This window comes from Miscanthus floridulus, chromosome 19, assembly GCF_019320115.1.
Source record: "Miscanthus floridulus cultivar M001 chromosome 19, ASM1932011v1, whole genome shotgun sequence".
NCBI classification, from domain to species: Eukaryota; Viridiplantae; Streptophyta; class Magnoliopsida; order Poales; family Poaceae; genus Miscanthus; species Miscanthus floridulus.
The window spans coordinates 17,957,338-18,534,053 of NC_089598.1; the positions used below are offsets into that span (position 1 = coordinate 17,957,338).

General features: G+C 45.4%; 29 protein-coding genes, 2 long non-coding RNA genes, 1 other non-coding gene and 13 pseudogenes across 42 annotated transcripts; 24 read left to right on the forward strand and 21 right to left on the reverse strand.

The window, feature by feature from the left end:
* The window catches only part of LOC136525653 (uncharacterized), a 34,920-nt pseudogene extending 5,309 nt beyond the window's left edge, over positions 1 to 29,611 (reverse strand).
* A 9,702-nt stretch (positions 29,612 to 39,313) lies between these two features.
* LOC136527428 (nucleosome assembly protein 1;1) lies at positions 39,314 to 43,738 on the forward strand. The gene is made up of 12 exons (XM_066520158.1): positions 39,314 to 39,477; positions 39,570 to 39,613; positions 39,698 to 39,793; positions 41,711 to 41,803; positions 41,925 to 42,015; positions 42,090 to 42,151; positions 42,235 to 42,419; positions 42,524 to 42,701; positions 42,789 to 42,832; positions 42,946 to 43,147; positions 43,240 to 43,263; positions 43,372 to 43,738. Exons 1-12 carry the CDS (start codon positions 39,411 to 39,413, stop codon positions 43,429 to 43,431), a joined length of 1,146 nt encoding a protein of 381 aa, XP_066376255.1. The 5' UTR covers positions 39,314 to 39,410; the 3' UTR covers positions 43,432 to 43,738.
* Positions 43,739 to 47,365: 3,627 nt separating this feature from the next.
* On the reverse strand, positions 47,366 to 50,179 carry LOC136528776 (uncharacterized). The gene is made up of 4 exons (XM_066521763.1): positions 49,784 to 50,179; positions 48,676 to 49,120; positions 48,362 to 48,477; positions 47,366 to 47,974 (listed from the first exon to the last, which is right to left on the reverse strand). The coding sequence occupies exons 1-4, from the start codon at positions 50,124 to 50,126 to the stop codon at positions 47,538 to 47,540; spliced, it is 1,341 nt and encodes a 446-aa protein (XP_066377860.1). The 5' UTR covers positions 50,127 to 50,179; the 3' UTR covers positions 47,366 to 47,537.
* Positions 50,180 to 50,917: 738 nt separating this feature from the next.
* LOC136528511 (uncharacterized) lies at positions 50,918 to 54,073 on the forward strand. The gene is made up of 3 exons (XM_066521479.1): positions 50,918 to 51,124; positions 51,975 to 52,496; positions 53,735 to 54,073. Exons 1-3 carry the CDS (start codon positions 51,088 to 51,090, stop codon positions 53,770 to 53,772), a joined length of 597 nt encoding a protein of 198 aa, XP_066377576.1. The 5' UTR covers positions 50,918 to 51,087; the 3' UTR covers positions 53,773 to 54,073.
* A 353-nt stretch (positions 54,074 to 54,426) lies between these two features.
* LOC136528510 (cysteine synthase-like) lies at positions 54,427 to 57,032 on the forward strand. 2 transcript variants are annotated; one of them, XM_066521477.1, is made up of 8 exons: positions 54,427 to 54,585; positions 54,646 to 54,866; positions 55,035 to 55,162; positions 55,306 to 55,508; positions 55,660 to 55,785; positions 55,926 to 56,084; positions 56,256 to 56,449; positions 56,562 to 57,032. In XM_066521477.1, the coding sequence occupies exons 2-8, from the start codon at positions 54,753 to 54,755 to the stop codon at positions 56,685 to 56,687; spliced, it is 1,050 nt and encodes a 349-aa protein (XP_066377574.1). In that variant the 5' UTR covers positions 54,427 to 54,585; positions 54,646 to 54,752; the 3' UTR covers positions 56,688 to 57,032. The 2 variants fall into 2 exon arrangements, with proteins under 2 accessions (XP_066377574.1, XP_066377573.1); XM_066521476.1 differs by having other exon boundaries at positions 54,432 to 54,585; positions 54,638 to 54,866.
* Positions 57,033 to 58,865: 1,833 nt separating this feature from the next.
* Positions 58,866 to 61,905, forward strand: LOC136527593 (cysteine synthase-like; annotated as a pseudogene).
* A 2,183-nt stretch (positions 61,906 to 64,088) lies between these two features.
* Positions 64,089 to 66,360, reverse strand: LOC136529417 (transcription termination factor MTERF8, chloroplastic-like). The gene has a single exon (XM_066522489.1). It carries the CDS (start codon positions 65,766 to 65,768, stop codon positions 64,587 to 64,589), a length of 1,182 nt encoding a protein of 393 aa, XP_066378586.1. The 5' UTR covers positions 65,769 to 66,360; the 3' UTR covers positions 64,089 to 64,586.
* On the forward strand, positions 66,201 to 66,350 carry LOC136530241 (U4 spliceosomal RNA; annotated as a pseudogene).
* Positions 66,361 to 67,618: 1,258 nt separating the features above from the next.
* On the forward strand, positions 67,619 to 70,706 carry LOC136527575 (cysteine synthase-like). The gene is made up of 7 exons (XM_066520359.1): positions 67,619 to 67,859; positions 67,981 to 68,108; positions 68,541 to 68,743; positions 68,884 to 69,009; positions 69,386 to 69,544; positions 69,985 to 70,178; positions 70,268 to 70,706. Exons 1-7 carry the CDS (start codon positions 67,755 to 67,757, stop codon positions 70,391 to 70,393), a joined length of 1,041 nt encoding a protein of 346 aa, XP_066376456.1. The 5' UTR covers positions 67,619 to 67,754; the 3' UTR covers positions 70,394 to 70,706.
* Positions 70,707 to 78,151: 7,445 nt separating this feature from the next.
* Positions 78,152 to 81,036, forward strand: LOC136528460 (cysteine synthase-like). Of its 2 annotated transcripts, none has more exons than XM_066521419.1 (7): positions 78,152 to 78,348; positions 78,463 to 78,590; positions 78,697 to 78,899; positions 79,012 to 79,137; positions 79,377 to 79,535; positions 80,351 to 80,544; positions 80,765 to 81,036. In XM_066521419.1, exons 3-7 carry the CDS (start codon positions 78,698 to 78,700, stop codon positions 80,888 to 80,890), a joined length of 807 nt encoding a protein of 268 aa, XP_066377516.1. In that variant the 5' UTR covers positions 78,152 to 78,348; positions 78,463 to 78,590; position 78,697; the 3' UTR covers positions 80,891 to 81,036. The 2 variants fall into 2 exon arrangements, with proteins under 2 accessions (XP_066377516.1, XP_066377517.1); XM_066521420.1 differs by having other exon boundaries at positions 80,772 to 81,020.
* An 18,981-nt stretch (positions 81,037 to 100,017) lies between these two features.
* LOC136527301 (uncharacterized) lies at positions 100,018 to 100,489 on the forward strand. Its single transcript, XM_066519989.1, has 2 exons — positions 100,018 to 100,096; positions 100,251 to 100,489. Exons 1-2 carry the CDS (start codon positions 100,018 to 100,020, stop codon positions 100,487 to 100,489), a joined length of 318 nt encoding a protein of 105 aa, XP_066376086.1.
* An 8,955-nt stretch (positions 100,490 to 109,444) lies between these two features.
* LOC136529806 (uncharacterized) lies at positions 109,445 to 111,222 on the forward strand. The gene is made up of 2 exons (XM_066522870.1): positions 109,445 to 110,550; positions 110,656 to 111,222. Exons 1-2 carry the CDS (start codon positions 110,117 to 110,119, stop codon positions 110,870 to 110,872), a joined length of 651 nt encoding a protein of 216 aa, XP_066378967.1. The 5' UTR covers positions 109,445 to 110,116; the 3' UTR covers positions 110,873 to 111,222.
* A 234-nt stretch (positions 111,223 to 111,456) lies between these two features.
* LOC136528735 (uncharacterized) lies at positions 111,457 to 113,489 on the reverse strand. The gene is made up of 3 exons (XM_066521711.1): positions 113,043 to 113,489; positions 112,459 to 112,620; positions 111,457 to 112,046 (listed from the first exon to the last, which is right to left on the reverse strand). Exons 1-3 carry the CDS (start codon positions 113,391 to 113,393, stop codon positions 111,687 to 111,689), a joined length of 873 nt encoding a protein of 290 aa, XP_066377808.1. The 5' UTR covers positions 113,394 to 113,489; the 3' UTR covers positions 111,457 to 111,686.
* An 18,592-nt stretch (positions 113,490 to 132,081) lies between these two features.
* LOC136525654 (uncharacterized) lies at positions 132,082 to 133,769 on the forward strand. Its single transcript, XM_066518573.1, has 3 exons — positions 132,082 to 132,288; positions 132,601 to 133,248; positions 133,386 to 133,769. Exons 1-3 carry the CDS (start codon positions 132,082 to 132,084, stop codon positions 133,767 to 133,769), a joined length of 1,239 nt encoding a protein of 412 aa, XP_066374670.1.
* A 12,963-nt stretch (positions 133,770 to 146,732) lies between these two features.
* On the reverse strand, positions 146,733 to 147,564 carry LOC136525302 (uncharacterized). Its single transcript, XM_066518305.1, has one exon. It carries the CDS (start codon positions 147,476 to 147,478, stop codon positions 146,804 to 146,806), a length of 675 nt encoding a protein of 224 aa, XP_066374402.1. The 5' UTR covers positions 147,479 to 147,564; the 3' UTR covers positions 146,733 to 146,803.
* A 244-nt stretch (positions 147,565 to 147,808) lies between these two features.
* Positions 147,809 to 150,729, reverse strand: LOC136528812 (uncharacterized; annotated as a pseudogene).
* Positions 150,730 to 177,913: 27,184 nt separating this feature from the next.
* LOC136529473 (hydroxycinnamoyltransferase 2-like) lies at positions 177,914 to 179,664 on the forward strand. The gene has a single exon (XM_066522550.1). It carries the CDS (start codon positions 178,105 to 178,107, stop codon positions 179,488 to 179,490), a length of 1,386 nt encoding a protein of 461 aa, XP_066378647.1. The 5' UTR covers positions 177,914 to 178,104; the 3' UTR covers positions 179,491 to 179,664.
* Positions 179,665 to 211,236: 31,572 nt separating this feature from the next.
* LOC136528210 (exopolygalacturonase-like) lies at positions 211,237 to 480,806 on the reverse strand. The gene is made up of 4 exons (XM_066521140.1): positions 480,405 to 480,806; positions 480,126 to 480,284; positions 212,669 to 213,028; positions 211,237 to 211,431 (listed from the first exon to the last, which is right to left on the reverse strand). The coding sequence occupies exons 1-4, from the start codon at positions 480,708 to 480,710 to the stop codon at positions 211,237 to 211,239; spliced, it is 1,020 nt and encodes a 339-aa protein (XP_066377237.1). The 5' UTR covers positions 480,711 to 480,806.
* On the reverse strand, positions 229,947 to 230,906 carry LOC136528219 (ubiquitin). 2 transcript variants are annotated; one of them, XM_066521150.1, is made up of 2 exons: positions 230,769 to 230,906; positions 229,947 to 230,453 (listed from the first exon to the last, which is right to left on the reverse strand). In XM_066521150.1, the coding sequence occupies exon 2, from the start codon at positions 230,451 to 230,453 to the stop codon at positions 230,220 to 230,222; it is 234 nt and encodes a 77-aa protein (XP_066377247.1). In that variant the 5' UTR covers positions 230,769 to 230,906; the 3' UTR covers positions 229,947 to 230,219. The 2 variants fall into 2 exon arrangements, with proteins under 2 accessions (XP_066377247.1, XP_066377248.1); XM_066521151.1 differs by having other exon boundaries at positions 229,947 to 230,496; positions 230,769 to 230,860.
* Positions 241,872 to 243,922, reverse strand: LOC136528205 (coniferyl alcohol acyltransferase-like). Its single transcript, XM_066521137.1, has one exon. The coding sequence runs from the start codon at positions 243,872 to 243,874 to the stop codon at positions 242,231 to 242,233; it is 1,644 nt and encodes a 547-aa protein (XP_066377234.1). The 5' UTR covers positions 243,875 to 243,922; the 3' UTR covers positions 241,872 to 242,230.
* On the reverse strand, positions 245,193 to 250,149 carry LOC136528213 (uncharacterized; annotated as a pseudogene).
* LOC136528218 (uncharacterized) lies at positions 250,711 to 253,628 on the reverse strand. The gene is made up of 4 exons (XM_066521149.1): positions 253,374 to 253,628; positions 252,406 to 252,520; positions 252,142 to 252,310; positions 250,711 to 251,468 (listed from the first exon to the last, which is right to left on the reverse strand). Exons 2-4 carry the CDS (start codon positions 252,469 to 252,471, stop codon positions 251,272 to 251,274), a joined length of 432 nt encoding a protein of 143 aa, XP_066377246.1. The 5' UTR covers positions 252,472 to 252,520; positions 253,374 to 253,628; the 3' UTR covers positions 250,711 to 251,271.
* Positions 275,805 to 286,844, forward strand: LOC136528203 (uncharacterized). Of its 2 annotated transcripts, none has more exons than XR_010776999.1 (15): positions 275,805 to 276,770; positions 276,971 to 277,026; positions 277,822 to 277,880; positions 278,105 to 278,176; positions 278,387 to 278,470; positions 279,241 to 279,348; positions 279,549 to 279,611; positions 279,725 to 279,805; positions 282,153 to 282,218; positions 283,210 to 283,365; positions 283,543 to 283,620; positions 284,339 to 284,424; positions 284,522 to 284,560; positions 284,937 to 285,019; positions 285,337 to 285,351. XR_010776999.1 is itself a non-coding variant. In XM_066521135.1 (15 exons), exons 1-15 carry the CDS (start codon positions 275,974 to 275,976, stop codon positions 286,131 to 286,133), a joined length of 1,986 nt encoding a protein of 661 aa, XP_066377232.1. In that variant the 5' UTR covers positions 275,805 to 275,973; the 3' UTR covers positions 286,134 to 286,844. The 2 variants fall into 2 exon arrangements, 1 of the variants encoding a protein (XP_066377232.1); XM_066521135.1 differs by lacking the exon at positions 284,339 to 284,424 and adding an exon at positions 285,963 to 286,844 and having other exon boundaries at positions 285,337 to 285,409.
* On the reverse strand, positions 286,976 to 287,118 carry LOC136529993 (U4 spliceosomal RNA). Its single transcript, XR_010777505.1, has one exon. It is a non-coding gene; the product is annotated as a U4 spliceosomal RNA (small nuclear RNA).
* On the forward strand, positions 287,408 to 288,881 carry LOC136528206 (transcription termination factor MTEF1, chloroplastic-like; annotated as a pseudogene).
* Positions 289,118 to 291,501, reverse strand: LOC136528208 (cysteine synthase-like; annotated as a pseudogene).
* Positions 293,215 to 293,364, reverse strand: LOC136530253 (U4 spliceosomal RNA; annotated as a pseudogene).
* LOC136528204 (ATP-dependent 6-phosphofructokinase 7-like) lies at positions 293,860 to 298,350 on the reverse strand. The gene is made up of 14 exons (XM_066521136.1): positions 297,879 to 298,350; positions 297,397 to 297,443; positions 297,270 to 297,309; positions 297,096 to 297,158; positions 296,832 to 296,969; positions 296,558 to 296,716; positions 296,351 to 296,404; positions 296,142 to 296,210; positions 295,905 to 296,034; positions 295,254 to 295,294; positions 294,936 to 295,157; positions 294,730 to 294,775; positions 294,494 to 294,648; positions 293,860 to 294,365 (listed from the first exon to the last, which is right to left on the reverse strand). Exons 1-14 carry the CDS (start codon positions 298,152 to 298,154, stop codon positions 294,150 to 294,152), a joined length of 1,656 nt encoding a protein of 551 aa, XP_066377233.1. The 5' UTR covers positions 298,155 to 298,350; the 3' UTR covers positions 293,860 to 294,149.
* LOC136528214 (phosphatidylglycerophosphate phosphatase PTPMT2-like) lies at positions 319,432 to 322,422 on the forward strand. Of its 4 annotated transcripts, none has more exons than XM_066521145.1 (6): positions 319,432 to 319,811; positions 320,584 to 320,706; positions 320,888 to 320,981; positions 321,134 to 321,216; positions 321,386 to 321,475; positions 321,838 to 322,106. In XM_066521145.1, the coding sequence occupies exons 1-6, from the start codon at positions 319,647 to 319,649 to the stop codon at positions 321,961 to 321,963; spliced, it is 681 nt and encodes a 226-aa protein (XP_066377242.1). In that variant the 5' UTR covers positions 319,432 to 319,646; the 3' UTR covers positions 321,964 to 322,106. The 4 variants fall into 4 exon arrangements, 3 of the variants coding, with proteins under 3 accessions (XP_066377242.1, XP_066377239.1, XP_066377241.1); XM_066521142.1 differs by lacking the exon at positions 321,838 to 322,106 and adding an exon at positions 322,134 to 322,422 and having other exon boundaries at positions 319,434 to 319,811; XM_066521144.1 differs by lacking the exon at positions 321,838 to 322,106 and adding an exon at positions 322,115 to 322,400 and having other exon boundaries at positions 319,434 to 319,811.
* On the forward strand, positions 340,804 to 342,949 carry LOC136528221 (profilin-4-like). The gene is made up of 3 exons (XM_066521152.1): positions 340,804 to 341,035; positions 342,024 to 342,161; positions 342,533 to 342,949. The coding sequence occupies exons 1-3, from the start codon at positions 340,913 to 340,915 to the stop codon at positions 342,665 to 342,667; spliced, it is 396 nt and encodes a 131-aa protein (XP_066377249.1). The 5' UTR covers positions 340,804 to 340,912; the 3' UTR covers positions 342,668 to 342,949.
* LOC136528207 (B-box zinc finger protein 22-like) lies at positions 355,769 to 361,119 on the forward strand. The gene is made up of 3 exons (XM_066521138.1): positions 355,769 to 356,091; positions 359,247 to 359,852; positions 360,376 to 361,119. Exons 1-3 carry the CDS (start codon positions 355,894 to 355,896, stop codon positions 360,688 to 360,690), a joined length of 1,119 nt encoding a protein of 372 aa, XP_066377235.1. The 5' UTR covers positions 355,769 to 355,893; the 3' UTR covers positions 360,691 to 361,119.
* Positions 361,510 to 451,536, forward strand: LOC136528212 (ubiquinone biosynthesis O-methyltransferase, mitochondrial-like). 2 transcript variants are annotated; one of them, XR_010777002.1, is made up of 10 exons: positions 361,510 to 361,782; positions 362,272 to 362,361; positions 362,884 to 362,962; positions 364,407 to 364,484; positions 364,626 to 364,674; positions 365,041 to 365,090; positions 423,687 to 423,836; positions 424,518 to 424,598; positions 424,738 to 424,958; positions 451,383 to 451,536. XR_010777002.1 is itself a non-coding variant. In XM_066521141.1 (9 exons), the coding sequence occupies exons 1-9, from the start codon at positions 361,535 to 361,537 to the stop codon at positions 376,039 to 376,041; spliced, it is 969 nt and encodes a 322-aa protein (XP_066377238.1). In that variant the 5' UTR covers positions 361,510 to 361,534; the 3' UTR covers positions 376,042 to 376,286. The 2 variants fall into 2 exon arrangements, 1 of the variants encoding a protein (XP_066377238.1); XM_066521141.1 differs by lacking the exons at positions 423,687 to 423,836; positions 424,518 to 424,598; positions 424,738 to 424,958; positions 451,383 to 451,536 and adding exons at positions 374,864 to 375,013; positions 375,693 to 375,773; positions 375,898 to 376,286.
* LOC136528222 (dehydrin DHN4-like) lies at positions 377,934 to 385,987 on the forward strand (annotated as a pseudogene).
* LOC136528566 (uncharacterized) lies at positions 382,365 to 384,753 on the reverse strand (annotated as a pseudogene).
* On the forward strand, positions 386,755 to 388,357 carry LOC136528215 (serine/threonine-protein kinase D6PK-like). 2 transcript variants are annotated; one of them, XM_066521146.1, is made up of 2 exons: positions 386,755 to 387,127; positions 387,196 to 388,357. In XM_066521146.1, exons 1-2 carry the CDS (start codon positions 387,015 to 387,017, stop codon positions 387,704 to 387,706), a joined length of 624 nt encoding a protein of 207 aa, XP_066377243.1. In that variant the 5' UTR covers positions 386,755 to 387,014; the 3' UTR covers positions 387,707 to 388,357. The 2 variants fall into 2 exon arrangements, with proteins under 2 accessions (XP_066377243.1, XP_066377244.1); XM_066521147.1 differs by having other exon boundaries at positions 387,201 to 388,357.
* Positions 403,410 to 406,785, forward strand: LOC136528568 (uncharacterized; annotated as a pseudogene).
* On the forward strand, positions 453,457 to 454,921 carry LOC136528209 (dehydrin DHN4-like). The gene is made up of 2 exons (XM_066521139.1): positions 453,457 to 454,148; positions 454,274 to 454,921. The coding sequence occupies exons 1-2, from the start codon at positions 453,543 to 453,545 to the stop codon at positions 454,685 to 454,687; spliced, it is 1,020 nt and encodes a 339-aa protein (XP_066377236.1). The 5' UTR covers positions 453,457 to 453,542; the 3' UTR covers positions 454,688 to 454,921.
* Positions 477,116 to 480,041, reverse strand: LOC136528571 (uncharacterized; annotated as a pseudogene).
* A 6,821-nt stretch (positions 480,807 to 487,627) lies between the features above and the next one.
* LOC136528873 (uncharacterized) lies at positions 487,628 to 489,401 on the reverse strand. Its single transcript, XM_066521870.1, has one exon. The coding sequence runs from the start codon at positions 489,332 to 489,334 to the stop codon at positions 488,075 to 488,077; it is 1,260 nt and encodes a 419-aa protein (XP_066377967.1). The 5' UTR covers positions 489,335 to 489,401; the 3' UTR covers positions 487,628 to 488,074.
* A 2,177-nt stretch (positions 489,402 to 491,578) lies between these two features.
* On the reverse strand, positions 491,579 to 493,774 carry LOC136526910 (transcription elongation factor 1 homolog). Its single transcript, XM_066519483.1, has 5 exons — positions 493,664 to 493,774; positions 492,598 to 492,729; positions 492,432 to 492,502; positions 491,968 to 491,989; positions 491,579 to 491,872 (listed from the first exon to the last, which is right to left on the reverse strand). The coding sequence occupies exons 2-5, from the start codon at positions 492,708 to 492,710 to the stop codon at positions 491,809 to 491,811; spliced, it is 270 nt and encodes an 89-aa protein (XP_066375580.1). The 5' UTR covers positions 492,711 to 492,729; positions 493,664 to 493,774; the 3' UTR covers positions 491,579 to 491,808.
* A 13-nt stretch (positions 493,775 to 493,787) lies between these two features.
* On the forward strand, positions 493,788 to 496,219 carry LOC136526909 (pentatricopeptide repeat-containing protein At5g39710-like). Its single transcript, XM_066519482.1, has one exon. The coding sequence runs from the start codon at positions 493,938 to 493,940 to the stop codon at positions 496,035 to 496,037; it is 2,100 nt and encodes a 699-aa protein (XP_066375579.1). The 5' UTR covers positions 493,788 to 493,937; the 3' UTR covers positions 496,038 to 496,219.
* A 956-nt stretch (positions 496,220 to 497,175) lies between these two features.
* LOC136525655 (uncharacterized) lies at positions 497,176 to 512,900 on the reverse strand (annotated as a pseudogene).
* Positions 501,076 to 502,287, forward strand: LOC136526911 (uncharacterized). Its single transcript, XR_010776630.1, has 5 exons — positions 501,076 to 501,234; positions 501,313 to 501,510; positions 501,585 to 501,951; positions 502,038 to 502,166; positions 502,246 to 502,287. It is a non-coding gene; the product is annotated as an uncharacterized lncRNA (long non-coding RNA).
* Positions 502,550 to 503,804, forward strand: LOC136526912 (uncharacterized). Its single transcript, XR_010776631.1, has 3 exons — positions 502,550 to 502,816; positions 502,902 to 502,994; positions 503,081 to 503,804. It is a non-coding gene; the product is annotated as an uncharacterized lncRNA (long non-coding RNA).
* A 42-nt stretch (positions 512,901 to 512,942) lies between the features above and the next one.
* On the reverse strand, positions 512,943 to 515,095 carry LOC136528148 (uncharacterized). 2 transcript variants are annotated; one of them, XM_066521064.1, is made up of 6 exons: positions 514,408 to 515,094; positions 514,187 to 514,276; positions 513,943 to 514,092; positions 513,709 to 513,833; positions 513,389 to 513,518; positions 512,943 to 513,304 (listed from the first exon to the last, which is right to left on the reverse strand). In XM_066521064.1, the coding sequence occupies exons 1-6, from the start codon at positions 515,017 to 515,019 to the stop codon at positions 513,179 to 513,181; spliced, it is 1,233 nt and encodes a 410-aa protein (XP_066377161.1). In that variant the 5' UTR covers positions 515,020 to 515,094; the 3' UTR covers positions 512,943 to 513,178. The 2 variants fall into 2 exon arrangements, with proteins under 2 accessions (XP_066377161.1, XP_066377162.1); XM_066521065.1 differs by lacking the exon at positions 512,943 to 513,304 and having other exon boundaries at positions 513,479 to 513,614; positions 514,408 to 515,095.
* Positions 515,096 to 576,716: the final 61,621 nt, after the last annotated feature.

The following is a 576,716-nucleotide window of genomic DNA, read 5'->3' on the forward strand; positions in this document are numbered from 1 at the left end:
CCTGGGCTCTTCGACGACATGCTTAAGAAACCCTGCCCTTACCACCAGGGCCCGGTGAAGCATGCCCTCGAGGAGTGCACCATGCTCCAGCATTACTATGCCAAGCTCGGGCTCCTAGACAACGATGCCAAGGGGAGGGGGCACCGGCGATAGGGACGACGATAAGGACGACAGTTTCCCCGAGGTGCACAACGCATTCATGATCTTCGGCGGACCTTCAGTGTGCCTCATGGCATGCCAGCGGAAGAGGGAGCACCGGGAGGTCTTCTCGGTGAAGGTGGCCGCTCCCCAGTACCTCAACTGGTCTCAGGAGGCAATCACCTTTGACCAGGACGACCATCCCGATTATGTCCCAAATCCTAGGCAGTACCCACTTGTCGTCGACCCCATCATCGGCAACACCCGGCTCACTAAGGTATTGATGGACGGAGGCAGCGGCCTCAACATCCTCTACGCCAACACCCTAGAACTCCTGGAGCTCGACCAGTCGCAGCTCCGGGGTGGCGCCGCGTCTTTCCACGGCATTGTGCCGGGGAAACGCACGCGACCCCTTGGGCGCGTCGACCTGCCCGTCTGCTTCGGTACTCCCACCAACTACCACAAGGAGGTCCTCACCTTCAAGGTGGTTGGGTTCAAGGGAACTTACCAGTTACCATGCCATCCTAGGGCAGCCGTGCTATGCCAAGTTCATGGCGGTCCCCAACTACACGTACCTCAAGCTCAAGATGTCGGGCCCCAATGGTGTCATCACTATCGAGTCCACGTACGAGCATGCAAACGACTGCGACGTCGAGTGCATCGAGTACACCGAGGCTATCATAGAAGCTGAGACCCTCATCGTTAACCTCGACCAACTCGGTAGCAAGGCGCCTGACTCCAAGCATCGCGCTAGGACTTTTGAGCCCACGGAGGCCATCAAGCTTATCCCGGTCGACCCCACCTGCCACGATGATCAGACGCTGAGGATCAGCGCCATCCTCAACATCAAATAGGAAGCCATGCTCGTTGACTTTCTTCATGCGAATGCTGACATGTTCGCATGGAGTCCCTCGGACATGCCGGGCATACCGAGGGAGGTCGCCGAGCATGCCTTAGACATCCGGGCCGGCTCCAGACCGGTGAAGCAACGTCTATGCCGATTCGATGAGGAAAAGCGCAGGGCCATCGGTGAGGAGGTATAGAAGCTGTTGGTGGCTGGGTTCATCAAAGAAGTATCCCACCCGGAGTGGTTAACTAATCCCGTATTAGTTAAGAAGAAAAATAGGAAGTGGAGAATGTGTGTAGACTGCATCGGTCTAAACAAAGCATATCCAAAAGTCCCTTTCCCATTACCCCGAATCGACCAAATCATCGACTCCACTGCGGGATGTGAAACCCTAACCTTCCTTGATGCATATTCCGGTTACCATCAGATCAAGATGAAAGAGTCTGACTAGCTCGTGACTTCTTTCATCACACCATTTGGCATGAACTGTTATGTGACTATGCCGTTCGGCCTCAGAAATGCAGGAGCCACATACCAGTGGTGCATGACCCATGTCTTTAGTGAGCACATCGGGCGGACCGTTGAGGCCTACGTGGACGACATTGTGGTCAAGTCTAGGAAGACCAGTAATCTCGTCAGCGACTTGGGAGTAGCCTTCAGATGCCTCAGGGAAAAGGGCATCAAGCTTAACCCTAAAAAGTGTGTCTTCGGGGCCCCCCGAGGCATGCTTTTAGGATTCATAGTCTCGGAACGCGGCATCAAGGCCAACCCAGAGAAGGTCTCGATCGTGATCAACATGGGGCCGATTCGAGACCTCAAGGGAGTATAGAGGATTATGGGATGCCTTGCGGCCCTGAGCCGCTTCATCTCGCGCCTTGGCGAAAAAGGCTTGCCTCTGTATCACCTCTTGAGGAAATCAGAACGCTTTTCTTGGACCCTCGAGGCTGAAGAAGCCCTCGCCAAACTCAAGGCATTGCTCACCAATCCTCTCGTCCTGGTACCACCAGCCAAGGGTGAGGCTCTCTTGCTCTACGTCATTGCAACGACCCAAGTGGTCAGCGTGGCTATAGTAGTTGAAAGGCAGGAAGAGGGGCATGCTCTACCCATCCAATGACCTATTTACTTCATCAGCAAAGTACTCTTAGAGACCAAAACACGCTACCCCCACATCCAGAAACTAATCTACGCCGTAGTCTTGGCTCGACGCAAGCTGCGTCACTACTTCGAATCCCACTCGGTAACCGTGGTGTCGTCTTTCCCCCTAGGGGAGATAATCCATAACCGGGAGACCTTGGGTAGGATAGCCAAGTGGGCCATCAAACTCATGGGGGAGGCTCTATCCTTTGTGCCTCAGAAAGCAATCAAGTCTCAGGTCTTGGTCGATTTTGTGGCAGAGTGGATCGACATCCAATTGCCACCTGCCCAAGTCCAGGTGGAATGCTGGACCATATACTTCGATGGGTCCCTGATGAAGACCGGGGCGGGTGCAGGTCTACTCTTCATCTCACCCCTCGGAGTACACATGTGCTACATGATTCGGCTCCACTTCGCCGCCTCCAACAACGCAGCCAAGTATGAAGCCCTCGTCAATGGCTTCCAAATCACCGTCGAACTTGGAGTACGGCGTCTCGACGTACGGGGCGATTCGCAGCTCGTTGTCGATCAAGTGATGAAGGAGTCGAACTACCATGACCTCAAAATGGAGGCATACTACAAGCTGGTACATCGCCTTGAAGACAAGTTCGATGGTCTCGAACTCAACCACATCGCGTGCAAATTCAACGAGGTCGCGGACGAACTAGCAAAGATGGCGTCGGCGTGGGCTCCGGTTCCCCCAAACGTCTTCGTCAAAGACCTCCACAAACCTTCCATCGACTGTGCCTTGGCGATGGAGGAGGCCCCAGCGGTCGAGCCCCCTGCAGGGCTCGGGGCCCCCTCTGTCGCCGAGACTCCTTCGGCTGAGCCCGAGGTCATGGAAGTTAACACGGAGCCTCCCGAAGCCAACCAGGGCACGGACTGGCGAGTCCCGTTCCTTGATTGCCTCGTCCGAGGAGAGCTTCCCACTAATAGGACCGAAGCCTGGTGGCTTGCTCGGCGAGCCAAGACTTATGTTCTCAGTGACGGCGAATTATACAGGCGAAGCCCATCTGGCGTCCTCCAACGATGCATCACTACCGAGGCAGGTCGAGCCCTACTTTGGGACTTGCACGTGGGAGCCTGCGGGCACCATGCGGCACCTCGGACGCTCGTCGGAAATGCCTTCCACCAAGGGTTCTACTGGCCAATAGCGGTTGCTGATGCCACCAAGCTCGTACGCTCCTGCGAGGGGTGCCAGTACTACGCACGGCAGACGCACCTCCTGACTCAAGCCCTCCAAACCATCCCTATCACATGGTCGTTCGCCATGTGGGGGCTCGACATGGTTGGGCCTCTACAGAAGGCCCCCGAGGGCTACACCCATCTGCTGGTAGCAATCGATAAGTTGTCCAAGTGGATCGAGGCACATCCGATCAATCGAATCAAGTCCGAGCAAGCGGTGCTGTTATTCACCGATATCATCCACAGGTTCGGGGTTCCGAACACCATCATCACCGACAATGGGACACAATTCACCGGCCAAAAATTCCTGATGTTCTGTGATGACCACCACATCTGTGTGGCCTAGTTGGCCGTAGGACACCCTAGGACAAATGGCCAAGTAGAGCGTGCCAACGGCATGATCCTACAAGGCCTCAAACCAAGAATATACAACCAATTGAAGAAATTTGGCAAGAAATGGCTTGCCGAACTCCCTTCGGTCATCTGGAGTCTGAGGAACACCCCAAGCTGAGCCACGGGGTTCACACCGTTCTTCCTAGTCTACGGAGCCGAGGCCATCCACCCCACTGACTTGGAATATAGTTCTCCGAGGCTACAGACCTACAACGAGCAAAGTAACCGCACCACCCACGAAGACGCCCACGACCAACTGGAGGAAGCCCGAGATGTTGCGCTGCTACATTTGGCCAAGTATCAGCAAGCCCTGCGACGCTACCAAGCCCGGCGCATTCGAAGCTGAGACCTGAAGGTGGGCGACCTGGTGCTGAGCCTGAGGCAGAGCAACAAGGGCCGCCACAATCTCACCCCGTCGTGGGAAGGACCATACATCATCGCCCAAGTGCTGAAGCCCGGAACCAACAAGCTAGCCAACAAGAAGGGCAAAATCCTCACCAACACTTGGAACATAGAACATCTACGTCGCTTCTACCCTTAAATTTCCAAGCATTGTATACATTGTTTCTCGAAATACAATTAAGAAGCGTTCTTTAGTTGTCCTAATTTTTCGAGAAACCCCCTAGGCCCATCAAGGGCCTCAGCGATACGATAACTCCATTAGGGAGACTCGGCTCTGCCTTTGTAAAACCGAGCCTCCCTTAGGGGCTAGAAGGGGGGGACTCCCCCCTAACTCCCACGCACCATTTTTTAGTCATTTTTTGAAAAAAAAAACTACGCCAAACTCTCTATCACGCTCTGACAAGTCAATTGTAAAAGACCTAAGGACCGAAAGTCTGTCTCAGGGCCAAAAGGTCAGCCGAGTCGCGAGACGGCCTACGCCTCCGGGCTATGGCACTCCCTCACCACCTTTTCGCCCTAGGGACAGCTTAGGCTCCGAGGAAGTCGTTTGCAAGTGATATGCTTAGAAACAAGACAGAGGGTAGACGCTCGGAAATACAACAAAGAAAAACGATTAAGAAGCATAGACGCATAAGTATTTCAAAAAGGCCTCGATAGGCCACCAGCGTTATGATATGGTAATATAATCCCTAATTTATTTACATGGCCTCTTGGGCCCAGGTCAGGGCTCGGGGTCTCCAGCATCGGTGGACGGTGGGAGAGGGATCACCTCCTCTTCAAACAGCCTGGCCAGCGCCGTGCCGGGGCCCTCAGCTGCCTCCATCAGCTTTGCGACCTCCTCGTCGGCCTCCTCGTCATCCTCGGGCAAGACATAGCCATCGTGACCTCGGGCGTAGTGCGAGGAGATGACGGCCAGGGCACGCTTGACGCCCGCGTGTAGTGCCCCCTAGAGTCGCTCACGCACTTGGCCGCTCAACGCGACCAAGCGGCTCTTAAGGGAGCTACCTGACTAGGCCCTCTCAACCTCCAGGGCCTCGCATATGGTACAGGTGGCACTCTTCAGCGCGTTGTGCTCCCCGATCTCAGCCTCAAGTGTAACAACCCAAAAATCCACACACCAAAAATCACAACTACAAATTTTTGTTTTGACCCCATGCAATGTTGAGTGCCATGTGTAGGAGCCAACCCTAGGTATTGCATGTAAGTATAATCTAAGTAGTCATTTTCATAACCATATCATGACCCATGTCATATATGAGTGTTTAAATCCCCAACACGTAAAACCTTGCATGCATAATTATTATTGTAACATGTGATTTGGACTTTCATTGCTTATGTGATATGTGACTAACTTCTTTAATAATTGATAAACCTTCAAACAATTAATACTCAACTCAAAGGATAAAATAAAGAAAAGAGGGAGGCAGCAGCTTAGCCCAGCCGAAGCCTCGCCTGCCCTTCCACGTGCGTAGCCCATGAAGCCGGCCTAGCATCGCTGCCCACACGCGCACAGCCACTGACGAGCCAGGCCTGCTCATCAGCCATCACACGTCGCACACAGCCACATCATGCCAAGCGCCTGACGACCTGACCCCGCTTGTCAGCACAGTAGCGTCTTCTTCCCCTCGCCCACGCATTCTCCCCACGTGATCAGGAGCCGACCAGCGTGGCAGCGCATGGGCCTAGGGTCACGCACATTGCATGACCCTATTTCCCTTGCGCCGCGCCTACACTACCGCACGCAAACCGTCGGATGCGCCGCACGCATCACCACCGCCCGATCGTTGTCCGCCATTGGAACCCTTGGAGCTCGGCTATAAAAAGCCAACATCCATGAGACCTAACCCTCAGCCCATTCACCACCGCCGCTGGTGGCATAGCACCACACAGCGTTAAGCCGAGAGAGAGGGAGGAGGGAGAAGCAAGGTGGAGAAGGAAGCCGCTGTGGGGAGGACCTCGCTAGAGCGAGGAGCGCCGCCCCGATCAGCTACAGCGACGTAGCTGCTCGGCATGGCACTACATCACCTCATCATAGCCTCGCCTCGCCACCACACTGCCACCCTACTGCCATGAACCCAATGGTGAGCCATCTTGCTGAGACCACCTCCCTAGCCAAATGGAACGTGCACCGCCATGATAGAAACATGGCTGAAGCTTCGAGCTCTGGCCTAGCCCAACTGGTTACCGAGGGAGACTGCCATGGCCATGCTTGCTGAGACCAAGTATGTGCCATGCGTGCTACCATCAGCCAAAAGGAGGACCCTAGCCATGACGTTGTACATCGAAACAGGAGCACACATGCACGAGCATGCTCACCATGGCCGAGAGCACAACCATGGCGAGACCACCACGTCTTCTACGTCGCAGTAAAAAGCGATGTTGACACCCCGACTGGCACCGCCATGATGAGAGACACACCATGCCCATCTTAGCCAAGGAAGAAGCCCACTAGAGCCCTGCGTTGCCGCACCGCACCTCGTCGGAGCGCCACTGCCTCTGTTTTGCCCCCACCACCATGGTTGGAGCCACTAGGAGCACCAGGAGCTCCTTCAACACACCCACCATGGCCGTAGAAGCACTGTGGAGCCCACACGCTCCTCCAACTAGACTCTCGCTATCACTGTAGCCCTGTCCATACATACCGACGATCCCATGTCGCCGTTCACCGTGGCCGGGACTCTAGGAAGCCCCAGCCACCACCTTGACCCCACCGTTGCACTTGCCGAGGCTTGGCGATGCTTTTGCCTACCTTAATTGAACACCAATGCCATGGGTAAGGCTCGCTGGTGACCTCATCGCCGACGGAAGCCCTGTCGGGAAAGAGTAGGGGATTTTCCCCTCGTCGACCATGTCTCGAGCAGCTCCGCCAAGCACCGACCACGACCACGTTGACCACGTCCCGAGCAGCTCAGCCAAGCACTGACCATGACCACATCGACCATGTCCCGAGCAGGTCCATCGAGCACCGACCACGACCACGTCGACCACGTCCCGAGCAGCTCCGCCGAGCCCCGACCACGACTATGTCGTGCACGTGAACCAAACCCTGGGAAGGAGTAAGTGGACCAAGTCCTTCATAGACCGGCTCTACAGTCTATGGACCAACACAGGCGGGTTCACCATGAGCCATGCCTCGCCTGCGCCCGTGGACCATGGGCCGTTAGTGGCCTAGTAAGACGATGTGGCCGCACCAGCGCGCGCCACGTGGTGGGCCAAAGCCCAGCCCATATCTAGGCCCAACCAGCCTAGTTTCGAGGCCTGGCCTATATTGACCATTGACTGGTCAATGTTGATCGTTGACCAGGGCCACATGTCAGTGATCCAAGAGCCCCTGGTCCCACCTGTCAGTAGCTGATGACGTAGATGACGTCATGCTGGCGTCATGATGACGTCGACGGAACCCCACCTATCAGTACATAACCGAGACGATGACATCATGCTAATGTCGTACTGACTAATGTTAGCATGCCACATGGACCAGTCATAGCGTGACACGTGTCAGCCCTGAATTAATCAACCTTTATCATTTTCAGAAATGATTGAAACTTCGGAAATTCATAACTAATTCATGCGAACTCAGAAAAATACAAGACCAGGACTAAAATTCATCTAAAATCGAGCTCTACGCAATGAACCCATGTTTGAGTGCATTTGGCTCTTTTTGAATTTCCATTGCTTTTGTGCTATTCTATAGACGTCGCTAATGCGACTATAATACGATCATTTGTAGACTCAGAGGAGAACTAGACGGACGAGGACCGAGAGTACCGTGAGGAGTACGAAGATGACTTCACTGAAGGTGCCACATCCTACCCAATCTCATAGCACCTATTACGCTCAAGTTTGGTGATCTTATCTTCAAGCTGTTCTGAATGAATGCTACTTTTGATTCCACCAATACGGCGATGTAATAATTTATGTAATTCTGCACTTTATGTACTCTGATATTATCATTGTATGGATGTGGTATTCGACTGAAATTTAGGTAATATGATCTACAAACGGTCTTATTACACTTCAACTCTGTGGATTTCCCTTCATTGAAATCAGGTCACTTCAGTTGGTATCAGAGCCATACTTGACCATAGGACGAAACCCTCCGAAATGGACGATAGAATAGGACATGAACATCCCTTCTTTCGGTTATATACTGACCCTGCATTCACTTTGATGCAAGGCTTACCTATTATTGACCTGCTAACACCTGTTCCTTAAAACATGCAGATGGCACGAACGTCGACTGGCCGCCTCTAGGACCGCTACCTCTAGACCACGCCAAGCTTACCTTCGACCTACGTGAGCTTAGGGGTTTTACACCAACCCTCTTCTGAGTTCTCGTCATGTTAGGAGTCCCTGATGAGCTTATCAAGGTCACCTGCATCGGAAAGCCAGCTCAGGAAGGAGGAATCGAAGGACCGATTATCACCTCAGTCGAGTTTCTAGCTAGCACTACCTTACCTTCTGTCCTAGCTTTCACCGAGTTGACTATAGAGGACATAGTCGAGGAGGGACTATGAGCTATCTCACACAAGGCACTTCGTAGAGTGATAAGGGACCACTACGAGCACCTAAAGACGACAGAGTTCCGCCTACTTCCCTAAGCCCTCGACCTCAGCCTTACCCCTAGTGAGCAGAGTTTCATAGCCAGTAGGGTTATCTTTGCTGAGGAGGACAGATGCCTTCACATCTTAGCTATTCACCTACTAGAGCAGGATAGGTACGTGACCTAGCTGGAGCAGAGGAGACGTCAGGATCAGGCCCTTCTGTGGGAGTACTAGGAGCGAGACTCACATGGAGCACAGGAGCGAGCTAGTCTGTTTGAGGCAGTTGCCAAGCTATAGGACGAGCTCAACCGTCGTGAAGAAGTCCATAGAGCTGAGGTCGTTGACTTATAGGACAAAGCCGCTGACCTAGGCAACAGGAACTGCTATCTTGATAGCAAGGTCTTGGAGTTGCAGAGGGAGTTGGATGACAAGAAGGCCAAGTTCAATGCAGAGGAGATAAAGAGAGGTCCAAGGGGATTGATATACTAAAAATCCAATCCCGGAACAAGACCATGACTCAGGATCTAGAGGAGCTTAGGAAGAAGGCCGTTCGTAGCCAGGGTCACCTGATCAAGGCACTCAGGCAGAATGAGTACCTACAGGACAAGTGTGAGAGGACTTGGTAGGCTTAGCAAAAGTCTGATAAGAAGTGCCTCAGGAAGATGAAGGGTATGTGGGATCAGCTACCCAAGGAGATTCGTAGCAAGACGAAGCCTAGGATAGAGGAGTTTGAGTTAGCCCCGACTCACCTCAACCTAGATGCCTGCCCTACCCTACCTGGAGCCAAGCCTACTGAGGAGCTCGCTAAGGCCTTGAAGTACGTGTCCCGACTCCATAAGTCTGACGAGGAGATCGAGATCGAGAATAGTCATAGTCCAGCTGTGGTGTACGAGCTAGAGTAGATGACCTTGCGTGGTCATAAGTCATGTCAGTGGCTTCCATAAGTTGTACCCCATGATGTACCCCTTATGAGATGTAATATGAGTCACTATGCGTAGTACGATTCTCGTGAGTCTCTAAGTATAGCTACTGGAGATGATGCTATGTAATAAAACCCATGTAATGAATGTTTTGGATCTTATTGCATCTTATGAATCTTATTGCTTGTTTGTAATGAGTGTTGGATAGTATAAATGTTTTTCTTTAAAATTGTAAAAATCATGTAATCATACTGAATTATAAGCACTTATGGCACAAACACTAAAAATCCTATGATCCGTGTTACAGATGCCGAACCGCCGATCTGCTCGCCTAATAAACCGTGGACGTACGCCCACCCCCGAACTAGTCGAACCAAATGGGGGGTGTTGTGGCAACAACCGTGGCCGTGGCCATGGCTGTGGCCGTGGATGTGGAGGGATACCCTTCAACCTAGAGAATACCCCGCCGCTTGATGAGGAGAACATTCCGCCGCCACCACCACTGACCCTGGCAGAGGTGATGGCGCAATAGACCCAACTTCTTACAGCTCTTATTAACAGAGCAAACCGTCGCCAGGGAGGTCAACAGAATGACTTCCAAAGGAAGCTAGAAGGATTTCTGAAGCTAAGGCCACCTACCTATGATGGCACCGACCCTGACCCACTTGTATCTGATGACTAGCTCAAGGAGATGGAGAAGAAGCTTGACCTCACTACTTTCACCGACGATGAGTGTGTTGGAGCTGCCACACACCAACTCACAGGTGCAACATGCGCCTAGTGGGACAGTTTCAGTGATTCCCATGAGGACCCTGCCAATATCTCGTGGGACGAGTTCACCGAAGCATTCATTGAGTATCACATTCCCAAGGGCATTATGGAGGCCAAAGCCGAGGAGTTCCGCAACATCAAGATGGGAAAGGACAGGGTGACAGAGTACACCACCCGCTTCACCAACCTTCTACGCTATGCACCTTCCTATGTTGTGAACTCTGAGAAGGAGAAGTTGTACTATTACCGCAAGGGACTTAACCCGCACATCAAGTTGAAGTTTGGCAGTATTAAGAGTAACACGCTGCATGCTCTGGTGGATCGCTACATCTAGATTGAGAAGGACCGTGCTGAAGCTGGAGAGGAGTACAGGGAGAGGAAGCGTAAGCCTAAGGAGTCCTTCCATGGCTATGATCGCAAAAGGTTCCATAGAGATGCACCATCCAGGGAACGCTCTTGCCACAACAAGGATGACAACCGTGGATCGAGTAGGGGTAATGGAGGCTACACCACCAAATACTCCTGCCCTGCTCAAGATCGATACACCCGGGACTGATATGCTCAGGACCGCAACACTTAGGACCATTTCAACCATTCCCGCTCAGCAAATGAATGCTCAGCATAGAACTGCTCTACACTAGGCACTGGAAACTGGAAGGCACCCGTGCCAACCCCTACCGGTAGTGCGCCTTTCACCTGCTTCGCTTGTGGCCAACCGGGTCACAAAGCCACTGAGTGCCCTCAGAACTCAGCCGCTCAGATGTCTCAGTTCAAGGGATCTGCTACTCATGGACGTCTCAACCATCTGGACATCGAGGAAGCACAAGCTGCCCCTGACGTTGTGTATGGTATGTTTTTAGTTAATGGCAATACTGCATTAGTTCTATTTGACTCTGGAGCAACTTGTTCTTACATATCATCCAAATTTGCATGAGAGCATGACTTACCTATAACCCCACGTGGAAAGCCTATTATTACTAGTTCACCTTTAGGAGACCTAAAGTGCACCCACATCTATAAGGGAGTGAGTCTTACCATTGAAGGTCTTGTCTTTGACGCCGACCTAACCCTGTTACCTTCCACAAACCTAGATGTCATCTTAGGTATGGATTGGCTAACCATTCACTGAGGCATCATATCATGTTCACCTAGATACGTCTAAGTGACCCACCCATTGGGCCAAGTTATTAGATGTGAACCTCAGTCCGGAAAGTCCACTTCTATCCTATGTGCCCTTAAAGCCAGTTCAGAATCACAAAAAGATGAGAAAACAGTTCATGATGTGCTTGTGGTTAGAGACTATCCCGATGTATTCCCTGAAGAATTACCGGGTATGCCACTAGACCGTGATGTGGAGTTCATCATTGATCTCTTACAAGAAATAGGACCCATTGCCAAGAGACCCTATCGCATGTCAGTTGATGAACTGGCTGAGCTCAAGAAACAACTTGATGAGCTCATCTCGAAGGGATATATCAGACCTAGTGCTTCACCCTAGGGATCCCCCGTTCTGTTTGTTAAGAAGAAGGATGGTTCGATGAGAATGTGCATTGATTACCAGAACTTGAACGTAGTTACCATCAAGAACAAGTACCCCCTACCAACGATTGATGATTTGCTTGATCAGCTTCGAGGTGCCAAGTATTTCTCTAAGATTGATCTTAGATCTGGCTATCATCAGATGAAGATTTGAGAGAGTGACATCCCGAAGACAGCTTTTGTGACTAGATATGGGCAGTTTGAGTTCACTGTGGTGTCCTTTGGACTCACGAATGCTCCTGCATACTTCATGAATATGATGCATAAGGTTTTCATGAATGAACTAGATAAGTTCGTGGTAGCATTCATTGATGACATCCTTGTTTATTCACCCACCGCTGAAGAACACGAACATCATCTGAGAACTGTGCTTGAGAAACTAGCCCAACATCAGCTCTACGCAAAGTTTAGCAAATGCGAGTTTTGGCTATAGAAAGTTGCCTTCTTAGGCCATGTACTATCAATTGAAGGTGTTGCAATTGACCCAACCAAGATTGAAGCTATGAAAGAGTGGGATCAACCCTATAATGTGACAGAAATCAGAAGTTTCTTGGGATTGGCCGGATATTATCGTCGATTCATCAAAAACTTCTCCAAGATAGCTCGTCCAATGACCAACCTTCTGAAGAAGACTAATGAGTTTAAATGGATGCCCGAGTGTGAATAGAGCTTCTAGGAATTAAAACAGAAGCTTACCACAACTCATGTGCTAGCATTGCCTGATATTAGCAAAGATTTCATGGTCTATTGTGATGCATCCCATCAAGGACTTGGTTGTGTACTGATGCAAGATGGAAGAGTGATAGCATATGCGTCTCGACAGTTGAAAGAACACGAGAATCGTTACCCTACTCATGATCTTGAGTTAGCAGCAGTTGTGCATGCCTTGAAGATCTAGAGGCACTACTTGATAGGCAACAAGTGTGATATCTACAACGATCACAAGAGCTTGAAGTACTTTTTCACTCAAGAAGATTTGAATATGAGGCAACGCCGATAGCTAGAATTGATCAAGGACTATGACCTAGAAATTCACTACCATCCGGGAAAAGCTAATGTAGTTGCAGATGCTCTCAGTCGCAAGAGTTACTGTCACACTTTGATCACTGAATCCGTACCACCTGAGCTCAAGGAAGAGAATGAAGATTTCCAACTTGAGATACTACCACAAGGCTTGTTGAATGAGCTCCGCATATAGTATGATCTCATAGATCGCATCCGTCGAGCTCAGAAAAGTTGTGAAGAAATCGAATATCTCCATGGTCTGATGAAACTAGGCTATAAGACCAACCACTAGGAAGATGGACAAGGAACCATCTGGTTCAAGAACATAATCTATGTTCCATCTGACCCATTGCTACGAGAGGAAATTCTGTCAGAAGCTCACAATTCCAAGTAATGTATCCACCCTAGAGGTTCAAAGATGTATCAAGACTTGAAGAAACACTTTTAGTGGAAAGGCATGAAGACAGACATTGCGGGACATGTGGCACGGTGTGACACCTATAATAGAGTCAAGGCTAAACATCAAAGGCCTGCAGGATTGTTGAAGCCTCTTGACATTCCCAAGTGGAAATGGGAGAGCATATCCATGGATTTCATAGTTGGATTACCCCGTTCACAGAAAGGCAATGTTCCATCTGGGTGATTATTGATCGTTTGACCAAGATTGCTCACTTTGTACTAGTTAAGACCAAGACTGATGCCGAAAAGTTAGCAGATCTATATGTTGAGCATATTCTCAGACTGCATGGAGCTCCCTCTAGTATTGTATCTGATCATGGTCCTTAGTTTATGTCCCAATTCTGGGAAGCCCTGCACAAGTCCATTGGAACCAAACTTGATTTCAGTACCGCATATCACCCACAGACAGATGGACAGATAGAACGAGTAAATTAAATCTTAGAAGACATGCTTTGCGCTAGTGTACTGAATTATGGCTCTGATTGGGAGAAATACCTACCCTATGCAGAGTTCTCTTACAACAATAGCTACCAAGCCAGTATCAAGATGTCGCTATTTGAAGCTCTGTATGGCAGACCTTGTAAGACACCTTTGATGTGGTCTCAACCAGGGGAAAGATCGTTCATTAATTCCGCTAAGATCCAAGATGCAGAAGGAGTTGCTCAAGTGAAGGAGAATTTGAGGATTGCTCAAAGTCGATACAAGAGCTATGCTGACAAAAGAAGAATAGAACTTGAGTTCAATGTGGGAGACTTCGTCTATCTCAAGGTATCCCCGCTACGTGGAACTGTCAGATTCCATGTGAAAGAAAAGCTTGCCCCTAGATTTATTGGACCATATAAGATCCGTAAAAGGATTGGAAAGCTCGTCTACAAACTTGAGCTACAAGACAAATTGGTGGGTGTGCATCCTGTATTCTATGTATCACAGCTACGCAAGTGTTTGAGAGTGCCCGATGAAGTAGTTCCAACTGATACACTTGACATTCAAGACACTCTCGAGTATAAAGAACATCCTATCAGAATTCTAGGTAGAGACACCAAAAAGACCCGAAGCAAAACTATTCCTATGTGCAAGATCTAATGGAGCAATCACACTGAGAGAGAAGCAACATGGGAGAAAGAGTTTGACCTTCGGCTACAATATCCTTATCTCTTCGAAGAGCACGTTACGCTTTAATCTCGGGGATGAGATTCTATTAAGGGGGTAGGACTGTAACAACCCAAAAATCCACACACCAAAAATCACAACTACAAATTTTTGTTTTGACCCCATGCAATGCTGAGTGCCATGTGTAGGAGCCAACCCTAGGTATTGCATGTAAGTATAACCTAAGTAGTCATTTTCATAACCATATCATGACCCATGTCATATATGAGTGTTTAAATCCCCAACACGTAAAACCTTGCATGCATAATTATTATTGTAACATGTGATTTGGACTTTCATTGCTTATGTGATACGTGACTAACTTCTTTAATAATTGATAAACCTTCAAACAATTAATACTCAACTCAAAGGATAAAATAAAGAAAAGAGGGAGGCAGCAGCTCAGCCCAGCCAAAGCCTCGCCTGCCCTTCCACGCGCGTAGCCCACGAAGCCAGCCCAGCATCGCCGCCCGCACATGCACAGCCATTGACGAGCCAGGCCCGCTCATCAGCCATCACACGCCGCACGTAGCCACATCACGCCAAGCGCCTGACGACCCGACCCCGCTTGTTAGCACATTAGCGTCTTCTTCCCGTTGCCCACGCATTCTCCCCACACGACCGGGAGCCGACCAGCGTGGTAGGCGTGGGCCTGGGGTCACGCACATCGCATGACCCTATTTCCCTTGCGCCGTGCCTATGCTACCGCACGCAAACCATCGGATGCGCCGCATGCATCACCATCGCTCGATCGTCGTCAGCCATTGGAGCCCTTGGAGCTCGGCTATAAAAAGCCAACATTAGTGAGCCCTAACCCTCAGCCTATTCACCACCGCCATTGGTGGCACATCACCACATAGCGTCAAGCCGAGAGAGAGGGAGGAGGGAGAAGCAAGGTAGAGAAGGAAGCCGCTGCGGGGAGGACCTCGCCGGAGCCAGGAGCGCCGCCCCGATTAGCTACAACGACATAGCTACTCGGCATGGCACTGCATCACCTCATCACGGCCTCACCTCACCACCGCACTGCCACCCTACCACCACGAACCCTACGGTGAGCCATCTTGCTGAGACCACCTCTCTAGCCAAATGGAACATGCACCGCCACGATCGAAACATGGCGGAAGCTTTGAGCTCTGGCCTAGCCCAACTGGTTAGCTAGGGAGACCACCATGGCCACACTTGTCGAGACCCAAGACACGCCGTGCGCACTGCCATCAGCCAAAAGGAGGACCCTAGCCATGACGCTGTACATCGGAACAGGAGCACACATGCACGAGCACGCTCACCATGGCCGAGAGTACAACCATGGCGAGACCACCATGTCTTCTACGTCGTGGTAAAAAGCGACGTTGACACCCTGACTAGCACCGCCCTGACGAGAGACACACCGTGCCCATCTTAGCCAAGGAAGAAGCCCACCGGAGCCCTGTGTTGCCGCACCGCACCTCGTCGGAGCGCCACCACCTCTGTTTTGCCCCACCACTGTGGCCAGAGCCACTAGGAGCACCAGGAGCTCCTTCAACACACCCACCATGGTCGTAGAAGCACCATGGAGCCCACACACTCCTCCAACTAGACTCTCGCTACCACTGCAGCCTGTCCATGCATACCGATGAACCCACGCCGCCGTTCACCATGGCCATGACCCTAGGAAGCCCCAGCCGCCACCTTGACCCCACCGTTGCACTTGCCGAGGCTTGGCGATGCTTTTGCCTACCTTAATTGAACACCAGCGCCGTAGGTAAGGCTCGTCGGTGACCTCACCGCCGGCAGAAGCCCTGTCGGGAAAGAGTAGGGGATTTTCCCCTCATTGACCACGTCCCAAGCAGCTCTGCCGAGCACTGACCATGACCACATCAACCACGTCCCGAGCAGCTCAGCCGAGCACTGACCATGACCACGTCGACCACGTCCTGAGCAGGTCCGCCGAGCACCGACCTTGACCACGTCGACCACATCCCGAGCAGCTCCGCCGAGCCCCGACCACGACCACGTCGTGCACGTGAACCAAACCCTGGGAAGGAGTAAGTGGACCAAGTCCTTTATAGACCGGCTCTGCGGTCTATGGACCAATGCAGGTGGGTTCACCATGAGCCATGCCTCACCTGCGCCCGTGGACCATGGCCTGTTAGTGGCCCAGTAAGACGATGTGGCCGCACCAGCGCGCGCCACATGGCGGGCCAAAGCCCAGCCCGTATCTAGGCCCAACCGCCTAGTTTCGAGGCCCAGCCTATATTGACCATTGACCAGTCAACGTTGATCGTTGATCGGGGCCACATGTCAGTGATCCAAGAGCCCCTGTCCCACCTGCCAGTAGCTGATGACGTAGATGACATCATGCTGGCGTCATGATGATGTCGGCGGAACCCCACCTATCAGTACAGAACTAAGACGATGACATCATGCTGATGTCATACTCACTAATGTCAGCATGCCACGTGGACCAGTCACAGCGTGACACATGTCAGCCCTGAATTAATCAGCCTTTATCATTTTTAGAAATGATTGAAACTTTAGAAATTCATAACTAATTCATGCGAACTCAGAAAAATACAAGACCAGGACCAAAATTCATCTAAAATCAAGCTCTATGTAATGAACCCATATTTGAGTGCATTTGGTTCTTTTTGAATTTCCATTGCTTTTGTGCTATTCTATAGACATCGCTAACGCGACTATAATACGATCGTTTGTAGACTCGGAGGAGAACCAGACGAACAAGGACCGAGAGTACCGTGAGGAGTACGGAGACGACTTCACTGAAGGTGCCACATCCCACCCAATCTCATAGCACCTATTACGCATGGCTAATATAGAACTGCTATTGCTTTACTTACTGTTATATTCACACTATGATAGGACTTGCATGGTAGTATGCTTACTTGATGGCCTTTATCTTGATGCAACCTTACCTCTGCTTACCCTGCTATTAGGCTAGACACATGCTTGCTGCTATATTTCATTGCTTATTACTTCTACTACACTTGTACTACACTGATGCGTGGTGGAAACTGGAGATATCTGGACTATGGGGAGAGTGATGCTTGTGTGACTTGGGTGCGTGGAGGGTGAGGGTTGTGTTGACCAAGTTGGAGTATACGACGAGCCTAGGGCAAGTCTTGCCATGTGGTGCTACCTGGGCACCCCTAGAAATGGATACCTGTGCTGGGTAAATGGTATATGAGGTGGCCCTGGGTGTGAACCTATGATGGGGGGAGCCCGGGGTGGAGGTGCTGTGGTGGCACGATAAATGGAAACCCTGATGAAGACATTCTGGCTTGGTCATCCCTAAGGACTTACTAGTACTCAGATTCACCAGAAAGCCTTATGTACCACTCACCCTATATGGTGCAGGACGGCCGGACTACTTGGTAGGATATTGCCACTACTGCTAGGTTGATAGCGGACAGTGTAAGGAGGTATGGGGCATGGAGGATTTCCCCCACACCCTTCTGAGACTTCATGGAGACCTTGTGGACTCGGCTCATGACTCACAGTTTCAGCCACCCCAGACTAGACTTGGGGTGTACTAGGGCTGAATGGTAGAGTGGCATTATCCTAGGCTAGCAAGCGGCCGAAATTAGCCCAGTTGATGACGATCAGCGAGGAAGGCGGATATTGTGGTTATGTAAAACCTCTACAGAGTGTATGGTTGATCGATCGATACATATGCTGACTTGTCGGCTATGGACCTTTCCTAGGTTTCGCTTAAACTAGATAGTGAGATGAGTCCTTCTCTTCTTCCCCTAGGAGAGAGTGTCGGTCGTAGCCAGGGGCTATAGGCCATGAGACAGTGCCGAGAGGGAGTTGGCCTATCGACTGAGCGATGGTATGGTGATGATGTGGAGATGGTGGTATATCGATCCTAGGATCGAAACCTAGCTCTAGACAGAAATGGGGTGGAATGGGTGTGGGAGTGGTGTTCAAACTTGACCAACTATTATTATATACTTGATATGCTAAAACATAGGAAACCCTAGCCTTATAGGTTCTTTTTGATTATATCCAACTTGCATCCAATTTCCACAAAGCAATGCTCATAGGGTGGGAGTGGCCAGTACAAATCGTACTGATAAATTTTGGCACACAGGTTCTGCTGAGGAGTATAGCTCCGAGGAGTTTGACGGTTGAGGGGTTCATTCCTATGCTCGAGTTTGGCGATCTTATCTTCAAGCTGTTCTGAATGAATGCTACTTTTGATTCCGCCAATGCGGCGATGTAATAATTTATGTAATTTCGCACTTTATGTACTCTAATATTATCATTGTATAGATGTGGTATTCGACTGGAATTTGGGTAATATGATCTACAAACGGTCTTATTACACTTCGACTCTGTGGATTTCCCTTCGTGGAAATCAGGTCGCTTCATCAAGCACCGCCTACACCACGACAGAGGCCTCGGCTGCCCGGGTGACCTCCTTCTCCAACTCTGTGCCAAGAGGAAATGGAATGGGGTTGAGCGCAAAGGGAAACAAGCCAAATAGGGGCAGAAGCCTATGGGACTCACCCTCAGCCTTCTCCTCCCAGCGCTGGGCCTCGACCCGAGAGGCCTCGACTTTCTCCTTCCAGCGCTGGGCCTCGACTCGAGAGGCCTCGGCCTTCTCCTTATAGCCCTAGACTTCGACCCGAGAAGCCTCAGTCGCCATGGAAGCCTCTTTCTCTAGCTCTGCACCACGCTAGGGAGTTGGGAGTCGAACACAAGAAAAACAAATAAAATAAAGGGAACAGGACTCACCCTCGACCTTTCCCTTCTAGACCACAGCCTCAGTCTGGAAGGCCTCAGCCACCTCGAGGGCCTCTGCTAGGGAGCCTTTCATCAGCAGGTGCGCACCCTGCTCCACCCCTAGCTGCCCAGTGAGGGCCTTGGCAGAGGTCGTTGCTTCTTCAGCCCAAGACCAAAAGGTGTCCCGATCGTCGGCCACCCGGATCAGCTCCTCCTCCAGCTCCTTGACCTGCGCCGTCAAAGGGGCGACCTGCTCCTGAGCCATGGCCGCCTTGGCCTTCATATCGACACAGCGAAGGTGGAGGTCATCTACCTCCGCGCTCCACACCGACAGAAGCTCGTTGGCATCAGCAAGCAAGCCCTTCTGCCGCTGGAGCTGGTCCTAGACGTCCCTCTCCCATCGGAGGAACAATGACTTCCCGAGGGACTGGGTCTCGAGCTCCTAGATAGGCAAAACAGGGGTCATTCACTACGAGAAAACTCAGAAAAAGACAACACCACATGAGAAAAGAAGGCGCAAAACTAGGCGACCTCGGACAGATCGTCGACCACGACGGACAGCGCTGTCCGTAGTGACCGCTCCGCCAGCTAGCGGTATTGCTCGAAGGTGTCCTAGCACCCCCCTCGACCGCGTCCTCAAGGGCAAATAGAGGCTCCCCTTCAGGATCGTCCCGGCTCTACCACAAGACACGTGGGTGATCCCAACTGCAGGGCTCGGGCCGTACCCGCACAAGGGCTGAGCTTCCCTCACCCGAGGTCAGAGCTGGCTCCTTCATGGTGCCAGCCACCTCGACGTCGACCACCTCATTCGCCCGGGAAGTATCGTCGGAGGAGACTGAATGGACCTCTGCTTCCTAGGCGCTCTCCTGCAACGGCGGTGGGCCTTGGACCGGCGGCGGTATTGAGGCTTGTCCTGCCTCCACCTCCACTTCCTAGGCCGCTGGCTTTGCCGCGCTCACACCGGCTCCTGCCACCCTGGCCTCGGTGGTCCTGGGCACCTCGGCCTCTATCGCCTCAACCTCAGAAGTCCGGGGGGCCTCTGTCTCACCCTCGGTGGCCTCGACAACTGAGGGCGCCTCGGCCCCATCTGACTCGCGGGCCTCGGCCTCATGGGGCGTAGACATTTCCTCCCCCACTCGCTCCATGGCCGCCCTGGTAACCTCCCCCTGGGTGACCAGCTCCTTCGAGTCGACCTCACCGAGGCCCCGCCACGTTGTACAGCGGCCTATGCCTCCACCACCTGATGAGCGGTGGAGCCCATGCTCACCTTGAGCGACTTAAGCGGTGCCAGGGCAGGCACCTCCGCCTTACGCTTCCGGCTGAATGCAAAACACCCACTTGGTCAGCATACGACCATAAAGCAAGCGGGAAATGATGCGAACTCCATCGTAAAAACACTCACCTCGAGCAGGGGGGCAACCGCTTCGGCACTGCGACCTGCCTCTACAACAGCGGTGGCGGCGGTGGTGGCATGGCCCCCGTATCCGTTAGTGCCAGCCGGCCCTCGCTGGACTCCGACACCCCCTCGGTCCTCTACGGGGGCAGTTGTGTAGCCCCCGCCGCCACCTACTCCACCTTTGTTGTTGAGCCCACCGGGCTGACGGTGCATTTTCCCAACGCCCGCGCCTCAGGCATGTCGGCCTCGGCCCTAGGGCGGGTGATCACCGGCCTCGAGGCGTCTCCACCTCCTCCTGGAAGCGCCGAGCTGCTCGCCGACACCCCGAGCACTATCTCCCCAATGTTGGGGAGATGGTCCAGGGGACCTCGCCCCATCTTGCTCTCGTCATCTCCATCCGAAGCATCCATCGACAGTGACGGCGATGGGGATGCCTCTAACGGGAGACCGTCCTGCCTCTGCTACCGGTGGCGCTTCTCCAGTCTCTCGTGCACAAGGATCTTCCTCGTATGCTTTGCCTCCTTGACGTCCTTTCGCCTCTTATGCGCCTTGGCGTGTGCCCGGTTCACCGCCCGCCGCGCTGCGTCCTCCGGGGTGGTGGAGGCGCTGTGGCGGGGAGGCTCGCACGTCTCTCATCCCCTATAGGAACGGCGAACGCAAATAAAGAACCGGAAAATGGTAAGGGACGAGGAGGCCTCGGGGGCCGCAGCAGCATGTGACTTACTAAAGAAAGGTACCCCTACAATGGGCGCATCATGAACGGGGTCAGACCACCGATCTTCAGCCACCCCTCCATCGTCTCTCTCACCCGACGAAGAATCTCCTCGTCAGAGAGGATGGAGGCGGACATCCGGATACCCTTGATCAGCTCGTTTGGTCTCATCTTGAACAGGCACCGGCGCTGAGCCATCAGCGGCAGCACCCTCCGATGGTGGAAGGCCGCCACAACCACAGCGGTCGTGAGGCCATGGCCACGTAGCCTCTCCAGTCCCTCCAGGAGCGGCTGCAACTTGGGCTGATCCCCCTTCGGGACGCCATACTTCCACTTCTCCGGATAGCTCTCCACGATCCGCCCGGTGTAGGGGGGAAGTCCACCGTTGTCGTTGCAGAGGTAGAACCAGCTGGTGTACTAGCGGCGATTGGTTGACATGAGCTGGGCTAGGATGTAAGGCTGCTGACGGTCTTGGCACACTTAGAGAGTGCAGCCGCCGGCCCTCACCGCCTTCCTCATGCCCGTCATGCCCGTCGGCTTGGTGGTATGCCCCGCCCGGAAGAGGTGGAGCCATAGCTCCCAATGGGGGCAATCCCCAGATACCCCTCGCAGACGGCAATGAAGATGGCCGCCTACGCGACGGAGTTGGGGTTGAAGTTGTGGAGCTCCACGCCATAGTAGTGTGGGAGCGCCCGCATGAACCGGTCCGCCGGCAGGCTGAGACCGCGCTCGTGGAAGGACACGAAGCTCACAACATAGCCATCATGCAGCCTCAGCTCTAGCTCGCCCGATGGAGCAACCCACTCCGGCCTGTTGGGGTCGGTAACCGGATGGAGAAGGCCGTCGTCGACAAGCGACTGGAGCGTCTCCGCGGATACGTCGGACTGACCCCAAGCGTCCGCCTCAATGACGACAGTGCCAGCCTTGAGTGCGGTGGGGAAAGCAACTACGACCGTAAGCCTCTCTCTCTCTCTCTCTGCTTCGCCCTTCTCCTTTCTTCTCCCCGGGACTCTCTATTCCTAGCAACAGCCCGAGGGTGGCAAAGGCGAATGCAGGCAAGGTAAGGAGGGGAGGGGCGAGGCTTGTTGCGTATTTATGCGGGAAGGAGGCAAAACGGATGGGCGACAAAATCGGGGAAGTTTCCCTTAAATCTAATACAGTTAATCCAGATCCGATGTTACCGCCCATGTACCCACCTTTTCCTCATTAAATTGCGTGAACAGTTATGTTCCATCCGCTGACATGGCGTTGCGTTCGACCGCTGCAGTGGCAGGCGTCGTTCCGCCTCCCCGAGAAAATCGCCTCAAAAGGCGTGCCTACCGTTGTCAAACCGGTGGGGGGAGGAATATCCCCCACCTGATTCCTTTTAGACGAAGGAACTGGGCGCCAAGCCTGTTACGGTCTAGGGGTTCGAAGGCTAGGCCCCCAAGAGTTTTGATAGTCACCCCAGGGTAATAGAGTCAGGGACGACTATGGGCAAGCCCATACGAGGCCGAGACCCAAGCAAGCGAAACGCTTGGGATGCCCTAAGTCGTGTCTGAGACCAGCAGAGAGGTCTTCGAATAGGATCCCATCGTAGGGAGGCACCGAGCCACTAGGGCTCATCGAATGGCCCTGGCACCCACTAGAGAAACCCTCTGGTACTCTTGGAGTGTGTCTTTGGACTGCTAGCCAACCCCTATCGAATGGGGCATGGGCCTCCACTCGGACTTACCCGATAACAGCTCACCGAAAGTGCCATCGCTCGCGCCCATCGAGGGTAGCCTGGCATATTCCACCCCTCCTTCCGAACAAAAAGGATGCGTGAGGGCCGTACAAAAAGCTAGGGGAACCCCTAATGGCCCTCTCACTCCGTGCAGAGGCTAGGGGGCTCTTCCTGCAACCTTGCCGAGACCCAGCGACCCAGGCTCGCACTCGAGGGGACTCGGCAAATAACCCCTCCTTCTGAACGAAAAGGATGCGCAAGGGTCATACAAAAAGCTAGGGGAACTCCTGATGGCCCTCTCGCTCTGTGCAGAGGCTAGGGGGCTCTTCCTGCAACCTTGCCGAGACCCAGCGACCTAGGCTCGCACTCAAAGGGCCTCGGCAAACAACCCCTCCGTCCGAACAGAAAGGACGCGCGAGGGTCACACCAAAAGCCAGGGGAACCCCAGACGGCCCTCTCGCTCTGTGCAAAGGCTAGGGGGCTCTTCCTGCAACTTCACTGAGACCCAGCGACCTAGGCTCGCACTCAAGGGGGCTCAGCGAACAACCCCTCTGTCTGAACGAAAAGAATGCGCGAGGGTCGCACAAAAAGCTAGGAGAACCCCCGACCGCCTTCTCGCTCCATGCGGAGGCTCGGGGGCTCTTCCTGCACCTAGGACGAAGACAAGCGACCCGAGCTCGCGCTCAAAGGCCTAGAAAAATGCGAAAAAGGGCATCGAGCCCGTTATAGTCTAGGGTTCGATGGCTAGGCCCCCGAGGGTTTCGACAGCCGCCCCAGGACAGTAGAGTTAGGGACAACTATGGGCAAGCCCATGCATGGCCAAGGCCCGAGCAAACGATTGCTCGAGACGCCCTAAGTCGTGTCCGAGACCGGCATGGAGGTCTCTGAATGGGATCCCACCGTAGGGAGGCACCGAGCCACTGGGGCCCATCGAACGGCCCCGGCACCCACTAGAGAAGTCCTCTGGTACTCTTGGAGTGTGTCTCTAGACCGCTAGCCGACCCCTATCGAACAGGGCATAGGCCTCCACTTGGACTTACCCGATAATAGCTCACCGGAGGTGTCACTGCTCGCGCCCACCGAGGGTAGCATGACATCCTCCACCCCTCCTTTCGAACAAAAAGGATGCGTGAGGGCCGCACAAAAAGCCAGGGGAACCTCTGACGGCCCACTCGCTCCATGCAGAGGCTAGGGGGCTCTTCCTGCAACCTTGCCGAGGCTCAGCGACCCGAACTCGCACTCATGGGCTCAACAAATGCAATAAAACCCCTCTCACGACGTAAGAAAAGCCCCTGGAGGAATAAATCCACTCCTCTAGGGCCTCGGGGGCTACACCCGGTGGGTGCGCTCGCGCGCATCCAGCAAGGCCTCGAGTACGAAACACTATCCCGCCAGGAGCTGCTGCGAGCCGAGCCTCGTCAAAACCTCAAAGAGAGCGCTCACACTCTCCCTGAGGCTCGGAGGCTACTATCAGGTACTACTATAAGGGGTCCCCTAAGCAACAATCGAAAAACTCGCTTAGACCCCGTAAAAAATCAAAGCCAAGGGACAACTATTGGCTAAACCCCGGCCATGTCCGAGGCCACCTACTCTCCGTCTCGCTAGAGGCCTCGCACGAAAGGTCTCGGACGGCCTACCGAATTTCTGCCTCGCTCGAGGTCTCACGCGAAAGGCCTCGGCCGAGGATCCGATTCTCCATCTCGCCCGAGGCCCCGCGTGTACGGCCTCGGACGAGACACCGAATCTCCGTCCCGCTCGAAGCCGGCTCGGCAATAACTCCGTCGCCTCTACCTCGACCGATCTCCCCAACAGAGCATCACGACCAATTAATGCGACCAACCACTCCCGCGATATCAACCGAACGATAGCTCGACACAGCGGAGTGGCCGGCGAGATGCCAGTCACATCGAAGCCATGCCGTCCAGGACCGGATAGGGCAGGGGTTACCGGCTGTTGTGCTTAGCACTGTGCCCACGACTGACACCCATACCGTACTATGCTACCTAACCCCTGCTCCAGGAACAGCGTGGCGTGGGGAGTCCCAGGTTAATATAGCCTCAGAATCAGTATACAGGACCAATCACTCCCTCCACGCCTCGGCAGTCTACTTCAGGGTCTCGACAACCTTGGGATTCGCGCCCGTCGAGCCCCTCCACGACGGCTCGGCCTCGGCACCAACTAAGCCTTGGCTCTTCACGCGGTCAACACACAGCAACCAGCACGTCGCTTGCCAGGCCCTGCGTCAAGCCATCACTGGAGCTCCCACGTCGCGTAGGATCGGATGTGACCGGCGCGTTGCTCCAGTACTTCAAGGGCAGGACCACTCCATCAACCATGCCGCCACAATAACAGGCTACAGGGCTCGGATATGCCGCCTCTGTTCGCACGACGCCACGTAGCTAACACATGTATCATCCCTGTCCCCCCCCTTTTACTATAAAAGGGAGGGACCGGGGCCGTTTCTAGGGACGACCAGTTCAGGCTCACGAGCTCACAAGGTAGACAAACACACACTCAACACTTTGTAACGCGCACTCTTCCCCACTGCTGGAGATCAATATCTCAAGCAATCCACACCGCTCCACGCCGAGACCTGAGACCAGCCCCCTCTCTCACCCTGCTTGTAACCCCCTACTACAAGCACTTCGGTGCAAGGAATACAAGATCGATTTCTCAGACTGGATGTAGGGCACCTATTGCCTGAACTAATATAAACCTTGTCTCTTTGCATCACCATCCAAAATTAGTAGCACGCAGTACATTTTTACTAGTTGATCGAGGAACCGCCGGTCCGAAACACCGACACCAGGCAAATTATAATGATACGCCATTCCATCCTATTATACAATTCCTTTCTCAGGCAAAGCAAGGGTCTTCTAATTACCTCCTGGAGCATCGCTGAGAGATCATGCCTAATAATTGATGGATCAAGATGCCATAAAAGCAACCTACCACGGACAGAAGATATAACTAAATCAGTATACTCCATGCAGTGACAACAAAGATACACTTAAGCATAATTATAGAAAGCAGATGCTTAAAAGTCCATACAGTGACAACAAAGATACACTTAAGCATAATTAAGATGGTACTGCCTGTCAGTGTACTACAGATAAAAATAAAGTATAGTGGTTTGCTGGTGAGCAACAACACTACAGAGCAGGGGCGGAGACAGGGCCGGTGCTGATGTTCAATGATAATATTATTTTGGTAGCTCAGTGCAACTATTGTTGGATTGGTTTGACTTATAAGTCAAGTATTATTGGCTAGTTTGGTGTGAGAGAAAAATACTGTTCGTTGGCTGATAAGCCATAACTTATAAGCCAAATACGACCAAACGAACGGGCTATATATTATACATAGAATTGAATATGCGTTAATCATATATAAGACCTGCAGTGTACTTAGCACCCCTCTTGGTTAAGTTCTGGCTCCGCCCCCACTACAAAGATTATTATCCAGTAAGCACAAAATTGCACTCAAGATACCCCTTCGCACTTTACAAGCACTCCTCAAATTCCAAATGTAAGTTGTTTTAGAATCTGTGTTGGTCAAACACTCAAACTTCTTAAAATTCTCACCATCAATATATAAACAGCTATTAAGACTCAGAACACAAACTTGATATTACTACACTTCTCAATCCTCATTATAAATCCTTTCACAATTTGTAATTACTTTTTTCTAAAATAACATATTTTCACATAAATCATTAGTCAAAGTGTCAGATTAGAGACCATGGCAATGTCCTAAATGACTTACTTTGGAATCAGAGGGACTGTTTCCGATTCCTACTACATGTTTGCAGCAAAGAAATGGTGTACACTTAATAATAGCACATAAACTACAATACCAGCACATCTTTTACTTCCTTAAATCTTACTTTTATTAATAGCACACGATGATCCACAAGTAATTGCTGCAAGTATACTGCATACCTCAGTGGGATTGAGTGGTCACTAGGAAGGACATGATTGGAAGGATGGTTTATTAACTCCGCAGCAATCAGCAATTGTTCCCATATGAGATACTCTTTCTCTCTCTTCCTTGTAATACATGCCCTCGTTTAGTTCATCCAAACTCATGAAAAGTGCACTATGTAGAAATAAGATTTTCCGTTACATCAAACTTGCGGTACATGCATAAAGTACTAAATATAGACAAAATCAAAAACTAATTGCACAGTTTGCTTTAACTTTGCGAGACGAATCTTTTGAACCTAATTAGTCAATGTTTGGACAATAATTCACAAATACAAACTAAATGCTACAGTAGAGAATTTTCACTGTACAAAATGCCCAACTAAACAGCGCCATGGTAAAGGGAAAAGACACTGGTAGTGAGGGGATAGCACGACCGTTTTCGCAACAGCATACAACAGATTATAAGAATGCCTTCCATCTACATTGAAGAAATAAAAGTGTCAACATTAACAAAAAACAGATAATCAACCTACAGGGAGAAAATATCATTTATAAGCTGATCTCTCAACTGTTAAACTGCTCACAAGTACTCCTAAACATTATGAATGTCACATCATCTGGCCACAGCATTGATGAGCACTTCCTGTGACATTAGACATGCCTGATTGCAACGTGTGTCGGACGAGAGCCCTGTTAAATATATATATATATATATATATATACGGCCGTTCCACAGGCCAAAACCACTCAGCACTGCACCTAGCACCACGAAATACTAAATAATACTGAAACATGACTCCTTAACGATACTGAATTCTGTTCAGTATAGCAGTTTGGTGTAGAATATTATTCTACACCTAGATGTAGAATAGCGCGTGTATATATATATATATATAACTAGGGAGAGTATATTCAGTAGCCAGCTACAAAATAAGTTATTTTTTAGCCACCTCCATTTACGATAATTTTATATACTAATTTACGACAATGTCAATACATATTTACGATAGTTGGATTACTATAACACACGGAGATATTTACCATAACGTTATAGTAAACCACTTAGTAAGGAGTTACTGTAATATCGTAAATTAACATAGTAATTATCGTAACTCAACGTGGCTACCAAATAAATTATTTTGTAGCCAAAACCAGCAAGGAGAGAGCAGCGCTGGCGGGTGCCACCACCAGATATTCTAAAAATTAACAGCGACGGTGCTTTTGTACAAGAAACAATGAAGGGCGGTTGGGGATTTGTGGCCAGGGACCATCAAGGTGAAGCGGTCATAGCAGGAGCAGGCCGGATTGCAGCTGTACCGGACGTGCTGACTGCTGAAGCATCCGCTTGCGCCAAAGCCCTGCAGGCGGCAACAGACTTTGGTATTTCTCGGATTCAATTGGGAATGGATTCTTCGATCCTAAAGCAGGCTCTTCTCACGCCATCGTTGGACCTGGCGGCTAGCGGGATGTTGATTAGGGATATTCGGGATCTTCTTCATGAGCATTTTGTTCGTAACAATGATATCATTCTTATTCCTAGAACGTGTAACTTAGTAGCGCATGAGCTAACAAGGTTGGGGATGAGTTGGGACCGGGGCGATTCTTGCATCTAGACAAGCCCCCTCCTAGAATTTGTAAAAAGCTTGGTGGCTCGCGATTCTGTCGAGTCTTCGGTTTCAATAACAAGACCATAGTGCTAGGTTAGAAGTTTAAAAAAAGAGCTGCTAGTATACCTCTTTCAGGTATGTTTAGTTCGGCTCTGGTAGAGCCGTAGCCATGCCAAACAAGCCCTTCTCTCTTAAAAAATTACTTCTCCTTTTGTTCTCTCTTTAAAAAACAAGAGCTCCTCTAGGTTCTGATCTTTTGTTTGACAGAGATCTGAATTTTTGGTGTAATCACGTTGCTAGCGATTTGGGCAACATAGAGACCAATGCCCAATGGAAGTCTTTTTTCCAGTTCAAAAATTAAAAAGAAAAAGGATTGCCCAAGCTTTGTGCTCCATGCATCTGATGTTTGAACAGCACTGGCTCATCAAGTCATCATCAATTCATCATTACATAAGGAGCATGCCCAAAAAAACAAAGAGATACAACCAGTGGCACAGTAAAACTTACAATGTTCTACAGTTTGAGATACTTCAGTTATACAGATGCTGATGTAAATCACTAGGATTTTAGGCATGAAACTGCACAAGACCTTCAGGATCTTCCTATGCAAACAGCATATGGCAGGCGCATTGCACCCAGAATGTGGCACAGCAGAAATCAGGTTATTCATAGAATGTGACTAGCATTCAGCAACCGAAACTGTTGCACGGCACAAAATCATACTTAGGGGAAAACTCGATTGTCATTCTTATTCCCAAGATAAAAATACATGGAGCATGAAAAATTGCTCCCGTAACTTATTGACTATGGCATCCTTCTCTTTTGAACCTCTGGAGAGGCAATTTCATACTGCTCGACCAATCCATGGGTCATATCATTTTGTTTCTGCCTTTGAAGCGTCTTCTTTTCCGTCTTTTCCGGATATAGCAGCTGATGCTGCAGCTGTCACAGCTGCAGCTGCTGCACCAATCTTGACACCTCCTGCAGCTTTCATCGCCCCACCGATCTTCGCAAATGCTGCTACCCCACCAACTAGGGCAGCACGCAGAGCTACCATCGGTCTGACCTCCATGGTATATTCCTGAAGTAGTTAGAACATACATGAGCAATTTCAGCACAGTTTAACAGAAGCTTCACCCTTGTCAAATACATTCAAGGAAGCAAAATGTTAATATTTTCCCCAGCATTTCAGTGATAACTTACAGATGAAAGAGCAGTAAAGATCACAGGACCTACATTATTTTCACTGCCATTGTGTTATCTTTTAGCCATCGTGCCATTATCCAAACATTCAGAAACACCATTCTGTTATTTCATAGAGAACTACCTAATCTCTCAAGAGTCTTGTCGTGATTGTGGAGCTGAATTGAACAGATGGCTAGATACAGGCTAACCAAGGAACTGCTTGAATAGAATAAAATTGATTCCCATTTGTGCATAGATGATCTAACAGGCGCTTTGTGCAGAGGATTCAAGAATCGGAGGTCAGAGAAGCCTTGAAAAGGATGAAAGGGGGCAAAGCGATGGGCCCTGATAGTATCCCAATCAAGGTGTGGAGATGTCTCGGGGATATAGCTATAGTATGGCTAACCAAGATGTTCAACAATATCTTTCGATCGAACAAGATACCTGAAGAGTGGAGAAGAAGCATATTGGTACTAATCTACAAGAACAAGGGAGATATCCAAAGTTGTACTAATTATCAGGGAATTAAGTTGATAAGCCACACCATGAAGTTATGGGAGAGAGTCATCGAGCAGCGCCTGCGAGGAACGACGCAGATATCAACAAACCAATTTGGTTTCATGCCCGGAAGGTCAACCACAGAAACAATCTTCTTAATAAGACAGGTTATGGAGCGGTTTATAGAGCAGAAGAAGGACCACCACTTGGTTTTCATTGACTTGGAGAAGGCTTATGACAAAATACCAAGAAATATTACGTGGTGGTCATTGGACAAACATAAAGTCCCATCAAAGTATGTGACTCTCATCAAGGACATGTACAACAATGTTGTGACTAATATTCAAACAAACGATGGTAACACAGATTACTTCCCGATTAAAATTGGACTTCATCAAGGGTCAACCTTAAGCCCGTATCTCTTTGCCTTGGTAATGGATGAGGTTACCAACAACATACAAGGGGATATCCCTTGGTGTATGTTGTTCGCAGATGATGTAATGTTAGTGGACGAAAGACAGGAGGGAGTAAATAGGAAACTAGAGTTATGGCGGCAGACCCTTGAGTCTAAAGGTTTTAGATTGAGCAGAACTAAAACCGAATACATGAGATGCGACTTTGGCGGAGTTGTATAGGAGGAGGGAGATGTGAGTTTGGAAGGTCAAGTAGTGCCTAAGAAGGATACCTTTTGGTATCTGGGATCGATGCTACAGAGGGATGGAGATATTGATGTGGACGTTAGTCATAGAATCAAAGCAAGGTGGATCAGGTGGCGATAAGCTTCTGGCATTCTCTGTGACTAGAGGGTACCACAAAAGCTAAAAGGCAAGTTCTATAGAACGGCGATTAGACTGGCTATGTTGTATGGAGCAGAATGTTGGCCTACAAAGATTCAACATGTTTAACAACTGAGTATTGCAGAAATGCGTATGTGTGCGATGGATTTGCGGTCACACAAGAATGGACCGAGTTCGGAACGATGATATACGTGATCGCCTAGAGGTAGCACCAATTGAAAAAAAGCTTGTCCAACATCGGTTGAGGTAGTTTGGCCATGTCCAAATAAGACCTCCAGAGGCACCAGTGCATTGTGGAGTCCTAAACCAAGCTAATAATATGAGGAGAGGTAGAGGAAAACCAAAATTGACATAGAGGAGACAATAAAAAGATATTTGAAAGCTTGGGATATACCTAAAGATCTATGTTTGAATAGGAGTACTTGGAAAGCAGCTATTGAAGTGCCAGAACCGTGACTTGGGGCTCTTTGTGGGTTTCAACTCTAGCCTACCCCAACTTGCTTGGAACTAAAAGGCAATGTTGTTGTTGTTGTTGTTGTTGTGCATAGATGATCTAAGTCCTACCTTATCTTGCATTGTTATAGACCTGAATAATGTGAAATACACTGGGGAACTTAACACGAAAGAAGATACTAGCCGTTCATCCGTGCCATTAATAAATGAAGTACATAGGTAACTAAACTAGAGTAGAAGGCTTAGTCAGTTTTTGCTCAGGAGTCAGGGTTACTAACCAAACTACAACCTTACCTGTTCCCCTACATTCTTCTTTTCCTAGAGTACCAGGGCAAGGTACCCCAACAACATCTCACAAACTGAGATCAAAACAGTACGAAAAAAATCCTTGTAGGGGTAGAGAACTGCAAGCTGATCTGCCTCCAGCCAGGGGCGGACCCAGTAAAGAGCATGGATGCACACGCGTACACTCGATAATTTTTTGTTAAAAAAAATCGAAGCTACTATGTATACATTTGCTACTATATCAGATCCGATTGCAAATAGCCAAATAGCTTAGGTTAGGCTTTAGGTGCTCGGATTCGCACAGCGGTAAGGGAGGAGAAGGGAGCATACCTGGTGGGTGCTCGGTGCCGGGGAAGGGTCCGACGAAGAGCTGGACACCTGGCGTAGGGCGCCGGCGCCGGCGGTAGCCCAATCGTCGCCGAGAGAGAGCAAGCGGGGAGAACAGTCGGGGACTAGGGGGGCTGTTCGGCCGTAGGGGAGCGCACCCGCAGACACGGGCCTTGTGCTGGGGCATATGGGCCGTTCCTTTTCCAAACAGTTCTTTTGCAGTTTTTTCTTCTTTTTATTATCATTTCTTTAATTCTTCTTGATGCGTATTTCATATTTTTTTTCATTCACAGAACACTGCCGATAGTTAATGAGCATTGGTTTAAAATTATCAGAATTGCAATAGTATTTATTTGAACATTGCAAATAAGAAAAAGAAACCTTTTTTTTTGCTAGGGTGAAACTTTTTTTTCTTGGATAAAGCTTGAAACATGCTTCTGCTCAACATTTTTCTTGCAATAATTTTTTAGCTAGAAACATTTTCCTTGTGAATCCAGAACCATTTTCTTATGAACCTAGACCATTTTTTTTTTGTCATATGACCAATTGATTATGAATACGAGAGGTTGTTTCTCTTTAGGGGCCGTTTGGATCCCTTCATTTTGAAGGAATTGAAATCTACATAATGGATTAGGCTATTTGGCTTGAAATTTGACATTCCATAACATTCGTAAGCTCACAAATAAACATATCTCAAATTCATATGGTGGGAGATGGAAATGAATTCTATAGATCATTATGCGATAATTCTATTCTCCAACTTATAGCACACTCTTCAACTCACTTCCCTACAATAGAAATGCAACATATAAGTATGTCCCTTGTATACCTAGCAATAAATATACAAATATATTCTATATATAATTATATTAGCTTAATTAATCTATGCCTAAATTGTAATTATTAAAATGAATTCAATTCTAAGAATCCAAACGGGCCCTAAGAAAAACAACATTTTTTAGCTTCATTGGAAAATGTTCTTTGAGAAAGTAGAGTCTACATATATTTAAATGGGTATTATTTTATTAGTTTATATCTTTTATTGTAGGAAAATACAATGGAATCATAATTTTGTTTGGACACAATGACTTCTTATGTCTTGAGTTTTCTTTGGTCCATGCGATGACTTTAGTGATGACCTAGATTCCTCTTCTTACGGTCTTGTTTAGTTGCACTCTATTTACTTTAATCCACATGTATTGGAGTGGATTGTGATAAAAAATTAACTAATTTTTTTAATGATTTTGCCGTCTAAGAAGGAAGGCATTAGTATAGCTCTTGGGGTGTTACTTGTAATTGCATATTCGAGGTCTATCTTTTTCTATTAAAGACAATACTATTTTTTTAACTACTGCAAAATTAAAATTAATCCAATCGAAACTTAACGCAAAACTAAGACAAGATCCATGTTACATTTTTTTGGCTCATTATTTTATTTTTACTTCTGTGATTGTGTTTTTTAAAGTTAACTTGTCATATGCTATCTCGTTCTAAAGTGTATGCACCACCTTTGGTTTTTGTATACTTTGACCAAGTTTATAAAAATACACCAGCATCTATAGCATCAAATAAACGCACTTGAAAACCTATTTCATGTTGGATTCACAACTATTTTTGACGCTATGGATGTTGCAATTTTAAAAATTAATTAAAACTATATAAGTTTAACTTAAAACAAAACTAAAACACTTATTTTGGATTGATTGAGTACCAATTTTATGAGTACAACCATACCACAGATAGCTCTTCTAAGTGTTTTTAGCGAATTACAAATTTATCTAAACGAAATTTATCTCTTTTTAGTATTTTTTATAAAAAACTGCAAGGTTTAGGAGGATTTGCGCGCCCTTTTTCTCTTTTTCTTCAGATATAATCTATATCTAATAATAAAAAGGCAAAATTTCTCTCCACCTATTTTTTGTCCGGCCATCCCTTAACTAACTTTATGAACGTGGAAATCCGCCTATAGCCCTTCTATTTATATAACTAGGAATCCTAATCTAATTAGATCTCTCCGATTTGTGGTGAATAGGAATAGGAATCTTAATCAAATAGAAAAATTATAATAATATGAATAACTAGGAATCTTAATCCAATTAGATATTTCCAACTCCGAGTAACCGAAATAGAAATCTTAATCCAAATACAAAAATATAAGAATAGAAATTAGAAATCTAATCAAGAGTATTATTTTTTTCTGCCCTCCTATATCTTTTTATACGTTGGTTTTGTGCCTCCGTACAATCTGCATTTGCCGTTTCAAATTCTGGTTTGTCTTCTTATCCATACGTGTCTGTTTCAAATTCCTTCTTTGTTCTTCTATGTTGTTTCCGTTTCTATCTATGGAAGTCAGATTTCTTTCCACATGTTCCTCGGCTCGGTTAGTTTTTAGATAAAAAAAAATGACAACGTGTATAGTCATGTGCTCTCCTCTGTCCAACCAGCTTATACAGCCACAACGTTCCAAGGCACAAAAACTTACCGTGGAGATGCTAGGGGAAGAGGAATAAATTATTAGCACCGTAAAAAAGATTTATACTACGAATAATAAATCTATATCTATATCAAAATTTCACTCCATGCATCCTTTTCTTTAATCTTTTCTTAACTCAGTGAACGTGGAGTTCAGCTTGATACAAGTCCTTGAGATAACGCAGATAGTTAATTATCTATCCTAATCAAATAAATCTTTCTGATTTTCTAATAAATAATCATCAAATGTTTTTTTCATAGTGTTCATTTCTGAAAGTGCAATCAAACTCTAATTGTGGGTTTTGGTGATAATGACCACGCAATTAGAGAACTAATGAGATTTATCGAGATGGCAAGCAGAGAATTTTATATTCGAGCATGCTACACGAAACGGAAGAGCCACCAATTACAAATGTTGATGGCTTCAAACTCAAAGGAGGTTTAAATTCTTTTATATATTGAATTTGAGTATAGAAAAAGCCATACTATAAAGGGGGACACAATATTTAAGTTAACACGTGCTATCAAGTGCTCAAACATATACATGCATCCTTAGATTTACAATCAAGACAGCTTAAACTTCACTCTTAGCCTTATTGTCTTGACTGGTGCGACACTGTCACACTTAAGTCGCAGCATTGCCACGACTTAAGTAACCGTTGGGGCTTATGGGGTATTTATACCCATCCCCTTTCTCCCCAACGGCTATCTTCTTCCTCCTGCTCATTTCAGCACGTCCAAAACAGAAAAGGAGCGCTCTCTCTCTCCCTCCATTAGTGACCTTGAGTCATCAAGCAAATCCATTGATTTCCCCATCAATCATTGAGAGAAAATGGTCCAAAACTTAATTAGAGAGCAGCTCCATTGATTCCCCAACTCGAAAGGGCGCTTGGTTCACGTTTTAGCCGGCGGTTGTGTTTGTTACGCTTGGAGCTTGGCTCCTAGCCGACTAGAGTGTCGCTCATGGAACTTACCAACTTGTGTGACAGTCATGGGAGGTTTGTTATCATCTCTTGAAACTAGTATACTCACCCTTTATCTCAAGAGTTAAGTCTCTTGACTTGAGAACGGGAAAAGGTTGAAAAGCCCTAAGCCTTAGTGGCTAACCTCAACAACGTGGAGGTTGGCAAGCCTTGGTGGCGAGCCGAACCATGGGATAAATTATTGTGTCACTTGTGTTTGATTTACATTACATGCATTTTATATTGTTGATTGAGGTAATTTCTAAGGTTCTTAGTCGATCTACTTGTGTGTGGTGTTTCTATAACTTCTAGCTCTTGATCTGTTACTATCATACCTGCAGTAGGCTGAGAAATTTCTCTGATCTAAGTTTTCGTTCACTGATTTTGAACTGTGACTCAAAGTTATCTGCAGATGCGGTAGTGCCGCTGTTCTGGTCCGGCAGTACAGCAGTCCGGCAGTGCCGCCCTCCAGAGCGGCACTGCCGTAGGGTAAATTTGATAAAAGTTTAAGTGCTTGTTTTGATAGGTCTATTCACCTCCCCTCTAGGCCAATCAGAGATCCTACAATTTCTGTTTCCGCTCGTTCCATTGTTTGATCAGTCGTCATATGTTTTTTTTGTCTCTTTTAGTTTTTCCCTTTCCGGTTTCCTTTTTCACTTAATTTAGTTTTTTTATTGTCATCTGTCTTTTCTTTTCCTCTTTTTTACGTCTGTTTTTTTTGTTTTGTTATTTTTTCTTTTCATGTTTTCACCTTCTTTTTTCTCACAAAGTTTCTGTCTTCTTCGAGTTTTCTTTCCATAGTTTTGTATTTGTTTCAAGTGTACCTCTCATTTTGATTTCTTACCTGTGCTTTTATCTCTAATACTAAAATACTTGGTCGTATTTCTTTTTTAATGTGTATCTTTGTTTTGAACAAATATCTTCACCACTAATTTGTTGTTTCCATTGAATCTTTTGCTCTTGTTACATTCGTGTATCTGCTTCGTAACTAATGTTTTTATCATTAGTTTTGTCTTTGTGCGGACGCAGAGGTAACTTCATTCGGCTCCCTCTCTCAGGTCTTAACCTGTTGAAAGCTCTAGTTTGGTTTTGGTGAATTGATAAAACCCTAAGTGCTAACCTAGTTCATCAAGTGATCATGAGATAGATAGCACACTTCAAGTAGAGAAGCAAATGAAGATCATAACATGACAATGGTGATAGCATGGAGATGATCAAGGGCTTAAACTTGAAGAGAAGAAAGAGAAAAACAAAAAGCTCAAGGCAAAGGTATAACTTGTAGGAGCTATTTTGTTTTGGTGATCAAGACACTTAGAGAGTGTGATCACATTTAGGTTTGATAGCCGTACTATTAAGAGGGGTGAAACTCGTATCGGAATGCGGTTATCAAAGTGCCACTAGATGCTCTAACTTATTGCATATGCATTTAGGATCTAGTGGAGTGCTAACACCCTTGATAACATTTGTGAAAATATGCTAACTCATGTGCACAAGGTGTTTGCAGGGTTGAGATGGGTTTGGGTCCCTCTCTCCCTCCCGCCGAGCTTGCGAGACGGGATTCGGCGCTTTTAGGAAAATGAAATGTCTATTTTCTATTGCGCCGGATGCAAAATTCTTGGTGGTTGGCACATTTGAGCAAGGGTGAAGAAGTTAGAGTTGAAATGGAGTTGGTAGAAATGATGCTGGCGTCAGTCTACTGACCGGACGCTGGGTCACTCAGCGACCGGACGCTGAAAGGCTACGTCCGGTCGAGCTGTCAGACGGCACAGTAGGTAGGGTTGAGCACCGGACGCTGGTCTGCGTCCGATCAAGGTGGACCGGACGCGTCCGGTCGAAAAAACATGCCTCGGGGAGCTTACTGGAAACGACCGGACGCTGGGGCTTCAGCGTCCGGTCAGTTTTGACCGGAGAGTCCGGTCAGCTTCGTAGCCGTTGGAATCTGACGAACAGCGTTTGAAGGTGATGACACGTGGCGTCCATCGGGCGACCGGACGCTGAGGGACAGCGTCCGGTCAGTATGACCGGAGCGTCCGGTCAGAGCACGTTTTGCCCAGTGAAGGGGTATAACGACTCTATTTGATTGGGGCTCTATTTATAGCCCCATGGCCGGCTGTGGCTCATATCTTTAGCCATTTTCATCGACATAGCAACCTTGTGAGCTAAGCCAAAGCCCTCCCACTCATCTACATCATTGATTCATCATCATAGTGAGATTGGGAGTGATCCAAGTGCATTGCTTGAGTGATTACATCTAGAGGCACTTAGTGATCGTGGTTTGCTGCGGATTTTGCTTGTTACTCTTGGTGGTTGCCGCCACCTAGACGGCTTGGAGCAGCAAGGATCGTCGAGCGGAGGTGGTGATTGTCTCTGGCTCCGATCGTGGTGATTGTGAGGGGTTCTTGACCTTTCCCCGGCGGAGCGCCAAAATATACTCTAGTGGATTGCTCGTGGCTTGTGTGATCCTCGTCTTGTGTTGGTTGTGCGGCACCCTATTGAGGGTTTGGCATGTGAAGCCAATTAGCGCGTGAACCTCCAAGTGAGTGAATCGCCACAACGAGGACTAACTTGCCGGCAAGCAAGTGAACCTCGGTAAAAAATCATTGTGTTCATCATTGATTCCGAGGTGATTGGTCATCATTGTTATTCATCTTCGTGATTGATTGGTTCATTTATCTACACGGCGGTATAACCCTCTTGATCACTCTCTTTACTTTACCGCAAACTAGTTGACAAGCTCTTTAGTATAGCTAGTTGTGAGAGCTTGCATGCTTGGTTGGTGTGGCTCTTTAGTTAGCCTTTGAGAGCACACTAACATAGGGTAGTGTCATTGCTCTTGTGTGAATTAACACTATCTAAACTAGAATTGTGGTAGATGGCGTGCATTTTGAGTAGGCTAGCGCAACACTCGCTTTGCCTCATAATTGTCTAACTATTTGGTTAAGTGTTGTTGTAGAAATTTTTATTAGGCTATTCACCCCCCCTCTAGCCATTAGGACCTTTCACCTGTTCCACCTTGAGTCTCATTAGTGCGCAATGGATCGTCATATACCTATGACCCTATAAGAATGGTAGCCCTTAAGATCGAGGGCGTAGGAGAACGATAACGATGAGGCAAGGAAGAAGATACATCAAGCAAACTGAAATTATGAGACCAACTATTGGACAGACCGATAGTGGAGCAATCGATTGACCATCACGTGATTCTACTCCTCCTTGTCATGCTGACCTCCATCAACTATTGTGTCGTCTCGTACACTGATGGAATAATTAATCTCCCATGCATGCCGCTCCTCTCGATCATTAAGGGCACCATAAGAGTTGCACACTCGGTCAACCGTGCCCGTCTAGATCCACACGTACAAGGGTGTCGTGCCACCCCATCGCACCGTTGCACAATGCTAGCCTATGTCTTATCGGTGTTTGGCACATCGCCGTCCTAGGTTGCATGGCATAGCCTGATAACACTAGGTGCGCGTGCTGCCATGGCCTCTATGCCTACACATGGTTTCACTGTGCAGCTGCACTTGCCATCGATAACACAATAATTGTTTTCCGTTGCAAGGCACACGCATATTTGCTAGTAGTAATAAAGATTCCAAAATAGTCAAGGACATAACACAATTTGCATGTGAATTATTCTTATTCCCCTCAGGGTAAATTGGGTGGCATTGCTAGTTTCGCACACATCCAAGGTCTGAAACGAAAAACACACGAGCCTCTTGCCCGAGCCGCCTCCCACTCCCACTCCCACTCCCACCCTTCTTATACCCGGGAGACTAGGGTTTTAGTGGCCTCATTTCTCTCTCTTCTCCCGCCGCCCAGCTCCGCGCCCCTTCTCTCTCCTTGGCGGCGCCGCGGCGATCAAGAAGAATCCATTATGGGCGGCGCGAAGGAAACCCTTGATATGTCCGACCTCAACGCCTCCCTCCCCGCGGCCGCTGCAGGTAACCGCCCGCTCCGCCGACACCGTATCGCATACGCTCGCCCTTGAGTTCGCCCCTAATCGATCCGCGTTGTATTTGTGGTTTGCCTGTAGCCCTCAGCGCCGAGGACCGCGCCGGCCTCGTCAATGCCCTTAAGGTACGCCGATTTGGGATTTGGGTTATAGGCTTCTGTAATTTTCTTGCATGCCTTTTGTTCATGTGTTGTCTGATTCCGTTGCAGGATAAGCTGCAGAGCCTGGCGGGCCAGCACGCCGATGTGCTAGAGTCGCTTTCGCCCAATGTTAGGAAGCGTGTTGAGTTTTTGAGAGAGATCCAGGTTGACCAGACTGTTCCCTTCTTCGCTTTCCACTTCTATACAAATCTGATATGAACTCTTTGAGCTGACAACTACTTGTGAACATCATCTGAATGTGGTATCCCTTTTCAGGTTTAGCTTATTTTCTCTCATTGTCTTTTAGAATGAACTGATGATACACAATTCCCTTAGTTATAATGTTAGCCTGAGTGTTTGTCCCGGTTCTTTGAGGCTATGATGAAGGACTACAATTTGTTGATTTGATGGATTGACCAGACTGCCTTTTGTTGACCATAGGTGTAGTTATTAGACAACATCTGGATGATCTCTGAACCTGTAGGACATCTGTATTCAGTTGCTTCTTCTGCATTGTTCTGATTGATGATAAAACTACTGAACTGGCCTTTACTCCTGGGTCAGGAGAGCACATGTGATCAATTTTTAATAACTACAATAGTTAGAGATTTTAGCTGGTCCCATGGAGTTGGTTACGAATAAATCACATAAGATTATATGTAGAGTGGATCATTCCATTTGAATCAGTTAAGCCAAAATCCCTCTGGTGTATTGTGTATATTGTCGACTGTTAATAACATCCCACACACCACTCATTCCCATCAGTCGTCACTAAGTTCAAAGAAATGTTCAGTTGTTCAATCTTTGCATTTGTATTTACCTTGACCTTTAATATGATAAAATGCCTAAACTGGTGTCAGGTTTTGTTTGGTTTAGTAAGAAACCTATTACACAGTACCACTGTTATGTGGATAGAGGTGTGGGTGTCGATGTCTAATTCGAGTTCGTGTGTCTGATTTAGCAATTTTTCTTGGGACGTGCCAAATATACCACTTGTAATCTGACATGGGTGCCTGGGTAACAGTGTAACATGCGTTCATAATTTTGGGTGTTGATGTGTCAAGGAAGGATACATAATTTCTAGCAGAAGACAATCAAGGAGGACATGCACATGAAACATCATGTGACCTGAACTATGTTGTAGGCTGCCATTCAAATTGCAATACCAATGCATGGAAACACCTAGGCCTAATGCCGATCATGGGGATGAGGGGAACAAGGCTTGATATATTATTTTATATATATATATATATATATATATATATATATATATATATATATATATATATATATATATATATATATATATATATAAAACTACTGTTCTGTAGCTGGCCATAGAATAACTTATTCTGTAGCCACTTTGAGTTACGATAATTACTATATTAATTTACGAGATTATAGTAACTCCTTACTAAGTGGTTTACTATAACGTTATGGTAAATATTCCCATGTGTTATAGTAACCCAACTATCGTAAATATGCATTGACATTATGGTAAATTAGTATATAAAATTATGGTAAATAGAGGTGGCTACAGAATAACTTATTTTGTAGCCGGCTGTTGAATAGCCTCTCCCTATATATACATATATATATGTATGTATGTATATATATAGGTTTGCAAACAGTGAAGGCACATCATTCGTATTTTTCATCTTCTCTTAGATTTGTTTGTGCAATGAAGGAGTGATTCATTTCCATTGTATTCAGTGATATCCTATGCAAGACCTTTTATTTCCATTTTTGTTACATTATTGGGGAGCCAAATTTTGCAATGTAGTATATAAAATCTTCTATTTTCTTTATAACTTGAAAGCATTTCAGTGCAATGCCATTTTGTGTGCTTCCTTTTAACAACTAATTGTGATAACCTATCTAAACTATGTCAAAGGCCAGTTGCCGAGCCTTTTCCTTTCTTGGTTTCCAAGCATAAAATTTCTTGTTTGTTTCTTTTTCTGCCCTTGAAAGTGTGAAGCCTGCTTGGGGGCACAAACCCTTCTCACTCTGTTCCCTTAGCCTGCACTTACCATCATGATTGGAACTGAATTCTTTCAAACTTTTTTCTTGGTAATAATGTAGAGCCAACACGATGAGATTGAGGCCAAGTTTTTTGAAGAGCGAGCTGCACTTGAGGCAAAGTACCAGAAGCTTTATGAACCTTTGTACACAAAGGTACACTAGTTTTTTTCTTTCTGTTTATACTATTTCATCTATTTTTTGAAAACATCTAGTTTGTGGTGTGTCCTTTTTTGTGCAAATTGCTGGTGTCACCTGTTTTATTTTATTTCATCAGAGGTATGACATTGTAAATGGAGTAGTGGAGGTAGATGGTGTCAGTGATGAACCGACCGGTGAGAATGCTGCTGAGGGAAAAGAACCAGATGGTATAAAACTGAACTTGGAACTCTTGTTTAGTTCCCATTCTGAATGACTGATTTGTATTTAAACCATTTTTCAGCTAAAGGAGTTCCAGATTTTTGGCTTACTGCTATGAAAACAAACGAAGTTTTGTCTGAGGAGGTAAGTAATTTGACTGCCCTTCTTTCTGTGTTGTTTTCTTTCAATACATTGTTCTATGATACTGACAAGATTTCTGCTTAAAGATCCAAGAGCGTGATGAAGCCGCTTTGAAATATCTAAAAGATATCAAGTGGTCTAGAATCGAGGATCCTAAGGGTTTCAAGCTGGAGTTTTTCTTTGATACAAACCCATTCTTCAAGAATTCTGTCCTGACAAAAACTTACCACATGGTTGATGAAGATGACCCAATTTTGGAGAAAGCTATTGGGTTGGTGTTTTGTATTCTCTTTTTCCTCTGTAGGATGCTGTCGCTTTGTTCTTCTGTATCGCTGCATGTTTGTGCATGGCTTACTGAACACATTGTGTTTGCAGAACTGAAATCGAGTGGTATCCTGGGAAAAACGTAACACAGAAGATTCTAAAAAAGAAACCAAAGAAAGGTTCAAAGAATACGAAGCCTATTACTAAAACTGAGGACTGTGAGAGTTTCTTCAACTTTTTCAATCCCCCACAGGTCCCTGAAGATGATGAGGACATTGATGAAGACACTGTACGTCTAAGATCTGTTGTTGACTTTTTTTTTAGTTGTCACGTTTCGTATTGCTCCATAGTGAACTGCATTCAATGTTCTATGTAGGCTGATGAGCTGCAGGGTCAAATGGAGCATGATTATGACATCGGGTAAGTGCAGTTTGCTTCCATTTCCCAAGCAATTTTGAATCCATCGCCTGCTTATAGTATTCCTGTCTATTATATCGCTCATGTACTGATATATTACTGAAATTGGTTTTCAGGACCACCATAAGGGATAAAATTATCCCTCATGCTGTTTCCTGGTTTACTGGGGAGGCTGTGCAAGGTGAGGATTTTGCTGACTTGGGCGACGATGATGAGGATGATGATGAAGACGACGACGATGATGAGGATGAAGAAGAGGATGAGGACGAGGATGAGGAAGAGGACGAGGATGAGGAAGAAAGCAAGCCAGCAAGGAAGGTAGGTTTGCTTGACCTGCAATCTGTTTAAATATGGGAATTGAACCTTTCCTCTTGCTAATACATACATTTCATTTCTAATTGTCTGAACAGTCGGGATCCGGTCGCAAACATAAGGTACATGATCAGAAATTCTCACGCTGAACTGAATTGTCCCTATATACCTATTTTCTTATTTTCCAGGTATTGTACCAATGCACATATCTAACTAATGGTGTGTTACAGGTACCACAGAAGGTGTCGCAAGGAAATGCCGAACAACCAGCAGAGTGCAAGCAGCAGTAAACTGGCTGGTTGCCATTTCCGGCCTGTTGCTGTTGGTGTTTGGTTGATGCAGTATTTTCCATTGAGCTGCCTAGAGGTTATGTCGGTGGTTTTATGCGCAGGCCAGATGTTGATGTTGATATGGTTTTTATTAGGTGGTGAGGGTGTTGTCTGGAGCACTTTGTGCTGCGTTGGTGGATGGAATATTGGTTTGCTACTTGTCTGCTAGTGTCTTGGGGTTTCAGCTATGTGCAATCGGATGATATTATATGGTTGTGTAATTAACTTTGCTAGCGTGCTGGAGTCGAACATTTTGGATTATTTCAAATTGTGAGTTTGATGATGATTTTGACAGCACTTGTTAACTTGACGTTGATGACTCTATCTTGTCAACTTGGCGGTGAACGGTGACGAGGACAGAAGGAAGACACCAATTACGTGCCTTGCTTTCGAGCTGTGCATTATCCACATGGCTCTCGAGGGCTAAATCTGGACGTCTATGGAGGTGTATAGCTAATTTAATCATAGTGTGTAGAACTTCCATCTTCAGGAGTTTCGGACAATTGCAGTTGTTGTCAGCATCCAATGGCGTACGATGATTGGAGCATTATTATTCACATGGTTCTTTGAGGGCTAAATCTGGGCATCCATGGAGGTGTATAGCCAACTTAAGCATAGGGTGTAGAACTTCCACCTTGTGGAGTGTTGGACACTCTTGCGGTTGTCAGCATCCGATGCCATCGTCTTATTTTCAGCCATAATTGCAAGATTAATCAATTCATTGAAATCCTTGAAGTGAGGTCATAGACAACCTCTCTTGAAGCCTCAAGCTCAACCCGTTCTTGTTTCTAATGCACTCTTGAAGCCTCAAGTTCAATCCATTCTTGAATCTAATGCACTTGAACTGCCTCAAGCTCAACCCTTTTTTTGTATCTAATGCACTTGATCTTATCAGTGGACACGTCTAGTGGGGAGGGCATGGATCTTTTCTTTATTTTTTTTAGATTGCTATATCAAAAGCAAATGTGGTTATGTAGATATTGTACATGGTTGGTATTGGTGACTTCTGAATATAATATGATAATGCTCCTATCAGGACGCCCGTCCGTGACTACATCCAGACGCGGCTCCCCAGGAGCGGGCTCCAAACAAAAAACAAATCCCCATTCGGACGGACGCCTCCCACCGCTCACTCCAACACGCGCCGCTTGCCCTCGCTTCCTCCTCCCCATTCTTATCCCTTCCACGCTCGCGCCCTACCCCACCCCGACACGCGGCCATGGTGAAAGTGCATTTGCCCCCTATGTGGTTTTTGGTGTATTGATGGCATTCAAATTAGGGACTAATGAGATCTTAATGAGATATATTGCAGCTTTAGTCCCTTGAAAGTTTTAAAAGATTTGATCTAAGATAAAATGGTATCCCTCAGTTCTTCTAGTGCAAAAAGCGGACGAACCCAAAGCGCTTTCCAAAGCTTTTGTGTTTTGTTTTGGGTTTAAGCATGTCGTACTATAAAGAGGGATGTAAGTTTAGGTGGACTGAGGAAGATAGAGTGCTTAAGCATAAAAATAAAATCAAAAGAGAGACACAAAGTCACCTCACGAACACTAGTTTGTGGACTTTTGGTAGTCGGAAGTCCCGACGTTTGGTGCCGGAAGTCCCGGCGCTTGCCAACTTAGCCGCAGCCCACCTACGCACCTTTGCCCGACGGAAGTCCTGACGGGAGTCGGGAGTTCCGGGTGCCGGAAGTCCCGGCTCCCACCGGAAGTCCTGACGCTTTGGGACTTAGTTGCCTGGCTCGCTATGTCTGTCAGGAGTCCCGACGGAAGTCGGAAGTCCCGGTAATAGCCGAGAGTTCCGACGATATGCGAGCAAGCCCAGTGGACTGTCTGCGTGAACAGTGTTTTGCGTTGAGCCGGAAGTTCCAGCGATTTGTGTCGGAACTTCCGACTCAGATCTAAACGGTTGGATTTGCCTTTGAGTATAAATAGCTCTCTACTCTCTTCTAACCGGGACCACTTGTTCATTGCTGACCAACCTTCGTCCAAAATAGCTCCCAAGCATTCAAGGCTCCCCTCTCCTCTCCTCTTTGTTCCAATCTTCGATTGCCCTAGGGTTTTAAGTGAAAGGAGAGTGGATTGAGTGATAGAATCACTTTGACAAGCTTGAGCACTTGATTTCTTCATCAAGCCGGTTGGATTTATGTCTATTACTCTTGGGTTCTTGGAACCCTAGCCGGCTAGGCGTCGCCCAAGAGCTTCCATTTTGTGAAAGAGCCTTGAGAAGTTTGTATTACCCTCAATTTCTTAGTGAAAAGCTCAAGTAACATTTATGGTTGCTTTGAGAGAGGTAAGGAGGTGGAAGAGACTCCGACCTTTGTGGTCACCTCAACAACGAGGATGTAGGAGCTCCTTTGTGGAGTTGCTGAACCTTGGGATAAATTCTTGTGGCCCGCGTGCTTGTTGTTGTTGTAATTTGTGCTATCATATTTGTTCTTGTTGGCTTGTCTTCCTCCCCATCTCTCCTCTTAGGGTTTGGACTCGATCTACGAAGTGGTGAACTTCTGGCGTCAAAGGAGCAACCCCAACACTTCATCTTGCCACTAGGGAGTAGGGTTGTAAGATATCTTTCACTCAAAGTTCATTTTAGCACTTGTAGTGCTATTCTCGTAGGTCACGGAACTCCCCGCTGTTTGCGTTGGAACTTCCGGCTGCCGAAAGTTCTAGCCCAAACTGCCGGGACTTCCGACTATCATCGACATTTGACTTTGAGATTATGCAGAAATTAGATACGCCTATTCACCCCCTCCTCTAGGCATTATTTAGATGCTTTCACACGGCTACCTCCTTTGCCGGTGGCGGCGCCCTCACCCACCCCGGCGTGTGCGCTCCACCACCCTAGCGTCCTCCTCCTCCACCTCGGCGGCTCCTTCCCCCACCCCAGCAGCCTCCTCTCCCACCCCAGCGGCACCCCTCCCCTACCTCGGCATCCTCACCCACCGGGAGCGCCCAACGCCCGTGGATCCGGTAGCCCTCTCTCCCGCCCTGGCGAGATCCATGGAGCACGAGCGAGATCCATGGAGGTGGCTCGCGCGGTGTTGTAGGGGAGTGGATGGCTCTCCCCCACCCTAGCGCAGTGTGGTGCCCTCCCCACCGCTCCCGGCGACGCCCTCTCTCACCCTGGCGACCGAGCTCCCCCCACCCCACCCCACCCCACCCCACCGCAGCGGCCGGAATCGATCGGTCTAGCCTTCCCCTTTCCTATGTAGCATATGTATGTTTCAAGTATTTCAGGCGTTTCAGATGTATGTTGCATTTGTTTTCATATGGATGTTGCACATGTTGCAATTGTTTCAGAGGCATGTTGCAAGCGTTATTTCGAGTGTTTCAGATGTTTTAGAGGTATGTTTCATCTGTGTTTTTCGAATGCATATTGCAAGTGTGTTTATCTAGATGTTGCATATGTTTCACACATATGTTGCATGTATTTTATTTGCATATGATTGCAATGGGTTTCAAGTGTTTTTAGGTGAAGTGTTTCAGAAGCATGCTTCAAGTGTTTCAATTGTCTTCAGATGTATGTTGCAACTGTTGTATTTGAATGTCTCAAAAGTTTATTGGGTGTTGCATCTCTCCTCCCCACCTTCTGCTGCATCGTCTTAGTGTGTCCTCTTCTCAACGCCGACAGAGTATCCATACGACGCCACTGCTAGGTCCTTCCGAATCGGAGACGCCACATGCCCTTCCCCTCTTATCGCTCGGGCGACGCAGGCCCCACGTGTAGCACGAAACGGCGTGCAACACGCGGGTGTCCGTCCAGACATCCGGAGACCGGCACTACCGAATATAATATACACATCCGTACAAGAGCACACAAGTCATTGGTTGGCTATTATAATGTAGCGTAGGCACTAGAAGTACTCGTGATCATTCAGAACCAAATTTCACAGAAAAAAGTCTCCTTACCCAAGAAATACAACCCTCATAATAAATATCTGGAAGGTGATTTGGTAAACATTAATATTTGGAAGGTCACGCAAGAAATAGAGTAAGCATGGAAGTGCATGAGTGTTGTACAAAAGCCTATCAACAGTTAGCCAAAAAAAAAAAGCTCACCACGAAAAATCTTTAAACATCGTCTATGCTCAACATTAAACCTGATATCTGCACATATGCCATCTGAGTATAACCATTGAACACTGAGGCATCCAATCTTGCTAGACTGATTTTTCGAAACAAGCCGTAGCGACCATCTTCAATGATTGGGTCAACCGCACGTGCTGGGTCGTACCTTGTTTGATGTGTTAAGGATGGACCAGCAACAGGAGGAAGCTCCCAATACAAATCCATCACAGATTCCACGAGCCTACCGTTCTGAAAATGCTCTTTGTGCGAGATGGCCTTATTACTATGGTTGAAATTGTCTCGCATGTAACCTTTAACACCCCACCATGCATCATCCTTTCCACATAGATCATCTATCTCCACAGCCTTCTCCCAGAACTTCTTCCGTTTAAATCTTAATCTTGCCTCATCACTATCCCAAAAGCAGCTATGTCCACCACCTGGATGCAAGAGAATGTGGTGATTATATTTTGCAATTATGGTTCACTATCACTATGTTCTTTTAGAATAATACTATGCTTTTATCACAAGGAATCTTCAGGCTACAGAACATATCACAATATGTGCGCAAACAAATAGTACAGATTAATAAAAACCCTTTGCTCCATAACAGGTAATCTATGAATCTTAGATAGGTGAGCAAAGGGGAAACAAATACATTCCTCTATGGGCAATGTTGACAAATACATTCCTTGTCATTAACTAAAAGAAGATGCAGATCTGATGTATGATTGATCACAGATCTGTTGCACAGTGGATCTGTTGTACTATGGACATTTATTTAGAGTCTAAGCAGTCCACCGAGTCTAAGGTGACAAGCCACAAACCTCTGATGTATGATTGATCACAGATCTGCCTCAAGGAATAATGGTCACCTGTACCAGTATCATAGTTGTCCTCAAATATGAGATGCCTGAATCCAGCCTTTAGCGCTTGCTTTAACCTATGCATAATATGTTTTAAACAAAAGTATTAAAGCGAAAAAATTAATTGCTTGATTTCTCGTCACTTCCATGCTTAGGATTTGGTGACAAAAAAGAGCAGTAAGCAAACACTAAAAAACATGGGACATGGAATCAGAATTACAGTTTACCACGATCAAGATAAAAACAAACAGAAAAGTTTTATGAATAGATTTTACCTTTTCAACTCACTTTGATGGTCATCAAAGAAAACAAGCACCTTAGCGGGATCAGAAATGCCATGATTTCTCAATAGTTTTCCCCAATCAACGCTTCCAAAATCAACAAAATCCTTCCCAGCGAGGTAAGAGCAGTTTCCATCAACATATGCAGGTCCCTTCTTAAGATATTTCTCAGGGTGCCTGGGAGAGAGTGATATAATCCTAGTATTTGGCATGGCCTTTCGCAAAACCCAAGTAGAGTGCCCCTTGAAAGCACCACTCTCAATCATCAGATCCGGTTTAAGCCAGCGAGCCATAAACCAAAGCCCAAAACTGTGGTCAAAGCCCATTCCATACATATTATTCTTGATGGGGCGTGTCTCATATATTGGTACAAATTCTTCTAATCCATTAAGTAGGTCTTTAGACGTCCATTCCACAGTCTTCCCTGTTTTTGATCTGCCTTTTGTGATGGAGAAAAAGGATAAGATATTGGCATCCCATATAATGTAAGTTTAATGTATCAAATAAACTGACACTGAGGAAATTATGGGTGGCATCATCGAAAAAAAAAAACTCACTTCAGAATTCACAGCATGAACAACCTACTAGCATAAATAACTGTTCATTACAGCCAACAAGTCTGTTTCTAGAGGAATACCAAGTAAGTGCCAATAGTTATGGACTGACGTTTTGAAGAAAAATCAGTGGGTTATACGTAGCCAGTTGGCCCTTACAAATTATCAAACTGTGCTCTGTTCACTTGAACTTATCATAGTACAGTGTTTTTCTCTTAAAAAAAACAGCATCAGCCGACTTATCATCAGAAAAAAAAAAAATCGGCCGAGGTTTCAAACGATAGTACCAGACTACCAGGCAGCATTTCAGCTGAATCTATGGAATGACTAAGCGAATTACCTATACAGAAAAGTACTAAGAAACAGAACAATCAGACACTCAGACAGAAGGCAGATTAGTTTGGTATGTGAGGATTATTTTTTCCCCAGACGAATCGATTAGGTTGGCAAAGTACGAAGAAGAACCAGAGTGCTTGAACGAAGCAACCCGATCTCTCTCTCTGAAAGAAAGGAAGCAAGCAACAGGCAACAGCGGCGCGAGTGCTTACACCAGGGGACGCCGAGGGAGCCAAAGTCGGAGGCCGCGGCGGCGTCGGGGAGGGCGAGGGAGCGCGCATCGAGGCGCGGCGGCGCGCAGTCGATGCTGGGGCGGGCGCGGCCCCAAAGGAAGGCAGCGACGGCGACGGTGAGAAGGAGCAGCAGGGAGACGACCGCGCGATGGGAGGAGTGCAGGCGGGTGTAGGCGGCGGCGACGACGAAGCCGGGGTGCGCCTTCCGGGTCTTGGACTCGTCGCCGCCGTCCCCGCCACCGCCGGCGGCGGCGGCGGAGGCGGAGGCGGAGGAGCAAGACGTCGCGCCGGCCGCGCGGGCGGAGAGGCCAATGTCGTGCATGCCGACGGGACGGTGAGGAGACAGATCGGGGGGAAAGTTTCTCGGTGGTGAGAAAATTGCTAAAACAGGACTCCCAAACATGTGCCTTTGCTAAAATAGGACTCTTAACGTTGGCTTTGCTCAGATAGGACTCGAAACGTTGTCACTTTGTTATAATGACATTTTGACACTTTTAATCACATTTGTCATCTCAAATACATGTATTTTGCCTTGAGCTGACTATTTTGCCCTTAGGCCTTTAAAACACGTGTATAGGTGGGCTGCTGGCCGCTGCCTGGGCTGGATGGCCGGCCGCCTGGCCATGGCTTGGCTGGCCATGGCTTGGGCTGGCTGGCTGCCGCCTGGGCATGGCTGGCCGTGGCCTGGGCTTGCTGGCCGCTGCCTGTACAGTGTAGTACGTACTACATGTACAGTGTAGTACGGAACAAACAAGACTGCCTCGTATACGTACTGCATGCATGCATATGATTAGAATACCAGAAGGGCAATACAGTCAATATGAGAAAATACATGTATTTGAGTTTTGGAATATGATTAAAAGTTGTCAAAATGTCATTATAACAAAGTCACAACGTTTCGAGTCCTATTTTAGCAAAGCCAACGTTAGGAGTCCTATTTTAGCAAAGGCACATGTTTGGGAGTCCTATTTTAGTAATTTTCTCCTCGGTGGTGGACTGGTGGTGGAAGATTGGCCGGGCTCGAGTGCGCTGTAACTGTGCGCGAGTGGGAGTGGAAGAAAATTGGTTATCTCCACTCCTAAAAATTCCTAAAAGGCCGGTGAGGGTCTCGCGCCTCCTCCACTGGTTCGCACTCGCCGCCGCCGCCACCGCCACCGCCCGCTTCCGTATCTACCAAGCGAGGAAGCGGCGCGAGGAGCTGAGGAGAAGAACCCCTACGCGGCGTGCCTTGCACTTGGCTGTCGCCGCCTCTCAGTTTTGGCCAACGCCCGAACTAGGACGAGATGGGGGCCAGTTGTCTGTCAAGGTGGACGTGGACAGGTAGAGCTCTCTTTCTTTCGGATTCGTTCTCATGTTGTAAAATAATCTCTTGGTTATGAACTGGCATATATAAATTAACCACATGAGTTTGGATAACTGCTGAATGCTGATGTTATCTATCATGGCAAAAGAGCAATTGTGGATTAAAGGGAGGTTGGTCACTAGAATGAATTTGCTCAAAGTTTCAGACTTGCGGTAAACTAAAATACTTTGTTTAGGTAATGCCCTTGAGTCAACCATTCAACCTTCTGCGGGTAAACTAGAATGAATTTGCTCAAAGTTTCAGACTTGCAAAGGTGATGTCTTCTCCCTTCTTCTGAACTTTGCACTGGTTCATCAGGTTTGTTAAATGTTTGATAGCCTAGTCAATGTTTGGTCCGTTAATAAGTGATATGGGACAAGTATCTATTAAAACGTCCTATTCGCTTGAACTTATTAGCCTGCCTTATCAGCCATGGTACAATATTTTTCTCTCACAACAAAAACAGCATCAGCTGACTTATCAGACGCAAAAACCATCTGCCGAACAACTCAAAAAACTTGTTTGGTCAATACGTTGATTAAAGATTATGTACTACCATGCTTCTCCTACTTTAGGACGGGGAAGTGCCATGTGAAAAAACAACCACTTTGCAAGGGAGGCTGAAGTAGCAACACAGGGTGATGGAAACGAACTGCAGTTTCACATGTACAATTGCTTAATGTAAGCATGAGTCAAATAGCCACGCTCGCTAGTGGTGTTGAGTTTGACCTGGTTACTTTAAAAAAAGCTGAAAAAATATTTATTTATTTTTCTTGTTCACTGCAAAATTTTTACCTTCCTTTTAAAAAATATATTGTTGTTCCTTAGGCGATGAAAAAACAAAACGTGCGCTGCCTAAAAAAATTAAAAATAACGCAAACCTGCAAATCTTTGTGAACTGGGCCCCCAACATGCGGCCAACTGAACGCTGCGTCCCGATGGGCCGTTGTCACGTTCACGGCTGGGCCCGACTAACCGCACGGCTCGCCTCGCCGCCGGCACTCGGCAAGTCTGCGCAGACGACGACGAGAGGGGGCGAGATGGAGGCGGCGCTGCGCGGGATCAGGGCGAAGCTGACGGAGCACCGGGAGAAGGTGGTCAGCGCCCTGCTGCTGGGCTCGTTCGTGGTGCTGGGGTGGCGGTCGTCAGAGCAGCAGCGCGAGATCGAGGGCCTGTTGGCCAAGAAGCGCTCCCTCCGAGCCACCAACGCCTCCATGTCCGCCGCCATGTGGGCCTGGCGGGAGGAGCTCTTCTCCCTCGCCGCCGCGCCCTCGTCCCCAATCTCCCTGTCCCGGCTCCGCCACATCTACGGCGAGGAGGAGCCCGCACCGCCCGCGCCCAAGCTGCCAGGTGGGTACCCCCAGTGCTCGCCGCAGTGATCTGATTGGTGTGGTAGATAATTTGATACTGTATATTTTTTCTTGTAGAACATACTATTCCGGTAAAATTTCATGTTTGATTGGCATGGAAACGTATAGTAGTTACAATTCAGAACTTCATTTAGTTTGCAATCCCGTCCATACCGAATTGTTATACGATCTAGTAGGTTGAAATGCCACTAAGCTAGTGAGATTTTGCTGTTCTATAAGTGTGGAGATTATGCTCTGCACTTGACAGGCCAAGGTGCTTTGCTGCACTAGTATGATGCCATTCTCTATACTGTACTGAATTTACAATTTTCTGCGTGAAGAGTGTATGTAGGGACTTAACAACACATCATATAATGCCAAAATTCCGACCTGCAAATCAGTTTGTGGGTTGCACACTTGCTCTCTTGGAGCCATATGTGAGAGAATTGCTTATAAGTTACAGTTTTGCCATTTGCTTACCATCTTATCCATTTGAAGTTTCGTTTCCTGTCCAGTTAGCATATTTGGGTTCCATGATTCTGTTATAAAAAAAAAAAGCTTAGGCTATATTGTCACCCAGATTGAATGAGATTACATAAGAAGCACGAAATGCACATCAAGGGTTTATTGTAGCTGCAATTCTGCAAATGTACGGTTATGCTCTTTTCCTTGTTCATGTATTAGGCACCTTCATTCATATTGTACTAACAGTCTTATACTGGTTGGTTTTTTTAAAAAAGTCTAATATTGGTACTTAACAATGTGATGTGCAGAATGGATTTATTCTTTGTCAAAACTGAAATTATCATGCAGTCCATGTCTCAATGGTAGATGTTCTGGTTGTCCATGTTCTCTGTTTTATTTGCTCTGAGAGAAGAGAAGTAGCAACTTAATATGCATTGGAGGTGTGGAGTATGCATATTTGTTCTTTTGTTAGTAAGGTATTATAAATTCACAATTTGTCCATCAACCATTCCTTATCTGTATATGTTGGCATGGCTTTACCATAAGAGTCCCTTAACAAGTGTGCAGTGAGGTGATTTGATTATCCTTCTCAGCTTCTTGAACTAGAAATCTTTGGCTCGCAACATCACATGTGCATTTTCTTTCCAAAACAAAAGCGTCACATGTACATTGCTTGTGGCAAGTACTTGCGAAAATGAGCAGCTCACTAATTTTGCATCTGAATTTTGAATGCATCATGGCTGTAGTAAAATTGTTGGCCTTTTCAATATGCAGGATCAAATGCTGGGGAGGAATCGATCTCCATAGCCTGAACTTTTTCGCACCTTTCCAATCGAGTGTGCCGTGTATAGCATGGCCGGCTTCCTGAAGGCTAGGATGCTTTGTTAGATAATCATGAGTAGTTCTGCACTGGATTGCAAATAATTTTCATGGACCTAGCGTAAGGAACAAGTGGTGTGACTGGTGTCTCAGGTCTGGCTTTTCAAAGTTGTACTGTGGACTGACATAAAGGAACAGTCAGTACTGTGGACTGACATAATGGTGAGCTTAAGGCTCTAGATATTTTGTAATTCAAATTCAAATGCTGTGCTTCAACTTTCAAGCAAAGTCGACTGTCAATGGACAAAAGAAATAAACAACAAAACGTACACGATTTTAAATGAACGTGCCAGCCATGCAGGAAACGACGAAGCTGCAGGCATAACTGTGCTTGTCTGCAGATGTTGCATCCCCGCCTCGGAGTGCTTATGTTTTGCATCGTTTTAGCACAGAAAACCTCATAACCGGTGAACTTAGGCGCTCCATGCCTCCATATCCTGAGAATTTCCATGGAAATGCTAACTGTTTGAAGGCGACGTTTTGGATAGTTGAGACTTGAGAGCACATTGGATAGCAACATGCACTCATCCTGAATTAAAAAAATGCGCTCAGCCTGTGAAATACTTAGGGGTGGATGCAGACTTAGCCTGAAGGAGAGACTTCATCTTCAACCTTCAGCCTCCAGCCCCTCCTATCTTCTATGCATTCAAAAACGAAGCAGGGCTCACGGAGGGGCTTTAGGGCTTGCAGTGGGCAGGAGGAGCTCAGGCCCACCGCCCACCCGCTGGATCCATGCTCCTAACTAGGTAACACTACTTGTTTATTAGGTAATCGTACTTACTTTTGTATAAAGTATAGTCTTGCAGATGAAATAGAGTAGTGCTAGGAGTCAGTAGATCGAGATAGCTGAAGAGCAACACACTGTTCGCTCTTCCGTTTCACTGAGAAAGAACTAAAAGAGCAAGAAGAGAGCATGGAGGAAGGGGCAGGGAGGAGAGGGATCCCTTCGCTGCTGAAATCACCGGTGCCGGCTGAAACTGAAGCCGCTTCTCTGCAGCAGGAGCACATCGCCTCTGATATTACTCAGGTGAGGCCATCTAGTCTCTCTGTCCTGGGCTCCTGGCATCGGTTTCCACTTTTTTTCAGTTTATTTTCTTGCTTGTTTGCATTTTTTTTTGTGAAGATTTATTTCCATGTATTTTAGTGTTGGTTTGAACTGCCATATACATATGTATCAACCCCAGTTTCCCTGCAGCTTGTAGGATGGACGCCACTGATAGAACTGAAGAGAATAGCTGAGAAGGACAACGTCAACGCCCGGATTGTTGGCAAGCTGGAGTGCTACCAGCCCCTCTGCTCCGTCAAGGACCGCAGCGCTCTGAGGTATTATCTAGGGTTTGAACTCGTGTCATGTTGAAGCTACTCGCTGATGCAAACATTACTATCCAGTCTCTATCAGAAAGTAATCCATGTTATTTCATTGGTCCATTACCAATGGCCGGCACTGTGACTGATGTTCTTCACAGAATGATTGAAGATGCAGAGGAGAAAGGGCTGATCTCGCCTGGCATCACAACACTGGTTGAGCCGACGAGCGGCAATATGGGCATAGGTCTGGCGTACATTGCTTTGACCAGAGGTTACAGATTCGTTGCAGTCATGCCTGCCGAGTACTCACTTGACAAGCAGATCTTGCTGAGGTACCTGGGAGCCGATTTGGTGTTAACTGGTAAGGATTGCAGCTATGGAGCACATACTGTCATCTTGAGCCTTGAGACCAATGTCAAAAATGGAGTAGTGCATTTGATGCCTGTTTAGTTTTCGCATTTGCAGGACTGGCTTATATTACGAATTCTTATCCAATGCTATGCTGTTTTCAGATCCTACGCTTGGCTTTCAGGGACAACTTGACAAGGTGGAACAGCTCAAGAAAGAAATACCCAATGTGCATGTTCTTGACCAGTTTGCAAACGCAGCAAATCCTGAAGCACACTTTAAATGGACTGGTACCTATCTTTACAAAGGACCATCTAATCACATAAGAGTGATAAATGAACTTACCTATGAAACATTAGCAGCATTTTTTTTATCCGGATCAGAAAATGTCTTGTTGTATGATACATCACCTCTGTCCATTTGCACTTAGGACCTGAGATTTGGAAGGATACAGCAGGCAAAGTAGACATCTTTGTGGCCGGTTCAGGCACAGGAGGTACTGTTTCTGGTGTTGGCAAATACTTGAAGATGAAGAACCCAGCTGTGAAGGTCATTTGTGTTGAGCCTTCTGAGAGTCCAGTTATTTCAGGTAAACTGCTAGCCCTGCAATCATGTAAAGTTGTAAACATAAAATACCTCATCGAATCATAAAATGCTACAAGAAATAAAAAAGACTAAAAAAATCTAAATTGGTCACTTGCAATGATTTTGCTACACGAGTTAAATTGATTTGATAATAGCTTTGCTGATTTTGTTACAGGTGGCAAGCCTTCTAGGCATAAAATTCAGGGAGTCGGCCCAGGATTTGTGCCCAAGAACTTGGACACCTCAATCACTGATGAGATCATTACAGTAACTGCAGAAGATGCAATGGCAAACGCTAGGAGGTTGGCCAGGGAAGAGGGCCTACTAGTTGGCATATCATCTGGAGCAAATCTGGCAGCTTGCCTGAAGGTTAGCACTATCGCGAACTCTTTAATTTTTCTGACTGGATGTAGTTCCATGCATTCTTTCGTATCTTTGCTCACCTTACCTTATATTTTAAATAAATCAAATGCATTTTTAGGTGGCATCAAGACAAGAGAACAAAGGGAAGATGATTGTCACTGTGTTTCCTAGTGGTGGCGAGAGATACATGAACTCCGATCTCTTTGCAGCTATAAGAGAGGAATGCATCGCCATGACCTTCTGATCTTGACGCTTGTGCAGATCTGGTGATCTGTTATTCTCGGCATGTAATAAACTTTAGTATCATTGATCCATCCAATCCAACAAGTTGCTGAGGCGGGCGGGGTTCAAGATTTGGGACCTGCTGGCAGAAGATTGCTACGCATGTGCATTCCATTAACAGGAAAGACATGTTCTTGGCTAGGGACCTTTACAGCCTTTTGAGGATTGATGTAGTTGGTCGTGCTTGTTTGCTTCCTAGTTTCCATATTTCTTGGCCACGGAATTTCAGCAAAGAATTGTACCAGAAATTATAAACTGAGAGATGCAAATTTTCTATCTTGGATCTAAGTGTCATGTTTGAAAAAAATAACCACTTGGCCTCTGAATAAATACATTAACTCACCTCAGTTTACTTCATTTATTTGCCGGAATTGCAGTTTGCATCTTGTTTTGAGTTCTAGCAAAGCCAAGACGCACCTCCTTTAACAAAGTAGTCATAACCGATGGACAATTAACCAGGCCCGTGTTCCAAATGTGGACTGACTATTTCATTTGTCTCGTGCTGCGACTCACTGTCGACGAGCAACGGAGGAAAGCCCACTTCCGAGCCACCGTTGTACCTGTCACAGTGTCACCTCAGCTTAGTGTTTAGCACCACCTCGCTAATCTACACTCCACAACACCAGCTTAAATACTCGTCCAGACCGCCCATTCTCCCCGAGCTCACTAGCGAGAGCTGCCGTCTGGGCTTTTTTGGGCCTGTGGTGGTGTGCCTGTCTCTTCTGGGCTTTGGGGCGGCAGGAATGGCGGACCACCATTTTTATTATCCAGTAAGCTCTATTTCTTTTTTTCTTCCTATTTCTTTTTTTATCCAGTTAGCTCTATTGCTTCCTATTTATTTAACCTCTAATTTCTTACCAGGCTTGGGGGTGTTTGGTTCCATGGACTAAATTTTAGTCCATGTCATATCGGACGTTCGGATACTATTTAGGAGAATTAAATATGAGTTAATTATAAAGCTAATTATACAGATGGAGACTAATTTACGAGACGAATTTATTAAGCCTAATTAATTCGTCATTAACACATATTTACTGTAGCGCCACATTGTCAAATCATGGTCAATTAGGCTTAAAAAATTCGTCTCGCAAATTAGCCACAATCTGTGCAATTAGTTATTTTTTTCATTTATATTTAATACTCCATGCATGTGTCCAAACATCCGATAAGATAGGAACTAAAATTTTTCCTGCACGTAACCAAACACCCCCTTAGCTAACATGATAAGCCTTGTAAAAATAAGCATCAGTCAAAGGGTAGACAGGGTCATGTGCCTCAGTGGAAGTGCAGACACAAATATTTTGCGATCCCGCAAAGTAGTCTTCAGTACCTGCCTGTTTCTGCCAATGAGAAGAAGCCAAGCAACATGAGGGAAGCAAGCAGTAGCATTCATGTTGATGTTGGAGGAAGAGCAGAATGGGAATATTCCTTCTCTTCTCTAGTCAAGTGAAGGTGGTGTTGGGCTTGCAGCATGTAACTGTCTGTATCTGGTTTGGTTTATTAGTTAGTTAATAGTGTTTTTTTCTTCTACTAAATCAGTTAGTAGTATTTTTAGTCATGGGTTTATAAGCCAATCCTGCCGAAACGAACCGAGGCACACAATGACTGATGTCTCATTTAGTTTTCAGTTTGACCGATCTCTTTCGTGCACGTCATTTAGATCTTTGCTTCTTCAAATCTATCCAGACTGAGGCTAAACTAGTTGGACATAATAAGCTCATTTAATGCTTCATTTAGATCGTGCACGTAATTTGGCTAAACCAGTAGCTTCATTTAGATCGTGCACGTAATTTGGCTACGGTAGCATTTTCGTTTTTATTTAATAATTAGTATTCAATTATAAACTAATTAGGTTTAAAATGTTCGTCTCGCGATTTTTAATCAAACTGTACAATTAGTTTTTTTTTCCATCTATATTTAATGCTCTATACACGTATCGCAAGATTTAACGTGATGACTACTGTAGCACCTTTTAGAAAAACTTTTTGTTGTCATGGGTTAGAGTGGGGCTGCAGCTACAAGCCTACAACAAATATCTCCGAGCTGCAGGGTACAGTCGTCCCTGTCTGCCTACTCCCTCCTCCAGCTTCAGAGAAGCGAATCCAAGAAGCAGCAGGAGTGTCGACCTGGAGCAGCAGCCATGGATGGCGAGGAGGTTGGCAGGAGGGGTATTCCTTCTCTGCTGAAGCTATCTTCCTCCTCCATTGATGGTCTTCTGACATCACTCAGGTGAGATCTTCTATCCTCTCTTGTCATCCAATCTTTTTGGTTCTATGCTACTGGTGGAATAAGGTGAAATGAGAGAGTGATTGTTCTTGTGCAACAATTTCCTCAGCTCATAGGATGGACACCACTGATCGAACTGAAGCGAATCACCAGCAAGGCTGGGATTGATGCGCGGATCGTTGGCAAGATCGAGGCTTACCAGCCGCTTTGCTCCATCAAGGATCGCTCTGCTTTGAGGTACCATCTTTTCCATCCAGAGACCTGTATTTGTTTATGCTAATCCAAATAGTTTTTTTTCTCTCTCCCGAGAAAGGATGGCGAAAACTTTTCCATTGCGGTTGTGTTATTATTAGAAGATAATAAGATTCAGCTAACATCTGTGTTGACACTTCCTTGTTCCTTCTGTTTTCTTCTGAAGAATGACATAAGATGCACACCTGTGCTGACACTTACCTTCCATTTTTCTTCTGAAGAATGATAGAAGATGCAGAGGAGAGGGGATTGATTTCACCTGGAGTCACAACACTAGTCGAGCCGACGAGCGGTAACATGGGGTTAGGATTGGTTCTATTTGCTATTCAGAAGGGTTACAGGCTCATTGCAGTTATGCCAGCTAAATATTCGCTTGACAAGCAGATCTTGTTGAGATTCATGGGTGCTGAGCTGCACTTAACTGGTACGATTAGTTGAAGAAAGTTATGGCATCACCTTAATTGCTTTTTTTCAGTCATATTCCCTTGATTAAGGAATTTTATGGGTGACCTTCTTCCTTTGGGTGTAACGTATATGCAGATCCGGCCCTTGGTTTTCCGGGCATGTTTGACAAAGTTGAACAGCTCCGAAAACAACTGCCAAATGTACATGTTCTGAATCAAGTTACGAATAAAGCAAATTCTGAAGCCCACTTCAGATTGACCGGTATGGATAGAATATGTGTTCAAATCATGCTTATATCTCGGTAAACAGGAGTTAGCTGCTGTCCTTTTTATGTATGGATATAACAGGAGTTAGCTACCGTGGAATAGTATTTTTATGTATGCATTTATATGGAAGTCCTGTTTCTTGCTTCTAACACATGCTAATAGGGGTATAAATGGTACCGATATTTCTAGACCGACCGTCATGCTATGCTAGTGCAAATATCATTGTATCAGAAATTCAGAACCTGAATCCTTTGTGCAACATGTTACTCTTCAGGGCCCTGTTGCCGTCATAGTTTAGAAACCCACCAAAATCGTGGGCACTATTAGAATATTGTATTCTACTAGGGCAGTAACAATTATTGGTCAGGATTTGTATTACTAAACCAATTCTGCTGGTACTGTTGTAGCTTAATACTATGTTGTTACTACATGGTGTCATGACACCTTGCCTACTGTTTACAAACACAGGACCTGAGATCTGGAAGGACACAGCAGGCAAGGTGGACATATTTGTTGCCGGTTCAGGCACAGGAGGCACTGTTTCTGGTGTTGGAAAGTATCTGAAGATGCAAAATCCAGGCGTCAAGATCATCTGTGTTGAGCCTGCAGAAAGCCCAGTGATTTCAGGTAGTATTACACAAATGTAGAAACAGCAGTTAATTCAAAATAATCTTTTGGAAGCCTTGACTCTTGAGCAGTGTGGCTTAACAAAATACAATATTTGCTATAAGAATCACAAACTCTAAAACTGTATCTGCACATTGATAGCATTGGTATTCTTCAGGTGGCGCGCCTGGCAAGCATAAAATCCAGGGAGTAGGGCCAGGATTTATACCTGAAGTCCTGGACACCTCGGTCATCGACGAGACTGTCACCGTGACCACTGAGGAGGCCATGGTGAACGCGAGGAGGCTGGCCAAGGAAGAGGGCCTGCTTGTGGGCATTTCTTCCGGAGCAAACCTGGCAGCTTGCTTGAAGGTTCAGACACACATCCTAGCTAACTGACTCTTCTTCTCGCATTTCAATTCCCTGCCTGAAGGTTCATACAGTGATCCTTCGAGTGTTTCTTCAGGTCGCTTCGAGAGAGGAGAACAGGGGCAAGATGATCGTCACCGTATTCCCGAGTGGTGGCGAGAGATACATGAACTCCGACCTCTTTGCAGATGTACGAGAGGAGTGCATCGCCATGAAATTTTGATCTCCCCTTTATTTTGGAAGATAGCACTGCACTTTGGACTGAAAAACACTGAAAACCCAGGAATTGGGACTTTGGGAGCCATACTGTCAGCAGTCTCCACACAAACATATTTCTGGGACTTGGTACTCGTATCTTCGAGTAAATGACACTGTGGAGGCAAACAGGTTTTACAGCTTATCATACAATGAACGTATAGGAGTATTCTATAAAAATAACTCCTGTTATTTGAAAGTAATGGTAGGAGCTCTGTCCTTCAATTAAGGTAGGAAATAGAGGTTTTTATGTACAAATCGTCATTTCAGGACTCAGCCGGGAAAATGACGGAACACAACAAAACTCACTGAGGAGTTTCTAAGCCAGTCTATGTATGACCCTCTTTCTTAACATAATGTCTTCCCTCACTCTTGAAGCAGTCTGTAACGCCGTTTCCGACACATTATTGAAAATCCGTCTGTTCCGTTCCTTCCATATGTTCCAGAAAGTGTAGGTCGCCATTCTGTTAAAGCGCCTTCGCTCTTCCTTGGGTACCTTCTTTGCGGCCTCCTCCCACCAGTCGTGAATGTGCAAGGGGTCATGCTGTGGCTGTGGGAGATGTATATCAAAGTGCTCCCAGTCCAAGATTTGGTTCCACACTGCTTTGGCGTATGGGCATAGAAGTGATAGGTGCAGTCCAGTCTCCAAGGGTCCGTCACAGAGAACGCAGCGTTCCTTACGTGGCCATCCTCTTCTTTACAAGTTGTCTGCTGTTAGGATTTTGTCCTGAATGAGAATCCACACAAAGACTTTGCATTTATTTTTAGTGTGTGCCTTCCAAATTTGGTTGTTCCTGAACCTCCCATAGGTGCCGCTGAGCTGAATACGGTAAGCTGATCGAGTGGAATAGCAGCAGTTCGACGTCCATTTCCAAGTGATCGAGTCACGTACACCTGGGAGCAACATTTTGAATTCTGATCCATAGAGAGACGAACTCTTCTATATGGGTAGCAGTGGTGATCTTTCCCCTTAGTGAGTGTATCCGGTTATTGTTTTGAAGCTCCTGTTGTACCGTCTTGTTTTTTCTGGTGACTAGGAGGAACAAGTGTGGCGCCAAGTTTCTGGGTGCTAGTGCTACTCCCTCTAGCCAGCTGCTGTGCCAGAACCTGGCTTTTGCGCCATCTCCAATTGTGACCACGGTCAACAAGTCGAAGAGTAGCCGATTTGCATCATTACATGGGAGTTGGGAGCCCGCCCACGGCTTTGACTCGTCTACCCATTCTTGCCACAACCAATGAAGTCGGAGAGCTCTCCCGAATTTCTCCAGATCAGGCACCCTCAAGCCGCCCAGGTCTTTTGGTCGGGTCACCGTTGGCCAATTTACCAGGCAGTGGCTGCCATTTGCGTTCTCAACACCTTTCCAAAAGACAGATCTTTTGATTTTGTCTATTTTCTTTCTTGCCTAAGCCGCCAGAAGAAACACAGTGAGGTGATAAGTCGGCATGGAAAAAAGAACCGCCGAGCGTCAGGCGACCTGCTTTGTTGAGCCATCTCCCCTTCCAGGCGGGGGAGCCTCTGGCCAATGCGCCCAATCAGGGGCTGCACATGCACCTTTTGAATGGACCTGTATGGAGCTGGAGTCCCAGATAACGGCAGGGGAAGGCCCCTGGTTCCAGCAAAGGAGGAAAGCACCCTGTAGTCTTTGTCATTACACACATGCCATAGAAAATTAGGCATGCACTTGGCCCATCTCTTTTCCTGCTTCTGCACATAAGCTATGGAAAACATATCGAAGCCCGGACAGCAGCCGGACTTCAAACTTACAAGCAAATAAAGAATTCTCCACAGGCCTGGAATTTTAGAAGCAGCTCAAAACAGAAGGCATCCGGTGGTTACAACGGCCTTTTGTGATCATGCTTAGAAAACACATCAAGTTCTTGCGCACATCATGTGAAACCATAAACCCAGAATGCATAGTATGGCATATAAAAAGAGAAGTCGTATAAACAGTACCGTGCTACTTATCCATCATACACAGGCTATAAAAATCCAAATATGTTGAGAGAAATTCCTACTTCTCAAAATCACAAGATTAATCAAAATGCAAATAAACAAGTTCAAGCCTTCGATTTTAGAACATTTTGTTTCGTTATTTAATGGATTTATTTCCAGATAGAAATGTTCTCTATATATGACAAACCAATTTCTTTAATCCTAGGTGGCCAAGTTAAGATGCCAGCATAGAAGGGTGATTCTCTCTCTCTCTCTCTGTGTGCGGTGGGGGGTGGGGGGTGGGGGTGGGGGGGGGGGGGGGGGGGGGGGCATGCAAGAACAACAAATTAGTCCTCTGTGAAACCTTCTCCCTTACTATTTGCCATCGATTTTCAGTGTTTTATCTCATCCACTTAAGGCCAAACAGACAACCATCTTTGGTGCATGGGCAGAGCTCCATGGCACCAAAACATTCCTTAGAAATCAAGGATATTTTGTTGTCACTTGCAAGTTGCAACACTGGCATTACAAAATTGTCTCATACTGTAGAAAGTTTCTTCTCAGTAGCAATTTGGCCACTAACTGAAAGTACTAGTTTAGGTTCAGAGAAGTAATGTACAATGCAAACATCAGTACAAGTAAAAGTAAACAACTCAGCTAAAAACGAAACAGGGAAGTGCCAAACAAGTATCAGTGACTAGTGTATAGGTAAAACAATGGTTGAAATAGAACATCTTGGGCAAGCACGGTTAGAGAAAAGGGAAAGCTAATCCTGTCAAAGTTGAAAGTCCCAGTAATTAGGTAATTACAAGGACCTAGCAGAAGAACAACTATGTTAAGCACTTAAACTTCAGCCAAGTGTGAGGCAGAAGCGACTGACAAACATGTGCAGTGAGGCTTCAAAATAAGCCAAACTAAGGCTGGACAAAATACTCGCGGCTCGCCAACTCGCTTGACTCGTGGCCGGCTCAGCTCAGCTCGACTTGGCTCATTTTAACTTTTTCGCGAGTTGAGCTGGAAGTCTAGCTCGCTATTTTAACGAGCCAGCTCGCGAGCTGAAACGAGCTGAGGCCTATCAGCCCACGACCATGAATCCAGAAGATGATGATGCTGACCTAGAAGTGTACACATATTCTATTGGTATGTAATCCTTATTTTCAGCTGTTTCATATGAATTTTAATTTTATAATTGTTGTGGTACTTAAATGTTGATTTTATGAATTGTTTTCCAGGGAGAAGATGATGATGTTGACATTGAATTTGTGGCGAGCCAACTCGAGCTTGGTAACGAGCCGAGCCAAGCTACCCCTCTAGCTCGTAATATTAACAAGCCGAGCCGAGCCGAGCCGAACTGGCTCGATATCCAGCCCTAAAGCCAAACCAGTTCCTTCATAGATAACCAAAACATAACTTGAGCAATGCTAGTCAAACATCACTAGTGGTTCAATTGCAGGAACCAAGAACTGAGAAAGAGTGCACCATGAGTTGCAGTTCTACCATCTGCCTAGAAAATATAATGGATTTAAACATTTCATTCAAGATGTCATAATTAGACTCCAGAGGGCACAAGGGCAGCACGAGCTGTGACATAAGCATGTACTAGCCCAGAAACAGAGTCCTTGTGACGGTCTATGAACTTCAATCTGAATTTCTGCTCTCCAATTTGAGCTAATCTGCAAAAATTGCTATTCATCAATCCCTTTGCCCGCAGGATCTTCATGGCACAATATCGGGGCACTAGCCGCTTCTCTAGGCTGTATGTGAGCAGGGAAGGATTTTGCAGAATGTACTGCGGCTCCAGTCCAACCTCGTTGTTCAAGAACTGGATCTTGGGGAGAAGGCACTCATCAGATAGTCCTAGAATGCTTGGCGTCTTGGACACAGCAAAGGCAGCTTCGCTCTCAGAGCAACCAAGACTCCTCTTCAGAAACTCGAGCGTGGCAGCATTCTTCTCTTTGTTGGTACGGGACATCGCTGCTACCATGTGCTTGAACATGGGCGATCCGCGGGACACCCCAAGGTCTTCTGCGCGCAGCAGGAAATCCTTGACGCGCTCTGGTTGGAACCCAATCAGCCACGGGCAATAGGAACACATCTGGGCAATATCTCGAGACGTTAGACCGCACTGGCGAAACTGCGCGAAGTTAGGCTTGATCACCCTATCAAGGTCCAAGGTTAGGATGCTCTTGCTCCCCTTCATGACGGCTAGGACCGGCTCGAGCGAGCCGAAGGAGGAGATCAAGAACTCGAGGTTGGGACAGACGTCGCCGGAACGGAGCTTCCGGGAGCCGACCAAGAGGAAGCGTGAGATCTGCGGAGCGGACAGGCCGATGCGGTCACGGAGAGCGAGGAGGCGGGGCCCGATCTTGTTTACACAGGAGCGGAGGATCAGCGGGTCCGCGGCGACGACGGCGGCGATGTCGGCGCGGGAGACGCCGGCGCTGGAGAGCAGGGCGAGGACGGCGTCGGGGTTGGAGGCGGAGTTGAGGCGGGAGCTCCTAAGCTCCTCGAATGGTTTCCCGGCTTCTCTGGATGCCTCCTCGAGCGCTTGCTTGGACGCCTTGCGGGCTTGCGCTGGGCTGAGGCCGCAGGCGGCCACGAGGTAGTCCTCGAGGGAGAAGGGGGCGGCCGCGGAGGCGGAGAGGAGGCACGCGCGGTGGCGGTGGATGGGAGAGAGCAGCGGGGACGCGGCGCGGAGGTGAGGGAGGAGGTGGTTTCGGAGGTGCAGCATCGCGGCGGTGCAGCGGGCTAGCGCGGCGGCGCGGTGAGTCGGAGGTGCAGTACCGTACTACATACTGAAGGCTGAAGCCTTGGACGCTCGAGTGGGCTGGGCGGTGCCTACTGCCTATTGGTCCAGCAGCACGAGGGCCCTGCCCTTGCGACGGAGGTGCGAGGAAACGGGCCTCAAATAGAGGGAGAGCAGGAGAGAGAGACCCAGTGGAAACCGAGCGCATGTTTAGCCCGGCCCGTGGAGGAGAGCACGAGGCGTTGCGCGTGTGGCCCGTGACAATTCGAAAGGGCCCAGGTGGGAACAGAAAGCACCGTGCGTGGTGAGCAGTCGCGTTCCGCGGTATGGATCTTTTTGTCCCACCTCGGAAGAGGAGAGTCGGTGAGGCAGGGGGAAGCGAGTACAAGAAGCGGGGACGGGCGACCTGTAGAAACCATCTTTGCGCTTGGGGCAATGACGCAGCTTATGAGGTCATACCGAGGCGCGTCAATTGCTGGTTGAAAACTATTTCCAAACCCCCTCTTTGGCCCACTGGGCCACTGAGAATTTCTGGAAGGGCTCCTTCTCTTCGGAGAAGGGAAAGCCCTACGAATCAATTAAAGGTTTATTAGTAATCAAATAAAGGTTATGTGGTTAATTTCGGAATCAGGTGGATTGGATCGGTTGGCTATTGGCTGAGTTAATTTGTACTTAGTTGGGTCGGGTGACCTTGTTCAAATCTATTTGTAAATAAAATCTTGTTAATATTTTTTTATAAATCTGATTAAATTAAAAAATAACTTAAACCTAGAACGATGGGTTTTTAGAACGGAAGATGTACATCAAATATGGTACTAATCAGCAATGCAAGGTGATGACCTGGTTGATCATTTCGTCTTCGGTTTTGCTCAGCTTTTGGCTATTGTAGCACTTTCGTTTATATTTGGAAAAAATTGTCCAATTATGGACTATCTAGGCTTAAAAGATTCGTCTCGTCAATTACAGGCAAACTGTGCAAGAATTTTAAAAATTTTTGGTTTTTAGGTGGGACCTAAACAGGGCTTTGTCAGCTGATCCTTCCATCTCTTCTTCCGAGGTCTTCCGCCTTGGTTCCAGCGAAGTCAGAGCTCAGAAGTCGTCAGAACCCATCAAAACATGTGGCTGCGGCTGCCAAATGGACATCCTTTGGTTGAAACCTGACATTAAACAAGGCCTCGTTTAGATGCTGAAAAAATTTCAACCCGATGAATAGTACCACTTTCGTTTTATTTGACAAATATTGTCCAATCGTGGACCAACTAGGCTTAAAAGATTCATCTCGTGATTTCCAATTAAACTGTGTAATTAGTTATTTTTTTTACCTACATTTAATACTCCATACAAGCGGCTAAAAATTGATGTGATGGAAAGAGAGTGAAAAAACTTGGAATTTTGGTGGCATCTAAACAAGGCCCAATTATGCAGGCCGTCAGAACCCATCAATTATGCAGGCCTGCCAAATGGACATCCTTTACCAATCGCAATTCGCGGCCTTGTTTAGTTCCCTTCAAAGTTCCAAGTTTTTTCATTCTCTCTACCACATTAATTTTTGGACGCTTGTATAGAGTATTAAATGTAGGTAAAAAAAATAACTAATTGCATAGTTTAGTTGGAAATCACGATATGAATCTTTTAAGCTTAGTTGGTCCACGATTGAACAATATTTACCAAATAAGATGAAAGTGCTACTATTCATCGGTTTGAAATTTTCTTCAATCTAAACAAGGCCCGCAAACCTCCAATCCAGAAACATTTGCAAATTTATTAGACTGACATGGACACCGGTGGTCGTGGACTGGACCGTATTACTACAATTTACTTCGTAATAGCCTATAAAAAAAATCAGCAAGTGCAGCTGCTAAAAGAGTCTCCGCGGCTCGCAAGAGGCAATCTTCAGTCTTCAGTCTTCACTGACAGCACGCTGTGAGAGGCCAAGAAACGCTCGGTAGTTTGGACTTTGGAGCAGCATCAATGGCGGGAGAGGAGGCCGGGAGGAGGGGGATTCCCTCTCTCCTCAACCCGTCGTCCGCTTGCAGCGAAGGGCAGCAGGAGCACATCGCCTCTGATGTCACGCAGGTCGTCAGCCCCTCCCCCCCTCATGTTCTCTTCCTCCTCTCTCGCTCTCGTCTTCGTGCTTGCCTTTTGGTTTTGGGGGCGCCATGAGAGATTAACTGTTCGTGTGGGACGATTCCTTCAGCTCATCGGCTGGACACCTCTGATCGAGCTCAAGCGAATTGCCAGCAAGGAAGGGGTAGATGCCCGGATCGTCGGCAAGGTCGAGGCGTACCAGCCACTCTGCTCCGTCAAGGATCGCAGCGCTTTGAGGTCTGACATTTTTTTTCCTCCTCTTTTTTTTTTTCCTCAACTGGGGTTAGGGAGCTCAGATGGAACTCTGACCAGTTTTAGTTATCCTGTTTCTCCATCATCTGATTCGATTTTTAGCTGAGAAATAGCAAACTGGGAAGAGGGAACACAAAGTCAACTGGCAGGCAATCTCGTGTCTGTCCTGCACGTGTCTCCCAACTTCACACATGTATGGCCTGCATTTTTGCCATGTTCAGAAACACTAGACTATTTGATGGTCCTAGACTTTCTGGATCTAATGCTGTATCTAACTAATTGTTCCTCTGTTATATGATTGCACTAGCACACTTTCTAGATTTATGCTGTAGCCAACTAATTTTTTCCATATTGTTTCTCTGTTATATGATTGTACTACCACAGACTGCACAGTAACATTTCTATTTTCTTCTGAAGAATGATTGAAGATGCAGAGGAGAGGGGGTTGATTTCACCTGGTGTCACAACACTTGTCGAGCCGACAAGCGGCAACTTGGGGTTAGGATTAGTACTCATTGCTCTTCGCAAAGGTTACAGGTTCGTTGCAGTTATGCCAGGTCAATACTCGCTCGATAAGCAGATCCTGCTGAGATACATGGGTGCAGAGTTGTATTTAACAGGTGAGACAATTTCTACGATCGAAGCTACTGTAGCACCTTGTTTGACTTTTCATTTCGGATGCTACTTGCATGCTGCAGTGGCAGTGTAAATTCAGTGGAATTGTATGGGTGAACTACTCATCCATGAGTGTGACATGCAGATCCAGCCCTTGGATTCCCGGGCATAGATGCGAAGGTTGAGGAGCTCAAAAAAGAATTGCCCAATGTACATGTTCTTGATCAATTCAAGAACAAAGCAAATCCTGAAGCACATATTAGATGGACTGGTATGGTTACTGAATGAGTTTGGATACGCTGTTTTTATTTCAGTATACATTAGTTAGCTTACGGAGACGATTTTTCCCCCCCTGAAATCTATACTTTCTCGATGTTTCAACTTGCAAAATTATGCTATGCACTCTTTTAAATTCTTTCCTTCTCACATGACGACAATGCAAATCTCATAACCTGATTGCCTGCACCGTGTTTATTGACCCTGATGTCATCGATAGTTCAAAAACCAAAGGGTTGCACCGAACATCCTGTACACTTCAAGGGCTCTGTCCTATTTAATGTACTTTGTTGGAACTGGTGCAGGTGACAATGTCGTTTCTACATGCTATCATAATAAATTGCATGTTATTGGCGTGTACTGATATACAGGACCTGAGATTTGGAAGGACACTGCTGGCAAGGTGGACATATTTGTAGCTGGTTCGGGATCAGGAGGTACAGTATCTGGTGTTGGGAAGTATCTGAAGATGCAGAACCCCAGTATCAAGATCATCTGTGTTGAGCCTGCAGAGAGTCCAGTTGTTTCAGGTAGTACTAGTACACCATTCAGAACCATCAATTAGGTTAATATATGATCTTTGGAGTGAATGATCGTGGTACATATAGGAAGTTAGGGAGCCAGAAGAAAATGCACTATATTGAGTGCTTCTATGCTCCCAGAAAGTATTCCTAAGTAGCTAACATTTCTTTAGAGATACCTCAGTTTCCATTATAGTTGTCCCCTATTGATGGCCCATCAGTTTTCAGCAAGTCAAAAGCTCTAACCAATTATTAGGCACAGTGGAATTTCACTACATGAGTTTTAGTCAGGGATAAACATAGTTGTATGACCCATACTGTATATACTTCTAGAGCATAGAGTACTTTCTACTTTGTTTGGATGATCACAGAGCAATGTTTTCTGCACTGAACAATAGCAATCCATGTGCACATTGAATGATAATGACATAGTAAATTCTGTCCTTCAGGTGGCGAACCAGGCAAACACAAAATCCAGGGAATAGGACCAGGATTTCTACCTGAAGTACTGGACACCTCAGTTATTGATGAGGCTGTCACAGTGACCACTGATGAGGCGATGGTGCACGCTAGGAGGCTGGCCAGGGAAGAGGGCCTTCTTGTGGGCATATCATCTGGAGCGAACTTGGCTGCTTGCTTGAAGGTTTGCAACAATCCTAATAAAATCTCTTCCATTAATTGTTATTTCCCATTCTGAATTTTTTTAGTAAACCTTGAAATGGGCACCTTTAGGTCGCATCGAGAGAAGAAAACAAGGGGAAGATGATTGTCACCATGTTTCCAAGTGGGGGCGAGAGATACATGAACTCTGACCTGTTTGCCGCTGCTAGAGAGGAGTGTATTGCCATGACATTTTGATCTTGTTCAGTCGTTCAGAAGAGGGCTATGGGCTATTTTCCACGTAACGGTCGGCATGTGTTACATATAGCTGATATTCGGTCATACCACAATGAATTGTGTGCTTTTGCTACGGAATTTGTACTCAACGAATATGTATGAATTAACTAGAGAAATGGACAACAAACTAATGTGTTCTAGGATTATTTAAAAATTTAGTTTATCCTATAATTTGCTAAACATATGGCCAACACAAACTGCCTCCGAATTAGTATGATGCCTTTTTTATAAGAAAGAAAGAAAGGAACATGTGCGGTGTATCTTTATCTTCATATGGTATTTGTTTACTTTGTACATTTATATTTTTTCCCCGAAGGGGGAAGGGATTCTATTAAATCAAGAGATAACAATTATATGCATGTCCATCCAAGTCTCTGGACAATAAGAAAGATACAACAGAGTAAATTCAGAGGCCCCTAATGTCATTCTTCACCCCTAATTCCTGTTTGTAATGATTGCCTGGTTCGATATATCGAAACTCAGGGATGCACAGAAAAGGACCTTGGAAACACTCCAATTCATTTCCAGTTAATGTCATTAACAATTGGCTAGTTCTGATATATCGAGACTCAAGGATGCACATGCCCCGAACCTTGGAAACACAACATTATCCAACGCCATGGGAATGTCCCTTACGCATTTGACATTGAAAGTATGAAGATGTCCAAGAGGGTCGGCAAATTAGGCTAATGTAAAATTTTCTTGGAAATGAACCTATCACCTATCCAAATTCACCTATTGTGCCTAACAAGTGCTATATTCCTACTGCATAAGGTTTTACATCCTAAGTTCCAACCTTACTCTAACATGATAATTATAAGAATATAAAATGCACACAAGTAAATGAGGAAAGTAAAGAGGGTTAGAAGCACATATAATTTTTTTTTCAAGGTATCGAAGAGTCGACACTCCGCACTAGTTCTCGTTGGAGCACTCGCGCAAGGGTCTTACTTCCCCTTGATCGACGCATGGCCAAGTTCTCTCTATTGGTTGATCCTCAAGAATGGTGGATCACTGCAACCGTGTACATCTTCTTGGGCCTCTCGCAGACACCAATGAGAGATTACTAAGAGCCACACCACCTAGATGATACCGATCACCAAGAGTAACAAGCACAAACTCTCACATGACCAACCTAGCCTAGTGAGAAGAGTGGATGTACACTTGCTACTCTCTAAGTACTAATGGAGTCCTTAATATTCAATTAATACTTCCTACCCACTCTAATAGGCCAAATCACTCTCTTAAACTCAAGTATGTCTAACTCTCAGTACCTCCCCCTTGGGGTTGTCAGAGTTTGAGTCCCAAGGGACTCACTCTTTATTTGTGGCTTCGACCGCAGTGATCAAGGGGGAAAAACTCCCTCATCTGCCCCATATACAAAGCACAGGTCTATGGCCAGCTTATCTCATGGAGCTGCAGTGCCGCTGTGTATGGGTAGAGCAGAGATTCGAGGGTTTTCTCGATTTGCATGAGAAGATTTTCTTCTTAAGCCGGATAACCCAGGGCTGTCTAGCCACCGCGGATCGAGTTTTTTTTAAACTCAAGTATGTCTAACTAGCTACCCTAGCTTCCAAGACACCTAAAATGCATGAGGATGGAGTGTATATATATGTCAAGCACCCAAAACTAGCCCGAAAACCAATCACCGGTGATTTCATCTCCTCTCAGCCAGCACACGTCTCAGTTGCATCACTCCGGTGTCTACACCAGAACTATTTCTTGAACAGACGAAGAAAACCCTATCCAAACAATGTTCTATAGCTTTGGTGGTTTTTGCGGTGCCCAAACCGGAGATCTCTCATGCCTACAAAAATAGTGTAAACTCTTGCAATTCAACTCCATTGAGTTCGGCTTTGGGTTTCAATCATCTTTGGGCTCCATCTGAGGAACCTAGTGCTAGTTTTCACAAGTGTACATCACATGCACTCACTTAGGTCAAGCTACCCATTCATACCCCTCTTCATAGTATGAGTGTATGACCAAATGAGAGAATAAGAACCTAAACTGCTCTAAATGTTTCTTAATGTCAAAAAACACTTAGAACTAGCTCGCCCTTAGCCTTTAGACACATCCTTTGAAAACCGATCAAATTCATCATTAAGGGAATGAAAACCACAAGAGCCCAGTCAATATACATCATTATTTTGACCTCACTAAGAAATGGCATTGCAAAACACACGCTAGTCACAATGATTATATCGTCATTAATTGCCAAAACGAGTTAGGGGCCTAGATGTTTTTAATCTCCCCCTTAGGGCATCCGTAATGGTTAGAGCTAGTTATCGGCTCTAAGCCAACTTCTCCAATAGTGCTAACTTTTAGCACAAAATTTTTAACATAGATAGCCCCACATGACACTCTCACGTAACCTTGAAATATGTGCAAAAGCTTAGCTCTTGATCAAGAGCTAGCTTTTTTCTCTCTTCTATTAAAATATAAAAAAATACTTAGAGCTAGCTTAAGAGTCGATTGTTGGAGCGGCCCTTATCTCACTAATTGTCCTTATCTCACATGCTCTGACCAGTCATTCTCCTGCTTTGACGTCGTGCATCTAAACCTAAGGGCCTGAATATGGAGAAGTGATTCACCCCTAGCCAGGCTTTCATAAAATGACCTGTGTCTGTTTGGTTCTGTAAAGCCCTCCTAGCAAGGCCCAAGCTAGCCACCCAAGGACTGTTATCCATGCTTGCTGGAAACGCTCGCCCCCTCCGTTTCCAACAAGCCAGGCTTAGCCAGCGCTCCCATCACCTCACCTCCCCCTCACCGAGCTCGCCCCACGCACCTCCACCACCACCGCCCCCGCGCACCTCCACTGAGCTTGCGCCACCGCTCCTCCATAACCACCGTCCTGCCCGAGCTCGCCTCACCTCACCTCTGCCACCACCGGTCGTCGGGCGCCACCGCTCCTACACCACCACCGCCCAGCCTAAGCTCGTGCCGCCGCTCCTTCTCCACCACCTCCCCGCCCGAGCTCCCCTCACCTCACCTCCGCCACCACCGAGCACGAGGTCCGTGTCACGACGGCGGGAACTTGCAGCGATGGGCAAGGTGAGGGGCATGGTGCACTACAGCAGACGCGTGCTTTGCCGAGTGCAATTGCACTCGGCAAAGAAGGCTTTGCACTCGGCAAAGAGCTGTCGGCATATCCCTTCACGGCAAAGGCTTCTTTGCCGAGTGCTTTTTGTCGGGCACTCGGCAAAGCCTTTGCCGAGTGCCGAAAAAGCACTCGGCAAAGATTTACACTCGGCAAAATGAAAATGCGAAAAAACCAAAAAATAATAGTAAAATTTTTCAAATTTTTTTTTCGAGGGAGGCCGCCACCCGCCAGCGCCCGCCCATCTTTATCAAAGTCGGTGCATTTTTTGCGCTAAATTCGCGGCTAACGCGGCCGGCGGGCCGGCGAGATTCGAACTCACGACCTCTCCCTCGCGTGTCTGCTGCTCTACCACTGCACTACACTGTCACTTGTGTCTAGATTCCGTTATCTATCCTCATATATTATACTAAACCGAGAGTAAATTGCTTGTTTGAGGCCCTAAACGAATTCAAATCAAAAAGTGGTCAACTACAAAGTTTTATAACTTTTCGAGATCTACAATTTTCATTTAGGAAGTTTTTCCATCCGATGTCGTTTGAAAAATTCGAATTTCAAATTTGAGAGATTCAAACGTAGTTTTGCATGATAAGATGATTTCAAATCAAAAAGTTGTCAACTACATAGTTTCATAACTTTTGGAGATCTACAATTTTCGTTTAGGAAGTTTTTCCATCCGAAGTCTTTTGAAAAATTCAAATTTTAAAATTTTCAAATTCAAACGTCGTTTTTGCATGACAAGATGATTTCAAATCAAAATGTTGCCAACTACAAAATTTTATAACTTCTCAAGATCTACAAAGTTTATTTTGGTCATTTGTTTATCCGACATAGTGGTAGTAATATTGCTCACAAATCTTATATATATCTCTTCTACTTTCATGAAACTAATATGAGAGATGTAGATTTTATGAACAACGTTATTGTCGCTTTGTCAAATGAAGAAATGATCAAAATAAACTTTGTAGATCTTGAGAAGTTATAGACCTTTGTAGTTGAAAAGTTTTTCATTTGAATTCATTTAGGGCCTCAAAAATTGCTTTGAAAAACTGATTTGCCGAGGAAAAAAAATACACACGACAAAATGCCTTTTTGTCGAGTGCCAAAACAAAGGCACTCGGTAAAATATATATTTGCCGAGTGCCAGAAAAAGGCACTCGGCAAAGACGCATTTTGCCGTGTGCCGAAAAATAGCACTCGATAAAATACATATTTGTCGAGTGCCAGAAAAAAGGCACTCGGCAAAGACGTATTTTGCCGTGTACCGAAAAATAGCACTCGGCAAAATACATATTTGCCGAGTGAAAAAAAAGCACTCAGTAAAGACGCATTTTATCGAGTGTTTTTTTTTGTCGAGTGTATTTTATTTGGCACTCGATAAAGACCGTTTTTACCGAGTGTCCGGTAAAATATACTCGGCAAAGACTCCGACATTCGGCGAAGTGCCGGTTTTCGCTAGTGGCGTCAGGCGAGTTAGGACTACCGTCACCGGGCGGGATTTGGAGGAGACGATGCTTCACCAGCGGCCGGCCCTGCTAGCGGAGACGAGGCGAGAGATTCGCTGCCGAATCGGCTTCCTCCACCTCCCAATCGGACTTTCCCGCCGATGAATCGGCCTCCTCCTCCACCGAATAGGCGCCGAATCAGGCTTCCACCGCTGTCGAATCTTCCTTCCCCGCCACTACCAAAGCAGAGAAGATGGAGGTGAGCTAACCTTAGCAAAGAAGCGTCTGGCAACCAAATAAGATCTGGCCAAGCCAGCTTGTCTAGAACAGAGCAACCAAACAAGTGCTGGTTGCCTGGGTGATTTTGCTAGCCAGGCTTAGTAGAGAAAGTGAACCAAACACACCCAGGGCTTGTTTAGATCCGAAAATTTTGGCAAAATGGTACTGTAGCAGTTTTCGTTGTTATTTGGCAATTAGTGTCCAATCATAGTCTAATTAGGCTTAAAAGATTCGTCTCGTGGATTTCGTCTAAACTGTGTAATTAGTTTTATTTTTTATTTATATTTAATGCTTCATGCATGCGTCCAAAGATTCGATGTAACGAGGAATCTTGAAAAATTTTGTAAATTTTTTTGCATCTAAACTGGAGCCCATATGAACCAGGCTCCGAGGTGTGCAGAGTGAAATGAAACGTTAGTTTCCATAACAAATAATAAAACGTCATCTCGACATGGACACTGCCACACTGGTGGTGAACTTGACTGTATTTCTCTAATGTAGCATATTAAAAATTATTTTATTTGTTTCAAATAATGGCAATGCTCTCTATCGAGCGATCGGCCAGCCGAACGGGATGGACCCACCTATCCCCGCCTCGCGTCCCCACCCGCGCCTCGTGCCACGCGCTGCGCGCCACTCACGCCTCCCGCTCGGACTCGAGTTGTGCACAGCTGACGTCTGACCTCCGTGCTGTGGCATCGAGCTCTGTGCCGACGTCAAGCTCCGCGTCAACGAGCGCGGAGCATCCATTGGAGGGCAACAAGTAGGTGAGCACTTGTTGTAACCATATGTTTCATATGTTTCAGATGTATGTTGCATATGTTCATCTAGATATTGTAAAAGTAGGTCTGATGTTGCATATATTGCAATGACTATACACATATATTGCAAGTGTATGTTTAAATGTTTCAGCTGTTTCAAATGTATGTTACAAGTGTTTTATCTAGATGTTGCATATATTGCAATGGCTATACACGTATGTTGCAAGTGTATGTTTCAAATGTTTCAGCTCTTTCAAATGTATGTTGCAAGTGTTTTATCTGGATGTTGCATATGTTGCAATGCCTATACACAAATGTTGCAAACGTATATTATAAATGTTCATCTGTTTTGACGTATGTTGCAGCAAATGTTTTATGTTGCAAGTGTTTCATGAACAGTTGCGGCAAGGGGGCACAAGCAAAGATGGTCCCCTTGGGTGCAGCGGTTCCCGTGTGTACGCGGGAAGCAAAGTGAGCGTGACAACAGGCACGGAGCACAAAGCTGAATCCATGGACGTGGTTGCCGGCGCGGAGCACGAAGCTGTATCTATGGACAGTTAGCAGGCATGGAGCACGAGGTAAAGTGGAGCACAGAGCTACATCCATAAGCGGGCACATGGCATAAGACGACGAAGCGAAGCTACATCCCTAGTAAAGATGGCAACGGTTACATACCCGTTGGGTACGACTAACCCATACCTGTGCTCGCAAAGAAAAATCAGCCTGTTAGATTGGCTGGTTCGTATCGTTGCTGGTTCGTAAAGAAGTACTGCTGGCTGGTTTGTATGAGAGAAAAATACTATTCTAACTAAAAAATTTACGATTATTTACGATAAGCCATGCCCGTTAAAAAAACCGATACCCACGGGCAGTTACAAATGTGCGCCTCTACCCCCGAGCGGAGAACGGGTAACTCGCGTTGGCAGTCAAAATTGGTTCGCTCAGCATGGTGGGATTAATTTGCGCTAGCAGTTTGCTGTGGCTGCGTTGCTGTGGTAGAATAGTAGAGTGGTACATGGGCTAGCACGCATAGCCCACTAGCTGTTGTGTAGGTTGCAACTCATTTGCAAAATTCCAGACAAGAGAAGGTGCGGTTGGTTGTTCGTATTATTGCTGGATCGTGAAGAAGTATTATTGGTTGATTTATATGAGAAAAAAATATTATTTCAACTAAAAATTTACAATCGTTTATGACAAGCAACAGTCAAACCAACATGTTGAAAGTCTGTAAGCGTACTAGAGAAATCGAAAGAGCATTAAGGTGGTCACGTTCATTTATTATCTTTTCTATTTTATTTTTTTCTTTATAGTTTTTTTTACTTTTGAACTCTAAACAACTAAATAATAGTCTTCATTTCTTTTTCTATGGGCAGTATATATACCAAACAAAAGTAAAATATGTGCCAAGACGAAGGGTGAGTAAGGGTATTGTGGACTGATATGATATGCAGCCCGATCGGCTGGGGCTGGCTAGCTGGGCTAGCTGGCCAGCCCCCTCACATGGATACTATTCATATGAACCAGTCAGCAGTATTTCTGTCTCACATAAACAAACCAGCAATGATACGAACCAGCCAACCGAACAGGCTGATGGTTACTATGATGGATCAGATTTAAAAACCCATGGGTTTGCGGGTTTGGATGCTACGACCCCAGACCCGTGCCCATAAACTCGCTGGGTCTAGACTTTTGCCCATTAATAAACCCAAGAGTAGAAAAATTGGCCCATACTCTTACCCTAGTAAGGTAAAAACCCATTGGGTTTTGGGTACTCGTTGCCATGTTTGATCCATAGGTATCCTGAGGATATCATTATTGAAAATGAACGGGCAGCGAGCGCGGGCGTCTAGACGTCCGGGCGCTATAGTCTCTATCAAAATAACTCTACATCTCATTTTTTTACTAGTAAAAACCTTTTAAATTTGACCAACCATAGAACCAAAATTACTAATAATTTATGATACGTGACAAGCAGTCGGTTGAGACTTTTAGAGTGCACGTGCGGTTGAAACTCAGTTAAATTTATTAGAAAAAAAACTATATGTAGTTATTTTAGAACGCATGAGCGGTAAGCAGTCTTGGGTTCAGACTTCAGAGTGCACGTGCGGCTGGTAAAGACTCTTCTTGCGGCTCGCAAGAGGCAAGCTTCAGTCATCACTCATCAGTCTTCACTGACAGCACGCTGCGACTGCGAGAGTCCAAGAAACGCTGCTGCGTCCATGGCGGGAGTCGGGAGAGGAGGCCGAGAGGAGGGGGAATCCCTCTCTGCTCTATCCATCATCGTACGCTTGCAGCGAAGGGCAGCAGGAGTACATCGTCTCTGATGTCACGCAGGTCAGGCCCCTTGTGTTGTCGTCTTTGTTTTCTCTCTTTCGTCTTCCTGCTTGCCTTTTGGGCTTAATAAGGTGCCATGAGAGATTCACTGTTCGTGAGCCACGATTCCTTCAGCTCATTGGGTGGACACCTCTGATCGAGCTCAAGCGAATCACTGGCAAAGAAGGGGTAGATGCCCGGATCATCGGCAAGGTCGAGGCGTACTAGCCTCTCTGCTCTGTCAAGGATCGCTGCGCTTTGAGGTCTGACCTTTTTTCCTCTTTTTTCACAACTGGTTAGGGAATTCAGATGGAACTCTGACAAGTTTTAGCACAGACTGCACAGTAACATTTCTATTTTCTTCTGAAGAATGGTTGAAGATGCAGAGGAGAGGGGGTTGATTTCACCTGGTGTCACGACACTCGTCGAGCCGACAGGCGGTAACATGGGGTTGGCATTAGTCCTCATTGCTATTCGCAAGGGTTACAGGTTCGTTGCAGTTATGCCAGGTCAATACTCGCTCGATAAGCAGATCCTGTTGAGGTACATGGGTGCAGAGTTGTATTTAACAGGTAAGATAATTTCCAGGAAGCTACTGAAGCACCTTGTATTACAAGTGGCAGTGTAAATTCAGTGGAATTAATATTTGTATGGGCGAACTGCCCTTGAGTGTGACATATGCAGATCCAACCCTTGGGTTCCTGGGTGTAAATGCGAAGGTTGAGCAGCTCAAAAAAGAATTGCCCAATGTACATGTTCTTGATCAGTTCTCGAACAAAGCAAATACTGAAGCACATATTAGATGGACTGGTATGGTTACCGAATGAGTTTGGATATGATGTTTTTATTTCAGTACACATGAGTAAGCTTATGCAGACGTCAGACGAACTCATTTCTCCTGAAATTTATTACAGAGTAGTGATAGTTAGTAGTTTCTATCCTATTTAAATATACTTTGCTGGAACTGGTACAGGTGACAATGTTGTTTCTACTTCTACATGCTATCATAATACATTGCATGTTGTTGATGTGTACTGATTGATATACAGGGCCTGAGATTTGGAAGGACACTGCTGGCAAGGTGGACATATTTGTAGCTGCTTCAGGCACAGGAGGTACGGTATCTGGTGTTGGGAAGTATCTGAAGATGCAAAACCCCAGTATCAAGATCATCTGTGTTGAGCCTGCAGAGAGTCCAGTTGTTTCAGGTACTATACCATTCAGAAACATCAATTATCATCAATTAATCCAGTAGCTAACTAGGTTTCCTTCTTGGGAGATGTTTGAGGCTGCTCGCTTAGAACATCGACCGCGTGTAAGGTTTGAACTCTAATCCTCTTAATGAAAAACGGGTTGACACCCGGTCACGAAAAATTATCATCAATTAGGTTAGTATGATCTTTGGAACGAATGATCTTGGTATATATAGGAAGTTACGCAGAGAAAAAAGGTGTTATATTGACTGCTATGCGCTCAGGAAGTATTCCTTTAAGTAGCTAATGTTTCTTTAGAGATACTTCATTTTCCATTCCGGCCTGTTTGGATCCTTATAATTGAAATCCATTCCAAGAATCACAATTTCGCATGTGGAACGTACTTGTGTGCTATTGACATGGGGGACGATACTTGTGTGTTGCACTACTGCAGGCTGCTGGTGAGCGAGCCGAAGAGCATGTGGTACAAGTTGCAAAGCAGAAACAGAGCGTGGGGCTCGACAAAATTTATTTCTCTCTCAGCCTGTGAATTTAAGATGAGTCTAAACTTTGGAAAGTTGTGGAATGTCAAATTCCAAATCAAATAGTCTGGTCTGTGAACTAGTTTCCAATTCAGCAAATGAAAGGATCCAAAAATGCCGTTATAGTTCTTCTGTATTGATGGCCCATCAATTTTCCGGTTTAAAGTCAAATGCTCTATGCCTATTATCAGGCACAGTTGGACTAGCACAGAGCGACGTTTTCTGCACTGAACAATAACAATCCATTTCCACACTGAATGATAATGACATAGTATTGCTGTCCTTCAGGTGGTGAACCAGGCAAACACAAAATTCAGGGAATAGGACCAGGATTTGTACCTGAAGTACTGGACAGATCAGTTATCGATGAGGTTGTCACAGTGACAACTGAGGAGGCGATGGTGAACGCGAGGAGGTTGGCTAGGGAAGAGGGCCTTCTTGTGGGCATATCATCTGGAGCGAACTTGGCAGCTTGCTTGAAGGTTTACAACAATCCTAACTAATTTCTTCCATTAATTGTTACTCCCTCCATTCTAAATTAAAAGTCGTTTTGGATTTTCTAATACATAGCTTTTGCTATGTACTTAGCCTATGCCTAGATACATGGTAAAAGCAATATATAAAAAAAAAACAAAGCATCTTCAGAGGGAGTATTTCTATTCTGATTTTTTTTAGTAAACCTTGAAATGAATGTACCTTTAGGCTGCAGAGAGAGACGAAAATAAGGGGAAGATGATTGTCACCATGTTTCCAACCGGGGGCGAGAGATACATGAACTCTGACCTGTTTGCTGCTGTTAGAGAGGAGTGTATTGCCATGACATTTTGATCCTATATTCAGAAGAGGGCCGTGGGATATTTTCCATGTAACGGTCGGCATGTGTTGCATGTAGCTGATATTGGGTCATACCGCCATGAATTGCGTGATTTTGCTACAGAATTTATACTCAAGGAAAATGTATGAATTAACTGGACGAGAAATGGACAACGAACTAATGTGTCCCAGGATTAAAAATTTTAAAACTCTAGAAAATAGACAACGATCTAAGGAGTCCCATGATTATTTCAAAAGTTGGTTGATCGTATAATTTGCTAAACCAACACAAACTGCCTCCGAATTGTATGACGTTTTATTTTTTTTTAAAAAGGAAAGAAAAACAGATGTGCAGTTCGTGAATCTTTATCTTCATACGGTATTTATTCACTCTGTACATTTATAAATCTTTTTTTTGAAATGGAAGAGAACAATTATATGCTTGTTTACATCAAGTCTCTGGACAATAAAAAAGATACACTAGAGTAAATTTAGAGTTTTCTAATAATATTCTTCACCTCCAATCCATTTCTCCTCAGGATAAAACATTGGCAACAGCTAATAAGATCAAAATGAACGCCAAAATCTAGATTCATGACACCATAATTCTTGTTCTGTCTTTTTTTAATACTTATGTGTTCTAAAGTTCTAGTCCATGCAGAACACGGATCGATGACTAGTTAATTAACTACTCTCTTCATTCCAAATTATGGTCAGTTTGGCTTTGTTCTAAGTTAAACAACTTCTCTCTAACTTTAACTAAGTCTATAAAAAGGTGCCAACATTAGAACACCAAATTAATGTCTTGACAGTTCACTTACTGGTATTCTAGATGTCATTATATTTATATATTTCTATAGACTTGCATTGGTGGTATACTAGATGCTATTATATATTTCTATAGTCTCTTAGTTAATCACAACAGCGTGCGTTCCACCGTCTAGCGGTGCCTTGTGTTCGTGTTTACCCCATCGCTAATGGCATCTCGCCGTGATGTGATGTCGGACGTGTAAAACTCTCTAACTCCTTCTTAATGAAACACGTGCTAAGCACGTTCTGAAAAAAAATATTTCTATAAACCTTTGACTAAGTTTATAAAAAAGATGCCAACGTTGCAACACCAAATTAATGTCTTGAGAGTGCACTTACTGGTATTCTAGATGTCATTATATATTTCTATAAATTTGGGATATTCTTGATGTTATTATATATTTCTATAAGCTTAGTCGAAGATAGAGAAGTTTGACTTAAAACAAAGCTAAAGCCAAAGTAGCTTTATAATTTGGTAGAGAGCGAGTAATAAATACTTCTTAAGTGACGTGATTGAACCATAAACTCATAGGTTGGCCACGTATGGTCAGGCTATTGCTATATTGCACGGTATCATGCACATTAAACGAGTGTCGTATAGGATTTCGTTGGCCCCCATTATTTTGTAGAGTTAATAAAGAAAGAGACAAAAGTAAAGCTGTGTTTTGGTTTGGGTTTGATTTTCAAGACTTGAAAACCCTGTATAAGCTAGCTTTTAGCCCATTAGCGCAAGTACAATAACAGATTGTACGTGGGCTGAATGCCGAGGTGGAGAAAAAAAAAAGAGAGAGAAGCAGGGAAGCGATGCACAAGAACTAAGAAACTTTATGAGAGAAGAAAGTGGGCTATGTATTAATAGTAAAGAGGTAACTACTATATAGGTAGACTTGAGAGATAGGCTGTAAAGATCCATACAACCAGCAGCAGACTGTATTATTAGCTTTGCTCTTATCAAGGTGTCCTTAACGACCGACGATACAGTCAACTACTGAAATGGGAAAGTCATCAACTTGGTGAAGAGAAAAACGGGAGAAGGAAGACTCACCGTCAAAGAAAGAACCTCTTTCACTGCCGGTTAGCGATGACTAGCCACGTCACCGTCAATTGCAAAAACGGTGTTCAAACTAATAATCACCCATGGATCCTCGTATGAACTGACGATGATAATTGAATAAACAAAAAAACAGCTGATGTCCAAGCTAGTAAGCCTGCCACCACCCGCTGCCGCCGGATCTGAGAGAGGGGGGTTAAGGGACGTTGTGAGAGAGAGATCTGAGAGGGAGAGAGCTCCATCGCTGGGGTAGCGTGCGCCTGCGGACCTTTGCGTTGGGCCGCTGGTCGCACCATTGGGAGGGCACCTGAGGAGCTTCCAGTAGGGGTATCGCAGAGGGCGTCACAAGAGGGAGAGAGGGAGGAAGAGAGTAAATGGAAACATAGGAACGTAGAGAGGCAGGTCAATGCACTACTACAGGGGTATCGCAGAGGGCGTCACAAGAGGGAGAGAGGGAGGAAGAGAGTAAATGGAAACATAGGAACGTAGAGAGGCAGGTCAATGCACTACTACAGAGAACATCTTTAGAGACGGGTAAAATAGGTTTTAGGGGCGGTTTGCGCAACCGCTACAATGCCACTGATTGTAAAGATGGGGCGTCTCGAGCGACGGGCTTTTAACAGCCCCTGAAAATGCATTTATAGGGGCGGTTCTGTTAGGATATTCGCCTCTGAAAATGTATTTTCCATTAGGAGAACCTCAGAGGCGGCTCCAATACATGGAACCGCCCCTGAAAATGCATTACCAGGGGCGGCTACTGCAATGCAACCATCCCTAAAAATATTTTTTCAAGGACAGTTGTAACAATGCAACTGTCCCTGAAAATATATTTGTAGGGACGGTGTAATCAACCGCCTCTGAAAATCAGTTTCAAATTTTTGAATTTGAAATTTCCCGCCAAATTTGATATCGCGTTTTCCGACCAAATTTCATACCCGATTGCAAATGATTCAAATTAACTTCATAAATACACAGTAGTGCACTAGTTATACACACATGATCAACAAAGTATTTGTTATGTACAAATTACAAGTCTATATTAATTGTGCTCCTGCCCAAAGAATGAAAAGAAGGGATACAGTACAAATTACACCGTAAATCATTTACTAAAACATGTCATGAGCATCGTATTTATGTGTTAATGCATGTAATAGAGTGTGTAGATCAATTTCTGTAACTCAAAACGATCAACAGAAATGTGAAACGAAAGTTGATTTGATAGTCATGTTATATCACTTAGGGTTTAAAATCAATTTTTGTTAAGTAAAAATGCTATAGAACATGTATGTGATACTTAAATAAAGTTTGAAGTCCAAACTTTGTAGATGACAATGAAATACTTGTGGTCAAAAAATTATATTACTAGCTAATATTTTTCACTAGCCTGGAAATCGTAAATGGAAATTAAATTCAGCTCTAAAACTTAGAAATTTTAAGTCTGTCAAGTGCTAGACATTGCTATGTTTAGCAATTTATTATGAGAGATTGGGTTAAGGAGTAGGGTAGTATTATGGCTTCTTTTAGTAGCCTAATATACCCTCTAAGGTATAGCAAAAGTGGTTTGGGGATTGGATCAACGGTTTAGACGCCTCGAATGCTATAAAATCCGTGCATAACATGAACTCGGGCCATCTTCTTATGTTGGGCGCGGTCACCAGGCCATCCTGCCCCGACGTCACGACGTCGGTGCACCAGGCGCACGCGCACACGCGCATGTGGCCACATTGGCCGGTTGCTGCTGCCGCAGCCTGGCCGCGGTGGGCACACCGCTAGCCGCCAACCGCGAGCCGCCGCGCCCACCGCTCACCTGCACCTGGCCATCCTGCCACCGTGTCGCGCTGCTACCGCTGCCGTCGCACCACCTAGGCTTGGCCGAGGCCGGCCACAGCGAGCCGCTGGCCCTACGCCCTGCTGCTCTGCCTCGCACTACTGTTTTGGGTGCCGCCGTGGCCACACTATATTGTCATCGCGTCCGCACTGTCGGCACTACTCACGTCGCGACGCTGCCGCTACCGTTGTGTCGTCATCGTGTTCATGCTAATCCGCTGCACCTCTGCACTATTGTCAGCCTTGTGTGTGTCGCCTCTGCCATGCACACGTGGGCGAGCCGCCGTCGCCACGCCATTTATGGCACTACGGCGCGCGGGCCACGCCGGTCAGACGCGCGCGCGCATTGTCCGTAGCGCCGGCGCGTGGGCCTCCAGTGCTCGCCGCTCACGTCCCACCAAGGCGTGGATGAGCCGAGCCCACCTGCCGTGTTGTCTCTCTCTTTCCCTCTTTCTCCCTCTGTTTTCCATCGCCATCGCGTCATATCACGGTGAAGCCAGAGAGCGAGCACCTCTCATCAATTCCTCGTGCTCCGCCTTCAGGCACCCTCTCTAGCCGACCCCACCCCGCCTTGACTCGCATCATGCCGAGCTCAAATTTTGGAGCTTTGCCCACCGCCGTGCCGGTAAGGCCCGTCGTCGCCCGCGTCGTGGCTAGTCTCCACCACTTCATCCCACGCCAATTCCTCTGCACCACTAGCTAGCCTTGGCTCCCTCTTTGTCATGTGCACGCTAGTCGCAGCTCTAGTGCCGCCTCCTCGCCACTAACACGGCCGTGCCTTTGCGGTCCGCTGTTCACCTCGCAGCGCGCACGTGGCCAGCCTCGCTCGGGTCATCTCTGGCCGAGCCAGCTTCTCGGTAAGGTCACTGGTGAGTGGTCGTTGCTCACCCGCTACCCCTACCACCTTGTTGTTGTTGCGGCTCACCTGAATGCCATCGCCTTAGCCATAGGGTGCCCGCCATTGTGGAGATGTCCCTCTATGGCATCCTGGCTCGTGCAACCACCGCCCATCATCTCACGTCGAGCCCCAGGTGAGCATCGGCCTCGTAGATAGGTCAGCGGGGTCCCGTGTGTCCGGCGTAAGCGCCAGTGCCACCGCTCGCCACGCCGAAGCACGCGGGGATGGCCGAGGACCTTGCTGTTGTAAACAGGAGAAAGATCCGAGGCTTTTGTTGCAAAGTCGTTGTCTATAGAAATAATAACGTGGACTGCGGTTGTTTTACTCATAGTCTAGGGGCATTTTTTCAAGAGTGCCTTCACGCGCGGGCTTTCTTGCCGCGGGCCGCCTCCGCGCGTGGGCTGCACCTCACCTGTGGGCCGCTATGCGCTCGTGCGCGCATTGCGCCACATGGGCCCCGTTGGGCCAAATTGAGTTTATCTTTTTCGTGGAGAATAGAAATAACTTTTCATTTGAATTCTGAGCTAAAGTTTGGTAAATCATATAAAATCATGTATTTATTCAAAAATTATGAAACTAATTTTGTTAGTTCCTAAAATTGTGCTCTATCTGTTGGTATATTTAGTTCATATATATATATTTGTTGATACCAGGAACTATTAAATCATTTGAGAGTGCTTAATATTATTAGGTTAAATATTGTAGGAATTTTTGTGGTAATATGGTGATAGCTGTAGCTTTGAAAATTTTACAGTAGCTTCATGGTATTATTTTGTGCTCACTGTATTTTTTGTAGCTTTAGAATAGACTTAACATAAGGGTAGTTAAATGCTCTTTGTTTCAAATATATATTAAATCATTAGTAGAAATAAAGATATATCCTTCATTTGTAAAGTTAGGTGTTTGTTAGTTGAACCCAACACTTTACTTGATGAATATGATAGTTAGCTTAGTATCTTAGTCATTAGAGCTAGCTTAGTAGTTTACCATGTGTATTCTTAATTTAGGACCTGCTGTTGCTAAAATACTAAGTGTTGCATCATCATCGCATGCATGTAGAGAATGAGTTGGCGGAGATCATGACCATCGGAGACCATAAGTTCGAGGAGGTGATCGAGGAGTATGAGGAAGAGATCCTCGTGCAGGAGGAGCCACCACTGACTGACTGAGCTGACACCGCACCTACCCAAGGCAAGCCCCAGTGCATAACCCTTATTTTGAATGATCACTGGATATATATATATATATGTGATGTGCATTTATGTTACTGGATTTATATTGAAACTATATTCATAGATAACCTACCTATGAGACCTACTAGCTTAGGTTGAGTAGCTGCCATGCTTAGACTATCGGTAGCGTGAGTAACCTACCATTACTCACAATAGGTGATTATTATTATCACTATCATGGTAAAATGGTGAAAGGAAATGGAGATCAGGCAGGGATATGGTATGGGTATTGGTGGGTGTAATAGGTTGTGTTCCGCGGCCAATGGGGCATAGCTTGGTTACACTGTTTTTCCTATCCCTGTCGGTTAAGGACCGGCCGTTTCATTGGATTCTAGTCAAGTCACAGACTTATTATCCTGAGCACATGCTTGTTTATGGGAGCAGGGAAGACTCGTTGCTCTCTTGTCGTGGGTTTTAGCTCTTTCCGGACCAACTAATTGGAGGCGAGGATGGTGGAGGTCTAAGCACCACATTGAGTCTAGGACTCAGGTGTGGGGGCTTGGAGTACAAGTTTGGACGGGGACATGGACCCCTTGACAGGAGAGTGGTGGGTTGGTCCTACTTGTGCCTGGGGTACAAGCGGGGCATGTGTTTTGGGGTACCCAGGTGGGCTACATTGATTCGCGAATCGCCGTGTAATACGGTATGACTTGTCTACGATCTAGCACCGTAGTAAGAACTGGAAGATGAAAGGTGGTGAAATGGATCTGATTGCTCAACTCTTGCTTGAAAGTAGAATAGGTGCTTACATAGAATGGTTAGCTAATGAACTAATCATGACTGCTAATAAAACACATACATAAAGATTCACTACTAGTGTTGCTTTTTGCAAAAAGAAAACCCAACAAATCATAAAGCTTATCATATCCTTTGGAGTCGGGAAATTATTCCCACTAGTCGGGTAAGTCTTACGAGTATATTGTGTACTCAAGGTTTATTTACCCCTGTTGCAGGTGTAGCTTGAGGAGTAGCTGTTGAGTGGAGGATTCTTCTGGTGAGCACAGACGGATCCTTGTATCTTATCGTTAGAAGTTTATTTCAATTCTGCTGTTTAAATTCCACACTCTGAACTTGGTATTGTAATAATATATTTCTAAGAACTCTTGATGTATGAAATGGACTAAGTATTATAAACTCGTTCTCATTATTGGATCCTAGAGGAAAAACGTGAATTGTTCGAGTTCTTCCTTGGGGTGTGCTTGACGGAACCGTCCGATGTAGCTTGCTTTCTGGGTGTTTAGTGTCTAATGGAAGACAAGCGCCTCCGAAGGTGTGTTATTTCGGGCGGTTCTACCACAGGTGGTACCAGAGCCAATAATGACTTACGAGTTTCATAACTCTTTTCAAAACCTAAAATTTGACCAACAAAAGTTTTGCAAAAAGTAGGATGCGATAAAATTATGTAAATAAGTATAAGCCCTAGCAATATGGTCTATCTAGGATAGCAGCATTGGTTTTATCTAATCAAGTTTCTGCAGGTATACTAAATTACGTTGCGTAAGAATTGTTTAGCGTACGGAAAGTGAGTGTGCGACGTGCCAATTTTTTGTGTGAATGCCGCTATATTCTAGCTTGAGTGAACGGGTAGGCCGATGCATGCATCATGAAAAGAAAATCTTGCCTAAACTAAACTTCCCCCACATGTGTAAATGGATTAGTGAATCGATAGGATAACTTAAAAGAATGCCTTAATAAAACCTTATCATTTCTCTAAGTCTCTTGTTCCTAATCTGGGGGGTTATCCCTAATGGTTGGTTCGTATCTATTTATAGATGAACCTAAGGTCTGGTCGTGGGAGCACTAATGCCGAGGCGGACCGTGGTCTTGGTGAAGGCCAAGGTAAAATTGGTCGTGGCAATGAGAACGACAACGGGGAGAGCCATGAGGCCCCACTTCTGGCTCCTCCTCCTCCGCCACCACCACCTCTGATGACCCATGCAGAGATGATGGCAAAGATGCTGGCTGCTCGGCGCGAGTCAGCCCGTGCCTTGGAGATGCTAGACCAGGCGATTGGTGGCTTCGCCCGTGGGGGCCATGGAGGCAATGGCGGGAATGGAGGTGGTTCCCGTGGTCCCGAGGGGCCCTGTTCTTACTAGGATTTCTCAAAGATGCACCCACCCACGTTTACACCGACTGCTGAGCCTCTGGATGCAGAGCATTGGCTTCATATTCTGGAGTAGAAGTTTCAGCTGCTCACTGTGACTGAAGAACAGAAGGTGCGCTTTGCAACGCAGCAGCTGTTGGGTTTTGCCAGTGCATGGTGGGACACGTTCAATGCCATGCAGCCGGTGAATCACCGTGTGACTTGGGAGGAGTTTACCACCGCTTTCAGAGAGTACTACATTCATGCTGGTGTGCTGAATAGGAAGTTAACGGAGTTCCTAGACCTAAAGCAAGGAAGCATGTCTATGATGGATTATGTGAACAAGTTCAACCATCTGGCATAGTATGTTGGGACCCACGTCGATACTGATGAGAAGAAGAGAGACCATTTCTATCGTGGCCTCTCTTGCAGTCTGTAGAAGGAGCTGTACATAGGGAACTACTAGAGTTTTGGTGCTATGATGAATGCTGCTATTTCCATGGAGGGACTTTAGCATGACTCTCAGGCTGAGTGGAAGCACAAGCGGGTGATTACTGGGTCTTCTAGTCACCCCCCCGGCTTAGAAGGTACAGGTTGTCAGGCGGGTGCCCTATTAGTCTTTGGGTGGGCAGTCGTTCCGTCAGTCTTAGCAGACCTACCAGACACCTCCCACTCAGTACTATGCACCTACTTAGCAGGTGCAACCATAACCTCAAGGACAGCAGGTTCCTCCTCGTCAGGGGCAGGGGAACAAGCTGGGTGCTTATTTCAAGTGTGGCAAGGAGAGCCACTATGCTCTGGAGTGTCCATAGAACTAGCCTACGTAGTCTTCCTAGCCTTCAGCCAACTCCCGTCTGGTCAAGAGGATGATTATCAAGAAGAAGGTGTCTGTAAGCCGCTCTGGACAAGTCTACTTCACTAAGGCTGAGATCTTGTAGAATGAACCTATGATGGCTTGTATGTTTACCTTTGATTCCTACGTGTTGTTTGATTCTGGTGCATCACATTCATTCATGAGCATGGGGTTTGCATAGAGGCACAATATATCTCTTATGGCTATTCCTATTGCCTATAGAATCAGTACTCCGGGTGCTTGCTTTTGGGGTGCTTAATGTCTAGTGGAAGACAAGCACCTCCGAAGGTGTATTATTTCAGGCGGTTTTGCCACAAAGAAGTAGTACTATGACGGAGAGTATTAGAATGTGTAGTGGGTCATGAGTTCATGCAGGATCACGCTATGGGTGCATAAGATTGAGTCTATGGTCCATAATGCCATAGCGGTGTACGTGCTTGTACATATCATGCACGGAATGTTCGCCTCTAACATGAAGTCGTGTGCTAGTAACGACAAACTTGATAAGGTTACGGGGCACACCATAGTGCCTTGGGTGGTATTCCTATTTGTATAAGATCTATAGACACACAAATTGTACACTCTAGTGGCAGCGAGTGTCCCTTGGCTCTTGATATTTCATGTGCGAGACATAGGGCTGGCCGAACAACACTACTACAGTCTAGCCTTGTCATTTCTAAGGGTGACCGAACTGTCCTATCGTGGGCATGAAAAGTTAGGCAACTATTCATCGATCGTGGTTGGTTGGTCTATGGTTAAACTTGTTACTTTATACTATTAGGACCAAAACCAATACCTACACACTTTTTCTATGAATGTTTAGTGACCAAACACGCGAACACACAAAACTCTCGCCGCCCCATAATCAATGCAACTCTCGATTTATTAAAATGTCAAATGCTTTGAACTATGAGCAAACATACATGAAAGGCTACTAACATTTATGATGCAAGGTAGTTACCATCAATTTAATCATATGATATATGTTCATAATATATTTATTTAGAAACATAAATGTACAAGGTAGTTACCATTAAATGAATCACATAATATGTTTTCATAATAAATTTATTTGGAAACATAAACGGTTGATCAATCTTGAGAAATTTTGTCTAGCATGAATAGTAGCCAAGGTTTAGGTAGACAATACTTATATAGAAACAGGACTAGGGAGATGGGAAGCGTTTGACCATATAGTGGGCGTGATTTTGAAGAAGTAGTACTGTGACGGAGAGTATTGGAACGCATAGTGGGGAGGGAGTTCGTGTAGGATCATGCTATGGGTGCATAAGATTGAGTCTATGGTCCACAATGCCATAGCAGTGTACGTGCTTGTACATATCATGCACAGAATGTTCACCTCTAACATGAAGTCGTGTGCTAGTAACGACAAACTCGATAAGGTTGCGGGGCACACCATAGTGCCTTGGGTGGTATTCCTATTTGTATAAGATCTATAGACACACAATTTGTACACTCTAGTGGCAGCGAGTGTCCCTTGGCTCTTGATATTTCATGTGTGAGACATAGGGCTGGCCTGACAACACTACTGTAGTCTGGCCTTTTCATTTCTATGGTGGTCGGACTGTCCTATCGTGGGCATGAAAAGTTAGACTACTGCCCTGGTATTGTTCGGCCATCTTAAATACTTCATGGTCGGACTGTCCTACTATGGCAAAAAAGATTGTTAGGCACAAAACACGTTTGGTCATGAAGTCCAAAAAACCCTGCTGCAATCGTTCTCTCCGACCTGTGGAAACCAGAACGCAACATCGTAGAACCTGATGTCCATTATCTTCTTTGAGCTCAATCTCGTAAAGTCATGGAATCTAGGCCCTCTCTACTACTCACTCTGCTCACGTCTGCTCCTCTTTCTGCCACTTAAACCTCCTCCTTGAATTTTAGGGCCTCGACGACCGCTTGCATGCGGTGCGCACGAGTTCTGTGCAAACACAGATGTCTGGTGTTTCTTGTGGAACATGTCTATCCGTTGGATCTGCTCTTCAGTATACTCTTCCATCTTTACTCCCTCTGGGAAAACCTGATGGGTCTCCTCGCCCCTCCACGCTAGGCGGGACGATTATTTAGTCTCCCTCTTTGTAATCCTCAATGCACCACCACGACCTTAACCTCATCTTGCCTCTTGGGCCAACATAGCCATGGTGGCTTGTTCCTCTCTTTCTTGTTGCTTTTCTGTCCTACTCTTCTTCTTCTTTGGCTCAGCTTCAAGAGTCTTCTCCTTCCCCTTTCACGTCATCTGCACGAGTTCGGTGGGGAAAGCCATGAGACTAGGTTAAACAACTTAAAAAGCATACAAGCATTTCATCGAACATGTAGCATGCATGATCAGCGGGAGCGAAGGCATCACCTTTCCTTAGCTGATTTCCTGGCCCGCCATTGGAAGAAGAATGAGCGTGACACAGGGACGGCGACGGCGTGGCCGGGGTATCGGTGGTGCGACATGGAGACAGTGGCGCCGATCGGAGGCGGTCGTGTAGAACCACTGCGGGTCACGGGGACGGCGGCGCGGAGCGGTCTGGCTGCGAGCAACCGGGATGGCGAGCGTAACGGCGGTGGCGATGGCGAGCGCAATGGCGGCAACGATGGCAATGGCGATGGGTAGCGGCCATGAGTGCGGGGGTGATTAGGGCATGGGAGAAGAAAAACGGTTTGGCCCCTGTTTTAAATTTGGATGCACGTACTATTGTCCGGCTGCTCGAAAAAGACACTGGCCGGACCTTTAGAGCACCGTTGCTCAGAATAATTGTTCGGCCTGTGTGTTTTATTGCTGGCCAGACCGTCCCACGTCCAGTTTTAGCTAAAAAATTAAAAAAAGTTTGGCCCCCGTGGGGTTCAAACCTGAGGCGGTGGGTCCATAGAGTAGAGGCTTAACCGCTGTGCTAGGATAGTGAGTGCATTAGGATAGCTTTCTTTCTTTGTTTTATTCTTTGCTTGATGTAGTACTAAACAAAAAAATAAAAAGTTTGGCCCTCGTGGGTTCGAACCAGAGGCTACAGAGACACATAGTAGAGGCGTAACCGCTGCGCAAGGATAGAAAGTTTGATAGAATAGCTTCTTTTTTTCTTTATTTGCTGCAGTATTAAACAGTAAAATTAAAAATAAAAAAATTGGCCTACGTGGGGTTCGAACCTAGGGCTGCGTGGAGACAAAGTAGAGGCTTAACCGCTCGCTAGGATAGTATGTTCGATAGAATAGCTTTTTTCTTCTTTTAGTGTTTGGTTGTTGCGCTAGGATAGTAAGTTTGATATGATTTATTTTTTTATTTTAAGCTTTCATACGGAAATAGTAACTAGAGAAATCAGTACAATCCATAATAATTTATTAGTACAAACAATTACTGAAGTCACTATAACCCAATTGTTCAAGTACACAATAAAGTTCATGTAAACATAAGCAAATTACATATTTGGACAACGTCGCATCATGTAGATGTTGTAGTGCAGGCCATTAATTTCATATGCTAGACATCAGTGATGTAGAGCAGCGTATTTACTAGTGCACTCTCCCTTGCTTCACAAGATCGAGCACAAGGTCTACCAACGACTGTTAGCAAATGTCGTGGAGATGCTGATACCCTTGTCACAAGCACACGTTCTTGTAATCCATGTGTAGTGGCTGTTGGGCCAGCAAATTGCCACTCATAAGGACCCAATTGAGCCATTGCCCGGTATAGAATGGCTTCAAAGCTACAAGCTGTAAAGGTTAAGTCATACTCCTCAACCTATAAGTGTTGAAAAATGGATATAAGAACCATGCATATAGACATACCAATAAATTAATATAGGTATGAGCTATGGGATTCACTTAGAGCTTACCGCATCATATTGGTTTTGTTGAGCCAACGTTGCACAAAGACCTGCCACATCATGACAGACACCATCTTTCAAAGCTCTTTTCAGCATGGAGGAGAATGATGGAATCTTGTACCCGACATTCATAAGTGCCCTTAAACACATTTTTTCTACCATAACCGAGTAGGGTTGGGGCCTGCCCGTCTCCCTGATTTGTACACGGTGACCTAGGTCACCCCACCTAGGTTCGATAAAAAAAAGGCAATTCGACATTGCCAGGAACCCTGTATAGTAGGGAATGTCCAACATTGATCCCGTCAACACCAAACTTTGAGAGTGTCTCTTCATACCATTGGAGCGGTCGAATTGTCTATAATAAATTTAAGAATCACATATATTAGAAAAAAGATATATGCGTAGGTGTCTTTAAAACACATTATTTTACTAAAACCATGTTCCTTACTATGCTGGATATGGGTGCGCTGCATACGACAACATTGGATAGAATCCATCGTCATATATGAAGCCGAGATCCAGGGAGGCAATTGTCTGACCATCTCTTCGCCTAAATTTATGTTAACACAAAAATAATAACTTCCTCTATTCCACGATGGATTTACCGTTACCAATACATTATATTCTTGTGCTACTCCGGCCATCCCAAAATACAAAACATTTTTTTAAAAATACTATTTATTTTGTCCTAGACTGTGCATGTGCACGATTTGTCATGTGCTAGTTACACTATCGTACCCTATGCACGTGCATGATTTTGTCCAAGATGAATACACGAAATCAGTGAAATAATACTATTCATGTCTTAACTTGCTGGTAATAATCTAGATGAAGAAAGAGCAATCACTTACCAGATCAGGGAAAGGGAAAGAGGAGAGTCCACGTCGCCGGCGCTGCCTCCTTGACGCCGGCAAAGCGTCGCTCTCGGTGTCGACGAGATGGTCGGCAAAGCGTTGCTCTTGTCGGAAAGAGTAACCTCATGCACGTAGAGGGTAAAGAAGAGAAGTTACCCGGCGCGTGTAACGCGTGGGTAACTTCCTGTATTCATTAGAGACGGTTATGTAAAGATAACCGCCTCTAAAAATAACAATAGAGGCGGTTATTTAAAGGGGACCGCCCCTGAAAATGTTCACGTGCGAACATGGGCCAAACATTTTCAAAGGCGGTTTCTAAAATAATCACCACTGGAAATATTGTCCGGCCAATTCATATAGTCTGGCCTTTGTTTTTTTTTTTTGCTCTGGCCAGACTATCCTATTACTCCATTATTAAAATTTAAGTAACTGACTACTTTGTCCGACCTTTGTGTTTGAGTGGTGGCCGGACCGTCCCGTGGCTCTGATTTTTTTACCCTTCACGAGTAGAACTTTTGTGTTTTGTTTATTGACAAATGTTTATTGACATAAATGGAACCGCCCCTACCATAGTAATATTTTGTGTTTTGTTTATTGACAAATTCTTCCAAAGCACGAGCCAACAAAATAAAATATACTTATAAAATTATCAGTTCATCAATGTGGCACGTGGTCTTAATATTATTACAAATGTACTAGACATAAATGAATAATTAAGTTGTTACAACTCTGCCTGCCATATCAGTGCGTAAGTATGGAATGACATTTGATTTTTCCACCTGTGCTTCTACAAGCTTGATCTTGTTTGGTAGGTCAGTGAATAGTTGCATTTCATGGCATTGATTGTGCTCCTCCAAAACCTCTACGCCATCTACTCCTAGGATCCTCTATTTCCCAGATATAACAACATGCCTCTTTGGATTCTTGGGATCAGCATAATACAAGACCTGTGCCACATGATTAGCAGGCACCCACGTGTGATCCTTGTAATCTACATTGTCGAGGTTGACATGTGTGAGTCCAAATTTCTCGACCTCGATGCCACCTGGCTGTTTGACCCATTGGCACCGAAACATGGTGATCTATATATCTGGTCCATAGTCCAATTCCCATATGTCCTCTATGAAATCATAGTGTGTGTGAACTTCCCCAAATGCATCGACATTTTCAATATGACCCCTGCTGTTTTGAGGCATTGACTTGTGGTCCTTTGCTTTGGTGTAGAATGTGTATCCATTTACATCATACGCCTACCAAGATGTAACCTGGGACGATGGCCCCTGAGCCAACCTCCATAAGGTTTCTCCTTCTGATAATTCTTGTTCCCCAAGCCACTTGCCAAATAGACGTTTCTGCTCTTGAACGATCCATTGCTCCAAACGCCCTGGATTTTCTGCTCTTATAAGTGCAATGTGTTTCTCGATAAATGGCTCCATCACCGATAGGTATTGCAACACATAAATAGTGTGCTTCTTCCACCTGAGTGTATTCCTTGTCGATGAATGTTTTCCTACCCGTGTTGCCTTTCCCCGCCAACCTACCTTTATGGCGAGATATAGGCCAACCAAGTGCACGTCTATCCTCTTCCCGCAAGTAATCTTGACAAGCCTCAATGACTTCTTCAGTATAATATCTCTCTATCATGGATCCCTCAGGGTGAGCACGATTGTGTACATAGCGGTTTAGAATAGACATGAATTTCTTGTACGACCACATCTCATTCAAGTACATAGGCCCGAGCCACCTAACCTGGTCAACCATGTGCATCATGAGGTGCGACATTATATCAAAAAACAAAGGTGGGAAGTACTGCTCAATTTGACCCATAGTCTCTGCCATGAAATGCTTTAATTCACCAAATTCGTCCTCACGGATCTCCTTCCGCGCAATTTGGTTGAAAAAGTAGCACATCTGGGTGATGACCATCCTCACGTATACGGGCTTTATAGACCTCATAGCAATAGGAAGAAAACATGTCCACATCATATGGCATGAGCATTGAAACTGGTTAATGTTAGGTCTTTCATCGAGACTAGTCTCTTGATGTTGGAGGAGAAACCTATCGGCACTTTTAAGCCCCTTAGGCTCAGGCAGATTGCTCTTTTCTCATCATTTGTTAGGTTGTAGCTGGCTGTAGGAAGGTAGTGTCTTCCGTTCCCTGGTCTTCTAGGTGAAGCTCCAGTCTAGACTCCAAACGTACTAGGTCCTCCCATGACTTCAGTCCATCCTTTGTCTTCACTTTAATGTCCATCAATATCCCAATGACGCTCTCAAACACATTCTTTTTGATGTGCATGCCGTCGATGGAATGGCACATGGCCAAGTCCGGCTAGTAAGGCAGGTACTTGAAGAAGATTGACATCTTCTTGAACAGCACACCGTTAATCAGAGGCGTATCTCTCTTATTGATCTTTCCATCCTTTTTCTTTTTACCATAGGCGACTTTGATGTTCTTGACCATGTTATACATGTAATCGGAGGCATATCTCTCTGGCGCATGCCCTGACTCAACAGTGCTACTAATGAAGTATTTCAACATCCTCTTGCTTCGGTACCTATGTCCTTCCACTAAGAAGTGTCGATGACGCATGTACACTACCTTTTGGGATCCCTCCAGGAACTGAGCTGCAGTGTCAATCAAGCATTCCAAGCATCCCATGAATCCTTTGATCTGTCCTAAAAGGGAAAACTATCCTGGATAGTCAGTGATGGTAACCAAAATGATGGCTTTACATGTGAAGCTACTCTTCGCAAGCCCATCCCATATTTTCACTCCATGCTTCCATAGTGTCTCCATTTCTTGCATCAACGGCTCGAGAAAAATATCTATGTTGATTGCTAGTGATTTGGGCACTAAAATTATAATGGTCAGCAACAAATACTTCCTCTTCTGACACAACCATGGAGGGAGGTTGTAGATCAACAGGATAACTAGCCATGTGTTGTGTGTGCTGGTCCTATCACCAAAAGGATTCATTCCATCAATGCTCAAAGCGAACCTTATGTTTCTCGGATCTTCATGAAATTTTGGGTACTTGGCATCAAAGTCCTTCCACTGTTGTGCATCAGGTGGGTGACGTAGCACTTCATCGTCTTTCTTGCGTTCATCTGAAGCCCACAATCGCATGAGCTCTGAGTCCCTTGGGTTTGAGAACAAACGCCTCAAGCGATCAATCGGTGATAGATACCACATAACCAATGCAGGAATTCTTCTTTGGTTAGTATCATCTACTGCTAAGGTGCTATTTTCCTCTTCAATGTTCTGAGAAGCGTCATTTTTCTTTCCACCCTTCTTTCTCTTTTTCCTAGTGTTAGTACCCTCAGTGCAATCTTCATTTATTTTGTATCAACTAGCACCACAGTTTGGACAATTCGTTAGGTCTATGAATACCCCACAATAAAGGATACAATGATTTGGACACACATGTATTCATTCCACACCCATCGTCAGTGGACTGATAAGCTTCTTCGCTTGATACGTGTTGGTAGGGACAAAGTTTAGTTTAGGAAGCACAGTAGCCAACAGAGTCAATAGGTTATTGAAGCTCCTACCGGACCAGCCATACTTAGCCTTCAAGATCAGTATGTCTAGCACAAAACGTAGCAACGACCACATTTTCTCACAACCCTTTTCGTTCGGGTACAAACGTTCTTTCCTTGCCTTCCGCACCATCTCCAAGTTATCTAGCCCTTTTAATAGTAATTCTTGTTCTACGTGGCACAACATGTCGTCCAGAAAGTCTTCTTCTTCATCTTCTTCGTTGTCTTCACCATCATCCTCCCCACCACAGCCTTCTCCACCACCACAACCTTCGCTACCACCACTGCCTGCAACGTTATCTCCTGTACCATCATGCATCATGACAAGATGGGCATCGTCATCTTCCCTTACTTCTGATGCATTTGTACCTTTCATGTTGCCTGCTTCTGTACGTCTCTCACCATGATGATCCCAAATCTCGTAGTTCTCCATGAAAGTGTGATCTTATCGTATTTGGATCTCGGCATACTATACGGTTCCGACAGTCAAAATAGGGACAATATATATCCTTTGTCTGCTTCACCAAAACGTGCCTTTTAGCTGCTTCAATAAAACCATTCACATCTTGTATGTAGGAAGCTTCATGTCTTCGTTTCGTGTACATCCATGGCCTGTCCATATGTGCCCTTAAAAAATAAAAGGTATATTTGCATCAAGGTATTATTCGCATATAAATGTTAAAGCAATTGATGTCTATTTTTATACAAATATTATATTATTCTAGACCTAAAGCTTAAAAAATGATATAAAAAAGCTATGTACCAAAATGAAAAAGTAAATATAAAAATTAAATAGAGTTCGTGTGAGCCAAGTAAGTTGGGCAAAAATGAGTCTAAATTGCTAGGAAAAATAAAAAAAATCAAACATCATGCATGGCTCTCTCTAGATCTCTAAGGAAAAGAAATTAGTGAAATAAATGTATATGTAAAGTTTGAAAAGAGCTTAGGGATGCTAGAGTCTCACCTGTAAAATCCAACTCCTTTGTTCAAAGCTTCAAAGGACAAAACCTCCTCCCTTTATTTTTGCTATTTCTCGCCTCCAAATGAGCTCAACAATGGTGCTCAGCAGCACTGTCACAGGGAGAAAGATGGCTATTTACGTGGGCCATTTTGAGGGGCAGTTCACTAAAGAAAACCGCTCTGTTAATCATCTGTAGGGGGCGGTTCTCTTAAGGAACCATCTTTGAAAATATGTCTCTATTAGAGACGGTTTTGTAAAGAGGACCGCATCTAAAAATATATTTTCAGGGACGGTTCTCTTAACACAACCGCCTCTAAAAAATGACCTATTTTTAGAGCCGGTTTTCCTAATGGAGCCGCCTCTGAAAATGGATCTTCAGAGGCGGTCATGAAGCTACAGTGCTCCCCTACACGGAGGCGGCATGCTAGGTGAACCGTCTCTGATTGAAAAGAGAGACGTCGCACGTGGCCACATAGACTGGCCTCTCAGCCACCTCTATCCGTGTGCTCCACGAGCATCCGTTCACGTGGTCACGTAGACTGGCCTCTCAGCCACCCCGGGGAAGCACAACATACACAAGACGAGACACGCACACAGATGTGTCGGATTCGGTGCACAATTTTCATCATCAGCTCCTCTCCTTTATTGATGGTGAAAATGCTTTTCGCCGCCGTTTTGAAATAAGAATCGACGGTTTCACTGTCGGTTTTATTCAAGGTTTTAATTTATTAAAACCAATAATAAAAATAGTATTGGTGAAAATAGTTTCTGTAGTAGCGTAAGATGACACATTTGGTGAGTTGTACTAGTATCATGCATATTTGTATTTATAAGCATAGCAGCTCTGGAAGGAGTGACCTGATACAATGTACTCTATTGAATTGTACAGGTAAGTCAGGGCTGTTTGCTGCGTGTACCGTGTATAGTAATTGAATTTTACATGCAGTATCTCCTTCGATGGCAAAATTAATTCTGTGACCCCCGTGTGTGATCATGATTGAACTGTTCTTAGTTGCGTTAGAGCGGATACAGCATCTCCTTCCATATGTACAACTAGATCGTACGTGTAGTCTAGGCATGTGACTATATAAATAAACGCAACGCAAGCTATACGAAAGAGTCGTGCTACTACATACAATCAAACCTACGAAGAAGACGTCGATCCATAGCCGTGGTTGTCGTCGTCGCCGCCGTAGCGAACTGGCGATGGGCAGGTGCGGCGGCATGGCTTTGAACCTGATGGCAATCGTCCTGCTTGTTGCGCTCTTCGTATCGTCTGCTGAGTGTAAGTATACATCTACGCCTCCTCATCAAGCTGTTGTTTGAGTTTGAAAAGTCATGCCTTCTGGAACATGGTGGCAGAGATTTGTCTTTTTTAGAGGTTTGTCTTCGTTGTGATTGCTTGGTTGCTCATGTTGAGAGCTAGATGTTTGTCGCAGGTCGTCCTGAGCCACTCGACGACAAGGCGAGCAGCAGCAATGGCAATGCCATGGCGCTCAACTCCACGGCGGCGCCAGTCAATGGCGGCAGCGGTTCCGGCGACGTGAAGCTGGTGTGGTGCATCATGAGGAACTGTGTGTACGAAGGCAGTGGCAACGCCCCCTGCTTCTGCTGCGCGGCCATGAAGCCGAACGCGTGCTACGAAACGAGGGACCAGTACAACGGCAACTGCGTGTAGCCGCCGACGCCAGGCGATGGGAGATCGATCGATCCATCAGCCGTCTGCCGTCGTCGTCGAATGACTAAACAAACAACTGCGTGTTTTTTTTTTTTGTCTTGTCTTGATGAAGAACTGTGGTAATTGCATTGTTATATCTTCTCTGATGTACAAGCAGTACCCTTGCGTTGCGTTCAATCAAATAATATCATGTCGATGTTGCTTGGCAAAATCATCATCCACTAGTCTTTTGCTCGCTTGATGCATGCGCTGTCGTCTCCGGTGCCGCGTTTCCGCTGTCGTCAGTTGGACTCATTTGATATTCTATATGGGCATGTTTGATCTAACCAACTAAAATTTAGCTAGCTAAAATTTTAAAGCTAAACTTTAGCTAGCTAAAAGTTCTTTGAGTTAAACTTTAGCTGGGATGTTTGGGTCCTCCAGCTAATAAACTCAACTAAATTGGGTTTAACTGAGTTGAAGTAGCTAAACCCAGCTAAACTTTAGCCAGTCTTTTAGTTGGGCCTTTTTGAATCCCTAGCAGGTAAATTTAGCTAGCTAAAGTTTAGTTGGTGGATCCGAACATCGCCACCTATATGGTTTGTTTGGATCCACCCACTATATTATAGCCGGCTAAATTTAGTTGTTAGGGATCCAAATGGCTCAGCTAAAAGATTAGCTAAGTTTAGTTGTTTCAACCTAGCTATTAGCTAAAATTTAGCTGAGTCTATTGGCTTAAGGATGCAGTAGAACTTTTAGCTGGCTAAAGTTTAGCTTTGAAATTTGAGCTAGCAAAAAACTTTAGTTGAGTGGATCCAAACGGAGCCATAGATATCAATATACATACATTTCTATAAATTTGGTTAAAAATAGAGTTTGGCTTGAAACAAAAGCTAAACTTAAAATAGTTTATAATTTTATAATTTGGAATAGGCTGAGTAATAAATGCATCTTGAGTTACGTGGTTGAAACCATAACTCACTGCAAGGCTAATAAAATATTGTATGACCATCTCCAAGCCTATTTATATAATAGTTAGATTTGCTAAAAAATATATATAATAGTTAGATTTTCACTGTAAATATAACTTTCTTCTCTCACAAGATTTATTGGAGGTTGTAAACTTACAACTCGCCTTGGCTAGCTGTTCTCTCTGTTATTGTCTTTTTTTCACCTTAGCATAAAGCTTACTTACAGCTTGTTACTATACTTACGCTCATAGGCTGGTCACGTATGATGCCATGCACATTAGATGAGTGCTAAACTATATATGATTTCATTAGCCCTCATTGGTGTATAGAGTTAATTAATAAAGAGAAGAAATAAAGTTGTCTATCTCAATTTAGGCTTGATTTTCAAAGACTAGTAAACTATGTATAAACTTTTAGTCCGTTATCAAGGTGATGACTGACAAGTACCGACTCTCATCATGACATAGCGTGACTTCACGAAAGGCTAAACCCCTACCCAACTCGGACATGTCGTTCAGAGGGGCCACGACTCAGAAGGCTACCACCCACTGTTCGTGGGTTCAATTTCACGGCAGCGATCTAGTTGTTCGTTATGGATTGACCAGTATAATGTCAATGCTAACACCACGGTTTTATCGTGATGATCTACATAAAAACAATCATTGATTTTTTTTTCATAATTCAACTTTTACGCAATTGTATTTGAGCATGTTTACAATCCGAGGAACACTTTTTGCATAAGAAGGCATAGTAAAGTTATTTATCATATTAACCATCTAAGTTACATTCTGCCTAAGTCCTTAATCATGACTTGAAGATCTTTAGGGAAGCTGTCAAAACATTCGTTTGCACGGCTCTTCAAAATATCCGCCAAGAATTTCATCCTTAGTGAGTTGTATATAGAATTCTATAGTACCTCAGTTCACAAATAAAAGGAATTATGACATTTGTAGCACATGAATATTATTTAGTATTTTTTATATCAGTCAAGTTGCAGTGTTGCACACTAGCACTGATACATATTGATCTAGAATGAAAAAAATATTGTCGACATCTAATCCATTAGATGGTGGAAAAAAGAAGTGACTTCTGATATGAAAAAACTTGAGAAAGAAAAATGCTTCATATTTACGAAGATACTTTATTTGAACTCAATGTAATTTTTTTTGCATATTATCAGATTCTAGCACATGACTAAAACTGAAACTGAAACCGAAACCAGACAGAGCACATGTTTTCTAGTTTTTTTAGTAGTAACATAGTGTGTTAACTGCAGGCCAGGCTGCCAGGGTCAAGCCATCAAGCTCCTTTGGTTCGCTGCTAATTTTTTGCAACTTTTCACTCCCAGAGTTTTTAGAACAAATGCAGAGTATTTGTCACATTGGAAAATCGTTCATGATCAGAGTTCAGAGTCCCTATGATACTGATAGTAGACATTGTCAAGTACCTGCGATGACAATGAGATGTGGCCAGCTAGATCTTCTGCCGGCTAGCCCGTAGATGCAGCCTGGCCGCCCGAGTTTAGTGGCCTGCTGCGCGTTCGTCACGGCGTCGGGGTTATGGCCGGCCGGCCGGCAGTAGCGACGGGTAGCAGGGTTTCCTCACCACGTCCGGCAAACTAAGGCAATATAGCAATGAAAGCATGCCGTCGTTCAGACAGATGAAGGTTGAACGTTGTGCGACGACGCGGGGTCAGCGCTCTGAGTAGCAAGATGCTATTGCAAATTGCAGTGACTAAGATTCATGGCATATTTGAGAGATTTGCACTTATAATTAAGTACCTGGGCAATGTCGCCAACGGTCACATGGATCTCATTGTCGTTCAGACCCAGCTCACCAGGCACTGCCTCAAGCGTTAAATCGCAGTCGCGGCGGGTCACGGCGTGGGTCGCGGCGTGCGGCGTGTGAGGAGGGCGCGGGGGTGAGAAGCCTGGCATCCCACATCTAATCGTGGTCATCAGATTTGGTTTAGGTGTTTTATTAGCCCTTGATTTTAATGCAAATGAATTACTGTGTGCATTTTTCTAAGTGCACAATGGTTGGAGGCTCTCAGCGGGGGACTTTTTTCTGAGGGACCTAGTACAATTTTGATTGGTTCATGGATCTCACAGTCGTTTAGACCCAGCTCACCAGGCATTGCCTCGAGTGTTAAATCGCAGTCGCGGCGGGTCACGACGTGCGGTGTGCGAGGAGGGCGCTGGGGTGAGAAGCCTGGCATCCCACATCTAATCGTGGCCATATGATTTGGTTTAGGTGTTTTATTATCCCTTGATTTTAATGCAGATGAATTATTGTGTGCATTTTTCTGGGTGCACAATGGTTGGAGGCTCTAAGCAGAAGATTTTTTTCTAGGGGGACCTAGTACAATTTTGATTGGTTCATTATAGTAGAGATAAAAGTTACGGAACACAAACTTATGTACAGAAGTTATCTAACACAACTTGTGTGCATAAGTTATTCTATATAACATGTGTATATAAGTTATTACGATAAGTTAGTTTATACAACTTGGGTATATAAGTTATATAAGTTAATATATAAAAATTGCTACAAGAAAAAAGTTTCTCAAAACATATGTAAGTAGGGTCTAGTTTTATTCGTCTCGTCACGTAGAACACACCGGTGTAGATAGAATTAAAATTGGATACACCATTCAGAAGTTATATCAATTTAAAATAAATGTATTGTATTTTTTGAGTTCTCAACACAGCTGTGCGGGCATCGTTCGCTAAAACGGGAATCAATGAACGACCGCGGGATTGGATTCTGGCATCCGGTGCTCTCTCTCCTCTCGTGAACTTAGCGGATAGTACGCAACCGCACGCGGCGCCGGTGGGCTAGCGCAGCGGCGGGCGGCGAGCGCGGCAGCAAGCGCGCGGCACCGATGGGCGAGCACGCGAGCACGGTAGCGTGGACGAGCGCGGCATCAGCGGGCGAGCACGGCAGCGAGTACGCGAGCGCGCGGCACCGGTGGGCGAGCGTGGCCACGAGCGTCGGCAGGCGAGCACGGCAGCGAGCGCACGGGTGAGCGCGGCCGCGAGCACGACAGCGAGCACCGGTGGCCGCGAGCGCCGGCGGGCGAGCACGGCAGCGAGCGCACGGGCGAGCGCGGCAGCGAGCGCCGGCGGGTGATCACGGCTGCGAGCACCGGCGGGCGAGCATGGCAGCGAGCGCATGGGCGAGCGCGCGGCACCAGAGGGCGATCATGGCTGCACCGGCGGGCGGCGCAGCGGCTCCGGTAAGCGCATGCAGCAGCGAGTACGCGAGCACGCGGAGCCAGCGGACGAGCGCGGTGCCACAGACGAGCACACGCGGTACTGGCGGGCGAGTGGCGCGGGGCGGCCAGCGCGGCCGAGCGGGGCGGCGTAGAAACCGGTGGTTTCTCCCAGCGGTGATTTCATCATTTCTTTCTTCGGAAATGATTCCTCTAAATTTTCTAGATCACGGTGTGCGGCGTGCGAGGAGGGCGCGGGGGTGAGAAGCCTGACATCCCACATCTAATCGTAGTCATCGGATTTGGTTTGGATGTTTTATTAGCCCTTGATTTTAATGGAGATGAATTACTATGTGTATTTTTCTGGGTGCACAATGGTTGAAGGCTCTTAGCGGGGGACTTTTTTCTGGGGGGACCTAGTACAATTTTGATTGGTCCATTATAGTAGAGATATGTGAGTCTCCGGTGACTTATGCATTCAAACACAAGACAATTATCCTGATTTGGACCTCTAAGCCCTACGTCCAGTAATAATGTTTTGCGTGTTAGGAATGCTCAATCGTGGAGTTTACAATCGCGCGCTATAGGAGCCCATGCCCCACCTTATATACTGGAGGGTGATGGGAGTACAAGTCGTATGGCTTTAGGGAATTTCTAGGGTTTCGAGTCCCACTTCTTTGATCCATCACGACGCCAAGCACCGTCCTTCATCTTGTAGCCGGGGAGGGGAGGGGGCGACAATGTTCCAACTACTCCTGACATCCTCTGCCACCAGCTAGAGCTGAGTGTTGTCTGCTACTGTTATGCCTTCTCCGGTTCCAGCCTCCCTGTAGCATTCATCGCACCACATGAGTCCGGGTGCATGCAGAGCGAGACTGCCAAGCGGGTCCGGACTCCTCCAGAGAGATGAGCGTGGCGGCACGTGTTGTATCGTGTCATGCCCCATGCGTGACCCTATGGGAGTGGTTGAGACATCTCCACAAGGGAGAGGGGGCAGAGTCCCGACAGAGCCTAGCCCCCTGTGACTCTGCCCTCCTATCAGGTTTTGTGCACCTAACAAATTCTAGGGTAATATTCTCAGCATCGGTTGGGGACGGGAGCTTAGGCTATCCGCACCGCCCAAGTGCTAAATGGACCTGTAAAAGCACTATGGCCCACAAGTCAGGATGCCTTTACAGATCAGTAGTGGACCAGCGCTGCTCTCACTCGCCTGGTATAGCAGTCTCCAAATAAACTACCAATAGAAGTTGCCGCCGCCGTCTACGTCCTGTCCGGTGAGCAGCTCTTTGATTCCTTGTAGCAACGACTGGCCATGGCCTAGAAGCATCCGTCTGAGCTCTCATCTGCCCCATCTAGCAGCCCAAGTAGCCAGATTTGATCTCGGCATGGCCGCCTGCTAGGGTTCGTCGCCTGTTCCATCCACTCCATGGATACTCTGTAGTGTCCACCCCCGGCGGTCCTCTCCCTGTTCTCCTACGCTGACAGACCCTGTGCCACCTGGCGACTTCCTGTTTTCATGGCCATGGCAGGCTATTTTGGTTCTTCCATGTGTAGGACATGGGTGATGCACGAAGAGGAGGACAAAGATGATTTTCATTTGATTGATGATGATGAGTACTTGGAGGCAGTGCAATTATTGGAGCTCGAGAATGCTGGATCCTCTCGTCGTATCCGTCGCTCGGATGCTCCACCAAAGTAGATACGACAGAGGGATCATGCTTACGGGGATGCGAGGATCCGTGCTAACTACTTTGGTCCCAATCCTGTTTACTCAGCGTTCCAGTTCCGTCGACGGTGTGTTTGTAGAATCTGCTAGTCACGGATTACATTATTCATATATTTGCACCACATTGAGAGACCTTATCTTTATGTGCAGGTTTCAAATGCGCGCCCATGTGTTTGAGCGGCTTGTCGAAGCCATTGAAGCTGCAGACTCATACTTCAAGCAAAAGGAGGATGCCATTGGCCGTCCAGGGCGTCGTCAACCAGCTGGCAACAATGCTCCTTCACCATCACCCTGACTCTCTTTCAATACTACTGGTTCAACACTCTCCACTGTTGCAGCGACAGGCTGATTTTGAGCAGGTGTTGTAGGAGATGGTGGTGGATTTGGGAGCGGCATGAACCCTTGGTTCAGAGCTGCGGTCCATCCTCCCTGGTAATATGGGTACTATAGAGCATATGGTTGCAGCCCTGGGTTCCACCCTCTATAGAAGCCTTGCATTGGAAGACCCCCGTCGAAACCGGTAATGTCATCACCAACTTGATCAGAATTATTAGGATTCATCCTGCAAAAAAATGAAGTAAATGCTACAATGCCCCTGTAAACCATATGGTTAAGTACATCTATGGACTGGACAACATGTTTTCATTTTTGTTCTGTATTTCTGTCAGAGTTCAACAAGCTGAAATTATCTTTAGATCATGCTACCATCAGGTTTCATCAGGTAACATACTACGTGAAGATGCCACAACTAAGAATTAATATACTAGCTACTGCTGATACAGAAAGAAAATTAGGGAACTAGCTGCTGCAGGTAAATGTTACTGTTGTCCTACGCACAATGTAGTGAATTAGTGAATCAAACGAATTTGGTTACTGAAATGTATATTCAAGTAGAAGCATATTCTAAGAAATGTCTATCTATCCATATGACAGGTGTGCTGCAGGATGATTCTAAAAATTGTCTATCTATCCATATGTTTAGAAAGCCGTAGACCAACTGAAGTTACTGAATTGTATAACAACAGGAAGATCCAAATTTATTCAACTAGCTATTTCAAGAAACTAGCTACTGCTGAAACAGCCGAGAGCAACTGAGCTGGGGCAGAGCGACAGCGGTGCCGGGAGCGTGGTGACGGAGCCGGGCGGCCAGCGCGGCAGCGGTGCTGGGGCCGAGCGTGGTGGCGAAGGTGGCCGACAGCGGGGCTGCGTGGCGAGTGCAGCGGTGGGCAGCAGGGCGAGCGCGGCGGGGCCAGCAGGGCGGCCAGCGCGGCTAAGCGAGCGCCCGGAGGTTGGCCGCCGGCGGCGCCGCGTTGCGAGTGCGGCGGCAGGCCGGGGGGCCATTGTAGCGGCTGCGCAACGGAGGCAGGTCCGGCAGGGCGCGCGCGGCTGCTTGCAGCGAGGAGCGCGGCAGCTCACAACGGGACGGCGGGGCGACCGCGGCGAGGCCGGGGAAGCCACCGCGGCAGGTCGCAGCGGCGACAGCCGCCGAGCGCCTCCAGATCTACAGGGTGCTGACTGATGTACAGGACTACCTTCTCCGTCGATGGCGAATCGCCGAACGCGCCGTAGAGCTCTCCTCCGAGTCCGTCCGCGCCCGCCTCAACTCTCTCTGCCGCCGTTTCACAGCTCCAAACTTGGGTCGACGACGGGGTGGATGAGGCTTGTTGCCCACCTTTGCTGACCCGCCCCTACACTCCCCTCCCTCCCCAATGCCCTCGGATTTGAGGGAGACCGCCGGCTTCTCCAGGATGCCGTCGGGGAGCTCGCCGGACACTTCACAGCAATGGCGCGAGAGGAGCGTTGCTGGTGTGGTGGACGGGATAGCGTTCGTCTCCCACTGCACTAGGTTTGGAGATGCCCTGTAGCAAACGGAGGGATTGAGGATGAAATAGAGAGCAACGGTGCGGGCCTTTCCTCTGTATATTTCCAGTACAGGCTCGGTTCCAGGCGCGCGGTGCGGACAGCCTTAGCCTGGGTGAGGCCAAAGACGCCTGGTGCAGCCTTGGCTCAGCCACCGCCCCGGGTGGTCGGGGAATCGCCCTGGCCCGACCAAGCCCCGAGCCCCTGGGCGTGGGGCGCTTCAAACGGGGATTTGAGTCCTCTACCTGCCCTCCCTCCGAGCATCGAGATCTTTCCCGGAGCAGGTCCTTGAGGGCACGAGCGATAGCAATGGCAATGCCATGGCGCTCAACTCCACAGCGTCCATCAATGACGGCAGCGGTTCCTCTGTGAACTTGGTGTTTTGCATCATGACGAACTGTGTCCACATAGGCCGTGTAAATGCTCCCTGCTTCTGCTGCGCGGCCATGAAGCCCAAGCAGTGCTACGAAACGAGGGAAGAGTGCAGCTTCATACTACTTCGTGTAGCCGCCCATGGGAGATCTCGATTGATTGATCAGCCATCGTCAAATGAGTGCTAGCTCCGTTTGCTTCGCTGAAAAAACAAGTCGAAATACTGTTTCGACTGATTTGTTGTGAGAGAAAAACACTATTTTGGCTGAAAAAATAAGCTGAAAAAAACGAATTATAAGAGAAGCGAACAGGGCTACGAAGAACTGATGTGGTGGAGTGTGTAGCTATCCGTCAACAGATTTTATGTACTTAAATTTGTCAGATTTTGACCTAGTAGACAGTTGTAGCACAAATTCTAAAGCAGTATCAAACGTATAGAAATTTGATAGATTTAATAAAAAAAATATGTCAACTGATAAATAGCAAAAGTCTTATTATCTTATTAAATCCCATCCAAATAATATCATGTCGATCTTGTTTCGGAAATCATCATATCACGCGCTAGTTTCGCTTTCCCCTCGAAAAAAAAAAATATCACGCGCTGTTTTTATTTATTTTTGGATTGCTCGATGCATGATCTGTCGTCTTGGGGTCTGTCAGGCTAGTATTAAAGCTGACTGAAGCTGTTTTATCGTAAGAAAAAAATACTATATAGTTGATAAACTGAATGATAAGTTGAAGCTTTTTTTTTCTTACGACGAAGGCGTGTCGTGTTCCCGCTGTCGTCACGAGCCAAAACGAGGCACGCGCGACCTGTGCTGCATCTGCCTCGTCGTCGTCGCCACGCAGCCGCGCGCGCCTGTCGCCAGCCAACCACCTCCAGCGCCACTGCGCCCGTCGCAACAGCTGCCAGTTGACGCCACGCCGTCGCTGCCATATTAAGCTAGCGCGCCATGCTAATCTGGGCGACCCCGCGCACGCGCAGGACTTACCTCCCTCGCGCCTCGCCGTCGTATTTATTCGCTCTCGCAGGGCGGAGAGCCGAGCTGCCTTGCAAACAAACAAACCCACGTTCGAACGAGAGCCGTCGAATCCAGCAAGCCCCAGCGCAGCTCGTGTGACCGATTCCATTCGTGGTCCGTGCGCGTGCGCGCGTGCGCCACGCGGTTCAGACGTGCGGCGCGGCGCGGCGCTGGGAGCTGGCCGTCGTCTGATCGGAGATCTCATTTCGCCGCCCGATACTCGCTGGAGGCTGACGAGCGCCGCCGCCTCGCTAATTTGCCGCAGTGAGACAGCACCCCAGCCGTCCGAGACCGGTCGGACGGCTGTGCTGGTGTACCAAAAATAGCGAGCGTCCCATGCATGCCGCGCGCTGACGAGGCGTTCGCCCCGGCTCCGCTCCGCTCCACCAACCGAGGATTAGGCGTCGTCGTCGTCGTCGTCGCCCCGTGCCACAGGCGCCGCGCCGGTCGCGTCCAGATCGGTGACCGGCCGCGGCTGGTGCGATGGCGTTGCCCCTGCAGGACGTCGCCGCCCGCGCCGAGCTCCGCGGCAACGCGGCGCCGGCCTCGCCGCCGCCGACGCAGCTCATGGAATGGCTCTCGTCGTCGGACAGCAGCGGCGCCGAGGAGGCGGGCGACCCTGACAGGATCCCGGCGGCGGTGTTCGAGCGGGACCCGTCCGAGTCCAACAAGGACTGGAGCATGATGTCCACGGAGTCGGTGTTCGGCCTCCAGGTCGCGCCGTCCAGCGACTTCACCGGCTTCTTCCTCGCGCACCCGGAGCTCATGGACATCGCCACGCCGCCGCGCAGCAGCAGCGCTGCCGTCGTCCTCGACGCCGACGCCAAGGCCGCCCCTGTCATCTCGCCGCCCTTCGAGAGCATCCCGGAGCTCCCCGAGAGCGCCATGAAGGGAAACTACTCCTTCGCCTTCCCAAAGTACGCACACCACCATCTGCCATTTCGTTGCTTACAATACGTTCTTGTTGTTTATTAAAAGCTGGATCTTCTCGACCAACTGATGAACAAAATCTTATCACGAAGCTTTATAGAGGACAAGAGGAACTACTCCAAGAAGCAGTCTCACCGGGAACACCAGCCGGAGCCAGCAGCACCAACGGAGGCGGCCAAGGCCGCGCCAGCACCGGCGGAAGCTGAAGCCAAGGCGGAGGCGCAGCCGGAGACGAGGAGCAAACCGGAGGCAGCTCCGGTTCCGGGAGCAGGAAAGGGCGGATTGTTCTCATGCTTACCCTGCTGCTGATGAGCGAGCAAAATGCAGTGGGCAGCATGATGTCTCTGTAAATGACCACTTGGGCGCTATGTAAAATGGAGTGTTTTAGAGTGCGATGAAATGCAGGGGAGAAAGTGTAAGGGCAAAGGGTTTCCTGGTACAAAAATGGCGTTGGGGGCAGCAAAGGTTCTTGCAATGCAAGGAAGTATATATGTCGAATTCAGAATGGCTAACTTGCTATACTGGCGGTGCAAACGATCTTTTTATGTACTATGGAGAGACTGAACAATTCCAAGTCATTTTTCATGCTTCTGTAATGAATGCCCTCTACAATTCAGTTCTGAAAGTAGAGTTGTAATGATCCTTTTATGCATAATATAAGCAAGGGTATCTGTACCAGGACTCTAAAAGGCCATGGATGAGAGGGTACTTTGGGAACATGACCTGAATCTGAATGCAAACAACTAGGAAAATTACAGGAACCTCAGATGTACGATAAGTTTGGCAGAAATGGTTCCCCTAGCTAGCACAACATGAAATTCAGCAGAGTTCTCTCAGATGAGTTGAGCATAATATGACCTGCAGGGCGACTAAGAGTATGCAAACAAAGGAAATTTAAGTGCCAAAGATTTGAGCTCTTTGTATCATGTGCAACTACATGCTGAATACCCAGTCAAACAAGGGACAGCAACAAGAGGATGTCTCCTTGGACAATTACAGCATAGTACAGAGAATTCAGAGATGGAATCTCTATCACACAGAACAGGCATTCTGATCTAGTAGAACGGTAATGCCAACCACCTGCAAGTAACTTGATGTTTGCATACCATTCAACTAGAAGACCCTACTGCTGGCTGGAGACTGGCGTGCCATCTTCATTCTGTGCAGCTTCGATTGCCAGAGTTTTCTTAGCGACTTGTTTGGGAATATCAAGGTCATCTTGGATGCAACGTTGCAAAGGATGGGATAGAAGAATGCACATCTGACGAAAGAGAACGCGAGCAAGCCCTTGACCAGTCTCAAGAATGTACCCCTCATACTGGCTGACATGGTCAAGAGCATCAACCAAGGCATCATATACCATCTGTGGGCAGTTGTCAGCACTTGGCTTGTCGTGGAGATAGATTATGTCAAGGGTGAAATTCTTTGGCTTCACAGGCCACTGATGCTGTGGCTTCATAGAGGAACGACAGTAGATAAGTACCTGGAATGATTAGACTTGAAGCAGTCAAGACCCAAGATATCATAACTGAAGAAATGCAAAGTAAATAACTTCATGCCAAAACAGTGTGCCATTATTAAAAATAAAAATCATGAACATGTTGTCCACAGAAGGAAAGATAGTGATCCGAGGAAAATTAGCACCCCGACAATTCAGAGTGGTCCTGCATTTTACTATTTCCAGAGCACCATAATTAACAGAGGGAGCCATCTATGTTAAATTTACATCACACCTGCGATAACAATAGATAAATTATCAACAATGTTCTAACTTGTAAGTGACCACTTCTACTTGCTGTTCCAATTGGTTACCAGATACTAACATGGAATCAAATTTGCAGGCAGACATAATTTAAAAGCAATGCAAGCCTGAGTCCTAGTTACAAAAGGCTTACCACCCTGAGAAGCCGGCCTTGTGATTCTGCTTTTGTACCTTCCTGGTTAGCTGTCATGAAGAGCTGGGTGAGATCAGCCATTGCATATCTTGATTCTGAAGCAGACAAGGAATGGATTGCCTCCATTGCTGAACCAGCGTCACTACTGAAGCCCTTCTTCACCTTAAAATTCAAAGGGGACAAGTTATATTAACCAATATATTATCACATTCCAGAGATACAATAAGCATCTTGACCAATAACTCTCAGAGCAAACTACAGAGCAATAATACATGATGATTGGGGAAATTTGGGGGCGAATATCTCACTCAACTCCTAACTTAAACCCAACCTAAACAGAATCCCCTCTCGTAGATCCCCTTATATCTCGAACTGGGCGCTGAAACATTAATGGTTCCCCACATCACAGAATAAATCCTGATTTCTAGTATGACTGTATGAGACAGCAGGTAGTAACATTTCTGCACAAATAGGAATATTCGTTCCCTAAATTTCTCATCGAGAACTCGAGAAGTGCAAGGAACGCGAAACCCGACTAAATGTTGCCGAGAAATGAAGGGATCAGGTGAGGGGAACCGTGATACCATGGAGAACGCCTCGCCGAGGGAGCCGAAGGCGAAGCGGTGGTCGGGGCACATGGTGAGCTTGCTGTGGACAAAGAGCAGCAGGGCCTGCTTGATCGCGTCCATCCGCCTGACCGCGGTCCGGGGCCCCGCCGCCGGGGCACCCCCGGCGGCCCCCGCGGGCTGCGTCGGCTGCGGCGACGCGGTGGAGGTGGAGGTGGAGGTGGAGCCCGAGGACGCCGCGGCGGCGGCGGCGGACTTCATCTCCGCGCGCGCCTCGAGGTCGACGTCGACGCAGAAGAGGATGTCCTCCGCGGGGAGGCGGCCCGGCAGCAGCGAGTAGCGCGGCGCCGGCGCGGCGTCCGTCGCCATCGGGACAGCAGCGGGTGGGGGAATGGTGGGTTCGGTTTCGGTCAGGCAGGCGGTCTGGGAATGGTTGGGTTCCGTTCGTGGGTGCGGTCAGAATCAGTGAAACTCGCAAAGGCCCCCTTCGGCTACTCGCCTAGTACTCTACACACGCTACGCCCCTGCAGGGGGGGAGTGGGGGACAGGCCAACTGGCCAAAGATCGCAGAAAGCGATGGCTGCTAACGCCGCCTTATGTACTTTTACAGCACAGGAATAGTATTTTTATGTTACGGTAAATCAGTCGACAGTACTTTTAGTCATAGCTTATCAGCCAAACGAACAGAGCATAAACCAGAAAAGAAAAAAAAACGAACCCTTTGGATCCTAGAATTAAGTTCATTTTACTAATTATAATTAAGGCATAGATTAATTAAGCTTATAGTTATATGTGGAATATATTTGTATATTTATTGTTAGACATACTAGGGACATACTTATATCTGGCACTAGTCGGATAAGTCTTGCGAGTACATTATGTACTTAGGATTTATTTACCCCTGTTTAGGGATGAAAACGGATCGGATACGAACGGATATCACTCATATTATATTTGTTTTCATATTTCTGTTCGGATTCGGATTCGGACACGGATAGCGTTCGGATACATATACGAATACGGATTGACTCGGTTACGGATACGAATAATAAGTATCGAATACGGTATGAATCGGATTCGGAGAAGGTCGGATACAAATATCTATTCGGATATTGAGTAAAAGCAGCATATATATATATATATATATATATATATATATATATATATATATATATATATATCATACGTGCGCAAACCATTACACCACTCTATGAGTCCATAATCCATCTAGATTAAGCCGAAAGACTAAAGAGTAAAGCAACAAATAAGATAAAGATACAGATACATCATACATCAAACATCATACAAGCACCAATCTTCGCGGCATGAGTAGAAATAGCCAAGCTCATGGCTTCATAGGTCTCATGGAGTCATGGTCATGGATTCAAGATCTACAATCCTTATATAGGCCATTTTTTTCATTTGAGAAAGTTTGAACAAAATGTAGTCCAAATTTCACAAGTGTGTGATATAGTTTTAGAAAGTCTGTATGAGATTCAAGAATTTATGACTAGTGTTTGATAAAACTTTCTCAAATGGGAAAATGAGCTATGTAACAATTGTAGATCTTGCTGAGATGATCAAACTTGGTATTCAGAGTTTTTTCATCTGAGGTCATTTAGTGTCTCATTTGAGCAAGTTTGACCAAGTCAAATTTGGTCAAATGAAAAAACAACACTTTGACTCTAGTATTATAAACTCTAAATGACTTCAAATTGAAAAGTTTTGAATACCAAGTTTGTTCAACTCATCAAGATCTACAATTCTTGTTTTGGTCAACTTTCTATTTGAGATAGTTTGGACGGTTCAAATTTGTGATTTTTAAATTTCGATGCTTACAAACTAGTTTTCGGAACCCTAGATTGTCTCAAATTGAAAAGTTTTGAATACCAAGTTTGTTCAGCTCATCAAGATCTACAATCCTTATATAGGCTATTTTTTCATTTAAGAAAGTTTGAACAAAATGTAGTTCAAATTTTACAAGTGTGTGACATAGTTTCAGAAAGTCTATATGAGATTTAAGAATTTGTGACTAGTGTTTGATAAAACTTTCTCAAATGGAAAAATGAGCTATGTAATAATTGTATATCTTGCTGAGACGATCAAACTTGGTATTCAGAGTTTTTTCATCCGAGGTCATTTAGTGTCTCATTTGAGCAAGTTTGACCAAGTCAAATTTGGTCAAATGAAAAAACAACACTTTGACTCTAGTATTATGAACTCTAAATGACTTCAAATTGAAAAGTTTTGAATACCAAGTTTGTTCAACTCATCAAGATCTACAATTGTTGTTTTGGTCAACTTTCCATTTGAGAAAGTTTGGACGGTTCAAATTTGTGATTTTTAAATTTCAATGTTTACAAACTAGTTTTCGGAATCCTAGATTGTCTCAAATTGAAAAGTTTTGAATACCAAGTTTGTTCAGCTCATCAAGATCTACAATCCTTATATAGGCTATTTTTTCATTTGAGAAAGTTTGAACAAAATGTAGTTCAAATTTCACAAGTGTGTGACATAGTTTCAGAAAGTCTATATGAGATTCAAGAATTTATGACTAGTGTTTGATAAAACTTTCTCAAATGGGAAAATGAGCTATGTAACAATTGTATATCTTGCTGAGACGATCAAACTTGGTATTCAGAGTTTTTTCATCTGAGGTCATTTAGTGTCTTATTTGAGCAAGTTTGACCAAGTCAAATTTGGTCAAATGAAAAAACAACACTTTGACTCTAGTATTATGAACTCTAAATGACTTCAAATTGAAAAGTTTTAAATACCAAGTTTGTTCAACTCATCAAGATCTACAATTGTTGTTTTGGTCAACTTTCCATTTGAGATAGTTTGGACGGTTCAAATTTATGATTTTTAAATTTCAACATTTACAAACTAGTTTTCGGAACCCTAGATTGTCTCAAATTGAAAAGTTTTGAATACCAAATTTGTTCATCTCATCAAGATCTACAATCCTTATATAGGCCATTTTTTCATTTGAGAAAGTTTGAACAAAATATAGTTCAAATTTCACAAGTGTGTGATATAGTTTCAGAAAGTCTATGAGATTGTGACTAGTGTTTGATAAAACTTTCTCAAATGGGAAAATGAGCTATGTAACAATTGTAGATCTTGCTGAGATGATCAAACTTGGTATTCAGAGTTTTTTCATCTGAGGTCATTTAGTGTCTCATTTGAGCAAGTTTGACCAAGTCAAATTTGGTCAAATGAAAAAACAACACTTTGACTCTAGTATTATGAACTCTAAATGACTTTAAATTGAAAAGTTTTGAATACCAAGTTTGTTCAACTCATCAAGATCTACAATTGTTGTTTTGGTCAACTTTCCATTTGAGATAGTTTGGATGGTTCAAATTTGTGATTTTTAAATTTTGACGCCTATAAACTAGTTTTCCATTTGAGAAAGTTTGGACGGTTTAAATTTTGAAGCACTAAATGATTTCAAACGAAAAAGTTGTAAACAATAAAGTTTCATAACTTTTTGAGATCTACAATTTTTATTTTGATCATTTCTTCATCCAAGGTCGTTTGAATAATATCCGGATAATATCCGTTTTTAAATATCCGGATATATCCGATACTTAACCGGATTATCTGATATCCGCCGGATATCGATGATATTACATCCGTATTTGATATCCGCCTAAGATATCCGTTTTAGTATCCGTATCCGAAAAAAATTACGGATATCCGAGTAACTATCCAGATAAGTGTTCATATTTGTTCGGTCAAACGGACGGTCGAATAAATATCCGTACCGTTTTCATCCATACCCCTGTTGCAGGTACTGCTTGAGACATAGCCGTTGTGTGAAGGATTCTTCTGGTGGGCACAGACAGATCCTTGTTCATTATTGATAAATGTTTATTTTTATTCCGCTGTTTAATATTCCGCGCTCTGACTTTGAAAATGTAATAATGTATTTTTTAAAAACTCTGGATGTATGAAATGGATTAGGTATTATAACTCGTTCCCATTATTGAATCCTTGGAAAAAAATGTGGATCTTTCGGACTCTCTCTTGGGGTGTGCCCGACGGAACCGCTCGTTGTAGCTTGCTTTCAGGGTGCTTAGTGTCTGATGGAAGACGAGCACCTCCGTAAGTACGTTATTTCGGGCGATTCTGCCACACGGATTATGTATTCGCTTGTTTCGATGAAGGTCAATACCCGTATGAGTGCACTCTCTCGTGTCTCATAATACCGAAAGAATGGTCGGCCATAGATATAACCTACTGAACGACCACTGCCTCTGTTAGTAATCCTAATACAGTACTGACGTCCTTCTTTAGTGAGCTGGCCGAGGTTTCCATTACAGAAGTTCCAATCGTACCCGAGTTGCTTCGTAGCTTGGTCTAAAACGGCCCACAAGCCACATGCAGCATAGGTAAGGTCCTGGAGCGCAATCTGCATGTGGAGAAAAAGAAAAAAAAATAGAGAATACTATTACAATAATAAACAACAAATAACCATGACTCAGGTATAAGTGACCATTTTACCACATCCGCACGGTTGTAGCTCGCAAACCATTCGCTTGTTTGCGGAACGAGGATATCATCAGCATTCAAAGCAAGTGCCTTGAAGTGCGAGAAATCAGGCACATCATAGCAAACACGTCGAAGTGCCTCTAAACAGAAGCGTACGACACTGAATTGAGCACTTATCAAATCCGGGCTCTGTCTTCCTGTCTCGTGGATAAGGTTTCGATGATTTGCACCCCTCAAAGGGATGGAAAAACTGAGTTCACACGTTCATAGCCGACCACTTGCATTAGATGTCGTGTTCTCAATGATATCCGAGATAAAGAACCAGCTAAGTGCTGTTTGCAGCCAATCTATTAGGGATATAGTCTGCGACACACACACACACACACACACACACACACATATATATATATATATATATATATATATATATATATATGCAACAATGATATTAAACTAATTATACTTATTTGTTAGCATAAAAAAACAAAAGATGTTGGAAAATATTTCATACAATAGCTAGAATAGAGAATCGCGGAATGGCCACATTAGGAACGAATGGCTCATCACCAGGGTGGAAACCTGGTTCTTATGGTGGGGGAGGTCCGTTGTTCATACCACCTGATCGATAAAATACAAAAAAATATGAACATAAAATATATGCACAAAAAAATTTTCCAAGTAAAATGTAGCAACATAATTAAATATAGATCGAATGCAAGGAATAAGAATATATATAAATGAAGAATGCAAAGAAACATGAATATAAATATAGATCAAATGAATATAGATAGAATATTGGAGAAGACAACATATCAATACCAATGAAAAATGCAGGAGTTATGACCAAATCACGTAGAGAGAGTGGATTTCTTGAGAAGTGAGAGTAAAACATGAGAAATGAGACTGTGAGAGGTTCGTGGGTGGGTGAGATCAATGTATGTGGCCGGCGGTTTGTTTTATATAGGGGGTATGGACATCACTGTCGGTTTTCCCGACAGTGAAAGTGAATACCACTGTCGGTTTTTAAAGAGAACCGATAGTGAAAGTGTATATATGTAAAGAACCATCGGAAAGTTTTAACAGTGGGAGCACTGCTGGCCCGTGGAGGGAATATTCTTATCACTGTCGGTTTTGATAAAAAACCGACAGTGATAGGAGTCATTAGTGCCGGTTTTTAGAACGGGCAGTGATTCCATGTATCACCGTCGGTTTTTATGCAAAAACCAACAGTGATAGGCCTAGCAAAGCAGCTGCCGCTGTCGCAGGCGCTCAGCTTTTATTTTTTTTAAATCAGAGCCACTGCCGCGGGCTCTGGATAAAAAAATAAAAAAATTGTCCCGCTTGGGTTTCTAACCGAGGGAGCGAGAAAGAGGGATTAGTGGCTTAACCGCTGCGTTAAAAGAGGATTTACGTTAGAAAACGTTTTGCTATCATTTTTATAGTTTAAGTTGAGGTTCATTTAATTCTATAAAAATATAAAAAAATTTTGTCGCACCTAGGATTCGAAGCAAGGGCGCGGGCTTCACAGTAGCTGGCTTTTACCGCTGCGCTATGATAGGGAGTACGTAAAGGTAGGTTTTCTTTTTTTGTTTTATCCTCTGAATGAGAGTTAATTAATTCGAGGTCCAGATTATAGGGTCTTAACCGTTGCGCTAGCATTAGGGATTACATTAATTTAGATTATGTTGTTTCTTTTATCCGTTTAGTGCATGTAAATACATATAATCTATTGTAAAATAATATAAATATTTATGTCTCGATTATTTAATTTCATGATAATTAATTAATGGTCTATAATTATCAAATAATAATGTTTGTGAACATCTCAATATTTGATTACATAGTCAATTATTTAATTTTAGAGAAGCACACAAAATATAAATTTGATTACATAGTTGGTGAACAACGTTCGAATATTGATTACATAGTTAACAATAATCTAACTATCTTTAGGTGCATCAACAATGAGGGCCTCATTGTGATCAAGCCGTACGTAAGTTCATCACCCTCTTGAAGGATAGGTAGGGGTACGTTCGTCCTGAATAGAGGTATTTCCTGATAGCCCATGTAGTCTTCTTCGTCCGTCACTCCATCGATACCGACAATCTTTCTTTTCCCTTGTAGGACTACTTTTAGCATTCCTTTTGTCTTGTTATCCCTTGCATAGAAGACTTGCATAACATCTCTTGCAAGGACGAAGGGTCGTCTCTGTATACGGTCATAGTGAGATCAAAACGAAACTAATTAAGTAACAAAATCAAAGGAGTGGATGTTTGTTACTAACCTTAAAGCAAAAAGATCAAGCCATTCTTCAAAATCCAAGCGCTAGCTTCATGGTGAAGAGCAGCCGCAACGATGGAGAGAAAGGCCCAAACATGCACCTCTGTTCTCGGGATGGAAGAGATGATGAAGGAAAGGACGACTGCAGTCTTTTTGTGCTGTAGGCTTATCAACGTCGGTTCTTGAATAGAACCGACATCGGCTCTTGGCTTGAACCGGTAGTGATATGTGGCCATCAAGTCACTGCCGGTTAGAGACACAAACCAGCAGTGATAGTTGTCATCACTGTCGGTTCGATCATATCCCAAATCAATTTCTGGTTTTCAGAGCAAAGAACCGGCAATATTGCCGGTTCTCCTAATTTCGACAGTGACGAGGCCGGTAGAACAGTGGTCTTTGCATTGGATGCAAAACTAACTGTTTTCTCCATCACGTTCAACCCTCCCATGTTGGAAAACTAAAATCTGCCTCATACCATGTTTGCTTGCGGTCGTTCTAGAATTATATTTTGTTGGTGGCGTTATTATTTATACCGTTCATGCATTCTCTTTGATTTTAGAAATGGTTCTGGGCTGATTCGTGCTGCAGGATGCGCGGGATATATGCTGCTGCTAGCGCCCGGCGTACGCACCAACTCGGAGGGGCAGTGCCGCACGGACCGGTTAGGCCGGTGATACAGGCAAACCGGATATATGGTGCAGACGCGTCCCATGGCTTGACCCCCGATGGCAAAGCTAGCTCCGCCCCGAGCGCCACGCGTCCCATGGCTTGACCCCGATGGCCACGCGTCCCATGCGTGGAATATAAGAGGTAGAAGTTACAACAATAAATGTTCTACTATACGTTCAGCCTAAATTTAATATCCTCCAAATTATAGACAATACCATATGAACTGTTGTACACCTAAGTATTGAACATGCATATACATAGTTTTTTTATCATAGAATATATGTTTGTCCTATGAGACAACATAATTTTTTTAAGTGACAACAGAGAGCCCCAAAATATTAGACAGAAACTCTCATTTTACTATCTCTGCATCTGCTAAAAATTTAACTGAAGTTTAGTTAATCCATGGAATAATTTGAATCGTGCCTTTTGTACTGCCTCAACAATTCTTTTACCAAGCATGATTATTGTTTTCATGGATGATTATTGTTTTCTTCCATGCATGATTATTGTTTCCTTTCTTGCATGTGGCTTTAAGTGATCGATTCGTTTCCTTCAAAGCAGACGGGGATCGTAGGGATGGCAATTTCTTTTTCTATCGCGTGGGGTATCGCACGGCCGGAAGGGAGGAGCGACAAAAAAAAAGTCGCACCAAAAGAGGTTGGCCAATTTGAATTCTGTATTAATTCTCTTTCCTTTTGCTCGTTGCCATGTATGCCGGTGCATACAAACATGCAATATGTATATGGATAGCACAATAATTTTCTATTTTCTATTTTGCCGTGATTCCTCTATCACATGACAGGTAATATTCAATCAAGAAGAATGGCATGCGGGAGATGTCGTGGGATCGCAGGCATGGGCAGACGGACGAACCAAAACAAATGTCGCACCAAAAAATATCCACACTTTGTTCTTTTTAGTTGTAGGAGATTTATATTGTAAGGAAATGAGTTAAAGAGTGTGTTATAAGTTAGAGAATAGAATTATAGCATAGTGATATATAAAATCTATTTCCATCTCACACCCTATAAATTTGAGATAAGCTTATTTGTGAGCTTGAAAATATTATGGAATATCAAATTCTAAGCCAAATAGCCTAATTCATTATGTAGATTTCAATTCCTCTGAAACGAACGAACCCAAACGGCGATTTTGGATGAGAAAAATGCTGTAGTGTTTTCTTCAATGTTCGCTATATACACCGAGGTAAAAAAAACACTCCTTGCTGTTCACACGATGTTGTCGAATGGGCCCTTGCCCCTTCCCTGCCTATCGCTGGTGCCAGCATCGCAGACGATGTTGCAATAGAGGAACACATCGAGAGCGTGCTGGTGAAGGCCTGAAACAACTACTACAGCTGGTCCTAGAACGTCGTGACTCTTTGTGCGTCCACTCGCGTACGGTGGCGGTGACGGTGGCACAGCTGCAACATGTGGCACAGGTCACATACAAAGAAGACGATCGTTAGGATGGCCCGATGAAGACAATTACCACCACTTAGGACGAATCAATCACGAATAATAGCTCGCCCACTACTCTTGTTATTAGGGATGGAGAAGCGGGTTTAGCCGAAAACATATGCATATTTGCGGGTTCTTGGACAAACTCATTTGCATCTCTACCTGTTATACAAGAGCAAACGATTGGTCTTCATGCTGCTGGTCCCGCTCGACCACGACTACACCACCGACATTGTGTCGAAGGATGGCACTCTCACCGCACTCCAAGGACATGACAACCTACCACCTGCTACTGCGAAAAGTAAGATCCATGTGGTCATCTTCTTCCACAGCAATGGCTTCATCATCAGATCGGCTAGGTCCACCGTGTACCGCCACCGCCTTAACCTCCTCGTTGCTGCCTGCCGGACATCACCGTGGACTACCGCGGTACTGCCTCGTGCCAAAGCACCCCATCTCTGCCATGTATGAGGACTTCCTCACAACTCTCAAGTGGGTGTTGTCCCATGGCAGATCATGGTTCACCGCGCATGGCGACCCCTGCCCACGTGTTCCTCGTTGGCAGTAACACTTGAGAAATGTGACACCACCTCGCCATGTACTCTGACATCTAACACGCTAGGCTCAAGGGCATCGTGCTTATCCAACCGTGGTTTCTGGGGCAAAAAGCTCATCGATGGGGAGCCACGGAACCCCGTGAAGCAACAACAAAAGGGCTTGTGGGATTTAGTGTGCGGTGTGCCTGGGTGTGGTGGATGGTGTGGACCACCCATGAATAAACTGGATGGTGCAGTGCACGCAAGGGGCTGGAGAACTTGCTTGGCTCCACTCACCCACCAATGAGCGGCCGACCAAGGCCGGTGTTGTTCACAAACATGCACAGGGGGGCTAGTAAGAGGAGGATAAGGGGTGGAGGAGCCGCCGTAGGGAGGAGGTAACGATTGGGACGAAAAACATATGGGAATGGGTGGGAAAATCTCTTTGGTTTGTTCGTTTCTTTTATAATCCGTACTTTTTAGCTTGTTTTTTTAACTGAAACAATATTTTTCTCTCACAACAAATTAGCCGGACCAGTGTTTTGGCTTGTTTTTTCAGCGAAGCGAACATGACCTTTATGTCTATTTTTATATAAAACAATTTGGTGAAAACAGAGTCGAGTTCAGAAAATCCACGATTTGAAAACGGAATGAGGATATGCAAATGTACAAAAACAAACCAATATGACCAGAAATTCAACGGAATCGGAAGCCAGGAACTTAAAGCCAAAATACTTCATGTCTTTATATCCACAAATCACAATAACACGTCCGATAAAAAAAATCACAATCACACACAAAAAACTCAAAAGTTGCTTCCTCAAAACAAAAACTCAAAAGTTCAAAGGTTATACCTTTTTTCTCCTACAACTAAAAAGAACAAAGTGTTGCCATTTTTTGGTGCGACATTGGTTTTGGTTCGTCCGTCTGACCACGCCTGCGATCCCACGACATCTCCTTGATTGAATATTGCATGTCATGTGATAGAGGAATCACGGCAAAATATGAAGTAGAAAATTATTGTGCTATCCATATACACATTGCATGTTTGCATGCACCAGCATACATGGCAACGAGCAAAAGGAAAGAGAATTAACACAGAAGGAAAGAGAATTAAGACAAAAGGAACCTCTTTGCATTTCTGAGAACCTTGTCAAATCTGCCTATATTTAATTACTTCACCTCTTTGCATTTGTAAAAGGGGCAGCTTTTTCCTCCTTTCATTTGGTTTCACGCTCACGCGTTCCATCTGCCTTGGTCTCCTCCCTGCTCGTCGCTCCCCTTGCGATCGCGGCATCGCTCCCCTCCCCTCCCCTCCGTGACTTCCCGCTTGGCCGTGCTGCACGCCTTCGACCACCGTGAGGCGGCGCGGCGTCCACGGTGCTGGAGGGCCGGATCAGGGGCACCGTGGTGCTTGTGAAGAAGGCCACGCTCAGCTTGGGCCACTTCCAGACGTCGCTCCTCGATAGCATCCACCATATCCTCGGCCAGGACATCGGGCTCGCCTTCCAGCTCGTCAGCGCCACCAAAGCCAACCACCGTGAGGTGGCACGGCGTCCTGGTGCTGGAGGCAGCGCACGCGTCTGTGCGTGGCATCCTGGCGGCGCAGGTGGTCAACCAAGGTATGCCCACCCCTTCCCTGCTCTCCCTTATGTATGAAAAAGTGGTCACCTAAGTGGGGAATGTAACACGGGCAACATGTTCGACAAAATATGTCTCTATGCTAGCAAACTTGGTGGTTGTGTCCTCGTAGATGGACCTGTGTCGAGAAGGAGAAGGACATGCATCGAGAATTTTTAGCACATGTGATTTTTAGCAAGTAGTACCATAAAGGGTCTCCGGAGATTAATCAGCCCCATGCTGCATGTTCCATCTGATTGCACAATTACCCTCTGAATTTTAGCATGGAATATATACTCAAGGGGGGAATGAAGAAACTAAAAGTCGGTGTGGGATTCAAAATCAAACCTACTATGCTTTTATATAATATATCCATGTTGCTCTTTCTTTGCCATTTTTACACTGTAAAAATGCTAATTGTTTCTCCATAATATGAACTATTTTTGTACATCACTCATGGGATGCTCTTTGAGTTGAATGTAGATTGGACAATTGCGGAAAGAGTCTGATAAATAATCTAGACATCAGAATACATTTCATTGTTGTCAAAATTTATTTTGTTACGGGCTTCTTGGTTAAATCTGCTAAGGTTAGCATTTGTTCAAGTTGACTGTCATGAAGATATTTATAGTTTCCTGACAATCAATTTTCCATGCCTAGCTACGGGTTACAAGAACGCTAAGCCTGTAGGCATGTTTTGTTGTTTTATCAAACCAGCCTTTCTAATTGTCAGTTTTGCTAGAAAATTTATGGTCACCTAATATTAAAAAAATAGAAAATATGTAAATCTGACTACTTGTTGTAGAACGTTCTACTTGAAGTTTATTACTGTGTAAACCCACCCTCTAACCCTTCTCTATCAGGAATCTGAATGACAAAATGTGAGTTTACTCCTTCTTTTATTACTTGGTGTATGCCATCATGGGTATTCATCGATTCTCCAGTTTGGTTGTTGCGACAATTCATATCAATTTTAGATAGCTGCACTGTCAGGTTTAGTGTATGCTATCATGACTATCCATGCATTCTTCAGTTTGAGTGATGTGAAGATTCATCATATCTGCAACCAGCAATTCAGTGCACTTGGGAATTCTTGTGTTTTTCTTTTCCAATTAGCCACTCACAACTAGACCTGAGATGAAAAGATGCAAAAAATAATTCAGTTATTGTTAGGCTTTCATTTATCAAAAGATGTAAGGTGCTTGCTCGAGCTCCATGACCTAATGAACTGATGTTTTTTTAATCATCTTAGTACTGCTTGTTGCTTGTAGTATAATCCAGGGCAATATTTTAATATATGCAATTTGAGGAGTGTTGTTATCAAATTAGTCTCATGAGAAGAAAAAAATATTTTTTTTCTTACTTAAGATGGCTGATGAAGAAAGACAAACTCCCATATTTCGTGGAAGCCATGTGAAAACTCCTTGGAATAAATACACTTTAGCTTAGACGCTTATGAAATTCTTGATACAGTGAGTGTTTGTGTTTGTTAAGATCTTTTTGAATTTGAATCCATTGCTTTGCAAACCTACCTGTTGTCAGTCTTGTAGTAGCTCAGAACCTGCATGCTACCACTAATGGTTTTCACCTTATAAATGAAAATGCGCACCTCAAAAATAGAAGCATCGAACAGGAATTAACATATTTTTTTGCCATATGAATCAAGAGATCCAGCTCAGAAGGAAATGAACACGCACGAACCTAGAGGAACACACTGACATACTTGATAAGCAACTTTGTACTGATTGCCATAGAAAAAGACTTTCCCTTAACATATGTTTAGACGACCTACCTGCTTTTTTGTACTGAACATTTTTTTAAAGAATTGATTCATTGCGTGCACGGGCATATATCAGTTAAGGTGTTACATAATTAGCAATTAATATTAGGACCTAAAAACAATTGACCATTCAAGTAGTCAATAGGATCCTGAATGGGCACGATAGGAGGTGGTGCCCATTCAGGTAGTAAATAATTTTAGCATGTCTCTAATGGTACTTATTTTGTATCATGAATATCAGTATTTTCTAATACAAACTTAGTCAAAATACATTTTTAGACGGAGGGAGTATTTCACTCTTTCTAGCGTCAATGGAACCTTTTATCAACTCTCTCATGGACAAGTTTGATAATACGAATTTATTGGTTAATTTTATGTTCAGTGAAATCACAATGGAACATATGCAAAATAATAAAGGTCGTGCACCATTTGAAGACTTGACAAACATCATCAATGGAGGTAATTGTTTATACTCATATCCATAGACGCATTCACTTGTATTATTTATGGTAATTAAGTAAATATTTATCAACTTATTTTCAAACAGGCGACCATACAACATCAAGTTCACAAGCGCAAATAGATGACCGTGCACAGCATAAAAGAGAGAGAAAAAGCACGACATGCATCAATGACTCAAGAAGAAAGGGATGAAAAAAAATAAAAAACTTAGGAAAAAGTATCATCAGACAAAGGAAAACACGGATGCCACCAAGCTAAAAAGGGAAAGGGAAAAGGCACGATTGGCTTCAATGACTCAGGAAGAAAGAAATGAAAAAATAGAAAGCGTCGTGAACGATATCATCAGAAAAAGCACGTAAATCTGATTTTGCTTTTCTGAATTCAGTGTTGCCATTTTTAGTTTATTTAATATATAGTGAATGCCATGTGGTACCAGTTGGAGTTGATTCGACCACGGAAAGCACTGATGTCTATGAAGACATTGAAACAACTCATACAATCCCATAAAGATTGATAAAGATAACACATGTACCATTTTGGTTTTTTATCCTAAATACTAATTTTTTTTGTGTTTGTATGATGCCGAGGCCAAGGTTAATATCATGTTATTATATATATGTAGATGAATACTCTGATAAATGTATAGATCAAAGTGGCATGACTGATGCATCACCTGATCTAAACCCAGGTACATTGTTTTTTATTAATGTTATCTATTTGAGAAGAAAAAGTGTAGTGGGCAACCCAATTGTGGTTCATGACAATGTAATAATAAATTAATGTTCTTGCAATATGTGCCCTTCTGTATTTTATTTGAGACCGTACTTTTCTATTATATATAGGTGCTGTAAATGCATCTAGTTCCATTGGCAAGATTGTCACATGTCCAAAAAAGCATAAGCGTGAGCTAGATAGAGCACGAAGGTGAAGGGTCGAGATGGCGACTAGAGGGGGGGTGAATAGTCCTTTTTAAAACTTAATCATGTTGGCTTACCGAAACAAGTGCGGAATTATAACTATCGGTCTAGCCAAGACTATACCCATATATCTATGTTCTCTAGCACCTTCCAAAGATACTAATCAAGCAACAAAGGTGCCGGGCTAGCTAGAGCTCACCTAACCAATTCTAGGAGCAAGGTTACACAAACCTATGCCACTAGTACTTTAAACAACAAGGGAGCTCCTACACATGCTAGTAAGCAAAAGCACAAAGCTAACAAAACTCACTAGCAATGTTCAATAACAAGGCAACCAATGCCTAATTAGAGAGCGCAAATACTTAGCTACACAAACTAAGCAATGTGACTAACAAGGTTACACAAGCCAAATTAGCCACGCAAGGGAGCTACTTCTATGCTACACAAGCAAGAAGGTAATTAGCAAGCTACACAAGCTATCTAATTACAAGAGCAACTACACAAGCTTAATATGTATAAAAGTAATTGCAAGCTTGTGTAATGGGGATGCAAACCAACGGGAAGAACAAGGTTGACACGATGATTTTTCTCCCGAGGTTCACGTGTTTGCCAACACGCTAGTCCCTGTTGTGTCGACCGCTCACTTAATGGTTCGGCGGCTAATTAGCATCACCCGCTAAGCCCGCACGTCGGGCACCGCAAGAACCTACCCCTTGAGTGAGGGTAGCTCAATGACACGCTTTACTAGAGTTGCTCTTCGCGGCTCCTGCGGGGCGAGCACAATGCCCCTCACAAGCACTTCTCCGGAGCGCCGCACAAGCTTCTTGCGCGCTTCGACGGAGACCACCCCCAAGCCATCTAGGAGGTGGCAACCTCCAAGAGTAACAAGCACCACCGGCTTGCAACTCGATCACCTAGTGCCACTCAATGTAACCTCACGATGCAATCGCACTAGAATCGCTCACTCACACAATCGGATGATCGCTATCAAGTATGTGTGAGATGGAGGGCTCCTAAGCACTCTCAAGCATGGACACAAAGTCCCCCAAGGTGCTCAGCACCAGCCATGGCCGAAGGCCACTTCTATTTATAGCCCCAAGGGCTAAACTAGCCGTTACCCCTTCACTGGGCAACGGTCGGGCCGACCGGACGCTCCGGTCATGTTGACCAGACGCTGGACCTCAGCGTCCGGTCGCCCGCGGACGACCACGTGTCTCGATTCCAACGGTCACTTGACCTGACCGGATGCAGCAGCTTTAACTGACCGAACGCTGAACCCCCAGCGTCCGATCGTTTCTAGTAAGGTACCGACCTCGACCGGACGCGTCCGGTCACACTTGATCAGACGCAGCCAGCGCTCGGTCACACTCCAGCTTCTGCGTTATCGTACGTCAGCCTGACCGGACGCAGCCTGCCAGCGTCCGGTGCATTTAGATCCAGCATCCGGTCAGTTGACCGACGCCAGCATCTTCGCGATCAACTCGTTTTCACTTCTAACTTCTTCACCCTTGCTCCAATGAGCTAACCACCAAGAATTTGCATCCGGCGCAATAGAAAATAGGCATTCCATTTTCCCGAAAGCACCGAATCCCATCTCACCCCTGCAAACACCACCTCCTTTGTAAATGTGCCAACACCACCAAGTGTACACCACCATGTGTATGTGTGTTAGCATTTTCACAATCATTTCCCAAAGGATGTTAGCCACTCAACTTGCCACGCCACACGATCCTAGCGACAATGCAAAGTTAGATCACTCGAGTGGCATTAGATGACCGATATGCAAACAAGTTTGCCCCTCTTGATAGTACGGCCATCTATCCTAAACCTGGTCATAAACTTCTCTACACACCTATGACCGGTGAAATGAAATGCCCTAGGTTATACCTTTGCCTTGCGCATTCTATTCCATCTCCTTCAATGTCGATGCAACACATGCACCAACCTGATCAACAATGATATGATCCACTTCATATCATTACATGATCATATTGGTTCATCGATCTTGACTCTACTTGCTCTTCACCGTTGCCATCGTCCATCGGCGCCAAGTCTTGCTCAAGCTTCACCACCACGCGGTCCATCACTCCAAAGCCTTCGACTTGCCCTTCATGCTTGCAACCGGTCTATCAAGCCAAGTCTTGTCTTGATCTTCTCCACCTTGATCACATGACTCAATGTCATGTCTCATGTGCAATCAGCTCCTTCATCATCACATGTGTGAGCTTTGCAACATCTCCAAGCCATTTTCACCTCCATGGCATATGTTACTCACACACATGTACCTGTGGACTAATCACCTGTGTATCTCACATAAACACAATTAGTCCACCTAGGTTGTCACTCAATTACCAAAACCAAACAAGGACCTTTCAGAAGGGCTGCAATGTCTCCTGAACAAAAGGCGCTTTTAAATAAGAGACGACGTGACTTGTATGCATAGAAAAATGCTACAAGAAAACTACAAATGACTCCACAAGAGAAGGAGTTGAAATGAAAAGAGAGCAAGAAAAAATACAATAGGATGGTGAGAGAACACCGAGCAAACAATTTGCATCCAGACTCAATAGCCATGGAGAGCCTCACTTTAACCCTCAGTTTATTTTCCCTTCTTCACCTCAAACGCATGAAGCGCCTTCACACGAGATGGAAATACGCGAATTGAGGGGCATGCCTATTAACATCACGTCGACTGTAGTTCAAAATCTAGAAGTCCAGACCCCTGAAGTGGCTGCGACACAGACCATACATAGGCAACGAGTGACCACTGGAGAGAAATGCCCTTCTATCCCGTCACAATCGAGCTTTTGAAGCAAACATTGGAAGAAGTGCTAGAGGGTGTGCGGATGGAAAGTGCAATGATTCGAACGACCCAACTCAACCTAGTGTGGTTTACAATGGTAAATAGCCTTGATCAGTATATATTGTCGGTACTTTCACCTTCGCTCTTCTATTCTAAAAACTCATACCTTTTATTACTACAGGTGGTGTCACCTAGGAAACTCTAGTTCCACCACCTAATAACTACACAGGTACACAGACACAACCGTCTGTAGTTGACGGTACCTCTTCAATGCCTCCAAATGATGCACAAGCTCATACGCCAGACTCTATGGTCGAGGATGTTATTTTCTTTATTAAATTTATCCTTTTTTTGTTTTTTTGTATGCCATTATGTTTCTCTCATCATATATGTGGCCGTGTTGCATAGACTATGATGAGGATGTCATATTTGAGGACGAGGAAGAGGATGAGGCGTACTTTTTTGCCGGACAAGGTACATCATGTAATAGTCAAAACATTCTTTCAATGCGTAACACATCAACATTTTGTCAGAAGACGACGAGGAGGGAATCGACGTTGAGCACATTCTTGACATGGATGAGGAAGAGAACAGTGAGCCTAATGTCCTAGATCATACGATAGGGTTTACGCTAATGTCCCGTTAGAGTCACACATGCTACCATCGGTGTCGAACTGCGAGCACTGCAACACAAAGAAATTCGAGGGTGAACCGCCCAGATTCTATTATCGGGGTGGAAAGATTCATCTTTCAACTCCTGAGACACCACTAGAGCTCATGAGGTTGTGGTCAAGCTCAGACGCTGATGCTAGGCACTTTCGTGCAAACATCAGATATTTCAATGGCCACTTCTCTTTCACTTCTCTGTACTGCCACCTAGATCGTGTGACCACTAACATGCAAATCTGTGGTGTATACACATTCCGTGCCCATGGCCAGATTTACCATAACATACGATCATTTGGTAAAGAGGAAGGTGTCGAAAAGACACACCTCGAGCTTTATTTTTACGACGATGATCCATTCCTCGAGCATCGGATGAGCAAGTGCCGTGAGCAATGCACCTAAAAAGACAGAGAAGTTATAGAGCAATTGGTTAGTATCTTTAATGGGAATCCCTACTCTCAGCAGCTAAGGAGTATGGGACACGTTGAAAACCTCGAGGATTACCGGGTCGAGTTGAACCTTGACCAGTGGCTTGACTAGAGAACATATAACGTGCCATTAACATCAAAGGTGCCCGCCGTCTAGGTTGAGGGGAGTGAGCGTCATGGCCAATTCAAGCATAGTGTTCTCCTGCAAGGGAAGGATCGGTCTATACACGGCATCCACTCATATAATGCATGCTACGACCCATTGTCATACCCGGTGTTCTTTCCAATGGGTGAGCTCAGGTGGCACAACTGCATTCCAAAAGTGGGTGTGACTATGGTTCAAGTTGATCGAGCTCGAGCAATCCGCAAAAAGTCTACTGAGAATGGTGACAATGATGATGGAGGTAACTTGAACTCTTTTCAATAATGCAATATAAACTCTTTTCTGTTAACACATGATACTAATTCGAACAATGTCTCCCTGTAGAACCTATTTCAAATACATATGTCTCCGTGCACGACTACTACTGCTACAAGTTCTAGATGCGGCCAGGGATATTTAATCCAATACTCTAGGGCTAGCGTCTTTTCTAGATTGAGAGCTCATGTTTAGACTATATGAGGAACAATCAGGATACTTTGAGGGCTGACCTATACCAAGGCCTAGTGGACATCATGCATTCGGGTGAAGGATCTACTAAGAATGTCGGAAGGTGTACCATCATGTCTTCGTCATTCATCAGAGGACCCCGTGATATGAGGCGTTGATACATGGATGCAATGGCTCTGGTGCGAAAGTATGGTAAACCTGATATCTTCCTCACAATGATGTGCAACCCTAACTGGGATGAGATCAAGAATAAACTTTATCTAGGCCAGACACCATAGGACCGCCCAGATCTCGTCACACGGGTCTTTAGAGCAAAGTTTGAGGCGATGAGGAAAATGTTGATGGAGAAAGACATAATTGGGAAGGTGAAGGCCTACGTATATGTAGTGGAGTTCCAGAAGAGGGGCTTGCCACATGCACACTTCTTGCTGATAATGGAATGGAAGTACAAGCTCACATGTCTCGAGCAATATGACATGATTATCAGTGTAGAGCTACCAAACAAGAAGAAGTACCCTGAGCTCTACAAGATGGTGACGAAGCATATGATGCATGGTCCCTATGGGACGCTAAATCCATATTGTCCGTGCACGGTGGGCCGCGGGTCATGCAAGAACCATTACCTGCGCCCATTCTGTGAGGCAACGTCACAAGGAAAGGATTCGTACCCCATCTATCGGCGACGCAATGATGGCCACACGCTAAAAGTTTGAGGCCATTACCTAGACAATCAATGGGTCGTACCTTACAACCCTTGCCGGCTATGTACCTTCAACTACCATATCAATGTTTAGGCCTATGGGAGCATTAAATCAGTAAAGTATCTATTCAAATACATATACAAGGGACATGGTAGGGCATCGGTGGTGATGAGGGAGACCGACAAAGCAGACGAGAAAGGGAACATTGATGAGATCAAGCAGTATAGAGATGCCTGGTGGGTGATGCCTCTAGAAGCACTATGGAGGATATATGGCTTTGACTTGAGCAACAACCATCCACCAGTACAGCAGCTGCAGCTTCATCTACCTGAGATGCACATGGTGGCATTTCATAAACAGGATAAGGTCGAACGGATCGTTAATTGGCCAGGTGTAGAAGAGTCAATGCTGACAGCATACTTCGATGCAAACAGGCATCATGAGGAAGCCCGTGGAATCTTGTATCGGGACTTCCCAGAGCATTTTACCTGGCAGTCTGATGGTAAATTCTGGCAGAAAAAGAAAAACTCTGTTTTTCAAGTTGGAAGAGTCATCTCGGCTCATCCTGCTGAGGGAGAACGTTACTTTCTTCATGTTCTCTTGAACAATGTTACTGGTGCTACATCATACAAACATCTGAGGACAGTTGATGGCGTGCTACTACCTTCGTTCCGTGAAGCTACAGAAAGGAGGGGTCTAATCGAAGAAGATAATACACTGGATGAATGTCTAACTGAAGCTACTTTATTCCAGATGCCTTCATCTCTAGGGAGGCTATTTGCAATAATATTGGTATTCTGCGAGCCGCATGATGTGATGGGGTCATGGAAAAACACTACGATACAATGTCAGAGGACTACAGCCGCAATCATCCATCCCCGGATCTGGTGCAACAATTGGTTTTGATAGACATTAGAAACATGCTGTAGTCTATGGGGAAGGACATAAGGTCATTTCCTCTTCCAGATATTGATCACTCATACGACGATGCCAGCCATATTCCTCGTGAGATATTTGAGGAAGCTAGCGTCGAGCAGAATCCCGAAGATGTGCTATTGTGCGAGTCACTCAACGTCGAGCAAAGGTCTGCCTATGATAAGATAATGGGCGCTGTCTATAGCAAACAAGGTGGGTTGTTCTTTGTGGATGGACCTGGCAGGACGAGAAAGACATTTTTGTATAGGGCACTTCTCGCAAAACTACACAGCCAGGACAAGCTTGCCGTGGCTATAGCTACATCTAGAGTCACAGTAGCCATAAAGCTAGGCAGGAGGATAGCCCACTCGCGTTTCAAGATACCCCTCACTCTTTAAGAGGGTGGTTGCTGTAGCTTCACGAAACAGAGTGGTACTGCCAAGTTGCTGCAACAAGCAACTCTCATAATTTGGGATGAGGCATCTATGATAAAGAGGCAAAATGTGGAAGCACTAGACAACAGCCTACGGGATATAATGGGCCGGTCAAACATACTGTTTGGTGGAAAGACTATTGTCCTTGGTGGGGATTTTAGACAGGTCCTCCCTGTTGTGCGAAAAGGATCCAGAGCTCAAATAGTCGGTGCTTCTCTATGAAGGTCGTATCTTTGGGAATCCATGCGCCACCTAAAGCTTGTCCGCAACATCTGGGCTCAGAGTGACTCATGGTTTGCAGATTATCTATTGCGCATTTGAAAGTTCCTAATGGCTAGAGGGGGGTGAATAGCCTAATAAAAAAGTTCTACAACAACACTTAACAAAACGGTTAGATAATTATGAGGCGAAGCAAGTGTTGCGCTAGCCTACTCAAAATGCAAGCCACCTACCATAATTCTAGTTTAGATAGTATCTATTCACACAATAGCTATGACACTACTCTATGTTAGTGTGCTCTCAAAGGCTAACTAAAGAGCCACACCAACTAAGCAAGCAAGCTCTCACAACTAGCTACACTAAAGAGCTTGACAACTAGTTTGAGGGAACGTAAAGAGAGTGATCAAGAAGGTTATACCGCTGTGTAGATGAAGGAACCAATCAATCACAAGGATGAATAACAATGAAGACCAATCACCTCGGAATCAACGATGAACACAATGATTTTTACCGAGGTTCACTTGCTTGCCGGCAAGCTAGTCCTCGTTGTGACGATTCACTCACTTGGAGGTTCACGCGCTAATTGGCTTCACACGCCAAACCCTCAATAGGGTGCCGCACAACCAACACAAGATGAGGATCACACAAGCCACGAGCAATCCACTAGAGTACATTTTGGCTCTCCGCCGGGGAAAGGTCAAGAACCCCTCACAATCACCACAATCGGAGCCGAAGACAATCACTACCCTCCGCTCAATGCTCCTCGCTGCTCCAAGCTGTCTAGGTGGCGGCAACCAGTAAGAGTAACAAGTGAATCCCACAGTGAAACACAAACACCAAGTGCCTCTAGATGCAAACACTCAAGCAATGCACTTGGATTCTCTTCCAATCTCACAAAGATGATGAATCAATGATGGAGATGAGTGGGAGGGCTTTGGTTAAGCTCACAAGGTTGCTATATCAAAGAAAATGGCCAAAGGTATGAGCTTCAACTGGCCATGGGGCTTAAATAGAAGCCCCCACGAAATAGAGCCGTTGTACCCCTTCACTAGGCACAACGCGGGGTGACTGGACGCTCCGGTCCGATCGATCGGACGCTGGCCCTCAGCGTCCAGTCACGTGAGTCACACCACGTGTCCCCTGCTTCAAATACTGTTCATCAGATTTCAACGGTCATCAGTTGACCAGATGCAGTGCACAAACTGACCGAACGCTCAGCCTCTAGCGTTCGGTCGTTTTCAGTAAGGTTTTAGAAATGAATTTCTTTGACCGGACGCGTCCGGTCATGTTTGACCGGACCCTGCAAGCGTCCGGTCACTCAATGACTATTCTCCGCGTTGTCCGACAACAGGACCGGACCCTGGACCTCAGCGTTCGGTCAGTCCAAGATCCAGCGTTCGGTCGTTTGACCGACGCCAGCGTCTTCGCTACCACACTTGACCGGACGCGCCGGTCTCTCTGAGACCATCGTCCGGTCACTCAGTGACCAGCAAGACTAACTCCTTTTCACCTCTAATTTCTTCACCCTTGCTCAAATGTGCCAACCACCAAGTGTATCACCTTGTGCACATGTGTTAGCATATTTTCACAATCATTTTCAAGGGTGTTAGCATTCCACTAGATCCTAAATGCATATGCAATGAGTTAGAGCATCTAGTGGCACTTTAATAACCGCATTCCGATATGAGTTTCACCCCTCTTAATAGTATGGCTATCAAACCTAAATGTGATCACACTCTCTAAGTGTCTTGATCACCAAAACAAAATAGCTCCTACAATTTATACCTTTGCCTTGAGCTTTTTGTTTTTCTTTTTCTTCTCTCCAAGTCCAAGCACTTGATCATTATCATGGCATCTTCATTATCATGCTATGATCTTTATTTGCTTCACCACTTGGAGTGTGCTACCTATCTCATGATCACTTGATAAACTAGGTTAGCACTTTGGGTTTTATCAATTGACCAAAACCAAACTAGAGCTTTCAATCTCCTCCTTTTTGGTAATTGATGACAACCCTTTCACAAAGATATGAATTGAAATTCAATTGAATCCATATTGCTTGCCCAAGCATATTTACCATGTGTAAACGAATATGAACAAGTTTCATGAACCCCATATGGTAGCAATTGCTCTCCCTACATATGTGCTAAGAGTTTGGATTGTAGCTTGCACATATGCTTAGATCAGAAATATAGGAGACAATGTCTACCAAATGATGCTAAGGTATAAAAGATGGACCTTTGAAGCGTGATACCAATCGGAGTGCACCATTATACCATCCTTAGCACCATGGTTAGCTCTATACCACTTGGAAACATACTTTGAAAGGATACCACTTGTAACACTTATTTGGAAATGAAAGTTATCTAGTGATTTCATTTCATCATTCAATCTTACAACTAGCATACATCACACAAGCATGGATATTGAAATTTAAAACTTGTGCCATGCAAGCAAACATATAAAATGCACATTCAAATGCACCATACAAGTTCATGAGCTTGCTCCCCCTACTTGTGTGCTCAAAAATTTTAATTGATCCCTTTCCTTTATCATATTTCTCCCCCTTTCACTTGTATCTTTATTTCTCTCCCCTTTGTGTTGTCTTTTCACTATCTTTGTGCACTACTTCTCCCCATGTACTAATATCTTGGTTATTTCTCCCATTATTACTTATGTCTTTGTTTCATTCTTATATCTTTGTGCACTGTTTCTCCCCCTTTGTCATCAATGACCACAAAGGTTTTTTTTAAAAAATATAGATAGGTAGAGATTATCAATGTCAATCAATGGGGTGAGGATTATTTTCTCAAATTTGGTCCAATCTAGATCATTTGCCAAAGATATTTAACTTGGTTTGATCTAAGGACAAGCTTCTTCACACCTCCAACTAAGGGTTATCTTGTACCATGTTGAGTTAAACACTTAGAGCTCATTTTCTAGATTAAACACTAGGTTTACAAGCCCATAAACATGTCATATGCTACCACTAGATCAAGTCAAGCATAGAAGCAATAATGATACCATATAAACATCAAAATCATTTGATTTTCATGAATGAGCCTAATAAAATTGAACCACTTGAAAGGTCCTAATAAAATTTAAAGTGTGACTAGATGCGCTAAATATGTCCTTAGCAAGGATGTATGTCATGCCAATCATCTTTTACCTTGAATAGCTCGAAGGAGAGGCATGTCATATAAGTGGGGGTGCATCAACACATATTTGAGAAATCAAATATGTTCAACTCATTCCGTAGCTTGCAAAACCTTTTCTCATCCAATGGCTTGATGAATATATCGGCAAGTTGATCTTCGGTGCCTACACTCTCAATGCAAATGTTCCCCTTTTGTTGGTGATCTCTTATGAAATGGTGGCGGACATCAATGTGCTTTGTTCTTGCATGTTGAACTGGATTGTTGGTCAACTTGATTACACTCTCATTATCACATAGCAATGGCACTTTCTTGAACTTGATTCCAAAATCATTCAAAGTGGCCTTCATCCAAAGTACTTGTGCACAACAACTACCAGCGGATATGTATTCGGCTTCGGCGGTTGATAATGCAACACTATTTTGCTTCTTTGATGACCATGAAACAAGTGATCTTCCCAACAATTGACACGTGCCCAAGGTGCTCTTCCTTTCAACCTTGCATCCCGTATAATCCAAGTCGGAGTAACCAATTAGCTCAAACTTTGCTCCTTTGGGATACCATAAACCAACATTTGGTGTATGCTTCAAGTACCTTAATATTCTCTTTATAGCCTTCAAATGACTTTCTCTTGGTGAGGCTTGAAATCTTGCACACATGCATACACTAAACATGACATCCGGCCTTGATGCGGTCACATAGAGTAGGCTTCCAATCATAGACCGGTACAATTTTTGATCCACCATGTTTCCACTTGCATCACTATCCAAGTTGTCATTGGTTCCCATTGGTGTGCTAATGGCTTTACTATCAATCATTCTAAACTTCTTAATCATGTCCTTGATGTACTTGCCTTGACTTACAAATGTACCATTCTTTAATTGCTTGATTTGAAGACCAAAGAAGTAACTTAACTCTCCAATCATGGACATCTTAAACTCATTAGCCATCATCTTTCTAAACTCATCACAAAAGTCTTGATTGGTTGATCCAAATATGATGTCATCAACATAGATTTGCAACACAAATAAGTCTTTGCCAATCTTCTTGATGAAAAGAGTGGTGTCAACCTTGCCCATCATGAACCCTTTAGAGAGTAGAAAGTCCCTCAATCTCTCATACCATGCTCTAGGTGCTTGCTTCAAGCCATACAATGCCTTCTTCAACTTGTACACATGGTCGGGCTTCTTGTCATCTTCAAAACCGGGAGGTTGCTCAACATAAACTTCTTCATTGATGTAGCCATTGAGAAATGCACTCTTGACATCCATTTGATAGAGCTTGATGTTGTGGGCACAAACATAGGCTAGCAAGATTCTAATTGCTTCCAATCTAGCAACCGGGGTATATGTTTCTCCAAAGTTAAGACCTTCAACTTGTGTATAGCCTTATGCTACTAATCTTGCTTTGTTCCGTTACTACTATCTCATCTTGATCTTGCTTGTTTCTAAAGACCCATTTGGTTCTAATCACATTGTGTCTCTTTGGTCTCTCTACTAATTCCCATACTTGATTTCTTGTGAAGTTATTCAATTCTTCATGCATAACATTCACCCAATCAACATCCTTCAATGCTTCATCTATCTTCTTTGGTTCAATGGATGACACAAATGAGAAGTATTCACAAAATGAAGTCAATCTTGATCTTGTTTGTACACCTCTTGAAATATTACCAATGATAGTGTCCAATGGATGATCCCTTGCAACATTGGTTGGTTGGAGTATTGGAACTTGATTGCTTGCACTTGCTTGATCATTGGATTGAGATGATGTACTAGCCACTTGATCTTGTTCATTATCATGAGATCCACTTGTACTAGCTTGAGTTGTATCATCTTGCACATTTGAGTTGGAGAGCACTTGCACTTGATCATCTTCATCATCATTCACTTGCCTAGGCCTCAATTCACCAACATCCATGTTCTTCATGGCATTTGAAAGTTGAATGCCTCTAACATCTTCCAAGTTCTCATTCTCTACTTATGAACCCTTGGTTTCATCAAATTCAACATCATGAACTTCCTCAAGAGTACCACTATCCAAATTCCAAACTCTATATACTTTGCTTGTAGTGGAGTAACCAAGTAGGAATCCTTCATCACATTTCTTGTCAAACTTACCCAATCTAGTGCCTTTCTTCAAGATATAGCATTTGCAACCAAAGACCCGAAAATATGCAATGTTGGGCTTTCTACCATTCAAGAGCTCATATGGTGTCTTCTCTTTTAAAGGGTGACAATAGAGGCGGTTGTTACAATAGCAAGCCATGTTGATACCTTTGGCCCAAAAAGATTGACTCACATTGTACTCACTAAGCATAGACCTTGCCATATCAATGAGTGTTCTATTCTTCCTCTCAACAAGACCATTTGATTGAGGTATGTACTTGACCGAGAATTGATGTCTAATTCCAAATTCATCACATAACTCATCAATTCTAGTGTTCTTGAACTCACTGCCATTGTCACTTCTAACTCTCTTGATAGTTGTTTCAAACTCATTGTGAATGCCCTTGACAAATGATTTGAATGTTGCAAACACATCACTTTTGTCCACTAGAAAGAATACCCATGTGTATCTAGTGTAATCATCCACTATCACAAGGCTATATTTGTTACCACCAATGCTAGTATATTGAGTTGGCCCAAACAAATCCATATGCAATAACTCAAATGATTTACTAGTGCTCATCATGCTTTTCTCAGGATGGGTATTTCTAACTTGTTTGTCGGCTTGACAAGAGCTACAAAGCTTATCTTTCTCAAACACAACATCTTTCAAGCCTCTAACCAAGTCATGTTTAACCAATCTATTCAATTGTTTCATTCCAACATGACCAAGCCTTCTATGCCATAACCAACCCATGCTAGACTTAGTGAATAAGCATGTAGATAATCTAGCTTCACTAGCATTGAAATCAACCAAGTATAGATTCTCATATCTAAAGCCTTTGAAGATCAAGTTAGAGTCATCTACACTTATGATCTCTACATTATCTACCCCAAATATGCATTTGAATCCAAGATCACACAATTGAGCCACGGATAGCAAATTGAAGTTCAAGCTCTCTACTAGCAACACATTGGATATGCTCATGTCATTGGATATTGCAATCTTACCAAGTCCTTTGACATTGCCTTTGCCATTGTCACCAAATGTAATACTATCATAACCATCATTTCCATTGGTGTTGATTGAGTTAAACATTCTTGCATCACCGGTCATGTGTTGAGTGCACCCACTATCAAGAACCTAATGCCTTCCTCCGACTTTGTAATTGACCTACAAAAGAAGATCAAATCTTTTTAGGTACCCAAACTTGCTTGAGTCCTTGAAGGTTAGTTACTAAGCTCTTTGGTACCCAAATGGCTTTCCTTTTTAGCCCATTCATGGTTTACCAATGAACTTAGCCTTTACACCATTTGCACCCTTGGTAAGCATATATAAAGAATCAAGCTTAATGGAGGATACATTAACATTTTTGCTTTTGTTCTTGTATTCATGCTCTTTATGACTAACTTGCTTACAACTAGTGCAAAACCGACCATTGTTCTTCACAAAACTAGTCTTGTGAGGAGCAAAGGCCGCCTTGCCTTTTTTAGGGGTATAGCCCAATCCCTCTTTGTAGAGAGAAGCTCTTTGGCTACCCAAGCACATAAGCAAGCGGTCCTCACCACCATATGCCTTAGCCAAGGTGTGAGTGAGCTTATTGACCTTCTTCTTGAGGTTCTCATTCTCAACCATTAGTGAGGCACCACAAGTGAGACCGTCACTACTAGATGAGGTGGAGGTGAAAGTACTACAAGAAGGGTTAGTGGGAGCAATAATGATAGGCATAGATAGTGATTCATCAATTATATCACAAGTTAAACCTACATTGCAAGTTTCAACATGCTTTTTTTTATTTTGTTCATCAAGCAAAACCGACCATTGTTCTTCATAAAACTAGTCTTGTGAGGAGCAAAGGCTGCCTTACCTTTCTTGGGGGTGTAGCCCAATTCCTCTTTATAGAGAGAAGCTCGTTGGCTACCCAAGCACATAAGCAAGCGGTCCTCACCACCATAAGCCTTAGCTAAGGTGTGAGTGAGCTTGTTGACCTTCTTCTTGAGATTCTCATTCTCAACCATTAGTGAGGCATCACAAGTGAAACCATCACTACTAGATGAGGTAGAAGTGGAAGTGCTACAAGAAGAGTTAGTGGGAGCAACAATGATAAGCATAGATAGTGATTCATCAATTATGTCATAAGTTAAACCTACATTGTAAGTTTCAACATGCTTATTTTTATTTTGCTCATCAAGCAAAGAGGAATGAGCCTTTTTAAGCTTTTTGTGAGCTTTGCCAAGTTTCTCATTGGCTTCCTCTAGCCTTTCATGAGATGCATTGAGCTCATCAAAGGCTTGCTTAAGGGCTTTTAGTTCCTTACACAAGCTTTTGCATTCTCTTTTCTTGATGTCAAAGTGTTCTCTAGCATCTTCTAGCATGTCAAATAGTTCATCTTTAGTAGATTCATCATCATCACTATCACTATCATGGTTATTTTTGTTTTCATTTTCATCATCATGTTCTTCATCATTCTCATCATCACAAGATTGTACCTTAGTGGCCTTAGCCATGAAACATGATGAGGATTCAAAGAGAGAAGGCTTCTCATTGATAGCAATGCTTGCAAGAACCTTCTTCTTGGCGGTCTTGTTATCATCACTATCATCATCATCATCACTTGAGGAAGCATCACTATCCCAAGTGACTACATATGAACCACCCTTCTTTTTCTTGAATGCCATCTTGTCCTTTTTCTCTTTCTTTTCCTTCTTGTCCTTCTTGTTCTTCTTGTTGTCATCATTATTGTCGCTATTGTATGGGCATTGAGCAATAAGATGATCTTTGCTTCCACACTTGAAGCACCTTCTTGACTCTTCTTTATTCTTGGATGAAGACTTCTTTATTCTAGCACGGTAGCCCTTCTTCACCATGAACTTGCTAAATCTTTTCACAAAGAGGGCCATCTTCTCATCATCATCATCATCCCAAGATTCATCTTCTTCACTTGAAGTTTCTTGCTTAGCTTTGCCCTTGGATGATGTGGCCTTGAATGCCACACTCTTCTTCTTCTTCTTATCCTTTTTCTCATCTTTCTTCTCCTTCTTTTCTTCCTTCTCTTCTTCATCTCTATATGTATCATCGGTCATGATGTCTCCCAACACTTGGTTTGGTGATATGGTGTCCAAACCACTCCTTACTAGAATAGTGATCAATGTCCCAAATCTTGAAGGTAAGCATCTCAAGAACTTGTGGGAGAAGTCCTTGTCCTTCACCTCTTCTCCAAGTGCTTTGAGATCATTGATAAGCACTTGAAGCATATGAAACATCTCCGGCACACTCTCATCCTCCTTCATCTTGAAGCTTGCAAACTTCTCTTTAAGGATGTATGCCTTTGCACCCTTCACGGCTTGAGTGCCCTCAAATGATTCTTCCAATTTCTTCCAAGCCTCATGAGCTCTCTCAATGTTTTTGATTTGCTCAAATGTTCTTTCATCCAAAGCATCATGGATGGCACTAAGAGCAATGTCATTATTTTGGAGTAGCATCTCTTCAGCGGCGGTGGGAGCCTCTTCATCTTCTATCTCAATCTTTGTTTCTACCACCTTCCAAACCTTCCTATTGATTGACTTGATATAAGTTATTATCTTAGCCTTTCAATAGGGATAGTTGGAGCCATCAAATTGGGGTGGCTTATTTGTGTTGTTGATTTGAGCTATTTTTACACCGAAGTTTGTTAAGCCTCAAATCACGGTGACCTTGGCTTTGATACCACTTGAAAGGTTCTAATGGCTAGAGGGGGGGGTGAATAGCCTAATAAAAAAGTTCTACAACAACACTTAACAAAATGGTTAGACAATTATGAGGCGAAGCAAGTGTTGCGCTAGCCTACTCAAAATGCAAGCCACCTACCATAATTCTAGTTTAGATAGTATCTATTCACACAATAGCTATGACACTACTCTATGTTAGTGTGCTCTCAAAGGCTAACTAAAGAGCCACACCAACCAAGCAAGCAAGCTCTCACAACTAGCTACACTAAAGAGCTTGACAACTAGTTTGCGGTAACGTAAAGAGAGTGATCAAGAAGGTTATACCGCCGTGTAGATGAAGAAACCAATCAATCACAAGGATGAATAACAATGAAGACTAATCACCTCGGAATCAATGATGAACACAATGATTTTTACTGAGGTTCACTTGCTTGCCGGCAAGCTAGTCCTCGTTGTGGCGATTCACTCACATAGAGGTTCACGCGCTAATTGGCTTCACACGATCGGAGCCGAAGACAATCACCACCCTCCGCTCAATGCACCTTGCTGCTCCAAGCCGTCTAGGTGGCGGCAACCACCAAGAGTAACAAGTGAATCCCGCAGCGAAACACGAACACCAAGTGCCTCTAGATGCAAACACTCAAGCAATGCACTTGAATTGTCTCACAATCTCACAAAGATGATGAATCAATGATGGAGATGAGTGGAAGAGCTTTGGCTAAGCTCACAAGGTTGCTATGTCAATGAAAATGGCCAAAGGTATGAGCTTCAACCGGCCATGGGCTTAAATAGAAGCCCCCACGAAATAGAGCCGTTGTACCCCTTCACTGGGCACAACGCGGGGTGACCGGACGCTCCGGTCCGATCGATCGGACGCTGGCCCTCAGCGTCCGGTCACATGAGTCACGCCACGTGTCCCCTGCTTCAAATACTGTTCGTCAGATTTCAACGGTCATCAGTCGACCGGACGCAGCGCACAAACTGACCGGACGCTCAGCCTCTAGCGTTCGGTCGTTTTCAGTAAGGTTTCAGAAACGAATTTCTTCGACCGGACACGTCCGGTCATGTTTGACCGGACCCTGTAAGCGTCCGGTCACTTAGTGACTATTCTCTACGCTGTCCGACAACAGGACCGGACCCTGGACCTCAGCGTCCGGTCAGTCCAAGATCCAGCGTCCGGTCGTTTGACCGACTCCAGCGTCTTCGCTGCCACACTTGACCGGACGCGTCGGTCTCTCTGAGTTCAGCGTCCGGTCACTCAGTGACCAGCAAGACTAACTCCTTTTCACCTCATATTTCTTCACCCTTGCTCAAATGTGCCAACCACCAAGTGTATCACCTTGTGCACATGTGTTAGTATATTTTCACAATCATTTTCAAGGGTGTTAGCATTCCACTAGATCCTAAATGCATATGCAATGAGTTAGAGCATCTAGTGGCACTTTGATAACCGCATTCCGATACGAGTTTCACCTCTCTTAATAGTACAACTATCAAACCTAAATGTGATCACACTCTCTAAGTGTCTTGATCACCAAAACAAAATAGCTCCTACAATTTATACCTTTGCCTTGAGCTTTTTGTTTTTCTCTTTCTTCTTTCTAAGTCCAAGCACTTGATCATTATCATGGCATCTTCATTATCATACTATGATCTTTATTTGCTTCACCACTTGGAGTGTGCTACCTATCTCATGATCACTTGATAAACTAGGTTAGCACTTAGGGTTTCATCAATTCACCAAAACTAGTGGTGCGGGGGTTCCAAAGAAATACAATCGACGCTGAAATCGTGGTGGGGCAGCATGCTGGGAAGCGAATATTCCTTCCTCGAATACCGCTATGTCCGTCTGATGACGAGATGTTCCCGTTCCAGTTTAAGAGGAAACAGTTTCCTATCAGGCTGAGCTTTGCCATGACGGTCAACAAGTCACAGGGCCAAACTATCCCGAACGTGGGTATGTACCTACCTGCACTGGTGTTCTCTCACGGTCAGTTATACGTTGCGATGTCTAGAGCCACGTTAAGAACCAATATTAAGATCCTTGCCCTCCCGCCTGATGTGGAGGCACAAGAGGAGGAGGCTAAAAAGATAGAGAAGAAAAATGCTAAAAAGAATGCTGATGGAAAAAATTAAGAATGCGTCAAATACAAAAGATAAGGATAAGAAGACCCTAGTCGCGCTCTCTATGACTGTGTTAATTTCATGAACTTTACTTTTTGAATTAAATGTCACTTTGACGTCAGTATTTAATTTAACAATATTGCTATTTTATCGTGCGATCTGTGTGTTTTTAGTATAAAAGATTTAGTTGTTTTGTAATAACATACGGATACGCTACCTAGTATCTCTAGAAGAACAGGGGAAGAGAGAGACATGACCGAAATGATTCACAGACTCTAAGTTTCAATCAATGCCCTGTTTTGTTCGAAATAATCGGAGAGTACAGTGCTGCATATATTCTAGATCAGGCAGTGTTGTCAGGATCAGGGTGTTTGGTTCAGCTAGGAGCTCTTAAATTTAGTCCCATTTAGGCTTCGTTCGTTTCGCTGAAAAGCTATGACTGAAAGTACCGATTGCTGATTTGTTGTGAGAGAAAAATATTGTTTTTCATTGAAACAGTACGACTTATAAGACAAGCGAACATGACGTTAATCTCATTTAGTCACTTTTTACCAAACATTATGACTAAGTGGCTAACAACTCTAGAGTGACTAACCGTGTGTCCAGCGCAGAGGGGCCTCCAGGGTCAGGCTGCAGGCGCACTCGCCATATGTAGCTAGCTAGCACATATCACGTGCTCTTCCTTGCCAGTTATAGCACACAGAAATACTAGTGGTTGCGTGGTTGGTCATCCGCCATTCTCACTCTCACGGGTTTTATGGTCCTGCACGGTCGGCGACGCGTATTATTATCTGCCATGGCATTTGTTCATTTTTTTTCATCCAGCAGCTTCTAGTGTCGCACGTGAATAGTTTTTCGTCCGTCCGCATCTATTGGTACAATTCGAGTAGATCACACCGGACTAATTATCCAGCATGAAATAAATATGGACAATAGATAATCTCAGGAATCAATAGATAAGTACTATAGGAAAATGTGGACAAGTAAAAATAATATTCATGTGCAAGTGTAATTAGAGATTGCTCATAGGCTCAAAAAATAGAGATTGCTCATCTTCTCAATTGCATAACAGCAACCGTGTGTCATGTAAATGCTGCACAAATTGAGACTTCAGAGAAAATGGGGATTTGTAAATCTGTGTATTTATCAGGGCCCTTTATCAGTGCCTCCAAAGTTGAAGCGATGAGAATGACTACAAGTTGCATCACATCGTCAAAAACAGGGCCGGCATCTGGTCATCATCCTCTTCGATCGAACTCTTTTACCGTGCCAACAAATCTTTCTCAACCGTCCATTTCTGACTAATCTAACGGCACAGATGAGATAGGATCCTCTAGACCTCTACTACCTCCTACTCACCAATTATTAAGGAGTGCCTGGCAAAAAAAAAATATTAAGGAGTAATGTCATCGACGCGCCAAATTTTCCAAACTAAAACTGAATTCTGTTCCCCAAATTTTCGTTTTCAAATTTTATACAAAATTCCTTCGTTCCGAACGGCATCTTTTTCTCGATGATTGTCCATGCATCCAGACCACACAATTTCATCACAAAGATAAGACGACACAAGAAAATTATAGAGCAATTACATCTGAATCTGAATGCACTTCACATCACCCTAGCGTAGTAGCATCCCTCTCCCCTTTGACGCCTATACACACGTAGTACACGTACTCTCGGGCTGTCAAGAATCGGAGCCGTGCAAGGCGGGAGCGTCGTGCTGCTGCTGCGGCTGCTGGTACATGGCGAACGAGCTCGACCGCGACACGGGCCGGGAATAGCTCGATCGGCGGAAGCTGCCGGCGGCGATCTCGTCGGCGGGATCGACGGGGTCGCCGAACTCCGCCTCCCGCTCCCCGGGGATCCTGCACTTCTCCCCGAGGATGATGCCCTTCTTCCACAGCGTGTCCTCCGACTCCACCTTGTGATGGTGGTCCTTGTGCTCCCGCCTGCTCAGCCGCAGCTTGTCCGGGATGTTCATGCTCAGTTTCTTGCTCACGCTGATGGACAGCCGCCGCTTCGACGTCGACGACGGCAGCGCCACCGGGTCGATGGCGCCGTGCGTCGCCAGCTCCGGCGACAGCCTCACCACCGCCACCTCCTCCACCTCCCCGGCGCCAGCCTCCTGGCTGCCGCCGCCGCTGCCGCCGGAGACGGAGCCCGTCCCAGCCGGTTGGTCCGATGCGGCCGGGTCTGCATTGGTGGCCGGCTTTGGCTTGCGGCCGCACGCCGAGCACATGGACGACGTGAGCGCGACGGTGGCGGCCACGCACGCCACGAAGAAGGACAACGCGACGGCGTCGTGGCCCAAGAGCAGCTCGCCGTCCGCTGGCGGCGGCGGCGGCAGCCACCTTACCATTGTCACCGGCGGGATCCCGGCGACGGGAGAGAGTTATTTCTCTGCCCGGAAGAGGAATGAGGCAAGCTGCTCGTCGGAAGCTTCTATTCCCGCGGGGCGGGGAGAACCTTCCCGTTTCCAAATTGGAAACTGGAGAGGGGCCTCCAAATTGGAAACTGGAGAGGGGCCGGTTCGGCTTCAGGTTGTGTGGCTCTGGAATAATACTTCCCCCTGTTCTTAACTGGGACAAGCTAATTTTAGAGGACAAATGTTCTAGCACAAATTTGGGCAATGCCTGCCTGTGTAAACCTCCAGCAGCCCAGATAAACTTGACAGTAAAACACAGCTAGATTATGCGTAGCCAATAATCTAATTTACTGATGTAACAAGTTGTTTTGTTTTACAGAGTATCAGACACCAACAACCAATTGGGACTCTAATAGCCTGGTAAAACTATCATCAGAGTCCAGTTCTTCTCCTAGTGTACACCGAAAATAACAGAAAAAGAATTGCACACGTTTATGTAGCTAAACTCTCTAACAAAAGCTCTGGATGCGTTGCTGCAACTTTATCTTCTGAAAATCATCTAAAACTTTGCTCTAGGAGGATGTGGGACATGGGTGGAATTACTGAACTGATTCAACAATGCTGTGGTCTTCAGAGTTCAGTTTTGCTTTTGCTGGATTTGGTGGGCTTCTTTGCCCCTTTCCACCATTTCTTTACCACATTGGACACTTTGTTTACATGCCCTTTCAACTTTTTACTGGTATCCTTCAACTGTTGCACGACTTGCTGTTTCAAATCTTTCTTTTGAGAACCCTTGTCTTTCAGAGCTTTTCCCTGCACGAGTAGGTGCGATTAGTGTTTAACTTGGAATGGAAATCTTCACTCAAATCTTTTGAATCATTACCAAGTTCTTTGGGAAGTTGTCATCTTCGTCTTCATCATCCTCATCGTCGTCAGTCTTCAGTACCGAAGTTATTTTTCATCAGATCGTCCCTGGAGTACATCTTCATGCTTGGAGCTCCCGGCATACCCTGTCATCACCCATAAGTAGCATTTTTTAGTATATTGGATCCACTTGGATAAAGTTAAAACTGGCTGAAGTTAAAGTATCTACCTCCATTGATCTCAATATCTTTTCCATCTCAGCATCTTTTGATGGCTTCCTTGCAAATGGTTCCCCAGGGACTCGATCCTGTAAAATTCATAATGATGTCTCTGAATGAGATGTCGGTACTTATCTCGAGTTCTTGACACTCATGTCCTAAAGCCTCACAGGCTACTATACTTCTATCAGCTTGTAGCTATGTTTTACAAGTGAAACAGGCATGTAACAAGTATAGCTATAATGAAATTCAAAATCATGCAATGCCATACTTCAAAAGATAACATGCAATTCCTTTGTTAAGTCTTTGATTCTATCACTTCGTATCATAAAGTTCATAACTACTTTTGCTTTCTCAGTTGGGGGAAAAAGAGTCTTGCAACATAGTACCACAGTTTTTCACCAAAGCACTTCAACATATTAGTCAGAAAACAACTGAATTCACTGCAGACTACATAATAAATGTGATTCAGTTTCATTAGGTGCAGCTTGATAATATTATATATGAACACTTAACAGTGTATTGTCAAACTAAAACAGAGCTTGACACCAAAGCATCCTACTTGTGTCTTTATTAGGAAATCTAGCACCTAAAGCTCAAACTCAGACAAGGAAGGCTCCAAGGACTCACTTTTGGAACTGGTGGCGGGTCCTTGGCACACGCTTTCGAAAGATCTTTGCAGAGAAATTTCATCAGCTGATCAACTGAGGGGTTATTTTTGTAGACAAACTCAGCAACATCAGTATCAGCATATCCTATCACCTGCAATGAATTCGATTCAGAAAAATTCAACAAGACAATATTTAATAAAGATAGTGCTCTGCCTGCTCCTTAATGGTTAGTAATTAATGAAAAATCGGAAGGCAAACTATAACAAGCTTCATAAAAAAATAATACAGTTAAAAACAATATGGAACCACCTCTTGACATGCACGCTCAATGGTCTTGCATTCTGCATTGCAATGTCCTTCCTCATCTTGTTCAACAAGCTGCAAAACAAACCTATATATCAGTACTAGAATTGGATTATACAATTCCGTAAACCGAACAGTTAAACACAAAACTACATCAGTCAGAAACATGTAGAGCAGTTTTTTATATCTCACTGCCCAGAGCAAAAAAACTACTAGTTGGACATATAATTCCTGTCAGGTATAACTCCAGTACTCCACACCAAGGCAAACACAGTGAATAATGGGTTCTACAATGTCACACAGGGGGAAAACAAGGCAAGTATAAATATACTCACATAACTCCGCAAATATTATGGAAACATGCAGTAAACAACACCTTTCACATAAACAAGTTCACTCAAACTGCTGATTTTAAGAAATTCAGTCACACCTGAGTAACTTTAGCCTAGCCAAATGCCATAAAACATTGACGTAATTCCATTCGGACTGAGATTCCATACATGATACATGTTTGATCACTGCCAAGTAGATTCGCGATGGATTAATTAATCACTTGCACTTAACGATTATGAAAACAACTTATGTAATACGAGCTAATTGCGCATTTAAGACGAGCTGTTTTCATTAGATAATCACCCGAATTTTGAAGATTTAGAAAGCGTCAAGCATGAACAGGCATTGAATCCCGCCACACGAACCTCAATTAACAACAGAGCCAACATAGAGCGCCAAATTACCTCGAGCTTGTCGCCCTTCTCGACGATGTCGATCCGGAGCATCCAATCCGCCTCCTGCTTCTTCAGGTTGCAGACATTCTCCTGCGATCTCGATGATCTCGATCTCCGGCACCTGCACGCACCCCCAGTCACCAATTCATCAGCACACAACCGACCACCCACCCACCCACCTAGGCAGCCAGCCAACCGCCCGAATCGACCCCGAGCAGAGCAGAGCGGAGTACCTTCTTGGAGGGCGGGAGCGCCTGCTGCTTCTTGGCGACCTGCGCGGAGATCTCGCGCGCGATCCGCTCGCACACCTGGCACCGGATGTAGGGGATGTCCTCCCGCCTCGCGGCCGTCGCCGGCTTCTTCTGCCCCGCCGCAGCCGCAGCCGCGACGGGGTAAAGGAGGACGGCCGCGAGCGCGACGGCGACGAGCAAGGCGACGGCGCGTCTCGCCATGTCTCCCCTCACTGGTTGGGCTCGCTGCTGCTCTGCTCTTGCAGCAGCCGAACTTGAAGCGGGGGTGGTTGGTTCGGTTCGGTTCGGGCCGGCGCGCGTGCCTATGTGGCGTGGGGGTTCTGCGCCGTCCGTTCGTCCACGTCATGTGATCGGAGGGTGGACGGCGCGTTTGGGACGCACGGGCCAATGGGAGGAGACCAGGTGGGCCGCGTGACGTGGTTTGGTTCGTGAGCGTTCTGCGTTCTGGGTGACTTGGCCAGCTCTGGTTTCCACAGCGTCCAGAAGAGCCGTTTCGCGAATGAAATGGATGGACGACAAACAAGTTTTCGACGTACAGATATAGCACAGTTTTAAGCAAATTTGCATGAACATGCATGTCAGGGTAAGGAGGAACCACGTTTCCTCGTAAATGATCGTAAATTTCTAGCCTGTTCGCTTGCTCGTAAACTATCGTAAATTTTCAGCTGAGAATAGTATTTTTCTCTTATACTAAACCAGCCAGCAGTAAATAATCCACGATCGTTTACGGCCTCCCGAACAGAATTCTTCTTCTCCTCAAGTGCGCAACCAAGATGGCAAGATGCCTTTGATTTAACTGCGTCGTTCTTTCTGTGCTTAGAAGATGCGCCCATCAACAGCGATGATGCACATGTGGATGTGCGTGACTTCATCACACTTGAGATTGGTTGGTCTAGCGATTGTTCATCAACAGCGAGTCACGTGTGGATGTTTTTCTAGCTAGTGTATAAACTGTAGTATATGTACTCTATACAACACACTCACATCATCTCACACACGCACACCCTAGAAGCTACAACCTATACACCTTAAACGTCCTTCTGGATATCACCGAAGCCACACGAGCTTCGTAGACGACGGACACGTCGTAGTCCCATTGTAGCGCCACGCGAGTGTCCAGAACCTGCATATATTCAGGGAAAAAACCCCGGTGCCACACCCGGTTGATCCACAACTGGGATTCGAACGCGGATGGGTGGATGTTATTTCATCAAACTCGAGATTTGCTGGTATAGCATGGTCTAGAAAATACCCATAGGTCTGGATATACTTGCATGTGTTTAAAATGCTCATGTGTATCGTGTATATGAGCGTCATCAATCTCAAAATTTGATGGTCTGGGTATGTGTCCGTGTGTTTCACAGAAAGAAAGATGATAAACCGGAATCACTTTATGAGACCATTTTATTAGTAGACTATATTTTGATTCACAAGAAAATATATTCATTCAAAGTCATATAAATAAATATATACTTAAAAATTCTGAAATGTCTGTGGACGGATAACAACTTAAATTCAATCTATTTCAAATTGTTGTACTAAAAATAGTTATAACTAAAAAAATTCAATCTATAAATATATACAGAAAATGGAAGCAAAGAAAGGAAAGAGGATTAGTGTGAAACCACCCTCTGGCCCACTCGCGGGCGTTCTCTTGCAGGGGAACAAGATTTGAGGCCCCACTTAACTATTTGATCATTATCAGTATTTTTGGGTTTTATGAAAAAAAATGATAAAAATAACTTGATGCTTCCACTATATGTGAACCAATATTTTCTAGAAAAAACGTTCTATACACAATTTGGAAATGCGTGCTTGCTATAATAACGCGTGCTAGGGCAATATCTTGAATTCCTTCAGTATTGCAACTTATTCTGTGTTTGGTTAATAAATCATGAAAACTCTACCACCCCATCACGCCATACTAAGCTCTCAGCTTCAGATGACGTGCCTATGGCCAAACAATGCCAAGACCCCGCAGACACGTGGCGTGCGCCAATCTACGGAGGGGCCGGGAGGGCATTGACGGTTTCCAATTCCTAGAGCGGCACGTATCGTGTAGGGATACACCAACAGGAGCTGAATGACTGGGAGGCCTCCAATTTATCTTTGCCTGACTCATTTTCTAACACATCCTACTCCTAATCACAATGCCAACTAGTTTTTTATAATAAAATATTTTGTACACAATTTCTAAAGGCATGCATGTTTGCTTGCCTAATGCTATTGGTATTGTGGAGAACAAGTAGAAAATGGGCTACTTACCATTGACATATGTATCTCTCCTATATCAGTAGGCCTTCTCTTCCATCCTACTCATCTTTGAGCCACTCTTCCTTCTACCACCATCCTAAGCTACAATTGTCATATACAAAGTATTTTTATCTGACACCATATGAGAAAGATGATTTTTCTAAAGCGAAAAGCTTGGTACGTGGTTAATAAGCTTCTAAAATGTTATTTTATTATGAGTACCTTAACAATCTTAAAAGGAAAAACTCAAAACTAGAAAGTAGTAAATCTTATGGAGGGCAACAATTTTTATATAAATATCTTCATACGTGGTCGTATGAGGCCACTCTTCCTGCTACCGCCATCCTCATACCCCTCATGTTACATGCAAAGCTACATATAACAATAAAAATGTCTAGCTTCAAGAGACGTGCCAGCAGCCAAACAATGCGAAGACCTAGCAGACACGCGGCGTGCGCCAATTTATGGAGGGACCAGGAGGGTCCCCGACGGCTTCCAATTACTAGAGCGTGTCGCGTAGCGATACGCCAACAGGAGCTGAATCGATGGGAGGCCTCCAATTTATCATTGGCTAACTCATTTTCTAACACATTGTACTTCTAATCACAACACCAACTAGTTTTTTATAATAAAATGTTTTGTACATAATTTTTAAAGCCATGCATGTTTGCTTGCTAAATGTTATTAGTATTGTGGAGAACAAGTAGAAAATAGGCTACTTACCATTGACATCTGTATCTCTCCTATATGAGTAGGCCCCCTCTTCTATCCTACTCGTCTTGGAGCCACTCTTCCTTCTACCGCCATCCTAAGCTACAATTGGGATATACAAAGTATCTTTATTTCACACCATATGAGAAAGATGATTTTTCTAAAGCGAAAAGCTTGGTATGCAGTTAATAAGCTCCTAAAATATTATTTTACTTTGAGTATCTTAATAATCTCAAATCAAAAAACTCAAAACTAGAAAGTTGTAAATCCAATGGAGGGCAAGAATTTTTATGTAAAAATCTTCATACGTGGTCATATGTGGCCGCTCTTCCTGCTACCGCCATCCTTGTACCTCTCATGTTGCATGCATAGCTACTTAAAATAATAAAAATGTCCAGCTTCAGGTGATGTGCCTACAACCAACATTGCCAAGATCCAGCAAACACATGGCGTGCGCCAATCTGAGGAGGGACCGGGAGGGCATCGACGGCTTCCAATTCCTAGAGCGGCACGTGTCATGTAGGGATATGCCAACAGGAGCTAAATCGCTCGGAGGCCTCCAATTTATCTTTGCCTGACTAATTTTCTAACACATCGTACTCCTAATCACAATACCAACTAGTTTGTTATAATAAAATGTTTTATACACAATTTCTAAAGGCATGTATGTTTGCTTGCTTAATGCTATTGGTATCATGGAGAATAAGAAGAAAATGGGCTACTTACCATTGACATCTATATCTCTCCTATATGAGTAGGCCTCCTCTTCCATCCTACTCGTCTTCAAGCCACTCTTCCCGCTACCGCCACTCTGAGCTACAATTGTCATACACAAAGTATCTTTATCTGACACCATATGAGAAAGATGATTTTTCTAAAATGAAAAGCTTGGTACGTGGTTAATAAGCTCCCAAAATGTTATTTTACTTTGAGTATCTTAACAATCTCAAATGAAAAAAACTCAAAACTAGGAAGTATTAAATCTCATGGAGGGCAACCATTTTTATATAAAAAATCTTCATACGTGGTCGTACGAGGCCACTCTTCCTTCTACTGCTATCCTCATACCTCTCATGTTGCATGCAAAGCTACTTAAAACAATAAAAATGTCCAGCTTCAGGTGATGTGCCTACAGCCAAACAATGCCAAGACCCAGCAGACACGCGGCGTGCGCCAATCTGCGGAGGGATCGAAAGGGCCCCAATGGCTTCCAATTCCTAGAGTGACATGTGTCGCATAGGGATATGCCAACAGGAGCTGAATCGCTACGAGGCCTCCAATTTATCTTTGCCTGACTCATTTTCTAACATATCCTACTTCTAATCACAACGCCGAACTATTTTTTTTATAATAAAATGTTTTGTACACAATTTCTAAAGGCATGCATGTTTGCTTGCTAAATGCTATTGGTATTATGGAGAACAAGTGGTAAATGGGCTACTTAGCATTGACATCTGTATCTCTTCTATATGAGTAGGCCTCCTCTTCCATCCTATTCGTCTTCGAGCCAGTCTTCCTTCTACCGCCATCCTGAGCTACAATTGTCATATACAAAGTATCTTTATGTGACACCATATGAGAAAGATGATTTTTCTAAAGCGAAAAGCTTGGTACGCAGTTAATAAGCTCCTAAAATATTATTTTACTTTGAGTATCTTGATAATCTCAAATGAAATAACTCAAAACTAGAAAGTTGTAAATCTCATGGATGGCAAGAATTTTTATGTAAAAATCTTCATACATGGTCATATGAGGCTGCTCTTCCTGCTACCGCCATCCTGATTCCTCTCATGTTGCATGCAAAGCTACTTAAAACAATACAAATGTCCAGCTTCAGGTGACGTGCCTGCAGCCAAACAATGTCCAAGACCCAGCAAACACGCGGCGTGCGCCAATCTGGGGAGGGACCAGGAGGGCATCGACGGTTTCCAATTCCTAGAGCTGCACATGTTGTGTAGGGATACGCCAACAGGAACTAAATCGCTGGGAGGCCTCCTATTTATCTTTGCCTAACTCATTTTCTAACACATCCTACCTAATCACAACGTCAACTAGTTTTTTTATAATAAAATGTTTTGTACACAATTTCTAAAGGCATGCATGTTTGCTTGCTTAATGCTATTAGTATTGTGGAGAACAAGTAGAAAGTGGGCTGCTTACCATTGACATTTGTATCTCTCCTACATGAGTAGGCCTCCTCTTCGAGCCACTCTTCCTTCTACCGCCATTCTAAGCTACAGTTGTCATATAAAAATTATCTTTATCCGATACCATATGAGAAAGATGATTTTTCTAAAGCGAAAAGCGGTACGCAGTTAATAAGCTCCTAAAATATTATTTTACTTTGAGTACCTTAACAATCTTAAATGAAAAAACTCAACACTGGAAAGTTGTAAATCTCATGGAGGGTAAGAATTTTTATGTAAAAATCTTCATGTGTGGTCGTATGAGGCCGCTCTTCCTGCTACCGCCATCCTCATACCTCTCATGTTGCATGCAAAGCTACTTAAAATAATACAGATGTCCAGCTTCAGGTGACGTGCCTACAGCCAAACAATGCCAAGACCCAGCAGACACGTGGCGTGCGCCAATTTGCGGAGGGGTCGGAAGGGCATCGACAGCTTCCAATTCCTAGAGCGGCACGTGTCGTGTAGGGATACGCCAATAAGAGCTGAATCGCTGGGAGGCCTCTAATTTATCTTTGCCAGACTCATTTTCTAACAAACCCTACTCCTAATCACATACCAACTAGTTTTTTATAATAAAATGTTTTGTACACAATTTCTAAGGGCATGCATGTTTGCTTGCCTAATGCTATTGGTATTGTGGAGACCAAGTAGAAAATGGGCTACTTACCATTGACATTTGTATCTCTCCTATATGAGTAGGCCACCTCTTCCATCCTACTCGTCTTCGAGCTACTCTTCCTGCTACCACCATCCTGAGCTACAATTGTCATATACAAAGTATCTTTTTCTAACGCCATATGAGAAAGATGATTTTTCTAAAGCGAAAAGCTTGGTACGCGGTGAATAAGCTCCTAAAGTGTTTTTTACTTTGAGTATCTTAACAATCTAAAATGAAAAAACACAAAACTAGAAAGTAGTAAATCTCATCGGGGGCAACAATTTTTATATAAAAATTTTCATACTTGGTCATATGAGGCCACTCTTCCGGCTACCGCCATCCTTATACCTCTCATGTTACATGCAAAGCTACTTAAAACAATAAAAATGTCCAGCTTCAGGTGACATGCCTGCAGCCAAATAATGTCAAGACCCAGTAGACACAGCGTGCGCCAATCTACGGAGGGACCGGGAGGGCCCCGATGGCTTCCAATTCCTAGAGTGGTACGTGTCGCGTAGCGATGCGCCAACATGAGCTGAATCGCTGGGAAGCCTCCAATTTATCTTTGGCTGACTCATTTTCTAACACATCCTACTCCTAATCACAAAGCCAACTAGTTTTTTATAATAAAATGTTTTGTACATAATTTCTAAAGGCATGCATGTTTGCTTGTTAAATGCTATAGGTATTGTGGAGAACAAGTAGAAAATGGGCTACTTACCATTGACATATGTATCTCTCCTATATGAGTAGGTCTCCTCTTCCATCCTACTAGTCTTCGTGCCACTCTTCCTTCTACCGCCATCCTGAGCTATAATTGTCATATACAAAGTATCTTTATCTGACACCATATGAGAAAGATGATTTTTCTAAAGCGAAAAGCTTGGTACGCAGTTAATAAGCTCCTAAAATATTATTTTACTTTGAGTTGAAGTCACATGTGTTTGCTTGGGTTGAAGTCACATGGGGGCATGTTCATCCTATATCGAATATACCCCTCGTTTGTGGGACGTACACATGCGCTCAAACCAATCTAGAGGACTAAGCCAACATTTTGTGGCACTAGGCACTGTGGCAGAACCGCCTAATTTAATGCCTCACCGGAGTGCTTGTCTTCCATTAGACACTAAGCACTCAAGTGAGAACACTAGATTACTCGGTTTCGTCGGGCACACCCCAGGGGAGAACCTGAAAATCCACATTTTTGCCATCAAGATCACAAATGAGAGAATAAAGCTTACATCATTCATAACCATTTCTTACATCACTTTTAATACAACATCAGAGTATAATATTTATTAATATAACAGCGGAATGAAATCATATTTCAGAGTTATAAATAATTTAATTGAACAGCGGAATAGAAACATGTGAGCAGAGTTATAGCGGAAATAAATATCTATTCATGACATGTTGAGGGATTGATATATAACAACTATGACAAAAGATTATAAACTTTCATTTATAAAAATATTTGGTGAGAGTTATAAACAACAACTACGATCGCAGCGTAAAGGAAATCCTCTCTGAGCCCACCAGGATGACTCCACACCCAAAGGTCAGCTCAAGTCTCCACCTGTTTCCTGCAACAGGGGGAATAAAACCCTAAGTACTCAATTGTACTCAGCAAGACTTACCCGACAGGAGGAAAGAAAAGACTCCAAGGATATGCAAGGCTATCTGACTTGTGGGTTGCATTTGCAGAAAGCATTACTAAGCGTGCGTCCTTATATTTGATTTTTAATAATAGCCGCATTGGTTCATTAACTAATCATTCTATGTAAGCACCTGTGCTACTTTCAAGCAGGTGGTGAGCAATCAGATTTTCTTTGTCCATCTTCCATCTTTCATCTTTCAGTTCTTACTACGATGCTAAACCGTAGACAAGTCGTACCGGATCGCCCGGCGATTCGCGAATCAATGCCCCCAGTTGGGTACCCCGAAAACGCACACCCCGCTTGTACCCCATGCACAAGTAGGACCAACCCATCACTCTCCTATCCCAGATGTCCAGGTCCCCGTCCAAACTGGGACTCCAAGCCCCCGCCCCTGAGTCCCGGACTCAGTGCGGTGCAAGGACCTCCTCCACCAAAACAAAACCCTAACAGTCAGTCCGGAAAGAGCCGGATCCGCGACAAGAGAGCAACAAGTCTTCCAAGCGCCCATACACAAGTATGTGCTTGGGATAATAAGTCTGTGACCTGCCTAGAGTCATATGCAACGATCGGTCCTTAACCGACTAGACAGGGAAAAATAGTGTAACCAAGCTATGCCCCGTGTCCACGGTGACACAACTCCTTACACTCACCAATACCCAAACCATATCCCTGCCCGGTCACCATTTCCTTTCCACCATTTTCATATTTTCCGAGTGATAGTAATCCAATAATACATTTCCTATCTCTCGCGAGTGACAGGCAATCACTCGACTTCTACCGGAGTCCTATAGCATAGCATTCTACACGATCCTGTCATACTAGTAAGACTCATAGGATAAAGATATATATGCAAGTGGGTTTCATTCAACTCCTTAAAGCTTAATGCACAAATATAATTTAAACTGCAGAAAGTAGGGGTTATGCACCGGGGCTTGCCTGGGTAAGATATATTTAAAAGTTAGTATCTACATCCTCAGATCATCCGAATAGAAAACCCCTCGCATCCTCTCCTGGAGAGAATACCAATACACCATCTTCAGATTCTCAATCCTCCTTCAAATGATCCGTTGGTCCATCATCGTACCTATATGATATGCAATGCGATGCACATGCAAAGACATAATTAATCGGCTGCAATCGTGACTCGTAAAATACGACGTACGCCTCTCAAGCTAACGAGCTAGTTCTAACGACGACCGTACTTAGCTACGTATCCATGTTGTCGAACAAGGCATTATTTCCCAACAGTTGTTTTTTGTCGTACAAACCAACGTTGTTTCTTTCTTCCTTCTATCTGATTTACTATATTCGGATTAGGATCTCATTGTCTATCTAGCAACTAATTATTGCTAGAAATCTACTGTCGAATTTTCAGAGCTAATGCTATTACCATTTTATCCGGGAAATTCTTACAAGTTCATCTCTTACAATATTAAGCATTTTAAAATAATTATATAGCTCCCAAAAATGTTACCAAACTATGTGAACAAATATACTAACAGGTAGAGCCTGATTTTAAGAGACTAACAAAACTCGTTTGACATTTTTATGATTTTTCTATGATTTTCTACGAATTTTACAAGCTTACTTTATAAGCTAACTTATCAAATACTCTACAACTAAAGAAGGTCGTCCGTCATTAAACGACCCAGCTCAGCCTGGCCCAGCGAGCAAGCAGCCTAGGCGGCAGCACCAACCGACCCAGCGCAACCGGTGGCCCAGCAGTGCTGCCCGCGACCGGCCAGCGGGGCAGCGGCCCAATCAGCTGGCCGTGGCCCAGGCGAGGCGCATGCCGGCCAGAGGCCCAGGCGGCCAGCAGCAAAGGCGAGGCGGCCCAACGCCAGGCAGGCCACAGCCCAGCAAACCGGCCCACGCGGCCAGGAGGCCCGCGCGCGCCATCGTTTCACAGAAACAACCCTAGATTTCAATGAAATCAACCTATAGTCCTTTCCACTATTTCTCTCTTTCTCTAACAATTTCACCCAGCCCCCTGACTTCCTCCTAATTCGAGCGCACCAGTCCCCCGGCGACTCTAGGCGCGACGGAACGGCTCCGACTGGCACTGCCCCGCTGCGCCGGACAGCAAAGCGAGGCGCCAACTAAAGAAGCAGACCTAAGAGCACCGCGGAGCCAAGACGAGACCCTAGGTGTCGAATAGGCACCGAACGGTGACTTCTAAAGCTCTGACCACCGATGGACTACACGCTAGGGCGGCGCGACTGTTCCGACGTCCTACGTCCTCAGAGACGGCAACGAAACGATGTGAGAGCAGTAGGACCTTACCCCGGACACGGCTACGGTATCGGCTGGAGCGGAAACTGCCCGTGCTAGGATGTCCACGTGCACGGTGAAGGACGACGGCGCTCTGAGCGTGGCGCGGCCGTGTCAGCTCGTCACCGAGGAAGATTCTGACCAAACCAAGACGAGCATCAGCTAAACGAGGTTAAGGCGAGTTAGAAATCGCACTCAATCGAACTGCTACCGCTACTTTGAGCCTTACCCCCAAATTACAGAGCACGGCGGTGAACTGACAGACAGCGAGGGGAAACGCCAAATTGATGGCCAATGGTGCTCGGCTGAGGCTCAGTGCGGTAGGGCGCCTAGCTAGCCTCCCAAGCAATGCACCGGGGCGAGGAAAAGAGCTGCGAAACTCGCTGCCGCGTAGGAGGGAGGAGAAGACAACGTCATGGCACGGCACGGCCGAGGGAAGAGCACACAGCGAGCCGGGCAACTTAAAGCGAGCGGTCATGGTCGGTGGAGTGATGCGAGCACGTACACACATTGAAGTGGAGGACCGGTGCGACGCACTTGAACCGAAACGGCCAAGCCCGAACAGAGCTCACCACCGTCGGCTAGCAGGACGGGGTGGACAGGTAGGGCAGAGCAAGGAGTCATCCCGTCGCAACAGCGGCCGGGGCCATCGACACAGTCGCGATGACATTGGCGCACGCCCTAGGACAATGCACGGTCGGTGGAGCGAACAGCAAGGGCAAGCGCCACGCCGGCCACTCGACAGCGACTGCGGCGTCAGCTCGACCCCACGTGATACGGCGGACAGCGCACCGATGTGGGCTCACACGGCCAGGCAGCACGGCAGAGAGCGGCTGTGGCCAACTCATCCCGGCCCGGAGCCGGCACAGACGCGGGCACGGCATGGCACCACAAGGGGGCGGCAACTGTCCGAGGAGTGTCACGGCACTGTGTGTGCAACATGCACGGCAGCAGCAGTCGACGACGCGTGAGGCGTAGCAGGACAGGCCGCAGAACGCCACGAGGCAGCGGCAGCGGCTGGCCGACGAAAAACAGCAGCCCGCGACTGGCCGGCAAACGGCCAGCGGCAGGCACCGCGACCAGCCATAGCCAAGCCAGGTCGGCATCGGCAGGACCGCGCGGGTGAGCCAGGCACGACGACGCCGAGACCGCGCGCCGTGACCGCACCCACAGGCCAAACTGCCCGAGGCTGAGCTCGTGCACGAAATTTAAAGCACACGTGAAAACCCATCTAACTCATTTTGGGTTCAACCATCTAAACTACGCTCAAGAAGGTGCGTCGGGCTATCAACCAAAGCTAAAACATGGCACTATTCATTAATTAGATTTCACGGAATAAATTCATGAACTTAGTGTCGTCAAACAAGTTTTCTAAATCTTCGAGCTGGGTTCACATTTAATACGAGGACGCCAACCAGAACGATATAATAATAGCGGACTATATCGTTCTATTTATTAATAGATTTTATTTTATTTATAAAAGTTGTTTTTCAAGCTCAATCTAGTAGAATAAACCGTTCGTTAGAATAGTCGTCGGACATTCACACATATTCCTACGCACGGTGCAGTTTAACTTAAGCATTTAATTTGAGTCCGCGAAACTAAGACACACAAGATTCGCTTATCACTTCACGAATGTTTTAAATCAAAAATTCCGAGAACTCGTTACGAAAATTTTACTTAGCCCTAAATCGCGGCGCTAAATAAGCTCGTAACACCAGGGGTGTTACAGGCACCATGCATGCCACACATGGTTTTCTGTCATAGCTGCTCCTGTGTTTTTTTTCTCAAGTCGCCAGACCACACCCAGTTCATAAAAGCGAACCAAAATGCATATCTTATGGGCCTGTATGGAACTGCTCCACAAACACTATCGTTGAGCAACTCCACAAAAAATCTTTTGATACTGAATTTCTAAAGTTGAATCTTTGGGTACTATTAAACTCTGCTTCTTTCAATGGCCCAAATCCAATTTTATCATTTTAATTTGATATGGATTTAATAGAGCTTTGTCATATTATTACCAATATTAATTTAGATAAAATAAATTATAAAATAAAAAATCTATCATTACACATATCTTTTGATGGCTTTTGCTCTCCCTTGCAAAGCACGAGTATGTTTTGCTAGTATATAAGAAAACGAGAAATTTGTTTAATTTCCATATGAAAACCTTTAATTTATGCCAGCAATGAAACTTCCTCATCGATAATTGGGCACTCGTATATAAGTAAATAAACAAGTAAGCCTTTTCAGGTGTGGTTGTATTTCATATTTATAAAAGGGTAAGTCCATTTTTCACCATGTAATTTGCGCAATAGTCTGATTTTCAATCTTAAACTATAAAATTGAGTGACACACACCCTCAACTGTCCAAATCGGACAAATTTCATCCTTTGGCTGGTTTTAAAGGTGGTTTTCTATTTCCTAATTTTGTCACTAAAATTCATAATTAAAGTTTTGATAATTGGAAAATATTTGTTACCCGGTTTCATAGTTCAAGGTTAAAAATTAGACTACTATGAAATAGACTTAACCACATAAAATGCACAGTAAAGAAAGCAAAAGCTCACATTTACACAAACGCACCCACGCACACTTATCTGATGACACACACAGGTACACCTTATCCCTTTGAGACTTAACCGGAAAATATCATGATACAAGGAGAGGAACTCTATTTTTTGGTGTGAAGATGTGGGTGTTCTTTCCTTTGCCCAACTACAAGCCAATTGCATAATTTGGCATGTCCATAGTAACCAGTTTTTGCTATATAATGAAGTAGTGGAATACCAACTATAAGCATTATATAGCGAACTCTGCCAACTCTGACGAGGTTTACGAGTTGAACTTGGAGGTTAGGATGCAGGTTAGGGTTGACGTTCGGGTCATCAGAGTACGCTTCGAGGCAACACGAGACAGTTTTACTGTCCAAGGAGGTCAACTAGGCAGCTGCAAAGCTAGTGATTAAACGTGTAGAGTAGGGCCACTGTAAATAACCTCAACCTAGGGCGCATATCAATAGTTCATAAAAGCGAACCAAAATGCATAACTTAGTATATGGGTTTGTTGGGACTGCTCCACAAACTCCACCATAAAGCAACTCCACAAAAAACTGGAGTTCGTGAAACACCTCTTTATGTGTTCTCACAACTCCACGATTTTTAATAGAGCGGAGTTCATGGAGCTGCATCTATTTGGCTAAAAATCATGGAGCGAAAGAGTCCCAAATAGACTCTATATCCTAAGCATAATTATACAACAAACTGGGTAAGAAAAAACATAAAGGCAGCCAAATGCTCGCCATGGGAAATAGATTAAAAAACAAAAATGATTTCCGCGCACCTACTCCTGCCGAGATCCACCGGCACCGGGAGGGCCCCTCACATGCACCCGCTGCCATAGTCGCCTCCCACGGGTTTGCCACCGCAGGGGGGGGGGGGGCGTGGTGGCCACCACTAGAAAGCCTCGCACGGCCACCAAAGCCTCTCCGAGACGCTGCTTAAGTCGCCGCTGGTGCCGCCCCCACGCTAAGAGAGATGAGAGATCTAAGAGAGTTGAGAGAGACGGTTGAGAGTGAGAGAGCTAAGGAGCATCCAAACCCTAACTCACATATATATACCTAAACACAGGTAATGGGCCTCTTGGGCCTCAGGCCTTTTTTCTTATACGGGCATCTTAAGAGGTCCATATCCGAAATGGCCTCTATTGGCCTCTTAAGGAGGCCCATTTATGTTAATGTCTTATGTGAGACGAATTATTTTTTTAAGAGGCACATCTTTGTTGATGTCTTTTGAGAGATGGACTGTTTTTACAACCTCTATAAATCTATTTGGGAGACGAGCATTTTGCGACCGTCTCCATGAATAAAATGACCGCCTCCGAAATTCCTCAGATATTTTAGAAAATATGTAAATTTTATGACCGCCTCCGTTAATGATTGGGCAGTGTCTCGCGAAATCATTTATGTAGTAGTGACAAAATAAATACCTAATCAAATCTGATCTGTTTCCTCCTTGATTATGACATCTTCATCAGCATTAGCACGTGATCCTCAACCTACATATGGGCATTTCAAACAAATGAAGGGTGCAATATGAATATATATATATATATATATATATATATATATATATATATAATGAATAAAAATGACAATTGGTTCTTAACACTACTACAGGAATCAATTTGCGCAGCGTGGCCAAAATGCGCTCCGTGGCGGGCACCTCTTTTGCCCGCCACGGTTAACCGGTGGCCGGTCAACAAGGCCGGCCACCGAGGCGCTCGCTGCGGGAAATTGGTTTACCGCGGCGGGCCACCTTACCTGCCCGTCACAGGAAATAGTTATTTACCGCGACGAGCGGTATGAATCGCCCGCCGCGGTTAATACGATTTACCATGGCGGGCTCTTTAAACTGCCCGCCGCGGTAAATAGTTGATTTACCAAGGTGGGCGTTTTATCTTGCCCACCGCGGTAAAGTCTGTACAAATACACAGCACAAACCCTTCATCTTCTCCACGGGTCTTCCTCTCTCAAAACTCATGGGGGGAGGCTTTGCCCTAAAATTTGAGGAAACTTTTGATTTGAGTTGAAGGGCTTGGATTTGAGGGAGGAGGACATCATAAGAGGTTCATAAAGGCTCTCCCTCTCTCCTTCCATCCTCTCTCTCTATTTCCATCACCTAGAGTTCTCTCTAGATCTAGATCTAGATCTAGATCAATTTTAATGGAAAAAATGATGTCATGTATTTCTTTAACTTTAGATTCATCATAGATGCATGCTTCATCTTTCACATCGTCATTTCCTCTCTTTTTCATGATTTTGGACGTAAAAATCATCAATTTCTCCTAATTCTTCTTTATTTAATGTTGATTGTGACGGATAATGTTCGCAGATATGATGGATAGATCGGAATGGATGTACCGGATCGATAGAGTGAATGATCCGCGGTACCTCTTTGAATTAAGGAAGTTTATTGCGGCTGGTAAAGCTCACCGTGAGAGACTGAAGCGGATGACAACCATATGTCCATGTTCTCGTTGCAAGAACCTGAAAGCCCACCGAGACAGCGAGGTGCAAACTCATTTGATCATGTATGGTTTCGTCGAGGGCTACACAGTCTGGACATTTCACGGCGAAAGAGTTGGTGCGAGTGGCGGTGCATCTAGAGTGAGCTCTTCGACGCCGACGACGACAGCACCACCGGTGAATAAAGATCCTTCAGCAGCAGCTGCGCCAGCCGACAGTGACAACAGTTGTCGTGATTACATCACGGTGGATGATCTAATGCAAGACATGGCCGACGAAGCCGGCGATGGTGGTGATGGTCAGGATACTGTGAGCCAACCCGAGGATGTGCAGCTTGTTGAAGATCTAGTCAAACACTTCGATGAAGACGACGTTGTGTTGGGTTGCCCAAAGTGGTTGGAGAATTTCAGAGAGTTGAAGCAGGCGGCAGTTGATCCTCTCTATAAGGACGGCGGCGATTGTCCGAAGGAGTGCACGGCGCTCCATTTTAACCTCCATATGTTGATGTTGAAGGCTCGTCATGGTTGGTCTGACACTAGCTTCAATGAGTTGTTAAGCTACCTTGCCACCACGTACCCAACGGCTAACAAGGTGCCCGCCAATACTTATCGGGCCAAGAAGCTGATCCGGCCAGTGGCGATGAAGCTTACAAAGTTTGATGCATGCCCTAACCACTGCATCCTATATCGGGGCAATGAGTATGAGAATTTGACGAGTTGTCCGCACTGCGGCTTTAGTCGGTACAAGAAAAATGCTGGTTGTCGCGTGGATGCAGAAGACGAGGGAGGCTTGCGGGGTGGTCGGAAGAAGAACAAGAAGGGGGCAAAGAAGAGCAGTGCGGCCAAATAGATCTCGGCTCAGCAGGACGATGAAGAAGAGGGTTACACGCACAGAAAAAGTCCAGCACTAGTCGGTGTGGTACCTGCCCATGACCGATCGTCTACGTGCAATATTCGGGAACCCGGACGATGCCAAGCTCATGTCCTGGCATGCATCAGCTGACCGCCTGAAAGACGATGGCAAGCTATAGGCACCCATCCGATGGCAAGCAGTGGAAGGATTTCGACGAGGCCTACCCGGAGTTTGGCAAGGAGCCCAGGCATGTTAGGTTCGCGCTGAGTACCGACGGGATGAACCCGTTCGGTGAGCTTAGTAGCTCGCACAGCACTTGGCCCAGTCGTGCTCACCATGTACAACCTACCTCCCCATCTATGTCAGAAGCGTAGGTACCTTATGCTGACCATGCTTATCTCCGGACCGAAGCAGCCCGGCAACGATATAGATGTGTTCCTAGAGCCGTTCATGGAGGAAATGAAGATACTATTTGATGTTGGGGTCTAGATGGTGGATGCATCCCGCAAGGAGAAGTTCACACTAAAAGCAATCATCTTTGTCACCATCACCGATTACCCCGGTCTCTTCTCACTGTCGGGGCAGATCAAAGGGAAGACCGGCTACGTAATTTGCATCGACGAGACCTGCTACACTTACCTTAAGGGATCCAATAAGATGGTGTACACGAGGCACAGATGGTTCCTCGCCAAAAATCATAGGTATAGAAGAAGTATTATGAACAAATACTTTGACAATCAGGACGAGCCGCAGCGTGATCAAACGACGCAGACTAGTTGGGGGACAAAGGTGTATGAGATGGTCAAGGACATGGATCAGGTGGAGTTTGGAAAGAAGAAGAAGCCGCCTGAAGATGGGCCCAAGCAGACAAGGAAGCGAAAGCGGGACCAGACGGAGGAAGTCCCCGCCGCCATTCCTTTCAAGAAGAAGTCAATTTTCTTCAAGTACCTGTCGTATTGGAAAACACTGAATACACCCCATGCCATCGACTGCATGCACCTGGAGAAAAATGTCTTCGAAAGCACGATCGGTGTCCTGCTGGACATCAAGGGCAAGACAAAGGATGGTATCAAGTCACGGACGGATCTTGTCAATCTGGGCATCAGGCCGGACCTTCACCCGGGACCGCCTCAGAACGGTAAAGTCGATATCCCGGGTGCGGCCTGCAACCTAACGCAAGACGAGAGGACGGCTTTTCTTAAGTTACTTAGGGGTATCAAGGTGCCGACTGGTTTCTCTTCCAACATCAAGAGCCTGGTCTCCATGAAAGACCTCATAATGACCGGCTACAACTCACACGACTGCCACGTCATGCTGATGGTGTTCCTACCAATTGCGATTAGGGCTATCCGTCCAGAGTACGTGAAGATGGTCATCACACGGATGTCATACTTCTTTAACCGCATCACCCAGAAGGTCATTGATAAGGCTGAGCTGCCTGCCCTGAAGGAGTTCATCGCGGAGACCCTTTGCCAGCTCGAGATGTGCTTTCCACCATCTTACTTTGATATTATGCCACACCTAATGATGCATATGGTCGATCAGATCCATCAACTGGGCCCCGTGTATCTACACCAGATGTGGACGTACGAGCGGTTCATGTCCACCCTCAACAGATACGTCCATAACCGCGCTTACCCGGAGGGCTCTATGATCGAGGCATACACAACGGAGGAGGCCGTGAACTGGTGTATGAGGTACATAAGAGATGGGAGGGTGATTGGGCTGCCTGTCCATCACCACGAAGGCAAAACCTCAGGGATGGGGTGCACAGGCCGAAAAGTACGCACCGATGTGGCAAACCGAACGGTGCAAGAAGCTCATTACAGCATCCTTCATCAGTTAGTGAGCATGGAGAAATACATTGAAAAGCACCTGGAAGAGATCCGCGCCGCTAATGACGGGCAGCGCACGGAGGCATGGGTCTAGAACCATCACAAGAACAATTTCATAGAGTGGCTCAAAGAGCAACACATACCCCTTCAAGGATGCCTGATGAAGATACGGAGACCGTTAAGAGGCTTGTGTTAGGCCCATCCAGCCAAATCACCACGTGGCAAGGGTATGACGTCCAGGGCTACAGGTTCCACACGAAAGACAAGGACAAGAAGAGCTCGGCACAGAACTATGGTGTTCGATACGAGGGCGAAGAAGAGTCCACGGGCCAGAGGAGGCAATACTATGGGCAAGTCGAAGAAATATGGGAACTTGACTATGGCCAAAACCTACGCATAACCGTCTTCCGTTGCCAGTGGGTCAAACCGAATGCGGTTGCAGTGGACAGTTATGGGCTAACCACCGTGGACCTCAAAAGTATCGGCTACAAAGATGACCCGTGGGTACTAGCAACCAATGTCGCGCAAGTGGCCTACTATATATATGCAGAGGACCCAAAAAGGCATGTGGTTGTGTCCGGAAAGCAGCGGATTGTGGGAGCTGATGGGGTGCAGAGTCCCGAACAATACAACAACTACGCAGAGCTCGAGCTTTTTACCGATCATCCAAAGAAGATCAAGGCCGTCGAGGACCGATTCAACAAGTCCAGGATGATGCCGTGGGCCCGCCCCGACGGTGAGAAGAGGACGGTGAAAGCACCTACACCAAAATGATATATGTATCCCAGAAACATATATGTAACTTATTGTAGTGGACTCCATTCAAGACAAGTTGTAACTTATTATTAATATCATGGAACCATATGTATGCATCATATATTTTGTTGTGTTGTTTTTTTTCTTTTTCATATTATGTGATCTATGTTCAAACAAATGAAACAAGCTTGTATATATATATACTCCTCTATAGCTAACTACTCCTCCAACTACGACTCTACTACTACACTCTACTCCTCCAACTACTACTCTACTACTCCAACTATGTACTACTCTACTACTACTACTCCAAACTATACTACTATCTACTACTACTATACATACTCCTCTATAGCTAACTATCTAGTATATATACTGCTCTACCTAAGGGAAAAATAAGATTCCAGATTGAAAAAGGGTAAAATAAGATTTCAGATTGAAAAATATTAACCGTGACGGGCGTTCTAAGGAGCCCGCCGCGGTAAATATTAACCGTGACTGGGCGTTATAAGGAGCCCGCCGCGGTAAATATTAACCGTGACGGGCGTTCTAAGGAGCCCGCCGTGGTAAATATTAACCGTGATGGGCGTTATAAGGAGCCCGCCGCGGTAAATGATGGCTTATATATACTCCACCACCTCCCCCAAATCGGTTCAAAAACCACCGCGCCACTGCCAACGAAGGGCTGCCCAAAAACCACCACGCCGCCGCGCCATTGCCGCCGCCGTGCACCTCCATCGTCGCCCCTGCCCTTCGCGCCGTGGTGCCCTCGTCCTCCTTCCGTGCACACGCACCCGCGCCGTGGTGCCTTTGGATGTCGACGAGAACGCGGGCTGGAACCCTAGGCCCATCCTCCGCCGTCCGTCCCCGTCTCCCGTCCCCGTCTCCGTCCACAACCCCACGCCAGTGTACCTCCGTCCGCATCCCCACGCCGGTGTGCCATCCTCCCCCGTCTCCTGTCCCCGTCTCCGTCCGCCTCTCCGTCTCCGCAGTCATCCACGGCCCCGCACCGTCCTCTACGGCGGCCTAACCCTAGCGCCGCCAGCTCCGCAGCCGAGCCCCAAGGAGACCGCCCGGTAATATGCCAATTGCTCCCCTAATCCCTCCTATGGAGCAATGCCAACTATGGATGTTCTTCTCTGATTTTAGTTTTCCTGAGCAATGCCAACTATTGCTGCCTATGACGCAATTCTGTTTATTGAGCACTTGATGCCACTGCCTATGATGGCACATGTTGAGATGAATTTGGAAGAAAAAATACTAAATGCTGCCTAGGATGCGATTCTTATTAACTGAGCACTAGATATATATGATGCCACTGCCTATATGTCCTTTGCTGGATCTGCTCCTTTTAATTTGTACTACTCTTGAGTGGGTGCTCAGTTTAGACAGCAGGAAGGGAAGAGAAGGGGTTGGGTTTTTCCACTGCCTATGATTTGTACTACTGTTATCTCTGAATCTAGGAGGATACTTGCTACTACTACTGCTGTACTACACTCTACTTGCTGCTGTACTCCCATGTCCTATTTTGATTTTTTGTGGCACATATGCTTTGTTTGGTGTCTCCTATTGTGGGCTCTACTACTCTACTATCTGCTACTACTACTATTTTCTATACTGCTGGCTGCTACTACTAGCTGCTACTATACTCTACTACTACACCCTACTGCTACTACTATACTCTATCTGCTACTACACTCTACTATTTGATTTTGACTCCATCTATGTGGCATATATATGCAATGATGAACTTTTAAAACAAGAGCTGAGGCAGTGACTCTATCTTGATGGCCGAAGGACTTAGCGCTTTGGGGCCGAATTTTGAAACTATCTTGATGGCTTTTGTTTGGTATTTGCAATGATGATTCTTTTCACACTTCTAAGCTGAGGCAGTGGCATATGCAATGATGTGAACCCTTTTATGCTGAGGCAGCGGCGATGATGATCGAGTGCCCCCGCTAAACTAGGATGGCTTGTATACCAGATACAAGCAACCAGTTTAAAAGCGATGTGATGACAATGGGGCAAATCTGAGCCAACTACTACTACTTTACTACTCTAGTACTACTCTACTTTACTACTCTAGTACTACTCTACTTTACTACTCTATAACTGTGTCTATACAACTGAAATATGTATTCATTGTAGCTTTCCAATGGCGGAGGAACCGATAAGCGAATGGCGCGACCCTACCCCTAGTGCATCATCATCAACTAGCCTCGAGAGCCACGTGTCCGTGACCCCAAGGCCAACAAAGAAATGTCATACAGAGGACGAAGATGATCTGACCTACCAACCGAGGGACGACTGAAGTTGAAAGTGCGCGGTCTCCAAACCCTGAACAGATGCCAGTGGTGCCTCGAGAATTGAATTTCGAGGAGGAACAAGTCAGGGACAAAGAACCCCCCGCTCCATCTCCAACCACTTCAGGCAAGTCTAGGGGTCAGAGGACAAAGCTGAGAAGGGGGGAACACGGGAGGCACCGGAGGGAAATCCACGGCGAAGTCCATGTGATCCATGAGGTGGGACCAGAGGGAAACCCGTTGTCGCCACCCACGGTCCTTGCCAAGTTCAGCAACCAGGTGGCATGTATAGTCAAGGACAAGGTGGAGATCACTTGGGAGGACTGGAACAATGTCCCGATCGACTACAAGACACATATCTAGGGGTGAGGTGACGAGGAGCTTCCATTATCCCGAGGACGCCGATCTTGACAAGTGCAGGGAGTGGGTCATGCACGTGGCAGGAAGAGCCTTTAGAAACTTCAAGTCCATGCTGACCAGGTACTACCTGAAGCTAGGCAAGTCACCCTGTGTCAAATACACTATGGTGAAGGAACATCACTGGGAAGAGTTCTGCAAACAAAGAACAACAGAAGAAGCAAAGGCAAAGAGCGCCAAGTTCAGCGCACTCGCGAAGAAGAACCTGCACCCCCACCACTTGGGCATGACTGGGTTTGCTGGTAAGAGGCCCCAGTGGCGGGAGGAAGAAAGGGCTAGAGCTGCTGCCGGGCTTCCCGATCCGTACGACGGTGTAGACTTGAGGGCTAAGGACTTCATCTATGCCCGCAAGCCTAAAGAAGCTCAAGGAGGGCGCGAGCAAGTTCAATGAGCCCAAGTTTGAGGAGGTGGAGAGGGCTGTCATCAAGGCCGCTAAATCCAAGGATAGCTTCGAGGTTCGCAGGGGCCAGGACTTGCTGACCCTGACGCTGGGAACCCCTAAGCACCTGTGGCCACGTCCGTGGCATGTCATCGAAGATGAGCTGGAACTCAGTGGAGTCATGGCAATCCGATGCTGCCACATACCGGTCAAGGCAGAGGTACAAGGAGGGCATCTTTCAGAAGGGCTATGATCAAGGCATGGCCGAAATGATCAGCCGGTCCATAAAAGAAGCCTTCACGAGCAATGACCCTAGATAATGGTGTCGATGAGGTCACAGATGCTTCGCTAGGCTGGCGTGGCCATGCCTCAAGTTCCACAAGGGCAGACACAAGGGCAGCCACTGCCGATGATCGAGGATCGCCCAAGGCACCCCGTCGACGCCATCCGGGAACCCATGCGCATCCACCTCATGATCCCCGTTCGGCAGGGCGAAAAAGTTGACCGTGGGTGAGGGTTACATGCACCCCAAAGAAGATATCAAAGATTTCAACCAAGACCAGATCCCTGCCACCTATGCTGCCGTGATACTTACATGGTATATGACCGAATATGAAGAATTTGAAATGGAATATCCAAATGCAGAAGGGGTAACGATCCTTGCAGCTGCCTTGGGTTCCGAAGTCCTGTGGAACAAGGACGACATAGAGATCATTCTCTCGACGCTGACTTCTACGCAGATGGTGACACTAGCATCACAACCATCCATTGCCGGATCTTGTCCCCCCAATGATCCGGATCACGACGACGGCGATGACGAAGGCAATGGTGGGGATGACAAGGGAAGGAACTCACCCCGAGGCACAAGCCCTCACCCTTGTTCTCCTCCTCCAACAACAAGTCCACCTCCACCTCCCGGCAGTCCGTCTAAGGGCACGAGCAAAGCACCGGGAGGCACAAGCCCTCACCCTTGTTCTCCTCCTCCAACAACAAGTCCACCTCCACCTCCCGGTAGTCTGTCTAAGGGCACGAGCAAAGCATCGGGAGGCACAAGCCCTCACCCTCGTTCTCCTCCTCCAACAACAAGTCCATCTCCACCTCCCGGCAGTCCGTCTAAGGGCATGGGCAAAGGACCAGGAGGCACGGACGAACCGGGGGCAAAGACACCGCCTGCTGCCATTGCGAGCACAAGCCACTGTCCTCCACCGCCAGCGAAGACTAAAGGCGACCAAGGGCAGCTCACATACTCACTTGAGTTCAAAAGGTATGGTAGCGGCGAGCATAATTTGCTAATAACTTTTCTTTGCCATAATATGGTACTAACATTTCTATCCTAGGCTGAGATCACCCTTCCATCTATTTCCTGAATCAGATGACTGCCCCGGCAATTACGAGCATGGGAAGTTCATGATAACCAAGGCCCAACTCGTTGACGAGGAAAGGTGGGAGACAAGGAGGTTTCATCTCTGGTACATGGAAGCAGCAAAAGCTGGCCTGCATGGTTTTCTAGTCAAGGTTGTGGCGGAGTACTTCCACTTGCCCGGCAACGATGTAGAACTCCCCAGTGGACTTCCACGACATGTACAGACTACTGCGGGAACAAGACCTTGACATCGCCCAAGTCACCTTGTTCTCTATGTAAGTGCTGAATTGCGAGTTTCACATATCACCTGCCTTTGAATCGGTCAAGACTACTTATATATGCCACGATGGCTTGTCCTTGCAGGTTGATGGCCTATATATCCAAGGAACTAAAACTTGATGTTATCTATCTATCTCCAATGCATATTGCTCAAAGAATCATCATTGGTTACCACCTAGATGACAATCATCCAACCATGAAAGACTTGACCAAGCGACAGAGAGAGACGCATAGGAAGAAACTGATGGACAATGAGAAGTTGAACATTTCAAGATACATACTAGGAGCAATGAAGAAGATCAGGGGAAATGGGTGTATCCTAGCTGCCTACCACTTTGGGTAAGTCGAAGACATGCCTGTAGATATAAGTGGGTAGCTAGCTAGTATTATTATTTCTCGTCGTAACCTGTATTTTATTTCAATGGCGCAGCCAAGGCCTCGAGGGTCACTGGGTTGCATTTATCATCTACCCTCAGGATGGCAGGGCCTGCGTATTTGATTCGTTGACAGTGCCAAACTTAAAAGGGTACAAGGCCTTTGAAGATTGCCTCAGAGTGTAAGTAACTGAACTGTCTTCTCATATGCATTCTAATGCCCTGCCTAATACTAGTAAATTTCGTATAGCACTTATAAGGAGTACAGTGAAGGATCCTGAATGCTATGATCGAAGAACAGAGAAATTTAAGGCTAAGCATAAGAACCGCATCAAAATCAGACGCAACTTTCCGGTAAGTATTTGAAAGGTTTAATTGTGCTTTCCGTTCATATGCGTTCTAATGCCTATGTTGTAATACTTGCGTATCGATCATGCAGTGTGCCAAACAACCGGATAGGATCACAAACCTGTGGCTTCTACGCCTGTGAGTTCCTGAGGGTGTGCAAGCAGTATAGCAGCAGTTGGAGGGTGCTCAAGAATGAATTGAACTGGTCGAGAGACATGTAGAGCATCCAACATAGCTTCAAGCAGACAAAGGCGGACATATGTAAGTTTGTCTTAGACAAATGCGTGCTTGAAGGAGGCACGTTCTTCCATGAGAATAGCCCGCTAGCGATTTTACCAGGAGTACGAGAGGCTGAGGAAATGACCCACGATGATGCGTCCGCAGGATTACACCTTAGCGCATGTATAACGACTTTAATATGTAAATGTAATGAATTAACGATGAAAAGAACGACGAAATGAATGTATATATATGTATATTATCTCATGTGTAATGCCTGCATACTTTTTAAGTTTAATCTGTGAAATATGGATGTGATTTGGATTTGGATTTGAATTTATATGCATGCTGTATTTTATTTGAATTTATATGCCTGCTGTATTTTTTTAATTCAGGAAATAATTTACCGAGGCGGGCAAATAATAAAGCCCGCCACGGCTAATACACATAACCGCGGCGGGCCACAAATGTGTCCGCCGCGGTAAAATAATTTACCACGGTGGGCGGTGTAACGTGCCCATCGTGGTAAAAGTATATTTACCGCAGCGGGCACGTTACGCCGCCCGCCGTGGTAAATCGGTTAACCGCGGCGGGCAAAGCCGCCCACCGCGGTTAAGCCACGATTTACCGTGGCCTCTAGGCCGCGGTGGACGGCTTTGCCCGCCGCGGGAAACCCAAATCGTCCGCCTCCAGTAAAGTTTGTGTAGTAGTGTAATATACCACTTGCTCTGGTTAGAGTAAATAGAGGAAGCTTTTTCAATTGACTCTCCATTTCTTGAAAATGGTATAAAAACATCTTCATATTTAATGCTTGCAAAATGTCTCGCTCAATATACATACTACCCTATGATTCACCAATCAATCCCAATATTAATTATGAAGTCATTCTTGATTTTTTTTCATAGCTCAAAGGCTCTTTCTAACGTGATTTTTACAATGGGCAAAGTCAACACTAATACAATTAGCTAATAGACTAATTCCAAAATTAAAGTCAACACTAAGAACGTGATTTTCATAGCTAAAAGGCTCTTTCTACCCTCATCCTCGTGTGAAACTAAGCAATAGCCAACATACCAAATAGATGGGGAAGATGAATCATTTCTTTGTCACCATTTGGCTAAAGGGTGTGGCCACTGATGGGGAAGACTGAATTCATGGCCAACATACCAAATAGATGGGGAAGATGAATCATTTCTTTGTCACCATTTGGCTAAAGGGTGTGGCCACTGATGGGGAAGACTAAATTCATGGCGATACAGACATAGAGGCATCGTCTCAGCACCGAATCTGAAGCTCCCAACCTCATGTGCCCATGCGAATATAGTGGCGGAGGCACCGTCCACCACAGCGCCGCCTGAGTAGCAGAGTTCAGACTTCCCGTGGGGGCGCAGAGGCAGTGCAAAGTAGATATGGCAACGGGGCTATCCCCGTCGGGTTTTGACGGAATGTTTTGATCCCCGCGACTCAGAAATCTCTCGCTCCTCATCCCTGTCCCCAAACGGGGATATCAGCCCCGATGGGGACCCCATCCCCAATTAATCGCCGCAAGACAATATACAAAAAATATTTAACAAGGAAACTATAGCATAAATTGCTTAGCACTACCTACTACAACATAGCATAATTAGTACTACAGTCTACAACATGCCTACTATCTTGAATCCCTAGATCAAAAGCTACTGTAAATCCCTACCTACGACAACATGCCAACAATAAAAAGATGTAATGTAAATGTAGTAAGTACTAACCTATGCTTGTCGGTTGGAGCTGTCTTCAAGTAGGGGCGCTTCAGGCTAGATCCTTTGGACAGTGGTGGTTGGGGAACGAGCTTCGAGTCACCCGCAGCAACGATGGCTTTAGTGGATGATGCCGGTGGAGCTTTTTTCTTCTCAACCTTGGATCTAATAGTAAGTCGACTTGATCGACGTCCAGCAGTGGCGGCTAGCTTGGATCTGGTGGTTGGATGTCGAGCTTGAGCAGCAATAGCGTCCGACACCGGTGCGGCGGTGGCGGTCTTGTTTGGTTCCAGTGCATCGGTGGGGGGATCCATTGGTGTCGGAGCTAGATCCAGTGGTGGGACAGTCAGATGCTTTGGCATCCCTTGAGGAGGGACGGTCACATGGGGAATGGGGTTAGTAGTTAGTAAACGATGAGCTACTAGGAAAGATGAAGGAGCTGCAAGTTGGGATTAAGAACTAGAGGAGGAAGAAGGTCTTCACCGGCCATCTTCCATGCCGGCTATAGATCTTGACGGCGATGCCATGAGAGCGCTCTCTTGTAGGTTGCAATGAGTCTCTCTCCGCCTCGCAGTCTAGCTGGTGGTTTGGTCGCTCCTCGCACATGATTCACGAGTCGAATCAAGGGATAGGAAGACCGAGTGAGCGGTGGACGTGCCTATTCTGTCGCTCGGGTGACGACTGCCGCTCACTCGATCCTCCTTTCCCTAGTCTCGTTGGTGGTTGGTCGCTCCTCGCTCGCAATTCACAAGTTGCGTCAAGGGAAAGGAGGACCGGACGAGCGGCGACCGCATCTGTTCTGCCCCTCGGTGACGGTCGGGAGGTAGGAAGGAATTGAGGCTAGGGTTACCAGGAAAACTTTCCTTTTATACTTCACAGTTGGGCTTCGAATTGGGCCACTAAATTATTGGGCCTAGCCTTGTTTGCTAGTCATAACGAAACGGGGATCGAGGACGAGGACGAAGGGAACATTCCTAGACCTGCCTCACCCGGTGGGACCCCTTTTGGTCTGTTAAGCCTCCTGCAGGGATCAAAATTTTCTTATCCATGTCCTCTAATAGATGAAATCCCCACCGGGGATTGGGGCCCGTTTCCATCTCTAGTGCAGAGCTTGCAGTGGCCGGTGGCTTTGTGGTGTCGAGAACACCTGTGGGCCGGCTGCAAGCAACTACAGGTTTGCGACGGCAGGTGTGTCCATATGTGATGTAGGAATTGAGAGACGGAGTATAGGGCTTCTAACAGGCTAAGGCCCTAATAAGGATTATGCTTTGCGAGGCGGTTTGAGGGCAACTAGGACGGCATAAAACCCGATGAGGATTGTTTTCCATATTTTATTCTCCATGGAGGACTAAACCATCTCTATCATCATTCCCTAACAAAGAATTCCCCATGAGAAATTTGGGATGGGCAGTTGCTATCGCTGTCACCATAGCCACCCATTGAACCAGGGTAACTTTTTCCATTAAAATTCATGTTAAACTAATCTCATTCTCATCCTCTAAGGGCGTCCCAACGGTTTGTAAATAGCTAGTCTTGATGAGATTTTATTGGCCACGGAGGAGGGAGAACACCGTGCTAACGCCGGGGGACTTGGCGCACATACCGCTATGTATCCACCAACTGCTATTTGCGTCCGACCTAGGCCTGATTTAGAGTGAGGTTAGGAATCAGTATTGGGTACTGTAGTACTTTTATTTGTATTTGATAATTATTGTCTAATTATGACCTAACTAGGCTCAAAAGATTCGTCTCCTAATTTACAATCAAACTGTATAATTAGTTATTTTTTATCTATATTTAATACTCCATGTATGCGTTCAAAGATTTAATATGATAGAGAGAATGAAAAAACTTATAATCTAAACAAGGCCCTATAGCAAAAGTGCATCACACACACACCATATAGCTTCCAAGAGTTGCATGTGGTGTCAGCGCCAGGTCAGCATCGCACTTCGGTAGACAGATCCATCCCCGTCCAAGGTCCCCGACGCCACGCGCTCTTCCTGCTCGGCGAAATGGCGGTCAGGCACCTCCACCTCGAGATGGCCTCCCGGACGCTGGTCCGTGCCTCGCACCCGCCGCCGGGCTTCCCCTCCGTCCTCACCGTCTCCAACCTCGACCTCGTCCTCGGGCCGTTCCCCATCTTCCTCGTCTCAATCTACGCCGCCCCCGCCGCCGGCCTGGACGCGGTCCTCGCCACCGTGCGCGCCACCTTGCCGTCCTACCTCTCCCGCCTCTTCCCCTTCGCCGGCCGCGTCGTGCTCGACCCGGAGACCAAGATCCCCGAGGTCGCTTGCAACAACGCCGGCGCCGAGCTCGTCGTCGCCGACGCCGCGGTGCCGCTCGCGGCCGTTGACTTCTCGGAGGTCGACCAGTCGCTGGGGCTCATCCAGATACCCTTCGACGCGAGCCTCGCCTTGTCAGTGCAGCTGGTCCGGTTCGCGTGCGGCGGGTTCGCGCTGACGCTGGCCACGAGCCACCTCCTCGCGGACGGCCGGGCGTTCGCCTTCCTGCTGACCGCGCTCGCCGAGATGATCCGTGACGGCGGCCTCTCCCGCGAGCCCCTACTCGACCGGTCCCTGTTCAAGCCGCGGTCGCCGCCGCGGTACAGCGCGTTGCTGGACGCCGAGTTCGCCCGGTTCACGCCGCAGACGATGATCAACCCCCTCCTAACCGCGACCATCCTGCGGCGGCTGTACCGCATCGAAGCGGCCGACCTCGCGGTGTTGCAGGCCGCGGCGTCGTCTCCCGGCGGCGGGGGCCGCCGCGCGTCGCGGTTCGTGGCGCTGTGCGCGCACGTGTGGAAGCTCCTAGCGCGCGCCGTCGGCGACGCCAACCCGAGCTGCCGGATGGCGTGGATAGTCGACGGGCGGAAACAGGTGGAGCCGTGGGACGGCGCGCTGGACCGCTACATCGGGAACGTGGTGACGTACACGGCCCGCGAGGTCAGCGTGGCGGAGCTGCTGCGCGCGCCGCTCCACGAGGTGGCGGCCACGGTGCGCGAGGCCATCGCGGGGGTCATGACCGCGGCGCGGTTCCAGGAGCTGGCGGACTGGATGGAGGAGCGGAAGGCGGCGTTCAGGGACGGCGGCAAGTGGACGGAGGCGGTGAACCTGGGGCTCGGGAGCCCCGCGCTCATCATCTCCGGGCTGCTCCCGTTCGCCATCGACGGGGACCTCGGGTTCGGGAAGCCCAGCCTCGTGATGCCGTGGATACGCCACGGCCGGCTGGGGTCCGCGTCCGTGACGGTGGTGCCCAACCCCAGCGGCGACGGGTCGTGGTTCTTCGGCGCCACCAGGATGTGGCCGCGGCTCATGGAGGTGGTTGAATCCGACCCTTTGCTGAAGCCGGCAGCGAACCTGAGGATGGCGACGCCGACGGCGGCGGCTTCCCGTCTGTGACTGTGAGCTCGCGCTGCCAGAACTTAGAAGCCACAGCCAGCCCTACTTCTTCAGCTATGGAATAGTTGTTTTTCTCTAAAGACAAATCCGCTCTACAAATCAACCGTAGCAGTAATAAGTCCTATCGAACATAGCTTTAATATGTCGTAGAACTATATTCTAACTTTCATTTAACTTTGCATATATTTAGAATGATTATGACTAAAATTATATGTAAATAAATCATATATATAATTAATTTTAGGTAGCTATATTTATATATTTTATTAAAGTTCAGCATAGTACATGAAAATGTTCTATCCTATTCCTTCAAAAAAAAGGTTCTTTTCCTAGAGAGAGAAAAAAGAACGGAATGGACACCGGTAATATGATAGTGAGCACCCAACGCCCCTCGTGTCTTGCTCTTGACTTCTTAAATTTTTGCTTCTATGAATTCCTTTTGAAGTTTACAAACATAAACCTCCTTGAAGACTCAAATTTATTCTATATTTCTATGAATTCCTTTGGAAGCTTAAACTTCCAAGAAAGTCGAACTGTTTCCTTGGTTGGTTCCTTGAAAACTTTTTATGAATGATTTAAGATTTGAATGCGGCTTATGAATTGGCCGAATCAGATCCCACGCATCGTCCATCTCGATTGAATCGCAACATGACTAAAGAACAAATGAACAGATTAGGCTACCCATGAATTTCAGTTTTATTCGATGTAATTGTTCTTACCAAAGCTCAAATTTTAATTGAAAAAAATATGAAATATCTTTGTACCACAATGTCACGCGTTCCCCGACAATTTTCACCTAGTAGATCAGACAACCAACCTGATTGATACAGGTTGACAGACGGCAGGACAAAAATCATATCAGATTTGTGAGCGGCTGATAGTTTTTACGGTTATAAGTCGGCTGATGCCATTTTATTTTGAGAAAAAAAGTGTTGTATTATGGTTGATAAGTCAGATTAATAAGTTCAAGCGAATAAGGACCCTTCGGAACGTCGTATCTAGTCAAAGTTGGTGCCGCAGGCGTCCTCAATCAACCTGCTTGTTAGTTTTTTTTTAGAAACTCCTGCTTGCCAGTTGCCAGCTAAGATGGGGCCGAATTCTTTGGCGCGAGTCTTGCGGCGTGGGTGGGGTAGGCCCTTGTCTGTGTTAATTATTTCCGGCGCGAGGGATCCTGTGTGGGCGCGCGCTGTCGGCCGACGTGTTCTTAGCGTTCGATCAGCGGACCGTAACAGCCCCAAGATGGGGGGCCAGTTGGAGTGTTGGTCCGGCGCGATGCCCTCCTTGGCTCCTTGCAAAAAAATCTTCTTCGCCATTGCAATTGCCATTCTCCCCCATGAATCCAAAAGAGGGGTGTATGCATATGGGCCCTCCTCGAGCCCGGTTGCCGGCGAAGATCATCTGAGCCACGGAGGGATGCCCTCATGGCCTCATGGGCATGGCATAGAGCCATGGATGGTGTCTGAACTCTCGACTCAAGAGTGAGGACCGTGATGATGAGGGTCTTTTTTCGAGAGCGTGCTTGGCACGTGTTTTATTAAGAGAAGTTAGAAATGTGATACAAAGGACTCGCAAGTAATCCCTGGATTACCAACGAAATCCCACAGGCACACACAAATAGCAAGAAAAACATGAGGGGGGACCTCCACCACGAAACCCCAACCAACTGAGCCTGATACAAGAATACAACACAGTGGTAGCCAGTAGTGTAGTGGAACCGTAGAGTCGACGGAGCAAGCTTCCAGCAGCGTAGGAGGCAGAGATCCGCCCGGGGAAGTAGCAATCAACCTCGACGGCAAAGCATCCACCGAGGGCGCCAGTACGACAACAGCGGCCAAGCATCCGCTAGAGAAGAGACCATGGCGGCAAAGCATCCGCCAGAGACGACGAACATCAACGCGGCAAAGCATCGGCGGATGAGGGGCCATCACGCTCACAGCAGCCAAGCATCTGCCAGAGAGCGGAGACCGGGGCGACACCGGCGGCAAGGCAACCGCCCGAGCAACATGACGGCGAAGCATCCATCCAAGAGGGGCGATAGCGGCAAAGCATCCGCTACAGAGAAGCAATCGACTGCGGCAACACCAACCCACTACTGGACAAACCAAAGCAAAGAGTAGCATGAAGCACAAACAGGCACAGCACATCAAGGATGCACTCCGGCGGGAGGAGCGAGACAGCAGCAGAGGTGCTCCACTAGAGCCTTCAAGAAGGGAAAGACATCCGTAGAGATGTCAACGATGTTGGGAGAAGCGCACCTAGACTTTCGTCTAAAATCTGCCCCGTTGACGCAAGGAACAGAAACTGTGGCGACGCCTTTAAGAAGGAGGATCTGCATCTGTTGAACGGAGAGAACCTAGTTGGTAATAATTCCAAACCATAGCAAGTGGTGCAATTATGAAGAATAAGATAATTAGACATCACCATCATCCAATCTACTTTCTATCAATCAAACAATAGATATTCTAACTAGGATCAACATAGTCACTAGAACCGGTACAGCGACACGGACAACAACAAACGATCTCAAGCATCTACGTAGCGTCATAATCCATGACTTCGGTTCCTGTGGCTACCAAATTATGATTTGTTATAATTAATCCCTGCCTAGTGTAGATTAAAAAATGGAAATGATTAGGATAGAACGTACGCACTTCAGACGGTGCTTTTCATCGGACACATTAACTCGTTATCAGATTTAATCGTGTGGTTTCTCTATACAGGTCCACACACCAATTCACTCGCTCGTTCTCAATCACAAAGAGTCGCTCGCTGCGCCACTAAATCTCTATGTTGCCCACCGCTACACCTCCAAGGAGGAGCGCTCGACCGCTGGCCATGCCAAGCGCAGTGCACGACCGCCTTGAATCATGGTGCTCGATTGTTGGGCCTACAAGGCGCGGTGCACGGCTGCTCTCCCCGAGTCGAGCAGCCGCTGCCTCCCTACCACGTTGTGTCGCCGCCACCACCATGCCACGCTTCATCCCCCATGCGCGGTCCGCCTTCTCCACCGGAGCAACCCGCCGTGGCCTTCTCCATTGGGGCAGCGAGCCCCGCACCACCGCCGAGCTCTACACCGGTGAACTCCAAGCGCCGACGCGTCTCTGTTCTCAAGCAGCAAGGAAATGTTACGTTGAAAGCACATGTTGCAAACATATGGTTGAAGTGTTCTAGAGGTATGTTGCAACTATTTTATATCGGTGTTATAAAAGTAGATCGGGATGTTGCACATGTTGCAATGGCTATATATACACGTATGTTTGAAGTGTATGTTCCAAATGTTTCATCTGTTTTAGACGTATGTTGCAAGTATTTCATCTAGATGTTGCAAATTAGATTTGGATGTTTCATATACAAGTATGTTGCAAGCATATGTTTCAATGGATGTTGCATATATTTGCAATGGCTACACATGTGTTTTCCTAGTGTTTCAGACATATGTTGGAAGTGTTTCAGCTATTTTGGACGTATGTTGCAAGTGTTCTAGATGTTGTAAAAGTAGATCTGGTATTGCATATGTTGCAATGGGACCCACTTGTCATAGCCGCCTGCTGCAGCTGTTGGACAACGCCATGGGTCACCTTGCAAGCACCTGAGGCCAGCAGACGCATTTGCGACACGCATCCATAGGCGGGGCAGGTGACTGGGACCCACATGGGCGCAAGTGGTCCGAAAGCGAAACGGGCATAGGGGGGCATTCGTACGGGAACAGAGTGACACAGGGTGGTCCTGCCTGTGCAAGCGAAGCACGCATACTCATGGGGCATATAGCATGTGAAAAGGTCCTAATGGCTAGAGGGGGTGAATGGCCTATTAAAAAAATCTACAACAACACTAAGCCAAATGGTTAGACAAATATGAGGCGAAGAAAGTGTTGCGCTAGTCTACTAAAAATGCAAACCTCTTATCTACGATTTTAGTTGCTATAATCTCTATTTCACACAAAGGCTAAGTCACTACTCTCTAAGTTAGTGAGCTCTCAAAGACTAACTAAAGAGCCTCACTATCCAAACTAAGACACAAGCTAGCTTTCAAAATTAGTTACACTAAAGAACTTAACTACACTAGAAAGTAAATGCAAGAGAGGTAGGAGGGTTATACTGCCGTGGCAAGTGATCAATCACAATATATCAATAAACACCAAAGAAATCCTCGGAAACAAGATGACACAAGATTTTTCCTCCGAGGTTCACTTGCTTGCCGACAAGCTAGTCCCCGTTGTGGCGATTCATTCACTTGGAGGTTCACGTGCTAATAGGCATCACACGCCTAACCCGTAATTGGGTGCCGCACAACCAACACAAGATGTGATCACACAAGCCACACGCAATCTACTAGAGTTGCCTTTGGCACTCCATCGAGAAAGGCACAAGAACCCCTCACAAATCACCGTGACGTGGACAAGAACAACCACCAACTCTTGCCACAACTCCTCCGCTATTCCAAGCCATCTAGGCGTCAGCAAATGCCAAGAGTAACAAGAAAACCACAGCAAATTGATCCTCAAGTGTCACTAGATGCAATCACTCAAGCAAATGCACTTGGAATCACTCAATCTCACTTTGATTTGCACTATCAAGCAAGGAGATGAGTGGGAGGGTGTTTGCTCAGCTCAAAGGATGCTATCACATGTAAAAATGACCAAGAGAGTGAGCCAAGTACGCCTAGGTTCTATTTATTGAACCCAAAAAAGTTATAGTCGTTACGCCCTCAGGGAGGTCTAGACCTAGGTTTTGGACCATCTACGGTGAAGGTCTGGACCCCCAGATCATGCCACGTGTCCCCACGTTCAAGCGCGTCCGTTAGATCTCAACTGTCACTATTTACCATGTTGTCTGCATGGAACTAGACCATGGGACTGGATCCAGGTCCGAACCAGCGATGAAGCCAGTGGTGGGGTTGGGGGGCTCTAGCCCCCCTACCGATCCTAGGCACATGGAGCCCCCTAAGCCTTTCCTTAAAATTTTATGCATATATGTATTAGGTATAGGGTTTTCGGTGGCTCGAGTGGACTTAGGAACACAAGAATCACGCAGAGAAGATGCAACGGTTTATCCTGGTTCAGGCCAATTCGGTCCCTACGTCCAGCAGCTCAGAGTGTAAATGAAGAAAATTTGATACGGGGTTAGCTCGGTGTTAATCTTAAGTTTGCCTCGCCGTCGGTGGAGTCTCTCCCTCGTCGGAGAGGAAGGAGACGACGGGATGCGGTGGAGGAGGGGCTCTCAGCTCCCCTCTTCGGGTTGCCTTGCTCTCGGTGCAGAGCGGAGGTGGATAGAATGAAATGGAGTGTCTGGTGATTGAATTGGGATCCTCCCCCTTCCTAGGTCAAACCTTATCCCTTACATAACGAGATAGGTCGGGTACATGGTGGTTTGGGGTTCTAGTCTATAGTCTACGTGCGCCTATAGGGTCGAGATGGTGCCTAGAGGGGGGTGAATAGTCATTACTAAAACTTAATCACGTCGGCTAACTGAAACACGTGCGGAATTAAAACTATCGGTCTAGCCAAGACTATAACCCTCTATCTATGTTCTCTAGCACCATGCAAAGATCCTAATTAAGCAACAAAGGTGTCAGGCTAACTAGAGCTCACCTAACCAATTCTAGGAGCAAGGTCACACAAACATATGCCACTAGTATTTCAAGCAATGAGGGAGCTCCTACACATGCTAGTAAGCAAAAGCACAAAGCCAACTAAGCTCACTAGCAATGCTCAATAACAAGGCAATCAATGCCAAATTAGAGAGCGCAAATACTTAGCTACACAAACTAAGCAAAGTGACTAACAAGGTTACACAAACCAAATTAGCCACGTAAGGGAGCTACTTCTATGCTACACAAGCAAGAAGGTAACTAGTGAGCTACACAAGTTAACTAATTATAAGAGCAACTACACAAGCACAATGTATATCAAAGTAATCACAAGCTTGTGTAATAGGATTGCAAACCAACGGGAAGAACAAGGTTGACATGGTGATTTTCTCCTAAGGTTCACGTGCTTACCAATACGCTACGTCCCCGTTGTGTCAACCGCTCACTTGGTGGTTCGGCGGCTAATTGTCATCACCCACCAAGCTCGCACGTCAGGCACCACAAGAACCTACCCCGAAAGTGAGGGTAGCTCAATGACATGCTCAACTAGAGTTGCTCTTCGTAGCTCTCGCGGGGCGAGTACAATGCCCCTCACAAAGCTCTTCTCCGAAGCACCGCACAAGCTTCTTGCGGGCTTCGACGAAGACCACCACCAAGCCGTCTAGGAGGTGGCAACCTCCAAGAGTAACAAGCACCATCGGCTTGCAACTCGATCATCTAGTGCCACTCGATGCAATCTCACAATGCAACGCACTAGAATCACACTCACTCGCAATCGATTCGCACTCTTGCAAACACAAGTGAGTTAGAGGGCATCCAAGCACTCCTACACAAGCCACATAGGCATGAGGGTGCTCAGCAACCAGCCCAAGGCTAGCCACACACTCCTTTTATAGCCCCAAGGACTAAAATAGCCGTTACCCCTTCACTGGGCAAAACGCGCACTGACCGGACGCGTAGGTCGTAGAGTCCGGTCGCTAGGATGACGCCACGCGTCCCCTCCTTTCGAAGCCAACCGTTGGGCTTCAACGGCTAGCTCCCGCTGTGCGCATACTCTTGATCGGACGCGCCTAGGTCCAATGATCGGACGCGCCAAGGCCGAGTCCAGTTACCAACACATTTCTGCATAACTGACCGAACTCGTCTTTCTCCTACGACCGGACTCGACTCTCCCAGCGTTCGGTCACTTACAGAGAGGTTCCAGAGACGTTTTCAGCGATCAGACATGTACGGTCATCACTGACCGAACTCTCCATGTGTCCGGTCGCTTCTGGACATGCTAAAAACACTGACAGGACGCTGTGACCAGACTCGCAGGTGCTGACCGAACGCGCAGGTCGTAGAGTCCGGTCATAGACCTTTCAGCGCTAAAACGGCTATAACTCTTAGCTTCGAACTCTGATTTCGATGATCTTAGACATTTTGGAAAGCTTACTCAGAGGGCTACACATCCCACATGCATACTTGATCCAAATCACAATGGATCAAAATAGTATTCTAATCCAAGGACCATCCTATAGTTCAGAGTACACCAAAAAACATTTTTCTCTTCTCTAAGTTGATTTACATCAACTCTAACTTCTCCTTTGCAAATATGCCAATACCACCAAGTGTGCACCACTATGTGTATGTGTGTTAGCTTTTCACAAACATTTTCCAAAGGATTAGTCATTCAAGCCACGCCACTTGATCCTAGCAATGATGCAAAGTTAGATCACTCGAGTGGCACTAGATGACCGATATGCAAACAAGTTTGCCCCTCTTGATAGTACGGCCATCTATCCTAAACCCGATCATCAACTTCTCTACACACCTATGACCGGTGAAATGAAATGCCCTAGGTTATACATTTGCCTTGTGCATTCCATTCCATCTCCTCCAATATTGATGCAACACATGCACCAACACGATCAACAATGATATGATCCACTTCATAACATCACGTGATCATATTGGTTCATCGATCTTGACTTCACTTGTTTTTCACCATTGCCTTCGTCCATCTGTGCCAAGTCTTGCTTAAGCTTCACCGCCACGCGGTCCATCGCTCAAAAGCCTCCAACTTGCCCTTCATGCTTGCATCCAGTCCATCAAGCCAAGTCATGTCTTGATCTTCTCCTCCTTGATCACATGACTCAATGTCATGTCTCATTTGCAATGAGCTCCTTCATCATCACATGTGTGAGCTTTGCAACATCTCCAAGCCATTTTCACCTCCATGGCACATGTTGCTCACACATATGTACCCGTGGACTAATCACCTGTGTATCTCACATAAACACCATTAGTCCACCTAGGGTTGTCACTCAATTATCAAAACCAAACAAGGACCTTTCAATCTCTCCCCTTTTTAGTAATTGATGACAACTCTACAAAGATATGGAAATTAAGCTCTTTAGGATTCATGTTGCTTGCCCAAGCAAGTTTACCATGTGAAAATGATTTTGGACAAGTACCATAAACCCGAAATGATAGTATTTGCGCCCCCTACATATGTGCTAGAGTGTTTGGTTTGAAGTTCGCACATATGCATAGATTGAAAATGTGGGAGAGTAATCACTACCAATTGATGCTAAGGTGTATAGAGTAACCTTTAAAGTATGATACCAATCAGAGTTGCACCTTTAAGTTCATCTTTAGCACCATTGTTAGCTAGATATCACTTGGAAATCAAAGCACTAGATACCTCGTGAGATCAACATTAAAAGCAAGGTACTAGCATTACTTGAAAAGCATACCAAGTGTCTAGCTATCATCCTATGCATGCTAGTTATCAAATCATCATTCAAATTCTACAACTAGCATATACCACACAAGCATGCATATTTAATTTAAAAACTTATGCAATGCAAACAAGCACATGAATATGCACATATCAAATGCAATCAATCAAAGTTCATGAGCTTGCTCCCCCTACTTGTGTGCTTCTCTTGTCCAAGAATTTTGATCCATCTCTTTTTTTCAATGTTGCTCCCTCTTTGTCCATGTCCATGTCCAACCTCTACTTCTTTGTCTCAATCTATCCCAAAGTTTTCATATCTTATTTCTCCTCCTTGTACAATCTCAATCTCAAAGCTTTCATATCTTTGTACAATCTATATCTTTGTACTCTTCCCCTTTGTCATCAATTTCTATAAAAGGTGTGCTTCTCATTGATGCAAATGTATGCATTTTGGGTTGATGGTTGAGGCTTGAATCTTATATTTTTTTATGGACATCACTTAATTATTGGAATGACACCGCTTGTAGAAACCACTTGTAATTGTACCACTTGTATCTTGTGTAGGGCTTCTTGAGATACCACACATAGAATCTTTGATCTCTATATCAATTTGTGTGACACCTCCCCATATGTGATAGCATGGGTCATCCATTTGATACACTTGAGCTCTTGTAGGTGAGGGATGCATTCTTCATTTGATGATCACTTAAGGTTGAGGATCACTTGTGGAACCATCGTCTTACATGATTGATACCACGTGAAGATGTGATACCACTTGAAAGAATTTTCTAGTATGGAACCACTTGTTGGATTTATCAATAAAAACTATTTCTTGAACCATTGTTATCTTCATGAGTACCACTTATAGGATATCACTTGTAAGTTGATCTAGACATCACTTTGTGAATTCTTGATGAAATACTTGAGTCTAGATACCACTTGAAACAAACAAACTAGATATCCATTTGCATTGTTGTCTTGTGTTTGTACTCTTATCACTATCATGAGCTTCTAATGTTGACTTGAACTAAATTGATTTGCCTAAGCTTCCAAGTCCAGTTTGAACCAATGACAAGCTTCTTCATACCTCTTGCAAGGGTTATCTTGCCAATGTTGTACTTGTCACTTGTTAGCAATCCAAATTAAGTCAAGTAATTGGGTTCACTAGCTCATGAACAAATTCATATACTAACCACTAGATCAATTAATCATTCAAGCAATAGTGGTAGGCTATGAATTTAAACATTTCATTTGTTATGCATGATCCTATGAAGCATGTACTATATGCACTATTCGCATACTAGTAAGGGATGAAATGATCATGCACATTACAATGATACCTTTGCTATGTTAGAGTAGAGGATAGTCACATAGATTCCAATTCATTACTCCAATAGCAATGTGAAGTCCAATTATAAGCTTGGTGAAGATCAATAGATACCATTTTAAATTTCATTCTTCACTCATATGAAATGAATACCACTTATGATCAAGTGCACTTTCTTGTTGTGGTTGGCTTGCTTCATCTTTTAATCAATGCTTGCATGAGAGCATCAATATGAGAATACCACTTAAAATATCACGATTAGCTCTCTTTTTGGGTGTTGCTTGCTTTTCTTGATCAATCCTTTTGATTGCTTCAACTAAGCATCTCAAATGTCCCTTGGATCACCACTTCTATGTTAGCCTTCCAAGTACCACACTTGGTTTACCTACTCATAGGCGGCAAGCCCCTACACTAGGGAGAAGTGATCTCTCTTCAAAGAACCATTCTTGATACTCACTTGAAATAGCTTGATTGATTGATCAAAGTGATGGACTTAACTTGATGAGTAACCTTGATTCCTTCTTTAAGTTCTTTTCGTTCTACTTGTTTAAGTCCTTTTCTTTCTACAAAATGATCTCCAATCATATCTAGAACTTAAACTTCATCTTCAACTTGAGTTTGATCTTCATCTTGAGTACCAAAAATGTGCAAAGTACACTCCACAATCAAATGGCCTTGTATTCTTTATTTGTCATGCTTCTAGATCATCTTAAAACCAAACTTAGGTGCCTCAATTACTTATAAACAAGTTTCCAACTTGAGGACCTTTCAATCAAAGTGACTCTAGATCAATCCAACATTTATCACTTTTTAGCAGATTCTATACCCTTCAAAGAAATAAGCATATCTCCCAAAGTACAAATCCAAATACCACGAAATTTGGTAGAGATATGCTTCACTAAGTTATCTAGTAGATGTAAAAATTTGAGCATTGTTTGACTTCTAGATTGCTACTAGATTTCAATTCATTCACCACTGCTACATGCTAAAAACTGCTGCACTATAGCTAACAAGATCTACTCCAAAACCAAAGCATATCTTATCCAATTCTAATAAAATTTGTACAAAATCTTATACCTTAAGTCTAGAGCATGTACACCAATTTTTATGTCAATCCAATAAGTTTTGATCACTCAAACATGGCTAAGATCACAGCTCACTCAGATTTTTAATATAGGACAGATTTCAATCACTTGAGCTATACTTCTTCAAATATTAATCAAACTTGAAACTAACTTGTTTTAATACTTTCATAAGACATATATCCATTCAAACCACTTACTAAAAGTCATCTCATGAATTTATCCAACACAAATCAATCCAAACTTGATTACTAATCAATTATGCATTCAATCAACTTATAGCAAGCAACTTTGCATATTTGTCCAATTCAATCAACTCATATACACCCAAATGAAATGATCAACAAGAGATATACCTTGGTTAGCTCATGATCATCCAACTTGCAAGATTCAACACAATTATTTGCAAACCATCAAATATATTCAATGAATCACCAACAACTTGAATTATAGCACTTGTATGATGTAGCATATTTGGACTTTACTCAATTATCATGGCATTGGGTTTGGATGTGCACTAAACTTCATATCTTGACTCAACATATGATGATCAATATGAAATCAATTGAATCAAGTCTCCAATGCCGATGGTACCTACAATCAATCATCCACTTTTTGATGGTACCCAAACAATTTTGGGTCATCTCAAGTTAGGAGCAACATACTTAGGCATAGCCTTAGTATGAATAGCGGAATGTTTTGCAATTGCAACCAATGAGGTACCATTGCCATCCTTACTAAGCATAGAATTATCATCAATTGAAATAGGCTTAGGAGTGTTACCTAGGGGACATGAATGTGCCATGTGTCCCCTTTCCCGGCATGAGTAACACTTTCTCTTTGCTTGAGCCTTTTCTTCCTTGCTTATGTTGTGCTTCTCATTGCCTTGCTTTTCCTTGTTTGCTTGAGCCTTCTTCTCAAGCTTGTTTGGACAACCCGAAGCTAGGTGGCCCAATGTGTCACAACTATAGCATCTCATGTGAGCAATCTTCTCCATTTTCTCTTCTTTGTTCTTGCTCATTTGCTTTGCATCTTGATTCATTCTTGGACACATTGCTCTTTCTCTTGCTTTTCCACCCCTTCTAGTTTTCTTCTTCTTTATCATCAAATCACCACCATCTTCATGGTTGATCTTGATTTGCTCTTGGGTATCTTCTCTTGCTCAACTTGTGGCTTTGGTTGAGGCTCTTCTAGTTACTTCACCAATTGCTTGGTTGGGCATATTGAGGTAAGGTGACCCCAAGTGCGGTACTTGAAGCACTTCACATGCTTGAGCCTCTCTTCTTTTATCTTCTTGAGCTTCTCAATGTTAGGGCAACCATTTGCAAGGTGTCCCGCTTAATGACACCGGTAGCACATGGTATGAGAGAGCTTTCTTTGTTGTAGCTTCTTCATCTTTCTTTCTCTCTTTCTTTCACCCTTTGTCATTTTCTTCTTGAAACCAAGGCCACACTTGTCAAGATAGTTTCTTTGAGTCTTCAACATGTGCTCAAAGGTGACTTGAGAGTTGTAGCACCTCTCTAACTTGTTGCTCAAATTTTTCACTTCATTTTTTAGCTCATTGTTCTCCTTCAAAAGGTTAGTCTCATAAGACATAGAAGTAGAACAAGCATCTATTTATGAAGAACATGGCATTTCTAATAAATCATCATAAGAGGTGGATACATGCTTCTTGCCTACATCACAAGGGTTAGCAACAACATATGATTTATCATTTGATCCATGTGATGAGCTCTCATTATTTTTAAGTTTCTTTATAAACATTTTAATGAGAGAAGCATGTTGTTCTAATAGTTCATCATGAGATGCAAGAAGTGTTTCATGATTCAATTTTAGCTCATCATGTGAAGATTTAAAAGCATCAAGTAATTTCTTATGTTCTTCACAAGAGTTCTTTAGAAATGAGTTTTCATTTTCTAATTTCAATGTTTTAGCTTTCTCATTTTCTAAAGACATGGTTATGCTAGCAAGTCTACTAACAAGCTCATCATATGAATCAACATGATTAACCACATTAGCATTTGATACCTTGGTGTTACCTTATGACATGAAACAATATGGGGTAGTTGGAGAGCTTGTAGTAGCATCATCATCATGGCTTGAGCATGAACCAACATCATCAAGATCACCACCAAGTGTGCTTGAGGTAGAATCTTTATGTGCAACACTTGTGGCATCATCATCAACCTTGTCAAGTGAACTTGTAGTGGATTGATCATCATCATCATCAATTGACCATGAGGTGGAGTAATCTTCCACAATCACCAAATTGTGGTTATGCTCAACACACTCATGTGCCTCCACCTTGTGATCATCCTCCTTCTTGAATTTCCCATCATCACTTGTGGAGGAGTCACCATAGAAGGCTTGGAGTGCCATCCACAAATCATGAGCACTTTCCAAGTCCCACACATGTCTAAAAACATTATCATGTAAAGCACACGTTAGATAATAAAGAGCACGATGATCAAGTTGTAAGCAATCCTCTTGCGCTTAGGTTAGGTTGTCCTTATCCAAAGCATCATGAGACAAACCAACAACAATGATCCACCATGCCTTGGGACCCAATTCACAGAAATGATCAAGCATATGACGTTTCCACCGTGCATAGTGTGTGCCATCAAAAATGTGTGAGTCACAAACAACTTCTAGCCCAAAGTTTGCCATCCTCTCGGGTCGGTAAAGACCACAAATGATAGACCTAGATCCGATACCACTTGTAGGGTTGAGATGGCGACTAGAGGGGGTGAATAGTCATTACTAAAACTTAATCATGTCGGCTAACCAAAATATGTGCGGAATTAAAACTATCGATCTAGCCAAGACTACACCCATCTATCTATGTTCTCTAGCACCTTGCAAAGATCCTAATTAAGCAACAAAGGTGCCGGGCTAACTAGAGCTCACCTAACCAATTCTAGGAGCAAGGTCACACAAACCTATGCCACTAGTATTTCAAGCAATGAGGGAGCTCCTACACATGCTAGTAAGCAAAAGCACAAAGCCAACTAAGCTCACTAGCAATGCTCAATAACAAGGCAACCAATGCCAAATTAGAGAGCGTAAATACTTATCTACACAAACTAAGCAAAGTGACTAACAAGGTTACACAAAACAAATTAGCCACGCAAGGGAGCTACTTCTTTGCTACACAAGCAAGACGGTAACTAGTGAGCTACACAAGTTAACTAATTACAAGAGCAACTACACAAGCACAATGTATATCAAAGTAATCACAAGCTTGTGTAAGGGGATTGCAAACCAACGGGAAGAACAAGGTTCACACGGTGATTTTCTCCCGAGGTTCACGTGCTTGCCAACACGCTACGTCCCCGTTGTGTCGACCGCTCACTTGGTGGTTCGGCGGCTAATTGGCATCACCCACCAAGCTCACATGTCAGGCACCGCAAGAACCTACCCCAAAAGTGAGGGTAGCTCAATGACACGCTCAACTAGAGTTGCTCTTCGTAGCTCCTACGGGGCGAGCACAATGCCCCTCACAAAGCTCTTCTCTGGAGCACCGCACAAGCTTCTTGCGGGCTTCGACGGAGACCACCACCAAGCCATCTAGGAGGTGGCAACCTCTAAGAGTAACAAGCACCACTGGCTTGCAACTCAATCACATAGTGCCACTCGATGCAATCTCACAATGCAACGCACTAGAATCACACTCACTCGCAATCGATTCGTACTCTTGCAAGCACAAGTGAGTTAGAGGGCATCCAAGCACTCCTACACAAGCCACATAGGCGTGAGGGTGCTCAGCAACCAGCCCAAGGCCGGACACACACTCCTTTTATAGCCCCAAGGGCTAAAATAGTCGTTACCCCTTCACTGGGCAAAACACGCACTGACCGGACGCGCAGGTCTTAATGACTGAATGCGCAGGTCACAGAATCCGGTCGCTAGGATGACGCCATGCGTCCCCTCATTTCGAAGTTGACCGTTGGGCTTCAATGGCTACCTCCCACGTGCGCATACTCTTGACCGAATGAGCCTAGGTCGAACGACCTGACGCGCCAAGGCCGAGTCCGGTTACCAACACATTTCTACACAACTGACCGAACTCACCTTTCTCCTACGACCGGACTCGACTCTCTCAGCGTCCGGTCACTTACAAAGAGGTTCCAGAGACGTTTTTCAATGACCGGACGCGTCCGGTCATCACTGACCGGACTCTCCGTGTGTCTGGTCGCTTCTGGACACTCTAAAACACTGACCGGATGCTGTGACCGGACTCATAGGTGCTGACCGGACGCGCAGGTCACAGAGTCCAGCCATAGACCTTTTAGCGCTAAAACGGCTATAACTCTTAGCTCTGAACTCTGATTTCGATGATCTTGGACATTTTGGAAAGCTTACTCATAGGGCTACATATCCCACATGCATACTTGATCCAAATCACAATGGATCAAAATAGTATTCCAATCCAAGGACCATCCTATAGTTCGGAGTACAGAAAAAACTTTTTCTCTTCTCTAAGTTGATTTACAACAACTCTAACTTCTTCTCCTTTGCAAATGTGCCAATACCACCAAGTGTGCACCACTATGTGTATGTGTGTTAGCTTTTCACAAACATTTTTCAAAGGATTAGTCACTCAACTTGCCACGCTACTCGATCCTAGCGATGTTGCAAAGTTAGATCACTCGAGTGGCACTAGATGACCGATATGCAAACAAGTTTGCCCCTCTTGATAGTACGGCCATCTATCCTAAACCCGATCATCAACTTCTCTACACACCTATTACTGGTGAAATAAAATGCCCTAGGTTATACCTTTGCCTTGCGCATTCCATTCCATCTCCTCCAATGTCGATGCAACACATGCACCAACACGATCAGTAATGATATGATCCACTACATATCATCACGTGATCATATTGGTTCATCAATCTTGACTTCACTTGCTTTTCACCATTGTCTTCATCCATCGGTGCCAAGTCTTGCTTAAGCTTCACCACCACGTGGTCCATCGCTCCAAAGCCTCCAACTTGCCCTTCACGCTTGCAACCAGTCCATCAAGCTAAGTCATGTCTTGATGTTCTCCACCTTGATCACATGACTCAATGTCATGTCTCATTTGCAATGAGCTCCTTCATCATCACATGTGTGAGCTTTGCAACATCTCCAAGCTATTTTCACCTCCATGGCACATGTTGCTCACACACATGTACCCGTGGACTAATCACCTATGTATCTCACATAAACACCATTAGTCCACCTAGGGTTGTCACTCAATTACCAAAACCAAACAAGGACCTTTCAGCACCGAAGTCTAGGAGGGTCTTGCAGCGGTGCGCCATGGACTGTCGAGGTGTCTTAGAGCCAAAGAAGCATGGGCGTTGTCCGGCTGCTCTGTTCTAACACTCTGTGTGTTAGACGGTGTCGTCTTGAACTGGCCTCCCACGGGTGACACCTTCTAGAGTCATCTTGGTGGCAAAGGAGGTCAGCTCTAGGGGCTGACGTGCGGGCCCAAAAGCCCCTAAGCCCCCGAAGGTCGTGGGAAGCTTTTTCTTCTAGTGTCACGCCCCAGACATGACCCTATCAAATTAGTTGTTGGCTGGGGCACACCTAGGGAGCGATGCCAGGGAGCCCCCAGGCATTGGTAGCCCGGATCTTGTCTTCTTGTGCCCGAACCTTGGCTGGCATTGTTAGCTAGGCAAGAGCCAAGGGCCAGGCCCGAAGGTGCCATAGTCAGGAGCCCAAGGCTCGGGGAAGCTCCCGAGCCCTAGGCAGAAGCTGCGGTCGAGTCAGGCTCGGTCGGATCTCTTTGCCAGAGGGTGCACGTGAGCGTGCCCGATGGGCATAGCCCCCGAGCCCCCAAGTGATCTTGAAGGGGTCGAGCGGGTGGTTTCTTCATTCGGGAACCATTAGACCTAAGGCTTAACATACTTGTATGTTAGGATCTCATCAGGAGCCCCGATCCCTTCATGGCCTCACCTGGCGTGATGGCGATAGAGGGTTGAATTCGATCTTCTGGGGACTAAACCCTCCTTGGTGGGGATGGCTTTTGCTAGCAAGAGTGTTGTGCCCTGCTTGGAGCCTTCTTCTCTAGTGTGATGGATGGTTCTTGGCTATCGAGGCCAAGCGAAGATGGTGCTAATCCCTTCACAAGTCCATGTCACATGGGTCTTTAGCTTGAGCGAGAGCTTGGTAGACTCATCTGGGAGTCACCGACTATAGGCCCGGGGGCACCCTCTTTTCTAATTGGAGCATGCCATGGGTCGGGTGATCAAGAGCGCTAGGCACTGGCTCAGGGCCATCTGATCATCCAGAGCTCCAAGCCCTTCTGAGGGCTACGATAACAGGTCTTGATCCTCTCAAGCTAGCCTTATGGGGCCAAACCTCTGCAGCCATAGATCAGGGAAGCAGGAGTGCGCCAAGGCTCGAACGGAGGTCCTTGCTAGGCCCACCACTTAGCAGCTCCTGACCCAACTCTAAGGAGTTGGTTGGTTTTTTGGGCGATGTGCCACCGAGCACCCGTTGATCGGGGGGTCGGGCTGCTCCGTCTAGGGAGCCAATGTAGCCTTCGAGGCCATTGTGGGGCCTCCTTGCCAGTGGATGGAGTAGCTTCTAGGCATGTCCTATCCGCTGAAGTCTTGCGCAAGTGGTTGATGGCGTTTGGGGCATAGTGCCTGGTGGAGGAGTTAAGGCGTGCACCCCCGCGTCGTCCCATCTTGTCTAGGAGATGGGACATTAGGGCCACGTGGAGCAGATCTAGTGAAGGAGGAGCCGTGGCGCTTGGCGCGTGTGGATCCGGGCCATCCATGGCAGTAGGTGGGCCTAGGGGGAGGCTGATCTCCCCAAGTCCCACGAAGAGGAATGCGCGGAGTGGGCGGCGTGGGTGGAAAGTGGAGCGGGACTTGACTCGTTGTCAGTAGTTCCCTGACTCTGCCTTTACTGCGCGGCCGTCATCACACAACCACACTAAGGCATGCTGTGAGGATTGAAGGGACACCTAGCCGGTTCCCTAGGGTCCTTTCTAGCCGTTGATGGCTAATCGGAGGGCCTAGAGCCACTCACAGCAAACCGCCTTTGGCTATAAAGGGAGGCCCCTAGGGGATGCGGCGTCTTCAATCCCTTCCTCCGGCCCCCTCTCTTCTTCTTAGATCCATCTTCTTCGGTGGCGATGGTGGTGGCAATTAAGTGCGATGCTTCCCTCCGAGTGAGCTTGGTGTTGTCCATCGGGTGACTGCTTCATTGAGGGTTGAAGGACTCTAGCGGCAGGGAGCTGATGGCTTGGCATAGAGGCAGCTATAGAACCATGGCACTGGGCTGGAGACCAGGGCCTCCATTGCCACTGGAGGCCCGAGCGTCCGTGGTCTTACCCTAAGTTGCCAGTGCCAATGCCTCCCCAATGCCGAGGCTCATCAAGTCCCTCCCCCACTGCCCCTCCTTGAAAAAGGGGAAGGATCCCGGCGCCTCGGGCTGCCAGGGTCTTTCCATTTTTCAATGGATGAGTCAACGGCCTAGGGGCTCGGTGATCCTTCATGCCGGCGAGCTTGGTTGAGCGCCACCGGTCCTGAGCGGGGATCGACTCTCGAGCTCTAGTGAGGCAGGGTTGGCCCCGCCTTCACTATGACTATCTACGTGCCATGGAAGCTCGACCGAGGGGCCCTAATTGAGTGACCGTGGCCTTTGCTACCGTGGCGGTGGGTCGGTAGCAGTTTTTGCCACCGTATATTGTAATCGGGCCATTTCTAATCAATGAAATGAAATTACTTTCATGTGTAATCCCATTTTGCTCTTGAGTCATGCTTAGAGACTTGATACCTCATTAGGCTAGGCTGTTACGACGATGGCCTTATTGGCGAAGATCGCCATGCTCATGCTACTAGCAGGTAAGTCCGTGAGAACCCTAGGTTTATAGTCATTTCGTGCCTTGATCATGTCCCCTAGAGGGGAGATCCTCGACTTCCCAACCGAGCCACTCGTATAGTTCCCGAGCCCGTTTGTTGGCACTCGAGGGCTCACTGCCTCTCTCATTGGGTCACCACAAGTGGCTCAAGTCAGTACTCGGACAATGTTCGTCCAATGGTCGAGGCGCTCCTAGGCGTTGTGGCTATAGTCACGTGGCCTCGTCTCCTAAACATCCCTTGCACTTTTAGTTTCTTTGGGCGACCTTGAAGCCCGGTGGGCCAGCCTTGAACCCTTGGCGATGCCCCTTCTAGGAGGCCCTCGGACCAACATGCGGTGGGGTAGAATGATCCAATGAAGGATCAGGAGATAGGCAGATAGCTGTAAAGAAAACAGAATGGATACAAGAGAGGGGAAAGAGGACATAGCTGGTAATGCGATGGTTGGGGCTGCTCCATTAGCACCTTACTAATCTCTCGCCTGCTCCTCCCGCACCATCCGTCCCATTCTCTCCTCACTTAGGGGCCTTCTACAGTCGTCCTCCTTTAGAAAAGGTCAGCATGTGGTTAGCTCAGTCGATCCTCTGATGCCATCGAGCCTCCAATGGGGTCGCTCAAGTTAAAGGAGACAATGACTGAAACAAGTGAAGCATGAGGGTCGGGAGGATGGGATTTATCTTGGTTTTTGTTGTTGTAGAGGTAGGTCGACGAAGGAGGTCGGTAGGTGGGCCTTGGCTCGGGAGGCGTCACTTCTGGGTGGATGGCTCAGCGATGGCCTTCCCTCATGGGGAAAGGTTGGAACTCACCTCGATTGGGTCAGCCCCTTCTAGGGGGTCTAGCACCTAGATGGAGGGGCTAGCTGAGCCACCACTACCGCTAGAAGCCTTGGGTGCCTCGCCAATGCTTGGTCGATCGAGCACCGCATTGCCTTGGATGCTTCCTCTGCCAGTGCCCCTTCTGCGTCGTGGCCCGAGTCATTGGGAGCGCAGGGGGCGATGAGTGTGGCTACTTTGGCAACATAGTCTTGCTCACAGTAGTAGGCTTGCTCGAAGCTGCCCTCGACAGTGATGACCCCCTTTAGGCCGGGCATCTTGAGCTTTAGGTAGGTGTAGTTGGGTATGGCCATGAACCTAGTGAAGCACGGTCAACCAAGGAGGGCATGGTAGACACCGGGGAAGTCAATGACCTCAAAGGTGAGCGGCTCCTTGTGGAAGTTGTCCAGCTGGCTGAAGGTGACGTTGAGCAAGATGCGCCCGAGGGGCACAACTTCCTTCCCTAGCATAATCCCATAGAATGGTGCCTTGTTGGGGCACAGGCTGCTCTAAGGGATGCCCATCTTGTTGATGGTGCTGGCATAGAGTATGTTGAGGCCATTGCCCCTGTCCATCAGTACCTTGGTGAGGCACATGGTGCCCATGATTGGGTTGATCACGAGCAGGTAGCGCCCCGAATGGGGGATGTGATTAGGATGATCTTGTTGGTCAAAGGTGATGGCCGTTTGGGACCACTGGAGACATGTCGGGGCGACAAGCATGTGGATGGTGTTCACCTCCTGCTCAGTGATGCAGCACTGCCGGTGGGATTCACATGCCTGGGAGCCCCTGAAGATCATGAGGCAGCGCTCGACCTCGGAGAACTCATTGTCTTCCTCCTAGGAGCCATCTGCCAGGTCACTGGACTTCGGGGCAGGCTTTTGGGCCTTGCCCTGTTGGTTGAGGGTGCTATGGATGTAGCCCTTCATGGTAGCGTAGTTCTTGAGGAGATGCTTCACTTGCCCCCTGTGGAATGGGTAGGGTGACTCGAGCGCCTTCTCGAAGTGTTCTAAGCGTGCAGCGCGCCCTCGGGGCTGAGATCTAGAGGCGCGGTCAGCCGCAGTGACCATCTCTTCCCCATAGCACTTTCAGTCCTTGTTCTACCTATCATGACATCACTGGAATGAGGCAGGATCATTGGCGTTGTTGCCCCCACTGAGGTGGTTGGCGGCCTTAGCTTTCCTGCTAAAGTTGGCCTGGATAGCCTTCTCACCGGTGGCATACTGGGTGGTGACGTCTAGGAGCTGCCATGTCATGCGCGAGCTCTCGCTTCCAAGCGCGTGGACGAGCACCTCATAGGTCATGACACAGATGAAGGCATAGATCACGCTGGCATCGGTGATGTTTGGGAGCTCATTGCGCTTCAAGGAGAAGCGCTGAATGTACTCCTGGAGGGAGTTGTCGGTCCTCTGCCAACAGTTGCGGAGGTCCTAGGAGCTCCCCGGGTTGGGGTAGGTACCCTAGAAGTGGCCGATGAAGACCTAATGGAGATCGCCCTAGCAGCGGATGCTGCCAGGCTAGAGCTACTTGAGCCAAGCTCTGGTTGAGCTTGACAGAAGTAGAGGAAGGTATTGGATGGTGAAGTCATCGTCTGACCCCCCGGCCTTCATGGCGAGGCGGTAGTCCTCAAGCCAATGGTCTGGGTTGGTCTCGCTGTCATACTTGGAGATGTGCTTTGGTGGTAGGAAGCGCCTGGGGTAATGGGCCACCCGAATAACTACCCCAAACATCAGGGGCCAAAGTGATCTAGGGTGAGGCAGCCACCCTATTGCTTAAGGGTATGGGACTGCGCCTGAGTGTGGCATCTAGCCTCGATGGTGTCAAGGACATCGCGATCGTCGTCAATCTGGTGGCATGCAGGGGGACACCGAGGAGAATGCACCTTCGCTCCTACCGAGGCTTGGTGCCTCGGGTCCGTGGCTGGTCGAAGCTGTTGCCAGAGGTGTCACCACTACTCCTCACCGCCTATGGGCTATGAACTTTGGAGCGCCCCCCATTGGTAGTGGTCGTTGTCTGGGACAGCTGGGAGAGCACGGCATGGCACCGAGGGGCTAAACTCTTGGCCTGCTGCTCGAGGGCAATGCAGAGGAGCCACTTCACCTTGTTTAGCCGCTCGTTGGTCTTTGGTTCTAGAGTATCGAAGATGTCTTCCAGGCAGCAAGTGGTGGCCGCTATGTTGTACGCTGCGCATGGGAAGCAGAGGCCACTAGGAGCCCCCGTTTGGGCATCATCATCGTCACCGTGAGGGTGCGCAGTTTGGTGTCGTGCAAAGTCCTACCTTTGACGCTCGAGCTCTGCCTCAGCGGCCTCCAAATCCACCTACCGAGCATACAAGCGGTCCGCCTTCTCCTAAAGGTAGGCCACGTGGGTACGGGGACTAGTCTGGCGGCATGAGCCTAGGCGCCTCCCTAGGCTAAACCTCATTGTTGATGTGGTAGCACATGTGCGGAGGGTTGTTGTAGTCGATGTCATCAAAGTCATACTCTGGGCCGTTCCCCGAGAGAATCTTGAGGAAGGCACGGAGTGAGGGGACATCGGTCCCCACCGCACCGGAGAGGATGGTGCTCTGTGGTGCCTCGCAATAGCGAGGTGCTCTAGCTCTAACTGGAAGGACACCGCCACGTTCTGTATCCCAAAAGGTAGGTCCGGGAGGTAGTACCAAAAGCGATTAGGAGGCACGAGCACCTCACTAGTGGTGATCTGGTGGTAGACGTTGGCTAGCATGTAGAACATCTGGCGGTGCTCCAACATGGTGGGGTTTGGGCCTAGACTACGTTGGATCTGATGGGACAGAACCTCGAGATCCGCTCTCAAGAGTCCTAGCAAAGGAGGTGGCGCTGGGGGCATGATGCCCAAAGGCGTAGCCCCATGGTGTGGACAAAGCTCGCCGTAGCAGTCGGTGATGTAGGCTAGGCTCCCAAAGTTGAGGACCTAGCCCAGAGCGAAGGCGCCGGCCATGATGGAGAACTCATTGGGGAAGCGAACATCGCCATCTGGGGTGGCATCGCTTGCTCCAATGATGAGGCGGGTGGCTCCGGCAACTGTAGAGCTAGAATGGCACTTGACGCTGCCCCCTACCTAGTGCACCAGCTGTCGTGGGGTCAAAACCACGACAAGCATGTTGTTCGAGTTGGTGTTAGAGTACGAGGTCGTCGGTGGCTCAGGTGGACTTAAAAACACAAGAATCACACAGAGAACACGCAATGGTTTATCCTGTTTCAGGCCAATTTGGTCCCTACATCCAGCAGTTGATGATCCTTATACTCAAGAGCACCCAAAATCTAGGGGGTACAATGGAGTATAAAGGAAGAAGATTTGGTAGGGGTTAGCTTGGTGCTAATCCTAAGGTTGCCTCACCACCAGTGGAGTCTCTCCCTTGTCGGAAAGGAAGGAGACGATAGGATGCGGTGGAGGAGGGGCTCTCGATGCCCCTCTCTGGGTTGCCTTGCTCTTAGTGTAGAGCAAAGCCTGATGGAATAGAATGGAGTGTCTGGTGATCGAATTGAGACCTTCTAGAGTCTTCTTGGTGGTGAAGAAGGTTGGCTCTAGGGACTGACACGTAGGCCCGAAAGCCCTCGAGCCCCCGGAGGTCATGGGAAGCTTTGTCTTCTTGTGTCATGCCTCGGTCATGAGCCTGTCGGAGGAGCAGTTGGTAGGGGCATGCCTAGGGAACGGTGCCAGGGAGCCCCCGAGCATTGATAGCCCAGGCTTGTCTTTCTTGTGCCCAGACCTTGGCTGGCATTGTTAGCTAGGTAGGAGCCAAGGGCTAGGCTCGGAGGTGCCATAGATCGGGAGCCCAAGGCTCGGGGAAGCCCTCGAGCCCTAGGCAGAAGCTGTTGTCGAGTCAGGCTTGACCAGATCTCTTTGCCAAAGGGTGCGCATGAGCATGCCCAATGGACATAGCCCTCGAGCCCCCGAACGATCCTGAAGGGGTCGATCGGGTGGTCTTCTTTGTTCAGGAACCATTGGACCCGAGGCTTAACATACCTATATATTAGGATATCATCACCAGGTTCCCTACATTCTAGGAACTTGGCTGCTAAGGCCTTAGTCCTAGTATCGGAGAGCCAAACCCATGTGCCACCGGGTCGAAGGACCTTGACCAGGGTCCGAAGCCTGTTAGGCAGTGCCCGCTGCACTCTTATTGGCTGACCATCGCTTTCAAGCACTATCTTCAACAAGAATTTCTTGTAGAGCCAAGGGAATTGCTGGTTGAGCAATTGCTTTCTCACTGACACGCACTAACATGGCATGCAAACTTGTCCCCCTTACTATTCCTCACCAAGAATTTCTTGGTTAGAAAGGAGAATTGCATGTTGAGAGGTAGCACCACTATTTTCATTCTTTTAAATGCTATTTCTTCTCCTTTTTCTCCTCCTTAGCAAATGTGCTAACACCACCAAGTGTACACCACCATGTGCAAGTGTGTTAGCATTTTCATAAATATTTTTAAGGGTTAATTAGTTAGCTCACTAGGTCCTAATGCATATGCATAAATCACTTCACTTAGTGGCACTTGACAACCATTTTAACCGAGATTCTCCCCTCTTGATAGTATGGCTATCTATCCTAAACCCACTCACACCCATTAGGTGTCTTGAGTGGCAAAACAAAATGGCCTTATAAAATATACCTTTGCCTTAAGCCTATTTTGTTTATCTCTTTCTTCTTTTTCCAAATCTAGAGCATGATCATCATCATCACATGTCCACCATCACCATGGACATCATCTTGCTCCACCACTTGGATTGGACCATCCTATCTAGTCACACAATTAGATCCAAGGATTAGTCTAAATAGGTTTCATCAATTATCCAAAACCAAACTAGGGCTTTCGATCTCCCCCTTTTTGGTAATTGATGACAACCTCTATAAATATATGAATTAAAATCAATTTTGAATCCACGTAGCTTCCCAAGCATATTTACCATGTTTAAAGGATTTTGACAAGTTTCATGAACCCGAATTGGTAGCATTTGCTCCCCCTACATATATGCTAAGAGTTTGAATTGAATCCTTGCAATATGCATAGATAGAAAATGTGGGAAAGCAATGTCTACCAAATAATGCTAAGGTATAAGAGATGGACCTTTGAAGCGTGATACCAATCGGAGTGCACCAATATACCATCCTTAGCATCATTGTAGTTAGATACCACTTGCAAAACACAAACACTAGATACCCCATGAGATCATCACTATAAGCAAGGTTCTAGAATCACTTGTGAAAGCAAATGCAAGTCACATCTAACTATCACCCTATGCATGCTAGTTCTTCATTTCATCATTCAAACCTACAACAAGCATACACCACACAAACATGTATATTGAATTTTAAACTTGACAAATGCGAGCAAGCATATGTGAATGCACATTCAAGTTCATGAGCTTGCTCGCCCTACTTGTGTGCTTCAATTTTAATTGATCCCCTTCCTTTGTCATTTCTCTCTCTATGTCCAATTTTCTCCCCCTATCTCATTTATCCTATCTCATTTATCTTTGTTTCTCTCCCCCTTTGTCATCAATGATCACAAAGATGGGGAGAGGATTATTCTCCCAAATTTAGTTCAATCTAGAACACTTGTCAAAGATACTTAACTCGATTTGATCCAAGGACAAGCTTCTTCATACCTCGTTATTTCAAGGGTTATCTTGACCATGTTGAATTAAACACTTATAGTTCATTTCTAGATTAAACACTAGGATTGCAAGCCCACAAATATGTCATATGTTACCACTAGATCAAGTCAAGCATAGAAGTAATAGTGGTACCACACAAGCATCAAATTCATTTAATTTTCATGAATGAACCTATAAAACATGAGAAATGACTAGATGCACTAAAAAGTCCTTAGCAAAGAATGTATGCATGCCAACCAACTTTTACCTTGGATTGCTCGAAGGAGAGGCATGTCATATAAGTGGGGGTGCATCAACACATATTTAAGAAATCCAATACGTTTAATTCATTCCTTAGCTTGAAAAACATGTTCTCATCGAGTGGCTTGGTGAATATATCGGGAAGTTGATCTTCGATGCCCACACTCTTAATTGAAATGTCTCTCTTTTGTTGATGATCTCTTATGAAATAGTGGCGGGTATCAATGTGCTTTGTTTTTATATATTGAACTGGGTTGTTGACGAGCTTGATAGCACTCTCATTGTCATATAGCAATGGCACTTTCTTGCATTGACTCACAAATGTATCATTCTTCAATTTCTTGATTTGAAGACCAAGGAAATAACTAAGTTCACCGATCATGGACATCTCAAACTCATTAGTCATCATCTTACCAAACTCTTCACAAAAATCTTGATTGGTTGATCCAAATATGATGTCATCCACATAGATTTGCAACATAAATAAGTCCTTGCCAATCTTCTTGGTGAGAAGAGTGGTATCAACATTTCCCATAATGAACCTTTTAGAGAGTAGGAAGTTCCTCAACCTCTCATACCATGCTTTAGGTGCTTGCTTCAAACCATATAATGCTTTCTTCAACTTGTACACATGGTTGGGCTTCTTGTCGTCTTCAAAACCGGAAGGTTGCTCAATATATACTTCTTCATTGATGTAGCCATAGAGAAATGCACTCTTGACATCTATTTGATAGAGCTTGATATTATAGGCATAAGCATAGGCTAGCAAGATTCTAATTGCTTCCAATCTAGCAACCGGAGCATATGTTTCTCCAAAGTCAAGACCCTCTACTTGAGTGTAACCTTGTGTTACCAATCTTGCTTTGTTTCTTACTACTATCCCATCTTGATCTTGCTTGTTCCGAAAGATCCATTTGGTTCCAATCACATTGTGTTCTTTTGGTCTCTCAACTGACTCACATACTTGATTTCTAGTGAAGTTGTTCAATTCTTCATGCATGGCATTGACCCAATCAACATCCAACAATGCTTCATCTATCTTCTTTGGTTCAATGGATGATACAAATGAGAAGTGCTCATAAAATAAAGCCAATCTAGATCTTATTTATACACCTCTAGAGATATCTCCAATTATAATGTCAAATGGATGATCTCTTGGTTTCACACCACCAATTTTAAGTCAAATGCACCAGCTCTACTACAACTCCAGCAGGTGGTTGCGGCCACCCCAGGCGGCCGGCCGGACTCGTCGCCGACATTTGAAAGGAAAATTTCTTTATATCAAAGTAGAACCATATAGTTTTCTAGCTAAACATTTTTACAAAATAAAAATTATCTGAGCTCCTAAAAGCTTCTGGGGCTCACTCCAGCATGGAAGGCCCAGCAAGGCCCGTACGATTCGAAGACCTCACGCGGTCGTGCTCGTTAGAGCCGTGGGCGGCGAATCTGATTTTAGGGATCATCCGCGTCATTTTCCACCCATTTTGTGAATCTCGTTTACTTTAATTTTGAGTGCCTAGGGCTCATCGCCCATCGCGGTGGCGGCCTATGGACAGTAGTGTTGGGGGGGGGGGGGCGGGGAAGTACATTTATGTACGTATCCGACAAAGAAAAGTCGTCGTCCGATCAATCAAATTTAAAATGTTTCTTTTGCCTCACAGGTACTTCCTCCGTCCCGTACAAATTATTAAAATCGTCCAAAATAAAAAAAATACCTTGAATAAATATATTATGAAAAAATATATTTTATGATTATATTATGAAAAAATATATTTTATGATGTATCTATAATACCAATTTGATGGCATAGATATGTATTATTTCTTATAAACTTAATGAAATCCAAATAATTTGACTTAGAAATAGCTTTAAAAGTTGATTTAATTCGGTAGTGAGGGACTATTCTAAGAGTAAAATTTATTAGACTTGCACCGTGGTACATAGCTCTCGAATCTTGATTTAGGGGTATCTGAACTTGTACAACAGTACTGAGTTCCCAACTCTTTAATTTTGATTTTTGAGTCCCAAAACTTATATAGCGGCGTGACAATATATAGGGGGTCGTTTGGAAGAGCTCTAGCCTCATTTTTTCCCAAAGAAAATCACTCCCAACTAGCTAAATTCTCAAAATGCCAACTGATTCAGGTGGAGATTAGGAGAGAATCACTTCTCCATTTACACCGGGAGTTGGGAGCTTAAAAAAACTTTCACCCTGCTCCTCGTTATATTCTAGTGGGGATCAGCAGATAATCAATTCTCATCGATTCCCCACCCTGCTCCCTCCTAGGCCTTGTTCGCTTCTCTTATAATCCGTACTTTTCGGCTTATCTTTTCAGCCGGAACAGTGTTTCAGCTTATTTTTCTGTGAAGCGAACGGGGCCTAGGAATCCAATGGAATCACTCCATCGGATAATCAAGGAGCAGAGCTGAAGAATTAGTGAGCGAAGCTCTCCAAACGGGGCCATAATTAGCATGCTTGGCCTGTCTTAGTGAAGAGTTGCATTGGGTTGTTTTTAAAACTGCCATGTCATATAAAATAAAATGAAACTAGGATGAAACACCCACTCTCAATGCAAAGTTTCATTATATGGGTTCATGGATATTTAATTCTAAGACTCACGGAGAGTTGGTAATTGTGTTTTCATCCCTATAGAACTCATTTATTTTCTCTCTTCATTAAAACATTGCAATGTCATAAAAAATACATATGTGACAGACTATTTAATGTAAATAAAACTCTCATGAAATTCTCACTAACAGTGGCACACTATCAATACGTGGACTCAAATACCAAAATTAGCGGTGTCAAGTTTGGGGGTCGTGATGGTATCACCGTACAAGTTTTAGGACTTAAATACCAAAATTTGAGAGTTGAGAACCTAAATAACACTGTAATATAAGTTTAGATACCAATAAATCAAAATTTGAGAGTTAGAGACCCACACCATCGTGTAAGTTCAAGAACTGCCACTAAATTTTACTCGTAATTTATACTCCTGCGTTTAGTCCGCATCGACCGTCAAAACCATTTACTCCTCGGCCGGCCGCACTGATCGCTTCGTTTCCCCGGCCATGGTGGCGCACGCGCATCGCCTCGCGGCTCGCGCCTCGCCAATTTCTCCCGCATGACGCGCCGTGCCAAGTTCGCCCCAAAACCCTCGCGCCGCTTCCAAAATTCTCCAGCACGATCGATTTATTCAAATTTGCCCGCTGCCATTTCCATGCTCGCGCACACAAACCTCTTGCATGGCCCAATGCCAAGGGCCACAGCCATTTCTATATATGTCCTCAGATCCTCTCCTACCTGCACACAGTTCTTCCATCATCTATTCATTCACTGCAAGCACTGTTCTCCGACCAATGGCGCCAAGAGAATTCGACCTAAACCGTGTGCCAGCCGACTGGGACCTCAACGATGGCATCGATTCTGGATATGCCACTGGCGACCGGGATGCAACGGCACTTGAACTCGACTGCGACACGGTGCGGGATGATGGAGAACAAGGTAACTGCTGCTCCGTTTGATTTATTCTACCTATTCCGAATGCGTGTCTGGTTTTGGGGGGTTTTGAACGAAATGTCTGGTTTTAGTCGATTCGTGCCACTGACTTGTTTTCCTTGGGTGTCCCACCCCCCCTTTTTCGTGTCCTAGATGGAGATGGACTAGCAGTGCACAACCAGGGAGATGATGATTCTTGTGATGCTCCTTCAGGAGGATATACTGACCCGGTCGGAGGGCACGGTAAATTGAACACACATCTGTTTTTGGCACATTATGTTTTGACCAATCGGATTCCTGATTAGATGTTCATTGTTTGATTACAAGATGCAAGTAATCATGTAGTGATTGGGGCTTTGGAACATGGAGATGGAAACGGAGATGGAGGATCTGCTGGAGAGGAAGGTTAGTTCTCTGTGTTTCAATTTGTCGAACCAGAAACAGTACTATCATGATTTAGTGTACTCCTGGAGATGTTCAGCTTTCAGTTACTTCGATTTGTCGCCATGGAGTAACTTCAGATAGTTACTGATTTATGCTTTATGGAGCTATAGCTACTGATATCTTGTCGGGCTGAAATAGTACTTTCAGGATTCAGTGATGTGTATTTTCTAATAGCTACTGATATCTTGTCGTATTGAACAGTACTTTCAGGAGTTCTAATTTTGTGGTTTCCTATACTTGAAGGATCGAATGCTAAGAAGAGGAGGAGGTACTACTCAGACGATTTAAAGATCGCTATCTACCTGGAGTTGTTGGAGAAGACAGATCCACCAGTGCTGCGTCGTGGAGTTTCAAGTCAGGTCGCCCAAAAATTTGGTGTGCCTCTGAGAGTAGTGCAGTCTGTGTGGCGCAAGGGTCAGGATTATGGTAGTATAGATGGTGTTAAAAACAAGATGCATAAGAATTGTGGTCGCAAGAGAATAGAAATAGATTTTGAAGCCATCAAAGCTGTGCCTCTGAGTGAGCGCAAAACCTTTCAGAAACTTGCCAATGCGTTGGGTGTGAAGAAGAGCACACTTCATAGCCGTTTCAAGGAAGGGTATTTCGTCAGGACGCCAAAGACCCAAAGTTTGGTTATGTATTTAGTGTAGCTGCTGGTACTAGGATAGTAATGTGCCTGGATGGTCAGGAGGCAAATTTGGAGCTACTAGTACTAATAAAGTAATGTAGTAAACCCCTTACTACGGATCTTCATTGCCTCCCCCTGAGACTATAGCTAACGAGCACTTTTTGCTGCTTCATTGTGTCTTGTTCTTGGATTATATACTAGCAATTTCTGTTTCCAATTAGACAGTGTTAGATGCTAGTTGCGGTCCTATGTAAGTTCAGCACTTCTTATTTGAGTTCGACACAGGTCTAAGCACCTGGATTATGAACAAACTTGCGCGAATGCAACATCAATCCATGAAGGGACGTGGCACTTCTAATCCCTTATAACCGATAGATTGTTTTTCTGTCGATACGCCATGTAGTCTAGTCAGCAATATAATCAGCATAGTATTTAGATTTTGGTAGTTAACAAGATCGCTTATTGTCAGTTTTTGTTGTTAGCCCCTAAGCAGAATTACAGATGTAGCCGTAAATCTTTGAGAGTCTTTAGAGCAGGACGAAGTTTAGGTATAACGCAATGCTCTTAAATCACCTTTCTTGCCATGCCATTTCCCCATTTTGTCTCCATAGATCACCAATTCGTTACCACAAAAAATCTGGTAATCATTATCAAGAGGGCAGAACTAGCCCGGACGTCTGGACGGACCCCGCGCGTCCGAGCACCCACGCAAACGCCCGCTGCACGCATAGGTGGGGCCTGCCTGGGCCGCTCCCCCACGCTTCCCTTCTTCCCGCGTCCCTCCATGCCTGTTGCGCCGCTCCCCTCCATGCACGGCGCCCTAGCGGCTGCAGCAAGTGGCTCATATTGCAACATGCACAACACTCTCGATCTACTTTTGAAATATTCAGATGAAACAATTACAACATACGTACGAAATAGCTGAAACATTCGAAACATGCGTTTGAAACACATGAAAAACACTTTAAAAACAATTAAAGACATGCAACATCCAGATAAAACACTTGCAACATATGTGTGAAACATATGCAGACATCTAGATAAACACACTTGCAACATACGTCTGAAAAAACAGATGAAAAATTGGGAAATGCACTTGCAACATACGTGTACAATCATGGCAACATATGCAACATTCTGATCTACTTTTGCAACATACACATAAAACACTTGAAACATACCTACGAATATATCTGAAATAATTGAAACATGCGCTTGCAACATGGGGGAGCCCAGGGCTGAGCGATTCCAACCATCTGTGTCGGAACCAGCACCGCGCGCGAGCACCACCCATCGCTAGCAGCACCGAGCTTGGCTCGGGCGGGCGGGCGGCGCGCGTGATGGGCGGAAGCGAGCGGCACAGGATGGGTGCGCGGCGTTCGGACGGGAAGGCCATGACCGGAGAAGGCCGCCGCGTTGGAGAAGGCCAGCGGCGGACAGGCGGCGCGGTGGATGCGCCCACGGCGGTCGCATGCGTGCGGCAGTGGGGAAAGAAAATGTCAGCGTGTTTTTAATTTTTTAGAAAAACCGTGTCGTACTGAAGGTGGAGTGGGGAAGGACTGGCCGGGAAACAAGCCGTCTGGACCGAACACGCCTTCACGGATGGCCGTGTGTTCCAGCATTATCGGTTATCAGGAAACAGCAAAAAGAAACAACAAACTGGAAATGACAGACATCTAGATAAACACGGTCAAAGAATCAAAGCTCACTTCACAACGCATCGGAGCTAAGCTACCTTAGTCCTTAGGTACACCAGGTTGGAGAACACATTAACATATCGCAACAGAAAATCATATCGCACGCGCGCACGCGCTCACCGTCCCGCGCGCACATCGCTCGCGGCCAGCAGGCCACGCGCGAAAAAAAATCGTCGGCTGCCAGCTAGGTGCAGGGCTTGGGGAACTGTTAGCCGACGTACTTGGCCGTGGCGTTCTCGCACTTGGCCGACGTGCCGCCCTGCCCCATGTACGTGAGGTCCACGTCCTGCAGCACCAAGCCCTGGCACGGCACGCCGCACCGGAGCATCACCGCCACCGGCGTCGTCGTCGTGCCCTTGATGTTCTTGAACTGGATGTCCTGGAGCGTCACCCCGGACACGTAGGGGCTGTTTGGATTGAACCCTGGGAGTGAAGTGCCTCGCCTGTAGCCTGCCGGAGAGCTGCCTGCACCTTATTTGGTTGCAGCCCTGGTGACCTGCCTGTCCCAGGCATCGCCGCCAGGCTCAGGCGCATGAAAATGGTCGCCTGGCTGCCGCTGCTTCCTTGCCTGATTAGTTACCTTGCATTAGCTATTTAATTAAGGTATACGTGCACCTGTTGAACTCTGGATTCCTTTTTAGCTAGCTATATCAAGTATCCGTGACCAGTTAAGATGCAATGAAAAAAATCATCATATATTAATGGTACTTATTTTTCATCGAATTATGTAAATACTTTTATGTTAAATATATGTACAAGAGTCATTTAGTTAGATTTTTTTTCAATCTTACTAACTAAAAAAGATAAGGTAATCTATACCATACGTAGTGAGTCACAGTGTATACTAATCGTATGTACTAATAAAAATTAAAAATGTTGTATCGATACTGTGCACATTTTGTCACACAAAGATTAGTATGCAAAATACAATTATTTAATTTAATGTAAATAAATAAATATTTTACTGTTCATAACCATTATTTTTTCCAAATCCAGATTAAGATTTCTTATATTGATTACTTATTTTTTATTTATCCTCACATTATTTAATCAAAAGTATTAAAATCATATATTATACTAAAAGACATAATTTATCAATATATTTCCTATTTAATCTTATTAAACGTGATTATCTAATATTAAACACGGACAACAATAATTTACTAAATTATATATTTTGGTTAATCAGATTATGAAAATACATGTTAACTATACAAAGATAAATAAAAAACACATTAATTTAAGCATATTATAAATTAAAAAACTCACTTATCTGTTTTTATTTTGTCACCGTATGTTTATTTGTGTATATTTGAGGTATTATTAATTAAGAAAATGAATTAATTACCTCTCCAGCAGATAAGAAAACACATGATCTCTATTCATTAGCTTTCTCAGGCCAGGCATCTAACCAAACGAATAACTCTCAACTTGCCTGGCCAGGCAGATTCTCTCAGAATTCCAGGCAACTCTCAGGCAACACTTTTCTCCAGGCAAGTCATCCAGGCTTCCAACCAAACATGCCCGTACTGCATGCAATGCGCGCGAGCAACATTTTTTCACAAGCACATGAGATGTAGTCACCAATGGCGGCGACATGGCGCGCCACGACGTCGTACACGTATAGAGCATGCAGGTACCTTGTGCTCGCAGTTGTAGTAGGGGCAGTACATCTGGTCGATGATGATGGGGTTCCGGACGTCCTCCATGAGCAAGTTCTCGAAGAGCATGTGCGCGGCGCTGCTCTTGATGGGGGAGTTCTCCCACGTCTTGATGCGGACGTCGTTGTGGGTGCCGGTGAAGACGACGTCGCGGACGTGCACCCGCGTGACGTCGCCCTCGCCGGCGTACCGGCCGAGGCTGCCGACGCTCATGCCGTGGCCCGGGCCGCACCGGACGCGTGCCACGTCCACGCCGTCGTTTCCCTGGCCGATGGAGATGCAGTCGTCGCCCGTGCCGATGCGCGCGTCCGTGATGGACATCCCGGCGCTGCGCTCGATGTGGATGCCGTGTCCGTGTTGGGGCCGTCGGGCGGCGCGCTGATCCGGAGCCCGCTCATCCGGACGTTCTTCGCCTGCAGCAGCGCGATGTGGAAGAACTTGGGGTTCACCGACGTCACGTCGCGCACCGCCGTGTTCCGGCTGTTGACGACCCGCACGCTCTGTGCATGTATGCATGCATGACAGACGGTCGATGGCTTGTCAGTCGTCAGAGGCCCATGCATCTTTCGGAGACGGACAAGAAGAAGAAGCTAGTAGCTGCGTGCTTACGGTGGGCAGGACTTTGCAGTCCTTGCGGAAAGGGCACTCGTTGAAGGGCCAGGACGCGGCGCCCTGTCATCTCATATCTGCATATATAAAAATATAGTGTGAGGATATATAATTTATATATATACATGTAGCTTTATATATACACACTTTAATAGTAGAAAATAATCACACTTATAGACAATAGCAGCTAATGAGATTTTTGTCGAGAGAGTCCAGGTGGCATAGTTGGTGTAATTCTGAAAACTCGACATATATAACGTCATCTGCACGGAAGTAATGTTGGTTTCTAACTCTGACAGAAATAAAGGTCTCTCCCCGTTCACACACCGCCATGTATCACTTGTTTAGCAGGTACATTTGCGTACCCAGTTCACCTAAGGCCTCAAGGTTGTATAGACTCTTTCCATGTTCAAATTTTTTCCAAGAATCCACTTTCAGAGCAGATGGTCCTTTAGCGTGCACTTGGGCAAGGTCCAAACCGGTATCCTCGTAAAACCGAGTCAGGTCCTCAAAATCGACGTCCAGTACGTCTAAGTTTGAACCATATTCATTACGAATGACAAGAGGGGGGACTGATTATTACGATTGTTGTCCGAGTTGTGCAACACCTTTCCTTGCTCTAGTCTTTTTCTACTTCGCCTCAAATGACTTGGTGAGAGAGCGGTCATAGTCCGATTTTGGCAGGGTCTTTTGAGATTCCCGCTTTTTCTGGTCCACCTTCTTTCTTAGAAGATCTGGAGGTAGGTAGAAGTACGGTTTCTCCGGGTTCTCCCTCGCTTCTCGTTGCTTTCTTACTTTTTCGAAGAAACTGCTCACATCTTTTTGTACTGCATCATTTAATTCCTTTTCACTTTTCTCGTAAGTCAGTTTTTGGGGAATAACTGGATTAGAGGAGGCTTTCTTCTTTGCCGGCTGGTGAGCCAATGACTTCGTTTACGGGACGGACCTCTTAGGAGCTGGTTGCTTCTTGGTCACGAAGGGAGGCGGGGCAGCCGTTGGAGACCTCATTGGAGGTGGCGGCGGTGGCGGCGTTGCATAATCATTGCTCGGAGCACTATGATGATCTGGAGATTGAATAATTAGACTTAGGTTGGCGAAGGCCCTGCTGTGTGAGTACAAAAAAGAATAATTAGGTATAAGAAATATTGTTATTATTAATCATGCATGTCAATAGAAAATTAGTGAAAAAATTGTTTCGTTCACTTTTGTCCGCACCTATTGTCTGGTAGTTGAGGAAGCAGCGGTGGACTAGAGACCCCAGGAATAATGATGTAGCGCTTGTGCCATAGTATGAATGTCTTCTCTGCTTCTCCTAGAGTCTTCTCCCCATCACCTTCTGGAATGTTAAGAGCCAGATCACTAAAACCTTTGTTAACTCTATCCACTGAGATGCTAACATATCCAGGTGGTATTATTGTCCCATGAATTCTTGGTGTCTTGGTAGGATCTAGAGGAGAAAAAACATCGAGAGCCGCCATGATTGTGGCATTCTTTTTTGGAATATGTAGCTCACATGATGTAAACGGTGCAGTGATGTCATCCACGGGGAAACGTAGCATTGCGTCAACTTGATTTGGCAACTCCGTGGAAGCGCAGCTACTTTTCAACTGATCAGGGGGGCTAATATTAATGTTGATTCCTGGATCTGATGCCTGCCTTTGGGCACTCATTGCTATTTGTACTTGCTTTATGATTTCATCCTACATTCTAGCTTGCATGTCTTTTTCGCGCTCCTGTGCTTGAAGCAACGCCTCCCGTGACTCACGAACATATTCCTCCAACCTGCTGATCCACGCAGCATCCTCATCCTTCCTTCTCTGCCGGATTCTGTAGGTATCTCTGTTGTTAGGGAAACCATGCTTCTAAGAAATATTTCGTCCTAAACCTCTCGTTCGGCCACTGTGTTCAGCAGTCCCAATGGCATACGTCAGTTCATCCTTCTCTCTATTGGGCCTGAACGCACCAATAGCTTTAGCTTGTAGAGCATAAGAAAATCTTTGTGTTGCTCTTTCGAGTTTTGGGCCATGAACCAGCTTCTCGGTCTCTAGGTCCAATCTTCCCCCATGAGCGAAAAGCCAATTCTTCGCGCGTTTGGGCCAATTGAGTGATTCTGGTGTGATACCCTTGGCAAGAATGTTCGCTTCCATTTTTTCCCACCTGGGAATGGTAGTCGCGTAGCCACCTGATCCCATGCCATGGTGGTATACCTTCTGTCGGGCATTCTCTTGGTTCCTTCTCACCCATTCCTCACTCTCTTCCGATGTCTTGTACTGCACAAAATCATTCCAGTAGGGCCTCAACTTCGCGAGCGGGCCACTAGTATTGAAATTGGGCGTTAGGTTCTTCTTGACGTATTTCGTGTATAGGGATTTCTTCCAAGTCTAAAATTGTGTGGCCATCTTCTTCATAGACCACTTTTGAACTAGTTCCTTCAATTCATCATCGTTGATAGCATCATAATCATCCGCTTTGCAACGTGAAATGTTGAAGGATATCATCCCAAATTAAATTCTTATCAAGATCAGAGACAAAACTAACATGAGGCTCGTTGATCTTTTGCTTTCATTCACGGGCACTGATCGGAAGTCTGTCCCTTACAAGGCACCCACAATGTTGCACGAATTTCCTTGCATGTGGACCGAGTGGTTCGCCTGTCTCGATATTGAATTCCGATATTATGTAGCGCCCCTCCAATGACTTTTTTGGGCCTCAAATATTTTTGCTTTTCGCCGTTGTGGTCGTCGATCCAGAGGGCTACGTATAAAAAAGAATAAATAAATATCATGTGTACACATAATAGAAGATAGATATTCAAATATATATATATATATATATTATATTCATATATATATATAAATATATATATACCTCGCTAGTATTTTCTTGCACAATATTTTCTTGGTTATCTTCAAGAGCCAGGTATTGACTCCCGTCATCTACATCCTGCTGGTCACCATCGGCAAATTGAGTGCCGGTATTGATAATATCCATCATTTCTTCATCCATGTTGTCTCTCGGGCAGCCATCTAGCTTTTACACCACAAGATATATCTATAAAAAATAAAAACTATATCTATCAAATATCCATCAAATTCTAGCTCAAAAACATGTTTAAATAAATAATCATCCATACTAGTTGACCTTGGTTATGTGATCATCTCGGCGAGCATTTCTCCACCGAACGGCACCGTACTTGGCCACGGAAGAGCTCCGATTCTACGAGAAAGGGAACACGGTCTTTCACGACCGTTGCCGCTCTCCCTCGTAGAATCAAAGCTCCTCCTTGACGTCCATTACCGCTCGGCATAGAACATGCTAGCCGAGATGAACACGGTCCGCAAGTTCAACTAGTACGGATTTTCTACAATTTTCTAACAATTTTCTAAGTTTTTCATTTCATGGAAAAATTGATTCTAAAAAATAAAAGGCGTGATTTCTAAGTATTTCATTTCATGGAAAAATTAATTCTAAGTGACCTGCTCGACATCAACGAGCTCGCGGGCGTTTCATGGAAAAATTAATTCTAAGTGACCTGCTTGATAAAATTAAGAAAAAACACACACTCTCATGACCTCACACATCTTCTAAGATCACGTAAGCTTCCGTACTAGTTGACATTGCTTACGTGATCATCTCGGCGGGCATTTCTCCACCGGGCGGCACCGTACTTGGCCACGGAAGAGCTCCGATTCTATGAGGAAGGGAACACGGTCTTCCACGACCGTTGCCGCTCTCCCTCGTAGAATCAAAGCTCCTCCTTGACGTCCGTTACCGCTCGGCAGAGAACATGCTAGCCGAGATGAACACGGTCCACAAGTTCAACTAGTATGGATTTTCTACAATTTTCTAACTAGTCCACGCCAAGGAGGCGGAGGTATGCCCGCCCGAGTATGAGAACTACATGCCCTGCTGCTACAACATCACGAACGTCGTCGAACGTCTCGGATCTGGGGGCCAGCGTCGTCATAAGCTACCGCGCAAAAAGGAGGAAACGATGAGACACCGGGCCACGCCCGTGCTCCACTGAGCTCGATGGCTCAGCGCAAAATCGCATTACAAGATTGCCGGCACGAGGGCTCGGCACACGCATCCATCTGATTACAAAAGGTTGGAGCAATTAATCCATCATAAACGGATTATATATGGTGGCGGCGGTGGCTCACATCCAAGGTGTCAAACGTGAAGTCCAGCTCCTACAGCCAAAAAACATGTTAGAGACTTAGACTTTACTAAAAAACAGTAATAATCTGTTTCATTACAGGACTGGGAAGCTATCACTATTCCTACAATCAGAAAGAATATTCTAGTCACGGATCACATGCCGATGGTAAATATGGTTGCAGGAAAGCCCATCCATTCGAGCTTTACCTCTTAAGAGCAGTAAGTATGGTTAGGTGAAATCAAATATCGCCATGCTAAAGTAGCATACTAGCTAAATTGTTACCCTCAACCTCAAGTGGCATGGGTGATTGACCGGTAATAACAGTGGTACACGTCTTTGCCATTTAATTTGATCATCGACATGCACATGCAAATACATATTACATAGGGCCAGACACAAGCATAAATATCAGTATGAATTCATGGCCTCAGTTGCCCACATTCTAGCACCAAGGAGCCTAACATATAAATAGAAGTATGCACTAATTGCAAAGGCTACTAGCTAGCACCAAATTGAAGCGATACATTCATTGTGCAATGGCACTGAACGAGTTGGCCATACAATAGCAAGAGAGTGCAGAGGAAGAGGGAGACTGGGCCAAACCTGGAGAAGACGTGTCGTAATAGAGATGCTATGGCCTGCTGCTGATCTTGGAGAAGACTGCGTCTCGTAGATCTAACATAAGAACGAGGGCTTCAAAGTTCAAACATAGCACAGAGAGGAGGATGAAGAAGGGGATGAATTGGAGGAGATAGACACCTCGAAGAACCTTGAACCTCTTGGGGGCGAGGTGGGCCGGGGACAAGGACGACGCAAGGCGTGCGCTGGCCGGCCGGAGAAGAAGCGCGCGTGCGCGTGGGGCCGGTGATAGCGTGCGTGGGTGACGAGGCGAGGCTAGGGTGGTCGCCTAGGGGCGGTGGCGCTGCTGGATCGGATCGATCCGGTGGAGAAGATGAGGTGACGGAGAAGAAGGCTTGGCGGCTACTGGATCCGGTTGGAGAAGAAGGCGGCGGAGACAAAGAGGAAGAGAACTAAGGGAGAATGGCGTGGTTTATAAAGGGGGACATGTAGTCCCCGGTGATTGTTAGAACCGGGACTAAAGGTTCTTTAGTCCCGGGTGATGGTTAGAATTAGGACTAAAGGTCTAACCTTTAGTCCCGGGTGTAGCCACGGCCCGGGAGTAAAGGGGATTTTGGCGGGCCGCGAAAACGCAGCCCATCTTTAGTAGTCCCGGGTGATGGTTAGAACTGGGACTAAAGGTTCTTTAGTCCCGGGTGATTGTTAGAACCGGGACTAAAGGTCTGACCTGGTTGGTCCACCCGGGAGTAAAGGTGGGCTGCAGTTTGGCTTCCCGCTAGTTTGTAGAAGTTTTTCCTTTTTTATATATTTCTTTTATATAAATATGCAGAGAGTTGTTAATTGCCTAGTAAATAAAATATTAGCAAAAAAATACAAAAAGAATTCCGGGACCTAGTTTTGCATTATTGTACATAAGAAAAATCTGTAACCTAAACTCTTTTGTTTTATCGTATAAATATTTAACATAGTGTAAATAATAATCATAATTTTCACCATGCAAAAATGTACTACTTAATTAAAATCATTAAAATTATTGCTTTTCGATAGGAAATTAGTTTTCACATCTTATTGACGTTGATCATTTGTTTTTTCATCACACATTCTCCACAGGAAATCCACCGTCAAGCAAAAAATTCATTTAAATGGTAGAAAATATGAATACACGACAGAAATATGAATACACTATATATATCAAGCGGACACAGTAGTGAACTTCTTTTTAACATATATCCCTTGGTTATGATCACGCCGTAACCATGGAGTGTCCTCATCATTTAGTTGGATGCTTGGGTCTTTGTTCACTGTGATGGGTGGAATTCGGTCATCCTTTTTTATAATCTTCTGATATGTCTGACTTGTCTTCAATTCCGACGATGTTTCTTTTTCCTGAAAGAACTATGTGGCGCTTTGGCTCATTGATTGGGTCGTTGTTGTTTTTCCCTCTCTTCGGTTTTGTAGACATGTCCTTGACATAGAACACCTGATTCACATCCTTGGCAAGGACGAACGGTTCGTCTTTGTACCCAATATTGTTGAGGTCCACGGTTGTCATTCCATACTGGTTGTCGACTGCTACCCCGCCTCCAGTCGCCTTTACCCATTGGCACTTGAACTAAGGTACCTTAAAAGTAGGTGCATAGTTTAGTTCTCATATCTCCTCTATGCGGCCATAATATGTTTGCTTATTTCCATTAGGGTCGGTGGCATCTATGCGGACACCACTGTTTTGGTTGGTGCTCCTTTTATCTTGGGCTACTATATAAAATGTATTTCCATTTATCTCGTACTCTTTGTATGTGAGGATATGCCATGATGGCTGCCTAGCCAACAAATATAGTTGCTCATCAATACTCTCATCACCCTGATATTCTTTTCGCAACCAGTCGCTAAAAGTTTCCATGTGCTGACGCGTAATCCAAGCTTTAGACTTCCCTAGAAACTCGGATCAGAGAAACTCTTTATGTGTCTCAATATACGGATCCACCAAGGAGGAGTTTTGCAGAACTGTGTAGTGTGCTTTATTAAAATAATTGTCCTACATACCAATATATGTTTTCTTCCCTAGTGTCCCCTTTCCACTTAGTCTCCCCTCGTGTCGTAATTCAGGAACACCAATCGGGTCAAGGTCGGGAATAAAGTCAACACAAAACTCAATGACCTCCTCTGTTCCATAGCCCTTAGCGATGCTTCCTTCTGGCCGAGCATAGTTATGAACATATTTCTTTAGGACTCCCACGAACCTCTCAAAGGGGAACATGTTGTGCAGGAACATAGGACCGAGAATGCTAATCTCCTTGACCAGGTGACCTAAGAGGTGTGTCATGATATTAAAGAAGGAAGGAGAGAACACTAACTCAAAGCTGACAAGACATTGAACCACATCATTATGTAGTTTCGCTAGATCCATTAGATCGATTGCCTTCTAAGAAATTGCATTGAGGAATGCACATAGCTTCACGGTGGCTAGACGTACATTTGGAGGTAGAATTCCTCTTAATGCAACTGGAAGCAATTGCGTCATGAGCACATGGCAATCATGGGACTTTAAGTTTAGGAATTTCTTCTCTGGCACATTTATTATACCCTTTATATTTGAGAAGAATCCAGATGGTACCTTGATGCTTGCTAGGCATTCAAACATGCTTTCCTTCTCTTCTTTGCTAAGAGTGTAGCTGGCAGGACTTAAGTAATGGCATCCATCATCTATCTTCTCTGGATGTAGGTTGTCTCGTTCTTTCAAAAATCGCAGGTCCTGTCGTGCTTCAAGTGTGTCCTTAGGCTTCCCATACACACCCATGAAGCCTAGCAGGTTCACACAAAGATTCTTCGTCAGGTGCATCACGTTGATCGCGCTACGGACCTCTAGGACTTGCCAATAGGGTAGCTCCCAAAATATGGACTTCTTCTTCCACATGGGTGCGTGACCGTCGGCGTCGTTCGGAATAGGTTCGCTGCCATGTGCTTTTCCAAATACTACTTTCACATCCTTGACCATATTGAGTACATCCTCACCAGTTCGGTTGCCCGGCTTGGTCTGGTGGTCTGCCTTACCTTTAAAATGCTTGCCTTTCTTTCTTAGGGGGTGATTCGTAGGAAGAAATCGACGATGGCCAAGGTACATGACCTTTCAACATTTTTTCAAGAATATGCCTTTAATGTCATCGAAACAGTGTGTGCATGCATTATATCCCTTGTTTGATTGTCCTGAAATATTACTTAGAGCAGGCCAATCATTGATTGTTACGAACAACAATGCTCGCAGGTCAAAGTGCTCCTGTTTGTGCTTATCCCACACATGTACACCTGGTCTGTTCCACAAAAGTAGAAGTTCTTCAACTAGTGGCCTCAGGTACACATCGATGTCGTTGCCAGGTTGCCTTGGGCCTTGGATGAGCACTGGCATCATAATAAACTTATGCTTCATGCATAACCAAGGAGGAAGGTTGTAGATACATAGAGTAATAGGCCAAGTGCTATGACTACTGCTCTGCTCCCCGAAAGGATTCATACCATTCGTACTCAAAGCAAACCTTAAGTTTTTTGCGTCATTTGCAAACTCCGAGAATTCTCTATCGATTGCTCTCCACTGGGAACCATCAGCAGGGTGTCTCAACATATAGTCTACATTATGGTCTTCTTTGTGCCATCGCAATAACTTTGCATGGTCTTTGTTTCTAAACAGACGTTTCAAGTGTGGTATTATAGGAGCATACCACATAATCTTGGCAGGGATTTTCTTCGTGGGACATTCGCCCTCAACATCACCAGGGTCATCTCGCCTGATCTTATACCGTGATGCATGACATACCGGGCATGCATCTAACTTCCTATACTCCTCGCCACGGTAGAGGATGCAGTCATTAGGACATGCATGTATCTTCTGGATTTCTAATCCCAAAGGGCAGACTACCTATTTTGCTTTGTACGTAGTGACGGGCAATTCGTTATCCTTCGGAAGCATCTTCTTTTGGATTTTCAGTAACTCCCCAAATCCCTTGTCAGATACACCATTCTTTGCCTTCCATTGTAGTAATTCTAGTGTGGTACCTAACTTTTTCTATCCCGCATCACAAGTTGGGTATAGCAATTTCTTGTGATCCTCTAGCATGCGCTCGAACTTGATCTTCTCCTTTTCACTTTCGCATTCTCTTTGTGCGTCATGAATGGCCTGACCAAGATCATCAGTGGGCTCATCTTCTGCCACTACCTCTTCTTTAGCTTCCCCCATTGCAGTATCATTGAAGGCACCATATTCAGCAATAATGTCATCATTGTCCCATTGTTCTTCTTCACCTTCTTCCATTACAACCCCGGTTTCTTCATGCTTCGTTCAACAAATATAGTTTGGCATGAAACCCGACTTCAACAAGTGTGAATGAAGACTCCTTGAGCTAGCATATTCCTTCAAATTCTTACATATGGCACATGGGCAGCACATGAAACCATCGCGTTTGTTTGCCTCGACCACACGTAAGAAAGAATGCATGCCCTCAATGAACTCTTAGGAGCGGCGATCAGCATTGTACATCCAATGCCGGCTCATCTGCATTACATGACATACATACCATATTAAAACCTAGAACATAATTAGTTAATTATACGACATGCATGCCACCACACAAGGTATTAATTTATGAAAGTCTTGCTACAATGTAGACAATCCCAACTACCACTAAAAAACTAAAGCTAAAATGCACTTCAGCAGCATAAGGATTTCATGATCAATCCCAACTAAAACAGACAGATCATGCGTTTGTTCAACGTCTATGGGCTTCTTCCGTAGGATCACTGCCTCATCAGCCGCCGTAGCCGCCTGTGCAAGAGAGTTTTGCACGTGTTCAACATACTCTTCCTCCCAGTACCAGCCTGAACATCCAGTGCCATCCCACTGAAATTAAAACAAAAAATTAGAACTTTAATCACAATCATCATGAAAATAAGTATAAATTAACCATAATCATTAAATGTGACAAAATAACTCACATTGCGATCCGAACACTTGTAGAAGATACGGCCCTTGTTGGGACACTCCTTCCTCACCTGGTACTCCATCACAATCTTCTCCTCACACTTGCCGCATGCAACGAGAGGGAGGTCTGACCTCAGTCGCTTTGGAACTCGATGAGAGGCCGAGGACCCGAAAGCAGTTGACATCTACTCTCTATACTCATTTTTAATATAATATAAATTTCTCATTTTATAAACAAATAAAATTAAAAAATCTCTAAAATTCTCTATATCTCTAAACCATGAAGTGTGCTATGCATGCTAGAAATGAAAGCTGAATACTAGTTTTGAATAACTACTTTAACCTTCCTTCATCCAAATACGCAAACTTTAAAGTGATTTTGAGCTTAAATGGCTTACAAATAAAAAAATCCACCATAAAAAACCACATATATCTAGTCCACAAAATGAGATATGCTACTGATGAAACATGAGAGTATAAAGTTGGTAACCTTTAGAACCGAAGAATCGATGGAGGAATTAAAGAAATCTTGTGATTACCAGCGATGAGGAAGAAGAGAGGCTGGCGATGAAGCAAGAACACTGAGCTCGAAGTGGCTCGGGCTCGAGGAGGAAGAAGGGCTATATAGGGACCTTTAGTCCCGATTGGAGACAGAAACCGGGACTAAAGGTCCCTTTCTAGTCCCGGATGGAGCCTCTGGCCAGGAGTAGACTTTTACTTCCGGTTGGAGGGACCAACCGGGAGTAAAAGTTAACCTTTAGTCCTAGTTGGTAGCTCCAACCAGGACTAAAGGTCCCCTACAGCAAAAGCCTGCCGCAGTAGCCATTGGGCAGGGACCTTTAGTCCCGGTTGGAGCTACAAACCGGGACTAAAGGTCTCTCTAGTCCCGGGCGTGAAAAATACCGGGACTAAAGCCAAATTTTGAGCTGGATCAAAGGTCGTTTCTCTACTAGTGAGCATTGCATGAAATGACATTGTTCAGAGATCAGAGTCAGCAGGTCGAGGATGGATGCATGGAACATGGATCGAAGATGAAGAAAGCTAGTCCAAGTCCAATCCAACCTTGGTGTCGTCATCTACGCCGTTGCCCTTGGCCCTATAGTCCTTCATGTCTACGGTGATGGTGGCCACCCTGCCGGCAGACATGGACGCTAAGAGCGCGACCACGACAAGGAGCAGCAGCAGCCGCACCATCAGCCTATGCAGCTACGCCCTTCGCAGCTCCTTCCTCAACGCAATAGTGCGAAGCCTTTGCAGGCTATGCAGCAACAACGCGACGCGGACAAGCAAAAGGTCAGCGTAGGCAAGGTCAACGACCGCCGGCGGCCGTCCTCAGCCCCAGCATCTGCCACCACAAGCCCCGCATCGGCATTGTCATCGCCGGCGATCTCGACAACGCGGCTGTGATGGTGCTGGCCGCCCACGACGCATCGACGCGAAGGGTGAAGAAGTGGGAGAGGAAAGCCCGCAGGCTATGTGCGCGGCCCGAGGCTGGCCGGGACCGGGGATACACAGCTCACTACGTCAGAATAGTACTTCAGGTTCAAAATACCCCATCACTGTCGGATTTTAAACCGGCACAATCATACCGGCAATGATGAGGGTAAGCTATCACTGACGGTTCCTATAAACTGGCAGTGTTCTTCAATTTCACTGCCAGTTCTTTACACAACCGACAGAGTTCAGTTCCACCAACACTGCCGGTTCATAAGACCACCCGGTAGAGCTCATTTCTACCAACACTGTCGGTTTGTATTTGAACCGGCAGTGTTATCGTACGAATCACTGTCGGTTTGTGACAAGAACCGGCAGTGATGGCTAAGCCAACGTAGCCTAATCGGCAGTGATGTCATGTTCGTATTTTATTATTTTATAATTTATTTTAATTTATATTTTTTCGTGAAATCGGATTTCGCTTTATATATGCTACTTAGACGACAGGTCCATCAATATTAAACATTACAAATGTTACAGTTACAATTCAAATATTCTTATCAAGATCTCGATCCCTCAAAATAAAAAACAAATGTTCTCGGACTTCACAGATTGTGCAATGCTTCTCGAACTTCTTACAATAATCTGACGAGCCGCTCTAGGCCATACTGGTCCTTGAACTTCATGGATTGTGCAATGGAAAATACTCCATCTTTTTTCAATGTCTCAGCTAAGATGAATTTTGCCAGCTCCGATTGCAGCGCGACGATCTCCATGTCTAACAGTCTTTAATTTTGTGGTTATATTTCTTGCGCTGTCGTTCAAAAAAGATGATATCCAAAGAGAAATCAGTAAATCATTTTGTTGAATGATTAACAGACATAAATGAAATGGGGATTATACACACCAACTTATCGGCTTCTTTCGATTTCCCGCCGATGTAGCGAAGCATTGCCCATATTATATAAACCCCGCATTCATTGTTTCTCGCCGACTGTTTTAGGTACTTCTCCTCCATTTCGACAACCTTGAATGGGACCTGCATCCCACCGATATATTTTCTTTTCGGACACTGAGCAACATTAAAAGGAGAAACGTTAGAAAGTAGTATGTGTGATTAGAAAATAATATGTTATTAGGATCGCTTACTAATTCAGTACTGCCACCAGTGCATCTAGATGATGAAATGGTTTTTTTTCGAGTCCCATACCTCGATCAAATTTTTAGCAAGATTAACACAAATGAAGACGAAATGGTGGCTGCAATCACAGAATCCTAATTATCGAATAATCTGAACAAAAAAGCATAAAATTAAAAGCCGAGAACGCATACTCGTAGTTGTAGGCAAAAAGTATGTGGGTTTTGTTCTTCATCTTGAATTCGTCGAAAACAGCAATCAATCTATGTTTCAGGTCTTCCACGTCACATCCATGGAGGTCTAGACATGTCTTCTCATTGACTCGCAAGGAGTCCAAGAAGCCTATGTTATCCCATTTGCTTTTTAGAATACAAAATTTTGCTATACACCTATATAAAATCATGGGAATTGCTCAAAAGTTAACAATTTATGTTCCGAGAGAGTAGTTAATTATAATATCGTACGTGTAGGGTACTTACATAGTCCACAACGTCAACATTTGTGTATCGAGAGAGCGTTTCTGTTATAGCTGGAATAAGCACTCCCACTCGACATCGAATTTCTCTTCTTCAGGATAATTAAAAACATGTGGCGAACGGATAATAACCTCAAAATAAAAGTCCTCCGTCTCTATTGTTTGAGCCATGTAATATTCATGCAACTGGCGCATATATGTTGTCAAATTTTTATACTCGTGATCAGAAAACAAAAGATTGCCCCTTTCATACTTCATTGCCGGTGTTGCTATCCCTTGTACATCATAATAGATGGTCGTGGCCTCTTCCATGGTTAATTCGGGGTTGTCTTTGACGAACTTCTGTATCTTCCTTAAATCTTTATTGTGTATTTCATCGGCTCTTGTTGTAGCATACTGATTCTGTGTTTACCTTTTGAATTTGGACTTCAACAAAAACGAAGGCACTGAGGCACAGAGATTGAAGAAACTAATACAATCTTCCTTCGAGATATATGCTGTAAAAGACGCGGCTCAGCTCGGGGGTCCAAGTCGAACCGCCCCCGCTCGCCCACCTGCCCACGTACGTTGACGTTGCCCAAGCCGACGCGGGGTTGCCAAGGGCACCCGCTGGCGCGCTGTCGCCTGTGTGCCCCCCACAAAATCAAATCCCCTTCCGGTGCACCGCGATGGAATCTGACCCTTTGCTATCAAGCCGGCAGTGAAAGTGGTGCTGGCGAGTGGCGACATCGCCCAACACACATGCACGTGTTTCGTCAAGAGGGATGATAGAATTACAGGTCCATGACCAAGAGTGAGGAAGAATCCACAAGAGACGATAGTTGACGATTCCTGGCCATGATCAAGAGTTGAGTTTCCATCCTCAACATGACCCGCTGCACCACAGCCACTGCCCACTGCTCACTACTAGAAACAAGGCATTTGCCGAGTGCAAACTGCTTTGCCGAGTGTCAAAAATCGGGCACTCGGCAAAGACCTTCTTTCAAAATCTATATGAAAGTTAAAATCTTGGATATTGAAATTTGAAATTTAAAATTATCAAACAATCTTGGATATTGATATAGTCTATATGAAAGTTATAGTTCTCAATACGATCTACAACTTTATAGTTGAAAAGTTTTTTGTTTGAAGTCATTTAGTGTCCCAAATTTTAATTTTAAATTTCAATTTTCAAAATCTATAAACACACAATAATATTTTGGGACCATAAACAGTTTTAATTCAAAAAACTTTTCAACTACAAAGTCATAGATCGCGTCGAGGGCTTCAATTTTGATATAAAGTTTGTCTCCATTCGAGTTCATATGAAAAAGTTATGAATTATTTTTTGATATAAAGTTTTTAGATCACCTTGTTTTGACTCAGATGAGACTCAAAACTAAGTTTAGGGACCGGGGTGACACAACTAAACAAGTTTGAGGACCTAAATGGTCGATTTACAAGTTTAGGGACCCGGATGACATAGCCGAACAAGTTTAGGGACCGAGATGACACAGATGAACAAGTTTGATGACCTAAACGGTCGATTTGCGAGTTTAGGGACCGGGATGACACAGCGGTACAAGTTTAGGGACCGCTGGTGCACTTTACTCTCTTTTTTCATAATGCTGGGAGACGCTTCATTCATGGGCCGCGCGACGCTAGCCAAGACTCCCCGCTCCTCCATTTCTAAATGAAAAAATCCATTTGTCCATGTATTCGTTCATATCCACTCACGTACTCGTTCTTATCCGCTCACTTGCTCCTGTCCGCTCGCCTACCGCCTCCATCGCTCGGCTACTGGCCCAGCCCGGCGCAGCGCGTGACTACCTCCGCCCCTGCCAGGCCACTTTGGCGTGCCGTCACCTCCATCTCCCGCCGCGCCCCCATCTCCCACCGCGCCATGCCCGTCCTCCGCCGCGCGTAGGGTGTGCTGGCCCAGGGCGCTGAGTAGGTGCTCGCCGAGGGGTGCTCGCGCGCAATGCGTAGGTGTTCACCCAGGCCACCGAGCAGGTCCTTGCCCAAGGGCGCATCGACGAACTCCATGCGCCGCGGTGGCATTGAGCTCCGCAATTCTTGCAAGCAGCAAGGTGACATTGTGCGATGAAAACACTTGTTAAAGAGTATGTTTCAAGTGTTTCAGATGTTTCATCTGGATGTTGCAAGTGTTTCATATGGATATTGCAAAAGTAGATCGGGATGTTGCATACGTTACCATGGCTATACACATATGCTGTAAGTATGATTTTCAAATGTTTCAGCTGTTTTTCATCTAGATGTTGCATGTTTTTATCTGGATGTTGCATATGTTGCAGTGGCTATACACGTATGTTGTAAGCTTATGTTCTAAATATTTTATCCGTTTCAGACATGTGTTGCAAGTGTTTTAGGTGGATGTTGCATATGTTGTAGGATTATACACATATGTTGCAAATGTATGTTTCACCTTGTTTCAGTATGTTGCAACAGGTGCTGCTCCCCACGCGCTCTGACACGTGGGCAAGCACGCGCTGCACCACCAGGCGTGGTCCCCATGGTGGAGCATGTGGTCGGCTCAACACATGTGCATGTGCGTTGTGCGTGCTCCCTCCCTCTCTCTCGCACTGGGGCACGTGCGTTGTGCTTTCTCTCTCTCTCTCTCTTGCATTGGGTTAGTGAGCAGTGATCCCTCTCTCTCTCTCATGCAGCTAGGGTCTCTCTCGCATTGGGCACGCGCGTTGTGTTCCCTCTCTCTCGATGCAACTGGGCGGGCAGGAGAAGGTGTGGGGCGCAACAGCTAGAGAAGGCGTGGGGTGCAGCAACAGGAGAAGGCGCGTATTTCAAAAAAGCGGAGAAGGCACGTATTTCAAAAAAAGCAAGAGGAGGCGCGGGGGCCATGCACAAGCATCCGGACGCAGGTTCGTTCGGACGTTTGGGCACTAGCATAGCCGTTTTTTTTTGTTGTTTTCTATTCTACTTGTGCTCCGAATACAAGTGTACTTGCGCAGATGAATTCCTTTGGAAACTTATACTTGCCTGAATGTTGTTCTCCCTTCTATGTGATCTGAATACAAGTTTTTTTTTGTTCTCTCTTCTATTTGTGCTCTGAATAAGTGTACTTGCGCACATGAATTGCTTTGGAAACTTATACTTCCCTCAATGAATATCAATGAAAATATGTTTGGTTGGTGCCCTGAAATGGCAACATGGAATATTTGTGCTCTGAATAAGTGTACTTGAGGAAACTTATACTTCCCTAAATGAATATCAATGAAAGTGGAAATGAAAATATGTTTGGTTGTTGCCCTGAAATGGCAACCTGTGTATATGAAAATATGTTTGGTTGGTGCCCTCAAATGGCAACATTTGGAATTGGTTATCGCTCTTTACTAAAAAAATTGAAAAATTAATCTAAGAACTAATGAAATTCATTTGGATTAGCAATGGATTCAGCTTTATACTTTCTCAGTTCCAAATTATAAGTCGTTTTGACTTTTTTGATACATCCATTTTGCTATGAATCTAGATAAATAATATGTCTACATATATAGCAAAATAGATGAATCAAAAAAGTCAAAACGACTTATAATTTGGAACGGATGGAGTATTAAAAACTGCCACGGATCGCTGATGTTGCAGGTGCCTAACAAAACAAGCCGACTCGCTGGTGTGCCTAAACAACAAAACAAGGCACGACTCGCTGGTGCTTTTGTTCTAGGGGGGCTGCTGCTTTGGAACTGCTTTGGAAAGAAAGGTTCAATTGCAGGAGCCTAAACAAGCCACAACTCGCTAGTCTTATTGTTTAGTGGCTGCTGCTTTGGAAAGAAAGGTGTATGCAACTGTACGTTCAATGGTAGGACGCTCGCGGAAATGAAAAACGCAATGACAATCAGCAAAAAGGTAACATGGATCAGAAAATATACAGAAGAAAAATATGGCAAACCAGACTTAGCTTATTACTCCAAATTGTTACAGCAAAATAAGTGCTGCATAACGTGCTCAGAAACACAGCCACGAGCCCACGACCCCACATTCTGAAGAAGAAACGACCTAAGATAAAGTCTGGCAGGCCTCACACAGAACGAAGAAACAACCTAAGACCTAAGATAAGACTGAGGCCTCTCGTAACGAAGAAACGACCTAAGACGAAGACTGGCAGACGGCAGGACACTCAACCAGTTCCCATCGCGATCAGATCAGATCAGATCACTGACCACCACGGAGGCGGAGGACAAGGTGGAGGGTGGACTCCTTCTGGATGTTGTAGTCGGCCAAGGTGCGGCCATCCTCCAGCTGCTTGCCGGCGAAGATGAGGCGCTGCTGGTCCGGAGGGATGCCCTCCTTGTCCTGGATCTTAGCCTTGACATTGTCGATGGTGTCCGAGCTCTCAACCTCCAGAGTGATGCTCTTGCCGGTGAGGGTCTTAACGAAGATCTGCATCTGTTGAATCGAATTCAAAGAACCAAAGGGTCTTAACGAAGATCTGCATTTGTTGAATCGAATTCAAAGAACCAAATATTATTTGGCAATGCCAACGGATGGAAACTATAACGATCTACGAAAAGTATCATCGGCAATGAATCTGTTGAACTGAATTGAAAGAACCATATATTAATTGACAATGCCAACCGATTGAAAGTAGAACGATCTACGAAAAAGAATCATCAACTATCATATCACGATTCACAACCTCATTGGAAATAGTCCTAGAAATCAAACACGAAGAGATTAGAGATCGATCGACAACTCGCATACCTTGAATGAACGCGAAGAAGATGTCACAACTCGCGAGGAGAGAAACGAGATCGGAAACGTCGGGGGCTTGGATGGAGACACAAGGAGTGGCGACCCTGGATATTTATACTAGCTAGCGAACCCTAGCCAGGCCTTGGCGTGCGCGCCGTGGACTCGTTCAGTCGTTTGGGAGTTGGGACGGCGCCTAGGCATGCGGGATTCCGCGCGAGATCACCGGGATCGATTGCCCCTTCTGACCTCTTCGCCATTAAGAAACGAACGGGCCCAAACCCAAGGAGGCAGAAGGAGGCTGTGTAGTTGGGCCGATCCTGGGCCAGATCCAGCTTGGAAGGCCCCCCCGTACGAAGAAGACCTCACGCCCGTATAGAGACTAGATAGGCTAGAAGAGCCGTGGACGAATTTGATTTGACGAACATTTGCGTGGACGCCTTCGCCATTTTCCGTCCACTAGTATAATGCCCGTGCTAATGCAACGGATTTATCTTGGAGATGTACATGAAAACAATAAAAAAAAATTTAATACTTCAACTTTTACACGATAGTATAATGCTCGTGCTAACGCAACGGATTTATCTTAGAGACGCACATGAAAACAAAAAAAAAATTCATACTTCAACTTTTACACAATATCTTTGAGGATGTATACAATCCAGGAAACTAAGAAGTTATAGTAAAGTTTTTTCTCGTATAACCATTTAAGTTACATTCTGTCTAAGTCCTTAATCATGGCTCGAAGATCTTCAGGAAAGTTGTCAAAACATTCGTTTGCATGGCTCTTAAGAATGTCCCCCAAAAATTCCATCCTCAGTGAATTTGATAGCTGTACATAGTAGATATAATAAGTTAAGTTATTAATTTTGTATGTAGTGTACGGAATATAGTTAGAGAATATATGCTTACAGTGTTGATCGGTGGCAATCTTACACCATCCCATGACTTCATGAAATTGTATACAAAGAAGCCTCCTAATTTCTTGGAGATTAGCATTTGTTTAATTTATTGTACATAAATCAAATAACTATTTTGTGATAATAAGAAAGAAGAAACATATTATAGGTGATTACCAGTCTTTATGTTTTGGAACTTTTGTAACACATGCAGGGAATATTCGCTTCCAGTAATAAATATTACCGTCCCACTTAGAATTTATCAGTTTCATAGCGAGACTGAACCTTTTAGCGATAGTGTGAAATGTAGCTATACATGACATGATTTGATCAAAACCCTTGTAACAAACATCATCTGGGAGTGGACCCATAATGTGCACAGTTTTCTTTTGCATATCCATTATGAATAAAGTATATAGTCCATCTCAGTAATATGGCAGTAAAATCTAAAAACATAGACATTTAATATAAGTGTTTAAAAAAAGTATAATACATATAAATAAAATATAAAGGAGTACACTGAACATATCTTACATTGCTGCAATCTTTAATTTTGTATTCCATGTTAGGCCAGCACTCGAGCACTTTTGCCAGTTTCTTGTGGTCTAGATTGCCACAACATCGCAGATCTCGTCCAAACTGGGTTATGGACTGTTGATTTTACAAAATTTATAAGTATTTAATTAATTATAGAATTAAGAATTAGATGAACTTATAGAAAACTGGAGATCCATAAAGTGGTATTTTTGTTTTTGATTCTTCGTCAACAAGAATTTGTTCTGCGCAGCCATCCGAATTACTAAATTGAAGCAATCATGATCCATCTCTTTATTCTCATCTAAAATATCTCTAATGTTTCTTGCATTTAAAGAAATTGGACAGCCACTACTTTACTCTACCTGAAGGTAATACATATATATACAATATAAAGAAATTAGACAGCCACTAAAATATCCCCAGACGGAGAGACCGGCTGGGGGCATGGCCCCGCACTATGCCGTACGTCTACGTGTCTTTAGTATTTTTAAGAAAAAAATGTATACAATAGAAAGGACCAAGATATTCTTGCACAATATGAGATTTAAACATGGAATTAAGATGCCGTCTAAATCTGTTCTTCGTCAGTCGTGCCACTGGATCAGCATAAGAATGCATCTCGAGATAATATAAAGCCTTGACTTGATCTCTGCTCCCAGAGGGCTTTGCCGAAGCAGTCTCTCCGTCTAAGTAGTTCAGTTTATGCTGATGGATGCAAACCAGTACATAAATATATCACTGGGAAAAAAATATTTGGTCAACAAATCCATGGTCAACGTTTCAGTTGTACGGTTGCCCTCGTCGTAACAGCTCCTGACACCTGTCATTCATAAATCATATACCCATCAGTAAAACTCGCAAAGAGCAAGCAATGGCAGCGGCGATCCTGGTGCTGCAGGCCGAGCAGCATCCAGCAGGCGATCACTGAAAACTCAGATCACTAAAGTATCAAATAATGTGAAAAAACAGAATTAAACAATGAAAAATTCACCTCTCAGTTCCAGCTAAACAAGAGCCGGTATTAATGTATATCACTTTTGAATAGCACCATAACCCACTTGAAGACCTTCGAGTATCTCTGTCATATAGCCATACATGCTGCTCGTCACTGTCTCTCAAATCAAATATCATGAGATGAAGGGAACATAAAAGCATATAGGACATTACTTATCACCTTGTCACCATTGCAGGACATCTTTATACACTATATTTTTGGTGCACTTCCCTGTTGGATCTAATTCCTTGTTTGGTTTGGCCAATATTCTTGTTGTTTGCCTGGACACACCCCTCGACAAGGCAACATAGAGCTGCCCATGTGAGAACACTGGCTCTGGAAGATAGATCCCAACATGTGGGATGGTTTGCCCCTGAGCTTTATTTATTGTCATCGCAAAGCTCAAACGAATTGGGAATTGCTTCCTTTTCATCTTGAAAGGAAGTGAAATATCATCTGATGGAGACAGGGATTCTAGGTATGAACACCCTTTTCCCTTCATGTTGCCCACCAACTATTTCTGCATCAATTGCATTGTCTTGGGATGCTCTAACCATTAGTCTTGTTCCATTGCACAAGCCATTGTTAGGATCAAGATTACGGAGAAGGATCACAGGGTAGTTGGTTTTTATTTTGAGCTCATGTGGGGGGAGACCATTTGGAGTGATGGAGTTCAAGAAGTCAATAGGATAGTTATTCCTTGAGTCATCATCAACAGAGTCGAAGCTATGATAAACCTTTTCCTCACCTGGAAATTTGTCAATCATACTTGCATTTAGCTGATCCACATGTTCATTAGTGGTAGACAGGATGGCACGTTTGCTCATATAAGCTGATGATCTTGCATTTTTCTCAAGTGATGGGAAGACTTCTTGAATGAGCTTGTTTACCGATTCTTCGTTGTTAGTATACTCAATCAAAATATCATCTGGAAGACGGACATAATCATCTCCAATTGTCTCTTCAGTTCCATTCCCAATTCTAAGGAGGTAATCTGCAAACCATGGGTCAGACTGAGCCCTCATGTTTCGTGACAATCGTATCTTCCTTATTCTTTCCCACAAATAAGATCGTTGCAATGTAGCATCTGTTACCTGTGCTCTTGTCCCACGTGGTACCACAGGTAGCACCTGTCTAAAATCTCCACCAAATACCATAACCTTTCCCCCAAATGGCAAACAAGAATTCATAACATCCTAGAGGGACCTATCAAGACACTCCACTGCTAGCCGCTTTGTCATCGCTACTTCATCCCAGATAATCAAGGATACCGTACGTAGTAACTCTGCAGTGCCACTTTGCTTTGTGAAGGTGCATGTGGTATTGTTAGCAAGCTTAATTGGGATTTTGAACCTTGAGTGTGTTGTGCGTCCTCCAGGCAATATGGACGCCGCAATACCTGAAGTTGCAGTTGCAATGGCAATTAATCCCTCTGAGCGCACTCTACCAAGAAGTGTCTTATATAGGAATGTCTTTCCTGTTCCTCCTGGACCATCCACGAAAAACACTTGGCTCTTCTTATTCAGTACACAATTTAATATTTCATCAAATCCTTCTTGTTGTTCCTTGTTAAGAGAAGCATATATATCCAAATGTTCTTGGTCGACAGGCACATCCAGTTCCTCCCTAACCTCTTTCATAATGTCATTGTTAAATTCATCTGCTTGACACAAGAAAATGATAATGGAATAAGTAAATAAATATATGGAATAAGTAAATAATATATGAAATAGTTACTGTATTGACATCCAGATATTAAAGTATTACAATTATGTATTTTACCAGACAATAAAATATTTTTTAGAATAATATTAATGCTGAAAATATTACCCATATTATTTAGCTCAGGTAGATCATAATTCCTTATATCCTTTCCCATTGACTGAATTAAATCCCGAATGTCTCTGAGAACCATTTGTTCTACTGCTGTTGTGTTCGGATTGTTTCGGCTATAATCTTCGGAGAAAGATTCCTTGTGCTTGTCCCACAATCCGCGGATGTTGGTGGCCTCACAAAACACAAGAATAGTCGCAAATAACCGTCGCAGAGCTGCTGGCATCTGAAAAGTTGTTGCCTCACTCAAGCAGTCATCAATAGTCTGATCCCTTTCTATGAGTCCTCTCTTCTCGCATGTTTCTCTGAAAGTAGGGTACATGATTTCAGCAACTGTCCGTAAATTCTCAAATGAGGTTGCACCTCGTACATGATTTAGAAGTACTCTCAAGAAATATCTTTCTCCTTCAGCCGGGTGTGCATACACAATACGCCCCACCTGTCCCCTATGCTTTCTTCTTTACCATGCCTTCTTACCACTAATCCACCGGTAGTGTTCCGGGATCTCTCTATACAAGAATTTCATTGCATAACTATCTTCACGGTTCAACGTGAAGTATTCCGTGAGTGTCGTCATAGTTGCAGATGGTTTTTTACAACATCCTTGAGATTGGCTGTCTCCTCAATAATAACAGACTGCATATTAGGTAGATGACACTGGAGCTGCAAAACAGATGGACAAACTCCAAAAAGGTGGAAGCCAGAAATCCTATGTACAGCTTCCGAGGGTGATATGTATCTAGCATCCCTGTACTGATGGATCTCATTGATTACTCCAGCAGGATCAACAGAGTACGATGCACGGTCGTGGCCTTTGTGTACGTACTTAAACAAGTACTTACAAGCTTTGATGCTTGAGCAAGCTTCAACATTTATGTGGCAATTATATGTCATAAGCAGCCTAGGATTGTATGGAACCACCCACCTATTGTCCAACTCGGCACCTCTTACTTTCACATGACATCCATCATCCCTCCTCCTATACAAAGGATATGAATCTTTGCCTTGTTGTGTTGCTGCACAAAACTGTCTAGGATAGCGAAAGCGGCATTCTCCATTAACCATACAAGCACACTTTCTATTCAAGACCCCACATGGGCCATGCAGCATATGCTTGATGACCAGGCTATGCAACACAGGGTATTTATCCTTGTCTGGTAGCTCTGTAGAAATTACTTTGTCATAAGCATATGGGGTTGTTAAGTTACTACCTTTCTTCATAATTAGTAGGATGTGTTCATGTGGAAGCCCCCTCTTTTGGAATTCAGTGACATGGACATATGCTGCCACCTCTCCAAAATACTTTTTCTTGATCAATAAATCCATCAAGGATTGCAGCTTGGCCCTGTATACTCTTGAAACCAGCTCTGGCCTATCTTGTGGTTGTTGGCCAAGCTCAAGATTTTGAGTAATCTCCTCCTAGTACGGGTTGCAAGTCATGGTGATGAAGTAATCTGGTTTTCCAAAACGCTGGACTATAGCCATTGCATTAAGAAATCTTTGCATCATGTCACGATCGCCACCTGGGAAACTGCGGGGTAGCACTACTCTCTTGCCAACCTCTGAAGCCCTTGTCTCCCCGACAGAAATTACATCAACCAAACCCTACATAAAAATAGAAAATATAGAGCATGTATGTTTTTTTAGTTTTGAATTGTTGTGTCATATTATATTGCAAATAATAAAACATTGCATAACTCACCTGATATAGTTCCGCCCGTATGAGTTTCTGGTTATCAGGGTTAGAATACCAATCAAGCCTCATAGACTCGATCTTTATGTACATGTCAACAACCCATTGTTGGAAAAGTCGTCCTCCAAATAGCAATATGTTAAAAAGCCCCTCTCTAACTTGCATCAAATAACAATAGTACTCTCTTGCTGTCACAAATCTCCCAGATTGTCGTTCCTCCACCATGGTACTCATGTTTTCACCTTGTTGTACGTCCGTGTCATCCTCACCTTGCTCTATCTCTAACAAAAAAAATATATTAGTATGTACTCATGCGTTTTATTAAGGCATTGGAAATTAAATCATGTTCGGTACCTATTGGATCTGCTGCTTCTGTTGGATGAACCGAGGTGTGTCCTTCCTTATCAGTCACTGTATCATTGTACGGCATAAATTTATTCCAGCCAGTTTCCCCCTTAGGTTTAAATAATAGATATGCCAATGGATCATAACATCCATGATATGCTTTGATATAGCGCGGGCGATCCCCTCTGGCATACACAAGCACACTCCTATCAAAACATGTTTGGGGATCGTTGCCATCTGACCAGATAGCTGCGACCTGTGACGCCGTGGGTGCATTGTACCTTGTTTTCAGCAAAGGAACATATATTTAGTAGTACAAATAAATCAAATTTATCTCTACCCCTATAATACACCACTTCAAATTATCCTACAGCCATCAAACAAATCTCACATCTACAGTCACGACCTAAACTACGTCCACCTCATAAAACGCACACAAAAAAAAGATGACATTAAAAACGTGCGTACCAGATTAACTCTCATTCATTCTCTCTCCTTACTCGACCACATCCGATGGCCGATATTCTTTGGATCTCCCACCCCCGATCTCCCTACTTCACCGCTCCACCCCAGCGAAAATTGTGCATCATTATCTACCTGACTTGTGAATAACCTTTTTAACTCATCAGGCACTTGTGGAACATGTACTTTTATCTTTCCTTTTCTACAACAGAATCCAGGTGATTCATATTGAAATTTCATTGCTCCACAGTACAAGCAGTTAGGCACCTTTCTCAGAACATGGTGCCTATCAGGCAAATTTTGGTAGACATAATCGTAAGGCTTTTCATTGTTATTCAGATCAACACCATTAACACTGACACGATAGGACTCGAAGGCACCATCTGCTATGAAAGCAAGCATTGGCCGTTATTACACAACATTAATAAAATTTACCTTCACCAAAATTAATTTACACGAAAGCGCCACACAAAATAAATTTACCTTCACCAATGTACTGTCTGGTCTCTTCATCATCAAGAAGATCATCAATATCCAAAGCACGAGGTGCCTCCAGATGGTCCTCTGCATGATGTTTGGTCCAACAATTAGGTATATAACACATTGACTGAGTGTGGTATCAAAATAAAATAAAATAAACGTGCTTTTTTGTTGGAAAAAAAGAAAATGAACACACCTTCATCAGATTGATTGTTTATAGGCTCGAACAAGGCACCATCATATTCTATATCATTTTGTACTGTATGCAATGTTTCCTTTGCCAAGTCACCGGCTGACTGTGTCCTCATCTTTTTCTTGTAGTCCCTTTTTCTCTGCAACATGTTTTCCTTGTCGTGATCATTCATATTATTGTACCTCTCTCGTTTTGCGAGGGCCCTTTGCCTATTTGATCTGGTAACTGATCACCATTGGGTGGAAAACATTGTCATTGTCAAAGTTGCAACATGGATTGCAAAAATGAAAAAATACAAAGATGGTACCTGGAGTTGCCGTTGCATTGAACATATTGTGGCTTGTCAGGCTGTTGGGCACACAAGAAGTATGAGAGGTCGGTTGTCTTGTACGGACATAATTATAATTTTTATGTAGCCAATCCGTGTTGTTTTCCGGGCACACATTTTCCTTGTCCTCAGCATCTGATGCTTGGAGAATACCTGAACACACTCCATATGGTGCTTGTTGACCTATCATCATTCAAGGAGTAAGATCAACATTAAAAAAAACAAAGGAAGCATTATTAAAAAAAAATAAGCAATACCATGATCAGGCCCTATAGTATGCGTCGATGACTCTGTCCTCTTCAATACTCGTTGTTCCCAACGCCTTTTATTCCTCTCTTCTCTCTGCTTGTCAGTTTCGTTAGCCTTTATCCTTGCTCGGTATTCTCGTTGTTTTCTATTCCTCTCTTCCCTCTTCCGCTCAGCCTCATCCACAGGTGGTTGAACTGAAACTAAGAAGGCTATAAAAATATGAAAGTAACCCTGCCACAGCCCATGAAGCGCTCTTACCTGTGTTGTTGTTTGTTATGTCATCTAAAGTACTGTGATATGCTTTCTGGTTTGACATGGCCTTTTTTTTAATTAACCACAGTAGAATTCATGTAGATCCGTAGGAATCTGAAAGAAGCAAATATCAGGACGTTGCATTGCTATCTCTATCCAGCTACCACATCCGCATTGCCACCTTCTATATGCAGTTTCAAATATTATAGAATAAATATTTTTCTTAATTAATTAATCTGACATGGGATGACATTTGTGAGAGGAATCGACAGCTGACTGCAACGTGTGTTAGTTTCCTCAACAAGCAAGTACCTGGATGCTGAAGATGAGGGCCTACGCCCAGCCGAAGACGGAGATGATGCCGATGCTGCAGAATGTCTCCTCCGTCGGTGCGCCGCCGCGTCGTACCCATTCAACGAGGTTTAGGATTCAGGCGTCTTATAATTTGGGATCAAAATTTTTGAATAAGACGAGTGGTCACACTTGGGATCAAAATTAAAGGGAAACTAAATGATTACTAAATACATAAGCCATGTAAATTAAGTCAACCAAATCATGCTGCAGAGAGGTTCTAGCTAAACATGACAGAGACGGCAGCATCGAGAAAACTTCAGTCATGCCTAACCAATTGGCAAAAAATTATGTTCAAACACTTTCAGATCATTATGTCATTATGGCCATGATTTCATTGCATTCTGGTCATATACTCCAATGCAAGAATACCAAGGGATTTGACAATAAGATGTTTATCTACAGTAGACCGGTAGTGATGGTCATCTACCTTTTCAGCCTGTCTCTGCAAAGAGACAGCACTCTGCTCGCTAAGCGAACTGAAATTTAGAAAAGGAAAATGTATAATCAAATACTAAAACTGAACTCAGATATGTCATACTCCATCCGTTCCTTAATATAAGCCATATAGATTTCTAAAGAAAATTCCAAAATATAGGTACGTATCAGCTCCCACGCCGATTAGTTTGGAAACCTTCCCACCGTACATAGCACATGCCCCAACCAATCCCTTTGATTTAGGAAGTAATTTGATTGGGAGAGAAAAGATGGCCTGATTTTTCTTTTTTTTCCTCGGTCTCACATCCTTCCCCAAGCCGTGCGTTAATATTGGTGCTAAAAACTATATGGCTTATATTAAGGAACGGAGGGGGTATATAGATATAAACTGAAGCAAGAGTCTAACTTGTAGCTAGAGAGCCTACCATTATTATCTTTTCGTAGCTTACTGTAATTTACATGCTACCTTGTGGATGAGGACATGATTACTTTAGAAGAATCAACAAAAATAATACTTACAGAAGCAATCACGTATTTTAGTAGGGCTAGTACCCATTGAAGCAGAATATGTAAGGCACATTTATCAATATAAGTAAATAAATGGCAGTAAAAAAATAGATCACTAAAGCTGAGATATGTATGAACTTACAAAATCTGGTATTATTTTCTGAATGGTAGGTACAAAACGTACTGGAGGCAGAAGAGACATTATGAAAGAGGCATTCACACATATTCAGATCATCCACAGTAAAACCATCTAAAAAATAGATTAGAATTTCCCAAGCATCCATATCCGAAATCATGAGACCAATTCATTTGTGCAAACAGAAATTAACCGACGAAGACCTATCTCACCAACAAATTTGAATTTTGTTTGCTCGTCGTCTTCATAGATGTGGCTCATAACCTCATGGCCTCCTGCCTGTCACCAGGCATCGGATGAACGAAGCCTGTCACCAGGCATCGGATGAACGAACATCTCTGACACTTTCGCAGCAACCTCGGTGCACAGCCGCTTGAGATAGCACAGATACGATACAATAGAGAGATCGTGGCCAAAGGCAAGAGAAAGGGGACGAACCAGGAGTCGCCCCCGCTTTATCCGGAGGTGAAGGACGCGCCGAAGGACACCGGCAGCATGATCGACGGGCGCAGATCCTCCCCGCCTGGGAGACGAAGTTCTTGGTACAACCGGCGCCTCTTCTTCAACCCGCGGCGTCGTTCCCGGCCCTATACTCCTGGCTCCGTGCACCCAGCGTCCGCGTCGAGGGCTTTCCCGGCACTGCGTTCCAAGCGTCCTCCACACTCCGGCGGCCACGATCTCTGCCGCGGACGCTCGAGGGCGCGGACGCTGGGGTTGAGCGGTGAAGTAGGGAGATCGGGGGTGGGAGATCCAAAGAATATGGGTCGTCGGATGTGGTCGAGTAAGGAGAGAGAATGAATGAGAGTTAATCGGGTGCGCACGTTTTTAATGTCATCTTTTTTTATGTGTGTTTTGTGGGGTGGACGTAGTTTAGGTCGTGACTGTAGAGGTGGAATTTGTTTGGTGGCTGTAGGATAATTTGAAGTGGTGTATTATAGGGGTAGAGATTTCTTCCTGTGGTTTCCAGAACGCATTTATTTTAATTTGGACTGCAGAATCTGGTGTGTTTTACTTTTATGAGGTCCGCAGTGAGCATCACATCATGGGAACTGGCGAGCAGATTGTCCTTGTTTGGACTTTTGGAGGATCTTGTGTCTGCTCACCCTTTTTCAAAGAACCCATTGGCAGTTTTTAGGAAGTGTTCAAAATAGCACACGACGGATTGATCCTAGATTTGTTCCAAATCTAGACGTGCCAATATCCAACGTAGGTCTATAAAAAAATCATCTAGTACCTTTTTGCATAGGACTGGAATAATTAATACATTTAGCCTGTTCAGTGGTTAATTTTTGAGCTAATAAGTCCGGCTTGTGCTGGTTTGTTGTGAAAGAAAAATATTGGAGCATGACTAATAAGATCTGGCTAAAACCAACAAACGAACCCGCTGATTGACTCAAAAGAGAGAAGAGATCGATCGATAATCTACACCTAAGAACCAGTAAAAGAGTGGATCCAAACGTAGAATATGTGCTAGTCACTGGTAAAAATATTAGAAAAGTAAAAAAAAGTTGCTAGCAAAAGCTAGACCAATGTAAGATGATCGAAAAGAAAAGGTCCAAAATACTTCTTGGATCGTGTCGACAAAAATGGACAAAATTGCACCAGATCGATGCGAGAGGATACGACGCGCACACGAAACGCAGCCCGTCTCATACGCGGGCCCACAGGCGGCTGGGGCTGCTGTTCTGTCCGCCTGTGCCACGCCACGCCCACGCCCTGAGGGCTGAGGCCCACCGGCTCGCGCACACCAAACGCCGCCTCTCCGACTGGGAACGACTCACATGCGACTGGTAGTAGTATGCTGCATCATCACGTCGGCCGGATCAGGCGCGCCGAACCCGAGCCGCGCGGCGGTGGCCGGCTTGAGCACGGCGTCCGGGTCCGCGTCCACGGCGTCGGCAAGCCGCGGCCACAGCCTGGCGGTGATCAGCCACGACCCGTCCTCCAGCGGGCTCCGGGCCACCGTCATGGCCGCGGAACCCAGCCGCCCCGGGCGAATCCACGGTATCACCAGCCGCGGCCGCCCGAACCCGAAGTCCCCCTCCACGTGGAACGGCACGAACGACAAGACCACCAGCGCAGGGCTCCCCGTGCCCGTGCCCACCACCTCCGTCCACTTGCCGCCCTCCCGGAACACCCGCTTGTGCGCCTCCATCCAATCCACCAGCTCCTCGTACCGCTCCGACCGGAACACCTCCGCGATGGCGGCGCCCGCCATCGCCGCCACGTCGGCCAGCGGGGACGATGACACGGCCTCCACGTCCACCTCCCGCGACGCGTACGTCACCACGTTGCCGAGGTACCGCCGCACGGTGCCCGCGTCGTACCTGGCGGCGTCCAGGCGCCGCCTGCCGTCGACGAGCCACGCCATGCGGCAGCGCGTGTCGCCGAGCCCGCCTGCGGCCGCGGCGAGCAGCTTCCACACGTGCGCGGACAGCGACTCGAGCCGCGTGGCGCGGCGCGCGGGGGTGCTGGCCGCGGCGCCGAGCCGGTCCACGTCCGCGGCGGACACCACGTAGTTGCGGCGCACGAGGGTGGCCGTCAGGAGGCAGTTTGGGAGGCTCCCCGGCGCGTACCGCGTGAACTCGGCGTCCAGCGTCGGGCTGTACCGCGGCGGGTCCCGCGGCCGGAAGAGCGAGGCCCGCTCGTGGTGAGGCTCCCACGAGAGGCCGCCCGTGCGGAGCAGCTCCGCCCACGCGTTGGGCAGCGCCGTCAGGCCGTGGCCATCCACGAGCAGGTGGTTGGTGGCCCACGACATCGCGAACCCGCCGCACGCGAACCGGACCAGCTGCAGCGACAGCGCCAGGCCCTGCTGGAACGGCACCGCGATGCGGCCCAGCGAGCGATCGGCGTCGGCGAAGTCGACGTCCGCGAGCCTCACCCCAGCGTGCGCCACCACGAGCTCCGCGCCGGCGTTGTCGCAGGCGATCTCGGGCACGCCGGTGTCGGCGTTGGCGACGATGCGGCCGGCGAAGGGGAAGAAGCGGGAGAGGAACGCGGGCAAGGTGGCCCGTGCGGCCGCGGCCACGGCGGGGAAGCCCGCGGCCGGGGCGGGGTACACGGCGATGAGGTAGATGTGGAAGGAGCCGAGGATGAGGTCGAGGTTGGAGGGCTGGAGTACCGCGGGGAAGCCCCGCGGCGGATCGGACGCCCGCACCAGCGTCCGTGAGGAGACCGCGACGTCGACGCGCTCGGCCGGCATTCCGTCGGGCAGGAACGATGGCTGGGATCTCGGAGGAAGGGGAATGCGCTTCTGGCGGTGGATACACGAACGCACGACAGCGCACGCGCAGAAATGGTCGGGACCGAGAGCAATCGCTTGGACACTCGGAGGCTTTGAAGGAGATGGGTCCATGGGATCATAGGAAGCGTTTCGCACTTGGCAGTTTGGCGGGAGGCGGCGGAGAATGGAGAATACCATCCGTGCACGATGTGTATTGTACTGTGGGACTACAGAGTGCCACTGCCACGTTTCAGAGAAGACTTCGCACTTGTACCGCCGACCGCCGTACGCAGGGTGCTGACCAGTGAAGGGCAGAAAAAAAGGACCCTTCGGCCACATTGGTGTACAGTTCTGAGCATGACAGAAACCAGAGTTGGTCAACAACTGCCTTCTGCCAAGACCGTGCAAGCTTTTGACTTCTCTTGGTCAAAGGCAGAGATCTGAATTCTGATCCCACTTTGGATCCATGTGAAATTCGATTAAAGGTGCCGTAGAGATCGTGCCTGATCATAACACATTAACAGTTTCCAGACAGGGACGTCTCGCTACAGGTAAATATTTTACATTGGTATACAGGACAGTTAGCACCGTTCTCGATTCTAAAGCATTGGATAAATAAAGCAACTAAGCAAGCAGCTACACGCAGTTACATGCACACGGACGCCTACTGATTTGATGCCTTCAGGGAGCCAGGAGATCGCATGCCAATCCTTGCGATCCAACAGCATAATGCCATGTTTAATTTGGCTTGACTGATAAGCCATGACTAAAAGTACCGTTGACTGATTTGGTATAAAAGAAAAATAATATTTGTTGACGGATAAGTCAGGGCTTATAAGTCAAGCGCGACCAAGCGAACGGGCTGTTAGCTTTTCCTCATCTTGTACCTTGCGTACCTGTTGCTAGAGTTGAAGGAAACAAGGACATATAGCACGCCTCATGTCAAGTCGATGAAATAAATTGTACAGTACAGATAAGCCAGGAGTAATTCACAACAGTGACACATCAATGGCGACAGCAATTCTAGAAGCCTCAGTTGCACAGCTACCGGACATGATATATTGAGCCTAACGTACCCAAAATCAAACAATTGCGCTTCTCTTTGAAGCGAGGACCAAACATTTGGTTGCCAATTCATGGCAAATGCAAAACGATCTTCAAAACTCAAAAAGTGAACCCTGCGGAAATGGCAAACCAATACCAAAACCAATGTAATCCGAAACCCAAATGACAGACATTGACTAGTACTTGACCTCTGAAGGCCAGAAAAAGGACCCTTCGGCCACATCCGTGTACCGTGTGCGGTTCTGAACCTTTCGACAATACCGGGCGATCAGAAAACGAAAACATACTCGTAGTCAGGACGGAACCGGAGTTGATCACCAAGCGTCTTCTGACAAAGACCCTGTTCACTTGGGCTTGTTTGGCTTTTCGTACTTTTTCAGTCAACGAACGATATTTTTCTCTTACATTAAATCAGTCAACAGTACTTTCAGCCATGGCTTATCAATCAAACAAAACTAAGCGAACAGGGCGCTGGATTCTGATCCCATGTTGGATTCACGTGAAATTCTATTTTAAGGTGCCGTAGACATCATGCCTGATGATAGCAGTTTCCAAACAGGGACGTCCCGATACAGGTAAACATTTTACAATGGTATACAGGACAATTAGCACCGTTCTCGATTCTCACGCCTGGATGAATAAAGCAACCAAGCAAGCTGCATGCAGTTACATGTGCAGGTATGCCTACTGCTGATACCTTCAGGAAGACAGGAGATGACATGCCAATCCTTACGGTCCAGCAGCTTAGCTTTTCCTCATCTTTGACCTTGCGTACCTGTTGCTAGAGTTAAAGGAAACAAGGACATATAACGACGCCTCATGTCAACCCAATGAAATAAATTGTACAGTGCACTGTGATAAGCCAGGAGAATTTTTGACTGACACATCATGCAGAATGGCGGCAGCAATTCTAGCTGCCTCCATAGCATAGCTACCGGACATGACATTTTGAGCCTAACGTACCCAAAATCAAACAGCTGCGTTTCTCTTTGAAGCGAGGACCAAAACATTTGGTTACAATTTCATGGCAAATGCAAAACAATCTTCAAAACTCAAAAAGTGAACACCAGGGAAATGGCAAACCAATACCAAAACCAATGTAATCCAAAACCCAAATGACAGAATTAACTTGTACTACCTCCGTCCACAAAAGAATGCACATATAATTATACTCATTTTGACTAAATATATAGATAACGTATCTAAATTTTGACTAAATATATAGATAAAAATATTAATGTTTATGACACCAAATAAGTGTAGCATTAAAATATATCTAATCACAAATCTAATTATACTCATTTTGATATTATAAATATTGATATTTTTTATATATAGTTAGCCAAACTCAAGATACTTTAACATGATATTGTGCTATAATAGCATTCTTTTCTTGACAGAGGGATTACTACGAGATTCCGGAACCCAGAAGAGATAAATTAACTTGTACTATGAGATGCCTTTGGTACTCCTGGCTTTTCCAATAAAAAACTTACGGTAGAGCATTTGACATCCTTTTGATAGAGAAAAAAAGATACCTTATGCTACTGACACATATACAGCAAACAAACAGAAATATTGTAACAAAAGCAAGTAATTTTGAGGATACTCAATGTGCAACCCATCGCTATCAGAAGAAGCCAATACAGTGCCTTGGAGGCTGTTCATAGCAGCTGTAGACGATTCAATATCCTGCATATTGCAACCGCATGCCTCAGGCTCTCGGTAAAAATAAAAGGTAAAAAAAATGGTGAAATAATGAGGCGTCGCTAAGAAAAAAAAACACATCCCTTCTAGCCTTTTAAAAATATGATGCTTGTTTATTCATGCTAATAGAACCAGCATTTCGCATTGGCTTAAACTTACTAGGTGATCTTCAGAAACTTCACTAACTGGGAGTAACATGCAAGGAAAAAATGTGGATACATCCTTCATTTTTATTTTTTAGACCACAGAACAGCAGTAGATCAAGTCACTAACTACATTAATAAAGGTATAGGTAGGTATACCGTAAAATCAGCAAAAGCTACAGGCATTCCACCATGGCGACGCATTTTAAGGACATGAAACCCAGGTTCCCTGAAAATATAGAACAATGATCAGTTTCATTACTATGGGTCCACTTCACAAGCAAATTTGAAGAGTTCACGCATCATACTTGGATAAAACTTCATTTAGTTCGTCCTCTGTGCATGTGTGTCCCAAATTTGCAATAAAGAGAGTAGAGCAAGGTGGTATATCATTCGAAGATTTATCTCGTCCATCCTACACCAAACAGGCCATATTATATCAAGCTTTATACATGTCGAGCAAGCTTTAAATAAGAAACAAAAGAACTTGTAAAAAAATCCACCCACTAGTTTGATTGGTGGATAAGTCAGGATACTAGATGATTCTTCAGACAAGACATGCAAATATATCCACATTTCAAGAATAGTTTGACAAGGGTTCTCAGGTACTATAAAATTAGTAGCCGCTACAGGCACAAACGCATGTTGTTCAAGTAACAATAAAAAAGGGCGTACCCAGTGCAAAGAGCTCCCGCTCTGTAACAATCTAATGAAAAATTGACAGCTAATTACAACGTTTCATAGGCTTACAGTACTGTGTGCTGTTATTAGTTATTACAGCTATGATGTAGGTATAACTATGTGAAGTGAAACCATAACAATAAACTCACATTTGAGAGAGATTGCCCATTCTGCTTCTTGTGCCCTGGTTGATCACTGCCCATTAAAGGAAACATTATCAGTGATAAACCACTAAAAGACCCATGAAAAGTTGATAACACAAGAGAAGCAGCTTTGGTATTTTATTAAGATAAATACAAAGAAAGAGATCGTCTCCAACTATGTGTAATATGAAGTGCGTGTGAACCTCTGATCCGCAGGCAATTCATTCTTATCACTGGAATTTTCATTTTCTGTGCCCGATGGCTCATCTGATTCTCCATCACCTACACATTTGGTGCCAACAAAAATGTGCAGGTGAGGTTTAAGCTATGATTAATTATAGTGCCTTCGGAAATCCTAGACTGCATTTGTTTTATTAAAAGAGTGAGAAAGTTGCCGCCCCCTAATTTGGTGCTATGTCAATCTTAATTCAGTCCTATTTACAATGTGTAATCTATGTGAAAATTTTCATAATAAAAACGATGGACGAGGTTCCATCAAAGTCATCAACAACCTGAAATTTCAATATGACAAAGGAAAAGGTAAATACAAATCAGGTTTGAATTAGAATTTCCAGATAGTTCCAGCCTGGATTATATATCAATGGGCTAGCATTATATATTTTCCAAAGAGAGGCACACCTGAATTTCATTACCGTAAATAACAAAGTTACAGAGTTTTTAATCGCACCATTGCGATTGGATAGTTGTACATGAGCATTATTAAGATTTATCCATGCCCTAGTAACAAGATTAGAATGTTGCCACTGGATTAAGGGCTTGCACCACATAAGCGCCATTTCATGTAACCTCATTTAACAAAACCAAAAGTGATTCATAAAGATATCAAGTAATAATGCTGACCATTATCATCATTGCCTCCATCCTCATCTTCCCCCCATACTTCCTCATCACCTTCATCATCAACATTCTCATTATCAGCATTTCCTTCTGTTTTGTTAGCCCGTTTGTCAATAACTCGGTAGACTTCGCCACCTAATGAAAAACTACCATCAATGATTAGAGTCGACATAGTCGCTTGATAACATTAAATATATTTATATGGTGGCATGTTAACATTAAATGACGATCAAGGCAGGCAGGAAACTCTAATGATATTATGGAACTTTTTAATGGCATAGAAGACACCTCCACGAGGTCTGCGTGAAGTTGATTTAGCTAGCTCGATGTGCAAACAGTCACCAGTCTCCGGATCAAAAATTGTTCCCTGAAATGGATCAAAATATTAGATCAGTTACAATAGCACTCAAGCCTGAATAAATATAGCTACAAAGTAATAAGAGTTATGAATTTGTAGGCTAATTTCTGTCTACTAGCATACGTTAAACTTGTGCTTTACATGCTATAAATAAAATAAAAGTTTACATGTTGGTTAGGTTTGACAAGCATAGATATTCTTTTAGTTAGCATTTCTGATACTCCAATGTTGTTTTTTCGCTATGTGTAGCCAGAGCAATGTTTTCTCATAGAATTTGTATCGACTCGCTACACTACTGGTAAATGGCCAAGCAAAATCTGGACATGATTTTGGACAAACCTATGGACATCAAATCAAGCACATTGTATAAGCTCACTGACTACAGATATTGTTACACAAGATGTGGATTTAAATAATGAGCAACACAGCAATTGAATTGAAGGTGCTAGAGCCACACAATACTAAGACAGAATAATTCATTAGTAAGCTTAGGTGGCGAATATGATAACACAGTAGCTTCCAAGTTCCTCTGACCATGTAGCTGCGATCTGTGCAATGTTCCATTATTTGCATCTGGCAGGATGAATGGTAAAACTATCTAATTCTAATGAGTCAGTGACATGAACTAGAGTCCACAAAGCGCCATTGATGCCTCAGTATTGCTAAAATGCTAAATGCTGATGCTTCAGCTTAGTAGACTTCAATCCTCAAATTTCTACTCAGTTGGATCATGTGTCAGTTCACATAATGCAGAACAACGAAAACATAATTAGGTAAGATGGTTTGGTTTGATTCACAAGAGAATTCAGTTATTTATCCACATGACCACCCCGGGGCATGCTGTTGAGCAGATAGAAAATGCAGAAGGAATTAGATTATTACTGCCCCCTGTCTTTACAACACTGGTAACAAGGTTGAAGACAACCAACTTCATGGTTGACAGTTATGGAGCCAGATACACTACAGTACAGGTATACAGCATGATCATTTGGCTTACATTTAAGGAAGCCATTGCCGACAGGGCCGCCTCATGGGTGAAGAACGTCACAAAAGCAACCGCCTGGGGCATAAGAATCAGAAATCCAGTGAACATAACAATATCATTGCATCGTCGATGTACACATCCATACAGAGGCAGTATTTGCAGCAGTCTATCTTCTCTCCTCGCTATATCAATCCGGGTTGGGCTCACAGAAGAGACAGACAGATGGTGGCCTGGTGGGTTTAGCCTAGCGGAGTAGCACGGGGCAGGAGCCAAGGGCAAAGGCGATAGGCGGAGGGAGACAGACCTGGTTGTCGCGGCCGGTGTACTCGAGGAGGCAGTGGTCGAAAGCGGGGCGATGGGAGAAGAGGTTGTGGATCTCGCGGGGCTTCACGTCGTCGGGGAGCCCCGCGACGAAGAGCGTGAGCACGCCCTGCCGCTGCGAGTCCGGGTGCGGCGCATACACGTAGTAGGGGTCCGCCGCCGCCGCAGCCGGGGGGGAGGCAGTGGGAGAGGCTCATCTCGGCGCGCCGCGGAGGAGGAGACAGGCTCGGCTCGGTTCGGCATGGGCGGGGGCGGCGTGCGTGCTCCCTCTTCCTCTGCTCGATTAGTCGGTTCAGTGCTGCCGACCGCGACTGCTGCCTTCAGCACCACCGGACCGGTGCGTGTGTCGATTTGGCAACTCGCGCCACTGGGCTTTCGGAGGCGAAATTCTTGAGCCGAGCCAAATTGCAGGTGCGTCTCCAAACTCTCTGTTTATTCAGGGTGAGCCGAGCCAAATTACTCCATGTTCACTTCTCAGTCTTATACAACAAAACAGCCAGCCGCAAAAACCATCAGCCTATTCGGAACGCGGAAGAAATTGTTGTTTCTATGCTTTTTTTTTTGCGTGTGAAATTGAACTGATTTGTCTGAAATTCCTACATGATTCCTATGTAGGACATGTTTAGAACATATAAATTTCACATGGATCAGTTTAATTTCATATGAAGTTTTTAAGAACAGAAATTATTTCCCGCATTCCAAATAGGCATAAAATTCCAACGTTCTAACAAACCTATAATAGGATAAACCAAGTATTAGTGCTACTAGGTCCGAAGCATTTACGAGCGATAACATCGATTTCGCTTGCAGTCTTGCATTGAATCTGCTGGTAGCTTGAGATGGATTATTACAAACAGTACTGCGGAAGCACAGCACAGCATGTTCCATCTTTCAGAAACCAGAAGCCACAAGACCAAATGAAGGCTGGTGTCATCCATCTTTCAGAAATCAAAAGCCACGGACAATGAAGGCTGGTGGCATGGCACTGCTGGTCCTACGACAGAACATAGACCATTGGTCACCTGAACATTAATCCCCAACGAGGAACACCAGATCACTGGTCACGCGGGCATGCTCAAGCTCCTCGCAGGCAAAACATGCTAGAACAAAAGCTGCTTCCATGGAGTTGCTATTTGTGGCAACATTTTATGCACACAAAGTTCTACATCCCATTTACATCAAAAGAAGATTACAAGCGAGCAACACACTATTCAAGTTATCAGCTATGCACTGGTAGAACTTTCCAGCAGAGCAAGTCCAGGGTAATAATGTAGAAAAAGGGGGGAAAAAGTACAAGATACATGATAGGGTTTGAGGCCCTAGGTTTTCGAGTTTCACCGACCCAGAAGCGCAACACGGTCCTTCTGGATCACCTGAGCCAGGTTGTGATCAAACAGCTCACACCGAATCGGCATCTCCATCTCATAGAACGGATTCTTCAAAACAAAGTCCGTGTACAGCTCATAAATCACTTTCAGTAGCATTTCCATATTTGGAGCTCCAGTTTCGCATACAACGAAAAACTTTGTCCCTGAAGCAAGTGAAGCAATCAGAGCATATACTATACGTGAAACAGGCCAATTTGGGTGAGTTACTATTCGATGATTATAGACCACAATCTCAAACAACCAAAAGATAACAGCATAAGTTAACTCTAGAGATAAATCAATCTACCCCAAAGATATATTTCAGCTGCACAATGGTTCAAATGAAATTATCCATGGCTCCCCAACAAAAATTGTTTTGCAAATGGACTGTAACAGGTTTCAAAATCTCCATTTTCTACCATAAGCATTCAAGCCCTCACTTCCCCGAAAAAATCTCACATGCTACAGAATCTTGACATTCCTTAGTTAAAAACACTGCTACTTAGTGCCGCCATAATTCTGACTTCAGTGGCAAAGTAATAGTAGATAATGGAAGTATTCCCACGCATGTAATGGTCAGCACATAACCATATATGATTTGGTGCTATATGCAATATCAATGAGATCATCCTCTTTTTGCAGAAAAATTAGATCATCCTCTTGAGATGTAGAAGGGGGAAAGTAAAATTGTTCAAGTTTACGACCTACTGTATACTTAAATCAGAGCTTGTAAAACTTAAATTGATTCAGTAAGTGTACCCACACACACCAAGTATACATTAGCTCAGAACTATAGGATGCAGACCAGATCTATGAACTGTTAAGCCGTTTACATACCTGTGAGGGATTGAAAGCAATGGAGATCAAAGTTATGAGCTTGTAAGAGATCAATGCCAGTACAGCCAGGGGTAGGGGAGAGTTGCTGGGAGATAGCATGCATCGAATGCCAGAGACTTGCTAATCTTAGACTGTCATTGGTATCCATCCTCCCTGCTGAACCATAGTCCTGGAGATATGTGCAGGTTCTTCAGATGACATGGTTGACAGCTCGAGGTCTAGAATATCTCAATAAAGAAGAGAAAGGGGATCCCAGGAACATACCTTGTAGTATATAAGGCCGCCAGATTTGTTAATGATGAAAAGGTTATAGATAGCCGCTAATGCCATAGTCACCAAAGAAGGCGGAGTAGAGATAAAAGTAAATTTTCTGTATCAGCTGCAGAGAAACATACAGAGCCCTGTAAAATACTTGATAAATGTAACAGTAACAGACAACTAGTAAAGAACACTTCTTGTAGGTGTTTAAACAGTTCAACTTTTCTGAATTGATATTTTCTCGATCAGATTAAGATCTCTCTGATTTGGACTATAATACGATATGAACATCAAGCACTCAAAGTGTTAATTCAGTATCAGTGCCATTGTTCAAATTGCATAATATGCAGCAAATGCATACTTAATCCTCCAGTTCATGTCCAATGATCCGATTTAGTCATGAACCAGTAAATTAATGCACTTACAAACCAATATGGTTTCTTTTGTTTATAAAGAGCCTCGATCTGTCTAAGCAACATACTCCTAATAAGATGTATTCACAATATGCGTCACTGAATTTGTGAACACATTTTATTTTATTATCCTAAAGATAAAAGCATAAGCATATATTATATCTTCTCCTGTAACACTTGATTCATCTAACGAAGACTACATTCTGAGCTATAAGGATCTCGGATTATCTCACATGTTTAGGCTCTATGCAAGCTGTGAGGTACGACGGAGAGGTCTGGATCTAGGTTGATCTAGGTTCATATTTCGTTTTCCAAGAGACCAACACAGGGGCGGATTCAGCAGAAACATCCATCCGACACGCAGGAGCGGACCCAGGACATGGTGTACAACCCAACATTTTTTTTTTGGCAAAAATACGAAAAAATGTTTGTAGGCATATACATGAATACTACACTTGTAACTGGATCAGACCAGATCCGAATACAGATAGCTTGGGTTTGGGTGCTCCGTTTCGCACGGCAGGAACGGAAGACAGATGGTGATCTAGGCAACTGGCGTACCTGGTGAGTGCTCGTCGCCAGCGAAGAACCTGAAAATGGCGATCTATGCACCTGGCGTAGGTCTGGGCCGCCGCCACAGAGAGACAGAGCGCACGCGAGGGGCACGGGACAACCGAGAGAGAGAGGGAGAGGGAGTATGCCCGGGGTCAGGGCGCTGGGAGAGTGGGAGCACCGAGGCGGCTCGGCAGAGGAAAGAAGGAGCTGCCCGCGATCCGTTTCTCCTCCCTCCGTTCCGTCCGTGTTGCTCGTGAAAGGGCACTTAGGGAAGGGGCAAATGAGGGGAAAATCATTTTTCATTTTTGCCGAGTCCCAAACTCATCAAGTGTATTTTGGTGAGTGTCTTATTTCATAATAGCAATCCGTGAAGTCCTGTTGCGGATGGCAATTCAGCGAAGCACACTTTCTATAACGATAGAATTCCAATTTTCTACATGGGGCGGGGTGAATTTGGAGCAAGAGACAAACCGGGTCGCCGGCACGCCGCAGGGTCAGGTCTCAGGTCAGGAGCCAATACCACCGTAACATTTTCGTACCATTAGAAAAAACGTGAAAACATATAAAAAAATCTACAATTTAAAATGCCTTAGAGACTGAATACACAAGTTGTCGCAGAACCGACCAATTTATAAGGCTACAAGTACAATGGCAACCCACAAATGGTCGCACTGTCTTACTTGAACCCATATAAACCCGGTAGTCCGTCGAATACCACGACGGGTCTCGATAAACGATTTACAACAACCAAGATCGTACATGATTCAACATACATGTCACATATTACATAAAGTTCACAGATACATTTCAATCATCAGAGTGTAAAACAGAGTTATTACAAACCAAGTTTTATAGATAAAAGCGGAAGCAAATTAAGTTTGAAAGTATCATTTGCCAACATAATTTGATACAATGCCAACATACGATCACAATCCACAAAAGCATGTAGAAGGATTAAATAAGAAGTCTGTCCAAGGCTTACTCCTCATCCACAATGGGATAGAAGCAACTCTTGCAATAACCATGATACACAGTGCCATCTGCAACAATGAGAAATAAAACCCTAAGTACAAGAAGGTACTCAGCTAGACTTACCCGTCATAAACCAGAAATAAAATGACTCCAAGGATCATGCAAGGTTGTATAAGTGGATATAGTTTGACAACATTTTGCATAAAACGATTAACTCAGTTACACAATTATAATTCAGTTATCAAGTTAATTATAACTATCCATCTCTAAATTAGCAACTATCATGTGCCAAATATGTGGTATGTCATTTTAAGAGTATACAATAGTAACCATAGCAGGTATTATAATTCTATGTTTAACCGAACTATCATATTCCATAATACAATTACTGCGATGTTGGGGCTAGCTAAGTTTCTCACTATCCGGTAGAGACGGCGATTCGAATCGATTTTAACCAGTTGAAAATTTATTCCTAACACAAACCCGGATCTACCAGCCACGGTAGCCTTAGGTCACCTTTGGTACAACTCAAGTACACATTTCGCGGGTTCGCCCGGCGCCGCACAATCAAGGACACCAAATGTCAGGACGTTCAGGCCCAGCCTGCTCTTGGGTTCAGTCTGACTCCCCGCACATCCTTACTATCATCCAGAGTGCGCACTCTTACAGAGCGGGATCCGGCCTGAGTTGAGCTACTCGGTTTCACGGTCGGAACGAGTTATCCGGTCAGCTAAGTAATAGGCATGCGTTCAATCTTGTCAGAAGTGCCAACAACGATACGGTCCTAAATCTGCACAGACGAAATCACATGAGTCAACTTACCATAGACTCTGCCTAGCCTTGATTTACTTTTACCCTATGGTTCTTTTCCACGATAGCAAATATAACCAACCGTGCTTCGGTATCCACCTATATCTCGTAGGTGATAGGAAATCACCCGACTTTTACCGGTCTAAGCATATACTCGATCCTAGACCTATATAAGGTTAAAGGTAGTATTTCTGGACAAGAAATTTATATGCATCAAGTGGTTCCAATCAACACTTATAACCTAACGCATCACTCATAAAGGACTTGAGTAATATTTTATAAACTACTGTCTGGTGCTTGCCTTTTAGAAAGGAAGTTGGGCGATGGTTAGGGTACTTCGGAAGCTCTTTTGGGGTCTGCTCCTCGCCTTCGGGAGCTGCGGCTTGAGGAATCTCCTGCTGGTCCCCTTCTTCTCCTTCATTGAACTCCAGCAACGTTATCTCCTCCGTCGATCCTAGATGTATGAGTATGACATAAGATATAGCAATTGTATTCATGTTGACAAGTATAGCATGGTGATACATGATGAATGGATTCTTGTAAGCATTCTTAACAACATGGTGTTAAAGTAATAACAAGTGCATCATATTTTACTGAGTATGTGCATATCTATTCTTGATTATTTAATCAACTACTTCAACCATGTATTTACTATACCACAAAATAGTAGCTACTTGTTTTACTCATAACTAAAGTTTTACTTATCCAAATATGGTGATCTTAGACTTTCTGGAAAACTTATAAAATTATCTACAACTTTCTTTTAATACTCTCACTGTGATTCAAGAGTTATGTAGGACAAACAAATCATTCAATCAAATCTATCCAGAAAGTAAACCTTTCGAACAGCAAATTTGTAACAGCTAAGACTCAAAAACCCTAAGTCCTATGGCTGTGAAAATTTAACACAAGGTAGATTAGTAAGTTATCTATAACTTTGTTATTAACAAGTTTTACAGCAGAGACCATTATCCATATGAAATCATCCACACAATCACAACCATACATGCAGTTTTGTATTTGAAGGATAAAGCAATAATTAGTTATTTGTATACAATCAATGGCTTCTAAGCCTTACCATTGACATCAACAGTTACTATGCATCATAAAAATCATAGAAAACATCATGCTTAAACACAATCTAATTATTTAAATGCCTTTATTATTTTAATTAAATAATTAGGGTAAATAATAAATATATACTAAAGGTGCATCATAAATTCTCATAAATTTACAGTCGCTTACTAGTGCTACCAATAGACTACTGTAAAAGTTCCATGCCATTTTACCAAGTAAAACATCCTACGCAAAAATGACAAGGCATAAAGGCTTAAAATAATATAAAAAGGAAACCCTAGTGAAAAATGTCAAGCAATAAATTTTATATTTTTCTTAGCATCCATATGGTACTAGGACAACCTCCAATAAATTTCATGAGTATTGGATTCATAAATAATTTATAAAAATTCACACAAGGATCACCTAATTATAAAAGGAAAATTTATAACTAAAAATCTATTCATACACTGACCTTCAAATTTTTACCAGAGCTTGTTGTAGGGTCGAGATGGCGGACTAGAGAGGGAGTGAATAGTCCTTTCTAAAATTAATCACGTCGGCTAACCGAAACAAGTGCGGAATTAGAACTATCGGTCTAGCTAAGACTACACCCCTCTATCTATGTTCTCTAGCACCTTCCAAAGATACTAATTAAGCAACAAAGGTGTCGGACTAGCTAGAGCTCACCTAACCAATTCTAGGAGTAATATCACACAAACCTATGCGACTAGTAGTTTAAGCAACAAGGAAGCTCCTATACATACTAGTAAGTAAAAGCACAAAGCCAACTAAGGTCACTAGCAATGCTCAATAACAAGGTAACCAATGCCAAATTAAAGAGCGCAATTACTTAGCTACACAAACTAAGCAACGTGGCTAACAAAGTTACACAAACCAAATTAGCCACGCAAGAAAGTTATTTCTATGCTACATAAGCAAGAAGATAACTAGTAAGCTACACAAGCTAACTAGTTACAAGAGCAACTACACAAGCACAATGTATATGAAAGTAATTACAAGCTTGTGTAACGAGGATGCAAACTAATGGGAAGAACAAGGTTGACACGATGATTTTTCTCCCGAGATTCACGTGCTTACCAACACGCTACGTCCCCGTTGTATCGACCGCTCACTTGGTGGTTCGGCGGCAAATTGGCATCACCCGCCAAGCTCACACGTCGGGCACCGTAATAACCTACCCCGAAAGTGAGGGTAACTCAATGACACGCTCAACTAGAGTTGCTCTTCATGGCTCCCACGGGATGAGCATAATGCCCCTCACAAAGCTCTTCTCCGGAGCATCGCACAAGTTTCTTACGGGCTTCAATGGAGACCACTACCAAGCCATCTAGGAGGTGGCAACCTCCAAGAGTAACAAGCACCACCGGCTTGCAACTCGATCACCTAGTGCCACTCTATGCAACCTCATGATGCAATCGCACTAGAATTGCTCTCTCACACAATCGAATGATCACTATCAAGTATATATGAGATGAAGGGCTCCCAAGCACTACTACATAAGCCACCAAGGCTCTAGTGTGCTTAGCTTGTCTAAGCTCTCAGCCAAAGGCCGACCATGGCTTTAATTTATAACCCCACGAACAAATAGAGCCGTTACCCCTTCATTGGGCAAAAGTCGGGATGACCGGACGCTCTGGTCCGAGTGACCGAACGCTGGACCTCAGCGTTCAGTCGTGCAATGCATCCCACGTGTCCCCTTCTTCAAACACAGTTTGCCTGATCTCAACGGTCATCTATCGACCGGACGCTCTAGCTTGAACTGATCGGACGCACCAACCCCAGCGTCCGGTCGTTTCCAGTAAGGTACCAGACATGACCGGATGCGTTCGGTCGGTCATGATCGGACGCAGCACCAGCGTCCGGTCACTTCCAGCGTCTCTGCTCTACCTGCATCATCACACATCACCTTGACCGGACGCACCCTATCAGCGTTCGGTCACTTTCAGTGCCAGCGTCCGGTCAAAGACCGACGCCTGCCCGTTGACTGCCACTACTGACCGGACGCAGGAACCCAGCGTCCGGTCACTACGTGACCAGTGTCTGGTCCACTCTATGAGACCCTATCTTTTCGGAATAGGGCGCCGTTGGCGCCGTTGGCACCGTTGGACTATCCGCACTCTACGGGCGGACACTCCACCGGTGGAGTTTCAAACCCTTCCCACCTCCGTTCCATCACCGAGTTGATCCACATCAACTCCAACTTCATCTCCTTTATAAATGTGCCAACACCACCATGTGTATGCGTGTTAGCATTTTCACAATCATTTTTTAAAGGATTAGCCACTCAACTTGCCACGCCACTCAATCCTAGCGATGATGCAAAGTTAGATCACTCGAGTGGCACTTAGATGATCGATATGCAAACAAGTTTGCCCCTCTTGATAGTACGACCATCTATCCTAAACCCGGTCATCAACTTCTCTACACACCTATGATCGGTGAAATGAAATGCCCTAGGTTATACCTTTGCCTTGCGCATTCCATTCCGTCTCCTCCAATGTTGATGCAACACATGCATCATCATGATCAACAATGATATGATCCATTTCATATCATCATATGATCATATTGGTTCATCGATCTTGACTTCACTTGCTTTTTACCGTTGCCTTCGTTCATCGGCGCCAAGTCTTGATCAAGCTTCACTACCATGCAGTCCATTGCTCCAAAGCCTCCGACTTACCCTTTACGCTTGCAACCGATCCATCAAGCCAAGTCATGTCTTGATCTTCTCCACCTTGATCATATGACTCAATGTCATGTCTCATGTGCAATAAGCTCCTTCATCATCACATGTGTGAGCTTTACAACATCTCCAAGCCATTTTCACCTTCATGGCATATGTTGCTCACACACATGTGCCTGTGGACTAATTACCTGTGTATCTCACATAAACACAATTAGTCCACCTAGGTTGTCACTTAATTACTAAAACCACACAAGGACCTTTCACTTATACTTATCAAGAATAGCTCACCACATAAATTTCATAATTTTTGGAGCACAGAAACTCTAGATATAAATTAAACAAGTTTACATACATTTAAAAACACATTTCAAGTTTCATTTTAAATCTTCTAGAAACTCTACTACAAATGCTAATATCATATTTTTCATAAATACTACACTTCCTAAGGAACACTACAAAATTTGGTTCACAAATTTTGGATCTCTATAGCTCAACTTATCAATTTTCAAAGTTACACACACAAACAGGAACAAATGAACTAGCCTACTGCACTATAGTCACTGATAGGTGGGACCCGCTGTCAGTTGGCCCCATCTGTCAGTGAAATGAAACAGGGCAGCGGCACTGCTCAACACTTGCGCGGCCAGAGTTTGCCGACGGTGAGCTCACCGGCAACGGCAAGTGGACCTACATGTTCTACAGAGCAGTGCGCGTCGAATGACCTAGGTGGTGGCAGTGAAGGTGTGGCGGAGCATGCTCGTCGTCGGCCATGGCGGCACGGCGGCGCTGCTCTATGGTGCGCAACAGCATCACGGTGACCTAGTGATGCTATTTCAACTACATAAGCCTGACGAAAAGCTCCGATGAGCTCCGGCCACAGCGCGGTGGCGCGGAGGTGAGAACACGGCGGCGCGAGTCATCGTGTTCCATGCCGGCGAGACCACTAACGGTGGTAACACCATAACATGAGCTAACACCCATCCTAACCAAGCCCTAACACCAATAACCAGAAGAAAAGCGCGTGCAAGCCGAGCGGTGGCGAGTTCACCGTGGAGGCGGCCATGGCGGCCGAGATTTCCGACGAGAGGGGAAAAGGCGAATACGCCCTCACTGAAGCTCTATTGATGCAGCCAATACGTCAAGGCGGTGGAGGTGGACGTGGCGCAGCTATGGACGAGATGGAGATGGTGGTGGTGCGGTGGAGCGCACATGAGGCAACGACGGAGGCGATGCTGTGCTCAATGGTGAGGCTGCGCTACTGCGAATGGCGAAGGAGGAGGCAGAGAATTGAAAATGTGAGTGCGGGGATAGAGCAGCGAGTGCGGGGCGCGATATAGTGCGCTCTAGCTCGACACGGCCACGCTGGGCAGGACGCCGGCGACATACGGCCTCCACCGACTCCACGCAGCGTTCATGCCCTAGCGACGGTCGGCCACTGTTGGTCATCATCAGAGGTGAGTGATCCGGCCTGACAGCGTGAATTGACAGCGTTCGATCTCCTAAACCATGAGGAATTAGCGCCAACGATCTAAACCAAAATTGTAGCCCTATGTACCAGCTAGAATTCTTATTGAAGGATCAAGGGCTAATTCTAAATGGTTCATGAGTAAAATCATCTCAAAGTGGAGCCTGTCAAACTATCAGCGCAAGAAGACTTAGAAAAAATTTGCTAAGTGTTTAAAACAGTGGAAAGCTGATTTTTGTGAGCCCATTTCAAGCATGTTAGGAGCTAAACTAGTCTATGACTCAAAAATAAAAGTTGTTCCTCTTGTCAAATACTACAACTTTGCTTTAGTGACCACCTCCATGCAAGGTCTCTATCATATGGTTCAAACTTGGTCAAACACATTACATTCACAAGATGACTTATTCATGAACTATGACTTAGTGACCACTTTAGCCCTAACTATGAATACCAAAGTTGTTCATAATGATCTTCTAAATATGTTTAAGCTATTTGTAAGGTCACACAATCATTTCATGCATTGGTTACACATAGAGCTTCCCAGTTCAACACATAGCATCACTTAAGTACTTGATTAGACAAAATGATCTTCGTGAACATTGTTCCACTAGTCATCATAAGTGTAGTTAATATGCTTTAGTGACTCATATCCATCATTTACATGTATTCACTCATGATCACAGTGCTAAGCTCGTGGTCTTTCGGTACCACAAGTCGGTCCTCAAACCATAGTACACCCTTTTTATCTAATATGAAATGCTTGGTTTTTTGATCTTGCATCTTTCTCTTGATATGACTTATACCTACATCTGTCTACTGTAGCTCTATGATTTTGCTCTCAAGTGAACAATTGATAGTGATATTGTGCAGTACAACAGGATATAACAAATTGAATCCATCTTCCAATAATGCTTCCATAGTGTTGCAATGAGCTTTCTGGCTAAGTGCATCGGCTACAACATTGGCTTTCCCCGGATGGTAGTGCACTTCCAAATTGTAGTCCTTAATTAGCTCTAGCCATCTTTGCTATCTCATGTTCAGCTCTAGTTGGGTAAAGATATACTTGAGACTTTTGTGGTCAGTATATATATGGCATATATTGCCCAATAAATAATGTCTCCATATCTTTAATGCATGTACAACTGCTGCAAGTTCTAAATCATGTGTGGGGTAGTTGACTTCATGTTTTCTCAACTATCGAGAAGCATATGCAATAACTCTTCCTTCTTGCATGAGCACACACCCAAACCTATACCTAATGCATCACAAAAATACATCGAAAGGCTTCTCAATGTCGGGTTGTGCTAAAACAGGAGCTGTAGTTAACTGAGTCCCGAGGGTGTGAAAAACTGCTTCACATTCTAGTGTCCAATTGAACTTTTCATCTTTCTAAAGTAGTCTAGTCATGGGTTTAGCTATTTTGGAGAAATCCAGAATGAAACAACAATAATATCCTGCTAACCCTAGAAAACTCTAAACTTTATGAACCAAAGTCGGAGCCTTCCAATTCATGACCTCTTGTACTTTTGATGGGTCTATAGAGATTCCATCTCTCGATAAGATATGACTTAAGAAAGGTACTTTGCTCAACCAAAATTCACACTTACTAAATTTTGCATATAGCTTATGCTCCCTCAATCTGGATAGAACAATCCTCAAATGCTCTTCATGGTCTGCCTCATTTTCTGAATAAATCAATATATCATCGATAAACACGACCACGAACTTGTCAAGCTCGGGCATGAATACCGAATTCATTAGGTATATGAAGTAGGCAGGAGCATTCGTTAGTCCAAAAGACATAACCAAATACTCATATAAGCCGTACCTAGTGGAGAAAGCAGTCTTAGGTATATCCTCTGGCCTAATCTTTATCTGATGATAGCCTGATCTCAAGTCAATCTTGGAGAATACCTTTGCCTTTGCCAACTAATCGAACAAGATATCGATACGGGGCAACGGGTACTTGTTCTTGATGGTCACAGCATTGAGTGGTCTGTAATCTACACACATTCTCAGGGACTTGTCCTTCTTCTTTACAAACAATGTTGTACATCCCCATGGAGATGAACTAGGTTGAATGAGACCCTTGTCCAACAGATCCTATAACTAAATCTTAAGTTCTGCTAACTCATTTGGTGTCATCCTATAAGGTCTTCTTGAGATAGGTGATATACCTGGCACTACCTCAATCTTAAATTCCACATCCCTATCAAGTGGTAAACCTAGTAACTCCTCTAGAAATACATCCGAAAACTCACAAACCACAGGGATATCACAAAGGATAGTGGTTTGGATAGCACAAACTAAGTGTTGGAGTTTAAAATTTTGGGAGAGTGGTACTAGAAAAGCATCTCCTCCCTTGGGTTCTCTCAACATAATAGTACGAGTGCTAGTGTTAATGAGAACACCGTGATCCTTCATCCAATTCATGCCTAAGATTACACTTATGGATAACCTAGGCAATATTATCAAATCTGTTGTATACTCCCTCTCTAATATAGAGATGAGCACATTTCTGACTATCTTATTTGTAGAAATAGTAGCCCTAGCCAAACTTATATTATAATCACCCTTGCTTACTTCAATGATTTTCTGTTCATGTCTAGATGCAAATGCTTGACTCATAAATGAATGAGAAGCTCCCGAATCAAATAAAACAATAGCGGAATGCTTGTTGACAAGAAACATACCAGCCGTAACAACTTCTCTAGCAGACACTTCCTCAACAGCGGTATAGTGCACGTATCCCGAACGTGCCCTTGAGTTCGCCTGCCTCTGATTGTTCTGATTCTGATTAGCATTCTTCTTTGGGTGGGGGCATTCTTTGGTCCAATGACCCACTTGATTGCAGTTGTAGCAAGGTTGATTACTCCTAGGTCCTGTGGAGTTTCCTTGACCGTCATTTTCTTTAGGTAAGGCAATAGTGAATGCCTTACGAAACACTTTTTGAGGCCTGCTGTTCTGAGCTTTTGGTGGTGGAGGCCTAAACTTAGGTGCAGGTGAGTGGAACTATGGCCTAGCTATGATAGGAGCTCTAGACTATGAAGATCCAGAGGCACCTACCTCAAATGCCCTCTTGCGACCCTTAGCTATCGCATGCATGTTGTTATGATTTTCCTGGGTTAGAGCATCACTAATAAACTCGTTATAGGTGGTGCACTTGGAATTTACCATGATCTTCATCAGTTTTGTGCCAAGACCCCGCTTGAAGCACTCTATCTTCTCCTCGGTATCCACAAAACCTGGAGCATACCTGGACAAGTTATTGAACATATGCATATATTCTGTGAGGGTCTTTGTCCTTTGGGTGAGCCTCATAAATTCAGCCGCCTTCATGCGCATTAGGCATGGGGGAATGTGATGCCCCCGAAAAGACAACTTGAACTGCTCCCACGTTACTTGCGCGTTAGCAGGTAGAGAGGATAAGAAATGTGTCCACCAGATCCCTGCTGGTCCCTGCAACTGATGAGATGCATACTTAGCCTTCAGGTGCTCGGTGACTCTTAGCAGACGCAACTTCTGCTCAATGGTGTTGAGCCACTTGTCCACCTGTAGTGGTTCCTCTGCTACCTTGAAGATAGGAGGCTTTGTATCTAGAAATTCCTTGAAGATACTGTGCTAATTAGGCTCGGACCCTTGTTGTTGAGGGTGGGCACGAGCTGTGTTCTATGCAATGAGGCGTAGAGCTTCCTCCATTGTCCTTTGGCTTCCCAAGAATTGGGTAAAGAACTCCTGAGCAGACGGTGGTGGTGGTGGTAAGTCACCGTCGTTGCCATCATGGCTGCTACTAGCTCCTGCACGGGTGCGAGTCATCTGCGAAGTTGCAACAATAAGCGATCATTGGTTGATGTCAAAAGATTGCAGATGAATTTATAATCATGCCAAACTAAAATTACTGAAGACAATCTCAAATTCATACAATAAAAACAGAGGCATAATAATTCATGCTCGCAACATGACACCACAAATTTGATCACTTATCGGACTCATAGCACGTTAACATTCAAATCATGATCACTGATAAATCAACTAGAATTTGCATTAGCGTTTAACCAAACGTGCGATAGTCATGCAAATAACAATATTACATGATAGTCCAATCACCAACACCAAATTCAAACTACAGGTCCATTACATAACCAGCAATGATACATCAAGCATTTCTACTAAGTACTAGGCGATCTAATCCTCATCATGATCACTATCGAAGTCAGAGATAGGATCATCTCCTTCCTCAGGCTCCACTTCTTCCTCATCCTCGTCTTCATCTTCCTCCATATTAGGATCATCTTCTTCCCCATCAAGGATTGGGTTCAGCTGGTTGTTCAAATAGTGCACCTCATGCTGAAGGTTCATCACTTGAAGTTGAGCTTGTGCAAGCTGCTGACGTAAGCCCCTTTCAGCACGGTCCTACACATTACTCATGTCGTGGTGCCTATCTTGTTCTATCCTTACTATAGCGGCATGGTTTTCTGCTGCATCACGCTGGCGTCTAGCTGTGGACACCTCAGCACGGGCGGCCTCCAACTGCTCCCGTAATTCTACAAGCAATGCTTGATGCTCAGCCCTTGCTTCTTAGGCTGCTGCTCTTTGTTGATCCACTTGCTCCATTTGGGCATGGAGAGTGCCCAAAGCTGCGTAGGCTTAGTCAGATTCCCATCGGGCTTTACTTGCTGCTTTCTTATGCTTGCGCACATACTTCTTGAGCTTATGCTGTGCGGCTTTAGCTCTCATGAGCTTGTCCATGCAAGTGGTGTATGATTCCTGCCAGAAATCCCTGGTGTCCTGGCATGTACAAAACATCTTCATCACCGCAAACATGGCACTCATAGCGGGACTAGAGCTATTTGCCCACTCATCCCGATCTCGGATCAATGTATTTTGGTTGCGTTGTTCCCATATTGCTGTGGATGGATCCACCCAAGGAAACATACCCGCGACACTACTGGTAAATGCATCCCCATGCTGCAGATAGATCCGACTCAAAACCTCAAAGGCCACTACTTAGGCAGCCTCCCAAGGAGTTTTCTCTTCCGATTCCGCCTTCCACTCCTGCCAGAAGGGTGCCTGTGTGCAGGCTGGTATAGTTAGCCGCACCTCGTACCATGGCTGTCTCTCCAAGTACTCTTCATTCCAATGATAAAGGGGCGGTTCATGGTACCCCGCAAAGTGCAAAACTCTCCATAGTAGAGTAGGCGTTCCGAAAACCATCAGGAAATTCTCACATCCAACTGGTGCTGCCATCTGTACCATCAACATGTATAACTTTGTGAGATAAGGCCATAATGGATAAGAGTTATATAACCGAGTAAGAAATTTATAAGGGGAGGAACAATGTAATTATTTGAATGATAATTATTATGATGCATGCTCGTTCTGTATGTCCTCACAAACTTAGGAAAAATTATTTCTAACGACATATACGGTGGCATACATACGTTCTCTTATATACAGCGTAACTAGTCGAGCTACATGTTTCGTTGTTAGTGTACCTGCATAAAAGTTTCATTTCAGCCCATCCCATAATTAAATATGTAGAATATAATTCTAAATACTTCCATATATGTATACCCATACATATACTTTCGTATCAAAGCTACCCGATAACAGTTTATACCCTCAATTAAATACGCACCACATACACATGCGAGCATGCATACATAGTCATACCAAAGCTAACTCTCCTCGACCGCACATTCACATCTTGCGGTCATGCCACTCATCAACTTACCTTGACGTAGAGGCATTTGATCCATACATTACCATTCAAATGAATGGCATCCATACAATAGCACGCCATATGGACGACGAAATTAAAACCCCCAAGTTAGTACTTAAATAGCCACCTAATAGTCCTTAACTTGAGCATAAGAAAAGTGATCACTGGCACACTTTAGATTTCAAATACCTATTTATATAGCTATCAGTTGCTAGAAAGGGTTTTGGAAAACAAAAACTTTTGTTTTAAATACACATGTGACAATTAACGTTGAATCTTGCTCTGATACCAGCTGTCGTAGAACCGACCAATTTATACGGGTACAAGTACAATGGCAGCCCGCAAGCGATCGCACTGTCTTACTTGAATCCATATAAACCCAGTAGTCCATCGAGTACCACGATGGGTCTCGATAAACGATTTACAACAACCAAGATCGTACATGATTCAACATACATGTCATATATTACATAAAGTTCACAGATACATTTCCATCATCAGAGTGTGAAATAGAGTTATTACAAACCAAGTTTATAGTCTACCAGCCACGGTAGTCTTAGGTCACCTTTGGTACAACTCAAGTACACATTTCGTGGGTTCACCCAGCGCCGCACAATTAGGGACACCAAATGCTAGGACGTTCAGGCCCAGCTTGTCCTTGGGCTCAGTCTAGCTCCCCGCATATCCTTACTACCATCCAAAGTGCGCACTCTTATAAAGCGGGGCCCGGCCTGAGTTGAGCTACTCGGCTTCATGGTCAGAACGAGTTATCCGGTCAGCTAAGTGATAGGCATGCGTTCAATCTTGTTAGAAGTGCCAACAACGGTACGATCCTTAATCTGCACAGACGAAATCACATGAGTCAACCTACCATAGACTCCACCAGGCCTTGATTTACTTTTACCCCATAGTTCTTTTCCATGATAGCAAATATAGCCAACCGTGCTTTGGTATCCACCTATATCTCGTAGGTGATAGGAAATCACCCGACTTCTACCGGTCTAAGCATATACTCGATCTTGGACCTATATAGGGTTAAAGGTAGTATTTCTAGACAAGAAATTTATATGCATCAAGTGGTTCCAATTAACACTTATAACCTAATGCATCACTCATAAAGGACTTGAGTAATATTTTGTAAAATACTGGAAGACTTAGAATGCTCCGGGGCTTGCCTTTCAGAAAGGAAGTTGGGCGATGGTTAGGGCACTCCGAAAGCTCTTCGGGGGTCTGCTCCTCACCTTTGGGAGCTACGGCTTGAGGAATCTCCTATTGGTCCTCTTCCTCTCCTTCGTTGAACTCCAACAACATTATCTCCTCCATCGATCCTAGATGCATGAGTATGACATAAGATATGGCGACTGCATTCATGTTGACAAGTATAGCATGGTGATACATGATGAATGGATTCTTGTAAGTATTCTTAACAACATTGTCTTTAAGTAATAACAAGTGCATCACATTTTACTGAGTATGTGCATATCTCTTCTTAATTATTTAATCAACTACTTCAACAATGCATTTACTATACCGCAAAACAGTAGCTACTTGTTTTACTCATAACTGAAGTTTTACTTATCCAAATATGGTGATCTTGGACTTTATGAAAAGCTTATAAAATTATCTACAACTTTCTTTTAATACTTTCACTATGATTCAAGAGTTATGTAGGGCAAACAAATCATTCAATCAAATCTATCCAGAAAGTAAACCTTTCGGACAGCAAATTTGTAACAGCTAGGACTCAAAAACCCTAAGTCCTATGGCTGTGAAAAATTTAACACAAGGTAGATTAGTAAGTTATCTACAACTTTGTTATTAACAAGTTTTATAGCAGAGACCATTATCCATATGAAATCATCCACACAATCACAACTATACATGCAGTTTTGTATTTGAAGGATAAAGCGATAATTAGTTATTTGTATACAATCAATGGCTTCTAAGCCTTACCATTGACATCAACAGTTACTATGCATCATAAGAATCATAGAAAACATCATGCTTAAACACAATCTAATTATTTAAATGCCTTTATTATTTTAATTAAATAATTAGGGTAAATAATAAACATATACTAAAGGTGCATCATAAATTTTCAAAAATTTATAGTCGCTTACTAGTGCTACCAATAGACTACAGCAAAAGTTTCATGCCATTTTACCAAGTAAAACATCATATGCAAAAATGACAAGACATAAAGGCTTAAAATAACATAAATAGGAAACCCTAGTGAAAAGTGTCAAGCAACAGATTTTATATTTTTCTTAGCATTCATATGGTACTAGGACAACCTCCAATAAATTTTATAAGTATTGGATTCATAAATAATTTATAAAAATTCACACAAGGATCACCTAATTATAAAAGAAAAATTTATAACTAAAAATCTATTCATGCACTGACCCTCAAATTTTTACCAGAGCTTATTGTAGGGTCGAGATGGCGGACTAGAGGGGGGGGTGAATAGTCATTTCTAAAATTAATCATGTTGGCTAACTGAAACAAGTGCGGAATTAGAACTATCGGTCTAGCTAAGACTACACCCCTCTATCTATGTTCTCTAGCACCTTTCAAAGATACTAATTAAGCAATAAAGGTGCCGGGCTAGCTAGAGCTCACCTAACCAATTCTAGGAGCAATGTCACACAAACCTATGCCACTAGTAGTTTAAGCAATAAGGGAGCTCCTATACATGCTAGTAAGCAAAAGCACAAAGCCAACTAAGCTATTAGCAATGCTCAATAACAAGGCAACCAATGCCAAATTAAAGAGCACAATTACTTAGCTACACAAACTAAGCAATGCGACTAACAAGGTTACACAAACCAAATTAGCCACGCAAGGGAGTTACTTCTATGCTACATAAGCAAGAAGGTAACTAGTAAGCTACACAAGCTAACTAGTTATAAGAGCAACTACACAAGCACAATGTATATGAAAGTAATTATAAGCTTATGTAACGAGGATGCAAACCAACGGGAAGAACAAGGTTAACACGATGATTTTTCTCCCGAGGTTCACGTGCTTGCCAACACGCTACGTCCCCATTGTGTCGACCGCTCACTTGGTGGTTCGGTGGCTAATTGGCATCACCCGCCAAGCCCGTATGTCGGGCACCACAATAACCTACCCCGAAAGTGAGGGTAGCTCAATGACACGCTCAACTAGAGTTGCTCTTCGTGGCTCCCGCGGGACGAGCACAATGCTCCTCACAAAGCTCTTCTCCGGAGCACCGCACAAGCTTCTTGCGGGCTTCAACGGAGACCATCACCAAGCCGTCAGGAGATGGCAACCTCCAAGAGTAACAAGCACCACCGACTTGCAACTCGATCACCTAGTGCCACTCTATGCAACCTCACGATGCAATTGCACTAGAATCGCTCTCTCACACAATCGAATGATCATTATCAAGTATATATGAGATGGAGGGCTCCCAAGCACTACTATACAAGCCACCAAGGCTCTAGTGTGCTTAGCTTGTCTAAGCTCCCGGCCAAAGGCCGACCATGGCTTCTATTTATAACCCCACGAACAAATAGAGCCGTTATCCCTTCACTAGGCAAAAGTCGAGACAACCAGACGCTCTGATCCGAGTGATCGGACGCTGGACCTCAGTGTCCGGTCGTGCGATGCACGCCACGTGTCCCCTTCTTCAAACATAGTTCACTCGATCTCAATGGTAATCTGTTGACCGGAAGCTCTAGCTTGAATTGACCGGACACACCAACCCTAGCTACTTGTTTTACTCATAACTGAAGTTCTACTTATCCAAATACGGTGATCTTGGACTTTCTAGAAAGCTTATAAAATTATCTACAACTGTTTTTAATACTCTCATTGTGATTCAAGAGTTATGTAGGGCAAACAAATCATTCAATCAAATCTGTGCAGAAAGTAAACCTTTCGGACAGCAAATTTGTAACAGCTAGGACTCAAAAACCCTAAGTCCTATGGCTGTAAAAATTTAACACAAGGTAGATTAGTAAGTTATCTACAACTTTGTTATTAACAAGTTTTACAACAGAGACCATTATCCATATGAAATCATCCACACAATCACAACTATACATACAATTTTGTATTTAAAGGATAAAGCGATAATTAGTTATTTGTATACAATCAATGGCTTCTAAGCCTTACCATTGACATCAACAGTTACTATGCATCATAAGAATCATAGAAAACATCATGCTTAAACACAATCTAATTATTTAAATGCCTTTATTATTTTAATTAAATAATTAGGGTAAATAATTAACATATACTAAAGGTGCATCATAAATTCTAAAAAATTTACAGTGGCTTACTGGTGATACTAATAGACTATTGTAAAAGTTTCATGCCATTTTGCCAAGTAAAACATCCTATGCAAAAATGACAAGGCATAAAGGCTTAAAATAACATAAATAGGAAACTCTAGTGAAAAGTGTCAAGCAACAGATTTTATATTTTTCTTAGCATCCATATGGTACTAGGACAACCTCTAATAAATTTCATGAGTATTGGATTCATAAATAATTTATAAAAATTCACACAAGGATCACCTAATTATAAAAAGAAAATCTATAACTAAAAATCTATTCATGCACCGACCCTCAAATTTTTACCAGAGCTTATTCTTGTCAAGAACAGCTCACCACATAAATTTCATAATTTTTGGAGCACAGAAACTCTAGATATAAATTAAACATTTTTACATACATTTAAAAACACATTTCAAGTTTCATTTTAAATCTTCTAGAAACTCTACTACAAATGCTAATATCATATTTTTCATAAATACTACACTTCCGAAGGAACACTACAAAATTTGGTTCATAAATTTTGGATCTCTATAGCTTAACTTATCAATTTTCAAAGTTGCACACAAAAACAGGAACAAATAAACTAGCCTACTGCACTACAGTCGCTGATAGGCGGGATCCGCTGTCAGTCGACCCCATCTATCAGTGAAATGAAATAGGGCAGCGGCACTGATCAACACTTGCGCGGCCAGAGTTCGCCGACGGCGAGCTCACCGACGATGACAAGTGTACCTACATGTTCTACAGAGCAGTGCACGTTGAATGACCTAGGTGGTGGCAGTGAAGGTGTGGCGGAGCATGCTCGTGGCCGGCCATGGCGGCACGGCGGTGTGCAATAGCATCACAGTGACCTAGTGATGCTATTTCAACTACATAAGCCTAACGAAAAGCTCCGATGAGCTCCAGCCATGGCGCGGTGGCGCGGGTCGCCGTGTTCCGCGCCGGCGAGACCACTAATGGCGGTAACACCATAACATGAGCTAACACCCATCCTAACCAAGCCCTAACGCCAATAACCAGAAGAAAAGAGCGTGCGAGCCGAGCGGTGGCGAGTTCGCCGTGGAGGCGGCCACGGCGGCCGAGATTTCCAGCGAGAGGGGAAAAGGCGAATATGCCCTCACCAAAGCTCTATTGACGCAGCCAATACGTCAAGGCGGTGGAGGTGGACATGGCGTAGCTATGGGCGAGATGGAGACGGAGGCGATGCTGTGCTAGGCGACGAGGCTGCGCTGCTGCGAATGGCGAAGGAGGAGGCAGAGAATTGAAAATGTGAGCGCGGGGATGGAGCAGCGAGTGCGGGGCGCGATATAGTGTGCTCTGGCCTGACACGGCCGCGCTAGGCAGGACGCCAGCAACGCGTGGCCTCCATCGGCTCCACGCGGCGTTCATGCCCTGGCGATGGTCGGCCACTGTTGGTCATCATCAGAGGTGAGTGATTCGGCCTGACAGCGTTTGATCTCCTAAACCGTGAGGAATTAGTGCCAATGATCTAAACCAAAATTGTAGCCCTATGTACCAGCTAGAATTCTTATTTAAGGATGAAGGCCTAATTCTAAATGGTTAGTGAGTAAAATCATCTCAAAGTGGAGCCTATCAAACTGTCAGCGCAAGAAGACTTAGAAAAAATTTGCTAAGTGTTTAAAACAGTGGAAAACTGATTTTTGTGAGCCAATTTCAAACATGTTAGGAGCTAAACTAGTCTATGACCCAAAAAATAAAAGTTGTTCCTATTGTCAAATACTACAACTTTGCTTTAGTGACCACCTCCATGCAAGATCTCTATCATATGGTTCAAACTTGGTCAAACACATTACATTCACAAGATGACTTATTCATGAACTATGACTTAGTGACCACTTTAGCCCTAACTATGAATACCAAAGTTGTTCATAATGATCTTCTAAATATGTTTAAGCTATTTGTAAGGTCACACAATCATTTCATGCATTGGTTACACATAGAGCTTCCCAGTTCAACACATAGCATCACTTAAGTACTTAATTAGACAAAATGATCTTCATGAATATTGTTCCACTAGTCATCATAAGTGTAGCTAATATGCTTTAGTGACTCACATCCATCATTTACATGTATTCACTCATGATCATATGCATATATACAGGGAAACATAAAATAACAAGCAATGTTGCATATGTTTCAATCACATGTTTCAATTGTAAAAGCTCAAATATAAATGCTTAATGCTCATGCTCATGCAATGCAAGGCTAACACCTAGGGTGTTACACAAGTCAAGATGTTAATAAGCAAGACGTGCTTTTGTTCAACGATAATATCTTTCGTTTTATAGTGTTGTGATAAAAAAAAACTAAAATTTGTTTAAGCTAGGTAAAAAATAGATTTTTTTCAAAACTTGAGACCCTGTTACCGGTCAAAAATAATGATCCGAGCTCACCAAATACACTAGTCACCGCGGGTATATTTTTTTATATAGGGAGGTGTGTGACCTATGGTAGTTGATTTTGTGAAGAGTGCATCGTCTAGGCCGGACGAAAACCTAAGTAGAAGGTACCTTGACCTTGGGTATAAAGGTACACATGACAAATCCCCAAAGGGGTTTGGACACAAGGCCTGGGTGTACGATCGAACAGCTGAGCCATGAGATGTGGGCTAAGGATGGTGACAGAGTGGATTTGGATTGGGTGGGGTCTCTGGGCACCCAAAACTGAAACCCGAACTGAAAACCCGAATTTGTCCTAAACACCAATTCGGGTGGAAATCCATCCCTGCAACCTGAACTGAAAACGGCTAATGGTGCAGAAATAATCTATGGTGAATTATATAAGTGCAGAAGCAATCAGTTTCGGTGATGGATTTCCATTTCCCACCCGAATTGGCGTTCTGGGCGGATTCAATTTTTAGTTTGGATTTCGGATTTGATGCCCAGAGACTCCACCCGATCCGAATCCTCACTATTGTCGTCCTTAGTCGTGTAGTGATGCCCATGGCAAGAAAGTGAGAGCGCAATAGGGAGGTGAAAAGAGAGGAGGAGAGGAAAACAACCACCATCGTACTCTAGGTGTGCTTGATTTGGTTATTTGTGGTTAGACGGTAGAAGTGGCCAATGAGAGCCAGGTTACCGTGCCTACGTGCCTTCCAGATTTCGCTGTGGAGGTGAGGGCCGTGTTTGGTTCGGTTTGCGTCCACCATGTGGTGCAGTACACCATCCGTGGTGGAAGAGTTGCGATACCAAAAATTATGACTCGAGTTCAAACCTCGCGGTGTGTGAACCGAGGGGGTAAAGAAAATCGTTATGTGTTTGGTGTGATTGTCGCGTTCTGCCATCGAAAATCAACTTTTCAGCTGTTCCAAATGGGCCAAGGTTGTTGTAGTTTTGGAATCTCGCACTTGCAGACACGCATCACACCAGGCCCACAAGAGCGTCAACCTCTGTGGCTATCCTTGCAGCCCTGGTTAGGGCTTCCCCAGTGCACCGCTCTAACGTGCTGCCCCATCTTCCACGTCCTCAACAAGCTGACATGTCACGATCAATGGTGGGTCCCGCAGGTTGTCATAGACTCCTGCAGAAATGACTTGGTCTGACAGAAGAAGGCAGCACTCGAGGAGCGTGTTGGGGCAACGAAGCGGTTTCTAGGGAAAAATTTTAGCCCCTATCCCATCGGATGTTTGACATATGCATGAAGTATTAAATATAGATGAAAAAAATAACTAATTGCACAGATTGTGGCTAATTTGAGAGACGAATTTTTTAAGCCTAATTAGTCCATGATTTGACAATGTAGTGCTACAGTAAATATGCGCTAATGGTGGATTAATTAGGCTTAATAAATTCGTCTCGTAAATTAGTCTCCATCTATGTAATTAGTTTTATAATTAACTCATATTTAGTTCTCCTAAATAGCATCCGAACGTCCGATGTGACATGGACTAAAATTTAGTCTATGGAACCAAACACCCCTTGATCACCTCGCTGACGAAAAGTTGCATCCAAGGCAAGGAAGCAAATAGAGGATGATTGCTTGCATTGGGAGACTATCCTAACACTATTGTCCTCAACTCACGAATGTTTCTTACGTGGACTACACTTTTTTGAGATGGAAAAGATTTCCATTAATACATTCATCTAGACAAATCGCTAGACATTAGCAGGTTCATAGACTCAGGCAAATGGTCCTGCCACAGCATAGAAACACTTTTACAGTTTATAAACCCATAGCGGCTAATGTATGAGCAACTTCATTACAAGCCCGAGGGTAGTGAGAGCTGGTACACACATTAAAATCATATAATATTTTAGTTCTAATCTCTCTAAACATCATACCCAAAGGAGATCTATCAAAAAGCTGATTCTTAATAAAGTTGACCACCACCTGGGCATCCGTTTCCAGGATGATCGTCCTGTTCGCATGGCTTATAAGCCATACTTTTTCACCAAACGAAAAATATTTTTCTCTTACAATAAATCAGTCAATAATATTTTCAGCCATGACTTATCAGTCAAGCGAACATGACAGATGTTTTCCAATCCTACCCACTTTTTTCTAAGGCTACTGTTTCTGCTAGGCGTGCCCTCAATGGTGAGGGTGTCATGCCATCATCGTGTCGCAGTGTTTTCAAAAAATCTTTGGCAAGATTTTTGTGGTGTTTTTTTCACCGGCTTAATCAAAAGAGTCTGTCTACTACACAACCATGTGTTTTATGCAGTTTCAACACATGATTTTTTTTTGCATCATAGGATTAAGATCCAATAGCCTATACCATTCTTCTACCTCTAGCCTCCATAGATTACAGATCACACATCACAATTTTTTTTTTCTATGGAAGAATAAATCACAGATCCACTACCGCCACCAGCGACTCCCTGCTAACAACTACTACAAAATACTTGTATCAACAAGGTTCCACCACGCCCTCCAGCGCTCTTGGTTCGGCTCACAAGAACGTATCCCACCAGCCAATCATCAGGCTTAGCGCAAGGCCTACGAGGAGGGCGGCGGCGGTGGCGCCGCGCGGCGTCGCAGAGGCAGCCGCAGAGCCCGTGCTGGAGGTGCGCTCAAACTGTAGCGAGTCCACGGGTAGCGGCATGTTCTCCTGGTCGGGGCTGCACCGTGGCGGCGCGCCGCTGCCACCGGACTCCGTCGGGTGCGCGGTGTAGAGCATGGCGCGTAGCACGGCGGAGACTGTGGGGATGTAGGCCGTGTTATTCTTGGGAAAAAAATCCATGTATTTTTTTGCGCTAAAACACACGTGTGTTATATAGCATTTGTGTAAGCGAAATTCCTGCTAAACGAACACATACAAAATCAATAATCCATGATAAAAATGGTGAAAACGAGGGGTCTTTTTTTGGCGGAAGCTGAAGCCACAAAAACAAGCTCGTCGTGAACCCCACCCCAGTCCTGCCAAGAGGCCTTCAACCCGAGATACGAGCACACCACCCGTGCCGCACTCGGCCCACCTCCCGAGTTCGTCGCCGCTTTCCCCTCTCTTCCCGCGCCGGCACGCTTGCGTCGCGGCCCCCCATTCTCCTCCAAAACCCCGGCCAAAAACCCTTCGAAAGTTGAAACCCCGTTCGTCTTCCATGCCCCACCCGCACGCCGCGATGTTCCGCTCGCTCCTCCACCTCTCCCGCCGCCGCCTCCTCCCCACGAACCCTCGTCTCCCCCGCCCCCTGAACCCTCGTCTCCCCCGCTCCCCGCTCTCCGCCCGCCCGCGCTTCCTGTCCTCTTCAACCTCGCCCACACCCGGCGGCGCAGGATGGGCCACCTACGACCCGCTCACCGACAGCCTCAGCGCCTCCGCGGCGCTCCCTTCCGCCTCCGCCTCCGATTCCGAGGCCCCCGCTGTGTCGGATGCCTGGGGCGTCTACGACCCCGTCTCGGGCCGCATCGTCAAGCAGGGGTCCCCACCTCCTTCGTCGTCCACCACCGTGGAGGAGAAGGACGAGGAGAAGGATGAAGAGGAGGAGCAGGAGGACGAGGAGGGGGAAGAGACGGGAGAGCTCCAGGACGAGGAGGAGGCGGGCGTAAAGGAGAAGGGGAAGAAGCAGGCGAGCGCGCTCCGCGGGAACCACCAGGTCAAGTGGTCGTCGGTGGCGGCGGCGCGGAGGCCCGCGGGTAAGGGCGGCAAGGAGAGGAGCTCGTACGTGTGCAGCAACTGCGGGGAGGGCGATTCACAGTGGTGGGGCAAATGCCGCCACTGCAATGCGATTGGGACCGTGGACAAGTACGTCCCAGGGCCTGACGGCGGTGGTGCCGCTGTGGAGGGGTCGCACCACATCGGCCGATCGTGGATTCCTCAGAAGGCCAAGGAGATGGTGCCGCAGAGCCTTCAGGAGGTGAACAAGGGGGTCGACCAGGCACAGTGGCGCATACCCCTGTAAACATTTCTCACCCAGCTCAATATTTGTCATTATGAGAAAATTTTGAAGGCCGTATTCAGTGTCTCCTTATCTAATGCATCGGGGAAGCAATTGAATTATATTAGCTCCATTCAATTCAATTAATGGGCAACTCTTTGAGGAATTTCGTTCTTCTTTCGTTATGAGCTGATTGCATATGTATTTGTCTTCTTTGTAGGTGGGGGAGTTTCGGGATGGAGATCTCTCGAGTGCTTGGTGGTGGCATTGTTCCTGGTAAACCATCACTTAAATTTTATGGCACTGGTTGAACACAATCTTTACCTTCCAGCCCTTCAGGCATCAGGATCAGGGTTCATATTTGCAATAAACTTTTGGTTGCACTAAAGCTTTTATAATGCTGAGAGAAATAACGTTCCAGTAAATATGCTGCTGCTTAAGTGCCAATCCTTTTAGAATTTTATGCTTCTCCTATCTGAAATGGCACCAAATCAGGCTTACAATACTACATAGTGAATCTGTAGCAAACTATGTGCTGGTAAGTAACATATAATTTATAATTGCCTTGTGATTCCAGACTGTTTTAAATTGCTCTGAGTTAACTCAGGACTTAGCTGCACCTCAATAGTGTTACAAGTTATCTGCTCTACATGCCACACTTTTTCTGATTGTTCTTCTTGGCTTTGGCTTCTTTGCATTTCTTCTATGTGTTATTTGGCAAACCACCAAGCATAGGATTTTATGGATACCATAAGAAGCATTCCCTGTTGTGGTTACTAGTTTTGAGAAAGATAAATGTGGAGTTTATCTGGAGCCAAGCATACAGTAGGAATCATCCTAGCATCTGATCGTAGGCATACTTTCTTTTTTCCCTTTCCGATTGATTTTCTTTTCCTGTAAATCAAGTGTCAGCAACTAGCATGTTGTCTTGTGTTGTAATTTTCACATTGTGGACAGATGTAAAAACTTTCTGTAATAATGATGCACAGCTCTCCTGCGTATAATGACAACTGACATGTCATAAATATTTCTTTATCCGATGAATCAATCTATTCCATCAAACTTATGCAGGATCCTTGATTTTAGTCGGTGGGGATCCAGGTGTTGGCAAAAGTTCATTGATGTTACAGGTATAGGATAATACACATTTGGCTATCAGGTCATAGTTTGACCGGCTTATTTTCTTTGCACGTTCATTTGATCCACCTTATACCCTTCAATATATTTCTGATTGATTTCTTCCATTTTGAGTTATGCAGTTTCCTATAACATCGTAACTTAACTTTTGGAATGTAACAGATGTTTCTCTTGCTGGAGTCTGAAAAACGTGTTTTCCCATTTTCTGTACTTGCAGCTTGCTTCGAATATATTGGAGGATTTCAAGGCCAAGGAGTCTTCTCCTGTTGTATATGTGTCTGGTGAGGAGGTTAGTTATGACAGGCATTCCTTTATCGGACTTCACAATTTCTTAAATCCTTATGGTCTTATCCGATCTCTGTAACTTGCACGTCCTTATTTATGTTGTCTTATTCTCTGAAACTTCTTGGACGGATCTATATGATCTTTCATGTTTCTTCTGTCCAATGATTTGTAGAATCTTACAACACTCTTTGCTAACTTTGTAACTCTGCTCCAGAGTATTGAGCAAATTGGAAACAGGGCTGACCGGATGAGTATCACGTCTAGCAACTTGTACCTCTACTCTGGTACGGATATTGAGGTAGTTTTCTCAGTTGGCACTACTTGTGCATACTCCTAAATTTATTTGGATCATAGATCCATTTTTATGTAAGGTCAACATACTCTAGTCTTTATTACCCTTGGGAAACTCCTTGTAGTTTCATCAAATAAAGTTATTGTCACGTGATGCTCTGGAGTACCAAAAGCATGTAGGAAACTCGGTGTTCATCTCAAATCTCGTTTTTCACATATATGGGATTTCCTCACGACAGCTAATCAGCCTGTTCGTTTCGGCTTATTCGCTCGTATCTGGCTTATAATCCACAGCTTGAACAATGTTTTTCTCTCACACCAAACTAGCCAGCAGTACTTTCAGCCATGGCTTATAAAGTTATAAGCCAATTCAGCCGAAACGAACAGGTCGAATAAGACTACTGATAGGGTAGGTATTTTGTTCTGTGCTCATTTACTCAGATTTACCATTTAGGGTTCAACATGCATCAATATTACCCTTGTCTGTAATTTTTCTATAAATACCAATATTGTTCAAAATTCATATCAACAAAGCAAATTTAACAGTTTGAGAACCAAATAATTTGATGATTTTTTTACAATACTGATTATCTAATAAAACAGAGCAGTCTGCATGCGATCTAAAAAGTAGATTTAACAGATGATAATAACCCTGACTAAAAGTATTATAGGATCTCTTTTTATCAGTTCTTATTAAGATATTCCTCGGAAGAAACCTTAGGAGCCCCTCTGATTCTTACGTACAGTTTCTGGTCCTCTAAAATATTTGTTTCACAGGATATCTTGGACAAAATCCAACCACTCTCTCCAAAAGCTCTTATTATCGATTCAATTCAAACAGTTTATGTCAGATCATTTGCTGGAAGTGCTGGTAATTTGTCACAGGTGCTTCTATCAGTTCACCTAACCTAATATTTTCCTGATTATACTAGCATGCCAATATTATATGTCTTCCATTATTGACTGGTTATTTATATTAGCTTTATTTACTGTTATACTAGATCAGTTTCATTCCACTTTTTCCATGATAATGATAGATACTGTCATGACTGGTTGCAAATCTCTCTTACTTTTCTGGATAACAGGTTAAAGAATGCACCTCTGCCTTGTTACGATTTGCAAAGCTGACTAATATCCCTGTTTTCTTGGTAAGCTAAGCACCATGCAAGAAGTTTGCCATTATTTATGAAACAACTAGACAAATGTCTGCCTTTATTTCTACTCATTTGTTGCACCCTGTCTATTCTTCTTTACTTCTCAGATTGGACATGTTACGAAAACTGGTGATATTGCTGGTCCTCGCCTCTTAGAGCACATAGTGGATGTTGTTCTTTATATGGAGGTTGGTGAATTACTGCATCCAAATATTGTGCCGCACACAAAACAAATACTTGATTCTTCCTGGGAAAATTCTAAATGATTTTCAAAGGTCAAATATGATTTTTCTCCACTCCTCAGGCATCTTGTTCGATCGAAAGATATTGTTGAACATCTTGGTTAGCCATACTAGAGCTATATCGTGCTATAAGCGCTTGTGTCATGACAGGTGTGCAAACAACATAGAGAAGTACAAGGTGGCAAAGAAGACTACAAAACGAGCGGTGAGTGAGGCAAAGGGGCGGGCCTATGAGGATCTTTACCGACGTTTGAGTACGAAGGATGGAGAGAAGGACATTTATAGGATGGCTAGGGCTCGCGATAGGAAGACAAGGGACTTCAACCAAGTCAAGTGCATAAAGGATGAGAGGGAGCAGCTCTTGGTGAAGGAGGATGAGATCAGACATAGATGACAAGAGTATTTTGATAAATTGTTCAATGGCGAGAACGAGAACACCACCGTTCAGCTGGACGACTCGTTTGATGACACTAACAAGCGCTTTGTGCGGAGGATTCAAGAATCGGAGGTCAGAGAAGTTTTGAAAAGGATGAAAGGGGGCAAAGCGATGGGCCCTGATGGTATCCTAATCAAGGTGTGGAGATGTCTCGGGGATATAGCTATAGTATGGCTAACCAAAATGTTCAACAATATCTTTCGATCGAACAAGATGCCTGAGGAGTGGAGAAGAAGCATATTGGTACCAATCTACAAGAACAAGAGAGATATCCAAAGTTGTACTAATTATCGGGGAATTAAGTTGATGAGTCACACTATGAAGTTATGGGAGTGAGTCATCGAGCAAGCGCCTGCGAGGAACGACACAGATATCAACAAACCAATTTGGTTTCATGCCCGGAAGGTCAACCACAGATTGCCCCTTAATAAGACATATTATGGAGCGGTTTAGAGAGCAGAAGAAGGACCTCCACTTGGTTTTCATTGACTTAGAGAAGGCTTATGACAAGATACCAAGAAATGTTATGTGGTGGTCTTTGGATAAACATAAAGTCCCATCAAAGTACGTGACCCTCATCAAGGACATGTACAACAATGTTGTGACTAGTGTTCGAACAACCGATGGTAACACAGATTACTTCCCGATTAAAATTGGACTTCATCAAGGGCCAGCCTTAAGCCCGTATCTCTTTGCCTTGGTAATGGATAAGGTTACTAGGAACATACAAGGGGATATCCTTTGGTGTATGTTGTTCGCTGTTGATGTAGTGTTAGTGGACGAAAGCCAGGCGGAAGTAAATAGGAAACTAGAGTTATGGCGGCAGACCCTTGAGTCTAAAGGTTTTATATTGAGCAGAACTAAAACCGAATACATGAGATGCGACTTTGGCGGAGTTGTACAGGAGGAGGGAGATGTGAGTTTGGAAGGTCAAGTAGTGCCTAAGAAGGATATCTTTCGGTATCTGGGATCGATGCTACAGAGGGATGGAGATATTGATGCGAACGTTAGCCATAGAATAAAAGCAGGGTGGATCAAGTGGCGACAAGCTTCTGGCATTCTCTGTGACAAGAAGGTACCACAAAAGCTAAAAGGCAAGTTCTATAGAACAACGATTAGATCGGCTATGTTGTATGGAGCAGAATATTGGCCTACAAAGATTCGACATGTTCAACAACTGAGTGTTGCAGAAATGCGTATGTTGCGATGGATTTGCGGTCACATAAGAATGGACCGAGTTCGGAATGATGATTATACGTGATCGCCTAGAGGTAGCACCAATTGAAGAAAAACTTGTCCAACATCGGTTGAGGTGGTTTGGCCATGTCCAAAGGAGACCTCCCGAGGCACCAGTGCATTGTGGAGTCCTAAGCCAAGCTAATAATATGAGGAGAGGTAGAGGAAGACCGAAATTGACATGGAGGGAGGCAATAAAAAGAGATTTGAAAGCTTGGGATATACCTAGAGATCTATGTTTGAATAGAAGTACTTGGAAAACAGCTATTGAAGTGTCTGAACCGTGACTTGGGCTCTTGGTGGGTTTCAACTCTAGCCTACCCTAACTTGCTTGGGACTGAAAGGCTATGTTGTTGTTGTTGTATTTTCAAAGGTCAAATATGAACATTTCTTGAACTTTTCAAATGTTTTTTTATGTGTTGTTGTTCGTATCATAGAAGATATAATGATCTAGCTCATACAGGTAGTACTTGTTTGTACTTTGTAAACGTGTAAGATGATAACATGTGAAATGCTAAAATGATAGAGCTTTAAAATATGCTGCTTATTTCAAGTCTTATTTGCACAATTTCATGTATTCTAGATGTTAAACCTGACAAAAGCTTCTTGTTCTCATTTCAGGGAGAGAGGTGCTCATCCCATCGATTGTTGCGGTCAGTGAAGAACCGTTTTGGTTCAACCGATGAGGTACGCTCCTATGTCTTAAACTAAATTTGCTCCGTACACAAATATTAGTGCTGCAATACTGGATTAATCTGCAAAATGGGCACGACTCATGATTATGTTGGGCATAGACGCTATTTCCTGATTCATGTGAACTGACAAGACAATCCCTAGATGACACAATTCCGGCATTCATCTACTATAACTAATTTACCTGGTTATAATACTAATGTATTTGAACAAAGGCTAGTCCATCGGATTCACAGATTATTAGACGTTGCTGGAGCAAATGTAAGTCATTGACATTTTACATTCTATTGTTTTGAATTATCACATATTCAAACTTGTCTCTGTCCTTGGGCTTGAAACGAAGTTACAAACTTATGTACCAAACAAGCTTCTAGTGGAGGGCAATGGTGCACATGGATTAACGAGGTAACGGTAACGGACAACGATAATCCTATTCATGAATACAAGTTTCATGAGAAAAGAATCCCAATAATCATTAACTTTCCCCTTCTAATCTGACTTTCTGCCTTGCCCTAGCCCTTCCCTTTCCATTTACCCCAATAATCATGGTCTTCCATCATTTGCCTTCCCTTAATGTGCTGGCATTGTCCATCTAGAGCTCTGCCCTTCTCTTGCCAGATTGGGTGTTACCTTCTTCAGTCTCTTGTTCATGGACATCATCTTCATAAAATAAGACTCATACAAGTGTAGCATTGTCAATGAGGTAGTTGTTACTGGAGTGGGATCCTCTATTAGGAAAGCATAGTGTGTACTGCTGTGTAACTCCATAATTTTGGCTGTCTAATCAGAATCCCAGCTACAGCACCAACCAGTATGTGCTACAATTTATCTGTGTTGTAAACCTTACATTTGAGATATATTTACCTATCCTCTTTTTAATTTTATATCCCTGTTCATTTTTTTGTTCATACGACATCAAACTGTTCTTTTTGGAAGATATCAAAGAACCTGTATTCACTTGTTCTCTTTTCTCTTACTGTTCCAGCTTGGTGTATTTGAGATGGCCGAATTTGGTCTGCAAGCTGTTCTGAATCCAAGCCAGATGTTCTTAACTGAGCATGACTCTGATTCTGAAATTCTGGCTGGGCTTGCTGTAGCTGTTATTTTAGATGGATCTAGGACCTTTGCTCTTGAAGTTCAGGTACTTCAGTCTTCATATGGTTACTGGTATCTTATTGAAGTGGCTAAATTATTTTTCTTCCAATGTTTCACATTGTTTCTTTCTTACCATAGTACTATCATATACTTGAGCTATGAGTACCTACCTATAGTTTAAGTTTAAGGGACTTCTGTGAGGCGCAATTTCTTCCATTTGCAGGCATTGTGTGTTTCTGGTTCTCATCGTTCTGGACAAGTAGTTGGCATACCGTCAAGCAGGGCTGATGTCATAATCTCTGTAAGTGTCAATACATCCCAACCAATAAAGCACTGCACCTAGCATAAATGCCTTTTTTTGGTTAATTTTGGCATTAAAGCTGCATAAATAGCACCAGACTTGACTTTTGTATCCATCTCGTCATTTTGTCAGTCAAGTTCGCATTAGTTTGATCATGCTTGCCATAACCCTTTGCCATAGCACCTTAAGCTGAGTTACCAGATTAGATGTCATCTCATTTCAACAAGTCATCTGTGTTAGAATGAGTTTAGCTTATTATAAATGTGGACAGTTCTCTGATAAGTTTATCATATATTCATATGTATATTAGCCTTCTAGCAGAATTAGTTTTGCATGTTTTCTTGCGCATCTGCTGGAATAAGAGAAAAAGGAGGTTATGGTTTCCAGATGACAAGGATTAAACATGTGGGATGTGGTGTCTTTTTTGAAATTACAACCATTGACACAATCACACAAAGCACGCATGGGCAAGCAAATAGGACAGCCACTCTAAACTAAAGGTCGATCCTTCGCTTCCTTACTTCCCTCGGGGTCTGCATCCAGTAGGGTATGTGTATGTGGTCCTAAAAGACCTCTCTTGCCTCGCCTTAAATAAAGGGCTTCACTACCTCTTCTGAGGCCCCCCTTTCTGTACCTACTCCGCATGGTCTCGCTCCTTTCACTTCCTCTTAAACTGACGTCCATGTACTGGTACTTGCTTTGATTTTACATCGACCAGAGATAAATTCATGAGCTCAAGGAGAAGTACACACTTTTCACTGAGACATGCTCACACCAAGTTGCACAGCCAAAATTTGATCCCTGGTTAGAATCGTACACCCGTGAGCCACAATTCAACCGATTGACCAAGAGTTTCTTACCTAAACTTTGTGCAATGATATTTACTTTTCTTGTTTTGTAGGTTCTTATGAAGCAAGCAGGCCTACAACTTCAGGATACTGTAAGTTCATATATATAACTATTACTATGTCAGGTGATATATATTTCTTTACAGTGTGTTGGTGTTAATTCTGAGATACAAATATATAACTATCACTATGTCAGGCGATATATATTTCTTTACAGTGTGTTGGTGTTAATTCTGAGATGCAATCAGTTGGCTGCCACTACATGTAGGCTTATTACTTGCATCAATGTGGTCTGATGACTTAATTTACACTAACATTAGAGCAGGTGGTTTGTTGATGTCCTGACATGTTTGTTGCATTGACACACTCTTAATTTGCTAATTTTTGGTTTTTGGGACAATATAAACATACAGTAATGTTCTATTTTTCTTCTCATGTTCTTCTGGTGCTATTTCTTGTGCACTGCAGACTATTTTTTTGAATGTTGTGAGTGGCTTCAAGTTGACTGAGACTGCAGGAGATTTGGCCATAGCAGCTTCAATTTGCAGCAGGTAGTAATTTTGCGCTATATTTTAGATAGCTGTTAACGGTACAAGATTTAGTTCTACCTTGTATAGGTACCTAAGTCCCCCCCCCCCCCCCCCCCTATTTACTTTCTCATGGTATATTTGTACAGTCATTTGTGATTTTTGGGTTGTAGTTAGAATAACCAAAATTCACTGATAAAACTTCCTACTAAGCAGATTGGTGAAGCACAAAGTATGGTTCTATGGTTTCTTGTCATTCTTTTCTGTATAAAAGCAGTTGGGTGGGCCTGTTTTGGTATATCTTTTCCACTGTTCTAAGAAATCCTCTTTTCTTGTTTCAGTTTCTTGGAATTTCCTATCCCAAATGATGTTGCATTTATTGGAGAGGTCGGCCTCGGTGGTGAACTTAGAGCTGTAAGTCTTCTTCTGTTCATGTATATATGCTTTATCTGTAATCTGAGCTGACACTTGACAGGAAAAAGATTACATGTGTTAGTCAATAGGAATAGTGGAGATTAATGTTTGAATTCAGGGAAAAATATAATCACCTATATTATTCTAACAAGCCTACTCAAACGTCTTCTGTGCTGCTAAAAATTTTGGAAAAAATTACTGTCTAAACAAGTAAACACTGACTACAAACTATATCCCTGATTCCCCTACACTTATTCTGGAAGCTATATCCCCAGCCAATATATTCTCACTGGTGTGTTTATCCTGGTCCCAGAAAACTTAACTATAAACAGAGTGAAATGGTATGGATGTTTTCAAATGTTAAAAGTGCAAATTACGCCCTTAATAATAAATGTGCTCTCCTGGTCAGATAATTTATACGTTGAAATGATTTAAGTGGCATACGGAATGTTTTGTGAAAAAGAACTTTCAATATAAACATTAGAGTTCTATGGTCTATGGAGTTTGTTTTAACTAGTTGTAGTAACATTTCTTTCCATTTTCCTTTTTAAAGGTGCCAAGAATGGACAAGCGGGTGATGGCTATTGCAAAGCTGGGATACAAGAAGTGTGTCGTTCCCAAAACCTCCGAGAAGTTGCTCAGACCACTTGATCTTGACATCGAGATCTTGCCCTGCAGCAACCTGAAGCAGGTTATAAACACCGTGTTTACGACCCAAGGTTGATGTAGGCGTACAAGATGCCTGGTTCAGTAGGCACTTTGATTAGAGTATTGCTGTAGGTCAATGACTTGGCTAGTTGGATTGGTGTAGCATAGTGCGGTAGTGCCAGTTAGAAAGTGGATGGGGTTTCAGTCAGTGCTGGGCTTCCGTTGGGTTGGTGTAGCATAGTGCAGTAGTGCCAGTTAGAAAGTGGATGGTGTTCAGTGCTGGAATTTCAGTCGATTATGCTATTAAGCTTAAGACGGCCTTGGATTTGGCTTATCTTTTGCGGGAATCAGAAACTATCACGATGTATTGTGGCACACAATTCATAATTCCTTGGTATCTTTGGAGCCTGTTTGGAAGCATGGTTTTATATAAAAAACTAGCTGTAAACGAACATTTTACATGTTGAACTAGAAAGACTGTTTGGATGCCTTGTGAACCAACAAGTTTACCCCTGTACTAGACCGATTCAACCGGAATAAAAAAAAATCACCTATCTTGGAGCCAATAAAAATATGACAGACATCGGGCATCGTCTCCTATACAGACGCACTGTCGATCCCATATCTCCAGTTTATTTTCCTTAGGAGCACGATCTCTCCCTTGATCTCCTCTTTCCCTATGGCCGCTCTCGCTCATCTCCATTCCTTCTTCCTAGATCTCTCCCTGCTCATCAGATTGCTCATTTCCATTCCTTCGCAATGCTAATCCATTCCCTCATTTCGTTTGTAGCCTATAAAGATAACAAGGGGTGATGTTATTACTAATGTTTCGAAGCATGGAAACGACTTGTAGACCAGCTAACTTCATTCAGAGAACTTGGATTTTATATTTTATAACATTATATACTATTAATGTTTTATAATAGTATAAAATAAAAACTTTAATATGATTTGTAGGTCTTTCCCCTCTCCGAAGAGGAGCCCTTCCAGAAATTCTCAACTAGCAATTGACGCGCCTCGGTATGACCTCATAAGTGCGCCATTGCCCCAAGCGCAAAGATGGTTTATGTAGGTAGCCCGCCCCCGCTTCTTATACCTGCCTCCCACTGCCTCTCCGTTTTTATGGCATGTTTGGATGGTGGACAAAATACCTGGAAGAAAATATTACATGGGAGTTGCCTGAAAAGTTAGTGTTTTTTTTTTGTCCTGTTTGCTTTGTTGAAAAGCTAAACTGAAACTGGCTGAAAACACTGTTCTGGATGAATTGTTATGATAGAAAAATATAATTTCGACTGAAAAAAACAAGTCGAATATGAGGTAAGCCGAACGGGGCCATTGTATGTTTATAATAACAAAGTCCCACATATTTAATAATAGATTAACGGTGATAGATTATTTTTTCAAGTAAAAAAGATTGATTAATTTGTGTGCAGCCAGGCAACGAAAATCGAGCGCCTTACCCAGCGCCGACTCACCGCGCCGCCGCCCGAGCCCGCTGCACCGCCGCGATGCTGCACCTCCGAAACCACCTCCTCCCTCTGCTCCGCGCCGCGTCCCCGCTGCTCTCTCCCATCCACCACCACCGCGCGTGCCTCCTCTCCGCCTCCGCGGCCGCCCCCTTCTCCCTCGAGGACTACCTCGTGGCCGCCTGCGGCCTCAGCCCAACCCAAGCCCGCAAGGCGTCCAAGCAAGCGTTCCAAGAGGCATCCAGAGAAGCCGGGAAACCATTCGAGGAGCTTTGCTACTCCCACCTCCACACCGCATCCAATCCCGACGCCGTCCTCGCCCTGCTCTCCCGCGGCGGCCTCTCCCGCACCGACATCGCCGTCGTCGTCGCCGCGGACCCGCTGATCCTCCGCTCCTGTGTAAACAAGATCGGGCCCCGCCTCCTCGCTCTCCGTGACCGCATCGGCCTGTCCGCTCCGCATATCTCCCGCTTCCTCTTGGTTGGCTCCCGGGCGCTCCGTTCCGGCGACGTCTGTCCCAACCTCGAGTTCTTGATCTCCTCCTTCGGCTTGATCGAGCCGGTCCTAGCCGTCATGAAGGGGAACAAGAGCATCCTAGAAATGGACCTTGATAGGAGGATGAAACCTAACATCGCGCAGTTTCACCAGTGCGGTCTAAGCGTTTCTATTGCCCGTGGCTGATTGGGTTCCAACCAGAGCGCGTGAAGGGTTTACTGCTGCGCGTAGAAGACCTTGGGGTGTCCCGCCGATCGCCCAGAACCCATGTTCAAGCACATGGTACCAGTGATGGCCCGTACCAACAAAGAGAAGAATGCTGCCACGCTCGAGTTTCTGAAGAGGAGTCTTGGTTGCTCTGAGAGCGAAGCTGCCTTTGTTGTGTCCAAGATGCCAAGCATTCTAGGACTATCTGATGAGTCCCTTCTCCTCAAGATTCAGTTCTTGATCAACGAGGTTGGACTGGAGCTGCAGGACATTCTGCAAAGGCCGTCCCTGCTCACATACAGCCTGGAGAAGCGGCTAGTGCCCCGATATTGTGTCATGAAGATCCTGCTGGCGAAGGGACTGATGAATAGCAATTTTCGCACATTAGCCCAAGTTGGAGAGAAGAAATTCAGATTGAAGTTCATCGACCGTCACAAGGACTCTGTTTCTGGGCTAGCACATGCTTATGCCACAGCTCGTGCTGGCCTTGTGCCCTCTGGAGTCTAATCTAATTATGACATCTTGATATATTTAGATCCATTTTATTTTCTAGGCGGGTGGTAGAACTGCAGCTCACACTAATTAGCAAGTGTCCATAGTGCACTCTTTCTCAATTCTTGGTTCCTGCAATTGAACCACCAGTGATGTTTGACTTGCATTGCGCAAGTTATGTTTTGGTTATCTATGAAGGAACTGGTTTGACTTATTTTGGAGCCCTATTACACATGTTTGTCAGTCGCTTCTTCCTCACACATGGCTGAAGTTTCGTGCTTAACATAGTTGTTCATTGTTTGATAAGCTTTTTTTTTTGGCAAAGGTCATTGTTTGATAAGCTGTAAAGCTTGTTTACCCCCACAGTCATTTATTTGGAGATATGAGTACCAAGTCCCAGAAATATGTCTGTGTGGAGACTGCTGACAGTATCATGCTCTGTCTCACAAAATCACAACCCCTGTTTTTTCAGTGTTTTTCAGTCCAAACTGCTATCTTCCGGAAGAAAGAGAAAGATCAAAATGTCATGGCAATACACTCCTCTCGCATATCTGCAAAGAGGTCGGAGTTCATGTATCTCTCGCCACCACTCGGGAACACGGTGACAATCATCTTACCCTTGTTCTCTTCTCTCGAAGCGACCTGATGACGCACTTGAAGGATCACTGTATGAACCTTCAGGCAGGGAAATTGAAATGCGAGATGCCGAGATGAAGAGTCAGTTAGCTAGGATGTGTGTCTGAACCTTCAGGCAAGCTGCCAGGTTTGCTCCGGAAGAAATGCCCACAAGCAAGCCCTCTTCCTTGGCCAGCCTCCTCGCGTTCGCCATGGCCTCCTCGGTGGTCACGGTGACAGTCTCGTCGATGACCGAGGTGTCCAGGACTTCAGGTATAAATCCTGGCCCTACTCCCTGGATTTTATGCTTGCCAGGCGCGCCACCTGAAGAATACCAATGCTTATCAATGTGCAGATACAATTCTAGAGTTTGTGATTCTTATAGCAAATATTGTATTTTGTTAACCACACTGCTCAAGAGTCAAGGCTTCCAAACGATTATTTTGAATTAACTGTTGTTTCTACATTTGTGTAATACTACCTGAAATCACTGGGCTTTCTGCAGGCTCAACACAAATGATCTTGACGCCTGGCTTTTGCATCTTCAGATACTTTCCCACACCAGAAACAGTGCCACCTGTGCCTGAACCGGCCACAAATATGTCCACCTTGCCTGCTGTGTCCTTCTAGATCTCAGGTCCTGTGTTTGTAAACAGTAGGCAAGGTATTAGCTACAACAGTACCAGCAGAATTTGTTTAGTAATACAAATCTTGACCAGTAATTGTTACTGTTCTAGAATACAAAATTCTTGTAATGTCCACGATTTTGGTGGGTTTCTATAGTATGATGGCAACAGGGTCCTGTAGAGTAACATGTTGCACGAAGGATTCAGGTTCTGAATTTCTGATACAGCGATATTTGCACTAGCATAGTATGGCGGTCGGTCAGAAATGTCCGTACCATTACACCCCTATTAGCATGTGTTAGAAGCAAGAAACAAAATTTTCATAAATATAGTAAATGCATAAATGATACTCTCAGAAAAAAAAAGTATTCCACAGCAGCTAACTCCTGTTATTTCCATACATAAAAATGACAGCAGTTAGCTACTGTTTACCGAGATATAAGCATCATTTGAACACATTATTATATCCATACCGGTCAATCTAAAGTGGGCTTCAGAATTTGCTCTATTAGTAACTTGATTCAGAACATGTACATTTGGCAGTTGTTTTCGGAGCCGTTCAACTTTGTCAAACATGCCCGCAAAGCCAAGGGCCGGATCTGCACATACAGTACACCCAAAGGAAGAAGGCCACCCATAAAATTCCTTAATCAAGGAAATTTGACCGAAAAAAGCAATTAAGGTGACGCCGTAACTTTCTCAACTAATCATACCAGTTAAGTACAACTCAGCACCCATGAATCTCAGCAAGATCTGCTTGTCAAGCGAATATGTAGCTGGCATAACTGCAATGAGCCTGTAACCTTTCTGAATAGCAAAGAGGACCAATCCTAACCCCATGTTACCGCTTGTCGGCTCCACTAGTGTTGTGACTCCAGGTGAAATCAACCCCCTCTCCTCTGCATCTTCTATCATTCTTCAGAAGAAAAAATGGAAGGAAGTGTCAGCACAGGTGTGCATCTTGTGTCATTCTTCAGAAGAAAACATAAGGAACTGTAGCTCGAGTGCTCGACACAGACATATTCTGTCTGCAGAAGAAAAGAAGGGGAAAAGGAAAAGATGGTACCTCAGAACAGAGCGATCCTTGATGGAGCAAAGCGGCTGGTGAGCCTCCATCTTGCCAACGATCCGCGCATCAATCCCAGCCTTGCTGGTGATTCGCTTCAGCTCGATCAGTGGTGTCCACCCTATGAGCTGAAGAAATTGTTGCACAAGAACAATCAATCTCTCATTTCACCTTAATCCACCACTAGCAACAACAAGTCAGCAACAAACAGGAGCAGGAAGGAGATTTGAACCAAAAAGATTGGATGACAAGAGAGGGTAGAAGACCTCACCTGAGTGATGTCAGAAGCGATGTGCTCTTGTTCCCCAGCACCCACCACCATCGCTGGAGGAGGAAGATGGCTTCAGCAGAGAAGGAATACCCCTCCTCGCCATCCATGATCCATGGTTGATGCTCGACACTGCTGCTTCTTGGATTCTCTTCACTGGAGGAGGGAGTAGGCACACAGAGACGACTGTACCCTGCAGCTTGGGGATATTTGCTGTAGCTGCAGCCCCACTCTAACCCATGGCTACTAATCTTGTTTGGACAAATGGTTATGGTCCGCTGGTGTCCACGTCAAGAGCTACTTTGCTAACTGAACAAATGAATGCTAAAGAACAAATGTTGTTCAAAAACTGTAGAAACGCTAGACAAATGTGGTTCAGAAACACTAGAAAAGTTTAAGCTCGTCAGAGTTGTAGCTTGCACGATCGGTCAAACTGAAAAAAGTCATTGTGTGGATTAAAAAAAAAGTGATGGTCTGTTGTAGTGAGGCTCTGGGCTTGAATTGGGCTCATAATGTAGCGGCCTGTTATCCTCCAACCGTTGGAAGCGGGCCAGTGATCGCTGCTCTGTGAAGCCAGCCTCACGCCATTCCTGCCAACTTCAGGTTTGGAGAGGCCCAAAGCTTTCGCCAGAGCCCCCGCCAACCACTACCAAACTTGGGACGGGTAGGCCAGCGAAGGCACACCACAGACCCAAGCCCAGAGAAGCCAGCGCTAAGCATCCGCACCACTTAATGCCCCCACTTGGGTTAAAAGCTCTCGCTATGAGCTCGGCGAGAGTGGGTGGTCGGGACAAGTATTTAAGCTGGTGATGTGGAGTGTGGATTAGCGAGGTGGTGCTAAGCACTAAGCTGAGGTGACAGATAGAATAGTGGCTCGGAAGTGGGCTTCCGTTGGTCACTGGTCAGTGTGAGTCGCAGCAAGAGAAAAATGAAATTGAAATGGTCAGTCCACATTTGGAACATGGGCCTGGTTAATTGTCCATCAGTTATGACTACTTTGTTAAAGGAGGCTGGAGGTTTGTTACTACTTTGATGATTCTGCGTCCTAGCTTTGCTAGAACTCAAAACAAGATGCAAACAATTCAAGCAAATAAATGAAGTAGGCTGAGATGAACTAAAGTATTTATTCAGAGGCTAAGTGGTTATTTTTTTTCAAACGAGATACTTTATGATCCAAGGTAGAAAATTGGCTGCTCTCGGTTTATAGTTTGTGTTACAACTCTTTGCTGAATACATCAATCCTCAAAAAGGCTGTAAAGGTCCCTAGCCAAGAACACGTCTTTACTGATGGAATGCACATGCGTAGCAATCTTCTGCCTACTGCCAGCAGGTTCCATATCATGGAACCCCGCCCCCCTCAGCAACTTGTTGGATTGGATCAACGATACTAAACTTTATTACATGCCGAGCCATATATAACAGGTCACCGCTACAGATCTGAACAAGCGTCGAGATCAGAAGAAGGTCATGGTGATGCATTCCTCTCTTACAGCTGCAAAGAGATCGGAGTTCATGTATCTCTCGCCACCACTAGGAGCACACAGTGACGATCATCTTCCCTTTGTTCTCTTCTCTTGATGCCACCTAAAAATACATTTAGTTATTTAGAATGTAAGGTAAGGTGAGCAAAGATACGAAAGAAATGCATGGATCGAGTCAGAAGAATTAGAGTTCGCAATAGGCGCTAACTTTCAGGCAAGCTGACAGATTTGCTCCAGATGATATGCCAACTATGATAAAATTTCCTGGCCACCCTGAGCTATGCTAAAAATTTCAGCTTAGAGGATGACTAAGTATTGATTTACCCTATATTTGTGTTTATTTAATAGTTAATAAATATTTATATATTAATATTAAATATAATAATATAAGATAAATAGACAATATAAATTATAATTATAAACCTATTAATTGATTCGTAGGGCTTTCCCTTCTCCGAAGAGAAGGAGCCCTTCCAGAAATTCTCAGTGGCCCAGTGGGCCAAAGAGGGGGTTTGGAAATAGTTTTCAACCAGCAATTGACGCGCCTCGGTATGACCTCATAAGCTGCGTCATTGCCCCAAGCGCAAAGATGGTTTCTACAGGTCACCCGTCCCCGCCTCTTGTACCCGCCTCCCCGTGCCTCTCCGTCTCTCCACTTCCGATGTGGGACAAAACATCCCGCATAACGCGACTGCTGACCGCCCAAGGGGCTTTCTGTTCCCACCTGGGCCCTTTTTAGTTGTCAGGGGCCCACGCGCCTCGTGCTCTCCTCCACGGGCCGGGCTAAACGTGCGCTCAGTTTCCACTGGGTCCCTCTCTCTCTCAATTCGAGGCCCGTTTCGTCGCGACGTTCGTCGTAAGGACAGGGCCCTCGTGCTGCCACTGGCCCACTAGGCAGTAGGCACCGCCCAGCCCACTCGAGCGTCCAAGACTTCAGGGTTACCATCGGCCATCACACCGGACATCCCAACTTCCCAAGACCCATGTTTCATCGCACTGCATCTGACATGATCCTCCGACAAATAGTACGAGACGGTCACATTACCCAAACTACTCCAATACAGTTCTTAGATTTCTGTCACAAAATTCTAATAACTTCTTTGGGAATCTTTGAACTTATTATTAGTACAAAATTACAAAAGAAACTGCTTTCCGTAACTGAAAAATGGAATGTTCAGATAGTCAGCCATGTGCCAGCCAAACTATACATACGATATTTATTTAACTGAACACTCTACTAAACTAGATATGGATAATGTGGTCTTTTTTCAAGAAAAACTGGACAGGGAGCACTGAGCATGACCGGTTGCCATAGCTACTGAACTGAAACTGTCAAAAAAAAAGGGATGATCCGCACATATCAGCGGCAGTTGACCTCACTTGGTACCACCCAAGTTGGAAGCTGGTGGAACCTTCTCGTCTACCTTCCGATGGGAAGGCGAGCCATCTAAAAGTTGGGCTGTTCTTTCCTGTTCCTTCTTTGCCTCTTCGACGACTTTGTTGCAGAGGAAGCTTGGCTGGTTGGTCGACGAGAGCAGCCTTGCCCACATCCTGTCGGTTATCGAAACTCTGTTCTGCTTCTCTGTTATCCTCTGAAGTGAGTGATGCAAAACAATTAGTACGAAGGGCATTGATTGAAGCAGAATAATTAGCTCTCAGATGTAGATCGTGATGTTGAATGCAGTAAAAAGAATTTCATGTCCTACGGAGTGTGACTTACATAGAAGGGGATATAGCAATGCCGACCATTCACTTGACCAATGGTGAAACCAGTATATCCAGCCATGGCTCCATGAACCACGCTGTGAGCCAGCAGTGTGCAATAGACATTATCAGAAGCATTGCTAGGGATGGCACGTATCATGTACGTTGGATCTGCAGTAGAAGAACAGCATCTGAGATATGTGAAACTAGCAATTCTGGCCCTAAAATATGATACCAAAGAAAATCACTGACCTATGTACTTCAGATTAATGGTCATCTTGTTTTTCTTGAAATACTCCTGAATTCACAAATACAACATTGATTAAACAAGAACTTATATTGCAGATAAGAGTGAAACATAGGCATGCATAGAACATTAATAATGACATCAACTGATGCAAAACGGGGTCAGAAGTACACAGTAGATGGGACATGTAAGTAGAATATCAAAGTCTCACATTTATCTTCTGAGATAACCAAAGACCAACATCAAGAAGCAGCTCATTGCCTGAAGCATCTTTCCCAGTTGACTGCATTGTTTCAGCAATAAGTTTCTGTCCAGCACCCTCAGCAACAACAATAACCATATGACCATTGTCCTTCAAACGTTTTTCTATATATCTAAAAAGTCCACCTTCACCTTCCAGATAGAATGGTGATTCTGGGATCAAGCAACAATCCTGACAAAAAGGAAAATATTTTATCCATTTATTCTTGTTTGGAATCATGAAAATACACTTAAAATATTGTTGGCTCTATGGAGATGTCGGACATACCACGTCCCTGCTAGCCAGAGTAGCATAATGTGCGATAAAACCTGCATTAGTAAAAAAATGTCGCTACTCACTAGTCGAATTTATGGTAATGAACAAGTTGCTTGATCTTGAGATCAGTAAGGGACGCAAGGACAAGAACTTTTGGGATCTACTTCAAATTTGAACTAGATTTAAACAATTCGCCCCTTATCCAAAAGAAATCCAAGAAATATAGGCACATCGAGTTGATTATCTATCCATGTTATTTATATAGTTCTTGCATATACAAACAAGGAAATGAACTAAATACAGCCTAGAAGGAAGTGACCCACAACTAAATAAGCTCACATATGCCAGCTACTGCCATATTTCTACTCAAGAAAGAATGAAACATAACAAGCAAAAAAAAAAAAAGAGAATGAAACATAACAAGCAACATAGCATTTGTTCAAAGAGATTCAAAATGTGATTTAAATTTGCATGGACATTCACGAAACTAATGAAAACATAATGACATCTAAGATTTTCATAGAAGCAAGGGAGTTCGTCAAAGATTCCACTTGCAGAATAAGATATTAGCAGAGAAATACTCAAGAGTTAGTTAGTTGACACATACAATTGACAGGTACCATATACTACTAGCACAACATATTGGTCTCTCATAGAACTTACCACTGTGCCGGCCCATTAGCTTGACAAGACCTATACCATTCTCAGCACTTACAGCTTCCACATGAGCAGCATTTATTGCACGTTGAGCCTCCTCGACTGCTGTGTCGAAACCAAATGACTTATCAATTACCTGAAACATGGGTAACAGTGAGTTGGCGCATGTATCATGTGATCATGTCAAATGTCATCTTCCATTTTTCCACCAAAGTATCACTAAAATGTGGAGAAATGTATTACAGGGATGTCATTGTCAATAGTCTTTGGAATCCCAGCAACAGAAACTTTGAGACCGCGTCTTCTAACTTCCTGAAGAAGATTCAAGTAAAGAGTAACTTACAAACAAAATACACCAATACATGATTGACTGGCTATCAATTCACCATTAAAAAAAGCTATAATTCAAACGGATCTGAAAATACTTTCAGCGAATCGACAATTGTGCTTACTTCGAATATCACTCCAGCACCTCTTTGAGTACCATCACCACCAATTACATAGACCTGAACAAATAACCCGAGTTAAACCAATGTGCAAGTTTAAGTGTCTAACCTTGGTAAAAGAATCTTCATCATGCCAGGAAATTAAGATAAGTACAGAATGGTACATAAAAGAGAAAAAGATGAAGAGTAGAATTGTCATTTTGTTTTATTTACCTGATTTATGCCACGATCTTGGATACTGTCAACTATCTTCACGGTGTCATGGCCTCCTCGAGATGATCCAAGAATAGTTCCACCCCTTTTGTGAATATCATTTACACTCTTTGGAGTCAAGGTGATGGTGTTGCGAGCATAGAAGCCTCTGTACCCACCCTATGAGAGAAAAAAAGATGAGGACATCAAGTGAGTGCTTGAAGAATTCCTGTGGGAGAATGATTGATTGCATATACTTTATGTGGACTTCATGACATGATGTAATGTACTTTACCTGAATCCCAAGTATCTTGGTGACACCATACATGTCAGATAAGCCACATACAATTTCCCTAATCACAGTATTAAGTCCAGGGCACAATCCTCCACAAGTGACAATGCATGCATGGACCTCATCCGGTTCAAAATATACCTAACCAAGACAAGCACGAGGTTACAAAGAATGAAAGAAAGCTTACAAGGTTAGAAGTATTATATCCCCCTTATTCCTAGCTTTGTTATTAGCATACAAAATGTGAAAATCATAAGGTTCATATACCCTTTGGCGAGGTCCGGCACGACGGAAGTGGTTCCCTCTGGGGCCATCCTTGTGAACAACGATCTACATTGAAAAATAGTAGGCATCCAGGATTGATGTAAATACTTTGTAGAAGTGAAGTATTTCTTGACAGTAAAAAAATGCGAGTGGACAAGAAGTTCAGCAACAATTCACCTTCTGGCAGACGGTGTCATCTGGGTTTACAAAGTACTGCCTAAGGGGAGAAGAAATAGAGCAAGTTAGCTACAATGCAGAAAAAAGGAAGAATTTGAGCTAATCAAGCCAGCAACTTCAAGCTTACTTCACAACAGAGTATGCCGGGTTATCTTGTAATGGATTTGGGTAGGTCTGCAACATGGAACAAATTTTTTGTCATGATCACAACTCGGTTATGAGTATCTCTCAGATTCAACATTACATCCGTGCCCTCCATAACTAATGGCAAACCGCCTATATAAATGAATGGCCAAACTAGAAACGAGGAAAGAGTGAAAATGTAGGGTATGTGCTTCACTGATCACTTAAAATAGCGATTGCTGGAAAAAGGCACTGAATGTTTCAGTCACAAAAGGCCCACGAACTAAAAGCGTTACTAATAAATAACAATAGTCGCTGACAACTTTAACGATCTCGCAGACTCGCACCAATCATCGTCAGATTCCACTTTCAAGCACCACGATGACACGCAGCGGGCAACCTCGCCCTCGAGCAGCAGCGACCGATCAACCATTCACCGCGTCAAACACCAGATCGAACCCCCTCGCACGGATCGGCGGCACTCACCGGGAGATCGGGGAGGTAGTCCGACACGTGCGGCACGTCTTCCAAGACGTACCCGGCCTCACCGGACACCAGCTTGACCGCTGCAGCACCGTCCATCGCCTCTCCGCGCCGGTTCCGCTCCGGCTCCCACGCGCAGCCCCGCGGCGAGTCCCGACGATCGACCAGGTGGTGGTGCGTGTGGTCCCGCGGGCTCGGCACGGTGATGGGCACGGGCGCGCTGGCGATGGGCCTTGGATCAGGGGCCGAGTCAGCAGGCGACGCGGGCGGCGGCGCCATCGGGAGAGGAGGCAGATGCGGTGGAGAAATCCATTGTGACTGGCGTCCGGGTAGATTTAGGAGGGGAACGGTGACGGCGACGGCGGCGGACGGGGGCGCGTGGCGACGCGGTGTGACGGCGACCGGTGGAGGAGACAAACGAATGGGATGCCGGCGAGCGGGCGGAACGACGCGGCCTGTGGAGGAGTGGGGACGGAGACGGGACGGGAAGGGGAGGGATGCGCAGCCTGACACTTGGTGGTGGGGCCGGGCGTTTTCTTTCAGGTGCGGTGGGGCCGAGGCGTGAGATTCGTGCTCTCGATGTGCTGCTGTACGGTGTCACGTACTCATTCCGGCAAAAAAAAATATATAATTACGCCTTGTTTAAGCCCCGTTTAGATCAAAATTTTTTGAGATTTTGGCTACAGCAGCACTTTTGTTTGTATTTAGCAATTAATGTCTAATTATGGACTAATTAGGTTCAAAAGTTTTGTCTCATGATTTATCACCCAACTGTGCAATTAGTTTTTTTTTTCTACATTTAGTACTCCATGCATGTGCCGCAAGATTCGATGTGACGGATACTGCATAAAATTTTTTGGAATCTAAACGGGGCCTCAGTTCCTGTGACAGAACCGCCCAATTTATACAAGATCAAGTACGGTGGTCTCCGCTAACACATTGACACACCCATACTTTCACTCATATAAACCCGGTAGTCCGCCGAGTGTCCCGAAAGACCTCGGTAAATCAACATCACAACCAAGATCGCGTGATTAAGCAAATACACATCACATACGCAGAGTTGCAGCAGAAATAATGTTACAAATGAGTTCACAAATAATAGTATAAGTTTGAATTTCAATACCGATTATTGAAAACAATATAGCTTTCAAATGATTACATTAATATAAGTTCCAAATACATTGCTAGTATAAGTGACATCCTCAGACAAAAGCATATAGGTGAGAAGTAACTATAGAGTCACCGAGCCCACCGGCGGTTAGCCACCATCATCAACAGGTCGAGAACTTCACCTGCAACAAGGTGGGATAAACCCTGAGTACTCGAATGTACTCAGCCAGACTTACCCGTCGTAAAGCAGAAATAAAACGACACCAAGGATTATGCAAGGCTTTCTTTAGTGGGCTAGCTGACTCGTTTGCGAAAAGCATAAGCTATCATGAAGAAACCATTTTTAAATACTTTGCATCATCTTTATTATGACCTATCCATCTAGGTAAGCACCTGTACTATAGCAATCACTTGATTAACCAATAACATCCAGTTACCAATTTAGATTTAGCATATCACATACCATCCAAATAACCATCATTGTTCCATAATAATTACTACGATGCAGTAACTCGAGTCAAGTGCTCACTATCCAGGAGCGATGGCGATTCGAATCGATTCCTAACCAGCTGGTGATTTATTCCTTACACAAACCTCACTCACCCACTAAAGTGAGATATTGATCACCGAGTCAACTATCCAGGAATATCGAGTTTGCTAGGAACCACATGTACCCGGGGGCCGACCGACTGCACTTTGGTCTTATCATCTCGCCCCCGTGTCCTACCACAGCCTGCTCCGGCACAGTGCGCTGCGGGCAATCTACTCGGCCCGAATAATCTCCCAGCTTCGCGGTCGGAAGGTACTTTATCCGGCCAGCTAAATGTAAGGCATGCGTTCAACATAACTCGAGGGCCAACAACGATCGGTCCTTAATCGACACAGACGAAAACTAACAGCACCCTAGAACCCTGTCTGGTTGCCTCCAACTTTTTCCGTCCGGTCTCCAATTATCCATCACACATGGTTAATTCCAGGATATCATTCTTTCCATAGCTAAATTCTTCCAGTAACCACCTATAATGTAGGTGACCGGATATCACCGATCGCTACCGGTCTAAGCAAGGCTAAGCAGTTATTCGAATCCTGACCTAACAGGGTAATAAGGTAGTAAGGTAGGCAAGGATAGTAATAAATGCATCAACGGTTTCAATCAACTCCTACAACTTAATGCAACAATATATATAAACTCATATATATAGAAAGAATTGCTTTTATAAAGTAGAAGACTTAGAATGCTCCGGGGCTTGCCTGGGATCCGTCACAAGTCAGTTCAGTTAGCTTGCACCGTCCTGGTGACGTCTCGGGTCCTAGCATTCGCTTAGTCCTTCCATCTTCAGGATAGATCCTCCATACATCGTCTTCGGGTTCGGCTCCAACATCATAGTTCTTCACGTGGTTCATCTAGCGCACCTAGATGAGATGCAAGATGCGTGTGTATGAATGTGATGAATTGTAACACAAGATGCATCACATAAACATTCAAGACAAACACAAGATTATGCAAGACATAGACACCAATAGCTATTTAACTAACCTCACACCACTAACTATAGAGAGCAAGCTACTCACATCAACTCATATCAAGCAAACAAGTTATTCACAAAAATCACAGAGTCAAGGCTGCAACAGCAGCAGCTAATTTTACTCATAACAGGAGTTGTACTAATCCAAAAGACATGCAACAAGACAATCTGGAAAGCTTATGGAATTTTCTACAATTCATCTTTAATCATCTTATCATGATTCTCAAGTTAACTAAGTCAATTATATCCATTTACAGAAACTGGTCTACAGTTGACAGAAAGCAGCCATTTCTGAAACCCAACTTTAAACAACTGTAACTCTTAAACTACTTGGCCAAATGACACCAAATTTTAATAGAAGCTAGATACATGAATTATCTACAACTTTTGTATAAACTAAGTTTCACAACAAAGCACATTATCATGAAGAACTTTGCTAAGTTCCCAGATCTGTCCATAAACCACATCGGCAAGAAAATAATTATTAACTTATGTTGCAAATACATAATTGGGCAAAACCAACTTTACCAACATTTCACACATGACTAAAGAACACCAGAAAACCTAGTGTCCATGACCAAATAAATTCTTTTAATGCATTTCTTAATTTATTTTAGATAACAAGGTGACTTGATGAACATATACCAAAAGTATACAATAAATTCTACAAAAATTACAGTGGCTCACATATCCTCTCAATAGTCTACTGTACAAATTTTACTCCATTTGAATATGTATAGCAACCTCTATGAAAAGAACAAGTTGCTAAAGCAAGAATTCATGTGAGAGCGAGATAAACCAATAACTCACTCATACTTCACCCAATACTCATGAAATTTTTACCACACATCAACTATCACATGAGTAGCATGCCACAAAAATTTCACTTCATTTGGAGCCCTAGATCTACAGTTATGAAAAATAACAAATTCAACTAGCATTACAACCTTACTGCACAAATCTATTTTTACCACAAAATATTTAAACTAAAACATGCCATATTATAGATCTACTGCATAGACAATTTCACAAGGATTCCAAAAAGTCCTCATTTACTATTTTACGAATTTTCTACGATTTACTATGAATTTCCAAAGTTCCTGTAAAATAATTACAAATCAGTCCTTATGGCACTATTCATATGAGTCTATGACATTGCAGATAGGACCCTCTCTTTCTTCAAATTCTTGCGCGAGGTCCCTGGTCGGAAAACAGAGCAGAGGATGGCCGGACTCGCGGCTCCGGCCGGCCGTGGTCGTCGACAGCGGTGGTGGCGTGGCGGGGAGGACCAGGGGGGCCGCACGCATACGCTGGGCTGCCCAGCATGGCCCGACGCGGCCTGTGGTGGCGCGGCCACAGTAGCCAGCGGCGGCGACGGTAGCTTCTCTGACGGCGGGGAGCAACAGAGGCCAATGGCGCCGGTCTAGGAGGTCCAGAGGCGCGACGCGATGAGGAGAAGATGATGCCGTGCTTGGTTCGGACGGAGGAGGGATGGAGTGGAAGCAGTAGCAGCGGCAGCGAGCTCGGCGGCGACATTCATGGCGGCCGCACTCTGGCGCGCACGCGCCAGCACCAGAGAGCGAAGGAGGCGAATGGGGAGCGCAGAGGGAGGGAGCGGGAGTGGAGGGGGAGCCTCTGGCGCGCGTTATGGAGGAGCAGGGCACAAGGAGGCGCGCGGCACGCGGCAGAGAGCAGGGGCGCAGCTCGTGCATGGCTGCCACGCACGGGGCACGCGGCATGCGTTGGGGCATTTCCGCGAACAGCTGGCGGGCGACGGAGTGGACATGGTGGGAAGTCGATTTGGGCCGTCTCGGGTGCGAATTGGACTTTGGGCCTAAAATGAAGTTTGCTTCTTTCCTGACGCTCTGCATTTCTTATTTAAGGAGCCAAGTCATTAGAGCTCTGGATCAGTGGGTAATTAGGCTCCAAGTTAATAGTGTCAACGCATTGACGGCGATGAACAAAAGCCCAAATTGAGGGTCAAAACGAAGTCCAACAAGTGCCATCTTTATACATGCTCATCTCCATCATGTACACTCCAACTTTTATCTTTGGACCAAGTTGAGTTGCTTAATGAATTTTGGAGAACGCGGAATGCCAACGTCGTTGCTTAGCGAAACTGACTTAGAATAATTCTAAGTGTTGAAATCAGCAGCAGGTTCCAACTTCGAGCCTCTGTTTGACTTATTTCCAAGTTGATCTAGCTCTTAGGTCCAAAAACAAAGTTTGCTCTACATGATATGTACTACAACTTTCATTTAAGGTCCAACCTCAAAAATGGTATAGAACCTACTGTTCTACTTTGACCTAAAGTAGGATCACGATGAAGCTTAAATTAGCCTTTTTGATCCATTGGAGCATTTTCTTGGCATTTGCTCAACATGAACCTTTCATGACTTTTGTTGTAGAGTTCATCTAGAGTCATTTGGGCATGGTTGCAAGATTTGGTTGACATCTCATGTTCTCATTCACTTAATAGTGCAATTTAAGCACTTAGCAAAGTCATTCCAATAAGGATATAACTTATCATTTCATGTGACTTTTTGATTCCAAACTTCATGAAACTTTTCCATGGACCAATATAGATAGGGTATTGATGTGAGACTCATAAAGATATTCCAATAACACCACCCAAGCATATATCTTGAAAAGGGGTCTATAGGCGAGCAAAGGTGCAATATCCAAGTTTAGGTTGGGGCTCGTTTCTATAGGTTTGACATTGACATCTTCATCATCACTTAATATACCATGTTTTAGCTCAAACCCATTGCTTAACTGGTGGCAAACACCTAGGGTGTTATAGCCCTTCCCCCTTAAAAGAATCGCGTCCCGAGATTCAGGACGAAAGACTTTTATGGAAGAGAGACATACTACCAGTTTCCAATATCAGCCATAGCTTTAGGCTACCTAGCTTCAAGCATAAGAGAGGCTAATTTGGTCAAGACACTTTCTAATACTTGTCCTTTGTAGTAAGTTTTGTCTGAAGAATTTCCTTCGTTGGCCTTCATGAAGTATTGCTACTTTGGGAGGAATCCAAGATAGCAATGTCCTACGTACTTCGTCCTCGCTGTACGAAGAGTGATACAAACGTAGACTAAATACTTGTAGCATCTACTTCCCAAGTGGATATAGCACAGACCATATGGAATTTGCACTAGACCGTAGCCTATTGACGGATATTCCTTGCAACGGTGCTATATTTGTTCCCAAGGTTTGAAAAGCAGTTCTCTATCAAAGTGGCTTAAGCACAACTTCTCGCAAAGGATGTGATCATAAATGGGTAAACGTCCTTTAAGGATATGAGAAGCTAGTTAACCAATATCCAAACTGGTTGTAGCGGTGCAATCACTCAAATGCAACTGATGGAAGGCTACATAATGTTCCATGTGCGCAGTGCTCTTTCTTTGATAACAATATTGTATGGTCTGAGTCTGCTAAGTGAGTGGTAAACATAGTAGCTGACTCTATCGGCTCAACATTCTCGATGATCATTCCTTAGGGAGCCTTTGGATCCAGGTTGCAACAGGGATCTGGGTGGAATCTGATGCAACCTCTTGGGCAAAAACACATATAAGGTACCAAAGGCATGTCAGCATTGGAGAACCATTGACGTAGAAGGATGTTAGCAAAGCTTGGAGGACAACACAAGTTGTAAGTAATCACAAAACTAGGAACTAGTTCACTACCAAGCAGGTTGAGCACAATTTGCCTTCGTGGTGCAGTTGCACAGCAAGTTAGGTTGACTTGCATCGTAGCAAAACCAGCTTTCTTACTATATTTGTCGTCGAGGCTTTCATTCTAAGGCCTATCAATATCTCAAAAACCATAATCTAAAAATCTGCGTTTTGACACCCTTCCAATCTATTTTTGACTTGCAACGACACAAGTTGACTGGTAGAACACCTTGACTGCTCACGCATTGCTGATCTAAGAGGGCAAAGGCGAGGCACATAGGGGTGCAATTAGTCTTCTCAAGGGTATGGAGGGTTGTCTAACAGCAATACACCTACAAGTTGTAATTTCTTGGCAGGAATGACAAACACAACTGTCTAATGCAAATGATGATCACAGTCACAACGAAATTGCAGATTCTATACCCTTTTGTTTTCTATTCATATCTCACAAACTACTGCTCCAATATGCACAAATTTTTGGTGGACATGTAGATCCATGGGTCTTCTAACTACTCACCAAAAATCAACTCAAACGGACACCGTTTGACCATCCAAATAATTCCTCTACTAAAACTGTTGTGTTCTGAAATGGCAGCAACCGAGCCGACAAGGTATCTCTCAAATCCGATGTTTTACTCAGCCAATACTCAAACCAACTTAGGACACTGAAGGGTCCTAAGCAAAGAATGAGATCACCAAGTTTGGGGTCAATTCAACTTCGTTTGAGTCACTAATCGCCGGCTTGAAGATAACTGGTTTAGTGCCACAAAATCTAGACAGATTTCGTGTCCTCCCTTTTTTTTGCTCCACACGTTGAGGTGTGTGTTTGGCACTCTCTAATCTTTCTCATAGTAGCAGCAACTTTTCTCTAGCTAAGGATGGAGGCTATAGTCTTCCTACCATGCTTCTTAGGTAACAATTTCCGCCATTGATCTAGATACCAACTTGATGATGCACAAGCATTAGACTTGTGGCTGTTTTCATAGGGCACAAAACATTATTCCACATGTAGGGCATTTCTACATTGACAAGGAACCATTCCTATATATCCTTCGGCACTTCATCCAATAGAGTCCGGACACATGTGTAATTAGCACCTTGGGGCATAAAGATGCTAACTAAAATTAGGGACGTGCTTTCACTAGCTCCTACCTAGCCGATACAACGTCTTGTACTATATACGTGATTCAAAATGTCAATGGGTACCCGCGACCTGAAACCCGATGGGTTTTTACCCCATTAGGGCACGGGCATGGGTCAATGTTCATGCCCATGGGTTTGTTAATGGGAACTAAGTCATACCCATCGGGTTTGCGGGTACGGGTACGTTCCTAGTGTACCCATACCCGCAAACCCATGGGTTTATTTTACCCGACTCCAATGTGTAATGTAGCCCAAGTAATACGATTCAGCCCAGCCCAATAACAAGAAGTATAAATAGGATTGGAAATTTGGAACCCTAGATCACCTCACTCCTTCCCTTTTCCCACTACCGCACTCCACCAGGCGGCCGCCACCGCACAAGCGCGACCCGCGAGCCCATGACTCCAGACCGCGACGCACGCAGGCACGCCGCACGCAGCTGAGGCCGAGCGATGGAGCGGAGCGAGCGCTCCGCCAGGGGCTAGACGGCTTCCTCCAACCTCCATCGCCACTCCCTCCCCTCCGGCCATCCCCATCCCCAAGCAAAATCGCGACATCCCCAACTCCAATCCCTAGCCTAACGATGACGCTGCCTCCCCCAAGCTCCATGCCTCTACTAGTCAAGGAGCCTATAGAGTAGCTGCAAGTAGGCCATGGCGGTGACCACCGGCGGCGCCAACGACGATGGCCAGTGATGCTTCTTCCTCTTCTTCGTAACCTTATCGCAGACTTGTAGCTACTCTACAGCTCTAGCACCTACTGACCCCTCCTGCCATCGTCCTGAAGGGACGCCGTCGCCGACCCTTCGGCATCCACGGATCCGGAGGTCGAGAGCACCGTTGTGAACAAGGACGCCGGCAAAGGACCGACTACATCTCCACCGGGTGCTCCTGCACCCCTTCCTCTTCTGCTGCCTTCTGATTCCCAGCAGGCTGTCATCGTCGACCCCTCAGATCCACAGCGGGCGGTGCCAAATCGGCGCCTCGTCAAGCCTACAACGGTAGTAGGGAACCAACGCCCTGTCAAGACGATGACAACAGCGAACCGGTGCCCTGTCAAGCCTGCGGTCGCTGGATCGGCGAGGAAACCGCCTATTTCTCCTCCTACAACTGCTGTCGATCGCAATACTGTGCGTCCGCTGGGGTAAGGAATCATATTTTCGTTCTGCACATTCGTTTATTAGCACTCAGAGACTTGGCTAGTTAGTTTTAGGTTTGTTTAGCTAGGATCTATTTATTGCATCCTATGCACAGAATGGATTATTATTTTTAGGTTCTTGTAGAATAAAAATCACACTTTCATAGTTTTCTTAGCACTCTGTATTTTTATGTGAATGTATATGGGCTTATCATGTGAATGTATGGTTTTCTTAGCATTTTCGTCGATCTGATAATGTGAATGTATGTTTCATACAGTTTCAAAAAAATGTCTATTGCTAGTGGCAGTCAATCTCCACTGTCTCAAGCTTCACAAGCACCGTCAGAGTCACTTCCTCTGTCTGCATCCCCTCAACCTGAATCAGAAAATGAGTCAATGCTGGTAATGCCGGTAATTGATATAGATGATGATGACATGGAAGTAGAGGAGGAAGATGGTGTGGAAGCTGGTTCTAAGAGGAAGCTCACATCAGTTGTTTGGACAGAGTTCAAGAGAGTGAAGTTCAATGGCACAGTCCGGGCAAAATGCATATATTGCTTCAAGCAACTTTCTGCGACAAGTACAAATGGTACTAAGCACCTTCATGTTCATTTGAAGGGTTGTGTGCAAAGGAAGCTCAAGCTTAATGGGAAGATGATGGCCCAAGCATCTTTGAGATTTGGTAAAACAGATGTTGGCACAGTTTCAGTGGAGAACTACATATTTGATCAGGATGTAGCTAGAAAGGAACTTAGTGCAATGATAGTACTGCATGAGTACCCTTTGAGCATGGTTGATCATGTTGGCTTCTGGAGATTTGTAGGTGCACTTCAGCCCCTATTCAAAATGGGTACTAGGAACACAATAAGGTATATGGTTAGCTGCAATTTATTTTAGTTCATGTTAGCTGCAATTTATTTCACTTAATGTTGGCTGACCATGTTGGTTGTAATTTATTTCAGATCTGATATTGTGGCTCAATATGAGGTGGAGAGGAAAAAGGCCATTGAGTACATGGCTGGGATTGAATCCAGAGTGGCTGTAACTACTGACTTGTGGACCTCTGACAATCAAAAGAGAGGTTACATGGCTATCACTGCTCACTTCATTGATGAGTCATGGACCCTTAGAAATATCATCATGAGGTATGTTCACTTGTCATAGAACATAGATGAACCTATTGCTTCTCACTTGCCCTTGTATTTATCATCTATTTTTGTTGTTAACATGTAGGTTCATCTATGTTCCTGCACCTCACACTGCTAATGTAATTAATGAAGAATTGTATGAATCAATGGTTGCATGGAATCTTGATGAGAAGATATCTGCAGTGACTCTAGACAATTGCAGCACAAATGATGCGGTAATCCCTATCCTTGTGAGGAATCTTGGAAAACATAGATTGTTGAATGATGGTAAATTATTGCACATGCGTTGTTCTGCACATATTCTGAATTTGATTGTAAAAGATGGTTTAGATGTGCTGAAAGATGCAATTGAGAACATTCGTGATAGTGTAGCTTATTGGACAGCCACTCCCAAAAGGATAGAAAAGTTTGAGGAGATAGCCAAGTATGTTAAAGTTGATATGAGAACCAAGATACATCTTGATTGTAGGACTAGGTGGAACTCAACTTTTAACATGCTGTCTACTGCGCTGCCCTATAAGGCTGTTTTCACTAGAGCAAGCCGTGTAGACAGACAATATACTTCTTTGCCAAGTGATGAAGAGTGGAAATTTGCTGAGGATGTTGTGGAGAGGCTTAGGTTGTTCTATGATATCACTGTCTTATTTTCTGGAACTGATTATGTGACTGCCAATATTTACTTCATTGGAGTTGCAAAGATTAGAAAGCAAATTAGGCAGTGGTCATATTGTGGCAATCCATTAGTAGAAGCCATGTCGGCTAACATGATAGCTAAGTTTGACAAGTATTGGTCTGACATCCAAGGGCTAATGGGTATTGCAACCATTCTTGATCCTCGATTCAAGACTGTTGTGCTGCTGATTTGTTATGAGGACTTGCTTGGTGAGACAGGTAGTGCATGTGAGGAAAGGGTCATGCAGGTTAAGAACTTATTAGCTGAATTGATGTGTGAGTATCATGTGGGTGAAGATGTTGAGGGCAGTGAAGCAGCAACACCTTTGGGCAGCAATGATGATTTTTTATTTGACATTAGTGCACGCATTGCAAGTAGGAGGCCAGCAAGTATGGGGTTCAAGTCTGAGCTTGATCGCTACTTAGATGAAGAAATGGTGAATATGCACACAAAGAACTTCAATGTCTTGGACTGGTGGAAGGTTGCTGGAACTAGATATCCAACTCTGAGGAGAATTGCTAGGGATATATATGCTATCCCTATGACCACAGTTGCTTCTGAATCTGCTTTTAGTACTGGTGGTAGAGTGCTTAGTGAGCATCGTAGTAGGCTCACTACTAAAATGATAGAGGCTCTCATGTGCTCCCAGGATTGGCTTAGGAACAAGTATAAAGGTATATTCAACATGTGCTTTCAATATATTTAGCTTGCTGAATTTACTTCTGCAAATTCTCATTATTGGTTACAAACTAATCAACAATTTTCTGTAGTCGATGAGAAGAACAAGCAGCCTGCTACCTTTTGATCTTGTCTCCAAGATATCCAGGAGGGCCTTCAGGTAATGTGTAACACATACATAATTATTGTATTTTTCTTTTGATTAGATAATTGAGTAACTACTAACTAGGTTGTTATTTATGCCTTTGTAGGAGCTCTCTATTTGATATTGCTGTCCCAGATTGAAGCAAGAGCTAACTGGTGACCGATGACCTTTTGTGGAAGTCTGAACAAGGATCAATTGATTTCATGTGCCTCCTGTTGGTTGACGTTTGTTAATTGTGAACTTGTATGAACTTGTAATGTCCATGCAGCCCTACTGAGTGCTGCCTTTTGGTTTGGGAATATCTATGAACTTGTAATGTCCCATGCAGCCCTGCTGAGTGCTGCCTTTTGTATGGTCTTAACCTGCTGATCACTTAGGACCTTTTATGCAATTCCTGTGATATTCAGCTATTGAAATGAACTATAATTTCATGAATTATGTTGTATGCATGTGCAAATGTCTTGATACTATTTGTTGGTACTTCTGTTGCTGTTTATAATCAATGTGCATCTATGGTTCGCTGAAAGACTTTGCCTATTGTCTGTTGTCTGTTGAGGCATGAGGCCTGCATCTTCTCGGGCACGGGCAACCCGTGGGTACCCGTTACCCGCGCGGGCATGGGTATGGGCACAAATATGTACCCGTCAGCGGGCATGTGTTTTTTAGCGGGCGTATTTTTTCTTCGCGGGCACGGGTATGGGTTAGTTGTACCCAGCGGGTACGTACCCGTTGCCATCTGGATACGTGATTGTCAAAGATGGAATTGACTTGATAGCACATTTGGAGAAGAAGTAGCACTTGCATTGCGGGGCCAGGTTTGCTGTTTCCTTGATCAACATTGTTCTGTGAGATCTGGCCTTTATAGTTACCAAATAGTCGTTACCTAACTGAAGACTAACTTTCCTACTGGTAACAAATCAGTTGTCCCTCAACACTAAAAAGGTTCCAAATCTTCACTCTTGATAATAAAAATTTTGGTCGAAGCCTACAGATGGTCGCCATTGAAGTCAGCAGAAAGGGGTCACACCAAAGGAGGTCGATTCGTCTACGTCATCCTTATGCACCTAAAGATTGAGAACTTGGATAGGAATCTCATATATACCAGGTGACCTATTACAGCACATAATCTCCTGGTCCATTTATCATCCGACTGATAACTTGTTCAACCTTAAGTGTGGTGCACCTTTCTGATCCAATGAAAATGACATAAGTTGCTCACTAGATGATCGGCATCATTACAGGGACAGTCACGTCGAGTAGAGTCACTTGTCTACCCTCTTGCAGTCTGTTTAGGTTCCTATTAGTGACCTGCTCTTCAAAGGTTAACCGTTGGATGACTTCACAAGGGAGTCCTATTGCATCTAGTTCGACATATATATCTCTTGACATGATAAGGAGAGATAACTAAGGAAGAGCTCAAGTGAGAATAACATATCGGTGTAGTTCTGCAATGGATCATGACTAGAAACCTCGATACCAGCGCGTGCCGAGCAGCACAACCTTGTGTGCGCGTCCACAGGAGGCTCTCGGTTTCGTCGCGGCACCATAGATCGCTAATCGTGGCACCATTACTGAACATATAACCTACAAGAAATCTCACATGGCACAAATTGGGTTGCATAGGAGCAAGCACTATGCGAAGGAGGGATAGCAAACAAAGGTAGTCACAAGGTTAGGAGTCAACAAGCAGGGGATCCAAAAATCAAAACACAACGCAAGAGAGCATAGCTTAATTGCCAAAGACAACTGAGCAGGGGACTTCTTGCCGAATTTCCATATACGTCTTGTGTCCACCAAGTGATTACCAAAACTTGGACGTGGTTCTAGGATAGCGCTCTTCAACACTCGTATGCTTACCGAGGACAAAAGGGGTGATAACTATGGCACTAATTAGATAACAAGCATACATACCCACTACTTGGCTAAACTAGAGGACATTATAGGTTAAGCATGTAACCACAATTATTTCTAGCAAGGCTAAGCACACACTTTTCTCAAGCACTTCCTATTCAAGCAACATGGAACAAGGCATTCTTGTTTAACTCCACACAAGGAAGATAGTGCAATACATCGATCACAAGTTACTTAGTACTTAGAACAAAGGAAGGGAAGCATATTTATGCACAAGCACAATCATGATGCATGCTCGTCCTATTCGTCCTCACGAAATTGCCAGCCTAAGGTGGCAATCACGTTCTATGTCGGTGGCATAACACGTACTCTCTCGATATATAGCTAGTCGTCAGCTACATTCAATCTACACATTCGTGGTTAGCGTACCTGTTGGCAAATTCATTGTAGCCCATCCCCACAAGAGATAAATAAGCGTACAATGAAAACAGTAAACTAAGATACCCCCCATATACACATCCCCAGGTATATATACTTCGGTATCCATAGCTACCCGACAGATATACCCACAATTAAGTACCTTCATATATACATGTGTATAACATGTAAATATTCCAGTAACCACAGCTAACTCTCCCCTAAACCGATAGTTGGACGGTCATACTCTCACAACTCACACTTACCTGGGCGTAGAGGCAATTGATCCATACAGTATCATTCAAGCGAATGTCATCCATACAATAGCACGCCATATGGACGACGAAAGAAAAATTGTAATAAAGTACATCCCTCAAAGTTAGTACTTAGATAGCCACCTAATAGTCCTTAACTAGGCATAAAGGTAGATGTCGCTAGCATAGTTTTACAAATAAGTTTTGACAAATTTACCTGTAGCTAAAGTTTTAGTTAAAATAGACTTTTTAAAACCAAAACTTGGCTTTTAAAACTATGTACCTGACAGTATTATGCTTAACCTCGCTCTGATACCAGTTGTGATAGAACCACCCAATTTATACAAGATCAAGTACGGTTATCTCCGCTAACACATTGACACACCCATACTTTCACTCATATAAACCCGGTAGTCCGCCGAGTGTCCCGAAAGACCTCGGTAAATCAACATCACAACCAAGATCGCGTGATTAAGCAAATACACATCACATACGCAGAGTTGCAGTAGAAATAATGTTACAAATGGGTTCACAAATAATAGTACAAGTTTGGGTTTCAATACCGATTATTGAAAACAATATAGCTTTCAAATGATTACATTAATATAAGTTCCAAATACATTGCTAGCATAAGTGACATCCTCAGACAAAACCATATAGGTGAGAAGTAACTATAGAGTCACCGAGCCCACCGGCGGTTAGCTACCATCATCAACAGGTCGAGAACTTCACCTGTAACAAGGTGGGATAAACCCTGAGTACTCGAATGTACTCAGCCAGACTTACCCGTCGTAAACCAGAAATAAAATGACACCAAGGATTATGCAAGGCTTTCTTTAGTGGGCTAGCTAACTCGTTTGCGAAAAGCATAAGCTATCATGAAGAAACCATTTTTAAGTACTTTGCATCATCTTTATTATGACCTATCCATCTAGGTAAGCACCTGTACTATAGCAATCACTTGATTAACCAATAACATCCAGTTACCAATTTAGATTTAGCATATCCCATACCATTCAGATAACCATCATTGTTCCATAATAATTACTATGATGTAGTAACTCGAGTCAAGTGCTCACTATCCAGGAGCGATGTCGATTCGAATCGATTACTAACCAGCTGGTGATTTATTCCTTACACAAACCTCACTCACCCGCTAAAGTGAGATATTGATCATCGAGTCAACTATCCAGGAATCTTGAGTTTGCCAGGAACCACATATACCCAGGGGCCGACCGACTGCACTTTGGTCTTATCATCTCGCCCCCGTGTCCTACCACACCTGCTCCGACACAGTGCGCTGCGGGCAATCTACTCGGCCCGAATAATCTCCCAGCTTCGCGGTCGGAAGGTACTTTATCCGGCCAGCTAAATGTAAGGCATGCGTTCAACATGACTCGAGGGCCAACAACGGTCGGTCCTTAATCGACACAGACGGAAACTAACAGCACCCTAGAACCCTGTCTGGTTGCCTCCAACTTTTTCCGTCCGGTCTCCAATTATCCATCACACATGGTTAATTCTAGGATATCATTCTTTCCATAGCTAAATTCTTCTAGTAACCACCTATAATGTAGGTGACCGGATATCACCGATCGCTACCGGTCTAAGCAAGGCTAAGCAGTTATTCGATCCTGACCTAACAGGGTAACAAGGTAGTAAGGTAGGCAAGGATAGTAATAAATGCATCAACGGTTTCAATCAACTCCTACAACTTAATGCAACAATATATATAAACTCATATATATAGAAAGAATTGCTTTTATAAAGCAGGAGACTTAGAATACTCCGGGACTTGCCTGGGATCCGTCACAAGTCAGTTCAGTTAGCTTACACCGTCCTGGTGACGTCTCGGGTCCTAGCATTCGCTTAGTCCTTCCATCTTCAGGATAGATCCTCCATACATCGTCTTCGGGTTTGGCTCCAACATCATGTTCTTCACGTGGTTCATCTAGCGCACCTAGATGAGATGCAAGATGCGTGTGTATGAATGTGATGAATTGTAACACAAGATGCATCACATAAACATTCAAGACAAACACAAGATTATGCAAGACATCGACACCAATAGCTATTTAACTAACCTCACACCACTAACTATAGAGAGCAAGCTACTCACATCAATTCATATCAAGCAAACAAGTTATTCACAAAAATCACAGAGTCAAGGCTGCAAGAGCAGCAGCTAATTTTACTCATAACAGGAGTTGTACTAATCCAAAAGACATGCAACAAGACAATCTGGAAAGCTTATGGAATTTTCTACAATTCATCTTTAATCATCTTATCATGATTCTCAAGTTAACTAAGTCAATTATATCCATTTACAGAAACTGGTCTACAGTTGACAGAAAGCAGCCATTTCTGAAACCCAACTTTAAACAACTGTAACTCTTAAACTACTTGGCCAAATGACACCAAATTTTAATAGAAGCTAGATACATAAATTATCTACAACTTTTGTATAAACAAGTTTCACAACAAAGCACATTATCATGAAGAACTTTGCTAAGTTCCCAGATCTGTCCATAAACCAGATCGACAAGAAAATAATTATTAACTTATGTTGCAAATACATAATTGGGCAAAACCAACTTTACCAACATTTCACACATGACTAAAGAACACCATAAAACCTAGTGTCCATGACCAAATAAATTCTTTTAATGCATTTCTTAATTTATTTTAGATAACAAGGTGACTTAATGAACATATACCAACAGTATATAATAAATTCTACAAAAATTACAGTGGCTCACATATCCTCTCAATAGTCTACTGTATAAATTTTACTCCATTTGAATATGTATAGCAACCTCTATGAAAAGAACAAGTTGCTAAAGCAAGAATTCATGTGAGAGCGAGATAAACCAATAACTCACTCATACTTCACCCAATACTCATGAAATTTTTACCACACCTCAACTATCACATGAGTAGCATGCCATAAAAATTTCACTTCATTTGGAGCCCTAGATCTACAGTTATGAAAAATAACAAATTCAACTAGCATTACAACCTTACTGCACAAATCTATTTTTACCACAAAATATTTAAACTAAAACATGCCATATTATAGATCTACTACATAGACAATTTCACAAGGATTCCAAAAAGTCCTCATTTACTATTTTACGAATTTTCTACGATTTACTATGAATTTCCAAAGTTCCTGTAAAATAATTACAAACCAGTCCTTACGGCACTATTCATATGAGTCTATGACATTGCAGATAGGACCCTCCCTTTCTTCAAATTCTTGTGCGAGGTCCCTGGTCGGAAAACAGAGCAGAGGATGGCCGGACTCGCGGCTCCGGCCGACCGTGGTCGTCGACAGCGGCGGTGGCGTGGCAGGGAGGACCAGGGGGGCCGCACGCATACGCTGGGCTGCCCAGCATGGCCCGACGCGGCCTGTGGTGGCACGGCCACAGTAGCCGCGGCGGCGACGGCAGCTTCTCTGATGGCGGGGAGCAACAGAGGCCAATGGCGCCGGTCTAGGAGGTCCAGAGGCGCGGCGCGATGAGGAGAAGATGATGCCGCGCTTGGTTCAGACGGAGGAGGGATGGAGTGGAGGCAGTAGCAGCGGCAGCGAGCTCGGCGGCAACATTCATGGCGGCCGCGCTTTGGCACGCACGCGCCGGCACCAGAGAGCGAAGGAGGCGATGGGGAGCGCAGAGGGAGGGAGCGGGAGTGGAGGGGGAGCCTCTGGCGCGCGTTATGGAGGAGCAGGGCACAAGGAGGTGCGCGGCACGCGGCGGAGAGTAGGGGCGCAGCTCGCGCATGGCCGCCACGCACGGGGCACGCGGCATGCGTTGGGCCATTTCCGCGAACAGCTGGCGGGCGATGGAGTGGACATGGTGGGAAGCCGATTTGGGCCGTCTCGGGTGCGAATTGGACTTTGGGCCTAAAATGAAGTTTGCTTCTTTCCTGACGCTCTGCATTTCTTATTTAAGGAGCCAAGTCATTAGAGCTCTGGATCAGCGGGTAATTAGGCTCCAAGTTAATAGTGTCAACGCATTGACGGCGATGAACAAAAGCCCAAATTGAGGGTCAAAACGAAGTCCAACAAGTGCCATCTTTATACATGCTCATCTCCATCATGTACACTCCAACTTTTATCTTTGGACCAAGTTGAGTTGCTTAATGAATTTTGGAGAACGCGGAATGCCAACGTCATTGCTTAGCGAAACTGACTTAGAACAATTCTAAGTGTTGAAATCAGCAGCAGGTTCCAACTTCGAGCCTCTGTTTGACTTATTTCCAAGTTGATCTAGCTCTTGGTCCAAAAACAAAGTTTGCTCTACATGATATGTACTACAACTTTCATTTAAGGTCCAACCTCAAAAATGGTATAGAACCTACTGTTCTACTTTGACCAAAGTAGGATCACGATGAAGCTTAAATTAGCCTTTTTGATCCATTGGAGCATTTTCTTGGCATTTGCTCTACATAAACCTTTCATGACTTTTGTTGTAGAGTTCATCTAGAGTCATTTGGGCATGGTTGCAAGATTTGGTTGACATCTCATGTTCTCATTCACTTAATAGTGCAATTTAAGCACTTAGCAAAGTCATTCCAATAAGGATATAACTTATCATTTCATGTGACTTTTTGATTCCAAACTTCATGAAACTTTTCTATGGACCAATATAGATAGGTATTGATGTGAGACTCATAAAGATATTCCAATAACACCACCCAAGCATATATCTTGAAAAGGGGTCTATAGGCGAGCAAAGGTGTAATATCCAAGTTTAGGTTGGGGCTCATTTCTATAGGTTTGACATTGACATCTTCATCATCACTTAATATACCATGTTTTAGCTCAAACCCATTGCTTAACTGGTGGCAAACACCTAGGGTGTTACAGTACCACCCCAAATTCCCAAAAAGTGCTACAGTACCTGTCACATCGAATGCTTGCGGCCCGTGCATGGAGCATTAAATGTAGACGAAAAAAACTAATTGCACAGTTTGGTGGGAAATTGCGAGACGAACGTTTTGAGCCTAATTAGTCCATGATTGAACACTAATTGCCAAATAAAAATGAAAGTGCTACGGTAGCCCCAAATTCCAACTTCGTAAAACTAAACACGCGCTTAATTAAATCAATCTTAGGTTCGAATAAATTTATATAAAAATATTAATACTTATGTTTTTTAATTATATAGTATAACGTAGACACCCACAACACGCACGCACATTTACCTCTACGAGCACACGTACGCAAATCCTCCTCTATGAGCTCCGAATGACTGAGCTGACAGATCACGAGATTTATGAAGTCACCGTAGACGCCTCGTTGAAAACATAGCGCCGGCTAAATATAAAATTTTATTTATCTTTTCTTTTTTGCACTGGACGATTTACGACACGAAGATTTATTCAGCGGACACATTATCTTTCCCCTCGCATCTTGTAAGGCCCAGTTTAAATCCGAAATATTTGGCAAAATGAGCACTGTAGCGTTTTCGTTGTTATTTGGTAATTAGTGACCAATCATAGTCTAATTAGGCTTAAAAGATTCGTTTCGTGGATTTCGTCTAAACTGTGTAATTAGTTTTATTTTTTATTTATATTTAATACTTCGTGCATGTGTCCAAAGATTCGTGACGGAGAATCTTGAAAAATTTGACATTTTGGGTGGTAACTAAACAGGCCCTAATTGAACACCCGTATTCCAACTTTATCCTCAAGGCATCAAGAAAACAAAGAAAGATGGAAAACATTAAAGTCCCTTACATTGAGCCACAAGGCACGCCTATACAGGGTTGTAGATCTATTGTGATCATAATAATTAGCTAAAATAATATAACTGTAATCCAAATAACCTAGACTAGAGTGGATTTTATTGTAATGAAAACTGTATATTACAATAGTCCTATAATTCATGTGAGACTTGTTTTTTTGGTGATTATAGCCACACTTACTTTAAAATCGACAATAATATACCATAATAATCTAGAGATCTAAACACTGTAATTATTGAAATCTATAGTCCTAATTATGATAATCCTTGTATAATACATATTATAATAAATACACTCTAATATACTACTCCCTTTTATCACATCTGTAAGTCATTTTTCTTAACTTTAACTAGCAAATTTTTAAAATGAAAATAGTTTCATCTTTTTTTAGGAAAAAGTGTTACTCTACCTTTTAAGGAAGTAGTTTTCACAATGGATCTTGTAATGCCCATATATTGTGTTCTCATTCTCTATAAAATTTTAGACATTGAAGGTTAAAGTTATAAAAAAGAGAGACTAATGTGGATATGTTGTGTTCTCGTTCTCTATAAAATTTTAGACATGGTCAGAGTTATAAAAAAATATTTAGGACATATCTAGCTGAATTATCTTTTGTTTTAGAATCACACAGTATAATGTAGACGTCCACAACACGCACATATACTTATCCCTATGAACACACATATGCAAATCATATCCCTATGAGCACCTTCAAAGGACTGGGCCAGCAGATCTCGTCACCACAGGCGTCTTGCTGTCAACAGGGACGTCACTTATCACTGAAAGCATAGAGCCGTTAAGTCCTGGAATAATAATTTTAGAAAAATACGAGCACTCGTGCCAAGTCGAGGACTTAAACTCGAATGGACAGGTTCCACCACAAGGAACCTGACCAACTGATCATGATCAGTTCACTTGCTGAATTATCTTGTGATATATAATCAAGTAATGAATGTGATTTTTTATTTGGAATATGGAAAAAATTTGTTCCTATATTTTTTCTATGAAATTGAATTGAATTATGTAAAATTCTATTCATGCGCTGTCGTTCCGCTGCTAGAAGCAGAACTGGTCGAAGGTGCGAAGATGTGTATTATGTATAAGAGCAAGGCTAATAATATAGTTAGCTGCGGGCTATATGAAAACTTATAGCCAACCTATCAGTCCATTCGTATAATGGTTAGTCAGCTTACAGCCCACTTGTCTGTCCCACAGAATTTTTAAGTTCTTATGCATAAGCTGGCTATAAGCTTACAATCCGCTTCTCTTTTCTCTCATTTCCTCTCTCCTTCACGTAAACATTCAGTCTACTTACAACCCCTTATTATACTTGCTCTAATAATAAAACGACGAGGCTTTTATCTGTGTGTCATTGTAAAAGTTGGTAATTATCTATAAGCTATTGAAAAAGTTGAGTTTCTTATAGGTGTCACTGTTGTGAACTCTTTTGTCCTACAAACCACTTCTGTTAGATTTGACTCTAACGGTGTCAAACTGTGGTTGTGAAAAGTCCAAAATATCCTCTGGTCTGAGTATGCAATTTTTTTTTTGTATCTTAATGACCTCAAATGAAAAACTCAAAACGAGAAAATTGTAGATCTCACCAATATCTATAATTTTTTAATAAAAATTATCTTCATTTAATTCTGTAAAAAATATGATTTGATATTATTAATGTCTTGGAAAAATCATATTTTTTTGTACGGAATCAAATGAAGATAATTTTTATAAAAAATTGTAGATTCCGACGAAATCTATAACTTTCTAGTTTTGAGTTTTTTTTTCATTTGACATTATTAAAATGCTAAAAAAATTAATTGCATATTTAGACCTGAGGGTATTTTCGACTTTTTCGCACCCACAATTTGACACCGTTAGAGCCAAATCTCATAAAAGTGCCATGGAGGGCAAAAGAGTTCAGAGCAGTGACACCTGTGAGAACTTAAATTTTTTAATGACTTATGGGTAATTAACAAGTAAAAGCCTCTAAAACGATTCGTTTTCTGTTTTCACGCTGTTCCCAAATCCCAATCATTCCACTCACGTTCTGGCTTGATCACCCAATCCGGCAACTCCCTTTGCGTCAGAAAAAAAAATGTTTCAAAAAGAAAAAATCCAGGCAATTCCCCACTTCTCACACGACCTCCCAATTAAACGCTAAATCGCGCCAAATTTACTCTTGATCTCCCCCAAACCCGCCGCTATCTCTCATCCTGCTCTTGCAATTTCATCCAAAACTTGTCCCCGTCGGAAGCCATTGCCATGGCCGCGGAGGCGGGCAGCCGGCGCGGGGCGGCGGCGCGGAGGAAGACGAAGGAGGCGGCGGTGGGCGCCGCCGCGAGGGTTCTCTTCTACCCGACGCTGCTGTACAACGTGGTGCGGAGCAAGGTCCAAGCCGAGTTCCGGTGGTGGGACGAGGTCGATCAGGTTCGTTACTGGTTGTCTCCCCGCCCCCGCCCCCGCCCGCCGGGCTCCTCTCGAATACCCTCCTGAGCGAGAGATTAGGTTGAGGTTTTGAGTTGAGAATGGTAGGGTCACTAGTAAACTAGAGCTGCCTCTGTTGCTTAGGCCTCTGGGGATCTGATTCTAGAGGTGGATCGTTGTGCTCTGGACCACGTTGAAATGAAGCGATTGTTGCTGTAGATGTACAGTCTGCTGTACCTTTGCTGAGACTAGCCATGTGATTAAGAGGTAGAACTTGAAGGATGAACATGAGTACTTCATCACCTATAATACCACATTTTAGATGCAGATGCGGTAACACTTTGTTTCAGTACTAGAACATCTATCGAGAATAAGCTAGTCTCTCGTCTGGTCATCCCTGTTAGAATTTGGAGCTTCTTACATGTGTTTCATTAGGAATAGGTTTAACAATTTTAGTGCTAAGACATAAATTGAGTAACCTGTGAAGAACAGCCCATCGTGGATGAAATGCAGCATGATAGGCTTTCCAAATACTGCTGGCTTTGTTATTGTTCACTGCAAGCAATGCTATAGTTGCTATATGCATGAAGTTAGCTTTGTAGCCTGGGTTTTGTTGTGGCTTGCCTGGGCTTAGTGTTTACATGATGCTAGTGTTATGTAGTTATACTGTTGCCCTCGTGATTGAGCAGATATCAGATATTTGATATTTCTGTTTAACTACTCATAGCTACCTTTTAGCTAATGATACAAATGCAATTATTGACCTTTGTGCCAGTTCGTTTTGCTTGGAGCAGTTCCATTCCACAGAGATGTAACACGCTTGCAGAAGCTTGGGGTACATGGTGTGATAACCCTAAATGAACCATTTGAGACTTTGGTACCATCATCTATGTATAAGGCAAGTGGCTTGTAAGTTATTTTCCCTTTTCATGCTAAAAGGTTTATGTCGTTTTGCAGATCCTTAATCCTTCAAAGTTTCATTAAACCTTGCATATGCCACTGGGAACAGAACTGCTGATCCAATCTATTTTCATCAGAAATACCCTGTGACATAAATGCTCCTCTGCTGAAATTTACAGTCACGTGGGATTGATCACCTTGTTATTCCTACAAGAGATTATATGTTTGCTCCTTCACTTGCGGATATTAATCAAGCTATTGATTTCATTCATAGTAAGTGAGCCTCACATAATTGTTTATTAGTTGACCATCCTAAAGTCACTGATAGTTGTTGGTCAACTGCGATGCCGCTTCCTTTTCCTCAGCAACTTTCCTTCTATTTTAATATGAAGATTTTCAATGACATTTCAGCACTTATTGATTAGGAAATGCATCTTGTGGGAAAATAACATATATTCACTGCAAAGCTGGAAGGGGCCGGAGTACAACAATCGTCTTGTGCTATCTGGTAAATTTAATTATCTCTCTCTTAGTAAGAACTGTAACTTGTGAAAATCTGAGCTGAGAACTTCAGTTCATAATGAGAAAAAAATTATAGCATACTACCTGCTTGGAATCGGTTTCAACTTGTGTCTAGGGTAATCCATGTTATTATTGTGGTTCTTAATTTTCACCAGGTCAAATACAAGAATATGACACCTGCAGCAGCTTTCGAGCGTGTACGATCGAAAAGGGCTCGAGTGCTGTTGACACATTCGCAATGGAAGGTACTGAAAACACCCTGAGTCATTTCTTCCATCTTAAAACACCGTGACTCGCATTGGAATTTCTGATTTTTCACCCTGTCACCTCCTGTGATTTTCATGAATTTGGGAAGTTGGAAGAATTAGCCTCCTTTACATAATTTGTTTACGCTGATAGATGTTATGGTTTTGACCAATTGATCCTAACGGTATAGCTAACTAGGAAAGTATATGTTACATTTTAGCAACCTTTCCCTTTCTCATTAAGGAAATAATCCAGTTTGCACCAAATATTTCCAGAGCACCTATATCTAATTTTTTTAGTGGAAACAAAACGCTCTACTTGTGCTTCAAAGATCATGTAAACATGGCATTTGTATTTGCAGAGCAATGCATTAGGTGTTTGGATTGTGACATTCAGCTACTCTTTTCTGGTGATTGATGATGAACCAATTTATGTAGCTGGGACCAAATTGACACTTAATGGACCTAGATATATCCCATTTAATTAGAGCAAAAGTAACGCTGAGTTGTCGGCTTGTCGCTAGTGGATTCTGAATGTTTCTGGATGGTCCTGATAGCCTTGCAGTTCATTTCTTGATGTGGAAGAAGAGTTGAAGACAGTTTGAATAATTGCTCAATGAAAACCGTCATGTTTTCTAGGTGGCTTTGATTCTCGCAGGCGGTTCAAGAATTCAGCAAGAAGAACGCGGACCTTGCTGCTCCCACAAGCGATTCCGCAACAGCATCTCCAGCACGGGACGCGGTACGGGTAACAGTAGCCGATTTGAATGGTAATGATGCTCCAGAGTTTCTTAGAGGATGCCAGCTTGTCTAGCCACAAGACTACACCATTAAGGCCAATGATTAAGAGCAAGGCTAATAATACAGCCGGTTTGCTGGCTGTAAGGTTTCTTGCAGCCTTCTCTCAGCCCACTCATATAGTAGTTAGCTATTTACAGTTAATACATAGCCCACTTGTCTCTCTCACAGACTTTCTTGGTTCTTGTGCCCAAGCCGACTGTAAGCTTACAGCCCGCATCTCCTCTCTCTCCTCCCCTCTCTCCTCCACCTCAGCATTTAGTCGGCTTACAGCCTGCTATTATACTTGCTCTAAGATGCTGTCCTGCTTGTTTCCTTCTCGGATCTGATGAATGATCACTGGGCATCGGGTGTCCGAGGTGCATGCTGGTGGTAGCCCAAGTCTATCTGCGAAGTGGTGTGCAGATCTGTAAGGACGGCAGCAGCATACCTTTCCAAAAAGAAAACGGCACCAGCATTGGCATTAATAATATTTCTCGAGTCATATAATTGTCCATATTCATCCGATTTGCATGTATATACCTTCGTCATGTGAAATTCGTTGTTCGGACCTTTGATGAGAATGCATCTCTTGGATTGAATAGCATACCCGTACCTGAATGGCCTTGTGTGAATTGAATAAAATGCATGCTAGGCTGGGTTTATGAAAATTGGCACAATGAACCAGAGTGGTTGCAGCCAGCCAGCCAGGGCGAGCGAAAATCGAATTGGAAAATCACCAGTGGATGTTCTGATTATACTAGTTTTACCTAGCAGTGGTTGAAATATCTGATTCCGTTTAACGAGTCTCTTCTGGCAGGTGCTCCGAATATATATATATATATATTACCTAAGGCCAATTTGAATTGTCATTCACTTGGTTGGAGTGCCCCAGTTGTGCGGCTGCCAAGTTCAGCCACCTGTTGTTACCTCAAAAAAAAGTTCAGCCACCAGTTCAGATCACCTGATCCTGATCGGTTCTGAAGATAAAATAATACTCCTGCGTATTTGAATAGATGTGTGTTAGTCGTCTGATGCCATTTACAGAAAGGTCTGCAGAAGCAACCAAAATCCAAAATAGAAGTGACGCCTTTTGTCTTTGTATCTACTACCTTTCAGACGCCGTCAATTTCACATTGAGTTCTTTGATATCAGCTCCGTACTATCATCATGATGGTTTTCAGGGTGATATTGCTATTCTAATTTCCAAGTTTAACCTACTCCAGTAATGGACTTCTTAGTTCCCAAGAAAAATATTAGAGTTTTTAGAACTTTTTGTCGATGCTTCTATACGATAACAAACTGTTGAAGTCGTACCTAATTATCTTTCTTTTACCGTCACTCGATTAAAATTTGATGATAAGAATATTAAGTTTGATTTGAGCAGTCATAAAAACGAGGCACCCTTTTGCTCTCCGGTCTCTGCCGATGGGTTTTCCATTTTTGCTTAAGGCTTTCTCTCAATTACAGTTTGGAAAGGACGACGCGGTTATACAAGTACGGGTGAATGACCCGATCGCGAAAAGACAGTTATACAAGTGATGTAGCATCAGCGCCGACTGATGAATGCACCTGGAGCTGTTCATCTGAATCCACCTCACACCTCCTGTCCCATTACAATCTGATGAAACTACTTTTAGCTGAAGCTACCATGCTGAACCCCACCAACGGTAGCAATGACGTAGCATCGTGCTCATAGTTACTCCCTTCATTTTTAAATGGCACGGTGTTCAATAGTTTGTCCTAAATGTCATATATATTCGAAAATACAAAGTATTAGTTAACTGCCCTAAAAGATCACGCAAACAAGCTAATCAAGCTAAAATTAGTCCACTAGTTAGATATAAATAAATATATTAAGGAGGCGTGAGCAGAGTGAGATTGTCATTTTAACTATAACACGAGTGCCCTTCCTCAACAAAAAAAAAAGTAAAGAAACAAAAAATCTGAACATGTTTGTTTCGCTTTGTCTTACTTCGTCCATTGTCAATCTAGATCTTCCTTCTTCCATCCTCTCTCTTGGCCTGCAGCTAGCCTTCCTCTTGCCAATATTGCCTCCGATGTTAGCAAGGGTCACCCTTGTCTTCCCCTCCCCCCCCCCCCCCCCCCCCCTTCTCCCACGCAAACACAATCGTGTCTAACCATACCATGTGCTTCTTCTTTTTTTGGTTGTTGGTCATGGAACCTGAGCTCTACCGCCTATACCACCGCCCCTCCCGATCTAGTAGTAGCATTGTCTCCAGATCCACCACTCTACAGTTCTAGTCTCTACGTACCACCACCACCGCTAACAAAAACTGCAGGGTAAACACTTCACCACCAATCCTCTCTAATCGGCCTATACCACCACCTCGATAAGAAACGTCGCCGCTAACGCTTGTTTGGTCCACACATCATCACGACCATTGTTTCAGCAGCCACCTCCAGCTACCCGTTTCAAATTTGGCAACTATGAATTCCATCATCAAACCTCAACCTCTAACCCTAACTAGAGTTTGTTGGAGTTGGATTAAGGTTGCTGAGATAAAGAGGCGTTTGTTGGATTTGCTCCATCAGATTTTACGTCGTCTTTATTTCCTTTTTTTTTGTTTTCCTTGATATATGATACAAATGTGGTTTTCAAAGTTGGGGTTCTCGATCTACGCTAAAACTGAGAGGCCTCTCTAAACATTGCTTTTTATAAGATACTAGCAAACATATCCATGCATTGCTACTAAACCAATACATCATGAAGTCGGACACCCTATCGTTGTTGGATACGAGTTGTTATAACTTGTATGAGTTAGGTCGTGAGTTTGGATCATATATAAGACACGGAGGGCACGGAGACACTTTGTAAATAAAAGAATGACAAGAGTATTACTTCACTCTTTAACAAACATGGAGCTAGCATATAAGCAATGTTGTCATGTTACAGCATCGACTATCTACCTTGCCAAGCACATCCACTGTCTTCTACTGAGTATGACATCAGTAGGTCTGCCCTAGTGACAATAGTAGATAACAAAATTGCACTACCAATGAGTTACTTTGGGCCTCTATATCAATTAGCGTGAACATGTTGAAGCTCTCTTTGCCTTTGTCTTTTCTTCACAAGAACCGAGTCCAACTATCTCAATCGGCTTGCGCCGAGTGAACCACTTGCTTAATAATGTGGTTAAAGGCATCATTTTTTTCATGTTACTTCATATTCCTTTGTATTGCCTTTGATACCAGCTCTTACTTTTACTTAGCTTACTTATTGGATATTGAGATTAATTCTAGCTAGGAAATATACTTGTATGTTGCTACAGATGAAGGCAACATGGTGACGGGACACGCAGGATAGGAAACCTTGGTCTCTATATTTTGTCTAAATTGATGGCATAATTTTTATTATGGTACTATACCAATAGCCTGTTATACTATGGAATTAACTATAGCCCGCGTATGCAGGTGCGGATAACTCTGCCTGCTCACCTCCTTCCTCCCGCACGCGTCATCTTCTTTCTCCCTAAAAGGATCAAGATGCCTAAGACAGGGGTGAATTGGACTAATTCTAAATTCTTTGCAATAATTAAGCCCTGTACTTAGCCCGCTTCACCCCTTGTGCCTAGAATATGTTTCTATTGTTCTACCGCATAAAAGTTTTGCACCCTAGGTTCCAATCCTACTCTAGCATGGTAATTCTAGGAATGTAAAGACATAGAAATGAATTGCTCAAATGTAAATGCTCAAAGTAAAAAGAGGGAAAGGAACGCGGCGTTTTTTTCCGAGGTATCGGAGAGTCGCCACTCCCCACTAGTCCTCGTTGGAGCACCCGCGCAAGGGTGTAGCTCCCCCTTGATCCGCGCAAGGATTAAGTGCTCTCTATGGGCTGATTCTTTGACACTCCATCGCGGTGAATCGCTCACAACCGCTCACAACTTGACTTGGGTCATCCACAAGCTCCGCCGGATGATCACCAAACTCCCAATCACCACCGAGTCGTCTAGGTGATGGCGATCACCAAGAGTAACAAGCACAAACTCTCACTTGACCACGATAAGCCTAATGAAAAGGGTGGATGCACACTTGCTACTCTCTATGCACTAATAGGGTCCTTAATCTTGGATTCTCAAATCTCAATCACCTCACTAGACTCTTGCTCTCCCTTGCACTCCAAAGGTGTTTCTCAGCTGAACAAATAGGCAAGAGACCTCCGATGGACGAGTGGAGTAAGTATTTATACCCCTCATTCAAAACATAATGTTTGAAGGCTGAGTCAACACTCTGTGGGGTGACCGGACGCTCCGGTCAGTTATCCCCGCCACTGTGTTAGAAAGAGCCGTTAAGTTCTGACCGGACTCTGACCTGTGTCCGGTCAGCACTGACCGGACGCGTCCGGTCCAGAAAAACGCTCTCTGAAACCTTACTGATATTGACCGGACGCTGGCACCCAGAGTCCGATCACTTCACTGTTCAGCGTCCGGTCAGTTACCGAATTCTGACCAGCGTCCAGTCGTCACCGACCGGACACGTTCGGCTAGGAAACAGACTCTCTGGAACCTCTCTGAAGTTGACTGGATGCAGGTACCTAGCGTCCGATGCACTTTCACTCAGCATCCGGTTAGTACCAGATGACTTCAATTAATCAAATGAACTGACCGGACTCACCCTCCAGCGTCCGGTCACAACCAGACTAGCATCCGATCAGTTATTTGACCCTCCATTCACTTCCAACTCAAAATCCTATGTGAATGAAGTTTACTCTAATTGATCTTAAGGCTATTCCTAAGCTAGCTAGTGCTAGGTTTGACAAGTGTGCACCACACCTAACCCACTAGACTTACCTAGATCAAGCTACTAGTCCATACCCCCCTTAATAGTACAGCCAAAGGAAAAACAAAGTCCTAAACTACTCTAAGTGTCTCTCCAACACCAAATGACACTTAGAACTAGTCCGTCCTTAACTTTGTCGTCCATCCTTTGAAAGCCGAAACGATTTCCATCGACAGGGGCATGACAACCATGATTGCCCAATCAATTACCATTACCATGACCTAACTCAAATTGCCTCTGCAAAACACACGTTAGTTATAGTAATCTCGTGTCGTCATTAATCATCGAAACCCAACTAGGGGCCTAGATGCTTTCACTCCTACACCCCCACCTCCACACCCCGCTCGGCTTCAGCGATGCGCCGCCGCCGCCGCCACCCTTCACCACCGCCACGCTACCCTCAACCCTATGCTTCAGATCTGGCGAGAGTCCCCCGCTTGGACCCCTCCCTAGGCTCCGGCGGTGCGCCACCATCTCCATCATCGCCCTCCACCATCGCCACGCTAACCTCAACCCTATGCTTCGGTTCTGGCACGAGTGCCCCCGCCTCGACCCCCACCTAGGCTCTGGCGGCGTGCCGCCTCCGTCACCCTCCACCACCGCCATGCTAGCCTCAACCCTATGCTTTGGATCTGGAGCGAGTGCCCTCGCCTCGTCTCCCTCCTAAGCTCCATCGACGCACCACCGCGTTCGCGTCCGCCTCACTAATATTAGCATCTTCTTCTTCGGTCATCGCCCCCGCCGCCGGCACCGCCCAACTGAAAGCTCTAGTTTGGTTTTGGTGAATTGATGAAACCCTAAGTGCTAATCTAGTTTATCAAAGTGATTAAGAGATAGGTAGCACTACTCCAAGTGGTGAAGCAAATGAAGATCATGACGTGATGATGGTGATGCCATTGTGATGATCAAGTGCTTGGACTTAAAAAAGAAGAAAGAGAAAAACAAAAAGCTCAAGGCAAATGTGAAATTGATAGGAGTTTTTCGGTTTAAGTGATCGAGACACTTAGTGAGTGTGGTCACATTTAGTCGATAGCCGTACTATTAAGAGGGGTGAAACTCGTATCAAAATACGGTTATCAAAGTGCCACTAGATGCTCTAACTCATTGCATATGCATTTAGGATCTAGTGGAGTGCTAACACCCTTGAAAATGTTGGTGAAAATATGTGAACACACATGCATAAGGTGATATACTTGGTGGTTGGCACATTTGAGCAAGGGTAAAGAAGTTGGTGAAGTCATAGAGCTCACTGGAGCTAACTAGACGTAGGTCAGGATGCTAATCCTATGCGTTCGGTCAGTAGTGGATCAGTGGCGCGGTCTCGGTTTTGATGATCGAACTCTAGAGGCGTTGATTGACCGAACATGGCGAAGGTGAGTTTGGTCACTGCTGACGTATGCTGACGATGCTGGCTGTAGAGAAGGCGTGAAGGGACAGAGAAGACCGGACGCTGCTATGAGTCCGGTCATGGTGGATCAGACGCGTCTGGTCAAGAAAATGCCTCTGGAACCTTACTGGAAACGACCAGACTCTAGTGATAGTGTCCGGTCACTTTAAGCAGCGCGTCCGGTCACCACTTAATCACGAAAGATGCTGAGAATCGACCATTGAGATCGTGTGGTGGAGAATCAAAAGAGGAGACATGTGGCGAGCATCAGACGACCGGACGTAGGGGTCCAGCGTCCGATCAACCTGACCAGCGCGTTCGGTCAGCTCGTGTTTCGCTGGACAGAGGAGCCAACGGCTCTATTTCGTTGGGGGCTTTATTTAAGGCATGTGGCCAGCTCTAGCTCACTCTCTTGGCCATTTGCTTTGATATAGCAACCTTGTGAGCTTAGCCAAAGCCCTCTCACTCATCTCCATCATTGATTCTTCATCTTTGTGAGATTGAGAGTAAATCCAAGTGCATTGCTTGAGTGTTTGCATTTAGAGGCACTTGGTGTTTGTGTTTCACTGTGGGATTTGCTTGTTACTCTTGGTGGTTGCCGCCATCTAGACGGTTTGGAGCAGCAAGGATCGTTGAGCGGAGGTTGGTGATTGTCTCTGGCTCCGATCGTGGTGATTGTGAGGGGCTCTTGACCTTTTCCCGGTGGAGAGCCTAAAGATACTCTAGTGAATTACTCATGGCTTGTGTGATTCTTATCTTATGTTGGTTGTGCGGCACCCTATCGAGGGTTTAGCGTGTGATGCCAATTAGCGCGTGAACCTCCAAGTGATTGAATCGCCACAACGAGGACTAGCTTGCCGGCAAGCAAGTGAACCTCGGTAAAAATTTATTGTGTCATTATTTGATTCTTAGGTGATTGGTCTTCATTCGTATTCATTCTTGTGATTGATTGGTTTATTCTTCAACTTGGCGGTATAACCATCTTGCTCTCTCTTTACATTACCGCAAATTAGTTATTAAGCTCTTTAGTGTAGCTAGTCGTGAGAGCTTGTTAGTTTGGTTAGTGTGGCTCTTTAGTTAGCCTTTGAGAGCACACTAACTTAGTATAGTGACATAGCTATTGTATGGGTAGAGATTATATAAACTAGAATTATAGTAGATGGCTTGCATTTTAGTAGGCTAGCACAACACTCGCTTCGCCTTATATTTGTCTAATCGATTTGCTAAGTGTTGTTGTAGAAATTTTTAATAGGCTATTCATCCCCTCTAGCCATTGGGACCTTTCAAGTGGTATCAGAGCTGTGGTCACCATGATTTGAGGATTAACAACCTTCGATATAAAAAATGACTCAAATCAACAACACCAAAAAGCCACCTCAATTTGATGGCTCAAACTATCCCTATTGGAAGACTAAGATGACAACATATACCAAGTCAATCAATAGGAAAGTTTGGAAGATGGTGGAGACCAAGATTGAGATAGAGGATCTAGAGAACCCCATCGCCACCAAAGAAGTGCTTCTTCAAAACAATAACATTGCTCTTAGTGACATTCATGATGCTATTAATGAGAGAACATTTGAACAAATCAAGAACATTGAAATGGCTCATGAAGCATGAAAGAAGTTGGAGGAATCATTTGAGGACACTCAAGCCATGAAGGGTGCCAAGGCATATATCCTCAAGGAGAAGTTTGCTAGTTTCAAGATGGAGGATGAGAGTGTGCCGGAGATGTTTCATAGGTTACAAGTGCTTGTCAATGATCTCAAAGCACTTGGTGAGAAGGTGGAGGACAAGGACTTCTCCCATAAGTTCTTGAGATGCTAACCCTCAAGATTTGGCATATTGGTCACTATTCTAGTGAGGAGTGGTTTGGATACCATGACACCAAACCAAGTATTGGGAGATATAATAACCGATGATACATATAGAGATGATGATAAGAAAGAAGAAAAGAAGGAGAAGAAAGATGAGAAGAAGGATGAAAAGAAGAAGAGTGTGGCATTCAAGGCCACATCATCCAAGGGCAAGTCAAAGCAAGAATCATCAAGTGAAGATGAAGACTTGAGCTTTGATGAGATGGATGATGAGAAGATGGCTCTCTTTGTCAAGAGATTTGGTAAGTTCATGATGAAAAAGGGCTACCATGCTAGAAGAAAGAAGTCTTCATCCAAGAACAAGGAAGAATCAAGAAGGTACTTCAATTATGGAAGCAAGGACCATCTTGTTGCTCAATGCCCATACAATATCGACAATGATGATGACAATAAGAAGAACAAGAAGAAGGACAAGAAAGAAAAGAAAGAGAAGAATGACAAGATGATCTTTAAGAAGAAGAAGAAGGGTGGTTCATATGTGGTCATTTGGGATAGTGATGCTTCCTCAAGTGATGATGATGATAGTAATGATGACAAGACCACAAAAAAGAAGGCACTTGCAAGCATTGCTATCAATAGGAAGCCTTCTCTCTTCGACACTCCATCATGTTTATAGCTAAGGCCACTAAGGTACAAACTTGTGATGATGAAAGTGATGAAGAACATGATAATGAAAATAAAAATAAAAATAAAAGTGATAGTGATAATGATGAATCAATTAAGGATGAACTACTTGATATGCTAGATGAGGCTAAAGAACACTTCGACATCAAGAGAAGGGAATACAAAAGCTTGCATAAGGAACTAAAAGCCCTTAAGCAAGCCTTTGATGAGCTCAATGCATCTCATGAGAGGCTAGAGGAAGCCCATAAGAAGCTTGGCAAGGCCCACAAGAAGCTTGAAAAAGCTCATTCCTCTTTGCTTGATGAGCAAAATAAGAAGAAACATGTTGATACATGTAATGTAGGCTTAACTTGTGACTTAATTGATGAATTATTCTATAAGCCTATCATTGTTGCTCCCACTAACCCTTCTTGTAGCACTTTTACTTCTACCTCATCTAATAGTGATGGTTTCACTTGTGATGCCTCACTAATGGTTGAGAATGAGACCCTCAAGAAGAAGGTCAATGAGCTCACTCACACCTTGGCTAAGGCCTATGGTGGTGAGGACCGTTTACTTATGTGCTTGGGTAGCCAAAGAGCTTCTCTCTACAAAGAGAGATTGGGCTATACCCCCAAAAAAGACAAGGTGGTATTTGCTTCTCACAAGACTAGTTTTGTGAAGAACAATTGTCAGTTTTGCACTAGTTGTAAGTAAGTTGGTCATAAAGAGCATGAGTACAAGAACAAGAGCAAGAATGCTAATGTATCCTCAATTAAGATTAATTCTTTCTATGTGCTTACCAAGGGTACAAATGGTGTGAAAGCTAAGTCCATTGGTACACCATGGATGGGCTCAAAGAAGAAAGCCATTTGGGTGCCAAAGAGCTTGGTCACTAACCTTCAAGGACCCAAGCAAGTTTGGATACCTAAAAAGAATTGATCTTCCTTTATAGGTCAATTACAAAGCCGGAGGAAAGTATTGGGTTCTTGATAGTGGGTGCACTCAACACATGACCGGTGATACAAGAATGTTCAACTCAATCAACACTAATGGCAATGATGGTCATGATAGTATTACATTTGGTGACAATGGCAAAGGCAAGGTCAAGGGGCTTAGTAAGATTACAATATCCAATTATATGAGCATTTCCAATGTGTTGCTTGTTGAGGGCTTAAACTTCAATTTGCTATCTATGGCTCAATTATGTGATCTTGGATTCAAATGCAGATTTGGGCTAGATGATGTAGAGATCATAAGTGTAGATGGCTTTAACTTGATCTTCAAAGGCTTTAGGTATGAGAATCTATACTTAGTTGATTTCAATGCTAGTGAAGCTCAATTGACAACATGTTTGTTCATTAAGTCTAGTATGGGTTGGTTATGGCATAGAAGGCTTGGTCATGTTGGAATGAAACAATTGAATAGATTGGTTAAGTATGACTTGGTTAGAGGCTTGAAAGATGTTGTGTTTGAGAAGGATAAGCTTTGTAGCTCTTGTCAAGCCAGCAAACAAGTTGGAAACACCCATCCTAAGAAAAGCATGATGAGCACTAGTAAAATATTTGAATTATTGCATATGGATTTGTTTGGGCCAACACAATACACTAGCATTGGTGAAAATAAATATGGCTTTGTGATAGTGGATTATTATATTAGATACGCTTGGGTATTCTTCCTGGTGGATAAAAGTGATGTGTTTGCAACATTCAAATTATTTATCAAGAGCATTCACAATAAGTTTGAAACAACCATCAAGAGAGTTAGAAGTAACAATGGTAGTGAGTTCAAGAACACTAGAATTGATAAGTTATGTGATGAATTTGGAATTAGACATCAATTCTCGACCAAGTACACTCCACAATCAAATGGCCTTGTTGAGAGGAAGAATAGAACACTCATTGATATGGTAAGGTCTATGCTTAGTGAGTACAATGTGAGTCAATCTTTTTGGGCCGAATCTATCAACACAGCTTGCTATTGTAGCAACCGTCTCTATTGTCACCCATTAAAAGAGAAGATACCATATGAGGTCTTGAATGGTAGAAAGCCCAACATTGCATATTTTTTGGTCTTTGGTTGAAAATGCTATATCTTGAAGAAAGGCACTAGATTGATCAAGTTTGACAAGAAATGTGATGAATGATTCCTATTTGGTTATTCCACTACAAGCAAAGCATATAGAGTTTGAAATTTGGTTAGTGGTACTTTTGAGGAAGTTCATGATGTTGAATTTGATGAAACTAAGGGTTCCCAAAATGAGAATGAGAACTTGGAAGATGTTAGAGGCATTCAACTTTCAAATACCACAAAGAACATGAATGCTGATGTTGAGGCCTAGGCAAGTGAATGGTGATGAAGATGATCAAGTGCAAGTGCTCTCTAACTCAAATGTGTAAGATGATACAAATTAAATTAGTACAAATGGCTCTCATGATAATGAACAAAATCAAGTGGCTAGTACATTATCTCAACCCAATAATCAAGCAAGTGCAAGCGATCAAGTTTCAATACTCTAACCAACCAATATTGCAAGAGATCGTCCATTAGACACTATCATTGGTGATATTTCAAGAGATATGCAAACTAAATCAAGATTAGCTTTATTTTGTGAGCATTTCTTATTTGTGTCATCCATTGAACCAAAGAAGATAGATGAAGCATTGAAGGATGTTGATTGGGTGAATGTTATGCATGAAGAATTGAATAACTTCACAAGAAATCAAGTATGAGAATTAGTAGAGAGACCAAAGGGACACAATGTGATTGAAACCAAATGGGTTTTTAGAAACAAGCAAGATCAAGATAGGATAGTAGTAAGGAACAAAAAAATATTTGTAGCACAAGGATATACACAAGTTGAAGGTCTTGACTTTGAAGAAACATATGCTCTAATTGCTAGATTGGAAGCAATTATAATCTTACTAGCCTATGCTTGTGCCCACAACATCAAACTCTAATAAATAGATGTTAAGAGTGCATTTCTCAATGGTTACATCAATGAAGAAGTATATATTGAGCAACCTCCTGATTTTGAAGATGACAAGAAGCCCGACCATGTGTACAAGTTGAAGAAGGCGTTGTATGGCTTGAAGCAATCACCTAGAGCATGGTATGAGAGATTGAGGGACTTTCTACTCTCTAAAAGGTTCATGATGGGCAAGGTTGACACCACTTTTTTCACCAAAAAGATTGGTAAAAATTTATTTATGTTGCAAATCTATGTTGATGACATCATATTTGGATCAACCAATCAAGTCTTTTGTGAAGAGTTTGGAAAGATGATGGCTAATAAGTTTGAAATGTCCATGATTGGAGAGTTAAGTTACTTCCTTAGTCTTCAAATCAAGCAATTAAAAAATGGTATATTTATGAGTCAAGGTAAGTACATCAAAAACATGCTCAAGAAGTTTGGCATGAGTGATAGCAAAGCTATTAGTACACTAATGGGGACAAATGGCAACTTAGATAGTGATGTAAGTGGCAATATGGTGGATCAAAAATTATATCGGTCTATGATTGGAAGCCTACTCTATGTGACTGTATCAAGGCCGGATATCATGTTTAGTGTGTGCATGTGTGCAAGATTTTAAGCCTCACCAAGAGAAAGTCATTTGAAGGCTACAAAGAGAATATTGAGGTACTTGAAGCATATACAAAATGTTGATTTGTGGTATCCCAAAGGAGCAAAGTTTGAGCTAGTTGGTTACTCTGACTCGGATTATACAGGATGCAAGGTTGAAAGAAAGAGCACTTCAGGCACATGCCAATTATTAGGAAGACCACTTATTTCATGGTCATCAAAGAAGTAAAATAGTGTTGCATTATCAACTGCCGAAGCCGAATACATATCCGCCGGTAGTTGTTGTGCATAAATACTTTGGATGAAGGCCACCTTGAGTGACTTTGAAATCAAGTTCAAGAAAGTACTATTGATATGTGACAATGAGAGTGCAATCAAGTTAACCAATAATCCGGTTCAATATGCAAGAATAAAGCACATTGATGTCCGCCACCATTTCATAAGAGATCACCAATAAAAAGGGGACATTTGCATTGAGAGTATAGGCACCAAAGATCAACTTGCTGATATATTCACCAAGCCATTGGATGAGAAAAGATTTTGCAAGCTAAGGAATGAGTTGAACATATTGGATTTCTCAAATATGTGTTGATGCACCCCTCACTTATATGACATGCCTCTCCTTCGAGCAATCCAAGGTAAAAGTTGATTGACACGACATACATCCTTGCTAAGGATATGTTTAGTGCATCTAATCATCTTTCACATTAAATAGGCTCGTTCATGAAAATCAAATGATTTTGATGTTTGTATGATACCACTATTGCTTCTATGCTTAATTTGGTCTAGTGGTAGCATATGACATGTTTGTGGGCTTGTAAACCTAATGTTCGATCTAGAAAATGAGCTATAAGTGTTTAACTCAACATGGTATAAGATAACCCTTATTTGGAGGTGTGAAGAAGCTTGTCCTTGGATCAAATCGAGTTAAATAACTTTGGCAAATGTTCTAGATTGAACCAAATTTAGGAAATGGTCCTCACCCCATTGATTGACATTGATAATTTCAGTCTATCTACATTTTGAACCTTTGTGGTCATTGATGACAAAGGAGGAGAAATAGTGTACAAAGATAGTGAAAGACAACAAAGGGTGAGAGAAACAAAGATGTAAGTGATAGGGGGAGAATTTGACATAGGGGGAGAGATATGACAAATGAAGGGGATTAATTAAAATTTTGAGCGCACAAGTAGGGGGTGCGAGCTCATAAACTTGGTGGATGCATTTGAATGTGCATTTCATATGTTTGCTTGCATGGCACAAGTTTTAAATTTCAATATCCATGCTTATGTGGTATATGCTAGTTGTAGGATTGAATGATGAAATGAAAAACTAACATGCATAGGTTAAGAAACTAGACTTATGTTCATTTTATGGAAACTAGACCCTTACTTCTAATGTTGATCTCATGGGGTATTTTAGTTTTTGTGTATGTCTAATTACTAATGGTGCTAAGGATGGTATATTGGTGCACTCCGATTAGTATCATGCTTCAAAGGTCCATCTTTTATACCTTAGCATTATTTGGTAGACATTGTCTTCTATATTTCCTATCTAAGCATATGTGCAAGCTATAATCCAAACTCTTAGCACATATATAGGGGGAGCAATTGCTACCATTTAGGGTTCATGAAACTTGTCCATATCCTTTTACGCATGGTAAATATGCTTGGGCAAGCAACATGGATTCAATTAAATTTTTAATTCATATCTTTGTGTAAGGGTTGTGAAAGCTCTAGTTTGGTTTTGGTGAATTGATGAAACCCTACGTGCTAACCTAGTTTATCAAGTGATCATGAGATAGGTAGCACACTTCAAGTGGAGAAGCTAATGAAGATTATAGCATGGCAATGGTGATGGCATGGTGATGATCAAGGGCTTAAACTTGAATGGAAGAATGAGAAAAATAAAAAGCTCAAGGCAAAGGTATAAACCATAGGAGCTGTTTTGTTTTGGTGATCAAGACACTTAGAGAGTGTGATCACATTTAGGTTTGATAGCCGTACTATTAAGAGGGGTGAAACTCGTATTGGAATGCGGTTATCAAAGTGCCACTAGATGCTCTAACTCATTGCATATGCATTTAGGATCTAGTGAAATGCTAACACCCTTGAAAATGTTTGTGAAAATATGCTAACACATATGCACAAGGTGATACACTTGGTGGTTAGCACATTTGAGCAAGGGTGGAGAAGTTAGAAGTGAAAAGGAGTTTGTCGCGAAGACGCTGGCGTCGGTCAACTGACCAGACGCTGGGTCTGAAAGCACCGGACGCTGGCTGCTTACGTCCGATCAAACTGGTAAGATATCACAGTGCCTAGGGTTAACCACCGAACGCTGAACTGTGTCCGGTCGAGGTGGACCGGACGCGTCCGGTCGAAGAAATACGCCTCGAGGAGCTTACTGGAAACGACCAGATGCTGGGGCTTCAGCGTCCGGTCAGTTTTACCGGAGCATCCAGTCAGCTTCGTAGCCGTTGAAATCTAACGAATAGCGTTTGAAGCTGGTGACGCGTGGCGTCCATCGGGCGACCGGACGCTGAGGGCTAGCGTCCGGTTAGTCTGACCAGAGCATCTAGTCACCCCGTGTTGTGCCCAGTGAAGGGGAACAACGGCTCTATTTCGTGGGGGCTTCTATTTAAGCCCCATGGCCGGCTATGGCTCATATCTTTGGCCATTTTTATTGACATAGCAACCTTGTGAGCCTAGCCAAAGTCCTCTCACTCATCTTCATCACTGATTCATCATCATAGTGAGATTGGGAGTGATCCAAGTGCATTGCTTGAGTGATTGCATCTAGAGGCACTTGATGTTCGTGTTTCGCTGCGGATTTCGCTTGTTACTCTTGGTGGTTGCCACCACCTAGACGGCTTGGAGCAGCAAGGATCGTTGAGCGGAGGGTGGTGATTGTCTCCGGCTCCGATTGTGGTGATTGTGAGGGGTTCTTGACCTTTCCCCAGCGGAGTGCCAAAAGGTACTCTAGTGGATTGCTCGTGGCTTGTATGATCCTCATCTTATGTTGGTTGTGCGGCACCCTATTAAGGGTTTGGCGTGTGAAGCCAATTAGCGTGTGAACCTCCAAGTGAGTGAATCGCCACAACGAGGACTAGCTTGTCGGCAAGCAAGTGAACCTCGGTAAAAATCATTGTGTTCATCATTGATTCTGAGGTGATTGGTCTTCATTGTTATTCATCTTTGTGATTGATTGGTTCTTTCATCTACACGGCGGTATAACCCTCTTGATCACTCTCTTTACTTTACCGCAAACTAGTTGACAAGCTCTTTAGTGTAGCTAGTTGTGAGAGCTTGCATGCTTGGTTGGTGTGGCTCTTTAGTTAACTTTTGAGAGCACACTAACATAGGGTAGTGTCATAGCTCTTGTGTGAATTGACACTATCTAAACTAGAATTGTGGTAGGTGGCTTGCTTTTTGAGTAGGCTAGCACAACACTTGCTTCGCCTCATAATTGTCTAACCATTTGGTTAAGTGTTGTTGTAGAAATTTTTATTAGGCTATTCACCCCCCTCTAGCCATTAGGACCTTTCAGGTTGTCATTAATTACCAAAAAGGGGGAGATTGAAAGCTCTAGTTTTGTTTTGGTAAATTGATAAAACCCTAAGTGCTAACCTAGTTTATCAAAGTGATTAAGAGATATGTAGCACTACTCTAAGTGGTGAAGCAAATGAAGATCATGACGTGATGATGGTGATGCTATGGTGATGATCAAGTGCTTGGACTTGGAAAAGAAGAAAGAGAAAAACAAAAAGCTTAAGGCAAAGGTGAAATTGATAGGAGCTTTTTGGTTTAAATAATCGAGACACTTAGTGAGTGTGATCACATTTAGAATCGATAGCCGTACTATTAAGAGGGGTGAAACTCGTATCAAAATGCGGTTATCAAAGTGCCACTAGATGCTCTAACTCATTGCATATGCATTTAGGATCTAGTGGAGTGCTAACACCCTTGAAAATATTTGTGAAAATATACTAACACACGTGCACAAGGTGATATACTTGGTGGTTGGCACATTTGAGCAAGGGTAAAGAAGTTGGTGAAGTCGTAGAGCTCACTGGAGCTGACCGGACGTAGGTCAAGACGGTGATCCTGTGCGTCCGATCAGTAGTGGATCAGTGGCGTGGTCTCGGTTTTGATGACCGAACTCTAGAGGCGTTGATTGACCGGACGCGGCGAAGGTGACTCCGGTCACTGCTGACGTATGCTGACAATGGTGGTTGTAGAGAAGGCGTGAAGGGACAGAGAAGACCGGACGCTGCTGTGAGTCCGGTCATGGTGGACCGGACGTGTCCGGTCAAGAAAATGCCTCTCTGGAACCTTACTGGAAACGACCGTTGAGATCGCGTGGTGGAGATGCTGAGAAAATGTCCGGTCAAGAAAATGTGGCGAGCATCTGGAACCTTACTGGAACCTTACTAGAACCTTACTGGAAACGACCGTCAAGAAAATGTCCGGTCACTTTGAGCAGCGCGTCTGGTCACCACTTAATCGTGAAAGATGCTGAGAATCGACCGTTGAGATCGCGTGGTGGAGAATCCAAAGAGGAGACACGTGGCGAGCATCGGGCGACCAGACGCGGGGGTCCAGCGTCCAATCAACCTGACCGGCGCGTCCGGTCGACCCGTGTTTCGCTGGACAGAGGAGCCAATGGCTCTATTTCGTTGGGAGCTTTATTTAAGGCATGTGGCCGGTTGTAGCTCACTCTCTTGGTCATTTGCATTGACATAGCAACCTTGTGAGCTTAACCAAAGCCCTCCTACTCATCTCTATTATTGATTCTTCATCTTTGTGAGATTAGGAGTGAATCCAAGTGCATTGCTTGAGTGTTTGCATTTAGAGGCACTTGATGTTTGTGTTTCGCTGTGGGATTCGCTTGTTACTCTTGGTGGTTTGTCCATCTAGACGGCTTGGAAGCAGCAAGGATCGTTGAGCGGAGGTTGATGATTGTCTCCGGCTCCGATCATGGTGATTGTGAGGGGTTCTTGACCTTTCCCCGACGGAGAGTCAAAAGGTACTCTAGTGGATTGCTCGTGGCTTGTGTGATCCTCATCTTGTGTTGGTTGTGCGGCACCCTATCGAGAGTTTGGCGTGTGATGCGAATTAGCGCGTGAACTTTCAAGTGAGTGAATCGTCGTAACGAGGACTAGCTTGCCGGCAAGCAAGTGAACCTCGGTAAAAAGTCATTGTGTTATCATTTTATTCCGAGGTGATTGGTCTTCGTTCGTATTCATTCTTGCGATTGATTGGTTTATTTCTCGACTCGGCGGTATAACCATCTTGCTCTCTTTCTTTATATTACCGTAAATTAGTTGTCAAGCTCTTTAGTATAGCTAGTCGTGAGAGCTTGTTAGTTTGGTTAGCCTGGCTCTTTAGTTGGCCTTTGAGAGCGTACTAACTTAGTGTAGTGACATATCTATTGTGTGGATAGAGATTATATAAACTAGAATTGTGGTAGGTGGCTTGCATTTTTGTAGGCTAGCACAACACTCGCTTCGCCTTATATTTGTCTAACCGGTTTACTAAGTGTTATTGTAGAAATTTTTAATAGGCTATTCAGCCCCCTCTAGCCATTAGGACCTTTCACCAACCGACCTCTCCCACCGCCCACGGGCAGCACCCCCACCGCCCTGCCCTCCGCCGCTGTCTCAACCACCACCATCGTCGGTCCGGCCATCGTCCCTAGAAACTTCCTTCTAAGCCTGGAGAACATGGAAATCCCTGAAAACCCAAACCCTAACGTCGCGGTCTTCTTCTCCGGCGACGGTAGCAGGTGAGTTCCACCGTTCTTCCACTCAACCACACATCGGATGGCCCAAACCCCAAACATGGAGAACATCAGACAACCGAGAAGGTGTGCGTGCCGCACGACACGAGTGTGCACGCTCGTAAAAAGGCATTCCCGTTATACTATTTGTCTATTCCTACATGTTATTCATTTACATCTTAATAGCTAAGGCCCTGTTCGCTTGAACTTGTCAGCCTGACTTATCAGTCATGGTACAATGTTTTCTCTCACGATAAATCAACGAATAGTATTTTCAGCCTGACTTTTCAGCGAAAGAGTTTATAGCGACATCACTTACCGAAAACCCTAAATCCTCCTCTTCTTTTTAATAATAAATCCTATTCTATCTGTTCATATTCAAAGAATATTTAAATAAAACCAATAAATAGAAAAGAAAATTGAAAAAGAGAAGCGGAGGAAAAGTAGGGCTCCATTCCACGGCCTGTCGCCGCCAGGCTAGTCGCCCAAACCACGCAACCGATATATTCCCCAGCACCCCCAGTCCAGCCGTCCAACCGAGACACCGCGTGCGAACCAAGCAGACCCCCAGTAGAAGAAGCGAAGTCGTCGCCGGAGGAGGAGGAGGAGGAGGAGGAAGAGCGCGGAGCAAGATGTCGTGGCAGACGTACGTCGACGACCACCTGCTGTGCGAGATCGATGGCCAGCACCTCAGCGCCGCCGCCATCGTCGGCCACGACGGCAGCCCCTGGGCGCAGTCCGAGGGCTTCCCCCAGGTTATTCTTTCCCACCTCATATCTTCCCGCCCTACTTGCTTAGCCCTTTCCTGTGCTCCTGCGCTGATCTAGGCCCACGCGACTCTAGATCTGCCCCAGCCGCACGGCCCGGCCAGATCGGAGCGAGGGGAGGTCCGGATCTCGGTCGCTGAGCCGAGATTCGGATCTAAGGCCCCTCCCCTCGCCGCCGTGGTTGCTGCTGCTGCGGTTCTCTGGGCATTTGATGCGAGCATAGCTGACTTTAAGCTTGATGATCCGTGTACTGTGGATTTGCTAGTGGTGGATGGCCGGATCGGGCTGTTGGCGTCTGACGTGATCCGGTTGTTCGCTCGATTAGACTTACTTACCAGTGGGAATGAGCGTCCAGCAAGCCTAGTGCAATTTGATTTACATGTAAAATTGGAGTGGCTACTAGAGGCACACCAAAGGCTGAGCTGCATGTGTTTATGCCTATGTAGCGTCAGTTGTGCGATTGATCCAAAACACAGAATTTTAGTTTTTGTTTAATGATGATTTTCTGATACCCCTCCCTTTTTTTTGTGACTTATGCCCCTCCCTATGTGTGTGCGGCACTTGTTAAAGCAAAAGTAGCTTTCGGTTGGGATTTGGGAATTTGTATTCTGTGTCCCATGGTTGGTCACAGGCTCACAGCTTGTGGCCTGCATTGTTCCATGGGCCAAATGCCTAGCCAAGGAAAATAAATCATGTAATTTGGAAATACTCTACCGTATTCGGTAGTATACAGGCTTCACCTGGCCTTTTATTTCTCCATGGTGTTGTCATATATGGAGTACTTGGATGGTGTGATGCTTTGTACATTTGTTTGATGTTCTAGCAGAGATTTGAGTCTATGTTGTTATCCTTATAGGGTGTCATGGAGTGTCATCAAATGTTACATCCTTGTGTTCACAATATGATCCATCACCTTTTTCTCCTCGTTCTCTTATCCCTGTGTTCTCATGTTCATGTTTCGTGCTTCTTGTTGCAGTTAAAGCCTGAGGAGGTTGCTGGGATCATTAAGGACTTTGATGAACCTGGTACTCTTGCACCAACTGGTCTTTTTGTTGGAGGTACAAAGTACATGGTGATCCAAGGTGAACCTGGAGTTGTCATCCGAGGAAAGAAGGTACAGTGGGGAACAGATTGTCTGATAGAAGAAATGCTTTGATGCCTTTTCCGTATGCTTATGTTAATTTTACTGAAAAACAAACTCAAATCATATCTGTAGTACTATATTCTTGTTATGATATCTCATATGGATCAAGCCTGTATAGAATTATTAAGTAGGAGGAATACTGTATCTATGATGCCTGGATACATGGTCATGATCACTTTGGGTTAATAAATATGCCTGCTGAACTCTGTTAGTTTATTGCATCTGCAAGCTTTTGTAGCATATGACTAATACTTTTGTAGGAGGAATATTCTGTTAGTTTAACATGTGAAAACACTCTTGAACATGCCCCTTGATTTACCCTGTTTCCACATTCGTTACAGGGCACTGGAGGCATTACTATCAAGAAAACTGGCATGGCCTTGATTATTGGTATCTATGATGAGCCAATGACTCCGGGGCAATGCAATTTGGTGGTGGAGAGGCTCGGCGATTACCTGGTCGAACAGGGCTTCTAAGTTTGTCATATGCTATATTTTGGTCATTGGGCACTTGAGTTTGCACCTCATTTGGTTCTGTAATCTGTGGGCTTGTGCATGTACTTGCGTATTGCATGCAGTGAATAATTTAGCTTGAGTTTGTTGGTTGGTGACAGTGTTGGGAACGGATTTGAATTGGGGTTTATGCTTGGCATCGCCTCATATCAAACTCAGCCTGCTGTTTCACTGAGTAATGTACATTTTCCTGGTCGTGGTACTTGTGGACTCTGCTGCTTTATGGAAACGAGTGCATTTTACTGCTGTGCTTGGCCGCATTGTTGAATTATTCGTGTAGTTATTTTACATTTCTCATGGTACTGTTTTCGGTATGTTATCAGGTAGAAATATGTCATGAGTTAAATGAATCTTGACCTGCGCCCTACGCTAATATGGCATGCTACCCCATTTTTGGTGTATCAAGTAGAAAACTGAAGGCTAAAAAATGTTGAATGGAGCGCATAATTTCCCTTGGGGGAATTGGACGGGATAACAGAGGGAGAGACGGTGACACCACCGCTGCCGCGGCCTCCAGCCGGTCCCCCGTAGCCATCACGAGAACGATAATCCAGAGAGAATGTCATCTCGCCCCCACCAGTCAGCTTCGGGAAAGAAGAGGCTACCCTCCCTTCAATTGCGTGGCCCTATGCCAAGGAGTGCTATGCTAGAACATGCAACAGGGGGTTACTAGCGCATATTCCCACCAATGTTGCCATGGTAAATTCAAGCATTGCCGCCGACCATTGTTCAATTGCTCTCGCCATAGCTCCACCACCTCCCTAGCATCGCCATTGACCTTATTTTGTCCAAGACCATCTAGTGTAAGAGCCTTACGGACCAATCTCCGCGTTGATGGCTACCATTTCCATTGTGGCCGGCTCCGCTCCATCCATCTCCCTCCCTCTTCTCTATTACGTTAGTCTTTTTAGGTCCCTTAGATGCTCAAGGGTGCATGTTTTGTCCAATACCACTAGCCACCACGCTAGAACGTGACCGTGAGCCACATGCCCGCTCTTGCCGCGTTGCTCAACCTAATCACCCCTAGCACCGAGTCCGGTACACCTTAGTCAACTAGCACCTCTAGTAGTCCATGCGCTAGCGAATTAGTTGATTTCCACTGGAATGGATGGATTTGTTGTCGGTGACGACCGTGCGGGAAGAACCCCGCTGAATCACCATTGCCATCATCATGTTAGATCTACCCCCTCAATCCTCATCAAGACCTACTCAGACGTGTGCAAAACGTCAAGACAAAACTAATGATGTTGACTTCATCGTCGGCAATCTCGTCGTGACTAGAGATAGTTCCCGTGTTACTCTATTAAGTGGGTCTAGTTGACCTCAGGCTCTATTCATCTTTCTCTCTTCTCCGTGGATTTAGTAATTGTTGTTTGATTTCGAATCTCCTATTTATGAATTGTTTGTTAGTCTCTTATCAGAATATAAGAAATTAACGTGCCAACTTTTAAAAAACACGATCGTAAAACTATGATCGGCTGTGCTTTTCAGCACCGTTGCTGCAGCAGCAACCACATCCCTCATACTGTACAAAACAATCAGCCATAGCTCAAACAGCTGCTGCGAAGTGCAGCCGAGCAGGGATAAAATTTACAATCTAAAAGACTATAACAAGTTATGACTTATCCCTAAAAAAAAAGAATATCGTTTTCCTTCAAATCTACTAAATCCGTTCCAAACTAGTTTGTTTGATTTTTTTATCTCAAGTTAACCACTCGTCTTATTCAAAAATTTGTAGACGATTTGTACAGAAAAATGACACTCATTTAGATACTGAATTTCTACAGTAAAACACAGGAAGATAAATCGTTCAACAAGATTCCCCTCGCTCCCTGGATCCCAGCGCACCCGGTTAACTCCCCTCGCTCCCTCGATACCTGCCCGCTCGGCTCCCCATCAAGGATCCGCATGCCATGGGCAAGCCGTGAGTCCCCAATATGCGCCGCGCGCCTGCGCCTCCCTCCTCGCCCAATGCTCGGCCTCCCCGTCATCGATCCGGAGATGCTCCGTCTCCCCAATCAGGTCATTGATCCGGAGGTGCTCCGTCTCCCCAATCAGGATTCAGGAGCTGCTCATGCCCGGCCTCATCCGTTCTACTCTTCTCCCCGTGCACCACCCAAGCAGATCGACCTCCTTGGCTACCCGCACACCACCAACCCCACATCGCCGCCGCCGCCCACGTCTGCTCCCCGTGCCGTTGCTCCTCGACCTGCTCGTCCTCGCGCTCTGCATCCTGATCCTGCCCTTCGACTCCCTCAACGGCAGCGGTGGAGTGGGCCGCGGCCAGGTACGTGGTGCGGCGTCGAGCGGAGGAACCTCGGTTACCATGTAATTAAAGTTTCTAAAATATTTTAGGTCATGAAATTATAATGGTGCAAAACTCGATAAAGCTAATGATTTTATTTATATGATTACATTGATAGATGAACCAGAAATGGAGCCTATAGAGAAGAGCACTATTGATTTCACCAATACCCTTACTCCCAATGCTCATAAAACATGTGTGCAAAGTATGTTAAAAAGTAACTACTGTAGTGAGAGGTACATAAATATGACGCCCAACCAGAGGGAAGCAAAGCGTGAACGCCAAAGGTTGTATAATAGTAAGCCTAAGCGTAAGGAGGCAATGAAATTATCTCCCAAAATATTCAAAGAGGTGAGAAAGCACACCCTACACCCACAATCTATCGCCATGGAGAACCTGTTATATAATCCTAAGGTTGTGTGGCCCGCTGTGGACGCATCTGGGCCTCATGGATCCACGATGAGCCCCAATGACTGGGTTATCCCAAAGTACAGTGCAACACCTGCTCACATACCTATATCTGATGAAGAGGCCAATGACGACGGATGTGGTGATATAATGCATGCCCATATGACACATAGATCACATGTTCTATCTGGACAAAGACATGCATTGTTAACCTGTCGTAATACGATGTTGAGCGTCGCATCGGTTCGAACATGAGGGCATCTAATAATGATGGTGATTGTATCGCTGAAGATCAAGTGGACGTTAACATACCCTTTCCTCAATCAGTCGTGACCAACAACGGTAATTATTGAGACCTCATTATCCTATTTAGTTTACCTATATACCATTATGCCTAACCCAACTATGGTCGTTGTTCCATGGTTAACAGAAAGGATAGCACCCAACATTCAGCCAGCAGCAGCCACATCGACGGAACCACTATTTGATGACATTGGTAATTTGCACCATTTTCTAATATTCTATAGATTATTTGAACTCCTTTATTTGTTTTTTACCCATAGTTGTACTAACTCACATATCTTTGATTGATGGTCATAGATGATGATGAGGAGGATATATTTGAAGACGATGAGGAAGAGGAAGAGGAAGAGGGATACCTGTTTGCTGGGCAAGGTATTTGTGTGAAAATATCGAATAATAATCAAAGGTTCCACTTCTTTACCAAAACTATCATGGCTTGAATGTCATTTCAGATGAGGAAGATGATGACAATGTTCAAGACTATAACCTTAAGGAAGACATAACTTCTGTCCCTGAAGTATCAGACCGATACGAAAAGGTGTACAGTAACATGCCTGCAGATACTCATATGCTAAAGCCTATCGTTGATTGTCCTCTTTGTGGTGCGAAGAAGTTTAAACATGAACCCTTGGGTTCTGTTGCCGCGATGGAAAGGTCGAGCTTAATGCACCGGACATACCTGATGAGCTGATAAGGCTTTGGTCAAGTGCCGATGATGATGCTAGGCATTTTTGTAACAACATTAGGTTTTTCAATGGCCATTTCTCTTTCACTTCTCTATATTGTCGCCTTGATAGTGCTACTACAAGCATGAGAAATAGTGGCATATACACCTTTCGTGCACACGGTCAGATCTATCACAACATAAGGTCATTTGGGAGAGAAGATGGTAAGGAGCCAAGACATCACGGGCTTTACTTCTACGATGACGATCCAAGCCTTGAGCACCGCTATTGACGGTGTTGTGAAGAGCACTGCCAAAAAGACAAGGAAGTTATTCAGAGGATGTGGCCATCCTTCGTGACAACCCATACTTACAACATCTTAGGAGTGTGGGCCAGGCTGAACACCTCGAGGACTATCATGTCACACTGAACCTTGATAAGAGGCTGGACCAAAGAACATACAACGTGCCGTTGGCTTTAGAGGTGGTTGCTGTTTGGATCAAGGGAAGCGAACTCCTTGGTCAGTTCCAGAATAGTGTTGTCATGCATGGGAAAGATACAAGCAGACATGGCATCCGCTCGTATCATGGATGTTATGACGCTCTTTCATATCCTCTATTCTTCCCTAGGGGTGAGCTTGGGTAGCATATGGATATTCTGAAAAAAGGAGTAAGTGTGGAGGAAGTCATCGCGTACTATGCCCTTCGAAAGGCTCATAGTGGCTTAGAAGAAGAAATAGGTTTATTATTTTTCTTATTTATTTAATACTTCACATATGCCTCAATGGTTATTCTACAAACAACTCTAATTCATGGTTGTTTTTATGTAGACTCTCCGGGTAGACTATGCGTGTCTGTGCGTGACTACTACTGCTACAAATTTCAGATGCGGCCAGGAATATTTAATCCCATACTTTACGACAAGCGTTTGTTCCAGCAGTTTGCGGTTGACACATACATTAAGATTGAGAGTTCTCGATTGGATTATATATGCAACCATCAAGATGATATTAGGGCCGACCTCTACCAAGGATTGGTTGATAGCCTAAATGTCGGTGAACGTAGAGCAAAAGCTGTTGGAAAGCGGGTAGTGATGCCTTCATCATTTATTGGAGGCCCACGTGACATGAGACGTCAGTACATGGATGCCATGGCTCTTGTACAGAGGTTTGGTAAGTCAGACATCTTTCCTCACAATGACATGTAATCTGAACTGGGATGAGATCAGGCGTGAACTCTACCCTGGCCAGACACCATAGGATCGTCCGGATCTCATTGTTCGTGTCTTTAGAGCAAAACTGGAAGAGCTAAAGGATAGGTTACTGAAAAAGGTATACTTGGAAAGGTCTGGGCGTATGTGTATGTTGTGGAGTTTCAGAAGAGGGGTCTACCACATGCATATTTTTTTGCTAATCATGGAGAGAAAATACAAGATCACATGTCCAGAGCAGTATGATCTTCTCATCTCAGCTGAGCTCCCAAATAAGAAGTACCTAGACTTATACAAGTTGGTTACAAAGCATATGATGCATGGCCCGTGCGGAGTGCTTAATCGCAATTGCCCATGCACAAAGGGTCACGATTCCTGCAAGAATAGTTACCCTTGACCTTTCTGTGATGTCACAGTACAGGGAAAAGATTCGTACCCAGTTTATAGATGGCGTGAAGATGGGAAAAAAGAAAAGGTTCATGGATGCGAGCTTGATAACAGATGGGTCGTGCCTTATAACCCATATCTCTTGCTTCTATTCAACTGCCACATCAATGTTGAGGCATGTGGGAGCATCCAGGCAATCAAGTATACATTTATAAGGGTCATGATCGAGCCTCTATAGCTGTGAAAGAGGCTGACAAGGAGAACAACAAAGGAAACATCAATGAGATCAAGCAGTATAGAGGTGCTAGATGGGTAACCCCTCCAAAAGCCTTGTGGAGAATATACGGGTTTGATTTGAGTGAGAGGTCGCCTTCTGTGTTGTCCTTACAACTCCATCTTTCGGACATGCACATGGTGTCATTTCACCGTCGCGAGGGGGTTCAACGAGTGCTTGACCGTCCATGGGTTGAAAAGTCGATGCTTATAGCGTATTTTCAATAAGAGCAGTACATCTGAACATGGTCATGGTATATTGTATTGAGACTTTCCTTAGTACTATTTATGGAATCCATGGGCCAAAGATTGGATTAGAAGGAAACAAAAGAAATTAAGATAGACCGGAAGAATTGTCTCTGCTAATCGTGTCGAGGGGGAGCGTTACTATCTTAGAGTTCTTCTAAACCATGTGGCTGGTGCAACCTCTTTTGATGATCTAAGAACAGTTGTCGGTGTACTCCTACCAACCTTTGGTGAAGCTTCAGAAAGAAAGGGCCTAATCGAAGCGGACAACATGCTGGATGAGAGTCTTGCGGAGGCTACTGAGTGGATGATGCCATATGCGTTGTGAAGGCTCTTTGCAACAATGTTGGTATTTTGTGAGTCCAGCGATGTGTTTGCACTGTGGGAGAAACACAAGGTGGCAATTGAAGGGTTGAGATGGCGGACTAGAGGGGGGGGGGGTGAATAGTTCTTTCTAAAATTAATCGCGTTGGCTAACCGAAACAAGTACGGAATTATAACTATCGGTCTAGCCAAGACTATACCCCTCTATCTATGTTCTCTAGCACCTTCCAAAGATATTAATTAAGCAACAAAGGTGCCGGGCTAGCTAGAGCTCACCTAACCAATTCTAGAAGCAAGGTCACACAAACCTATGCCACTAGTACTTTAAGCAACAAGGGAGCTCCTACACATGCTAGTAAGCAAAAGCACAAAGCCACCTAAGCTCACTAGCAATGCTCAATAACAAGGCAACCAATGTCAAATTAGAGAGTGTAAATACTTAGCTACACAAACTAAGCAATGTGACTAACAAGGTTACACAAACCAAATTAGCCACGCAAGGGAGCCACTTCTATGCTACACAAGCAAGAAGATAACTAGTGAGCTACACAAGCTTAACTAAATACAAGAGCAGCTACACAAGCACAATGTATATGAAAGTAATTATAAGCTTGTGTAACGAGGATGCAAACCAATGTGAAGAACAAGGTTGACATGGTGATTTTTCTCCTGAGGTTCACGTGCTTGCCAACATGCTAGTCCCCGTTGTGTCGACCGCTCACTTGGTGGTTCGGCGGCTAATTGGCGTCACCCGTGAAAGCTCTAGTTTGGTTTTGGTGAATTGATGAAACCCTAAGTGCTAACCTAGTTTATCAAGTGATCATGAGATAGGTAGCACACTCCAAGTGATGAAGCAAATGAAGATCATAGCATGATGATGATGATACCATGATGATGATCAAGTGCTTGGACTTGGAAAAGAAGAAAGAGAAAAACAAAAAGCTCAAGGCAAAGGTATAAACCATAGGAGCTATTTTGTTTTGGTGATCAAGACACTTAGAGAGTGTGATCACATTTAGGATTGATAGCCGTACTATTAAGAGGGGTGAAACTCGTATCGGAATACGGTTATCAAAGTGCCACTAGATGCTCTACTCATTGCATATGCATTTAGGATCTAGTGGATTGCTAACACCTTTGAAAATGTTTGTGAAGATATGCTAACACTTGTGCACAAGGTGATACACTTGGTGGTGTTGGCACATTTACAAAGGAGGTGGTGTTTGCAGGGTTGAGATGGGTTTGGGTCTCGGCGCTTTCAGGAAAATGAATTGCCCATTTTCTATTGTGCCGGATGCAAATTCTTGTGGTTGGCACATTGGATCAAGGGTAAAGAAGATAGAGGAGAAAGGAATTCTATCTCACTGTTTAACAGTGACCGGACACTGAGTCCGAAACGACCGGACGCTAAAGTAGTGCGTCCGGTTAGGCTGTCGGTTGGCACAGTGCTTAGGGTTAAGCACCGGACGCTGGGCTGCGTCCGGTCGAGTTGACCGGACACGTCCGGTCATGCTCAGGAGCTTACTGTAAATGACCGGACGCAGGGGCTTCAGCGTCCGGTCAGTTCAAAGAAGTAGCGTCCGGTTGAGGCTGATGACCGTTGAGTCTGGACACGTGGCTGACATCGAGCGACCGGACGCTGAGGACCAGCGTTCAGTCAGAACGCGTTTTGCCCAGTGAAGGGGTATAACGGCTCTATTTGATTGGGGCTCTATTTATAGCCCCATGGCCGGCTCAAGCTCACTCTCTTGGCCATTTCTATTGACATAGCATACTTGTGAGCTTAGCCAAAGCCCTCCCACTCATCTAGATCATTGATTCATCATCATAGTGAGATTGGGAGTGAATCCAAGTGCATTGCTTGAGTGATTGCATCTAGAGGCACTTGGTGATTGTGTTTCACTGCGGATTTCGCTTGTTACTCTTGGTGGTTGCCGCCACCTAGATGGCTTGGAGCAGCAAGGATCGTTGAGTGGAGGAAGTGATTGTCTCCGACTCCGATCGTGGTGATTGTGAGGGGTTCTTGACCTTTTCCCGGCGGAACACCAAAAGGTACTCTAGTAAATTGCTTGTGGCTTGTGTGATCCTCATCTTGTGTTGGTTGTGTGGCACCCTATTGAGGGTTTGACGAGTGATGCCAATCAGCGCGTGAACCTCCAAGTGAGTGAATCGCCACAACGAGAACTAGCTTGTCGGCAAGTAAGTGAACCTCGGTAAAAATCATTGTGTTCATTATTTGATTTCGAGGTGATTGGTCTACATTGGTATTCATCATTGTGATTGATTGGTTCCTACCACTACACGGCGGTATAACTCTCTTGCTCACTCTTACATTACCGCAAACTAGTTATCAAGCTCTTTAGTGTAGTTAGTTGTGAGAGCTTGTTTGTTTGATTAGTGTTGCTCTTTAGTTAGTCTTTGAGAGCACACTAATTTAGCTAAGTGTCATAGCTATTGTGTGGATATACACTATTCGAAATAGAATTGTGGTAGGTGGCTTGCATTTTAGTAGGCTAACGCAACACTCGCTTCGCCGCATAATTGTCTAACATATTTTGTTAAGTGTTGTTGTAGAATTTTATTAGGCTATTCACCCCCCTCTAGCCATTAGGACCTTTCAACCCGCCAAGCTCGCACGTCGGGCACCGTAAGAACCTACCCCGAAAGTGAGGGTAGCTCAATGACACGCTCAACTAGAGTTGCTCTTCGCGGCTCCCGCGGGGCGAGCACAATGCCCCTCACAAAGCTCTTATCCGGAGCACCGCACAAGCTTCTTACGGGCTTCGACGGAGACCACCACCAAGCCATCTAGGAGGTGGCAACCTCCAAGAGTAACAAGCACCACCGGCTTGTAACTCAATCACCTAGTGCCACTCGATGCAACCTCACGATGCAATCGCACTAGAATCGCTCTCTCACATAATCAGATGATCACTATCAAGTATATGTGAGATGGAGGGCTCCCAAGCACTCACAAGCATAGACATAAAGTCCCTCGAGGTGCTCAGCTATAGCCATGGCCGAGGCCACTTTCTATTTATAGCCTCACGGGCTAAACTAACCGTTACCCCTTCACTGGGCAAAACTCGGGACGACCGAACGCTCCGGTCGTATTGACCGGACGCAGGACCTCAGCGTCCGGTCCACGGATGCACACCACGTGTTGTCTCCATTCAACCTCAGTCACTTGATCTCAATGGTCAAGTGATGACCGGACGCAGCTGCTTAAACTGACTGGACGCAGCAACCCCAGTGTCCGGTTGTTTTCAGTAAGGTACCAGTCGCGACCGGATGCGTCTGGTCGGTCACGATCGGACGTAGCACCAGCGTCCGGTCCTTCTCCACCTTCTCTACATCACCTACGTCACCGTACATCAGCCTGACCGGACGCACCCTGTCAGTGTCCGGTCACTTCTAGCGCCAGCGTCCGGTCGAAGACCGATGCTTGCACGCTCTTAGCCGCCACTGACCGAACGTAGGACCCTAGCGTCTGGTCACCACGTGACCAGCGTTTGATCCACTCTGTGAGACCCTATCTTCTCTGTATAGGGCACCGGTGGCACCGTCGGACTGTATGCACTCTACGGGCGGACACTCCGTCAGTGGAGTTTCAAACCCTTGCCTTCGTTCCTTCACCAAGTTGATCCACATCAACTCCAACTTCTTCTCCTTTGTAAATGTGCCAACACCATCAAGTGTACACCACCATGTGTATGTATGTTAGCATTTTCACAATCATTTTCCAAAGGATTAGCCACTTAACTTGCCACACCACTCAATCCTAGCAACGATGCAAAGTTAGATCACTCAAGTGGCACTTAGATGACTGATATGCAAACAAGTTTGCCCCTCTTGATAGTACGACCATCTATCCTAAACCTGGTCATCAACTTCTCTATACACATATGACCGGTGAAATGAAATGCCCTAGGTTATACCTTTGCCTTGCGCATTCCATTCCATCTCCTCCAATGTTGATGCAACACATGCACCAACATGATCAACAATGATATGATCCACTTCATATCATCACGTGATCTTGTTGGTTCATCAATCTTGACCTCACTTGCTTTTCACCGTTGCCTTCGTCCATCGGCGCCAAGTCTTGCTCAAGCTTCACCGCTACGCGGTCCATCGCTCCAAAGCCTCCGACTTGCCCTTCACGCTTGTAACCGGTCCATCAAGCCAAGTCTTGTCTTGATCTTCTCCACCTTGATCACATGACTCAATGTCATGTCTCATGTGCAATAAGCTCCTTCATCATCACATGTGTGAGCTTTGCAACATCTCCAAACTATTTTCACCTTCATGGCATATGTTGCTCACACACATGTACCTATGGACTAATCACCTGTGTATCTCATATAAACACAATTAGTCCACCTAGGTTGTCACTCAATTACCAAAACCACACAAGGACCTTTTAGCAATGTCGGAGGACTATAGGCGCAACAATCAATCCAACTTCATAGTGGAGCAGATGGTCCTCGTAGATATTCAAAAATTGTTACGATCAATGTAGAAGGATATAAAGATGTACCCACTTTCTGATATCGACGACACATATGATGCCTCTAGCGATATTCCTAGAGAGATTTTTGAAGAGGCTAGCATTGAGGTCAACGAGGATGATGTGGCTCTTTCAGACACCCTTAATCAGGAGCAGCGGGCTACGTACATTGAGATTATATCTGTAATTGATACCGAACATGGGGGTCTATTCTTTATGGATGGTCCTGACGACATCGGAAAGACTTATCTTTACAAAGCCCTTCTCGCTACTATACGCATCCAGAAAAAGATTACTGTGGCAACAACTATATCTCGGGTTGCGGCCTCAATAATGCCTGGTGGTAGAACCGCCCACTCATGTTTCAAGATTCCCCTCATCATTGATGGTGGGGCCTTCTGCAATTTTACAAAACAAAGTGGTACTGCCAAGCTACTTCGAGCATCATCTCTCATTATTTGGTATGAGGCTACTATGACAAAGAGACAGGTTGTCGAGGCACTAGACAACAACCTCCGTGATATAATGGACCGGCCTGAGCTGTTATTCGGGGGGAAGATCGTGGTGTTCGATGGAGATTTCAGACAAGTTCTTCCCGTTGTTCGTAGAGGGTCGAGGGCTCAGATAGTTGGTGCCTCGTTGCAAATGTCATACCTTTGGGATTCCATGAGACATCTCAAGTTGGAGCACAACATAAGGGCAAAGAGCGATCCGTGGTTTGCAGAGTACCTGCTACGCATCGGTGGAGGTTCTGGGGAGGCGAATGGTGATGTAAAATCTATCTTCCTCATGATATATGTGTACCATACACCGGGAAAGATAGTGATCTTGATACGCTAATTGATTGTATATTCCCTAGGCTAAATGCAAATATGTCAAACAAAGACTACATCACTTCTCGATCCATATTATCTACGCGAAATGACTGGGTTAATATGATTAACATGAAGATGATATGTTGCTTCCAAGGGGATAAGATGGTATACCATAGCTTTGACTATGCAATAGATGATCCACACAACTACTACCCTCAGGAATTCGTTAATACTTTGACACCCAATGGTCTACCACCACATGTGCTAAAGTTGAAGATTGGTTGCCCGATCATATTGCTCAGGAACATTGACCCTGCAAACGGACTTTGTAATGGTACCAGACTTATAATACGGGGATTCAAAAAAAAATACTATAGACGCAGAACTTATGTTGGGACAACATGCTGAAAAACGGGTTTTCTGCCTCGCATACCCTTATGCCCGTCTGACAATAAGATGTCCCTTTTTCAATTTAAGCGAAAAGCAGTTCCCTATTCGGCTCAACTTCGCAATGATCGTTAACAAGGCACAAGGGCAGACTATTCCTAACGTCGGGGTGTACTTACCGGAACCAGTGTTCTCACACGGCCAATTGTATGTAGCACTATCAAGAGCCACAACAAGATCGAACATTAGGATCTTGGCCGTGCTGGCTGCTGAGAAGGACGTGAACAAGGGGAGAAGGAAAAGGGGAAGGGGAAGGGGAAGAAGAAACTAGCAAATGGTATATTCACGAAAATATATTGTATATAAAGAGGTTCTAACTCCATAGAGATAATATCTACTATTGATACATATATTTTTTTTCAAGATAATCAACAATATTTTAGCTCTAAATATTAACAAATAGCTTATATGCAGGACACTTTCAACACAACTATGAGAACAGCAAGGGACTACTTAACTATTGGTGCTCAATATCCTTAGGATGTTGTTAAGAAAGCGTGGCACTTGCTTTGGCCGTGGATACACTAATTACTTCTCTTAGTTTCACCCAATGATCTTTATGCCTTTATGTACACCATATGGACGATCTATTTGAGTTATATTTTAATTGTCTATCCTTCGTAGAGACTTTTGTAATATTGATATCCCAAACATCACTCTCGCAATATTTTTTCTTAGCAGTACAACACACATTTATACATACAGTATGTTATTATGATATTATTTTTTCCATCGAAAACATTTACACAGTGAGTATAGAAGTAACAGCGAGGACTCATCGGTACTCGTCCAGCAAAAGGCAAAATTTGGCGCAAACCGGCATCTGCCCGGGTCGGCGGCCGCCGGAATGTGCCGACATCGCGCGGGACGCGGGCGCGGAGCACGTCCGCGGTCCGCACGCTCACTCCGCTGTCCAGCTGCCCTTGACGCCTCCGCCCGTCCCACGACCACGCCCGCCGAGCCGGCCCTCTGCTGTGCGCTTTGACCACCGCTTCGTCTGTCCCCAACCTGCCCCCGATCGTCCCCTCCCTTCTCGCCTACCGAAAGCAACCGCACCCCACCACGCGGATTAAACAAAGCGCGCACCTAATCAAAACACAACAGCGCATTGGCTCCTCGCAACCATATATCTCCCCTCTCGCTTTATAACCTTTATAGGAGCTCACACGGGCCGTGCGAGGGAGGGAGAGAGATAAGAGAAAGGGGGAGTCGGGAGCCGATCCAACCCCTCCCGCCGCGTCCCCTCGCCGCCGTCCTCGTCCCCTCCCTCTAAAACTCTAGCGGGGAGCCAGCCGGGGATGAAGATCCAGTGCAACGCGTGCGGGGCCGCGGAGGCGCGGGTGCTGTGCTGCGCGGACGAGGCCGCGCTCTGCGTAGCCTGCGACGAGGAGGTGCACGCCGCTAACAAGCTTGCCGGGAAGCACCAGCGGGTGCCGCTCCTGACCGCCGCCGCCGCCGCCGCGGCGCCGGCCGTGCCCAAGTGCGACATCTGCCAGGTCAGCCCCGACCACGAGCCCTCGTCTCTGCTGTCCCTCCCTCCCTCCATTCCTGTAGCTCGATTGGGTTGGGGGTTTGGAGAATTGGAGTTGTCGAGTAGTAGCTGCCACTGCCAGGCTGGGAATTCCGGTACTGATCGTCTGATCCCAAGCTAGCACCTAGCAGGGTAGGTCTCGCCTGATGATTTGGCTAGCGAAACATATAAGGCGGCTGAAGCAAAGCTGTTGTTGATGCTTCGGTCCCTAGCAAATTGCCTTACCTGGGCAGCTTCCCTTGGAATGCGGAGTCTGTTTCTAGAGCATTGGCGCAATTGCCATATCATACACTACGTTTTACTGATGATCTGACTGGGTAGTGAGTTCAATTTTAGCTCCCACAGGCTTTCCCTATCCCAGGGAAGGCATCATGATATGATCTGTCTCTGGTCCTCCAGGATATTGTAATTATGAAGAGACTGACTTGGATGTTGTACTGATGTGCCACTCCTGAGGACCCAAAGCATCATTTAGGGACCCCGTCTTTGGGGAAAAAATTTAAAGTGACCCATGATTATTTCACTAAACATTGCATTAAGACTAGTACTGCTGTGCTGAACATTTATACATGTAAAAAAGTGCCAAGTGTTTTTTTTTTTCTTATTTCAGTCAGCATACTCCAAGCTCATTCAGTACCAATTAGGTTTCATTTGTGGCTGTGCTGCTCATTAGTAACTTTTATTCACATTGTATTTCAAAGGGATAGGTTTTGCTGCAGTGTGCAGTGTCATAGATTGTTGAATTGTGGTGATATGGCTATGCTACAGCATGTTGCTTGTAGCTGGTGTGGTGAAGAAGCAGAAGAAAGGGGCTTTTGCAATTGATCTAGAGTTGGGCTTTAAGCTCCTGTCTCTGTTAATCTGACATTGGAAGATGTAAATTGTTGATTGAGAGAGTACTACAAATTATCTCTTGGGACATATTAGCACATACTCCCTCCAGTACGTTTTTGTTAGTCGTTAATGGGTTTTAGAAAATGTCCGTATTATTAGGCGTCTTGAGAAAAATTAAGTCTCGGACGGAAAACGAAGAGGCTGCACTTCCTCTGTATGCATTCATGCAAATAGCTGGATTAAAACTATTGGCGTTGAGAAAATGAAGGGGTATCAGCGGCCCATGCATCCGTGCAACCATTGGTGGGAGTAACTCCTCGTTTGCATGAGCGCAACCATCAACACCTCGTCTTGGTATTCGTTTTACTGGATGCTGCGCCTAAGAAACAGGACTGGAGGGAGTATTAGTTAGTTATATATTAAATGGATGAACAAGGCAATGGTGTGCTACTTTTGCTTCCTTGTGGTTCAATTAATGCTAAGGTGGGGTTGTGGTTTCAAAGATGAATATTATAGACTGCTGCTCTCATTTTTTTTGCTGATATGGTCATGTCCCAATAAAAACCACATATACCTTTATTTTGGATAAAATACGTGTTTTCAGAAAATACTCCAATACTTCAATTATTTATCGATCATTTTTATGCTCTAAAATTAGCACTTGTCAGTTTAAAACCAGCAGTAACAACAACAGTGCCCTTTATACCAAGCAAGTTGCGGTAGGATAGAGATGAAACACAAGATGAGCCACCAACAAGAAAAAATTTCTATAAATATAAAAGTATTGAAAGGCATTAATAATAGCAAGGAGAATAATTAATGTTTGCTAGAGTTGATCATGCTGTCCTGCGTGGACCCAGGTATGAGCATGCTTGCTTCACCATGCTGCCTGGGTTACTGACCATGTGCATGCACATGCGATCTCAGTTTGCATTTCCAGCCTTGCTTTGATGAAATAGATAAGCATTCAATCTAGTGTTCCCTGATATAGTGTGTACTAGAAATGGCCCAAGCCTCGAGGGTAGCTTTGTTAGACTACAGTGCAACTTTTACTGGAATGACACTTATGCTTAAAGGCCAATGGTGAAGATCATCCCAAATGCATGCACATAGAAGCTTTCTCTTCATTTGGTCATATATTCTTCAAATATGATTGCTTACCATTTTATGAAGGCCTGAAATATTAGAAAGTTACATAGTTAAATGTACTACAGGCTACATAAAATGGTACATTTAATTAGAGTGAATCCCAATAGGCTTTACATTGCACTTGCTCAAGTTCTCTTTTTTCACCAGCGCCGAAGAAATAGGTAATCTTCAAGACGAAAGACAAGATCTCTACACAATGCACGCACTAGCTCAAGCTCAAGCTTGTGTGCGTTGCATCCCACAGTCTGATGCACATGTTTACTTGCACAAGTTCATGAAAAGACGCATGTGCACTTGTAACTACCTTGGGGAAGCTAAACACCATGTGTTTTTCTCTAATTACAACACATTATATCCTGTCATTTTCTGTAGCCTTCACGTTTTCTGATTTTGAAAACCTGGTAAATGCGTCAACCATCATATTTGTAAATTTACTAATTCCAGTTCATGTATAGTGACGTCATTATTTTGTATCAACCTAAGTTGCGAGTACTGTATACATATAAATTTAGTTTCCTGGTGTGTTTCTGCAAGTTGCACTTGTTTGCTTCTGGTTGCTAGATGAGAACCCTTCTTTCTGCACTAAGGGCTGCTGTAGTGCTGTTGGGTACTTGGATGTGCCTTCTCTTTATACTCTACAGTGTTTTACCTATGAGGGTTGAATCACTGTATGGACGATGAGTGAACTATATTTTACATTTTGAGTTTGTTGAGCTATTGTCCGTGGACAAGCTGTATCTGGATGTGGCCAACTGGCTGCAGGGGCTCAGGCGGCTGGCACAAGGAGCAAACAAGCAACAACCTTATCCTGAGTTGCTATCATTATTTGTTAGTTAGCTACTAGATCCATTTGTTAGTTTTTATCTCCTTGCTGCTAGTACGTGGTTAGAAAGGAGGGCATGCGATCATTAGTTGGAACTTGGCAGACTAGAAGAATATCAATCTGTTACCCTAGTCCCCTTCTCCTACCCTTACCCTTGGCTGCCGGCTGTCAGTGAGGTCACGCTGCTGGGGTTCAGGGCCATCTAGACCAGTGTTTATCACACCGATATACTTAGCTACTGCGACACAATTTGTTTTGTATGTACTGTATTGATTCCTCCTGCAAGACATTTCTCATGTTTATCCTTACTGCAGGAGGCTTCTGGATACTTCTTCTGCCTAGAGGACCGTGCACTACTTTGTAGAGACTGTGATGTTGCTATACACACAGTGAATTCCTTTGTTTCAGTACACCAGAGATTCCTGCTAACTGGAGTTCAGGTGGGTCTTGATCCTGCTGATCCAGTTCCACCTATTGCTGAAAAGCATGTTAATGCCGCTGGTGGATCAGTAAACCAACCAGCGAAACATCTGCCAAGGAGAAGCCCGACAGTTCAATTTTCAGTTGAAGGCAGTGCTTCTGTTCCAAGCAAAAATGTAACAAATGGAGATTATTCAAGGCAGAATTCTGTTCCAACAGCCAGGGCAGAAGTGGTTGATTGGACTATGAACAATAGTACAATTCGGTCAGTAGAATCCCCGCTTAAGTACATGTCAGAGGAAAGTCCAACACTTCTGCAATCTAGCCAGACCACAACAGCCTTCTCCAACCAAATTAACGGCAATAGTGATGGGGCCTACCACTTGTCATTCTCAGGTGGTAATGTGACAGACAGTCTACCAGATTGGCCTGTGGAAGAGTTCTTCAGTAACTCAGAATATGGTCCAAACTTTGGCTTCTCCGAGCATGGTTCTTCTAAGGCAAGTTACCATATATACATTTTCCTTTTTTGCCTTTCTTTCTTCCATATTATTAATAGCCTACTAGCTTCTGTTCAACTTTCAGGTCTTTTAGACTGCCGATGAACATAGGCAGCATTTCTTGATATGGATGTTCTGGTTATTTCTTGCATTATTCATGGTTGCTTATGACCTTTTACTATGATGAAGATTCAGATTGTTGTTGTAAACATGTTTAAGAGCTTAAGAGTGACATTCTTTCTGGCATTTGCATGAAGAAAATTAATGCATAAGATTATTTAGGTTGAAAATTAATCTGATCTTTTCTTAACTAGCTGATGGTTAACTAGAGTTTCAGATTTGTGCTGTTGTAGTGCTAGGTTTAGTTGCTAGATTTGGTGACTGTTACTCTTTGCAATAGTCTAGGCTATGTGGATTGTGACATGATGATGATCAGGATTTCATTTTAGCGTGGCATCTGATTTGTTCATTCACTTGAAATACTTAAAAGGCAGACTATTGAATACCATTTCTCTCTTTACAGGGTGATAATGCTAAGCTGGGGAGTGCTGGTGGATCTCCACAGTGCCGTTTAGCCGAAGGCTCCGTTGCTGAGGAACTATTAGGGCAGGTGCCTGGATTGATCACAGATGAATATATGAGCCGAGCACCTGAGAATTCATGGACAGTGCCTGAGGTTCCCTCGCCACCAACAGCCTCGGGGCTCAATTGGCATGGGAATTTGTGTTTCCCTGCATATGACAGCACCATGTTTGTTCCTGAAATTACCTCCCTCCAGAACTCCCAAAATCAGTTCGCCATACCTTCCAGTTTGAAGCGCCGGAGAAGAGAGTATTGAGGTGACAATAAGATCACTAGACACGGGCTTGCTCGCTTCTGCTATACGACGCTGTTTGTGCTGCTGCTAGCTATTTGAAAATGTGTGAGCAAAGAACAGTATGCAACCACTTGCTGCGGCTGAGATCTGGTTGTGGCTGCTGCAGTGGTAGCTTCAGTGAAGCACTACCGAGCAGGTACACTACTGTCCAGTTTAGGCCATCTTGAGAAAGGTTTCTTGGTGGGCCAAATGATGGAAAAATGATATCCAGGACTGGGTGATCATTCAAACTTCAACTGAACTATCCAGTAGCCAGGTTTGAAGTGTGTTGTAATGCCTCAATGTTGTTCATTTTCCAAAGATCTGAGCTTCGCTAGTGAATTGTTTCGAGCTGTGCGGTGTCGAATTTGTGTATATACCGAAATAAAGAGGAGTACCCCAGTAAGATCATTCCCGAGTACATCGCACACTGGTGGTGGCGCACGAAGTTACTTCTGCAGTACCATCCTTGAACATTGCGAGAGTGGCTCCAGTTTTGCCATCTGATGTCTGGGTACCCTGACCGACTGCTGTTGTTTTGCTTTCGGATCATCGGTGAGGGCAGCTCGAATAGTTATACTTTCTCCGTTCCAAATTATAGGATGTTTTGGCTTTTCTAGTTATGCATTTGGATGTAAACTATGTTTAGATAGTAGTTAAAGTAATGTATTTAGAAAAAAACAAAACGTTTTATAACTTGCAAAGGAGAGAGTACCCGCTAGCTTTAAACCATGTGTCTTATATACCTTAACAAGAGCTAGTTTAAAAGGCTACATGTCTCCCCTCGTCCACCTCTCACCTCGCCGGGGTGCGGTAGCCGCGAACGATGCTCAGCCGCGCCTTCCTCTCCTCCGGCTCCCCACTCCACGGCAGGGCACGAATCCAAGCCCTGCTCCCCCAATGGAGCAGGTACGCCTCCGTGGCCTCCTCCTCGGTCCCGCAGCAGCCGCCGCCGCCGCCACCACCCCCTCCATCTCCGCCTCGAGGTCCGTCGAGGTCGGGCGGTGTCGGTCCCACTGTCTCGTCGCTGAACCCTGCAGAGGTCGCCAAGTTTGCCTCCATCGCCGAGACCTGGTGAGAAATGAGATCCCTCCTTCCTTTTGCCTAGGACGACGAGCTCCTGTGCTTTTTGGTAGATGTTTGGATGAAATTTTGAGCGTGTGTGAGCTTGGACGACGGCATGTTTAAGCGCGCGCGCGTATTTGAAGGATGGTGCTGAAACAGCCCCTGTAGCATGGGTGACAAAGTTTAACAGATTAGTTGGCCTACTGTTTCCGGTCGGATTTGAATAGAACCTCTACCATTCTTCATTTATTCACTGCCCTTGGCTGGGGGATGGATGTAGAAAATGATGCTATAACTAGTGTTGTTGGATCGCCACACATGTTTATGAATATCAGCATGTTGCTAGCTACTTTCAAGGAAGCACGCAGATTAGACTTGAATAACATAGGACTGTTCAGATAACACTGTAACTTATTCTGAATGCTAAAATTGGTAGTGAACTACAGTTGTCTCCTTGTTATACCTTATTGCTGACGGTGCTATTTCTGGAATAAACAGGTGGGATTCTAGTGGTCCATTCAAACCTTTGCATGTGATGAATCCAACCCGACTGTCTTTTATCCACTCCACTCTTTGTAGACATTTCAGGTACAGTTCTGCACCCCTTGAACTTATTCATTTTTGTTGATACCATAGTGAGCTGCCTGAAATATACATGAAATCTACTGCCAAGCTGTATTTGTAGCGGTACAAGAATAAATTAAAGGTTGAATGTTGAAGTTATTTCATTTATCCAGCCATTTAACACGTTCATTTTACCAATCATGAACAATGAACTCTAATGTACCTTTAATGGCGTATCTTACCATCTTAAAGCCAGAGTTAATAAATCATGCTGTTTGTGAATATCATCCCTTAAGGTGTTCCTGGTCTACATTGGCAGTGCCTTCCTGTAGAATCGATTTTTTGATTGAGCCAGTAAATTACTATGCTTTAGTAGACTAATCAAATCAGTAACAGTGTCCATAAATTTGTGTAGTACTCCATTTGCATGTATGTCTGGGTTCAAACTTCTTTGTTTGGACTGTAAGCTGACATGGCTTATGAAACAACACGTATTATTTGTTAAATTTTAGCTAACTGCATACTTGTGCATATTCGTTCATCCAGGAGGGATCCAAATTCATCTAAGCCACTTGAAGGTCTCAAAGTTATTGATGTTGGATGTGGAGGTGGCATTTTGTCAGAGGTAGAAAGTTTCTCTCTGTCATTATTTCTGTGAATCGCTATTGGCACTTATATAATATAGTAAAGGACCAACATTTTTTCAATAAAGGAACAAGTGCGTGGATGAAGGGCGGGCCTGGTGCAAGCGGTAGAGTCTTACCGCATGTGACTGGAAGGTCCTAGGTTCGAGTCGCGGTCTCCTCGCATTGCACATGCGAGGGTAAGGCTTGCCACTGACACCCTTCCCCAGATGCTGCACAGAGCGGGAGCTCTCTGCACTGGGTACGCCCTTTAACAAGTGCGTGGATCATTTGGCAACAGTTATATATTATAGAAACAGATACTGACATCTAGTAGTTGCCATTTTGTTTATCCAATTATTTTGAGTTTGTATTTTGTGCAATGCGCTCATATCTTTATACCACTTAAGGGATTGAGATGGTGGTGGACTGGTTGTGATAATAGGTTCTCCCCTTCACCTTGGTGGTCTTTTGTGGATTGATCTTGTGCATGCATGAACTTTGTTCCTTGGAGGATGTCTTTGGAGAATGGGGTTATTAGTGCACACATGTATTCATATGGCTTTATACTCCCTCTATTTCAAATTGTAAGTCGTTTTATTTTGTCCTAAGACAACTTGTCTTACTTTGGCCAAGTTTATTGAAAAATATATTAACATCTAAAATATCAAATAAATGCACTATCAAAATATATTTCATGATGTATCTAATGAATCTTGTTTGATGTTTGTGTATTTTTCTATAAACTTGGTCAAACCTACAAAAGTGTAGGACAAACCTAAAAGGACTTACAATTTGGAATGGACTGAGTAGTTATTTGTGGCTTATACAGTGTGAATTTCATATGTAATTTTCAGATTTAGATCAGCAGATAGATTTTAGCTTCAACATTGCTTGATGCAATCTATTGGATGGATAGGCAAGCTGGTTAAAAATTTAGGTTGAGGTCATTATCACATATATAATAATCTTTTAGCAGTGGGCATTTTGACTTATTTGAATTTTTTTAAACTAATGAAACTCCTAACAGCATTCATGTTACCTACCTGAGAGTAAGAGTCAATATTACTGATGCGGATTTCAATCATTTATCATCGTCACCATCTTGTTTTGTACCTACTCTTCAGAAAAAAGTGGTATGTAGACAACACGGAAAACGGTTCTTTATTTCCATTTTTCATTGGCTTTGTGACTTTGGATATGAAGCTCAACACCTGTGTTAGTTCAGCTCGGAACATTGCACATGCTATTACTAATTAATTTAATAGATTTTGCAAATATGGTACTGTAAGTAGTTGTTTGAAAGTGTCACATTATATCCTATTGTTGGTGTAATCCCTTTCGGGTGTTTTGAATGCAATTGTAGATTGTTAGAAGTGCTTCTTTGTGTGGTGATCAATCTGGAAAAGGGTAATAAAATAATTCTATCTTTCTGCCGGATTGCAGCCTCTTGCTCGAATGGGAGCTACGGTTACTGCAATTGATGCTGTTGACAAGAATATAAAGATTGCAAGTATTCATGCGGTATGTGCAAACTCTTGATCATGTAATTATTAGTTTAGATATGTTTGTTTGTCTCAAGAGTTATTTTGGGATCTTATAAGCACAATAATCCATAACTTCACTATTCTTCTAGTCAATGATTCTTCGTTCTTATCTTCTCAGGCATCTGACCCAACAACTGCTTCTATTGAGTATTGTTGTGCAACAGCTGGTACTACCCTCCCTCCCTGTACCTATTGTATTTCTGTTGAACAATGATAGAGGAGCTGCTGAGTTGACACTGGGAGTTTCTTTTTCCATTGACACCATACTTTGATGTAATCTTTTTTAAGGAATAAGGTCCTTAGTTCGCATATGTGGGTTAAGTTGTGCAGATTATTTGCTTTAAACTTTGCTAGTACTTAATGTGGTAACAGTCTTGATTAAGTATATGTAGGAACTAGTCATTGCACAATAGGAAGAACATTACCTTTTGAATTTTGACATGAGAATGAATTTGGATATCTAAGTTATTGATCCCTGATATTTCTTATGACTGTGACGGGAGGAAACTTATATTAGAATTATTTATATGCAGAGGAACTGGTAAAAGAGAAAAGGCTGTTTGATGCTGTAATTTCTCTTGAGGTATGCATACTTTTGGTTCCACTAGGTTCGTGCCCGTGCATTGCTACGGGACAACGAAATTTTATACTAAAAACACACGGATCGCACGATAAGATAACAATCATGTGAAATTAAATACCGACGTTAAAGTGACATTTAATCCAAAAAGCAAAGTTCGTGAAATTAACAGTCACGGAGAGCACGGCGTCACAGGCTCACAAACTTTACCGTATTTATATCGGCAGAAAGAAATCTCCGATATCCATTTCTTTCGTGCGCTAATAAATCCACGATAAGTTCCGCCGCATCTCCATACCATCCTGTACACAAGTTCGAGTATATATATAAAATATTAGTGTCTTTCACATGGGTAATACTACGTGTCTTGAAAAATCTCTCACAAAACATGAAAAATCTTTCACAAAACCTTAAAACAAAGTATGTTATACTCACCGTATAGTGCCCGCGCCGTCGACCTCGCTATACATAGGTGGGGCCAACGACGGGAACAAAATAATATTTGACCAACGGCCCAACGACGGCCAAAGTCAAGGTCTGTGGGATACAACCCGACACTTTACTACTGTAGCTCTAATTGCAATAAAATTTGAATGTTTCACTTCAAAGAAAATTGCTGAGTGTTCCACTTCAAACAAACACAGATTATGACACACACAACTCTAGAAAACCATTTTAAAAGATCCTTCGTATCATGCAGCAATAGAATAGCATAGCAAAAACTTACAACGATGAAAATCTTTCACTGTATTCTTTGAATTAGGAAAACAGGAACTTAAAAAAAAAACATGAATGTTATAAAACGTAGGTTTCCATGAGTATCAATCAAAATAAAAATAAAACATGAATTGTTAAATAGGCTGAGAGGCAATGTTTTGCTTATATGCATATTCATTTTCCTCGCAAAAAAAAAAAAATCATATTCATTTGCTTACAAAATCCAAATTTCCAGTGCTACTATTTGTTCATGCCTTCCAATGTTTGTTCACCCCCAACAACATTTGCAGATACATGAAGTCTAGAAATCTAAGTGTTTTGTAGCCTCACATAGCAGTCAATAAAGTTCAGGAGTGGGGCTCTGAAAAAAATGTTATCTAAACTCCCTCTTAATGAAAAACGTGCAATGGTACGGTCACGAAAAAAATATATATTCATAAATCAGTTTTGAAGCAAACCTGGTAAGCAAATTTGAAGCAACATGTGAAGAATGGTTTCATGTAATTATATCAATTTTGCCTATGTATGTGAGCGAATGGGCAAACTCTGAGTTCTTAAATATTTTTTAGTGCACCCGGTCATCTTTGTTAAGGACCGCTCAGTTAAGACAAGCAGGTACTCTAGCGCGCAGGAAATTGAGGGAAGAAATCAACGACCTTATGTTTAATCTCCATGAATTTAAAAGATGATGCCAACCCATAATTCAGTGATATATATACTGAAGAAAGCTATCTATAGATCTCAACCATATCATCTGCACTTCTGAAGTTCTAACCTGATTTATTTCTTTACTTGAACTCCAGATCATATTTCCTTTCTGCAAAGAGTTGGAGAACATAGCCATTAGTAGGATGGACTGTTAATATAACAAAACTTATAATAGGATGGACTGTTAATATAACAATCATCCCAGTATTAAAAAGTTGATAATCGACCTTTACAGGAAGGGGAAGGGAACAACAACACCAGGCAACAGACTTGAAAAACAAATCTGTAGAAAACAAATTTCATAATTGACTTTTGGTTCTTGCGCACAACTGCATACTGTGGATTGCTCTATCTGTAGAACAAATTTCAGAATTCACAGTATGGTGTTCGAGAAAAAAAAATCCACAGTATGCATTAACTACAAATTAATTTGTCTTCTATCGCAGTTCCATAAGGAAGGTGAAAGAGGAGAGGAAATTAATTAGGCGATTGGATGCCGGCTGATGTGTCCTTACATGGCTCGTCGAGGCAGGGGTTAATGCAAGATGCGAAGGGCATGATGGCCTAAATCTCCCTCATGATCTCCTTGTCGCCCTTCTCCTTGATAGCCCTGACGAACATCAGAAGAAGATGCAATCAAGCCATGACACATGCGGCACTGGCTACTTACCGATTGATTAGGGTCCTAGGAAGAGAGTGAAGAAGTGGGGATAAGAGTAAGGGCGGCCCACCCCTTCTCGATGACCTCAGCGTCTGTGATGATGTTGAAGTCCAGCGCTCTAGCACACCTCGCTGGTGGGTGGTGGCCTTGCTCATGATCACCAGCTTAACCCACTGCATCTTCCCGGCCTCCAGCCATTCTGCAACATTTAGTTTCAGACAAAAGATCTACAAGCTGTAGTATACAAATTTTATGGAAAGAAAAAACTACACAGCGGCAAGATATTCCACGTACTCGAAGCTACAGGAAGACAATACGTTTGGGATCTTAGATATGATCATATGAATCCCATTTTCAATAAAAGATTGATTTCACGACTTCCCACCAGCAGACCTCAATCGTACTATTAAATCAATAGTGGTGGTGTCGGGGACCTAATACCGGGGTACCCAATGAGGTGGAACTAATAACCATCAAATGTTGACGCTTCCGGTCAGACAAGAACGCTACTACACTTCTTGCCCGAACGACGGAAGATTGGTTCCGCCTCGCCCGACCCCCAAGGGCTAGACTCCGCCTCGCTAGACGGCTGAGGGCTGGCTCCGCCTCGCCCGATGTCCGAGGGCAGGCTCCGCCTCGCCCGACGTCCGAGGGCTGGCTCCGTCTTGCCCGACGTGTGAGGGCTGGCTCCGTCTCGCCCGACGACTGAGGGCAGGCTCTGCATCGCCCGACGGCTGAGGGCTGACTCCGCCTCATCCGACGTCTGCGTTCTGCCCCTTCATAATGACGAGCACAGGGTACGACAGAACATTCGAGTCAACCGCAGTACCGAGGACCATGCCCTGCACGTCTGCAGGAAGGTACCGTCAGGATACGACGGGACAGGCGCTTTAAGTCCTTTCCGACCTAACAGAGCCCGAACAGTGTTGTAGGCGTCGACTTTTGTCCTACAGTATTGTAGGCGTCGCCATCAGCCCTCGGACGTGGATACTAACAAAGGCATACGACAACTACTACAGTCTAAGAGAAAACTCACGTCATCAACAGTAACAGGCGAATAGTCACTTCCCCATCTACTCCCCGCAGAGTCATGGCTTGGCACCCTGACACACCGCACCGTCCGCCGGGGGAGGATGGGACGTGACCACTCGCTGAAACGAAGCCAGAGCCCGGCCATATCAGGATCAGCGAAGCATGCTATCCCTGGCGTGGTCTGCCATGACAGCAGGGCAGGCTCAAGGGAAAAGGAGGACTCGACGCCTTCGAAGGACTTTCTCTACCTTTGGGTTTTTTCCTTTTTCCCATCTGTAACCCCTGCTCCCCCCTTGGTCTATAAAAGGGAGGGCAGGACGCCCCACTAGAGGGACGAATCAATTCCACACACAACACACAGCCAAACAACAATCGAGTTCTTGGTATCCTTTCGATCTTTCCATCGGAGACTTAGGACCTGTCTCTTTCTCGTCCGTTTGTACCCCCTACTACGAACCTTTTTTGGTACTAATAACACGAGCAGCAGCAAACTGGACGTAGGGACATTCTGCCCGAACTAGTATAAACCCTGTGTCCTTTAGTACACCATCCGAGTCTAACGCGCAACAAATATAAATTTACTAGTTGGTGTTTGTTCGAAACACTGACAGTTGGTGCGCCAGGTATGGGCCTTTGCGCGTTCAAAATCAGGCCTCGGATGGCTAGCCACGCAATCAGCTGGGTCCCAGGCGCGCATGTGCGTTTCGGTGACCTAGACTTCATCGTCCCGGTGGGAGGAGAATTGGCGTTGGCCCACGCCGCCATCCAATCTCTCCCCTCCATCGGCTTCAACTACGGGAGGCTTGAGTGCCAGCCCGGCGTCTCCCTTAGACCCCAGCCGTCCAGGGTGGACCCGCTATCCCGAGGTCAGCATCAAGGGGTCAGAAATTCAAGTGAAAAGGAGGCACGGGAAAATAGAACTTACGAAGTCGATGAACCCCGGTTCCGGCCGCATTGGGGGATGCCCCAGCACCGGATACACGAAATCAAGGACAACGCCGGCGTTGTCCTTCGAAGGCTCCATCGCCTCCTTGATGCGCTACGCCACTTCGGAGGAGGGAGCGCTTCGTCGACAAGCGCCGTCCCTTCGAGCGACGCTCCGGGCCCCATCAGGTACAGGGGAAGCGCGCGGCTCATCAGTGGCGCCACCCTCCGCGTATGGTAGGTGCCGATGATCCCCGATCCCTTCACGCCCCTCTCCTTCAGAATTTGGAGGACGGCGAGATGGTCCTTGATCCTCTTCTTGTCTTTGTCCGGGACACTCAACTTCCACGACCTCGGGACCTCTTCGATGATGCGCCCGGAGAACGCCGGCAAGGGGGCGGCAACGTCGTCCTTGACGTAAAACCAATGCGAATGCCACCTCTTGTTGGAGGTCGACAGACGCATCGATGGGTATTCGTTCACCCGGTTGTTGCGGAGATGAATGCCGCGCATCCCATTGGCCCGACCCGCTTCTTCAAAAGGTTGACGGCGAAGAGATACTGCCACAGGTTGAAGTGAGGACTAATCCCCAGGAACCCCTCACACAGGGCGACGAACGCCGCAATGTGCTGGACCCCATTGGGAGTAAGGTGTTGCAACTCCACCTTACAGCCCACGAAGGAATTTGTGGGCAGGTATGGCGAATCCCCGCTCATGGAAGTGAGCGAAGGACACGACATACCCCTCGGGCGGCGACGGCTCGTCCCCATTACCGGGCAGCCGCCACTCCTCGGCGGCGGTTAGCGGGCAAAGGAGGCCACGGCGAACGAGGCCCTCTAGGCGCTGAGGGGTGATGTCAGATCTGCACCACGGCTCCATTGAACGATTGGGAGGGGGGTGGATGCGAGCTTGACGGCGGCTGCGATGCGGGTGTGGGAGGCTCAGGCGATTGGCGACGGAGGTTGCAGATGCAAAGGCGACGAGGCAAAGTACGGAACCCTGGGGGCGAACCCCTTGGTTTTATAGGGGTGACGGATGCGAGTAGAGCAACCGCCCGCCTAGGACTCCGAGCCTGCCACGATACATCACCACGTCACGTCGCGGGATATGCGCCCGCGATCCCTATCCTTTCCCACCAAAATCGCGCCGGAAGTTTCGCCTTCCCGAGCAGACCAGGACTCTTTTCCCACAGAGGAGATACGGGTCAAAAAGCTTTTCTCCGGCTCGACAGGGCCTAGGAGTTCAAAGGCTGACCCAACAGTCTCGACGGCCGTCCCAACGTGGGATGGGCCCACGAGCGGCCAGAACTCAGGCACACAAGCCTCAAGGGAGCCTGGATCCGCAATCAAGTCCCAACCGGGCTAACCCTGGACGAATCCCCGCGAACGAGATATCAGGGTTTCCTTTAAACTGCCCAATTGACAAAAACCAAATCATACAACCATACCCACGAAGGGTCCGAAATTACCCCCCGGGCGATCCTATCCGAATCACCCGGGGGCTCGAGGGCTACACCCTACGGGTGCGCTCGCGCGCAGCCTCTGACGAATCGATATACCCCCCGGGCGATTCTATCCGAATCACCGGGGGCTCAGAGGCTACACCCTACGGGTGCGCTCGCGTGCACCCTCTGGCAAATCGAAATACCCCCGGACGATTCTATCCGAATCACCCGGGGGCTCAGGGGCTACTGTCGGGGACCTAATACCGGGGTACCCAATGAGGTGGAACTAATAACCATCAAACGTTGACGCTTCCGGTTAGATAAGAACGCTACTACACTTTTTGCTCGAACGACGAAAGATTGGTTCCGCCTCGTCCGACCGCCAAGGGCTAGACTCCGCCTCACCCGACGGCTGAGGGCTAGCTCCGCCTCGCCCGACGTCCAAGGGCAGGCTCCGCCTCGCTCGACGGCTGAGGGCTGGCTCCGTCTTGCCCGACGACTGAGGGCAGGCTCCGCATCACCCGACGGCTGAGGGCGGGCTCCGCCTCCCCCAACGTCTGCGCTCTGCCCCTTCATAATGACGAGCACAGGGTACGATATGACATTCGAGTCAACCGCAGTACCGAGGAACATGCCCTGCACGCCTGCAGGAAGGTACCGTCAGGATACGACAGGACGGGCGCTTTAAGCCCTTTCCGACCTAACAGAGCCCGAACAATGTTGTAGACGTCGACTTTTGTCCTACAGTGTTAGGCGCCGCCATCAGCCCTCGGGCGTGGATACTAACACAGGCATACGACAACCACTACAGTCCAAAAGAGAACTCACGTCATCAACAGTAACATGCGAATAGTCACTTCCCCGTCTACTCCCCGCAGAGTCATGGCTCGGCACCCTGACACACCGCACCGTCCGCTGAGGGAGGATGGGACGTGACCACTCGTTGAAATGAAGCCAGAGCCCGGCCCTATCAGGATCAGCGGAGCATGCTATCCCTGGCGTGGTCTGCCATGACAGCAGGGCATGCTCAAGGGAAAAGGAGGACCCGACACCTTCGAAGGACCTTCTCTACCTTTGAGTTTTTTTCTCTTTCTCCTATCTGTAACCCATGCTCCCCCCTTGATCTATAAAAGGGAGGGTAGGACGCCCCACTAGAGGGACGAATCAATTCCACACACAACACATAGCCAAACAACAATCGAGCTCTTGGCATCCTTTTGATCTTTTCATCAGAGACTTGGGACCTGTCCCTCTCTCGACCGTTTGTACCCCCAACTAAGAACCTTTTTCGGTACTAATAACACGAGCAGCAGCAAACTGGACGTAGGGACATTCTGCCCGAACCAGTATAAACCTTGTGTCCTTTAGTACACCATCCGAGCCTAACGCGTAGCAAATATAAATTTACTGGTTGGTGTTTGTTCGAAACACCGACAGGTGGTCTCCCTGATAATATCTCCTTAGTTTGAGCAGTGATTCACCACGATAGTGGCCGATTGAGAACTGAGACTGAATCGCGACAGAACATAATGTGATTCAGGAAGAAAGGATAGGGCACGCTAGAAAAGAACCAGAGATTAGGATGAACCTTGGTGCTTGCGCGTGGTCTACACCGCTGACCGCTCCTCAGCATGCGCGCTACCACCGCCGCTCGGCCCTCGTGATGCCGTCGCCGCTCCCCACCCCTTGCGATGTCACCGCAGCAGCTAGCGCATTTTGCCTACAACGCTCCTAACTCGATGACGATGGCGACGGAGCCCCGCAGCGTGATGATGTCCTTGGACGCCGTCCGCGACATCACTTTGGTCTCCACTTCTCGCTCGGACGGATGGGATCGCAACCACAAATCGTAGGCGATTTTTGTTTCCTTCTTCATTCGCCGGGATAGTCGTCGTCGTGGGGTCCACTTCATGCTCCCTCGCGCAAGCTAGGGAAGCCGGGCAGGCGAGCGAGCGAGGGAGAAAAGAGAATTGTCGGTGATTGTGTGGGGCGCCGATGTTTCCTTTATTCTCACGGTGATTACCTCCAACTTCGCCAAAGGGCCTCTAGTCCAGTTGGTCAGAGTACCCCGGCGGCACTCCTCAGGTTCTGGGTTCGACTCCCCGTGGGAGCGGATTTCAGGCTGAGGTTAAAAAAATCCCCTCACCCGTCCCCAGGTACCAAAGCGTAGTGTTAGGCCCCGGCCCGGTTCTCACAGGGTTACGGTACCTCCTGCGTCAGGATGGGGCGAGGGTTTTCTCGATCTGTGTGAGAAGATCTTCTTCTTAAGGGCATAACCCGGGGGCCATCATTCCCCCGCAGGTCGAGTTTTTTTTTATTACCTCCAACTTCCATCTATTCTAACATGCGATTTTTGTTTCCTTCTTCATTTGCCTTGATTTGGCGTTTGCCTTCCATGCACGAGTGGGATTTTTTTTCTGCGTGATTAATTTTCTGCCTGCGGGGAGTGAATTTTGTCGCAAGGGATGGGCGTAGGAGCGAGGGGTGCGAGATCGCAGCAGGCAGGATGATGGACCCACGTTAGAATGTCGCACCAAAACGGTGTCCACTCTTTAGTCTTTTTAGTTATGAGAGATCTGTATTTATCCTCTCCTTCAAAATAGTATGGAGTAGCCTTTTGTTTTGAATAATACTGAAAAAGACCTTGGTGGTTCTGCACTTCATTGCTTGGAGCTTTCCATTTGTGCCATCCTTTTATCTGATTGAGCATAATTACCTATTATAAATTTTTTAGAGTTAAATGCATGAGCAACACTTGAATTTGTAATGGTGTGTCATTTAGGTCCACGAACTCTCAAATTGTATTTGTAGGTCCCTTATCTTGATTTTTGGTTCACCGTATGTCCATACCGTTTTGTCAGCAGTATTTTGCTTACGTGGCATGCCAACATGGCAGTCATTTTTACATTTAACTCCTCACATTCATTTTGCTTCTTCTTTCTATTTTTTATTCCACGATTGCACACAAAGGGCGTCGCCCCTCCCCACCCAACACGTGGTGGCGTGGCTAGGCCATACCCACGGTGGCTGTGCCGGCGACAGAGCTCACACGCCATGCGTGGATGGCGGCCGAGATCACGCCCGTGCAGCACTGGCGCCGCCACGGCCCTAGCGTTGTACAGTGGCATCATGAGTATAGAACAATGGCGTTGGACGCCACTGGAGGGACCTGTACCCGCCGCCTGTCGCGCCTGGCCCCTGGAGCCGATGCCTTGCCTGCGCCGCCCGCATCCATGGCCTCGACGGCTGCTGTGAGCTTGCGTTCCGCTGGCAGCCTTGCCCTTTCCGTATGGAGCTGCTCGTTCCCTCCTCGCTGGACGATGACAACATGGCCATGGCATGTACGTTCGTTCTCCTCGCCTCTCTTGCCTGCCGCTGCTCCTGCTGTGTGAACGCACCCATACTCAGTCCCCACGGATCACAGCGTGCCAGCGTGGCCCTCATGATCTCATCCATGGGTCGCAAGTTGTGGACGTGACAGCCGAGGTATTTTGGGTCTGAGCTTGGTGTTAGAGCTAAAGCTAATGGGGTGGGTGGGCAGCCGTGACCCATGGCTGGTGTATGAAATGGAATTATGGAAAGGATGAAGACGACGGTTTGGAAGAAAAGAGAGGGGCTATTTCCTAAGAGAAAAGTAAACCTGAGGGGTTAGATGTAAAAATGACTGCATGTTGGCATGCCACGTACGGAAAAAACTGCGGACAAAGCGACATGGACATGCGGTGAACCAAAAATCAAGATAAGGGACATACAAATGCATTTTGAGAATTCGTAGACCTAAGTGGTACACCCCTATAAGTTCGAGGATCGCTCATGCATTTAACTCAATTTTTTATCAGGTGGGGGGTTCAGGTTTGGTCTTTTGACCTCTCCTTTGTAGCCCCTTTTTTCTTCTTAATGAAATGACACGCAGCTCTCCTGCGTTGTTCGAGAAAAATAAGAAATATTAGATCATAGGGCGGCAATACTTTTGTGTGTGTTAGCCATAAGAGAAAATATGTTTATACTTGTATTAGTTCGGTCATAAGGTTAGATAAGACTAATTTATTTCACATACATCTGGATATTAGCACTGTGTGTACGTCAACATAACTCATCATGAGAGACTTTGTGAAATCTGAAACAGAATATCAGCATGCAAGCTTATTCCGAACAGTAGAATCTTTAGATCATGCGGCCACTGCCATTTTGTGTGTGTATGTGTTGGGGCGGGGGGTCATTTAGTTTGCAGCTTTGCGAACCAATGTAATTTGGATCTGGAATATGGATTGAACTTTGTATGTTTTACAGGTGATTGAGCATGTCGCTAATCCTTTGGAGTTCTGTGAATCCCTCTCGGCTTTAACAGTTCCTAATGGCGCCACTGTGGTTTCCACAATCAACCGGTCAATGAGAGCATATGCCACTGCAATAGTTGCTGTTGAGTATATCCTCAGATGGGTTAGTACCTAGCCTACTTTCATGTTTTGGCTTCATTTTGAGATCAATAAATTTAGTTGGGTAGTCCATTGTGTTGGAGAAATATGCTTGCTTAGTGATGTTTTTGACTCGAGTGGAACCTGTAGTCTGGACTCTGGCAGTTAATGCTTCTTATGAACTTGAGCTATAACAAATCAGTTTTTCAAATCTATTAAATATTCAGTATGTTGTAAAGGAAACATGGCAGTTCTATACTTCTATTCTTTCTAACATAAGATGTCACGGACTGCACATATAGAGTGCCCCTTGTTTTGTGTAGCTACCTGTTTCTGTAGGTTCGGTTGTCAGAGTCTGTTTTTAGACCCATAAACCAGTGGTTTACGCCCTTCAAAGTTGGTCTGGTTTGAGGACTGTTTCAAATCTGAAACTCTTTATTATGATCTAATGAAGAGAACTTGTGAACTAATGCAGTCATCATTCTAAAATCAAGGCCATGTCAGTTCAGGCTTCTTGAATTTCTGATTTTTTGTTGCCCAGGTTAGAATCCAGTAATGGTCCTAGACGGTTAAGATCTCCACTTCTCCAGAGAAACATTCAGTGCTATGATGTTCTACAGTTATACTGGCATAGTTTTTCTTGAGGTGGATTACTAATGCAGCTTAAGATTGATATCTCATTCTGAGCTTTTGTACTTGTGCAGCTTCCTAGAGGCACACATGAGTGGTCCAAATTGGTTACCCCTGAGGAGCTTGTCCTAATGCTGCAAAAGGCTCCTGTCTCCGTAAGTTTTCAATCACTGTAACAACAACAACAACGCCTTTTAGTCCCAACCAAGTTTTCAATCACTGTATCACACTGAATTTGATTGTAAGTTGTGTTGCTGATATCTTGACATCTACCCCCAGATCGAAGAGATGGCAGGGTTCGTTTACAATCCGTTGAGTGGAGAATGGTCCCTATCAGATGATATCAGTGTGAACTACATTGCTTTTGGCGTCAAGAAGAGCGAAGCATCATCGACAAATGGCAGAGAAGCAAGTTTATCATAGTTGAAGAAAAAGAACTGACCTTGAATTATTGGTGCATCATTTTCAGAGGACCAAATCATGTCACTGAAATCTTAATGCTAATAAGGATGCAACCAAGTAGCAAAAGAAAATTCCCTTGCCCTTTTTTGTTAGCCTCGGAACCTGGGGCTTGTGGAGCGATACTGCGTCGAAGCGCCATTGAGAAGTCAGGTTGACACACGACTACGAACAAGTAGAGCTAGCACTTTTTTTCTTTCTTTTTTTTTTGGGGGGGGGGGGGGGGGGGGGGGGGGGGGGGGTGTTTAATGTATCACAAGGATGATTCAGACAGTTTTTCTCAGTTTTGTGTCAATCACTGATGTTCTAAATAAAATATAACACTACACTACTGTACGTGAAAACGGAACACGTTTCTTGTCTGGAAATGTAACTATTTTAATACGAAAGGCGGCTGACTCTTTTGTTAAATGTTACTCCCTCTGTAAAAAAAATCTCGTTTACTGCAAAAAATAGCAGTTATTACCATTTTTAATTGAGTGCAAGCCTCTTTTAATCAGAATGGTAATGTTAGGCCTCGTTTAAATTCAGGGTGTAAAGTTTTGGGGTGTCACATCCGGTGTCACGTAGATGTGTCGTATAGGGTGTTCGGATACTAATAAAAAACAAATTATAGAATCCGTTAGTAATCCGTGAGACGAATTTATTAAGCCTAATTAATCCGTCATTAGCACATATGTTACTGTAGCATCATATTATCAAATCATGGACTAATTAAGCTTAAAAGATTCGTCTCGCAAATTAGTCGCAAAATGGTTATTTTTTAATCTATATTTAATATGTTATGCATGTTTCCAAACATTTGATGGGATATATGAAGTAAACATTAATAGGGGGAGGAACTAAACAAGACCTTATTAGGTTTCTGTCTTCACTATAATATTAATTGTTTTATAAGTAAATGCAAAGATAGTTGTTGCATACTCTCTCTATCCTCAAATAAATCAATTCCTAGAATTCAGTCTAATATTAATTGTTTTATAAGTAAATGCAAAGATAGTTGTTGCATACTATATTCTTCAAGACCATGTCGAGGTGACATTGTTGGCTCAGTGGTTCTCCCTGTCCACACTCCACAGATTGAAGAAACCAGTGTTTTTTTTATTTCCTTAAATTGACGAACCGATACTGCAGTGCTTTTCAACAATTATGCCTCTTTTTAAGTGTCCTCAAGCTGCATTTTGATTGATAAACAATAAATTTACCATAACAGGCAGAGAACTGCTCGTGGCTGATCTTAGTGACCATATCTTGCCTTTAAGCTTATTTATTATTGTCTCCGTCAACAGAAAGGCCTTGGTGATATTCTGCGCCCTGTTTAGGCTGGTTTGGCTTATAAGCCATGACTGAAAGTACTATTGGCTAGTTTGGTGTGAGAGAAAAATATTATTCGTTGACTGATAAGCCATGGCTTATAAGCCAAATACGACCAAACGAACATGCTGCTGATTAACGGCTCACTGGAAAGCAAAATTAGAAAACGCTGCATCTGACAAAACAAAATACTACTACAAGGATTTAAGATAATGACTTTGGTCCAGTTTGCTTATCTCCTCTTGCTGTCGGCGACAATTTATGCTCGCAACCGACACCGCCCAGGCGCTCATGCATGACGTACGTACGAACGCAGCCGCCCAGGCGCCCATGACAAAACAAAATAAAACAAAATACACGTACGTACGAACGCAGCCGCCCAGGCGGCCAGCCCACGCGTCCACTTGGCTGCCTACGCGACCGACACCAAACTCCCTGCATGCAGTGCCACGTAGCTGCGACGGCGTGTCGAACTCCGAAATCTAACACGTTGCACGCACGTATCGTCTATAAATAAACACATTTGGCCTCCTCCGTTTCATCCATCTCGAGCAGAGTAACACAAGTAGGCTCAGCAAAGCTAGCCCAAAGTTTAGAAGAAGCGATCAAGAGAACGATCTAGAGAGAGGAGAAAGTATATGGCGCACTACCAGCAGGGGAGGCGGCAGCAAGTCGACGAGTACGGCAACCTTGTACCTGTGAGCCATGGTGGTATTCAGGGCCAGCAGCAGGGTCAAGCCGGCGGGTACGGCGTCGCGGGCACCGGCAGCTACGACGCCGGGGGCTACGGCGGCGGCCAGCAGGCCGGGTACGGCCCCACTGGCACCGGCACGCATGACGCCGGGGACTATGGCGGCTCTGGCTATCCGGGTTACGGGGCTACCGGAACAGGCGTCCATGACGCCGGTGGCCCAGGAGGGTATGGAGCCACAGGTACCAAAGCTCACGGTACGCATGGCGGCGTGGCCGGATTCCAGGACGGCGGCGCCGTCGGGCACACTGGTGGTATGCATGGTGCAACAGACATGGGGACCCATGGTACTGGTACCGGTCATTGTGCCACCGGGGTTTTAGGCGGTGGAGGGCACACCGGCACCGGCATGATGCCCAGCCATGGCACGGGTCACGGCGCCACAGGCATAACTGGAACCGGCGGCGCGTCACCCCATGGAGCTGAGCACAAGACGGGCGGCATCCTACGCCGCTCCGGCAGCTCCAGCTCCAGCTCGGTGCGTTTAATTTCTTGCTTCATTATTGCTATATATTTTCACGCTCTTGCACTCCCACTATTTATTTTGTGTTCTCTCGATCGAGCTTTTTGACTAAACATGCACACGAGTAGATAAACGACTTTTGATCCACTTCGAAATTTGGCTTTAGTCTCGGTATTTTTTGCGCTCGGGACTAGAGAAACCTTTAGTCCCGGTTGGTAGCTCTAACCGGGACTAAAGGTCCCTGCCTAACGGCTGCTGCAGCATGCTTTTGCTGCACGGTTGGAGCTACCAACTGGGATTAAAGATTAACTTTTACTCTCGGTTGGTCCCTCCAACTGGGAGTAAAAGTCTACTCCCGGCTAGAGGCTCCGTCCGGGACTAGAAATCCACCTTTAGTCCCGGTTGGAAGGCCACCAGCGTCTTTATCTCTTCCTCTCTTCTCAGCCGCCAACAGCGCCCTCATCTCCCCACTCCAGCAGCACCCTCAGCTCTCTCTCTCTTCCTCCCCACGCTATCCACTCTCTTCTCCCCCACGCTAGCTCCCTCCCTTGGCGGTGCACCCCTCCCCTCCCCTGGCGGCGCTCCCCTCCCCTCCCCTGGCGGCGCACCCCTTCTCTCTATCTCTTTCCCACTCCTCCTGGCAGCACATGGCGGTGGCACCGCCCCTCCTCGGTGGCGGCTGGCGGCCCCAACATCCTTGGCGGCGACGGATCTGCCCCTCTACTCCTCGGTAGCGGCAAATCCCGCCTTCTCCTCCTCGATGGCGGCGAATCCTGCCTTCTCCTCCTCGGTGGTGGTGGATCCGGCCCCCTCCTCGGTGGCGGTGGATCCAGCCTTGTCCTCCTCCTCGGTGGCAGTGGTTCCGGCCTTCTCCTCCTCGGTGGCGGCGGCTCCGGCCTTCTCCTCCTCGGTGGCGGCGGATCCGCCCCCCTCCTCCTTGGCGGCGGTAGATCCGCCCCCTCCTCTTTCCCGACGGCGCTGGGGAGGCGGCTGGAGCTAGGGCGGCAGATCGACGGTGGCGGCGCGAGGCCCAGATCCGTGCAGCCCAGATCCAGGCCCGTGTGAGTTTTTTTTGTTTATTTTAATCGATTTACGGAGGAGGGCAAAGCAACTGCCTCCATTAATCACACTAGTAGAGAAACGACTTTTGATCCACTTTGAAATTTGTCTTTAGTTTGTACAAAATGTTTGAACATTATAAGCGTGTAGAATACGTATATTATTAGCAGCGTAGAATGCGTATTCAAAAACCAAAATGAATCATCAATTGAAAATAGAAATGAAAAAAAGAAAACCTTTAGTCCTGGTTGGTAATACCAACTGGGACTAAAGGGTCGGCCCACGTGGCCAGGCCAGGAGGCCTCTTTAGCCCCGGTGGACCTTTAGTCCCGGGCGAAAAACCGGGACTAAAGGAGGGGCCCTTTAGTTCTGGATTCGTGCTCCCGGTTGGAAAACCGAGACTGAAGGGGTTTCCCAACCGGGAGTACAGCTTGTTTCTATACTAGTGGCAAGAATCTTCTCGTGCAGTCATCATCTGAAGATGATGGCATCGGTGGGAGACTTTGGCATTTCACCCATCATGACAAATGGGTTTTGCAGTTTTATCATCCCTCAAAGTGGTTTCGCGATTTTGCCATTATAAAACGGATGCAACCCGCTGGAATACACTTTGTGTAGTTTTAATTCGTGAAAAAAAGAAGACGCTGGCTTCCATTCCTACCCCTGGCGCTGTTACTCTCGTTCCATCGGAACGGATCGAACAAAACGGATCGGCCCTCTCCTCCATCCCCAGCGCTGGCCTTCCCCACGCCGCTCCCTCCCCGTGCCGGCGCCGGCGCTGGCCTTCCCCACATCGCCCCCTCCCCTGCCAGCACCGCCCTACCACCACGCTGCTCCCCTCCTGTGCCGGCACTGGCCTTCTCTCACGCCGCCCCCTCCCCTACCGGCACCGCCCTGCCACCACGCCACTCCCCTCCCGTGTCGTTGCTGGCCTTCCCCCACGTCGCCTCCTCCCTTGCCGGCACAGGCCTGCCCCCACGCCTTCTCCTCCCCTGCTGGTGCAGGCTCACCCCCATGCCTCCCCCTCCACTACAGGCGCCAGCCAACACTGCTCCACTTCGGCGCCGCCCAAATGGATGGGAGCAGCAGTTCGACGGGGGCCATCCAGAGGGCTAGGAGTAGAGTCATCCTCCCTCTTGTCCACTGCGATAAATGCAAATGGCGCATTGTCAAGGCATTGATGGCAAAGACAGAGAAGAACTATGGGCGCATGTTCTACATCTGTTCAACTCGAACGGTTCTATGATGATGTCTTCATTTTGTTTGTAATTCATGTGTTGTATTGTTCAGTCAATTGAAATTTCTTTGCATTGGTGACAGATGGATGGTGGTGGATGTGACATTTGGAAGTGGGAGGAGGACTATGAGCAATGGCTGGTTGATAACAAGCATGTGCCACCCTCTTATCAGCCTGTTTTTCAGAGCACTAAGATGCCACAACCAGAAGAACAGACCAAGGGAGATGGTGGACAACTAGAGCAGTTCAAGTACCTGACAGGAATAGCTAGAGAGATTGTGTTCTTGCTGAAATGTTTGATATTAGTTTGTGCACTTGTACTAGTGACCAATTTGTATGGAATTGTTAAGAGTGGGTGATGAGTGTGCTTTCTATACTTGTAGAACTTGTGCGCTGAAATAAATGAATGGAAGTATTAGTGACTTGTATCATGTGTGCTGGAGATCTCTGTGTGCTGTGTCATGTGTGCTGTGTAGGAATCTAGGAACATCATCTAGAATGCTTTCCTATACTTTACATACCATGAGCTAAGTTTGATGGTGTAACCAGCTACAAAGTTCAGTCCACTATGTAACCTGGCCATTTGTCATTCTGTACATGTTTCCATTTGTCTGACATAACTGTATGGCATCTGTTACTACTCAAGAGCCCCTAAAATCTGCTAATCTAAAGCTGAGAAGATGCATTCATTCTGCTGATTGAGTCCATCATGTACAGGTCATTGTGGGTGGTATAGCAGCTGGCATCTAGGCTTACCAAAAGCACAGGCAAGGCAGTTGATTGAGTCCATGATTGAGTCCATCTAAGAACAGTATAGGAATGCTTTCCATGACTCAATCTAGAATGCTTTCAATGACTCCAACTCCACCAGCATGAGCATCAATAAGTGAGGTTCCAACAGGAGTACCATAGAAGTAGGCCTAACTCCTGGAATTTAAAGTTTACAACAGCAGCCACACTTTTGCATATTTTGGCAAACAGAACAAGCAGTCAACTTTATTTTTCTTCTGGAGGTTCATAGATGCAAATTCTGGATACATTGTCAAGTACAATACCACATACTTCAGTTCCACAAGACGACACAAGTTTCAAAGGTGAAATCAAAGTTCTGGAAACAGACTATATTGTCAAGTACAATACCACATACAACAGATTCTGAAAATAGACTACATTATGCAAATTCTGGAGGTTCAGCTCCTGGGTTGGCTGAGGACTTGTTTCTTCCTTGACATCAGCTTCTTTGCAATTGTCTTCTTCATTGTTTTTCCTTGGATCTTGCTGGGAGTACTTGTGTCTTCTCCCATCAGACTGTGCATTGGCTGAGGACTTGTTTCTTCCTCCATCAGAAGCGAAAGTTGTCTGACATTTGAAAAAAAGGAGGAGAATTAATGAAACAGAATATTGGACATATGAATGAATAACAAAATATTAGACACTTGTACCTTCGTGTCAACCTATTAGGACTATCCTGCAGCAGTGTTTCTCTTGTTCTGGTGGGACATGACTGGTGGGACTTGGCCACATTCATTGTGACTGGCGGGACTTGTGACTGGTGGGGCTTGGCCACATTCATTGTTAGGCTCCCCAGAAACATGCTTTTTTGCCCTCTTTGTAGGGACCTTATCATTTTTGCCATACTTAGTTGTATTCGGCCTAGCCTTCCTTTTTGGTGGTTTCTTAGTCCCATTAAGTCTGCACTTGTAACTAGTTTCTCCATGTCCCAATTCTCCACATCTCTTGCATTTCCTTTTTCCTCTAATCAGTTGCCTCTTACCTTTAGCAGCCTCACTGGCCTCCAATTCAGCATCTTTGTTAGCTTCATTTGTAGCCTCTTTGGCAACCTTCTTGGTTTTGCCAGCACTGCCTCCTTTCAAACAACCTTTAATTCTTAGTTTCCTGTACCTTCCAACACCTTTTTTATCAAGTGGTACCTCAACAGGAAAAGGAATATCAACTTTTGGCCACTGTGTCTTATCTGGAAGTGGTTCTATCAGCCTCTTATATACATTTTTGAACCTCTGCACAAGAGTAATAGTCATGAACGAAGTCCTCCAACTTTATATCAGCACTTTATTGGGCTGTTAGCAAGACCAAAGCATGCCGACAAGGCTTTCTAGTGTGCTGCCATTCAAGATAGGTACATTCATGCAAGGATGACTTGACAACATGTCTATTATGTATGCTGGTAGTGTCATGTACTTCTGCAGCAAAACAACCTGCCTTCACAACGGTCAGGTTTCCTAATTCCCTAGTCCTTGCTTTCAGTACAATTAGGATAGCAGGTAGGATGTTACCCTCAAGTTTCTCTGAAATCAACCTTCTCTTGTTCCATAATACCATTAACATTTCTCTAATTTTATCAGCAAGCTCAACTACAGGAAGATCCTTCTAATCTCTAATCCAGTTATTAAAAGACTCTGCAAGATTGTTGGTAACATAGTCGCACTTAATTTCTTGATTGAAAGCGCTTCTCATCCACAACAATTTGTGATGGTTATGAAGCCATTCCAATACTTCAGGGCAAGCAGTCACAATTTCATGGAAGAAATATTGGAAAACTTCAGGCCTATATGTCCTTGCTACAGGATACATTTTTGAAAAAATATCTCCACCAAATATTTTTATGAAATTCTGCATTAGATGCCTAAAGCATTCTCTATGCTCAGCATTAGGGAAGACATCTCTAACACCTTTCTCTAAACCTTTGCATGCATCAGTGCAAATAGCAAGTAGTGGTAGGTTTCCTATTGCTTTGTGTAGCTGAGTCATGAACCATGTCCAGTTATCTATTGTCTCCCCATCTATGAAACCAAAAGCAAGAGGGTACATCCAATTATGACCATCTATTGTAATAGCTGCAGCCAAATGTTCATTCCACCTACCATTAAGTGCAGTTGAGTCTACGCTCAGATAAGGCCTACAACCCTCTAAAAATCCTCAATGCAAGGACTTAATGCACAAAAAATCTATGGAAGTAAACCTTGCCATCTACCTCCTTTAAGTCAATTTCAATCATGCTACCTGGTGACCTCTTCAATACCTCTGCCCTCTAGCTGAACAACATTTGGAAGCTCTCCTCCCAGCTGCCAAATATTTCCCTCAAGGCAATATTCCTTCCCCTCGCCACTGTGTCATAGTGAATTTCACACTTGTGTTTCTCTTGTAGCTTCTTCTGCAATTCTTTAGAGCCCATGTTGGGAGTCTTCTTAAGGTGGTGAATAGCCTTTGATGCTACCCAGCCACTTGTTGGAGTGGTGGTCTTCCTCCTTGCACTCGAAGAGCATGTATGCCGAGAAATCAAACATGTGACCTGCAAAATACCAATGAATTAGATATTGACCGGCAACAAAAAAAATGTAGAAAAATGTTAGCCACTAGTTAAACACCTTAATGGTTGCCCCATCAGGTTGCCTCCTTCCAATAATATGCCACGGGCAACCTTCTGCATTGCAATCTCCAATGTACCATTGTGGCTCAGATTTCGCTATGTGCAGCTCGAACTCCTCATTTATTGCAAACTGCCTCATAGCCAATCTAAATTCTTTCATGTTTAGGGTACACAGTGCCAATGTCCATACAAGGATTGTTTGGGTCATAGACTAAGATTCTCTCCCCTGGCACATGATCATCAACAGGAATGGCAGCCCCAGCTGTGTCAATCTCCTCCTCAATAGTGGCATTCCTATTTTCAGGCCCGTTTTCCATCTCTGTAGAAGTCTGCTGCTCTTGAGATCGATGTTCATCATCCTCGGTTCTCAAACCCAACAGACGAAATAATCGATCCTCATCAATTATTTCTTGCCTGCCCTCACCCTCTTCATCATTTGTGTCAGCAATCTGCAGGTTGTCCCATTCAACACCTCCATAATATTCTATAGCCAATGCATTGCCACTAACATCACCACATCCATGGTCTACAGCCTTTGCATTGTGACCAACACGACAAGTGTCTGCTACAAACTCTAATCTAAGCTCAGGCTCCACATCGAGCCTGGATAAAGCGAATGCAAGAAATATAGTTAAATTTCTATTCGAACAACTCTATAAGCGTTTCGAACTACGTTCGTGGACTACAAATACAAGAGAGAGAGTGCATACCGAGGAATTAGATCACTCCAACTGCAATCCATGGGGGAGGCGCCAGCTTAGGGGACGCGCCGGTCTGGTGCGGCAACCTGGGCGCAGGCCTGGCGCACGGCCTAGGGCGGAGCTGAGGCTGGCCTGGGCTAGAGGCGACGCTTGGATGGCCTGGGGATGCGGCAGCGCTTGGATGGCTGGGAGGAGGCAGGAGGCGGCACCTGGATGGCCGGGCGGAGGCGGGACCTGGCACCTGGTCTGGCGTGGTGGCAGGGCGGTGCCGATAGGGGAGGGGGTGGCGTGGGGAAGGCCAGCGCCGACGTCGGCACGGGGAGGGAGCGGCGTGGGGAAGGCCGGCGCTGGGGATGGAGGAGAGGGCTGATCCGTTTTGTTCGATCCGTTCTGATGGAACGAGAGTAACAACGCCAGGGGTAGGAATGGAAGCGGCGTCTTCTTTTTTTCACGAATTAAAACTACACAAAGTGTATTCCAGCGGGTTGCATCCGTTTCATAATGACAAAATTGCGAAACTACTTTGAGAGATGGTAAAACTGCAAAACCCATTTCTCATGATGGGTGAAATGCCAAAGTCTCCATGGGTGGGCGCCGGAAGAAGGGTCTAGAGGAGAAGATCGAGGAGAAAATGCCCGGCGGCCACAGGGACAACCAGGGCCAGCGCGACAGCCACCGGAGCATACGGCGGCACAGGATACACTGGGGCTGGGCCGACAACCGGTACAGGAACCAACAGCGGTGGGACGTACGTGCCGACTACGACCGGAGGCACCCACGAGAAGAAGGGCGTGATGGAGAAGATCAAGGATAGAATCCCGGGTGGCCACAAGGACTACGACCAGCACCAGCACACCACCACGGGAACCGGCGGCGGCTGTGGTGGAACCACCGACACGTACGGGACGACGACGACTGAGGGGACGCATGAGAAGAAGGGCTTCATGGAGAAAATCAAGGAGAAGCTCCCCGGTCAGCACTAAATATAAGCAGCTCATCTGGCGCCCTGTCAAGTTCGTGGACTGCCAATAATAAGTATATAATATATACAGAATAAAGTAGTGAAGAATAAACGGCAGATACGTGTTGGTATATGTGTGTTTGTATTGTAACCACCTTAATAATCCTCTGTGTGTTCCATGTGACAAAGTAGTAGAAATATCGTTCCATGACAAGATGGAATAACATAAGTTACACAGTTATGCTTTCAAGTCAATGTTACTATCGTGGTCAATCTGACTATCATGGTTATGACACCTCCTTAAAAACATCTACTCTGTCCTAAGGATATAAACATCATCTTAGATCATCTCCAACGACATCACCTAAAATACAAGATCAATTCCATGTTTAGGTAGCGCCACAGGTAAAGGGTTATATTTTTTTTGTCTTATCCAGCAACAGGACCTAAAAGAAAACATTTTCTATAAATAAGTCTTCAGAAGAAAGGATATTCATATTTATGTTGTGCCTTGACCTAAAATTGGTCTCGTATATAGATATTCTGCATCCACAATCTATTTTGAATTTGATCTCTATACGGGACAGTTGGAAGCTTTCTGTCCTAATAAAATAATACAACTGCTCCGGTAGTTCTTTTTTTTTAATGGCACGAATTTCAAAGCAGATAATTAAAGAAATTAATTATTTTATATTATTTTACGTCTGGGTCCCGCCTGGGCCCAGCCCGTGCAAGGCCAGCCTGAGCCCAGCTCTTATCCAGATGGGAACTAACGTCTGTGGAAGTCTCCGTGAGACCGTGACTCCGTATTGACGCCGCCGTTTCACTCGTCGCCCTCGCTCGCTACTCCTCCCCCGATCCCATCTGTTCGTGGTTTGCGGCAAGGGCTACGGCGGCGCCGACGAGGCCGTTGAGGAAGAAGACGCCATGCCACCGGCCACCGCACCCCCATCGCCCCTACCGCGCCTCCTTCCCCCTCCGTCCGCGCCCCCACCGCACCACGCGCCACCGGCCGCCGCGGCGCAGGGCACACCGGCCGGGGGAGGCGGCCGTCCACGCCCCCATGGCCCCCACACGTCACCGGCCGGGGAGGCGCCCGCCCGCGCCCCGTCTGCGCTCTCATGGCCGCCCGCGCCCCGCCGCGCCACCGGCCGCGGGCGGCGCCCCCCATCTTAGGTTGCCATGTCTGTGCTCGCTATGTGTTCTTGATTCAAGCGTTGTAGTTTGATTTCTTCTTTTCTTAGGTCAGCCACTGATCAAAGGGGCGTGATTGTGTTCTTGAGGCCAACTGTTGGCACGCACGAGTACCTGGCGCCCGAGATCGTGTCCGGGGACGGGCACGGCAGCGCGGTGGACTGGTGGACGCTGGGCATCTTCGTCTTCGAGCTCCTGTACGGGGCCACGCCGTTCTGGGGCCACTACGACGAGGCCACGCTCGCCAACATCGTGGCGCGCACGCTCGAGTTCCCCCGGGACCGGGACCCGCCACCGCCGTGTCAGTGTCGCCGGCCACCAGGGACCTCGTCGCCGCGCTGCTCATCAAGGACCCCGCGCGTCGCCTCGGCCATCAAGCGGCACCCGTTCTTTGGCGGCGTCAACTGGGCGCTGCTCCGGTGCACTAAGCCCCCTACGTGCCGCCGTCGTTCAGCGTGCGTAACGGTAAGGCTGGCGGCGGCGGCAGTGGGAGCGTACTTGTCGGACGGCAGTTGTCCCTGTAATTCACTGATGCTGCAAGTCCTCGACTACTTCAAATAGATGATTTCAGAAACTAATCTTGTATAGTTCTATTGCTGCCAATCTCTACATAACCAAATCTGCACCATAGAAGCTGGTCTCTTATTGGGCCACGTCATCTGAAAAACCTCAACCGCTAGATCTTGATCGGACAGACTAACTAGCGTTTCTAGAGCTTTCCTCTGGAGCGCGCTGAAACGCCGCCTCCCGGTCCTCGCCGCACCCCGCATCCCGGCGTCCACCCTCCATTTGCCCCGCTGCGGGTGCCTTCCCGGCGCGGCCATGGCACGCCCGCGGTCAGGAGCGCGCGCCCAGGCACGCGCTCGCGGCATGTAGCCGGCGCGGCGCGGCCGGGCCCCAGGGCACGAAGGCCACTGCAAAGGCGGCGGCATGCTGCACTTGCACCTGAACTCAAGTCCAACTCCTACACGTTCCCATTCAAAGCAGTGTGGCGTTGTGTGTTTGTGACTAAAAGGTGACTGGTGTTCCTGAGGCATTGTTGTGGAAGTTCAAAGCCAGGGTAGGCGGACGATGTGCTTGTCAAATCATTCCTTGGCCTGGAAGGCTGAAACTCAAAATAAGATCACCCTCACCTGTTTATTGTTTTCTTAAGTGAATTCTCAGTACTGTCTTTTCATGTATTGGGCGGTTTTATGATAATAATGTTTGGCAGATTCTGATACATGGTACTAATATACTAACGTCACTAGGAATAGCAACTACTTTACCAAGCCCATTTTGACAGTATTTTTGCTCAAAACATAGACTTGTTATTGTTGGAATGATCTCCCAGCCACGCGCCCTGATCGGGGGCGCCCAACCCTACATGGTTGGTGGGTGTAACACCTCGGTGTTAAGCATGCATTAACATTTTGCAAATCATGAGCATAATCATTATTATGCATTCATAAGCATGACATGAAATATAGAATTGAAACATACTAATGAAACATGTATGTTGCATAGTTTTGTTTTAATAGATTGGATGCTATGTTTGTTTTGCCATGTGTGTACCTTGGTTGATCACTTAGACCACTTAGAAGTAATTAGGATGCAATTTGGAGCAAGGTGTATATTCAAAGTTTTCTCAAATTTTGCTTTTAAAAATAATTTTCTAAAATAGGGTTTTTGATTTAAATTAACTTTAAATCTATAGTTCAAAATCTAATTGGATTTTGGCCTTACTCTTTTTGGCAAAGTTGTAGAGTACATTTTTCTGAACAACTTTTATTTTGGGTCCAACTTTTGAAATTACTTTGAAGAGGTTTAAAAATTCATTTGAATGAATTTGGGGAAGAAAATAAAAAGGAAAGATCACATTTTCACTTAATAGGCCGCCGCCTCCCTTCTGGCCCGCAGCGCCCGTGTGCCCGCGCCTCCCGCGCGCCCGCACCTCCCGCTCGCCCGCACCCGCGCGCCTGCGTCCTGACCGCGGCAGACTCCCATTGCCGCGTGGTCGCCATGCACCGGCGACGGCGGCACCTGGCCGTCCCGGTGGCCCCCGCGCCCCACGCGCCCGCCTACACCTCCGCACGCGCGACTGACTCCCCTGCGCTCTCTCCCATTTTCCTCTCACGCGCCAGCAGCAGAGCACACGCACGCGCTCGCCTCCGCCACCGCCCGCACCAGCGCCTCGCTGGAGTTTGCCGTTCCGGCCGCTCTAGTTCGCCAGAGCTAGCTCCGTCTCGCCCAAAGCTCCGCCTCCACCTCGCGCACCCCGTGCTCGCCTCGGTAAGCCATGGGAAGCTTCCCTTCCTCGGGAATCCCTCGCCAGAGTAGTGGTCGAGCTCACTGGAGAGCTCCGCTCCGTGGACTCGCCCTCTCCGCTCCACCTCTCTCCCTATTTTCACGCGCTCAAGCACCGCCCTGACGCGGTGGAGCTCCCAAGCCCCTCCCCGCGCCTCATCTCGGCCGGAGATGGCCGACCGACGTTGAGCCGGGCCACCGCGCCGCCATGGATGCCGGTGAGCTTGCTCCCAAGCTCCACTAGCCACGATAGCTACACCAGTAGGTTCGCCTTGCGAAGGAGAGTGCGATAGAGTAGACCTCCTCGCCGGAGACCTCACCGGCGGCGAGGTTAGCCGTGGTCAGTGCCGCCCTTCTTCCTCTCCCACTGACAGGTGGGGTCCCGCTGACCCCCGGGCCTGTTTGTCAGCCCCTGTGTATGTACGCGCGTGTACAGATCCGGGTGGATCTAGCGTTTTTGAACCAGGATTTTTAGAAGGAATAAAAGAAACGATTTACAGATTTTGTTTAAATGCTTTGGAAATTCATAAATTGAAAATATTGCTCCCAATTTGATGAAACAAATTTCTATATGCTTCTTATTCTTAGATCTACAGTAGAAAAATATTGCATGTGGTTTTTGTGATACTTTTGTATAGGGTTTTATTTAATTCTTGTATTTGTTGTTATCTTAGAAAATGTCTAGTAAATAGAATAATTATCAGAAAAATATGGTTCTAGTTTTGTTAATCTCTTTTAGTGATGTACTTTGTAGGAAAAATATATGTCATGCATGTTCTATAGAGAAATATTGATGTGTAGTTCAAGTGCCTTTAATTGATGATTTTTTGTTATTTTGATAGAGAGCAAAAATTGTATAAAACATGTGTATGATAATTTTTGTGCAGTGATTGTTTACTGTGTAGAACATAGGAAAAATATTAAATCTGTTGTTTGATACTTTTCATAAAACAAAGTATTTTCATGCTCATATTTATGCCATAGCTTGTCATTTTTGTGTAGGCTATTTTACTTATCCAAATGCCATAAAAATTTTATGGTAGTCTACTTAGAGTAGTACTATGCTACTATAATTTTCTCAGATTTTTCTATGCTACCAAAATAGGTGTTGCTGTTCAAACCTAGTTTCAATTAGGGTTTAATTAACCTTTTTAATGCATGTTTAGTTAATAATGTTTGCTTTGGTGTATCTTTGAAGCATCTTAGCTTGCTGTGGTGACTTGGCATGTTAGTACAGTGGTTGTAGTAGTAGTATAGTAGTACATGTTCTTGGATGATGTTGGCTACCTTGTAGAAGAGCTTTACTTCTACTATGTCCAATAAAGTTAAACATGTTCATCTACATTCCATGCATCATGATCATTACATGTCATCTCTCTGATGCACCTATGCATGAGCACTTATACATCTGCATCATACAGGATCGCAGGAGGAGTTGCTAGTAGTAGTTCAGAAAGAACAGACCGGGACAGATCCACAAGAAATCTAGGCACAGGAGGTGCCAGAGGAAGAGGAGCAAGGAGAGGACTTGCCCAAGTGCGTGGATCATCAACCTAGTTCGTTCGAACGAGGCAAGCCCTAGAGCATTCTAAGTCTCCTACTTTATAAAAGCAATTATGTCTATATATGAGTTTATATATTGTTGCATTAAGTTGTAGGAGTTGATTGAAACCGTTGATGCATTTATTACTATCCTTGCCTACCTTATTACCTTTTTACCCTGTTAGGTCGGGATCAAATAACTGCTTAGCCTTGCTTAGACCGGTAGCAATCGGTGATTTCTGGTCACCTACATTTATAGGTGGTTACTTGAAGAATTTAGCTATGGAAAGGATGATATCCTGGAATTAACCATGTGTGATGGATAATTGGAGACCGGACGGAAAAGTTGGAGGCAACCAGACAGGGTTCTGGGGTGCTGTTAGTTTTCCATCTGTGTCAATTAAGGACCGATCGTTGCTCGTCCCTCTTGTCATGTTGATCGTATGACTCATATTTAGCTGGCCGAATAAAGTACCTTGCGACCGTGAAGCTAGTGACACTATTCGAGCCGGGATAAACTTGGATTGGCAGACTGGTGCTGAAAGGGGTATGACGGGGACACGAAGAGTGAGCCCAAGGTGCGTCCTGGCTGTCGGGCGGTCCTTGGGTAGTGCGGTCCATGACTGTTATCCCGCAGCTACTTGGAAAGTGTCATTAGTGATCTGTAGCTCACTTGATCGGTGAGTGTGGTTTGTGTGAGGAATAAATTACCAGCTGGTTAGGAATCGATTTGAATCGCCATCGCTCCTGGATAGTGAGCACTTGACTCGAGCTACATCATCGTAGTAATTATGATGGAACACTGATGGTTATCTAGATGGTATGGGATATGCTAAATCTAAGTTGGTAACTGGATATTATTGGTTAATCAAGTGATTGCTATAGTATAGGTGCTTACCTAGATGGATAGGTCATAATAAAGATGATGCCAAGTACTTAAAATGGTTTCTTCATGATAGCTTATGCTTTTCGCAAACGAGTCAGCTAGCCCGCTAAAGAAAGCCTTGCATAATCCTTAGTGTCGCTTTATTTTGGTTTAAGATGGGTAAGTCTAGCTGAGTACCTTCTCGTACTCAGGGCGTTGTTCCCATTGTTGTTGCAGATGGTCAAATGTACTATGGCTATTGCATTAACTGCCTGTACATGGCGATGGGCGACAACTAGGACCAAGGGCAATGGTCACTCCGTATTTCTCATCTGATACTTTTGTTGGAGATGACTACCTACTGGCACTGTATCTGAACTAAAAGTGTGTGTGTGGCTTTAAAACTATTTGCTTTCGCTATTTCAGTTTGAACTTGGGTTGTAATAACTTTATGTTCTAAACTCCGATGTATCCAACTGCCATTGCGAACTTTATGTAACATGTGACGGTGATTGCTAAACCTATACGATCTTGGTTTGTATGTCGATTGGTTTGAAATCCTTCATGGTTTCACGGACTACCGGGTTATATGGGCTTAAGTTTGCTAAATTATCTGCTTCGGCGGAAGATTTCCTTACTTAATCTCGTATAATTGGTCGATTCTGTTATAGCTAGTATCAGAGCAGGTTTAGCAGGTTACTGTTCCCATGAGTATTTAAAACCAAAATTTTGTTTAAAACTGAGTTTTAAAACTTAATAGTGTGCCAGTGGTCATATCCTGTATGCCCAGTTAAGGACTCTAGGTGGCTTATTTAAGTACTGACTTGGGGGTCTTTGCATCATATTTCTATTTCGTTGCTCATACGACGTGCTATTGTATGAGTGCCATTCACTTGAGTGGTAATGTATGGATCCATTGCCTCTACACCTCGGCAAGTGAGAGTTGTGAGAGCATGATCGGATACACTGCCGATCTAGGGAAGTGCTTATATGATGCCAGAATATTTACATGCCATACGCGTGTTTGTATGAAGGTATCCAATGTGTGGGGAATTCCGTCCTGTGGTGACGATGCCATCGATAGGACGATGGTTCGGGTAGTTGCTACCGTTGTACGCGTATCTGGGGATGCGTGTAGAGCGAGTAGATTACTTTACTGCTTTCGTGCATATTTTTCATACTGTCAGGGTTTGGGCTGAAGTGGATCTTTTGCAGGTACATAACAACGCTATCGTGTAGTACGTATTAGCTACGTTTATGAGAGACCATTGTATGCCACCGTCTATGCCGCTAGCAATTGTTATTTTTCCTAAGTTTGTGAGAACGTACAGAACGTGCATGCATCATGTTGTTACATATCATTCATGGCATTGTTCCTCCCCTTATAAGTTGATTATCTCATTTTGATAAAAATGACAACTTAACCTTGTTCTCACGTGGGTAATAAAAAAAATTTGCTACAGATGGCACGCACAAAGTAGACCGCTCGCAAGTCCACCGGAGGCAGAGCTCCCCGCCATCAGCTTGCTCCACGTACCCGTCAGCACCACACGTTTCTTGGAGAGTTTGGGATGCCTACACTCTTGTGGAGAGTGCTCAGCTATGTAGGCTATCGTGATGGAATGGAGCCTCGCTATTTCTGGACAAATGAGCAGTTGGGGGAAGGTCTCTTGGTTACTGTGGAGGCCGTTGTTCGTCCGTGAGGTGACAGTTCTGAGTGGACTGGTTGGCGTTATGAGTCAACTGGCAGGACCGCTGAAGAAGCAGCTAACAGGGCAGCCTTTGGGATACTGAGGGATATCATGGATTGTTTTCCTTAGGAGTTGGCAACCGCTATAGTTGGAGTCTTTCCGAGGGGCAACCCCTCCACTGACTCATGGCAGTAAGCAAGAGGAAGATCTTTGGAGATTGGTGTAGCAGAAGGACAGAATAGTGATAACCCTGCTATGAGTGCCATGTTCGTAGTGATGAAGGCTTTCGATGGAGTAGAAGGTAGCCTAAGACGTGTGTCTGGTGCTCTTGGTCAGGCCTGCGATGACCGACGTCAGCGTCAGAGGGATCACGGCGCTGAGATTGAGAGGCTCAATGCAGAGATGGCTTAGTTGACTCGTTAGAGGGATCAGGCGACCTAGAGGACTAGAGTCTATGAGGGAGACGTACGTGCACTGAGAGAGTAGGTTGAGCGTCTGACCACCGCCAACAGGAACGCTGAGCACATGTTGATCCATGTGCTCCACCAGAGGAATGAAGCCTGGTCTGTAGAAGATGTTCTAAGAGCTCGACAGGTTGAGCTGGAGCAGCAGCTGGCCAATGCAGAAGAGTACAACGACAACCTACATGAGGAGGTTCATCAGCTGAATAACCAGCTCCACCCTTATGTTCCTCCTAGAGCAGCAGAGATGGATCTAGATGAGGACGAGGATATCGAAGAGCCTGAGGCACCAGCTGATGATGACAACGATGATGTGGATGGTGACAATGTCGACATCTCCGACTTAGACAGCGACCACGATGAGTAGGCTAGTAGTTGTTGCGCTAGCTACTAGGGTTTCATTTGCGATGACCTTTTGCATGGTTGGCAAGTCTGGCATGTAATAATGAGTAGAAAGACTAAGACCTTGATGTAATGTTGGAAAATTTGGATGTGTTTGTGGTGATATCTGAATGTCAAAAGTCCAGTGTATTTATGCTGGCAATTTGGTTGTAATGGACGCGATGTGTGCGCTTAAGTAATCTAATTAGTGATGTTGTGTTAATTGGAATGACTTATTGTGCCCCTATTTTATTGTATGAATTTATTCTCTCTAGTGAATTCAGTACGGCATAACTTTTCATTCACTTGTAATTTCTACAACATCGCCTAATAATTACTATTGCTGAAATATGCAGATGCCGAACACTCGCCGTACCGTGTATGACGCTGCTGAGGTAGGTGGCAGTGCCACTGGGAATGAGAACCGTGATCCACCACCACCTCCTCCTCCACTGTACACCGCGGAATAGTTCTTCGCACAGTTCCTTGGAAGTCAACGCAACATGGAGGGCATGCAGCAGAACATGGAAGCTGCATTGCACCACATTGCTGACAACACTCACCGTGGGTTAAACCCAGGTGGACATGAAGCGAATCAGTATAGCAGTTTCAAGGACTTTATGGACACCAGACCACCAATTTTCAAAGAAGCGACAGAGCCATTGGATGTAGAAGAGTGGATAAACACTATGGAAGATAAGTTTCGTGTTCTAAGGATGATCGAAGTGTTGAAGACTGAGTAAGCAGCTCATCAGCTACAAGGCCCTGTAGGAATGTGGTGGAAGCACCACCGCACCACTTTTCCCCCAAATGCCCACATTACTTGGAGGGAATTCACTGAGGCTTTTCGTGGAGTTTACATTCCACCTGGTTTGACAGAAATGAAGTTTGGAGAATTTCTAGCACTGAATTAAGGCACCAATACTGTGACATAGTATCTACATGCATTCAACAATCTAAGTCACTATGCCTCTGACATGGTGAATACCGATGCCAAAAAGATCGCTAGTTTCAAGAGAGGTCTGAATCCCAAGATGATGAAGCACATGGGTACCAACACGAGAACTGGTTTCAATGACTTTGTTAGTGACTGCTTAAAGCAAGAAAAGAACAACACTGTATATGCTACATCCAAGACTCGCAAGAGGGCTTTTGAGTCAGGTTCGTCCCAGCCAAGGGCCCCGATGGCAAATTGTTCTGTGTATCGTCCGCCTTCCCCTGGTGCAAGGTTCAGGCCACCCTAGCGGAGGAATCAGAATGCCCAGCAACCTCAGAGGAATCAAAAGCCATTCAAGATGGTGGTGCCACAAGCCAAGACCGGACAAGGCAGTTCATCTAGAGCTGCTACTCAAGTAAGAGGACCATGTTTCAACTGCAATCAATCTGGGCACTTTGTGAAGTTTTGCCCATATCCCAAGAAGTAGCAGAATCAGTACCAAGCTCATGTGCACCACACCACCATTGATGACATCTCAGAAGGAGAGCCCATGACAGCCGGTATGTTTTCTATCAACAATCATCCTACAGTCGTTTTGTTTGATTCTGGATCATCTCATTCATTCATAAGTCAAGCATTTGCAAGAAAGTATGAGCAAAAGATAGTTGAATTGGAATGTGCTTATCGGATAAGTTCAGCTGGGGCTGATCTGTTAACTAATCAAATAATCCAGGGGGTAACCCTTAGTATAGCAGACATGCAGTATAAGCTTAACTTGATAGTTATGCCAGGGCTAGTTCTGGATGTGATTATGGGAATGAACTGGATGAATAAGATGGGAGTAGTAATTGATGTTGGAGAAAGAAGCATTTCTCTCAAGGAACCTGTTGGAGAAGGTACATTTCAAGTAACCTTACCTCAGAGAATAGATATGGCCAGTACAACTTGTGCAGTCCAAACTACTCTTCTAGCCAAGATTCTAGTAGTGTGCGAGTTTCCGGACGTGTTTCTAGATGAGTTACCCGGTCTTCCACTGGACAGAGATGTTGAGTTTGCCATTGAGTTAATCCCTGGAACACCACCGATCTCAAGGAGGCCTTATCGGATGCCTCCAAATGAATTAGCTGAGTTGAAGAAACAACTCCAAGATCTGTTGACTAAGGGTTTAATTCATCCAAGTTCATCGGAATGGGGATGTCCCGCACTGTTCGTGAAGAAGAAGAAGGATAACTCCTTACGGATGTACGTGGACTACCGGCCACTAAATGCGGTGACAATTAAAAACAAGTATCCTCTACCTCGGATTGATATCTTGTTTGATCAATTGTCAAAAGCCAAGGTGTTCTCCAAGATAGATTTGAGATCAGGGTACCATCAGATCAAGATTAGACCATAAGATATACCCAAGACCGCGTTCTCCACCAGATATGGTTTGTACGGGTATCTTGTCATATCCTTTGGTTTGACAAATGCTCCTGTATACTTTATGTATCTGATGAATTCGGTCTTTATACCAGAGTTGGATAAGTTTGTGATTGTGTTCATTGATGACATTCTAGTATACTCAGAGAACGAACAGGATCATGCAGAGCATCTAAGAATTGTCTTGACTAGACTCAGAGATCACCAGCTGTATGCTAAGTTTAGTAAATGTGAGTTCTGGCTGAAGGCAGTTCCTTTTCATGGTCATGTGTTATCTAAGAATGGAATCTCAGTGGATCCTAGTAAGGTACAAGAGGTTATGGATTGGAAGGCACCAAGCACAGTTCATGAGATTCGGAGTTTTCTTGGATTATCCGGTTACTATCGTCGTTTTATACCAGACTTCTCGAAGATTGCCAAGCCAATGACAAGTTTGCTACCGAAGGATCATAAGTTCGTTTGGACAGAGGAGTGTGAGGCAGCTTTCTGCACCTTGCAGAATTTGCTAACCACTGCTCCTGTTCTAGCGCAACCGGATATAGAGAAGTCGTTTGATGTGTTTTGCGAGGCATCAAAGAATGGTTTAGGATGTGTTCTGATGCAAGATGGAAGGGTCATTGCTTATGCCTCATGTTAGTTGAGGAAGCATGAGGTTAACTATCCTACGCATGATTTAGAGCTTGCGGCCGTTGTGCATGCTCTAAAGATTTGGAGACACTACTTGCTTGGGAATGTGTGCAATATCTTTATAGATCATAAGAGTCTCAAGTACATATTTACTTAGTCTGAGTTGAATATGCGACAAAGAAGATGGTTAGAGCTAATAAAGGATTATAATCTGAATGTGCACTATCATCCGGGAAAGGCAAATGTAGTAGCAGATGCCTTAAGTAGGAAGTCACATTCTCTTGCTATGCAACCGTTGTTTGAAGATGGGTTCAATTTGTTGCATCCTGCTGTGTTGCATAATATCCAGGTTAGTTGTACCTTGGAGAACAAGATCATTGAGGGTCAGAAAACAGATAAGGGAATATTCCATATCAAGGAGAAAATGAAGAAAGAACCGACCAAGCACTTTAGAGTGGATGAACAAGGAATGTTATGGTTTAAGGACCGTCTGGTTGTACCTAAAGATCGAGAGCTCAAGAACAAATTGATGGATGAAGCTCATCACTCTAAGTTGTCTATCCATCCTGGAAGTAGCAAAATGTACCAAGAATTGAGACCTCGTTATTGGTGGACGAAGATGAAGAAGGAGATTGCAGCGTTTGTTGCTTGTTGCGACATGTGTTGTAGAGTGAAAGCTCTTCATATGAGACCCACAGGAATGTTGCAACCTTTGTCAGTACTAGATTGGAAATGGGATGATATAAGTATGGATTTTATCACCGGTCTTCCCACCACACCAAAGGGGAATGATTCAATTTGGATGATTGTAGATCGCCTTACCAAATCAGCTCACTTTTTACCAGTCAAGAACGCTTTTCGACCCCCTCAGTATGCTGAGAAGTACATTACAGAGATTGTTCGATTACATGGTATACCAAAGACTATCGTGTCTGACCGTGGGTCACAGTTTACCGCTCATTTTTGGGAGCATCTTCATAAAGGTTTGGGTACTAGCTTGGTTCGTAGTACAGCTTACCACCCACAGACAGATGGGCAGACAGAGCGAGTTAATGCTGTTCTTGAAGATATGCTTAGAGCTTGTGTGTTATCGTCTAGGGGTTCATGGGAATCATAGTTACCTTTGGCAGAGTTCGCTTACAACAACAGTTACCAAGAGAGTATCAAGATGGCTCCATTTGAAGCATTGTATGGCAGGAAATGTAGGACACCATTGAATTGGGTTGAGCCTAGAGAGAGAAAGTTTTATGGAATCGATTTTGTTGATGAGGCTGAGAAAAAGGTCTGTATTATCCAACAAAACATGAAAGCGGCATAGTCACACCAGAAGAGTTATGCAGATAAGAGAAGGAGACCGCTAGAATTTCAAGTTGGTGACTATGCCTATTTGAAAGTTACCCCAATGAAGAAGAAACGGTTTGGAATTAAGAAGAAACTTGCTGCTAGGTTTGTAGGACCGTACAAGATCATAGAGAAGAAGGGTCCCGTGGCTTATAAGTTACAGTTACCAGAAGCGATGGGTTCGATCTTTCCAGTCTTCCATGTATCACAGTTGAAGACGTGCTTGCGTGTTCCGGAAGAGAGAATAGAACCTCAGGGCATTCGGATCAAATCAGACTTGGAATACCGTGAGCAACCGGTTCGAGTTTAGGACACTAAGGACCGAGTCACTCAGAATAAAGTGGTGAGAACATATAAGATACAGTGGAGTCATCACGATGATGGTGATGCGACGTGGGAAACAGGAGAATATCTGCAAAACGCTTATAAGGATTTTTATAACAAATGGTTCATAACTCAAAATCTCAAGATGAGATTCTTATAAGGGGGAGGGCTGTAACACCTCGGTGTTAAGCATGCATTAACATTTTGCAAATCATGAGCATAATCATTATTATGCATTCATAAGCATGACATGAAATATAGAATTGAAACATACTAATGAAACATGTATGTTGCATAGTTTTGTTTTAATAGATTGGATGCTATGTTTGTTTTGCCATGTGTGTACCTTGGTTGATCACTTAGACCACTTAGAAGTAATTAGGATGCAATTTGGAGCAAGGTGTATATTCAAAGTTTTCTCAAATTTTGCTTTTAAAAATAATCTTCTAAAATAGGGTTTTTGATTTAAATTAACTTTAAATCTATAGTTCAAAATCTAATTGGATTTTGGCCTTACTCTTTTTGGCAAAGTTGTAGAGTACATTTTTCTGAACAACTTTTATTTTGGGTCCAACTTTTGAAATTACTTTGAAGAGGTTTAAAAATTCATTTGAATGAATTTGGGGAAGAAAATAAAAAGGAAAGATCACATTTTCACTTAATAGGCCGCCGCCTCCCTTCTGGCCCGCTCGCGGATTCGGCCCGCAGTGCCCGCGCGCCCGTGCCTCCCGCTCGCCCATGCCCACGCGCCTACGTCCTGACCGTGGCAGACTCCCGCCGCCGCGTGGTCGCCATGCGCCGGCGACGGCAGCACCTGGCCGTCTCGGTGGCCCCCGCGCACCACGCGCTCGCCTACACCTCCGCACGCGCGACTGACTCCCCTGCGCTCTCTCCCATTTTCCTCTCACGCGCCAGCAGCAGAGCATGCGCACGCACTCACCTCTACCACCGCCTGCACCAGCGCCTCGCCGGAGTTAGCCATTCCGGCCACTCCAGTTCGCTAGAGCTAGCTCCGTCTCGCCCAAAGCTCCGCCTCCACCTCGCGCACCCCGTGCTCGCCTCGGTAAGCCATGGGAAGCTTCCCTTCCTCAGGAATCCCTCGCCAGAGTAGTGGTCGAGCTCACTAGAGAGCTCTGCTCCGTGGACTCCCCCTCTCCGCTCCACCTTTCTCCCTATTTTCATGCGCTCAAGCACCACCCTGACGCGGTGGAGCTCCCAAGCCCCTCCCCGCGCCTCATCTCGACCAGAGATGGCCGACCGACGTTGAGCCGGGCCACCGCGCCGCCATGGATGCCGGTGAGCTTGCTCCCGAGCTCCACTGGCCACGATAGCTGCACCAGTAGGCTCGCCTTGCGAAGGAGAGTGCGATAGAGTAGACCTCCTCGCCGGAGACCTCGCCGGCGGCGAGGTTAGCCGTGGTCAGCGCCGCCCTTCTTCCTCTCCCACTGACAGGTGGGGTTGCGCTGACCCCCAGGCCCGTTTGTCAGCCCCTGTGTGTGTACGCACGTGTACAGATCCGGGTGGATCTAGCGTTTTTGAACCAGGATTTTCAGAAGGAATAAAAGAAACGATTTACACATTTTGTTTAAATGCTTTAGAAATTCATAAATTGAAAAATATTGCTCCCAATTTGATGAAACAAATTTCTATATGCTTCTTATTCTTAGATCTATAGTAGAAAAATATTGCATGTGGTTTTTGTGATACTTTTGTATAGGGTTTTATTTAATTCTTGTATTTGCTGTTATCTTAGAAAATGTCTAGTAAATAGAACAATTATTAGAAAAATATGGTTCTAGTTTTGTTAATCTCCTTTAGTGATGTACTTTGTAGGAAAAATATATGTCATGCATGTTCTGTAGAGAAATATTGATGTGTAGTTCAAGTGCCTTTAATTGATGATTTTTTGTTATTTTGATAGAGAGCAAAAATTGTATAAAACATGTGTATGATAAGTTTTGCACAGTGATTGTTTACTGTGTAGAACATAGGAAAAATATTAAATCTGTTTTTTGATACTTTTCATAATACAAAGTATTTTCATGCTCATATTTATGCCATAGCTTGTCATTTTTGTGTAGGCTATTTTACTTATCCAAATGCCATGAAAATTTTATGGTTGTCTACTTAGAGTAGTACTATGCTACTGTAATTTTCTCAGATTTTTCTGTGCTACCAAAATAGGTGTTGCTATTCAAACCTAGTTTCAATTAGGGTTTAATTAACCTTTTTAATGCATGTTTAGTTAATAATGTTTGCTTTGGTGTATCTTTGAAGCATCTTAGCTTGCTGTGGTGACTTGGCATGTTAGTACAGTGGTTGTAGTAGTAGTATAGTAGTACATGTTCTTGGATGATGTTGGCTACCTTATAGAAGAGCTTTACTTCTACTATGTCCAATAAAGTTAAACATGTTCATCTACATTCCATGCATCATGATCATTACATGTCATCTCTCTGATGCACCTATGCATGAGCACTTATACATCTGCATCATACGGGATCGTAGGAGGAGTTGCTAGTAGCAGTCCAGGAAGAGCAGACCGGGACAGATCCACAAGAAATCCAGGCACAGGAGGTGCCAGAGGAAGAGGAGCAAGGAGAGGACTTGCCCGAGTGCGTGGATCATCAACCTAGTTCGTTCGAACAAGGCAAGCCCTGGAGCATTCTAAGTCTCCTACTTTATAAAAGCAATTCTATCTATATATGAGTTTATATATTGTTGCATTAAGTTGTAGGAGTTGATTGAAACCGTTGATGCATTTATTACTATCCTTGCCTACCTTATTACCTTTTTACCCTGTTAGGTCGGGATCAAATAACTGCTTAGCCTTGCTTAGACCAGTAGCGATCGATGATTTTTGGTCACCTACATTTATAGGTGGTTACTGGAAGAATTTAGCTATGGAAAGAATGATATCCTAGAATTAACCATGTGTGATGGATAATTGGAGACCGGACGGAAAAGTTGGAGGCAACCAGACAAGGTTCTGGGGTGCTATTAGTTTTCCGTCTGTGTGAATTAAGGACCAATCGTTGCTCGTCCCTCTTGTCATATTGAACGTATGCCTCACATTTAGCTGGTCGAATAAAGTACCTTTCGACCGCGAAGCTAGTGACACTATTCGAGCCGGGATAAACTCGGATTGGTAGACTGATGCTGAAGGGGGTATGACGGGGACGCGAAGAGTGAGCCCAAGGTGCGTCCTTGCTGTCGGGCGGTCCCTAGGTAGTGCGGTCCATGACTGTTATCCCGCGGCTACTTGGAAAGTGTCATTAGTGATCTGTAGCTCACTTGATCGGTGAGTGTGGTTTGTGTGAGGAATAAATCACCAGCTGGTTAGGAATCGATTCAAATCGCCATTGCTCCTGGATAGTGAGCACTTGACTCGAGCTACAACATTGTAGTAATTATGATGGAACACTGATGGTTATCTGGATGGTATGGGATATGCTAAATCTAAGTTGGTAAATGGATGTTATTGGTTAATCAAGTGATTGCTATAGTATAGGTGCTTACCTAGATGGATAGGTCATAATAAAGATGATGCCAAGTACTTAAAATGGTTTCTTCATGATAGCTTATGCTTTTCGTAAACGAGTCAGCTAGCCCGCTAAAGAAAGCCTTGCATAATCCTTAGTGTCGCTTTATTTTGGTTTAAGATGGGTAAGTCTAGCTGAGTACCTTCTCGTACTCAAGGCGTTGTTCCCATTGTTGTTGCAGATGGTCAAATGTACTACAGCTATTGCATTAACTGCCTGTACCCGGTGATGGGCGACAACTAGGACCAAGGGCAATGGTCACTCCATATCTCTCATCTGATGCTTTTGTTGGAGATGACTACCTACTGGCACTGTATCTGAACCAAAAATGTGTGTGTGGCTTTAAAACTATTTGCTTCCGCTATTTCAGTTTGAACTTGGGTTGTAATAACTTTATGTTCTAAACTCTGATGTATCCAACTGTCATTGCGAACTTTATGTAACATGTGATGGTGATTGCTAAACTTGTACGATCTTGGTTTGAAATCCTTCATGGTTTCACGAACTACCGGGTTATACGGGCTTGAGTTTGCTAAATTATCTGCTTCGGCGGAAGATTTCCTTACTTAATCTCGTATAATTGGTCGGTTCTGTTATAGTGGGCCCCCATCGCACTACGCTATATAAAGTGGTGAGGGCCGGCGGCTCATTGTACGAGGTTCACCGTGAGCCACTCCGCCCCACCAACAAACCCTAAGTCTGATCTAGTAAGGGTGCGCAGCCAGCGACGGGAAGACACCACCGTCATCACCGTCGGCCTCACTGCCCCCCACCACGTCGCCGGACTTCACCAACTCTTCTCCGACCATCGCTGCCCATGCACAGAACATCACCGACCGAACGAGATGGCTAGATCCTCCTCGACGGCGCCCTCCGATGGTCTGTACACTCCCATCCACTCTCCTCTCTCTATGACTCGGTAGTACGGTTCATTAGGTTTTCTACTTGTTCCTCCCAAATAAAAAGAACAACCTGACTAGATGCTACCCTAGGTGATCTCTGGAGGCTAACAATGGTATTAGACGCCTATCTAGTTCGTAGATCTGGATCGGGGAAAGAAAAGCAAATTGAACCCTAACCCTAGATCGGGTACGGGAAAAGTGGACACAGTTTCAACAAAGAACCCTAACCCTAGTAGTTCATCAGCCTAGGGTGTAGATCTAGGGTTTCTGAATCAAAGGCAAAGAAAACGAATGAAAAGAAAAAAGTGGAGTTTGAATTCGATTCAGATCTAATAGAACCAACCCTAACCCTAAAGATAGGGAGCCTACCTGGGCTTCCCTCACCGCCGGCGGCATCACCACCGTGCGGAAAGAGCAGAGATCCACACTGCACCTCGCACGCGCGGTCACGGCAATAGGGCACCACCATGCGGCCCCTCGATGGTGGTGTGCTTAGCCTCGGGCGAGCACGCACGCCGGCGAGAGGGCGCTGGGTGGAGCCCCTCTTCTTCTCCCTCGGCCACCATGGACGGCTGCTGCTGCGGCTGTTCTACGAGCGGCGCTGCGTGATGAGAGAGAAGGGGAGGGAGAGAATGAGATAGGGTTTCATGGGTGCGGCGGCCGGGGCATTTTTTGTTTCGCCCGACTCACGTGGACGACCGTCGGATCGCATTCGGCGGATGGCAAACACCTAGGCTAGATTTGGCCCAGGCGGGTGCACAGAATGTCGGCCCAGGCCCACGTTAAGGCCGCACAGGAACTGGGCCATGGGCGCAGCAGCGCAGGCCACGTTGGGTAAACTGGCTACGGGCCGCGCCAGGCATCGGGCCGAAATGGCCAAATAAATAGTAATTTTCTTATTTTCCAGAAAACAATTTGATGCATATTAGATGAATCTGAATTGCATTTTGATGCAAATCTCTGTATAATTTTGTCCAACGATAATTTTGTTCGGAGAAAAGTATAGTATTTTAAGAGTTTCTAGAAAATAGAATTAACAGATTTATTAAGTTTTCCGCTGCGCATTTAAAGTTGTTATGGACTTTTAATTAAATTCGAACCAACGTGAGAATTTGATTTTAAGAGCCAAGAAATGAATATGAGTTGATTATGATATTGTTATTTTCTGACCAACGTTGTTAATAGCAATATTATGATTTTAATGATTATGCATTATTTCTATTTCTACCCAACGGTGATGTAGATTTAATGTATAAAACAATTGTATGTTTTAATTTTAACCAACGTTGAAACTAATGCATGCAAATTGTTTTTTTATATTATGTTCTCACTTTAAAGAGAAATTGTGTTTTCAGGAGGATACTCCTTGATGGCTTATATCAAAGATATCCCAACTCTCAGAGGGGATAACTACATTGAATGGAAGAAAAAGATCGACCTAGCCTTCATTTTGGCTGAGGTTGACTGGGTAGTCACCACACCGTGTCCCAAAGAACCTGTGGCACCGGTGAGAGAGACTGATGAGACTGATGCTGCATGGCAGAACAGAGAGCGGGACTTTGCTCCCGTAAAGATGTCTTTTGACCTCGAGCATAGAAAGTGGGTCACAGCTAATAAGAAATGTTTGGCTATGATAAAGAATACAATTGAGCCTGCAATAGTGGGCTCAATTCCAGACTGGGACACGGTCATAGAGTACCTAGAAAGAATAAAGAGTCAGTTCACTGGCTCTTCAAAGACATATGCAACCCAGCTGATCAAGCAGCTGGTGACAGAAAGGTACTCTGGTGGCGGCAGTGGCATTAGAGAGCATATACTGAGAATGAGCAATTTGGCATCTAAGCTCAAACCAATGGATTTGGCACTCAAGGATGAGTTTCTTATTCATTTGATTTTTGCTTCTTTGCCTAAATAATTTGACACTTTTGTTGTTAATTACAACATACAGCCCGAGAAATAGGATCTAGAAAAGCTCATAGCCATGTGTGTGTAGGAGGAGGAAAGAATAAAAGTTTCACAGGGTGGTACTATCAACTACCTAAAAGATAATAAGAAAAAGAACTATAATAACAGCTCTTCCTCCAAGTCATCAGGAAAGGGTCCCATGCAACAGTCTCAGAACAAGCAATTCCCAGTGGATAAAGACCAGTGTCTCTATTGTAAGAAGACGGGACATTATAAGAAGAATTGTCTCGATTTCCTAAAGATGATTATGAAAAATAAAGGTGAGAACATTATTACGTTCGTAAATGAATCCTTGTATGTCAAGTTTTCAAAATCCACTTGGTGGATTGATTTAGGTGCAACTATTCATGTTGCTAATTCTTTATAGGGATTCTGTTCGATGAGAACTTTGCAAAGAAGCGAAAGTTTCATTAAAGTCACAAATGGAGTACAAGCAGATGTTGAGGCCGTTGGCGATCTTCCGCTAGAGCTTGCTGATGGCTTCATACTTTTTCTTAGAGATGTTCTTTATGTACCTTCTTTGCAAAGAAACTTAATTAGTGTTTCAAAGTTGGACCACGATGGTTATGATTGCCATTTTGGAAATGGCAAATGTTAGATATTGTTTAATAATAGATGTATTGGTCTTGCCTTCCGACAAGACAAGCTTTATTTGTTATCACTTCGTGAAAATGTGAATTCCATATGTGATGTGAATGAGAATGTATCCTCATCGAACAATGCAAACAGAAAACGAAAGAGAACTCCTTCAGAATTTGGAGGACGGCGAGATGGTCCTTGATCCTCTTCTTGTCTTTGTCCGGGACACCCCACTTCCACGACCCTGGAACCTCTTCGATGATGTGCTCGGAGAACACCAGCAAGGGGGTGGCAACGTCGTCCTTGACGGAAAACCAATGTGAAGGCCACCCCTTGTTGGAGGTCGATAGACGCATCGATGGGTATTCGTTCACCCGGTTGTTACGGAGATGAATACCGGCGCATCCTATCGGCACGCTCAGCTCTTGCTTCCTGACCCACTTCTTCAAAAGGTCGACGGCGAAGAGATACCACCACAGGTTGAAGTGGGGACTAATCCCTAGGAACCCCTCACACAGGGCGACGAACGTCGCAATATGCTAGACCCCATTGGGAGTAATGTGTTGCAACTCCACCTTGTAGTAATCCAACAGCCCACGAAGGAATTTGTGGGCAGGTATGGTGAATCCCCGCTCATGGAAGTGAGCGAAGGACACGACATATCCCTCGGGCAGTGACGACTCGTCCTCATTACCAGGCAGCCGCCACTCCTCGGTGGCGGTCAGCGGGCAAAGGAGGCCACGGCGAACAAGGCTCTCTAGGCGCTGAGGGGTGATGTCAGATTTGAACCATGGCTCCATTGAACGATTGGGATGGGGGTGGATGCGAGCTTGACAGCGGCTGCGATGCGGGTGTGGGAGGCTCAGGCGATTGGCGACTGTGGGGTATTAACCCCTATACCCTTACGGCTAGGCTTGGGTCGGCCCGGATCAGGGGGTCCGGTCCACCAGAAGACGACGCATGGCCCGGGCAACCTATTCGGAGTCCCGCGCAAGGAGTCAAGGCAGATTTGGAGATCAAGCAAGATCCTAGTCGGTTAGAATAGGAATCCTTATCTGGCCACCTATAGCAATTGTAACTGGCTAGGATTAGTTTCCAGATCTATAACCCTGCCCCTCGGACTATATAAGGTGGGCAGGGGACCCCTCTAAAAACATCTCTCATTGACATACAACAATACAATCAGACGCAGGATGTAGGTATTACGCCTTCACGGCGGCCGAACCTGGATAAAACCTCGTGTCTGTCTTGCATCACCATCTTGTTTGTGGCTTGCGCATCTATCTTCTGACAATCTACTACCTTGGGCATACCCCTAGGTAGACTGTCGACCATATTTTGTCGACAGTGGCGCGCCAGGTAGGGGGTGTGCGTACTGCTCTCCAAGCGAACAAGATGGTCATCATCTCCAGCTCCATGGCTACGCCGAACGGCCTCACGTTCACCGTCGGCCAGATCACCTGGACCACCAGCTCCAATGACTTCATCGCCATGACCACGGAGGAGGCGCGGATTCAATCTGTGTCGACCACTGCTTCACCTGCATCGGCTACAGCTCTGACCATGGTGGGTACAGCTCCGACCACGGTGGATCTGGCTCCAACCACGGTACATCTGGCTTTGACCACACTCGCACCATCTTCAGCCACGCCGATAACCCATCATCCGCTTCCTCGCTACAAAGGGAAGCAGATCGACAACACTGACCTGCTCGACTCCATCGATCCGGTCGGCACCAAACTTGCTGAAACCCTAGCTCTGGTAAGTTCAATTCAAAGTCAACCTAACGAGCAGGTAACCACTACCCACAACAGATCTACCTGACTAGCTCGGGCCAGTCATCCTACACGACTCGATACAGATCTTGTGGTCACATCTACTCCTGAAGGGTGCTCCGCTCATCGCCGGCCAGCCTCCACGACGGGTCTCTGGCTCTCCAAGTACGAAGCCTCGACGGAGAACTACTAGGCCCAGCCCTACGGCCTATGCAACTTCATCAACATGGTTCGGATTAAGGATTATCAAGAAGGATCCATCCACACAGTCCAAGAGGGTGGCTCCAGCTCCTCATCTGGCATTGCATCTAATGCCTCCGTCCACACCGAGCTCCAGCATCATGACGATGAAGGCGTTGAATACGATCTGGATATCCCAGACCACGCCCCGGGGTTCCCACAATTCCCGCCTTTCCCACCAAGGCGAGGGGACTTGATCAATGTTGTCAGTAATGATGAACCACCGGCAATTGGCGAAACAGAATAAGAAAGGATTGCATGCGAAGCACGCAATATTGACCGGTTTAATCGCCGACAAATCAAAGCCGAAGCAGAAGAGGAGGCACGACGCATAAGGGTCTAGCCACGTGACCTCAACAATGCCTTCGATAGGGTGGGGGACAAACAGGTCTTCAGGACTCCAAGCGCCAACGTAGCCGTCACTATGGCGACAATGCAACGGCTACCCAATACCCCAGAAACCCAGGCAGTTCGCGATGATATACAAGCTTATCTGACAGCTGCTATGGCTCAGACCGCAGAGATTGTAAATCAAGCCCGGGCTCCATCCGTCTCAGTCGAGTCAAGCCATAGCCGCTAGTACTCAAGTCGCTCATAGCCACTCAACCAATGTGGCTCGTGCAACGATGACCCCTCAGACAACCGTCAAGGCATAAATGGTGGCCATGATGGTGGTCGGGACGACAACCGCCGCAACTACCGGGACGACAACCACCGAGACAACCATGACAATCGCCGTGATATCCGCGGTCGCAGGGCTAATCAGGGTGGCATCTGGGATCGCCGTGATGGCAATAACGATCTCTGCCATTACCTCGGAGAACGCGATCTGCGCGATCGCATCAACCAGAGAGCCCACGATCGTGCATCCCACAAAAGTCATCACCGTATGGAATACGATACTACCCACGGCCCTCCGGGTATGAAGCAGTTTACTTCTCACCTTCGCCAAGTCATATGGCCCAAGAACTTCAAGCTCAAGAAGCTTCAGAAGTACGACGGCAAGGAGAACCCCGAATTATGGGTTATGCTCTATGAAACCGCGTGTAGATCAGCCATGGCTGACGAGCACGTCATGTCCAATTACTTCCCAGTCGCCGTCGGCCATGCAGGCCACCAATGGCTGGTCAGCTTGCCAGCAAACTACTTCTATTCTTGGTAGGAGCTCAAGCAAGCTTTCATCGACAACTTCATTGCAACTTGCGAGCAACCGGGGAACAAATATGATCTGCAATGGATTCGAGATCGGAAAGATGAGCCACTGTGCGAGTACGTCTGGCATTTCTCAGAGATGCGCATCAAGGTCCCGTCAATCTCTGACAACGAAGCAATCGAGGCTTTCATCTCTGGCCTTCGCTTCCACGACGCCCTATGGGACAAGCTCCTCCGCAAGAGACCTGAATCAGTCACAACGCTCCTGGCCACTGCTAAGAAATATGTGGACACCGACGATGCTAAGAAGATAATTATCGAAGAAGCAGTAAGGGTTCCACGCTCCGACCACCCCCACACCGCGACGACTACCGTGGCAACCATGGTCGGAACGACAATTTTGACCACCGCAACCAGCGCAACGACTCCCGCGACTACTGCGACCAACGTAATCAGCGGCGTAACCGCCGTGATGATTACAGGGGCAAGCGTGCTCGGGAAGACGATGGCGTGGTCAACACCGTTAAAAAAGGTGGCGGACGTCGTAACTACGAAGAAGACTATGCCAAAGCATTGAAAGGGCCCTACCAGCTCCATCCCAAGTCGAACCATACCATGGAGAATTGCCGCGTTCTCAAGTCTATCTACATGCGTCAACAGGCTCCGGATACATCCGATAAGACTAACGACGCAGGGGAACAACGCAACGAGGACAATGACGATGAAGACGCAGATCCCCGTCACAAGTATGCCAAGCCAACCGATCGCATGCACACCATCATGGGAGGCAAAGTGTCCATCGAGACCAAACGAGAATGCAAGCTGCTCGCCCGCACTTGCTTGAACATGGCCAACACCGACAACCTCGTCACCGATCCTCGGCTCCCTTCTTGGTCTCACCGTGAGATCTCCTTCAGCAGAAAGGACCAATGGGCCGCAATACCTAAGCCAGGACATTTTCCCCTAGTCCTCGATCCTTGTATCAACAAGGTTCAGTTTGACAGAGTGCTGATCGACGGTGGCAGCTCCATCGATATACTGTTCAAGAACAGTCTACCAGCCCTAAAGATAACCTAGGTGGATCTCAAGCCATATGAGGCATAGTTCTGGGGTGTTCTCCCTGGACAGAGCTCTACACCTCTCGGGCAGATCATGCTACCTGTGCAATTTGGGACCCCAAACCACTTTCGCACCGACTATGACAACTTCGTGGTCGCTGACTTCGACGGCACCTACCATGCTATCCTTGGTCGACTATCGCTCACCAAGTTCATGGCCATACCTCATTACAGGTATCTGGTGCTCAAGATGTCTACCGAGAAAGGAGTTCTAACCCTCAAGGGCAATGTATACGCAGCTTATACCTGCGAGGACAACAGCTTCAAAATAACAGAGGCTCATGACCTCTCTATTTGCATGGCCGAGACCATGCTCGACGCCAAGAAGACCTCAACCGACCACCTAGAGATCCCAGAGCTCGAGGCTCCACGCAAGAACATCAAGTCCAAGGAGCATAAGGTGATCCAGCTGGTCGACGGTGATCCCAACAAAACGACCCTTATCAGGGCCAACCTAGATCCCAAATAGGAAGACGCGTTCGTCAGATTCTTGAGGAGCAATGTGGATGTGTTCGCATGGAAACCTGCTGACATGCCCGGTGTACCTCGGAACTTGATCGACCACTCCTTGAATGTCAACGACAAGGCCAAACCTATCAAGCAGAAGCTACGACGGTTCGCTCGCGACAAGAAGGAGGCGATTAGGGTAGAAGTTACATGGCTTTTGGCAGCCGGATTTATCAAAGAAGTGTATCATCCGGAGTGGTTAGCCAACCCGGTTCTTGTACGCAAAAAGAATAATGAATGGAGAATGTGCGTTGATTACACTGATTTCAATAAACATTGCCCTAAGGACCCCTTTGGCTTACCTCGCATAGACGAGGTCGTAGATTCAACCGTCGGTTGCGAGCTGCTTTCCTTTCTCGATTGCTACTCTAGTTATCACCAGATCGCTCTCAAAAAGGACGACCAGATCAAGACATCTTTTATCACGCCTTTCGACGCCTACTACTACACGACCATATTGTTCGGGCTCAAGAACGCCGAGGCTACCTACCAACGCGCCATATAGGCCTACCTCAAAGACGAGATAAAAGATGACCTCGTCGAGGCTTATGTTGATGATGTAGTTGTCAAAACCAAGGAAGCACATACCCTTGTTGATAACCTGGAACGCACCTTTGCAGCCCTTAATACATTCCAATGGAAATTAAACCCAAAGAAGTGCATCTTTGGTGTTCCTTCTGGTATATTGCTTGGCAACATTGTTAGTTACGATGGCATATGCCCTAACCCAGAGAAAGTCAAAGCTGTCTTAGACATGAAGCCACCCAAAAAGGTGAAGGATGTTCAGAAGCTTACCGGATGCATGGCTGCTCTCAGTCGTTTCATATCAAGATTAGGAGAAAAAATACTACCGTTTTTCAAACTGCTCAAAGCATCCAAGAAGTTTGAGTGGTCGGAGGAAGTAGATGCTGCCTTCACATAGCTGAAACAATACCTTATATCACCTCCGGTCCTCACTGCTCCCAGAGAAGATGAAACTCTCCTACTTTACATTGCGGCAACTAATCGGGTGGTCTCCACTACCATGGTGGTCGTGCGCGACGAGCCTAGCCACGCCTACAAGGTACAGTGACCAATTTATTTCATCAGTGAGGTACTCAATGAATCCAAGACCAGGTACCCACAGATTCAAAAACTGATCTACGCCATACCGATAACATCCCGAAAGTTGAAACATTACTTCGACAGATATCGTGTGGTGGTCATGACCGAGTACCCTCTGGGAGACATCATTCGCAACAAGGATGCAAATGGGTGCATCATCAAATGGGCAATGGAGCTATGCCCTTTCTCCTTGGAATTTGCAAGCCATACTACAATCAAGTCTCAGGCACTTGTCGATTTCATCGTCGAGTGGACAGACTTAAGCACACCTGCCTATTAGGGGCCCGATGAGTATTGGAAGATGTACTTCGACGGCTCTCTCAACATCAACGGTGCAGGAGCAGGAGTTCTTTTCGTGTCACCATCCAAGGAGCAGCTCCGGTACGTCCTCAGGATTTATTTCCCAGCATCTAATAATGCCGCCGAGTATGAAGCATGCCTACATGGTTTGCGCATTGCGGTCGATCTCGGTGTTAAATGTCTCTATGTCTATGGAGACTCGGCTTTGGTCATCAACCAACTCAACAAGGACTGGGACATGACTAGCGAAAAGATGGATGCATACTGCAAATCGATCAGAAAGCTGAAAGGCAAGTTCTATGGCATCGAGTACATACACGTGGTCCGGGACAAAAACCAAGCAGCAGATGCACTGTCAAAGTTAGGATCATCCTAAGCCAAAGTCCCACATGGCGTATTCATCCAAGACCTGCTCATGCCTTCCATCGAAGAGGAAGATCCCATGGTCGACAAGCCTCCAGACCAACTATTGGTGGCTACGGTTCCAGCGTTAAGCACGACCGAGCCACCTTCGACCACTAATGAGCCCGACTGGAGAGTACTTTTCATCAAGTACCTGACAGATGGCAGCGGTTACACTGATCAGATAGAAAATGAGCGCCTGATGCGTCGCAGTAAGCAGTATCTGCTCGTCGATGGCAAATTATGGCGCAAGAACACAAAGGAGGAAATCTTGATGAAGTGTATAACTCAGGAGGATGGCGAACATCTCCTGGACCAAATCCACTTTGGCTCCTACGGCAACCACGCAGCCTCGAGAACGCTTGTTGGCAAGGCTTTTCGAGCAGGGTTCTATTGGCCGTTAGCGGTAGCCGATGCAGAGAAGCTAGTCCGCCACTATGAGGGTTGTCAGTTCTTTGCCAAGAGAATCCACATACTAGCACATGAGATCTAGACAATACCAGCCTCTTGGCCCTTCGCATGCTAGGGACTGGATATGATCGGGCCCTTCAAACCGGCTCCTAGGAAATTTACATGTGTCTTTGTGCTGATCGACAAATTTTCTAAGTGGATAGAGTACATACCTCTGGTACAGGCATCCTCAGAAAAGGCTGTCATGTTGCTCGACCAGGTCATCCACCGTTTCGGCATGCCCAATAGCATCATCACTGATCTGGGTACTCAGTTCACCGGGAACGCTTTTTGGGACTTCTGCGATGAAAGGAGCATAGTAGTAAAATACGTCTCGGTGGCGCACCCTAGAGCTAATGGATAGGTCAAGCGGGGAAACGGTATGATTTTGGACACACTAAAGAAGAGGATGTACAGAGAAAATGACAAAGCTCCCAGAAGATGGCTCAAAGAGTTACCAGCCGTGGTCTGGGGCCTCAGAACCCAGCCCAGTCGTAATACCGGTGTCTCACCATACTTTATGGTTTACGGTGCTGAGGCAGTCCTCCTAGCAGATATAGCTTTCAGATCAGCACAGGTAGAGAACTTCGATGAAGGCAAGGTCAATGAAGTGTGGGAGCTAGAAGTGAATAGTGCAGAAGAGAAGCAGCTCAATTCTTGCGTACGTACAACCAAATACCTTGCTATTTTGCGCAGGTACTACAACAAGAATGTTAAAGAGCGGTTCTTCGTGGTCGGGGACCTGGTCCTGAAGTGGAAGACGAATTAGGCTGGTGTCCATAAACTCGCAACTCCATGGGAAGGGCCCTTCATGATCAAGGAAGTCACATGACCAACGTCTTACAGGTTAGCTCACCTAGACGGTACGAACGTACCCAATTCATGGCACATCGACAAGCTTAGGCATTTATATGCTTAACTACTAAGATATGTACTCCTCTTGTACTTTCGATTTAATTCAATAAAGCTATTATGATTTCTCCGACCACTCTAATGTGTCACTTCGAATTTTATGGTTATTCTAACTCAACCAGTCAAAGCCGACCACCATTCCTTCCTGGGTTTTCAGAGCAGGCCCTGTCTCCGGTTCCTCCCAACGTGTGCATGGGATCTGCTCTCTACGCTACGGGTGATCGGCAGGTCCCCTCTAGTTTGACTTGTCTGCGTCTACATGTGCACAGGTCACGCACCTCACACTCCGACCACATGGCAAACCAGGGCCATACAAACCTTTTAGGATGACATGTCGACTAAACTGGTACAACTAAACATAACGCTAACATGTTCTCACTTAGTTACACCAATGCGAGTTTCAAGCTTAAATGCGTTTTATACAAAACAAACAAGCTTATGATGATATACAGTTACGTTATTACAAGCTTGCCTGAAAAGGTACAAGTTTACAATAACACAACTACATCTTCTTCTATAGCTATAGCCTATCCTATTAGCTGGTCGGGGCACATGGCACCTGCTGCTCGCTGCTCCTGACATTCTGCTCGAGTCTTGGAGACTCTTGTACTGGTCAAGCTGAAGAAGATGGCCCCCCCGATGCCTGGCTGGTCGAGACCGCAGGCTTCGCCGGTTGGCTCAAAACTGATGGCGCTTCCAGCTGACTTGTTGATGGCATACCCTGTATAGGTGCTGTCCCGCCTCCACACAGGTTAATGTTGCCAATTATTTTTGTCGACAAGTCTAGCTGGGTCATCCGAAGCTCCTCAGCCTTGTCTGGATCTATCTCCTTCGGGTATCCAGCCTCTAGGCGTTTGAGATCGATCAAGGGGTAGTGAGCACGCACCATGCTTAGTACATGTGCGCCTGTGTACTCACCCGCCTCCTTCATGAACTCTTGGAACCATCCCCATGCCTTTCGGCATCTATCGACCAGTCCGAGCTGTGGCGTCCCTGGCACATTCTCTGTAAGCGCTGGATCGATAAGGTTGAGGACTGGCAAAATGCCCGTTGCCACTTCCTAGCACCATTTCTTCCATGCATCCCGATCATTGGTGATCTCTTGGCACTGCGCCTTCCAGCCGTCACATTCTTTTATCATGGCTTCCAGATGCTTCTTGGCATTGACTTTTAAAACTGCAAATCACACAAGACATTAAAATGTTAGGCCACGACAAGATAAGGTGGGCAACAAAAGTGAGCAAGGTGGTCTGGAACACTTACTTTTCAGTTCCTCCTTCATCTTGGTTGTGTGGTCCCAGAGTTGCGACTGGTCATGCGCCAGTTTCTTGTTGTCCTCCTTTAGGCGATCATACTCTATGACCACATGGCTATTCTCCTCTTGGAGACGGACTACTTCGGCTTCTAAGCCTACACTACAGCTATTACTACCAACAATGCAACAACATGTGTCATGCACTCATTGTGATAAAGTGACAACTTACTTGTTCTTTCCTGCTCTTTGTTACTGAGCTGGACAACCAGGTTCTGGTTCTGCGCCTCTTGCTCCGTCCTCTCATGGTTGGCGGCTTCAAGTTGGTGGCACAAGCGTTCCACCTCGGCCGCCAGTTCTTTATTGCTTGCTGTGATCCCCTCAATCTGGTCGAAGCACTTCTTTCGGTACCTTGCGGTCTTCATTAAGTCCTGCATGTAAAAAGCTAAGTAAGACAGTTTGACTGGATAGCAAGATCAGGTGGTCAAGCAAAGCATACCTGGACTTCCATCACCAGATGTTTCGCCGCTCATTCAACTTTCATGGTCTCTTCGACCTCTGGGATTTCCTCATGAACAACCCATTGGTCGTTCCGCCAGCGTGACACATATACATGTTGTTGTTTGTCCTAGGGATGGCCCAGGACCTCTTTGGCCTCTTCTTTGGGTAGCGGTGCTGGTCCGAAGTTTGCAACTTCTGCGATCACTATGGCCTTCCCACAGGCCATAGCATCGGCTAACATTCTCTATGCTATCACCTCCGGCTGCTGCTCCTCGGTTTTGTCTGTTACCCTTGGTGCTAAAGTGTCGCCCTCAGCAGGGTTAGTGCTCAGAGCATTTGTGCTTGGCTCAGCTCTTGCCTCGACCCCCTGCTCGGGGACTATTGTCTGACCGCTTGTGGTCTGAGTCTCCGGTGGACCTTCTGCTATGTTTTCCTCCATGGCTGACTGCTGGGCAGTCTTCTCTGTAATTGCCGGTGGAGCCATGCCGCTCCCGGCTAGTTGATCTGGATTTTCGGTGGACGCCGACCTAGTATATCCGAGATATGGTTCAGAAGGCAACCATAATCAATGAAAATTGCAAGCTTACATCAAAGTTACTAATACTTACATATTGGAAGCACGGAATGATGTGGCAAAGGCACGTCTCTTCGGTCGTGCTTGCTCCACATGCTGTACGGGTGACACCTGGTCTCCCTCTACATCCAGCACCGATGCTGGGGCTTGGTGCTCGACCCCTCCACCGCTTGTCCTTCACACCGCAGTGGTCGGCGATGTGGGTCCCACTGGCATGGAGGAGCCGCCTTGCTCCGTCGACTCCAGTTGCCTCCTCTTATGAGGGACGAGTCGGAAGATGTCTGTGTTCTCTCCCTCCTCTATGTCATCATCCGACAGAGTGAAGATCGCCTGATGACGCTTGCTGGCCGCTTACCAGCAGCCTTGGCCACTGCCTCCTCTCCAACTTCGAGCACCGCCCAGTCAACGTCTTCGGTCCTGGTGCTGGTCTGGGCGGTTGGGCCGCCAACTTGTGGCCAATCTACACCAGGCGGTGGCGATACGAACACTATTGCTCTATCATGACCATTAATCTAGGAAACACAAAGGAGATAACATAGTAAGTTTCTGTTACAACATAACACTATGGGTACAAGGCAGAATGATTTACCTTTGGGGGAGGTCGGGCGAGCTTAAAAGCGTGCTCGATGTCGCTCAATCTGACATAATTTGGATCAGCTAAGTTAAATAGCTCTCCAATTCTAGCTTTGACTTCGATCTTGTCAAGCGCCTCTTGCCTGGTCCTCGTTGGGTCTGTGCTACCTTGGTACTCGTAGCCAGGATGTACCCTCCTCTGGCAGAGCTGGATCCTTCGGCTAATGAAGTTCCTGACCACACTCGGACCATCCAGTTTCCTCCACAGGATCATCCCAAGTAGTTCTAGGATCTATTCTAGGTGCTCGGGTTTCTCCAACCAGCTGGTCTTCTTCTCCGGAATGAACCCCACGTCGCACAGTGTGATCGTGTTTGGTTCTTTGCAGATGTAGAACCACTTCTTGTACCAGTCGTCAAGCGACGTGTTCCAAGGGCAATGCAGGTACTGAGCCTTCATCCCGTCACGCAGATTGAGGTACACACCTCCGGCTATCTTCGAGCCATCGCTTCCTTTCTTCCATAGACAGAAAAGATGGCGAAAGAAGTCGAAATGGGGCTGGAAGCCACCATATGCTTCGCAAAGATGAATGAAGGTGGAGACAAGAAGAATCGAGTTGGGATGCAGATTACAAATCCCAATCTCGTAATACAGACAGAGCCCCTGAAGGAAAGGGTGCACTGGAACCCCAAAACCCCGCTTGAAGAAATCTTCGAAAACCACAATCTCACCTGGTTGTGGATCGGGGTACCCTTCGCCCTCTGGCGCGTGCCATCCTGCGAGTTCCTTGTTGTGGAGTACTCCCATGATGACGAGGTCTTCGATGGTCTGCTCGTTGCTTCTTGACTTCCACCACTCCTTCACCATGACTCCAGCTTTCTTCTGGGCGTCACTTTTCACCATGAATCTGCCCTTGCTGATGAAGGTGGATACGGTGGAGGAGTGATTGGTGATGATTTCGGAGGTATTAGGGTTGGCAAGAGGAAGAAGGCTGCGGCGGCAAATGGTAATGGGGTTCGGTAAAAAGTAACTTACCAGTTCTATATTATAAATAACCAAGAGTTCCACCATTTCATCTGCCCGAGATTCTTGGGAGACGTGCGCACGCGCCGTAGACGGTTGTTTTCACAACCTTGAGATCTATGCCAATATATGCGTCTCTTCTCGTTATCAGTGTATGCGCCTCTTCATTGCTAGTGTGAGAGGGCCCACACTGACGCACCTCCATACAGGTGCCAAGTGACTGTTTGCTTGAAAGGACAAGAAGGCAGTATGACGTGCTATACCCGTCTACTTTTTTGTCCAGACGTGTCAGATTGGACTTGACAAAGTAAGAAGATAAATAAATACACCAAATAATAGTACAGGTGGCATTTGTTTCTTTGCCGCATGTCTCGTGCTCAGGGATGGTCCAGACCACTGTCGTGCTCGGGGACTACCCAGACCACTATCGTGCTCAGGGACTGCCCAGACTAAAGATGGCAACGGGGACCCGATCCCCGATTCCCTGCGGGGAATTCCCCTATTAGGGGACGGGGATGGAGTCAAATATGCCCCCACGGGGATCTAAACGGGGAGAAAACGTCCCCCGTCGGGTTTGGCGGGGATGGGTCTGGGGGAGCATTCCCCGTCCCCGATACCCGCATCCCCGCCCCGTTTATATACAGGCTTTGCTCACTTTCCTGATGGCCCAACCAGCCCACGAAGGCCCAATGTCTTCTGAGTATATATAACAGCAATAACCCTAGTTCTACACCTTTGTGATGATTAATATCCTACTTCTTGCTATTTAGCTATTTTTGGATTGTGATTCGTGGTGTACTCTAATATTGTGTCGATGAACTCATGTGAATGATGATGAATTAACCTGAATGGTGATGAACAAATGCGGGGACGGGGATCCCCGACGGGGATTTTTCCCCTCGCGGGGGCGGGGATGGGGGAGAAATTGTCCCCGTGAGCTTTGGCGGGGATGGGGACGGGGATTTTTTCTCCCCGCGGGGACGGGGATGGGGAGGCAACCTCCAACGGGGAATTCCCCATTGCCATCTTTAGCCCAGACCACTATCGTGCTCGGGGACTGCCCAGACCACTACTGTGCTCGGGGACTGTCCAGACCATTACCGTGCTCGGTGACTGCTCTGACTACTACCATGCTTGGGGACTGTTCCGACCACTGCTCGGCGACTGCTCTCCTCGGCTACATGTGATGTGTACTCACATACAGTCGAGAAGCATTTTATTTGGACCTTGCTACAAGGCTTATACTTCGCCTTCCAGCAAGCTCGGGGACTATATCGGTACGATGCACCTATAGGTGCATCTTGTATTGCTTGTACGATGATTGGATTCTTAACTTCAGTGGAAATTCTTTTTAGACCCTGGCACCACGTGCCTATGTCACCTATTACCAGGCTCAGGGACTAAGTGGGCACACTTCACCTTGTGGTGAATGTGTTTATTTTATCGACCTCTACGCTTTGACTGATTGCCAGGATTACTACTGTCCAAGGGTCACTTACATTTCTTATCAGAAATACAAGTGGGCACACTTGATAAGGAAAGAAATCTTTTTCTTTTTTCTTTTAGAGCACCATGCATTCTTCGGACAACCGGAATCTTCGGCTATAATCGTGGTCTACTGCTCTCTGTTCTAACCAAAATACTAGCGCATTTGATTGGTCAATGTTTCAATCAGTTGGAGATGACATGAAGACGGATCGCATTAGTCGAAGGAGATCGAACGGCGTGTCGCAGCATAATACATGGTGCTCGAGGACTAGCTGTGGGGGTATTAACCCCTATACCCTTACGGCTAGGCTTGGGCTAGCCCGGATCAGGGGGTCCGGTCCACCAGAAGACGACGCACGGCCCGAGCAACCTGTTCGGAGTCCCACGTAAGGAGTCAAGGCAGATTTGGAGATCAAGCAAGATCCTGGTCGGTTAGAATAGGAATCCTTATCCGGCCACCTATGGCAATTATAACTAGCTAGGATTAGTTTCCAGATCTGTAACCCTGCCCCCCGGACTATATAAGGCGGGCAGGGGACCCCTCTAAAAAACATCTCTCATTGACATACAGCAATACAATCAGATGCAGGACGTAGGTATTACGCCTTCGCGGTGGCCGAACCTAGATAAAACCTCGTGTCTGTCTTGTGTCACCATCTTGTTTGTGGCTTGCGCATCTATCTGCCAACAATCTACTACCTTGGGCATACCCCTAGGTAGACTGCCGACCATATTTCGTCGACAGCGATGGAGGTTACAGATGCAAAGGTGACGAGGCAAAGTACGGAACCCTAGGGGTGAACCCCTTGGTTTTATAGGGGCGATGGATGCGAGTAGAGCAACCACCCACCTAGGACTCCGAGCCTACCATGATACACCACCACGTCACGTCGCGGGATATGCGCCCGCGATCCCTATCCTTTCCCACCAAAATCGCGTCGAAAGTTTTGCCTTCCTGAGCAGACCATGACTCTTTTCCCACAGAGGAGATATGGGTCAAAAAACTTTTCTCTAGCCCGACTGGGCCTAGGAGTTCAAGGGCTGGCCCAACAGTCTCGACGGTCGTCCCAACATGGGATGGGCCCACGAGCGGCCAGAACTCAAGCACACAAGCCTCAAGGGAGCCTCGATCCGCAATCAAGTCTCAACCGGGCTAACCCTGGATGAATCCCCGTGAACGAGATATCAGGGTTTCCTTTAAACTGCCCAATGGACAAAAACCAAATCTCACAACCATACCCGCGAAGGGTCTGAAATTACCCCCGAGCGATCCTATCCGAATCACCCAGGGCTCGAGGGCTACACCCTACGGGTGCGATCGCGCGCACCCTCTGATGAATCGATATACCCCTTGGGCGATTCTATCTGAATCACCCGAGGGCAAAGGGGCCACACCCTACGGGTGCGCTCGCGTGCACCCTCTGGCGAATCAAAATACCCCTCGGGTGATTCTATCCGAATCACCCAGGGGCTCTAGGGCTACTGTCGGGGACCTAATACCGGGGTACCCAATGAGGTGGAACTAATAACCATCAAACGTTGACACTTCCGGTTAGACAAGAACGCTACTACACTTTTTGCCCGAACGATGGAAGATTGGTTCTGCCTCGCCCGACCCCCAAGGGCTAGACTCCGCCTCACCCGACGACTGAGGGCTAGCTCTGCCTCGCTCGATGTCCAAGGGCAGGCTCTGCCTCGCTCGATGGCTAAGGGCTAGCTCCGCCTTGCCCGACGACTGAGGGCAGGCTCCGCATCACCTGACGTTTGAGGGCGGGCTCTGCCTCACCCGACGTCTACGCTCTGCCCCTTCATAATGACGAGCACAGGGTACAACAGGACATTCGAGTCAACCGCAGTACCAAGGACCATGCCCTGCACGCCTACAGGAAGGTACCGTCAGGATACGACGGGACGTGCGCTTTAAGCCCTTTCCGACCTAACAGAGCCGAACAATGTTGTAGGCGCCAACTTTTGTCCTACAGTGTTGTAGGCGCCGCCATCAACCCTCGGGCATGGATACTAACACAGGCATATGACAACCACTACAGCCCAAGAGAGAACTCACGTCATCAACAGTAACATGCGAATAGTCACTTCCCCGTCTACTCCCCGCAGAGTCATGGCTCGGCACCCTGACACACCGCACCATCCACTGGGGGAGGATGGGACGTGACCACTCACTGAAACGAAGCTAGAGCCCAGCCCTATCAGGATCAGCGAAGCATGCTATCCCTGGCGTGGTCTGCCATGAAAGCAGGGCAGGCTCAAGGGAAAAGGAGGACCCGACACCTTCGAAGGACCTTCTCTACCTTTGGGTTTTTTCCTCTTTCTCCCATCTGTAACCCCTGCTCCCCCCTAGATCTATAAAAGGGAGGGCAGGACACCCCACTAGGGGGACAAATCAATTCCACATACAACACACAGCCAAACAGCAATCGAGCTCTTGGCATCCTTTCGATCTTTCCATCAGAGACTTAGGACCTATCCCTCTCTCGACCGTTTATACCCCCAACTAAAAACCTTTTTCGGTACTAATAACACGAGCAGCAGCAAACTGGACGTATGGACATTCTGCCCGAACCAGTATAAACCTTGTGTCCTTTAGTACACCATCCGAGCCTAACGCGCAACAAATATAAATTTACTAGTTGGTGTTTATTCGAAACACCGATAGGTGGTCTCCCTGATAATATCTCCTTAGTTTGAGCAGTGATTCACCATGACAGTGACTGATTGAGAACTGAGACTGAATCGCGACAGAACATAATGTGATTCAGGAAGAAAGGATAGGGCACGCTAGAAAAGAACCAGAGATTAGGATGAACCTTGGTGCTTGCGCGTGGTCTACACCGCTGACCGCTCCTCAACATGCGCGCTACCACCGCCGCTCGGCCCTCGCGATGCCGTCGCCGCTCCCCACCCCTTGCGATGTCGCCGCAGCAGCTAGCGCATTTTGCCTACAACGCTCCTAACTCGATGACGATGGCGACGGAGCCCCGCAGCATGATGATGTCCTTGGACGCCGTCCGCGACATCACTTTGGTCTCCACTTCTCCTTGCTCGGACGGATGGGATCGCAACCACATAATCGTAGGCAATTTTTGTTTCCTTCTTCATTCGCCGGGATAGTCGTCGTCGTGGGGTCCACTTCACGCTCCCTTGCGCAAGCTAGGGAAGCCGGGCAGGCGAGCGAGCGAGGGAGAAAAGAGAATTGCCGGTGATTGTGTGGGGCGCCGGTGTTTCCTTTATTCTCACGGTGATTACCTCCAACTTCCATCTATTCTAACACGCGATTTTTGTTTCCTTCTTCATTTCGCCTTGATTTGGCGTTTGCCTTCCATGCACGGGTGGGATTTTTTTTTCTGTGTGATTAATTTTCTGCCTGCGGGGAGTGAATTTTGTCGCAAGGGATGGGCGTAGGAGCGAGGGGTGCGGGATCGCGGCAGGCAGGACGATGGACCCACGTTAGAATGTCGCACCAAAACAGTGTCCACTCTTTAGTCTTTTTAGTTATGAGAGATCTGTATTCATCCTCTCCTTCAAAATAGTATGGAGTAGCCTTTTGTTTTGAATAATACTGAAAAAGACCTTGGTGGTCCTGCACTTCATTGCTTGGAGCTTTCCATTTGTGCCATCCTTTTATCTGATTGAGCATAATTACCTATTAGAAAATTTTTATCAGGTGGGGGGTTCAGGTTTGGTCTTTTGACCTCTCCTTTGTAGCCCCTTTTTTCTTCTTACTGAAATGACATGCAACTCTCCTGCGTTTTTCGAGAAAAATAAGAAATATTAGATCATAGGGCGGCAATACTTTTGTGTGTGTTAGCCATAAGAGAAAATATGTTTATACTTGTATTAGTTCGGTCATAAGGTTAGATAAGACTAATTTATTTCACGTACATCTGGATATTAGCACTGTGTGTACGTCAACATGACTCATCATGAGAGACTTGTGAAATCTGAAACAGAATATCAGCATGCAAGCTTATTCCGAACAGTAGAATCTTTAGATCATGTGGCCACTGCCATTTTGTGTGTGTATGTGTTGGGGCGGGGGGTCCAGTGGCGGATCCAAAGGGGGGGCTGGGGGGCTCTAGCCCCCCCTAATGTCTTGATTTTAAGCTTAATCATTGTAGCAAAAGCTTGATTTCACCATTAAATCTTTATGCAAATCAACATCTCCATTGTTTTAGCCCCCCCTTATCCCGCATCGTGCATCCGCCACTGGGGGGGTCATTTAGTTTGCAGCTTTGCGAACCAATGTAATTTGGATCTGGAATATGGATTGAACTTTGTATGTTTTACAGGTGATTGAGCATGTCGCTAATCCTTTGGAGTTCTGTGAATCCCTCTCGGCTTTGACAGTTCCTAATGGCGCCACTGTGGTTTCCACAATCAACCGGTCAATGAGAGCATATGCCACTGAAATAGTTGCTGCTGAGTATATCCTCAGATGGGTTAGTACCTAGCCTACTTTCATGTTTTGGCTTCATTTTGAGATCAATAAATTTAGTTGGGTAGTCCATTGTGTTGGAGAAATATGCTTGCTTAGTGATGTTTTTGACTCTAGTGGAACCTGTAGTCTGGACTCTGGCAGTTAATGCTTCTTATGAACTTGAGCTATAACAAATCAGTTTTTCAAATCTATTAAATATTCAGTATGTTGTAAAGGAAACATGGCAGTTCTATACTTCTATTCTTTCTAACATAAGATGTCACGGACTGCACATATAGAGAGTGCCCCTTGTTTTGTGTAGCTACCTGTTTCTGTAGGTTCGGTTGTCAGAGTCTGTTTTTAGACCCATAAACCAGTGGTTTACGCCCTTCAAAGTTGGTCTGGTTTGAGGACTGTTTCAAATCTGGAACTCTTTATTATGATCTAATGAAGAGAACTTGTGAACTAATGCAGTCATCATTCTAAAATCAAGGCCATGTCAGTTCAGGCTTCTTGAATTTCTGATTTTTTGTTGCCCAGGTTAGAATCCAGTAATGGTCCTAGACGGTTAAGATCTCCACTTCTCCAGAGAAACATTCAGTGCTATGATGTTCTACAGTTATACTGGCATAGTTTTTCTTGAGGTGGATTACTAATGCAGCTTAAGATTGATATCTCATTCTGAGCTTTTGTACTTGTGCAGCTTCCTAGAGGCACACATGAGTGGTCCAAACTGGTTACCCCTGAGGAGCTTGTCCTAATGCTGCAAAAGGCTTCTGTCTCCGTAAGTTTTCAATCACTGTAACAACATCAACAACAACAACAACAACAAGGCCTTTTAGTCCCAAGCAAGTTTTCAATCACTGTATCACACTGAATTTGATTGTAAGTTGTGTTGCTGATATCTTGACATCTACCCCCAGATCGAAGAGATGGCAGGGTTCGTTTACAATCCGTTGAGTGGAGAATGGTCCCTATCAGATGATATCAGTGTGAACTACATTGCTTTTGGCGTCAAGAAGAGCGAAGCATCATCGACAAATGGCAGAGAAGCAAGTTTATCATAGTTGAAGAAAAAGAACTGACCTTGAATTATTGGTGCATCATTTTCAGAGGACCAAATCATGTCACTGAAATCTTAATGCTAACACTACCGGAAACAGGCCCGTTGCCAAGAGCCAGAGTCTTTGCCGAGAGCCAAAGGTCGGGCTCTCGGCAAAGAAAGGTTTGCCGAGAGTCGGCCCTCGGCAACGGTAGGCCGTCGGCAAAACCATATTTGCCGAGGGCCAGGCCGTCGGCACAGAATTCCTCTCGGCAACCGGGCCCTTTGCCGAGGGTCCGGCCGTCGGCAAAGAAAGGCCGTTGGCAACCTGTGACGGCAGGCAAACGGCCTTCACCTGCCGTCTGTTTTGTCGAGGGTCAGAATTTGGCCCTTGGCAAAGAATTATTTTGCTGAGTGTCGTTTCTGTGCCCTCGGCAAAAAAAAAATTTTTGCTTTTTTTGCTTCCAAATTTTTTCCCTGGGTTTACTGTTGTACCTTAAAGTACATATTAAAATTTGGAGCTTTTTTATTTTATTAGCTATATTTAATAAGTTTATTTCATTTACTTGAATTCTTCCCGGTAATTCAAATTCGAACTGCAGGTGCATCGATATGCCAAATTTGGCGCATCGTTTTCACGGAACACGGCGAGGAACTTGCGTGTAAAGTATTTTTAAATTATATAAAATGGAAACGAAGTCCGAAATTCACGAAACTTGTCGAGGTGTCATTTCATCGCATGTATAGGCTGTGATAAAAAATTGAGTGGGTTTCGAGCAAGTTGCGACGTCCGATGCCTCACATGCAGAGATGTCTGGGTTTTAGGCATCGGACGTCGCAACTTGCTCGAAACCCACTCAATTTTTTATCACAGCCTATACATGCGATGAAATGACACCTTGACAAGTTTCGTGAATTTCGGACTCCGTTTCCATTTTATATAATTTAAAAATACTTTACACGCAAGTTCCTCGCCGTGTTCCGTGAAAATGATGCGCCAAATTTGGCATCTGTCACTGGATACGGTCTCACACCACATGCAATACCATGAATATGATTTTTTGAATCACTTAATTCCAATATTCGATGCACCTGCAGTTCAAATTTTAATTACCGGGAAGAATTCAAGTAAATGAAATAAACTTATTAAATATAGCTAATAAAATAAAAAAAAGCTCCAAAATTTAAATATGTCTTTTAAATATTATTGTTAGCCACCAGAAAAAAATTGGGAAAAAAAACAAATTTTTTTTGTATTTGCCGAGAGCCTCAAAGGGCTCTCGGCAAAGAGTTTTTTAAAAAAAATAAAAAACAACTTTGCCGAGAGCCCGGATCTGGGCCCTCGGCAAAGGCCCAGTCCACATAGACCACTCACGGCCCAGTCAGACTTTCCTCTCGCCCGCGCGCCCCGCATCCCCTTCCTCTCGCCGCCGCCGGTCCCCCGCGCCGCCGCAGCCCCTCCCCCGCCCCCGCCCCATCACCGCGCCGCCGTAGCCCGCCCCCGCCCCATCCCCGCGCCGCCGGAGGCGGCCCCCGCCCCGTCCTCGCACGGCTAGAGCAGCAGCCCGGCCCGCCGAGCGCCGTCGTCGTCGGGGCCGCGTCGTCCCCCGCCTCGCCCGGTGGTCGGACACCGCCGCCACCCCCTGGCCACGCTCGCTGGTGGCCCACCCCCACGGCCAGCGCGTCCCCGGCCGGCCCCGTGCGCCCCCGGCCACGGCCACCGGTGGCCCACCCTCGTGGCCAGCGCGTCCCCGGCCGGCCCCGAGCGCCCCCGGCTGGCCCCGTGCGCCCCTGCCGGCCGTGCAGAGAGCATTTGGAGGAGGAAGGGAGAAGAGGAAGGGAGAAGAGAGGAGGGGAGAAGGAGGGGAGGAGAGGCCGACGACCGTCACGCCCCCGCGTCGTCGTGTCACGCCGAGCGGTTGTCGCTGTTTTCCCCGCGTCTAGCCGAAGACGAGGGTGATCCTGACTCCGCGTCGCCCGACTACACTGCCACCCAAGGTAAAGCCCCCCTCCCGCCTGTTGCTCGTCTTCGTGCCATTTCTGGATTAGTGGGCCTTCGTGCCTTTTGTGGATGTGTTGGCCATCGTGCCATATGTCGCTGTGTCGACCATCGTGTCGAAATTGTGGATGTCGGCCATCGTGCCGTCTTTTTCCTTGCAGGTTTTGGAAGCCTCCCCATACAGGGGAGGTTCTGCCGAAATTTTGAACTTATAAATTGTGTTTCTTGTTTTGCAGAGAAGAGCCCGACGGAGGGGACCCGGAGTACCCCGAGCGTCTTCCTTCGGGTCTGCCTACACCGCGTCACCTCTCCACTCCACCGCCACCCTAGGTATAAGCCCTTTGTCCGTAACCCTAGCTAGATCGCGTAAACCAGTTAGGAGTCTCCCATCCGAAAGAGATACAGTTGTAGGTATGCGGATCTCTGCATATCTGCGACCGTATCTGTTTTGGATTGTCCATGTTATTTGGATAGCCCGCGGATGCGTAGATGATTTAGTTTGTATGGTCCGGTCCGGTCCGAGATGGGGTTTCGGCAGCACCTCCCTGTTGTTCTCTAGATACACACTCTCCCTTCCAGGACGTGTATCGGGAGAACAGCGGGGATGTGCTGCCAAAATTCTATCTCGGATTGGAGCGGAGCATGGAAACTAACCTCATCTACGTATCCGCGGGTGGGATTAGGATCTATCCTTACCTATTAGATAGTAGGCAAGTGGTGCATATGCTATTGATGGTTATATTACTCTGTTATATATATGGTAGATGATGGATAACCGTGATTGGATGTACACGGGCCGCCATAGTCAGAATTAGGTCACTCGTGAATGGATACAGAAGACTGAGGATTTCTTGGACAAAGCATTTGGTGTGGGTGCTCAAGCAGCGACAGAGGTGTGGTGTCCCTGCAACGAATGTGCAAACAGGAATAGGAAAACCAAGAAGGTCATTGAGGAACATCTTTGCAAGTTTGGGTTTACGCCAGACTATACCCGGTGGGTGTGCCATGGTGAAGGCCATCGTATTAGAGATGATGCATTGAGGCCACGCTTGGAGGAGTTTGATAGTGATGGCGGGGTACCAGACATGATGGATGACTTCCACCAAGCACACTTCGGTGTACGATGTACGGATGAAACCAAGGAGCAGGAGCCAGAGGAAACCGCAAGGGCGTTCTATCGCATGATGGAGTCGGCTAAGAGGCCCCTTCATGACAAGACAAATGTTTCTCAACTCGATGCCATTGGACACTTAATGGGGTTAAAGTCCATGCATAACATGAGTCAAGACTGCTTTGATAGTATGCTGGCAGTTTTTGGGACCCTGCTTCCGGCAGATCACGCGCTGCCGAAGAACATGTACGAGTCAGTGAAGCTCCTCAATGCTCTTAAGATGTCGTATGAGCATATACACACTTGTGAGAACGGGTGTGTCCTCTTTAGGAAAGAACACGCGGAAGCAAAGTACTGTCCAAAGTGTAAGTCCTCTAGGTATGTGGAGGTAGAATCTAGTGATGGGCAGAAGAAGCAGCTTGGAATCCCCATGAAAGTCCTACGGTACCTTCCATTCATACCGAGACTCCAACAGCTATTCATGAGCGAGGAGTCCGCAAAACAGATGACATGGCACAAAAATGGCATCCGATACAATCCTGACAAGATGGTACATCCATCAGATGGTGAAGCATGGCAAACATTTGATGGCATTTATGCTGACAAAGCTCTAGAGGCTCGTAATGTGCGTGTTGCGTTTGCAACAGATGGGTTCAATCCTTTTGGAATGATGGCGGCCCCATACACTTGTTGGCCAATCTTTGTTATCCCCCTCAATCTCCCCCCGGCGTCCTTCTTCAACGTCAGAACATATTCTTGTCGCTGATAATTTCTGGTCACCCGGGGAAACATATGGGTGTGTTCATGGAGCCTTTGATTGATGAGTTGATCAGTGCATGGGATCACGGGGTACTGACATACGACCGTGCTACAAAGAGGAACTTCACAATGCACGTTTGGTACCACTACTCGATGCATGACTTTCTGGCGTATGGTCTATTCAACGCCTGGTGTGTCCACGGGAAGTTCCCATGCCTGGTATGCAAGGCAGCTCTGCAGTTCATTAGGTTGAAGAGTGGTGGCAAGTTTTCCTCGTTCGACAAACATCGACAATTCCTCCCTCTTGACCATGCATTCAGACGAGACATTAAGAACTTTACAAAAAGGTGTCATAGTGACAGACCCTGAACCGCAGAAGATGATTGGCGCTGAGGTTCTTGCTCAAATAGATGGTCTTGTCGCCAAGGAAGACGGAGTTGGTTTCGTGGGGTATGGTGTTCAACATATGTGGACTCATAAGTCGGGCTTGGAGAGGCTTCCCTATTTTAAGCACCTGGCCCTGCCACATAACATTGATGTAATGCACACTGAGAAGAATGTCGCCGAAGCTCTCTGGGCAACACTCATGGACACTGACAAGTCAAAGGACAACCCTAAGGCTAGAGCGGACCTAGCAAGGCTATGCGATAGACCACACCTAGAGATGCGACCACCAAGAGCCGGCAAGACATGGAGAAGGCCTAGGGGCGATTACGTCTTGGAAAAGAAGCACAGGACGGTTATAGTCCAATGGATCAAGGACTTAATGTTTCCTGATGGGTTTGCAGCGAATCTTAAGAGGGGGGCCAACCCATCTACTAGCTGAGTCTTAGGGATGAAGAGTCATGACTTCCACATATGGATTGAGCGCCTTCTTCCGTCGATGGTTCGAGGCTTTGTCCCTGAGCATGTTTGGGTCGTGCTAGCAGAGTTGAGCTATTTTTTCCGCCAGCTTTGTGCCAAGGAGTTATCTCGAAACATGGTGGCTGACTTGGAAAAAAGAGCCACTGAGTTGATCTGTAAGTTGGAGAAGATATTTCCACCCAGCTTCTTCCTGTCGATGCAGCATTTGATTGTGCACCTCCCGTACGAGGCACGAATGGGGGGGCCCGTGCAGAACCGCTGGTGCTATCCAATCGAGAGATGTCTAAAGACTATTCACAAGAAATGTGGAAATAAAGCCAGAATTGAGGCTTCCATGGTAGAGGCGTTCATTAACGAGGAGGTGTCAAACTTCACAACAACATACTATAAGGGCAACCTTCCTAGCGTGCATAATCGACCGGCTCATTACAATGAGGACAAAAATAAATCTACCCCTAGCCTTTTGAAAGGGTCACTCGGAAGAGCGAGTGCATTGAGCCCAAAGACCTTGAGCAATGAAGAGTGGTGCAGTATCATGCTATATTTGTTGGCCAACCTAGATGAAGTGGCGCCTTATATCGAGTAAGTTCTCAACGAACTTGTTACTTACACCGTCACTATTCTGCATCCAACCCCGTCATGTTTCTTGTCTACACAGGGAATTTGTTAATCTATTCTGGCGTCAATCAAGGTGACCTCGCCCTCATGAAGTTGATACCATTCTTAAGGAGCGGGATTTCATTTCTTGGTTCCAAAAGAAGGTACCGTCCAACTTCCCCCTTGTTTCTTGATTTCAAGTTGGTCGTTTGTGTGAATAACATAACGCTCTAGCCTGACTTTGTAGTGCTATAGGGATGCATCTATAAGTGTTGAATTGCGGCAGGTTGCCGATGGCTTCAACTTTAGGGTCATGTCATGTAACGTTTATGACGTCAATGGGTATCGCTTTCACACAACAAGCTACGAGTAGAGTCGGCCGCATCGAAGGACCACAAATACCGGAGTTATGACGCCCGGAACTGATGGCAAGGACTATTATGGGATACTTGAAGAAATATACAAACTCCAGTTTTGTGGAGCCGAACCTTTTAGTCCTATCATATTCAAATGCCGGTGGTTTGATCCTAAGGTATCGAGACAGTACCCTCATCTTGGGCTAGTCGAGACTCGACATGATTCCGTCTATGAAGGTGATGATGTATGGATTGTGGCCACACAAGCCAAGCAAGTCTATTATAGTCCATATGCTTGCCAAACCGAGGAAAACCTTAAGGGTTGGTATGTTGTTCACACAATATCGCCGCACGGTAGACTACCTCTCCCAAACGATGAAGATTACAACTTGAACCCAGAAACACATGACGGAGAGTTCTATCAACATGAAGAGGGGCTACAAGGGAGCTTTGAGATAGACTTAACCGGGCTAGTCGAAATGGAGACAGACATCGAAAGGGTTGTGGACGAGGACTCTAGAGATGAGGTGGAAAATCCAAAGGACATAGTGTTCCTTGACCGATTACACTTAGGTGTTGATAGTGACGATGAGGAGGCGGATGTAACACCCCGGTGTTATGCCTACATTTAGGCACTGCAAATCACGCATATCATGCATCATCAAGCATCCAAATCATACATGCTTAATCATGTGAATAACAAGTGAAACACTGCTTCGAAACATCTGAAACATGTTGTGAAACCTGAATGTTGCATGCCTTTGTTAGAATTGTTTTGCCCTGATTTTGTTGCTAGGTTAGTAGAACTTGTTTGGTTATGATTGTAAATCATCTAGAATTGTTTATCATAATTTTTGGAGCAAGGTTTGTATTTGAATTATTGCCAAATTTTGCTTTAAAAATAATTCTCCAAAAATTAGGGTTCGAGTCAAAATTGACTTTAATTTTATAATTCAAAATCTATAATGAATTGGACGTTGGTCTTAAAATCAAAGTTGTAGAGGATAAAATTTTGAGCAACTTTCATTTTTGGCCCAAAGTTTGAAACTGCTTTGATTTAGTCCAAAAATTCGTTTGAATGAAAAAAAAAGAAATTCAAATTAATTTGAAAAATCTTGTTTATACCTTCGTGGGCCTTGCGCCTCATTTTTGGCCCAGTCGCACAGGCGGCCCGGCCTGCCTCCGCGCCGCGCCCTTGCTCCCGCAGCTACTTTGCCGGCCCAGGCCCACGCCGCGCCTCCCGCTCGCCCGCACTCGCGCGCCTGCTCGCTGTCGCGCTGCGCCACGCCACGACCGCGGCAGAGAAATTCCGCCGCGTGGCGACCCCGCGCCGGCGTCGCCCACCGCGCGGCAGCCGCGGCCTGACACCACGCCCACGCGCCCGCCTTCACCTGCTGGTGCCCGCGCGCTCGCTCACTCCCGCCCGCGTTTCCTCTCCTCCCCTCCAGAGCCGAGAGCTCGAGCTCTGCCGCTCGCCGCGCCCGCAGCTCCGCCGGCGTCGAGCTCCCGCACCGCCGCGCCATTCCCCGATTGCTCGCGCCCACAACTCCGCCTTGCCTTCCTTCGACTCACGCTCGCGCTTGCACCGCCTTCCGAGCCCAGGGTGAGCTTCCCCGCGCCTCACCAACGACGGCCATAGCGCCGCCGTGCTCGGCCGCCATGGAAGCCGTCTTCCTTCTCCCCTCCAGTCTCGCCTAGCTACCCTACCGAACTCGCCTTCTCCTCGCACATCTCCAGCGCTCGCTTGCTTGCGCTGCCGTGGCCGGAGATGGCCGCCGGCCGCTGGCCGAGCCGCGCCGCCGCGCCAGCGCGCGCCCCGGCGAGGCACCCTGCCTCCGCCAGCCAGGCCTGCCAGGCCGAAAGCAGCCGTGGGCCGAGGCCCTGCCAGGCCGCCGCGCTCCCCTTTCGCTCGGTCCGCGTGGGCCAGTTGCGGCCATGGGCCAGCTGTTCTCCACGGGCCGGCCCAGTATTTCTTAAATGAATTGATTTCCATTTATTATTTGTTAATTGAAATCTGAAATGGTTTGAAAAATGTTTGGGTGATCAAACTTGCTCCAAATTTGTTGAAACAAAATTTGCTAGGTTCCTTATCACCAGATCTACTTGGGAAAATTATTGCATGTCATTTTTGGGATACTTTTCTGTAGGATTTTATTTGATCATGGATATTGCTGATAACTTGAAAAATGTGTAGAAAAATCTATAGTCTTCAGAAAAATATGATTCCAAGTTTGTTAATCTTATTATGTCATGTACTTCCTAGGAAAAATATGTTTCATGCATATGCTGTGGGAAAATTTTGAGGTGTAGTTCAAGTGCCTTTAATGGCTGACTTTTGTTATTTTTGCTAAAGAGCCAAAGTTGCATAGAACATGCATATGATAATTTTTGTACAGTGATTATATGCTATAAAGAACATAGGAAAAATACTCAATCTGTTGTTTGACACTTTTCATAGTACAAAGTAATTTCATGCTCATTTTTATGCTATAGCTTGTCATTTTTGTGTAGGATAGTTTACTTATCCAAATGCCATGAAATTTTTATGGTAGTCTGTTTAGGGTAGTATTATGCTACTGTAATTTTCTCAGATTTTTAGGAGCATCAGAAATATATGTTGCTATTCAAACCTATTATTAATTAGGGTCTAAGCAAGTGTTGCTTTAAGTGTGATTCAGAAATTAGTAAAGCTTTGGTGTATCTTTGAAGCATTTCATAAGATATGTTAACTTAACATATTGGTAGTAGGAGAGAATGCGGTAGATGACATGTGCTTGCAGTATATTTTCTTGGATGATGTTGACTACCTTGCATTTAAACATATCCATTGCATTCATCTCCTTCGATGCACCGTTTGCATAATCACTTACGCGCATTGCATCATACAGGATCGCAAACCGAGAACCCAGTCGTCATACCCGAGGAGCCCGAGGAGCAGCTCGAGGTGCAGCAGCAGGAAGTGCCAGAAGCCGACGAGGAGGATGTTGAGGAACTTCCGGAGTGCCCCGATCACCGCCCGAGCTCCTTCGAGAGAGGCAAGCCCCGGAGCATTTTTCTCCCGGTTTGCAATTATTTAATTAAATACTTTACTTTAAATTGATGCATTACGTTCAGGAGTTGTTTGCAACCATTGCTGCATTATACCTTGTTTACCTTTGTTATACTATATCCTTGTTTACCCTGGTATCCGCAGTCGAGTCAATGCTTAGCTGGCTTAGACCGGTAGAAGTCGGGTGATTTCCTATCACCTGCGAGCTATAGGTGGTTACCTGGATCTGCTTGGATGACTATGAAGTCATGGTATAACTAAGTGTTAAATGAAGTGGAGACCGGACGGAGACTTGCAGAGTTTTGGACTGTAGTGTTTCCGTCTGTGTCGATTAAGGACCGACCGTTGTTGGGCCTCGAGTCATGTTGAACGTATGCCTTACATTTAGCTGGCCGGATAAAGTACCTTCCGGCCGCGAAGCTGGGAGATTTTTCGGGCCGAGTAGATTGCCCGCAACGCACTGTGCCGGAGCAGGTGTGGTAGGACACAGGGGCGGGATGATAAGACCAAAGTGCAGTCGGTCGGCCCCCGGGTACATATGGTTCCTGGCAAACTCGAGATTCCTGGAAAGTTGACTCGGTGATCAATATCTCACTTTAGCGGGTGAGTGAGGTTTGTGTAAGGAATAAATCACCAGCTGGTTAGGAATCGATTCGAATCGCCATCGCTCCTGGATAGTGAGCACTTGACTTGAGTTACTTCATCGTAGTAAATGTTATGTAACACTTGGACAGTTATAATGAATATGATAGTATGGTAGTTGTTTAATGATCATGGGTTATCATTATCTGCTTAATCACATGTTTACTCTAGTATAGGTGCAAATCTAGTTGATAGGTTAATAATAATTAACTTGGCAATAATGCTTTTAGAAAAGTTCTTGAAAGTCTAAAAATGCTTCTTTTTGCAAATGAGTCAGCTACCCTACTATAAAGCCCTTCATAATCCTTGGTGTCATTTATTTTCTGTTATGTCGGGTAAGTCTGGCTGAGTACCTTCTCGTACTCAGGGTTTTATTCCCACTTGTTGCAGATGGGCAGATGTATTATGGCTACTGTATCAACTGCCTTTATCCTGCGATGGGTGATGCTTAGGACCATGGGCATGGTCATTCCTTACGTCTCATCTGATGCTTTTGTTGGAGATGATCATGCGCTGGCACTATATTTAAACTCTGCGTGAGTGTGTGTGTGGTTTGAACAAATGACTTCCGCTACTTTTATTCGAACTGGTTTTGTAATAACTATGTTAAAACTCTGATGTATCTGAGATTGTGAACTTTTATGTAATATGTGATGGTGACCGCTAAACTTATTACGATCATGGCTAGGACACGAGTTGGTTTGAAATCCTTCGTGATTTCACGGACTACCGGGTTATACGGGCTTAAGTTTGCTCAATCGTCTGCTCTGGTGGATGATTTTCTTACTTAATTTCGTATAATTGGTCGGTTCTGTTATAGCTGGCATCAGAGCATGGTTTAGCGTGTTACTGTTCACAAGTGTATTTAAAACAAAAGGCATTTGGAAAACGTGATTTTAAAACTATAAAGTGTGCCAGTGATCATATCCTTTATGCCCAGTTAAGGACTTTAGGTGGCTTAATTAAGTACTGACGGGGATTCTTGCATCATATTTCTCTTTCGTCGCTCATACGGCGTGCTATTGTATGAGTGCCACTTGTTTGAGTGGTAATGAATGGATCACTTGCCTCTACGCCTCGGTAAGTGTGAGTTGTGAGAGCATGATCGGATACACCGCCGATCTAGGGTGAATGCTTATATGATGCTGGAGTAATTACATGTTCTACGCATGTTTTACAAAGGTATCTCATGAATGGGTCTTCCGTCTGTGGAGGCGATGCCGTCAATAGGACGATGGTTCGGGTAGTTACTACCGTTGTACACGTATCTGGGGATTCGTGTAGAGCGTGTGGATAAAACCTTACTGCTTTTATGTATTCATTGGGAATTGGGCTGAAATGAATCTTCTGCAGGTACATAACAACGCTATCGTGTAGAACGTATTAGCTACGTATTGAGAGATCGTTGTATGCCACCGAATTCGTCGTTAGAAATTATTATTTCCTAAGTTTGTGAGAACGTACGGCACGTACATACATCATGTTACTTGTGCATTTCATTCATGTCATGCATTCCTCCCCTTATAAATTGATTATCTCCTTTTGATAAAAGTTGTATCACCTAAATTATGTTTCCCCGAGGTAATAAAAGAACTTTTGCTACAGATGGCCCGCACGAAGCAGACCGCCCGTAAGTCCACCGGAGGAAGAGCACCTCGACGTCCGTTGGCCCTAAGGGAGCACCGCACCACGGACACCTTCTTGAGCGAGTTTGGCATGCCAACTTTGCTTTGGAGAGTGCTCCATGATGTGGGGTACCCAGAGGGTCAAGAGCCGGTGTACTCTTGGAACGAGAGCCAGTTAACAGAGGATGGACTCGTGGTGGTGGAGATCACGGTTCCTGCTCTCGGTGATGCTCCAGATTGGGATGGTTGGCATTTGGAGTTTGAGGGTCGCACTCCAGCTGAGGGTGCAGAGGGAGCAGCCTTCCGTGTCATCAGGGACATTATGAGCAGATTTCCTAGTGAGCTTGCAGCAGCTCTAGCTGGTACTTTTCCTAGGGATGATCCTCGCGATGCCATTTGGGTTCAGCCTCAGGGAAGTGCATTGGTCAGAGGTCCAGCTGAGGGACAGGCTAGCGACAACTAGGCAATGAGTGCTATGTTCGCCGCCATCAGAGCGTATGAGGGTCTCGAGAGTACCTACTGGACTTTGACTAGCTTGCGTAGTGAGGATAAGCAAAAAGGGAAAAAGTAGAAGAAGAGACAGGCATGTGCTATAGCTAGCTTGCAGGAGCAGTTGGCTGATATGAACTTACAGCGAGATCAGGCAGTTGAGAGAGGTGAAAGAGCTATGCAGCGAGTGCATACGTTGACTCAAGCCAACAACAATGCCGACCGCATGATTGGACAGTTGGTTCAGGAGAGGAATGAAGCCTGGAATGCAAGAAACCTTCTGCTGCAGAGAGTCGATGAGCTAGAGGAATACAACGGCAACCTACACGAGGAGTTTCACGCGCTCTACAATGGGGTTGGCCCATATGCTCCACCAGACGCCGCTGGCATGGACATCGACGACGACAACCAGGACGAGCCTGTAGTTTCACCTGGAGGCGACGGTGACGTCTCCGATCCCGACGATGGCCCCGAGGAGTAGGCTAGTTGCCTTGCGCTAGTATCTAGGTCTTGTTGCGATGACTTTTCTTTTGTTGGCATGTAACCTATCGTATGTTGATTCGAACGTAGGAGACTTGGCATGTGGTTGGAACTTGAATTTCGAATGCGATATCTGAACGCATAAAAAAGTCCAGTGTATGTATGCTGGCAATGTGATTGTATGGACGCGATGTTTGCCATTGAAGTAATTCGATTAAGTGCTGTTGTTTTAATTGGGATGCGATTGTTGTGCCTCTGTTTTATTGCATGAATTTATTCTCTCCAGTAAATTCAGTACAGCATAATTTTCCTTCACTCGCAATCATTATAGCTTCACTCAATCGTTACTTGTTGCTGAAATATGCAGATGACAAACACTCGCCGAACAAACGTATGAAGCCGCTGAGCCCGGTGCCAACGGTGCGGGAACTGGTGGTGGTGGTGGAAACCACGGCAACAGCAATGAACCTCCCCATGAACCACATTTGCCACCTCCTCCCCCGTTTACACCTGAGATGTTCCTCGCACAGCTGCTCGGGAGTCAGCGCAACACGGAACAATCCCAGAAGAACATGGAGGATTTTCTGCGCACCATCGCCAACAACGTTCAACGTGGTAACAATCAAGGTGGTGGCATGGGAGTGAACCAATATAGCAGCTTCAAAGATTTCATGGACACCAGGCCGCCAGTATTCAAGGAAGCGACCGAGCCACTCGATGTTGAGGAATGGATCAACACGATGGAGGATAAATTCCGTGTGTTGAGGATGACGGAGGTTCTAAAAACGGAGTATGCTGCACTTCAATTGCAAGGACCGGCGGGAATGTGGTGGAAGCACCATCGCACCACCTTCCCTCCAAATGCTCAGATTTCTTGGAGAGAGTTTGCTGAGGCCTTCTGTGGAGTATATATTCCACCCGAGCTGACTGAAATGAAGTTGGGAGAGTTTCTGGCGTTGAACCAGGGCACCAAAACCGTGACGCAATACCTGCATGCCTTCAACAACTTGTGTCGCTATGCTCCCGACATGGTTGACACAGATGCTAAAAGAATAGCCAGTTTTAAGAGGGGTCTCAATCCAAAAATGATGAAGCATGTTGGTACCAACAACCGCGTCAGATTCAATGACTTCATCAGCGACTGTCTGAAGCAGGAGAAGAATAACAATGCCAGCATCGCAGCCAAGACACGTAAGAGAGCCTTTGAAGGTGGGCCATCTCAAGCTAGAGCACCTATGGGAGGTCGTCCTCCATATCGCCCATCGGCACCTGGCGCTAGGTTCAGGCCACCTCAGCCAAGAAGTCAAAATTTCCGTGGACCTCAGAAGCCGTATAAGATGGCAGTACAACCCAACAAAGCAGCCGCAACTGCGGTACAAGGCAGTTCCAAGGGAGCTGTGGGATCTGCCGGGACAGTAAGAGGACCCTGCTATAACTGTGATCAACCCGGTCATTTCTCGAGGTTTTGTCCGTACCCACCCAAGAAGAAGCAGCAGACTTATAATGCTAGAGTGCATAGTACGACAGTGGATGAAATTCTAGAAGGAGAACCCGTCACTGCTGGTAAGTTTCCTATCAACGAAAACCCTGCAGTTGTTCTATTTGATTCTGGATCATCGCATTCTTTTATGAGTCAAGCATTTGCACAGAAACATGAACAACTATACACAGAATTGGGTTATGGTTACCGTATAAGTTCAGCAGGGGCTGATGTTTTGACCAACCGGATGGTTCGAGGGGCAACCCTTGAATTAGGTAGCAGGAAGTTCCGAGTGAACTTGATAGTTATGCCTGGGTTAGTCTTGGATGTCATTATAGGGATGAATTGGATGAAGGATTGGGGAGCAGTCATAGATACTGGAAGCCGAGTACTTACTCTTAAGGATCCCCTGGGTGAGGGTACTTTCCAAGTACCATTGCCTCGAAGAACAGACCTTATAAGTGTTACATGTGCTACGGCAGTCATTCCTATTCATCAGATTCCGGTAGTGTGTGAATTCCTAGATGTATTCCCGGATGAGCTACCTGGTCTTCCGCCAGATAGGGAGATTGAGTTTGGAATTGAGCTAGTCCCCGGAACAGCTCCGATTTCAAGGAGACCCTATCGGATGCCTCCAGATGAGTTAGCTGAGCTAAAGAAGCAATTAGAAGATTTGTCAAAAAAGGGGTTTATTCGGCCAAGCAAGTCTGAATGGGGATATCCCGCCTTATTTGTGAAAAAGAAGAAAGAGGGCACGTTGAGAATGTGCGTAGATTACAGGCCACTCAATGCTGTGACCATCAAGAATAAATATCCCTTGCCATCATATTGATGTTCTGTTTGACCAATTATCCAAGGCCAAGGTGTTCTCAAAAATAGATTTGAGATCCGGTTATCATCAGATCAAGATTAGGCCACAGGATATACCGAAAACTGCATTTTCCACCAGATACGGGTTGTATGAGTATCTTGTCATGTCTTTTGGCTTGACTAATGCTCCTGCATACTTTATGTTTTTGATGAATACAGTTTTCATGCCAGAATTGGATAAGTTTGTGGTAGTGTTCATCGATGACATTCTGGTGTACTCCGAGAATGAGAAAGATCACGAAGAGCATCTGAGAACGGTCTTGACCAGACTTAGAGATCATCAATTGTATGCTAAGTTTAGCAAATGCGAATTCTGGTTGGAAGGAAGTTCCTTTCCTTGGTCACATTCTGTCAGAGAATGGAGTTTCAGTCGATCCAAGTAAGGTGCAAGAAGTTATGAATTGGAAAGCACCGACCACAGTTCCTGAGATTAGAAGTTTCTTAGGACTAGCGGGTTATTACCGTCGCTTTATACCAGATTTCTCAAAGATCGCCAAACCGATGACGAGCCTCCTACAGAAGGATCACAAGTTTGTGTGGATAGAGGAGTGTGAAGCAGCTTTCCACACTTTGCGGAAACTGTTGACCACTGCTCCTGTTCTAGCACAACCAGATATCGAGAGAACCATTTGATGTGTTTTGCGACGCATCGAAGACTGGATTGGATTGTGTTCTTATGCAAGAAAGGAGAGTCATTGCTTATGCATCACGACAATTGAGAAAGCACGAGGTCAACTATCCAACACATGATCTTGAACTTGCTGCAGTTGTGCACGCCCTAAAAATTTGGAGACATTATCTACTTGGTAATGTGTGCAACATCTTCACCGATCACAAGAGTCTTAAGTATATCTTTACCCAACCAGAGTTAAACATGAGACAGCGTAGATGGTTGGAATTAATCAAGGATTACAACTTGAATGTGCAATATCATCCTGGAAAAGCCAATGTAGTGGCAGATGCTTTGAGCAGAAAGTCACATTACTTAAATGTGCAGCCATTACTTGAAGATGGGTTCGATCTACTGCATCCTGCTGTGTTACATAGTATTCAGATTAGTTGCTCTTTGGAAAGTAAGATCATAGAAGGCCAGAAAACCGACAAGGGGATATTCCACATCAAAGAGAAAATAAAAGAAAAGTCGTCTCAACACTTTAAAGTGGACGAACAGGGCGTGTTGTGGTTTGACGACCGTCTTGTGGTTCCCAAGGATCGAGAGCTTAGGAATAAACTCATGGATGAAGCTCGCCTTTCTAAGCTATCTATCCATCTCGGAAGTAGTAAGATGTATCAAGAACTAAGATCTCGCTATTGGTGGACCAAAATGAAGAAAGAAATTACAGCATATGTTGCCAGATGTGACACATGTTGTCGGGTGAAAGCCATTCACATGAAACCTGCCGGTATGTTGCAGCCCTTATCAGTCCCTGGTTGGAAGTGGGACGATATAAGCATGGATTTTATCACGGGTTTGCCCACTACTCAAAAAGGACATGATTCGATTTGGGTAATTGTGGACCGTCTTACCAAGACCGCTCATTTCTTGCCGGTCAAAACAGATTATCGACCACCTCAATATGCCGAGAAATATATCGCAGAAATTGTGAGGTTGCATGGTATACCAAAGACCATAGTATCTGATAGAGGCTCACAGTTCATGGCTCATTTTTGGGAACATTTACACAAAGGCTTAAGAACTAGTTTGATTCGCAGTACCGCTTATCATCCTCAGACAGATGGTCAGACTGAACGAGTGAATGCTGTTTTGGAAGATATGTTAAGAGCCTGTGTATTGTCTTCTAAGGGATCATGGGAGTCATGGTTACCGTTAGCTGAGTTTTCTTATAATAATAGTTATCAAGAAAGCATCAAGATGGCCCCATTCGAAGCTTTATATGGCAGAAAATGTAGAACACCATTGAATTGGGTCGAACCTGGAGATAGAAGGTATTATGGCATTGACTTTGTAGAAGAAGCCGAGAAGAAAGTTCATATTATTCAGCAAAATATGAAAGCGGCCCAATCACGTCAGAAAAGCTATGCAGACAAAAGAAGGAGACCCCTTGCGTTTGAAGTTGGTGACTATGTTTATCTGAAAGTCACGCCAATGAAGAAGAAAAGGTTTGGAATCCGAAGGAAGCTTGCCGCGAGATTCGTAGGACCATACAAGATCTTGGAACAAAGAGGTCCGGTAGCCTACAAGTTAGAGTTACCTGAGACAATGAGTACAGTTTTCCCTGTTTTCCATGTATCACATCTCAAGAAATGTTTGCGTGTTCCAGAGGAAAGAATAGAACCTCGAGGTATTCAACTCAAATCAGATTTGGTGTATCGTGAACAGCCAGTCCGGGTGTTAGACACTAAGGAACGTGCTACTCGGAATAGTGTGGTGAAAACATACAAGATACAATGGGATCATCATGATGAAGGAGATGCAACTTGGGAAACAGGAGAGTATCTACAAAAAGCTTATGAAGAATTTTATAACATATGGTTCGTAACTCAAATCTCGGGACGAGATTTTTATAAGGGGGGAGGGCTGTAACACCCTGGTGTTATGCCTACATTTAGGCACTGCAAATCACGCATATCATGCATCATCAAGCATCCAAATCATACATGCTTAATCATGTGAATAACAAGTGAAACACTGCTTCGAAACATCTGAAACATGTTGTGAAACCTGAATGTTGCATGCCTTTGTTAGAATTGTTTTGCCCTGATTTTGTTGCTAGGTTAGTAGAACTTGTTTGGTTATGATTGTAAATCATCTAGAATTGTTTATCACAATTTTTGGAGCAAGGTTTGTATTTGAATTATTGCCAAATTTTGCTTTAAAAATAATTCTCCAAAAATTAGGGTTCGAGTCAAAATTGACTTTAATTTTATAATTCAAAATCTATAATGAATTGGACGTTGGTCTTAAAATTAAAGTTGTAGAGGATAAAATTTTGAGCAACTTTCATTTTTGGCTCAAAGTTTGAAACTGCTTTGATTTAGTCCAAAAATTCGTTTGAATGAAAAAGAATTCAAATTAATTTGAAAAATCTTGTTTATACCTTCGTGGGCCTTGCGCCTCATTTTCGGCCCAGTCGCACAGGTGGCCTGGCCTGCCTCCGCGCCGCGCCCTTGCTCCCGCAGCCGCTTCGCCGGCCCAGGCCCACGCCGCGCCTCCCGCTCGCCCGCACTCGCGCGCCTGCTCGCTGTCGCGCTGCGCCACGCCGCGACCGCGGCAGAGAAATTCCGCCGCGTGGCGACCCCGCGCCGGCGTCGCCCGCCGCGCGGCAGCCGTGGCCTGACACCGCGCCCACGTGCCCGCCTTCACCTGCTGGTGCCCGCGCGCTCGCTCACTCCCGCCCGCGTTTCCTCTCCTCCCCTCCAGAGCCGAGAGCTCGAGCTCTACCGCTCGCCGCGCCCGCAGCTCCGCCGGCGTCGAGCTCCCGCACCGCCGCGCCATTCCCCGATTGCTCGCGCCCACAACTCCGCCTCGCCTTCCTTCGACTCACGCTCGCGCTTGCGCCGCCTTCCGAGCCCAGGGTGAGCTTCCCCGCGCCTCGCCACCGACGGCCATAGCGCCGCCGTGCTCGGCCGCCATGGAAGCCGTCTTCCTTCTCCCCTCCAGCCTCGCCTAGCTACCCTACCGAACTCGCCTTCTCCTCGCACATCTCCTGCGCTCGCTTGCTTGCGCTGCCATGGCCGGAGATGGCCGCCGGCCGCTGGCCGAGCCGCGCCGCCGCGCCAGCGCGCGCCCCGGCGAGGCACCCTGCCTCCGCCAGCCAGGCCTGCCAGGCCGAAAGCAGCCGTGGGCCGAGGCCCTGCCAGGCCGCCGCGCTCCCCTTTCGCTCGGTCCACGTGGGCCAGTTGCGGCCATGGGCCAGCTGTTCCCCACGGGCCGGCCCAGTATTTCTTAAATGAATTGATTTCCATTTATTATTTGTTAATTGAAATCTGAAATGGTTTGAAAAATGTTTGGGTGATCAAACTTGCTCCAAATTTGTTGAAACAAAATTTGCTAGGTTCCTTATCACCAGATCTACTTGGGAAAATTATTGCATGTCATTTTTGGGATACTTTTCTGTAGGATTTTATTTGATCATGGATATTGCTGATAACTTGAAAAATGTGTAGAAAAATCTATAGTCTTCAGAAAAATATGATTCCAAGTTTGTTAATCTTATTATGTCATGTACTTCCTAGGAAAAATATGTTTCATGCATGTGCTGTGGGAAAATTTTGAGGTGTAGTTCAAGTGCCTTTAATGGCTGACTTTTGTTATTTTTGCTAAGAGCCAAAGTTGCATAGAACATGCATATGATAATTTTTGTACAGTGATTATATGCTATAAAGAACATAGGAAAAATACTCAATCTGTTGTTTGACACTTTTCATAGTACAAAATAATTTCATGCTCATTTTATGCTATAGCTTGTCATTTTTGTGTAGGATAGTTTACTTATCCAAATGCCATGAAATTTTTATGGTAGTCTGTTTAGGGTAGTATTATGCTACTATAATTTTCTTAGATTTTTAGGAGCATCAAAAATATATGTTGCTATTCAAACCTATTATTAATTTGGGTCTAAGCAAGTGTTGCTTTAAGTGTGATTAAGAAATTAGTAAAGCTTTGGTGTATCTTTGAAGCATTTCATAAGATATGTTAACTTAACATATTGGTAGTAGGAGAGAATGCAGTAGATGACATGTGCTTGTAGTATATTTTCTTGGATGATGTTGACTACCTTGCATTTAAACATATCCATTGCATTCATCTCCTTCGATGCACCGTTTGCATAATCACTTACGCGCATTGCATCATACAGGATCGCAAACCGAGAACCCAGTCATCATACCCGAGGAGCCCGAGGAGCAGCTCGAGGTGCAGCAGCAGGAAGTGCCAGAAGCCGACGAGGAGGACGTTGAGGAACTTCCGGAGTGCCCCGATCACCGCCCGAGCTCCTTCGAGAGAGGCAAGCCCCGGAGCATTTTTCTCCTGGTTTGCAATTATTTAATTAAATACTTTACTTTAAATTGATGCATTACGTTCAGGAGTTGTTTGCAACCGTTGCTGCATTATACCTTGTTTACCTTTGTTATACTATATCCTTGTTTACCCTGGTATCCGCAGTCGAGTCAATGCTTAGCTGGCTTAGACCGATAGAAGTCGGGTGATTTCCTGTCACCTGCGAGCTATAGGTGGTTACCTGGATCTGCTTGGATGACTATGAAGTCATGGTATAACTAAGTGTTAAATGAAGTGGAGACCGGACGGAGACTTGCAGAGTTTTGGACTGTAGTGTTTCCGTCTGTGTCGATTAAGGACCGACCTGTTGTTGGGCCTCGAGTCATGTTGAACGTATGCCTTACATTTAGCTGGCCGGATAAAGTACCTTCCGACCGCGAAGCTAGGAGATTTTTCAGGCCGAGTAGATTGCCCGCAACACACTGTGCCGGAGCAGGTGTGGTAGGACACGGGGGCGGGATGATAAGACCAAAGTGCAGTCGGTCGGCCCCTGGGTACATGTGGTTCCTGGCAAACTCGAGATTCCTGGAAAGTTGACTCGGTGATCAATATCTCACTTTAGCGGGTGAGTGAGGTTTGTGTAAGGAATAAATCACCAGCTGGTTAGGAATCGATTCGAATCGCCATCGCTCCTGGATAGTGAGCACTTGACTTGAGTTACTTCATCGTAGTAAATGTTATGGAACACTTGGATAGTTATAATGAATATGACAGTATGGTAGTTGTTTAATGATCATGGGTTATCATTATCTGCTTAATCACATGTTTACTCTAGTATAGGTGCAAATCTAGTTGACAGGTTAATAATAATTAACTTGGCAATAATGCTTTTAGAAAGGTTCTTGAAAGTCTAAAAATGCTTCTTTTTGCAAATGAGTCAGCTACCCTACTATAAAGCCCTTCATAATCCTTGGTGTCATTTATTTTCGGTCATGTCGGGTAAGTCTGGCTGAGTACCTTCTCGTACTCAGGGTTTTATTCCCACTTGTTGCAGATGGGCAGATGTATTATGGCTACTGTATCAACTGCCTTTATCCTGCGATGGGTGATGCTTAGGACCATGGGCATGGTCATTCCTTACGTCTCATCTGATGCTTTTGTTGGAGATGATCATGCGCTGGCACTATATTTAAACTCTGTGTGAGTGTGTGTGTGGTTTGAACAAATGACTTCCGCTACTTTTATTCGAACTGGTTTTGTAATAACTATGTTAAAACTCTGATGTATCTGAGATTGTGAACTTTTATGTAATATGTGATGGTGACCGCTAAACTTATTACGATCATGGCTGGGACACGAGTTGGTTTGAAATCCTTCGTGATTTCACGGACTACCGGGTTATACGGGCTTAAGTTTGCTCAATCGTCTGCTCTGGTGGATGATTTTCTTACTTAATTTCGTATAATTGGTCGGTTCTGTTACAGCGGATGAAGATTTGGACATGGTTGATAGCGATGACGATATGTACAATCCAGCTAATCCCGATCGTGGAGATCGTTTCTAATACATGTAATATTATCTGTTTTTGTAATTATATTCATTTTGCATGTAATTATCTTCATTTTGCATCTCTTTCTAATTATGTATCGTTTATATATGCTAATTGTTTTGTTCTTTTTTAATGCAGGAGATGCCACCCAGGAGGTTCGTCCAGTCTCTTTACGCCAGCCAGGAGGAGCCGGAGGCGTCGGTTCAGCCTCTAGAGCCGGTGCCGAGGCAGAGGAGCCATAGGCGTCCGAGCAGGACGCAGCCGACTACCCCTCCGACCGTGGAGGAGCCTGCCGCCGCGATGGAGCATGCGGATGCAGGGGGGTCCTCCTCCACCTTAGGGGACGAGGCGACTGTAGGGGGATCCACTTCCTCTAGTGTGTCGACGGTGTACTTGCATGGTCCCACGAAGCTCCCGCGTCGACCAATACCTGAAGCGGCCCGCCCGCTGATCACACCCTATGGGGATAGGTAAGTAACTTAAGATGTGCTCAAAACTTCTTCATTTGAAATGTTGAAAATCAAAATACAAACTAATACTTTTTGTAATCACTTGTGCAGGAACTGGAAACTTGTGGAGACTGGAGCCAAGGCACGCTGAAGGGTCGAGATGGCGGACTAGAGGGGGGGTGAATAGTCTTTTCTAAAATTAATCGCGATGGCTAACCGATATAAATGCGGAATAAAAACAATCGGTCTAGCCAAGACTACACCCCTCTATATATGTTCACTAGCACCTTGCAAAGATACTAATTATGCAACTAAGGTGCCGGGCTAGCTAGAGCTCTCCTAAACAATTTTAGGAGCAAGGTCACACAAACCTATGCCACTAGTACTTTAAGCAACAAGGAAGCTCCTACACATGCTAGTAAGCAAAAGCACAAAGCCAACTAAGCTCACTAGCAAAGCTCAATAATAAGGCAACCAATGCCTAATTAGAGAGCACAAATACTTAGCTACACAAACTAAGCAATATGACTAACAAGGTTACTAAAACCAAATTAGCCACGCAAGGGAGCTACTTCTATGCTACACAAGCAAGAAGATAATTAGCAAGGTACACAAGCTATCTAATTACAAGAGCAACTACACAAGCTTAATATGTATAAAAGTAATTGCAAGCTTGTGTAATGGGGATGCAAACCAACGGGAAGAACAAGGTTGACACGGTAATTTTTCTCCCGAGGTTCACGTGTTTGCCAACACGCTAGTCCCCGTTGTGTCGATCGCTCACTTGGTGGTTCGGCGGCTAATTAGCATCACCCGCTAAGCCCGCACGTCGGGCGCCGCAAGAACCTACCCCTTGAGTGAGGGTAGCTCAATGACACGCTTGACTAGAGTTGCTCTTCGCGGCTCCCGCGGGGCGAGCACAATGCCCATCACAAGCACTTCTCCGGAGCACCGCACAAGCTTCTTGCGCGCTTCGACGGAGACCACCACCAAGCCGTCTAGGAGGTGGCAACCTCCAAGAGTAACAAGCACCACTGGCTCGCAACTCAATCACCTAGTGCCACTCAATGCAACCTCACGATGCAATCGCACTAGAATCGCTCACTCAAACAATCGGATGATCGCTATCAAGTATGTGTGTGATGGAGGGCTCCCAAGCACTCACAAGCATGGACACTAAGTCCCTTGAGGTGCTCTTCACCAGCCATGGCCGAAGGCCACTTCTATTTATAGCCCCAAGGGCTAACCTAGCCGTTACCCCTTCACTGGGCAATGGTCGGGCCGACCGGACGCTCCGGTCGTGTTGACCGGACGCTGGACCTCAGTGTCTGGTCGCCCACAGACGACCACGTGTCCCGATTCCAATGGTCACTTGACTTGACCGGACGCAGCAGCTTCAACTGACCGGGCGCTGGACCCTCAGCGTCCGGTCGTTTCCAGTAAGCTCCCGAGCATGACCGGACGCGTCCGGTCGAACGCGATCGGACGCAGCACTAGCATCCGGTCACTCTCCAGCTACTGCTACACTCCACGTCAGCGCGACCGGACGCAGGCAGTCAGCGTCCGGTGCATTTGGATCCAGCGTCCGGTCAGTTGACCGACGCCAGCATCTTCGCGACTAACTCGTTTTCACTTCTAACTTCTTCATCCTTGCTCCAAAGAGCCAACCACAAGAATTTGCATCCGGCGCAATAGAAAATAGACATTCCATTTTTCCGAAAGCGCCGAATCATCTCACCCCTGCAAACACCACCTCCTTTGCAAATGTGCCAACACCACCAAGTGTACACCACCATGTGAATGTGTGTTAGCATTTTCACAATCATTTCCCAAAGGATGTTAGCCACTCAACTTGCCACGCCACTCGATCCTAGCGACAATGCAAAGTTAGATCACTCGAGTGGCACTAGATGACCGATATGCAAACAAGTTTGCCCCTCTTGATAGTACGGCTATCTATCCTAAACCCGGTCATAAACTTCTCTACACACCTATGACCGGTGAAATGAAATGCCCTAGGTTATACCTTTGCCTTGCGCATTCCATTCCATCTCCTTCAATGTCGATGCAACACATGCACCAACACGATCAACAATGATATGATCCACTTCATATCATCACATGATCATATTGGTTCATCGATCTTGACTCTACTTGCTCTTCACCGTTGCCATCGTCCATCGGCGCCAAGTCTTGCTCAAGCTTCACCGCCACGCGGTCCATCACTCCAAAGCCTTCGACTTGCCCTTCACGCTTGCAACCGGTCCATCAAGCCAAGTCTTATCTTGATCTTCTCCACCTTGATCACATGACTCAATGTCATGTCTCATGTGCAATAAGCTCCTTCATCATCACATGTGTGAGCTTTGCAACATCTCCAAACCATTTTCACCTCCATGGCATATGTTGCTCACACACATCTACCTGTGGACTAATCACCTGTGTATCTCACATAAACACAATTAGTCCACCTAGGTTGTCACTCAATTACCAAAACCAAACAAGGACCTTTCACACGCAAAGTGAATGGCATCCTAGGAGGTCTGTGCAGGGAGCACTACCCTAGCCTGGTGGAGGTGAGCCCGGACATGTTTGAGCCGGCCACTCAGTTCGACCACTATGAATTGGCCGCCGATGCCATGGATCGTAGTGGCCACAGATACAGGAACAAGGCGGAGCGGGTCGTCAGGGACATGTCGGTAAGTCTTTCAGGCACACATTGTATTCTTTTAGCCACAGATACATCGTATTCATTGGGCATTCTTCTAATAAGTAATTGATACCTCGCGCCTTTATGCAGGATTTCTTTAGAATCGAGGAGGGCAAGGAGCACAGGGCGTACCAGGTGGCGGTCGCTTCTTGTAAGAAGCGCGTCACGGACATGATTCACGACGCGCGTCATCAGGCGCACATTTGGCACTACGCAAAGGTCCAAGGGCGTAGCATCAAAAAGGACGAGGCAAGACAGGTGGTGCTGACCAAGGAGGAGTACCTTGCGGTAAATACAGAACATTACTATTGATTTCTTCTGAGATTAAGTTTCCTTAATTTGATCTTCTGATATATCGTTTGCTTGATGGCCTGTAGGCGATTCCAAACTGGTGCAATCGGCATCCAGATGCCTGGGAGAGGATTGTGGACATGTGGCTCAGCTAGGACTGGAAGAAGGAGCATGATGAAGCACGCGAGCGCCGTTTGCTGATGCAAGGAGTACCACACCATCAAGGCAGCCGCAACCTCTCCGAATTCTCAGAAGCTTGGGTAAGGTGAAACCATTTCTCTAACCTAACACTCAATTCTGCAACAACTCTAACAATGTTATTGTCTTTCTCGTAGTCGGCGTCACATGGTGGCTGCCCTTGTGGTCACCTCAAGGCATATGCCTTGTCCCACTTGGGCAAGGTGACGTCCGCCACCGACTGGACCCTAGAAGTCCCTGCCGAGTCATTCACCAACGCCAGCATTGCCCCTCGCATCTCTGTGTACACAGAGATGGCAAGGTCAGTCCATGGGCCAGACTACGACCCGACCACCGAGGAGCGGCTTGATCCAGAGCTCATGATGAGGGTGGGGCAAGGCAAGAAGCACGGGCGGTTCTGGCTTGGCGACGGTGTCCTCGACACGACCTCTGTTCCTCCGCTGCACCAGATCCGAGCAGCGAGCACGAGCTCAATGCCGGCCATACGCCAGCGCTCGACCGTGGTGTCGACACTCCAGGTAAGTGTTCTCTTCCATTCCTAGTTCTTTGACTTTTACATACCTTAGCTCCGTAATCTTGAAACATTGGCGTCAAATGTTGCAGGCACAGCTGCAGGCGATGGAGGCCGAGCGGGAGCAGCAGCGGCAGAGGCTGGCAGCTTTGGAGGCCGAGCGGGAGCTCGAGCGGCAGAGGCTGGCATCTTTAGAGGCCAAGCAGGAGCAGGATCAGCGGCAGATGGTAGAGGTGCTCTCCTACGTGCGGGGTCTTGCGATGACCCAAGGTGGAACGGTCCCATAGTTCCTGCTCGGTCAGCTGCAGCCTACACCTCCACCTCAGCTTGATTCTATTCCGGTGAGTATGACAAATGTTTTAGTTTCTCTAAATGTCAAACCTAATGAAACCTAGTAAAACCTAGTGAAACCTAGTGCTAGTGGTGATGGTGGTGGGTGGTGGCGGCGGCGTGGTTGGTGGTGGTGGTGGCGTGGTCGTGGTGGTGGTTGCGTGGTTGGTGGAGGTGGTGGCGTGGTGGTGTGGTTGTTGTTGGTGGTAGTAGTGGTGTGGTGGTGGTGGTGGTGTGGTCGTGGTGGTGGTGCCGTGTGGTTGGTGGTGGTGGTGGTGGTGGTGGTGTGGTGGTGGTGGTGGTAAAAAGTACATGTAGTGCTTCGTTATCTATTTATGTTGTCTAACACGTTCTGCATCTTCTTTGTTTGTGTAGCTTCAGTCGGCGGCGTTGAACGAACCTAACCTTCTCCTCGTCAACTCCTCAGGATCGCACGCGGCGCCTTCTCAGCCCGGACCGTCGCCGTGACCAGTTTGGCGCCTCCTATGCCTCTTGTTTATGTTGCTTGTCGAACTTTACACTTGTGGTTGTCTATGTGTCGAGATTTGTTTGTGACTTCGAACTTCGAGACTTCTATGTGATGTGGATGTGAATTATGTGATGTGGATGTGGTTATTGATATGTGGATGTGCTTATTGTGATGTGGATGTCATATATATGTTTATTTGTTGACTGGAAATGCAAAAAACAAAAAAAATTAAAACTGGCTGTGGCTTTACCGAGGGCTATGGTCATGCCCTCGGCAAAGCTGGGAATTCTGGAACACACAGAATCCCAGCTTTGCCGAGCGCATGACCATAGCGCTCGGCAAAGAGGAAGCCTTTGCCGAGAGCTGAGCCATAGCTCTCGGTAAAAAAAAATGTCTAAAAAAAATTGTCAATATTCTTTGCCGAGAGCTCTTCTGACAGACGCTCGGCAAAGTTTTTTGGAAAAAAATTCAGAAATTCTTTGCCGAGAGCTTGCTAAAGCTCACGGCAAAGATGAACTTTACCGTGACCTCTCCCCGTCACGGTGAAAATTTTTGCCGACGGCCGGCTAACCCTCGGCAAATCCTTTGCCGAGAGCCTGAGATGCGGCTCTCGGCAAAGTAGCCTTTGCCGTGAGGTACTGTGCCGATCGGCCTCTGCCGAGAGCAACTCTCGGCAAAGACTTCTTTGCCGAGCGTATCCGGCCCTCGGCAAAGAACCTCGTTTCAGTTGTGTAATAACTAATAAGGATGCAACCAAGTAGCAAAAGAAAATTCCCTTGCCCTTTTTTGTTAGCCTCGGAATCTGGGGCTTGTGGAGCGATACTGCGTCGAAGCGCCATTGAGAAGTCAGGTTGACACACGACTACTAACAAGTAGAGCTAGCTCTTTTTTTCTTTCTTTTTTTTGGGGGGGGTGGGGGGTGTTTAATGTATCACAAGGATGATTAGTTTTGTGTCAATCACTGATGTTCTAAATAAAATATACCACTACACTACTGTACGTGAAAACGGAACACCTTTCTTGTCTGGAAATGTAACTATTTTAATACGAAAGGCGGCTGACTCTTTTGTTAAATGTTACTCCCTCTGTAAAAAAAATCTCGTTTACTGCAAAAAATAGCAGTTATTACCATTTTTAATTGAGTGCAAGCCTCTTTTAATCAGAATGGTAATGCTAGGCCTCGTTTAAATTTAGGGTGTAAAGTTTTAGGTGTCACATTCGGTGTCACATAAATGTGTTGTATAGGGTGTTCGGATACTAATAAAAAACAAATTACATAATCTGTTAGTAATCTGCGAGACGAATTTATTAAGCCTAATTAATCCGTCATTAGCACATGTGTTACTGTAGCATCATATTATCAAATCATGAACTAATTAAGCTTAAAAGATTTGTTTCGCAAATTATTCGCAAAATGTGTAATTAGTTATTTTTTAATCTATATTTAATACGTTATGCATGTGTCCAAACATTTGATGGGATATGAAGTAAACATTAGGGGAGGAACTAAACAAGACCTTATTAGGTTTCTGTCTTCACTGTAATATTAATTGTTTTATAAGTAAATGCAAAGATAGTTGTTGCATACTCCCTCTATCCCTAAATAAATCAATTCCTAAAATTCAGTATAATATTAATTGTTTTATAAGTAAATGCAAAGATAGTTGTTGCATACTATATTCTTCAAGACCATGACGAGGTGACATTGTTGGCTCAGTGGTTCTCCCTGTCCACACTCCACAGATTGAAGAAACCAGTGTTTTTTTTATTTCCTTAAATTAACGAACCGATACCGCAGTGCTTTTCAACAATTATGCCTCTTTTAAGTGTCCTCAAGCTGCATTTTGATTGATAAACAATAAATTTACCATAACAGGCAGAGAACTGCTCGTGGCTGATCTTAGTGACCATATCTTGCCTTTAAGCTTATTTATTATTGTCTCCGTCAACAGAAAGGCCTTGGTGATATTCTGATTAACGGCTCGCTGGAAAGCAAAATGAGAAAACGCTGCATCTGACAAAACAAAATACTACGTACAAGGATTTAAGATAATGACTTTGGTCCAATTTGCTTATCTCCTCTTGCTGTCGGCGACAATTTATGCTCGCAACAGCAATCCCACGTCCAAACCGCTCCGGTCCTTCTAGTACCTTCTAGTACTCCTACCAACACGTACGTACGCAGGCAGCCGCCCAGGCGGCCGGCCCACGCGTCCACTCGGCTGCCTACGACCGACACCAAACTCCCTGCATGCAGGGCCACGTAGCTGAGACGTGTCGAACTCCGAAATCTAACACGTTGCAGCACGTATCGCCTGCATCTGACAAAACAAAATACGACGTACAAGGATTTAAGATAATCAGCATGTTCGCTCTATGGTTTCAACTAGAGCTTATTAGTCAGCTAATAATATTTTTCTTTCACAACAAATCAGCATCAGTTAAACTTATGAGTCAGAAACCAGCGAACAGCCAAACTTATGAGTCCAGAAACCAGTGAACAGATCGCCGAATGACTTTGGTCCAGTTTGCTCGGGCTTATCTCCTCTTGCTGCCGGCGACAATTTATGCTCGCAACAGCAATCCCACGTCCAAACCGCTCCGGTCCTTCTAGTACTCCCATACGTACGCAGGCAGCCGCCCAGGCGGCCAGCCCACGCGTCCACTCGGCTGCCTACGCGACCGACACCAAACTCCCTGCATGCAGGGCCACGTAGCTGCGACGTGTCGAACTCCGAAATCTAACACGTTGCACGCACGTATCGTCTATAAATAAACACATTTGGCCTCCTCCGTTTCATCCATCTCGAGCAGAGTAACACAAGTAAGCTCAGCAAAGCTAGCCCAAAGTTTAGAAGAAGCGATCGAGGAGAGAACGAGCTAGAGAGAGGAGAAAGTATGGCGCACTACCAGCAGGGGAGGCGGCAGCAAGTCGACGAGTACGGCAACCTTGTACCTGTGAGCCATGGTGGTATTCAGGGCCAGCAGCAGGGTCAAGCCGGCGGGTACGGCGTCGCGGGCACCGGCACCTACGACGCCGGGGGCTACGGCGGCGGCCAGCAGGCCGGGTACGCCCCCACTGGCACCGGCACGCATGACGCCGGGGGCTATGGCCGCTCTGGTTATCCGGGTTACGGGGCTACCGGAACAGGCGTCCATGACGCCGGTGGCCCAGGAGGGTATGGAGCCACAGGTACCAGAGCTCACGGTACGCATGGCGGCGTGGCCGGATTCCAGGACGGCGGCGCCGTCGGGCACACTAGTGGTATGCATGGTGCAACAGGCATGGGGACCCATGGTACTGGTACCGGTCATGGTGCCACCGGAATGCATGACACCGCGGTTTTAGGCGGTGGAGGGCACACCGGCACCGGCATGATGCCCAGCCATGGCACGGGTCACGGGGCCACAGGCATAACTGGAACCGGCGGCGCGTTCCCCCATGGAGCTGAGCACAAGACAGGCGGCATCCTACGCCGCTCCGGCAGCTCCAGCTCCAGCTCGGTGCGTTTAATTTCTTGCTTCATTATTGCTATATATTTTCACGCTCTTGCACTCCCACTATTTATTTTGTGTTCTCTCGATCGAGCTTTTTGACTAATTAAACACGCAAGAATCTTCTCGTGCAGTCATCATCTGAAGATGATGGCATGGGTGGGCGCCGGAAGAAGGGTCTAAAGGAGAAGATCAAGGAGAAAATGCCCGGCGGCCACAGGGACAACCAGGGCCAGGCGACGGCCACCGGAGCATACGGCGGCACAGGATACACTGGGGCTGCCCCGACAACCGGTACAGGAACCAACGGCGGCGGGACGTACGTGCCGACGACGACCGGAGGCACCCACGAGAAGGGCGTGATGGAGAAGATCAAGGAGAAAATCCCGGGTGGCCACAAGGACTACGACCAGCACCAGCACACCACCGCGGGAACCGGCGGCGGCTATGGCGGAACCACCGACACGTACGGAACGACGACTGAGGGGACGCATGAGAAGAAGGGCTTCATGGAGAAAATCAAGGAGAAGCTCCCCGGTCAGCACTAAATATAATAAGCAGCTCGTCCGGCTGGCGCCCTGTCAAGTTTGTGGACTGCCAATAATAAGTATATATTATATATAGAATAAAGTAGTGAAGAATAAACGGCAGCTACGTGTTGGTATATGTGCGTTTACATTGTAACCACCTTAATAATCCTGGGTGTGTTCATGTGACAAAGTAGTAGAAATATCGTTCCATGACAAGATGGAATAACATAAGTTACACAGTTATGCTTTCAAGTCAATGTTACTATCGTGGTCAATCTTACTATCATGGTTATGACCTCCTTAAAAACATCTACTCTGTCCTAAGGATATAAATATATGAGACTATCTCCAAAAACATCATCCAAAATACTAGATCCATTTTATGTTTGGATAGCCCTATAGATAAAGGGTTTAATATTTATTTTTTTATCTTCTCTAGTAATATTTATTTTTTATTTTCTCTAATAACTGGACTTAAAAGAGACCCTTTTTACAAATAAGTCTCATATTTGGGTTACGACTTATTTTAAGTTTAGGTCTCCATATGAAGATGGTCTAATGGATTGTGCCTCTGCTGTAATTTAAAATAGATCTTGCATATAGGTATTTTGTTGAAAGCTAATACAGTACCATTCACGATATTTAGGTTTAGGTCTCCATACTCAAGATATTTAGGTTTAGGTCTCTATACGAGTCATCAGAGACGGTCTTGGAAGCCTCAATTCTTTCTGTCCTAATAAAATAATACAACTGCTCCTGTACTCTTTTTTTAAAAATAGCACGAATCTCAAAGCAAATAATTAAAGAAATTAATTATTTTATATTATTTTACCTCTGGGTCCCGCTGGGCCCAGCCCGTGCAAGACCAGCCTGACCCCAGCTCTTATCCAGATGGGAACTAACGTCTGTGGAAGTCTCCGTGAGACCGTGACTCCGTATTGACGCCGCCGTTTCACTCGTCGCCCTCGCTCGCTACTCCTCCCCCGATCCCATTTGTTCGTGGTTTGTGGCAAGGGCTACGGCGGCGCCGACGAGGCCGTTGAGGAAGAAGACGCCATGCCACCGGCCACCGCACCCCCATCGCCCCTACCGCGCCTCCTTCCCCCTCCGTCCGCGCCCCCACCGCACCACGCGCCACTGGCCGCCGCGGCGCAGGGCACACCGGCCGGGGGAGGCGGCCGTCCACGCCCCCATGGCCCCCACAAGTCACCGGCCGGGGGAGGCGCCCGCCCGCGCCCCGTCTGCGCTCTCATGGCCGCCCGCGCCCCGCCGCGCCCCCGGCCGCGGGCGGCGCCCCCCATCTTAGGTTGCCATGTCTGTGCTCGCTATGTGTTCTTGATTCAAGCGTTCTAGTTTGATTTCTTCTTTTCTTAGGTTAGCCACTGATCAAAGGGGCGTGATTGTGTTCTTGAGGCCAACTGTTGGCACGCACGAGTACCTGGCGCCCGAGATCGTGTCCGGAGACGGGCACGGCAGCGCGGTGGACTGGTGGACGCTGGGCATCTTCGGCTTCGAGCTCCTGTACGGGGCCACTACGACGAGGCCACGCTCGCCAACATCGTGGCGCGCACGCTCGAGTTCCCCCGGGACCGGGACCCGCCACCGCCGTGTCAGTGTCGCCGGCCGCCAGGGACCTCGTCGCCGCGCTGCTCATCAAGGACCCCGCGCGTCGCCTCGGCCATCAAGCGGCACCCGTTCTTTGGCGGCGTCAACTGGGCGCTGCTCCGGTGCACTAAGCCCCCTACGTGCCGCCGTCGTTCAGCGTGCGTAACGGTAAGGCTGGCGGCGGCGGCAGTGGGAGCGTACTTGTTGGACGGCAGTTGTCCCTGTAATTCACTGTAATTGTCCCTGTAATTCACTGATGCTGCAAGTCCTCGACTACTTCAAATAGATGATTTCAGAAACTAATCTTGTATAGTTCTATTGCTGCCAATCTCTACATAACCAAATCTGCACCATAGAAGCTGGTCTCTTATTGGGCCACGTCATCTGAAAAACCTCAACCGCTAGATCTTGATCGGACAGACTAACTAGCGTTTCTAGAGCTTTCCTCTGGAGCGCGCTGAAACGCCGCCTCCCGGTCCTCGCCGCACCCCGCATCCCGGCGTCCACCCTCCATTTGCCCCGCTGCGGGTGCCTTCCCGGCGCGACCATGGCACGCCCGCGGTCAGGAGCACGCGCCCAGAGTGGCAAATGACAATCATCTACCTGCTTCAATTCCATTCCTGATTAAACAAAAACCGCTGTTCCACTTCCACAGTGGACTGGAAGAAAATCACAATTTGCAGTTAATTTTCGCCTATAAATGTTGATGTTACAGTTACAGCAGTGACATCAGGGCTAAGGAATTTGTGCATGCTTTTCTGAATGAAAGCGTGCTTCGGAATTCTGCGTCAATAGGATTGATGCTGCTGCATTCACCGAGTTGCCGTCCAAAATTTGCACTGTATTTGTGTCGACTTCAGGGTAATCAATCACGTATGTTGATACGACACCACATATTATAACAAAAGTAAACGATACTCCTGCTCATAGTATACCAAGCTACTCCCTCCCTCCTCCCAAAAAGAAAACATGTCACCCGGACCCGGTCTAAGATTCAAAATCTGTCCCATATCTGCATATATCTTTCCTGATCTGGAGACAGTGATGTACATGGTCTGTTAATCACCTACTCCTACTAGTACAAAAATCTGAATATACTTTGTCAAGTAAATGGTACCATGCATGAACGAGGATAGCATGGCACTGTATCTTTTTCTCATGGCAGTACCAGCCGATTTTTTTTTGTTTTTTAGCCCTTTTTTAAAAGTTTTTCACAAATACGCACCTGGAGGTATGCTTTCAGGCCATGTTCGCTTGTTTTATAATCCGTACTCTTCAGCTTATTTTTTCAGCCGGAGCAGTGTTTTTTTCTCCCAACAAATCAGCCGGAACAGAGTCCCGGCTTATTTTTTTTTCAGCAAAGCGAACGGGGCCTCAAAATCTGGACCCTCACCTCGGCACCGGAGTAACTGGTGCTAGGTCTTGGGGTCACGTCGGCATCAAAGTAGAGCTGACGGTGACATGGCAGCCAGCTCGGCGCCGTGGATCTTGGCGCCGAGCAGGCCTTACAGGTGGATCCGTTTCCTTTCTCTCTTCCTTCCTTTTTCTCTCTTCCTTTCTCTCTCTCTTCTCTCTCTCGCTCGACGCCTCCCACCGCCGGCGCCGCTCCTCCTCGCCACGCCCTGCCCCGACCACCGTTGCCGCTCCCGTCCCCCGGCGCCGCGCTGTGCCGGCCGGCCGCCCCGCCGTGGCCCGCCCGCCCCGTGTCGCCAGGCCAGGCGCTGCTGCCTCTCTGTCCTCCACGTCCGACCACACGTGTTGGCCGTTCCCCAGAGCCCCGTCCCACGGCCCTCCACCGCTCCCGATGCCTCCTCCTGCTCTCCACCGCGTCGTGCACTGCCATCGTTGGATAGGTAAATTTCGTGTATATGCAATGTAGTTAGTTAGTGAGGTTGAATTGTTGTGTAGTAGTTAGTTTATTGATGTACTTAGGATGGTAATGTGATAACCTATTTAGTTTAATTAGTTGGTGATCTAGAGATTAGGTGATAACCTAGTTAGACTATTTACTTAGTTAGTTAGCTATCTATTTAGTTTGTTATGATAACCTATTTAGTTTTATTAGTTGGTGATGTAGTGATAAGAGGATAACCTAGTTGTTGGACATGTATGGAGCTAGTTACTATGTTATTTGCGAAGCTAGCAGTTACCTAGTATGTAGTTGTTGGCACGTAATTTGGACTAAACGAAATGTGTTTGGATTTGTGTATGAAATAGATGGACAACCTAGTGAGCATATATCATGGAGGCACCGTGGAAAGAGATCGTTATGGATATGTTGAGTTTGTTGACATGCAAAGCGTGCTCGTGTTATTCAATGAGAAGCCTTCATTTTATGAGTTGGTTGCAAGGGCTCGGGAGGAGCTACATTGCCATGATGATGATTGCATCGTAGTTGAGGGTGTACTTCACCTTGGTTCCCCTCCCAACATCCCAAGGAAGATGATCTCAATTGGGTGTGTGGATCAGTAGAAGAACTATGTGAGATCGGCTATGAAGATCCAGTTCCAAAGTTTGGACGTGGTTATGCGTCGGGTGTTAGTTGATCCCGTCCCTTGTGGGTTTTCCCCACCAATGGGTCAGCAGGCACACTATGAATGTGGAGGTTGCACCTATGGTTCCCGATGCTCAATCTGCCCCCAATGAGCTACTTGGAGATGCTTGTCAGACTCATGATGTTGTGGCAGACCCTTCTCATGAGATCCCTTTGACACAGAATCATCCGAGTAAGTGTCTTATCTACATCGTTCTTTGGAGCTTACCCCCTTCCTTACATCCATTTTTCTCATTCTTTCCTCGTATTTCTGCTTATGTTGCAGGAGACATTCCCAACAATGTGGATGTGCCTCCTGTTGTTGCGGAAGTGCACTATGGAGATGGATTCTGTGCCTCTAATAGTGTTGAAATTATGAATAATTTGGAGCCATATGAGATGGCAAGGGCTCTTGATTCTGATGATGATTGTCCTGTTGGAGAGCTAACGGAGAGTGACGTTGAGATACTGAGGCGTATCTTTCCTGGCCGCCGTAATCCAAGAGTTCACGAGTTCAGCGATCTTGCTCATTCCGATCAGGTGTGTGCAGAAGGACATGATGATGAGCTGCTAGAAGCTCCTGAGGCCACCCCTAACATGGTAATTGAGAAGGGTAAGGTAATCAAGGACCTCCCTACATTGAAGAGGTGGTTGCAGGCGTTTGTTGTGATATGAAAGAGACCTTACAAGGTCTTGCATTCATATGCGGAGCGCCATTACACAGTTGTGTGTGACAAGGAACGCTGCCCACGGAGGGTTTGTGCAAGGAAGCATAAGATCACTGAAAAGTGGAAGATCACAAAAGTTGTCGGGACACATGATTGTGATGACCATGTGCTCACACTAAAGCATCAACAGTTGACATCTACCCTCATTGCCAAGCGGTTGATGGGAATATTGTAGAGAGAACCCAACATGAAGGTTAGGACAATTATCAGGACCGTTGAGGCGTTGTATGGAGGTTATGTGATAACTTATGGTAAAGCTTGGAGGGCTAAATAGCGAGCGTGGAAGATGATATATAGGGACTGGGAGGATGAGTATGAGCAGCTGCCAGTACTTTTCAATGCAATCAAAGCAGTGAATCCAAGCATGCATTATGAGTACATCCCAAAACCAAATGTATGGAAGGATGGGAGACAAATATTCTTCCGTGCTTTCTAGTGCTTCCCTTAGTGTGTTGAGGCCTTTAGGCACTGTCGTCCTGTCTTCTCCATTGATGGTACATTCTTGATTGGCAAATACCAGGGCACACTTCTTATAGCCATATCCTGTGACACAAACAACAAGTTGGTTCCTTTGGCATTTGCTTTGGTTGAGAAGGAGAACAATGACAGTTGGGGATGGTTCTTGAGGCTAGTCTGGATACATGTGGTTGGGCCTGGCAGGGAGGTTGGCGTCATATCTGATAGGCACTAGGGCATAATTAATGTCACACGAGTAGATAGAGGGGTATGCACCTTTGCACCATCGTTGGTGTATTCAGCACCTTGCCGAGAATCTACTCTAGAAGGATGGTGTGAAGGATAACTTTGATCCATTCCAGGAGGCTGCTTGACAACTTGAGGACAAGTACTTTTAGAAAAAGTTGGAGCATGAGAACCGCATCAAATGCAGAAGGTAGACAATGTCTCACAGGTTTGATGAGGGATTTGGGGAAATGGACAAGAGCTCACGACGCCGGTGGATGGAGGTACAAGTTTTAGTACAGCAACATGGCAGAGTCATTCAATAAGTTGATGTTGGGGATACGTGGTATGCCCGTGAATGCAATCGTTCAATTCACCTTCTACAAGCTTGTTGCTTGGTTCAACGATAGACACGCCCATGCAATGAAGTTGCAGAGTGATGGAGAGATATGGGCTCCAAAACTAAAGCGACACCTAGAGAAGGCAAATGAAAGGGCTAGCACACATAGGGTTACATGTTTTGACCATGCCACAGGGACTTATCTGGTCGAGCATAGGGGCAGTACAATGTCCGACGGTGAGGTCCGAGAGTCAAGGATGCATGTGGTAGTCCTCTAAGATTTCACATGCACTTGTGGTAAACCAAGGCAGTACCACTTTCTATGTTCTCATTTGGTGGTAACAGCTAGGCATCGCAACTATAATATCGAGAGTAGGATACCTCATGAATTTAGTGTCAACACACTTGTGCACACATGGAGCCCCTGCTTCGTGCCTTTCTAGGACCCTAGAGAGTGGCCTCCATATGATGGGCCAAAGTACATTGCGGATCCAGCTTACCGTTGGAACAAGCGTGGATCCAGGAAGAGGACGAGGCACAGGATGGTTATGGATCAGATACCCGAAAGAACGAGGCATGGGAGAGGAACCCCATTTCTTACTGACCCAAGCAATACGAGTGTGGCAAGTGTGGTAGACTGGGCCACAGTTCATGCACTTGCCATTGACAGATTAGTTAAGTGCGACTATTGGTTGTTTTCATTATTTCATATTTATTGTATTCATTTCATTAATTATGCATGTCTCAATTTATGCTTCTAATTGTGTCAATTACTTGTATATTTCTAAGTTTATGTTTCATTGTATATTGAATTTCTATTTCATTGACCTTTTTTTGTAGGATGACACAATTCCACCTGCTTGACTCGGCATATGAGGAGACCCACAGAGGATGTCTCATAGCGGAAGGGCAGGTAATAATCTATACGTCTTGTTCAAATTTTTGTAAGCATACATGTGTTCATGAAGTAACGGGAGACTATATTTTATTCCATGCAGGACCTTCCACTGCTTCATCCTAGAACCCACAACAGGTTCTTGGACATGCAGTACAATGACAGGTACACTCCTTTCCTGCAAAGAGCTGGCCTAAATGTCATTTCTTTTTAGGTTCATCGTGGGTTGCCCACGTTCAACTCAACGGCCTTAACTGCATTGGTTGATAGGTATTATCTTCAACCATTGCCTCCATTCGTATACATTTGTTCATGTGCTTACCTTTCTGACATGTAATCTTGCTTTGTCTAAAATGTAGGTGGCGGCCGAAGACTCACAACTTTCACTTGCCTTTTGGAGAGATGACAATCATGCTCTAGGACTATCAGAAGATTCTAGGTCTGAGGATTCATGGCAACACAGTGACTGGGCCATGCAGGTTAGAAGGTTGGAGAGCATAAGTAGAGGCCTTCGTTGGGTGTGAGGTTGGTGAGCAAGGGGCTCGCACTTCTAGAGTTCTAATCTCCTAGCTTCGGTAAGAGTTCACATAGTGCCATGAGGAGGCAGACGACGAGACAGTTGGGTACTACTACATGGCGTGGATCCTACACCTGTTTGCCTATGTTCTCTTCCCTGATGCAATGGGGGACACTATGTTGTGGATGTAGGTCCACTGCCTCACTGACTAGAACCAAGCGGGTCAGTACAACTGGGGCTCTGTAGTGTTGGCTTTTCTTTACCGGTAGCTTTGTGAGGCATGTCATTGGACTTCGTCCTCAGCCTCACTTGGTGGATGCTTGTACCAACTCCAGTTGTGGATGTGGGCTCATCTTCTAGTTGGCCGTCCCAAGGTTCTGGCTCATCGTGACTGGTTCCCAGGTGTCGGTGTTTCGAGTTACCACCGATGAGTAAATTTCTAATATTGCGCGTCTAGCTCGGATGGTGTGCTTAGAGGACACGAGGTTTATACTGGTTCGGGTAGAAAGTCCCTACATCTAGTTCATCGCTGCTACTCGTGTTACTAGAACTAAAAGTTTGTAGTAGGAGTTACAAACGGGCGAGAGAGGGAAAGGATCCCAAGTCTCTGGTGGAAAGAATGAATGGGTGCTTAGAGCTCGACTACTGCTCAGCCGAGTGTTCATGTAGTGCTCTTGTGTTGATCTAGATCAGATCTCGATGGGTCGATTAATTCGGGTCCTGTTCATGGGACGCCCGACTTTCTCTTTTATAGGCCAAGGGAAAGCACGGGTTATAGCGGAGGAAAAGAGAAGAACCAGAGAGAGAGGAAGGCCTTTAGGATTGTCGAGTCCTTCTTCTCCCTCACATGGGTCCTACCGACCTTGTAGACGTCAACAGGGATAGCTCCACATCGTGGCCCTGTCCGTCACTGGTGCAATGCGCAGGCATCGTCTGCCGGTCTTGGTGTTCCATCCCATCCCGGTGGACGTCATGGTGAACTAATGTGCCTATCATCGTTCGTACGAGGGTTAGACAGAACTGCACCGGCATGCCCGACGTTGTTCTTGATGTGAACCCTCAGGTATGGCCCATCATGGCCATGGGTTACGTGTCAGAGCTTTGACCTAGGCCCATATGCTTGGACCTAGAGTGGTTGTCGGCGGTATGGGTCCCTGTCGGGCGAGGCAGAGCCTACACCCAAGGGGTCAAGCGAGGCGGAGCGCAAACCCAAGGGTCAAACCAGGTGGAGCCCGCGGCCTTGGGGTCAGGTGAGATGGAGCATGTGACCTTAGAGTTGGGCAAGGCAGAGACCTCCCCTAGAGGTCGAGTGAGGTGGATCCCATGACCTTAGGGTTGAGCTAGGCAGAGCCCTCCCCCAGAGGTCGGGCGAGGCAAAGCCCGTGGCCTCGGGATTAGGAGAGGCAGAGCCCACGGCCTTAAGGTCAGGCGGGACAGAGTCCGCAACGTTGGGGTCAGGCGAGGCAGAGCCAGCGGCCTCAGGGTCGGGCGAGGCAAAGCTCACGTACTTCAGGGTTGGGCGAGGCAGAGCCTATGGCCTTGAGGTCGGGCGAGGTGGAGCCCTTCCCCAGAGGTTAGGTGAGGCGGAGCCCGCACACCTAGGGGTTGGTTGGAGCTGTAGTCGTGCTCTTGACTGCTCAGATGAATCAATATTGATGACCATGAGCTCCTCCTCTTTGGGTACCCTAGTATTGGTCCCTATTTACACCAAAATTTGGGAAGAGGAATGTAGGAACTCGAAGCTCCCAAGATCGTGTCATCAAGGAATCGATTGTATGAGGATCGATATCAGCTGATTCAGATGTGACACTGGAATTGGCTCTCTTCGAATGACGTCAGCAGATAACGATAATGGGCTACAGTTGGCGTCGGGAAATACATATCATACTCTACGAAAAGGGAAAGATTAGAGTTCAAGTTATCTTAAGTTAGGAATCCTTTATACCAAAGATTGTAATGAGTCGTACTTGAGTAGGATTCATGTTTAGGCTCCGGGTATAAATATTAGACCTCGGCTATTGTAAAAGGACATCTAATCAATCAAATACAATTTACTTTTTTCGGCTCCGTGCCAACCCTTAGGAGCAGCAGTAGAGTAGATCTCAGTGAGTTCTTAAGCGAGCAGGGCTGTATTGGTCTGGCCAACCTCCGGCTTGTTTGTAAGTACTATCATGGCTTATACTTTGGTTTGTATGGCTGCATTGATCCGGTCGACCTCCACTGCGAACTCTAGTATAAGCTAGTTATCGACTCTTATCTAGTTCAAGTACGGTTGCATCGATCCGGTTGACCTCCACTGCTCGAACTAGATTAAGGTCAAGTTATTGGCTCCACCTAAGGGTGTCGTCCTTTGGATAGATTCATTAATTTACCGATCTTGCTGATGTTCTTATTGATATTAGTTTGCAGCAACATCAATCTGCTCGGTCAAGATCGATTTAGATCAGTCTGATATCCTTTTAGTCCATCGTTCGCTTTGTCACAATATGATATTTCTTACTCTGAGTGACGGGTTAAGGCATGTATGATCTTAGAGAGGTTTGCTGGTTAGTTAAATCTGGTTTATAGTTCACTATAATGGCTGTAACGAACCGGTTGATCCCCACTAATGGCACTATAGATTGGAGGACGCTAGTTAGTAGATTTGTTCTCGATTAGGCGTGACCTTAACTGTTTGCTATGCCTGCATCGACTAAATAGCCGATCGCCTATGTTTTAACGCCTACGGTGTGTGTCCATGATTCTGTTAAACTTAAATAGATCTGTTTACTTTAAAGGTTTGATTTATTGTCTTTATCATGGCTGCATCGATCCGGTCAAACCCCACTGTTAGAGATAGCAGGTTAGGTCTAATGAGTCCATAGGTTTGTCCGCGTGAAATAGTCAATTGTTCACATGCTGTAGTCCCTTTTCACCCGAATCGGCTATTTTAGCCGATTCGTCTGAGCCTTCAGGTATAGCATGTCTTTCGGAAAGCCTATTGAAATACAGATGTTTTTGTGGATTCTTTGGTTTTTTGTTTGTTATTATCATCATAACTGCCATCGATCCGATCGAACCTCACTGTTGATGGTAACATATTAGATTTAGAGCGTTTGTAGATCCATTTGTATCAGACAGTCGATTTGTTCGCATGCTATATCCTTTCTCATTAGATTCATCGGCTCAATGCTTTATGCCGGTAATATCTGCCTAGCTGATGATCTTCCTTACATCTACGTGTACTGTACCTATCAACATAAAATCAATTGCTACCCATGAGCTTTATAGTCCGTAACAGCAAATTTCTGTGTGTATAAGCTATTTAGTCGATTTTCTTGTCTGGCTGCTCCCGAAGCGGCACAGTTGGAACTATCTGGGCAAAGACCGGCATGTTCCACCTTAAATTACTGATAAATTTTCTCTCCTTGTCAATTGCAGGGTCAAATTGACTAGCACGTCTTGGGAGGAATTCACAGGATCGGTTACCCCTGCGTTGAAGCCAAGCAGATCTCTAGGCTTGCTCCATCAAGCAGATCCTTCCAGCTTACCGTGTGTCGACACACATTTTTGTGCCGGCAGTCCTCGACACTAGGTCAGCCTCCACGTCGGTAGCGGATGTGGGCGTACCTTTGGGACTAGGTTGGAGTTCCTGCATGCGAGGTTAGAGCGGGCGTACATTGAGTTCACAAATGAGCTAGACACGCTCATAGCCTCTAGCATAAGTAAATTGTATTTCCCATGCTGGTTTGAAATGGTTTAGTATAGCATCTAACATCTTGTTTTGACATGTTCCTGGTGTCGTGGGAGCCGTACGATAGAGAGAGGGCACTTCCTTTTGGGTTGAGCAACATGTGTGGGTGAGACTACGACTTCTACAGGATGAGGTGCCCTCTAATCTGCTTCTATGCTGTCGAGTTCCACCTGCCAGATAGAGTTGCACGGCCAATTTAGAGTGAGACAGCTTTGACCAATGGCTTCATTCTTGACTGGCGTTGACTTACACAAGTAAGTGTTCTACTATTTCAATTGTCCCGTTATAGTCCATTTCCATTAGTTCCTATATAAGAAAGTAATGATGAGGTACGTGCACTTTTAATATGGCCACATGTATATGGATTGAGATGAATGTGCGCGTATGGAATGCATATATTCGTGTCATATTTTTATTTGGTTTGCATCAAAAAACAAAGAAAACTCTACTGAAATTTTCTATACAAATTTGTATTACTTCATATAAAAACTTCACTAACGATGGCGTACGTGACGTGCAGGTTGGATCATTAGAAGAACAGGAAGATTTTTGATTGGGAGAAGCACCACCACTACTACATTGAACAGTGGGAGCTGTTGGACGCCAATGTGGACGAGAACGACAAGTCATACACGAACCATGAGTACAGGTGCTACCAAGCTTGGTACCAAGGTGCGACACACGTTGCAGGCTGAGGCTACAATGGATAGAAGATGACTACGCCAACATCGAATCCTCCGATGATGAAGACACAGCGTATGACCAAACTACTCATGTAGGAAGGCAGGCGGAGGCAGGACCAATCTTGGACATGGGGGTAAGTCAATTGCCTTATTTTTCTATGTTCAGTTTGTAAGGAAAATGGACCCTAGGCCCATTTACTTTGGATTTTGGTGTTTGATGACCAACATAACCAAGTTGGACTAATGAATTTGCAAGTGATTATTTTGTAGTTCAATAGGGTGCAAGATGTGACTTGGACGAAGGCGACGTGATGATCCAATGTTCAACACCTTAAGCAAGATCCTAGGAGCACAAGAGAAGACCCAAGATATCAAGCAAAGTCCAAGCATGAAGATAGGAACCAAGCCATAGGTAAGATCGCGAAGGAACGAGCTCACAGAGGTGACCGGATGCTGGCGGAAAGTGACCGGACGCACTGATCAAGAGGCTCGGCTACAACAAGCGTCATCAGCAGCGACTGGACGCTGAACAAGTAAAATGACCAGACGCACCGATGGCACTATTCATCATTCCGGCAACACATTCAGCATTGACCAGACACTGGCAACAAATCGACCGGACATAAAACTACAGCGTCCGATCGAGTACAGAAAGGTTCCAGAGTGGCGAAATTGCGACCGGACGTGTCCGGTGGCATGTGACCGGATGCTGGCAGCATCCGATCAGTTGATCATGGCTCTAATGGTCGGGACGACCGGACGCGTCCGGTCAGGACGTGATCAGTGTCTGGTCAGTAGCAGAAAAGCGGGATTTTGTCCCCAACGACTACTTTCTCAGCGGGGCTTATAAATAAACCCCCCAACCAGCCATTTATAGTGTGTGGAGCTGAGAAAACATATCTAGGGTGTGGATACACCATTTTAGTGATCTCCACTTGCATAGTGCTTAGTGTTTCATTAGGTGATTAGCGTAGGTGCTTTGCGAAGTTCTTAGTTTGATTAGACCACCGCTTATGCGCTTGCTCTAGGTTTAGGCCTAGTGATTAGGCGCGCACCATTGTTGTACATCGGAGGGGCTTATAGTCTTGCGAGATCACACCAACCATGTTTGTGGTGTGGCCGCCACCGCGTACTAGAGGGAACAAGGCCCGCGGTGTTTCGGCCAGAAGCTTGATAGTGAAGACGGCGGGGAGCATCCGGGAGAGGCTTGTCGGAAGGCACGTCGAATACCCACTTGCGCGTGGGGAAGGCCCGAGGCTATCCATGGAGTGACTCGACCGGGAGCTTGGCCCTTGTGAGGGATTCCTTGCGAGAGGCTCTAATGAGGACTAGGGAGAAGCTAGCGCGCTTCTCTATACCTCGGTAAAAATACTGGTGTCGTCGATGGGAGTTTGCATATCTCTACCTTGCTCTTTAGCTTCCGCATTTACATTGTTTGTATTACTCCTTTTGCGGTAGAGATAGCAACATATTAGCAAAACCATAGTTGCACATTTAGATAGTTTATCTTTTGCATAGGTTTTTGCTAAGGTTAGAAAAAGAGGCCATAGTTTAGAAGTAGATTTATAAGTTGCCTAATTCACCCCCCCTTCTTAGGTGTCATGGTCCCCTTCACAGTTACATACCAATACAATTTTACTGAGAACTTCGTTGCAGGGCAACACCCTCAAATGCTCGGTTGAAGACATTGAGCGCTTTCGTTCGAGAGTCAGGGACGACAACACGCATAGCTTCCTAGACGTAAGATTCTAAAAATTCTTTCAAGTATAATATTAATACGTTAAATTCTTTCAGTTAACATAATTTTATACAACAGAGACTGTCACGTCAGCCGTGCGGCTACTCATTGTGGTTGCAGGACAGCCATGACACAAGATGTGCATGTTCCTTCCGCTGGCAGAGGAGGCATAGGTTTGTCTATCTAAGCACCTACAGGGTCCATATGCATTGCGTATGAGGATGAGGACGAGGATGACAAGGAGGTGGACCAGAGGCATGAGGAGCTTGGACCGTCTCAGCTATAGGATGCTCCCTCAACTCAGCCTACACAACCTTCAGGCACTAGGCGACGTCGTCCACTTGACCCTTACACTCCAGGCACCTAAAAGGATCAACATGCCCAAGAAGGAGGGGTGAATTGGGCTAATTCTAAATTTCTTTCAATAATTAAGCCCTACACTTAGCCCATTTCACCCGCTTGTGCCTAGAAGTGTTTCTATTGTTCAACCGCACAAAAGTTTTGCACCCTAGGTTCTAATCCTACTTTAGCATGGCAATTCTAAGAATGTAAAGACATGAATTGAATTGCTCAAATGTAAATGCTCAAAGTAAACAGAAGGAGAGGAACACGGCGATGTTTTCCGAGGTATCGGAGAGTCGCCATTCCCCACTAGTCCTTGTTGGAGCACCCACACAATGGTGTAGCTCCCCCTTGATCCGCGCAAGGATCAAGTGCTCTCTATGGGCTGATTCTTTGACACTCCATCGAGGCGAATCGCCCACAACCGCTCACAACATGACTTAGGTCATCCACAAGCTCCGCCGGATGATCACCAAGTTTCTAATCACCACTGAGCCATCTAGGTGATGACGATCAACAAGAGTCACAAACACAAACTCTCGCTTGACCAAGACAAGCCTAATGAGAAAGGTGGATCCACACTTGCTACTCCCTATGCACTAATGAGGTCCTTGATCTTGGATTATCGAATCTCAATCACCACACTAGGCTCTTGCTCTCCCTCACACTCCAAAGGTGTTTCTCAGCTGAACAAATGGGCAAGAGGGCTAAGTTGGATGAGTAGGAGAAGTATATATACTCCCCACTTTAAAACATAATCGTTGTTGTCCAACTCAGCAGTTTTTAGGGTGACCAGACGCACCAGTCAGTAGACAATGGCTATGTGGCGCCAGCCTATCAGGGAAGGCTGTTGGAGTGACCTGATGATGGCCAGCGTCTGATCAACATCCACCGGATGTGTCCGGTCAAGAATTTTGGTCTCTAGACCCTCTTTGATGTTGACCTGACGCTGTAAACTCAGCGTCCGGTCATTTACTGTTCAGTGTCCGGTCCTCCCTGACAATGAGGCCCTACTACTATAGATACAACTAGAGGCATGTTCGGTTCCAATCACTGTGCAGCATCCGGTTGCTCCTTGGCTTCTGTTGTGCGCACTGATCACGGACTGGACGCAACACTTGTGAGTCCGGTCATCACTAAAACAGCGTCCGGTCAATATTTGACCCTCCATTCACTTTCAATTCAAAATCCTTTGTGAATGAGAGTGAAACCAATTGATCTTTGGGCTATTCCTGCGGTACATAGTGCTAAGTTTGACAAGTGTGCACCACACCTAACCCATTAGACTCACCTAGGTCAAGCTACTAGTTTATAGCCCCCTTAATAGTATGGCCAAATAAAAAACAAAGTCCTAAACTACTCTAAGTGTCTCTCCAACGCCAAACAACACTTAGAACTAGTCCGTCCTTAACCTTGTCGTCCATCCTTTGAAAATCAAAATGATTTCCATCGATAGGGGCATGAAAACCATAATTGTCCAAACAATCATCATTACCATGACCTAACTTAAGTTGCCTCTGCAAAACACACGTTAGTTATAGTAATCTCGTGTCATCATTAATCACCAAAACCTAACTAGGGGCCTAGATGCTTTCAGCACCGACGCTCTTGGTCACAAGGGTAAGGGTAAGACTATGAGGCAGCGAGGGTTTGTGGTAGATGTTATTATGTACTATTATGGACTTTGTGGACTTTCATTATGAACTATTGTGGACTGTATGGACTATTATTATGGATTGTATGTACTATTATTATGGACTATGAACTACTATGGACTATAATTATGGACTGTGTGGACTATTAATATGCTCATGTATATGGTTTGAGATGAATGTGGCATATATTTGTATGTTTGAACATGTTACATTGAGGTTAAATATTCATGTCATATTTGTGTATGGATTGCATAAAAAATAGGGGAAATTATGCTGAAATTTTCTACCTAAAGTATATTTGTGCAATATACCTATAGCATCTAGCCTTTATAGTGATTTATCATGTCACCGTCGAATCGGCTTTTCAGTGTCCTTTGAAATAGCGATTGAAGTTCTGAATTCGAATAGGCTTTTCAGTCATGGAATCTAGGCTCCCTAGTGTCCTTCGATGTAGGCTTTTCAGTAATTCAGAGTAGACTTTTCAGGAGCATTTACAACATAATACAACGGCTAGCAAACCTACCTTCGCCTATATATATGCGTTCCAGGATGCATTGCTAACCAAAAGCAAAAACCAAACTAGTATTCGGTTTCGTTGGAGTAGGAATGTCTGGAGGGTCATCTAGAGGAAAGGGTTTTGGGAGTGGGAGAGGAAAGGGGGGACGAAGGGAACTCCCATTGTGTGGGAGGGGTCTCTTGGTCCTGATTTCTTTGAGGAACCAATGTATCAGTTTTCCCCCGAGAGCAAGAGTGATTTCACTAAAAAGTGCCCTCTCAGAGGATACAATAACCGAAAGAAAGATTGGCCAAAATGCATACATGGTGAGGACTGCTTAGTGCAAATGTTTACCGAGGGGATCAACGGAGGTCGTCACTTCTTCAAATGCCTATGAGCATAGGTAATTTCTATTACATTTCGTTTGTTAAATATGTTTCTCGAATACCCTTACAACTCACAGGACATACTTATTATAGTCTTTCGAGTCTGAAGAAAACTATGGGTTCACTAGGTGGATTGATCCTTGACCAATTTATCCGCATCAGTGGTACATCTACTACCTGTAGGACCGTATCTTCGATCTACAAAGGGAAGTTAGCAGCGGTTACAAGGAAGACGAAGACGACGACAATAACAATGGTGTAGGTTCACAAGAGGCAGTCTGCAATGATCCATATTGCATCTGCCCAAATCACAAGAACAAGGGGCCTCCGCCGCCACCCCTGCCACCACCACCAACAACAATGAGAGGCTACTGTAGAGAAGGTGCAACATAATTTGCTATGTGGCTACACTACTAGGATGACCCTATCTTATTCACATGGCATATTCATGTGTTTGTTGTTTGGTTTAATTACCTAAGGCATATTAGGTTTAGTCAAAGGAACTATGTATCCCTTGTTTGGTACATGTTCTCACATGCCATTTTGTGTGCTTGTTGTTCGCTTCAATTACCTAAGGCATGTTAGGTTTAGTTCAGGACCTCTGTACCCTAGTTTGGTACATGTTCTCACATGCCATTTTATGTGTTGTGCGTGTTGAATTATATAATCCCTACTTCGTTAGGTTTTATTTGCAATACGTGATCTCATTTCACTACGTCCTTAATATTAAACTGAATATTTTGACCACAGATAATGAAAAAGAACAACACAATGAAAAGTCCAATACTATGACACATTAAACAACACAATAATACTAGAAGTACATGCCTGACAAACTAAATAACGCAGTACATGACCTAAGTATGCCCATACTTAAAGTGCATTACATGACAACACAATGAAAAGTTCAACAATAGACAACATTGTTCATGAATAAACCATAGAACTAGCAAGCCATGGAGACTACTGAGTGCAATAAGACCACTTTCTCTTCCTCAGAGGATCAGGATTCTCCTCCATTGCTGCTTTCACTCGGCGTGCACGCTCAAGCTTCTTCTCCCTCTCCTCCATGTACGCAGCAACACGCCTCCTTTCCTCCTCTTCCTTGTACTCCTTTTCTGTAGCCTCCTCTCTACATCTCTTCTCCATCATCTCCTTGTCCTATGTCTCCCACCGCAATAGTTTCTGCATCCATTCCTTATCTTCAGGCTTGATCTCAGTGTCGATCCATTGCTCAAAATTATACAGCGGTGGAGGGGTCTACAACAAATGCAATTGTTACAAAATAAAAAAATCGTGCAAGATTTCATATGACACAAAATAATTATTACACAACATCAATTTCTCACCATCTTGTTAATGCGGCGCTGACGAAGTGTAGGCTCAAATGCAAAATTGGAACACATCCAATACCTTTGCCTATACGTGTCCTCTTCATTGGATTTGACTACCTTGCAAGGATCGTCGCAAAAGCACATGGGCACTGGAACACCACTAGGCAGAGGCAATGGGTCAAAGGTATTTCTGGTAATCCGGCCATAACTACAATTTAACCAATTTCATTTTAAGAACCGAAAGCAATTAACATTAAACCCTAAACCTAAGTTTTCCATTTGATCCACAACAATGAACCCATAATATAACAACATGAGCTGAGGTTACCTTGATTTGCTAGCTTTTCCACGCCTTGTCATCCTACGGTTGTATAATACAAATATTAAAAATTACATAAAACCCTAAGTAATGACGATTCTTTGTTTAAAAAATCTGACCAATATATACCGAATCGATGTGAAAAAAACTAGGAGGGGAGCGAGGATACCTTGCTCTCGAAGATCTATGGATCAAACCAAAGTTTTCAAGGTCCAATATGTCGATTCATGAGGTAGGGCGAAGTGGGGAGAGCAAAAACCCGAGAGGGAGGATAAAGAAGAGGAAGAAGCCGGAAGGTTGGGCGTTGGGTTAAAACACCACCTCAGTGTCATAGATCTTGGCGCCAAGCTTGGGGCCAATAATCCCGGCGCCAAGCTCGGCGCCGAGGTGGCTGCCATGTCACCGCCACGTCCGCGTCGACGCCAACGTGGCCGAGGAAGCTCGGCGCCAAATGCTCTGGCGTCAAGACGTGTAATCTCGGCGCCAATTACTATGGCGCCGGGCCGAGGGTCTAGATTTTGAAAGCATACCTCCAGGAGCATATTTGTGACAAACTTTAAAAAAAAGGGCCAAAAAACAAAAAAATCAGCAGTACCAGTACCTTAGGTAAAAAGGAATCATCTTTCTGTATGGGAAACATCAGTAGGATGAAATGATGGCCGGCGGCTGGTGGCGCGTGGTGCAGTGGGGGCACGGACGGAGGGGAAGGAGGCACGGTGGGGGCAATGGGGGTGCGGTGGCCGATGGCATGGCCGCCGCTGCTCAAAAATCGCCGCCGGCTCGTAGGCACGAGGGGGGCGTGGACAGGGGCGTGGCGGGCCGGTGTCGCGAGCGGGGTGTGGACAGGCGCCTCCCGCGGCCGGTGGCACGGCGGGGCGCGGGCGGGTGCCTTCCCCGGCCGGTGGCATGGCGTCTTCTTCGTCAACGGCTTCGGCGCCGCCGCCGTAGTCCTTGCCGCAAAGCACGAAGAATGGGATCGGGGGAGGAGTAGCGAGCGATTGCTGGCCGAGGGAAAGGCGTGATGACTGACGACGGAGTCTGCACACACGTTACTTCCACTATGGATCAGGGCTGGCCTCGGGCTGGTCTAGGACGGGCTGGGCCCAGGCAGGACCCAAGTGCAAATATAAAATAATTAATTTCTTTAATTGCCTGCTTTGGGATTCGTGCTATTTTTTAAAAAGGGAGTACTGAAGCAGTTGCCATAAAATAAATATATATTTACTTTCTAATTCTGTCCTAAAATAAATATATATCCATTCATCCCGTCCTAAAATAAATTCTATATTCATTCTAATATAAATATATATCTAAGATTAGTGGCCTGCACTGCAAGTTCTACATTTTTGGGTGCCCAGAAGGCCAGAAATCTTCCCTGAAACTCTCGCCCACCTGTATCGACACAGGTCCACTGGCGCACCTTCGATTGTCCAAACCAAACCGTCGGACTGAGCGCATCTTCCCAAACACCACAGCAGGTGCCCTGTGCCCATGGCTCTCTCTCGCACGGCCTATGCATGAGAGTAATGCTTCCAATATGTAAATTTCTATGTTAATACGGCTTCTGTCCATAGAAGAACGTAATTATGGAAAATATGCCAGTCAAACTAGACTAACTTGATCAAATTTATAGTAAATAATATTAGTATTTATGTTTCAAAATAAAATTATTATGAAAATATACTCTATAACTAATCTAATAATACTTATTTTGTCTTATGAGTGTTAGTATATTTTTATATAAATTTTAGTCAAAGTTAAAACTGATTGACTTTTTAAATTGTGAGAATTGCATTTTTTTTTATGGACGGAGGGAGTATCTTATAGTTCAATTCTTTCAAGATAACAGATACTATTAAGATAGCATACACACGAGGAACAATAAATGACATGTTATCATACCAGTTCACCTTAATCTTTCAGATGTAACCAGGTGCGTCAACGTATATACAAGTAAATAAAGGGGAAAATAAGGCTTTATATGCAGGCCTACACAGGCTGCGGCGCTAGTTTTTGGGGTTCTGTCTAAACGAAACATATCACTGAGACACAAAATAAATTGATCGAAGAGTTCCCTTACAATTTAAAGTTTAATAACACCTTCGGTGATTGTTCTTGTTGGAGTGATTTGATAATAAACGTTAAGAAAAAGTACATGAGGGGTGGAGCAATTCAAATTGCAAAATGGACCGCTCTGTGTGATGTGCCATGTTCTAGACATATTTACCCCCCGGATATATAAGGGCAGTTCTAATGGTGTATTGATGATGGTTTTTATCCTCATTAAATGACTTGCCACGTAAGCAAAACGTTGACATGGCAACGTAATTAATGAAGAAAGAGAGCAAAAATCATAGAAATGGTTTCCTCATGAAGAAATCAGGTCTACTCTTGACTCAATGCACCAAGAAACCATGAAATCGCAATTGGGGATAAACCACCAGTTTCTAGGGAGCTCGTGTCGCACTTCCATTGGAGGAAGAAGATAGAGTTAGGAGAGAGAAAGAGAAAATAATTATTACTCATAGAAACCATGGGTTGAAAAGCAGTACTTTTTTTGATGTGATATCCTATGTTATAGAAACTACTAGTTTCTTTCATTGGGACTGCCCTAAGAAGCTATGAGTTGCATTTTCTAAAGAGGTTGCTTACATCTTGCAGCATCAATGGGACGGTATTCAACAAATGGAATGGACATCTTGCAGCATCAATGTCAACGCAATGATATTCAACAAATGGATTGGCTTGCACTTAACTAGTTAACAAAGATGAAATATATGGTTCGATGGAAATGGGTTAAAAAATATGAATCATCCCTGTAAATCCGTGTATAAATGACCTCAGAAATAGTGCTAATGTATCTTTTGCTCACATCTGGAAAGCCAAAAACAAAAAAACAAAAAAGTTTCCGGTGATTCTTTGACAAAGGAATTTTGTTGACCTGGTAACATAATAAAAAGGAAATGGCACACATATGTGACTTAGCTTGTTAACATTAGAATGAAAATGTTTAACACCTTTTCTTTGGGTGTGCAGCGGCTAAGAGCACCTCCAGTGTGCAGAGAAAATCGAACCGTAAGCAGGGAAACTCGAACTTTATACATTTTAGAAGCCGAACCGTGTGTCAGAACTCAAATCGAACTCTGGGCAGTAGTCGAACCGAGAGACTAAACAAATAATATCCGTCCGGCCAGCTAACGCTCAAAGCTTCACGGTGAGCCATACACGTAGAGAGAGAATAGATTTTTTATTGTTTTCTCGTGCAATAATCGAACCAAGCACTGGAGCACTCGAACCAAACTTCATCTCATCGAACTCTTGTCAGTTCGGTTCGAACGAAGGACTGGAGCTGCCCTAACAAACCTAAAGAGACTTCTTCAGATTCCAAGACAAAATAGAGTCTTAATACCTTTGTTTCCACAAAGCATTACACTGAAGAATCTATTACCATGAACTCCCATTCAGGAGACCAAACTTGATGGCAATAAAGGCTCTCTTCGCTTGAGCTTATCAGCTAATCAGCCCTACTTTTCAGCCATGAAAACAATATTTTTCTTTCACAACAAATCAGCCCTACAAATCAGCCGCGACAGCAATAAGTCCTGTCGAACAGGTTAGATGATCTTATTGAATATCATGAGGTGACCTTCAGTATTACTAGATCAAGAATGTGGTAACTGGTAAAGGCTAAATAGTTACTGCAAAAACACTTTATAAAAATTTTGGAGGTTACCAATTCAACTATTAACATAAACTTCAATGTTTAAAACCGATGCATTACATCATTTTGCACAGCTGCCCATGTGAAAATTCGAAATTGTGCTGGTACCTGTAATTACGAATTTTTACTTTGAAGCATAAAAGTTGAAATTCACAATATTTTTTCTAGGATCCACTGGCATGTTTTTCATAACATATAAGAATAAGATGGTTACAAAATTTTATTGAGGGGAAAAAAGAATACTTCTGCAGGAGCAACTACATTTGAGTTTAGCAGAGGATCTCACTGATCTATATGCAAAGTACTAGCTGCAAGATAAAGCGACTCACCTTATTCTTAGCAGTGACAGTGACATGAAACTATGACAGTAATACCTAGGAAACATGGCGCTGTAAATGAATATGTAATTGACAAGCTGTTGATATGGGGGTTAATTAGCTCCACACATGCAACGCATGTGGAAGTACAGCTACCTCGCAGGATTAAGGATTACATTTTTCTTGTGTTCCTTGGACATGCTGGGGTTTGGGTTGATCTGGAAACAAAAAATTGGCCAGGTGGGCAGCTGACACTGCATTGTTCAATATTTATGTTCCCTGTACAGGAGTTAAAGGTTCTCAAAATTTTAAACCTCATTTGCTTTGACACAGACAAAAGAAACTCTGTAACCTAGCACTACCCAGAGACTTAAATGGAGGCATTGTAATAAAAGTTCCAATATGAAGAGAAAATTGTACTGCTAATGCTAACAAATATGTAAGAAGAACCAGTTCAGTAGGATAGATATTAGAATTCCAGAACAAATTACATCGATATAAATAAAGCAAAGGAGCAACCGATGTGATATGGGATAGTAATAAACTTTACCAAACCAAAGTTTCCACCTTCCTCTTAAGTTACCCTAACCAGTTTCACACTGGACTAAACACCTGAGCCAAGTGCCATATCATTATCATTGCCAATCAAAAAGGGAGGCCACCCCATGATGTATGTATAGACACAGTTGTCAAATGTCCTATGAAAGAGCTTCTCCAGTTTCCTTGTTTCCAGGCAGAAGGAAAGGAACCAAGAAGGCAAAATATGTTCTCCATCTATCGACATATACACAATGCCATCAAGAACTGCAAACACTTTGAGCCTGTGCTCATAAAGTTCATCTTCTGGGATCTCGATAGCCTGAAGAATCTCTCCCTCCAATGTTATCACATTGTGAAGCATCCACTTCTCAGCACCGCTATCATCGGCTCTCCGGAACCAAGTGCACAGTGCAAATTCAACTACGGACACCATGCAGAGCTTCCCATCCTTGGTCCCCCCGAGCTTGTAGAGATAGCCCTGCCCCTTCAAGTGCTCCACTCCAGCAGATCGATATAGGAGAATTGCAGCGTTGCAGTGTCAAGGACCACCATGTAGTCCTGCTCGGCGTGTGCCCAGTACAGCTTCCCGTTCACCTGGGTGCCACCCTTAAGCCAGTGCTTGTTGCCTGACAGCTGTGCTGGGGCGGTCTCCGACCAGGGGAGAATTTGCCACTCCCTAGTGTCTGAAGAGAAGACGGAAGCGCGCACCCTTGACTTGTCGTGGCAGAAGAAGACCACGCGGAACGAGTCGGGGCTCTGGTCGGAGTAGAGCAAGAAGAAATCCATGTAGCAGAACTTGCCGTGACAGCCATTGGAGATGTCATCGGGTGGCGTGGGGAACAAATCCAGGGCCCGCGTGACGGGGTTGTAGACGGCGATCTGCTCGGTGCTCAAGTTGAGGAGGAGGAGGCAGCCGCCACGGCACTCTTCGATCTTCCAGCCGGGGGAAGCATCTTCGTGGTAGGGTACCCGGGTGAGGAAGAAATCCGCGCCGCGGACAGCGGCAGCGATGTCTGGGTCGGAGCGGCGGCGGATGGGCGAGAAGGAGGGGATGTATTGGCCGATGGATTCGAAGAAGAATCCGAGGAGAGGGGGCTGGTGTAGGGCGCGGAAGCGGCGGCGGAAGGCGGGGGAGGAGTGGACTGCGGCGAGAAAGCCGCGGCAGGTGAGGGCGGCGCGGACGAGGCTCGGGAGTGAGGGGAGGCGGAGGAAGATCTCGCGGAGGAGGTCGTCACCGAGGGAGTGAATGGTAGTGACGGTGGGCGGCTGCGGTTTCGCTGTCGACGGGACGGTGATTGCGAGGGCATGGGGGTAACAAATGCAGGCCCTCGTTTAGTTCGGGCCGAATTCGGCGCCGGCAAAGTACTGTAGCCACAGTGCTACGGTAGCATTTCGTTTGTATTTCGTTTGTGTTTGGTAATAATTATCGAAACGTTGATTAATTAGGCTCAAAACATTCGTCTCGTAAAGTACAATCAAACTGTGCAATTAGTTTTTTATTTCGTTAACATTTAGTACTACATGTATATACCGCAAGTTTGATATGACGGAGAATCTTCTTTTTATATAGTGTCAAAATTTGAAATTTGGGGTAACTAAACACCCCCAGGAAAGCTTCCCCCGTCATGCCTGTGATTCATTTTATATTATTATTGTTCGGTCTTGGGAACAAATGGGCCGTTTGTTGTTGTTTATTTATGTCAGCGCATCTCGTGTTTGTGGGCTGTTGCTGGGCCTTTGGACCATTTTCAGCCTGTGCCGTGGCAATGTGTGAGGTAGTACATTGTAAAAGTCTGAGGAGCTTTTACATATATGCCATTAAAAAAATTTATAATTATACATAAGTCATTAAAAAAATTGACCGCACACGAGTTTCATCGTTCTGAACTTCTTTGCTCTCCACGTCATTCCGTCGGTGGTCTGTTACCTTTTCACCGTTACATGTGGGCCCGGTCAGTCAAAAGGTCCAAAATACCCTTAGAGTAGAGAAGGATAATGAAGTTTTGTTTCCCCCCTGTGCCACTCCCTGGCTAAGCGTTTTGGTGCCAAACTGATTGGCGTTGACCCTTCTTGACCACACTAATTTAATTGATATTCAAATTATTTGCAAAAAAAAAATAGTTTTGAACATCATAAATTTGAAAATCTCGCTACTCTTATATTAAACAAACCAGCTATTCCGACGGCAATACTTTTGTTCCAGCTGGTATCAAGACTAAAATTAAAACAAAATAATAATAAGCCAAACTAATATTTTTTTTTAAAAAAAAAATCAAGATTCCTTTCCAGAGCGTCGAACGCCTTCTGGGCGTATTCGAGGCGGCCAGCCGGCCACACTTGGCGTACATGTCAACGAACGGTTGTGTCATTGTACACGTCCGGCTCGAGCTGATGCCTGAGGAAGAAGCAATGGGCAAGCAGCCCCAAGCTGGCCAGTGGCCAGAGACTTGAGTATAGGCTCGACATGGAGCTGGAGTCCGGTCGCATCCCTCGCTCCAGCATGCTCCGAACAAAGCCGAACGCTTCCTGGTCGCGCCCATGACGCGAGCAGCCGGACAGCACGACATTCCATGTCGCGAGGCTGGGCTCGAGCCGGTCCGACATCGCCATGCGCTCCGCGTGGTCCAGCGCGCCGTCAACGAGGCCGAGCCGCGCACAGCAGGCGACAACGGTGTTCCACGCGACGGGCGACGAGCGTGCACCCTTTCACCTTCAAGTCCTCCACGTCCTTCTCGTCCTTGTACCGCCCCAGGCTGCCGACGCTGATGCCGTGGCCGGGGCCGCACTTGACGCCCTCGATCCGGATCATCTTGCTGCCGGGGCCGACGGAGATGCAGTCGTCGCCGACGCCGATGGTGGTGCCGCTGATGGTCACGTTGCTGGAGTCGCCGATGTGGATGCCGTCCGTGTTGGGGCTGTTGCCGGGGGCCGTCACCGTCACCTTGTCGATCAGCACGTTCTTGCTCGCGAAGATGTTCAGGTGGAAGAACTTGCTGTTCGCCAGCGTGATGCCGCGGATCTGGGCGTTCGTCACAAAGTCCAGCACCAAGCTCTGTCCATTTGCATGCATGGCATTTCAATCAATCAGTACTAGCTGTATCATTTTCGAGAGAGAGAGAGAGAGAGAGAGAGCAGGCCGAGAGACAGATCGAGAGAAAGAAAACACACATACATTGGGGAGGATCTTGCAGTTGTAGGAATGCTGGCAGTCGTTCTTGTTCCACACCAGGGCGCCCTGCCCGTCGATGGTGCCGTGGCCGTTGATGGACAGGTTCTCGACGTTCTCGATCTCGATCCAGTTCTTCTTGTACGCGTTGAGGTCGCCTGTGCCGAGCAGGTTGCCGTCCAGGCGGATGAAGATGGAGGACTTGCAGGGGCCCGACAGCTCTAGCCCGCCCGTCAGGTAGTTGCCCGGCGGGATGACGATCTTCTGCACCCCCGTCGCGTCGCACGCGTTCTTCCACGCCTTGAGGAGCATCGGGGTGCTGTCCGACTTGCCGTCGTCCTTGGCGCCCAGCTGCGCGATGTCCAGCGGGCCCGCGGGCACCGACGGCGCGCCTCCCTGCGCGCGCGGCGGGCGACACCGCGGCCATCACCAGCAGCGCGGCGGGCGACACCGTGGGCATCACCAGCAGCAGAGAGGGGTATTATGGACATTTATACTGACCGAGCCCACATATAACGGTGAAAAACTAACAGACCACCGACGGAATAGCTTGGAGAGCAAAGAAGTTTAGAACGATGGCACTCGTATGCGGTCAATTTTTTTAATGACCTATGTGTAATTACAAACTTTTCATACATGTAAAAGCCTCAAAGTCTTATCCCTTAACTTGCAGAAATATGCTCCAGCGCGTCGAAGAGCTGATAGACCCCGTGACAGAACACTGGGATGTGCAGCTTCTAAACTAAACGTTTTGGGAGGAAGATGTGAAGCTGATCAGGACTCTGCCAGTACATGTAGGTCATCTTTGAAATGCGGGGATTTTTTTTTTCTGTTCCTATGTGTTTTACTGTGAAAAATAAATTGATTCGTATAAAATTCCTATACAATTCTTGTGAAATTCTTACCTTCCAATGGGACCCGTAGAGAAGAGGATTTACTAGCCTGGCACTATGATGGTAAGGGCAGGTTGTCGGTAAGATTGGCATACAAGGTGCATGGAACAGAAGCATGCAAGAATCATTAGAGCGGCTGCCCTTGAACCCAGCTTGATCCACTTCTTTTTTTCATCCGAAACAGTGTTTTCCTCTCACAACATTTCATCCGGAATAGTATTTTTCATCCACTTTCCTCAAAAAACCCTCCAGCCGAACGGGGCCTGCAAGTAGTCGAGGGAAGGGGGAGTTTTGGAAGAAACTGTTGCAGATCGGTTGTCCTCCGAAGGTAAAACACTTCTTATGGAGGTTAAGCCGCAAGTGAAAGAATCCTGGAGAGCTCTGAACCTGGAGGAGGTACGTTGTGATCTAGCCCGGGCGGGGTCAGCAGTGGAGATGGAGGGAATTTTAAAATTGGAGCCGAAGGTGCAAGTCATAGTCGTTATGCTTCTCTGGCTATCGCGGGGTGAAAGGCAGTGTTTGGTCGAGAGGCAAGGTGGGACGGGATGGTTCTAACTCTGGTTTCTAGGATAGGACGGATCAATTTTTTGTTTGGTTGAAGAGAGCTGGACCGACCCATTTTCTGTTTGGTTGGAGGGATGAAGGGAATCAGATGGATGATGTATTTGACACCGTTAAACACTGTTATAGCGGGTCCCACATGTCAATCTCTAACCAAACTTTCTTTTGTTGTTTTATATTATATATTAAAAAATGAAAAAAAAACTTCTTTCCGTGCTCGGCTGCTCGCATCCCCGTCGCGCCCTGACGCCGTCGTGGGCTGCCCCATCGCCGCCGCGCCTCTACGTCAGCAGCAGGCAGTGGGCGAGCTCGCCGCGCCTCCACGCAGACAGCGGGCGAGCTCGCCGCGCCTCCATGCCGGCAGCGGGCCGCAGGCGAGGTTGCCGCGCCTCCACGCCGACAGCAGGCAGCGGGCGAGCTCGCCGCCGCGTGCCGTGGGCCGTGGGCCGCGCCCCCACGCTGGTCGGCGCGAGCTCACCGCCGCGTCTAGATCCGGCGGTTGCGTTGCGCTTTTGCCGCGTCTGGATCCGCCATGAGCTCGAGCTCGCCCGCTGAGATTCGGCCGCGTTGTGCTTCACCTTGCCCTCGGTCGCTCGCTCCCGGTGTCCTCGAGGCAGATGGAAGCAACGGCGTGGATGTGGGACGAGGTCCACCCCCTCGATTTGGAGGGACGGGGCTGACCTTGAATCAACACGAATATTCGCTGGGGGGGGGGGGGGGGGGGGCGGTCCCGTCCTCTGTCGCCCCTGAACCAAACAGCACGAGAAGTGGAGTCGTCCCATCCCATCCTCGATGGTCCCTCCAACCAAACACACGGTTACATCGCCGCAGGACACACTGAAACAGCCGGGACCGACATCTCTACTGTCGGATTCCAGACAGTCGAACAGCTGGAGGAAGCCGAGTCACGGTGTCCTTAAAATAAACACTAATGGAGCTTTCTTAGCACAGACTGGAGAAGGTGGCTGGGGGTATGTGATTAGGGATGACGAAGGTGGGGTGAGAAAAGCTGGAGTTAGCAAGGGGCATTTATCCAAAGTGCGTTCCATGCCAAACTGCTGGGAGGTTTGGAAGGACTGAAAATGGCGGCTTCGATCGGTATGGCTCATGTCATCCTTGAAACAGATGCGTCGACGGTGAAGACAACTTTGGAGGGCGACGACTACTGGCTGTCACCAATGGGAGGTGTGATCACTAAGCTCAAATTCCTGACGGCGACGGAGTTCATATCGTGCGGTGTTAATGTTTTCTCTCGTGCCTGTAATAAATTAGCTCATGAGCTTGCTTCCTTAGGCTGTAAACTGCCCAGTGGTGATCACGCCTCTTGGGATGATGTACCTCAGCTTCTTAAGGGTACAGAGGAGTAATGAGAAAATCTCCCTTGAAATGGTACTTTTAACGGTTTCAAATAGGGTTAATTATCCAACGTATCAGGTGCAAACCAATCAACCAGTGCAAACTTGAAAACTATTAATCAGAACCACTAGATGCTGATCCAATGGATGGGATGAGAGGACTTAAGCGCAGAAAAAAGTCCGACGGGTGGGGGGCTTAAGCGCAAAAAAGTCCCACCTCTCACTCCATCCATTGGATCAGCATCTAGTGGTTCTGATGGATAGTTTTCAAGTTTGCACAGGTTGGTTGGTTTGCCTGATATGTTGCCTACTATTCGACAAACTACGCCAGTGCCATTATAATTCCACGCTTGTTTGAGGCACACCACTATCTACGCTCGACAACGTCTTGGGGCCACTTTCAGGCGTATCGGAGTGAGACGTATTTTTGTATGGACTCTTTTGCCCTCCCCCGAAAGGATAAGGCCACCGACGCTCACGTCCTCTGTACATTCGCCGTCCCCGTTCCCCACTCGCTTCCCCAATCCCTAACCCTAGAACACCAGTGGCGCAAATCTTGTTCACCGACGACGGCGAGGCGCTTTGCGGCGGTCCACTTGGTCTCCGGCGAAGACTAGGCGGAGTGGGCATCCTCCAACCATGAAGGTCGACATCGCTGAGGCGCCGGTCCAGTAGTGTTGTAGTGGACATGAAGACTGGCGACATCCCGCCTGCGCCTTCGGCGGCGGCGCCGGAAGACGCCGACCTCAGATCCAGGTATGCTTCTATCTTAGTGGAACGCTAACTCGTGGTTGAAGTTGCTGTGGGCTAACTTGGGATGATTATGCAGTATAAGTTGTTAGGGTTTTCCGCTCGTGCTTGTTTCAATTCAGCTTTGACTGTTTTTCTTCTCATTTCTGTTGTGCTAGGATGCCTATTTTTTCGTTAGAGATCAAAGTTGAAGCCTTTATGACGAAAGACAGTGATGGGAAAAATCGTACTGTAAGGAAAAGGTTGTTAACTGGGCTGTGGAGGTAGGCACGATTACATTTGATTTGCTGCTTTCTAGCCTGTCCAGTGTGGTCAGTTGGAGCTCTAACCAGAAGGCCATAGTTTTGTTCTTTGACAAGATTGTTGGTGAGGATGTAATGCTTGTAGATGAAGTGCAGTTCCAAAACTTGTTTGAAATGTATAAGTCAAAGATGCATTGCCAAGTGCTCTTAGTTGTGGTGGATAATACTGTGTGGGAACAGCATGAGTTTGATGATTTAGAACCCCCGTATGTGATTCCACCTGACACAGATGCATCAAAGAAGCCTGCTTGTACACAAATGCAACCAGACCTACCACATCTTATTGATCCAGAACCACAACTTGATCCACCAATGCAGCCTGAACCACCACAACCTCATGATCGAGAACCACAGCCTCATCCAACAATGCCTACTAGTACAGAGCGTAAACAATGCAAAGGTGTTGAAGAAGTCCCTGACATCTTTGACAATGAAGAAGCATATGTTGGTGTCAATGATGAGCATATGTAAATTGAAGCTAACAAAGGCTGCCAGCGCACAACATACCGGAAAGTGGTTAGGGCTCTTGTAGTACACATCATTGTTCTTGCTCCTGCATCTTATCACCTTGAGACCGCACTTGGGGCAGTAGATCCTAGGGAGGTCACCAAACTGGGTCCTGCTGGACGATGCGCCGCTAGCCATCTCCTAAGACGACCAAGGCACGAGTGATGGAGAGGGAAGAAGCCGATGGAGAGCGCCGTCGCCGGTGAAGAACAGAGGACGGGGGCGGGCGCGGGTGTTCTAGTGTTAGGGATTGAGGAACAAGAATGGCGAACAGGGACGTCCAAATTGGCTAGAGGACGCGGGCATCGGGCGGCCTTATCCTTTCGTTGGAGGGCAAAAGACTCCATACGAATATATGTATCACTCATGTACGCCTGAAAGTGGCCCCAAGACGCTGTCGGGCGTAGATAGTGGCGTGCCTCAAACAAGCGCGGAATTATAATGGCAATGGCGTAGTTTGTCGAATAGTAATGGTGCGCTTCAAAAACGGGAGAATTATAAGGGCACAGATCCAATTAACCCTTTCAAATAGCAGTTTTACTGATGTGGCGCCACACAAACCGTCCTATATGACAAGGGCTTAAATAGGGCCACATGATATGGGTAAATCAGACTGTAGTTTTTTTTACAAAAAAAATGTCCAAATATACTTTGAAAAATTATAAAATAAAATCCTCAAATCTAGTTTAGTCTTAAAAAATATATTTACTAAGAAAAATATAAAACTTGTGTCATACTTCTTCAAAAATCAGTTTGTCTTATGGTGCAAAGAATGGGTGGTTGGGGGTTTTGTGATATGGGATCGGTAGGGATAAACTTTGGTATCAGGTGCAAAGAATGTAGCTGAGGTATGTCTGCAAGCTCCTAGTTTTGCATTGGAGGTGGGCATGTTCAGAATTGAGTTGGAGACGGTAGGTGTCATTTTAAAGACTGTACTACAAATATATTCAGTTGTAATTGTAAGTAACAAGCCACAAGGCAACAATACTCCCAAAGTACAGTGATTAAGTCTCCTAAACGACATTAAGATGTACAAGTACAAATATATTCAGTTGTAGTTCTAACCTTGATTGCTTCTGTTGGGTTTCAACTCTAGCCTACCCCAACTTGTTTGGGACTTAAAGGCTTTGTTGTTGTTGTTGTTGTCGTCGTCGTCGTAGTTCTAAGTGAACAAGCCACAAGGCAACAATACTCACAACAGATGCATACAAGGAAATCCACTGCAATCTGTGTGGTTTGTAATACATAATGCACATTACACAAATAAATTTCAAGGCATCTTTGGTAACATAAAAAGCTAAGCAATACAAAACATGCATAGAAGTTACCAAATAACATATAACAATACAATAACTAACTAACAACAGCTTATCAGGAAATTCTAACACAGATATTCTTTGGAAAAAAAAAACTAAAAATAAGAACTCGTATTTGACACAACTCTCAATCCAATCTGCCTCTTTTCAATAGAAAAAGGCAAAGGTTTAATAAACCACCTACAAGCAGTTTGGACACAGGAATTTAAAATGGAATCAAGAAATTAGGAAAATATTTCTTGTTTGCTAGGTTTATTTATCTGAATCAGATACATAGGATTAGGAAAACTATAGCTTCTAATTCCTGATCTCTACATCCTGATATCATGTAAGATATGGTATTTCCGTTTTAGCGACAGGAAATGGGAAAGACGATTCAGAACCAGAGAAATTTGGGATGACTAACCCTAGTCCTAGATAACCAATTCGGCAATTCCTGACGCCTTCAACCAAGAACGGGCCAATCAAACATCAATTCTTTATACTTAACTAGTAGTAACAAAGATGGAATATATAGTTTGATGGAAATGGGAAAAAAAATATGAATCATCCCTGTAAAATCCATGTATGAGATCACAGTTGATGACAATAAAGCTTAAATGATCTTATTGAATAGTTACTGCAGAGTGTGGTAAAAGGCTAAATAGTTACTGCACAGTGGTTCAGATATCAGAAAAATGATATAAAATCACTTTACAAAAATCTTTGACGTTACCGATTTGACTGTGATTAGCATAAACTCCAACATTTTAAAACTGATGCAATACATCATTTTGCACAGCTGCCCATGTGAAAATTTGAAATTGTGCTGGTACGTGTAATTAAGAATTTCTTTTCTTTGAAGCATAAAAGTTCAAATTCACAATATTTTTTTTCTAGGATCCACTGGCATATTTTTTCATAATATACAAGATGGTTACAAAGTTTTATTGCAGGGAAAAAGAATACTTCTGCAGGAGCAGCTACATTTGAGTTTAGCAGAGGATTTCACCGATCTATATTCAAAATACTCGCTGCAAGATAAAACGAGTTACCTTATTCTTAGCAGTGGCATGACACAATGACAGTATTACCTGGGAAATATGGTGCTGCAAATGTAAATGACAAGCTGTTGATATGGGGGTTAATTAGATCCACAGATGCAGCGCATGAGCATTTCATGGATCTTGTGCTTCGTGGACATGCTGGGGTTTTGGGTTGATTTGGAAACAAGAAAATGGCCAGGAGGCTAGCTGAGGCTGCATTGTAATATTGATGTTCCCTGTACAGGAGTTAAAGCTTATCAAAATTTCAAACTTCATTTGCTTTGACACAGACAAAAGAAACTCTATAACCTAGCGCTACCCAGAGACTTAAATGGAGGCATTGTAATAACAGTTCCATATGCAGAGAAAATTGTACCACCAACGCTAAAAAATATACAGGAAGAACCAGTTCAATAGGATAGATACTAGAATTCTAAAACAAACTACATCAATATAAATAAAGCAAAGCAGGAGTTGAAATGATAAGGGATAGTAAAATTAAAGTTTACCAAACCGAGTTTTCATGTTCCTCAAGTTACCATAACCAGGTTAACACTAGACTTTTTCCACAACGGCATAGCCGAATTTCATTACTTGACAGCAACGAAATTACATAAGTTTGATGCAAACGAAACATAAGACGATCCTAATACGAGGCTGGAAAGAACACACAGGGTTCGATCCAACTGGAGCCAAAATAACCATCCCCCAAGCATTTAAACTCGCCAACTACAGAACTAGCAAAATAGCGTTTGAACAAAAGTGCCACTACTTCAGTTATTACATGCCCTTAAGGTGCCAACAGCTCGCAGGTTGTAACGCGGAACCACAGTATTCTACCATCTTCAGCAGGCACACTCCTTCAGCATGTGCAATCAGACATCTCTCCATCAGGCGATCTCAGGCAATTGCCATCCTGTTGTCACTCCCATCTGGCCTCCCTTGTTTGTGGAAAGGTTACACTTGACTAAACACCTGAGTCAAGTGCCGTATCAATATCATTGCCCATCAAAAAGGGAGGCCAACCCATGATGTACGGATACACACAGTTGTCAAATGTCCTTTGAAAGAGCTTCTCCAGTTTCCTTGTTTCCAGGCAGAAGGAAAGGAACCAAGAAGGCGAAGTATGTTCTCCATCTATCGACATATACACAATACCATCAAGAACTGCGAACGCTTTGAGCATGTGCCCATAAAGTTCATCTCCTTGGATCTCGGCAGCCTGAAGAATCTCTCCCTCCAACGGTATCACATTGTGGAGCATCCACTCCTCAGCACCACTAGCATCTGCTCTCCGGAACCAAATGTATAGTGTAAATCGAGCTACGGACACGATGCAGAGCTTCCCATCCTTGGTCCCCCCGAGCTCGTAGAGATAGCCCTGCCCCTTCAAGAACTCCAGCAGATTGATACAGGAGAGTTGCAGCGTTGAAGTGTCCAGGACCACCATGTAGGCCTGTTCGTCGTGTGGCCAGTACAGCTTCCCGTTCACCTGCGTGCCAGCCATAAGCCAGTGGTTGTTGCCTGACGGCTGTGCTGGGGCGGTCCCCGACCAGGGGAGAATTTGCCACTCCCTAGTGTCTGATGAGAAGACGGAAGCGCGCACTCTTGACTCGTCGTGGCAGGAGGATACCACGCGGAACGAACTGGGGCTCTGGTCGGAGCAGAGCAAGAAATAATTCATGTAGCAGAACTTGCCGCGATATCCACTGGAGATGTCACCATAGGGTGGCGTGGGGAACAAATCCAGGGCCCGCGTGAGGGGGTTGTAGACGGCAATCTGCTGGGTGCTACAGCTGACGAGGAGGAGGCAGCCTCCACGGCACTCTCTGATGTTCCACCCTGGGGAAGCATCTTTGTAGTAGGGTATCCGGGTGAGGAAGACATCCGCGCCGCGGACAGCGGCAGCGATGTCTGGGTCGGAGCGGCGGCGGATGGGCGAGAAGGAGGGGACGTCTGTGCCGATGGATTCGAAGAAGAAGCCGAGGAGAGGGGGTGGGTGGAGCGCGCAGAAGCGGCGGCGGAAAGTGGAGGGGCGGATTACGGCGAGGAAGGCGCGGCAGGTGAGGGCGGCGCGGACGAGGCTCGGGAGTGAGGGGAGGCGGAGGAAGATCTCGCGGAGGAGGTCGTCACCGAGGGAGTGAACGGTAGCGACGGTGGGCGGCTGCGGTTTCGCTGTCGACAGCTGCCGCTGCCGCCGGCGGCGGCGGCGACTTTGCGAGGGCATGGCAAGTGCAGCGGCGACTTTGCGAGGGCATGGCAAGTGCAGCGGCGACTTTGCGAGGGCATGGCAAGTGCAGGAAAGTGGAAAGCTGCCCCCGTCCGTCATGCCTGTGAGTTTTTATTGTTCGGTCTTGGGAACAGATGGGCCGTTTGTTGTTGTTTATTTATGTCAGCCCATATCGTGTTTGTGGGCTGTTGCTGGGCCTTTCGACCATTTTCAGCCTGTGCCGTGGCAATGTGCGAGGTACATTGCAAAAAGTCTTATCCCTTTGTCCGATTTCCTTTTCCACGTCTATAAAAGACTCCTCTAACTTTTAAACAGTTTGTTTTTTACATTGAACGGTTTTAATGGCAGTTTTACTCATGTGGCGCCACGCTACATGACGAGGGTTTAAATAGGACTACGTGATAAGGTTAAATCGGACTTTAGTTTCTTTTTTTTTAATAAATGTCCAAATATATTTTGAAAATTTACTAAATAAAATAATCAAATCTAGTTTAATATTAAAAAAATAAATTTTTATCTAAAAATATAAAACTTGTGTCATATTTTTCCTAAAATTAGTTTCCGTCTTATGGTGCAAAGAATGGGTGGTTGGGGTTTTGTGATATGTGATCGGTAGGGATAAACTTTGGCATCAGGTGCAAAGAATGCTGAGGTTATGTCTGGAAGCTCCCAGATTTGCATTGGAGGTGGGCATGTTCAGAATTGAGTTGGAGACGGATGGTGTCATTTTGAAGACTGTACTACTTATTTCTCTCTCTCCATTCCAAATTGTAAGTCGTTTTGGTTTTTATAGATTCATAGTTTTTACTATATATCTAAATATAGTATCTAGATCGATATATAACAAAAATTATGAATCTAGCAAAGTCGAAATGACTTTGGAAGAGTAGTACCTGACAATGGCCATGTTTTTCTTCACTGAAACAGTACGGCTCATAAGACAAGCGAACAGGGCCAATATAATTTTACATCGTTAGCAGTCCTCTTTACGGAAATTAAGTTTCTTTTGTCTACTAGTTTGGCGGATTACAAAGTCCTGTATACAACTGGCACTTTTGTAATCGAGTTGCTGATGCACTAGCGGGTGTTGGAGTTAGTCCTAGGCCAGCGGGTGTTAGTTTGTTTCTGTTATGATGATGTACCCTCATATGCATGTAAAATTCTTTGGTGATAAGTAGCTAATATTACGCCATGCCTCTGTTTAATGGAAGTGTTTTCATTTTTTTTTCATTGGGCATGCTGCTGCTGCTTATTTTCTACTATAAATAAGGCTAGACGAAAAACTCGAAGCTCGTTAGCTCACTCGGCTCGTGGCTGGCTCGGTTTGGCTCATTATGATAACGATTTTAGCTCGTTAGCTATAACGAGCTAACTCGAGCCAGCTTGTGAGCCGCTCGTGAGCCAAACGAGCCACACTTCCAAGGAAAAAACTATAGTATTGACCATGGATGTATGGTGTAATACTATAGATATTATTATACTTGTATATATGTTAGCACATATGAATATTTTGTTCAATTTAAGGCTGTTGGATGTGTTACTTTTGTTTTATTACTATTCTCAAGCTTTAGATAAATACAAATATTATATTTTGTGTACTTTTTACACCTGGCTCGCGAGCTTAACGAGCAAAGCTGAGCCGAGCTGGCTCGTTATCCAGCCTTAACTACAAAGAACGGTAGATGTAGTCAGGCTTGCTGAAGCAAGCAGTGCTGATTAATTGCACGGCTCATCAGAGGATGACAAAGCAGCCGTACAATTGCCTTGTCGGTGGACTGATCGTTTTATGGTGCGTACAATTGGGATGATCACGATCTCCAAGTCGCAACGATGCGCAAAAGAAGAAATGAACGGGAGTTGATGTAAAGTAATGAGCGGTACTCCAGGTTCCAAAGCTGTCAAATGCCATCTTGATGTAAAGTAATGAGCGGTACTCCAGGTTCCAAAGCTGTCAAATGCCATCCAAAGTCCAGTCTTCAGACTGAGATTGCTTTCAGTGTTGAAAATGCACAAGTCTGGATACTGGATTCTTATACTAAAAACTATTTTATCTATGAATATCTTTCGATGCAGATTATATTCTGGTTGCATTTGTTCTACACTACCCCAGAATTGTTGGCGCAACCGCGGCCATCTTGTTGCCTGCAGCATAATTCTCTTCTCCATGAGAAGACCCAATGAATGAACTACTCTTTGCTTGAAAACAATCTCACAGAAAAAACGCTGTAACACCATCTGGGATTCTGGGATAAGCGTTAGTTCCATAGGCACACATATAACCACTTTTAAGGTTATCCATACATGTATACTACAAACTTTTTTGGAGTTCAATAAGTACTAGACAAGCTGCCTACTGGCATACCAGTCAGCCACTACGTTATTACAAGCCATGGCTGACTATGGGCTATGGCATATGAGAATGCCGGCACATTACAGTTGTAGGTAACTGTTTCATCCGCATGGGGGCAAGCTCACGCATCATCGTCACCTTCAACAGTGTTGACACGCTCACACTCATCAATCCATTCACTATATCTGTGAGGGGGGGAAATGATTCCAGCTCAGTTCCAGTTGAGGATAAACATAACGGATTTATTATTAATTTGCAAAGATTGACAGGATTGACTTACATATCAATAGGCTCAGTGAGTGCTGCAAGAAAAAGAGATCAGATCAGACAATTAGTAACTTAGTATAAACATAAAGAAATATACTGCTTAACAGTTAGACTTCTACTAATCCCTCTATTATCTATGGTATTCCATCCAGTTTTACTTTACTTTTGATGGATGAAGTTTGGACATTCTACGAATCACATACACAGGAATTACTATGGAACAGACAACCCACAAAGTCCACCACTATTACTAAGACAAGATTACAAGATGAAATGGGAATGGCTCTGCAATTTTGTAAGCTACGTTCTGTTCCCAGGTGCCATGAAAATTTCACATTGCCTTGTCCATCAGCCCAATAATAAGAAAACAAATTCATGAGTTGCTTGATGCCAAACTTTCTAGGAGGAAATTAGTAACAGTTCATAGAAGCTAAATTAGGAGCAACTACTATAGTTTTATACATAGTTTTGACATACCATTAACAGTTGTGCTAAAGTTTTCCTGACAGATTCTACAAGAAGCTTCGCCAATCAGATTCTTCATGTCACTGGATAAAAGAGAGAAATCAAGTCACACATTCTGAATGCAATACCAAATCCAGCATCAAAGGCTAAACAGGAAAACTGGGAAAATGTTGCTCACATTCGGCACTCAACACTGCTCCCATGATTGCAGAATGGGCAGGAAAAGACAGTGTCAAGCTTGTCCATCCGCTTCTTAGGAGGCGGCTTAGCAGCTGACTTTCTCTTCCCCATGGTTCAACTTCTTTTCTTCCTTCAAAACAACCCAAACCACAGTGATTAAGCATCCTAATCGACCTTAAGATGTACACTTATATGCAGTTGTAGTTGTAATAGTAACTAACTAGCCACAAGGCAACAATACTCACGACAGGTGCATACAAGGAAATCCACTGCAGTCTGTGCGGTGTGTAATACATATTGCACATTACCCTAATAAATTTCAAGGAATCTTTGGTAACATAAAAAGCTATGCAATACAAAACATGCATAGAAGTTACCAAATAGCATATAATAATACAATACGTCAATACCTAACTAACAACATCTTATCAGGAAATTCTAGCACAGATATTCTTTGGGACAAAATCTAAAAATAAGAACTCGTATTTGGCACAACTCTCAATCCAATCTGCTGCTTTTCAATTGCAAAAAGAAAAGGTTTGATAAACCACCTACAAGCAGTTTGGACACAGGAGTTTAAATGGAATCAAGAAATTGGAAAAATATTTTTTGTTTGCTAGGTTTATTTATCTGAATCAGATACATAGGATTAGGAAAACTATAGCTTCTCATTCCTGATCTCTACATCCTGATATCATGTAAGACATAGTATTTGTGTTTTAGCTATGGTAAATGGGGGAAAGACGATTTATAAAGAACCGAAGAAATTTGGGATGAGTAACCCTAGTCCCTAGATAACCAATTCCTGGCGCCTTCAACCACGAACGGGCCAACCAAACAACAATTCTTAACTGTATCATCATCTGATTCAACGGAAACCCCAATCAGGACCCCCAACAACCACAGATCGGACGGATCAGCTTCGACAATAAGCGCACACAATCGACGCAAAATACACGCTCGAAATAAATGGAGGCAAAACACAAGCCACAGGAAATCGCAAGAAGAACATGAAGGCAATAAAAAACAAGAGAAAAAGGAATTTTGGGGGGATCGAATCTCACCTTGGGTGCTCGAGGGTCGGGGTTGGTCGAAAACGGGGGAGGGGAGGGGAGAGCGTTTGGAGACGACTCCTTATAAGTTATAAGTTATAACGGAAGGAAAGGAAAAGTTTCGGGAAACACGGGGGTTTGGGATGACATCTCACTGACGGCTAGGTCCCACCGGTCCACATAACGGACGCACCCGTCACCCGTCGGGCTCGAGGCCCATGCCGAGCCGGGTGCCACCCGCGCCGCCGCCACTGTCGCAACGCCTGCCGGCGGCGGCCTGAAGAATATGGCAGCCGCCCACGCCGCCGCCGCCGCCGCCACGCGGCAAGCGGCGGCGGCGGCGTGTAGTAGCCAACACGCGGTCCACCACGCGCACCTCGCGGCTCTCCTCAACCCTTCCGCGCGCTTGCCTCCGCTTCCGCTCCCCCTCTGCCGCCGCCACCTCCCACTCTCGCTCCCCGCGGCCTCCCGCCTCGTCGCGTCCTTCCCGCCGCTCCCGCTCCTCGTCTGCTTCCTCCGCGCGCTCCGCCTCCTCCCCTCTCCGCCGCCGCGCCCCTTCGATTCGCTCATCAAGTCCTATGCCTCCCTCCCCTCCCGCTCCTCCCTCGCCGCCGCGGCGCTCGCGTTCGCCAGGTCGGCCGGGTACGCCCCCTCTGTGCTCACCTACAACGCCGTCCTCCTCGCGCTCTCCGACGCGTCGCTCCCCTCCGCTAGGCGCTTCTTCGACTCCATGCTTAGCGACGGCGTGGCGCCCAACGTGTACACCTACAACATCCTCGTCCGCGCGCTGTGCGGCCGCGGACACCGGAAGGAGGCGCTCGGCGTCTTGCGCGAGATGCGCGGCGCGGGCTGCGACCCCAATGCCGTGACTTACAACACGCTCGTCGCCGCATTCTGCAGAGCCGAGGAGGTGGATGGCGCCGAGAGGCTGGTCGGCATGATGCGGGAGGGCGGCTTGAAGCCCAACCTGGTGACCTTCAATTCGGTGGTGAATGGGATCTGCAAGTCTGGGAGAATGGAGGACGCACGCAAGGTGTTTGATGAAATGGCGAGGGAGGGTTTGGCGCCGGATGGGGTCAGTTACAACACCTTGGTGGGTGGGTATTGCAAGGCAGGGTGCTCGCACGAGGCATTGTCTGTGTTTGCAGAGATGACGCAGAAAGGGATCATTCCAGACGTCGTGACATTTACATCATTGATCCATGTAATGTTCAAGGCTGGGAACTTGGAGCGGGCAGTGGCGTTGGTGAGGGAGATGAGGGAGAGGGGCCTCCAGATGAATGAGATCACTTTTACCGCCTTGATAGATGGGTTTTGCAAGAAGGGATTCTTGGATGATGCATTGCTTGCAGTAAGGGAGATGAGGCAATGCAGAATACAGCCTTCAGTGGTGTGTTATAATGCACTTATTAATGGTTATTGTATGGTAGGAAGAATGGATGAAGCAACAGAGTTACTCCATGAAATGGAAGCTAAAGGAGTGAAGCCTGACGTTGTGACATACAGTACGATTCTCGGTGCGTACTGTAAGAATGGTGATACACATTCTGCATTCCAATTGAACCAACAAATGCTTGAGAAGGGTGTTCTTCCAGATGCAATCACCTACTCATCACTCATAAGGGTTCTTTGTGAGGAGAAAAGACTCAGTGACGCCCATGTACTCTTCAAAAATATGATTAAGCTTGGCCTACAACCTGATGAATTTACATACACATCCCTTATTGATGGCCACTGCAAGGAGGGCAATGTAGAGAGGGCTCTTTCTCTGCACGATGAAATGGTAAAGGCAGGAGTTCTCCCTGATGTTGTGACTTACAGTGTGCTTATTAATGGGCTTAGTAAATCAGCACGTACTAAGGAAGCACAACGGTTGCTCTTCAAATTGTACCATGAAGAGCCAGTTCCAGCAAATGTTAAATACGATGCCCTGATGCGTTGTTGTAGGAAAGCTGAGCTTAAGAGTGTGTTAGCTCTCTTGAAGGGATTTTGCATGAAAGGTTTAATGAATGAAGCTGATAAAGTTTATCAATCAATGTTAGACAGAAACTGGAACCTTGATGGATCTGTCTACAGTGTGCTTATTCATGGGCATTGTAGGGGAGGAAATGTTATGAAGGCTCTCAGCTTCTATAAGCAAATGCTGCAGTGTGGTTTTGCTCCAAATTCAACAAGCACGATTTCCTTGATTAGAGGTCTATTTGAAAAGGGGATGGTTGTGGAAGCAGATCAGGTGATTCAGCAGTTGTTAAACTGTTGTTCCCTTGCTGATGCAGAAGCATCAAAGGCTCTTATTGATCTCAACTTAAAGGAAGGTAATGTGGATGCAGTCTTAGATGTTCTGCATGGCATGGCAAGGGATGGACTGCTTCCAAGTCCAAGATGAGGGTGATTTTGGACATTCAAGAACCACCCTCTCTTTGTGGAATACTGGAGAACTGATGGTCATAGTTGTCTCACGAGTCATCGTAACACAAAAGGATCAAAATCAGTGTTATGTGGCAGGATATGGTCTGCCATAAGTCTTGATGTGCTCCATATGGAAGGGCTGAAAGAAGTTATTGCCTCATGCGTCGTGATTATGTGAAGTGAGCAACCATTTCTGTCTCATTAACATCTCTGCTCTTAACAAGTGAATTAAATTGTGTTTCTCGATTTTGTCCTAGCAGCTTCTTGTATTGTTGTTTATAATAATTATTAGGTTAGAGAAGGTGGTAGTGGATTAGTGGTACTTGCCATTTTATGATGGATTACTTATTGTCTTTGTTTTAGACACTAAAAGATCATGATATATATAGTCCATGAACTCACTAGAGCTTCCAAGGTGATCTGATCTTTATTCAACATCCCTGCTGATACCAATCTTTCTTTATAGAAGTTATAAAATCAGTGATACGATTGTCATATTTCTAAAATGATTTACAATGGTGTGATGAGGGTCTACTATGTAATATGCAAAACTCAGTTTCATAATCAACAATAATATAATACATTTGAAAAGTAAAGGCTGATGAAGCATTGACAACGGAAATGGTGTAATTAACTAAATAATTTCATGACCAGACACTTTTGTCCTTTTTGTGCCTTTTGGGTTGACAGCAAGTGACATTCCTGTGGACTACCAGTTGAATACAATTGTTATAGTAACAGGTTCATCTTGCTTCACAGCAATACTTAATTTCATGATAGGGCAGAAGACACTGCTTCATGCTTTCTAAGTAATGACCCTTTTAATATATATTATTATCAACAACTTAAATCTATTCCACTTGTTTTGTAATGGGGCAGTCTACTGTCCAGTCTTGTGCTTCTACAACCCTTTCTTTTTCTTAGAGGGTAAAACAAAATAGCATGTTTCATTGTATTCTCACTTCATTCACTTTGTATCATAGATTTATCTTGTTAAAGTTGACAATACAGGAAAAAAAATGAATTTCTGGCATTCGATTCTTCTAATTATGTGCTTCCCTTTTTTTTCTGGGTAAATCTCCTTGTTTTGATACAAGAATATCCTGCAGGATGAAGAATTGCATGGTTGAAAGGACAGACAATTCAGTGCATGAAACACCAATGCATTAGGTATCCACCTGTATCCCTGATGATGCAACTTTGAGAAAAGGAATTAACAGCGGAACAGTAGTGTATTTTATCTGCCATTGGGAGTGAAAAGCCAATATACCATGAAACGGGAGATTATCATTCGTTTCTCGCTTCTCACTTGAAGAAAGGAAAATGAAAATCAAAGCGAGAAATTCACAGAAAATGAGGAGCTTGAAGAAAATGGAACGTCAATGGCAATGAATGTATACGTGTGGTTTGCACTTACAGGTACAATTGTCTAATTCACTAGCGATGGGTAACTTATTTCACAATGCTCAAGTTCCAACTTAACATCGACAACTTTTTCTATGTACCTGTAGCAAATTAAGTACCTGCGCATTAGCTCTTTTCTTACATGTATATCATATATGCAGAAGCCAGAAACCGTTGGCTCCAGCTAAACTCTTCTCATTTTTCTAATTTACATCAAATTGTATGGTGTCAGATTTCAAATAGCTAGCCACCTAGCCCTCCATCTTCTCTACCTTCCTCAGCACCTCCGCCTCCCTGTCGGCTATTACCTTGCCTCCTCAGCGGTGAATGGTGGCGGCAGTGTGCATGGGTCGAAGCCTGCGACGTTCCTCTCCATGGAGTCCATCATGCAGTCCCGGTGCAGGCCCTGTGCGGGGCAGACCATGGATTCTGTGCAGATTTCCACGGCGTTCTCCGGTATGGTAGGCTTGTACCGGAGCAGCTTGGCATACTCGGTGAGCAGGTGCAGCATGTAGGGCGAGCCCCATCCAAGCACCGCTCGGTGCACTTACCGTGTTTGGATGCCTGCCTCGCATCCTTTTTTTTTCTCTCTGTCTCATTCATCTTCACCCCTCCGTCCCGCATAAATCTGTCTTCTTGATTCCCACTTCTCTCGCGATACAGGGCGACGCGATGCACCCATGATATAGAGGCTCATGTGTCATACACTCAAAACTCTCATCCATACATGCAACCAAACAAGATCTCATCTTATACCGGACCAACAACAAAGACAACTAAATATGACTGGGTACACGGTTTAAGCATGCATCTCACCATCCTGGACCGGCTTCCCATCACCAAAGCAACCGATCATCCTAGATGTAGTCCATGCTCATCTCCTCCCTCACAAACTGGCTGCCCTGCTCACCGATGAGCTGCGCCTGTGCTGGGTGCTCGTTGCAACTTGATGGATTTGCAGATGTGCTCCCGGTTGATGGGCCAGTAGTGCTTGCCGGCGACGAGCCCCCTGGACAGGATGTCCTGGAAGGGCGTGGTGACGAACAGCACCGGCGAGTCGCACGCCAGGATGTACTTCTCGCTCTCCGACCACGCGTTCCCCTCCACATAAACCTTGTACCTGCATCCATTGTCAGATGATCTGAGCAACACCATGGATTTGGACCTGTGAATTTCACTAGAATTTTGCAGGAAGTCTCGTATAGTTTGTTAGTATACGAAATTTTGCCTTCGTACCACCAGTCTGAAAATTTGAACGTATGTGCTTACCTGTAAATGCATTGCTTAGGTATTCTCGAATCTTTGAACCCGTTTTGAATTGCATAATGCCAGTTCTACAGGACAGTAACATAAGGTAAATTGAGATCACCAACTAACTAGTGGCGTCAAAAAAAGAGGAAAAAATGCCAGTGTTCTTTATCTCTGAAGCACCTGGGTGAAGAGGCGGGCAGTCCATTCCTGGCCGTTGGAGGCGTTGCATCTCAGGAGCTCATGGCGTATGCGGTAGCCCTCGGGGTTGCCCTTCCAGAACGCGTAGGGCTGCCTCTCCGCTCGTTCTCCTGCCTCACCTCCTCCAGCAGCTGCGGCCACGGCCGGATGCCCACCTCCGGCCAGCCCCATAAGGACCAGTCCGGGAACACGATGTCGAGTAAGCTTAATGTCGAGCGTCAGGGCGTCCTTGCAGTACCGGAACACGGGCGGCGCGTCGGACGGCGTCGTCGGGAAGTCGGCGGCGCGCACCTGGCCCGGGTCATCGCAGGCGAACATGATGTCCAGGTCCGGGACGCGGCCCGGGTAGCGGCGCAGCAACTGCAGGATGCCCCACTGCGTGAACACGTCCCGGGTCTGGTACGCGCGCCGGTACGTCTCCACGTACGCGCGCCCGCCCACGACCACCAGCCGGAAGTAGGCGTGCGGCCGCGCGCGCTCCACCGCCTCCCGCGTGATCCCGGCGCCGCGCCACGGCCGCAGGTCGTCGTGGATGTACCGGAAGTAGTCCGGACACGACAGCGTCGGGTCGTCGCCGGGCGGTGGCGGCAGTGCTGGTGTCCCAGGGCATTCCGGTGGCGGCAGTGCTGGTGTCCCAGGGCATTCCGGTGGCGTCTCGTTGCCGCAGGTGAAAGGTATCGGCACGAGCGGCGCCGGAGAGTAGCTGTGGTGGCGACGCCGTTGCCCGGAGCCGATGCTGACGGTGTTCCCTAGTAGAGACGGCTGCCGTGGTGCCATTCGTGCAGGGGTATTCAGAGTATGCTTACTTGTAACAATAATAACAGTATAAAAACTCGTGTGCTGCACTGCTCGCTCATTTTTTATAATCAGTTTCATTTTAATTTTTTTTTTTTTGCTTTCTTAGTCATGAATGTGCCCATCTGGCCATCTTCTTCTCGTTTCAAAATATAAAAGACGTCCCCATCCAAGTCCTACGGACCCGTCTAGAACAGAATTTTTTTTTAATTTTAACACTTTTTCACAACTAATTTTAAATCTAACACTGCAAGTTTTTTTAAAACTAACACTTTTGGCCGCGGCACAGGTCTGACGTGGAGCCAAATGCCTGTGTCACGCCATGCATGGTGGCGCGGCACAGGTCTGACGTGGCGGCGACCGGTTTCGGTGACCGGTGACGTGGCAGCTCTTGCCGCGCCACCGATCTTGGCGTGGCAGTGCCGCGCCCTGATCCATGGCGCGGCAAAGCCGAATAAATACCGTTCACCCGCCCGCCCGCTGCCAGCGCCTGCAATCGCCTATCAGCCACCAGCGCCGCCAGCCGCCGCGCAGCGCCCGCCCGGCCTGGCCCGCCCGACCACGCCGTGCCCGGCCACTCCCGCTGCGCAGCGCCTGTGCCGACCGCGCCACGAATGCCGGCGCGTGAAGGCCGCCCGCTCCTAAGGTACCTCATCTCGTTTTCATATTTTTTTTTTGCTTATTATTGATTTAGGATAATTAGTGATTTAGGATAGTTAGTAATTTAGGATAGTTAGGGTTGATTTCATATTTTTTTTTATTATTATTGATTTAGGATGGTTAGTGATTTAGGATAGTTAGGGTTGATTTCATATTTTTTTGATTATTATTAATTTAGGATAATTAGTGATTTAGGATAGTTAGTAATTTAGGATAGTTAGAGTTTTATGATTGGTATTGATTTATGATAGTTAGTGATTTAGGATAGTTAGATTAGTGAATTTGTTTGTGATTTATGTAGGTTTGAGGTTGTGTGTTCTAGTTTAGTTAGGATTTTGGGTTTAGGGGTTGTTTATGTATTTATTATTTAGTTTATAGTTAGTTATTTAGTTAGGGATTTTGGGTATAGATACTAGTTTACTCTAAACTCAAAAGGGTTTAGGTATTTTAGGGATTGATTATGTATTTATTATTTAGTATAGTTAGGATTTTGAGTTTAGGGATCTATGATAGTTAGGTTAGTGATTTGTTTGTGAACTTACTAATGTTAATTTAAATTTTATTAATTTGAATACTCTAACGCTTTGTTTATTAATTCGTAACAGGATGACTCCTCCCACGCAGCACCCATTGTACCCCATTCTTGAGGTGGAGTACGACGACCAACACCGAGCACACATCTTGAGTGACAATGACGCAGAGGTGTCGTTGCCTCCTTTAAGGCTCCGCACGCACACCATGGCGCACCAGTGGAACGAGCGTTATGCGCCGTACATACGGCGTACCGGCTTCCTCGAGCTTGTCCGTGTTGTCAACCACGGTCTTCCGTCCCTTGACCTAGCACTACTTACTGCAGCTGTAGACAGGTGCGAGTGCATTCTTTGTACGTAAACTTTCTTGTAATAAATTTGAGGCAACTAACAGTCGTTCTATTCTTATAATAGGTGGAGGCCTGAGACCCACACGTTTCACCTACCTTGTGGCGAGATGACCTTGACGTTGTAGGACGTGAAGGCTATTTTAGGCTTTCGGTTGGGGGGACTTCCAGTGACAGGGATAGTTGACAACGATCACTGTAGGGAGCTGGTGGCTCAGTTTACTGGCTTTCTTCCACCGGACGACGATGCTTCCAAGAAAAATGAGTAATTCAAGCCTATTTAATACTTGCATTGCTTTTCTGCAGCCATGGGGTCTCATTTTCTTTGGTCAATTTCAGGAAAAGTTCTGGGGTTTTGTCGTCCTGGATTACGGAGCGCTTTGATTACTTGGACCCACAGGCTGAGGAGGCTCTAATCGACAGGTTCGCTCGTGTGTGGCTCTGGCACTTTCTTAGTGCTTTCCTCTTTCTAGACGCCTCGGGAAACACGATCAGCTGGATGTTCCTTGACATACTACGACAGTCGTGGGAGAACATAGCGGCGTACAGCTGGGGCAGCGCAGTCTTGGCATGGACGTATCGACAGCTATGCATTGTCTACCGTCGCACCTCAGGATATGCCAACCTTGGAGGTTGCTCGTACCTACTCCAGGTGTGGTGTTGGGAACGATGGCCCATTGAGAGGCCCCTTAATAATGGTTTACCGGTAAGTACTTCAGTTCACTATATTTTTTAAGGCAGTTATATATGAATTCATTATTAATGGCTAATTCATTATCGTGTTCAATGCAGCAATGGAACGGGCAGGATACACTCCCTACAACTCTGTATATCTAGACGAAAGCAGAGTTAGTTAGAGGGAATGCGAGGCGAAAGTACAGGGAGTACACAGACGGCCTCGACGTCCTGACACAGCACCAGGTTACGCTCTCTTTACTATCATACATGTGTCTTGTTCAATGTACACTATATCACAACCTAACTTAATTACAAAATTCAGGTACATTGGTGTCCTTGGGATGCTCCGGAGCTCTAGTACTATCTTAGTCTTGTCACTAGGGACGAGTCAGACGAGTATCGCTGCGACGTCCCTTTTATTTTCTTCCATGTGGTCGAGATTCACTTGCCCATCCGGGTCTGCAGACAGTTTGGGAGAATGACATGCTACCCACCACCGCTTTACTCCACCAACCAAGAATTGCACGGGTGCGATATCGATTAATAACAATGCTATAATCCAGAGGTGTGTGGTACAACTAACATCGTTTTATTGCAGATATAACCGTAGGAAGAGGTACAAGACCAAGGATTGGTGTGTGACACACAGCTCGCGCATCCATTTATGGCAGAACAGGGTACGACATCCGGTCCATGCGGGTCCTCCACACGACCAGCACACCTTCGACGAGTACCTGCGGTGGCTTCACAGGTCTACGAGGACACATATCAAGCCCCTGTACACTGACGTGGCGATTGACGAGGACTCGGAGGAAGATGTCATCGAAGATGTGTCCGACGTTACCACTAGGGAGGACACGCAGCTGGAGAGAGCCCCGCTTCAAAGATACGTGGTAATATACTTGAATGGTACAATTTGTTACCATTTTGGTATTAAGTATGTGTACTAAAACTGTCCAACCGCATTTCTGTACCCAGGCGACACAATTGTAAAGGCTATCCAACGAAGCAGCGTTCCGGCTTCACGAGTCTAGAGGTCAGGGGCTAGGCGTTCTCGTAGCTTTTGTGGAGGTAACATAAACTTGTCCGTTCTGAAAATATTTCTTTAGTGTATATGTGTTTGGGTAATGCACTAACTTTAACGTCTATTTATGCAGAAGGTGAAGAAGAGCTGCAGGAAGCTAGCTCATAAGCTGAGCTGCATGGACACTCCTTATGAGGAACCGCCACTCCCGGTGTGGTCAGGTGGCACATCTTCAGCCTCTTTGAGGACACCAGATGATATGACCACGCCAGCATCGGGGACCTCTCCGACCACCTCGGCGACCTCTCCGACCACTTCGGTGACCTCTCCGACCACCTCGGCGACCTCTCCGACCACTTCACCGACCTCGGCAAACTCTTCGACCACCTCACCAGCTGATACACCACTCCAAGTCCCTACTAGACCAATCACCCATAGCCACGCCCAAAAGATACAGCAAGAGGTGCACACGCTACTTTGTGAATTTCAATTAAACATTGATGGTAATTTCGAACTACCTAAGTCGTGCATGTTGTTATTACTCAGGTTCTTCGAGGAGGAAGACAAGGATATATCAAGGATGGATTAGAAAGAAGAGCTACGTTCGAGTCAACCCAGCATGACAGAACCATCCAGATGAAACAGTCATACCTTTTGTCTCCCAAAAGCTATGAAGGAAGGAGTTATAACCAAAATATTAAAGACTACATAGAAGCCCAGAAGACGCGCAGGAACTAAAGACCACCTCATAAAAGCTCTAGCCAGTTGGCCTTCCACCTCCCAACGTGATTTCTTTAGTTCACATCTATCTTAGAGACTTCTCATAGTATAAATACCACCTCTAGGCTATTAGAAAACACTTTTTGATGATTTGATAATTCCAGTGATATTACAGCCGAGCTGTCGAGTGCTTACTCAAACCCTTGTTCTTCCTTGTTCTTCTTGGACTTGTGAAGAGATTCCTCTAGAATCCACTAGTTCGTGCTCTGCGGGTTCCAGTACGGCTGCCCCGCCTTGTGTGGATTAGCTCCAGTTGTGGTTCTGCGGTCGTTCGAAGATCGAGTCGAAGTCTTCGTGGTCTTGGTGTCTCTCTCCCCATTGCTTGGTCACATCCAACCTTGGTCAAGTATAAAGCTAGTTATTCCGCTATTCTTTAGTAAGTTACCCTTTTATTCCCGCTGCCTTGTTGCAAGTTATCTTGATCATGACCTACTGTCGTGAAGATCTGGCCAACCCCCGTACTGAAATAGTTCAGTACCTATCATCTGGTATCAGAGCTTCGAATTGACACGGTAGGTCTTGCCATCATCCACATCGTTATCCTTGTTTAATCTACTTCATATATTTGTGTTTAATCATATCCTATAGTCCAAGACCACACAAAAGTACCTATAACCATTTCGTGGTACTGTTACATTGTGTTTTGTGTTCATCAAGTTGCTAGTCACCACCGTTTATATAAAAAAATTGAGTTGTGTCGTTCGTTATCGCTGTCGGTGTTATAAAAAAAATAGATCAAAAAAAGGAAGAAAAGAAAGATTAGTTTCAAAAAAAAAGAGAGAGAAGTGAAAAGAATTTTGAAGGATCTGTGTTGCAATGTATTGCTGAAAATTTTAGTTTACATATTTGAGTTGGTGGTGATCTTGTTAGCAGCAACGTCGTATCTTTGAGCACATCAAACCACTCGGTTGGTAGTACCGTAGCCCTTCTTGATATCCACCTATAGCTCCACCAAAAACCTGAACCAGGACGTTCGATTCGTAATCCTTACGACCTCTCTACCACCTCCGTTGAAGCTACCACACCAGCACTGTCACGGTCCTTGAGATCAGGAAAGAACTTGGGTAAGTAAAAGGTGAGATCGAGTGTTTTCACAAATTTACCTATTCCACTTTTTCTTGCAACTAGTCTTGGCAGGATCCAATTTGAGTATTCATGGTGGAAACCATGGAGATGGGGAGCCCCCTGTCACACAGGCTAAGGTGCGCCACATGGCAAACTCGCTGGTGGAGGCGATGGAGAGGATGCTTGACGCTCATCTTCCCATGGAGGGAGGCCGAGGGCCACATCGTCGTCATGAAGAAAATCACCGAGAGGAGTCTGGTGATGAGAATTCTGGTTTTGGCCATGGATTTGATCGCTTCGGCGATGGCCATGGAGGATATGGTGGTGGTTGCCGTGCTGGTTTTGATAATCAGCGTGGAGGCCATCGTGCACATGGACGTTGTGTATGATTTGAAGATGAAGATGAGGTTCATGATGAGTATGAGGCGGGATTTGATGATAATAAAAATCCTTTTGGTCACCATGGGCATTTTGGATAGCCACATGAACATCGTCGTGGTGCTGGTCCTGATGGGGAAAATCATCGTGGTTGTCGCAATAGAGATGATCCAGATAGCATTGCTCGTGTAAAGTTGAGTGTTCCAAAATTTTCAGGGAAAGAAAATGCTGATGCTTATCTTGAATGGGAGGAGCAATGTGATCAGATTTTTAGAGTGCATAATCTTTCTGATCAGAGGCGTGTCAACCTTGCTTCTGTTGAGTTTTCAGGTTACGCTCTCACATGGTGGAACCAAGTTCAAGAAAATCAACATGTGTTGGGACGTGATCATATCAACACATGGGCTAAGATGAAGAGAGTGATGAGAAGACGCTTTGTGCCATCAAGCTATCAGCGTGACCTCCGCAATAGGTTACAAACATTGAGCAAGGATCAAAATCTGTTGATGACTACTTCAAGGAGATGGAGTTACTCTTGGTGAGATCTGGAATTAGAGAAGATGAAGAGTAAAAAATGGCAAGATTTTTGAATGGTCTCAATGAAGAAATTTCAGGTTTTGTTGAGATGTTTCCATATCATAATTTGCAAGACCTTGTTGATCAAGCTATGCGCACCGAGAGGAAAATTTAGCAAGAGGGATGAAGAAGGTCTTATGGGAACCAATCAATTTTAGCCCCATGGCGTCGGCAGCAGTCCGGTACCTTTATTGGTGGGGGAAGATCACAAGGAGTTGCTACTAGGCTTTCGCCATCCATTGGTGCTGCAAAGACCACGGTTTCTACTACTTCTTCACCTGTAGTTCAGCAAGAACAGCGACATCCTGCTGCAAGCACATCAACCCCTTCTGTTGCATCAGCTGCTGCTTCTTCTTCCCATACCCGAGGCATTATTTGTCACAAGTGCCAAGGTCGAGGACATACTGCTCAATGTCCTAGTCGAAGGACCATGATTATAAATGAGCAAGGTGAATGGGAATCTAAAAGCGAACCTAAGGAAGAAGCTCCAATATATGATGAAGAAATTATGCAAGATAAAGGTGATAAAATTCAACCTGATGATGGAGACAACAATTGTTTCATTTCTCACCGAGTGCTTAGTGTTACTGCTGTCCAAGAAGAGAATAATTAGCGACACAATCTTTTTCACACCCGGGGTATGATCAAGGACAAGTTGTGTCAAATCATTGTTGACAATGGCAGCTGCAATAATATTGCCAATCGAGAATTAGTTGAAAGATTGGGACTGAAATAGCGGCGCCACCCTTCTCCATACAAGATGCAATGGTTAAATAATTATGGTGCGCTGCGTGTAACAAATATTGTGACCGTTCCCTTCTCCATTGGGCGGTACAATGATCATGTGGATTGTGATGTGGTTCCAATGGAAGCATGCCAATTACTATTAGGAAGACCTTGGTTGTATGACCGAGATGCTCAGATTTGCGGTCACGCCAACAAGATTGTTCTGATGTACAAAGGGAGAGCGCATCACTTTGCTTCCCTTGTCACCGGAGGAGATTGTGAGAGATGATCTGAAAAGAAAACAACAAGAGAGTGAGAACCACATACGGGTGACCCACAAAAATAGTGAGGGAGAGATTCTAAAGCCAAATAAAACCCCACAGCCTCAAAGAACCGAGACACCAGGAAAAGAGGGTTTAGTTATGATGGTCAGGAAAGGGGATTTAAAAAAATTGAGTGAACCCAATGCTGTGTTCTATGTGCTCCTGTACAAGGACAATTTTCTTGTCACTAATGACTTACCCTCTACTTTGCCAAGTGTTATCTTTGATGTGTTACAGGAATATAAGGATGTCTTTCCAGATGAAGTGCCACCAGGACTACCACCTAAGAGAGGAATCGAACATCAAATTGATCTTGTGACCGGTGCTTCACTCCCAAACCGTGCTGCCTACCGCGCCAACCCAGAAGAAACTAAGGAGATTCAGCGACAAGTGGAAGAATTGATGAGAAAAGGGTGCGTACAAGAAAGTCTGTCACCTTGTGCTATTCTTGTCCTTTTAGTGCCTAAGAAAGATGGGTCTTGACGGATGTGTGTGGATTGCCGAGCAATAAATAACATTACCATAAGGTATAGATACCCCATCCCTCGGCTGGATGATATGCTTGATGAACTTAGTGGTGCTATCATATTCACTAAAATTGATTTAAGAAGTGGATACCACTAGATTCGCATAAGAGAAGGAGATGAATGGAAAACAGCCTTTAAAACAAAATTTGGGTTGTATGTATGGTTGGTAATGCCTTTCGGGTTAACCAATGCACCAAGTATATTTATGAGATTGATGAATCATGTGCTTAGAGCTTTCATTGGCAAGTTTGTTATCGTTTACTTTGATGACATCTTAATTTACAGCAAGTCTCTTGATGAACATGTTGAACATATCCAATGTGTGCTTGCTGTCCTACGTGAACAGAAATTATATGCTAACCTTGAGAAGTGCACCTTTTGCACCGACAAGGTAGTCTTTCTTGGATTTGTTGTTACAGGACAAGGAGTGGAGGTAGATGAAGAAAATATCAAGGCTGTCCGGGACTGGACACCTCCACAGAACGTGAGCCAAGTAAGAAGCTTCCTTGGACTTGCTGGTTTCTATCAGCGGTTCATGAAGGATTTCAGCACTATTGCTGCACCAATCAATGAGCTGACAAAGAAAGAAGTGCTCTTCAAGTGGGGAGAAGCACAACAGAAGACATTTGAAGAATTGAAGATGAAGTTAACAACAGCCCCAGTCCTTGCACTCCCAGATTTTGGTAAGTCATTTGAAATAGAATGTGATGCAAGTGGAGTTGGGATTGGAGGTGTGCTCATGCAAGGACGACGGCCAATTACATATTTCAGTGAAAAGCTAAGTGGTCCGATTCTAAATTATTCAGTTTATGATAAATAATTATATGCTCTTGTTCGGAGTCTGAAAACTTGGCAACATTACCTTTTTCCTAAAGAATTTGTGATATATTCAGATCATGAATCATTGAAACACCTTTAAGGACAACTGAAACTGAATAGAAGACATGCAAAATGGTGTGAATTCATTGAATCATTTTCCTATATTGTCAAGTACAAGAAAGGAAAAGAGAATATTGTAGCCAATGCGTTGTCTCGACGTCACACTTTGCTAACCCAACTTGACACTAAGATTCTTGGATTAGAAAACATAAAAGGTTTATATACAACTGATTCATATTTTGCTGAACCATATTCCAAGTGTCGAGATGGCAAAGGATGGAAAAACTTTCATGTGCATAATGGGTTTTTATTTTGAGCTAACAAACTATGTATTCCAGAGTGCTCTGTTCGAATTTTACTTGTGCAGGAAGCCCACGTAGGAGGACTCATGGGCCATTTTGGCGCCAAGAAGACAGAACAAGTCCTTACCGACCACTTCTTTTGGCCAAAGATGAGAAGAGATGTGGAGAGACATGTTCTTCGCTGCAAATCATGCCACAAAGCTAAGTCTCGTGTGAACCCTCATGGATTATACACTCCTCTGCCTATCCCTACTGTGCCTTGGGAAGATATCTCCATGGATTTTGTTCTTGGTTTACCTCGAACCAAGCGGGGAAGGGATTCCATCTTTGTTGTGGTTGATCGTTTTAGCAAAATGGCACATTTTATCCCATGCCACAAGAGTGATGATGCGTCACATATCGCTGAATTGTTTTTCAAAGAAATTGTACGACTACATGGGGTGCCACGAACCATTGTTTCTGATCATGACACCAAATTTTTGAGTTACTTTTGGAAAACTTTATGGGGAAAACTTGGAACTTGGTTGCTGTTCTCTACGACGTGTCATCCACAAACGGATGGACAAACTGAAGTTGTGAACCGTACTCTTTCAATGCTACTGCGAGCTATCCTCAAGAAGAACTTGAAACTTTGGGAAGAAAGTTTGCCACATGTCGAGTTTGCATACAACAGGGCAGTACACTCGACCACTAAATTTTGTCCATTTGAAATTGTATATGGGTTTAAACCCACTGCTCCCATAGATCTTTTGCCTTTACCTATGCAGGAACGTGTAAACTTCGATGCAAGCAAGCGAGCCGAGTTTGTCAAGAACCTTCATGATAGAGCTCGGACAAACATTGAAAAGATGACAAAGATGTATGAGAAGCACGCTAATAAAGGTCAAAGGAAGGTGTTATTTGAACCAGGAGACTTGGTTTGGGTGCATCTACGCAAGGACATATTTCCTGAACAACGCAAAAGCAAGTTGCGAGCCCGAGCTGATGGTCCTTTCAAAGTGCTACGCAAGATCAACGACAACGCTTATGAAATTGATCTACCTAATACTTATGGTGTGAGTACCAGTTTTAATGTGGCCGACCTATCTCCATTCTTTGGATTGGAAGAGTCAAGGACGACTCTTTTTCAAGGGGGGAGGAGGATGATGTGACCACGCCAGTGTCGGGGACCTCTCCGACCACCTCGGTGACCTTTCCGACCACCTCGGCGACCTCTCCGACCACCTCGGCGACCTCTCCGACCACTTCGGTGACCTCTCCGACCACCTCGGCAACCTCGGCAAACTCTCCGACCACCTCACCAGCTGATACACCACTCCAAGTCCCTACTGGACCAATCACCCGTAGCCGCGCCCAAAAGATACAGCAAGAGGTGCACACGCTACTTTGTGAATTTCAATTAAACATTGATGGTAATTTCGAACTACCTAAGTCGTGCATGTTGTTATTACTCAGGTTCTCCGAGGAGGAAGACAAGGATACATCAAGGATGAATCAGAAAGAAGAGCTACGTTCGAGTCAACCCAGCATGACAGAACCATCCAGATGAAACAATCATACTTTTTGTCTCCCAAAAGCTATGAAGGAAGGAGTTATAACCAAAATATTAAAGACTACACAGAAGCCCAGAAAACGCGCAGGAACTGAAGACCACCTCATAAAAGCTCTAGCCAGTTGGCCTTCCACCTCCCAACGTGATTTCTTTAGTTCACATCTATCTTAGAGACTTCTCATAGTATAAATACCACCTCTAGGCTATTAGAAAACACTTTTTGATGATTTGATAATTCCAGTGATATTACAGCCGAGCTGCCGAGTGCTTACTCAAACCCTTGTTCTTCCTGGACTTGTGAAGAGATTCCTCTGGAATCCACTAGTTCGTGCTCTGCGGGTTCCAGTACGGCTGTCCCGCCTTGTGTGGATTAGCTCCGGTTGTGGTTCTGCGGTCGTTTGGAGATCGAGTCGAAGTCTTCATGGTCTCGGTGTCTCTCTCCTCGTCGCTTGGTCGCATCCAACCTTGGTCAGGTATAAAGCTAGTTATTCCGCTGTTGTTCAGTAAGTTACCCTTTTATTCCCGCTGCCTTGTTGCAAGTTATCTTGATCGTGACCTACTATTGTGAAGATCGGGCCAACCCCCGTACTGAAATAGTTCAGTACCTATCACCAGCCGCCTCTTCTCAGCAGATGATAGGTGCCACTTCCGCGGTGCGTACACCACCAGATCATAGCGCTAAGAAGGACCCTGCAACCGAGGACGACAAGGACGACGATGACGACGATCCCCCGAGCTTCCGCAGACAGCACGACCAGTGGGACGATTAGCCGCAGCACGAGATCGGCATGTCTCAGCTAGGTGATGTCCCGCTTGGTACCCAAGGAGCCTCACAAGTACTATCAAAGATAGTTTATTTAAATACGTAGGCTCCATGAACTAACGATCATAAAAAATTATAAGTAATCGTGCGTATCATATACTTGCAAGGTACGAGCCATACGCATCGTCGACGCGACCATACCGACGTTGGCTACTCTCTCAATGTGTTGCCAACAAATTCAAAGAGACAGAGACGTCCGATGGATCCTTACACTCCTGGGTCTTAGTTTGTTAGGTCAAACGAATATTGGCGTCCGAAACTTGCAGGGTTATTTTGTTATGTTATGTCAAACTTATGTCAAAACAATAAAAATGTTATATGGCAGCTTGTCAACTTGCGCACGGACTTCATTTATCTGTTTCATATTCGTTTCTTTGCGTCGCGGCAGCACTGCTGGTGAGATTATGTACCAACTACTTCGAGAAGCGGCAGTCCCGACGTATCTCGACGCCGGTGGCAATTTTTTATAATCGATTAGTTAAATTGGTGGTTAACCGTATTATGAAAGACGAAAAACAAATCATTGGCTTATCAAATTCACCCGTCGGCCGTGAAAAAAATTCAACAAAAGACAGAAACAAATCTACTATTGATTTTACGTCAAGCAATACTTAGAATTACTCCCACTATCGGTGCGACGCGTTCGGATTAAACCGTTCAGGTACCGCCGGCCGGGCGGCGGGCGCGGCGGCCAGGCGGGATTGCTGCTTGGGTAGGCGGGACTGGACGCGGTATTTATTCGGCTCTGCCGCGCCACGGGTCAGGGCGCGGCACTGCCGCGCCACGAATCAGGGCGCGTCACTGCCGCGCCAAGGGCGGTGGCGCGGCAAGAGCTGCCACGTCACTTGTCACTGAAACCGGTCGTCGCCACGTCAGACCTCTGCCGCGCCACCATACATGGCGCGACACAGGCATTTGGCCGCGCCAGGGCAATAGGCGCGGCCAAAAGTGTTAGTTTTTTAAAAAAAAACTTACGATGTTAGATTTAAAATTAGTTCTAAAAAAGTGTTAAAATTAAAAAAAAAATTCTCTAGAACATCGCAAACTTCTCGGAGAACCAGCCTTTTCCTTTGAAAATTATGCATACGATTACCGTGCACCAATAGAACATTTAGGCCAGATTAACACGTAATTGACCTTTTTTTGCGAGAAAACACGTAATGATTGACTTAAGTTGCAACGGTGAGCAATACTAGCAGTCTCACAAAATGTAACACGAAGAAAACAAACACACACACACAGATTCATGCTTATGCTTACAGCGTCGAGGCCCGTCCATCTGCGCGCGCCGAGCAGCAAGGCAAGAAGGACGAAGCCGACCATGACCGATCGCACGCCCCTCGTCCGCAGCACCGTCCCCGGCGACGACGACAGCCACCGCCCGGTCCGCGTCACCACCGGGGCGGCGCCGTCCTTGCGCGGCGTCCCGCCCTCCTCGGTGATCTCCTCCTCCGCCGCCGGTGGTACCAACGGCGACCCCTCCTCGCCCGACGACGACGTCGCCGGGAAGACGGTGCTCCTCTTGGCCAGCCACAAGCTGAACGGTACGAACGTGAACAGAGGCAGGCAGGAGAATGAGGGGAGCGAAAGGAAACTCTGCTGCGCTAGTCGGCTACACGGGTGGATCTTATATGTAGCTCGCCACGGCAAGTCAAACGCTCGGGGAAAACTCTCAGTACCAATACGTCCATGCTTGAATTTTGACACCCAGAAGGATGAATGAACAACGATCGTACTGCACAAGCACAACTATATACGTCTTTGGCATGAAAGTAGCAGAATGGCATGTGCAGATGCTCAGTACGAATGCATTTGCTATCACACGTCAGATTTTTCAGCGAAACGTGGACTTCTGTTCATAAGTTTGGCCAGGTCGCCTCCCCTGCTTGTGTTCAGCGAAAAGATGCATTGAGATGGCGTCGGAGCAACAGTGAATACCTGAGCTTAGTTTAAGACTTACCAGCTGATTAGGACACAAAGCCCAAGACTTGACACGTCCAGAGAGAGATGGATATACTCCATTGCAATGGGATAGTGCTGTAGCGTTTACTAAAAAGCACAGGCTTATACTCATGGCAACTGCTTTTAAAGTGGCAAATACGCATGTGATCAGTTATCCACCAATACATTTTGTACAACTAGCATATAAAAATGCTTTATATACACGTCGTCGTCAAGCTTTATACACAACATCGACTGTACATTTCAATGTAGTAAGACCTGTAACTGTGTATGTTTGTTCTGAACAGTGTAACTGTGTAGTCTGTATGTTCGTTCAGTCACAACAAAACAATGGGGAATCAGAACTCGATCCCGCTGTTCATCTGAACCGAGAACCATGGCCGGCCGAAACCGTGGAGTGGGGCGTCTACTCTGAACACTAACCCTGACCTCGCCGCTCCGCCATTCAGCTTCGATCTTCCGATCTGTGACGATACCCAAACATGATCAGCAGAGAGGAAGTGAAGTGAAACTTCTTCAGATGTAATGGTTCTGCTAACTGGACAGACCGATATGGAGGCGTATGCAGAAGGGGAAGCAGTGTGGGAGTAGCCGCAGACTACGCCGACATTGTCGTTCGCCGAATGGATCAGCTCCATGCACACCCCAGGATGGTGGCCGCCGATCGTCGGGCATATGCTATCCATCAGAAGAAGCTACAGTCAGTTCAGATGCCATGCATTTCGGTTTCATACAGAGTTCTGGACAGGAGCTGGTGAAACAGATCTTGGTACACTGCAATATGCAAGGAACAGGCAATTGTACTGACAAATTTTGTTATTTTTATACTACTGTTAGAATTAAGAGTGGCATGGTTGATGTGGTTTGCCTGATCTGTGATGCTGGCTGCAGGATCAAGCCAGATGTCCTCCAAGACAATGCCTGGACGATCCCCAGCGAGAGAGACTTATCCGGCCACTGGACCATTGGGACGACGCTGCCGCCACTCCTGTTCTGCAAGCAACTGAGACGGCCTTTGTAAGTGCAGCAAAGACATTTAGCAATGGAAATGCGATTCCTGCTGCAATGAAGCTTGGTACGCTTCGATCATCGGTTGCCTGACCTTGAAAGAGAAGCTGAGCCTCTTCTCCCCCGGGAATTTTCCATGGGCTTGCAGGATCCCACCACGGAGAGGAAGGAAAGCGCGCGTCGTGAAGCCGTCGCCGGCAACGTATCTTAGTTGCCCATTTGGGAATTGCATATCCATGAACGACTGACAATATAATGTTTGAACAAAATGTTCAGTTGGAGATGGACAGGAGCTACAAAACTGAAAGGTAGCAGAAACAGGGATCGCCTAGACTTACACAAGCGAATGGGTTCAGGCATAACATGGACATGAAGAACCATCTCTTGTGAGCCGACCAATAAGCAGGGCAAACCGAGTGCACTCCGTTCTGCAAGAAGCCAAGAACAGATAGAGCTATTGTGTTCTCAAGTCAAGGCATTCTTTTTGCACAGTGTGTGTGATTCTTGGTTTAACGAAGCAATGCTGAAATTTTTGCGCGAGATCAACGCAAGCACGCACCTTGCGCTCGAATCCGTACCAGATGAGGTGGCGCTTGGAGAGGTGCACCGGGAACAGCAGCGTCGTGTCGCGGACGAAGAGGACCGGGCCGAGCTGCACGAGGAAAAGGTTGGCACCATAGCCGGCGCCGGCGCCTGTCGGCGCAGAGCCACTGGCGGCGCCGCCGCTGCTGCTGCTGTGCGACGCCTCCGCGCGCCACAGGTCGCCTCTGGCCACCACCGAGCTCTCCACTTCGTTCGTCCTGCTGTCGTACGTCGCCGACAGGTTCATGCTCCCCTGCGCCCGCGCGAACCTACCGGAGGAGCCGAGGGGGTCGCCGCCTCTGGTGGTGGCCCCCTCCTTGCTGGCCGCCGCCGCCGACGATCTCCCGCCATTATTCTTGCCAGAGTTGCGCCGGCGCTGCTTTGGCACGCCGCCGCCGGAGTAGAAGGTGTCGTCGATGCGGAGGCGGCGGAAGACGTCGCCAATGGCGCGGCCCAGGCGTCCCCCGGCGTCGAGCACGGCAGCGGCCACGCCGGAGAGCTGCTGCTTCTGCGACGGCGACGGCGGCGGGAGCGGGACGGGGAGGAACGCGGCGACGCGGCGCGCGAGGCCATCGGCCGCGGCGGACATTGGCGGGCGGACGCGGAGCGCGCGCGGGGGAGGGAACCTGGTTCGGGGTGATCGTTGGCCGTTGGAGGATAAGGGGCTCGTGGCGGGAGGGAGCTGGAGAGGGAAGGGCGGAGGTGAAAGGAGTTCTGCATGGACGCGGTGTATGGGGATGTGTCTTCGGTGTTGCCAACTAGTTGTCTGCGTGGTTCGGTGGACGCTGTCTATGAGATCTGATGGTGGGACTTGGCGGCTTTTTTTTTTAGAAAGCCGTACTTTATTAGCTCATAATTGAATTACAAACACCATCAGGTGACGACAAAAACTAGACATGTCTACCAAGAGACATGGATACAGAGCTCCTAGCTAATCTATGTGAGACTTGCCACTTGAGAGAGCGTGCGCAGATTACCCGTTGAAGTCATTGGCTAGGGAGATGTTGGGCCTAGCAGCCCGTAGAGTGTGAATTACAACACCTTTGGCCCAGCTCCTCCGGCTCCTACAGTGTTGCTCCGTAGCAAGAGATGTGGGAGGCCGAAAATCTAGCTCCACCGACTCTGCGAGAGAAGAAAAGAGGAGAGAGAAAAAAACTCTTGTGAACAGTACATAAACAGTACACAACTGTGCATGTGTGAGAGAAGCTAGAGTCGGTGGGAGCTTTATCAAAGAGGCCCTAAGTTAGGAGAAACAAATCATTAGACCTCCGCCCATAGATGATGCTCTCTCTCGTGTTTTCAATTATAAAATGGTTTGTTTTTTTTTATAATTTTTATTACTATATACTTAGATATATACTATATCTAGATATATAGTAAAAAATAAATTTTAAAAAGTCAAAACTTTTATAGTTTAGAATGGATCGAGTAAATAAATCTCTATATAAAAGTAGATTTTCACTTGTAATTTTTATAGAATCAAATATGATCTCAGAGACAATTGAATACGAATCTAGTGACTAGGAATAAGGAAGCTATAGGTAATACAACTATGAACCAAATTTTATGCCTTAAGTTTGCATATAATTTAATTACCCATTGACCTATAATTTGTAGATTTTGAACTCCTTTATAATTAAGATAGGCTTACCATTCTTGGCGGAGGGAGTTCAAAGTCTTGTTTCTGATCTATTAGGGTTAGGGGTCTATTTGGATCTATTATTAGCACTAAAAATTAGCTAACTGTTGGTACATTTAACGCACACAGATAAATTCGCAAGCGTACGGATACCGCTGTTGCTTTCACCTGAAAGTATTTCAGGTATCGTATCCATAGGGAAACGTGTGAGACTAACTATGATCTAACTTAACTAGGGATAGCAACAAGGTTGAGATAAATAGGAGCGTAGAGAGGAAAACTAAGGTTCTCTAGTTCTGACTTGGGTAAACTATGTCTTCTACTATTTAACTAGGGACATTATCAGGAAAAGACACCAGCGGAGGATGCTTTCCTTCGTAACCGCGTCCTACTTGCGCCTACAGACGGGAGGTGGACTACAAAGGATCAACGAAGCTATATAGTACAGGCTATATAAAACTAATGTCACACACACGATCTACCACCATCCGGAATGCAGGGTGCATCCACGATTAACCTAAGTCTAAGCACCACGCTTACACTTACGATTAATACTTTAACCTAAAGCGTCTATAGATTAAAGCACTTAAAAGAAAGTCATGATCCTGATGAACAATATAAACAATCACTTACTTGAATCAGAAGTTGATTACCAGAGAAATCTCGAAGGCAAGCTCAAGTAGAACTTAGATCCGCCAAGGTACAAGCCGTAGAGAGAGCACCAATAGGCCGGCACCTCCTCCAAACTCTTCCCTCACTCTCTATCTCATTATTATTTACAAGACTAGATCATATGGAGGACTAATCTTCTCTTGAAAGCTAGCTCTGATCCTTATAATATGAATTAGGGTTTTAGGATGGCTCTAGAAAGGGTGGCAGGGGCTGGTATATATAGGTCGGAGCATCCAACGTGAGCCCTTTGATCAAACCGACTTAAAGGATGACGTAGATGCAACCTACGAGGTGGTGGAGAAGCCACATTGAGATACAGAGGCTGAAAGGTGAGCCCAAGGGCCGGTCGGCCTGCAGGTGAGGCCGGCCGGCCCCACATAGCAGCCCCTCGAGGTTTGCTTCGGTGGAGAGCCTTCTAGAGTCTTCTAGAATCTTCCCACGCTATTTACGCAACAGAATTATGTAATGTCCTTTGACGAATAGGTCCCCTTGATAGTTTTCTGGATAAACCCTACTGAAAACACAGATTCACCAAAACTCATAGAATTTATTAGTTTAAACCCATATACCTATGTTTGGTGATAGAATTAAGTATAAATATAGGTTATGTTGATGGTTTATAATTGATGTTAGAGACCGTCAACAAGTCTCCCCAAGCTTAACCTTGGCCAATCCCTGAGCAAAGCTAAACTCAACAATAGATCAGGAGTTGCTACAACATTTTCACGCCTCAAAAGTACACATGCGTTCAATAAAAAATTCTCCTTAAGATTAGAATAAACTGATCTGACTTTCAAACTTACCCGTATTACCTTAAACCATGTGGCTTCTTAACCTTCACTTGGGTCTTGAGCAATTGAAAGACAGAACGATCAAGTCAAGCATTATGTCTCAAGTTCTTTGTTCCACCATTGTTCTGAAGTTTTTATAAGTTTTCAACATAAAACTCAAAGATTCCATTGTATGACACTATCAAGTCTCTCAATATATGTGGTATTTGTGGAACATCATCAAAGGCAGTAAAGATGTTATGCCTTTTTTCTCTTCCAATAACTAAAGCTTATGTGGAGTTCATACGTAGAGAGAAAGCTAGAGCATACTTGCAATGCATATATTATAAAGTCAAACAATGGATCCAAAGAGAGTTGAGTCATACAATCAAATCAAGATGTGGATGTGTGTGGATATATGGTGGATATATATGGTGGCTAACCTAATTCTACTATACTCCTTGAAAATATATCTCTCCTTTGAAACTTGGAAACATTTGCTAGAGAGCAGGGACTATCTTATTCATCTCTTTCTTTTCTCTTTTTTTAGACGGGCATCTAAGTACCCATTGTTTTAAATATCTCGAACACTTGTCAATTTTTTCATCTCTTTTTTCTCTCTTTTTTATAAATAACTTTTGCATAGCCCATGTCTCTTTTCTACAACAAAACTTTGAGAGAGATATCAACAAGAACTTTAGAGCATTTATTTTGAGGGGATGAAAAACCTATCAAACATGTTTTTATATTCACTCCTAGCGTAGGAGTAAAATATTTTTTGGTGGATCTAGATGGAAGACATGTTTTGCGTACTCCCAATGTAGGAGCAGCAGGTATCTGTGGTGTGTACGTGATCTTAATTTTAAAAGCATGACAAACCTCTCATAAGGGTCAACAAAGCTTGACAAAACTCAATGTAAAAACAAGCAACATATATGTGGAGGTTTTTCTAGCCTAAATAACATGTATGGTTCTGGTGAAAATTCAAGTTTTGTCATACAGGAACTCATCATGTAGCATTTTTTTGTTTTTCAAAAGATAAATCTCCAGAACTTTAGTGTCACTTGGAACAAGATAAACAGCAGCTCAGACCTTCTCATATCATATCCGTCAATTACCTAGACTTAGATCAAGCATTTGCTATCTATGAGTTTCAACTTTAGAGTAAATCTTTATATCAAATCAGTCGTATCTAAAACTCAGGAGAATTCGAGGCTGAAAACTAGGTACTTGAAAGGAATTACAACAGAGTAACTATACATCATTTCTATTTAAGAGATTATTCTAAGTCCTCTTTATTTTATTCAACTCTCAAAAATAAATTAAAGCAAACTAGACACACCTTTTTATTTTGTTTTCAATTCACCATTTTCTTAACTATTTAAAAGAAATTAAAACTAAAACAAAGGGAAAGCATACTTACCTGGATACACGAGAGTGCTTCTCCCCCAAGCTAGCTCTTTTGGTGAAGGTTTGGTGCTTTAAGTCCTTCGAACTGGATTTCTCCTTGTGAAGTTCATTGACCAAGTACATTGGTTCGCTCTGAAGATGAGGATTCTTGTGGTGGTGTCTCTATTGGTGATGTCACCTTTTTTTTGCCAAACCAGTCTTGATTTTGAGTTTTGATTTTGGTTTAGTAGGCTCAGAACCTTTACTTGTAGAAATTGGGGAGTCGACTGTCTTCCTCCACACTTTGTTTGAAGTGTGTCCTGCTCATGAGACAATGTAGAGATCAAGTGCATGGGCTCTGTTGGTGGGAAAACACCAATAGAACCAAAACTTTACTTATTCTTCTCTAACCTTAGGCACATTGAACAAGATAAAGTTGATGTTGTGTGTTTTGTTCACTTATGTCACGGGTGATAAGATCAAAAGATTCAGCTGCTTAACCTATGGAAGGATTGTCCATAAGATATTATCTTTACATGATTATGACTTTCATCTTCCAGAATTAGAATGTGCACTATTCAGCTTATTTGGTTAAGACTATGGGATCAAGAAAGTGGTGCTAGGAACAAGCTTAAAGAATAAGACATGTTGAGCTAATCAGGTTTGATCAGGTAAATTGTAACTCAAATATATTTTGTTTCTTATTTATGTGCCTACCAGAATTAAGGAAAAGCTTTTTAAATAATGACCATTTACCTTAGAATATTACATTTGTCATTGGAGCGTAATGTCACCATATGACGAAGGGTAGATGACTCGTGATGGTCCTTCCCTTTTGCTTGAAGTTTTCCTTGTTTAGCTAGTCTCGCAGCTTGAGCTGTTCATGAGCTTCTTGTTTTCTAGTTCACACCTTTCCTTTCTCATCCTTTTGTCATGCCATGTTTCTGCTCTTCGATCTTTTGACATCTTGTTAGACCTTTTGCCTCACTCATTATTTTATGCCAGCAAAGGATTAGTGGACAACACATACCCGAAGGAATATACAATTTTGAAACACGGGTTGTTTGTCTAGAATTTTGTAATTTTTCTCTATGCTAATGAAAAGATGGTTTTGTGATTACTTTAGTATAGAGATCATATTTTATACAAGCATGGCTCAAGACAAAGGTAACTTGTAGCAAAAGACAAAGTGAATGAACTTTGGTACTTACAGTTCTTTCATCCATATTGAATGAGGTATGTAGTTCTTACATCTATAATGAATGAGTTGTGTCTTGCTTCATCTCCGATTTGAATTCATCTCATGACTTACCAATATTGAATTAAAAGTTTTTTGCAAAGGGTTAATCCAACAAAATGACCAGTATCTACTATAGCATATTCTTGGTTCAAAAATCAACTTAGACATCACGTCTAATTTGATTCAGGAAGGCATTTTAACCTAAGCACCATGCTTAATTTAAAAACCTTTGGAAGTACGAACAACACCCCTAAACTAAGCTCCATGCTTAATTTAAAAGATGTATGAACATATTCCAAACCTTGAACATATTATAGTAAACAAAGGTAGCATGAAAGCATTACATACATTTATTCAATTGGAGATGAAAGAGCATGATTGTTATTGAGCATGATTTAAAGGTAGAGACAACCAAGATGAATTAGCAATATGACATAAGATTTTTCAAAGAAACCCATCCCCCAGGCTTGAATTTTGCAAGGCAAAGTCAAGTTTGTATGGATGTGATTCAGTGTTACATAATGATTGGTTGGACATACCTTGAGTAGTCATCCTTCATTCTTTTTGCTTCAAACCTAGAATGGTTAGTGACAAAAATACCTGAAGGAATATTTTCATAATTATGTTTCTATGCTCACTTCACAAGGGCATTACAACAAAAAGTGAAAGCTCATGTTATCTCCCAAAAGTGCATGCTTTAGGATGAAAGCTTGTCCTTGGAAAACCTTCTAATTGCACTCAAGTTGGTGAAGTGGTTTCCCCTCCAACTTAAACCTTTGTGTACCTATCTCAAGATTCACACAGTGAGATCTGCAATATTTATGATAAACATATGCATCTACAACCACCCTTTCAAAGTCTTTATGAACAAGGAGAATGAGGGGGTTGAAGATCTCATGTGTGGCAATGTTGGAGAGACCAATTAATTCAGGAGATTTTTCATGCGAGCATGGATTTAATGAGGTGTTCATGAAATAACTACCATGCTCATTGATGTTATCTTCCTTTTCAAGCTCTAAGGGTTTTTCTTCATGAATGTCTATAGGTAGAAACATTATCTCAATTATTCCATGCCTATGACATTCATTGTATGTTTTATTGTCCAAGATTTCCCATGGATTGGTGGCTCTCAGGTTGATCTCGTCTAAGGCCACATCTAAACTTGGATGAGTCATGTTTATTAAAGAGATTGATTTAAGCTCACCATTTAGATCTAAGCCAAGTTTGAATTCTATCCATAAGGCTTTGTCCTTATCCTTCCATTCTTTAGCAACTGCATACAAGTTCTTAATACATTCCTGCCATTGTCGTTACTCTTTTTGGTCATCCTTGTGGCCTTCATGATTCCTATGCTTTGGTTGTCTTAGTGGATTTCTAGGGTCATCATGAGACTTAGGAGAGAGAGCATAAGAGGGATCATCGGGGTCAAGGATGGGTTGAAAGATGGGTTCAGATGGGACATCTAATATGGACATAGAAGGGGAGAGGATAGGAATGGCTTCTAGATGGCTCAGCTCTCCTTCTATGGCATTACTTGAAATGCTATCCTTGAATTCTTACCAATGTCCTATATGGGAATAAGGACACTTTCTAAGAGATCCCTTCTTGAGAGGAATTGAATTATATTCGCTCAAAAGTCTCTTATGGAACTGGAAGTTTAAGCTTTTCCCAAAATCATAAAAAAGATCATCCTCACAAGATATTTCAAAAGATTGAATTTCTTCTTCCTTTGGAGGATTTGGATTTTGGGGTATAGATGGTTTGGGATTGATAGCTAAACCTTGGGATTGAAGTGGTTGTGATTTGGCTATCTAAACTTCCTCTTCTTGTTTGGGAGATGATTCATTCTCTTCCTCGAGGAGTTTATTATAATTGCTAGTGCAGGGAGTTTTTCCACTAATCTTATCAAGCATAGACCTTGCTTCACTAGTAGACAAATGAAGGAAAGCTCCTCTAGAGGCTGCATCAAGGGATTCCATGGAATCCTTGCTAAGACCCATGTAAAAATGTTGAAGAAAGCTTGTTCGTATATTTAACGCACACAGATAAATCCGCAAGCACACGGATACCGCTGTAGCTTTCACCTGAAAGTATTCTAAGTATCGTATCCACAGAGAAACATGTGAGATTGACTATGATCTAACTTAACTAGAGGTAGCAACAAGGTTGAGATAAATAGGAGCGTAGAGAGAAAAACTAAGGTTCTCTAGTTCTGACTTGAGTAAGCTATGTCTTCTACTATTCAACTAGAGATATTACTAGCGAAAGACACCAGCAGAAGATGCTTTCCTTCGTAACTGTGTCCTACTTATGCCTACAGATGGGAGGTGGACTACAAAGGATCAACGAAGCTATATAGTACAGGCTATATAAAACTAATGTCACACACACGATCTACCACCATCTGGAATGCAGGGTGCATCCACGATTAACCTAAGTCTAAGCACCACGCTTACACTTACGATTAATACTTTAACCTAGAGCGTCTATAGATTAAAGCATTCAAAAGAGAGTCATGATCCTGATGAACAATATAAACAATTACTTACTTGAATCAGAAGTTGATTACCAGAGAAATCTCGAAGGCAAGCTCAAGTAAAACTTAGATCCGCCAAGGTACAAGTCATAGGGAGAGCACCGACAGGCCAACACCTCCTCCAAACTCTTCCCTGACTCTCTATCTCACTATTATTTACAAGACTAGATCCTATGGATGACTAATCTTCTCTTGACAGCTGGCTCTAATCCTCATAATATGAATTAGAGTTTCAGGATGGCTCTAGAAAGGGTGGCAGGGCTGGTATATATAGGTCGGAGCGTCCAACGTGAGCCCTTTGATCAAACCGACTTAAAGGACAGTGTAGATACAACCTAGGAGGTGGCAGAGAACCCACATTGCGATGTGGAGGCTGACAGGTGGGCCTAGGGGCCGGGCAAACTATAGGTGGGGCCAGCTGGCCCCACATGGCAACCCCTCAGGGTATGCTTCGGTGGAGAGCCTCCTAGAGTCTTCTAGAATCTTCCCACGTTGTTTACGCGGTGGAATTCCATAATTTTCTTTGATGATTTTCTGGATAAACCCTGCTGAAAATACAGATTCATCAAAACTTGTGGAATTTATTAGTTTAAACCCCTATACCTATGTTTGGTAATGAAATTATGTATAAATACAGGTTATGTTGACAATTTATAATTGATGTTAGCGACCGTCAACACTAACTAATTGCTGCTATTTTTAGCTAGCTAATTTTTAGTAGGAGGTCGTTTGGATCCACCTACTAATAGGTTTTTATATGAACTATCCAGCACCTATTAGCAACTCCAAAATAGCTAATGGAACTAATAGTCACTACTACAGAAAAACTTATGCGAGGCGTTTGGGAATAGGCCTTGAAGGTGGGCAGGAATTTCAACCGCCTCGATTAATGCCTAGGATTTAACCAAGGCGGTCGTTTTTTATTAACCAAGGCGGTCACAATTAACTACCTCATAAAATTAATTTATGGAGGTGGTTTCTAAAATCTACTAATGGAGGTGGGCCTTATAAGTGGCCCACCTCCAAAATACCCCCACTTTTGGAGGCAGGCCTCCTATATGGCCCGCCTCGAAAAAAAGACCGAGGCCCAACACAGGCCCAGGCAAAGCTCAATAGGTGCATCCGAATATCAATACGTCACTTAGGGTTTCGTTTCCTCACCTCCCTCTGTTCGACTCTGTCCTCTCCCGATAGACCGCGCGTGGGGTTCCTCTCCTTCTCCGTGCAGGTCTCCATCTCCCTTACCCATGAGCGCTCCCTCCCTCTCCATCTCTCCTCCATGAGCGTGCCCCTCCCTCTCCATCACCCTCTCCTTCTTCCCTCCCCAAGCAGTGCCACCACCCTCCTTCTCCTCTCCCCTAGCGGCACGGCCTCGCATGGGCGTGGGCGTCATGGTGGCGCGTGTCCCAGTGGTGGAGGTCTGCTCCGACGGTGGATCTAGCGTGCCCTGACGAGAAACAGCTCGGATCCGACGTGGAGTAGCCTAGATCTAGCAGGTGCGAGCGAGGTGGCAGCGGCACTCCTCCACTGGCATTGGGTGGGCAATGCGGCACTCCTCCACCTTAGCTCTGCATCAGCTCTGACGCTGAAAGGTCCTAATATGGCTAGAGGGGGTGAATAGCCTATTTAAAAATTCTACAAAGCACTAGAGCAATTGATTAGTATAACAAATGGATAAATGCAATTTTGCTCTAGCTCTATAAGGGTTGCAAGCCACCTATCCCAACAATTATAGTTTATATGATCACTCGACACACAACAAGCTAGGTCACTACTCACTAAGCTAGTGTGCTCTCAAAGACTAACTAAAGAGCCACACTAACCAAACTAACAAGCTCTCAAAGACTAACTACACTAAAGAGCTTGACAACTAGTTTGCAAGGAATGTAAAGGAGTGAGTACGATGATTATACCGCCGTGTCGAGGAATGAACCAATCACAACATGATGACCACCAATCGTCGGGAGAAATCCAATTTCAAGAATGACACACGATTTTTCTCCTGAGGTTCATGTGCTTGCCGGCATGCTAGTTTCCATTGTGTCAACCAACACTTGGTGGTTTGGCGGCTAAGAGGTGTTGCACAAACCTCGGCCAACAAATGGACACCGCAAGAACCTACCCACAAGTGAGATAACTCAATGACATAAGCAATACACTAGAGTTACCTTTTGGCTCTCCACCGAGAAGGTACAAGACCCCTCACAATCACCGGAGCTAGCCACAAACAATCACCAACACATGCCAATGCTCCTCCACTGCTCTAAGCCGTCTAGGTGGCGGCAACCACCAAGAGTAACAAGAAATCTGTAGCCATAATGATTTCCAAGTGCCACTAGATGCAATCACTCAAGCAAATGCACTTGAAATAACTCCTAATCTCACTATGATGATGAATCAATGATGGAGATGAGTGGGAGGTGTTTGCTTAAGCTCACAAGGATGTATCACAGGTGAAAAAGTGTAAGAGAGTGAGCCAAAGCCAAGCCACTTCTATTTATAGAGCCCTCAAGGCTCCACTAGCCGTTATGCCTCGGGAAGGACCATTGGACCGTCCCTATAGGGGCATTAGACCATCAGACATAGGGTCTGATGCCCTACCACAGGCACTCCTGAGCTACCAAGTGTGCCTGTTTAATCAAGACAACCGTTGCCACCAATGGCTCTCTGCCACGCGCTCATCGCTGTCGTCGGACCGAGCCTCGGACCCACCATAGGACCACACACCAGGCGAGTCCGACACGATCCAATAAGGTCCAGAGAGGGCAAAACTCATTGAACGCCGGTCCAACACCCTTCATCAGACCCAAGGGTGGTCCAATGCTACCACACGTCACACCCTCGCACGCCTCACTCTCTCCCACCAAAACAGTGCGCGCGGTCAGTCCGACGCCTCCAATTGGGAGGGTTCGACGCCGCCGCACTCAATCTGCCACTCCTAGACAGACCGTCGGACCTAGCTAGGTAGGGTCCGATGCCTCCTGAGCCAGGGTCCGATGCCCCTAACTCTTCTCCTTTTCTTTTTCAAACTCAACAACCACTTCACCCTTGCTTCCAACTTGCCATCTCAAGGTGTAGAACTTGTGTGCACGTGTGTTAGCATTTTATAAGGGTTAAAGTTAGCACACTAGGTTCCTAAATGCATATGCAAGAATCATGACACCTAGTGGCACTTGATAAACCGTTTAGCCAAAGATTTCTCCTCTTTATAGTACGGCTATCGATCCTAAATGAACTTACACCCTCTATGGTGTCTTAAGTGCCAAAACAAAATCCTATTAGATACCTTTGCCTTGATCTCCTCAGATCTTGTTTTTCTCTTTCTTCTTTTCAAGTTGAGCACTTGATCATCATCACATGTGGCCATCTCCTTCACCATCACTATCTTCTAGCTCCACAACTTGGATTGGACCACCTTGTCTAAATCACACACTTAGATCAAAGGTTAGTCCTAGGTTTCATCAATTATCCAAAACTAAATTAGGGCTTTCGATCTCCCCCTTTTTGGTAATTGATGACCACCTTTTCACAAAGATATTTAATGAAATCTTTTAGGATTCATGTTGCTTGCCTGAGCATTTTACCATGTGTAAATGATATGGACAAGCTTCATAAACCCGAATTGGTAGCATTAGCTCCCCCTATATATGTGCTAAGAGTTTGGATTTGAAAGCTTGCACATATGCATGGATTAGGAAGTGTGGGAAAGTAATGTCTACCAAATGATGCTAAGGTGTAAAGAATGGACCTTTGAAGCATGATACCAATCAGAGTTGCCATTTGAACACCATCCTTAGCACCATGGTTAGTTAGATAGCACTTGCAAAACTCAAACACTAGATACCTCGTGAGATCAACATTATAAGCAAGGCTCTAGTACCACTTGTAAAACAAGCAAGGCACATCTAACTACCATCCTATGCATGCTAGTTTTTCATTTTACCAATCATTTTCTATAATCTAGCATACACCACACAATCATGGATATGAAATTTAAAAACTTGTGCCATACAAGCAAACATATGTAATGCACATACAAATGCAACATACAAGTTTATGAGCCTGCTCCCCCTACTTGTGTGCTTCAAGTTTTAATTGATCCCCTTACAAAGTCAATTCATTTGTTTGCTCCCCTATCTTACTATCTTTGTGACTCTCTCCCCCTTTGGCATCAAATACCATAAAAGGTGACCTCAAATTTTAGATAGGTTAGGGTGAAATCATGTTATGTGGGGATCATTTTGTCAATTTGGTTCAATCTAGATCATTTGCAAAAGATATTTAACTCGATTTGATCCAAGGCCAAGCTTATTCACACCTCATTTCAAGGGTTATCTTGACCATGTTGAGTTAAACACTTATAGCTCATTTTCTAGATTAAACACTAGGTTCACAAGCCCACAAACATGTCATATTCTACCACTAGATCATTTCAAGCATATAAGCAATAGTGGTACCATACAAGCATCAAACCCATTTGATTTTCATGAATGAGTCTAAGACATGAGAGGAATGACTTGATGCACTGAACAAGTCCTTACCAATGGATGAATGACATGTCAATCAATTTTACATTGCTTTGCTTTGAAGGAGAGGCATGCCATATATGGGGTGCATCAACATATATTTGAGAAGCCAAGTATGTTCAATTCATTCCTTAGCTTGCAAAACCTCTTCTCATCAAGTGGCTTGGTGAAAATATCGGCAAGTTGATCTTCGGTGCCCACACTCTCAATGCAAATGTCCTCTTTTTATTGGTCATCTCTTATTAAATGATGGTGGACATCTATGTACTTTGTTCTTGAATGTTGAACTGGGTTGTTAGTGAGTTTCATGGCACTCTCATTGTCACATAGCAATAGCACTTATTTGAATTTGATTACAAAGTCACTCAAAGTAGCCTTCATCCAAAGTAATTGAGCACAACAACTACTGGCCGAAATGTACTCTGCTTCAGCGGTTGAAAGTGCTACACTATTTTGCTTCTTTGATGACCAAGGCATAAGTGATCTTTCTAATAGTTGGCATGTGTTTGATGTGCTCTTTCTCTCAACTTTGTATCCCGCATAATCGGAGTTTGAATATCCAATCAACTCAAATCTTGCTCATCTAGGATACCATAATCCAATATTTTATGTATGCTTCAAGTACCTCAATATTCTCTTTGTTGCTTTCAAATGACTTTCTCTTGGTGAGGCTTGAAATCTTGCACACATACACACACTAAACATCACATACGACCTTCATACGGTCACATAGAGTATACTTCCAATCATAGACCGATACATCTTTTGATCTATTATATTACCACTAGGATCACTATCCAAGCTTCCATTTGTCCCCATTAGTGTACTAATGGCTTTGCTCTCATCTAAGCCAAACTTCTTGAGCGTGTCTTTGATGTACTTGCCTTGACTCATAAATGTGTCATTCTTCATTTTCTTGATTTGTAGACTAAGGAAGTAACTAAGCTCTCCAATCATAGACATCTCAAACTCACTTTCCATCATCTTTCTAAACTCCACACAATAATCTTAATTGGTTGATCCAAATATGATATCATAAACATAGATTTGCAACACAAATAAGTCCTTACCAATCTTCTTGGTAAAGAGAGTGGTGTCAACCTTGCCTATAATGAATCCCTTAGAGAGTAGAAAATCCCTCAATCTCTCATACCATACTCTTGGTGCTTGCTTTAATCCATACAAAGCCTTTCTCAACTTGTAGACATGGTTAGGTTTCTTTTCATCTTTAAAACTAGGAGATTGCTCAACATAGACAAGCTTATTGATGTACCCATTGAGAAATGCACTCTTCACATCCATTTGGTATAACTTGACTATGGGGGGTATGACCCTGGATACCCACGATAAACTATATGGGCTATGCCGCCAGGGGTGGTCTAGCCCACAAGACGAAGCCTTGCGGAGCACGGCGTTGCTCGGCACACCCTGCAAGATAATGGGAAGATATCCTGAAGATACGGCGTAATCTGTTAGGATATGTTATGATCCCTATAACCTGTTATTACTTACCGGTTATCTCCTAGATCTAACTGACTTATAACCCTACCCCTGGCTATATAAGGCGGGTAGGGGACCCCCTCAAAATACACGCAATATCATACGATAGCCAATACAAATCAACAGACAGCAAGAGTAGGGTATTACGTCGTGCTAATGGCCTGAACCTATCTAACTCTTGTGCCTCTGTTGACTTCTTGTTCTTGATTATGTGCACCACTGCCGATCAATCTACCTTTATGGGATACCCCTCAGAGGAATGTCGATAATATTCTATCGATAGTTGGCGTGTTAGGTAGGGGTGTGTGTGCTGTTTCTATGATAAGTAAGATGGTACATTTTGTAGGCTCTTTGTCCTCTCCAAAGCTTGACTAGATCTTTATTGTTAGATCAATCTCATAGGTCATCAATGCTGACAGAGACGAAGAGATTATAGAGCCAGTACAGATTGATTCTACGCCGACCACACCAACACCTACAACAGTAGATCTAATCTCAGAACCGCTTCTGAGGTCGTCTTCACTAACAACTCACCGCCTGCTCCCCCACTACCTGAGGAAGTAGATCGGCAATGACGATCTAATCAAATCCATCGATTAGGTAGGCCAGAAGCTCACCGACTGCCTCTCCATCGCCAAATTGGCTCTAACCACTTTGGTTCGGCGCCGACCACCCTCCGATTCTAATCTATTGGAGGCCAATCAGGAAACTCCAGGGGTTATGGCCACCATCCATCAGGATTCCCTAAGGGACAAGTTTGCCAATAAGATTGGAGACATCCACCCTCTCGCCGACCTGGTCACCAACCAGCTCTCGCCGACTATAAATATGCTACAAATCGGTCAATGTCCCACATAATCCCTCCATAATATCCTAGAGGAAAATCCAAACTCTGAGTCCTAGGGCTCTACGGAGATCATCGTCGAAACCACCGCCATCCAACCTTCTTTTCCACCCTTTCGTGGAGGTGGGATTTTTAATGTCAGCATCGACATCCCTCTGTGAGATGGAGAAACCGATGAGGACCGCGCAACTCGTGTCAATAGAAACGCCAACCGTGCACAGCACCAAGCAAATGAGGCCACCATTGTGTTAGCCAAGGCTGCTCGCAATGGAGAACAACTCAAGCATCAACTTGGCCGTGGCCGCTAACGAGCTCGCTCTGCTCGAACAAACGTTAGAGGTTGCCAAGGTCACCGCAATGCTTAAAGCTATGCACTGTCAGGTCATTGAGATCCGCTAGGATCAGGGACCTTCCTACTCGACAAGCTTGAATCACAGATCCGCCATGCCAAGATCCAATCACTGCCCCAGTAGAAGTCGTTTCGCCGACCAACATCGTGATGATGGACAACCCCTCTAGGGGGGATCTAGGGGGAACTGAATCAACTACCCTCGCCAACATAACCAAGAAGTCGATCAAGATATCTGAGCACACATCAACAACTTCTAGGATGCATGATGTCATATCGATGGGTGCCGTTTCTCTTGGCATGAGGAGGAAGTACGCCAGCGTCAAGAATACAAGCAAGAATTTGGTAATCTAGATGCAGCCCTCCAGCCACTTAACGCTGGCAACGCTGTGGATCCCGACGGTGATGATCCCGAAAGGCCCTGAGCATTCACGAGAGCACTCCAAACACTCCAGTGGTCCTATGGTTTCAAAATCACCGGGGTCGAGCCCTACTGTAACACCCTAATTTTGCATTTTCTAAAAAAATAGTCAAATTGATTTATTTAAGCAATTTAGGTGAGCATTCAAACATAGGGAAGTAATAATTTTTATAAAACTAAAATCAAATATAAGATTAGCTACAAGTGATGCATACATGCTGCTACATATTATTTTGTGAATGTTTGGAATTGATTAAAGATTTCAAAGAGAATTGAAATTTGAATTTAAAAATGGATTTGGAAAATTGTTAAAAAAAGAAAAGAATCATTTTCCTCTCCCTCCCTTCTTGATTTTCGGCCCGCAGGCCTTTCCTTCTGCTGGCCTAGCTCCCTCCCGCTGGCCCAACCGGCCGCTAGCCCATTTCCTCCCCGCGGCCCAGCTCGCGCGATGCGCCCTGCTAGCCCAGCTCGCCTCCCCCTTATGCACCGTGCGGCCTAGCACCTGCGTCGGCCCAGCCGAGTGGCCTTCCGCGGGCAACCGCTGCCGCGCCTCCTTTCCTCGACCGCTGACCGACCGGGCCTGCCTATCGACGCCGTCCCCTTCCTCCCGCACGACTCAGAAACCGCCCGCACGTGCGCCTGGGCAACCGCCGCCCACGCCTCCAATCGTGGGAGCGCCCCCCGCTCCTCGGCCTCGATTTAAAGGAGTCGAGCCCCCCCCCCCCCCGTGCACCCCCCTGCTGTCCCCGCTCACTCTCGCATCGCCCGTGCCTGAGGAGACAGCCGCATCGTGGATGTCGTGAACCGCCGTCCGCCATCCACATCGACCACCTTCCCCGAGCCGTCTCCGACCAGTTTCTTCCCCGCTATGAGAATCCCTATGCTCCCCTCTACCTCCCCATGCATTCGATTCGTTGTTTCACGGCCCCTAGAGCTTTAACCACTTGCGCCGAGAATCTCCGGCCGCCGGCCATGGCGACCACCGTCTCGGCCTTCCCCTCCGGCCACTTCTTTGGCCTGGCCGCGACCCCCTACTCCCCCCGCTACCCCCGGTGCTCTCGGTTCTTCGTTTGGTGAACCCTATCCCCCTAACCGAGCTCGCCGGTGAGCTCCCGCCGCTGTTCATGGCTGAGCCACTGCGTTGCCACTGTTCTGGCCAGCCATCCTCCTTCTCTCTCCCCCGGATTCGTTTCTGGCCGTTCCTTTCTAATCCGATGGCTCTGATTGGCCGATACCTCTTCAGGGGTCAATTTGCTAAAGAGACCCTATAATTTTCTAAGTCCTAACCCTCAGTCCAAAGCGTATTTCCCCGAGTACGCATTCTCATTTTGAAAGCGTAAAGTTCACTGCTTTAGTCTAAAATACGTTTTCAGTATTTACAGAAATGCCATTTGAACTGTTTTGCTTATAAAATTGTCATTTTAGCTCTTAATTGATCCGTTCAAATCGCGTTAGCTTCGTAATTTCATAATCTACATGTTAGAATCACTGTTAGTCAAGTTTGGAACTTTTTAATTTCATGGTTAGATTTAATTAAATATATTGCTATAGGAAATCCCGTTTGAATCATAACTTCCGCATTTTAGCTCCATTTTTCGTGAACTTCGCGTTGATGTGATCATAGTGAGACATAGATTATTTTCACAAACATTTTATCTTGTTTTCTATACTGTTGGTGTACTGTTCTAATGATAGGAATGTTTGCTTTGCATAAATGCTTTTGGAATGTTGTATGTTGCCGTGTTGGTCGCGTTCAGACGGTGAGGAGAACGTTGGAGACCAAGAATTCTTTGACGACCAGCAGGATCAGCAAGAGTTTGTGAACCAAGGCAAGTATAGCATGGGCCTACCTTGATGTCCTATTCACTATTATTAATTACTCATTTACATGTGTCTAATTTTGAAACCCGTAAGGACATCCTAGTGATTGATTATCCTGTTCCTTGTCTCCTATGGGTTATTTGCATATTGGTCGACTGCTAGTGCTCTAACTGAACATGATCTACATGATGATGAAGGATTCTATGGAACTAAAAGTATAACATGATTTATAACAACTGTTCCATAGGGCGACGGTGCAAATGACTTTTGATCATGTTGCTCCTGGCCCTCCATAAGGACTTATCTGTCGGCAAAAGTTGGGACTGACAGTGCAACCAGGAGAGTCATATGGCTCTAACTTTAGCTCAGTAATAGGACCTTTTCTAGCTAGTTAGAGGTTACCTTTTTGGCGCAAATGGGGCTTGCCACGTTGGGTATAGGGCTGCCTCTGTTCCTATGAGTATAGCCACGATGGATATGTGCCATAGGAAAGGCGGGTTCCTACATCTACCTGCCAAGGAAACCTAGCAGCCCTAACTTGTTAGAGAAACCTATGAAATGGCTTCATAGTGTACCCTGCCCGCTCACCTTGGTAGTGACATGGGAGTAATTAACCCGGGTATATGGGAATCATGACTCACGGTGAATGTGCACCACCTCTGCAGAGGGTAACAAACTGTTATAATAGCCGTGCTCACGGTCACGAGCGGCCTGAAAAACTCACAGAATAACTAGATACTTGTTGATGATCATTTAAGATGTTCTATGATGTTATATGATACACTTGACCCTGATATCTGTTCATATGGGATTAAATGGGAGCTTAAGCATAATTTGATAATACCTGAGAATAAAAGCTTGACTTACTAAAAATGATAACTGCAGTAAACCAGAGTCAACCTTTTTGAGCTTCATAACCCCATGTTAACTTGTTAAGTACGGGATGTACTTACGCTTGTTTATTTTGTTTATTTAGATAAAAATCCCGAATGGGTAACAGATGACAACGGGTATGAGGAATTCCCGGAGGATTTTTAGGCTTGTGGTCAATCAGTTGACCTTCCCTGTGATGAAGCCCACAAGAGTCTTATTATCATTTTATTTTCCGCTGTGTGATGTAAGACTAAGTTGTATTATGGATCTAATGTAAGGACACCATGATGATACTTTATGTAATTTGTCAGCTTATGTGTGTGATGGATCCCTAGGCACACACGAGTTTTGTGCATTCAATTTTATCCTTAAAATTGGGTGTGACAAATTGGTATCAGAGCCGTGTTGACTGTAGGACGCAAGCCTAGTTAGAAAAATGGTCGTTTTAGCATCTTTGCTCCTCTGGTTTCTTGCTTACTGTCTTATTCTTGTTATTTTATTAAAACATTTATGCTTTTCATATCTTAATCTATTATTTAAAATTGTTGATTCTAATTCTATCTCACTTTAAATCTATAGATGTCTCATAACCCAAAGACTGCTCGCCTCAGCACTGCTGGCTATCGTGCCCTGTTCACCCCACGTGCTCCATAGGCAGAGAAGGAGATTGTGATCATCTTCGACGATGAGGAGATGGCTACCCCGATGCCTGCACCTGCTCCTACTCCAGTTGCCGCGCCGGTCTGTCCTGTCATAGCTACACCTAAGGAGTCGACGGCTACTTCCCCTACACCTGCACCATCCCCAGCTGTCCCCATGGTGGATGAGGAGATTGGCTGGAAGTGCAAGTACTACTTCGAGCCAGCTCCAGAGACGGCCTACTACCACACCCTCCTCACTCACGTGCTGGATGACTACTACCCCGACTTGCACGCCTCCATCAGCTACCACTGTGCCGAGTACCAGCATCCATTGGAGGCTACCTTCTGGAAGGTAGAGCTGGTGGTCACCGCCTAGAACGACATCAAGAATGGACATGAGGTGGAGACTGTCCACTGTGCCCCTGCTAGGAGAGCCCATGCCTTGGATGGCATGGAGGATGCAGCACAGAATGCCTACATCCACTACCATGGTCGTCGCTTTGAGGCCATGAGGGAGGATCGCTTCAGGTTCCTTCCTCACAATGATCATGAGGGTGTTTTGCAGGTTTTGGCTCCACCAGAGAGTGACCCAACTCTGGAAGCAACGGTGCAGCATGTCCACGCTATGCAGGGGGTGGATGAGGAAGTCAAAGGAGAACTGTGTGCATCTCAGATGGCTCAGAGACGCCTCCAGAAGTAAGTGGATGAACTTCGAGCACAACTTGGGCAGCCTTCGATCTACAAGAAGAAGCACCAGTCCTTCACCATGATTGACACTGCTCCATAGGTGTTAGGTGCCTTGATCTAGATTACCACGTTGTTAGTTCGTGTTTCATATTTAGTTTTGTTTGGTCTTGTGAACTTGGATGATTAGATGTTTAATTTGTGAACTTGGTTGATTTGGTATTTGTTTGATTGCTGGAAGTTTGTGGGCATGTTCACAACTTCCTTAGATTGGAACTTTAAGTTTAGAATGAAATCTTAATGCAGATGCCTCGCTTTATCTTATCTCTGCTGTGCTGATTTCTGGAGCAGCCTGTGTTCTTTATCTGGTATCTCGAAATCTGGGCTGTCAAAAATTCTAAAATTTTTGTGGAGATAACTAGACCTCTGTATCTTTCAAATGTCTCTGGAATCACGTCAATAGCTACTCAGGTTTGTGAGATCTAGCTGACAAAAGTTGATGTCCCTGCGCTGTCTGGAACCCAGATTAGTTTCGGTTTAGCTCTACTTTTGACCATGTGTGTTTCAGAATCTGTAAAAGTGATCTAAATAAAAGTTGTAGCTGATCTCCTAAGCTTTCTAACAAATCTTGGTGCACCTCTGTTGGATCTCTGAAACTCGAGTTATAATAGTTTTACTAAACTGCTGAATTTGAATCTTGTCCAGAAAATTCTTAGCATTGTTTCTTATATTTTGTAAGCTCTCTATAATTTGGAAAATCTCTAAATTTTGCACATTTGTTGGAAAATATATGGCCGCAAGAGGAGGAAGAGGCAGAGGCTGTGGTCGTGGATGTGATGCTCTCATAAATCCACCACCACCGCCACCTGTGACCATGGAACAAATATTGAGAATACAAGCGCAGCTGATACAAGCTATGATGCAGCACTTGGACAATGAACCTGCAAGAGGACCACTGCCTGTTCAGGTCAGAGATAAGCGTGGAGAGTTTATGAAAGGTCGACCACCGGTGTTCACCCTTGCCTCAGACCCTATGGAGGTAGATGATTGGTTGCGTGCTGTGGAGAAACAACTGAACATAGCACAATGCAATGATCTGGAGAAGGTGTTGTACGCTTCTGGGCAACTCCAAGGAGCTGCTCAGGATTGGTGGGAATCATTCTAGTTTGGACGTCCCAATAATGCTCCTGCTATCACCTGGCAGGAATTCAAGGACAATTTTCGGTCATACCATATTCTCGATGGACTAGTGGAACTGAAGCAAGAAGAATTCAGGTCACTCAAGCAAGGATCCATGACTGTGGCGGAGTATCGGGACAAGTTCACACAACTATCACGCTATGCTCCAAATGATGTAGTGGGCGACAAGGATAAGCAACGCTGTTTCCTCAAGGGACTCTATGATGGACTGCAGCTCCAGCTGATGTCTAATACCTACCCTAACTTCCAGTCTTTGGTGAATCGCGCTATCGTGATTGACGATAAGCGCAAGGAGATGGAAGCTAAGAAGAGAAGGCTCCAAGGGCAAGCTTCTGGAAGCAACACTCGCTCACATGCTTATCCCTAGCAAGGTTTCCAGGAGAGGAATCAAGGACCAACTCACCAGGGAAACCATGGTCAGTATCCTCAGCGGAACTAGTTCTAGCAACGCCCCCACTACCAGCAACAGTTTGGAAATCAGCGACCCCTCGCAACAGACCAGCAATCCTGCAACATGCCAGGGAGTGCCTAACAATGCTCCTATGAAGAGTGGTGCACCCAACAATCCCAACGCCTGCTATCGTTGTGGAGAAGTAGGTCACTATGCTTATCAGTGTCCTAAGAAGCAGAACCAACAAGCACCTCAGAACCAGACCGGCAATCAGAAGTTCAACGCCCGACCACCTCACACTACAAAGGTGAACTATGTGTCATCTGATGCAGCTCAGGAGATGCCTGAGGTCATGTTGGGTATGTTCAGCGTCAACTCTATCTCTGCTACCGTACTTTTTTATTCTGGTGCTTCACATTCTTTTATCTCCCAAGCTTTTGTTAGAATGCATAGCATACCTTTGTGTGCCATGAAAAACCCCATACTAGTAAATTCCCCGGAAGGTAGTATGCTAGCTTCTTATTGGAGCCCCTCAACTAGCATTTCCTTAAGGGGGGTAGACTTCAAAGTGAAGCCTATTGTGTTGAGAACAGTGGGAATTGATCTTATTCTGGGAATGGATTGGATGAAACAACACCGGGCAGTGATTCAGTGTTAGGAGAAATCTGTGGTTGTGACATCACTCAATGGAGATAGAATCTATGTAGAAGTGGTAGTGCAAGCCCAGCCTACAGCCATAGTGAACCAGCTAGATGGTGAAGTCAATGAACAAGATCGTGTCATGGAGGAGTTCTCGGATGTCTTCCCTGATGACTTGCCAGGTATGCCACCTGATCAAGACATTGAATTCATTATTGAATTATTACCTGGAACTGCACCAATAGCTAAACGTCCATATAGAATGGGAGTTAATGAATTAGAAGAGCTTAAGAAACAACTAAAAGAGTTGCAAGAAAAAGGTTTCATACGCCCCAGTTCTTCCCCATGGGGGGCACCTGTGATCTTTGTGGATAAGAAGGATGGTAGTCAACAGATGTGTGTGGATTACCGTTCACTTAATGAGGTTACAATCAAGAATAAATACCCTTTGCCTAGAATTGGTGATTTGTTTGATCAGTTGAGAGGAGCCCATGTGTTCTCTAAGATTGATCTCCGCTCTGGTTATCATCAGCTTAAGATCTGAAACTCGGACATACCCAAGATAGCATTCACTACACGGTATGGATTATATGAGTACACCGTTATGTCTTTTGGATTGACCAATGCACCTACATACTTCATGTATCTGATGAATAAGGTGTTCATGGAATTTCTGGATAAATTTGTGGTGGTATTCATAGATGACATACTAATATTCTCCAAGACTGAAGAAGAACATGCTGAACATATAAGGTTAGTCTTGCAAAAGCTTAGAGAGCATAAGTTGTACGCTAAGCAGAGCAAGTGTGAGTTTTGGTTGAAGGAAGTCTCTTTTCTGGGTCATGTAGTCTCCAATGGTGGAATAGCAGTGGATCCAGGCAAAGTGCAAGATGTATTGAATTGGAAACCACCAACTACTGTAAGTGAGATTCGTAGCTTTTTGGGATTGACTAGATACTACAGAAGGTTCATTGAAGGTTTTTCCAAGCTAGCCAAGCCTATGACAGCTCTGTTGGAAAAGAGTGCTTAGTATGTATGGTCGGATAAATGCCAGGCAAACTTTGATAAGCTAAAAAAGAGATTGACTACAACTCTAGTATTAATTCTGCCCAATTTAAGCAAGAACTTCTCTATATATTGTGATGCATCCCGTTTGGGCCTTGGATGTGTGCTTATGCAAGAAGGAAGAGTGGTGGCATATGCATCTAGACAACTAAGGAAGCATGAGTTGAATTATCCTACTCATGACTTGGAATTGGCAGCTGTGGTTCATGCTTTGAAGATTTAGAGACATTATCTAATTGGACATAAGAGTGATATCTATACTGATCATAAGAGTTTGAAGTATATCTTCACCCAATCAAATCTGAATCTGAGGCAACGTCGTTGGTTGGAATTAATCAAAGACTATGATTTGGAAGTGCATTATCACCCGAGAAAGGCAAACGTCGTAGCTGATGCACTTAGCAGAAAGAGCTATGCCAATGGACTTTAGATAACATCTATGTCAGTAGAGTTGTGTGCTGAAATGGAGTATCTCAACTTGAGTCTTGTCACTAATGCAATGGAATTGGTGATAGAGCCTACATTGGAGCAAGAGATACGAAAAGGTCAATTGGAGGATGAAAAACTTAAGGAGATAGCAGAGAATGTAGTGCTTAGAAAGGCACCCGGATTTAGAATGGATGAGAATGGCACTCTTTGGTTTGGAAAAAGGATATGTGTATCTAAAGTGAAAGCTATCCGTGATGCAATTCTGCAAGAGGCCCATGAGTCTGCTTATTCTATACATCCCGGAAGTACCAAGATGTACTTGGATCTCAAGGAGAAGTATTGGTGGTATGGTTTGAAGAGAGATATGGCAGAATATGTGGCTTTGTGTGACACTTGTCAAAGAGTGAAAGCTGAGCATCAAAGACCTGTAGGGTTACTACAACCAATGAAGATTCCTGAATGGAAATGGGAAGAAGTTGGTATGGATTTTATCGTAGGATTGCCCCGCACTCAAAGAGGCTATGATTCAATATGGGTAATAGTGGATCGACTCACCAAGGTTGCTCACTTTTTACCAGTCAAGACTACCTATACGGGTGCAAGACTAGCAGAGTTGTACATGGAAAGAATAGTGTGCTTACATGGTGTTCCCAAGAAAATTGTGTCAGATAGAGGCACTCAGTTTACATCGCAATTCTGGCATAAAGTACATAGATCTTTGGGGACAAAGTTGAATTTTAGTTCCGCTTACCACCCGCAAACTGATGGACAGACTAAAAGGATCAAATAGATTTTGGAAGATATGTTGAGAGCTTGTGCACTTTAGTATGGTGATAGTTGGGATAAGAGTCTACCATACGCAGAGTTTTCATACAACAACAGTTATCAGAAGAGTCTCAAGATGACATCTTTCGAGGCGTTGTATGGACGTAAATGTAGGACGCCGTTGTTCTGGAATCAGACTGGAGAAACTCAAGTGTTTGAACCCAATGTCCTTAGAGACGTGGAAGAACAAATGAGAATGATTAGAGACAATTTGAGAGTAGCTTAGTCCCGACAGAAGAGTTACGCTGATACTCGTAGAAGAGAGCTAACTTTCAAAGTTGGTGATTATGTGTACTTGAAGGTGTCACCAATGAGAAGTGTGAGAAGATTCAATATGAAGGGAAAGTTAGCACCAAGGTATATAGGACCTTATAAGATCCTAGAGAGACGTGGAGAAGTAGCTTATCAGTTGGAACTGCCTGAGAGTTTGTTAGGTGTGCACGACATGTTCCATGTTTCCCAATTGAAGAAGTGTTTGAGGGTACCAGAAGAGCAAATTCCTTTGGAAGAACTTGCTGTTAAGGAGGATCTTACTTACGAAGAGTATCTGATAAAGATCTTGGAAACTGCCGAAAGAGTTACGAGAAGCCAAATCATAAAGATGTGCAAGGTGCAGTGGAATCGGTATACAGAGGATGAAGTTACGTGGGAAAGAGAAGAGGATCTGAGAAAGACTTATCCCCAACTATTTGAGTAAGCAATCACCTGAATCTCGAGGACGAGATTCATTTTAAGGGGGGTAGAATTGTAACACCCTAATTTTGCATTTTCTAAAAAAATAGTCAAATTGATTTATTTAAGCAATTTAGGTGAGCATTCAAACATAGGGAAGTAATAATTTTTATAAAACTAAAATCAAATATAAGATTAGCTACAAGTGATGCATACATGCTGCTGCATATTATTTTGTGAATGTTTGGAATTGATTAAAGATTTCAAAGAGAATTGAAATTTGAATTTAAAAATGGATTTGGAAAATTGTTAAAAAAAAGAATCATTTTCCTCTCCCTCCCTTCTTGATTTTCGGCCCGTAGGCCTTTCCTTCTGCTGGCCCAGCTCCCTCCCGCTGGCCCAACCGGCCGCTGGCCCATTTCCTCCCCACGGCCCAGCTCGCGCGATGTGCCTTGCCAGCCTAGCTCGCTTCCCCCTTGCGCACCACGTGGCCTAGCACCTGCGCCGGCCTAGCCGAGCGGCCTTCCATGAGCAACCGCTGCCGCGCCTCCTTTCCCCGGTCGCTGACCGACCGGGCCCACCAATCGGCGCCGTCCCTTCCTCCCGCGCGACTCAGAAACCGCCCGCGCGTGCGCCTGGGCAACCGCCGCCCATGCCTCCGATCGTGGGAGCGCCCCCCGCTCCTCGGCCTTGATTTAAAGGAGCCGAGCCCCCCCCCCCCCCCCCGCGTGCCCCCCTACTGTCCCCGCTCACTCTCGCGTCGCGCGTGCCTGAGGAGACAGCCGCGTCGTGGACGCCATGAACCGCCGTCCACCATCTGCGTCAACCACCTTCCCCGAGCGGTCTCCGACCAGTTTCTTCCCCGCTGTGAGAATCCCTGTGCACCCCTCTACCTCCCCATGCATTCGATTCATTGTTTCATGGCCCCTAGAGCTTTAACCACTTGCGCCGAGAATCTCCGGTCACCGGCCATGGCGACCACCGTCTCGGCCTTCCCCTCCGGCCACTTCTTTGGCCTGGCCGTGACCCCCCTACTCCCCTCGCTAACCCCGGTGCTCTCGGTTCTTCGTTTGGTGAACCCTAGCCTCCTAACCGAGCTCGCCGGTGAGCTCTCGCCGCCGTTCATGGCTAAGCTGTCGCGCTGCCACTGTTTCGGCCGGCCATCCTCCTCTCTCCCTCGAATTCATTTCTGGCCGTTCCTTTCTAATCCAACGGCTCTGATTGGCCGATACCTCTTCGGGGGTCAATTTGCTAAAGAGACCCTGTAATTTTCTAAGTCCTAACCCGCAGTCCAAAGCGTATTTCCCCGAGTACGCATTCTCGTTTTGAAAGCGTAAAGTTCACTGCTTTAGTCTAAAATACGTTTTTAGTATTTACAGAAATGCCATTTGAACTGTTTTGCTTATAAAATTGTCGTTTTAGCTCCGAATTGATCTGTTCAAATCGCGTTAGCTTCGTAATTTCATAATCTACATGTTAGAATCACTGTTAGTCAAGTTTGGAACTTTTTAATTTCATGGTTAGATTTAATTAAATATATTGCTATAGGAAATCCCGTTTGAATCATAACTTTCACATTTTAGCTCCGTTTTTCATGAACTTCGCGTTGACGTGATCGTAGCGAGACGTAGATTATTTTCACAAACATTTTATCTTGTTTTCTATACTGTTGGTGTACTGTTCTAATGATAGGAATGTTTGCTTTGCATGAATGCTTTTGGAATGTTGTATGTTGCCGTGTTGGTCGCATTCAGACGGTGAGGAGAACGTTGGAGACCAAGAATTCTTCGACGACCAGCAGGACCAGCAAGAGTTTGTGAACCAAGGCAAGTATAGCATGGGCCTACCTTGATGTCCTATTCACCATTATTAATTACTCATTTGCATGTGTCTAATTTTGAAACCCGTAAGGACATCCTAGTGATTGATTATCCTGTTCCTTGTCTCCTATGGGTTATTTGCATATGGGTAGACTGCTAGTGCTCTAACTAAACATGATCTACATGATGATGAAGGATTCTATGGAACTAAAAGTATAACATGATTTATAACAACTGTTCCATAGGGCGACGGTGCAAATGACTTTTGATCATGTTGCTCCCGGCCCTCCATAAGGACTTATCTATCGGCAAAAGCTAGGACTGACAGTGCAACAGGGAGAGTCATATGGCTCTGACTTTAGCTCAGTAATAGGACCTTTTCTAGCTAGTTAGAGGTTACCTTTTTGGCGCAAATGGGGCTTGCCACATTGGGTATAGGGCTGCCTCTATTCCTTTGAGTATAGCCACGATGGATATGTGCCATAGGAAAGGCGGGTTCCTACATCTGCCTGCCAAGGAAACCTAGCGGCCCTAACTTGTTAGAGAAACCTATGAAATGGCTTCATAGTGTACCCTGTCCGCTCACCTTGGCAGTGACATGGGAGTAATTAACCCGGGCATATGGGAATCACGACTCACAGTGAATGTGCACCACCTCTGCAGAGGGTAACAAACTATTATAACAGCCATGCTCACGGTCATGAGCGGCCCGAAAAACTCACAGAATAACTGGATACTTGTTGATGATCATTTAAGATGTTCTATGATGTTATATGATACACTTGACCCTGATATCTGTTCATATGGGATTAAATGGGAGCTTAAGCATAATTTGATAATACCTGAGAATAAAAGCTTGACTTACTAAAAATGATAACTGCAGTAAACCAGAGTCAACCTTTTTGAGCTTCATAACCCCATGTTAACTTTTTAAGTACAGGATGTACTTACGCTTGTTTATTTTGTTTATTTGGATAAAAATCCCGGATGGGTAACAGATGACAACGGGTATGAGGAATTCTCGGAGGATTTTTAGGCTTGTGGTTAACCAGTTGACCTTCCCTGTGATGAAGCCCACGAGAGTCTTATTATCTTTTTATTTTCTGTTGTGTGATGTAAGACTAAGTTGTATTATGGATCTGATGTAAGGACACCGTGATGATACTTTATGTAATTTGTTAGCTTGTGTGTGTGATGGATTCCTGGGCACACACGAGTTTTGTGCATTTAATTTTATCCTTAAAATTGGGTGTGACACCTACGAGGGGTAGCTGAACCCCACATAGTGGCTACAAGCTTATGCCACCGCTGTACGTGCCATCGGGAGAGATACCAATGTCATTGCAAACAATCTTCCCATCATGCTCATGCTGACCACAATGAACTAGCTCACAAGCCTCGCCCTAGATTCCATTGAATCTTGGGAACAGTTGAAGAAGGTCTTCACCGACAATTACATGGCTATGTGTACTCGGTTGGGCACCAAGCATGATTTGAATCGTATTTATCAGAAACCATCTAAGCTCCTCCGTAGTTACATCAGATGATTTTCCAAGATGAGGAATTCTATTCCCAACATCATGGAAGCAAAAGCCATCACTGTCTTTGTCTGAGGACTCCATCACTGTGACCTCCGCTACAAACTCAATCGTAAGCCGCCAAAGGGGATTGGCAAGATGATCATGACCACCGATCAATACACCTATGCTAAAGAGGCCGAAGTTCACTTCAACAAGGATGCAGGCACTCACTGCCCAACTCGCCATAGCGATGAGCGCCTCAACGAACAATGCCATAGTGACTGCCGCTACGACAACCGCGGCCACCATTAGGACAGTGGCCACGATCGGCCAAAAGGGTCCAAGGCTGGTCAATATTGCCGCCGCCGACCAGACAACATCGTCGCCACCGTTGATGAACCTCATGCCAAACATAACTATGACAAGCAGTACAAGAAAATCCTTGAAGGCTCGTGCCCTCTCCACAAGAACAGCAAGCATAAGATGAAAGACTGCCTTGGCTTGGCTAAGGAGTTCTAGGCCAAAAATAAGGACAACGACAATGACGACGGAGCTAGAGGTCATTGACCACCTAGGGACAACAATAATGCCTTCTAGGATCATGACAAAGTGGTTGCCACTATCTTCGGGGGCCTCGCCGCCATCGAGAGCAAAAGAGATCAAAAACTCAACGCCCACCGAGTGCTCGCCGTCAACATAGAAGACACTATCGCCGACCCTAGCGATCGCCCCTGGTCTGAGGTCCCCATCACCTTTAGCAGGGCCGACCACTGGGTGGACATTCCTTACATAGGGTGTTTCCCCCTCGTACTCGATGCAACCATCAAGAAAGTACTCTTCAGGAAAGTACTCATTGATGGTGGGAGCGCCTTGAACCTCCTCTTCGCTAGAGCCCTAAAGGAGCTGGGCCTTGGAGTAGAAGACCTCACTCCCTCCGACTCCTTCTAGGGGGTGGTACCTGGCAGGGCATCACGACCGCTTGGAGAGATCACCCTCCTTGTACAATTTGGCATGGCTAGCAACTTCTGTATTGAGCACATCAACTTCTACGTCACCGACTTCAACACCGCCTACAACGCCATACTTGGTTGGCCAGCTCTGGCCAAGTTCATGGCCATACCGCATTACGCCTATCTAGTATTAAAGATGCCTTCGCCTGTAGGAGTTCTGGTCCTCCATCACCTACGCCTATGAAACAGAGAGTCTCTCCCTCGCCAAAGCCACCGACCTCTCCATCTAGATGTCCAGTATGGTCACCGATGCCAAGACGGTGCCCACCGATGACCTAGAGACCCCAGCGCTAGAGCCTTCACGTGCCTCTTCCAAGTCTAAGGAAATGAAGGAGGTCAGCCTCAGCCTCAATGACCCCACCAAGACCATCAAGATTGGGGCTCATCTTGACCCCAAATAGGAAAGCACACTCATCTCCTTCCTACATGCCAACGTTGATGTGTTTGCTTAGAAACCTACAGACATGTCGGGGTACCATAGGAGAAGATCGAGCACTCCTTGAATGTCTCACCGACCACCAAGCCAATCAAGCAAAAGCTCTGATGATTCATGCTAGACAAAAAGGAGGCTATTGGGGAAGAAAAAAAGTAGCTCCTAGTAGCTAGATTTATCAAAGAAGTGTATCATCCTGAGTGGTTGGCAAACCTAGTCCTTGTTCAAAAGAAGAATAAAGAATGGAGAATATGTGTTGATTGGACTTATCTCAACAAACACTACCCTAAAGACCCCTTTGGTCTGCCTTGGATAGACGAGGTTGTGGACTCCACCGCCGACTGTGAACTCCTCTCCTTCCTCGACTATTACTCTGGCTATCACTAGATATCCCTCAAAGAGGACGACCAGATCAAAATATCATTCATCACTCATTTCAGTGTGTATTGCTATACCACCATGTCCTTTGGACTAAAAAATGCCAGGGTGACCTACCAAGGGCCATCTAGATGTGCCTTGATCAACAAATAGGCCACAACATCGAAGCTTACATTGATGATGTGGTCATCAAATCTAAAACTGCCGACAGTCTCATCGCTGACCTTGAAGAAACGTTCGCCAACCAGAAAAGATACAGATGAAAGTTGAACCCTTCAGAGTGCATCTTTAGAGTTCCATTCGACATTACCAATATGAAATGGTTGACCTACGTAAAGGATGTACAGAAGCTCACAGGGTGCATGGCTACTCTCAGCCGCTTTATATCACGCCTCGACAAAAAGGGACTACCGTTCTTCAAACTACTCAAGGTCTCCAAGCATTTCTCCTAGTCAAAGGAGGCTGATATGGCCTTCGAGCAGCTCAAGTTGTTTTTAATGAAACCCCCGATCAAGACGGTGCCTCAACCAGACGAAACCCTATTGATCTACATCGCCGCCACTTCTCGCGTCGTTAGCATAGCTATCATCATCGAGCATGAGGAAGTTGGACATGCCTATAAGGTACAACATCTGGTCTACTTCATCGGTGAGGTTCTTAATGAGTCCAAAACTCGTTACCCTCAGGTTTAGAAGCTGTTGTACACCATTCTGGTCATGTCACGCAAGCTCCGCCATTACTTCAAGTACTATAAGATTGCCATGGTAATCGAGTTTCCTCTAGCAGACATCCTTCACAACAAAGAGGCCAATGGCCGCATCATCAAGTGGGTAGTCGAGCTTGGCACTTATTCCATCAAATTCAAGAGCAGGCCGACCATTAAGTCGCAGGCGCTGGCTGACTTTGTCGCTAAGTGGACCGAGATCCAAGAGCCCATCCCCGCTGCTTTCCCTGAGCACTAGATAATGTATTTTGATGGCACCCTCAACATCAATGGTGCTGGTGCCAGCATTTTGTTTATTACTCTGACTAAGGACAAGCTTCGATACGTCCTCCAAATTCATTTTCTAGTTTCCAACAACGCCGCGGAATATAAAGCATGTCTCCACATACTTCATATAGCCATCAAGCTTGGTGTCAAATGCCTCATGGTATACAGAGACTCCATGCTAGTCATCAACCAAGTCAACAAAGATTGGTTCTATTCCAGTGAGAAGATGGACGCATACTGCACCGAGATCAGGAAACTAGAAGGAAAGTTTTATGGTATTGAGTACCACCATGTGGTATGAGACCAAAATCAGCTCCCCAACCACCTATCTAAGACAGGTTCTTCTCGCACCGTGATTCTACCTGGGGTCTTCGTTCAAGACCTCTTTACGCCGTCTATTAAGGAAGAGAAGGAAGTTCAAGAAATCCCCTCCGCCGAGCAGTTGGTACTTGCAGTACCTTCATCGGCTATAGATTGGAGGGAGCAGTTCATCAAGTACCTAACCAACGCTGACATACCCGCCAACAAGACCGAAACTAAATGTCTCATTCGTCATAGCAATCATTACGTGCTGGAAGACGGAAAATTGATGAGGAAAAGCGCCAAGGAAGGGATACTACAGAAATGCATCACCCGAGAAGTGGGTGCAAAATTACTCCTTGAAATTCTCTGTGGTTCCTGTGGCAATCACGCAACCTCTAGAAACCTGGTCGGCAAAGCTTTCCGAGCTAGTTTTTATTGGCCCACGGCCATCCCCGACATAGAAGACATCATCCAACATTATGAAGGATGTCAATTTTTTGCCAAGCAAATACACGTGCCAGCGCAGGAATTGCAGACCATCCTAGCTTTTTAGCCATTTGCATGCTAGGGACTGGACATGATCAAGCCTTTTAAGCCTATGCCAGGTGATTTTTGGTACATATACATCACCATTGACAAGTTCTCCAAGTGGATCGAATACAAGCCGCTTGTTTTGGCTACCGCAAAGAAGGCAGTCGAGCTCTTCGAAGATATCATCCATAGATTCAGTCTCTAACAGCATTATCACCGACCTTGGAACTACATTCATTGATCACCATTTTTGGGATTTCTATGAAGACTGATGCATCTCCATCAAATACGTCCCTATTGCCCATCCTAGAGCTAATGGCCAGGTCGAACGGGTGAACGGCATGATCCTTGATGCCCTCAAAAAGAGACTATACCAGAAAGAGGAAAAGCATCTGGGCAGATGGCTCAAAGAGCTCCCAGCTATGGTATAGGACTACACACTCAAGCTAGTCACAACACCGATGTATCTCCATATTTTTTGGTCTATGGCTCAGAGGCCATACTTCCTACAGACATTGACTTCCGAGCACCTAGGGTGGAGCATTATAATGAAGAGCAAGTCACAGCTGTTCGGACAGAGGATGTCGACAGAGCCGAAGAGGAAAGCCTAATCACTTGCGTCCGCATAGCCAAGTACCTTGAAGGCCTATGAAGATACTAGAATCGCAATATCAAAGGTCGTTTATTTGCGGTCGGCGACCTCATTCTCTGTAGAAAGCATAAAATCGAAGGGATGCACAAGCTCTCCTCCCCCTGGGAAGGTACTTACATGGTCAAAAAGGTTACCCGACCAGGGTCTTATTGGCTATGTGACATGGAGGGAATCGACATCCCCAACTCATGGCACATCGAGCAGCTTATACGTTTCTATCCTTAAAATGCTCCAAATATGTACTCTTCACTCCATAATGAATGAAGTTTTTGTCGCCATAATTTATCTCCATTATTTCTCCACTCTAGTTTAATCTCCATTTAAGATTACTAGCTCCAAGCTCCAAACTCCGATAATTATATGTGATCTCCATAAATGCTTCGCCCTATTTCTCCATACTAAAATATCTTTAAAATATTCTATCAACCATAGAGAAGCAAATGTTCCGCTCTTTGTTCTTTGGAGAAAACCCTGTCTCTGATCTCTCCCTACACATGCTACGGGCTCTAGCACTCTATGTTATGGGTGGTCGGTTGTGGTTCCTCTGTCACATCTATTCCCCCTACACGTGCATGGGCTCTAGCGCTCGATGTTATGGGATACGGGCTAGCCAAGGCCAAGAGCCTAGTAACAAACTAACTACTCGGATGCTACTTATACCACGTATAAATGTGTTAGGGTTAACAACACGTCTCTTTCTCACCGCAAGCACTAGCAAGCCACCTAAACATGCACATGTCGTCTACTTACAATATTTATACAATTACACAAATGTTTGCTTAGGCCCTCATGCATTCAACTCCCCTTTCTAGTTGTCCCATATAGGTTCCTCTCTACTCAGGTTATTGAGCTTGTCCCTCACCATCTACCTCACCAAACAGATCGACATCGCTGGCCAGCCTCTTCATCGCATCCTCCACCTCATCTTTTAGCTGCTCCTCCTTCGTCGCACCTGTCCCTCTGGTGAATCCAGCCCCTATCGCTAGAAGATTGATAGCAGGGTAGTGAGACCAGACCACCACCAAGGCATGTGTCATGACAGAGACAACAGCATCTCAGTTGAAGCCTTTGAAGTTCTCCCACGCCGCCTTGCACCTATCAATGATAGCATCCGAACAAGGCGGCCTGTCATTGGGCTAAGGAGCTACCTCCATATTGATACAATCAAGCACCGGCCTGACTCTAGCCACCACAGTGTCAAAATTTCCCCTCTAGATTTTTACCTCCAGCTCTAGCGCGTCGAACTACGCCTTGGTTCTTCGATGGTATTCCATAGACACCAAAAGGATTCGTCAAAAGAAGAAAACATTTCAGCAACAACACCAACCATTAACTACTAACCTTCTAGATCCATGACCAGTTTCTCCACTTGCCCAGACACCTTATCCTTCTCCTCTTGCTGTTGGTTGGTGACTTGACGCAACCGACTGAGCTTCGCATCTTGCTCTACAAACGTAACGGTCGACAGCAACATCAAGACTATTTGGCAATGCAGACCAAATTCACCGATCTGCAGTACCTTTCTTCTGTTCAGAGATGCTTTTAGCTGCTTGGAGGTGCGCTCCAGCTGCTTGGTGCTGCTTTTCAGCTGCTTAGAGGTGCACCCTAACTGCTCGGAGATGATCTTCAACTGCTCGGATAAGATGCCCTTTTGGTACTCTAGGTCCTTGGTGTTTGATTCAGCAAGATCCCTTTCATGTTGGGCCCTCCAAACATTCTTCTCCATTAGTTTCATCGCCTCCCTTAGTTTCTCGTTCTCCTCGGCGAGGGGCTCCATCCTTTTGATCAACTGCTGCCATTGTTCGATAGTCCGCACTATGCCCTACAAAGCAATAAGATTATAAAAGACCATAGTCTCCAACACTAAAGATGGACACTACTGACGCAACACTAACCTTAATTTGCTTCATAGCTATGCAAAGGGTGGACCACAACCTCTTCAACTCCCTGGTGGTGTCCTCCTCTTCTATGACCACAATTTCCTCCCCTTGCTTGTGAAAGATACAGACGGTTTGAGTTCATGATCCCTCACGCTCAATGTCCTCGACCTCGTCCTCTTCCTCCACAACTGGTGGCACTCCCTGGGGGCTCGATGGCCACATAGAGCGACCAACCATGCCCTACGGCATCCTAGGGTGCACTGCTTGCTCTTCCGACGCTGCCGGCCTCTATGCCCCAAATTCTGGCACGATGTCGGTAGCTCCTGCTCTCGCCTCCAAAGACTCGGTGGCTCTCACCGTTACTCCTAGCATCTCCATCGAATCGCCCACCATTGTTGCCAACCGCTCTCCACCTCCAACTCCATCAGCAACGGTGGTTGAATCCTCCGTAAACCGACAAGCGCTCAGGAACTCTAGGATGGAGTCTGTCCACAATGTCTCCATGTTGTGAACAGGCCCTGACTACTCACCAGTCTGGCCTAAAGGATTTAGATCCTCCGTGCAACCCATTCTACAACAGATTAGCTCATCGATCACCGCAACTATAGAAATTGGATAGCTACCGATCCCAAGGCAAAGATACTTACATGTCGGCTTCCTGATAAACGGTTCTAAACCGACGCTACCTCCTTGAGCACCCAGGCACTGCTCTGGGGTCAACCCGTATGCCCTAGGCTAGAGGTCTTGTGGCCCCCGCTATTGGCGTCTTCTCCACCTATTGCTCGAGGACTCTTTTCCCTCCCTTCGATTGCACCTCCATGCGCGTGTTGCACAATGACTCTTTAGTGCTTAGAAGGGGAGCTACTAGAGCCTCATCGTCGTCTAACCACTCAAACATCACCGCACTCTATGTCCGAGTGGTCCGATCGCCACCAAATGAGATGCCTACCGGCTTGCAGGGAGCTACATCTACTGTTCTTCTCTCCTTTTAGGCCAGCTCATCTTTTGCTGCCCTTTTCCCCCAAACTTTCTCTGATACCGAGGGGGAACTCTCCTTTTGACCAGCACCTTCATCTCTAGGTTTAGACGAGGTGCTAATGGCACCTTCCTCTAGCTGAGTGGTTGGCCTAGCATCCACTGCTTTTGGCCAATCGCTCCTCAGCACACCTGACAATTACACCACTCGTTCCTGCCAATGGATCTTTCCACAAGGGAATCAATCCACTGCTCAGCACTGGCACGAGATAAAAGCCCTAGGAACAACAGTCAAGATTTTTACTTGAGGAGATGGGTTCATGCAGTTGAAGGGTTTTGGCTGCCCTGGCATGGTGTACAACATGTTTGGAGCGAATAGTTCAGTGGCCTAGTGTAGCACAGCCTCCTTCACCAAATTCTCCATCCTCTCCCAGGTACCATCAGTATCTCCTTTGAAGTCAAAGCCCGCATGAGCTCTCTCCTTATAGGGCTAGACGTGGCGTAGTATGAAGTTCACCACCACCACCACTCCACTCATCTTCATGCCCCTCATTAGCTCGAGGAGCTCCTTCACCTGTTCTATATCGACACTGGTCGATTTCTCTGACCAGCTCCTTTGATTCTCTAGAATCTGGTCGACATCATATCAGATGGCAGGATCACTTTGCCTCATATAGAACCACCTGGTATTCCACCCCTTTAGCGAGGTATTCAACGGCATAGAAATGTATTCGCCCACCATCCCGTCGTGGAGCTATAGATACATACCGCCGACAACTTTGGAACCGCTCCCTCCTTTCTTCTTTAGCCAGAAAAAGTGTTAGAAGAGATTGAAATGGGGAAGAATGCCAAGATAAACCTCACAGAAGTGGATAAACACATAAATGTGCAAAATAGTGTTCGGATGAAGATTGCACAAGCTCCCTCCCCAATACTCCAATAGATCCCACAAGAAAGGATGTACCAGAAGCCCTAATCCATGCCAAAAATAATCTTTGAATACAACGAGTTCATCGGTGTGTGGCATCAGATAGGGCTCACCATCGGCCAGACACCATCCGGCGGTGACATAGTCAGGAAGAACGCCCGCCTCCACCATCTCATTGAGCTTTGTCTCCCCCATGAGTGACGTTACCCATTCCTTATCATGGCTCACCTCGGCAGACGCCTTCTTCGTGTTACCACCTCCCCTCTTCGGTGCCATCCCTCAGATCTGGAGTGCATGTGAATGCGAATGGGGGAGCGCGAGGGCGAGGAGGAAGATGAAGTGATGGAGTGGCAAAGGTGGGAGCGCGGAGTGCGGCGATGCAGTTATAAAGACACCCTCCCCACTTTTCGCATTCAAGGGTTTTTGGGAAACTGCACCATGCTGATTTGTGCCCATCTGAATTCCCCAAAGTAGTGTGATGGGATGTTATATGGGCTTCCACACAACTATGGCCCATATCACCCATTTTTCGATGCAACTCAATACTAGACACCAAATATTCGCCGACCTCTCTGCAATGCCATTAAGGCTCAATAATTTCTACTATACAGTCATCACTCTAGCTTTTTCTCCATGATTTGAGTAATCAACACTTCTTGATTTATCTGAGATTTTCACTTGTGGCCCGGGGACTACGTCATCATTATGATTTAGTTTCTCACCATACTAGGGACTTTTTTTGGTGACTGTTGTTTCTGACCCTGGCACCACGTGACCACTTCACCTACTGTTAGGCTTAGGGACTAAGTGGGCATACTTCACCTTGAGGTGAATGTGCACTTTTCATTTCAGGGCTTAGCCCGTGGACTGGTTGCCTGCTCGGCTAGTCTTCTATCCTTCTTCTACTTTCTAGACCTTGGCACCACGTGACCACATCACCTACTGTTAGGCTCAGGGACTAGGTGCGCAGACTTCACCTTGCGGTGAGTGTGTTTTCTTTAATCTATTTAGTGGAAGACTCCGTGCCTCCTGAAGTTGAAGAAGATTATCTCCCTTTCCTATGGTCGGACTCTAAGTGGGCACACTTGGTTCACAGCGAGGAAATTTTTTATTTTGAACTTGAGCTCCTTACATCCTTCTGACAAGCCTTACTTGGGTAAGCCCAGGCTCAATCGGACAGTTAAGCTGGTCGGTTACAATCCACAACTGCTTAGTGACTCATTGGGGTGGTCGGACTATGAGTCTGACTGCTTGGCTTTGTTTACACCTGCTCAGATAAGCTCAAGATAGCGTTGCACAGCAGATACAAGGCACTCGGGGACTAGTTGTGGGGGGTACGACCCTAGATACCCATGGTAGAATATATGGGCTACGCCGCTAGGGGTGGTCTAGCCCATAAGACGAAGCCCTATGGAGCACGACGCTGCTCGGTGCACCCCACAAGATACTAGGAAGATATCCTGAAGATACAGCGTAATCTGTTAGGATATGTTATGATCCTGTGATCCCTATAACCAGTTATTACTTACCGGTTATCTCCTAGATCTAACCATCTTGTAACCCTACCCCTCGTCTATATAAGGCGGGTAGGGGACCCCCTCAAAATACACACAATATCATACAATAGCCAATACAAATCAATAGACCATAGGAGTAGGGTATTATGTCGTGCTGATAGCCCAAACCTATCTAACTCTTGTATCTCTATTGCCTTCTTGTTCTTGATTATGTGCACTACTGCCAATCAATCTACCTTTATAGGATACCCCTCAGAGGACTGACGATGATATTCTATCGACATTGATGTTGTGGGCACAGGAATAGGCAAACAAGATCCTAATTGCTTCCAATCTTGTAACTGGGGCATATATTTCTTGAAAGTCAAGACCTTCAATTTGAGTGTAACCTTGAACTACTAATCTTGCTTTGTTTCTTACAACTATCCTATCTTGATCTTGCTTGTTCCAAAAGACCCACTTTATTCCAATCACATTATGATCCTTAGGCCTCTCGACTAACTCTCATACATGATTTCTTGTGAAGTTGTTTAGCTCTTCATGCATAGCATTCACCCAATCAACATTCAACAAAGTTTCATCTATCTTCTTTGGTTCAATGGATGACACAAATGAGAAGTGTTCACAAAATGATGCCAATCTTGATCTTGTTTGTACACCTCTTGAAATATCACCAATTATGGAGTTTAAAGGATGATCTCTTACCACATTGGTTGGTTGGAGCACTTGAACTTGATTGCTTGCACTTGATTGCTCATTTGGTTCAAATGATGTACTAGCCACTTGTTGTTGATCTTGCTCTTTGTCATCACTTGCACATTTGAGTTAGAGAGCACTTGATTCTTGTCATCTTCAACTTCAATCACCTCTCTTGGCCTATATCATCAATGTCCATGTTCTTCATTGCATTGACTAATTGAGTGCCTCTCACATCATCTAGATTCTCATCTTTCTCTTGGGAACCATTGGTTTCATCAAATCCCACATCATGCATCTCCTCAAGAGTACCACTAGCCAAATTCCAAACTCTATAAGCCTTGCTAGTAGTGGAGTGACCAAGCAAGAAACTGTCGGTGCAGAAAGTGACCAACACGTAAATATTTATAGTTTTGCCATACGTTGTGATTGGAGGTGGCCTAGCACTCAATGACACATGGTTTATACTGGTTCAGGTAACATGCCCTATGTCCAGTTTGAGTCGGTCGGTGACTTTATTCCTAAGCCTAGGTGCTCGAAGTTTGCAGTGGGGTTACAAACGAGAAGGAGAAAGATGGGGGGTACAAGAGGTCTGGGCAGACTTTGGTTAAAGGGGCCAAGAGTGATGGGAGCCCCGCTATGTGCTAAGTGTTTGAGCATGTGCTCGTGGTTTGAACCCAGTGGTTCTGTTGTTGTGAACTAGTAAAACTGATCGATCTGAATCAACTGAGTTTTGTTGGAGAGAACGCATCCCTTTTTATAGATGAAGGGGATGGCCTTATAAGTGAGAGGGAGAGAGTGTGTATGCTTACTAAGTCTTGTTGCCCACGCTGGTGGGTACAAGATGATGGTAGGCGCCCATAATACTGTTTAATGTCAGATGCACATGGGATGTTGTGTCGTCTTCTTCAGGTATGCCAGATGTCAGTGCCTGCCACACTGTTGATACCTAGAGGCATGCAAGGGGTTTTACCATGTTCACCTAGCATGGTAAATGCTTGCGCCCACAACACTGTTGATGCCTCAGAGGCATGTGGAGCCTTACCATATTTGTCTGGTATGGGAGTTGATGGCGCCCACAACACTATAGGGGAAAATGTTGGCGCCTACAACACTGCTCTGGTTCTATCATGCCAGGTAGGTCGTAGGGTATGGTCCTGTAGGTGTATAGGGTATAGTCCTTGGTATTGTGGTTGACTTGAGTGCCTTGCCTTAATTTCTCCATTCATTTACTGGTCCATACCGAGCGGGCGTCCTTGGTCGGTTAGTCCTAGTCGGCTCTGATTGCGCCAGTTCGAGAAGAGCAGTGAGCAGGGGCTCGGCATTTTCCTGGTCGAAGAAGCAGGTCGAAGTTGGAAGCGGGTGTTTTGGCCAAGCCTTCCGGTTGGAGAGGCCATCTAGAGGTGGGCTGGAGACCAAAGCGAGTGCTTTCGTCGGAGAGGCGGGTCAGAGTCAGAAGCGGGTGCCGTTTCTCCTTGACTAGGCCTTCTAGTTGGAGATTGGATCACCCCTCTGGCCTGTCGTTTAGGTATTTAGGCTAGCCCAAGAGTTGCGCGTTGGTTCGCGACGTTGTCTGCTAGGCTGAGCCTTTGCTGGGAAGCCGATCCATGAGGGACCTCGGGTTTATGAACCTGACAGGAGCCCCTGAGCCCCTGGGCAATTTGGGTAGAATCATCTGGGGGATTTTTGTCTTTGACGGCAGGTGCACACGAGCGCACCCGTGGGTGTACCACTCTAGCCCCCAGGCGATTCGGGCAAAATCATCTAGGGTTTTTTCTGTTGCCAGCGAGGGAGGTTTCATTTCATCAGTGGGTGTGTGTGAGCGCACCTGTGGGTGTAGCCCCTAACCCCTGGGTGATTCGGGCAGGATCACCTGGGGGTTTTATCAGCGGACATGTGTCCATGCATTTTAGTTGAGATAGAGTCGTCCTAGCATCGGTGCAGCCCACGCAGCCGAGGCAGTTAGTTTAGGGATCGAGCAAGGCAGAGCTCATGGATCCTGGCGTCGGTGCAGCCCGCACAGCTGAGCCAGTTAGTTTAGGGATTGGGCGAGGTGGAGCTCATGGATCCTAGCATCGGTGTAGCCCGCATAGCCGAGGTAGTTAGTTTAGGGATCAAGCGAGGTGGAGCTCATGGATCCTGGCATCGGTGCAGCCCGTGTAGCCGAGGTAGTTAGTTTAGGGATCGGTCGAGGCGGAGCTCATGGATCCTAGCGTCGGTGTAGCCTATGCAGCCGAGGCAGTTAGTTTAGGGATTGGTCATGGTGGAGCTCGCGGATCCTAGCGTTGATGCACGCGTCGGTTGCTGCCGAGGTAGTTTTTAGGTGTCTTGAGCCCCTGAGCCCTGTTGGGCTTGGTAGGGGTCGGTTTGAGTTTTTGTGTGTTACCCCGTCCTTGGTTTCTCACAATCAGAGAGGCTAAGCATTGTCGCTTGCCTCGATCGCTTGAACTCGAGTGACACGCTCGGTGAGCTCTCTAATGGGTATGATCGAGTGGAATCCAGGTTCGTTGTTCTTAATAGGGTCGACATAGCCCTCTTATGACATTCCACTACTCCTTAACCTACAACCCGGTAGATGCCTAGGTCGTTTTGGAGACCGATCTGGGTGGCCCGCTGGCCTCCCCTCGATGGAGATTCTGTGGGTTTGGTAGAGGTTTTAGGATCAAACAAGAAGGTTGAGATGACCCTATCTGCTTTAGGGCAGACTGGATGAGGGTTGCACGGGGCTCATCTGCATTTTCTCCCCTAGCTCTGTTTGACATGAGGCGGCCTCAAGCCCTCCATGGGCCAGCCTTTGAACTCCGGTTGGTTGTTGCTCATGTTGAATGAGGCAACTGCCGCTTCATGATGCAACATGGAGCGTTGTGATGCATTTAGCCGCATGTGTGATGCCTTAGTTCCCGAGCCCCCGGGTGATTCGGGTAGAATCATTTGGGGGGTGTGGGCGTATGGAATGAATACGTGTATGGATGTATGAATGATTATAAAGAAAGAATGGGGGTTAGTAATGTTACCTTGATGACTCGAGTGACGGGGTTTGAATAGCACCAATCAGAAATGTCCAATCGGGACCCACGCTCGTCGTTCATGATAGAGTCGACATGGCCTACATGGGGCAACCCTTTGCTCCTTACCTGTCTCTTGGTGTTTTCCTGAGCCATTCGATTGATTTAGGAAGCCCAATGGTCTCTCCCAGCGGAGATCCTATTGTTTGGGTTTTTCTAAGTCTCGCCTAGGGAGGCAGAGAGCCACCTGCGCGTGGTGGCGCTTTGTTTTTCATGCCCAGTCATGTAGGAGTGGTGGGCCATACCCAAGCCACGTCTCATCTGATCAGGCATCGTTCCATTGGGCAGGGTGCATCTCATCGGTTAGGGTGCATCCCATCATATCCCATCTGCATTAAATGGGGAAGGGAGAGGGTTTTTTGCCCCTATCATTTTGCCTTTCCCCGATCGCCACGCCTTCCCCAACTGTTGCGCCCTTTTCTTTAAGTAGAAGAAGGGAGAGGGCTTTCACCCCGTTCCTTCCCCTATTCCTCATCTACGTCTCTTCTCTTTCTTCCTTCTCGCCAAGAGCATCTGAGTGCCACGGTGGTTCCTAGGAGAGAAAAGGGAGAGAGCGAGGGAGAGGAGAAAACTCACAAATCCATTTGCAAACCTAGAGCAAAATGTTGGCCTAGAGGACATCCGTTGTGAGGGAGCCAGTGTTGGAGGCCTTCACCGAGAAGGGGTTTTTACCGCCAAAGGAGGTGGCGCACTGGAGGGCTCCCAGGAGGGAGGATTTCCTGCAACCTCGGCCTAGTGAGGTGGTTTCCTTCCTTGCCTTCCACGAGCATGGGCTAGGATACCATGTGCATTAGTTCCTACGTGGGCCCCTCAACGAGTGGGGTTTGGAGCTACAGCACCTCAATCCGACTGGGGTGCTGCATATCACCGGCTTCGTCACCATGTACGAGGCCTTCCTTGGGATGGAGCCGCACGTGGACTTCTTTCAGTGGATGTTCTCTAGGTGAACTTTGTTGGTGGGGAATCCGCCCAAGGCCACGTCGGTGGGGGGCTTTTCCCTATAGAAGAAATAGAGCATAGGGGGCTCATACCCCGTGTATATCCCCTGCAATTCCAATCGGGGGTGGCACGGGGAATGGCTCTATATTAGGAACCCAGCGGAAGTGTCATTCCCTCCTTTCACCGGCAAGAGGCCAGAGAGGCTGGACAGCTGGTTGTGGGGCCCCGCCAGCCGGTGGAAGCATAAGGTGGAGATTATCGAGGTGGAGCTAAAAAAGCTCATGCGGCGTGGCCTTGATGGGGTGCGGGTGTTCCACACCCTCTTCCACCATCGGGTTGCTCTATTGGTGGAGAGGACACGGCTAATGTGGAAGTACAGCAGCCCAATGGACCCTAACCGCGTGTTGCCAGAGGAGCTACCGAATGACAAGGTCTAGAGTTGCCTCGACCAGGTGCTACAGCTAAAGCCCAAGGAGAACATCGATGGAAAGCCTAGACCTCTCAACTCCTCGGTGGTGTCCAAATTGTAATGCTGCCCTTTCTTTACTCCATGTTCTTTTCCCCTTTGTTCTCCTGTTTTTTATTAATTCGCCTATTTCATAGGGACTTGGAGTTTACAAGTCCTAACCACACCTTCCAAAGGGGTCGGAGGGCACGGCTCGGTAGGCCGCCCAGAAGGAGGCGGTGGATGTCAAGAAGAAGAAGAAAGCCGAGGAGGCTCGGCGGAAGCATGAGAAGGAGAAGGAGATCACCCAGTGAGTGCGGGCTAGGAAAAATAGGAGCGACATAAAGTCAGAGCTCGAGTTAGAGGACCCCACACAGGTGGGGGGTGACATGATCTTCTTTGAGGAGGAGGAAAGCCGAGAGGTCATTGTGACCTCGGTGGAGCGTTGTGATCCTATGGCTGCGTCCGCTGGCGGTGAGCAGAAGGTAGAGAGGCACGGTGATGTTCCCACACCGAGGAAGCATCCACGAGCATGGATGCCGTTGGTGAATGGGAGGCGAAGCGGACGCGGTCACCGCGCCCTTCGGTGGTGTCGCCGGTCTCGTCCCCACCTACCATAGGTGCGGTAGAGCAAGTCCGGTGGTCAGAGGAGCAGGCTTACACCCACGCATCATCGGGGCCAACGCCAACACATAACTCACAATGGGAGGATGCCCCGCCAGCTACTCCAATCGGCGTGCCCTGAGCCGTTGGTCATGGTGATTCGCACGCTGAACAGCTGGCAGTTGAGTCAACTCCCTCGGTTGAAGTGAGGGGGCACGGGTCGTGGCCTAGGAGCGGTCCTTGTCTTGTGGGCCCATCGTCATTGGGTCAGGGCTTAAGAGACGTACCGCTTTCATCCCGGTATGCTTGTTTTTGTCTCTTTTCGATCTTGCTGTTAGTTTTTTAGAGTGTGACTAACCTATACTTTTTCGACAGCGGCCGAATGCTGATGGGGCTTAGCATCACCCCAACTTCCGTGTAGGAGCTTTGGAGTCCCACCTTGTAGCGTGCCGCGGCGAGCGGTGGGGAGAGCAGGGTGGTGGCGATGGATCCCTCCCTTCTGGGGGTGGCGCCCCCTGGGTCAGTCGCTAGTATGACGCCAGCGGCAGCGATGATGTTGTCAGCGATCCTGGTGGTGACGGCAGAGGTCATGTCGGAGGTGTCCCTTACGGCCCCTCCTCCACCGGCTGCAGTGGAAGAGGAGAGGGAGACTAGGCTCCCTGCCTCACCAGGCAGAGGGCTGCATGGCTCACCTTCCCAGTTAGCGCTGGAGGTGCTAGGGGGGAGATGCAGCTAGGATGGAGCCAGAACACCAATCGATGGCCCATGAGACTGAGGTGGTGGAGATCCCCTCCGATGATGAAGCAGATGACAAGGTCAAGCCACCAGTGCTGTCGTGGGAGCTAGTAGTGGTCCGGTCGGAGGCTGGGCCCTCCAATGGGCTAGAGGAGATCGACCTAGTGTGGCCCTACCCCAAGGACCGAACGAAGGTTCAGTTAATCCTTCAGGATTTGCAGGAGTGTCAGCTCTAGGACATCCTTGGGAGAGAGGACTTGCCATGGAGTCTGATCTAGCGAAGCTGTCTGTGAAGCTTGAGGATGCCCAGGAGCGGGTTAAGTCCATCCAGCGGTTGGTCAAGGTCGACCTATGCCATGCTGTGGAGGTGAGTTTCTCGTGCTTGTCCTAGACCCCTTGGTCTCTCGTTGGTTGCCTCAGCATGCTTGCTTCTCATTTTTGCAGGGTCTACAGGAGACGTCGTGCCGCAAGTCCCATTTCCTCTGGATGGAGCACGCTCGAATGGCCAAGTTTGAGCGCTAGCTGGAGTCTACCCACCACGAGTCCCAAGACCAGGCGGCGAAGGCGACTAAGGCGAGGGCGGTGGAGCAGCTCGTCGCAGAGCAGGAGACCACCGCCAATCAGGGGCTTGAGGAGGCGAAGGCCCGCCAGGGGGAGACCAAGGCGATGCTGTGGAAGTCCCTGGTGAACACCAAGGCGACGCTCCAAGGTACCCTAGAGACCTTAGAGATGGAGCGGAGCGCCCTGGCGTCGGAGCGGAAGGCCTGATCGGAGGCTGACTAGGAAGTGCTCGCGCTTTGGGGCCGGGTGATGGGGATGGAGGAGGCGAACACCCGGCTGTGCGAGCAGGTGACCCAGCAGGCGGAGGGACTCTCCATCCTCGAGAACTCCTGCCTCGGTACGTACCTTTTTTATTTTTCGTCATGTTGGTTTCTTCCATTAGCTTGCTTCTGAGCTTGTCACCCTTCTTCTAGAGCTAGGTGGAAAGGTGGAGTCATTGGAGCAGGGCCTAGAGACAGCCAAGGCGATGTTTGGCCGGAATGCAGAGGCACTGGCCAAGTCCCTTGAAGAGCGACGTGCTCTCGAGGGGGAACTTGACCAGATCTACAATGTTGCCCAGCTTGTCGTCTCAGAGGTCTTCAGGTTAACACCAAGTACCAGCCAATCCACCATCTGGCTGGCGGAGGTTCCAGATGAGGTTCGGACCCTCATCACCCATGGGCTGCTCTACATAGCATCGGGGTGTTGACTTTGGTGGCGACATACCACCCAGACCTAGACTTTGCCACCATCTGTAGTGGGTATGCCAATGGCTGTAGCATAGAGGACATCCAATCGCTCAGGGAGAGCTTGCTACCACACACAAAAGTTGTTGGCCAAGCAAGTCTCCACAAAGTGGGTGATGGATGCTCACCATGAAGACATGGCCGGAAGCATGCGTCAGGAGGACATTGCCTAGCATGTGGATGGCGTGGAGCCTGGGTCAGAAGTGAACATTGCCCCGCCTTCGACTGAGCCGAATGTTGCCCAGTCGATGGATGAGCAACACCTTCCCTCACCAGTCGAGCCGGTGGTCGATGCCACCATGGAGCCAGAGTAGAAGTAGCAGAAATACTTTAGCAATTGTTAGAAGATAATGTCATGGGGGAGCCCCTTGTGTAAAGCGTTTTTGTGTATTTATGGATATAGTAACTTTGTTTTTGTGATGGAACTACTCCGTTCGAGGAAGCTTATTCCGTCCGTTCCTTATTTTTATCTTAGCATAACTTTTTTTTATTCTCTTTTTTTTGCACCTGCTCGTTCGCACCGTAGGGTGCAACTTTAAGAGCTCGAGCGTGGCCTGTGAGGCTAAGTCGCTCATAACCATAGGTAGAGGCGGGGCGCGATCAATCGGAATATTTTAAGCAAAGTTACGTAAGGAAATTGAAGGAATGGACTGCCCTTTCGTTTGGGAAAAATGTATTTATCATGTGAAAGTAAAAAGAGGGGTGACATTGCATCCCTATGGGCCCCCCAAGCGACCCAGGTCGAAAGTGTTCTGGTCAGGGCGCTTTATAGGAGCGAACGTTAAGTAAAAAATGATAAGACTAAATTTTAGAGGAAGAAACGACGTAGTTGTTCGCTATTACAAGTGTTGGTGAGAACGTTGCTATTGTCACCCTTCGGTCGATAATCGTCCAGTCGGATCACCTCGATCACCGTATAGGGAACTTCAGTTGTCTAGATCCTTGCCCACTACGCCCCCTTTCTTGGCCGCTGCTTCTTTGCCTTTTCCTTCCTTTGGCCCGCCGGTCTGTCGTAGAAGGTGCTTGAGGAGCTCGCAGTCCTTGTAGAGGTGTTTGACGAGGTAGGTGTGGTTGGTGCATGGGCTCTCCATGAGCTCGTTGAAGTGGTCCGGAAGGACCCGCTGGGGCTACTTGTCTGTAGGATCAATCGTGGTGACCAACATGGAGTTGGCCGGTCGGCAATGATCTTCTTTGTTTTTTTGCCCCTCTGCGTGGAGGGGCCCTTGTCCTGATCCTAGCACTTGGCCTTGCCTTTACCTCAGCCTCAATTAGAGCGCTGTGGGAGCGGCGCTCTCTGGATGCGTCGAGCAAAGGCCTATGGTCCTGGACCATCTGGGCTGGGACTCTGGTCGTTCGGCCGGTGGCCACGCCTAGGGTGCATTTCACCACTCCTCATGATGGTCCGGCCGGGGTCTGTGTCACCTACCATCACCACCGTTTGATGGACGCCATCATCATGCCAGGACCAATGCTGGTTGCTGATGACGCTGTGAGCATCTTGGTTTGGCCTGAGCCACTCACATACAGGCAGTCGGTGTGGAGCGGGCGCCAAGTCAGACCGAGGCATAGATGCAGCCTCCTGTGCTACACTCGGTGGCTGTAGTGATGAGCGGGTGGAGCGATTTGTCTAGTGTGTCCCTACTCCCCTGGTGGGGAGAGAGGCTGTGAGTTGATGTCGTGTTGCGGAGCTCTCCGCTGTTGAACGGCGGTGGTTTCCACTAGTGCTCGGAGATTCTAGTGGATCGCCTGTTCCTAGAGGTCGTTCGGCTCAGGAAGGCCGCGCAGAAACATTGCCGCAACGGCGATGTTCTGGTCAGCCCGAGCGAACTATGGGGGATCGTTCCCTCCATCCATGATGTTGCGCTGGACCTGGTGGGCGCGACCCCAAGCGCCGCTCACCGGTTTATGCGCACGGGGTGCAGTGTGGTGTGCCAAGCACACTGGCATAGGCGGCGGCTGGTTCAGCCATTGTTGTTATAGCTCCTCACCATGCTCCCATGTGAGTGTGGGGGTCCCCGTACAAGGGTCCAGAGGGGTGTGAGTCTACAAGGGCTTCGCTACCACCAGCGGTTGTCCTAGAGCGTCTGTCATAGCGTGGTCCCAAGACGGGCGGTGGCTAGGTGCCACGTCGCCGATGCTAGAGCCATCACTCTCAACATCATCATCCATGAGGTCAAGAAAATAGGTGGGAGCATAGCTCACCATCCCCATGAATTTGGATGCGAGAGGGGGAGGCGCCGACATCCTTTGGAGCCCCTTAGTGTATGCATCCATGGGGGATGCGAGGCCATAGGGGAACCGGTCACATGGCGGTCATGGTAGGGACAATGGGGTCCCCCCCAGATAATCGATAGAAGATAGCAAATAGTGAGTAAATAACAGTATGTATATTACTCATAGCGGGGTTTGAGCAGAGAGTTTGCTCAGAATGAAGCACAGGCGCCTCATCGTTGAAGTCGTCATGCATCCTAGAGCCAAGGGAGGGCGCCCCTCCGACGAGCGCCAGAACAAGTGCCTCCTCGCGGAGGTGTAGCGCGCTGAGCTGGTTGGCGACGTAGTCTAGGCTTCTGAAGAGGAAGGCCTGGGCGGCTCAAAGATGGGTGGAACCCACATCTCAATAGGTGGGAGTGCAGGGAACTCCAGTGAGCCAAAGCGAGTCGTATCGCTTGAGCCCTCAATGGCGAAGGTGGCAGAAAAGTGGGCTATCCGATGACCAAAAAGTGTTGAACGTGCAGCGTCTTCCCCATGGACGGTGCCAACTATCATTGCAGAAAGTGACCAACACATAAATATTTGTAGTTTTACCGTACGTTGTGATCGGAGGTGGCCTAGCACTCAATGACATAGGGTTTATATTGGTTCAGGCAACATGCCCTACATCCAGTTTGAGTCAGTCGGTGACTTTATTCCTGAGCCTAGGTGCTCAAAGTTTGTAGTTGGGTTACAAACGAGAAGGAGAAAGATGGGGGTACAAGAGGTCCGGTCAGACTCTGGTTAGAGGGGCCAAGAGTGACAAGAGCTCCGCTATGTGCTAAGTGTTCGAGCATGTGCTTGTGGTTTGAACCTGGTGGTTCTGTTGTTGTGAACTAGTAAAACTGATCGATCTGAATCAACTGAGTTGTGTTGGAGAGAGCACATCCTCTTTTATAAATGAAGGGGATGGCCTTATAAGTGAGAGGGAGATAATGCATATGCTTACTAAGTCTTGTTGCCCATGCGCAGTGGGTACAAGATGATGGTAGGCGCCCACAATACTGTTTAATGTCAGATACACGTGGGAGATTGTGTCGTCTTCTTCAGGTATGGTAGATGTTAGTGCCTGCCATACTGTTGATACCCAGAGGCATGCAAGGGGTTTTACCATGTTTGCCTGGCATGGTAAATGCGGCACCCACAACACTGTTGATGCCTCAGAGGCATGTGGAGCCTTACCATATTCATCTGGTATGGGAGTTGATGGCGCCCACAACACTGTAGGGGAAAATGTCGGTGCCTACAACACTTCTTCGGTTCTGTCATGCTAGGCAGGTCATAGGGTATGGTCCTGCAGGTGTATAGGGTATGGTCCTTAGTATTGCGGTTGACTTGAGTGCCTTGCCTTACTTTCTCCATTCGTTTACTGGTCCTTACCGAGTGGGCGTCCCTGGTCGGTTGGTCTCAATCTGCTTTGATTGCGTCAGTTGGAGAAGAGCAGTGAGCAAGGGTTCAGTGTTTTCCCGGTCGGAGAAGCGGGTCAGAGTCAAAAGCGGGTGTTTTGGCTAGGCCTTCCGGTCGGAGAGGTCGTCCGGAGGTGGGCCTTCTTGACTTGCTCAAGGAGAGAGGAGTGAGATTTTTCAAGCTTGGAGTGAGCCTTGCCAAGCTCCTCATGGTCTTCCATTAGACTCTCATGAGAGGCATTGAGCGCATCAAAGGATTGCTCAAGAGATTTGACCTTCTTGTGAAATTCTTTGCACTCCTTTCTCTTCATCTTAAAGCAAGTGTGTACTTGCTCCAACATGTCCATGAGCTCCTCCTTGGTGTACTCCTCCACCTCATCATCACTCCTACAATCATCACTTCCACAAGCATCATTATCACTCACATCATATTTTACCTTGGTAGGCTTTGTCATGAGGCAAGTTGATGGAGTGTCGAAGATGATGGCTTCCACAAGCATCATTATCACTCACATTATATTTTACCTTGGTAGGCTTTGCCATGAGGCAAGTCGATGGAGTGTCGAAGATGGATGACTTGTTGTTGATGGCGATGCTTGCTAGTGCCTTCTTGAGATACTTCTTATCATCATCACTAGAATCATCATTCGATGAGCCATCACTATCCCATGTCACCACATAGCCACCACCCTTCTTCTTCTTCTTCTTTTGGAAGGTCATCTTCTTCTCCTTCTTTTTCTTTTCTTTCCTCTCCTTTTCTTTCTTCTTCTCATTCTCATCATTGTCACTATTGTAGGTACAATCCGCTACAACATGATCCTTGCTCTTGTACTTATAGCATCTTCTCACATAGTCCTTGCTCTTGAAGTTGTCTCTTCTCTTTCTTGCACCATAGCCCTTCTTCTTCATGAACTTGCCCATCTTGCGCACAAAGAGAACCATGGCCTCATCATCAATGTCACTAGCATCTTCATCCTCACTTGATTCTTATTTCTTGGACTTGCCCTTGTTCTTGGATGATGAGCTAGCCTTGAATGCTACACTCTTCTTCTTCTTGTCTTCATCCTTCTTCTCATCTTGATCAACCCGTTACCTTTCCACACGGTATGTCTCTTGTGTCATGACATCACCTAATACTTGGTTGGGGGTTAGTTGCTTTAATCCTCCTCTAATGATGATCAATCTCAATGTCTCAAATCTTAGAGGTAAGCATGTCAAGAACCGATGAGAGACATCATCATCATTGATCTTCTCACCCAAGGCCTTTAAGTCATTGACAATTACTTGCAATCTATGGAACATCTCCGTAATGCTCTCATCATCCTTCATCTTAAAGCTTGTCAACTTGTCCATGAGTATGTACAACTTGGTACTCTTGACCAGCGGTGTGCCCTCAAAGGTTTCCTCCAATCTCTTCCACTAGCCGTTATGCCTCGGGGAGGACCATCGGACCATCCATGTGGGGGCGTAGAACCATCTGGCACAGGGTCCGATGCCCTGTTGTGGCCACTCCCGAGCCACCACATGCCCCTGTTCAATCTAGACGATCGTTGCCCTCGACATCTCTCTGCCACGCGCTCATCGCTGTCGTCGGACCGAGCCTCGGACCCACCATAGGACCACACACAAGGCGAGTTCGACGCGGTCCAGTAAGGTCCAGAGAGGGTAAAACTCATCGAACTTCAGTCCGACGCCCTTTGACGGACCTAGGGGCGGTCCGACATTGCCACGCGTCACACCCTCGTGTGCCTCGCTCTCTCCCACGAAGTTGAACAGTGCACGTGGTTAGTCCGCCTCCTCCAATTGGGGGGTCTGACACCGCCGCACTCAAATTGCTGCTCCTAGGCAAACCGTCGGACCTGGCCAGGCAGGGTCCGACGCCTCCTGAGCCAGGGTCTGATGCCCCTAACTCTTCTCCTTTTCTTTTTCAAACTCAACAACCACTTCACCCTTGCTTCCAACTTGTAAACCACAAGGTGTAGAACTTGTGTGCACGTGTGTTAGTATTTTTCAAAGCATTTTACAAGGGTTAAAGTTAGCACACTAGGTTCCTAAATGCATATACAAGAATCATAACACCTAGCGGCACTTGATAAACCATTTAGCCAAAGATTTCCCCTCTTTATAGTATGGCTATTGATCCTAAATGCACTTACACCCTCTATGGTGTCTTAAGTGCCAAAACAAAATCCTATTAGATGCATTTGCCTTGATCTCCTTGATTTTGTTTTTCTCTTTTTTCTTTTCAAGTTGAGCACTTGATCATCATCACATGTGGCCATCTCCTTCACCATGACCATCATCTAGCTCCACAACTTGGATTGGACCACCTTGTCTAAAACACACACTTAGATCAAAGGTTAGTCCTAGATTTCATCAATTATCCAAAACCAAACTAGGGCTTTTGATCTTCCCCTTTTTGGTAATTGATGACAACCTTTTCACGAAGATATTTAATGAAATCTTTTAGGATTCATGTTGCTTGCCCGAGCATTTTACCATGTATAAAGGATATGGACAAGTTTTATAAACCTGAATTAGTAGCATTAACTCCCCTACATATGTGATAAGAGTTTGGATTTGAAAGCTTGCACATATGCATTGATTAGGAAGCGTGGGGAAGTAATGTCTACCAAATGATGCTTTTCACACGCGCCCTCTCTCCCTCCAACGACGTGCGGCGAGCAGGCAGCCGGATCTAGCGAGTGGCGGCCGGATCCGGTGAGCGGGTGGCCTCCTCCAGCAAGCGGACGTGACGGCGATGCGGATCCGACGAGCGAAGCGGCGGCGCGTGGACGGGCCCGTGGATGGGTTCACTGGGTTTGTCCACGGGCTTTCTTATTATTTTGTTTTTTTATTTGATTAACCGAGGCGGGCGACCAACCGTCTCCGTTAAGGCACGATTATCCGTGACCTTTCGGCGAAGGCGGTCGGCAAAACCGTATCGGTTAAGACTTTTTGCCCATCTAGGTAAAGATTTGTGTAGTAGTGAGTTAGAAAATCCCTAGCTAATAATTATCATGTTTATCAGCAGGTATATTTGGATTCACTGGTACTCTTTGTAGCTGCTAATTTTTAGTGCTAATGGATCCAAACAAGTCTTAAGACTAATCTTTAGTAGCTAAAATTTAGCAGGTGAAAATACTTACAAGTCTGCTAATAGACGTGTTAACTATTAGTTAAGATCCGACTAACAATTAATTCTTTAGCTGGTAGAGAGTTGCTAATACATGTTAATAGTTTCCACAATGGATTCAGCAATCTGGTAGCAAATGTTGAACTATTAGCTACCTAATTACTACAATAGCACCAGTGGATCTAAACATGTTATTATATTATTAAAATTTAATGTGATAAGCTACTTGTTTGTTTTAGCTTGCTGTCGTAAAAGCTAGTCGAGACACAATTCAAAGGCTCCAGGCTGAAACTAGTAGGATCCAACATTCTAAAAAGGGCTTTACTTCGGTTATGTTGGGTCATGTCCAAATGAGTCACGAAGACCGAAAACAAAAGAAATTTGAGCATAAATAACAAACATAATAAGTACGTTGTTAAAAGAACAGCATAAAATAAGATGTTTATAGATCTCCTGCTTGTTGTTAAAACATATCATAATAAAATAATTAAGATGTTCAGAACTCGACCAAGATAAACGAGTAATGAAAATGTTTTGTCGACCGGTCTTTGACAAAAAAAAAAAGGACACCCACCCAACCCGGGTTACTACTTACTAGGCAGAAGTGGCGCTGGACCGAAGCTTGAGCCTTCAGCTCCTAGCTTTCCCAGCCATAACCTTAGACCTTACGCGTAGGCCTGGCCCATTAATACCTGCCCAATTTCTCCAGCCCAGGACGACTAACTTTTTCTAAAGGGGTTTTTTTTTTGGGAGTGAAGACTAAATTAAACCGAACTGCGCAATTAGCATGTAGAGAAAATATATGTTTCTAGACTAGAGTAAAGTCTGATTTACCTAACTAAATTTGTGGCTGAATTCAAAGACATCTTTGAACTCGAATACGGGATAAAATTGGATAAATTAACCCCTAAAATAATTTGGAGTGGTTTCGGTGGTAGTTTTAGCTTATATAGTACACATATGATAGGTGGGTCCATATACTTTCATTTTTTAGCCATGTCATCTTTTATTAAATATTCATTATTCAGGCTCTTAAATGGTCTCGAATGAATAAAATCTACTAAAAAGTTTTAGGTATCATCTAGCACCACACATTTTGTACATAATAGAGCTTGTATGCATCCGAGGTTATTTGAAAAATCAAAATTTTGAATTCATAATAAAAAAAGCTTAAAATGAATATTTGGTATACATCACGTTGATACATACAATTCTGGTATAAAACATGTCAATGTCCAAGGTCATTTCAGAGATAAAAAAATGATTTTCAAAATCTGAGAATTTAAAACGAATATTTGGTCCTCTAAACTGGCTCAGATAAAAATGTTTTTAACTACAAAATTGTATATCACATTAAGAACTATACCTTTAGTATATACTCCCTCCATTCCAAATCATAAGTCATTCCAAGAATCTTGGAGAGTCAAAGCATCTCAAGTTTGACCAAAATTATAGAGAAAACTATAAATATTTATGACATCAAATAGGTACACTATAGAAATATAATTAATGAAGAATTTAAAGATACTTAGTTGGCATCATAAATGATATTATCTTATCATATAAATTTGGTCAAACTTGAGACACTTTGACTCTTCAAGATTCTTAGAATGACTTATAGTTTGGGATGGAGGGAGTCGACATACCATGTTAACATCCAAGATCATTATAAAAATTTAAATATATATATATATTTTAAAATATGTGAACTTAAAACAAACATTTCAATTTCTAAATGACCTTGGGTAATAATGTTGTCAACTAATCCCTCTATTATAAATTATAAGTCATTTCAAGAATCTTGGAGAGTCAAAGCGTCTCAAGTTTGACCAAAATTATAGAGAAAACTACAAAAATTTATGACATCAAATAGGTTTACTATAAAAATATAATTAATGAAAAATCCAATGATACTTAGTTGGTATCATGAGTGTTATTGTGTTATTATATAAATTTGGTCAAACTTGACATGCTTTGACTCTCCAAGATTCTTGGAATGATTTATAATTTGGGACGGAGGGAGTATAAATTTATAGATCACATTGAAGCTATAACTTTGATATAGACCATGTCAAAATCCGAGGTTGTTTGAAAAATTCAAAAGTTTGAAATTCAAAATCTAATAACTTAAAACGAATATTTGAGCCTTTGAAAGATCTTAAATAAAAAAGTTGTCAAAAACAGAGTTGTAGGTTGTGTCAAGCTCTCTATGATTTTAATATAAAGTTTGTATTAATATGAATTCATATAATAAAGTTATGGTTTTCTGATATAAGAAAACGAGAGACCATATGACAAGTGGGCCCACTACCACGTTAGCAAACTCAGCCAAGAAACCAATTTGTAATTGTCAAGGGCATATTTTGTCCTGTTTTAAAAGTTGAGATATATATATATTGTTGGTATTGGAGTTCTAGTGCTTTTCCAAATTCATCGACTAGTTGATCGAGGAGGGTAAACCAGATTTGACTCCTTTTTATTAAAATGTTTTTAGAAAACATTATTGCGTAGCAATATATATTTTTTTTGTCAAAATCTTTCTAGGTCTAGTATTCTAGAACCAGTTATGTGAAAATTTGATTGACGGCACCACAATATGACTTGATCTGCTACTGTTAGTGGGCCTTTGCCCATGGCGTGCCAGGTGTGCCTCTGTCTTTACTTGCAGGTTGCAGCATTCGTTGGACATGAGTCATCTAACCTACAATTTGTGTACCTTGTCACACCATCAGTTAGCCAGGGTTAAGCCTATGTGACTTGGTTGATGTATCCTTCGGAATGCAAGAATTTTACATGAATCTTATAAAAAATTCACAAGATTAACTTTAATTTTATATATAAAAAAATAGAAACAAAAAAAACGCGTTCTAAATAGGGCTTCAGAATCCCTTGTGTGTGAAAGTACATGACAGTTTTGGACTTCAATATGTAACTTTGGTTTGCTAGTTTTCGTAGCAGTATTTGTTTTAACATATGTATATACTCTCGGTTTGAAATATATAACTGAAACAAGTTAATTACTTTATTTATAAACTACTAATTAGCTTGTTGTAAGTGCCGTATATTAATAACAGAAGAACTCTATTTCTAAGAGATATAAGGATGGTATCTTAACATTAGTTATCAATGTATTGTGCGAGTAAGCAACCAAAGCTGAGAGACTTCAGCAACTCAAATTCCAAATCACCAGTTCACCACACATTCCAATTCCGAACCCCAGAAGTAGCTTTGTATATGGTGATAAGACTAATTTGGAGCATTTTTTTTACCAGCTGGCAATTCCAATCGTACATTTGCTCATACGCGTGTAATTAATCCTTTTTGTAAACATGTAAAGGCATAAGATTTGAAGTTGATTTAACTGTACAATAATATATATATTTGCCCAGACAACCACTTGAAGAGTCAGATAGCTCTACTCGATCAATATAAAATGATAGCTTAGAGTGCTAGCTTGGAAGCAGCGTTTGAGCACAAGAAGTTGAGAATTGGCGTGCACACTTCCATTAGTAAGTATATAGCTTGCATTGCATCCATATGCATGTCTTGGGTTAACACAAAAAACAACACTTGACAATCTTAATCCACTTCTTTCCGGTCCATTTGCCAAATTGCAACACCCGCCCCCCCTCGCTCCCCACCCACCCACACACCCACCACACACACACGCGTGCGTGCGTTTGGGATCACATCAAGCTGAGTTGGGGCCAAGTGGCGTTGAATTTATGTATGACAAGTTGTATTTGAAATTGTAGATTAATTAATAGTTTATGCTTTGGACTGATCAGTGTGAACTTGATAATTTGCGTATTAAGTTTATTGACTTTGGGAAGCGGATAAGAGCCATGGAGATGAAAATGTTAGCGAAAAAAAAACACAGCATCAATTTGTCAGTTTTTTATCGCAAAGAAAAGAAACCCTTAACTAATCGTTGTTGTTCTTTTTATTATTGGGTGCTACACCTGGAAGGCTAGTTAGTGGGTTAGGGCAGTCCCAATGAGAGAAACTAATAGTTTCTATAACATAGGATACCGCACCAAAAAAGTACTGCTTTTCAACCCATGGTTTCTATGAGGAATAATTATTTTCTATTTCTCTCTCCCAACTCTATCTTCTTCCTCCAATAGGAGTGCGGCATGAGCCCGTTAGAAACTGGTGGTTTCTCTCCAATGGCGATTTCATGGTTTCTTTGTGCATTGGGTCAAGAGAAGACCTGATTTCTTCATGAGGAAACCATTTCTATGATTTTTGCTCTCTTTCTTCATTAATTACGTTGTCATGTCAGCATTTTGTCTACGTGGCAAGTCATTTAATGAGGATAGAAACCATCATTAATACACCATTGGGACTGCACTTATAGATTAATCACGAGATCAAGTTACTCAACTTGCTGGTTTGGGAAGAGGTGTTTTCAGAGTGAGTCGATGACACATCGATCAAAGTAAAAAAAGAAAAAAGAAATTAACTTAGACTGATATTATTGCGCATGCGTGTTGCTTCAATATCCAATTAATTAATTCCCTCGTGCTGTAAATATATTTTTTAAACGCACTACAAACACAGATCAAATATCATGTAGTACATATATACTTATCTACATGAACATACATGAGCACCCATACAGTCCGAAAGACTAGGGCGGAGGTATCGGTGGTCTACACAAGGTGAGAACGCACGTCCGGATCAGAGATGCGGCTATGCTACTGGAGACAGGGAAGACGTCGGAGAGCTGGTCTATGAGACATGATACACGGATTAGGATTGAAGACCAGGTGGAGATTGGATCATGCCTTTGATGGTTTTGTTGTTAGGCTTAGGCTCCGAACTCGTGAGCCAGCTCGAGCTTTATCTCCGAATAAATCAATTTATAGAGTCATACTAAGTTATTTTTTTCATATTTGATCAAATTTATTTAAAAAGTTAGTGGGTTATAGATTAATCACGAGATCAAGTTATTACTCAACTTGCTGATTTGAGAAGAGGTGTTTTCAGGGTGAGTCAATGACACATCAATCAAATAAAAAAGAAATTAAATTAGACTGACATATTGCGCATGTGTTACTGCAATATCCATTAATTACTTCCCTCGTGCTGTAAATATATTTTTTTAAACACACTACAAACACAGATCAAATAGCATGTGCATACTTATCTATATAAACATACTCGAGCACCCATATCCTACTCCGTGAGCGATTTTCGAAAGACGAGGGGTGGAGGTGGATGGAGGTCTATGCAAGGTGAGAGCACACATTTGGGTCGGAGATGCGGCTATGCGCCTGGCACTAGAGACAGGGAAGATGTCCGAGAGTGAGTGGCGATCTGGTTTATAAGACATATACACGGATTAGAGTTGAAGACCTGGTGGAGATTAGATCATGCCTTGGATGGTTTTGTTGTTGGGCTTAGGCTCCGTCCAGCTCAAGCTATCTTATTACTTTTTTAATCTCCGAGTAAATTAATTTGTAAAGTCATATTAAGTCAGATTTCTTTCATATATATATATATATATATATATATATATATATATATATATATATATATATATATATATATATGATCAAATTTATAGAAAAGAGCATAAATGTTTACAACACCAAATAAACATATTTATTATAAAAGTATATTTTATGGTGTATCTGATGGTGCTAATTTAGTTTCATAATTCTTAGTACTCTTTTCTATAAACTCTATTAAATTAAAAAAAGTTTGACTTAAAACAACTCTAAAGATTTATTCAAGTATAGAGAGAGTATATAACAAGCTAAAATGCTACCTCACTTTGTGTTAATAAAAGTCAACGAGCTGAGTGAGCTAACAGGCCACGGAGCTTCGGAATTGTTAGGTTACGCTGCTAAATGGTCTGTTCGCTTGAACTTATCAGCCGGCTTATCAGCTAGAATTTACAGTATTTTTCTCTCACAACAAAACAGTTTTAATCGGCTTACCAGTCGACTTTAATACCAGTCGAACAGGCCCTTAAGTTGAGAGATGTCGTTGTACGAACATTTTTTTTTCTATGTCCTGTTACTCGTAGAGAACAGTACTACGCGAAACGATGTGTACGTTCTATGTACTACGTAGTGACTAATGAACCTCAGGAAGCAGATTTTTTTCTTCTTTATGTCCTGTTACGATTATAAGTCCAAGGAAGAACACAAGGAGCGCGCAACAGAGAGGGAAGCAACAGTTTGCCTGAAAGAAATAATGCCTTCTCCACGCAGGCAACGATGGGGTTTGTGTACCTGCGCTCAAACGGGGAAACCGGATGTCCCTTCCGGTTCAATTCGTGACCTGCAATAAGCCAAGCTAGAGAGAGAAAGAGCAAGTGTTCCCTGGAAGGAAAGCTTCCTGAGAAGCAAGAGCAACAAGATCAGCTGGACCAACACTGCATCTAAACCAAACGTCATTTAGGACACTCCTAATGCAAAGTTTCTATGGACATTAATTATACTGTCACCTAAGCATTTTACTGATGTGGTAAGATAATTATTGAAGAGAGAGAGAGCAAAAAACATAGAAACCAGGTCTAAGTTAGAAACCATATCTACACGAGAACCATGTCTAAGTTAGAAACTAGGGTTTATACTGGTTCAGGCAACGTGCCTTACGTCCAGTTTGAGTCAGTCGGTGACTTTATTCCTAAGCCCAGGTGCTCGAAGTTTGCAGTGGGGTTACAAACGAGAAGGAGAAAGATGAGAGGTACAAGAGGTCCGGTCGGACTTTGGTCAGAGGGGCCGAGAGCAATGGGAGCTCCACTATGTGCTATGTGTTCGAGCGTGTGCTCAAGGTTTGAACCTGGTGGTTCTGTTATTGTGTACTAGTGAACTTGATCGATCTGAATCAATTGAGTTATGTTGGAGAGAGCACATCCCCTTTTATAGATGAAGGGAATGGCCTTATAAGTGAGAGGGAGAGAGTGCGTATGCTTACTAGGTCTTGTTGCCCACGCCGGCGGGTACAAGATGATGGTAGGCGCCTACAATACTATTTAATGTCGGATGCACGTGGGAGGTTGCGTCCTCTTCTTCAGGTATGGCAGATGTCGGTGCCTGCCACACTGTTGATATCCAGAGGCATGCAAGGGGTTTTTACCATGTTCACCTGATACGGTAAATGTCGGCACCCACAATACTGTTGACGCCCAGAGGCACGTGTGGGAGCCTTATCGTGTTTGTCTGGTATGGAAGTTGATGACGCCCACAACACTGTAGGGGAAAATATCAACGCCTACAACACTGCTTGCGTTCTGTCATGCCAGGGAGGTCACAGGGTATTGCCCTGTAGGTGTATAGGGTATGGTCCTCGGTATTACGGTTGACTTTGAGTGCCCTGCCTTACTTTCTACGTCTGTTTCCTGGTCCCTATCGAGCGGACGTCCACGGTCGGTTGGTCCCAGTCGGCTCTGATTGCGTCAGTCAGAGATGAGCTGTAAGCAGGGGTTCAGCGCATCTCCGGTCGGAGAAGCGGGTTGAAGTCAAAAGTGGTGTTGGGCCAGGCCTTTCGGTCCGAGAGGCCGTCCGGAGGTGGGCTAGAGACCAAAGCGAGAGCTCCGGTCGGAGAGGTGGGCCAGAGTCAGAAGCGGGCGTCGTTCCTCCTTGGCCAGGCCTTTCGGTCGGAGATTGAATCGTCCTTCTAGCCTGTCGTCTAGGTATTTGGGCCAACCCATGAGTTGCGCGTTGCTCGCAACGTTGTCCGTTGGGCCGAGCTTTTATTGGAAAGCCGGACCATGAGGGACCCCGGGTCTGTGAACCCGACAGGAGCCCCCGAGCCCCCCGGTGATTCAGATAGAATCGTCTGGGAGATTTTTGTCTCGACGGTGGGTGCGCGCAAGCGCACCCGTGGGTGTAGCACCCGAGCCCCTGGGCGATTCGGGCAGAATCGTCTGGGGGGTTTTCGTGTTGCCAGCGGGGGGAGTTTTCATTTTGTTAGCCGGTGCGCGCGAGCGCACCCGCGGGTGTAGCCCCCGAGCCCCCGGGTGATTCGGGCATAATCATCTAGGGGGTTTTGTTAGCGGGCGTGTGTGCATTTTAGTCAAGACGAAGTTGTTAACCAAGGTGCCGTGCGCAGCCGAGGTGGTTTTTTTAGGGATCCCCGCGCAGCCGAGGTAGTTAGTTTAGGGATCGGGCGAGTTGGAGCTCGCGGATCCTGGCCTCGGTGCAGCCCACGCAGCTGAGGTAGTTAGTTTAGGGGTCAGACGAGACAGAGCTCGTGGATCCTGGCCTCGGTGCAGCCCGCGCAGCCGAGGCAGTTAGTTTAGGGATCGGGCGAGTCGGAGCTCACGGATCCTGGGCTCGGTGCAGCCTACGCAGCAAAGGCAGTTAGTTTAGGGACCAGGCGAGTCGAAGCTCATGGATCCTGGCCTCGGTGCAGCCCGCGTAGCCGAGGCAGTTAGTTTAGGGATCGGGCAAGTTGGAGCTTGCGGATCCTGGCCTCGGTGCAGCCCGCGCAGCCGAGGTAGTTTAGTTTAGGGATCTTGAGCCCCGAGCCCCGTTGGGCTTGGTAGGGGTTGGTTTGAGTTTTATGCGTTACCCCGTCCTCGGTTTCTCACAACCGGAGGGGCTAAGCTTTGTCACTTGCCTCGATCGCTCGGGCTCAAGTGACGCGCTCGGTGAGCTCACTAACGGGTATGATTGAGTGGAATCCGGGTCCATCGTTCGTGACGGGGTCAGCATAGCCCTGTTGTGACATTCCACTGCTCCTTTACCTACAACCCGGTAGATGCCTGGGTCGTTTAGGAGACCGATTCGGGTGGCCCGCTGGCCTCCCCTCGATGGAGATTCTATGGGTTTGGTGAGAGGTTTAGGATCTAACGAGAAGGTTGAGATGACCCTGTCTGCTTTGGGGCAGACTAGGCGAGGTGCACGGGGCTCATCTATGTTTTCTCCCCTGGCTCTGTTTGACGCGAGGCGGCCTCGAGCCCTTTGTGAGCCAGCCTTCGAACCCTAGTCGGTCGTTGCTCATGTTGAATGAGGCAACTGTCGCTTCGTGACGCAACATGGAGCGTTGTGATGCATTTCGCCGCATGTGCGATGCCTTAGTTCCCGAGCCCTCAAGCGATTCGGGCCTGAATCGTCCGGGGGGTGTGGGCGTATGGAATGAATGTATGAATGATTATATAAAGAAACAGCAGGGGTCGGTAGTGCTATCTTGATGACTCGAGTGACAGGGTTTGAAGAGCTTCGATCGGAAATGTCCGACTAGCGTCCCTTTGCTCCTTACCTATCTCTCGGCATTTTCTTGAGCCGTTCGATTGACTTTAGACAGCCTGATGGTCTTTCTTGGGCGGAGATCCTGTAGTTGGGTCTCCAAGTCCTGCCTGGGAAGGTGGAGGGCTGCCTGCGCATGGTGACGCTTTGGTTTTTGCGTCTGGTGTGCGGAAGTGGTGGTCCATACCCAGGCCACGTCCTGTCTGACCAGGCGTCATTCCATCGGTTAGTGTGTGTCCCATCGGTCAGGGTGCGTCCCATCATTTCCCATCCGCATTGAATGGTGAAAGGGAGAGTTTTTCGCTCTGATCCTTTGTCCTTCTTTAGCTGTCGCGTTTCCTCCTTAAATAGGGGAAGGGAGAGGGCTTCTCGTCGTAGTCCTTTGCCTGTTCTCCAACTATTGCTTCTCCTCCTTCCTCCTCACCGAGAGTGCCTATATGCCGTGATAGTTC

Excerpts from the sequence above, each read along its gene's own strand:
- LOC136528203 (XM_066521135.1), top strand. The coding sequence starts at position 275,974 with ATGCCCCACCCGCACGCCGCGATGTTCCGCTCGCTCCTCCACCTCTCC. Across the intron at positions 277,027-277,821 it reads TGGTGGTGGCATTGTTCCTG|GATCCTTGATTTTAGTCGGT; the intron begins GTAAACCATCAC and ends AAACTTATGCAG. Across the intron at positions 279,612-279,724 it reads CTAATATCCCTGTTTTCTTG|ATTGGACATGTTACGAAAAC; the intron begins GTAAGCTAAGCA and ends TTTACTTCTCAG.
- LOC136529473 (XM_066522550.1), top strand. The coding sequence starts at position 178,105 with ATGGCGGTCAGGCACCTCCACCTCGAGATGGCCTCCCGGACGCTGGTC.
- LOC136528218 (XM_066521149.1), bottom strand. The coding sequence starts at position 252,471 with ATGGCATTAGCGGCTATCTATAACCTTTTCATCATTAACAAATCTGGC. Across the intron at positions 252,311-252,405 it reads GCGGCCTTATATACTACAAG|GACTATGGTTCAGCAGGGAG; the intron begins GTATGTTCCTGG and ends ACATATCTCCAG. Across the intron at positions 251,469-252,141 it reads TTGCTTTCAATCCCTCACAG|GGACAAAGTTTTTCGTTGTA; the intron begins GTATGTAAACGG and ends CACTTGCTTCAG.
- LOC136528205 (XM_066521137.1), bottom strand. The coding sequence starts at position 243,874 with ATGGTATTCTCCATTCTCCGCCGCCTCCCGCCAAACTGCCAAGTGCGA.
- LOC136528215 (XM_066521146.1), top strand. The coding sequence starts at position 387,015 with ATGGCCCCCACACGTCACCGGCCGGGGAGGCGCCCGCCCGCGCCCCGT. Across the intron at positions 387,128-387,195 it reads GGCGGCGCCCCCCATCTTAG|GTCAGCCACTGATCAAAGGG; the intron begins GTTGCCATGTCT and ends TTCTTTTCTTAG.
- LOC136528207 (XM_066521138.1), top strand. The coding sequence starts at position 355,894 with ATGAAGATCCAGTGCAACGCGTGCGGGGCCGCGGAGGCGCGGGTGCTG. Across the intron at positions 356,092-359,246 it reads CCAAGTGCGACATCTGCCAG|GAGGCTTCTGGATACTTCTT; the intron begins GTCAGCCCCGAC and ends TCCTTACTGCAG. Across the intron at positions 359,853-360,375 it reads CCGAGCATGGTTCTTCTAAG|GGTGATAATGCTAAGCTGGG; the intron begins GCAAGTTACCAT and ends CTCTCTTTACAG.
- LOC136528511 (XM_066521479.1), top strand. The coding sequence starts at position 51,088 with ATGGGGGCCAGTTGTCTGTCAAGGTGGACGTGGACAG. Across the intron at positions 51,125-51,974 it reads GTCAAGGTGGACGTGGACAG|GCGATGAAAAAACAAAACGT; the intron begins GTAGAGCTCTCT and ends GTTGTTCCTTAG. Across the intron at positions 52,497-53,734 it reads GCCCGCGCCCAAGCTGCCAG|GATCAAATGCTGGGGAGGAA; the intron begins GTGGGTACCCCC and ends TTCAATATGCAG.
- LOC136528209 (XM_066521139.1), top strand. The coding sequence starts at position 453,543 with ATGGCGCACTACCAGCAGGGGAGGCGGCAGCAAGTCGACGAGTACGGC. Across the intron at positions 454,149-454,273 it reads GCAGCTCCAGCTCCAGCTCG|TCATCATCTGAAGATGATGG; the intron begins GTGCGTTTAATT and ends CTTCTCGTGCAG.
- LOC136528873 (XM_066521870.1), bottom strand. The coding sequence starts at position 489,334 with ATGCCCTCGCAAAGTCGCCGCCGCCGCCGGCGGCAGCGGCAGCTGTCG.
- LOC136528735 (XM_066521711.1), bottom strand. The coding sequence starts at position 113,393 with ATGGCGACGGACGCCGCGCCGGCGCCGCGCTACTCGCTGCTGCCGGGC. Across the intron at positions 112,621-113,042 it reads TCGGCGAGGCGTTCTCCATG|GTGAAGAAGGGCTTCAGTAG; the intron begins GTATCACGGTTC and ends TTGAATTTTAAG. Across the intron at positions 112,047-112,458 it reads AAGGCCGGCTTCTCAGGGTG|GTACTTATCTACTGTCGTTC; the intron begins GTAAGCCTTTTG and ends TAATCATTCCAG.
- LOC136527575 (XM_066520359.1), top strand. The coding sequence starts at position 67,755 with ATGGCGGGAGAGGAGGCCGGGAGGAGGGGGATTCCCTCTCTCCTCAAC. Across the intron at positions 68,109-68,540 it reads AAGGATCGCAGCGCTTTGAG|AATGATTGAAGATGCAGAGG; the intron begins GTCTGACATTTT and ends TTTCTTCTGAAG. Across the intron at positions 69,545-69,984 it reads AGAGAGTCCAGTTGTTTCAG|GTGGCGAACCAGGCAAACAC; the intron begins GTAGTACTAGTA and ends TCTGTCCTTCAG.
- LOC136528214 (XM_066521142.1), top strand. The coding sequence starts at position 319,647 with ATGGCCGCGGAGGCGGGCAGCCGGCGCGGGGCGGCGGCGCGGAGGAAG. Across the intron at positions 319,812-320,583 it reads GGTGGGACGAGGTCGATCAG|TTCGTTTTGCTTGGAGCAGT; the intron begins GTTCGTTACTGG and ends CCTTTGTGCCAG. Across the intron at positions 320,707-320,887 it reads TACCATCATCTATGTATAAG|TCACGTGGGATTGATCACCT; the intron begins GCAAGTGGCTTG and ends TGAAATTTACAG.
- LOC136528219 (XM_066521150.1), bottom strand. The coding sequence starts at position 230,453 with ATGCAGATCTTCGTTAAGACCCTCACCGGCAAGAGCATCACTCTGGAG.
- LOC136525654 (XM_066518573.1), top strand. The coding sequence starts at position 132,082 with ATGAGGAAAATGTTGATGGAGAAAGACATAATTGGGAAGGTGAAGGCC. Across the intron at positions 132,289-132,600 it reads ACCCTGAGCTCTACAAGATG|GGACATGGTAGGGCATCGGT; the intron begins GTGACGAAGCAT and ends TACATATACAAG. Across the intron at positions 133,249-133,385 it reads GGCTATTTGCAATAATATTG|TCTATGGGGAAGGACATAAG; the intron begins GTATTCTGCGAG and ends AACATGCTGTAG.
- LOC136528776 (XM_066521763.1), bottom strand. The coding sequence starts at position 50,126 with ATGCACGACATTGGCCTCTCCGCCCGCGCGGCCGGCGCGACGTCTTGC. Across the intron at positions 49,121-49,783 it reads CTCCCTCGGCGTCCCCTGGT|GCAGATCAAAAACAGGGAAG; the intron begins GTAAGCACTCGC and ends CCATCACAAAAG. Across the intron at positions 47,975-48,361 it reads TGATCAATCATACATCAGAG|GTGGTGGACATAGCTGCTTT; the intron begins GTTTGTGGCTTG and ends TCTTGCATCCAG.
- LOC136526910 (XM_066519483.1), bottom strand. The coding sequence starts at position 492,710 with ATGGGGAAGAGAAAGTCAGCTGCTAAGCCGCCTCCTAAGAAGCGGATG. Across the intron at positions 492,503-492,597 it reads AGCAGTGTTGAGTGCCGAAT|TGACATGAAGAATCTGATTG; the intron begins GTGAGCAACATT and ends TCTTTTATCCAG. Across the intron at positions 491,990-492,431 it reads CTTTAGCACAACTGTTAATG|CACTCACTGAGCCTATTGAT; the intron begins GTATGTCAAAAC and ends TTTTTCTTGCAG.
- LOC136528212 (XM_066521141.1), top strand. The coding sequence starts at position 361,535 with ATGCTCAGCCGCGCCTTCCTCTCCTCCGGCTCCCCACTCCACGGCAGG. Across the intron at positions 362,963-364,406 it reads GAGGTGGCATTTTGTCAGAG|CCTCTTGCTCGAATGGGAGC; the intron begins GTAGAAAGTTTC and ends GCCGGATTGCAG. Across the intron at positions 364,675-365,040 it reads GTATTGTTGTGCAACAGCTG|AGGAACTGGTAAAAGAGAAA; the intron begins GTACTACCCTCC and ends ATTTATATGCAG.
- LOC136527301 (XM_066519989.1), top strand. The coding sequence starts at position 100,018 with ATGGGCAGGTGCGGCGGCATGGCTTTGAACCTGATGGCAATCGTCCTG. Across the intron at positions 100,097-100,250 it reads CTTCGTATCGTCTGCTGAGT|GTCGTCCTGAGCCACTCGAC; the intron begins GTAAGTATACAT and ends TGTTTGTCGCAG.
- LOC136528460 (XM_066521419.1), top strand. The coding sequence starts at position 78,698 with ATGGTTGAAGATGCAGAGGAGAGGGGGTTGATTTCACCTGGTGTCACG. Across the intron at positions 79,138-79,376 it reads AGCACATATTAGATGGACTG|GGCCTGAGATTTGGAAGGAC; the intron begins GTATGGTTACCG and ends ATTGATATACAG. Across the intron at positions 79,536-80,350 it reads AGAGAGTCCAGTTGTTTCAG|GTGGTGAACCAGGCAAACAC; the intron begins GTACTATACCAT and ends GCTGTCCTTCAG.
- LOC136526909 (XM_066519482.1), top strand. The coding sequence starts at position 493,938 with ATGGCAGCCGCCCACGCCGCCGCCGCCGCCGCCACGCGGCAAGCGGCG.
- LOC136527428 (XM_066520158.1), top strand. The coding sequence starts at position 39,411 with ATGGGCGGCGCGAAGGAAACCCTTGATATGTCCGACCTCAACGCCTCC. Across the intron at positions 42,702-42,788 it reads AGGACATTGATGAAGACACT|GCTGATGAGCTGCAGGGTCA; the intron begins GTACGTCTAAGA and ends TGTTCTATGTAG. Across the intron at positions 43,264-43,371 it reads GATCCGGTCGCAAACATAAG|GTACCACAGAAGGTGTCGCA; the intron begins GTACATGATCAG and ends GGTGTGTTACAG.
- LOC136528510 (XM_066521477.1), top strand. The coding sequence starts at position 54,753 with ATGGAGGAAGGGGCAGGGAGGAGAGGGATCCCTTCGCTGCTGAAATCA. Across the intron at positions 55,163-55,305 it reads AAGGACCGCAGCGCTCTGAG|AATGATTGAAGATGCAGAGG; the intron begins GTATTATCTAGG and ends TGTTCTTCACAG. Across the intron at positions 55,509-55,659 it reads AGCCGATTTGGTGTTAACTG|ATCCTACGCTTGGCTTTCAG; the intron begins GTAAGGATTGCA and ends TGCTGTTTTCAG.
- LOC136528204 (XM_066521136.1), bottom strand. The coding sequence starts at position 298,154 with ATGGCGCCGCCGCCCGCGTCGCCTGCTGACTCGGCCCCTGATCCAAGG. Across the intron at positions 297,310-297,396 it reads CCGGCATACTCTGTTGTGAA|GCAGTACTTTGTAAACCCAG; the intron begins GTAAGCTTGAAG and ends TTCTCCCCTTAG. Across the intron at positions 294,649-294,729 it reads CATTAATCTGAAGTACATAG|ATCCAACGTACATGATACGT; the intron begins GTCAGTGATTTT and ends CTTCTACTGCAG.
- LOC136529417 (XM_066522489.1), bottom strand. The coding sequence starts at position 65,768 with ATGCTGCACCTCCGAAACCACCTCCTCCCTCACCTCCGCGCCGCGTCC.
- LOC136529806 (XM_066522870.1), top strand. The coding sequence starts at position 110,117 with ATGGCGTTGCCCCTGCAGGACGTCGCCGCCCGCGCCGAGCTCCGCGGC. Across the intron at positions 110,551-110,655 it reads TACTCCTTCGCCTTCCCAAA|CTTTATAGAGGACAAGAGGA; the intron begins GTACGCACACCA and ends CTTATCACGAAG.
- LOC136528148 (XM_066521064.1), bottom strand. The coding sequence starts at position 515,019 with ATGTCCGCCGCGGCCGATGGCCTCGCGCGCCGCGTCGCCGCGTTCCTC. Across the intron at positions 514,093-514,186 it reads GCCTGAACCCATTCGCTTGT|TCGTTCATGGATATGCAATT; the intron begins GTAAGTCTAGGC and ends TTATATTGTCAG. Across the intron at positions 513,305-513,388 it reads CTGCATACGCCTCCATATCG|ATCGGAAGATCGAAGCTGAA; the intron begins GTCTGTCCAGTT and ends GTATCGTCACAG.
- LOC136528210 (XM_066521140.1), bottom strand. The coding sequence starts at position 480,710 with ATGCTCCTCAAGGCGTGGAAGAACGCGTGCGACGCGACGGGGGTGCAG. Across the intron at positions 480,285-480,404 it reads ACTGCAAGATCCTCCCCAAT|AGCTTGGTGCTGGACTTTGT; the intron begins GTATGTGTGTTT and ends GCAAATGGACAG. Across the intron at positions 211,432-212,668 it reads ACTACAACTGCGAGCACAAG|TACGTGTCCGGGGTGACGCT; the intron begins GTACCTGCATGC and ends CCAAACAGCCCC.
- LOC136528221 (XM_066521152.1), top strand. The coding sequence starts at position 340,913 with ATGTCGTGGCAGACGTACGTCGACGACCACCTGCTGTGCGAGATCGAT. Across the intron at positions 341,036-342,023 it reads AGTCCGAGGGCTTCCCCCAG|TTAAAGCCTGAGGAGGTTGC; the intron begins GTTATTCTTTCC and ends TTCTTGTTGCAG. Across the intron at positions 342,162-342,532 it reads TTGTCATCCGAGGAAAGAAG|GGCACTGGAGGCATTACTAT; the intron begins GTACAGTGGGGA and ends CATTCGTTACAG.
- LOC136525302 (XM_066518305.1), bottom strand. The coding sequence starts at position 147,478 with ATGGTAAGGTGGCTGCCGCCGCCGCCGCCAGCGGACGGCGAGCTGCTC.